A 504,527-nucleotide genomic window follows, 5' to 3' on the forward strand; every position below is an offset into this window, starting at 1 on the left:
CTGAATGTTGTAATCTACAAACACAGAAGGGTTTTAGAGAAGAAGAAAGTCTGTTAACAGCTGCAGTATCCAGGAAGGTCTTTATGTAGGAGGAAAAACTGCTCTTTGAATAATATGTAGGGTTTAGCTAGGCAAGAGGTTAAAGGACTGTGGCATGTACCCACAGACAGGAGGGAAGAAATGAGTATGAAATGGAATGGTGTGTGTTGGGGTAAACATGGTGTATTAGTCCATTCTCATGCTGCTATAAAGATACTACCTGAGACTGTGTAATTTATAAACAAAGGAGGTTTAATTGACTCACAGTTCTGCATGGCTGGGGAGGCCTCAGGAAACTTACAATCACAGCAGAAGGGGAAGCAAACACCTTCTTCACAAGGTGGCAGGAGGGAGTGTGAGCATGTGAAGGAGGAACTGTCAAACACTTATAAAATCATCAGATCTTGTGAGAACTCACTCACTATAATGAGTAAGTACAGCATGAGGAAGACTGCCCCCATGACCCAAACACCTCCCTCCCTCTACATGTGGGGATTACAGGCCCCTCCCTCAACCCGTGGGGATTACAATTTGAGATGAGATTTGGGTGGGGACACAGCCAAACCATATCGCATGGGAACTCATTTTGGTCACATCAGATTTCTTGTTGAAATATAATTTGGGAATAAGAAAATTTTTAAATAGGAATTCCCCAGAGCACAATTATGTAAGACTACTAGGGAATCAAAAAGACATAACTGAAATGATTGCTGGGCACTATTGAAGATACACAGCATTAATTAATGGTAGGTCAGTTCTTACAGTCATTCTTTTTTTCCACCCATTTTTCTTCTATTCTTCCCATACTATTTTTGAGGAGAAAAGAGGCTTAATTTTATTAGATCCTTAATATGTGCCAGGCACTGTGCCAAGCATTTTATATGAGGATTTCATTTAATCCTCTCATCTGACCTTTGGAGGTTGCCATCAATAATCCAATTTGATAGATACAGAGATTTGGTATTTTATTAATAGCTGGTCCCTTTCCTTGTCATGGAACCAAAATTCACCACAAGTAGTAGAGGGTTTATTGTGAGGGAAGTTCAGATGTTAGTTGGGGCTCTTCCTTTGCATTGCCAATCTCCTATGTGTAGATTTCCTGCATATATACATGTGTGTGTATAGAAAACAGGATATTCATTAAGCAGCTATCCTTAATGGTTATCTGGGAAAAGCTTAATTACTAGGCCACAGGATTAATGGGACCCATGACAGCCTGAGATAGAACCTGGAACGGAAAGGTCATTCATAGTCCTGGGAGTTTTATGGACTTTAGAAGCAGAGTCAATGGATCTGTATGTTATCCATCATTGACCCAACTCAAGTATCCCTATTTGCCATTAATATATCTGTGTTCTCCTCTTCCTATGACCAACTGGCTGATTCTTCTACTTTTTTGTTTATATTTGTGAGAGAGAATGTTTTTGGGAGAAATATTTTATGCTCCTTTAGCGGGGGCTGTTTTGGGATGGTTTACCTGAGAAGAAACTGAGGGAGTATCATGCACGGTATTTGACAGGTTTAATACTTAGAAAAATTTAACATGTCCCAAGTCAATCAATGGCAGAGTCAAGAAATGAATAACAGTTTATCTCAAAGGTTCTATTCTTTTTACTCTTCTTGTGGGCATGACTTTGTTTTAAGGTTGATGTGGGTTATGTAGTTGACCCCCATCCCCAAGGAGCTGACAGTAGTAGTTAAATATGGTATAAATTAGCAGACAAGTGCCACATGAATGGTTCAGGAAAGCATCCTGGGAGTTCAGATGAAGGGGAAAATTCCTCTGAGTGAATTAATTAGAGAAGAATTCATGGATAAAGTAGTAATTGAGCAGAATAAAGACAGGCTTTTAAGGTAGAAATGTAGGGAAGGGATGACGTGAATAAAGGCTTAATGACGAGGAAGGCACAAGGATAAGTTTGATTACAGCACAGGGCACTGGGGTCTACGGTGCATATCGCTTTAGGGTGCTTACTCTAAATCATGCTGAGAGCAGAATGAAGAAAAGCTGAGAGTGGAGTGAGAGCAGTACCCAGGAAACCATCATGGAAGGGATTTTAATGATTCGGATGTGAGATCAAGAAGAAATGAATTAGTGTTATGGCAAAAAATATGGAAAGAGAAATGAATTCAGAGATGATTCTGAAAGAGACAAGACAGGACTTGAAGCCTGATTAGATGATACGGATGCAGCAGATGGGAGAATAAGACAACATTGAGAATTCAAGTCTGGATAACAGTGATAGTGAGAATGATACCTTCATTATGAGAAATAAAATCAGGAAGAGGTGTTGATGGGGATAGGAAAATAGTGCATGGTTTATGTATGCTGAGTTTAAGGTATTAGTGGGGCATCCAGATATAGACATCTGTTAAACAGTTAAAAATGTGAGCTTGAATCTTGGCAGAGTGGTTGGGACAAAAATTTTTTTTAAAAATTTGATAATCTTCAACATGTAAATTGTTGTCGAAGCACAGGAGTAGATAAAATTTCCAAAGAGAGACAGATCTTAGAAAAAAGATGAAAATTCCAAGGGCAAAGCTTTGATAAACAACTCACAGTTTTTGAGGGGTAGGATACAAAAGATGAAGAACTAGGCAGATACTACTTGCCGAAGGTGGCAGCATGTACATGTTTTGAGCCTTTAACTCACAGTAATGATAGATAAATCATCACTGAGCTCAAAACAAGGTAAATATCAATTTGTACCAGAAACTGAACAGAAATGCAAATTTATGAGTAGGGTTGATGCCACAAGCCTCTGGACTCCAGGCTGAAAGCAGACAACGCATTTCAGGTTTGAGTAGTGCTCTTTGTAAGACAGGAACTAGAGCCACATTTACTGCTTGAAGTCTCCTGCTAGCCCCAGCCCCACTCCACTTCAAGAAAAGAGTCTGAAGAAAATTGTTGTTGGCTCCTTCTTGGGATACCTACAGCTTAGAACATGCTGTCAGCCTAGAGATTCAGATAGCTATAGATACAGCCTTGAGACTCAGACTGAATCAAATTGCCCAATATCTTGTGACTGGATTAGTGATATCTCTATTTGACATCCTTATCTGCTAGTATATAAGGTCTAGTTCTGGACTGGTTGTCCAGAGAGTTAGGTAGAAACAAACAGACAAACCACAAACTGTTAGAAAGGGAAGAGTGAGCATAAGAGAATAGAAGAGAGAGAAAATGAAATAAGAACAAAAGCCTCTCACACAGGACGTATCCAATTCAAGATTCCACAATGTAATGTAATGGTAAGAAATACAGCATAGGCCGGGTGTGGTGGCTCATGCCTGTAATCCCAGCACTTTGGGAGGCCAACGTGGGCGGATCACCAGAGGTCAGGAGTTTGAGATCAGCCTAGCCAACATGGTGAAACCCCTTCTCCAATAACAATACAAAAATTAGCTGGGTGTGGTAGTGGATGCCTGTATCCCAGCTACTTGGGAGGCTGAGGCAGGAGAATTGCTTGAACCCAAGATGCGGAGATTGCACTGAGCTGAGATTGCACCACTGCATTCCAGCCTGAGTGACAGAGTGAGACTCTGTCTCAAAAAAAAAAAAAAAAGAAAAGAAAAAAAAACCAGCATAAAAAATTATGAGACTGTGAATGCACTGTAAATAAAATTATTTTTATGAAACAAACTGTCAAAAACCCTAAAACTAAAGTATATTTGGTATTGAATGAAGGAATAAAATGCATAAGGAGGAAAAAATTATAAACAAAAATGAAGCAGATATGAACTGAGAAGAGGTAGATATGAAAAAATATATTTAAATATGTGAAAATGAAATATATACACCATTGAAATGAAACATTAATTGGGATACACACGGGATTGGACACAAAGACAATCAGTGAATTGAGAGCTAGTTCTGAGAAATTCACTCAGAATGTGTCATGAGAGGTGAGGAGATAAGAAATATGAACAAGCAAGTAAGAGATATAGATAGAATTAGAGGTTCTGAAATATTAATATCAAATAGAAGTTCCAGAAGAAAAGGGAGGAGACAGTAGAGAAGAAATACGTGAGAGTGTGAACCAAAAGTAGACTCATATACTTGTGGTTCCCACTGGCAGATATTTCTTCTCTGCTGTCTCTGCTGAGCAATTTACAAAGTTTGTTTTACCAAGGTTAAGGACATACCCGTGACACAGCCTCAAGAGGTCCTGATGACGTGTGTCCAAGGTGGTTGAGGCACAGCTTGGTTTTATATATGTTAGGTAGACATGAGACATCAATTAATATGTGTAAGATGTACATTGATTCTGTCTAGAAAGTCACGACAACTCAAAATGGCAGGTGGGAGTGGGGCTTCCAGGTCATAAATAGGTAGGAGACAAATGGTTGCATTCTCTTGAGTCTTTGGTCAGCCTTTCACTGAGTAGTCAATTTACATGTGAGAGGGGGGTAGAGGAATAGTCACTTATGCCTTAGTCTGGCTCAGCGAATCTGCATTTTTACATAAACAATAGGACAGAGGAAGCAATCAGATATGCATTTTTCTCGTGTAAGCAGAGGGATGACTTTGAGTTCTGTCCTTTGTCCTGCAGCTGTGAAGATAAGCTATGAATTTACATTGCCAAGGTGAAATTCAGCAGGACTGTTTTAGGGTAAAGATCTTTAGGTCCACAAAGAATTTCTTTGTGGGAAAATTGTGAGGGAAGTAGACAGCTTTTTTATCTTTGCAGCCATCTCATTTAGGAATAAAATGGGAGGCAGGTTTGCCTGATGCAGTTCCCTGCTTAACTTTTCCCTTTAGCTTAGTGATTTTGGGGTCCTGAGATTTATTTTCTTTTCACAAGAGATATTGACAGTTTTTCAGCATTACAAAAGCCATGAGTCCTCAGATAGAAAGTGCATTTCCAACACCAAACAGCATAAAATAAATCTACATGAAGACACATCATAGTGGATTTGCAGCACACTGATGATCAATACAGTGTTCTAATGCTACCAGAGAGGGAAAAAGTGGATTAAAAAATTTTTTTTTTATCAGCCACAAGAAGAAGCACCAAAAAATTAGATTATTTTATAAAAAGGCAATTGGAGTGACAGGTAACTTTTCACCAATAAAGGATCCCAGAAAACAGTGAAATATCATCTTGAAAGTGTTGAAGTGAAAAAGACTTTGAGCTAGACTCTTTTTTTTTTTTTTTTTGAGACGGAGTGAGCTAGACTCTTATATCCACTTAAATACCACCTAACAGTGTGGGCAAAAAACATTTGCAGATACATAAAGAAAGAGTAAGACTGTTTTCTAGCTGTATAACTTTTTGGAAACAAATAATCAATGATATACTTCAGTAAGAAAGAAAAGTAAACCCAGGAGAAGGGATGGTGTGCAAGAAATAATTGTGAGCACAGAAATTGATAAAATGCGTTGGTAAATTTAATTAGCTGTTGACCGAGAGAATGGTGAGTTTTATTTTTAAAGGCAAACTGAAACTCGAAGTAACAGTAACAAAATGGGGAGTCGTATTCAGTTGGGAAGAGGATTGAAATATTGAATAGTTTTAGAATTTGTTAAAAAATTCACAAACATTTCATTTAAAAAATGTGACCCTGGGCAACATAGTGAGACCCTGTTTCTACAAAAATAAAAAAAAAAAATTAGCCAGGCATGATGGCATGCACCTGTAGTCCCAGCTACTTGGGAGGCTGAGGAAGGAAGATTGCTTGAACCCAGGAGTTCAAGGCCACAGTGAGCTATGATCACACCACTGCATTTCAGGCTGAATGACAGAGTGAGACCTTCTAAAAAAAAAAAAATATATATATATATATATATATAAATATATATGTATTATATATTATTGTAATATAATATATATGTAATCAGTAAAACATAGAAACACAATCCATATTTTTCAAATGAGCAGGGGGAAAAGGAGAGATTACGGAAAAATTTATATTAAAAGTAAGATGGGAGAAAAGGAGAAAAAAGGGCAGTAAAAACTATATAAAATAAGATATGAAATATAAGCTTAAGTATATCAGAATAAACATAAAAAGATTCAACTCCTCTCTTAATGAAAGAGAGCAGATTGAGTAAAAAATAAAATTTGGCTATTTGCTTCTTAAAGGAGACAAGCTTAAAACCACATAGGCTAGATAAACATAAAGGGATGGAAAATTATTATATACAAAGCCAACTCTAATGAAAACACTAATTTTAAGAAGCTTATATAGATATGTATTGGAAATTAGAATTTAGGGCAAAATCATTTGAAAGAATAAATGAGGCTGCAATATATTAATTTTCCACAAGAAGAGTCGGGAGGGGTGGCTCATGCCTGTAATGCCAACACTTTGGGAGGCCGAGGTGGACGGATCACCTGAGGTCGGTAGTTCGAGACCAGCCTGGCCAACGTGGTGAAACCCCTTCTCTACTAAAAGCACAAAAATTAGCTGCGTGTGGTGGCGGGCACCTGTAATCCCAGCTACTCGGGAGGCTGAGGTAGGAAAATCGCTTGAACCTGGGAGGCAGAGTTTGCAGTGAGCCAAGATCACACCATTGCACTCCAGCCTGGGTGACAAGAGCAAAACTCCATCTCAAAAAAAAAAAAAAAAATCCACAAGAAGATGTAACAATTATGTTTACTCTAAATAACATAACCTTTAAATATTATATATGATATTGTGAATGTTATATCAATAACTAAAAACTGACAGAATTACAAGGAGAAATGAATAAAAACCACAAAGTGAGAGAAACTAAGGCAAGCATATAAAAAAATAACAAAATATAAAAAATTTCTATCCAAAGTTAACAAAAGTAACCCTCTTTTCCAACAAACAAAGAATATAAATGCTTCAAGTAATCTGAGAACATTACAAAAATTGATCACCTTTCCATGTTATAAAAGAAGTCTCAAAATTCAAAGAACTAATGTTATTAAGGTCATATTTGCTGGCTACAGTTTAGAAATCCACAAGAAAAAGATGGTAAGAAAATTCAGTATGTTTGATTTAAAGAGGAATTCACAATGCCAATTACAAAAATATTCAGAATCAAATGACAATAAATATAATTTGAAATGCATACAGCTAAGGTGACACTGGAAAGTAAATGCACTTGTTAAGAACATTTAAAAATAGTTAAATGTTTAACTCAAGAAACTAGAAATAGAAGAGCAGGAGAGTAATCTCTCCACTACTTTCCCCAATATCAGAAGATACCAGCGGAGTTTCATCTACTAAGGTGACCAACTATCCTGGTTGGTCCAGGACTTGTGATTCCTGGGACATTGATTTTTAATGCTGAGCTGGGACAGTCCTGGGTAGACAGGATGGCTGATCACCATTCACCTAAACTACCAAGGAATAGTTAATCCCTATTTTATATAAACTGAGATTAGACAAAGAAGGAGATCCATTCAGTTCATTTACAGGCTACTATAGCTTTGATACTATAATTGGATGAGAAAATTGTTAAACAATGTCACTTTCCATCATAGGTGCAAAAATTCTAGAAAAAAAATTAACACAGCAAATTCAGCAGTGTTAAGAAAAAATAGTATATTAGGATCAAGTTTATTTCTGGGATGTGAGGATTCTTTAGAAAATCTATTAATGAGCTGGGCATGGTGGCTCACGCCTGTTATTCCAGCACTTTGGAGGTCTTAGGCAGGAGGATCTCTGTAGTCCAGAGGTTTGAGACCAGCCTAGGCAACATAGTGAGACCCCATATCTTTAAAAAAAAAGAAAAAGAAAATTAGTCAGGCATGGTAACATGTGCCTGTAGTCCCAGCTACTTGGGAGAGTGGGGTGCAAGGATCACTTGAGCCCAGAAGCTTGAGGCCACAGTGAACTATAATCATGCCTTGGCACTCCAGCCTGGCCAACAAGGTGAGATCCTGTCTCTAAAAATAAAACAAGGAAACAAGAAAATCTAATAATATAATACATCTTACTAACAGACAGAAAACCTTATGATCATCCTAAAAGATGATTTATTAAAACTCAGTACAAACTTTTGGGTTCTGCTCTGACACACAAAGAGCTTGGAAGTTATCACTCATCTCATAATAAGGGAGAAACTGAAACTCTGCAACTTTTCTTAGATCTGTCAGATAATAGGGATCAGAAGGTGAACTGCATATATTAGTTTCCTAGGCGGCTATAACAAAGTACTATAAACTAGGTGGCTTAAAACAACAAAAATTTATTCTGTTCTAGTTCTGGAGGCTAGAAGTCTAAACAAAATCAAGGCGTCAGCAGATGGAAGCCCTAGATAGTCTAGGGAGGAATTCTTCATTTTTTCCTTGCTTCTGGTGGCTCCCAGCAATCTTGGTATTCCTTGGTTTGTAGCTGCATCACTCCAATTTTTGCCTTCATCTTTCCATGAACTTATTTCCTGTGTGTGTCTCTGCATCTCCTCTCTTTTTGTGGGGTGCCAGTTATTAGATTTAAGGCCCACTCTAACCCAGTATGAGCTCATCTTAACTTGATTACATCTGCAAAGACCTTATCTCCAAATAAGGTCACCTTCTGAGGTTCTTGGTAGACATACATGTTGGGGGGATACTATTCAACTCATTACACCACAACCCCCCAAACTAGAGAGAGGCAAATACAGAGAATCACAGGTTACAGGGAGCAGAAGGCTCTAAATGCAATACCTGATAGAAACACTTAAACAATAATTGACACATTGCTGGAGGCTGAGTGTGGACTAACTTGAGACATAAAAACTCCTGAGGGCCTAGACTTGTGGGGAGGACACCCACTTTCATAAGTTTTATCTCTAGGAGCCCCACCAGGTTCTTATGATAAAGTGCTGAGAAAAATCTCATGCCTCTGGCAGGGGGAGAGGAAAATACATATGTTCTCTCTAACAAAGGCCTGTCCTTAAAGGAAACTACCAGGCCTTATCTGTGTTAGGAGAAGGGCAATCAGATAATTGGAGTGCACTCTAGTTTTTCCGTCTCACAGAAACGCAGGGGAAAAAAAGGTAAGAAACTATTTGGAAGGTCTCAGTCTAGAAAATTTGGCCCATTAAAAAAACTGGAGATTTAATTATAAGATTACAGAATGCTTCTCCTCCCCAGTACCTTACTACCACATCAACAGGGCTCTAGCATAATAACATAAGATCACAAGGAAGAGAGATGAAAGACGCAGACTATTTAAGAAGGCATTTTTAGGGAAACTCAAATTGAACAAGGGAGACAAAACAAGAGCACTAGAGGAAATTGAAGGCTCTGACACCTACAGTTATAGCCAACATTAAGCACAGCCTAACTCTCAGCCAAATAAACATAAAACTGCACAATAAAGGCCTGTATACCTACAGTTACTATTACTCAATGCATTATGTCTGGTCTTCAACAAAAAATTCCAAGGCATAATTAATGGCAAGAAAAAACACAGTCTGAAAAGACAAAGCAAGCATCAGTACCAGACTTGAATAGGGTAGAAACTTTGGAATGATTAGACTGGGCATTTAAAATAACTATGATTAATATGCTAAGGGCTCTAATAGAGAAAGTGGACAGCAAAGAAGAACACACGAGTAGTATAAGTAGAGAGATGGAAGCTCTAAAAGAATCTAAATGAAATGCTAGAAATAGAAAACACTAAGAAAGATGAAGAATACCTTTGACTGGCTTATCTCTAAAATTGTACTGATGAAAGAGTGAAGCCTAAAGTAAACTATGGACTTTAGTTAATAATACCATAATAAGAACAGGTGCAATGGCTCACGCCTGTGATTCCAGTACTTTGGAAAGCCATGGTGGGAAGCTCACCTGAGCACAGGAGTTCAAGACTAACCTAGGCAACATAAAAAGACCCTGTCTCTACAAAAAATAAAAAACCAACTGGGCATGGTGGTGCACGCCTGTGGTCCCAGCTATTCAGGAGGCCGAGGCGGGAAGATTGCTTGAGCCCAGAAGGCCAAGGCCACATTGAGCTATGTTTGCACCGCTGCATTCTAGCCTAGGCAACAGAGTGAGATCTTGTCTTAAAAAAACCCCACAAAGTGTAAAAATAAAAATACCATATCAATACTGGTTCATCAATTATAACAAATGTACCACATTAAAGCAAGATGTTAGTAATGGGAAAAACTTGGTGTATGTGATATGGGAGGGGAAGAGAGGGTATATGGGAACTCTGTACTATCTGCCTAATAAAACCTTTATTTTAAAATGCAATAAAATTTTATCACTAAAAACTCTTAGCTAAATATGATAGAAGGAAACTTCCTCAACCACATCTATAAAAATGTCCTACAGTAAGCATAACAAATTTAGTGATGAATTTTAAACACTTTGTCAATAAAATTAGGAATAAAGAAAGGATTCACTATACTGCTTTTATTCAGCATTGTTCTGGAGATCTTATCCAATGTAGTAAGATTGAATAATAATTATAATAATTGTAAGTGCAAGTCAAAACTCTCATTATTTGTAGATGCTAAGTTTGTTTATGTAGAACATTTTGGAGAATCTACAAAGTATTAGAACTGATAAGAGAGATTAGCAAGGTTGTTAGATATAAGATCAACCTAAAATCAACATTCTTTCTGTATCTCAATAATAATTAATTTGAAATATAATATGAAACAATATTCCATTCAAAATAGCAATAAAATTATAAGGTACTTATAAATAAATTTGACAAAAGGTGTTCAAGACTCTTATGAAGAAAACTACAGCATATTATTGAAAAGCTAGGTATAGCCAGGTGCAGTGGCTCATACCTATAATTCCAGTGCTTTGGGAAGCCAAGGCAGGAGAATCACTTGAGGTCAGGAATTTGAGACCAGCCTGGACAACATAGTGAGACCTCCATCTCTACAAAAAATAAAAATAAATTAGCCAGGTCTGATGGCATGCTCCTGTAGTCCCAGCTACTTTTGAGGTAGAAGGATTGCATGAGGCTAGTAGATTGAGGCTGCACTGAAGTATGATAGCACCACTGCACTACAGCCTGGGTGACAGAGCAAGACCCTGTCTGTAAAATAAATAAATAAATGGAAACATATATAAAAAATAAAATATCTAGATCCATGGAAAGAGACATCATTCCTATGAATAAAAACAGTCAAGATATAAATTATCTCTAAACTATTTCATACATTCAATGCAATTCCAGTCAAAATTTCAAAAGGTTTTAAAATATAATTTGATAAATTGATTCTAAAATTTACATGAGTAGAAGGGGTGGAGTAAGATGGCTGAATAGAGGCTTCACCAATCAGTCCCCCAATAAAGACACCAATTTACCAACTATTTATCCACAAAAAGCACCTGCATAGGAACCAAAAATTAGGTGATCACTCACAATATATGGTTTTAACTTCATATCATTGAAAGGGGCATTGAAGAGGGTAGAAAAGAGTTTTGAATCACTGACACCACCCTTCCTCCCTCACCTAGCAGTGGCTGTGTGGCAGGGAGAGAGAATCTGGACACTTGGGAGTGGGTGAGTGCAGCAATTGTGAAACATTACATGAAACTTAGTTCCGCCCTGTTATAGCTAAAAGCAATACCAGGCTGAACTCAGCTGACGTCTGCCCACAGAGGGAGTATTTAAACCAGCCCTAGCCAGAGGGGAATCACCCATCCCAGCGGTCTGAACTTTAGTTCTGGCAAGTCTTGCCACCTAGGGATGGAGTGCTCTGGGACCCTCATTAAACTTGAAAGGCACCCTAGGCTACAAGGAACTCCTGGGTGAGTCCTAGTGCTGAACTGGTATCAGAGCCAGTGGACTTGGGGGACATGCCACTTACTGAGACACCAGCTGGGGCGGCTAGGGGAGTGCTTGTGCCACCCCTCCCACAACCCCAGGCTGCACAGCTCATGGCTTCAAAAGAGGTCCCTTCCTTCCACGTGAGGAGAGGAGAGGAGAGAGAAGAGTAAAGAGGACTTTGTCTTGCATATTGGATACCAGCTCAGCCACAGTAGAATAGGACAATGGTCAAAGTAATGAGGCCCCCTTTCTAGGCTCCTGGATTATATTTCTAGCACACCTTGGGCCAGAAGGGAACCTGCTGCCTTGAAGGGAAAGACCCAGTCCTGGCAGTACCCATTGTCTGCTAACTAAAGAGCCTTTGATCCTTGAATAACCAACAGTGATGCCCAGGAAATACACTGTGGGCCATAGGTGAAACTCTGAGACTTTCTGACTTCAGGTGAGACTCAGCACATTCTTAGCTGTGGTGGCTATGGGGAGAGACTCCTTCTGCTTGAGGAAAGTGGAGGAAAAAGAAAAGCAGACTTTGGCTTGCTCCATATGTACCAGCTCAGCCACAGGGGAATAGAGCACCAAGCAGGCTCTTGGGGTCCCCAGTTCAAGGTCTTGACTCCTGGATGGCATTTTTGGGTCTACCCTGAGTCAGAGGGGAGCGTGTTGCCCTGAAGGGTGAGTCCCAGGCTAGGCAGCATTCACCACAAGCTGACTGAAGAGCTCTTGGGCCTTAAGGGAGTATTGGTGGTAGCTTCGCAGTACTCCCCATCCTGGCCACAGGATGAAGCCCCTCTGCCTCTAGAAAGGTGAGAGAAGAGTGGAAAGGACTGTGTCTTCTGATTTGAGTGCCATCTTAGCTGCAGTACAATAGAACACCAGCTAGATTTCTAAGGTTTTTGACTCTAGTCTCTGGCTCCTGGATGTCACCTCTGGACCCACCCAGGACCTGGGGGAACTTGCTGCCCTGAAGGGAAGGACAGAGGCCTAGCTGGCTTCCCTGCCTGCTGATTGTAGAGCCCCAGGGCCTTGAGGGAACAAAGGTGATAGCCAGGTAGTGGTTATAGTCAGCCTTGGGTTGAGGCCCAGTGCTGTGCTGACCCAGTGCAGTCCTGGTAGTGGTGACCACAGTGGGGGCTTGTGTCACTCCACCTCCGGCCCCAGGAAGCTGAGAACAGAGAAAGAGAGACTCCATTTTTTTGACAGAGAGTAAGGGAAGAAAACAAGAGTCTCAGCTTTGTGATCCACAGAATTCTTCCAGATCTCTTCCAAGACAATCAAGGTGGTACCTGTATGAGTCTGTGAGAACCACAGCATTACTGGGCCTGGGGTGCCCTTTAATGCAGATACAGCTTAGATCACAACACTCAAGTCCTCTTGAATATCTGGAAAGCCTTCCCAAGAAGGATGGATACAAACAAGACCAGACCAGGAAACTGATAAATATCTAACTCTTCAATGCCCAGACGCAGACAAACATCTGTAAGTACCAAGACCATCCAGAAAAACATGACCTTATCAAATGAGCTAAATAAAGCACCAGGGACCAATCCTGGAGAAGCAAAGATATGTTGCCTTTCAGACAGATAATTCAAAATAGCTGTTTTGAGGAAACTCAAAGAAATTGAAGATAACACAGACAGGGAATTCAGAATTTTGTCAGATAAATTTAGCAAAAATATTGAAATAAAAAGAAGCAGAAACTCTGGAGTTGAAAAATGCAATTGACATACTGAAGAATGCATCAGAGTCTTTTAATAACAGAATTGATCAAGGAGGAGAAAGAATTAGTGGGCTTGAAGGCAGCCTATGTGAAAATACATGGAGGAGATAGAAGAAAAAAATAGAAAACAATGAAGCATGCCTACAGGATATAGAAAATAGCCTTAAAAGGTCAAATCTAACAGTTATTGGCCTTAAAGAGGAGGTGGAGAAAGAGATGGGGGTAGAAAGTTTATTGAAATGGATAATAACAGAGAACTTCCCAAACTAAGGGAGAGATATCTATATCCAAGTTCAAGAAGGCTATAGAACACCAAGCAGATTTAACCCAAAGAAGACTACCTCAAGGCATTTAATAATCAAACTACCAAAGGTCAAGGATAAAGAAAAGATCCTAAAAGCAGCAAGAGAAAATAAAGAAATAACATAAAATGGAGACCTCCAATATTGACTGTTGGGAGTTTGATTATAAAATGCCTTGAGGCAGTCTTCTTTGGGTTAAATCTTCTTGGTGTCTTATAACCTTCTTGTACTTGGATGTTGATATCTTTCTCTATGTTTGCAAAGTTCAGTGTTACCTTACAGGCCAGGAGAGAGTGGCATGACATATTTAAAGGGCTGAAGGAAAAATACATTTATCCTAGAATAGTATATCCAGTGAAAATATCCTTCAAACATGAAGGAGAAATACCTTCCCAGACAAACAAAAGCTGAGGGATTTCATCAACACCAGACCTGTCCTACAAAAAGTGCTAAAGGGAGTACTTCAATCAGAAAAAAATGGATGTTAATGAGCAAAAAGAAATCATCTTAAGGTATAAAACTCACTGCTGATAGTTAAGTACACAAAAAAACACAGAGTATTATAACAGTGTAACTGTGGTGTGTAGACCACTTTTTTTTTTTTATTATTATTATACTTTAAGTTTTAGGGTACATGTGCACAATGTGCAGGTTAGTTACATATGTATACATGTGCCATGCTGGTGTGCTGCACCCATTAACTCGTCATTTAGCATTAGGTATATCTCCTGAAGCTATCCCTCCCCCTACCCCACAACGGTCCCCAGAGTGTGATGTTCCCCTTCCTGTGTCCATGTGTTCTCATCGTTCAATTCCCACCTATGAGTGAGAATATGCAGTATTTGGTTTTTTGTCCTTGTGGTAGTTTACTGAGAATGATGATTTCCAATTTCATCCATGTCCCTACAAAGGACATGAACTCATCATGTTTTATGGCTGCATAGTATTCCATGGTGTATATGTGCCACATTTTCTTAATCCAGTCTATCATTGTTGGACATTTGGGTTGGTTCCAAGTCTTTGCTATCGTGAATAGTGCTGCAATAAACATACGTGTGCATGTGTCTTTATAGCAGCATGATTTATAGTCCTTTGGGTATATACCCAGTAATGGGATGGCTGGGTCAAATGGTATTTCTAGTTCTAGATCCCTGAGGAATCGCCACACCGACTTCCACAATGGTTGAACTAGTTTACAGTCCCACCAACAGTGTAAAAGTGTTCCTATTTCTCCACATCCTCTCCAGCACCTGTTGTTTCCTGACTTTTTAATGATTGCCATTCTAACTGGTGTGAGATGGTATCTCATTGTGGTTTTGATTTGCATTTCTCTGATAGCCAGTGATGGTGAGCATTTTTTCATGTGTTTTTTGGCTGCATAAATGTCTTCTTTTGAGAAGTGTCTGTTCATGTCCTTCACCCACTTTTTGACGGGGTTGTTTGTTTTTTTCTTGTAAATTTGTTTGAGTTCATTGTAGATTCTGGATATTAGCCCTTTGTCAGATGAGTAGGTTGTGAAAATTTTCTCCCATTTTGTAGGTTGCCTGTTCACTCTGATGGTAGTTTCTTTTGCTGTGCAGAAGCTCTCTAGTTTAATTAGATCCCATTTGTCAATTTTGGCTTTTGTTGCCATTGCTTTTGGTGTTTTAGACATGAAGTCCTTGCCCATGCCTATGTCCTGAATGGTAATGCCTAGGTTTTCTTCTAGGGTTTTTATGGTTTTAGGTCTAACGTTTAAGTCTTTAATCCATCTTGAATTAATTTTTGTATAAGGTGTAAGGAAGGGATCCAGTTTCAGCTTTCTACATATGGCTAGCCAGTTTTCCCAGCACCATTATTAAATAGGGAATCCTTTCCCCATTTCTTGTTTTTCTCAGGTTTGTCAAAGATCAGATAGTTGTAGATATGTGGCGTTATTTCTGAAGGCTCTGTTCTGTTCCATTGATCTAGATCTCTGTTTTGATACCAGTACCATACTGTTTTGGTTACTGTAGCCTTGTAGTATAGTTTGAAGTCAGGTAGCGTGATGCCTCCAGCTTTGTTCTTTTGGCTTAGGATTGACTTGGCAATGCAGGCTCTTTTTTGGTGCCATATGAACTTGAAAGTAGTTTTTTCCAATTCTGTGAAGAAAGTCATTGGTAGCTTGATGGGGATGGCATTGAATCTATAAATTACCTTGGGCAGTATGGCCATTTTCACGATATTGATTCTTCCTACCCATGAGCATGGAATGTTCTTCCATTTGTTTGTATCCTCTTTGATTTCATCGAGCAGTGGTTTGTAGTTCTCCTTGAAGAGGTCCTTCACATCCCTTGTAAGTTGGATCCCTAGGTATTTTATTCTCTTTGAAGCAATTGTGAATGGGAGTTCACTCATGATTTGGCTCTCTGTTTGTCTGTTGTTGGTGTATAAGAATGCTTGTGATTTTTGTACATTGATTTTGTATCCTGAGACTTTGCTGAAGTTGCTTATCAGCTTAAGGAGATTTTGGGCTGAGACGTTGGGGTTTTCTAGATACACAGTCATGTCATCTGCAAACAGGGACCATTTGACTTCCTCTTTTCCTAACTGAATACCCTCTATTTCCTTCTCCTGCCTGATTGCCCTGGCCAGAACTTCCAACACTATGTTGAATAGGAGTGGTGAGAGAGGGCATCCCTGTCTTATGCCAGTTTTCAAAGGGAATGCTTCCAGTTTTTGCCCATTCAGTATGATATTGGCTGTGGGTTTGTCATAGATAGCTCTTATTATTTTGAGATACGTCCCATCAATACCTAATTTATTGAGAGTTTTTAGCATGAAGGGTTGTTGAATTTTGTCAAAGGCCTTTTCTGCATCTATTGAGATAATCATGTGGTTTTTGTCTTTGGTTCTGTTTATATGCTGGATTACATGTATTGATTTGCGTATATTGAACCAGCCTTGCATCCCAGGGATGAAGCCCACTTGATCATGGTGGATAAGCTTTTTGATGTGCTGCTGGATTCGGTTTGCCAGTATTTTATTGAGGATTTTTTGCATCAATGTTCATCAAGGATATTGGTCTAAAATTCTCTTTTTTGGTTGTGTCTCTGCCCGGCTTTGGTATCAGGATGATGCTGGCCTCATAAAATGAGTTAGGGAGGATTCCCTCTTTTTCTATTGATTGGAATAGTTTCAGAAGAAATGGTACCAGTTCCTCCTTGTACCTCTGGTAGAATTCGGCTGTGAATCCATCTGGTCCTGGACTCTTTTTGGTTGGTAAGCTATTGATTATTGCCACAATTTCAGAGCCTGTTATTGGTCTATTCAGAGATTCAACTTCTTCCTGGTTTAGCCTTGGGAGGGTGTATGTGTCGAGGAATTTATCCATTTCTTCTAGATTTTCTAGTTTATTTGCATAGAGGTGTTTGTAGTATTCTCTGATGGTAGTTTGTATTTCTGTGGGATCAGTGGTGATATCCCCTTTATCATTTTTTATTGCATCTATTTGATTCTTCTATCTTTTCTTCTTTATTAGTCTTGCTAGCAGTCTATCAATTTTGTTGATCCTTTCAAAAAACCAGCTCCTGGACTCATTAATTTTTTGAAGGGTTTTTTGTGTCTCTATTTCCTTCAGTTCTGCTCTGATTTTAGTTATTTCTTGCCTTCTGCTAGCTTTTGAATGTGTTTGCTCTTGCTTTTCTAGTTCTTTTAATTGTGATGTTAGGGTGTCAATTTTGGATCTTTCCTGCTTTCTCTTGTGGGCATTTAGTGCTATAAATTTCCCTCTACACACTGCTTTGAATGTGTCCCAGAGATTCTGGTATGTTGTGTCTTTGTTCTCGTTGGTTTCAAAGAACATCTTTATTTCTGCCTTCATTTCGTTATGTACCCAGTAGTCATTCAGGAGCAGGTTGTTCAGTTTCCATGTAGTTGAGCGGCTTTGAGTGAGTTTCTTAATCCTGAGTTCTAGTTTGATTGCACTGTGGTCTGAGAGACAGTTTGTTATAATGTCTGATCTTTTTACATTTGCTGAGGAGTGCTTTACTTCCAACTATGTGGTCAATTTTGGAATAGGTGTGGTGTGGTGCTGAAAAAAATGTATATTCTGTTGATTTGGGGGTGCAGAGTTCTGTAGATGTCTATTAGGTCTGCTTGGTGCAGAGCTGAGTTCAATTCCTGGGTATCCTTGTTAACTTTCTGTCTCATTGATCTGTCTAATGTTGACAGTGGGGTGTTAAAGTCTCCCATTATTATTGTGTGGGAGTCTAAGTCTCTTTGTAGGTCACTCAGGACTTGGTTTATGAATCTGGGTGCTCCTGTATTGGGTGCTTATATATTTAGGATAGTTAGCTCTTCTTGTTGAATTGATCCCTTTACCATTATGTAATGGCCTTCTTTGTCTCTTTTGATCTTTGTTGGTTTAAAGTCTGTTTTATCAGAGACTAGGATTACAACCCCTGCCTTTTTTTGTTTTCCATTTGCTTGGTAGATCTTCCTCCATCCTTTTATTTTGAGCCTATGTGTGTCTCTGCACGTGAGATGGATTTCCTGAATACAGCACACTGATGGGTCTTGACCCTTTATCCAATTTGCTAGTCTGTGTCTTTTAATTGGAGCATTTAGTCCATTTACATTTAAAGTTAATATTGTTATGTGTGAATTTGATCCTGTCATTATGATGTTAGCTGGTTATTTTGCTCGTTAGTTGATCCAGTTTCTTCCTAGCCTCGACGGTCTTTACAATTTGGCATGATTTTGCAGTGGCCGGTACCGGTTGTTCCTTTCCATGTTTAGTGCTTCCTTCAGGAGCTCTTTCAGGGCAGGCCTGGTGGTGACAAAATCTCTCAGCATTTGCTTGTCTGTAAAGTATTTTATTTCTCCTTCACTTATGAAGCTTAGTTTGGCTGGATATGAAATTCTGGGTTGAAAATTCTTTTCTTTAAGAATGTCGAATATTGGCCCCCACTCTCTTCTGGCTTGTAGAGTTTCTGCCGAGAGATCAGCTGTTAGTCTGATGGGCTTCCCTTCAGAAAGGTGTGGGTAACCCGACCTTTCTCTCTGACTGCCCTTAACATTTTTTCCTTCATTTCAACTTTGGTAAATCTGACAATTATGTGTCTTGGAGTTGCTCTTCTTGAGGAGTATCTTTGTGGCGTTCTCTGTATTTCCTGAATCTGAATGTTGGCCTGCCTTGCCAGATTGGGGAAGTTCTCCTGGATAATATCCTGCAGAGTGTTTTCCAACTTGGTTCCATTTTCCCTGTCAGTTTCAGGTACACCAATCAGATGTAGATGTGGTCTTTTCACGTAGTCCCATATTTCTTGGAGGCTTTGTTCGTTTCTTTTTATTTTTTTTTTCTCTAAACTTCCCTTCTCGCTGCATTTCATTCATTTCATCTTCCATCACTGATACCCTTTCTTCCAGTTGATTGCATCGGCTCCTGAGGCTTCTCCATTCTTCACGTAGTTCTCGAGCCTTGGCTTTCAGCTCCATGAGCTCCTTTAAGCAGTTGTCTATATTGGTTATTCTAGTTATACATTCGTCTAAATTTTTTTCAAAGTTTTCGACTTCTTTGACTTTGGTTTGAATTTCCTCCTGTAGCTTGGAGTAGTTTGATCGTCTGAAGCCTTCTTCTCTCAACTCGTCAAAGTCATTCTCTGTCCAGCTTTGTTCTGTTGCTGGTGAGGAGCTGCGTTCCTTTGGAGGAGGAGAGGCGCTCTGCTTTTTAGAGTTTCCAGTTTTTCTGCTTTGTTTTTTCCCCATCTTTGTGGTTTTATCTACTTTTGATCTTTGATGATGGTGATGTACAGATGGGTTTTTGGTGTGGATGTCCTTTCTGTTTGTTAGTTTTCCTTCTAACAGACAGGACCCTCAGCTGCAGGTTTGTTGGAGTTTGCTAGAGGTCCACTCCAGACCCTGTTTGCCTGGGTACCAGCAGCGGTGGCTGCAGAACAGCGGATTTTCGTGAACCGCGAATGCTGCTGTCTGATCATTCCTCTGGAAGTTTTGTCTCAGAGGAGTACCCGGCCATGTGAGGTGTCAGTCTGCCCCTACTGGGGGGTGCCTCCCAGTTAGGCTGCTCGGGGGTCAGGGGTCAGGGACCCACTTGAGGAGGCAGTCTGCCCGTTCTCAGATCTCCAGCTGCATGCTGGGAGAACCACTGCTCTCTTCAAAGCTGTCAGACAGGGACATTTAAGTCTGCAGAGGTTACTGCTATCTTTTTGTTTGTCTGTGCCCTGTCCCCAGAGGTGGAGCCTACAGAGGAAGGCAGGCCTCCTTGAGCTGTGGTGGGCTCCACCCAGTTTGAGCTTCCCGCCTGCTTTGTTTACCTAAGCAAGCCTGGGCAATGGTGGGCGCCCCTCCCCCAGCCTCGCTGCCGCCTTGCAGTTTGACCTCAGGCTGCTGTGTTAGCAATCAGTGAGACTCCGTGGGCATAGGATCCTCCGAGCCAGGTGTGCAATATAATCTCCTGGTGCGCCGTTTTTTAAGCCCGTTGGAAAAGCGCAGTATTAGGGTGGGAGTGACCCGATTTTCCAGGTGCCGTCTGTCACCTCTTTCTTTGACTAGGAAAGGGAACTCCCTGACCCCTTGCATTTCCCGAGTGAGGCAATGCCTCGCCCTGTTTCGGCTCACGCACGGTGTGCTGCACCCACTGTCCTGTGCCCACTGTCTGGCACTCCCTAGTGAGATGAACCCGGTACCTCAGATGGAAATGCAGAAATCACCCGTCTTCTGTGTCGCTCACGCTGGGAGCTGTAGACCGGAGCTGTTCCTATTTGGCCATCTTGGCTCCACACCTTTTTTTTGTTTTTTTTGAGATGGAGTCTCACTCTGTCACCCAGGCTGGAGTGCAGTGGTGCAATCTTGGCCCTCTGCAACCTCCACTCCCCAGGTTCAAGCAGTTGTTCTGACTCAGCCTCCTGAGTAGCTGGGATTACAGCTACCTGCCACTGCACCTGGCTAATTTTTGTATTTTTAGTAGAGTCGGGGTTTCACCATCTTGGCCAGGCTCGTCTTGAACTCCTGACCTCGTGATCCACCTGCCTCAGCCTCCCAAAGTGCTGGGATTACAGGCCAGCACCACTGTACCCAGCCCGTAAACCACTCTTAATTAGAAAGACTAAATGATGAACTCATCCAAAATAATAACTACAACTTTTCAAGAAACAGGCAGTATGATAAGATAGAAACAGCAAAAAGTTAAAAAGCAGGGGGATGAAGTTAAGGTGTAGAGTTTTATTGGTTTTCTTTTTGCTTGTTTGTTTACTTACGCACACAGTGTTAAGTTGTTATCAGCTTAAAATAATGGGTTATAAGATAGTATTTGTAAGCCTCATGGTAACCCTTAAATAAAAAACATACAAAGGATACACAAAAAATTAAAAGCAAGAAATTAAATCATGCTATCATGGCCAGGTGTGGTGGCTCACCCCTGTAATACTAGCACTTTAGGAGGCCAAGGTAAGAGGATTGCTTGAGGCCAGAAGTTCCAGACCAGCTTGGGCAACATAGTGAAACCCTGTCTTTATAAAAGAATAAAAAATAATTAAAAATAACTAACTAAATAAAATAAAATAACCTAATCACTATTATTCATCCCTTAAAAACTAAAATAAGTAAATCGTACCACCAGAGAAAATTATCTTCCCTAAAAGGAAGACAGGAATGAAGAAAAGAAGCGAAGACCGCAAAACAACCAGAAAGCAAATAACAAAATGGTAGGAGTAAGTCCTTACTTATCAATAATAACATTGAATGTAAATTAACTAGACTTTCCAATCAAAAGACATGGAATGGCTGAACAGATAAAAAAAAAAAAAAAGAAGACCCAATGATCTGTTGTCTACAAGAAACACGCTTTACCTATAAAGACACACATCGACTGAAAACAAAGGGATAGAAAACAATACTCCATGCCAATGGAAACCAAAAAGAGCAGGAGTGGCTATATTTATATTCAACAAAATAGATTTCAAGACAAAAACTATAAGAGACAAAGAAGGCCAGTATATAATGATAAAGGGGTCAATTCAGCAAGAGGATATAGTAAATATATATGTACTCAATAGGGGAGTACCCAGATATGAAGAAAATATTATTAGAGCTAAAGAGAGAAATAGAACTGAATGCAATAATAGCTTAAGACTTCAACACCCCACTTTCAGCATTGGACAGATCTTCCAGACAGAAAATTAAAGAAACACTGGGCTTAATCTGCACTATAGAACAAACAGAACTAGTAGATATTTACAGAACATTTTATGCAACAGCTGCAGAATACACATTCTTTTCCTTGGCACATAGATAATTCTCATGGATAGACCATATATTAGGTCACAAAACAAGTCTTAAAACATCAAAAAAATTGAAATAATATCAAGCACTTTCTCTGAACACAATGGAATACAACTAGAAATCAATAACAAGAGGAACTTTGGAAACTCTACAAACGTGGAAATTAAGCAATATACTTCTAAATGACCAGTGAGTCAATAAAGATGTTAAGAAGGAAATTGAAAATTTTCTTGAAACAAATGATAATGGCAACACAACATACCAAAACCTATGGGATATAGCAAAAGCAGTATGAAGATGGAAGTTCCCAGCTGTAAGTGCCTACATTGTAGAAGAAAAAAGCTTCAAATAAACAACCTAATAATACATCATAAAGAACCAGAAAATCAAGATCAAACCAAACCCAAAATTTTTAGAAGAAGGAAATAATAAAGATCAAAGCAAAAATAAATGAATTTAATATGAAGAAAACAACATAAAAATCAATGAAACAAAAATTTGGCTTTTTGAAAAGATAAACAAAATTGATAAATCTGTAGCCAGACTAAGAAAAAAAGAGGGAAGACTCAAATAAATAAAATAGGAGATGAAAATGGAGACATTACAACTTATACCGCAGAAATTCAAAGGATCATTTAGTGGCTACTATGAGGAACTATTAATATATGCCAATAAATTGGAAACACTAGAAGAAATGGATAAATTCCTAGACACATGCAACCTACTAAAATTGAACCATGAATAAATCCAAAACCTGAACAGACCAATAACAAGTAATGAGATTGAAGCCATAATAAAGTCTCCAGGCAAAGAAAAGCTTGGGACCTGATGGCTTCACTGATGAATTCTGCCAGACATTTAAAGAATAGTACCAGTCCTCTTCAAACATATTGGAAAAGTAGAGGAGGGGATAATATTTCCAAATACATCCTATGAGGCCAATATTACCCTGATACAAAACCAGACAAAGAAACATCAAAAAGAAAAAAAGACACTATAGGCCAATATCACTGATGAATATTGATGCAAAAATCCTCAACAAAATACTAGCAAACCAAATTTAACAACACATCTTAAACAAAGATTATCCTTCATGTAGGAGATAGCTTAAAAAAAAAAAAGAAAACAAGAACATTTATCATGGCCAAATGTGATTTATCCCAGGGATGCAATGTTAGTTCAACATACACACAAATCAATCATGTGAGACATCATATCAACAGAATGAGGGATAAAAACCATATGATCATTTCAATTCATGCTGAAAAAGCATTTGATAAAATTCAACACCTCTTCATGATAAAAACTCTTATAAAACTGGGTATAGAAGTGTGAACCCAAAAGTATCTGAGACAGGTCTTAATCAATTTAGGAAGTTTATTTTGCCAAGGTTAAGAACACACCCATGACACAGCCTTAGGAGGTCCTGATGATATGGGCCCAAGGTAGTTATGGTATGGCCTGCTTTTATACCTTTTAGGGAGACATAATACATCAGTAAACACTTGTAAGATTTACATTGGTTTGGTCTGGAAAGGTGGGATAGCTTGAAGCACAGGCTACCAGGTTGTAGGAAGATTTAAACATTTTCTGATTGGCAATTGATTGAAAGAGTTGTTATTATCTAAAGACCTGGAATCAATAGAAAGGAATATCTTGTTTACAATGATAAGAGGTTGTGGAGACCAAAGCTTATCATGCAGATGAAGCCTCCAGGTAGCTGGCTTCAGAGATAATAGATTATAAGTGTTTCTTATCAGACTTAAGGTCTGTGTTGATGTGAATGCTGGTTGGCCTTTCCTGAATTCCAAAAGGAAGGAGGGCGTAATGAAGCATGTCTGACCCCTCCGTTCCCATCACGTTCTGAACCAGTTTTTCAGGTTAACTTTGAAATGCCCTTGGCCAAAAGGAGGGGTTCATTCAGATGGTTGGGGGGGCCTTAGAATTGTATTTTTAGTTTACAGAAGGAACATACCTTGATATAAACAATGTTATATTAAAAACATGAATGGATAAGTAAATTCAGTAAAGTTGCTGGATATAAAATCAACATACAAAAATCAGTAGTGTTTCTATATGCCAACAGCAAACAATCTTAAAAAGAAATCAAGGCCGGGCTCGGTGGCTCATGCCTGTAATCCCAGCACTTTGGGAGGCTGAGACGGGTGGATCATGAGGTCAGGAGATTGAGACCATCCTGGCTAACACGGTGAAACCCTGTCTCTACTAAAGAAAATACAAAAAATTAGCCAGGTGTGATGGTGGGCACCTGTAGTCCCAGCTACTCAGGAGGCTGAGGCAGGAGAATGGCGTGAACCTGGGAGGTGGAGCTTGCAGTGAGTTGAGATCACACCACTGCACTCCAGCCTGGGGGACAGAGCGAGACTCTGTCTCAAAAAAAAAAAAAAAAAAAAAAAAAAGAAGTCAAGAAAGTAATGCCATTTACAATAGTTACAAATAAGATAAAATACCTACAAATTAACTTAACCAAAGAAGTGAAAGATCTCTACACTGAAACTATAAAACATTGATGTAAGAAATTGAAGAAGGAAAGATATTCTATGTTCATGTACTGGAAGAATTAATATTGTTAAAATGACCATACCACCTAAAGCAATCTATAGATTCAGTTCAAGCCCTATCAAAATACCAATGACATTCTTCACAAAAATAGAAAAAAGCAATTATAAAATTTATGTGGAACCACAAAAGACCCAGAATAACCAAAGCTATCTTAAGCAAAAGGAACAAAACTGGAAAAAATCACATTACCTGACTTCAACTTACACTACAGAGCTATAGTAACCAAAATGGCATGGTACTGGCATAAAAACAGACACATAGACCGATGGAACAGAACAGAGAACCTGGAGATAAATCCATACATCTACAGTGAATTCATTTTTGACAAAACTACCAAGAACATATATTCGGGAAAGAACAGTCTCTTCAATAAATGGTGCTTGGAAAACTGGATGTCCATATGTGAAAGAATGAAACTAGACTCCTATTTCTCACCATATACAAAAATCAAATCAAAATGGATTAAAGACTTAAATTTGAGACTTCAAACAATGAAACTACTAAAAGAAAACATGTGGGAAAATTTCTAGGACACTTAACTGGCAAAGATTTCCTGAGTAATACTCCACAGGCACGGGCAACTGAAGCAAAAATGGACAAATGGGATCACATCAAGTTAAAAGGCTTCTGCACAGCAAAAAAAACAATCAACATAGTGAAGGGCTAACCCACAGAATGGGAGAAAATATTTCAAACTACCCATTTGACAAGGGATTAATAACGAGAATATATAAGGAGTTCAAACAACTCTATAGGAAAAAAATCTAATAATCCAATTATCTAATAATCCAATTCAAAAGTGGGCAAAAGATTTAAATAGACATTTCTCAAAAAATGTCATACAAATGGCAAATGGGCATATGAAAAGTTGCTCTACATCATTGATCATTAGATAAATGCAAATCAAAACTACAATGAGATATCATCTCACCCCAGTTAAAATGGCTTTTATCCAAAAGTCAGGCAAAAACAAATGCTGGAGAGGATGTGGAGAAAAGGGAACCCTCATACACTCTTGGTGGAAATGTAAATTAGTACAACCACTATGGAGGACAGTTGGAGGTTCCTCAAAAACCTAAAAATAGAGCTTAAGATCCAGCAATCCTCCTTCTAGGTATATACCCAAAGTAATGGAAAGCATTACATTGAAGAGATATCTGCACTCTCATGTTTATTGCAGCACTATTCACAATAGCCAGACTTGAAAGCAACCTAAGTGTCTATAAACAGATAAACAGGTAAAGAAAATGTGGTACATATACACAAGAGAGTACTATTCAGCCATAAAAAAGAATGAGATCCTAACTAGAAGTCATTATGCTAAGTGAAATAGCCAGGCACAGAAAGAACAACTTCACATGTTCTCATTTATTTGTGGCACCTAAAAATTAAAACAATTGAACTCATGGAGATAGAGAGTAGAAGGTTAACAGAGTCAGGGAAGAATAGTGGGGGTGGAGGGGCAATGGGGGAGGGTTAATGGGTACAAAAAATAGTTAGAAATAATGAATAAGATCTAGTATTTGCTAGCTCAGTAGAGCGACTATAGTCAAACATAATTTAATTGCACATTTAAAAATAACAAGGAATATAATTGGATTGCATATAACACAAAAGAGAAATGCTTGAGGTGATGAATACACCATTTACCCTGATATGCGTATTACACATTGCATGCCTATATCAAAACATCTCATATAATCCATAAATATATACACTTACTATTTATCTTCAAAAATTAAAAATTGAAACTAAAAAAATTCACATGGCAGGTGTATTAGTCCATTTTCATGCTGCTATAAAGGACTGCCTGAGACTGGGTAATTTATAAAGGAAAGAGGTTTAATTGACTCACAGCTCCACATGGCTGGGGAGGCCTCAGGAAACTTAACAATCATGGTGGAAGGGGAAGCAAACACATCCTTCATCACATGACGACAGGAAGGAGAAGTGCTGAGCAAAAGGGGGAAAAACCCGTTATAAAACCATCAGATCTTGTGAGAACTCACTCACTATCACAAGAACAGCAGCATGGGAGTAACCGCCCCCATGACTGAATTACCTCCCACTGGATCCGTCCCATGACACATGGGGATTTTGGGAATGACAATTCAAGATTAGATTTGGGTGGGGATGCAGTAGGCAAAATGGTCAAATATAGCCAAGATAAATTTGAAGAACAAGCACAGGTGGGAGGACTTGCCTTATAAAGACTTATTATAAAGCTATCGTTATTAAAACAGTATGGTTAAACAGGCAGGTACAAACATACCTGTGGTCCAGAATACAAAGCTGGCAAATAGCCTCATATATACATAAAGAAGTTGATTTATGATCAAGTTGGCATGGAATTAGAACCTTTCGGGGAAGAGTTTAATAAATGGGTAAGATGCTACTTATTCATAGGGGAAGAAGCAGACCCCACTTCACACATAAACATAAACATAAATTTAAGTTGAAACAAACACTTAAATGTGAAAAGTAAAACTTTAAAACTTTTAGAATGAAATATAAGAATCTGTTTACAACCTTGGGCATAGGAAAGCACAAACTATAGAGAAAAAGATTGGTAGGCTGGTTAAACTTGGCTATGTTTACATTTTAAAACTTCTCTTAAGTAAAAGACTCCATAAACAAAGTGAAAAACAAGCTGTAGACTGGGAGAAAATCTGCATTTTCATCTGGTATCATTTTCCTTCAGCCTGAAGAACTTCCATTACTATTTCCTATAGTGCAAGTCTGCTGGTGGCAAATTCTCTCAGTTTTCTTCCATCTGAAAATATTTTTATTTTATTTTCATTATGAAGGACTTTTTTGTGTGTGCCAAATATGCCACTGCATTAACAGTTTTCTTTTTCTTTTTAGTATGGTAAAGATGTTAGTTTATTATCTTCTGATATCCATTGTTTCTGATTGGAAGTCAGTGTTAATTTGCATTGATGTTCCCTGTATGTAATGTGTGTCATTGTATATCATTCTTCTCTGGTTGGTTCCAGGGTTTTCCCTTGTCTTTGTTTTTCAGCATTTTGAATCTGATGTGCTTAAGGCTTGACTTTCATGGTGTTTTTCCTGCTTGGGGGTTTGTACTTCTTTTTATATCTGTAAATTTTTTTTTGTCACCAAATTTTGGAAAATTTTCAGCCATTATTTCCTTAAATATTTGTTCTTAAGTATTTTAAAATAAGATATTAATATATTATTAGTATTTTTATCCTCTTTTTCTGTGAGTATAATTATATGTTATACCTTTTGTTATTGTCTCACAGGCCCCAGGCTATGTTCCTTTTCCTCTAATTATTTTTTTCTATCTGTTTTTCAGATTGGATAATTTACAGTGATTTATCTTTAAGCTTACTTCATATTTCATCTATTTTCTACACCCTGCCGTTAATATCATCTAGTGAATTTTTTATTTCATGTATTGTACTCTTGAGTTCTAAAATTTCCAATGGTTTTTTAAAAATATAGTCTCAATTTCTCTACTGACATCTTTATAATCATTATAAGCATTTTTTTTCACTGCACTGAGCAGACTTACATGATTTAAAATCTTTGTTAATGATAACATCTGGATCATCTTGGGTTCATTTTCTATTGTCTTTTTTCTTCACCATTGATCAAGTGGGTCACATTTCCTTGTTTCTTTGTGTGTCATGTAAATTTGGATTGTATCCTGGACATTGTGATTTTAGTGCTGTGGAGACTCTGTATTCTGTTATTTTCCTCTGAAGAGTGTTGACTTTTTTAGCAGGTAACTAACTTAATGGGATATAAACTATAAACTATCAGTTTATCGAATATCAGTTTAGTTCTTGAATCCCTAGTTGGGTTTTTGTTGTTTGCATGCAGGCTTTCACGTGTGTGGTTCAGAGATCAGCTAGATATTTGGGCAGAGGTAAATAGGTGATATCTCCTTTACTGTGGCTCTCTCTTTCTCATAGTTCTCCCTTCACTTTCTAGCAGCTATAATTGCTTTTAACTATGTATTTTGGCATTTTGGGTCAATCAAGCTGTGAGTATGCTATTGGAGTCTTTAATCACTAATTGTGTGGGGTGTTCCTCACACATAGTGTTTAATAAACATAATTAAGCCAAAATGAAATGTTGAGCATAAAGTGTTAAGTTTTAAAAAGATATGTATAGTGTGGTATTAATTATAGAAAATTAAAAAACATATAAAATAATATATGTTGCTTATGGAAATAGACATATATGGTGTGTATGTAATTACCCTATCTAAAATTTTATCTCATTCAAAATTTCAAACCCTTCAATACAAACTTTCTCCTTCCCTTTGTGTAATATTTTTCTTTTTAGTACTTGTCAGCACTGAATATATTGTTTTACTTACTTATTTTTTGTCTTCCCACTAGAATATTAGTTTTAAGAAGCAGAGATTTTTTTTGTCTTCTCTGTTTGCTACATTATAACAAGTTCCTAGAGCAGTGTTTGACATACATAGGCACTCAATAAGTAGTTGCTGAACAAATAAATAAATAATATAAAATATAAGGACATAACCACAAATTTAGAATAATTTTTTGTGGGGGCTTCTAATGTCTCTAAAATGTTTTATTTCTGAAAAGTAAAACAATGCAACATGACAAAATATTAAGATTTGATGAGACTGGATAGTGGTAACATTAGTGTTCATGATTTTTAAAATATTTCTATGTTTGAATTACTTCATTAAACAATAGAATGGGCAAAAAGTTTGGAGAAGACTTTGAAGAGCATTATGTTATAGAAGTCAAGGGAAGAGGGAATTTCAAAAAGAAATAGGGAGAAATTTCAAATGCTGGCGTTAGTCACCAAGAGATAAAGCAATTATAATTTACTATTAGGAAATTATTAGTGACTATTGAAGTAACCTGTTTCAGCCACAATTTGATAGCAGGTAGGGTAGTGAGGAAATGGAGAAATGGAGGCCACTTATTCAGTAAGATGATAGGCACAGCTTTTTGAGGATGAAAAATTTATGCATGTTTGCAAGCAGGATGGGAAAATCCATTGAAAAGATGAGACTTAAAATGCTGGGAAAAAGAAGATAATTAAAATAGCAAATTCTAGAATAAGTAGGAATGTTTATAATTAGAGGCATAAGTTTGGAAAAAAAAGGCATTGCATCTGGCAATGAGAAGAGGCACTACCTCTGCAATAGAAGAAAACTAAGCAGGAAGGATTGAGATAGGTGGAGACAGAAGGAAAGGTGAGGGAGTTCGTTGAAGTAGTAAGGCCATATGTCGGAATGGTGAAACTGAGTAATGGATATGGCCCAGGTTAGTGAGTTAATGGGCATGTCAGAAGGCTCAAGCTGTGAGTGCCTAGGTTGATGATTAGAGTCTCAATTATATGGGTGCTATCAGGCTTTGGAGGGTCCGAAGCATCAGAACTAACCTGAATGGATTGGGTGCATTTGAGGAGTTTGAGCAGTAATGCTAATAGCAGCCATCACTCATATGTGTCATTGTTCTAGATTCTCATATATATACTTATTTATTCCTGACAACATTTAATGTGACTATGATATGACCATTTTTCAGGTAAGGCAGTCGAGGCATGGAGAAGTTAAGTAACTTGCACAAGGTTACACAGATCATGAGAGGCAAAGCTGGAATTCAAACCCAGGCTGTCTAACTCCTCAGTCCATGACTTAACACCATTATACTCTCCCTTAACTCAGTAACGGGAGGGTTAATTGATGACAAATGAAAGATTGTTAAGCAGATAAAAGGATAATAGGTTTCCAACACATACTTTGTCCTTTGTTTCTGTATTATCCAAGACACCTCTTTTTCATGTGTGTTAATTTCCAATTACTGTTTTCTTTATCAAAGCCTCAGGCTTCCAAGAATTTTCTGAATAACCCATTGAGCTTTCTTTTAGTCATACAAAGTGTTTGTCATCTTCTCAGGAATGTTCATTATATTCATATTTTCTTTAGAATGATTCCAATTTCTTTTTACTCAAAACGAACTCTTTGGCATCATGCTTCACATAATCATTTATCTTTTACTAATAAATGGAACTTCTCTTTGGGATGTGGTTTTGGGAATGAACAATGACATGGAATAATAGCTGATTAGCCAGACCAACCTGCCAATCAGCAAGATGTCAGAGTCCAATCACATATGCAACCCAAAGAGCCAATTCACTAACCCTTTACGAACATTTTTGCAAATACCATGAAACTTGAGTGCTGTGTGTGCATCATTATGGGCAGTTTCCCTGTTATTTGTAGATTTTTTTTTTTTTTTTGCTACTCAGAAGCATCTTTCCTTGATGTTTGTTCATAATATTTTTCTTAATTGTCCAAGATTTCACCTGAATAGTTTGATATATTACACAGAATTTAAAATTCTTTCCCTAAATAGGATCTTTTATTCTCTGAGGTGGAAAACATTGATTTATCAGCATTAAAAGTCATTGTCAACACTTACATTTTTGTTCCTGTAACTTTTACTAAATTAACCTGCTATGACTTGCCCCTCAGCTTTAACAAATTAAACTATTTGAATGAAGAATGGACACAATGGTTGGGGATTGTGCCGTACTTTTAGTTTACAAGGACTTGCGCATCCATTCGATCTGCCTAGTAACTCTTCAGGTGACAGGGCAGGTTTTAATGTTCCCAATTTACAGATAAAGAACCGGAGGTGTAGGGAGATTAGAAGATGGTCCTTGAGTGAGTAAGTGGTAAAAGTGGGTCTTGAATCTGGTTCTTCCCGACTCCAAGTGTCTCTCCATTCTGTAGTGGATTCTTTGGATATCTTCCTATTAATACGCATGATGCCCTCGTCTATTGCCTTCCTTTCCCGCTGCCTTCGGTTTTCCAGTCGAGGGGCTTCCTAATGTGTCCCTGTCCAGCTGGGATGGCTGCAAGGGAGCACACCTGGGGTCTTCCTGTCTTCAGTCTTTCATCTTCCTTTTCTGTGGCCCTTCCAGCTTCACCATCCGTGGACATCTCCTCCTTCCTCCAGCCCCAACTTCTAAAGTCTTGTCACAGCCCCCTGGCAGTGGGACCTCCCATCCCCAATCATCAGCAGGAGAGCCCATCGCAGAGGGGAGGCGAGGGCAGGGACCGCAGCGCGCAGGGAAGCCGTGCTGAGGGTTCCTCCTGCATTTTCTTCCTCGCGGTCCTCAGGAGCATCCTCGCGCCCTCCGGCCCCGGCGCTCCAGCCCGCCCCGGATCCGCCTCCCTCTCCTTCCTCCCGGAGGTTGAGACGAAGCGTGGGACGCACCTGGGTCCCTCTCTGGTCACCCTGCTGAGGCTCCGGGGGCTGCTCCGGGAGCAGGATTTACAGGCCCGGAGAAAGCCAATGGGAAATCCAAATGGTCGGGGACTCCGGCGCTTTAAGAGGCTTTTCTCTGGGAAACACCCGTCTCCTCCGTGCGCCTTATGAATGGAAATACTCCTCCCCCGGTCGAGCCCATTTTCCCATTTCACCAGGAGCCGCAGCCTGCTCTCTCCTTTCGGTCTCCCCGCCCACATCAACGCGGGCAGCTCCAGGAGGGGACGGACAGGAAGCCTTTGGCCGCCTATTAAATCCCACCCATTTCTCCGGGGGCGATTTCCTAACCTTCCGGGACCGAATTCTGCAATTTGATGTGCGTTTTGTCCGAATGGTAGCGACACGGGCCTAAGGGAGGGGGAAAGCGAGGGGGTGGGGGGTGGGGGGTATGCACTCTTTTCCTCGCAACATCGCTGGCGGAGCGAGGGAGCTCACACGACACAGATTTTGGGGCAAAGCCTTTCCAACTGGACAGCACCATGTCCACCAAAGCGGAGCAGTGTAAGTAGCAGCCGGCCCGGCATTCCGGCCCGGCCTCGGCTGGGAGCTATTGCAGCTGCAGCGTTTGCGGCTGCTGGGAGACCTTGGCATTGTGCTGGTGCGGGGGTGGGGGCTGAGGTTGGGGCGGGTGGGGGGTGGCGGAGAGAGGAGGTGGGGGAGGGTGGACGTTAATGGCAGCGCGGCGCTGTCCCCGGTGCTGAAAAATAATACGGTCTTCCTCGGGCTCCAGCGGGGGTTTCTCAAGACTCAGAGACCCTGCGAAATGAAATTAAAATGGGGTCATTCTCGGGAAAAAGAGGCCTCGTATCTTTCAGATAAACATTTCAGTATCTCTTGTTGGAGTGGGGGAAGGGGGGTAGCGGCAAATCAGGGGCGGGGAACTGTCAGTTGCAACTAAAGCCTGCCTGGCCTTCTGAGCATGCCCAGTTCTTGGTGCTGGAGCCATAGGGGAGTTTGAGTCTGCAGTTTCCACTTCGGGTGGAAGAGGCAAGAAGGGAGAGAAGGGGGAGGGAGCAGGGAGCCAGGCAAGAGGAAAATTAACTCACTAATGCCAATACCAATGTCAAAACCAACTACAACCATGCGGTGCTTACAAGAAAGTGAAAGGAGCTCTGGGAAAATGACCTAACTGATCTAATTATTGTTCCAAAGAGCAGGCTTCCTTTGTAGGGCAGCCCACACAAACTATAGCAAATAGCACCGGAGGATTTTGGTTGTCCCAGTAATGACTGACTGTGTGCGTGGTTGGAAGCAACCTGCTAACTCCTTGTGGATGGAGTAAGTTTCTAATATGGTTCCCATAGTCTGTCTTGTTGCAGTGCGCACTAGTAGGCCTTCGGTGTGTACTTGGTAGGTTGATCAATGTGAAGCCTTTTTCCGAGTGCACTTGAGGGCTTGAGGGATTCAGGAGCTTAAACTTCAGATTGTAAATAAAAGATGTTTTTATTAAGCAGTGAGTTTGAATTTTTAACAATATACCAGAACTTATTCACCTAGATTGACTCCTTTCTTCCAAAGCAGTACACATTATATGGATAATGCTGTCACTACTTAAAAGTCTTTGTAATTCTTCTTTGGAATGGCTACTAAAGCCGGTTTTTGAGACACACAAAACAGTAGTCTCATTATTTGAGGGCAATATCTTATATATGATAAAATGCAGTATGTCATTTATTCACCAGATAAATTAAATAAACTGAAGGCTCATAGAATTCTCAGATTGATGGTTCATTAGAAATTGTGCATGCCCACCTACCACCCAGTGCTTTTACTTCTTTATGTTTTTTTGGAATCCGGAAGATCTGAGTTTGAATCTTAGTTTTGCTACTGTTTGACCTTGGGCAAGATAATTGACCTCTCTGAACTTTATTTCCTCATCTGTAAACCTGGGCTAATCATGCTGATGGGGTTGTTGTGGGGAATGAGAGAATACGTATAAAAGGTTTAGTAATGAGCCTAGCACATAGAGTGTACTCAATAAATGATGGCTATGATAATGACAAGCATTGCCCACTTTTAAATAGTCCATCTCCTCTGAATAGTTAGGAAGCTCTCTTGTGATGTTTTTTTGCATGTTTCTGAAAGTTAAATCTACATTCAAAATTAAGTTTTGCTTTTACAGAGGTTTTTGAAAAAAATTGGGTGCATTCTGTTTTGAGGAATGGTAACATAGTTTGAGTCCATGTAGAACTTCCCACTTGAGAATATCACATCCTGATATTATAATAAAGCGAAGTGGTTTTATTGTAGTATGGTTTTTAAAGGAAAAAACACCACCTGTCATTTGATTGTGTAGTTACATATTACGTAAGTAATTTCAGGCTAAAGCCAGTGAGTATTACTCTCCTGTTCCTGTGTTTTCTCTTCCTTGTTATATTTTGAAATGGACTGGATGCTTTGTGTTGTCTCTTTCCTGGGCAATGAATAAAATCTATCTATGGACTTGATTCTGTAGAGCAATTAGTGGACTTAAGTAGCTATTTTAGATGTGTTAGTGAAACAGATTTTTTTCATCTGTAGAGGATGAAAAGGACACCATATCTGGAGCTAGAACATGACTGGAGCTTTGTATGTCCTTCTGATTAATTGTGAGACGCGGGGCAATTAATAGTTTTGTGCCTCAGAGTTTCCATCTTTAAAGTAAGGAATTGTAGTAGGAGCTATCTTTGCTTTAGTCTTAAGGGTTTGGAGGGCAAAGAAGGTAAATGGGAGTAGGCTGTGGAAAGGTTAAGGATGCTATGGATGTTTTTAGGTATCTGTATTTAGAATGAAGGTAATTAAGGAATCTCTTTTCTTTTTCTGTTAATATGCACTAACATGAGTGGATTGACATTTTAGTGTATGTTATGTACCTGAAAATAAAGCAAAAACACAATAGGCTGCATAGTTGATGTTCATGAAGGACAAATACTTTTTATAAAAAGAACGCAGATTGGCAGCATTTTATCCTTGGACTTGGTAGAAGTTTAGCTACGTGTAAGGAGCAAGAGAAGGAAAGGTCAGGGAATTTTTTTTTCTTCTACTGGGTGTGAAGACTACTGGATAAGGAGAGAATGGGAGAGCTCGTTTCTCCTCTGCATTCAGGATGCACACTACCACTTTCCTAAGGACTGAGAAGGGAGAATTAGGCTTAATATAATGTCAAAATATTATTTCTATTACTCTTCTTCTTGGAGCTTCTTGATGTAGATAAAGGTTTCACTGGTTTGACAAGTAGACATAGTTTTGTTGGACCAGCAAGAGAAAGTACTTGCATTTCAACCCAAACCAGATTACCCGATTTACCTTTGAAATGTAACGTATCACAGAGATATGAAAAATGATTTCCGTTTTATGTAGTGGCATTTTCTTTTGTGAGATAAGTAATAGTGATGAAGGAGAAGCTAGTGGCCGGGCGCAGTGGCTCACGCCTGTAATCCCAGCACTTTGGGAGGCCGAGGCAGGTGGATCACCTGGGGTCGGGAGTTCGAGACCAGCCTGACCAACATGGAGAAACCCCATCTCTACTAAAAATGCAAAATTAGCCTGGCGTGGTGGTGCATGTCTGTAATCCCAGCTACTCAGGAGGCTGAGGCAGGAGAATCACCTGAACCCGGGAGGCGGAGATTGCGATGAGTAGAGATTGTGCCATTGCACTCCAGCCTGGGCAACCAGAGCAAAACTCCATCTCAAAAAAAAAAAAAAAAAAAAAAAAGCAGCAGCAGCTAGTTTTTGGAGCCTTTAAAAAAATATTCAATCTGTTTCCTCTGCTATCTGCAGAGCCTCAAAACAGGAGGTGAAAGCTTCCTAGCACTTTCTCAGGTGATTGCAGAAGAGTTAAATTTTTTTTTCTCCAAATACTTCTTTTTCTTACAAAGTTCACTGTAGTGAAAATGTTTGCATAGCTGATATATAATTTGGAATGATAAAAGTGAAATTTATTTGGAATTCTAAAGAGGAGTCCCACTCCCTCCACCCCAAACTTTTTCTGTCTTCTAAGAATCAAAATTGACCAATTGGGATCACCTTGGGTATGCTCTTTCAAAAGAAGCTCTGCTTTTGATAACAGCAGACATTCAGAGTTGGGGTTCTAGAATCAGACTGCTGCCTGGGTTTGAATCCTGGCTTTGCTCCCTGTAAACTCTGTGACCTTAGATAAGTTAATGTCTCTAAGCCCTGACTACATCCTCTATAAAATGGGGATAGTTATAGTTGTTGTGAAGATTAAATGAGGTGATTCATGAACAGTGCTTAGCAGAGAATCCTGGCACATAATGAGGACTTAATAAATGTTAACAATTATTATCATCATCATCAAATATAAAACCTTATGCTTGCTGCCAAAATGGAGATAATTGTGAAGTTTGGATCTAGCCTCCCAGTAACCAAAAATATTTTTGATTACATCAAAGATAAACAATTTTAAGAGTATAGCTGATTAGCACTATGACTTGAAGTTGAACTTGCCCCTCTCCCATGTATATGTAAGGGCCATGCATGGAGAAATCAATAGATAGTTTTCTTTATTTTTTGCACATTATATGGTAATATCGCTAAAATAGAAAAGTACTTCTCCTTTCAATAGCACTGCAGTTGTAGTCATTTAGAAATCTTTTCACAAGAATATTGCAAACTTCTTATAGAGGAAACTCTATTACAGTTTTATTCATATTATGCAAAAATTAGAATGTGCCTATTATAACCATTTTTGTGGTTGCAAAAAGAAGAATAGCTTTTAGCTCTCGTCTTACATGACTTCTCTGTATCATTTGACAGTAGTTGCTGCATTCCTGATTTAAACTCTCCTTTTCTTCTTTCTTTTCTGGCTGTTCCCACTCAGATTTTTTCTTAGGGCTGTCTTCTTCCTGCCTTTTAAAAATTAGCTTCGCACAGGATTCTGTCATTAATCCTCTCTCTCACTCTTTTTTAAAATCCCACAGACTCTTGACCACATTCACTTGCATGGTATCATCTACGAGGATGCCTCCCACATACAATTTTCTAGTCCACAAATGTTTTTGGAACTACAGTCCTCTATCTCTACCCAAGCATCTTATACATACCACCCAAATTCATTGTCCTTTGTTCCAACCTTGTACTTCTTTTTAGATCAGTCATTTTGGTAAATGACACTTCCTTGCTCATTTATCCAAGTCAAAAAATCAGTCTTCCTAAACTTTTTACTCTCTGCCATAACTATTCAACACATTCCCAAGCCTTGTTGATTCTAGCTCATCAACAATCTCTGCGTTACCTCTTCGATCCAGTTACAATGAACTATTTTTTCAGTTCCTCCAATGCATCATGTTCTTTTTGCCTGAAATGTTTTCTTCCCCCTCATCGTCTTGGCCTGTCTAATGCCTACTTACTGCTCAATACTTAGCTTTGAAACCTTGCCTGATTGCCACTTTCTCCCTGTATGCCCTATTTGTGTGCTCACACTATATTTCAATTAGTTTCTTGTTAGTTGCCTTAATTTACTTTGTGTGTAGATTGTATTATGTTCCTCTCTGTGTCTCCAGTGTGCAATCCCTTGTCCAGTGCATAGTGTTTGCACAAAAATCATTTCTTGAAAAAGTAAAAATGACTGAGGGTGGATGAAATGTCTTTTATAAGGAAGGATTACATAACCAAGTGTTTGGCTATCATTAATTTGAAGATTTTACATTTTTGTTAATATGAAGTTCTGCATTCTATGCAATGTGAACATTGCACAAAATGCATGCTTTTCAAATGGATTTACAGGTAAATAAAACTACAGTTGTCAAAAGTACTTAAAATATATTTGCTAAATCAAATGTTACAGTATTTATATAACATGTTACACGTTTCTTAAACATTCGTTGTGGTTTTGATTCTGTCCGATTAGCTAAATTTTCCTTTTACTATATTCAAAATAATAATTATGATTCTTAAAGTGGTAGGCAGTTTTAGCACACAGCCAACTGTTTTTTTTTTTAAGATAAAGTGGCAATATATCTAAAGTCAGGGCCTCTTCAGACCAGTTTTACTTGGATCCTGTTCAAGTTTTATGTATTGATTACTCAACCAATAAATAAGCTTTAAGTTGGGATTCTTGTTTTGCAGTAGTATTATGTTGGAAATTCATATGCATTTGTTTCTTACATTTTGAAAATATATGGATAGCTCTGCATAAATAAACATATGTATTGGCTTAGAAATGAAATATTTCCTGTATCAAAAAGTGCATTAAGCAAAAAATATATTCCTATCAATACTCTTGCTTTCTGTAATGTGAAAAGCTCAACAATTTCATTTAGAACTTTTAGCTTCTTTCAGTCCATTTATTCTATTTGTGTCTTGTTTTTCTCTCCTTCCGGACTTTTCAAGACCAATGTTACCAACAGCATACAGCTTATCATGTGAGTCTCATTTGATATTTGATGTGGGATTAAAACGAGTGGTGTTCAGCATTTCAGGGTATCTTTCATTTTCATTGGTCTCAGGGACTTGGTCTTCCAATAGAATAAAATTAAAAGGATATGTGTGTGTGTATACATATATATTTATGTATATATACATGCACAAATGCATGTGTATATACATATACATTTATGTATATGTTATTTTATTTTAAGAATAAATCAGCTTGCCTCAGAAGTAGAAATAGATAATAACTCACAAACAGTTTAGCGTGTCAGGATTATATGTGCTTGAATCTTAAGCTCTCCAGGAAAGATAGTTTAGATATTTATTGCTTGTGCCTACTATGTACTAGGCACTTTGGTATATATTGGCTTAATTCGTTTTCATAACAGCTTTGAGAGATGTGTTATTATACTTTGGTTTTATTTCTTCAATGTTCCTCAAGTACCTTAATTCCTATTTCTTCTTTTTATTTTTTTATACAGAACTTTTCACAGATTTGTGTGTCATCCTTGCGCAAGGGTCATGCGAGTCTTTTGCATATCATTCTAATATTTTCAGTGAGCACTTACCCTCTATCTGTGCAGCTGAAAGTCTTAGGGCTTTGTTTAACGCTGTATTAATTTTCTAGAGCTGCTGTAATGAATTAGCACAGACTAGGTGGTGTAAAACAACTGAAGATTATTCTCTTACAGTTCTGGAAACCAGAAGTCTGAAATCAAAGTGTTGGCAGGGCTGTGCTCTCTCTGCAGGCTCTAGGGAAGAATCTCCCTTCCTTGTGTCCTAGCTTCTGGGGGTTTCTGGCAATCTTTGGCATTCCTTGGTTGTAGCAGCATCACGCCAATCTCTGCCTCCATCTTTACACAGCCTGTGTCTCTGTATCCAAACCTCTCTCTCCTTCCTCTTATAAACACACGTCATTTGATTTAGAGCCCACCTTAATCCAGTATGACCTTATCTTAACTTGATTATATCTGCAAAGACCCTATTTCCAAATGAGGTCACATTCACAGTACCAGGATTAAGACTTGAACATATCTTTTGGGGGATACAATTCAAACCACTACAAACCTTATTACATTTTGTCTCATTAATGTTATTTCATTGTTATGTCTGATTCTATAATCCAACATATTAGCTATTCTTCCATTGGTTTTGTGTCAACTACCAAAACAATATGCATTCCTATATGAAGTATCCAAAATAAAAATGTTGACAAAAAGAAAGAAGCACCAAAGCCCTGTGAGTGTCATGCTATTAAATAACTTTTTTCAAGTTGGCTTTGAGCCTCTAATCAATATATTTTAAATATGACAGTTTCGCTAGATACAAATCTATCCTATCATGGTACCACTCAATCTATATATTTCATCAACTTGTCTATTCACTTATTCAACCAATATTTATTGGGTGTCTACAATGTATCAGGCACTGTGCTAAGCTCTAGAGGAGCTTACATTTGACTCTCCGAGTGCATCCTACTTTGCTGAGATGTATACACTCTCTACAACTTTTCTTTGATGCCCTGTCTAGATCTCTAAAAAAATAGGAAGTTGAAATGAACTTGGGATGACTTATTCACAGGGAGCCAACAATTGCTCCTGTGGTCATTACTGCTCTTTATTTTAACTGGAGGCTAAAATTTTTGTGGAGAATTTTCTAAGACTCTCCACTCTCCCATTCAACATTGTTCTTAAAAAATAATGTTTCAAGCAGGTTTCACTGGCTTTCTTTTTCGTTCTTTTTTTTTTTTTTCACATAACCCTCATTGCGTTAGATCTTTTTCATTCTTCCAAAATAATTTTATAAACGAGTTGAATAACTCCAGGAAAAAGCCTCATAGTATTTTTGTGAGTATCATATTACTTTTATAGAATAACTTACTTTAGGAAGAATTGACATCTTTCTGATATTGAATCTTACTCTTTCTAAGAACATGGTATGTCTTTCCATTTGTTCAAGTCTGTGCCTTTCTTGGGGTGCTTTTTTCTCATATAGATTTTGGAATTTCTGAGCTCTTGCTTAGTATTTTCTTTCATCATTTTTTGCCATCATAATTGAGATGTATCATTTCTTCTATTTTAAGATTTTGAATACATGAAGGCTATTGAGTTTTTGTATGCTGATTTTATAACTTTATTTTACTAAATTATTTTCTTTTTGTAGTCATTTTTCCATCTATTCTTTTGGGTTTTCAAGATATACAATTGTATGCTCTGCAAATAGAAAATAGTTTTGTCCTTTCTTTTCTACTCAATTTTTATGCCTCTAATTGCTTTCTTGTTTTCTGATTGCATTGGTCAGTATCTCCAATACAGTGTGAAATATAGCAGAGAGAGTGGGTGTTCTTGGCTTGTGTTTTACTTTAGTAGGAAAATCTCTTGTATTTCTCTTTTAAGTAAGATATTATTTTGGGCTGAGGTAATATACTAGGCAGTATCTGTCAATTCTTATTTTGTTAAGTTTTTTTTTAAACTGAAATGGGTGTTGAGTCAAGTTTATTTTCTGCATCTATGGAGACCATATTGCTTCCTCTCTTAACTTTATTGATATGCTTAGTTGAATTTCATCATATTTTAAGAATTTTTGCATTGATATTAATAAGTTAGATTGTTTCATAGGTGTTTTTCTGGGGGGCAGAGTGGGAAGTAATTTTATTCAGGACCGGGGAACAATGTGATACTCACTACATAAAGTGAGCCTGGAAATTTTGCTTCCTTTCTAAACTTTGGAATAATATAGTAGCATTGGTGTTATCTGATCTTTAAAAGTTTTTTAGAGTTCCCCTGTAAAACAATCTGGCCTGTGCTTTTTTTGTAGTGGAACTCTTTAACTTCTTTCTCTATTTGTTGTACGACACTTGTTCTATTTAGACTTTCTGTTTCTACTGGGGTCAATTTTGGTAAGTTTTATTTCTCTAAAAAATTATGCATTTCATCTAAGTTTTCAAATTTGTTTGCATAGAATTATGCAAATGACTAACTTAGAAATTTTAAAAATTCCTCTGTTTTGATGTTTATTTTCTGCTTGTCATTTCTAATGCATACAGTCGGCCCTCTGTATCTGGTGGTTTTTGCATCCATGGATTCAACCAACAGTAGATCAAAAATATTTGGGAAAAAAACAATAAAAAATAGTACAATAAAAAAATACAGTGGGGTATGACAACTATTCCTATACGATGACATTTTATTCGGTATTATAAAACAGAGATGATTTAAAGTATACAGGAGGATGTGCATAGGTTATATGCAAATACTATATAATTTTATAAAAAGGACTTGAACATCCAAGGATTTTGGTACCTGCAGAAGGTTAGGGGTGGGGGTGGGTCCAGGAACCAATCCCTGGTGGATACTGAGGGATGACTGTATTTAATGTTGTGTATTTGTGCTGTCTCCCCTGCCCCCTTTAAAAAATTGGGTTAGTGGTTTGTCTATTTTGTTGATTTCTTTTTCAAGAAACCAGTTATTTTTATTTATTTATTACTTCTAGTTTTTGGCATTTCTAAATTAATTTCAGTTTTTATTATTAATTTCTGATTATTTTTTCCTCGATTTCTTTGTTTTATTTTGTATTCCTCTAGCTTTTTGAGTTGGCTGTTAATTTTTTTTTTAATTTTTATTGAGATAGGCATTTCATGCAATATAATTTTCTTTGACACTTCCTTTAGTTATAGCCTACAGATTCTGGTAATGTCAGGCTTTATTATAACTATTTTCAAGAAATTCTGCAATTGAATTTTGTATATTTGCCTTTGACCTAAGAGTGGTTTAAAACTGCATAAATTTCCATGTGGAAGGGCATTTTTGTTTCTCTGTTGTGTTGTTGATTTCTAATTTTATTGCCTTATGGTCTGAGGATACTATTTACATTATTTCTATTCTGTAGCACATTGAGGTTTTTGTTGTGTCATAAGATTTAGTCAGTTTTTGTGAATACCACATCTGTACTTAAAAAGAAGTTGTAATCGCTATTATTATTGATACAATAATATGAGTTTGATGTATATCTATAAGATCTACCTTGTAATGTTGTTTAGGTCTTTTATACCTTTTATTAATTTTTAGTCCACTTGATCTTGGATTGTGAGAGGTATGTTAAAGTCTCCTATTATTAGTGTGTTTCTGTCTATTTCTCCTTGCATCTTCTGTAGGTTGCTGCTTAATCGAAGTTATTACTGTGTTACTGGGTGCATAAATACTAATAACTAATATCTTCATTGTGAATTGTAGCCTTAAACATTATAAAGGGCACTTCTTTAACTATTTTAATGCTTTTTGGTCTGAATTCCACCTTGTCAGATATTAAGATTATGACCCCGTTTTCTTTTTATTTGTGTTTGCCTGATATATCTTTTGCCATCCTTTTATTTTTAACTCTTTTGAATCTCTTTGTTTTAGGTGTGTCTCTTGTATTCTGCATAGTGTTGGATTTTGCTTTGTTAGCCAATCTGAAAATCCTTTTCTTTTAATAGGTGAGTTAAGCCCTTTTACATCTATTGACATGATTAATATGTTTGGCCTCAGTTCTATCATATTATTTTATTTTTATGTATTTTATATCTAAACTCTTTCATTATGCAATGGGTTTTATTTGCTCATTTTTTTCTTTTGGTTAACTTTATACTAAGACTTCTACATAATACTGCTAGTCCTCTTGTTTCTGGACTAACTAGTTCCCTACATTGAATAATATTGCAATTAGCTCCTAACCTCTTCTCTCTCCCCTCCTTCTAACCCAGTATCTGATATACAATAGTGTCATTTTGTTTACAATTAATACCCATTAGACAATCATATCCATATGCCTTCCATGCCTCCTGATTTTTGATAATTGTATTTTAGCTGCTATATTTTCTTTCTTATAATCATGGTTTAGCTTTGTTTCGCAGATAAATTTATATTTAATACTCATCACTCATTCTTATACTGCTGTCTTTCAGTCTTTTTGGTTGTCTTAATCGCCATTTCTAATAGATCCTTTAGGAAGGGCTTAGAGAATCAATTATTGCCTGAGTTTTGGCAAGTTTATAATAGTTTGCAACTTTGTACTTGGAGGTCAGCTTGGGTGGACATAAAATCTTTGACTTATATTTCGCCAACTTGAGTATTTTAAATTTGTCACATCATTTTTTTTGGCATTAAGGATTGGTGAAAAGTCCAGTGACAATCTTGTTTTCTTAGTGGCTTAGTCTTCTTTTTTAATCTCCTTTTAAGTAGCCTTAACTATAATATGATTCATTGTTGGGTCATGCTGAAATGATTGCAGTACGTCCTTTCAATAAGTTCAAGATTTTTTTTTAATTTTAGGAAATACAGTTTCTGGAGATACAGTTTTAATACTTGTTTTGTTCCATTGTTTGGCATTTTCCCTTGAGATCCCTATCATACATATGTTGGATGTTTTTTGCTTATCTTCTGTAGGATCATTTTCTACTGTACGTTTTAAAAAATCTCTTCCTTTATTTCTTTTAGAGTTTTTTTAGAATTACCCACACAATATACCTTTATTAGTCTACATGTGAACTAGCCTATTCTTGGTGATTCTGCATGTATATAGAACTATATATTTATTTAGGCCTTATTTTGAAATGTTAAATATAAAGTTGATAACATTCAGTTGAATATTATTTTATTTTGCATAAATTCAACTTATTCATTATAAGTAAGTACAAGCATTTGACTACTATCACCATGTCTTCTAATGTAGACACGCCCAAATACATACATATTAAGATACGTGTCATTTTGTCCTCTTTTTGTTTACGTGGAAATAGTGACAAATAATAAAATTCACCAATTTGCAAAGCACAGATTGATGAATTTTGCTAAGAATATACAGTCATGTAACCACTACCACAATAAAGATAAAGACCCATATCCTGGCCGGACATGGTGCCTTATGCCTGTAATCTCAGCACTTTGGGAGGCCAAAGTGGGCGGATCACTTTAGGTCAGGAGTTTGAAACCAGCCTGGCCAACATGGCAAAACCCTATATCTACTAAAAGTACAAAAATTAGCAGGGCATAGTGGTGCATGCCTGTAATCCCAGCACTTTAGGAGGCTGTGGTGGGCATATCAGTTTAGGTCAGGAGTCTGAGACCAGCCTGGCCAACATGGCAAAACCCTGTCTCTACTAAAAATATAAAAATTAGCCAGGCGTGGTAGTGCATCCCTGTAGTCCCAGCTACTCAGGAGGTTGAGGCAGGAGAATCGCTTGAGCCCAGGAAGCTGAGGTTGCAGGAAGCTGAGATTGCGCCACTGCACTCCAGCCTGGGCAACAGAGAGGGACTCAGTCTCTAAATAAATAAATAAATAAATAAATAAATACCCTTATCCTTATCTTAGAAAGATTCCTTGTGTCCTTTGCTCTTGATCCCTTCCTTCAACTCCCAGTTCCAGGAAGACATTGCTTTTCTTTTTATTATTAGTGTTGCCTTTTATAGAATTTCATGTAAATGGAAGCATTCAGTGCATAGTCTTTTCTGTCTGACTCCTTTTTTTTTTTTTTCTCAAGACGGACTCTTGCTCTGTCACCCAGGCTAGAGTGCAATGGCACAATCTCGGCTCGCTGCAACCTCCGCCTCTTGGGTTCAAGCGATTGTCCTGCCTCAGCCTCCCGAGTAGTTGGGATTACAGGTGCAAACCACCATGCCCGGCTAATTTTTTGTATTTTTAGTAGAGACAGGGTTTCACCATGTTGGGCAGGCTGGTCCCGAACTCCTGACCTCGTGATCCACTTGCCTTGGCCTCCCAAAGTGCTGGGATTACAGGCATGAGCCGCGGCACCTGGCTTCTGTCTAACTTCTTTTATTTATCATAATGTTTTGGAGAGTCACTCATGTTGTTGGGTTAATTAATATTTTGTTTGTTTTTGTTGCTCTATATAGTCCATGGCATGTGTATATTACAATTTGTTTATCCATTCACCCGTTGATAGAAATTTGGGTTGTTTCCAGTTTTGGGCCATTATGAATATTTGCATACCTGGTTTCATGTGGACATATGTTTTTATTTCTCTAGGTTGAATACCTAGGAATGGAATTGCTTGGTAGTATGGTTAATGAATATTTACCATTATAAGGTATTTCTATACTATTTTGCAAAGTGGCTGTAAGGTTTTATGTTCCCAGCAGCAATGTAGGAGAGAGTTTCAGTTGATCTGCATCTTCATCAACACTTGGTATTCACAGTCTATTTAACTTTAGTCTTTCTAGTTGGTGTGCAGTGGTATCTTGTGGTTTTAATTAGCATTTCTCTGAGGATTAGTGATGTTGAACATCTTTTTATGTGCCAATTGACTATTTGTATATCTTCTTTTGGGAAATTTCTGTTCCAATCTTTGGTCTATTTTTATTGGATTTTTTTGATCTTTTGATTGAGTTTTAAGGGTTCTTTATATATTCTGAATACAAGTTCATTGTTTTGAAACATTTTGCTTCCAATCTGTGGCTTACCTTTGTGTTTTCTTAACAATGACTTTCGAGAAGCAAGACTTTTAAATTATACAGCCCATTTTCAATTTTTTTTTCTTCTGTCATTTGCACTTTTGGTATCCTGTTTAAGGAATCTTTGCCTAAACCAATGTCACAAAGATTTTCTTCAGTATTTTCTTCTAGAAGTTTAATGGTTTTATCTCTAACATTTAGATTTATAAACATTTTTGAGTTAATTTTATGTATAATGTGAGGTAAAGTTTGAGGTTCATTATTTCCATGTACGATATCCAATTGTTTCTTATCTCTATTGGATTATCCTGGTACCTTTGTTGATAGTCAATCACTCATATATATGTGGGTCTATCTCTGGACTCTATTTTGTTTCTTCATCTATTCTTATGTCAATGGCATATGATCTTTAGTACTATCAATCGTCCAACTTTGTTCTTATTTTTCAAAACTGTTTCAACTATTTAAAGTCCTTTGCTTTCTATGTAAATTTTAAAATCAACTTGTAATTTGCTTCAAAGGAAGCTTATTTGGATTTTGGTCTATAGATCCATTTGGAGAGGATTACTTTCTTAACAATCCTTGGAATGACACATATGTAAACTTAATTATGTCTTGTTTAATTCTCTTTTGCAATATTTGGTAGTTGTCACATCTTTCATTAAATTTATTCCTAAGTATTTTTGTGAGTGGATTTGTTTTTCAAGTTTTATTTCCTAATTATTTGCTGTTAGTATAGATAAATACAATAGCTTTGTCGTGTTGGTCTTATATCCTGTACCCCTACCACACTCATGTATTTGGTGAGTAGTTTAAAAAAAGAAAAAAATATATGTATAATTTAAGGTTTTCAGTATGCACTGTTATGCCATTTGTGGATGAAGATAATTTTACATCTGCCTTTCCAATCTGTATGCCTTTTATTTCTTTTTATTGCCTACTGTACTGGCTAGGACCTTCAGAACAATGCTAAATAAAAGTGATGTGAGTGAGTGTTCTTGCCTTGTTCTTGACCTTAGGTGGAAAGCTTTGAGCCTTTCAGAATGTTAGACCAACCTTGCATTCCTTTATTCCTGAATTAAACCCTATTTGGTCATACTGTATTCTTCTAAAAATATTGTTGGATTCAGTTTTCTAATGTTTAGTTAGGGAGTTTTGTATCTGTGTTTTCACGAGATATACTGGTCTGTAGTTTTGTTTTCTTGTGATATTTTTGTCTGGTTTTGAAATCAGGATAAAATTGGCTTCATAAAATGAGTTGGGAAGTGTTTCCTTTTCTATAGTTTCTGAAAGGGTTTGTGTAGAATTGATAACGATTCCTTGATTTTTTGATAAATTCACCATTGAAGCCATTAGAGCCTGGAGGTTCTTTTTTTGGGGGAAGGTTTCAAATTTTAAATTCAGTTTCTTCAGTTGATAAAGATTTCACAATTTTTGTTTGCTTTAAATTCTTCTTAAGTCAGTTATGGTTATTTGTGTCTTTTAAGGAATTTGTCCATTTTGTCCATTTGACAAATTTGTCTAGTTGCCATTTACTGGTATAAAGTTATTTGTAATAATCCCTTATAATTCTTTTTATATCTATAGAATTTGTTGCTATGTTCCTCTTTTATTTCTGATATTGGCAATTTATGTCTCTTTTTTTCCTGACCTGTCTGGTTAGAGGTTTATACATTTTACTGATGAACCAACTTTTGGTTTCAATGATTTTCTCTATTGTTTCTCTGTTTCCTATTTTATTGATTTTTGTACATAATTATTTATACCATTTCCTTCCTTTGGTTTGTTTGGGTTTTAATTAGCTCTTCTTTTTTCTAGCATCTGAAAGTGAGAACTATATTATTAATTTGAAATCTTTCTTCTTTTCTAATAGAGGCACTTGAAAGCCATGCATTTCTTCATAAGTCCTGCTTTAGGCACATTCCACCAGTTTTGAATTTTCATTATTCAGTTTAATTCTCTAATTTATCTTGCAATTTTTTTCTTTGACCCAAAATTTCTTTAGACATGTGTGTGGTTTTTTTTTTTTTTGGTGGGGGATGGAGTTTTGCTCTGTTGCCCAGGCTGGAGTGCAGTGGCACGATCTTAGCTCACTGCAACCTCCACCTCCCAGGTTTGAGCGATTCTCTTGCCTCAGCCTCCTGAATAGCTGGGATTACAGGCACCCGCCACCATGCTTGGCTAATTTGCATTTTTAGTAGAGATGGGGGTTCATCACGTTGGCCAGTCTGGTCTCAGACTCCTGACCTCAAATGATTCTCCTGCCTTGGTCTCCCAAAGTTCTGGGATTACAGGTGTGAGCCACCGTGCCCGGCCTAGAAGTGTGTTGTTTAATTTCCAAATATTTGGGATTTTCCTGGTTATCTTGTTTTTGATTTCTAACTTAATTCTATTTTTGTTAGAGAATATATTCTGTATGCTTTCAATCTTTTGACATTTATTAAGACTTGTTTTATGGCCTCAAATATAGTCTATACTGGTAAACATTCTATGTGCCAATTGAAAACAAAATGTATTTTTAAATTGTTGGGTAATGTGTTGAAATCTACGCATTTGCTGATTTTTGTCTAATTTTTCTAATAGTTGCTGTTAAAGCATATTGCAGTCTTTAGATTATGGAATTCCTTTTCCCTTTAAATCTGTCATTTTTGCTTCATGTGTTTGGAAACTCTGTTACTGGGTTCATATACATTTATGATTGTTATGTTTTCCTGTTGAATACCCCTTTTATTTTTATGAAGTGTCTTTTTTATCCTTGTTAATATATTTTGCTTTGAAATGTATTTTATCTGATATTAATATTGCTACTCCAGACTACCTTCACATTCTGTTTATCTGGCTTATGTTTCCCATTCATTTCCTTTCACCCTTTAAAGTTTTCCTACTGTCTTTTTAAATATTCTTTTTTGCATTTTTAAACTACTGGTTGACTGAGCAATTATTGTGTACTTCCTTAATTTTTCACAGTTAATAACGTACTACCTTATTTAAAATATAGAAATCTTGCAACTTTATAGGCCCATATCCCTCTTTATTTTATACTTATTTTATGTAATACATCTACATATGTTATAAACCCCACAAGACAATACTGTAACTTTAATTTTAAAATTACATGGTTAATAAAGAAATTAACAGAAAAAAGAAAGTATAGTCTTTTGCATTTACCAAGATATTTACAATTTCTGGTGCTCTTTGTTTTTTTTTTTTCTGAGGACTCAAGTTTCTATCTGAAATTTATTTCTCCTTAGCCTGAAAAACTTTCCTTCACATATTTTGTAGTGTAGCTCTACTTGTGACCAAATGTTTTAGATTTCTTTTGTCTGAAAAAGTCTTTATTTTGCTTTTATTCTTGAATAATATTTTTGCTGAATACAGGATTTTGCTTCGACAGTTTTTTTTTCCTTTGAGTACTTTAAAAATGTTATTCCCTCTGGCCTTCTTGGTTTCAGAGGTGAATTCAGCCATTACTTGTCATATATCCATAAAATGTATGTAAATTATTGTTTTCTCTTACTGGTTTTAAGATCTGCTCTTTATTTTTGGCTTTCAACAGTCTGAGTGTCACGTGGGCTTCTATTGGCATGGGCCTCTGGGTGTTCATTCTGCTTTGTGTTTGTCATTTCATGTCTGAAAATTTCTGCCTGTTACCAAATCTGAGGACTCTTTGGCTATTATTTCTCAAATATTTTCTCAGCCCCGTTCTTTTTGTCCTTTCCTTTTGGTATTCCCATCACACATATGTACCTCTTACTGTCTGATACTACCTAACCCACCTCTGAGGCTCGGTTCTTTTTTTTTTTTTTTTAATCGTTTCTCTCCTCTGTTCTTCATGTTGGATACTTTCCATTGGTCTATTTTCAAGTTCACATATTCTTTCCTCTGTCATGACCATTTCTAATGGCTGTAAGTTCATTCAGTTAATTTTTATTTCTGAAATTGTTTTTCAGTTCTAGAATTTCCATCTTGTTCTTCTTGCATGATTTTTTTATTTCTGCTGAGACTTCCCATTTCTCTGATGAGAGTTTCATGCATTGAAAACATATTTTGTTTTACTTAATTGAGGATAGTTTTAGCAATTCATTAAAATCCTTGTCTGTTAGTTCCAGCGTCTATTTCCTTTCAGGATCAGAATATACTGACTTTTCTTGTGGGAATGTGTTTTATTTTCTTGGTTCTTCTTATGTTGGGTCATTTTGAGTTGTATCCTGGATATAATGAATGTTAAGTTTTGGAGACTTTGGGGTCTACTATTTCCCACTGATGAGGTGGTGTTTCCTTTGCTTTATGGGTAATTTTCCTGGCTGGGATGGAATTGCAAACTCTGTTCTCATGCAGAAGTTCCTTACTTTGTTCAGATCTTTTGTCTTCAGCTGGGCTGATTTGGGTCTATTTTGCACTTGTGTGGTTCAGGGGTCAGTCAAAGATGTCAGAGTTTGAGGATCCAGAGTTTATGGTTTTTTCCCTTGTGGGATTCCCTCACTTGCTTCAGGAAAGTAGTTTTTGGTTTGTTCGTTTTTAGAATCTGCTCCATCACTTTCAGATCTTATCACTTGAGGAACTCCCTCCTTGCTTTGACTCCTGTTTTCAGACTGGGCCCCACAGTACCTGTTGATGACTTGAGAGTTCTGTTCTGAAGACCCAACTGCCTTCCTTTCGTGTCTTCCTGCATGGATGCTGATGCCACATGGCTGTGTGGCTATCAGCAGTCTGTCCCCATCCTTTCATATTTAGTCCACGGTGATACTTTGTCTCCTAATTTTGTTGTAGAGATTGTCAGTGGGTCTTTGGTTTTGTTATCCTCATTGATCTGTCTGTTTTTAACAGAGGACCCTGGGTTGACTCAAAAACTATGCTGTTGCCACTGTCCTCTTTCCAGAATCCTCCTCTTTTACCATATTTAAGCTGATTATTTTTGAGTGCTTAAACTCTAGTCTCTGGTTTTTAGATTCGTTTCTTAAATAAATGGCTGCTGCCTTTAGAACCAGGCTTGTGGCTGTTCATCTACTCTCTGTTTCTGGGTCAAAATGAAGTCACAGAAGCTCTTTATTCTTTAATAAAGAAATGATTATCAAAAGTCATAAATACAGGGCACAGGTGTGATGGTGCGTGCCTTTAATCCCAGCTACTTGGGAAGATGAAGCCAGAGGATCCTTTGAGGCCAGGAGTTTGAGGTTGCAGTGACCAGTGACTGCACCACTGCACTCCAGCCTGGGCAACAGAGCAAGACCTTGTCTCTAAAAAAAAAAAAAAAAAAGAAAAAAACCAACTTGTAAATATGGGAGCCTTCTCAACAATGACAATATACATATTGTGTTTTTCTTATGCGACTGGGTTCATGCTTGCTCTTCAGTTTTTTTGAATTAAATAATTTAGTGTTTGGGTAATAACATCATCAGGGGATGAAACTGAAAAGCAAGGGAATGATAAATGAAAATGTTAGAAAGGGACTTGTATCTAGGGCAAGTGAGGGGGATGAAATCAGTGGTGGGTATAGATAAGATACAGGAAATGTTCTATCTTTTAATCTGACGGTGGGTAAATGGGTGTACGTTATTATTTTGAAAGTGTGTACGTAATTGTACACCCTCTTTCATATCATGAAGATGTGCGAAACAGTCTCTGGGACACAATCTAAATTCAACTTCCTTGAGAGCTCCTCTTCAGGAGGTCACTGAGCAAAGTCAGAAGTGAGTCCTGGGAAAGAAGGAGTTCATCCCAGTTGAGGCTTTGCAGTGCTGTTGTGTAGGCCAGGGGACCTCTGACCAAAAATGTGGTCAGGGAGTGGGTTACTCTATGTTTTCTGCTTAAGCTCAACATGACCTGCCTCTAGCTCTTAGAAGTAGGTCAAAGCAGAAACTTTCTGTAGGGGTAAAATGAGTGTCCTTAGCTGTTTGAGGCCACTGTGGAGGAGAGTAGGAACTTTATTGGCTCAGGAACAAATATCTGGGCCACACTTGCCGAGGCATTCTGCATTGGGTTAAAAGCATGGTCTGGGGTTCTTGGTGATGGCAACTTTCAGGAATTTGTCTCTGGAACCACATTGCTCTGACCTTGACTGATTGCCTTCTATGCCTGATACACAACTGGGTGTTCTTTCTCCCAGGAGAAAGGATGCATCTATGAATGTCTAAATACGCCTTTATTTTTGGTTTGTAGTTTGTCTGAATGTAGAATTCTACTTTGGGAACATTGTTTTTCAGGGTTTTGAAGGCATTGCTTCATCGTTATCTTGTTTCCAGTGTTGCTTTGGAGAATTTCAAAGCCATTTTGATTCTTGATATTTCCTAAGTAATAAAAAAATTTAAAAATCTCTAGAAGTATGTAGAGTCTTTTCTTTGTCCCTAGCTTCTGACATTTCATAGCAAAGTGCATTGCTATGTGTCTATTTTTCTTCATTGTGGTGGGCTCTTTTAATCCGCCATTATCTAAAAAGTTCTTAACTCATTTTGTTAATGGTTTTAACTCTTTTGGTTTTGCTATTGCCTTTTTCTGAAACTCCTTATATCCTGATATTGGATATCCTGGATTTGTCATTTCTCTTTTATTTTGTCTTTTGCTGTATTTTGGGGAAATTTTCTCAATTGTATCTTCTAAACCTTCTATTGATTATTCCTGGGATTATGTTTTTGATCTACAAAAACTTTTTTCTTCACTGTATGTTGTTTTTCTAACAGCACAACAGCATTCGTTCATAGGTAGAGTATCTTATCTTTCTGATATTAATAACAGTTTTTTTTTTTAAGATAAAGTTTTCCTCTTCCCTACAGACTCTTTCTCTCCAAGTTGATTTTCTCTCCAAGTTGATTTTCTCTCCTTCTGGTCTTACAGTTAGAGGCTTTCTTTAGATGGTTGGCCTTCCTTCCCTGTCTACTCATAATTAAGGGCTGGAACTAAGAAGCTGACCTGAGCATGTTAGAGGGCCATTTACTGGGGGCACCCGTGGTGTGACTGTCTTCAGACCTTTCCTCTTTGACTTAGTCAGATTCACAGCCGGAAGGAGAAAAAAAAAGAGGCTTCCTGTCTCCAGCCTGAAGGGTAAGGGTCTAGCTGCCAGGGGTTGGAGGGCAGGGTTTGGTTCCGCTCTGCGTTAGCATTTACACTTCATATAGCCAGCAAATCCCCTTGGTTAGGTAGATTATCCTGGCTTTCCATTCTGTTTGGTCTCTGCCATTCCGGAGACCCTCTGATGTGTCTCTCTTCCGGCAATGAACTTCAGATATTCTGAGTTGAGGAGAGGTGCTCTCTCAGGGCATGTGAAGTGGGGGAGAAAATTTAGGGTTCTAATTGCTCTTAAACAGTTTTCAGCCAATCCCCCACATTTTTTTTAGCACCCTCTTCTGCCCCTTACCTCCTGTTCCAAAGCTATCTGTTGCTGCCGTTTCTGTACCTTTTGAGAAGCCTGAAATGCACACTAGTTGGTTCTTGGCTTTGGAATCAGTTGGTTCTTAGCACTGCTGCTGGACTGGGATTTGACTTTCTCTGGTCTGCCAAGTCAACTGCTACTTGTCTATTAGCTTTCAAGCTTCCAAAAATGATCTTGCTTTGTGTTTTCTTGCCTTGTCTCCTTTTCTTCTTGTCTTTGAAAAATCCTTTTACTGTAATTTGGTGACATTTTAGTTGTGTATGTTTTAGATGATTGTCTTCACTTTGCAGTCCTGACCCAGAACCTTTCGCTTACTTTTCCATGCCTAGCATCTTCTCATCCTTCATGTCTTACTTAAATGTTATCTCTTCTGAAAAGTCTTCCCGGACTATCCTATGTCAAGAAGGCATTGCCCAACCGCTTCTTTAGTCTGTATTTGAGTCTCTTGTAATATTTTTATAGACCTTTAAAAAGTATTTACTGTCTTTTCGTTCATTTTTCACACTTTCTCATATGCTGCATGACATCAGGGACTGTGGCTGTCTTGTGCACTGTTACATCCCCAGCAACTGGCACATAGTTAACTACAATGAACATTTACTGAATGTGTGAAAGAACAGATTACACCTGGACTGCATGATTTTTTTTTTTTTTTTTTTTTTGAGCTGGAGTTTTGCTCTTGTCACCCAGGCTGGAGGGCTGGAGTGCAATGGCGCGATCTCGGCTCACAGCAACCTCCACCTCCCAGGTTCAAGCGATTCTCCTTCCTCAACCTCCAGAGTAACTGGGATTACAGGTGCTCACCACCATGCCCAGCTAATTTTTGTATTTTTAGTAGAGACAGGGTTTCGCCATGTTGGACAGACTGGTCTCGACCCCTGACCTCAGATGACCCACCCGACTCGGCTTCCCAAAGTGCTGGGATTGCAGGAATGAGCCACTGCACCCGGCCGAGTTTTTTAAATTGATAACAATTTTCTCAGTTTTCTCATCTGTACAAAAAATAAGAGCAGGGAAATACAATAGCACCTACCTCATAGAATTGTTGTGAGGCTTAGAGAGTTGAAAGGATAAAGTGCTTAGAACAGTGCCTGGCACATGGGAAACACTATAACAATGCTATTATAGTTATAGTTTTAAGAGTCTTAAAAGCAGTCTTTAGAGAGTTGTAATTTTATATTTAATTGTTGTTCAATTTTGTTCAAGTTAAAGAAAATTTTGCTGTGTGATGGACTGAATTATTCTTCTGAATTCTGTAGTATGTTCTGAATCAAAGTACATCTGAATTTTTACTCCAGGTTGATCACGAATGGCAACTTGAATTTTAGCACTGTCATGGAAGAGAATTGTGCTTCCACAGGAAAGTGGATCCCAAATAATTCCCAGAGGTTTTCCACATAGCCAGACATTTAAGGACGGTGCTGGCTATGATGCATCTTCTTGTTTAGGCAATTCTGGGCTATCTGTGTCTTCTTAGGGAGTAGAATTTATTTTCAGTGCAATCATTTTGTTTTGAAATTGAGCCACATTGATTGGATAGGTGGTTGATAATTCAGATATGTCTTGAGTATTGCACTTCGCTGTAGAAACTTAAAGAATGATTCATAGTTATCAGCCTTCGTATATCCCTGAAATTATTTGATTTTCACCAAATAATTCCTCAGTTCTTCAAAAACCTATGATTTTTTAAGTAGAGAGCTCAGTGAAATTTAGTAGAGATTAAATAATTTTCTAGTTTTCATTTGCTAAATCCATATATCTGAATTTATACTTCCTTGAAAAGATCACTAATGCTCTTGTTTCTCTCCCCCACTTGCAGTTTCAAGTACAATAAGCACAGTATTCAGATATCTTATTTCATCAATTAGAACGTGCAAGCTTATAAGTCACTCTTTCAGTGGGGTAGGAAGTACTTAAAATTTGGCCTCAGATTCTCTGATTTCAAAATCTTGATCTGAGGAAGCTGCTTAGTAAACTTTGAAAAATAAGTCTTTATAACCTAACCCAGTTGCATCAAAATAGAATAGATTTTCATATTCTGTTTCAAATTATTACATATCGAACATTCAACTTGAAGAAAATTCACTGCCTGTATTAATTTCTTCATCACATCATGAAATGAATCTGACTTTCAAAGTTTCTAGTACAAGCTCTCCTGACCAATAGTGCAATAGAAACTGGAACAGAAACCTTTTTTGAGGAGGAATAGATTGTTTGAGGGGAATAAATTGTTTTTCCCTTTTCTTTATTGCAAGTGTCTCATCTCTGGGACACGTGAAGCATTTCCATGTTTAGACTTTTTAAATCTTTTTTTTTTTTTTTGAGTCAGAGTCTCGCTGTGTCACCCAAGCTGGAGTGCAATGGTGCCATCATGGCTCACAGCATCAATCTTCTGGGCTCAAGCTACCCTCCCACCTCAGTCTCCCAAGTAGCTGGGACTACAGGTATCACCATGACACTTGGTTATTAAAAAAATTTTATTTTGTTGAGATGGGGTCTCACTGTGTTGCCCAGGCTAGTCTTGAACTCCTGAGCTCAAGCAATCCACTTGTCTCAGCCTCCCAAAGTGCTGGGATTACAGGCATGAGCCATCACATCTGGCCTAGACTTTTTTCCATTGACAGGTGTTAGGTCTTACTAATTCATGTATGAAAGCTAACTAGATGATTTTATGTATGTATGTATAGATGTGTGTATGTGTATACATAATTAGTGTGCTAAAATGTGCAGTGGGGGTCACAGCTAGTTCAAGTGTTTCTCTTTATAGTTGACATATCAGAAAATGGCTCTATCATTTACCTCCTATGTGATCTTGGGCAAGTTACTTAACCTCTCTCAGCCTCAGTTTTTTCGTTGGTAATGTGGAAATAATAGCAATACAACTATTATTTTTCTGTTTACCAGCATATAGTAAACATTCAGAATTTAGAATTATTATTGTGATTATTGTGACCTTCTAGAGGTGAGGATTTTGTCTTATTTATGTTGATATATCAAAGTACCTCATTAACCAATATCTGATGAATGAATAAGAACACTGATATCTTTCCTTTCACTTTTGCTGCCTAACTTGTTGCTAATGTCTAAAATTTTCTAAACTGGACATTTTGCTTTTCACATGTTAAATGCTAAGAAATTTAATTGAATAATGTATGTGGAATACTTTGAAAAATGTAAATGGCCATACAAATGTAATGGATGATGATGATGATGATGATGTTGATGATGCTAATGATGATGATAGTGTTGGAGTCACTTGCCAAAGAACAGGAATGTTCTTTGCTGACTTCCCCTGTCTGCTGAAAGTGCCAGGTAAAATTTGCTACCTGGAACCAAAACTGGCTGAAGACTATGTATGTAAGTATGCAAATATTTGGAAGAGCTTAACAGTGCCATTTGTGACATTTGACATCCTTTGGACTGTTCAGCCTCTCTACCTGTGTATCCTCTTCCACAACCCTTCATTTGTGTCTTTTATGAGGTTTTGCTTTCAGTTAAAGAAGATGACCTTCCTCAAAAGAGAAGATCGTTCTTTGATTAAGGATTTGCAAAGAACTCTGCTTGTCTGCTACAGTTGTCAAACAGTGCATTGTTGCCTTGTCCTCTCCACGTCTCCATTTCTGAATATATCTTTTTTATTTGCTGCATTTGTCTTTTATTCTTTACAAGATAAGTCTCTGAATATAGAACTAAATTTTAGTACCACATGCAGCAATAGAGTGTGTGTGTGTGCGCATCTGCATGCGTGCGTGTGTCCGTGTGTGTGTAGGGGGCTATTCTTGATTTTATTGATGACACAAGATTACTAGTATGTCTTATTTCTTTACTCCACAGGTTACACTATTTTGAGGGACAGAGTTTTGAACTGGGAAAGGAGAAGAAGAGAAACTCACCTGTAATAGCTAATTACAGTAGTAATTTATTATCTACTATGTGCTAGTCATTGTGCTAGGTAGTTTATATATGCAATATTTTAAAGTACTTATAGCAACTCTGTGAGATAGATATGATTACCCCCACTTTATAAATTAGGAAATTGAGACTCAGAGAAGTTCATGACTTTATCCACGTTCTCATAGTAAATAGAAGAGCCAGAATTCAAATAAACCCTGGATTTGGACTCTTGGTGCCTCTGTTTTGTTTTGTTTTGTTTTGTTTTTCCCATCAGTAAAATGGATTGTGTGTGTGTGTGTGTGTATGTGTGTGTGAAAAGCTCTCATTGTTGAGATAAGGCAAGGAGGAGGGTTCAGGTGACTCTTGTAGGAGCTGCAGAGAATTACAGATGTATGATGAGGTGAATGATGAAATACTTGGAAAAGCTGGAACATGTGGCTAGAAATGGAAACTAAGAAACCCCAAGGCGCATATTCTCAGTGTTTGTGTGGTTTTCCTTAGGAGCCTGGTGAGTGCAGGTGTTAGTTGCTAATCTGGGAATGAGGGAAGGGAGCATATGGAATTTGGAAAATACCCCTCAAATCTTGTTTGGCTTCTGATATTAAAGGACTTATTTGTTAATGTTGAGTATGATAATAGTATGTGATTATATTCTTAATGTCTTTATTAGTGAGAATTATATGAAAATATTGATAAGTAAAATAATGTGATGAATAGGATATGCTTTAAATACTTAAGCAAGAAAAAAAAAAGAGAAAGAGTGGAAGGGGACAGATGGTGACTATTGAAGGTAGATCATGAGTGTCTGCCAGTGGGGTAGCCTGGACACCTTCTACCCTCAGGGCCTCTTCTCTGTGGCTCTAATCCAACAGAGGAAGGGAATCTGACTCATTCTGAATAGAATAGGGCCAATGTTAGCTGTGCTAAGCTCTGTATTTTTTCTGCTGCTCCTCCTAAGATTATTTTTCCCAAAAGGTCCTTCTTAGGGATGTTCCTCTATGAAGGGTGTTTCACTTTCCTGCACCCAGAGGTACATAGCTCTAATCTCAGTCAAGACTGACTCAGAGAATGAAAAATATTTATATGCCTCTGCTCTGAGTGTTCTCTGAGCTGGTCAGGGTGAAAGTGGGGCACATATCATCCTATAACCATGAGGCCATGCCTGGCTTCTCACACAGTTAGTTCCTTAGAGTGGGGCTGTCTGTTTGGCCTTCTGACTCTGGAATGGGTATTCTTTGATCTCACTCCATCCTTGAAGATATGATCCCATCCTTATTCCATTCTTAAGCTTTCAGCCAGACCAGCTCCATACCCCAAAATGGATGGTGGTGGAATTGGGGGATTATGGAGGAAAGTGATACAAGTAGTTCTTGTGATACAGATTGTTCTTCCTATGAGTAGTAGGAAGAGGAGGTAGTGGAAACTTTAGTGTTATAGCCAAGATTCAGAACTAGCCCATGAAAGGAAAATAAATTCTAAACTGCTCCATTGTACCAAGAGTCATGTGGCAATTTATTCATTCATTTCTTCATTTCTTCATTCAGTCATTCAACAAACATTTAGGACCAGACACTTATTAAATGCTGGATGTGCTAAAATTAAAGAGACCGTTTCTGATCTGAAGGTTCTAGTAGCCTAGTGGAGGAGACAGCCATTGAGTTAATAATTGTAGCATAAGTTGATAAATGCCATCCATGATAGAAGGAAGTCCCGTGTGCTATGAAAGTGCTGAGGAGATGCATGTAATGCAGTTTGTGGGAAGGTTAGTTACCTACTGGGGAAATGGGTACAGCTAAGCTTTAAAGAACTCTTAGGAGTTAGCCAGGCAAAGAAGTGTGGATTGCATTCCTGTAGCAGAGAATGTGTCTAGAAACATGGAGGAGTAACAGGATCATGAGTTAGAGTTTTTGCAAGTCAGTATGACTGAAGTGTGGGACACAAGGAAAAGAGGCCGAAGGTGAAACCCGACAGGTGAGCAGGGAACTCTTCATGCTGGGCTCGATATGCTAAGTTAATTGTTTGGATTTCAATCAGCAGAAAATGAGGAAGATTTGAATTTGAGAAACATCACACTGGGTGTCATGTGGAAAAAGGATCGAAAGGGAATCAGTCTGGACATCACAGCAATTAATCTAGGGAGAAGATTACACAAGCTTGAATTAAGGTGATGTCAACGTGGCTGGAGAAGAGGGTAGACCCTGGAGTTGATTTCTAGACAGAACCAATAGGGCCAATAAGTAGATCACTAGTCTACATTGAAGGATGCAAAAATAGTGAGTAAAGACAGATATGCAGTGGCAGGTGATTGAGGAGGATGTCTGATTCCTTATTGATCCACCAATCAAGAGAAAAAAAAAGGTTTCAGGCATAATTTTTACTTAAACCATTGTGGTGAATATAACAACGCACATTTGTGAAATATGTCCAAATCCTCTTTATGTATGTCTAACATTTCTTAATGACAGCTTAGAATGAAAAGAAGATGAATGCCTTAAAAGGGGGCAATGACAGAAAATCATCTGTAAAATCTTAGGCTTTATGTCATGCAAGAAGAAACCAATAAAAAATTAAGATGGAATTAGGACATATACTATCAAATCGACAATATTAATAACTAGCACTGGCAAAGAATGGGGAAAATGTTACTTTAATTTCTCATTTAGCAAAAACAGAACAGAACAAACAAATAAGAACTCCTGAGGCTTATACATATTAAATGATTTGCTTGAAGTCACACATAGCTGTAGGTGGGAACTCACATTCCCTCCCAGGGATCTCTGCAGGGCGTTGTGATAACACCATGACTCAACATGTTTGGGGTCTAAGTAATTAAAACTAAAGTTGGAGTAGCCAATTTGCAGGAAAAAAATGAGTACTGCAAATGATAATGAAGAACCTATAAAATTTTGGGGGGGTTCCATAGGAATGAGAGATGGAAGGAAATAAATCAAGAAAAAGACTACTGCATTATTTGCATGTTATACAAGCAAATTTCATCTCGAAATTACTTATTAGTGTAAATGATATTCGAAATTTAAAGCAGTTATTTAGGGAATATTAATAGGACTAAAGATAATTGACATTTAAACTTTCAATTCATTTCAACCACTGTGCTACTGTTGACCATCTGCTATGTACCTAGCATTGTGATAAGTCCTAAGGGAGTACAAATGTAATATAAGATGGTTTTGTCTCCAAGGATCTTAAAGTGTTGTTAGGGAAACTAGATTTGCACACATGAAACTAATTTAGAACCATCTAGAGCAGTTTATAATCAGTGAAATATTTATATAATGAAGTGCAAAAATTTTGGAAGCAGATAATACATGCTCTGGGTAGTCAGAAAAGGGAGCTATTGATAATGTCCAGAGTCAATTAGAAGGCTTCACTCAAGGCTGCAGTGCCGTGGCGTGATCTCAGCTCACTGCAACCTCTGCCTCCTGGGTTCAAGCAATTCTCCTGCCTCAGCCTCCAGAGGAGCTGAAATTACAAGTGGGTGCCACCAAACCTGGCTAATTTTTGTATTTTTAGTAGAAACAGGGTTTCACCATGTTGGCCAGGCTGGTCTCAAACTCCTGACCTTGGCCTCCCAAAGTGCTGGGATTACAGGCATGAGCCACTGCATCCGGCCAATGTAACTCTTAAGATGAGCCTTGAAGGGTGAAAGGGATCTGATTTTTCAAGAAAGTAAAGGGCAGGACTAGTGAAGTAAACGTTTTGTTTTGTATTTTCTAAGAAATAAATAACTAGTCTAATATTCTAAATAGTCTAATATTTTGTCTGCTCCCTGCAGTTTTACTTAGTGAAATATTGGAAACAACCTAAATGCTGAACAATAGAATAGGGGAAGTGTCCATATTTCATGCTAAATCTGTATCACTGAATATTATTAAACCAGTAAAAATAATTAAAGAACAATGTAGTCTGGTGGAAAAGCATGGCTTGCAGCCTGTTAAACTATCAGTTTTATACTTATTAGCTTTGTGCCTTTGGGCAAGTCACTTACTGTTTTTGAACTTTGGTTTATTCAACTTTTAATGGTAATGGTAGTGACCACCTTGCAAAGTTATTGTGAGGGTTAAAAATAAATATATAGGGCCGGGCGCGGTGGCTCATGCCTATAATCCCAGCACTTTGAGAGGCCAAGGCGGGCGGATCACAAGGTTAGGAGATCGAGACCATCCTGGCTAACACGGTGAAACCCCGTCTCGCCACTGTACTCCAGCCTGGGAGACAGACCAAGACTCCGTCTCAAAAAAAAAAAAAAAAGGCCGAGCGCAGTGGCTCATGCCTGTAATCCCAGCACTTTGGGAGGCTAAGGCGGGTAGATCATGAGGTCAGGAGTTCGAGGCCAGCCTGACCAACATGGTGAAACCCTGTCTCTACTAAAAATACAAAAAAATTAGTCGGGTGTGGTGGCGTGCACCTGTGATCCCAGCTACTCAGGAGGCTGAGGCAGGAGAATCGCTTGAACCTGAGAGGTGGAGGTTGCAGTGAGCCGAGATCGTGCCACTGCACTTCAGCCTGGGCAACAGAGCAAGACTTCTTCTCAAAAAAAAAAAAAAAAGTATATAGAGCACCTGGTGCATAGTGGATGCTCAAGAGATGTTATTCACACTTAATGATGTATATACTCTGCTGGTATGTAAACAGGTACTGTCTTTCTGAAGGACGATTTCTTAATTCTTACTGAGAGCTTTAAAAATGAGTGTTTTCTGTATGACTCAGCAATCCCATAACTAAAAATTTATTCTAAGGAAATAATTAAAGATGTGTGCACATCTGGTCACACGTGGCACCTCACTCCTGTAATCCTAGCACTTGGGAGGCCGAGGCAGGAAGATCCCTTCAGCCCAGGTGTTCGAGACCAGCCTGAGCAGTATAGTGAGACTCTGTCTCTACAAAAAATAAAATTAGTAAAAGAAAAGAATATTCTTTGCAGCATTGAATAGAATACTGGAAAACACCCCAAAATCTCACAAATAGATTATTGGTAAAGTAAATTACGATTCTCTTACATAAAGGAAATTATAAAACCATTAAAATGATGATATAGAAGTGCATAGAAAGTGAGGAAAACAGATTCTAAAACTATACACAGTTTAATCCTATTCTGGTAAATGTATATTTATGCAGAGAAAATTTTCTAGAAGGATAACATGCCAAAATGTTAACTACAGTTGTTTCTGAGTAGTGGGCCCTTTAGGTGATTTTTATCTTCTTCATGTTGCTTACCTGAATTTTTTCCTTTTATGATAATGAGGATTGCTAATTAAATTTTTCAAAAATAGGGATGGATCTCTGTTAAAAATTTTTAGTGACATAGGAAAATGCTTAAGACTTAAAGAAGAAAGATTTGAAACTTACGTTTTATACAATCCCAATTTTGTTAAGTATTTTTTAGTCTATGACTGAATTTTGCTTTTATGGCTTTTGCTCTCAAAAAGTAGCAAAGCTCCCAAGAAACAGTGAGGATAGAAGGGGCCGTAAAACATCAAACAGAGATTAAATCTGTGTATGCACAGACCTCCTTTGTTTTTTTTCTTCATTTTCATCACAGTTTTAACAGTTGGCCTTCTGGGCTATTTTTATAGACAAAGTTGAACTGCTGTAAAAAGCCATTCTTTCCCTTCCTGCCTTGTCTACTTTCATCCTTACTAGGAACTCAGCAAATTCAGTACTTAATAGGCACCGAGGGTATACAATGGTGAACAAAAAGCTCACTGTTCACTTAGAAAAGACAGTCAACGGTCACCTAAATAAATACATCATTACAAATTGTGCTCACTACTCTGGACAAAACTGCAGAGTGTTACACAGAAAGAAATGAAGGTGGAGATCAGGGAATCATTTTGGACAAGGAAGTTTGCAAAGACCTCCATAATGAGGAAGGGACACTTAAAGTCAGTTTTGAAGTATGAGTAGGAGTTAGTCTTACAAAGTGTGGAGGGAAAGCACTCTATGAAGAGGGACAAGGACATAGAAAGGTTTTCAAGCAAAAAAAAAAAAAAAAAGAAAAGAAAAGAAACACATAAAAACAAAAAACGGTGCTAAGGAAAAAACGGGCTAGGTGTGGTGGCTCTTGCCTGTAATCCCAGCACTTTGGGAGGCTGAGGTGGTCGGATCACTTGAGGCCAGGAGTTCTAGAACAGCCTGGCCAACGTGGTGAAACCCCGGCTCTACTAAAAATACAAAATTAGCCAGATGTGGTGACCGGCACCTGTAATCCCAGCTACTGGCAGGGCTCAGGCAGGAGAATCACGTGAGCCTGGGAGGTGGAGGTTGCAGTGAGCAGAGATCGGGCCACTGCACCCCAGGCTGGGTGACAGAGCAAGACTCTGTCTCAAAAAACAAAACAAAACAAAACACACACACAACAGTGTCTGGCTCTTGTGTCACGACGTTAGGTTGGAAGATAGGCAGGGACTTTGACCACACTAAGGAGGATTTGGGATTTTGTCCTGAAGACAGTGGGCAGCCCCTGAAGGAGTTTGAGCAGTGGTTACTGTTTATGACTGTATGAAGCAGTTTATAATTTAAAAAGATCTGTTTGGCTGCTCTGAGGAGAAGGAGTGGAGAGAGGCAAGAAGAAATCTGAAAATTGAGTTAGGAGGCTGTTAGACTTGATCAGGAAATGCTGCTGCTGAGTAATGACAGTGACGATAAAGAACAGAAGACAGTTGGGAGATGTATTTGATAGGATTTAGTGATAAGGCTTAGTGATTAATAGGACTTAGTAATGGATTGGATTAGAGGAGTGAGGTACGGCGGGGAATAGGGTCTGTCAAGGATGAGCTTTAGAATGCTTTGCTTGAGTGACTTGGTGGATTACACAGATGGTGGAGTAGGTTTCTTTCTTGGGGGAAGGGAGACCTAAGAGTCAATGTCAGACATGTTTTCTTTGAGATATTTATAAGATTCCCAAGTGGAGAAATTGAATCGATGAGGCCTGTTATTCACAACAGCTACCCACCTGGGATGGAGACAGACCTTTCAGAGCAGTTGGCCCCTGGATGCTCCTGACAGTCCTGTGGATGGATGGGATTGCCTATGGGGAGAATATTGAGAGAGAGGAACAGAGAGTCTAGGACTGAGCCCTGATGAATTCCAACACTTAGATACCAACTAATAGGGGGAAGTGGCAAAGCACTTGAAGAAGGATACGTTCCAGGGGAGGAAGAGCAGGGGAATGTGGGGTCTGGGACGCCAAGGGGAGAGAGTTTCAAGAAGGAGGGAGGGAGGGATTGACTGTACAGAATGCTCTGAAAAGCCTAGGAAAATGGTGATCAGAAAGTGCCTGATGGATTGGCAATCTGGAGGCTCTAGATGATTGTGGGAAATGGATTCAGTGCAGTGGTGGATGTGGGAGCCAAACTGGAGTGAGTGGAAGGAGGAATAGAAAGTGACAGAGAGAGGAGAATGTGTGCACGACTCTTCATCATCTTGGCTCTGAAGGCAGAGGACCGTTGCTGGAGGGGAATGGAAAGGCAGGAGAGAGGTTTTTTCTTTCCTTTCGACAAGAGAGATTCTACAGTTTGTTTGAATCCTGCTAGGAATGATTTAGCAAAGGAGGAGAGATTAATTTCATAGGAGACACACTGATGGATGGAGAGCCCCAGTGAATGCTGGGATTGGTGTTTGACAGGACAAGGAAAGGAGCTGCTAGTAGGTTTTTGACATCTACTATTTAATATATGTGGAGTGTATACCAGGCACTGTGCAAAGTATCCACTCGCACCGTAATCACAATAGCACAGTAATCACAGTAGCCCTGTGAAGTTGATATAATTATCCCCATTTTACAGATGAGGAAATTGGGCTTAAGTGGAGATAGATCCAAGGCCTTAAGTCAGAACTGTTTGATTTCAGAGTTCATATTCTTAACTCTTACTAATAAGATTTCCTTGGGGCCGGGCACTGTGGTTCATGCTTGTAATCCCAGCACTTTGGGAGGCGGAGGCGGGTGGATCACGAGGTCAGGAGATCGAGACCATACTGGCTAACACGATGAAACCCCATCTCTACTAAAATTACAAAAAATTAGCCTGGCATGGTGGTGGGCACCTGCAGTCCCAGCTACTTGGGAGGCTGAGGCAGGAGAATGGCGTGAACCCGGGAGGCAGAGCTGGTAGTGAGCCGAGATCGCGCCACTGCACTCCAGCCTGGGCGACAGAGCGAGACTCCGTCTAAAACAAAACAAAACAAAACAAAAAAAGATTTCCTCTATGATGGTGTATTAGTTTGCTCCAGCTGCCATAAAAGTACCACAGACTGGGTGGCTAAAACAACAGAAATGTATTTTCTCACAGTTCTGGAGGCTTGAAGTCTGAGATTGAGGTGTTGGCAGGTTTGGTTTCTCCTGAGGCCTCTCTCCTTGACTTGCAGATGGCTGCCTTCTCTCTCTGTCCTCACGCGGCATTTCCTCTGTGTTCCCACATTTCTGGTATCTCTTATGTGTCCTAATCTCCTCTTAAAAGGACAGCAGTCAGATTGGATTAGGGTCCACCACTGAAACGGCCTCATTTTAACTTAATCACCCTTTTAAAGGCCTTATCTCTGGGAACAGTCACATTTTGAGGTTAAGGTTTCAACATACGAATTCTAAGAGCAACAAAATTCAGTCAATAACAGATGGCTTTTTAAAGTATAAGGAAAGGGGTGGCCTCGGGGGGAGTTTTGAAGATAGTATAACTATAATTGAAGAGTGTAGAAGAAGGAGCTTACTAGAGAAATGTAGCCTTAGGGTCAGTTGAGGTTGAAGATCATTCATTTATATCTATTGGGCCCAATTATTCGAGCCTCCGCAGCAGCAGTCAGGTATATGTGTGGAGTAAAGAGGAACCCTGCTTTGATGAGGCTGCTGGATGCTCACATGGGCTTATTAACCAGCCAAATGACCACCTCTCGTGCACAAAATTGAACTGTAAATGAGTTTTATTCACATCCTTGGCACAAGTACAAATTACTATTTGTCATGGACCTTTTTGGCTGCTCTCAAGTTGTTGAAAACGTAGATGTTAAATCTATTACTGCTAAGATTTTGTTGCATTCACCAATGCACAAATTGGCTTGAACATTTTTTTCAATCTGTTCTAAAAATGGTCTTTCATGATTACTCACCACTCTCTTCCTCTTTCTCTATCCCACTTTCTTTCTTCCTTTTTTTTCTCCATCTTCACTTATCAACAATTTATTGAGTACCTACTAGGTGTCTGGCACTAAGGATGAAGAGTCCACAATCTATCGTATGTCTATATGCAGGTATATATGTGTATAGTGTACATATATATGCAGATATGTATACTCTCTATATATCCTAAAGACCTGAGTGATAAGTGCTGTTACTAAAGTATTAATTCATTTGTTCATTTAATCCTATGAATATATTGAGTCCCTACTAAGTGCCAGACAGTGTGTTAGGCTTGGGATAGAGCCATGAGTAAGGTATAGTTTCTGCCCTTAAGAAATTTACAAGCTGGTATAGAAAAACAAGCAGGTAAGTACACAGAGACAGTGCAATATGACTTTTGTAACATTACAAGATCTCAAAGAAAAAAGTGACTCTTGTCTCTGCTTTGCTGTGCATATTTGGGTACCTGTGGAAAGGAGCTATTGCTGCATTTTAATGAAAAGAGCTATAAAAAGAACATCCTTTCATTTCATAAACATTTTTGAATGCTTGTAATCATTGTGTAGTGATGGTTTTATAGCTCTTGAATTATGAGCAAGCCATTGAGTTGAGGGATTTGTGAGTTTTTTCCTCATTTGAACTTATTGTCCATACCCTGTACTATTATCAACTCCTTTTCTTAGGTGATGGAATGATTAATGGTATTCGTGAAATACTCTACAGAAACCTGCTGAATATTAAAACTTGAGAAAAGTCACAGTAATGCTTCATTACTGTGACAGTGGGTGAGCAGACAGCATGTGCTGGCCTAGCATATATCTCGGATATTTGGAACTTGGAACTATGCATTAATGTGGGGATTTTCTTGTAATATGGTTTTTGAAATATAATGAATAGCAGATCAAAAACACTGAGAAGGAAATGGACTTTTGTAGATTATGCAGTCAAACTGTTTTCAAGTATCACCTATTATCTCAGGAAAAAAAGTTATTTACTACCAAATATTTATGGAGTTAATTGAGATGATGTTTATAAACTTGTTGCTTTCTTTGGAGCTGATGTGTTACATAGACTCAAGGTATTATTATCTGCAATCTAGACTTATTTCTTTGGGAAAATGCTAACCATATTATGGAAATAGTTCAGGTAGTGGAAGAGAGAAAAGGCAAATCTGATAAATAGTGTATGTAGGATTTAGAATCAGTGATTAACCTGGTAACTGCTGGAAATTGCTTTGATGTCAAGCAATGGACGTTCACATTCATGTGGATGTCACGTTCACGTGGACATAATTTCAGAATCATATTCTAGAGTGTGTCATAGTGGAAAGATCACTGGATTGGGATCAGGAAATCTAAGTACTAGTCTGGTTCTGCCATTGACCACCTATGTGCCTCATTTTCCCCATCTTTAAAAGGAAGTGGTTATGGGAAGAGGTCTCTAAGGTCCTTCCAGTTCTGATATTTTGTCATTCTGTGCTTCTACGTCCCACACTTATCAAAAGGATTTTGAGTTAGAATGCATCCAGGAGCTTATTTCCATGGGTTATTGGGAACAGCAGGCCTTGCTTCTCCAGGACTTGATGTCTTCTGTTAACTGCTGACAGTGAGCCATACCACCTAAAAGGCTCCCTTAAAGATTGAAAGGACAAATGGACAGTGTTGAGAACTCTGTGGAAGAGGAGACCAGAGAGACGTTGATCATCATGGCTCCTTGGGATTTGCAAAGAGGAATGACTAGAACGGGGTCCTTCACTACAGCCAGGTCAAAGGTCAGGTCAGGAATGTGGACAATGCTGGTGACTCCAGGTAGGTCTAGGAGGGTAAATAAATCTATTGAGTCCCTCCTGAATCTTGAGAAGATCTGGGCAGCCAAGCTCAGAAAGCTATTAGGAAGTCTCCTAATTTATGAGATTCTTTGGAAGAAAAATGTGACATTTATTTTTTACATTTTTATTAGTGCACGATCATTGTATTCTTACTTAACACTCATCATGTTAATCTACTCTTAACATATTCTCACAGCTAAAGCATTTACTAAACACACTTTCATGATCACTTGTTGAGTTAATAATCTGACTTCAATTGATGCCATTGTGCAATGGACTCCCTATATTTTAGGATTTTTTGAGTGTTGTAGAAAGACTTTTCAGTTTTCTCCTTCAGTTTTAGTTAAGCAACATTAAATGTAATTCCTTGGCAGAGACTTATATCTATTATTATTTTGCTAATAATAAGCCAACTTGGGAGTGATTAGAAAACAATTTGGAGTACTGCTTTTCTTAGTGATAAAAACAAGCAATAGATAATTTGTGAATAGGATATTAAACCAGAAAACTAAGAATAATTTTGTGTGCCGAATACAATTAAAAGAAATTAAGTTTTTTTGTAATTGTTTCTATCATGGAATTCTATTAAAAATTTACTTATGTTTCTTAAAATACTGATTAAATTCTTGTTTGTAATCATTTTAAAAAATGACTGTATGCCTAATACATATTACAAGATGATTCTTCTCTTTCTTTTTCTTCTTCCTTTTTTTTTTTTTTTGCTTTTATCTAGTTGCTTCCAAGATCCGGTACTTGCAGGAATATCATAACCGGGTTCTCCACAACATTTATCCTGTACCATCAGGAACAGATATTGCAAACACCTTGAAATACTTTTCTCAGACCTTGTTAAGGTAAGCTTTACAATATCCTCTACTTTGAGAGAATTATTAGGTAGTATTGCTGAATTTATTGGGATCTAAATTTTTATTGAATTGCAAGTTTTAAAGGGCCTATGTTTTCTAGTGCTCTGCCAGAAGAGTCTGCACTCAAGTTCTGTGGGTGTATGTAGCAAATTGGATCCCAGGCCCAGCTGAAAAAGATTGGTTGGCTGGCTACTGCCTGCTTTCCCGCATTGAACATCTTTTCAGGGGATCTTTAAAATGATACAGTTCTATATTTGGCACTAATATAGAGTGGGATTAAAAGGATAGCCTACAATTGCTTAAAATTAATAATTGGAAACACTTTTGGTCTAAAAGCAATTCAGAATTATGTGGCATTTTAGGTTCATCATTAGCATTTTCTATTTCCCTAAGTGTAATATACAGTGATAACAGTTATTTTTAATCTAGGTAACACTTCATGTGTTCAACATGCTTTGCCTTGATAATGAAATTCTATGAAGGACAAGGAAAAAAAAATAGGGCTCTTTTTCTTTTGTCTACTTTTACTGTAAGGTAGAGATAGGTGGGCCCTATTTGCTCCACGTATCTTGATTAAGAAAACAGAGCAAAGAAAGATGAACTGTTCAAGTAAAGGCTCAGTTGTTTTCAGAAATAACATTGAAGAATTCAGAAGAACCTCTCACGTTCCATTAAATTCCAAGATGTGGTTTCTCCATTACCACAGTCTTCTCACTTCAAATCTGATTTTGGCAACACATAAATTGGCTTGGTACTGTTTCTTTTAGCTGTACAGAAGCAAAAGTTTTGTAAGACAGATATTAGGAGAACACAAATTTGCAAAGACTAGTGGCACTGGAGTTTCTAGCAGTCGAAGGCTTTGCCACGGGAAAAGATGAATGCTTTGTAGATGGAAGCTTCATGCGATCAAGTCAGCTACGAATCTTTTGCAGTCCTCCTATCTTTCTGTTCTTATTTTTTGAAATATCTTTCCTTCTTTAGAATCCTTAGTGATCCTGTTCTATATTGAAGGGCTCCAGCTTATCAGATTCATACATTTCATACTTGCACGGTAAGGTTAGGACCTCTTACAGGATATTTTCCTTCTTCTCAAATTGTAGTGGAATAATTAGCCTAATTTTCATAGTGATCATCAGAAAAATTTATGAATCAAGGCATCCAATTCTGTTCTCTTGAATTCTTCTTTTGTCTTTGAGGTCCAAGTTCTCAATGGGAAACAGTTTCCTTTATGACAAATTCTGAAAGTTCTCAAAACGAGAGACACTTTTCAGTAGGAAGCATGCTGAATTCCATTTGCCAGGAAACTGTAACATCCTAGTTGGCACCTCAGAGCTTGCTGCTTAGGTCTTAGTGATTGTGCCCAAGAGTTAAGGAATTTAAAATATTGAAAAGTCACGTTTGCAAGACGTAAAGATTCCATTTTCTTGAGCAGTGGACCATTAGAATATGATCATAGGTGGTAGTATTTTAGTGGTAAAACTGGTAGTTTGTTCAAGTGGCTTGTTGGAGAAGATCCTATGCAACTGAGCTGAGTTCCTTTTCAAACGGAGGCAACATCAACATGTACTGCTAATGGTAATAGTAACAATTGCAACCTTTTTTTTAAAACTAGAAGTACAGAACTGTTGATACGTACATCCATAACAATTGTATTTGTACTTCTTCATTTTATTTATGCTATTAGAAAGTTCAAGACAGCCAGACGTGGTGGCTGGCATCTATAATCCCAGCTGCTTGGCAGGCTGAGGTGGCAGATTAAAGGAAGTGCTTAGCACCAAGATTTGTCATCTTTTCAGAATTTAAGTGAATTTAAGTGGAGATAATGTTAGCAACCAGAAGTCTCAAGCTTGAAGTTTGAGACCAGCCACAAGTTTGAGATCAGCCTGGACAACATAGTAAGACCCCATCTCTAAAAAAATTCTTTTAACAATTAGCCAGGTGTGGTGGCATGCACCTTTAGTCCAAGCTCCTCCGAGGCTGAGGGAGGAGGACTGCTTGACCCTAGGAGTTTGAAGCTGCAGTGAGCCTTGATTGCACCACTGTACTCCAGCCTGGGTGACAGAGTGACACCCTATCTCTAAGATAAATAAATAAATAAATTCAAAGACAAATAAGATGGTCTAAGTATTTGGTGTCCAAGATTATTGGCAGTAAGATTTTCTACTACAAACAAGAGTTTCTACTGCAAAATTATTATATATTGTTTAATATTATTAAAGCATTTAATATGATCTTTATGTTCAGAAGCACTTCTTGCTTTCAGAACTCAGGTTCTTGGGGAAAAATAACAAGAAGAAAGAATTAGAGATGAATTCTCACAAAGTAACTATTTGTCTTTCTATGTGGATATTCTCAATGAAGTTAAAATGGTTTTTTTTTTGGTTAAAATATGCAACTTGAAATTTCAGCAGCTTCACTTGAGTCAGGGTTGCATTTTTGGAGCAATAGTTCACGGTATTTGTGCATGCATACAACTCTCATGATTTCAGTAGAGTTTTGTACCTATTTCAAAAGGCAGAAATTAGCTTAGACATTTAACTTCGATTTATTTAATTCGTAGGAGGGGAGAGATTGTATGTTACCATAGTTGACTATAAAATCAGTTGAAGAGTCCACATATGTCCACTTAGCTCATAATTAGACTCAAATTTGTGTTCATGGGCATTCCTTAAACTCTAGTAGTGGAAGGTGAGTCCTGCATGTTATTTAGCTTGCTAGCCCTTGTGTCTGGAGCAGTGTTTAACCCAGAGAAGGGGATCAGTAAATGTTTGTTGAATTGAATTGAGTTGACTTTAGTCCAAATCTCATCCAGCATTGGAATCCTTCTAGTTAATGCTATTTACTTAATGTAGTGGTGACCTGGGGTCTGGTAAAGTTACATCTGAGTGCCGAGTTGTACTCATTTTAATTTAGCAGATACCTAAGTTTGGCAGTGAGCAACACACAACTTCAGAGTTTAGTTTTCTGTTTGCTTTTAGCATTAGAAGTAACTACCAAGACCATCTAGTTTAATATCCCCTCGCTGGTGCATGGGAGGGAGTCTGTTCTTTTTATATTGGAAACATCCTGTGGCCATATTTTCAACAGCGAAGGTCTTTAAGAATCTTGCTTTTTACCTGGCAGGACATTTAAAGGATCCTAGTCTTCTTCCTATGTCAAACATTCTTTTGGAATTTCTTCCCCCAGATCTCTCTTCTGGTGCTGTTTAGGCTGCTAGCATGTAAAATCTTTTAACAAAATTACATTTGGGGAAAGCTGCTTGCTGCTATTTAGAAAATGCCTAATATGTTATAAAAATGGATTGTAGATGCAGCATAATAATCTTAATTGAATTGTAATTTCCAGTTGCTTAGGAAGAATATATGTATATATAGATATATCCACCATGTTATTGGTTAAGTCATGGAGTAACTTTAGAGCATCACATAATGAAGTAAATTTTGTTAAGTACATAGATTCAATTCAAATGTCAACATTCCTAATCTTAAAGGAAGTTTGTTTGACATATTAATTTTCTGTGCTATACATACCTCAGGGCAACTTCTCATCTTTCCTCACACCAACAGAGGTCTTCCTCTCTTGATGCTGAAAGTCAATGGTTGATAAAGAGAATCTCAGGAGGAAAAGGGAAAGGTGAAAAGCTGGCTGCAGAGTCAAACTCTTCTGAGCAGGGCATTCTTAATATTCATTTTGGTTGGGTTTACAGAACTCTGGGAAAGAATTTCAGGTGGGGAAAATGGTTTTATCAGCTCCCAAGTTAGGCAGTTTGGTTGGGGAAATACTTTTTTTTTTTTCTGAATAAACTTCACAAAACATCATAAAATCACAATGCATTGTACATTTATTCATGAGCCCTTCTTAAGTTTTTCCACAAATGAAAACATTTCCTTACATTGAGACATGAATGATAATTTAAAACTGGTTTCATGGATGACTCATTTTCAACCATTTTTTTCCTCAACCTCACCGAATTCTCAAATCTAAAGGCAGTGAGAGAGAAGTTTTACTGTTTTCATGCTGACATTCTTCCCTCCCTGCATGTATGAAGCTGTTGTTGCTATCATTTGGGAACCCCACATATACAGGAAGGGAAAAATATCAAAGTAGAGTCTCCAAAGTATTTGTTAACTGACATCATACTTTGGAAAAATAATAAGGTATATTTGAAAAAATAATGTGTTTATTTCCCCCACCAAGAAGTTTGATCAGAGCATTGCACTTAATTTAAAGCATAGCATTAATTTATGGTATTCAGCTATTTTTATTTTCTAAGGCAAAATGTTGTTCTCCTTATACCACTTCTATAAGATTCACATTTTGTAATTTTGAAAAGATGCCAATAGTAGGTTAATTTAGGGCCGAAGTTTGGGAAATAATATCTCTGACTTATAGCCATTGTGATTCTAGAGGAATTTTCAGTGGGATTAGAATCCTACAGGATTAAAACAGATTTTTGGTGACTGGGTTTATCAAGAATATAACATTAATAAAGGTGGTATTCTTAGGAATAATTGAGTCATGTGAGAAAAGTATAAAGTCTGATGAAAAATCTGATGGCATTTATAATAGATACAGTCAGGTGGTAACTGGAATATTGATATTATCCCATTGTAAAGTATAAGTTTACAAAGTCAAATACATCACACACAAAAAGGTAAATTAAATCCCTTTAAATTACAAAAAAAACTTAAGTTATTTATTGATAAGAAGTATTACATAAGTATTCTGAAATTATTTTTATTATTATCAATTGTTTTCCCCTGGACATTGGGTAACAGAAGACAAAGGAAATCGAGGTAAATTAGGCACATGGAAAATACAAAGCATGTAGTCATTTTTCTTACATTGTAACATATTTTGCACTAAGAGTAAATAATAAAAATAAATGCAAACTTGATAGAGCAAGCATGCTTGACACTAACCAATTCTTGACATCACTGTAAAATTGTAAATGTAATATCATTAACTAAGAACTTAGTAATGTTTGATGCACATAGAGCAACTGTAAAACAAGGTTATTTTTATGTAATGAACCATTTATAAACTGTTATCTACTTGGACTAACATAAGTGTACTATACAAAAGCACTTTGCAAGTGCGCAGATATTATCATTCTAATGTATAGCGATTGTCTTTAATGCTAAATAGTATAACCTAATTTTACAAAACCTAAACATTTTGCTAAGCAGTAACTTCTTCTATTTTTAAATTAACTACTTTTCTGATTTATCACTTTTACCAAAAAGGTTTTTATTTTAAAATTAAGGCTAAAAGAAAACCAATTTATTTTTAGAATTTATTTTTATTCCCATTATTTTTTTTAACTTTCTAAATTATCTTTCCTTTAGTCTTTAGTGAGTTTTGTTGAATAATAACGTAAGTAGCAGCAGTAATATATGAAATCTTACTGTATGATGTGCAGCTATATGACAGATACTGCTTGCTTAGTCATTAGGATTTTGAAGGTAACTATTTAATAAACCACTGTTTGTATTCATAAAATAAAATGTTTCCTCCCCAACATGCAAAATTTAAAAAACACACATAAATAACCATTATCATTAGTTCACAAACGTATGCTATGGACCATCAACTATATATTATTTTATAGCTTTTCCAATGTAGTTTAGCTAACATTTTAGAAATATGTATTATTTCTAAATTCATATGCCTGTTTAAACTTCATTATCTCAAATGATACTGACAGAATGTCATGAAACAGTATCATAATATACATATAGACATTATTTTGATGCAATAAACATGTGATTTTTAAGACTTTCTTAATAAACACACATGTTTATTCTTTGCTGAAACATGTTTCTGCAAGTGCCATACCTATATTTTGCAAGTTCCTATTTACCTGATGAAGACAGTCTTGCTGAAAATGTCTTTTCCTTTGAAAGCTCCTTGTAATTAGGAATAAGAGCCCTTACTCATTAGACAAAGCCGTTGTTTTTTTTCCCCAGGAAACCTCTCCTTCACCAAATTGCTAAACTGTAAAACATGGGTTTGGCACTGAAACATGCATTTTTATATTTTTGCTCCTTACTAACCAGATAACACATGAGATGCAATGAGACTTCCACAAAGTAAACCTTGTATTATTGGTACCTCTGAGCACGAAGCTATGTGACCAGTACTAGACTGGTAGACCCTGCTGGCGTGGCAATTGCATCTTATGTGGAATGTATCTGGTGTTTTATTATTTGTTTTAGAGTGTCATTTCAATGTAATGTGCTGTTCTTTGTGTCTTTGTTGTCTCTTTTTTTTCTTTGTCCCCCCAACAGCATTTTGTCCCGCACAGGGAAGAAGGAAAACCAAGATGCCTCCAATTTGACAGTGCCCATGACCATGTGTCTTTTTCCTGTGCCATTCCCACTCACCCCATCTCTAAGACCGCAGGTCAGTTCCATCAACCCTACTGTTACTCGCTCCCTCCTTTACAGCGTCCTGCGAGATGCTCCCTCAGAACGCGGCCCGCAAAGTCGTGATGCTCAGTTGTCAGACTACCCTTCTTTGGACTACCAAGGCCTCTACGTGACTTTGGTGACTCTCCTGGATCTAGTTCCTTTACTACAGCACGGCCAACACGGTGAGCACTTAGCTGAAACCTTTGGAAATGTACATGGATGCTTATGAATGTATATGATGCTGAGCAAGGGGCTTGGAGATGGTCACTGTTGTAATCAATCACCTGAAAGGGCTTTGTGTGGCTAGAAGCACTACACTGAAACTTCATTATGGTGCTTCCCATACTATTATTTTACACTGTTTTATTGCCAGAGGGATGTTATCCAAGTGGAGTACTGAGGGAGAATGGGGCTGGAGAAAGGAGGAAGACGTATAACAAGAAGTTTTCTCTTCTTTCCTGATCAGTTATCATGAGGACTCTTGTTGAAATTATGAGTGGGGAGATAAGATTTTAAAACTGTCACCCAGAAAATTAAGAAGTAGAGCATGAAGAGCAGGCTATAATCCACTGACTGATTCTGTAATTTTTGAGGGAGCAAATTCTCTAGGACCCATTTTTTCCTGTCTCTTTAATAAAGTCAGGAGGTTAGATGAGAAGTAATCTCTAAGAACTCTTCCAAATGTAAACAACAATCAATAGTTATTACAAAATGTTGTATCAAAATGTAGATATAGTATATAGTGGCGCTGTATGCTGTATTCAGCATATGGTATTAGTGGTGCTATGTGCTATTTGCTGTATGTATACAATATATGATATTAGTGGTGCTTAGAATAGAAGCATAAGAGTCTGCTTCTTTTCTTAACTCTTCCCCCTTTCTACTCTGTGTCCTTAGCCAGTTTCATTATCTTGGTTGCTTACCAAATTCTCCTAACCTGTAAAAATGGGAGAATCAAATGAAAAACAATGCAATAAGAAAAGGGATTTCTGCAGGTAATGCACTTTAAAACATTAGTTATCTTAACTTCAAAACTCTGATAATTTGGTCCCTGAAAGTGTGATAACCAAAGTTTCACCGTACAGAAAAATTTGAATTTTGGAAAATAAGTGGGTAGTGGGGGTTATTTTGTCTTTTAGTTATGGCTAACTCCCCTAAGAGAATTCTTGATGGTTTATTTAGTACAACGTGTTCCTAATATTAAAAGTTTAAAAATCTACTGAGATAAAAATGATGAAATAATGACTATTGGATTTGTTTTTTCTTACATTTACAATTCTGTGTTATGGTGAATGTAAAAGGTATAGAAATTCGTAAAGTTGCTTTTTGTATAATTCTGTAGCCGTCTTAAGCCTAGCCACTTCTGCTGTGATCCTCTGCCAGCTCTGAACTTAAATGAGAGGATTCTTAACATAAGACTGCCAGAGCTTACTATGCTGATGAGCTTGTCAGTGCATCTCCTTCGTGACTACTAGTCCTGAACTCACCCGGGACTTGCCTGGTCCTGGGTTGGTCCACTGTGTTAGGGGAGCTGCCCGTTATCTTCAAAGCCCCTTGATTAAGATAAAGACATTAAATTTGGTAAATTGCAATCTGTATAGTTGCAATTAATGTGTAAATTGTGACGATTTCAGGGGAGATGATTTGTATTTTTGCTCTTGTACCTGCAGCTGTTTTGTGACTTTGTGACATTGTTATTTAGCTATCGTGTTCTTGTTCTGCATGATAGAGCTTAGAAGGTAGGAAAAAACTCAGTAGATCAATCTAATGAATGGTTCAGAGAAATGATACGGCATTGTTTCTTGAAGCATGGTCTGAAAAACATCGGAATCACCGGGGGAGTTTGTAACATGGAATTCTGGTCCCACCCGGGGACTTGTTACTAAGAATCACTGAGAGGTGGGGCCTGAGGATCTGAATTTTTAGCAAGATCCTTGTGGACACTTCTTTTGCATAGACTTTGAGAGCCGCTGCACTAAGACTGGAGGCTGTGTCTTGCTGCTGGGTCTGGGTGGAGCACAGGAAGAGCATTAGGCAACGGTTTTGTCACAGTTCAACTGCTAACTCTCAGGTGATCCTGAACAATCACCTCTCTCCGGACCTCAGTTTCCTTATGTGAAAAATACTCCAGTTGGGCTCCTTTCAGTGCTAATGTTCTGTAATTAGGCTAAAAGGCTCAGCAAAAGCAGCTGAGGTGTCTTGTATGCACAGCTTCGGTTAATTCTTAGTAAAACACCTGTGGATTTTCCATTTCATTCATTTGAGCTCAAGGTTGACTGACTCTGGCCCTCTAGTGTGCACTGTGGCCACATCCTTTCTGTTGTTAGCTGATGTGCCTCTTAAGATGGCATATTAATTTTAACGACAATCAGAAATAACATTAGGAATCCAAAGAAGGTACATCTGCTGCAAAACAAAGAAGAGTCTAGTACTTTTCTGTTATAATGAATACAAAAGTGATCCAAGTCTTCATCATCAAACCTTGGCTGATGGCCTATATTTTGGGAAGTCCAGGAATATACAAATGTACATTTAGTGTAATGGGATTTGGCCTACATGCATTCTAAAGCTAAATAGTTATGGTTTTGTTGCATCTCCTTTATTTTTATTCTTGTGCAGGTAATAATAATAGTAACTGTTAATATTAATAATAACAGCTAATATTTGTGGAGCACACAGTATGTGCTATGCTAAGGACTTTACATTTATCTCATTAAAACCTCCTAACAATCCTTCTAATGAAGTGAGGTAGGTATTGTTATGATCCCTGTTTAAAGATGTTGTTAGAAAGATTATTATTAGGTAGCACTTCCCCCCATGATCATTGATGACTCAATGCACATGGTCATGTAGCACCAGCTTATGGCTTCCCTTGTTTGGTGCTTGCTGAAATTGCTGCTCGGCTGAAGGTTGCAAATTACCTCATTGCCCGACACTCCAGATGGTTTGATTGATGGAGCAGAAATAGCCCGGTTTTATTTCTGATACTGCCCTTGACTTTTCTAAAACTTCCATTGGGCAAATCATCTAACTTCTTGTGCCTCAGTTATCTTGTGTAGAATGTAGTAATACAAATACCAAGTATTATTGAAGATTGAGAAAGTGTGGAGGAAAAATGCATGTAATGGATATTTATATTTCTTAACATATTCATTCATCAGTCATTTATTGACCAATTACTGTATACATAGTATCCTATCAAACATTATGTTTCATAACACTTAATAGAGATGGAGCACTAGTTGCTTATAACTTAAACCAGTTCATTAAAGCTTAAAATGTAAAGTTAGCATATTTTGTTAATTGCAAAATATTCAGTGACTGATTACTCAATTTTGTTTTGTAGATCTTGGACAGTCGATATTTTATACAACTACATGTTTGCTACCTTTTCTCAATGATGATATTCTGAGTACTTTGCCCTACACGATGATATCAACGTTAGCTACCTTTCCTCCATTTCTGCACAAGGATATCATTGAATATCTTAGCACATCTTTTCTACCGATGGCTATATGTAAGTCCAATCTTACCTAATACTAGATTATTTTTATGTATGATATGAATGGAAATTGCTTTTGCTGTTATAGGCTCTAGTTTTTCGAGATTATAATGGAATCACTTGATATATATGGGAGCTATGATTTAAATTCAGTCACTAGCATGGATATTATGGTGAAAGCCAAAGAAATGAAAGGCGTTAGGGCTTAAAATTGTTTTATTCAGACTGATCTTATAGAATAGAAAAAAAGAACATATCAAGGCAGTCTAGATTTCCTATGTATAAGTTACAGTATATTTTACCACTTTAGAAAAAAGATGGGGAAAGTATTGTCTCAGATGCAGAAATTCCTATCTTTTGGCTTTGAAGGCAGTAGGATCTAATAGAAAGAGCATTAGATAGTCAGGATGTGTAAATTCTGGTCCCAGCTCTGCCTCTAATCTGGGCAGCTCACATAGTTGAAACATCATCTACAGAGTGACGAACCCATCAGCTTTCCCTTATAGAGGTATCGTGACGATAAAGTGACTCGAAATTTATGAAAACACTGAAAAAAGCTAAAGCTTGCAAGTCATGTGCAATGTATGATTATAAACATAAAACTGATTTGAATCCTGTTTCACTTCTGTAGACTTAATCTTACAGGCTTTCCAGACATGCGCACAAAGAGAAAAAAATATTGCATTGTGGTTTTTATGATCAAAATCGTTTTCAAGTATTTTTTAAAGAAATGGATTATGGATTAATCTGTGTTTCAGTGGGAAATCCGAAAAGATTGTGGATTTAGGAGTCAAACGTCGGGATCCAAATCATAGCTCTTCCACCTACTAGCTATATGACTTTAGGCAAATTACTCAACTTTCTGTTTCTTTCCTATAAAATAATAATAATAATAATAGCTGCCTCATGAAGTTGTGGGATAATTAAGATGGTTAACTTGGAACATTGGTAAAATGCTAACACAATGCCTGGTATGCAATAAGTGTCAGCTTGCTTCTCGCCTTCTCTCAACTCTTGTTTTAGAAAAATACTTTCGTTGGTTACATTCAACTCCTAGTGATCATTATTCACATTTTAATTTTATGTACTTACGATCTTATTAAAGTTGTTGCTCTGTAATAACAATTGGTAACCATATATATCTTTTGAGCTACATTTGCTTATTTTTACAATCAAGTTTAATGTTAGCTATGGAATTGTACTTTTCATGTCTTTCAGCAAAGAGTTTGACTTCTCCCTAAATTATATAGCAATTCAAAAAAATTAGCAGACTGATCATACCATTCAAGTAATACAATATTTGATCATTTTCTTCTTTTGTTCTTACTGACAAGTACTCATTTCTTGATATCGTTTTAGAATTGCATAGTCATATCTTTAAAATAAGTGATGTTAACTGTTAAACTTAGGCATAAGAATTTTTGGTTTTTTGAAGCATAACAGATGAGGCTGTTTCCTTCCTTCCTTCCTTCCTTCCTTCCTTCCTTCCTTCCTTCCTTCCTTCCTTTCCTTCCTTCCTCCTTCCCTCCCTTTCTCCCTCCCTCCATTCTTCCCTTCCTCCCTTCGTCCCTTCTTTCTTTCTTTAGTTTTTTGAGATGAGGTAACACTGTCACCCAGGCAAAAGTGCAGTGGTGCAGTTTTGGCTCACTATAACCTCTGCCTCCTGAGTTCAAGTGATTCTCCTGCCTCAGCCTCCCAAATAGCTGGGACTACAGGCACCAGCCACCACGCCCAGCTAATTTTTGTATTTTTAGTAGAGATGGGGTTTTGCCATGTTGGCCAGGCTGGTCTCAAACTCCTGACCTCAGGTGATCCACCCGCCTCAGCCTCCCAAAGTGCTGGGATTACAGGCGTGAGCCACCGCACCTGGCTTCCTCCTTTCCTTCCTCCCTTCCTCTCTCTCTCTCTCTTTTCTTTTCTTTTTTGATATAGGGTCTTATTCTGTTGCCTGGGCTGGAGTACAGTGGCACAGTCATAGCTCACTGCAGCCTCAAACTCCTCGGCTTAAGCGATACTTTTGCCTTAGGCTCCCAAGTAGGGTGTGAAGGCCTCTACCACCATGCCCAGCTAATTAAAAAAATTTTTTTTGTAGAGATGGGGTCTCACTATGTTTTCCAGGCTGATCTTGAATTCCCGGCCTCAAGTGATCCTCTTGCCTCAGGCTCCAAAGTGCTGGGAGGCGATGGTGGGATTAATGAGGAGGCTGTAGCTTTCTAACAATTAATCTAATTCACTAAATCCCTCCTTCTTAGGAATAAGTTAATAATTATGGGAGAGGTGTTGAAAATATCAGGCCTCTGAAGTTACATTTAAGATTGATCAAGTATTGTGATAGCTGACAATTTGTTTCTTTACACTTAATTATTAATTTCTACTTAATTAGAAACACAGATCCCAAAACATGCCATGTAGTCACGTTAGAATTCTTACTTACATAAATGTACGAACCTTGGCAACTGAGGAGAATAAAACAGTAAGTTGAGTTTACAAAATTTGTGTATATTTTAATGTTTATTAGAGGAGTAACTTGGCATTTATTTGAAGGTATGAACAAGTCACTTCATGTTCCCAAGGTCCCATTTTTTTAACTATAAAGAAGGGGTTTGAAAAAAATGTTCAGTCTCGCAGATTACTTCTGGCATACTAATTCTAGTTTAAGTAACATCAATATTATTTTATGTAAGAGGCACGTATTGTCCTCTAACCTAGTTGTTGGTCTACTTCATGTGTTTATTTTGTTGCTCTGGTTTTAGTCTTTTGGCTTTGACTTTCCTTTCTCATAATCATTCCTGTGGTTCAATAATAGCCAATATTTGTCATCTTTAAGTCTTTGAAAATAAATTGTAATACCAACCTTTACAGCCAAATTCGATTACACCATTCAGGTGTTTCCTTTGTACTTGTTATTTCATGAGTATACAAAGACATAGATCCAAAACCAGAAGGATATAGTTTCAGATTAATCATGTTAAAATGGACTGATGTGAGAATGTGTGTCCGTGTGTCGTATTCATGTTTTTTCTATTTTTTGGTAGTTGTTTTGGTGTCTAGAAATTGTGACCAAAACAAGACAAGAGCGCATAACTTCTTGCAGAATATTTTTATTTCAGGACTGAGATGTTAGGATGAAGGATATTGTATGTCCTGAGTACTTGATAAAGTCTTTAAGACAAAAAGGCTCTTTGGTGTGGTGTTCCTAATGTCAGATGGAAAATATGAACTGCTTTTCAGGTGTAAAACGATTCTATCATTAAGGACCTAGAAGATAAAGTTCTGATCTTTGAAGTGGACCTAATGAGGTATTGCAGCTCTTCAGAGTAAGAGGCCAGCATATATATCAGAGATTTCCTCCTTACCATCCTTGTCAATAAACCAAGTGCTGGACTTTTATTTTAGAATGAGTCCTTTTAAGGTTCTGCAGAGCAAACTTCAACTTACTTATTGTGAAATTTTCCTTTGACATAGCTTTTCTTTTTAACTCCTTCCATAAATAAAATATATTTCTCTTTATTCCAAATGTGCTCAATATGCTTTGTTTATAAAAAATATATTAAAGGAGTTACTAAGAATTGAGAAAGTCATTTGCATGTCACCATGGAAACCTCTTTTCCCAATAAAGGATCTGTGATTTGTGGACTGAATTGAAATATGGAGGTTTGGGAGAGGATGGCTTTGGCAGAGAAGAGAAAGAGCTGATTCCAAGTGAACATTGATTGATGCAGGGTATGTTATTGTAAAGATGATAATAAAGCTGAACAATTATATCAGCTTAAGATATAATTGTTTAAGATTATTCTAACGTATCCTAGTATCCCAGACTATGCGGTCTCATCTAGTTCCCTTTCCACCTTAAATTTTCTCAAAAAGTCACTTACCTTCAGGGAAAATAAAGGTTCATTTAAATCTTAAGGGCATTATCTTAAAGGCAATTGCGTGACTTACCATTTTTTGTTCTATTCCTGCTACTACAGAGGGTGCATGTTATGTTTCTATAACCTTCCAAAGACTAATAACACATAGGAAAAACAGTAAAAATGCAAAATATTGATGATATTTAAATAATCTTTAATATATGCTGTCTGTTTTATTAGCTACTGGTTGTTTTTCTAAGATAGGTTTCCCTATATACTTTGAGAGTTTTATTGCTGAGTCATGGGAAATGTTTTGAAATAGAAATCCAGAAGAGCTGAGTTATAATCCTTCAACTATTGGCAAATCTCCTAACCTCATGGAACTTTGGTTTCCTTAGCTGTAAAATGGTGATTAAGGATAACTTCCTGTGTCTACATCCCATGTTTGTTGTGAAGACCATGGAATAATGTATGAGAATAGCCTTAAAATATCATGTGATATTATGCACATGTATATCAGGCCAAATGCATAGTCAAATCACAGACATGTTAAATCCCATTGCAACTCATTCCAATACTTAGTTGAAATTCACACATTGTCCTGAAATTTCATCATCTTAAATATTGCTTGAGGTAAGAGGCCATCTGCTGGGGCTTGGCAACTTTTTCTTCTAGAGTTTGTTGTATAATAAAAATAATGATTGTAGCAGTTTTTGGATTCACAGAATCTGACAGACCACTTCCACAGTGTTGATGGGCATTCTGTCCATGACTTTTCATTAATCTATAATTCTGCAAATATTTTAATGCTGTGTAGGCTTCCAGGTCACATTGTCTTGGTCTTCCCTTTATGTTTAACTGATAATGCCCTTCTGAAGGCATGGACATCTTATGCTTAAACCCTATCTCATGGAACACAATTACCTCTGCTCACACAAGTAGGAGGCCCACGTAGAGGTGAGATCGCTTTTTAATCCAGGCAGTGCAGTCTGGCAGAATACAGGAAATGGTTCTGTCACATTGAAAAACTTACACCATAATGTGTTTCTTCCTTCCAGGTGTCTCCTTTACCTTCACCCTTTAGACAAGTATAAAGCCACTGGAATTCATTTCAGTATATCCCCATTCAAGCCATTTCTTACCACCAGCTTTCATTGGGGCCAGTCCAGTAGCTTCCGAACTGGTCTCCCTGCTTCCCTTTTTAGCCCTCCTACCTTCTGCTCTCCATCAAAAAGCCAGAGCTATCCTCCAAACATGTAAATCAGATCATGCCACTTCCTTCAGCAAAACCGTCTAGCTTCCTATCACTCTTACAAATGAAATTCAGTGCCCTTCCTTAGCTCACAGGCCCTCTATGACCTGACCCTTGACTACCTTCCTGTTTCAATCACTACATCTCCTTGTCTTCACTCTGCTCCAGGAGCCTTGGCCTTTCTGCAGTTTCACAAAGGCACCACACTTTTGCTTTTGCTCCATGCTTTGTTCTCTGTCTTCAAAGTCCTTCTCCCAAATGGTCTCATGATTATTTGCTTCCTTACATTCTTTAGGTTCAAGCTCAAGTACATCTTTCAAGATGCCCTTCCTTACCCTCTGGCTAAAACAGGACCTTCCATCACTTTCTCTTTATTCCCTTGCAGTGCTTCCATTTTGCCACAAGTACCTGTTTACCCTTTCTTGTAGAATAGCACTGTCTACAGAACTTCCTGTAATGATGGAATGTTCCATAAAAACATTAAAAATTTTGTGCTGTCCAGTAGAGTAGCCACTATCCCCATGTGGCTACTAAGCTCTTAAAATGTGTCCAGTGAGACTGAGGAATGGAATTTTTAATATTATTTAATTTTAATTAAATTTAAATAGCCACGTGTGACTAGTGGTCACCATATCAGGTAACGCAGCTCTAGCATCTAGGATCCATAAGGACAAAGACCTGTCTGTCTTTTTTTTTTTTTAATTATACTTTAAGTTCTAGGGTACATATGCACAATGTGCAGGTTTGTTACATATGTATACATGTGCCATGTTGGTGTGCTGCCATGTTGGAGTCCCATTAACTCATCATTTACATTAGGTATATCACCTAATGCTATCCCTCCCCCCTCCCCCCACCCCACGACACATGAGAGGCCCCTGTGTGTGATGTTCCCCATCCTGGGTCCAGGTGTTCTCACTGTTCAATTCCCACCTATGAGTGAGAACATGCGGTGTTTGGTATTCTGTCCTTGCGATAGTTTGCTCAGAATGATGGTTTCCGGCTTCATCTATGTCCCTACAAAGGGCACGAACTCATCCTTTTTTATGACTGCATAGTATTCCATGGTGTATATGTGCCACATTTTGTTAATCCATTCTATCATTGATGGACATTTGGGTTGGTTCCAAGTCTTTGCTATTGTGAATAGTGCCACAACAAACATACCTGTGCATGTGTCTTTATAGCAGCATGATTTATAATCCTTTGGGTATATACCCAGTAATGGGATCAAGGATTTCTAGTTCTAGATCCTTGAGGAATCACCACACTGTCTTCCACAATGGTTGAACTAGTTTACAGTCCCACCAACAGTGTAAAAGTGTTCCTATTTCTCCACATCCTCTCCAGCACCTGTTGTTTCCTGACTTTTTAATGATGACTTGTCTGTTTTTAGCACTGTATCCCCAGGACCTAGAACAATGTTTAGTATACAGGAAGTACTGACCAAAAAAGTTGTTGAATTTAATAAGTGACTAGAGCATTAGCTATGAAATCAAGTGACTTGGCCTGCAGTCCCAATGATTAGGTTGGTGCTGTCATGCAAATAACTTGATGATCTCTCTTTCATAAAATGGCTTTTCCTATATAATTCCTCTTTTGGATGATAGTCATATAAGAGCTGTACATAATAATATATTCAGAACTACAAAATGCAGGAACATATTAAGGCATTGTTACTATTCCTGGAGGGAGGAGATCATGGTAATTATTGTTCTGGTGATGCTGGGAGGATAGGGAATAGGACTGAGAACTTTTAATTGTATTTCCTGAGCACAATATTAAATGCAAAATTTTCTTATTTTGATTAATTATCTTCTTCCTTCTATTGTTTATAGTCCTGGCTTTTTACACCCTCATGGGGACAAGCTGCACATCTGTTTACATCATGCCTTTTTAACAAGATTCAATAAATGATGTGTGCCTGTGCATGTTTATTAAATTAGAATTGCAATGACTTTATTCAGTCTGTTAGAAGGCTAGGAAATTGTAAGGCACTGTCTGTTTATGTAAGTATTGCAGCCAGTTTTCTAGGGCTTGAGCCAGGGGAATGCTTTTGGCCTCCTGGCTGGTCATTCTTGAGGGAAAGTATGGATTTGTCGGAATAGGAGGGACATCCAGAGGTGGCTGAGCCATTTGGGCCATTCTGCAAATAGGCTTCACCTAAATCATCTGAGACATGTGGGCATCTTTCCTACTTTTAAAGGCCTCCATTTACAGTGACTCTCAGCCTTCCTTAATAGCAGTTTTCATTGTTGAGAAATACATATTATTAAATGCATATTATTAAAAAGTTTGAGATGAATTTAAACAAAGGTGAAACACTTGTCCCAAAACAAGAATATATATGTATATATGTATATATGTGTATATATGTGTATATATATGTATATATATGTATATATGTGTATATATGTATATATGTATATATATGTATATATGTGTAAATATGTATATATATGTATATATGTATATATGTGTATATATGTGTATATATGTATATATGTATATATGTGTGTGTATATATGTATATATAATGTGTGTGTGTGTGTGTGTATTTCTTGAATACATCTGAGACAAGAATTTCTCTTTTCTTTTTTTTAACAAAGGGCACAGGGTGTGCAGTTATTCTTCCTGCCCCTGGACACCTTACTGGGCATTTTCTTTCTTATTTCTCGTCCCTCTAATAGTACTTCTCAAAGAGTGGTCCAAAGCCAGCTTGCATCAGAATCACCTGATGTGCTTATTAATTAAACATGTACTTTCCTGGAAACATGTAGTTTCCAAGCTGACTCTCCAGAAGCATCTTCTTTGGCCCCAAAGAAGCTGAATTTGAACAAGCTGCTTGGCTACAGTTTGAGAGCAGCGTGCACTTTGTTCCTTAGCATTTGGCTGAAAGTTCTTCTTTCTTGATTAATCACATTTGATTAATCAACTTGACATCTAAGAGCAGTGAATTGATCTCCAATTTTTGTCTAATTATTAATACTTATTTATTAATAAGTTGTGGAGCCAAACTAGTTTATCTCCCTGAGTATCACCGGCGTAGGCAGCTGGGTTAGCAGCTGCCTAGCTGCAAGTGATTAATAAAAGCCAACTTAAGTAAATGGAACTTAGTGATAGATATGTTTTGTTTGTTTATTTCTGTAAAATTGTTTTAAAGGCCACTGTCTACTTTGGTGCCCAAATTCCTTTATGTAAAAAGAAAAGAATTGTGTTAAATTTTTTTATCTCCTCTGATTTATTGTATGACAAATTTTTATTAGTGTTTTGATGATTCTATTATACATGTGTTCTATTAGAAGTTATCTATCCTTTTTGGATGTAGGTGAGATATAATCCACACCTGTTGTACTTTAATATAAAATAAAATAAAGCAGATTTTGAGGTTATTTGCTTTTTGTTGTTGCCTGTGGCAGTGGTCTTCTCTATTATGTTTAGAAATCTAAGGGTTGACTTTTTGAGGGTTTTATGCTCTCTGCACCATTCTGTTCATGCTTGACACTCTGCCACACAAGCCCAAGTGTAAGGCGAGGTTTCTTCTACTTCTGCAATTTTCCCTGAGAAAAGAGGAATTTATTTTATATTTGAGTCCTAATAAAGTTTCTCCTGTGGTGGGTCCTCTCTCAATTACTGTGTTTGAAATAAGAAAGTCCTCTTGGGGCCAGGCACAGTGGCTCACGCTTGTAATCCCAGCACTCTGGGAGGCCGAAGTGGGTGGATCACGAGGTCAGGAGTTCAAGACTAGCCTGGCCAAGATGGTGAAACCCATCTCTACTAAAAATACAAAAATTAGCCGGGTGTGGTGGCAGGCGCCTGTAATCCCAGCTACTCGGGAGGCCGAGGCAGGAGAATCGCTTGAACCCAGGGGTTGGAGGTTCCAGTGAGCTGAGATTGTGCCACTGCACTCCAGCCTGGGCAACAAGAGTGAGACTCTGTCTAAGAAAAAAAAAAAAAAAAAAAAAAAAAGAAAGAAAGTCCTCTTGGGAGACAATGTATTTCCCCAAATGACTTCCATCAGTGCTACTTTTGGATACTTAAAGGGGTGACCGGATACACTCTCTTAAACATGAGAAACGAAGAAATTTAATATGGTATTTGATGTCGTCTTAAACAAGCCACTTAAAGATGTCTTAAAAGCAGTTTGTGAGTGGAGACCATGATTATACAGCGGTAAGATGGATTTTAAAGAAGCCAATTTGCTTTGTGATTTTATGCTTGTTGGTGTAGGATAAAATGCCCAGCAACTGTGTTATTCACAGATTCAAAAATTGCTTTATTTCAAACAACTGAGATGAATATGAAGATGGTAAACTGTGGAAAACTAAAAAAGTGGTTCTCATGGTAATGAAGACATTGATGATGAAGTTACACGTGAAGGTTTGAATAAAACTGTTTAATGATATGTGAAAATTGAAAATCTTTAATATATCATTATTTTTTATAATATGTGATTTAGAATTTGTATTGTAACTAATGTTATACATTATAATTAAACTATTATTTCATCTGCATCTCTAAAAATTAATACGTTCAATTTGAGTTTAAAAACCTTTCCTTTTTATTTTCTCATTGGGATACCCTTCAATATGTCTTTATCTTTGGGCACACAGAGGATTCTGTTTTTTCTTTCTTTTCCATCTAAATACAAACATCATGGGGGTAGAGATCCCATCTAAGTACAACTCTGATAAAGCCATTACATCACTTTCTGGCACTGTTCTGTCTCCTTATAGATTCTCACTCAATTTTCCTATGGAGATGACAACTGTAGCATTTGTATGCCAGGACACATTTTGTGGTTTCATTTGTGCAAAACTTCCATTAGCTTTATTGGAGCTATTTTTTTTTTAAAGTTCCTTCTTATCTTTCATGCTCTGTGCAAAGTAACAGGTATATGTAGAGATTAAATTGTGTCTAATCAAAGAACTTTTGGTTGCAGTGGGCTCCTCAAGGAGAGAAGGTGTACCTGCCCATGTTAACCTCTCTGCATCATCCATGCTAATGATTGCAATGCAGTACACATCCAATCCAGGTAAGTGGAAATTGGAATGGTTTGACTAATTCTAGTACCAATAATTAAACAAGACATCAAACAAGCAGGCTAGATGTTCTCATGTGAGAACGTCATCATCATAGAGATGTGTAGAAAACAGACCTTTGAGTTGGAATCAATTTATCTTGCCTATTGCTATTAGCAGTGATCCTGTAGGCTAGTGATATTTTTAGAATATTTGAGGACACAATTTTAGACATTGACTGGAAATGGATTGAATATAAGTATACAGAAATAGTAAAATTAGAAACATAAAAATCACATGCAATTCTAAGAACAAAAGATAACCACTGTTAATATTTTGGTAAATTGGCTACCCCAGTACACCCAAATATCCTTAAACATAAACCTTTCACTATATTTCTGATTATTTCCTTAGAATAAACCAACAAAAGAGGGATTAATGAGTTAAAGGACTTGAGAAATTTTCAATATTTCCAATAGTATGTGAAAGTACTTGTCTCATTGTGATTTGTCATTATTATTATAAAATTTGTGTAGAGTTAGACAGATGAATATTAATATCTCATTGTTTTGATTTGTAGTTATTCCATTACTAGTGATGTTGGACAGATTTTCACATTTACTCTGTTTGATTTCCATTTGTCAGTATAATTGCAGATAACTTTGGAAAACTGACCAAAACATGTGCTAAGATGTAAACTCATTTTTATTTTCATTTAATGTTTATTTGGAAAGTAAACAAATCCAGTGGCACTGTGGTTTTTTTTGCTATCTACTTAATTATGTAATAAATAGTAATTGAACTTCTGACTCAGAATGAGGAAAAATTTTTTATTTCAAAATCTGAATGCTTCTTAGTTTGGAGTGTCATCTTCTGTCTTAGTCCGTTGGGTTGTAACAAAAATATAAACGGAGTGGCTGATAAGCAGTAAACTTTTATTTTTCTCATTTCTGGAGGCTGGGAAGTCCATGATCAAGGTGCCAGCAGAGTTGATGTCTGGTGAGGGCCTGCTTTCTAGTTCATGGATGGCCATCTTGGTGTTGTGTCCTTAAATGGTGGGAAGGAAAGGGAATTCTCGGGGTCCTCCTTTATAAAGGCAGTACTCATACATAAGGGCTCTGCCCTAATGACCTAATTACTTCCTAAAGGCCCCAACTCTGAATACCATCACTTTGAGGGTTAGGGTTTAACATACAAATTTAAAATTTTTTTTAGATACAGAGTCTTACTCTGTCACTCAGGCTAAAGTGCAGTGGTGCAATTATGGCTCACTGCAGCCTTGACCTACCTGGCTCAAGCGATTCTCCTTCCTCAGCCTCTTGAGTAGCTGGAACTACAGGCATGTGTTACCACATCTGGCTAATTTTTAAATTTTTTTAGAGACAGTCTCATTATGTTTCCTAGACTGGCCTCAAACTCCAGACCTCAGTGATCCTCCTGCCTTGGACTCCCAAAGTACTGGGATTACACACATAAGCCACCATGTCTGGCAACATACAAATTTTGAGAGGACACAAGCATTTAGTCTATAGTATTCCACCCTATTTTCTGAAATTCGTGTTATTCTCATATGCAAAACATTCATTCCATCCCAATAGCCCCAAAAATCGTAACTCATTTCAGCATGAACTCAAGAGTCCAAAGTCTCATGTGAATACCATCTAAATCAGATAAGGGTGAGGCAATTTCCTGAGGCAATTTCCTCTCCAGCTGTGAGCCTATGAAATCAAACAAGTTATATGCTTCCAATATACAATGGTTGGACAGGCATAGCATAGACATTCCCATCCAAAAGGGAGAAATGGGAAAGAAAAAAGGTATAACAGGTTCCAAGTAAGTCTAAAACCCAACTACATTATACCTTAAGGTTTGAAAATTACCTTCTTTGACTTGATGCTCCACCTTCCAGGCCCACTGGGGTGGAGGTCCCACCTTCCAAACCCATTGGGGTAAGAGTTCTGTCTTTTGGACCCACTGAGGTGGTGGCCCTGCACAGCAGCAGCTTTGCCGTGTAGGGGTTGGGCCCCCAAGACCCTGCCCTTATGGCTTTGCGTGGCTCTACCTCCATGGCTTGCTGGGCATTGCCCTGGTGGGGGCTCTCTACAGTGATCCTGGCCCCCACAGTGGTTTCCTTCCTGGGCCCCACTCTGCAGGCTGGGGTCCGGTGCCCATGACTCTCTCAGGGTGGAGTTCCAGCTCTCCTGGGCATCCTTTGAAATCTAGGTGGAGGTGAATACACCCCCATGCCTTTGCTGGGTACAGTGCATGCTGCTCTGCCCAAAGGGCAGCTGAACAGTGAGGCACTGGGGTATAGGACTGAATTTTACAATGTAAGAAGGTGCCTTGTGAGGGGGTGGCATGCCCTGAAGTCTCAAAAGTGCTGGTGGCCTCTCCTCTGAAACCATTTCTCCCCCAGGGTCCTTGCACTCTGGGTCTGTGATGGGAGGGGCAGTGCAGAGGATTTCCGAAGTGCCTCTGGGGTCATTCTTCCATTGTTTTGGACAATACCTCCTGGCTTCTGTTGAGATGGCTGACTAATCTTATTAAATGGTCACTTGGCTACACTCTCCCCATTCTCTTCCTAACAGGCTTCTTCATCCTTTCAATACAGATAGGCTGAGGGTTTTCCAAATCTTTATGTCTTCTTCCTCCTTGATTAACAATTCTGTCTTTGGATCATTCTCTCTCCCCACATTTTATTACGGTATAAGCAGTCAGAAGAAATCCAGCTGGGCCTCTCTTTCAACACTTTGCTAAGAAATTTTCTTAGCCAAGTATCCAATTTTATCACTCACAAGTTCTACCATCCACAAAACACTAGGGCATGAACACAATTCAGCCAAGTTCTTTGTCACTTTATAGCAAGGATGGCCTTTCCTCCACTTTCCAGGAATGTGTTCCTCATTTCTGTCTGAGATCGCATCAGAATTGCTTTTGCTGTCCGTATTTATACTAACATTCTCTTTAGGATCATTTAGGTATTCTCAAAGAAGATTGAAGCTTTTTCTACTGCTTTCCTCTTCTCTTTTTCAGCACTTGCCAGAATTGCTTTTAAAGGTCTATTCATGGCAATATAGGCTTTTTTCTAGCCTGCAGATCAAAACTCTTCCAGCCCCTACCTGTTACCCAGTTCCAAAGCCACTTCCACATTTTTAGCTGTTTGTTACAGCATCACCCCACTTCTCAGTACCAATTTTCTGTTTTAGTCCATTTGGATTGCTATAACAAAAATTCTATAAACTGGATGACTTATAAGCAATGCACATTTGTTTCTTATAGTTCCAGGGGCTGGGAAGTCCAAAATCAAGGTGCTGGTAGATTGGATGATCTGTGAGAACTCATTTCCTGGTTCATGAATGGCTGTCGTTCTGCTGTGTCCTCAAGTGACAAAAGGGCAAGGGATTTCTCTGGGGCCTCTTTTATAAGGGCACTAATCACCTCCTAAAGGCTCCACATCCTAATACCATCACATTAGGGGGTTTGGATTTAACAGAAGAATTTTGAGGTGACACAAACATTCAGTCTATAGCATTTTTTAAGTATGAAATCTCTTATGATTATTATATAGATATAATTAAAATATATATATGGGGAAATTATATCTTATATATCTGTCTGGCTTAAAATAATCAAAATATTATATTTATTATATATTATGTCCTTAATAAAACCATTTATTTGGAATCTAGTTAATTAGAGTCTCATCATGACAGTCTGGTCCAAATTTCTAAGCTAGATGGGTAGTAAAGCAGGGTGCTTTGAGATTAGTCGTATGTGGATTCACATCTGAGCTTACCTGCAAATTGCCAGTTAGTGAACTTGAGCAAGTTTTTTACCCCCTGAAACCAAGTGTCCTCATCTATAAAATGGAAATAATTCTTCCTGCAGTACTTTAAAATGCTGCTGTGAAGATTTAATGGGTTACATATATGTAAAGTGCTTACTTTAGTGACTGACAAATTGTAAATTCTCAATAAATAGTGAATCCCTACAATTTGCCATTTTCTTCTTGGAGTTGAATGTTGAGTTGAATGTTTCACTGGAAAACTACTGTGGTCAGGTAGAGTTGCATCTGTTATTTTAAAATCTGTATCTTCATTTGTTCATGAGGAAATGTTTATAACCAGCTACTGTATACTAGGAATCATAGTTGGGACCCAAAACTAGTCTTGTGATATAGGAAGCACTTAAGCGAGGCAATATCCACCAGGGGCTCTTTGGGACCAAGTGGTAGGTCATGGTTCTGTTGTTTGAATTTTTATTGGAAGAAGCACAACTGGCAACTTGGTCTTTGTAGCTGATTGTGTATCAAGGATAGAACACAATCCTTACTTAAGTAACCAGCATTCATTGAGCACCTTGTATATACAGGGCTTTGTACTAGGCATTGTGAAAACCACATAAAAACATAAGATATGGTACTTGCTATGAAGCTTATGTCTAATTGGGAAGATCAGGCATATTTACATAAATCATTAGTTAACAATGTAATGTAGTACATAGGAGTACTAAATAAATATGTTAGACAGTGTTAATTTATCAGAAGGAGGGAGCTGTATGGATTGAAATGATCAGAAAAGATTTTGCGTCACTTGGGCCAAGGATGAGTTTTAAATTATGGAGAGAGTTTTGTTTTGTTTTATTTTTCGAGATGAAATCTCACTTTGTTGCCCAGGCTGGAGTGCAGTGGCACGGCTCACTGCAACCTCTGCCTCCTGGGTTCAAGCAATTCTCCTGCCTCAGCCTCCCCAGTATCTGGGACTACAGGCACATGCCACTATGCCTGGCTAATTTTTGTATTTTTAGTAGAGACGGGATTTCATCATGTTGGCCAGACTGGCCTCGAACTCCTGACCTCAAGTGATCCGCCTGTCTTGGCCTCCCAAAGTGTTGGGATTACAGGCATGAGCCACCATGGCTGGCTGGACAGAGTTTTTATTGATAAGGTAAATGGGGCATTCTGGGAGGGGAAGCTGTTTTAACAAAGGAACTGTCCAGGTATGTTCATGGGTCAGTGACGGCTCTGAACAACATTCATATAGCAGACCTGTGGAGATCAGCAGACACTGTGTACAGGAAAGTGTCTTGGAACATTCTGCGCTTAGAATTCGGTGATGGCTTAAGACCAAATTTCCAGTTCTAGAGCAACCATTCAATCAGTATTCACTGAGTATCCACCATGTACTAGGCACTGGGGGCTCCATGGTTAGTGACATGGGACTGACCCCATCCTCATCTCAGGAAGCTTATCGTATGGTTGGGTTGAGAGGCGAGAAGACAATCAAATAATCATAAAATCAAGTGTAAAGTTTTGCTTGTGACAAGTGCTTCAAGTATGTTATACTATAAGATGTTATAAAAGGAAATTTTGCTTTTATTGAGGAAGTCAGGAGGGCTTCTTTGAGGAAGTAAACTTTGGTTTGAGAACTGCAGGATGAATAATGTGAACAAGGCCTACAAGTGGGGGCGGTTCAGGAAGAGGAATCTCATGTGTCACGGGGGAGTCTGGCAAACAGCTGAGACTGAAGGATCAGTGTAGCTGGAACTCAGAGTGAGGGCTCCCTGGTGTGACACTAGACTTAAGAGTTCCATGGGCTGGAACATGCAGGGTGTTGTGAGCTCTGTAGGGAGGCCTGCATTTATTCCAAATCTGATGGGAAGCTGCTGAACGGCTTTGAGTGGGCTGTGGTGTCTGTCACCCCTGCTGTAGTTGAGAACGGATTGAAAAGAAGCCAGGTTGGATATAGATTGACCTGGAAGGAGGTCATTGCATTTGCCTAAGCACTTCAAAGGCAGGGACAATTGAAACTGAAGAATAAGCAGATCTTTCTGAAAGCTATTTAGGAAGTAAAATTGATAGGACTTGGTAACATATTGGCTAGAGTGGGTTTCTGGATGCACTAACTGGATGCATGGTGGTCATATTAGTTTGTTGTTGCACTGCTATAAAGAAATACCTGAGACTGGGTAATTTATAAAGAAAAGAGGTGTCATTGACTCATGGTTCTGTAGGCTGTACAGAGGCTCCTGTCTCTAAGGGAGGCCTCAGAAAACTCATAATCATGGTAGAAGGCAAAGGGGAAGCACATCTTACATGGCTGGAGCAAGAGGAAGAGAGAGAAGGGGAGGTGCCACATATATATATATATATATATATATATATATATTTTTTTTTTTTTTTTTTTTTTTTTTTTTTTTTTGAGATAGAGTTTTGCTCTTGTTGCCCAGGCTGGAGTGCAGTGGCATAATCTCAGCTCACTGCAACCTCCGCCTCCCAGGTTCAAGCAATTCTCCTGCCTCAGCCTCCCAAGTAGCTGGGATTACAGACACCCACCACCACACCCAGCTAATTTTTTATATTTTTAGTAGAGACGGGGTTTCACCATGTTGCCCAGGCTGGTCTTGAACTCCTGACCTCAGGAGTTTTGATCCACCCGCCTCGGCCTCCCACAGTGCTGGGATTACAGGCATGGTGCCACACACTTTTAAACAACCAGATCTTGTGAGAACTCTATCATGAGAACAGCACCAAAGGGATGGTGCTAAACCATTCATGAAGGACCCACCCCCATAATCCAATCACCTTCTGCCAGGCCCTACCTCCAACACTGGGGATTACAACTGAACATGAGATTTGGTGGGGACACAGATGCAAACTGTAACAGTGGTTCTACTCACTGATAATGGAGGCATTGGAAGAAGAAGATCAGGCCTCTGAGGGAAGATCTTGAGATCTGTTTCAGACGTGTTGTGTTCACAGTATCTTTGAGACACCTAATAGGAGCTGGTAATTAGGTAGTTGTATTATGGGTCTGGAGCTCAGAACAGAGCTTTGGACTAGAGATCATGAACTTTGAGCCCACACACAAGTGTCCAGTGACCTTCACTGAATTGCATATAGATGGCTGCTGAAGTTGTGTGTGAGTGTGAGGTTGCTTAGGGGAGAGCAGAGAATGAAAGAAATGTGGAGTGGTTCTGTGACTAGGCCTTCAGAAACTTCAACAGATAATGGCCCAGTGGAAGAGGATGAGCTCTCCAAAGAGACAGAGAGGTTGCATCTGTTAAGATGTCTTTGGCTGACAGAGGCTTTAAAGTATAAGCACATTGGTTGTTTATTTAATAGGAAGTCCTGAAGATAGCTCCACAATATCAGGGGGCTGAGATCTTGGAATTCCCCTCATGTTTGCAAGAAGGCTGCCACTGTGGAGGTTATTATAACCTCATATAACTACAAAACAGGTAATAGGATCAAGCAGAGTCATTAAGAGAAAAGTCTCCTGGTGTACCTCTTTTGTTTTATCAGAGGGAGAAAGTATGTCTCAGAAGCTCCCCAGCAGATTTTCTCTTCATTCTTACTGTCCAGAACTGAGTCACGTGGCCACCTCTAGCTGCAAGGGGCTTTGGGAAGGTATCTTGCTTTTGTAGTCTGTGTATTGGTGTATTAGTCCATTTTTACACTGCTATAAAGAACTGCCAGAGACTGAGTAATTTATAAAGAAAAGAGGTTTAATTGACTCACAGTTCCACATGGCTGGGGAGGCCTCGGGAAACTTACAATCATGGTAGAAGGTGAAGGGGAAGCAAAGACCTTCTTCACATGGTGGCAGCAAGTGCAGGGAAAACTGCCTTTATGAAACCATCAGATCTCGGGAGAACTCACTCACTATCACGGGAACAGCATGGGGCAAACTGCCCCCACGATCCAATCACTTCCCATTAGGTTTCTTCCTAAAACCTGGGGATTACAATTCAAGATGAGATTTGGGTGGGGACACAGCTTAACCATATCAATTGGCAAATGGACAAGAAAAAAAGGGTGTTGACAGCAGTTGAGTAGCAACAGTGTTGTCCACCACAGGTGACGGGAGGGTCATTCATATGAAGCCAAGGAGTGTTTCAAAAAGGAGACAGTAGTCAGCACTACTGAATGTGGCTGAAAAGTCAAGTAAGATGAGGACTGAAAAATGTCCATTGGATTGAAGGACATGGAGGTCATTGGTGAATAAAGTGTGAACTGCTTCAATGTCAGCATAGGCCTGGAATATAGATTAGGGAAGGTACAAAAGGCATCTAACTAGGTTGAAAGTATCTTTGTTCCCCAAGTGAAGATAGGCAAATCAAGGAAGCTTGCTGTCATGTAGCTTTTAAAAATTCCTCTATAAGATGGAACTGATGATGAAATTATAAAACCCCACTCTAATCCATCAAGTCTGTCACTTCCTATCCATTCAACCTTGGGCAAGTTGGAAACTGAGGCTTAGTTTCCTAACTGCACCATAGCAATTGTGAGATAATACATATAAAGCTCTTTCTACGGTATCTAGCAAATAATGAATGCTCAATAAATGTGAGCTTTTATTATGATTCTGTTGGGCTAGTTTTTTTTCCTATGTAGATCTTATGTTGATACAAGTTTATTTTATGAATGTATGATTACTACCGACATTAAAAATATTTCCATTGTTAACATGAAGCATGAAATACTTCTCAAGGACCTTGGGACAAAGCTTGATAAAGTCAAGGGCTTATGTGATATTTTTTAAGTATGAATATATGGAGAGAAGTTATTTCTAATTTAATGATTAGAGACTGAAAAGTCATATTGAAGTAATTTCTTATATATATATATATCAAAGGATGTTTTGTCTGGTATTTACATTTCATGTATGAATTACATTTTCTACATTACAGTGTATCATTGTCAATTACTGGAATGCCTCATGAAATATAAACAAGAAGTCTGGAAAGTAAGTTTTGGGTCAAATTTAACCCATAGTCACAAACTTAATTTGTATAATACAGTAGAAACTGTTTACATATTAAAACTGTTGTTTAGGTCAATTTTATTGACGTCCTATTATTTTGATGTGGCAGAACCTATAATTCTTTCTTTACTGGTTAATTATTTATCATTTAGAGCAGAAATGGTACTTTAAGAACATCGTGTCTTGATGGATAAAGTAATTGAATGTATCTTATTCTTGGAATTAAGCTAATATTATATGTTATGACAAACAATTTTATTTAATTTGAAAGGTTGCTTGAGAATGTGTCCTCTTTCAAATAGGAGATGTGACTGTTTAAGAAATGTGATTAGGGAAATGTTTTTTCAAATATGATATTTGGCAAACTGTCTTATGCTATTCTAAAATCTTTCTTTAGCATCAATCTGATTAGAGATGAATTTGTTAGAAGATAAAGTACTTTGTACTCTACCTGTGAGGGCTCATTTACAGAAGGACCAGTAAATAAATAAATCATTAAAATATAATGTTTTAACATGATCTAATCTGTGAAACATGTCTGCATGAGATTCCAGGGAAATTACTCACCTCAATCCCTCCATTAGAATTTTCACTGCTTTGGTAATGTTGAAGTCTCTACCTTTCTTTTTATTTCATGATGCTAAGTCAAAATATGCTTGCTGTTTCCTTTAGGATCTTTTGTATGTGATTGCGTATGGGCCTTCACAAGTGAAGCCTCCAGCTGTGCAAATGCTTTTCCACTACTGGCCCAATTTAAAACCTCCTGGGGCAATAAGCGAGTACAGGGGGTTGCAGTACACAGGTAAGAGGAGAGGAGCCCTGTGATGCCCCATCTGTATTTCTCCTGTGCCACACTGGCCTCACCTACTTATACATACATTTTTATCTTGCTGGATTATATTTTCTATGCCTTTGGACGTGGTCATAAATCCTTTCTGAAACTAAGTGGTTTAAAGATGAATTAATTCAAATCAATTTCAAAAGCATTTATGGCCTCAGGGCAAATTGCCTTAAGTCTCAGTCCCATTTGCTGTACCACTGGCTGAGGGTCTTAACTCTGGCTACCATTAATCACTCCACAGGGATGAGCAGTGAGAGTGATGCTGCAAATTTGCTCATCATTTAGCAGAAACCCCAACTAGCAGATTCTGCTCTGATAAGAAGACTTGCAGCACTTTCAATATCACCAGCTCATGCACTAAATAAAAATTAAATGACCCAGACTGGGCACAGTGGCTCATGCCTGTAATACTAGCACTTTGGGAGGCCAAGGCGGGCAGATCACAAGGTCAAGAGATGTAGACCATCCTGGCTAACATGGTGAAACCCCGTCTCTACTAAAAATACAAAACTTAGCTGGGCGTGGTGGTGCACGCCTGTAGTCCCAGCTACTTGGGAGGCTGAGGCACAAGAATTGCTTGAATCTGGGAGGCGGAAATTGCAATGGGCCAAGATCGCACCACTGCTCTCCAGCCTGGCTACAGAGCGAGACTCTGTCTAAAAAAAAAATTAAATGACCCCGATAGGCTGGGTGCAGTGGCTCATGCCTGTAGTAATCTCAGCACTTTGGGAGGCTGAGATGGGCGGTTCACCTGAGGTCCAGAGTTTGAGACCAGCCTGGCCAACATGTAAAAATTAGCCAGTTTTGTTGCTTGTGCCTGTAATCCCAGCTACTCAGGAGGCTGAGGCAGAAGAATCACTTGAACCCAGGAGGAGGAGGTTGCAATGAGCCAAGATTGTGCCACTGCACTCCAGCCTGGGTGACTGAGCCAGACTCTGTCTCAATAATAATAATAATAATAAATAAATAAATAAAAAATAAAAAATAGGTCAGGCGTGGTGGCTCACACCTGTAATCCCAGCACTTTGGGAGGCCTAGGCGGGTGGATCACAAGGTCAGGAGATTGAGACCATCCTGGCCAACATGGTGAAACCCCGTCTCTACTAAAAATACAAAAAAATTTTAGCCGGACGTGGTGGCGCGTGCCTCTAGTCCCGGCTGCTTGGGAGGCTGAGGCAGGAGAATCGCTTGAACCTAGGAGGCAGAGGCTGTGGTGAGCCGAGATCAAGCCACTGCATTCCAGCCTGGATGACAGAGTGAGACTCTGTCTCAAAAAACAAACAAAAAAATGACCCCGATAGCCTGGTTGCTCAGCCATTCAACAGGGAATGAATTTTGATGTAATTAATAATGAGAAAAGAACATTAACTTTAAATATAATGACAGATATCCACCAAAAAATCCTGCGAAACAAACAAATCAACAACCTCCAGGTCCTAGGAGGTTGTTTATGTATATATATTATTAAATCAAAGAAGAAACCTGTGGCTAATGGAGTTTTTGATGCCCTTGTTCACCTTTTTGGCCTGCTTAATTGTAGGTATAATTTTCTGAAAATGAGAGAGATAGATATTTTTGCAAGGTTGACTTTTCTCCAAGTTATTGTAGGATTGCACACTGATGTTCTGAGAATCTACTTATTTGTTCACATTATTGTTATTTACAAAGGTGATTTGAGGTGGTTTTCAAGGGGATTTAACTGAATTCAGGTGTCTGATTTACGTTCCCGATGAAAGACTTAAAATCAAGTGTTAGAGATGGTAATACTTGTTGTTTGGGCTTTTGGTGGCCCTTGGTGGGCTTATTCTAAGCCCAAAATACATGGTTACAATAACAAAAACAATGAAAGTAGATAGTAAGTAAATTTTTTAAAATTGGGAATTGGTATCATAGGTGCTGTATATCACAGATAGCAGAGAATGTTTAAGTGTTGCTAAGTGAGTGATTTGAATGTAAAAGCAGCGCAACATACGGAAGCATTAATAGAATAAAAGGTTAAACAACTGAAATATTTGACACTCCTTCCCATTTGATCCCTGAAATAAGCACTTATGTGAAGTATAAATGGACAATCAGTATTAAATAACATTTATTTATTCGATAAATATTTGATGAGTAACTACTCTGTGCCAGACACTGTACTTTCTGTTAATAATACAGGAACCAACACAAAACCAGGTCTCATGGAACTTACTACAATCTAGACATGGAAATCCATTCATTTTATTGAACAAATAATTATGGAGTGCCTACTATTAGGCAGGCATTATTCTAGGCGCTTTTGGTGACGCAGTAAAGAAAACATGAAAATCATTACTATCTTGGAGCTTACATTCTAATTGTTGGGGAAAGACCCCAAAACTGCCTTACAGTGTAGTAAGTGCTAAAGCAGAACAAATACAGAGAGCTGTGGGGACACACAGGAAAGGTCTCTAACCTCAACGGGATGTGGGCAAGTTTGGGAAGGGGTATTTGTTAAGGCAGATTCTCAAGTAAGTGACATTTAAGCTGATACCTGAAGAATATGTACACACTAGATGTCAGAAACGGGTGAGGCATGAGTGAATAAAGTGTGAGTTGCAAGGCAGAACGTACTGCAGGCAGAAGATAGCATGATAGTATTTAGGAATTGGAAAAAGTCCAATGTAGCCAGACATTGGAGTGAGAGGAGGAGAGTAGCCAGAGGTGAGCAGAGAGGCTGATAGGCCTGGGAAGGAGTTTGGATTTTATCCTAACAGCAAAGGGACGCCAGGCACAGGCTTTAGATGGAGAAGCCACTTGATGAGATTTTCCTGTTCAGAGCATCTCAAAAACTCAGCAAACTGACAGCCACTTCCACCCATCCCCGTGGTCATTGCCTCGAGAAAGGTTCAGTCAAACCTGTCTTCACTGAAATAGCTCAGCCTATGCCTACTACAACCAGAGCAACTTTCATCTTAGCGTACCAAGATGTCTCTGTCTGAGGGCATTCATTCTTCAGTCCATCCTTGCAATGATATGGTCATGCTTCCATTCTTTCAGCAGTCTGTTATGGGATGCCTGCTGCCCTCCAGGCACTGTCCTAAGTACTGGGGAAGTAGCTCTCTTGAAACTCCCATTCTAGTAGACCATGGCATTCTGTGTAGGAAACAAAAGATCACAGAAAAAAAATCATTCTGGTCTATAGATTACTACTTATCCAGCACCGGCTGCTGGTCAGACATTGTTTAGCTGCTTATGATATTATCTAATTTTTTTTAGCCCTCTCCTAATTGAAGACAATCTATGGACCAGGCACCATATTAGGTTTTACAGATGTTTTCTCAATTAAACCTTACAAAAATATTGGGAAGTCAGTTGTCCTATTTCTGTTCTACAAATGAGGAGTGGGACATAGAGTTTAAGTAACATGCCTAAATTCACACAAATAATAAGGGCACAGATTGAATTTGAGCCCCACATTTTTCTACTTTAACTGTGTTACATCACTTTTTTCAATTCAGTTCTTTAATTAAACATTAGGTAAAGCATTAGAAATTGTCTGCAATGCCTACTGCAAGACATACCAAAGAGTATCATCAGTATTTAAATGGCACTATAACCCCAAATATTCTTAATGAAAATTGTATGGATTTTATTAACTTAGAAGCTCAAAGATGAAATGCTTTCTTAGGAACCAGCAACTTTTGTTTGTTTTCCCAGTGATTTACAGCATTTCCTCTTTAAAAAGTAAAAATTTGGCCAGGTGTGGTGGCTCATGCCTATAATCCCAGCACTTTGGGAAGTGGAGGCAGGTGGATCACCTGAGGTCAGGAGCTGGAGACCAGCCTGGCCAACATGGTGAAACCCTAGCTCTACTAAAAATACAAAAAGTAGCCAGGCGTGGTGGTGCACGCCTGTGATCCCAGCTACTGGGGGGTTGAGGCAGGAGAATCCCTTGAACCTGGTAGGCAGAGGTTGCAGTGAGCCAAGATTGCGCCACTGCACTGAAGCCTGGACGACAGACCAAGACTCCATCTCAAAACCATAAAAATAAATTAAAAAAATAAAAAGCAAATTTTTTTTTTAAAAAGGAAAATTTACTTATAGAAAAATTACAGTAACATGTGGCCAGCGCAGTGGCTCACACCTATAATCCCAGCACTTTGGGAGGCCAAGGTGTGCAAATCACGAGGTCAGGCGATCGAGACCATCTCGGCCAACATGGTGAAACCCCATCTCTACTAAAAATACAAAAAATTAGCTGGGTGTGATGGTGCGTGCCTATAATCCCAGCTACTTGGGAGGCTGAGGCAGGGGAATCGCTTGAACCCAGGAGGCGGAGGTTGCAGTGAGCTGAGATCGCACCACTGCACTCCATCCTGGCAACAGAGCAAGACTCCGTCTCAAAAAAAAAAAAAGAAAAATTATAGCAATATGTAAGGAGGAAAAACAACACCACCATCCAGAAATGACTATTGTTAACATTTTGGTTTATTTACAGGTTTTGGTGAACTTTAAAAACTATAATTAAGATCATATTGTATGTAATTACACAAGGCTCCTCCCAACTATTTATGACAAAAGATGTCAAACACAGGAAAGTTTAAAGAATCACTATGAACACACAGGGTTAATGATTGTTAGTAATTCACCATAATTTTAACTTCACATATATGTGTAGGAATTATATATTATTTTCTAAAGATAGTTAACATAGGAATATTTACAGCTCATACAAAGAAGATCAAATAATAAGAATTTGGTGATCTACAGTGTTTGTTCCTTTTTGGTTTATTAGTGTATATCAACAACAACTGCTCCAATTATTTTGGCCTTAAAGTTGGAAAAACTTGGCCAGGCACGGTGGCTTATGCCTGTAATCCCAGCACTTTGGGAGGCCGAGGTGGGTGGATCACGAGGTCAGGAGATCGAGACCATCCTGGCTAACATGGTGAAACCCCGTCTCTACTAAAAATACAAAAAAATTTCCGGGTGTGGTGGTGGGCGCCTGTAGTCCCAGCTACTCGAGAGGCTGAGGCAGGAGAATGGTGTGAACCCAGGAGGCGGAGTTTGCAGTGAGCTGAGATCATGCCACTGCACTCCAGCCTGGGTGACTGAGCAAGACAATGTCTCAAAAAAAAAAAAAAGATGCAAAAAATTGATGTCTCATATTTTTATGGGACTCCCATGTGTATGTATATAATTAAAATGACTTTTTCTCCTGTTTAAAAAAATGCAAAAAATTGTAACTTAAGTTTCTTGACAATGAAAATAGCCATTATGTTGTTCTATGCTTCTCTGCTTCTGTGGGAGAGAAAGAAATTATTTAGCAATTTTCCTGTTACAGTGTCCCAACTAGAAAATAATTTAGCCTTTGTTAGTAAGGAACAGCAGCAGTTATTGTTTAGTTTCCATTTGAACTATAGGACAAAAGATGTTACACAAGATGTACATCTCCAAGAAACAGACTCCACATTTCCAAGACAGGGACTGTACCTTTCTAAGACACAGACTGTTGCAAAAGCAGATAGAGAATAACTCAAGACAGTACTACAAGATGAAATTTTGGTCTAGGCTACCAAATATCACATCAGTACAACTGGATTTTTGAGTTGTATACAAGTTAAGTGCAAGAAGGTCTACCAGTTCTTTTATGTCACATTGAGTTCTTAGTTATCTTTTTTATTAACTCAATCTTATCTCTACATAATTAAAAATGTTTTAAAACTTTTTTACCTGTGCCTTGTATACATGCAGAAAATCACAAATTTATAAGTGTTCATGGACCACCTCCTACCATGTGTTCCCTCTTACACCCCAAAGGTAACTACTGACATGACTTCCAATACCCAAGATTAGTTTTGTCTGTTTTAGAGTTTTATAGAAGTGGAATAACCCATTATTTATTTGTGTGTGTGTGTTGTGTGTATGTGATTTGTTCATGGTGTTGAGGATAACTGTACTTTGTTCGTTTTTTTATTGTTGTGCCTATTCTACCAAATGAATGTACCATAGTTTACCTATCCATTCTATTGTTAGTGGACTTTTGGATTATTCCCACTTTCTGGCTTTTATATATAATGTTCCTATGAACATCCTTGTATATGTCTTTTGGTGCATACTTGCATACATTTCTGTTAGGTGCCTAAGGTGGAATTCCTGGATTGGAGGATGTACATTCATCCAACTTTAATGGATAATGGCAAACAGTTTTCCAAAGTAGCTGTATTAATTTGTCCTCTCATTAATAGTGTATGAGAGTTCTTTTTGTCTTATTTTCCACATTTTGGTTATTATTTGTTTTGCTGGTTTTAAAAATTTTAGCCATTTTCAAGGGTGTGTAGAAGTATCTTATGATTATAATTTGCATTTCCCTGATTACTAGTGAAGCTGAACATTTCTTCCTATGTTTATTTGCCATTTGAACATCCTCTTATATGATCTTGGTCAGTTATATATGTTGCAAATATCTTGTTTTTTTATTTTCTGAATAATGTCTTATCATTAAAGTTATTTTAATATTATCAACTTAGCATTCTTTGTCTTCATATTTAATCCTTTTCATGTCCTATTGAAGAAAATCCTTCCCTACCCCAAAATTATAATGCTTTTTTGTCATCTTCTATAATCTTTGTTTTTCATCTTTTAGATGTATCTGGAATTAATTTTTCTATATGGTATGAGGTAACGGCCAATCTCTTCTCTTATGGATAGCCAGTTGGCTCAACATTATTTATTGAAAATATTATTCTTTTCTTACTATTCTGTGGTACCATTTTTGTCATAAATCAAGTGTCTATTTAAAAATGATTCTGTCTCTGGATTCTTAGTTCAACTGGTTTATTTCTCCTTTTACCAATACCATACTGTTTTAATTACTGTAGCTTAACAATAAAATTTTAAATCCACCTGTGCAAGTCCTTTACCTTGTTATTATTGCTCTCTTCATCTTCCTTGTCTTCACCTACCTTCTCCTCTTTCTGTTCTTTCTCCTCCTTCTCCTTCATTTCTTCCTCCTCCTTCAATAATATCTTGCCTATTCCTAGCTCTTTGCTAAGTTAAAGAATTTGTCAAGTTAAACATATACAAACACTCATACTGCTAGGATTTTGATTGGGATTGTCTTGAGTCTGTGTTGAGATAATCTTGATCAATTTGGGAAACTGACTTCTTTATAATATTGAATCTTCCAATCCATGAACATGGTATATCTCTTCATTTATTTAGGCTTTTTTAAGTTGCCCTCAATCCTTTTTCTAGTTTTCTACTAGATGTAGATGTGTAGATGTCTTGCATATCTCTCATGTAGTTTATTCCTAGATATTTATTTTTAGAATATTATTGTCAATTACATATGTTCTAAAAATTACATTGTCTAACTCTTTGTTGCTAGTATGTAGATGCAATTAATTTTTAGTATATTGGTCTTGTATCCAGCAACTTTGCTAAGTCACTTTTCACTTCTAATAATTTATTATGGTAGTCTTGCTTAAAAATTACTTTAATATGCACAATTATATTATTGTTGAATAATACACATTTAATATCTCTTTCTCAATCCATAAGCCTTTTATGTCTTCTTGCCTTATTGCAGTGACTTAAATCTCACTGTGCTATGCTGATTCCTAAATCCTGTGCTATGCTGATTTCTACATCCTTCGTGGTTTCTTCTTTGACCCATGGGTCATTTAGAAGGAGATTTATAGCTTTATCCTTCTGTGGTCAGATAACATACTTTGTATTATTTCATTCCATTGCCATTTTTAACACTTTCTTTAGGGTTGAACGTATGGTCATTTTTGTAAATGTTCCTGTGTAAAGAACTTAAAAAGAGCTCAAGAATGTAAAAAGAACTTCTATTTGGCAGTTGTTTGTGCAGTGTTCTACATGTGTCAATGAAATCAAATTTGTAATTGTTTAATTCAAATCCTGTATATTCTCATTATATTTTTGCCCATTTCTTCTATCTGTTACCAAGAGCAGGGTGTTAAAAATCTCTTACTATGACTGTGGATTTCTCTATTCCTCTTTGTAGTTCTGTCAATGTTTGCTTTATATATTTTCAGGCTGCATTATTAGGTGTATAAAAGTTTAGAATGCAGTATCTTCCCAGCTAATTGAAACTTTTACCATTACGAAGTGCATGTCTTTATCTCTTCTAATACTTTTTGTGTTAAAATCTACTTTGTCTTATACTAATGTAGCTATACCAGCTTTCATGAGTGTTTGCATGGTATAACTTTTCCCATCTTTTAATTTTCAATTTTTTTGTATTCTTATATTTTATGTGTGTCTTGTAATCAGCATATAGTTCTTTAAACTCAATACTTACGATTTTTGCCTTTTAATTGGAGCATTTAGCCCATATATATGTAATGTAGTTACTGGTATATTTGACTTTAAATCCACAATTTTCTATTGTGATCTATTTTTCCTGCTTCTTTTTTCTTTTCTCTCTCTCTCTCTTTTTTTTTGCCTCTTTTGCACTGATTAAGTATATTTAAATATTTCATCACCCCATCTTTGGCTTAGTAAGTTATTTAGTCCTCTACTCTTCTTTCATTCATTACCCTAGAGATTATATCATGCATTCTTGACTTATCGGTGTCCAGCATAAAGTAGTACTTTTATATTTCTGCGTAAAGTGGCAGAAGATTTTAACTCCATTTACTCCCTCCTGACTTCCATGCTATACTTTATTTTATATATATACATATTATATATTCTACAAAACATAATTACTGTTGTTCAGTGCATCAGTTAGATTATATTTTCCTTTTTCTTGCTATTTTCCCCTTTTTGTATCTCTAAGCTCCTATCTGGGATTGAAGTTTTTAAAAATAATATCCTTTTATATTTCCTTTAGTGCCATTCTACTGAAGATACGTTTTCTCAGTTAGTGTTTGTCTGAAAATGTTTGCTTTGCCTTTGTTTCTTAAGGCTATTTTCTCAATGTATACAATTTTTTTTTTTTTTGAGATGTAGTTTCGCTCTTGTCACCCAGGCTGGAGTGCAATGGCACGATCTCAGCTACCTGCAACCTCTGCCTCCTGGGTACAAGCAATTCTCCTGCCTCGGCCTCCTGAGTAGCTGGGATTACAGGCACCTGCCACCATGCCTGGCTAATTTTTGTATTTTTAGTAGAGACAGGATTTCACCATCTTGGCCAGGCTAGCCTTGATTGGCAGTCATTTCATTTTTCATACTTTGAAGGTATTTCATGATTTTCTCATTTTCATTGTTTGTATAAAAAATTGACTTTCTATCAAAGTCAATTGCCAATTATTACTCTTTTGAAGGTAAACTTTTTTTTTCTTTGTCTTAAAAGTTTTCTCTTTATTTTTTATTTTTGGCAGCTTTACTATGATATATCTAGTTATGATATTATGTATGTTTGTCTTTTTGGAGGGGTTCATAGTACTTGATCTGTGGCTTGATGTATTTTGTCACTGGAAAATTGTCAGGCTTATCTCTCTTTTGTTAGTGATAGTACTTTATTAAGGTATATTTTACATAAGTTAGATGCACAAGTATCAAATGTACAGCTGGGTCAATTATGACAAATGTATAATGCTCATGTAGTCGTCATCCAAATAAAGACAATGGAATGTTCCCATCAACCCAGAAAGTAATGGTATGCCTTTTCCAAACACCATCCCCTTCTCTCATTCTGAAGTGATCACTATTCTGGTTTCTACATAATTCGTATATTCATCTAATTCAGGTATTCAGGTAAATGGAGATCAAACACGATACATTTTTTCATTTCTGACTCCATTCAGTCAACATATTACTGAGATTAGTCCATGTTATTGTGGATATTAGTAGTTCTTTTTTTTATTGCTAAGTATTCCATTGCATGGATATGTCATTTGTTTATCAACCTTCCTATTGATGTATATTTGGGTTGTTTTCAGTTTTTAGCCAATATACATAAAGCTGCTATGAATATCTTATACAAGTTTTTTTGTGGACTTATGTATTTATTTCTCTTGGGTATATACCTAGGACTGGAATTGCTGGGTCATAGAGTTTATAAGAAATATCTAAACAGTTTTCTAAAGTGTTTATGCCATTTTACATTTCATCCAACAATTTATGAGAGTTTCAGTTGCTCTCCACTCTGCTATCACTTGCAATTGTCTGTGTTTTTAATTTTAGCCATTCTGGTGAGTGTGTATCTTGTGGCTTTAATTTAAATTTCTTTGATGACTGCTGTTGAGCACATTTTTATATAATTATTGGTTATTCCTATATCTTATGAAGTACCTGAGAAAGTCTTTTACCAATTATTGATTGGGTTCTTTATCTTCTTTGTTGTTGATATGTAGTTGTTCTTTATTTAGTTTGACACAAGTCATTTGTCAGATTTATATAATACAAATATTTTATTCCAGTCTTGGGGTTACTCTTTTATTTTCTTAACAGTGTCTATTTTGATGAGCATGAGTTTTTAATCTGGTAAACTGAAATTTATCATTTTTGCTCTTATGGTCAGTGCCTTTCATGTCCTGTCTAAGAAGTCTTTGCCTTCTCCAAGATTGTGAAGATTTTCTCCTTCCAGAAGGTCTATATTTCCATTTAAGTCTATGATCTGTCTTAAGTTTAATTTTTGTGTATGATGGCTATGGCTTATTGTCTTCCTTTTGATTTATATTTCCTTATTTCCAGTGCCCTTTGTTGAAAAGATTATTTTCTCCCCTTTGAATTATATTGGCCTCTTGGTCATATTTTTGTGGGTTTATTTATGGACTGTGTTTGTTTTCATTTATTTGTGTCTCTGTCTGTACACCAATAGAATTGTCTTAAATACTTTTATGTTATAGCCTTGAAATCAGATAGTTCAAATCTCTATATTTGTTCTTTTTCTTTGACTACTTTGGCTATTTTAGAGACTTTGCATTTCCATTTAAATTTTAGCATCAGCTTTCAATTTTCAATTTCTGTCAAAAAAAAAAAACCCACTAAACCCGAAAAAAGGCCAGGCATTGTGGCTCACACCTGTAATTCTAGCACTTTGGGAGGCCGAGGTGGGAGGGTCACATGAGGCCAGGAGGTCAAGACCAGTCTGGGCAACATGGTGAGACCCTATCCCTGTTTATTAAAAACAGCAGCAGCAGTAGCAGCAACAACAACAACAACAACAAGAATTTCTGCCAAAATAATCCTGCTGGGATTTTAATCTGGATTGTGTTAATCTGTGATTCCATTTGGAAAGAAATGGCATCTTAACAATATTGGATTTTTGAATCCATGAATGTGGTATATCTTTCTATTAGTTAGGTCTTTTAAAATTTCTCTCAGTGGTGCTCTGTATTTTTCACTGTAGAAGTCTTACATTTCTTTTGTTAAATGAATTCCTAGGTGTTTGAATTTTTTTATGCCATTGTAAATGGCATTATTTTAAAATTTAATTTCCAATTGTTTATTGCTTGTGTAAGGAAATCCAATTGAGTTTAACATATTGATCTTTTATGTCATGAGTTTGCTAAATTCAATTATTAGTTCTAGTAGTTTGTTTATTAGTTGGATTTTCTATATAGGCAATGGTGTCATCTGTGCTACTTCCTTTCAAATCTTTATATCACTTATTGCTGTTTTCTTTCTTTGTTTTATTGTCCAGTACTTTCACAACAGAGTCTGTTGAATAGAATTGATAAGAATGGATATTGCATTAGTCTGTTCTCACACCACTAAAAAGAAATACCTGAAACTTGTTAATTTATAAAGAAAAGAGGCTTAATTGGCTCATGGTTCTGTGGGATATGCAGGTTTCTGCTTCTGGGGAGACCTCAGGAAACTTACAATAATGGCAGAAGGTGCAGGGGAAGAAGGCACATCTTCACATGGCTGGTGGGGGAAGTGTGTACACATACTTTTAAACAACCAATTCTCTGAGCACTCACTCACTATCATGAGAGCAGCAAGGGGGAAATCCACCCCCATGATCCAATCACCCCTCACCAGGCCCCTCCTCCAACCATGGGAATTACAATTCAACATGAGATTTGGGTGAGGACACAAATCCAAATCATATAATTCCACCCTTGGCCCCTCCAAAATATCATGTCCTTTTCACATTTCAAAATACAGTCATGCCTTCCCAACAGTCTTCCAAAGTCTTAACTCATTCCAGCATTAACTCAGAAGTCAACAGCCTGAAGTCTTATCTGAGATAAGACATGTCTCTTCCACCTATGATCCTGTAAAATAAAAAACAAGTTAGTTACTTACAGATTATAATGGGGATACGGGCATTGGGTAAATACTCCCTTTTCAAAAGGGAGAAATTGGCCAAAACAAAGGGGCTACATGGCCCATGAAGTCCGAAACCCAGCAGCGCAGTCATTAAATTTTAAATCTCCAAAATAATCTGCTTTGACTCCATGTATCACATCCAGGCCACACTAATGCAAGGGGTTGGCTCCCAAGGCCTTGGGCACCTCTGCCCCTGTGGTTCTGCAAGGTACATCCCCTGCAGCTGCTTTCATGGGCTGGTGTTGAGTACCCACAGCTTTTCCAGGTGCATGGTGCAAGCCATTGGTGGATCTACCATTCTGGGGTCTGGGGGACAGTGGCCGTCTTCTCACAGCTCCACTAGACAGTGCCCCCATAGGGACTCTGTGTACGGGCTTCAACTCCATATTGCCCTAGTAGAGGTTCTCCATGAGCGCTCTATCCCTGCAGCAGACTTCTGCTTGGACATCCAGGCATTTCCATACATCCTCTGAAATCTAGGCACCGGCTCCCAAGCCTCAACTCTTGCCCTCTGCATATCCTCTGGCTTAACACCACATGGAAGCCACAGAGGATTATGGCTTGCACTCTCTGGAGCAGTGGTCTGAGATGTATTTGGAGCCCTTTTAGCCACAGCTGGAGCTGGAGTGGCTATAATACAGAGAACAGTGTCCTGAGGTTGTGCAGGGCAGTGGGGCCCTGCCCATGAAACCATTCTTCCCTCCTAGGCCTCGGGGCCTGCCGTGTGAGGTGGTGTCACAAAGTTCTCTGAAATGCCTTCAAGACATTTTCCCCATTGTCTTGGATATTAACATTTGGTTCCTCTTTACTTATGCAAATTTCTGCAGCTGGCTTGAATTCCTCCCCAGAAAATGGGTTTTTATTTTTACCGTATGGTCAGGCTGCAAATTTTCCAAATTTTTACGTTCTGCTTCCCTTTTAAATATAAGTTTCAGTTTTGGATAATCTCTTTGCTTATGAATATAAGTATGCACTGTTAGAAGCAGCTGGGCCACATTGTGAATGCTTTGCTGCTTAGAAATTTCTTCTGACAGATACCTTAAATCATCTCTCTCAAATTCAAAGTTCTACAGATCCCTAGAGCAGCGGCACAATTCTGCCATTCTCTTTGTTGAAGGATAGCAAGAGTGACCTTTACTCCTGTTCTCAATAAGTTCCTCATCTCCATTGGAGACTGCCTCAGCCTGGAATTCATTGTCCATATCACTATCAGCATTTTGGTCACGACAATTTAACAAGTCTCTAGGAAGTTCCAAACTTTCTGTCATTTTCCTGTCTTCTTCTGAGCCTTCCCAACTGTTCCAACCTTTGCCCGTTACCCAGTTCCAAAGTGGCTTCCACATTTTCAGGTATCTTTATAGCAATGCCCCACTTCTCTAGTATGAATTTCCTGTATTAGTTTGTTCACATACTGCTATAAAGAAATACCTGCAACTGGGTAGTTTATAAAGAAAAGAGGTTTAATTGGCTCATGGTTCTTTGGGTTATATTGGCTTCTGCTTCTGCGGAGGCCTCAGGAAACTTACAATCATGGCAGAAGGTAAAGGGGAAGCGGGCATATCTTCAAGCGGTGGCAGGAGGGAGAGGTGGTGGGGAGGTGCCACGCACTTTTAGACAACCAATTCTCTGTGCACTCACTTACTATTATGAGAACAGCAAAGGGGAAATCCACTCCCACGATCTAGTCACCTTCCACTGGGCTGCTCCTCCAACACTGAGGATTACAATTTGACATGAGATTTGAGTGAGGAAATAAATCCAAGCCATATTAGATATGGTTGCTTTGTTCCTAACTTGAGGGAATATTTCACCATTAAGCATGCTATTAGCTGTAGGGTTTTGCAAATCTCCTTTATATCAGTTTCAGAAAGTTAAATTTATTTCCAGTTGACTTAAATATTTTATTCTGAATAGTTTTTATTTTTTATATTTATTTATTTATTTATTTTGAGACAGAGTCTCACTTTGTCACCAGGCTGGAGTTGGTGCGATCTCGGCTCACTGCAGCCTCTGCCTCCCGGGTTCAAGCAATTCTTCTGCCTCAGCCTCCCGAGTAGCTGGTATTACAGGCATGTGCCACCACGCCCAACTAATTTTTGTATTTTAATAGATATGGGGTTTTACCATGTTGGCCAGGATGGTCTCGATCTCTTGACCTCGTGATCCACCTGCCTTCACCTCCCAAAGTGCTGGGATTACAGGCATGAGCCACCGTGCATGACCAGTTCTTAAATTTCACCAAATGCTTACATAAACTAAAACAAATAAACAAAAAACAGAAAAATGATAAAAGTTGTGTTCTGTATGTATCATTGTTTTCTGCTTTTATCTTTACTATCTTGTTTCTTTTACTTTCTTGAATTTAATTTTTTCTTCTTTTTCCTAGCTTCTTGGGATTAAAAAATTAGATTGTTTATTTCCAACATTACTTTTTTTCTAATTATCCATTTAAAATTACCAACTTCCCTCTAAGTTCTACATTTGCTGCATCCCACACATTTTGATATTTTGGGTCTTTACTAGCATTCATTTAAAAATATTTAAACATTTTAATTGCTCTATCTTTATTGCCTGTGTTATTTAGGAGAGTAGTTTAACTTGCAAATATCTGGGTTCTAGTTACCTTTTTGTTTTGATATCTATGGTAATTCCATTGTAATTAGTGAACATTGCTTCTCTCATTTAACTCTTTAAAGGTATCAATTCATTGTATCCAATAGGAAATTACACATTATTCTTGTAATTGTACCTCTGAATGTAGTATGATATTTTTCTCTGCCTCTTTGAAAGATTTTCTGTTTATTTTTGGTATTTAGTACTTTCATTATGTTCTGCTTGAGTGTGGTGGTTTTTGTACTTATTTTGCTTGGGGTTTGCTGAGCTTCTCGAATCTGTGGTTTTGTGTTCTTCATCAGTTTTGGAAAAATTTGGGATATTATTCTATCCAGATATTTATTCTGCCATATCTGTTTTCTCCTCTCATTCTGGGACTTTAAAAAAATATTTGGTACTTTTTCCAGAGGTATCAAATACTCCATTTTAAAAAAATGTTTACCTGTGCATTAGTTTGGATTTGTATTAATTTTTCAAGTTCACTGATCCTTTCTTCTGCTGCATCCAATATTTTTTAAAAGTCTAGTCAATGAGTTAGTAATTTTATATATGCTATCTTTTCTAATTATGTTTTTAGGTCTAGAATTTTCTTTTAGCTATTTTTTACAGTTTTCATCTCTCTCTGGGAATTTTCATCTGAATGATCTATTTCTGTATATTCTTTAACATATTTGAACTACTTATTTTAAAATTCTTATTTTTAATTTGAAATGAGTCTAGGTCATTTGCTTCTTTTCACTCTTCCTCTTGATTATGGATCACATTTTCTAGTCCTTTCACATGTCTTGTAAATTTTTTATTGTATGATGGACATTGTAAAGAATATGTTGTAGAGACTCTGAACTATTTTATTTATTCTAAAAAGCATTGTATTTTGTGTGTTGTATTTGCTGGTGTGAAGTTACTGGTGGATCACCTTGCATCAAGGCTTAGCTTTATTTATTTATTTTTATTTTAAATTTTCAGATTTTACAGGCTTCTTGATCTCTAGTCTTTTAAAACAAATTTTACTTGTACCTATTTTTGTTTTTTTGTTTTTCCCTCCCTCCCTCCCTCCCTCCCTTCCTTCCTTCTTTCCTTCCTTCCTAACATGGTCTCACTCTTGCCTAGGCTGGAGTGCAATGGCACCACAATCATAGCTCACTGCAATCTTGAACTCCTGAGATCAAGTGATCTTTCCACCTCAGCCTCGTAAGTAGCTGGGACTACAGGCATGACCAACACACCTGGCTAATTTTTTATTATTTGTAGAGATGGGCCTCCCTGTGTTGTCCAAGCTGGTCTCAAAATCCTGGGTTCAAGTGATCCTCCTGCCTCAGCCTCCCAAAGTGCTGGGATTACAGACATGAGACACTGTGTCTGGCCTAATTGTACATTTTTATGAGATGTAAAATATCCCATACATTTTTGTTATGGCCTGATATTTTGTTACCTGCACAGACTGTGTAGTGATCAAGTCATGGTATTTGGGGTGTCCATCACCTCAAGGATTTATTATTTCTATGCATTGGGGACATTTCAAGTCCTCTCTTCTAGGTGTTTTGAAATATACAATACATTGTTGTTAAATATAGTCAACCTACTCTACTATCAAATATTGGAACTTATTCCTTCTATGTGTTTGTACCTGTTAACCAGCCTCTCCTTCTCTGCCCTTCTCTCCCCAAGGACTTAGATTTATAACTTGTTAAGCCAAGTATATTTCAGTTTTGCCTTTAGTCCTAGTGTATAACTATGACTCCTATAGCATTATCTTCAATATTTGTGTTATGTAGTGAAAGCAGTGTTTAGAGGGATATTTACAGCACTGAAGACATACAGTAGAAAGAAGGAACATGTAAAATCAATGCTATAGTCTTCTACTTTAGGAAACTAGAAAAAGAAGAGCAATTTAAGCCTAAAGTAAGCATAAGAAAATAAATAACAAAAATTAGAGAACAAGTCAGTAAGATTTAAAACAGGAAAACATAGAGAAAAATCAACAAAATTAAAAACTGTTTTTTAAAAAATCAATAAGCTTCTAGCCAGTCTAACCAGGGAAAAAGAGGAAAAGACATTAGACACACATTTCTAATATCAGAAAGGAAATAGATATTATTATTTCCTGATCTCATGGACATTAAAAGGATAGTGAAGGATTACTATGAACAACTCTATGTCTACAAATTTTTAAACTTAGGCCTAGAGCACGGTCTTTATTCCTAAGGTGTGACCTATCTGTTACAAACTATTGTCTCCTGAATTTCTGATGTATTCACTAAAGCTCTTTGCTTTGGCTACATTGGAAATACAACATATACCTAGCCCTTTGTGACCTCCAAAATCTCTGTGCTGCTTTCAGCCATTGAGCAGAGTTCTCTGCTAGTCCTTGCAGAAGTTTGCTCTGAGCACATGCAGGCCAAAGACCTGAGGGATGCCCTTCCACTGATCTGTGATACCTCTTCTTGGCAGCTCTCCTCTGTTCTCTACCTTTACTCACAAATTCCATCCGCCTTAGCATTTCTTTATTTTGATTTCTCTACCCACTGAAAATCTGTTTCTTCTACCCACCAAAAACGCTGATTTCTTACTGAGTTCCATTTTTCTATGCTGCATTTTGGAAATATCACCAGGCAGAAAGCCAAGGTGAATGTAGAACTTAACTTGTATGCTTTACTTTTTAAAAAAGAGAGCAGCCCTGTGCTGTATCTATGCCCAATGTCTGAAACCAGTTTGTCCAGTGGAAAGATAAGTTCAATACCAGCTTTTTATTATGGTTGTAACTGGAAGTTTCCTTATCTCTTCAAAAGTGGCTTCTGACACAGTCTCATCCCTCTTTCTGGAATTCTAATGGCATTTATGTTAGACCTTTCTCTCGTACATCCTTTTATGCATATTTTTTGTATTCCCCATCCCCCACCATTTCATCTTTGTGTGCTTCACACTGAATCTTTTTCTGACATGTCTTCCTGTTCTCAAATTCTTAATCCTCCTAATTATGTTTTTAATTTTGATTATTATATATCTTTTCTTTCTAAAGTTTTGTAGCCTTTGACCAACATTCCCCAAATTCTACCCCCCATTATATTTTTCACTTCTAGAATTTCCATTTGGTCCATACGTATATGTGAGTGTGTGTGTGTGTGTGTGTGTGTGTATTTCCAGTTCTTTGATGATATTCTCTTATCTTCTACTTTATAGAACATATTAAGCATAATTATTTTAAAATCTGTTTCTGATGACTCAGTGTTCTGGAACCCTGGAGATTCTGATTCTTTTGTCTGTTGTTTCTTTTGTTTTGTTTTCTTGTCTTCTTGTTTGTGTGGTTGTTTTTTATTGTGTTCAAGACAATAGATATAAAAACTATAAACCTAATTTGAGACTTAGTATGATGGATTCCTTCAGAGAGAACTTAATTTTGCTTCTGATGAAAGGGTATAATTCTTAGGTCAGATTTTCATTGTTTGTGCTCTGTGGCTACTGTAACCACTAATTTCATGTTTATCTTTCCCTCTATATTCTTACCTTCTCAGGTTTGCTTACCCTTTGTGTGTATATGTGAAGTTACCAATGAACTTTTTGCTCATTTTTAAATTGGGGTGTTTATTTTATTATCTTATTATATTGTATGTTCAAAATATAAGACTTTTGTCAACATAATGTGAATATGCTCTCTCATTCAGGGGCTTCCTTGTTCAAGTATTTCAAAGAGAAGGAGATTTTAATTTTGATAAATTAATTGAAATTTATCTTTTTTTTTTCTTTTGTGGTCCTTTTTTTGGGTCTCTCCTAAGGTTGTAAAGAAATTCTATGCTTCTAGAAGTTATATAGTTTAAGATTTTACATCTAAGTATATGATCTATTTGGAATCAATTTTTGTATATAGCAAGAGGTAAGGGTTGGATTTGTTTTTCCTTTAAGGATATCCAGTTGTTTCAGTTCAATTTGTTGAAAAGAGTATCTTCCGTATTGAATTACCTTGACCCTTTTGTTGAATAGTAATTAACCATATTTGTATGTGTCTATTTCTAAACTCTCTATTTTGTTTCATTGTCTATCCTTACACCAATATCACATAATCTTGATTACTGTAGCTTTATGGTGTATTTTAGAATCATGTAGTATAAATCCTCTAGATTTGCTCTTTTAAAAATTTTATGGGCTATTTTAATACATAAAATTATGTAGTGTAAGTACTCCAGATTTGTTCTTTTAAAGAATTTTTTGGGCTATTTTAGTACCTTTGCATTTTCATATAAATTTTACTATCAGTTTGTAATTTCTACAAAACAATCTGCTCGGATATTTTTTTGGGGGGGTGGTGGGGGATGGAGTCTTACTCTGTTGCCCAGGCTGGAGTGCAGTGGCATGATCTCAGCTCACTGCAACCTCTGCCTCTCTGGTTCAAGTGATTCTCCTGCCTCAGCCTCCTGAGAGGCTGGGATTACAGGCATGTGTGACTATGCCTGGTTAATTTTTGTATTTTTAGTAGAGATGAGGTTTCACCATATTAGCCAGGCTGGTCTCAAACTCCTGACCTCAGGGTGATCTGCCTGCCTCAGCCTCCCAAAGTGCTGGGATTACAGGTGTGAGCCATTGCATCTGACCTCTGCTTGGATTTTTGAATGAGATCACATTGACTATATAGTTTAATTTGGGGAGAATTGACATCTTAACAATATTGAGTCTTTTCATCCATGAACATGGTATATTTATCCATTTATTTAGGTCTTCTTTAATTTCTTTCAGCAATATTTGCTGGTTTTTAGTGTACAGATCTTATATTTTGTGAAAGGTGCTCCTAAATATCTTATGATTTTATATGCTATTATAAATAGTGTTTAAAAATTTTAATCTTCTACTTATTTATTGATACTCTACAAATACCCTGCAACCTTGCTGAATTCACTTCTTAGTTTTTGTGGCTTTTTTGTAAGTTTCTTAAGATTTTCTGTATACCTGATTATGCTCTCTGCAAATAATTTTTATTTTTTCTTTTCTTTCTAATTTGTATGCCTTTCTTTTTTCCTTCCTTCCTTCCTTCCTCCCCTCTCTCCACCCCTCTCTCCCTTTCTCCATCCCTCCCTTCCTTCTTTCCTTCCTTCCTTTCTCTTTCTTTTTCTCTTCTTTTCCTTTTCTCTCTCTCTTCCCCTTCTTTCCTTTCTCCCTTTTTTTCTTTCTATCCTTCTCTTTTTTTTTTTTTTGCACTGCTTAATATCTCCACTTGAATAGAAGTGCTGAGAGTGGACGTCCTTGTTCTTTCTCCCAATCTTTGGGGAGAGTATTTGGGCTTTCACCATTAAATTATTATGTTAACTGTAGGTTTTTCATAGATTTTTTTTTTTACCAGATTGAGGAAATTACTGTCTGTTCTTAGTTTGCTGAGAGCTTTAATCATGAGTGTCAATTTTGGTCAAATGCATTTTCTCTTTCTATTGAGATGATTATATGATTTCTTCCCTTCATTCTGTTAATATGGTAAATTACATTGATTTTCTTGGCAACGTTATGCCTTTTATGCCTATTTTTTGTATTCCCCATCCCCCACCATTTCATCTTTCTGTGCTTCATACTGAATCTTTTTCTGACATGTCTTCCTGTTCTCAAATTCTTTAGCCTCCTAATTATGTTTTTAATTTTGGTTATTATATATCTTTTCTTTCTAAAGTTTTGCAGCCTTTGACCAACATTCCACAAATTCTGCCCCCCTGTTATATTTTTCACTTCTAGAATTTCCATTTTTTCCATATGTATATGTGAGTGTGTGTGTGTGTGTGTGTGTGTGTGTGTGTGTGTGAAATGCAATCTTGCATTCTTCGGATGAACTCATCTTGTCATGCTGTATTATATTGCTAGATTTAATTTTCTAAGTTAAGTGTTCAGGTTCCTACATTTATGAGAGATATTGTTTTGTTTTATTTAACTATGATGTCTTCATCTGGTTCCATTTACAGAGTAATACTGACATCATAAAATGAGTTGGAAAATGTTTTTTTCTCTTCTAATTTCTGAAGGAGTTTATGTAAGATTTGTATTATTTATTCTTTCAATGATTAATAGAATTTACTGGTGAAGCCATGTGGACTTGGGGTTTCTTTGAGGGAAATGTTTTATGTTGTGAATGTAATTTTAATAGTTATGGGTTTTTTTTACTTTTATTGAGTTATAGTGAGTTATTTGTGTCTTTTAAGGAATGTGAGCATCTCATCCAAGTTTTCAAATTTATTAGCATGTCTGTAGGATCTGTAGTAATGTTCTACCTTTCATTCCTGATATTGGTAATTCATGAATTTTCAGTTTTCTTTTTGTCCATCAGGATGCTGGGGCTTATCAATTTTTTGGGACTTTTCAAAGAACCAGTTTTTGATTTTATTGATTTTATCTATTGATTTTCTGATTTCAATTTCATTGATTTCTGTTTCTTTATTGTTTTCTTCCACCTACTGAGTTCTGTTCTTTTTCTATCTTCTTAAGGGAGATGCATAAACCTTTTATTTCAGATCTTTAATATTTTCTTATATAATAATTTTTAGCTATAAATTTCTGTTTAATCATTGCTTTAGTTGCTTCCCAGCAATTCATTATATATGTTATGCTTTTATTGTATTTCAGTACAGGATATTTTCTAAAGTTTCTTCTTTCATTCATGAATTGTTTAGAAGTGTGCTTTTTAATGTGTAAATATTTGGTAATTTTTCAGATACTTTTGTGTTATTGGTTTCTAGTTTAATTCTATTGTGGCTAGAAAATATGCTGTATGATGTAGCTCCATCTAAATTTTTGAGACTTATTTTATGGACTGGAATACCTATCTTGTTAAATGTTGCATGTGTACTTTAAAACAATGTGTATTCCACAGTGGTTGAGTGGAGATTTCTAACATTATAAAGTAGGTTAAGTTGTTTGAGAGTGTTTTCAAGTCTTATATATTTGCTGATTTTCTGTCTGTTTGTTTTATCAGTCACTGAGAGAGGATTATGGAAATTTACAACTTCAGTTATGCTTCTTTCAATTCTCTCACCTTACTAAGGGTACAAATATTTATGGTTTTTATGTTTTCTAGGTTAATTGACCCTTTCATCATTGTAAAATTGCCTTGGTTTTTCTGGTAATATTCTTTGTTCTGAAATCTATTTCTCTGATATTAATATAGACACTCAAACTTTCTTATAATTTCAATTATGGTATAACAATTATGCCATAATTGCATAGTATAACTTTTTCTGTTTACTTCTAGCTTATCTGAGCCTTTATAATTTAGCTGTGTTTTTCACAGGCAGCATACAATTGGGTCATGGGTTTTAAAAAACTCAAATCCTATTTCACAATCTTTGCCTTTTAGACCATTTACATTAGTAAAATTATTGTTTAGACCATTGGCATTTAATGTAATTTGTGGTATGAATTGAAGCCTATCATGATACACTTGTATGACTGAAGCCTATCATGTTACACTTGTTTTATATTTGTCCCATCTGTTCCTTTTTTTTCTTTTTGATATCTTGCCTTTTTTGAATTAATTATTTTTAGTGTTACATTTTATTTCTGTATTGTATTGTTAGCTATACCATCTTTAAAAAATTGCTCTTGGGTTTATAATATGCACTTTTAACTTCACAGTCTACCTCAAATTATATCAGTTTACATATAATGTAAGGCCTTTTTGTATTTTAATTTTACCCCTCCTATCCTTTTTGTTATTGTTACCAAACATCTTACTTCTATATATATTATTAGCCTCTATTCATTATAATTATTTTTTGTTTTAAATAATCAACCATCTTTTAACAACATATTAATATGAGTAAAAAAGCCTTCTGTAGTTATTTAGTATACTTACCATGTCCAACACTCTTTATGCCTTTGTGTAAATTTGAGCTACTATCTGGTATCATTTTCCTTTAGCCCGAAAAACTTCCTTTAACATTTCTTGTAGTGGAGCTCAGCTGGAAATGAATTCTCTTATTTTGTGTTTGTCTTCAAATAGTCTTTATTTCATACTCATTTTTGAAGGATAATTTCACTGGGTATAGAATTCTAGGTTGACAGTTTTTTTCTTTCAGCCTATTAAAGATGTCGTTCCATTGTCTTCTGGCTTGCATTGTTTCTGACGAGAAATCAGCAATCATTCTTATCTTTGTTCCCCTGTAAGTAATGTGTCTTTTTTTCCCTCTTGGCTATTTTTAAGATTTTCTCCTTATTGGTTTTCATCAATTTGTTTATAATGAATTTTGGTGTTATTTTCTTTGCTTTTATCTTGCCTAGGATTCATTGAGCTTCTTGGATTTGGGGGTTGTTTTCATCAGACTTGAAAATTTTTAGCCATTGTCTCTTCAAATATTTCCCCCTTTTATTTCTTTTGTGCTTTAAATCACATGTACTTGGAGCAATCATAAAAATCTGGCTTTATACTAAGTAAAATATATGTAAGGTAAAACTGCCTGAAATTTTCCCACAGTTCACTGTATCTCTATTTTTCTTCCATTATTTCAGTTTGGGTAGTTTTGTTATGTTTCCTAATTCACTGATCTTTTCTTCTGCATTGTCTATTCTTCTATTAAGCCCATTCAGTGAGTTTTTCAAGTTGTATTTCTGATTTTTAAAGCCACATTTAATTTTTAAATTATATCTCCCATCTCTGTCCTCATTATGCCTATCTTCATGCTTTCCTTTGCCAATGTTTATGATAACTATTTTAAAGTTCTTCTTTGCCAACTACTTCATCTCCACAGTTTCTGGGTTTGTTTCTGCTGATCTGTTTTCCCCCTGGTTATGAGTGACATTTTACCCCCTTTTCAAATATCAAATAATTTTGACTGGATGCTGGATTTCATGATTGTTACATTATTGAGTGTCTGAATTTTGCTGTCTTCCATTACAGTATGTTGAAGTTTGTTTTGGCAATCAAGCTACTTGTGGATTAGTCTGACCATTTCAAGGCTTATTCTTGGTTTTGTTAGAATGAGCCTAGAGTAATTTTTTCTCTAATGTTACTTTAACCCTATTACTAAGAAATGACCCTCCTAAAGTTTCTATGATTGCTCCAAGTATTTAGTGATTTCCCCCTACTCTGACTGGTTGGACCTTGAATATCTTCCAGCCCTGTGCAAGCTCTAGGAATTGCTTAGCTCACAGAACCCTCACAGTTTTTCTCTATCCAGCCTCATGGAGTTTTACCTTACATACATTTTACTTAGTATAAAGCCAAAGACTCAAAATGACTCCTATTTAGATTTCTGGATCTCTTTCTTTGCATAATTCCCTCTTCCTTCATAATCTATTCAGCAAATTTCAGCCACCTGGCCTCTCTAAACTCCAGTTTTTGTCCCCTCAACTAAAAACAAGACCATACTATTCTGCTTATCTTTCCCTTTCTAGGGCCAAGGTCTGGAAGTTACTGTCAGGAAGAAAGCCAGGGTGATTGTGGGGCTCACTGCATTATTTCTCTTCTCTCAAGGATCACTGTCCTGTACTACTTGGAGACCAGTTTCTGAAAATAGTATTTCAAATATATATTTTTTAGTTCTCTAGTTGTTTATGGTGGGAAGGCAAGTCTAATACGAATTTTTCTATCATAGTTGAAAGGGTAATTCTTGTCTGCTGTGTTTTTATGCTATGTTTTTTGTTGTTATTTTTGAATGGTGATCTATTATGACTATATTTGCCACAAGATAAGGTATGCTGATTGTCCTTATATCAAAATCAATTGTAGTGCTTTTCCCAATTAGAAATACCTGTGTTCTATCCTCAAACATTTTGATTCAGAAGATCTAACATTGGTTCCAGACATCATATTTTTAAAATCTTGACAGTTGATTTTTGATACATAGCAAAACTTAAGATCACTGTTCTAGTAAGTTTAAATCCAATGTGGCTTTTATGAACTTAAATTGATTATCCTACAACCTGTTCTTAACACAGCAACACTCAGTAAAAATGGAATGCAAAATTAAAGCAGTAGGACCTCCTGGATATCTCCATTATCCACAAAAAAGCATTTATTTCTGGCAGAATAGAAGTCTTTAGAGCCCTAATTACTGTGGCTGGTGCACACTTCAATTTGTTTACCTGTGCCATAGCAGTTGTTATATGTTTTGAATATTAATTATTCCCGTAAGTGTCATGAACTTCTGTAAAGCAATCTGCAAACATTCTTATAATACACTGATTTGGAGATGGTTAGCAGATTTTATCTTGTGTGCCAATTTTGTTTTGATTAGTGGTGACTTCTTGGAGCACAGTGATAAGAAGGATCCTAAGGCCAGTTCTGGACTCAGCAGGAAGGAATGCTGTAATGGATTAGTGATGTCTGTCATGAGTTTGGGATCAGAAGAATGCAGCACATGTTCCATGTTTTTGCAATTCATGTACTGGTTAAAGGCAGCTTTTTCCTCTATGTTACTCTAATTGTACAAGAAAACTTGTTGCAACTCTTTATATTCAGCTTGACTTTACCATATATGGGAAACTAATCTCATAGTTATGAAGCACCTATACCCAAATTATTTCTTCATCAATCTGTTCATGTACTCATTCATTTCCATTTCTTCTTTGTTGTGCTCCAAAAATATGATCAAACTGATACTATCTTATTATAGTAGTGGTCTCTGGTCTGTATTTCTTGTCTTCTTTTCAAATAAATAGACCTGTCGTATATTTTTAAATGTCAGTGGTTCTGGTAACTATATTTCTGTGAATCCCCAACTAGACACATAATCTTATACATGGTCTAACAATGGGATAGAAAGTTTGAAGGTGGGAAGCTCCTAGGTAGAAAATTTTCTAAAGTGTTTGGAACATAAATTAGCTCGGATCATTAATAATATATATTTTTGAATTATAATTGAATATGTAACTAAGTAAGAATATCTTCTCATCTTCAAATTCCCACGTATTAAGAATAGGCCAACATAGTCCTATGAGTTTAAAATATGACACTTTAGAAAAATGTCCTACTTTCAAGCATATAAACCCCTTACATGTTTTTAATGATGGAATATTGTTAGCCAAGTGCTTTGGGCTACAGAATCATCCAGATGATAACTACTGGTTGTGATTCTCAGTCTGACTTATTACAGGTCACTTGGTTCTTTTCCTCATTCTGTGTGTATACTGAGCTTAGGAGTTGGGTATTAGCAGACTAGCAGAGATTTAATTGGGTATTAGCAGACTAGCAGAGGTTTAGTAGGTGGGTCACGTGTAAGAGAGAGATGCATTTCATTTGGGCAAGAAATTAATCTTTCCAGTCTCCATGTTTGATGGGGATGGGATAGGAAATGGAATGGTAGAGGACATCTTACTATTCATTTCAGTTGTTATCAATTTAAAACGCTTACTGGTGCCAAGAATCTAGGATGTTTAGCATAATATACAATCATGAAAAGAGCAGAATGTCAAGCACCAAGAAATATAGGTTCTAGTTCTAGCTTATCATATACTAACTCTGTGACCATATCAAGCTACTTAACCTTGCTAACTTTAATTTATTCTTATATGAAATGAGACTAATAATCTGCTGTACCTACCCTACAGAGTTGTTGGAGGATCAAGTGAAACCATGGTTGTAAAAACCTTTGAAAACTTATTAATGGCATACCATTGTGGTACTGTACATGCCATCTTATATTGGCTTATCTCTTATCCTAGGAAAATGGATGGAGTTGTATATCTTTGCTTGTCTTTTAAATTTTTTATAGATTAAAAAGATGATTCTGTTAGAAAGCTTTCTGATGATGGTTCTGTTTAGAAAAAAGAAAATAGTAAAATATCTGTTTTTACTAGGGCATGAATAATTTCAATGAGAAGTATTCATCAGCTGTGCTTTACTTTACAGCTTGGAATCCCATCCACTGCCAGCACATTGAATGCCACAATGCAATTAACAAACCAGCTGTGAAGGTACTGTTTTATTAGACCTGGTGCCATACTGTATTGTCAGTGGTCAAATTGCTGAATGAAGTGGAGTAGATTGCGTCCTTCTCTGTAAAGCAGAGGCATGTCCTCTGTAGTAATTCGAAGTACCTCCATATTCAATCTGATTGTACTTTGGCAGACTGGTCAAGAGAGAGCAATGAATAGCGTTGTCTGCAGTTTTGGCTATGCGTTCGTAGCCAAGTGCTATGTAGCACTGAGCTAATTATCTATCAGAAGGATCCTAGTAAAATGCTTACATGGTCCTTAACTGGTTTCTATTTCAGCTAATGAACTCAGGGAAATGTATTTTCTCTCTATTTTCATGTGTATGCTACAAATCATGAGTGCTTATGCAAATTCAGGAGTGGTAGGACAAAAAGATAAAATTTTTAGCTCATATTACAAATATGACTTAACTGAAATGACTGAAAGGTGTCTGGACAGCATATACATGGAAAGTTACATTAAAAGTAAGGAAACAGTGGTTTACAGAGTCAAGTCATTTTCCTAAGGTTGCCAGTTAGCAACAAAACTGGAGACAGAACCAGGTATCTGGACTCCTAACCTTATTGTCCTTCTACCACACCAAATTGGTTCTGTCCTAGTATAACCCTGAATCTTGAAAGTTGAATGTGAAGAAAAATAATCACACCTTTTAAGAAAATTATTTATGATATATTTATTGGATATAAAATATTTGGCTGGATGAACCTGTGTCTGGATTTGCAAGGTATAATTTTTATATTATGAGGAGTAGGAGTTACCTGAAGTTATCAGAGTTCACAGTTACTTTGGAGTACCAGGTGTCCTGCGGGTTTGCTTCTTTTGTTTTATAGATAGCCTGTAGAAAACCAAATACTAATAGAAAACTAACACCATCTCTTTATAGAAACAAAGTAGGAAAGGTGAAATGAGATCCAATAAATATAAAAGAAACCAAAAATGTGTTTCATGAACCAAAAACTGGCAGAGGAGTGCCAGTAATAACACTGTCATCTAGATACATTATACTAACAAAGGATGGCCTTGTATTATTATTTTTAATCTCTGCTTTTGTTGAAGGCAAATTGAATGGATTGATATTAAGAGCAGGTAACTGGCTGGGTGTGGTGGCTCAAGCCTGTAATCCCAGCACTTTCAGAGGCCGAGGCGGGTGGATTGCCTGAGGTCGGGAGTTTGAGCCCAGTCTGGCCAACATGGTGAAACCCCGTCTCTACTAAAAGTACAATAAAAATAAGCTGGGCGTGGTGGTGTGCGCCTGTAATCCCAGCTACTCGGGAGGCTGAGGGAGGGGAATTACTTGAACCAGGGAGGTGGAGGTTGCAGTGAGAGGAGATTGCACCACTGCACTCCAGCCTGGGCAACAGAGCAAGACTCCATCTCGAAAAAAAAAAGAGCAGGTAATGATGACCCACACAATGGAAGTGTAGGCCCTTCTCATTCTACTGTGTGCACCCCACTATTGACCTTCAATAGACATTTGGGGTTCAGAGGTGCTCTTCTTTGGAGTGAGGATATTTTGAGCTACTCACATGTGAATTCATAGTTTATTCATATAGTTCGGCTCAATTTTTCACAATGATGAGACTTTCATGGTTCCTTCTTATTATTCTTCTTTTCTTCCTCCTGCCTAAGTTATAGCTCCTTCTTTAGGGTCACCCAGACATCAACATGAAGGGGATCCTTTCTGTCTGGTTTCTGCAGTTATTTTTCCTTGATTTTATGTCAGACTGCATTCTCAGGAGTCCTCTGATATCCTGGTTAGTAATGCTTTCTGGCCTCCTACTCACAGAAAGCATCATGAATTAGATTTTCTACTTCTTTTCTAGGCAAACAGCCCAGTCCATTCCACTGAGTTGGCCTCACTTTTCTTCCTGAAGTGAGTCAGCCATGATAGGTCAAACCATCCACTTTCTGTCATTTTATAAAAATAGAGGCAAAATTCACATAATAAACAATGAGTTATTTTAAAGGGAATAATTCAGTGGCATTTAGTATATTTACAATGTTTGCCAACACCACCTCTTTCTAGTCCCAAGACATTTTCATATCCCCCAAATCTTACTTTCTGAACTCCAGTTTCCTTAAAGACCCTCCTTTTCTATTTTCATTCTACACTTTGCAGAAAGGTAGCATTCTCATTAAGTCTTCCTGTGCTGGGGCCGTTTTTGCACTACAATAGGTCTGGCTCAGTATTGCTCTTGCTTTACAGTGTGAGTCCGCCCAATCCACATCATCACCACATGACATGCAAATCAAGGGTATCCAACATCCAAATGCTTACAAAGTAATGTTAAGCATAAAGTTATGCAATTTTATAGTATGATGTTTAAAAGTTTTAAAAAGTTTAAAGGTTACATAGTGAAAAACAATCAGTAATACTTATCATGGTGAAAAGCAATCAGTAATACTTATCAGAGTGTTATACTATGGATTGCATCAAGATGGAAGGTTAATGTGTTAATTGAATTTTCTTTTTTCCCTTTCTTGGTTTTCCAAAGCCTCTACATTGGGCATATGTCATATTTATAAACAAAAAAATCCACTTATTAATGTGACACACAGATATGAACACATTAGTGTGGTTGTAAACCAACCTGTTCAGACTAGAACAAAACTCACTAGACCAACTACAGATCTGATAGGTCATGCTAAGTAAGTTATTTAAAAAGTCAGAGGTTGACTAGCTAATCTCTAATGATTATTTATAGTTTTAGCATCCTAGGAGCTTCTCCTTTTGAGTGGTGTGAAAAACTATCTTTACGTGAGAGAGGTATCAATGACTCACTAAAAAAGAGGGTAGAATAACATATATGTAAGAGGAGCACCACATGGGGGGCATGGGAAAGATTTGGGGAAAATTGATTAATCCTCACCAAAAGCCTAATATCTCTGTGATAGTGAGCTGTACTGCTAAGCAAGAATGATATACCAAATAGAAAAATATTATCCATTTTTGTTTTAATAGGCTGCAAAAAAGTACTTTTTAGGCAAAAGCCAAGAGTTGTAATAGGATTAAATATGAAAATATGTTGGAACTTAAAGTTTACGATATCATACTCTGCTTTTGATTTTACTTGGTTCTACTTGAAGTCCACTTTATGAAATACTTTGAAGCCCAGATAATTATCTAAGGCAGGTTCTGGCAAACTATGGCCCAGAGCCAAATCTGGCCTGCTGCCAGTTTTTGGAAATAAAGTTTTATTAGAACACGGCTATGTTAATTTTCTTACATATTTATTGTCTATGGCTGCTTTCATGCTCCAACAGCAGAATTGAGTAGTTGTGACAGAGACTGTGGCCCACAAAGCCTAAAATATTTACAAAAATGTTTGCCAATCTCTGATTTAACACACCCCAAAGTAGTTACTCATTACGTCTCAGGAAGCATGAAACTTATATGAGGAAAATTTTCACTCTGAGCCTTTGTCATCGGGGAATATATAGTTTACAAATGTTGATGGTAAATTGAGCAATTCTAACTAGCTTCCTCAATCATTGAAATGTCTGTTTTCACTTTGAATTACAGGCTGTTTGGGTTATAAGTTTAGGTGATTTCCCCCCTTCAAATTTGTGAGAACAACTAAAAAGAGTGTAGTTCCAGAAAAATTTGTGTATTAGGCATCTTAACTGCTTACTCAGCTAGCACATGAATTGATTATTTTTTCAAGGGTAGAAACAGAATTCAAAATGGCTTTGGTAAATTATAGAAATTTAAATTTATGCAAAGTACAAAATGCAGTTAGTTATCTAGATTTTTTGTTCATTTGATTTAAAAGATCCAGATATTGAAATATTCTGATGATCAACTGTGAAATTAACACTTTGCATCTCTGTGCTTAGGCTCGTGAAACCCAGCTGTATCAACCAGTTCCAGCAAGGGCAAACAAATTATAGGTCATGTGTAGGAAAAAAAAAAAAAACACATGAAAAAGAAAGGTTGGATGATTGATACAGAACTAAGATTCCAGAGTAAGAGAAGTGAACCACTCAATGTTAGATTTAATGCCAACTTTTTTGAATAAGGTATGCCTTAAGAAGCAAAGTTCTCTACCACTAGCACTTTGGTATCAGTTATGATTCTGAAATCTTAATAATATATTTTCCTTTTCCTAATGAGAAACTACTGTTGTTTACCACTTTAAAGAAGGAATTAGTGTGAGTAATATATCGCCAATTTGAGCAGCAATTGAACAAGATGATATTTTGGATCTTTGTGGAATGAGAGTGAATTTCTTGACACTATTTATTACTTGAATTGCAAGTTAACAGGAGAAATGAAAAACCATGGCAGCCACATTTAAATCCTCAGGGTGGACTCATCAGCTAGTCCAGGGAGAAACATTTATCGGTAAAAAGGGTTTTACTAAAAATGTTTATTCCACCTTGCTTGTGGAAAATCTGTCATTATTGAAGCATTTGTGCTTAGAATATAGGGAATGTGATACCCAGGAACAGGAGAGTTCATTCTGTCTTTTCATATGTTTCAGATGTGTATAGACCCTTCCCTGTCAGTAGCATTGGGTGATAAACCACCCCCGTTGTATCTCTGTGAAGAATGCAGCGAGAGGATTGCAGGGTAGGTATAAGAGTTCTTAAAGAAAAGGAAATAGGACAACAATAAGAAGATAAGAAAAATCATTTGGACTTAAATTAGTTACATTGCTAAAGTTTCTCACTAGCCTCTCTGATTTTTAAAGGTTAATTATTCTGATACTTAACATATAGCAAACTTTCATTGGGAACATTACAGCTTTGAAAAGTTGCAATATTTCTCTTTATGTGACATGAGAAGAAGGCAATTCCATTTAGTAAATCAGCTCCAATTTTGGAGTAACCCTGTTAAAAAGGCCACAGAGAAAAACAGATGTAAAAGAAAACTGTGGTTTCCAAACATGACATACAAATTATATGGGTTCTTTTTGCTTGTTTGTTTCACAGAATCACACTCAGCTTTGTACAGATCATGCAGTATTTTCGTTGGCTTAATTAGCATCTGGAAAGTATCATTTAAAGATAACTGAATATGATGAAGTGCCTATAATTTATAATTTAGCTGGAATGCATTAGACATTTTAAGAGTTTATTATGATAGTGCTCTTAATTATACTTCCTTTCTATTAAAAGCCTTTCAGCACTAGTGTGCAGCTTATAAACATTCATGTGGAAGGAGAACGTTTCAATGAAGCTCAAAAATGAATTTTGTTTTTTTCAATAGGGACCACAGTGAGTGGCTGATTGATGTTCTTCTGCCACAAGGTATGGTTTACTTAGGAAAGGATGAATAATGAGTAATCATGACTAATGACATAGTTGCTTTATCTCTTTTTGTACTATTTTATTTTACAAAGACAGTCACCAAAGTATTGTATTGTATGAATATTCATTGATATGAAGCATAATATCAATGCCTTGCTTATAATGTACACACACATTTAATAATGCGGGAAGTAGTATCATCCCTACCAAAATTAAGGGTAGATATTGGAATTAGGATTCCATACGACTAAAGCCCTGCCAAATTATGTCTTCAGGGATTTTCTGTATCTGTAACAGGTGTTGTCAGTGATAAGTTGCTGCACCAGGTCTTATTAAGGAGAAGAAAAAGAATAAGGAACACCAGCTGGGAGAGAAATGAATAATTGGCCTTTCCCCTGCTACTATTACTAGTACCATGTTGTGGGGGGGAAATGATTGAATGTCTCTGAGGCTCAGTTTCCTCATCAGTAAAATGGGGATAAAGTATATCTAACCCATCTCAATGGAAAGACAAGATTGCAATGCTTCTTGTAGTTTGTCAGAGTTCTCAAAGCTATGCCCTATAAGTTGGTAGGTCCCAGACAGAGCATTTCTCCACATATGGGAGAGGCAGCTATTCCAGCCATGTCATTGGAGGCTAAAATGACAAGGAAAAGTACTGACAAACACAGAGGAAAAATGAAAGGAGGAAAGAGCTGCAGGCATACTAAGTTTGAGTAGAGATCGGGGCACAGGAAGAACTCGATGGTATATGACTTCGGATGTAGAAAATAAATGGATTCCCATCCTAGCTAACATGGTGAAACCCCGTATAAAAAATTAGCCAGGCATGGTGGCACCTGCCTGTAATCCCAGCTACTCAGGAGGCTGAGGCAGGAGAATCACTTGTAAAATGGAGCAATAATATCAGCCTCTATATCCTTCAAAGGCACATTTTGAAAATTTACATAAAAATATCTGTAGGTCAGGCGCAATGGCTCATGCCTGTAATCCCAGTACTTTGGGAAGTGGAGGCGGGCTGATGGCTTGAGCCTAGGAGTTTGAGACCAACCTGGGCAACATGGTGAAACTCTGTCTCTACTAAAAATACAAACAAACAAACAAAAAATTTAGGAGGGCAGGAGAGAAAAAACAATTTAGCCAGGCATGGTGGCACGTGCCTGTAGTCCCAGCTACTTGAGAGTCTGTTGTGGGAGGATCATTTAAGCCCAGGAGGTTGACGCTGCAGTGAGCCGTGATCATGCCACTGCACTCCAGCCTAGGCGACAGAGAAAGACCTTGTCTTAAAAAAAACAAAAACAGGCCGGGCATGGTGGCTCACGCCTGTAATCCCAGCACTTTGGGAGGCCAAGGTGGGCGGATCACAAGGTCAGGAAATCAAGACCATCCTGGCTAACACGGTGAAACCCCGTCACTACTAAAAATACAAAAAATTAGCCGGGCATGGCGGCGGGCACCTGTAGTCCCAGCTACTCGGGAGGCTGAGGCAGGAGAATAGCGTGAACCTTTGAGGCGGAGCTGGCAGTGAGCCGAGATCGCCCCACTGCACTCCAGCCTGGGCAACAGAGCGAGACTCCGTCTCAGAAAAAAAACAAAACAAACAAACAAAAAAACCCCAAAACAACAACAACAAAAAACCTGTGAAAAGATTTGGGCTCATATGGGTAAATGTAACTTTTTTTCCTTTAAATTACGCTACTTAATTAGTGATCATCCAGTGCTCTGAGGTAAAAGCCATAGTCAAGTTATAAAATATAAGTTATAAAATCCTTTTTAAATATGTTGCTGAGTTCTGGTTGTCATCTCCAGTGATATTCATCTTTAGAGGAATATTGGCAATAACTTTTCATTACTTATATAGACATGTGACACTAACCTCAGATGATTTAAGATAAACTCTAGGATATCAAACTGTCAAATAACCATAAATTATACAAAACCAGTTTTTAAACATGAGTTGTAAATTTTGTTGCTTTTTCATCCACTAGTTTAAGATTACCAGACAGGGTTTGGGAGACATTTACCTTTGATCTTTTAAATAAATTGTAACATAGACTATAAATAAGGTGTTAGTTCATTTTTTGAGTACATACTATTTCAGAGTACATATTAGCCAATTCTTGGAAAATTTATTTTCAAATGCTCTCCAGCATCAGTTTTCATGGAAATAATTGATGTGCCCACTGAAAAGAATTCTTATCCATTCATTAAGGTCAATCCCATATGTAGACAGTAATTTGACAGTCTTGCTCCAACTGGTCTACCCGTGGGTTTGAAAATTGCTTTCTCTTAAATAACCCTACAGCTGGTTTTACACACACATGTTTTAAGAGTGATATAAATTGATAATTTAAATCTAGGTAGTCCAAGTTAGTAATTTTGTCTACAGTTTTGATATTGCAAATAATCTGATGGTGATGCTGTAAATATATCACATCAACCCAGTGTCATAGTATAATGGAAAGAACAGTAAATGGGGAATTTGGAGACTTGAACTCAAGGTCTGCCCCTACCATTGATAGCTTGTGTGACCTTGAAGAATTTACCTAACCACAGTGGTTCTCAGTTTTGTCCTCTGTAAAATGGGGAAATAAGATTAAATTTGTTTGGCTTTAACAAGATTTGATTTCTAAGTCATGTCTGAAAAGATTAAATTACTTGTAAGAGTAGCAGTGTGCAGGTGTTTTTAACCTCACTAAACATACACCACTAGATGAAAAGAGATCTATTTCATGATTTCTGAGGAAACTAGAAGCCAATAAAAGTAGACGATAATTTATGAGCCAAGTGAAAATCTGTTTGGGCCAAGTCCAGAGGTCATATTACTAAGATTTAAAAGATTCCCCCTTCATGGCTGCCCTTATTTTAAATGGGCTCTAGACCTGGCATGGTGGCTCACACGTGTAATCCTAGCCTTTTGGAGGGTGGTCAAGGCAGGAGGGTTGCTTGTGGCCAGGAGTTGAAGAACAGCCTGAGAAACATAGTAAGACCCCATGTCTACAAAAAAAAAAAAAAAAAAAAATTAGCTGGGCATGGAAGCCCACACCACTGCCTAGCTGCTTAGAAGGCGAGTCAGGAGGATCACTTGAGCCAAGGCGTTCAAGAGGCTGTGGTGGGCTATGATGGTGCCATTGCACTCCAGCCTGATTGACAGAGTGAGACACTGTCTCAAAAAATAATTAATTAAATAAAAATTAGAGGGGCTCTCTTTCTTTGTTGATATTTTGTGTGCCTTCCCCTTACAGCTGAAATATCTGCTATATGTCAGAAAAAGGTAAGAGCAAACCATTTGTGTCATTGGGGCATGTTTTATTGTGTTTGTATGTAAATTCATTTATTGACATCTGCCTCATTTCTGCACCATGGTTTCCAGTATATGCATGCCATTGTATTTGTGGAGGGGGAAAGGAAATAATTTAGCATGCAAGATTGCTACATCCAAATGGTCTCTATTTCCATTTCTGCTTTTGCTCACCCATCTTATGCACAATGCTTTTGTTCAGTAATTTGCAATAAAAGCCTATGTGTAATTCTGGGATAGGAGTCCAATTAGAAAAAGGTTTGAATTATACTGCAATTTATGGTACTTAACTTTAGTTAAGGATATATCTTGTATGCTAGAAATCTCGATTGTTTTGAAGTGGAGTGCAAATAGTCCAATTTGTATGTGTGAAAAACATACCCAGACTGACTGTATATGGAAAGTATTTATGTGTAAGTTGAACAATACATGTAGCTAAAGACTCTTCCTTTAATATTTCCTTTAGTTTTTTTTTTTTAATAATAGTTTCTCTAAACCACCTCCATCTTCTCTTCTTGTTTTAATAATTGAAAAGAGTAAGAGGAGGCAGTATGATGTCATAAAAAAGAACTTTTGACTAGTTGGTTGAGATTCTTGGACTCTGGCCAGTTCTGTTCCCTCCTACCTGTGTGGACCTTGCACACGTCATTTAAACTTTTTGGGATGTTGATTGTGAGTAGGTATATTGGAGGGCTGTCTCAGTTATCTATGGATGCATAACAAACCATCTGAAAACATAGTGTCTCATATGGCAACCAATTATTTAATCACAATTCTGTGGATTGGCAATTTGTCCTATGCTCAGCTCAGCTAAGCAGTTCTTTTGATAAATTACTCTAGGCTCACTCATGTATTTGCAGTCAGTTGGTGGGTAAGCTGGAATTGGCTGGCCCCAGATGGTCTCACTCCCATATCTGGGGCTAAGCTGGGATGGCTGGAATGGTGAGATGGGTGGGGTGTCTGGGCCTCTCTTTCCACATGATGTCTCGTCATCCAGGGGCTAGGCTGGACTTGTTCACAGGTGGCAGTCTTCTGAGAGAGTGAGAGAGCCTCACTCACTCAAGGCCTCTCAGAAGTCACACAGCATCATTTCTGTAGCATTCAACAGGTCAAAGCAAGTTCCAAGGCTGGCCCAGATTCAAAGAGTGGAGAAATAGGATCTTTGTGGTTATTGAAGGATTGGCAAGAATTTTATGGTCACGTTTAATCTACCACAATCTGTCCTTTGGACATAATTATTTACCTTCTTTCCATATGCAAAATATGCTCACCATTTTATATGACCTCCACAAGTCTTATTCATTTATGGCTTCAGGCTTAAAGTCTAGTATCTTGTGATCTGCATGTGATATGTCACTGATTAAACTTCTTGGTAACTGATTCTCTTGATTCAGAGTCCTGTGAACTAAGAAGGAAAGTTATCTTCCCTCTCTGCACCCAAGACACAATGTTGAGACAGGGACAGGATCATAGCAATAAGCTTCTGTTCAAAAAGAGGAAGGGAAAGCAGATAGCAGTCATTGGTCTATAGCAGCTCCAGCCACAAACACATCAACAGTTCCTCTGTCTCCAGGAATAGCATACGTGCCTTGATTATGATCTGGTTTTGTTTCCTAGAAATAGTTCCCTAATCTGTTCTTGTCTTCCTGAGCTCTTGGCTCCACTCTCTGAGACATCTTTTCTTTTCAATAAGAAATGGTCCATGTTGCAGCTGAGTAACTTTCTCAATCTGCTTCGTGCATGTAGGAGTTAGGGTCCCATAGATCTCTTTTCATTTAGAACTGCGTCTCTTTAGTTTTAGCTGGTGGTGCTTTTGCTAGTATGACTTTCTTAAAAACTTTGTGGATTTTCAGTGAATCTCACTGGGGTCCTGAGCCCCCAAAGCCACATCTATAATGATTTTTGAGGCAGTCCTTCCTATACTTTGGGCGTTTCAGTGTGCCCTTAAAATTATTAGAAGCCCTGTTATAGCTGAGAGGCTCAATTAGACATCGCCTTATAACTTTCTGAAGCCTTAACAAAGGATCTTAGAGTCATAGACCATATTTTTCCTTTGATCTTTATCCTGAGGCCATTCTTACTCTGAGAATCGTTTCTAAGCTTGTGGGACCAGGATTTCGAACAGTTCTATTTTCTAAATCAGCGTGTTTTGGCTCTGGGGACATACGTAACATATTTGACACCCAGGGTAGATCATTTTTTAACACTTCCCTCTTTATATGACAAAGTTATTTTTAGTAACAAGCTTCAAATTAGTACATTTTTATTGCTTATCCTTTAATAAACATTGTGTTTTACATAGACATTAATTTGGAGAATTTCCGTTAAGTTCATAACAGTTCAGAATTGTATGAGCTTGCCCTGGGTAGTTTGTATTCTACCTCTTTGTACTGCATATTCCCTGAATGGTATATTTGAAATAAGCAATGATAGCATCGTGATTGGAAAGATGAAGAGACAGACCTTGATTATTTCAATTCTGTGATTTTGTGAGACCACTTGGAGTTATTTCTATGTGTTTAAAATTCAAAGCAGTGAAGCAAAGTGGTTGGAGTGAACATTTGAAAACATGTCCAGCTGAATCTCCATCTAAGGGAAGCCTCTCTAGTTTAGTTTGGAAATGAATGAGCTGAATCCACATGGGTTGAGGCCTTTCAAATATATTATCAAAACTTAGTAGGAATCCTAGCAATTATTTAGAACTTTGATCAACTGAAGATTATTTTTGGGGAAATGTATTTTATTGCTGACATTGTTTAGAATTGATGGCATGTGGTAATAAAGCAGGTTGACTTTTAGTCGGTATTCCAGATATTATCATATGCAGTGTATCCAGATACTCCATAAGAAATTGCTCAAAATTTGCAGCATAAAACAGCAACATTTAGTTATGTTCATAGACTCTGTGGATCAGAGATTCGGACAGGGCATGATGGAGATAGCTTATCTCTGTTTGATGATGTTTGGGGCTTCATCTGGGAAGACTTGAATGCTGAGGGTTTTAATTATCTAGAGGTTTCTAGATCATATGTTTGGGCTCTGGGATGGGGTGACTTGAAGACTAGGCTAAGCCAGCGCCATTAACTCAAGACTTAAACATGGTCTCTCCCTGTAGCTTGGCTGTCTCATGGCATCCTGGCAAAGATCTGGGAGGAGTATCTAATGAGGAAGTTTCTGAAGAGAGAACATCTCAAGGCAGCAAGTGGAAGCTGCATGTCCTTTTATAAGCATCATTTCTGTCATGCTATATTGGTTGAAGCAGCTGCAAGCCCATCCAGATTCAAGGGAAGGGAAACTATCCTTGACTTCTTGATGGGAGGAGTGTGGAGAACCCACCTCTGGTCACAGATTATTTGCATTCTTTCCACTTGCAAAATCCTGACTGGAGGTCCAAGATCTTCTCATCAAAATCAAGTTCAGGTGTAGATGAGGCTTTTTGGGCTTGGCTCCTTAAGTATTCTTCCTTTTGCTTTGAATACTTGTGAATGAAAGAAATGTTATCTGCATCCTGCACAGCTAACATGCAATAGTGATACAGGGGTAGGATTACTGCAGTAGAGACTCATGTAAAAAGTGAGGAAATGAGAGGAAGGTAGTCATGTCCGAATCTCTGATCCACAGAGTCTATGAACATAATTAAATGTTGCTGTTTTATGCCGCTAAATTTTGAGTAATTTCTTATGGAGTATCTGGAGTCCTTAGAAATTCTGAAAGTCACAGGGCACATGTCACTTGTTCCTTAGTTAGGTGCGAGTCCTGCTTCCTGGGAGCTGGTCTCTTTGGCTCTAGGCCCCACCCTCTGGGAGATGCCCATCTTTTCCTTCTCATAAAAAGTAGCCTGTCATTTACAGCTAAGTAGTTTTATCAGCCTATTTTTTGCTTATAGAAGTTTGGAAATCCCAAAACATCTTCTTTTTTGGGCTGTCTCTGTCCCTTTCAATCTACAATGGTATAATTCCATTAAAAACATGGGCTTTTATTCTCAATTTATAAACCTGCTTCATTAAACGTGAGTCAAATGCACAAACCTCTTTGGGATAAGTCCTTCTACACCTTATGCTCTCTATGAGCCTCCTGGGAATGATGACTTACGATTCTTAGAACCCTTATCGTTGAATGAAGTGGATGCTGAGGTATGCCCTTAAGATCCTTAGAAGGCACCCCCCACCCACCCCCGGCTTTCTTTTTTTTTTTTTTTTTTTGTCTATCTAAAAGAGTCAATGGTGTACCATATTAAATTCTGAGTTCTTAACAAAGCGTTTTATATTCGAGCCCTTGCTATCATTTTTTTCCTACTGAGACCACATTTTCCTGATAGGGCCCTGGATTTGATGTTTGCCTTGAAACTTTTTCTTACCTTGAGAATCCTATGCTGGCTGGAAGGACTGTCCTGAGCTCAATATTTTCCCTTTAAATTCTAGGTGAAGACGGATTAATTCATTATTTTATCTCCCTCCTCTCACAAGCTCTGAGTTCATAAAGGCTTAGAGTCTAACGCCCCCTTGGGGGTGTTCACATCTTCACAAGCACTATTGAAAGAGACATTGACTATGTGGTGGTCGCATCTCTCATAGGCTTGGGGCACGTCTCCAATAGCTTCATGTGGGTGCTGCCTCACTCCTCTGCCTCCCACCAGGGCAGCTTGAACAGTACCACCCCTGAACTTGGAAATGTCTTACGCACCACCACTTTTCTCGTTCCCATCACTTCATTTGCGGTTCCCTTCCTGCGGTTGATGTCAATGCTGACTCTATGAAGGGTTCTGGCTGTGTATGTCCCTGTGGTCTTCACAGAGTGCCGGTGGGTATGGGAAGGCCTGGCTTGAGGCCATCACTTTGGCACAGCACAATCTCTGTCTTTGAATGCAGCATCTACCTGTCCTTGAATGCAACAAGGACAGAGGAGCTGTAGCAGAAATCTACTCTTTCAGATGGATAAAATAATTTCGAAAGAGTTTATTCCGGGAGTTAACATCATTTCTTTTCTTCCCTGATGTGCTGTGATGTTGCACTCTGTGATCCATGGTTCTGTTTTTTTCTTTATATTTCTGCTGAAAAACTCTTGGAATGTTAACTTGAAATAATCCAGAAAGTGTTCTCCTCCTCGCTCCCCCCATGGCCGAGGTAACTTTACACAGGGCTTCCCAACACAGTGCCACTGATATTTAGAGCATTTCTACTACTCACAGGAATAGAAAACACTCCTCGCCTTTATTTTTTAACTATGACTGAAATCTAGCTAGTGGGAGAATAACCTGCGCTTTGGAAACTAGTGGCCCTTGAATGTGTTGTCACTTCGAGTGGCCCCTTAAGTTTTCATTTATTCTGATTCTTAGCCAAGTTTACCTCGGTGGTCAATTTTAATTGATTTCACTTTCTTGGCTTCTAGAACTGCAGTTCCCACGTTAGAAGAGCAGTTGTCACCTGCTTCTCAGCAGGGTGCTGTGGTCGTCACGGAAACAGGCCTGTTCGGTACTGCAAGAGGTGCCACTCAAATCATCACAGTAATGAAGTGGGGGCCGCTGCGGAGACTCACCTCTATCAGACCTCTCCTCCGCCCATCAACACGCGGGAATGCGGCGCTGAGGAGCTGGTCTGCGCTGTGGAAGCCGTGATCAGGTAACACGCAGTTTCTTAGTAGCTGCCTCTGACAACTCCACCTTGCTTTGAGCTAAGCTCCGCGCACTGAGATGTGCATATTTAATGCAACCTCAAATGCCCTTAGCCCAGATGCTCACCTTCCCACAGTGTTGTAATGATGCTATTTTAATTCATGAATTCAATGAATATTTTTACGGATGCCAGTTATGTGCCACGCACTATGCTGGGCACATGGGAGGCAGGAGGGAATAAAATATAGTCTCTGCCCTTAAGTTACCCATGTAGGGACTAGAAAAACATAAGCACGTCATTGTGGTACGGTTTGGTGAGCTCAGTAATAGCATTGAGGAGAGGGCGTTAGGGGAACTAGGTGAAGGGGCCAATCAGAGTGAAGCGTGTGAATAGGCCTGGCTTGACTGACAGCAGCATTAACCAGCCAGGAGGCGGGGAAGGCAACAAGGGTGGATTACCTGCATAGGAAACAGGTGCGGGACAACTCCAGGTAATTCCATGCTGGGATAAACCACGACCCTGTGTAGTCAGACACGGACAGCAGGGACAGGTCCTGCAGGCTACTGGGTTTTTTTTCTTCTATCACATGACCAAAAAAAAAAAAAAAAAGCAATTGAAATAACTTCTACCCTTCCTCTCTTTTTGTCTGATACTCATCGAGGCAAGATTTTTTGTTTGCTTGTTTTTGTTTTATTTTGTTTTGTTTTGAGACAGAGTCTTGCTCTGTCGCCCAGGCTGGAGTGCAGTGGTACAATCTCGGCTCACTGCAACCTACGCCTCCTGGGTTCAAGTGATTCTCCTGCCTCAGCCTCCTGAGTAGCTGGGATTACAGGTGCGCGCCCCCACGCCCGGCTAATTTTTGTATTTTTAGTAGAGACGGGGTTTCACCATGCTGGCCAGGCTGGTCTTGAACTCCTGACCTCAGATGATCCACCCGCCTCGGCCTCCCAAAGTGCTGGGATTACAGGCGTGATCCACCGTGCCTGGCTCCAGGCAAGATTTTTTTTTTTAATTAAATAAATAATATTGCCCGGCGCAGTGGCTCGCGCCTGTAATCCCAGCACTTTGAGAGACCGAGGCGGGTGGATCACGAGGTCAGGATTTCGAGACCAGCCTGACCAACATGGTGAAACCCCGTCTCTATTAAAAATACAAAAATTAGCTGGGCGTGTTGGCGCCTGCCTGTAATCCCAGCTACTCAGGAGGCTGAGGCAGGAGAATCGCTTGAACCTGGGAGGCGGAGGTTGCAGTGAGCTGAGATTGCGCCACTGCACTCCAGTCTGGGAGACAGAGCAAGACTCCGTCTCAAAACAATAAATTAAAAAAATAATAATAATATTAGAATTTAAGTGTTAAAGGATAGAGGCCAAGTCTTTTCTGTTTCTCTTATCCCAGTGGCTGACACGTAGTAGAAATACAATTAATGTTTGTCAAATCGAACATTATGGAAAGTTTGAAAAGAAATAAAAACACTCAGCCATACTGATGATGATGTTATCACCATCATCATCAGTGTTGCTTATGTTCTAATTTTATTTAAATGTATGTTTCATTTCTATAACTGTAATCAGTGTATCCACAATTCTTTTTGAAATAACATTACACTATTAGCTCTTCTCCACATCGTTGCATGGTTTCCATATTTATCATTTGTAGTGGATATAATATTAATCTAGCTGTAACTTACTTTTCTCTATCGTTACATATTTAGACTGCTTCCAGTTTTTTACTTTTATAAGTAACGCTTTGAGAAATATTTTTGTACATAGTGCTGTACCTATATTTTTTATTTTCTTAGGGTAGATGACCAGATATCAAATACCTTGGTTCAAAGGGTATGAATATTTACATGGCTCTTAATACATTACCAAGTTGCTTTTCAAAGCATGTGTATGGATTTACAATGCCAACACCATGTATAAAACTTACCAATACTGAGTGTTGTTTTTTAAAATTGGAAATTGTTTAGCAAACGGAAAAAAGAATTTTCACTGTTTCACTTTCGTGTCTTTGAATATCAAATGGTGAATATTTTTCCATTTGGGTACAAGCTCCTCAACCTTTCCTTGTATCATGCATTTGCTGTCTGCACAGTTTCATGATAGATATAGAAGAAGCATTGACTTATAGTGGGATGGTTGGTGAACCAGAAGTCAGAAAGGATCAGTTCTGCTTGATGCTAATTGATTGGAGGAACTAGCCTCTTTGTGCCTCAGTTTGTTCATCTTTGAAATGGGAATGGAGTATAAAATAGTAGGAAAATAGAATGAGGCATCCTGGAGTAACTCAGGATGCACAGTACTCAGTAACTCAGTAATACAGTACTCAATTTAAAGAAGAGCAATCCAGGATGCTTGAGTACTCATGAGGTACTTCCTCTGAATGGGTCATGATCTAGAATGTGTTTTTTCACAGTCTAACTTGAAATCACACTGCTCTTTGGCAGCTTGTTGAAAGAAGCCGAGTTCCATGCTGAGCAGCGAGAGCATGAGCTGAACCGGCGGCGGCAGCTGGGCCTCTCCTCTTCCCACCATTCCCTGGATAATGCTGACTTTGATAACAAGGACGATGATAAACACGATCAGAGGCTGCTCAGTCAATTCGGAATATGGTTCTTAGTAAGAAAAAGAAGTTAACTATTCTCCACTTTCTTATTTCTCATTTCAAAATTGTACTGAAGAGGAATTTCTCCTGTTCTTTTAAAAGGAGGAAATAGTGAAAAATTAACCTTAGCAATGGGGCTGAAGCTATGGCAATAGCTGTCAATCCTGAGCTGCATGTTAGATTTAGCTAGGAAAGCTTTTAAAAACTAACAATGCCCAGATCGCATTCCAGAATCTTGGGAATTTTTTAAAAAGCTCTTGGCCGTTGATTTTGATGAAGAGCCAGGTGTTAAACCTACAGTATCAGGATCTAGACTGGTACAAGTAGGAAAGTTGCTAGTATATACTGTCAAGTACTGGATTCAATAACATATACAGATAATTCACATCCCATCACCTATGTAGATGAAGTTTTTCTTGAAAGTTCAGTCTCTGTGGAGCTTTTTGTGTATTTATGATATGTCTATGTACACCAGAGACGTTATAGCCAAAGTAATGCAAGGAATATGATTGCTATTGACTGATTTAACTTCAACATCTATTCAGTAGAGATCAAACATACAGATCTAACGTCCCAAGCAAGCTGAATTTACCAATGCTGCAGAGAAGCAGGCTTTTGTTTTGCCCATTGGAGACATTAATTCAGTCTCCATAGTGATATATCTCTATTATGCTTGCACATAGTTCCGTGAAAGAGTCTTTACCAAATTGGCATTTAATTGTTGATTTCACATATCTTGCTTCCTAGAAGTTATTATTTAATGACACAATGGCTACTACTGTGAACTCTTTGAAGGCAAGGACAATGTTTTATTTATTTTTTTTATTCCTGGACCCTGCCATAGTACTCAATAGAAGATTAGTTCATAGTAAATGAATGAATGATGTTTTAAAAAGTCTATTTATGGGCCGGGAGCGTTGGCTCACGCCTGTAATCCCAGCACTTTGGGAGGCCAAGACGGGCAGATCACGAGGTCAGGAGATCGAGACCATCCTGGCTAACACAGTGAAACCCTGTCTCGACTAAAAATACAAAATATTAGCTGGGCATGGTGGCAAGCGCCTGTAGTCCCAGCTACTCGGGAGGCTGAGGCAGGAGAATGGCGTGAACCCGGGAGGCGGAGCTTGCAGTGAGCCGAGATTGCGCCACTGCACTCCAGCCTGGGCGACAGAGGGAGACTCCATCTCAAAAAAAAAAAAAAAAGTCTATTTATGATAGTGAATTGGGGGGACTCCAAGGTATCTGAATTATTACTAATACACAATTCTTAGCAAAATATGATCATTTTAGAACTGAAATGTATATACATTATTTTCATTGAGGATATTGATGAAATATCATTTTGTTGACCTAACTTTTTAGAAGCATTTATCTGGTGCAGATTATATAATAGATTTCTTGTAGGAGAAAATGCTTAATTGGAAGGTGAAATCTTGAGGGAAAATTGTTGTTGCAATCCATCTATCCCTGTAGAAAGGAACACAGTTTCTGGATAAGCGATCCCCATTTTTAAAACTGCCTATTTCAAACAGATTATCTGGGATATCTTTTTATTTTTATTTTTATTTTTTGCCTCTTAATGCACCTGTAATAATTTTGTAAAGATGGATGGAAGCCGAACAAGGTTCTAATCTACCTACTTCTAGGTGAGCCTCTGCACACCCAGTGAGAACACGCCTACAGAAAGCTTGGCCCGGCTGGTGGCCATGGTGTTTCAGTGGTTTCACTCCACTGCGTATATGATGGATGATGAAGTGGGAAGTCTGGTAGAAAAGCTGAAGCCTCAGTTTGTCACCAAATGGCTGAAGACCGTATGTGATGTTCGCTTCGATGTCATGGTCATGTGCCTTCTTCCTAAACCCATGGAATTTGCCAGGGTAAGTGGAGGCCTACAGCTCACACCTTGTTAGAGAGGAGGACTTGGGGAGAAGTGCTGCCTTAGCCATGCAGGTATTATCAGTGTTTGCAGAGGAGGAACATCTCTCCTTATTTTAATTAATATAGCTAAATGAATTTAGTAACTGTATCTTGGGTGATGTGCTGCTTTGATGTTTATTTGGGATGAGGAAGAATGGCAAGATGCATTTGTGAGGTATCTTTAAGAATTTAAGGGACCATTCTTTCTCGACATTGCTGATTTTTTTTTTTTTGAAATGGGATCTTGCTATGTCGCCCAGGCTGGCCGCCTTGAACTCCTGGGCTCAAGTGATCCTCCTGCCTCAGCCTCTGGAGTAGCTGGGAAGCTAAATATTTTTATTAAGAAACAACAACAAAAAAGCCTTTCTATGAGGCTACTAGAGCTCAGTCCCCTTTTGGCTTAGAATCTTTGGAAAGATTACCATTCAAATAGGGGAAATGTCTTTTTTTCTTTTTTTAATCATGTATATATATACAGGTTAATGGTAGAAGTCCCTGCCCTGCCATTTGAAATGCCAAAAAGGTTCAGGGTCAGACAAAATGCACCTATTCCTCTCACTTAAGAACAGATTTCTCTGTGCTGATCCTCTTGCTTCTGCCTCAGTGGATCACATCTGAGAAGAACCCATGTTTCTTTTTTCCTTTTTTTTTTTTTTGAGACAGGGTCTCACTTTGTCACCCAGGATGGACCGCAGTGGTGTAGTCATACTCACAGCAGCTTTGAACTCCTGGGCTCAAGAGATCCTCCCGCCTCAGAGACTACAGGCATGCATCACCACATCCATCTAATTAAAAAAATTTTTTTGGTAGAGATGGGGTCTCTCTATGTTGCTCAGGCTGGTCTCAGACTCTTGGCCTCCAGCGATCTTTCTGCCTCAGCCTCCCAAAGTGCTGGGATTATACAGGCATGAGCCGCTGTGAGCAGCCCATATTTTTTGAATATGATGTAATTTGCGTCTAACCCAGAAAGGTGGATGTCCAGAATCAGGTTTTGGCAGTAATATGTGAAATTTTTTTTCCAAGTGTTTTCTAAGTGTTATTTTTATTTGTGATTTTTTTATTTCCTTTCAAAGAGATCTTGAGGCAGTTTTCAGTAGAAACCTGTGCTAAAGTAGGACATTTAAGGATAAAACAGCACAGACCATCTATAGGGGTAACTTTTATTGGATTTTCAGGACTCAGAGTGATCTGTGCATTTATGGAGATGTACTTCTTTCTTCTTTGGTGCCACCTACTGACTCACTTAGAAAATTGAATTTTTGCCTAAAGGAAATTTCCCATTTTCTGACATTCTTTGCCTGTGTTGATATGTTTTCTATTATTATGTCTATTGGAATAGTGAAGGATTGATGTGACATGCTTCTGGAAAATGAGAAGAAATGATTATGTTGGGAGAAAAACTTTTCTTATTCCAACTTAGGTGCAGATGTTTTGGGGCCTGCAAATTAACTGATAACAGTTTAACTGGAGAGAAGACAAAGTTTATTTATGAGTACATGTGGGAGATCTCAAGGATAAATTACTTCCTGAATAGCCAGAAATAAAAGATTTATATATCAAACTTAACAAAAGGTTTACTTAAGGGCTTCAGTGAGAAGGTATGGAAGGTTCCATTGGGTTTTTTAATGCCATGGGAGCTGGGCAGGAACTGGGCTATCTCCACAGCAGCTGAATCCACAGGAAACTCCCTTTCGCAGAGGTTAACAGAAGGGTTTTCTCTGGAGACTCTGCTAGAGTCACGTAACGGAAGTTCGGCTAAGATTTCTTTTTGCATCTTCTTTAGCTTAAATGTTTTCACTTTAAAATAATCTTTATACCAACTGTAGGGTTTCGGTGGATAACATTTCCCTCATCTGAAACTTCCCTTGAAGTTTCAACATACATGAAAGAAGCTAGGTTGATTTCTATAGAGGGAAGATTTAGGCTAGAAATTGTGAGGTAAGAGATCTGCAGAGGAGAACAAGAGCATAGAATGAGGAACCAGAAAAGCACAGATTAATGGTTGGGATAGATTATAAATCTAGGTTTTGAGTACGGAGGGCAGACAGTTGAGAAGATGTCTAGATGTTGGTCTTGAAGCATGTTTAGACGGTGGATGAGAACATCAGTGTCACAGTTATGGTTATTTTCCAGAGCAGAGCAGAGAAGAGGTGAGAGTTTGGTGAACTTCCTGAGTGGACCAAACTGTTGTAGCAATAAGTCCTTTGAATTTTATATCATATTGTCCCACTTCAGCTTTTAGGGCTTTGTAACAAGATAACCCAGAGTCTTAATAATGATCTAGGAAGTTAGGTTTTAGTTCTCAGTGGTGCCATGTCAGGTGGGTAGGAGAAAAGTTAGAAGTGTTAATTACTGGCAAAATGGGCAAGACAGAAGGATCTAGTTTACAAAGAGGTGAAAACTATCTCAAAGGTGATGAACAGGACTAGAATCTGATCACTCAGAAGGGTGGGTTATAGTTTTTCATCAAAACATAAAATTTCTCTTTACAATCACCTGCATTTTGACCAAAGATAATCAAAGTAAGATTACTTTTGGTTACAAAATTAGTCTCTTTAAATTTGGTCTGATCATTTGCACAAGCACAGCAAGAATGGTAATTGACCACTTAGGGCTTTTTAAAGTTTGCATTGCCAGAACTCTTATAAGGAATCTCAGATTGGACTTTTAGAGGTTTCTTGATGCTAGAAGTCAGGCCAAGAACTTGTCATCAGATTTCATCTGTAATACTTATAGATTTGGGTGAATTCCTTTCTCCTTGAGGTCTCCCAAATATTCTAAGTTTCCTAGGAAGTGACCTTTTTTACTCATCTGTAAGGCTGAGAATTCTGTAATACAGGTATCGAATCTGTTTTTCCAAGAGGGCTTTGAAAACCCTGGCTCCATAAAGTCAATCTTAGTTCCTTAAAACTGTTTAGTCATATCAGATTCCATGCAATTCACAAATATGACATTCTGCAAAGACTTGGTAATATAACTGTAACTGCCTGATGGGTTCTTCCTGCCTGCTGCACAAACAACATTGATTCACGGAATTGAGTATAGAAAGAGTTTAATTGACATGAGGCCAGCCATGCTACACGAGAGACTGAGTTATTGCTCAAATCAGTCTCATCAAAGGCTTGTAGGTTAGGGTTTTCTCAAAGCCAATTTGGAGGAAGGAGTAGGGGTGGCTAGGCAGTGGATGTTTGCTGTTGCTGATGGTTGGGTTGGAGATGAAATCATAGGGAGGTGAAGCTGTCCTCTTATGCTGAGTTGATTATGGGTGGGGACACAGGAGGACATGGCTCCAGGTGGAGCCATGGGTGTCAGACATGCCAAAAACATGAAAAGCTATCTCAAAAGGCCAATCTTAGGTTCTACCGTAGTGATGTTATCTGCAGGAATAATTGGAGAAGCTGCATATCTTGTGACCTCTGGAATAACAGCTGGCAACCATTTATGTCTACACCTTAGCAGAATTCGGGCTCCTTTCCTCCTCATAGCCTTGTGGTCTCTTTAGAAAGTCATTTGAATTTTGGAGAAGGGCTACTATCATTTAAACTATAAGCTAAATATCTTCCAAAGCTAGTTTGGCAGTTTAAATGCTAAAGGCAAGAGGGGGGTTGGCTAGATCCGATCTCCTCCACTGTCATTATTTTCTCACTGTCATAATTTTTGCAAAGGTGGTTTCATAACCAAGTTTCCCAATTATGTCCTGTTAAAAGCAGAACAGATTGTTATTCAACTTATGCAAATAGCTATAATGCTATGAAAATAGGAATATTCAATAAGAGCTTCTGAATTCTGGAGGAATCAAGTAGAGAGAAAAAAGATATATTTCATGTTTGTTTACAAAGGTATAGATCTACCAAATTATTGTGAGTTATAGATAGCTTAGGAGAAAAGAGAACGGGGTTCCTTGTATCTGAAAAACAGAACATTGATTGAAAAACTAGCAATGTTCTAAACAAAAAACGATACAAATTATAATCATTTATCATTCAGTCCTATGTAATTCAGTCTTGTTCTGCTTGATTGAGTTAGCAGTTAATGAACTCATTAGCTGATCCACTAGAGTTCTGGCAATCCTTACTCATTCCAGTGGTATGATCTCAATTATTTAAGCAATGCCACCAGAAGCCTGTACCCCAGGGTACCTGTCATAGTCCTTTCCACGGATCTCAGAGACAATCTGTTTATGTTGAAAATAAGCATTTTTGCTAGTAGCTGATTGCAAGAGTTTTCAGAGAAACATCAGATAACAATTACTATCTGAATGACAAAAGGCTTAAAATAGTCATAGTTAAAGATCTGCTGAAAGTTCACTGTGACACAGTTGACAAGGCAGTTTTGTTGTTTCTGTAGCATGAAACATTAAAATAATAACAAAATGATAACTGATAATATTTTGTCATTGTTGTCTACCATCAGACAAAGAAGCATAAAGACGTATCATGCCAGCAAGGGCATTGACAAATTTCTAGGAACTTTATATAATTCCCGAAATATTTGTATTCATAACATTTACCTATACAAATGTAACCTAAAGACAGTTAAACATCTCTTTTTATTTGACAACGCTTTCCATAGACTTCAAGTTATCAAATAAACCTAATTAGTTTAATGTATCTTTTTATAGGTAAGAACAAATCCTTTGAGATTTTCAAGCGTCCCTCTGGGAAATTTCAGTCAGTTCAAGACCAGGATTTTATTTAGGATTTGGCTTTGGAAAGGCAAAATATCAAAAGTTATCAGAAATGTCAAAAGATTTGAGTACTTGATTAACCAACATTACAGGTCACTGTGAAACAATTCTTAGTTATTTATTTAACCTATATGACACTAAGAGATTTCAAAAGTAAATATAGGGAGCAACACAATTGTAAGAAACAAAAAGAGAAACAAAACTTAGCTCTTTTAATATTTAGAAGACTTGGTTCTCTTAAATGATCTAGGACATGATAAAGACAAAAAGCACAGGAAGGCCAGGAGTAGTGGCTCATGCCTGTAATCCCAGCACTTTGGGAGACCGAGGTCAGAGGATCACTTGAGCCCCAGAGTTTGAGATCAGCCTGGGCAACCTAGGGAGACCTTGTCTCTACAAAAAATAAAAAAAAAAAATTAGCCTGGCATGTTGGCTCGCACCTGTAGTCCCAGATACTTGGGAGGCTGAGGTGAGAGGATCACCGGGAGGTTGAGACTGCAGTGAGCCATGATCACGCACTTGCACTCCAGCCTGGGTGACAGAGTGAGACCCTGTCTCAAAAAAAAAACAAAAAACAAAAAAAAAAACAAAAACAAAAACAAAAAAAACACAGGAAATTATTCTGATAAGACACAGAGTCTTTGTTTCTGTCTTAGTTTCTTCAGTTTGTTTGGGCTGCAAAAAAATACCATAGACTGGGTAGCTTATAAACAACAAATTTCTCACAGTTGTGGAGGCTGGAAAGTCCCAGATCAAGGCAGATTTAGTGTCTGGTGAGGGCCTACATTCTGGTTCATAGATAGTGCTTTCTGGCAGTGTCCTTATGTGGTGGAAGGGGCAAGGTAGCTCTCTGAGGTCCCTTTTACAAGGGCGTTCATTCATAAAGGCTCTGTTCTCATGATCTAGTCACCTCCCAATAGGCCCCACCTTCTAACATCATCACATTGGTGATTAGGTTTCACCCTAAGAACTTTGCGGGGACACAAATATTCAGACTGTGGTAGTTTCCTAGGCAGATTTTTCAAAAGGTAAAGAAAAACCTTTTACAACCTCTTATTAAGAACAGAAATAAGATAATCTAAAAAATGTTTTTTTTTAAGAGAGAGAAAATGAAACTCTGGTTTTGCATCAGTACACTGTTAATATTAAAGCTCATTTAAAAACCTCACAGTAAATCTACTCAATCTTAGCCAACATGACCACACAAGATAAAATTCTCTTTCTCTGTCTTCCCCATACTTCCCTTTCAGGTTTTGGTCCTTTCCTCTTCCTCGTTCAGGAATAATAGGTAAACAGCTCCTTTAGGAAAGAATTGCTCTTTTTCCTGTAACAAAACCACATTCTACATTACTTGAATACTTTGCACACAGAGGTTTTTCCTTCATCCTGATTATGTCTAGTAGTTCAATTTACATATGATTGATTATAATTTTCAACCCTTATTATCCTTTATTTTCCAGAGAAAACTGTTAGACAACTGTGAATTGCCTATTGTATATCAGCATTTTTTGGCATTTTAGCAAATTTTGTGAATATACAATCTCACAATTTCTAGATGCATATTCTTCTTAGTACAATTCCCCAATGTGGCAAAAAGAACATCCTTTTTAACAAACCCAAATGTCTTTAGCATTTGTAAAAAATAAGAAGCTAAAAGCAGATAAACTTATGATCAGCAATTAATGTGTTAATATTTTATCCTACTTAGAAGTGATCTAGATTTTCAATGAATACCTGCCATTTAATTTAACTTAGTATACCGTTAAGGTTTCAAGTTACCAAAAAGATTTTGAAAACTACATCTAAGCAGAAACATTATAAAACACAATTACTGTTGATATAAACTTTGTCAGAATAATGATTCTGTTTAATTAAAATCAAATCTGTAAATTCTATAATCTTAAACATTGGTAAATATATTAGTTTATTTGAGTAGTAAGCCCAGGTAGAAGCAAAACGTGTGCTCAGCATGGTACTCAATGCTGATAACTCTGAAAACACAGCTGTTTTTATTAAACTAACAATATTATACTTGTCTCATTTACAGATTTACTGAAATCACGTACACCTGAAAGCATTTGGGTTAGTTCCTATATTTCTGAGAGTTTTAGGAATATTTAATTTATATATGTTAAAATAAAAACCTTAGACAAATTATATTTAACAGAGATTAATTGAGCAAAGAACAACTCACAAATCAGGCAGCCTCTGAACCAGAATAGATTCAGAAAGGCTCCAGCATAGCCATGCGGTGGAAAAAAAAGACAGGAAAAGAAATGTACGGGAAATGGAAATGAGGTACAGAAACAGCCAGATTGGTTACATCCTGGTGTTTGCCTTATTAACAGTTGGCTGCCTTTGATTGGCCAAAAGTCAGTGATTGGCACAAGAGTAGGTTACAATCTGTTTATACATGCAGCTAGGTTACAGTTCACTATGTATACGTAGAAACTGTTGGGCCAAACTTAGAATATGTAAGAAGACAGCTTTAGGCTAGACTTAATTTAACATGTAAGTGTATATGTTTTGCAACTGTCAATCTGAATTAATCAAAAGGATCAGAAACCAGTTTTAAAGCATGTATTTAAGCAAAAAGCTGGAAATGGCCATTCAGCAAACATGGACTTCAGAGAAACGGGGTCAGTGCTCTGCAGTTAAAAGTGAAGGCCTTGCTTATATAGGCAGAAAACAAAGAAATTTAGCAGGATTATAACATTTTCTACACAAGGGTGGTTTATAAATTGCAACAATTTAGTTAGTTACAGTTTGTTTTCATTTCCATACAGCTAGTTTTCGTTGCCTTTCCAATTTAAAAGAGTATATTTAACATTTCATCCTAGACAATATGATAGTCATGAAGTCTCTGTGAGAGAGGAAAGAGAGAAGTTCTAGCCTGGCCAACATGGTGAAACCTCGTCTCTACTAAAAATACAAAAATTAGCTGGGCATGGTGGCATGTGCCTGTAATCTCAGCTACTTGGGAGGCTGAGGCAGGAGAATTGCTTGAAGTCGGGAGGTGGAGGTTGCAGTGAGCCAAGATCCTGGCTCTGCATTCCAGCCTGGGAGACAGAGCAAGACTCCGTATCAAAAAAAAAAAAAAAAAAAAAAAAAAAAAAGAGGAAGAAGTCTTCCCTGGCTCAATTTAGTCATTTACTACATTTTACAAAATAATGTAAGTAAGAAAAAAGGCTAATCTGTAATTAGAAAAACAAGGTTACTGTTGCCTAGGTTGCAGCTGCCTGTTTACATGACTCAGGTCCCATAATCACATTCCCTTAAATATAAAGTTCCAACAGCTTCAATTTTGAGTTACTTGTTTCACAAAACCCATTTAGAATAGAGGTCTCTTAAGGAATTTTATAAAGCAATTTGGCAATATTTTCTGGAGGTAAGAAGATACCACATACACATAATGTATATACATATGTTACAGACCACAGGCTCCTTGGCTCTCCATGTAATGGAAATTAATATGGGGCCAAGAGGACTTCCTAGATAAGGCTTTATTTTCAGGACTTGTTCTCAAGTGCAAGGCAGACGGTGGAGGCACAAGAATCCCCGAGCTGGTTCCCCAAAAAGAGCTGGTAGGATTTATTTTTTATTTTTTATTTTATTATTTATTTATTTATTTTATTTTTTTTAATCGAGACGGAGTCTCGCTCTGTAGCCCAGGCTGGAGTGCAGTGGCGCAATCTCGGCTCACTGCAAGCTCCGCCTCCCAGGTTCATGCCATTCTCCTGCCTCAACCTCCCAAGTAGCTGGGACTACAGGCGCCCGTCACTAAGCCCGGCTAATCTTTTGTATTTTTAGTAGAGACGGGGTTTCACCGTGTTAGCCAGGATGGTCTCAATCTCCTGACCTCGTGATCTGCCCGCCTCGGCCTCCCAAAGTGCTGGGATTACAGGCGTAAGCCACCGTGCCCGGCCAGGATTTATTTTTTTAAGGCAAAGCATGGGAATTGACATCGGCGGTAGAGTATACAGGCTGGGTTGGGCAGTGCATGTTAGAGGTAGGGTATGCAGGTCAGCAAAGCTGGTTGTGATGGTTGTCTTGAGTTATGGGTCACCTGCAGGTCTGGCCAGTGGCAACAAGGCTGTAAATCAGTTGTTCAGCATTCCTTCCCGAGATGGGAGACTCAGGAACCTTAGTTTAATTTTGGATCTCCTAAGGCCAGTGTCTGGAATTGTTTAAGTAAGAGGCATGGTTAAACACATAAAAGCACAGAAGAACAATACAGAATGGCTGTTTTCTTTGTATGACTATTAATGGATACGTGTTGGTGAGGTAGTGGTGTGGGTTTTGAGATCAGTGGGAATGTATGAAAGAATGCTCTAGTGGGTGTGAGCTGAAGCCAAGCCCCATCCTTACTGTCTCATTCCCCTCTGAGATATTTCACTCTCTTTATTCTTAAGGAAAAAGGGCTGAAGATCTCATCTTCTGAAGCTATACTGAACAGCTGTGCTGAACAGGGTTGTTGTCCCTGTCTAACGTCAGAGGAACATAGAAATCTCTCACTGACTGTTCTAGAGACCTGTAGGGACTAGAATCCTTCTGGGATGGTATGGGTTGGAATCCTTGGGCCATCATTAGCTTGACTTAGAACTGTTGAAGCCTGGAAGGCATAAACTTTAACCATCTGTACGCCTGTTGAATATAACAATTAATTATTTTAAAAATCAAATAGCACCCAGTGATAATTAATAAAATGCCTAAGTCCAGTTTAATAATGCTATGAGAAGAAATCAGCTGTCATTTGGAATTTAGGTGAATAGGCTGGAGAATGAGTCTCCTGGTGTGTGAAATATAAGGCAAACATACTTTTAATAAGAGACATTTCTATGGAAACAAAAGAAAAACAACTGTTAATGGTGGGCATAATCTACCCCGTTATTAGGCTCAAAGCATCTTTAGTTATGGAGGAGGGTGGTGGCAATTTTTCATGTTTTTTTGCTTGTATTATAAAGAATAAGCCTTAGTTTGCAGGGCCTTAGGAAAAAGGTAGTAGCAATTTCATTAAGTCAGAAAAGTGGAAGAAAATTTTTAAAATGTTAGGTTGGAGACTTGCAGCTCAGAAAATAATATTAAAAAGCTCAAAAACAACAGATAAGACTAGAACCTACAACAGGTATATTATACTCTTTCTCTCCAGTCTCTCATTTTTATCAAAGACAAATTATGGTAGGACTGATGTGTTTGCAAATTAAATTTTAGTTTCATTATACTTGTTTTGATTATTTGCGTGAAGTGCAGCAAGAATAATTATTTGCCATATAAACTTTTTTTTTTTAATTGGCTTTGCTGGAACTTTGTTTTGTAAGGATTCTCAGATTAGACTTTTTAAAGCTGTGAGCCTAGCTATGGATTCATCTGTGCCTGCAAACACTTGTATGAATTGGGTGAATTCCTCCCCTCTTGAAGTCCAAAGATAACTTGGGGCTCCTGGACCTGTTAGAAAGTGACAGTCTTTACTTACCATAGGTCAGGAACCCTGTACAAGGACTGCATAGACAGGATATGAGGGCAGTTTTTCCAATGGGCTTTTATCGGCTTTATAAGTCAACCTCAGTTTTTAGAAAAGCAGTATGAAAGCATGTCATTCTCATAAAGCCTTGATAAAATAACCAGTTTCCCCAGTTGTGTCCTGTTACAAAAGAAAACAGATTCTTATTGCATGTATGCAAACAACTATATTGCCATAAGTTAAGAATACTCACATATAGTTTCCAAATTCTGCAGAAATCAGGTAGAGAGAAAGAAACATGCTCAAAATTTTGCTTATAGGTTGTAGTTTACTCAATTGTTAAAAGTTGTAAATAGTTTAAAAGGGAAAAAAGTTTTCTTGACTCTGAAAAACAAAACAAAAAGGGTTAGCAGCATTTCCGGAAGAAAAGGTCATAAACAGATTATTTCAACCTCCTATTTGTTTAGTCCATGAAATTAACTCCTGTTCTGCTTGATATTTATGGACACATTAGATCTCCAAGAGGGTCTTACAAGTTTTTCCCTCTATTCTAATGGCTCAGTCTCCAGGTTGTCAGAGACCTGCATCCAAGAGTATCCATGAGAGTCCTTTAGCTGATTATAAACCTTCTTTAGGAATAGATTAAAACAAGACAATTGTCTGTGGATGACAAGAGTCTTAGGACAGCCACAGTTGAAGATGCAATCAACAGGGAAATCTGGTCATTTCTGTGGCACACAATTTAACATAACAATCTTAATTGTTATTGATAGCAGATACTTAGGCATATCAGAATCATAGGAATCTCATATAACTGTGGAATACATATTAATCACACATTTATGTGACTATAATCTAAAAAAAGCTAAACACCATTTTAAATGTGATAGTATTTCCTGTATGGTTTTGATACACCAAATAAGCTGCATATGTCTCTTTTGGACTTCAGAGGACCTACTATACAAAATGGTTAATTAGGTCAAAAAAGGCTTAATTCAGGATTTTATTTTGGAAAGCTTGTCAAATATCAAAATTTAAAACACTTGACATCACAAAATAGGACCACAGTTTATTTATTTAACCAACATGATTAACTCAAAGATTTCTAAACAGCAAAAATCCTTTAGTCTTTCACAGAGAGAGGACTCAGCTTTCCAAATAACCAGACCCAGTAAAGACAGCATGGCTGGGCATGGTGGGTTATGCCTGTAATCCCAGCACTTTGGGAGGCCGAGTGGGCAGATCACGAGGTCAGGAATTTGAGACCAGCCTGGCCAACACAGTGTAGCCCCATCTCCACTAAAAATACAAAAATTAGCTGGGTGTGGTGGCAGATGCCTGCAGTCCCAGCTACTCGGGAGGCTGAGGCAGGAGAATCGCTTGAACCCAGGAGGCGGAGGTTGCGGTGAGTTGAGACCATGCCATTGTACTCCAGCCTGGGTGACTGGCTGAAGCAAGACTCTGTCTCAAAAAAAAAAAAAAAAAAAATTCTGTCTCTCTCTTTTTCCTGTAGGCGAATGAAAATCTTGCTCAAGAGGGAAAATGAAATTTTACCTTTGCATTAGTATATTAATACTAAAGCTAATTTCAATAACATTTGATAAAGCTATCTAATTTTAACCAGTTTGACCATAAGGTAAGATTTTTATAACCCTTTGCAAATTTTTTGTTTAAGAGCAGATAAATGCTCCAGGAAAACCCTATTATTCTGACACATGAGCCCAGATTCTGGCCCTGTGTTAGCGAGCTTTTATTTTAATATTTAATTTATGGAAAAACTAAATAATACCCTTTTAGCCAACTAGCTCATACACAGAATTTCTGTTTCAAGATTAATCTTTCACAAACCATCTCCAACTGGCTTAAACTTTCAGTTATATTCTATCTTTCTTTTAACCCAAAACAATCATTAAACAACCTCTAAATTAGGCAAAATTAGTTTGTCTTTTAAAAACTACATTCGCATGCCTTTTTCTTAAAAACACCTAATTTTTATTTTTAGTGTATGCAATTTTAATTATGTACCAAGTGCAGAGCCTGGGAACTACAGGTAATATGTGACTTTTTTCCAGTATAGCTAGGGAGTATGTCTAATTCTATATATCCCCAGGCCTTACCTAGAATCTAATGGCCCCAAAGCAGGCAAGTCAAACAGTTATCAAAAGTCATAGAAACAGTTTATAATCTTAAAGCATCTAGCAAGGGCAGTTTCTGACCTGCCTAATTTAGACTGAATGCCTAAATTTTAAAGACATTTAATTTTATTTCATTAATAGTCTTTAAAACTGTCTTTATTTACCAAAGATTACTAAAGCTATGTGAACTAAAGTGTTTATTTTTCTGATAAAATATTTAAGCATTTATTTTTCTTTAAGCCAATTCATTGGAGGTCTTTTACATATTTGGTAGTAAGACATCACATACATGACACATATAAATACACAGAGAAGCAGATCTGGTAGAGTTATAAGATTCTTCATTTGCCAGTTTTTAAGATTTTCTTCCTTTTTTTTTAATTAATTTTTGAGATGGAGTCTCTCTCTGTCACCCAGGCTGGAGAGCAGTGGTGTGATCTTGGCTCACTGCAACCTCTGCTTCCTGGGTTCAAGTGATTCTCCTGCCTCAACCTCCCAAGTAGCTGGGACTACAGGTGCACGCCACCATGCCCGGCTAATTTTTGTATTTTTAGTAGAAATGGGGTTTCACCATGTTGACCAGACTGGTCTCAAATTCCTGGCTTAAAGTGACCCACCTGCCTCAGGCCCCCAAAGTGCTGGGATTACAGGTTTGAACCACCACACCTGGCCAAGATTTCTTTCTCATTTTATTTTAGATAAAGCATCAATCTTTTGATTATCTGTTCTCTGCCCTAAATAATTATCAGTGAGGTAACTCTGAATTTGCATTTTAAAAGGGACAATTCTTAGGTGAAATAAGATAGATAATTTATATTTTACTTAAACCAAGGGAGAAATGGTGTGAGTAAAAGTTTAGGTGAGACAGCCAGGGAAAACAGATACCCTTACATGTGGAGATTGCTTTAAAGATGTAAGTTTTTAAATTGGGTTCAGGGTGGAGCCTTTTAAAGAACAAGGCCAGGAAAGCATGCAGTTTTTAGGGCCTAGTAGGTGGGCACAGCTGGAAGGCAGAACAGATCTCCCAAAATCAAGAATCCCATTTCTACACCAAATACTGGGTCCCCGCAAAGAGGCAAGTGCTATGAGACAAGACAGTGCAATGCTTTCACAGCATATTTTATTGTAAGGACATTTCCCCAAGGCTGCTGGACAACCCAACATCAACTAGTCTGCTCTGTAATCAGCCCATCCCCCATTTCATACCTTCTAGTTGCCCAAGACCATGGCTTTTTATGTATGTAAACACACAAAAAAAGGAGTATCACCCTGTGGTAATAGCCACTCACTGTAAGCAACTGCTATTGGACATTTAAAAAAATATGCCTCTTATTTAGCTGTTGCACATTAAGATTCAACATTTCTAAGTAATGCAAAATAATTTCTGATGCCCCCAAAAGTCAAAAAGATCAGGTAACATAATGCAAAACAGAACAGAGCCTCAGATTTTGGGAAGTATCTGTCTGCTTGTAATTCTTTGGGTTCTACTTGGAAAACAGAGGTTTATCCCAAAACAGGAGTCTGTGGTGCCTCTTCTGTTTCTCTCAAGGAGTTCCAGGCTGTCAGAAATTACCTTAAGTCCTCTCATGCAGGACAGTGAGGGCATGTGTGCCAGAGGACAGAGTAAATGGAGAAACAATTCAATTGACTGAGAAAAAAAAAACCCAAAAATCTTTTTTTCAAAAAAACAAGATCCAAGAAGAGAAAAAAGCCTAACGGCCTTTTAAATGTATGTATAGCTTGGCTATCCCCTTTTAATTAATCTCATTTACCATAGAGTTTTTAAAAATAACTCTTTTAAATCTTTAATTTCCAGACCATTGCCTGGCTGTTAGGGACAAACAGCCAATGCCTCTGGCATTTAAGCCTTTTATTCTCCCAAAGGGATTTTCCCAAGTGCAACTGTTACCAGTAAAAGGGGTCTTGATACAGACCCCAAGAGAGGGTTCTTGGATCTCATGCAGGAAGGAATTCAAGGTGAGTGGCAGAGTGCAGTGAGAAGAGAGAGTTTATTGAAAGCTACTCCATTACAGAGAAGGACATTTTAAGTTTTTCTTGTATAGGGGTCATCTCTATATAAAAGCTAAGCTAAGCCATGTCTATGTAAGTGTGAGCAGAGAGCGTGACAAAATTTATATTCTATTGATTTAAAGAAAACTATCCTTGATGTTTTAGTGTGTGAATACATCAAACCATAACTATAACAATCTTGAAGCCATATTTTGTTACGGGTATTGGGACATCTGGACTTTCTGCTGTTGTGGGAGTGTCTTTGCCGGTATCTTAGGCTGTTTCCTCAACTGTAAATACCTCATGACTGTGGGTAGTGACCAGCAAGGAATATGCCCAGTTAATCTGAAGATGGAGCTGTAAATACCTCATGACTGTGGGTAGTGACCAGCAAGGAATATGCCCAGTTAATCTGAAGATGGAGCTGAACTTAAAATGGGGTTACTCTGGCTCTCCTAGGCTCCTGCTTCCCTAACAAATCCAATAAGCCTTAATGAAGGTTATGATTTAACCATAGCTTCACAAAGTATCTACAAAGAGATTGCAAGCAGTTTTTACAAGATGTAGAATCGCCTCCTAGATAGCTCAGAGAAAGGAAAATTCTAGACAGAAAATCACAAGCTGCCTGACATGAACCTAAACATTTCCGCCCTCTGAATGGTAGAGATGGAGAGAGAGTACCCCCATATGGTCACAAAGACAATGGAGGGAAAAAGAATAAATAAATGGCAAAGGTCAGATAAATATCAAACCAGAAAGGACTCATTCCCTAAGCTAGGAATTGAATCCATGCCACCATCATGAATGGGCAAAGCCTTAGCCACAGAGCTACAGTGTTGTTCTTCCCAGAAGTAATCTAGAGCAGACACTTTCAAGTTTGCAAAGGATTTTAACTGCTTAAGAGAATCCTTAAGGCTAGCCACGACATTATCATGTGTCCTTTCGGACTGGCTGCCTTACATGAACCTGAAAATTTCCACCCTGTGGATGGCAGAGACAGAGAGAATACCCCCACATGGTCAAAAAGTCAAGCTTTCAAGGACATAAAACAAGACAAGAGGGAAACCTCATTTGGTTTTTGTTTCAGGGACCCATAGCAAAGTTTGTAACTGAACAATCTGCAGGGCTGGCTCAAACAGCAGACTTATAGGGGTCCTACACCCACATTCTATTCTGTGGCAACCCCTCCATGACAGAACAATGCAGAACAACAAATTCATATCATAGTACAGCAGATTCGCTACAACCTAAGACTAGTCTCCCACATCTTTTTTCTCATTAATCAAAACCTTGCAGGCCGGGCACGGTGGCTCATGCCTGTAATCCCAGCACTTTGGGAGGCTGAGGCGGGCAGATCATGAGGTCAGGAGATCGAGACCATCCTGGCTAATACGGTGAAACCCCGTCTCTACTAAAAATACAAAAAATTAGCCCGGTGCGGTGGCGGGTGCCTGTAGTCCCAGCTACTCAGGAGGCTGAGGCAGGAGAATGGCGTGAACCCCGGAGGCGGAGCTTGTAGTGAGCCGAGATCGCGCCACTGCACTCCAGCCTGGGAGACAGAGCAAGACTCCATTTCAAAAAAAAAAAAAATCTTGTAGAGGAGAGAAACAGGGATTTTTTTAAATTTTATTTTTTTACCATTTACTTAACTGGTTTGCACAGAGAGTGAGAGGCTGGGGCCCTGGCTGGTAAGAAATTCTTACCCTTTTGCCTGCATGCCAGGATTTTGGTTTCCCTGTCTCTGCAGCTTCCATAAGAGCAGAGCAGCTTTTGATGACCCTGTTCGCTGGGCCATAACTGTGGAGGCCAAGCTGCGTTATAAAAGAAAATCTTCCTTTTCTGTTTCCTGGAACCTTAGACAGAAGCCTCTCATTTTTCCAAGATGCCACCCAGTGGGCCGCATGGGGGAATAAGATGTCAAATTAAACACAAAAAAAGGAAAAATGGATCAGGATGTGAGTGATACAGACTCTGGACCCATGTGCTGCCAATTCTCTCCTCTCAAAGACAGCACTGATAAAAGAAAAACTTCAGCTGAATTAAATTTAAAAGAGCTTAATGAGCAATGAACAATTTGTGAATTGGGCAGCCCCCAGAATCACAGCTGATTCACAGAGACTACAGCACAACAGCTATGTGTGCTGTGCTGGAGTATAAAGATTTATAAACAAAAACAGGGAAGTGACCTACAGAAATTGGCAGTGAGGTGCAGAAACAGCTGGATTGGTTACAGGTTGGCGCTTGCCTTATCTGAACACAGTTTGAACACTTAGCAGTGTATGTGAGTGGTTGAAGTATGGCCGCTTCAACGGCCAAGACTCAGTTATTGGCACATACTACTAAGTTAGGTTTTTAATCTTTTCTGACTACTAAGCTAGTGGAGGAAATTTTCATGCGCGTCTGTGTGAAAAGACCACCAAACAGGCTTTGTGTGAGCACTAAAGCTTTTTAATCACCTGGGTGCAGGTGGGCTGAGTCCAAAAAGAGAGTCAGCAAAGGGAGATAGGGGTGGGGCCATTTTATAGGATTTGGGTAGGTAGTGGAAAATTACAGTCAAAGGGGTTGTTCTCTGGCTGGCAGGGGTGGGGGTCATAAGGTGCTCAATGGGGGAGCTTTTGAGCCAGGATGAGCCAGGAGAAGGAATTTCACAAGGTAATGTCATCAGTTAAGGCAGGGACTGGCCATTTTCACTTCTTTTGTGGTGGAATGTCATCAGTTAAGGCAGGAACCGACCATTTTCACTTCTTTTGTGATTCTTCACTTTCTTCGGGCCAGCTGGACATATCTGTGCAGTTCACAGGGGATACGATGGCTTAGCTTGGGCTCAGAGGCCTGACATTCCTGTTTTCTTATATTAATAAGAAAAATAACATAAAATAGTGTTGAAGTGTTGGGACAGTGAAAATTTTTTGGGGGGTGGCATGGAGAGATAATGGGCGATGTTTCTCAGGGGTGCTTCAAGCGGGATTAGGGGCGGCTTGGGAACCTAGAGTAGGAGAGGTCAAGTTGAAGGAGGATTTTGTGGTAAGGGGTGATATTGTGGGATTGTTAGAAGGAGCATTTGTTGTATAGAATGATTGGTGATGGCCTGGATACAGTTTTGGATTAATTGAGAAACTAAATGGAAGATACAAGGTTTGAATAAAAGAAAGAAAAAATAGGTATTAAAGGACTAAGAATTGGGAGGACCCAGGACATCCAATTAGAGAGCGCCCAAGGGGGTTCAGCGTAATTACTTGCTTGGTTGGCGAGTTTTGGGGCTCTATCCTTGAGTTTTTTTATGTTGTCATGTACCAGGCCAGATTGATTTAGGTAAAAACAACAATCTTCATTTAAAAATATACGGAGTCCTCCTTTTTCAGCAGTGAGTAAGTCAAGGCCTCGGCAGTTTTGGAGGACAACTGCAGCTTAAAGAGTCAACTTGGGCCTGAAGGATTGATAAAGTTTGTGTTATCTCTGTGATGCTAGCAGAGAAGTCATTAGAGAGGCTACGGAAGGTCGTGACAGAGGTTGAAATGCCTGCCATTCTAGTATCGAGAGCAATAGTGGAGGCAGAAAGTCGTAAACTGACAAGCAAGGATATTAGTGGAATAACTCTTTTTTGTCATCTCGGTGTCATGAGGGGAACAGGGAGCTCTTTGGTCCCATTCGCAAATTGAATTTTGGGAGTAAGGAAAACTAGTGTGCATGTGCCTGTCCAATTAGCAGGTAGACACATGTAGGTAGAGGATCCACAGAGGAAGAAGAGAGCTTGTGCCAGGCAAAACTGGAAATGCAAAGTAAAAAGATGAGAAGGAATGCTGAAAGGGGTGTCTTGTACCCAGACTCCTAGGGATCCAGCTAGGGCGGCAGCCGTCAGAGGTTGTAATGGGGACTGATGGGGTAACTGCATAGAGGGAAAGGTTCGATTTTCATGGTGTATGAGAAAATGTTGAGTGCCCACAAGCAACCTTTTACTGTTATTTATGGGGCTGGGTATAAGTAAACAAGAAGAGGGCCTGGGAGGAGAGTCTGACGAGCAAGGGGAAGGTAGCCAAGGATGGAGTGAAATACAGGGTGTCTTCCTAAGCAATAATTACTGCTAATGTTTTTAAGTTTGCCAGTATTGATAGAAGGCTTATCTGTAATATGGAGCTGGAAGGCTCCAATTGTTTCAGTGATGTATGTAGTTGGGCTTTGGAGATGAAGAGTGAAGGAACATCAAGAAGGGGAATTCCAGTGGGTCTTTGCTGAGAGATACATAAAGGAGCGGCCACAGGAAAAGTAGTTTGTGTTGTGAGGGGTCCAAATATGGGGGGAGTAGAGTTGATACAAGGAGAAAGGTTTTTTAAGCAAGTGTGGAGGAGGCCAGCAGCTTGCTGATGTGAAATGTCTGGGGAGGTCTTGCTGGACCTGTCTAGAAAGTAAAGAAGTTCTTCAGGAGGGTAAAGGTGAGGGCTGTTAAAGGAAGTTCGGAGGTGTAGGGAGACAGGAGATGTTGCCCAGCCTGTATGTAAGATGGGGGCAGCTGTGTAGGCGCAGGAAGAAAGGGAAATGCAAAGGAAGCAGTTGCTCGCTAAGGAGGGATTAGAAATGGCTAGGAGAGAGTGAGTAAGATTGACAGTGTGGTGGAAATAGCTGGGGAGAGGTAGAGGGTGGCATAAGAATGGGAATGAGAATAAGAGTGAGTATAAAAGTAAAGAATAGAACTTCATCAGGGTGAAAGTATTGGAGGGTGCCCTGCCAGCAAAGATCATCTGTCCACTCTAAGAGGGAGTTAAGAGTGGCGGTTTGGGGATAGCACCAGGAGATATCAGCTGCGATGGTTTGGAGAAACAGCGTAAACTGGCAGTATAAACAAGAGTAGGGCATTTATGAGTAGTTGAGAATGGTGAATAGGAGTGTGACTAGACAGAAGACAGCAGGGATGACCAGTTTTTGGGGCACAGTCCAAGTAGTAGGGGTGGCTGCATAAAGCCCTGTTGCAAAAAGTAGGGTAAGGACGAATAGACCTAATAGAATGAAGGGATGTATTAGGCTCATAAGGGTTATTACTGTTCTTCAGAAATGCAAGTGAGTTTAAGGGAAGTAGTGGGGAGTACTTGCGACTTCCAGGAGGAAGAAGGCTGGCTGTCCAATGGACACAGCTTTATTCTGGAACGGTGAACCCAGTGGGGAGGATCCTGCAGGTGGACGGCAGTTGGGGTACTATAGATGACTAAGTAGGGTCCGGTCCATCAAGGTTGTAGAGTTTGAGGGGTCAGATTCTTAACAAGAACTGATTCTCCAGGTAGGGTGTCTTCATATGGCTGAGAATCTGGAGTAGGCAAGAGAAGATTAGCAGCCTGGCAAATTTACTGTCTATCCTGCAGGAGGACTGGAAGATAGTTGCCTAGAGGACTGCTGTCTGGGACGAGGTTGGGGCTGAGCAAGAAAGTGCATCCATATAAAAGTTCAAATGGGCTGTACCCTGTAGCATCTCGAGGACAGGCTCTAATTCTGAGAAGGGCAAGAGGTAAAAGTACTGTCCAGTCCTTTTTAAGTTGGAGGCTGAGCTTGGTGAGATGTCTTTAAAATACCATTAGTCCGCTCTACCTTTCCTGAAGATTGAGGATGGTAAGAGATAAGAAGGTTCCACTGAATACCAAGAGCCTGAGAAACTGCTTGGGTGATTTGACTAGTAAAGGCCAGTCCATTATCGGACTCTATAGAGGTGGGAAGGCCAAACCGAGGAATTATGTCTGACAGAAGGGAAGAAATGACTGCGATGGCCTTCTCAGACCCTGTGGGAAAGGCCTCTACCCATCCAGTGAAAGTGTCTACCCAGACCAAGAGGTATTTTAGTTTCCTGACTTGGGGCATGTGAGTAAAGTCAATTTGCCAGTCCTGGACAGGGGCAAATCCCTGAGCTTGATGTGAAGGGAAGGGAGGGGGTCTGAACAATCCCTGAGGGGTAGTAGAATAGCAGATGGAACACTGGGAAGTGATTTCCTTGAGGATAGATTTCCACTATGGAAAGGAAATGAGAGGTTCTAAGAGACGGGCTAGCGGCTTGTAACCTACATGGAAGAGGTTATGAAATGATGACAGAATACAATGGGTCTGTGAGGCTGGAAGGAGATATTTTCCTTGGTCTAAGAACCATTTGCCTTGTGTGGGAAGAGATTGATAGGTGGACGTTTCAATGGGGGAGTAGGTGGGAGTGACCAATGAGAAGGAGAAAAACTGCCGTGAGGGACAGAAGTTGGAAAGCTAGCTGCTTCTTTAGCTACCTTATCAGCATAAGTGTTGCCCAGAGCAATGGGATCTGATGCCTTTTGATGGCGCTTGCAGTGAATGACTCCAGCTTCCTTTGGAAGTAAAGTGGTCTTGAGAAGAGTTTTTATTAAGGAGACACTAATGATGGAGGACCCTTGTATAGTGAGGAAACCTTTTTCAGCCTATATAACAGCATTGTGGTGCAGGATATGGAAGGCATATTTAGAGTCAGTATAAATATTGATGCGTAGTCCCTTTGCAATAGTGAGGTCCTGAGTTAAGGCAGTGAGTTTGGCTTGCTGAGAGGTAGTGCAGGGGGGCAGAGCAGTAGCCTCAATGATAGATGTGGAAGATACTACTACAGCATAGCCTGCTTTTGCTGGTGAGTGGCGATTAGGCCAGGTGGAACTGCCATCAATAAACCAAATGTGATCAGGGTGAGGAACAGGAAAGAAGGAAATATGGGGAAATGGGGAGAATGTCAGGTAGATCAGAGAGATATAGTCATGGGGGTCAGGTGTAGTATCCAGAATAATGTGGGAGCCCGGATTGAAGTCTGGGCCAGGAACAATGGTAATTGTGGGAGACTCAACAAAGAGTGAGTATAGCTGAAGGAGCCAGGGAGCAGAAAGTATATGCATCAGGTGTGAGGAAGAAAATGAAGAAAATAGATTTTGGAAGTTATGAGAGCTGTAGAGAGTGAGTTGAGCATAGTTCATGATTTTGAGGGCCTCTGAAAGTATTAGGGCAGTGGCAGCCGCTGCACGGAGGCATGATGACCAGCTTAAAACAGTAAGGTCAAGTTGTTTGGACAAAAAGGCTACAGGGTGCGTTCCCAGTCCTTGTGTAAGAATTCTGACTGCACAGCCCTGCACTTCAGCTGTGTACAATGAAAAGGGTTGGGATGAGTCAGGGAGAGCTAGGGTGGGAGCAGTCTCTAAAGCTGTCTTCAAGCAACGGAAAGAGGAGTGGGGAAAGGATTTAGGATCTATGGGGTCAGCTAGGTTTCCATTTGTGAGTTTATATAATGGTTTTGTTAGGATGGCAAAACCAGGTATCCAAAGGCAAAAGTATCCAACCATGCCTAGGAAGGAAAGGAGTTGTTGTTTTGTAGAAGGTGTTGGGGTTTGAGGGATCAGTTGGACATGATCGGCAGGGAGAGCACGTGTGTTACCTATTGAGGTAGGTAACGGATGGAGAAGAAATTTGAGCTTTGGATGGGGATACCCGATATCCTTTGGAGAATAAATGTTGAAGGAGCAGGAGGATAGGGGATTGATCTCCCAAGGGAGGTCCCCCAGTCTGAGTCACGGCACCAAATTTCACACACATCCATGTGAAGAGACCACCAAACAGGCTTTGTGTGAGCAATAAAGCTTTTTAATCACCTGGGTGCAGGCGGGCTGAGTCTGAAAAGAGAGTCAGCGAAGAGAGATAGGGGTGGGGCCATTTTATAGGATTTGGGTAGGTAGTGGAAAATTACAGTCAAAGGAGGTTGTTCTCTGGCTGGCAGGGGTGGGGGTCACAAGGTGCTCAGTGGGGGAGCTTTTGAGCCAGGAGAAGGAATTTCACAAGGTAATGTCATCAGTTAAGGCAGGAGCCGGCCATTTTCAGTTCTTTTTTAATTTTCAGTTACTTCAGGCCATCTGGATGTACACGTGCAGGTCACAGGGGATACAATGGCTTAGCTTATTAGGCTCAGAGGCTTGACAGAAATGTGCTCCCCCAAATTATAAGAGGCGTGCCTACCGGTCCAAACCCAAAGAATGGGCTAAGAGACCAGAAGTACAGCGAAAGTGAAACTTGACTGTCAGTCTTGCAAGATCAGGTGTCCATTGAGCAGGCACATCTGGTACAGTTACAGCAAGCAGTTTATCCCCTAGTGCGCAAGTCCCTCCCCCGGTTCCTGTAGGCTGAGCACTGTGGGGTTACAATCTTCCTGGACGTAGTCACCTAAGTTTCTTTTCTTGTTTTTTATTGGTCATTGGGTTGGGGCTTTTGGTATTTTCTTTAGGGTCTTCTTGCTGCATTTTGTTGCAGCCCTTAATGCATTGTAATTGTAGTCAGCTCTGGGACTCTTCAAGTATTTGACCTATGACCCAGGGGGTTAAGCAAGCTGTTAGGAATAGATAAGGTGAGCTATTTTTGCAAGCTAGTAAACTTCCATTCTAAGCTAAATCCTCTGGTTTGGGTGAGGGTAACTAAAGGGTCCCAATAAGCAGGCACTGGCTATTAAAGCAGGGCCCTAGGGTATCCTGTTCTTCTATAGCTTACAGGTCCAAGTGTATTCAAGGTATTTTGTCTTGAAAATGGACCACCATATATATTGTTTTCTACAGCTGGGTTACATCCACAGGGACTCAAATATAGAAGTATGGAGTTCTTCTCAGGCCATATTTAGTTTGCTTTAACAGCACCCACAGTCAGTAGCTTCACACTGAAACAGAGAGACGACAGGAAAAGTCCACAGGCTTCCCTTCCCCACAAGGTGTGGCAAAGGGAGGGAGAATACTTAGAAGACTTAAAGAAGATTACAGAGTTCAAAGCCAGGGCACTAAACAGAGTTTTCTAAACTGATCAACTGTTTCAATCCATCCTGCATGGGTGACTATTCAGGCTGAGCCAAGCCACCATTTCAACATGTCCTGTGTGGTATCTATTCGGTTGGAGCTGATGAAGTTAGTGAAAACCAAAAGAAAGGAAGGAGGGAGGAAGAAGAAGGAAAAATAAAAACACAACAAATAGGGGACAGGAGAGGAGGGAAAGCATAGCTTAGAAGGGTGGCAAGGAGTCTTGGGGAGGCTGGAGGAAAACTCCCAGTTGCAGCAATACTAAACCGAAGTTTCAGACAGCTGCCCATCAGCTGCGGAGGGGTCCGGCCATCATGCTGGCTCACAAGCCTCCCGCTTGGGAGAGAAAAATGTTCCCCATGTCCTGTGGACCTGCAGCGGTTGCCGGAGAATCTCTTATAAACCAGACTCTTTGGCTCCCCATGTAATGGAAATTGACATGGGGCCAAGCGGATTTCCTAGACAAGGGTTTTATTTCAGGGCTTGTGCTCAAGAGCAAGGGAGACAGTGGAAGTGCAAGAATCCTCCCACTGGTTTTCTAAAAAGCGTTGGTAGGGATTGTTTTTTAGGCAAAGAGCGGGAATTGACATCAGGGGTAAGGTGTGCAAGCTGGGCTGGGCAGAGCATGTTAAGGGTAAGGTACGCAGGTCAGCATAGCCGGTTGTGATGGTTACCTTGAGTAACAGGCCACCTGGTGGTCTAGCCCACGGCAACAATGCTGTAAATCAATAGTTCAGCATTCCTTCTTGAGTAGGGACACTCCACAACCTTGGTTTGATTTTGGATACCCTTAGGCCAGTTTCTGGAATTTTTTTTTTTTTTTTTTTGAGACGGAATCTTGCTCTGTCGCCAGGCTGGAGTGCAGTGGCATGATCTCGGCTCACTGCAACCTCTGCCTCCCGGGTTCAAGCGATTCTGCTGCCTCAGCCTCCTGAGTAGCTGCGACTACAGGCACACACCACCATGTCCAGTAGAGATGGGATTTCACCATGTTGGCAAGGATGGTCTTGATCTCCTGACCTCGTGATCTGCCCACCTTGGCCTCCCAAAGTGCTGGGATTACAGGCTTGAGCCACCACGCTCGGCCTGGAATTCTTTAAGTAAAAGACATGGTTAAACATGAAAGCCCAAAAGAATAATACAGTGTTAAATCAAGTTTAACCTAAAACTGCCTCCTTACATCCTTTGGCCTAAAACATACTTTAAGTTTGGCCTAAAAGTTTCTCTGTACATCGTGATCTGTAACAAGTGGAGGTATGAATGGACCATAGCCTACACTGTGCCAGTCACCGAGTTTTGGCCAGTCAAATGTAGCCAACTGTTGGAACCATGTTCACAAAAGGCAAATGCCAACCTATACCCAATCCAGCTATTTCTGTACTCACTTTTCTTTCTTTCTTTTTTATTTTTTTGAGACGGAGTTTCATTCTTGTTGCCCAGGCTGGAGTGTAGTGGCGCAATCTCGGCTCACTGCAACCTCCGCCTCCCAGGTTCAAGCAATTCTCCTGCCTTGGCTTCCCAAGTAGCTGGGATTACAGGTGCCCACCATCATTCCTGGCCAATTTTTTGTATTTTTAGTAGTGATGGGGTTTCCCCATGTTGGGCAGGCTGGTCTCGAACACCTGACCTCAGGTGATCCACCCATCTTGGCCTCCCAAAGTGCTGGGATTACAGGTGTGAGCCACCATGCCCGGCCTCACTTTTCTTTTCTGTCCGTCACTTTCCTTTTTCTGTCCATAAATCTTCTTCCACCACGTGGCTGTGCTGGAGTCTCTGAGCCTACTCTGGCTCAGAAAGCTGCCCAATTTGTGAATTGTTTATTGCTCAATTAAACTCCTTTGCATTTAATTCGGCTGAAGTTTTTCTTTTATCAGTAGAATGACTACTTTCTTTTGTGAACCCTGAATATCTGAGATGGTCTCGGTTAGTTTAGAAAGTTTATTTTGCCAAGGCTGAGGATGTGCACCTGTGACACAGCCTCAGGAAAGACATGTGCCCAAGGTGCTTGGGCACAGCTTGGTTTTATACATTTTAGGGAGACATGAGACATCAATCAAGATATGTAAGAAATACACTGGTTCTGTCCAGAAAGGCGGGGACAACTCGAAACAGGGAGGGAGCTTCCAGATCACAGGTAGGTGAGAGACAAATGGTTGCCTTCTTTTTGAGTTGCTGATTAGCCTTTCCAAAGGAGGCAGTCAGATATGCACCTATCTCAGTGTGGCAGAGGGAAGACTTTGAATAGAATGGGAGGCAGATTTGCCCTGAGCAGTTCCCAGCTTGACATTTCCCTTTAGCTTAGTAATTTTGGTGCCCAAGGTTTTCCTTTCACACTTTGTATGACTATTAATGGGTCTTAATATAACTATTAATGGGTATGGTGTCAGTGAGGTAGCATAGTGTTGTTCTGTGATCAGTGGGAATGCGTGAAAGAATGCTCTAGTGGGGGAGAGCTGAGCCAAGCTCCATCCTTACTCTGTCTCACATAGACATACACAAACATACAGACACAAATAGAGACCTTATAACTTTCAAAAAGTGATATAAAACTTACTAGTTTAGGCCAGGTGTGGTGGCTCACACCTGTAATCCCAGCAGTTTGGGAGGCCGAGGAGCATGGATCACCTGAAGTCAGGAGTTCAAGACCAGCCTGGCCAATGTGGTGAAACCCCATCTCTACTAAAAATACAAAAATTAGCTGGGTGTGGTGGCGGGTGGCTGTAATCCCAGTTTGGGAGGCTGAGGCAGGAGAATCACTTGAATCTGGGAGGTGGAGGTTGCAGTGAGCCCAGATCACGCCATTGCGCTCCAGCCTGGGTAACAGGAGCGAAACTCCGTTTCAAAAAAAATAAAATAAATAAAAAACAAAAAACAAAAACAAACAAACAAAAAAACTTACTAGTTTATGTAAGAGCTCTTTTTCATCTTTGCCTCACTTTTATTTAAATTGTGTTTCTGGCAGATGGAACAAGTTTTTACCTATTCATTATAAGGGCTAATGCTTTTTATTGATATTTGTGGGGGAAACCTTCAAGATCTTTTTAGTTGCCCTGATATATAATCTCATAGAGGCTGTGGCTCAGCCTGAGGTGGTTGCTTTAGTCAATGGCAAAGTTACTTTTTAAAGTGGGCTGAGCTAAGGAAAAAGGCATTGGAGTTTTCTTAAGAGACTGGGGTTTTAATTAGTATTTATCAGGAGGGGAAGTAAATTTGTTGAATTTTGTGATAAGAAGCAGTACTACAAGTAAAAGTGAGGAGCCTCAATTCTGGGGTCTAAAGCAGAATTACTTCCTTGGATGTTTGCATTTTAAAGAGATGGCTCTTGGCTGGGTGTGGTGGCTCACACCTGTAATCCCAGCACTTTGGGAGGCCAAGGCGGGCAGACTGCCTCAGGTAGGAGATGGAGACCATCCTGGCCAACATGGTGAAACCCCGTGTCTACTAAAAATACAAAAATTAGCCAGGTGTGGTGGCACATGCCTGTAGTCCCATGCAACTCGGGAGGCTGAGGCAGGATAACTGCTTGAACTGGGGAGGCAGAGGTTGCAGTGAACTGAGATCGCGCCATTGCACTCCAGCCTGGGTGACAGAGCCAGACTTCATCTCCAAAAAAAATAAAAAATAAAAAATAAGAGATTGCTGTCAGGTTCTTGAGAATTTAGTTCTGGATGGTAGAAGATTTACATCTCAAAAGGGGAGAGGAATTATGCATACTTTTAAAGTAACTGGTCTTAGAGGATTTCCAGGGACATATTTGCCTATTGTCAGGTTTTGGTCTGCGACAAACAGGAAATTCTCCCAGCAGTGTTGAGCTTTAACATGTAGGTGCTTAAGGGAGGATGGGGGAATGGACAATTATTTGTCTGGAGAGTCTGCAGTGTTTACATGTCCAGGCTGAGGCCCAGGAAAATTACTATTTAAGTTCTCCTTCTTAAGGGCAGGACAGTCCATTTTCCAGTGTCCTGGCATTTTATAGTATCTGCAAGCATCTTTTGGAGGGGAGGTTTTGGGATTGGTAAGAAGGATGGGTGGAGCTTTAGGTTATTCCTAAAGCCACATTTCTGTTTTTGTAAAGACTCAGTAAAGCCAGAACATTTATTTATTTTTAAAAAATATTTATGTATTTATTTATTAGATATGGGGTCTCACTCTGTGGCCCAGGCTGGAGTACAGTAGCACAACCATAGCTCACTGCAGCCTCAAACTTCTGGGCTCAGTCGATCCTCCCACCTCAGCCTCCCAAGTAAATGGAACTACAGGTGCATACCACCATGCCTGGCTAATTTAAAAAAAATTTGTTTAGATACAGGGTCTCACTGTGCTGCTCAGGCTGGTCTTGAACTCCTGGCCTCAGGCGATCCTTTTGCCTCAGCCTAGAACAGTTATTTTTTTAATACCTCAAAGAATTGGATGGTGACATCAACAATAGCATTCACGAATTGGCCTGCTCATCCAACTGCCCTATTTTGAAATTGTCCCCTTATGTCGGAGAGAAAATTTCTAACTGACATGGAAACCAAAAGATTCCTGTGTTCCAGGGCTTCTGAATTTAGAGCTGTGTGCCTTTGGAATGTTTTTGTAAATCTTTTAACAGAGCCTTTAGGATGAATTCCTGCCCTCTGAGCATATCATTCCACTTTAGCCCATTGACCTGTAAAGGGAAGTCTTCCATAATATCTCCTATCAGACTGGACTATCAGCCTTCCCCTGGGCCGTGTGCAGGAGGAAGGTGTTGAAGGGGAGTTTATGGTGGGTGTAGATTTAAATTTTTGTTCTAAATCTGATTTCTGTTATTTAATTTTATTAAGGGAGCGTTTTAGGCTAGCTGTGATACTTTTTGTGTCCTTCTTTCCATTTCATCCTCCCCTATGGGTAATTAGGACATTTGCTTAGGGTAAGTGCTCTCTAAAAATCCTTTTAAATATGAAAGCTCTTCCAACCCAAAGGATCTGTCATCTGGCCACTGACAATTTAGGGTTTCCAAAAGCGTACTTGTTCCAAAGTACTATTCAAAACCAATAAGCCTTATTATGTGGCTTGACCATAAACTACATAGCCAGAAAAACTTCAGTAGTGGTATATTTCAGGATCTCAATGTTATTAGTGCTGGCTCTTTTCTGTCTGTACCTGTAACTAACAACAACACAACAGAAATTATAGAAATATAGTCATTTCTTGAAAATATTTAGTCAATTGTCTTGTCTAGGATTTTGGTCAATATGGCACCAAATAGATATTGGAGCTTTAAAATAGAATTGATTGATTTTTTGGAATAATCTGGAATTCTAGATGTAATAAACATTTAAAATTGAATTCATTTAAATTGAGGTAGTTTCTCACACATCTTGTGTTATTTAGTAAAGACTCAGGACCAGTTTAACCTTTGTTACATTGACACTTAGAATATACGATCTCTAACATCAGGATTATAAACAACCTAAGTTTGTAAATTCGTGATTTTAAGTTTTTCCTGCTCTTAAAAATTGATATACTATCTTAATTGGTTTAAAAAGCCAGTCCTTTTTATTCACAGATTCAACTACCTTTAGAACATTCTTAGGAAAAAAATTGTGGCAGGGTATGCAGCATAGGGTAAAAAGAGCACTGTGTACTACCGTATTTCCTGTAATGAAAAATCTGCAATACAAAGCAAGCAGTAGTAGAAAACCGTGTTCCTCTGAAGCACAGGTATAATGTGCATGTTGTAATGGATTTATCAGACTTGAGGAATAAGAATGCTCTAATAGTATGCTCATCCTGTTGGGAATAAATCTTTGGAATTTTAATTCACATGTGATTTGGAAAATCAACAGTAGCATCATTAAATGTTCAATCTGTAATCAATATTTGAGCCTATTCGTAACTATGTTTTCCTTTCTGTAACTGATGGATCCTGGTGGTTTGCCGTCTTACGAATCAATCTCACACTGAAGATTCTTGGCCTAGGACTCAGACATGATGGATTGTGGCCTTTCTCTGTACCCATTGCCTTAGGAAGTCCTTGAGTATAATTGTAACCAGTGTGTTTCATTCTTTTCCCCTGTGGCTATGGAAACCTCTTCAGGTTGGTGGCTACTGGGATAAGTCCTGTAGCACAGTGACTCAGCTGAAGGAAGGTCTCAACCGAATCCTCTGCCTGATCCCCTATAATGTGATCAGTCAATCTGTCTGGGAGTGTATTATGCCGGAATGGCTGGAAGCCATCAGAACAGAAGTCCCAGATAATCAGTTAAAAGAATTCAGGGAAGTATTAAGGTGGGTAAGTAGTTTAATGAAGTCACTGTAATTATAATCATGTCTAACGTTTGTTGAGCATGTACTGTATGCCGGTCACCCTACTAAGCGTTTTATATAATCTCATTTATTTTTTAACAACCCTGTGGAGAAACTTGAAGCCCCAACATGAAATAGCTGCAATACCTCAACCTAAGATGATTTGGCATTGTCCAGAAAAGATTTTGTTCTTGTGGAATAGTAAATAGATAAAAACAGATGTTTACTTATTTTGAAATTTTCAAATATAATTGTAATTGGTGGGATGTGGTGGGAAAGTGCAAAGGGAAACTGTTTTAGATGCTGGGGAGCAATGCTAATGCCTTAGAAATGCAATTCCTTCTGTTAAACCTAATATGAGGAAGAACAGTAATGTTATTAACAACCATATGAATTATTTATAAGATCTCTATTTCAATGACATAAACTTCTCTTACAGTAAAGTGAAATATGCTGATAACAGTTCAGAATACAAACTAAACTAAAGGCTTGGCTCTCCAAATAGGGAATAGTTAGAAAGACGGTGGTGGTATTAGTAGAACCCAATCTATGCCCATTGGTCATTTACTTTTGTTGCTCTGCTTTCCAGCAAAATGTTTGACATTGAACTCTGTCCTCTGCCTTTCTCAATGGAGGAGATGTTTGGTTTTATTAGTTGTCGGTTTACAGGATACCCCTCCTCCGTGCAGGAGCAAGCTTTACTATGGCTTCATGTAAGTGAATAATACTTTTGATCATTTTAGGAAATAGTTCTTAGCTTATAAGCTTTAGATCCCTGGGTCGAGAGAGTGAGAGTTATAGCAAAGAGTTCATAAGTCCCCATGTTTGCCAATAAAGTATGTCTCCTATGCATAGATAAATGAGTAAATTTCAAATATATGTTGCTCTAGTTGTGGTTAATAACATATAAATATATAAATTGTGCAATAATATTACTGAATTCATAGTAGCTTTAGGTCCTTTTGTATTTTTCCATCAATGGCTATTAAAAGTACAATAGCTGTCTTGTGGGATTCTGACAAATCTTTGATATTAAGCAGGTCCTTTACTTGGAAAGATGGGGAAGGATTTAGTGAGTAGTTCATGCTGTTCCCTCAGCCTGGAATGACTTCCTCTCCTGTCTCTATTTGTGAACTCCAACCTACCTTTTAAAGTCCATCTCAAAAATTATCCCCTATGTGAACTTTCCTGCTACTTCAAACCCTCATCTTCCCAGGTTCTCTGTGTGAATTTGGTTCTATTTCTGTCTTACAGTTTTTGTCTGTCTCGCCACCTGATTACAAGCTCCTGAGTACAGGGGCCAGGTTTTACTCATTTCTGTATTTATAACCCTCTTCATCCTCTCCTCCTAGAATATGGCACACACTTGTATTTAAAAGTGGATGTTCAATTAAAGTTTATTAAATTAACTTGAATACCTGATATGAGTTTGGGCAGTTTTAGAAAATGAGGACAGAATCAATGTTTAGATTAACTACAGGTACAGATACATTTCTGTGTCATGCAAGGATAGGATCCCATAAGCTCTTCAAGTTGTAAAGACACCTTTTCGAAACAAAAGAGCAATATTCTTCACATTTGACAAAGAGTAAAGGGACCATTTTTTAAAAAGTCAAAATTTGGACCAGCTCGGTAGCTCACACCTGTAATCCCAGCACTTTGGGAGGCACAGGTGGGCAGATCACTTGCTCAGGAGTTCAAGACCAGCCTGGCCAACATGGCCAAAGCCCATCTCTACAAAAAATACAAAAATTAGCTGGTTGTCGTGACGCACGCCTGTAGTCCCAGCCACTTGGGACGCTGAGCCGGGAGAATCTCTTGAGCCCAGGAGATCGAGGCTGCAGTGAGCTATGATCAAGCCACTGCACTCTAGCCTGGGCAATAGAGTGAGACCCTGTCTCAAAAAACAAACAAACAAACAGTCAACTTTGGGATTTAGAATTTAAACCATTTATTCCCAAATGGATTTCAGTAAGGTAATTCTCCTTTTAAGAAAGCCAGTCTTCCTACAGATGGCTGGATGTTGCCTCAGTTACCCCGTTGCACAGCCCTTACACTGTGCTCTTTGGGGATGAGCCCATACAGCTTTGTCCCCCCTATAGCTACAGCGGCAACATTTACACGTTTTATGAACTGGGCTTTCATCCAGCCTTGGTTTATAAGACAGAGTGCTGCAGCTGAAGAAGGTTTTCCAGCCTTGGTCTATTTGGAGGATAGAGTGGACACTATAGTGGTTAGAGTTGACTCATTTATAATTAATTCTGGAAGCATGTACAAGAGCTCCCATGTGTCAGGCACTGGAATAGGCACTGGAATAAAAAATGGGACCGGAAATAGTCCTTTCTGCATACTTCCTTTCTTTAAGCAGCTCACAGTGGGAGGGATAGGATTAGATAATTAAACAGAAGAAAAAGTAATAATTGCTCTAATAAAGATATGTATAAAGGTTAAGAAAGCAGAAAACAGGGATGGATTAATTCTGTCTGAAGGAAGAAGGCATTTTTTTCCAGAAAATTAGTGACAGAGAAAGTGACTTGATTTGGGCCCAGATTGACATGAAGTTGTACCAGACAGCAAGATCGGATGGGTCGTTGAGGTCAGAGTGGGGATGGACTGGAGAAGCAGTGCTAGTCCAGGAGAAAGGGGGGATCTAAGGCACTAGTGGTGGGTATGGAGAGTGGGGGACAGCATCAAGAGAAACTGAGAAGTGTTAATAGAAAGAACATGGTGACCTATTGGATGCTGCGGGTGAGGAAAGGAGAAAGTTCAGTGATAACTTTGATTTTCTTAGTATGAAAATTGGAGGATGACTGTGTTGATAGAATACGTGTAAGGCTAATTATCCTTATGTTCAATAATTTGCTTTGGAAAAAGAAGGTTAAATATAGCTTTTTTGAGTTTTAAAATTTACATGTGTTTTTGGGGGGATATATGCCTTTTTTCCCTAGGTATTATCGGAGTTAGATATCATGGTTCCACTTCAACTACTAATAAGTATGTTTTCTGATGGAGTTAATTCAGTCAAAGAGCTGGCAAATCAAAGAAAATCAAGAGTCAGTGAACTGGCAGGGAACCTTACATCTCGAAGGGTAATTATTGCCACATTTGTTCTTGTCTTACTTTTAAAAATCTTGAAAACCCTTGTCAGTTATCCTATGCCTGAAAGTACTGTCATAAGAAACCAAAAATGTGTTTTCAGCCCATCTCGCTGTGTTCATCTTTTAAGTGCATTAAATAGTCACATTTGTTTGGTATAGTTTATAATCAGTAAGTTATTGAATTTTCATTTTATTTTTAATTTCTTTGAATTTTAGCTTTCTCCCTTGATGAAAAAGAGTAGCTTTTTGGTAACATTCCATTTTTATGAGTCTCCTGGTGAATAAGAATTTTTTACCATCTCCTAGGCAGATCAGTGCTTCACTTTGGGGGTGAGGAGTCTGGGAGGAGTTTGGATGATTGTTTTTTTTTCCTTGTCTTTTGGGAAGATATGATCAGCTACTGGTGACTGTGAGGGATGCTGTCACTGTGAACCAACTGAGCCCATTTTATTGACCCCTTTACATCATTGTAGATGAGAAAAGTCAAGATAGTCTGGTCTAAAGTGTATAGAAACTGCTGGACAGCTTTGGTTATTTTTCTATGGAGGCCTGATAGAGTCTCTGCTGATGTGCTGCTGTTCTCAGGCCATGAGCAGCTGTGGAAAGGTTGACTCTTATTGGATGGTTGGCAGAAAATGTCCTCCACTCTTTCCTTGTCAAGCCTCTCTACAAAATTTCCCTCACTGTATGCCACAGGCCTCCAGCCATTCCACCTGATATCTAGGGATTAAAACATGGAACATGATTATGGGTTTGCATTCAGTGTTTTAAAGAATATCATTACTTATTTTGTCATCTTCCTGATAGGAGCCAGCTGCCAACCATCTATACTTTTTTTCTTTCTTCTGTAACCTTTAAGATGACATTTCTTTGTGTAGCACTTTATTCTGTGCAATGTGTTCACAGCAAACAATATCACAGAATTGTGTGAGGCAGCCAGGGAAGAACTCATTATCTTCATTTTACAACTACCTAACCTGATGTTCAGTGAAGTGAAGTGATTTCCTACAGAAACACCGTGAATACCTGGGTATTCTGATTCTTAATGGGGTAATCTTCCTCTTTACCTTAAAAATGGTGTTTGAAGAGCTTTGTGGTTACCACAAAGATTTTTAAGACAGAAAAATACCTAGGTGATAGGTTCAATCATATCCCAAACCTCAGCATCATGCAATATAACTTTGTAACAAACCTGCACATGTGTTCCCCCGATTCTAAAATAAAAATTGAAAAAGAAAAAAAAGAGAGAGAAATATGATTTGAGAGTGATATACAGATGTGTTAGTCAGGGTCCTGATTCAGAATTTATCCCAGATAGTTTAAATGACAGACTTTAATGGAGATTCTTCCTATAGTATTATGGGAAAGCTTAAAGGAGCTAAAGGAGCAATATGGGTGGACAAGGCACCTACAGTCCAGGTACAGTCCAGTAGAAAGTCCTTACACTCCCAGGGCTGAAGGAACAAGGGAAAGAGTTCCTGGGGTACCAAACGGGAGCTGAAACTGTAAGAAAGGGCTGGTTGGAGAAGTTATGGAGTGCTGGAGATGCTCCCAGAGATGTAGCACCCAAGTGGGCAGGGAGAGGGGAGAAATACTCCTGCCTCTCTCTCCTCCAGGTCTCAGGAATTCTGCTGGTACCTCCCATTGACTGAACCCAGTCAGGCTTGGTGGCTTATGCCTCTAATCCCAGCACTTCAGGAGGCTGAAGTGGGAGGATTGCTTGAGTCCAGGAGTTAGAGACCAGCCTGGGCCACATAATGAGACCTTGTCTCTACAAAAAAATTTTCAAAAACTTAGCTGGGCCTGGTGGTGCATGCCTTTTGTCCCAGCTACTTGGGAGGCTGAGGTGGGAGGATTGCTTGAGAGTGAGAGGTCAAGCCTGCAGAGAGCTGTGATCATGCCACTGCACTCCAGCCTGGGCAACAGAGCAAGACTGTCCCAAAACAAAACAACAACAAAATAATCCAAAAAATAAAAACCATTGACTTAACCCAACTGGAAACTAGGCAGCAAAGGAGCCAGAGGAGACTCAGTCCACGACTGCTTGGGCATAGAGTAGGGCCAAGGAGGTAGTAAGAGTCTGAGTGGGGGTTGGGTGGACAAATGGAGAATAACCAGTACAAAAGGTTTGTCGTATATTGTTGTCTCATAATAGTTTAATAACTGTAATCCCCAGAGACCATCTTTTAACCAATCAGGTCAACCTGAGATTCTGTGCTTCTGATTCTAAACATTATCTTGCAATATTTTACTTTTGTAAGTTCTCATTTTTCAGGGTACGATTTTCAGTAGACTCAAACAATCTGGTCTAATTGGACATGTTTGATGGGTTGAAAAATGTAATGGCAGATGCCTTCATTCTTCAGGGTGTTGATGTCACTTCCTGACAACTAGGAAGTTTGAGTGGTTTTATTTCTTGTTTTTATATATTGAGAGAATCCTTAGTATTTGGAGGTACTAATGCCATTGGTTAAGGAAAGAAATAAGTGTGACAGCTGGAAATACCTTCCATAGAGTCCCCGAATATTTTACACAGCAATTTGAGCTTCTGTGAGTTCATTTCTATGTGTTGCCATTCTTTCTTGTAGGTGAGTGTTGCCTCTGATCCTGGCCGACGAGTTCAGCACAATATGCTTAGTCCATTTCATAGTCCTTTCCAGAGTCCGTTTCGGAGTCCTTTGCGTAGTCCGTTTCGTAGCCCTTTCAAGAATTTTGGACACCCAGGAGGAAGGACTATTGACTTTGATTGTGAAGATGATGAAATGAATCTAAATTGTTTCATCCTCATGTTTGATCTTCTCCTGAAGCAGGTAGCTGAAGCATGAGCTTCCTTTAGTTCAGAGGTGAAGAATGAGAGAAAGCGTTGTACAGCAATTCTTTCCATGTGTTGGGCATCTCCACACTTATCGAAATGATTCAGCATCACCCAAGACCTTTTGCAAACTCCTTTGGAGATTTCCTAAAGAGTCTGAAAACTACTTATGTGAATATCTGCAGTGATGTTGACATATGAGAATGGATTGAATTTTAGAAACACCCTAGTGTCATTAGAATTGATTCTGTTAAATAAATTGCATGAACAAAAAGGATGATACTATTGTTGGGAAGGGCAAGGTACAACTCTATAGTGATGAAGCTAATTTTAATATATTTTATACATTGATTTTTAAAGTTAATTTAAAAAGAGAAGTTAAAAAGGTTTTGATGAGAACATTTCTTTTTAACCTTTTATTTTGAAATAATTTCAGATTTGCAGAAAAGTTACAAGAATACTATAAAGAATTCCTAAATACTCCTCCCCACAATTCTCCAGATGTTAACATTTACCACATCTGCTTCTCTTTCTCTGCATGTGTATGCGTTAATTTTTAATAGATCATTTGAGACTAAATTGCAGACATGATGTCCTTTTATCCCTAAACACTTCAGAGTGTATTTTCTAAAAAAAAGGACATTCTCTTACATAAACACAGTACAGTTATCAAAATCAGGAAATTAATAGTGTTATAGTACTACTACATAACTTGCAGAAATTATTACTTTTGAAAATTGATATAATAATAGTAATATCATCTTTATAGCAAGAGAAAAAAGCCTGGCTTTGATTAAGGAACAATCTAGAAGCACTCATTGCAATTACAGATACTGTTTCCGTTGTCTTCTTTAATCTAGGACAGTTCCTCAGTCTGTATCTTTCGTGTCCTTGACTTTTTTTTAAAATTATTTTTAATTTTTGTGGGTACCTCGTAGGTGTCTAATACTTATGGGGCCTTGACATTTTTGAAGAGTATAGTCCAGTTGTTTTGTGGACTGTCCCTCAATTTGAGTTTGCCTGATGCTTCCTTATGAATTAATTTGAGTCATGCATTTTTTTGGCAGGAAGACCACAGAAGTGATGTTATGTCCTTTGTAATGCATCATGTCAGCAGGCGTAAGATATAATAATGTCCCATTACTGTGATGATAACTTTGGTCACCTTAACCAAGTGACCAAAATCTGCCACATTTTTCTGTGATAAAGTCACTATTTTCCCTTTTGTAACTAATAAGTAATTTGTAAGTACCTTGTGGATTTCCTGTTTATTATCAGGCTTTCATCCACTAGTGTTAGCATCAATGGATGACTCATCAATTATTACTATCATGACAGTCGAGTGATAATTTTCCAATTCCATCATTTCTTCTAAATGTATTCGCTGGTATTCTACTGATGGAATAGTTTCTCCTTCTTTCCCATTTATGTGTTTATTTACTTATCTACTCATTCCCGCAGTGCCCATGGATTTTTATGTTATTTGGTGGGTTATAATCTGTTACTATGATTCTGTATTTTGATGCTCGTATTGTTCCGTATTTGGCCAGTGGGAATCTTTTCAAGCTGGCTCTTGTGTTCTTTTGGCACGTCCACATCATTCTATGAACTCTTCCTTGATTTCTGGTGTGACAAGATGTTCCAGGCTCATCTTATATTTTCATAGCCCCAGCCCTGGAATTCAGCCATTTCTCCAAGGAGCCCTGGTTCCTTTTAGCAGCTCATGGTATTTAGAAACCAAGATCTGGACTCTAGGTGAGGAGCAGCATTTTTTAAATGTGTAAAATCTCACAAACCGATTAGCCAAAAACAACAACTCTCTTTTAAATCTCCTACATGATTTTTAAAATAATTCCAATTGCTTCATCTTGTGTTTATATTCCTTCTAGAAAAACCCACGGACAGCAATGTATATTCATGGTCTTGAAGCCTATATTGTCTTTAAATAATTCAATATTTCTGTCAGTTAGTGAAAATCATCCCCAAGTAGTGTGCCAATGGAATATTGGACAAATGGACCAAACTCCTTCTTCTTCTTTTTTTTTTTTTTTTGTGTGTGTGTGCGTGTGTCCTTTTTTTGATGTCTTTCAGATGGAGTTACAAGATGATGGAATCACGATGGGTTTAGAGCACAGCTTATCAAAGGACATTATTTCTATTATAAACAATGTCTTCCAAGCCCCCTGGGGGGGATCCCACACCTGCCAGAAGGACGAAAAAGCAATCGAGTGCAACTTATGTCAGTCTAGTATCCTCTGCTATCAGCTTGCTTGTGAACTCCTGGAGAGACTAGCTCCTAAAGAAGAAAGCCGGCTGGTGGTAAGCAGTTGAAGAAACGAGATGACCCATGTATAATAGCATTAAAGACTGCAGTAGCTGATGTAATGGAGTCTTCCTCCAGCAGCATCTTATACTCCATGCTGGGTTATACGTGAGACTGTGTTAAAAGAAACTTTTCCCGTTGCTTCTGCCAACTCAGGCTCTTGGAAAGGGATACAAACTGAAGCCACGCTATACGGAATTCTATTAAGTGGCTTGAGTGAGGGTTGTAGCACCTCCATTCATATGGTTTCATGCATTAGTAGTATTCTTGAAAGAACTTTTATCACAAAGTTATATTACAAAGTTTAAGTGACAATGGATACTGTAAAATGTATTTTTTTTTTGAGACAGTGCCTTACTCTGTCTTCTATGCTGGAGTGCAGTAGCTTGATCATGGCTCACTGAAACCTCTGCCTCCCAGGCTCAGGTGATTCTCCCACTTCAGACTCCCAAGAAGCTGGGACTACAGGTGCCCACCACCATGCCTGGCTAATTTTTAAATTATTTTTTGTGGAGACGGGGTTTTGCCATGTTGCCCAGGCTGGTCTTGAAGTCTTGAGCTCAAGTGGTCTACCCTCCTCGGCCTCCCAAAGTGCTGGGATTACAGGCATGAGCCACCATGCCTGGCCAAATGTATGCATTTTTAAATTGTTTCTCCATCTAGCTGTTGACAGACACTTGGGTTGCCATACCTTGCTGTCTGTAACTCACATGTTAGAGCAGTTTTTCACTCCTAAAAATTTGACTACCCTGGACAACCAGTATTTGTGTCTTTAAATTTTTTTTAAAAAATTATTTTTTATTATTATTGTTATTTTTAGAGATAGGTTCTTGCTCTGTCACCCAGGAGGGCAGTGGTGTGATCATGAATAGCTGCGGCCTTGGACTCCTGGACTTAAGAATCCTCCTACCTCAGCCTCCTCGGTAACTGGACACAGGCATGCCACCATGCCTGGATAATTTTAAACATTCTTTTAGAGATGAGGTCTCACTATGTTGCCCAGGCTGGTCTCAAATCCTGCCCTCAGGTGATCCTCCTTGCCTCACCCTCCCAAAGCACTGGGATTACAGGCATGAACCACCGCACCAAGCCAGTATTTGCATCTTTTTTTTTTTTTTTTTTTTGAGACAGAGTCTCGCTCTGTCGCCCAGGCTGGAGTACTGTGGTATGATCTCGGCTCACTGCAACCTCTGCCTCCCAGGTTCAAGCGATTCTCCTGCCTCAGTCTCCCTAGCAGCTGGGATTACAGGCGTGTGCCACCACGCCCGGCTAATTTTTGTATTTTTAGTAGAGACGGGGTTTCACCATGTTGGTCAGGCTGGTCTCGAATTCCCGACTTCGTGATCTGCCCATCTCGGCCTCCCAAAGTGCTGGGATTATAGGCATGAGCCACCATGCCCGGCCATTTGCATCTTAATATAGCTTTGTGAACCCGTTATTATTCCTTCCTAATCAAGTCCTGTTATTGAATAAAATGTACATGGGTGAGAATGACTTGATGAGTGGGACACTGATCTTGGAGACTAATGCAGAGGTGAGAAAGCAGGCCTAGGAAGATTTAATGATGTTTTTGATCTTCTTTGATATATATTTGAAGTGAAAGAAAATGTTTCAGCAATAGCGGATAGAGATTTCTTTTCACTGTTCCAGCAATGAGCTCCAGGGTCTTCTGGGGTGTGGTGCCTTGGCCTCAGCAGCATGGGACCCAGGACACAGCAGGTGTGCAGTCCAGCTTTGCTGAGCTGAGCAAACCGTTCCTGACACCCCTCCAGGGCTGCTTACCTGGCTGCCTGTCCTGTTTATTTCAGGAGCCCACAGACAGCCTTGAGGATAGCCTCCTTTCTTCCAGACCAGAGTTTATCATAGGCCCTGAAGGGGAGGAGGAGGAGAATCCTGCAAGCAAGCATGGGGAGAACCCAGGCAATCGCACCGAGCCCGTGGAACATGCTGGTAGGTGTGCACTGACTGCTGGGGAATGCGCCATGTGCACATGGCCTGATGTTCAAATCACCGGGTTCTTGGTTTAATATCGACTTGGGCAAATTCAGACGTGGTTTCCTTAGTATAGACTCGTGTAGAGGAACATTTCCCAGCAGATTATAAAATGAACAGATCCGTTACAGTTCCCATAGAACCCAGTTCCCTGAGCATCTTTCTGGCAGCGGGCACCAGTTTTCAATAAAAACTCATCGCCTCCCTACTTACAATGCGAGGTATTCTCTGTGGACCAAGGCTGGGCGCTGACAATCTTGACAACCACTCAGGGCATTTGGCTAAAGCAGAGTGTTTCTGAATAGAAGCAGTGGGGCTCTGGCGGTTGGGCTGTGCAGGCTGAGCTCGAAGGCTACTTTGCTGGCTCTTAGCTGGGACTGGGGAGCGGCCACTTTTTCATTTGTCTCAAAGCTCTTGGGTGGACGCAATGAGGGCAGTGAGATGGCAGATAGGCTCAGGAATCGTACTGTAGCTCCTCTCACATGAGGACATTTAGGGATTTCAGGATGTGACCCCACGTGCCTCTGGGAAAGCCTGATTTCTAGCTCTGGGTGGTGGCACTCTGGGGATCTATATGAGACCTGGGGCAAATTTGGGCAGCTTTTCAATCTTCCTGCATCCATGATCCGGAAGAGTTAGAATAGCTTGCTCCTGGTCAGGCGCGGTGGCTCATACCTATAATCCCAGTATTTTGGGAGGCCAAGGTGGGCGGATCACCTGAGGTCGGGAGTTCAAGACCAGCCTGGCTAACATGGAGAAACCCTGTCTCTACTAAAAATACAAAATTAGCCAAATGTGGTGGCTCATGCCTGTAATCCCAGCTACTAGGGAGATTGAGGCAGGAGAATCACTTGAACTGGGCAGGCAGAGGTTGTGGTGAGCCGAGATCGCACCATTGCACTCCAGCCTGGGCAACAAGAGTGAAACTCTGCTCAAAAAAAAAAAAAAAAAAAAAAAAAGAATAGCTTGCTCCTGGGAGCCCACTCCAGTATCGGGAGGCATGGGCTTGGCATCATTTCTTCAGTGAGCAGCAGATATTATTAGGGGACTGTTTTCTGGGGTTCATTGCAACTGTGGAGGTGTCATATTCAAACGAAGGTAACCCTACTAAATCTTCGGTCAGAACTAACTGCTTCTCCATGGATCATATGAACAGTGAATTGTGTATGAATATCTCAGCTCACACTATTTCATGTCATAAACTTTAGAATTTGAAGGAATACCTGAGGTGAGCTGGTTCACTGGTTTTCGGTGTGCACTTCTTGAAGCTGTAAGGGCTCAGTGTGATTTCTTTTGGAACATCCGCAATTGGGGCAACCCCTGGGGGGAAGAGGAGGGCAAAATATAAAGACCCAGGCTCCCCACCTTGCTTCTGCCAGATTGCTCCAACTTACTCTCTTTCATATGTTGGAGGTCTTTTTTTTTTTTTTTTAAGATAAGGGTCTTGCTCTGTCATCCAGGTTATAGTGCAGGAGCGCGATCACGGCTCACTCCAGCCTTGACCACCCAGGCTCAAGCAGTCCTCCCACCTCAGCCTCCCGAGTAGCTGGGACCACAGACATGCTCCACCATGCCCAGCTAGTTTTTTAAACTTTTTGTAGAGATGGGTTTTCGCCGTGTTGCTCAGGCTGTTCTCGAACTCCTAGACTCAAGTGATCCACCCATCTCGGCCTCCCAAAGAGCTGGGATTATAGCATGAGCCACCACACCCGGCCATATGTTGGAATTCTAAGATTTTCTGCAAACAGAATATTCTGCAGAAAAGAAGTTTACAATCTGCTGATCCAGTTTAGCCTTTGTACTTGGCAGATGAGGAAAATAAATCCCAGATGGGTTAAACAACTTGCCCCTGGTCATGTCACTCCTACTATTCATTCACAATTTATACTTCATATTTCACATGATTCCAGAGCTGTAACGGAACATCAGAATCCCTGAGAAGCAGAAACACAAACAAAAGCTCCACTCCCCAGCTTCAAGTCTGGGTATCCCTGGGATGGGGACCTGGGAATGCGAAACAACTAATTAGTGGCAGGGTTGGGACTAGAACCCAGGTCTTCTACTTTAATTTAGGATTAATTAACTTGTTGTAGGTGCTGCAGCAGCCAGGGCCCAGGCCTACAGTTGTGTTTCTGTCAGGCATTCATGCCTATGGGAAGCTGGGACTTCACTCGTGATCCAATAGCCTGTACTCTTTCTGTGCAAATATATTTTTTAAACCTAAGCTAGCACACAGATCAATTAACTGCTGCTTTTATCTCTACGTAATATTTTATTGGAGCAATGGTTAAAATTAAGCAATTTATTTTTTCTTTTCTTTTTTTGAGACAGGGTCTTACTCTGTTGCCCAGGTTGGAGTGCAGTGGTGTGATCTCGGCTCACTGCAACCTCCACCTCCCAGGTTCAAGCAATTCTCATTTCTCAGCTTCCTGAGTAGCTGGGACTATAGGCACCCACCACCACGCTGGCTAAGTTTTTTTTTTTTTTTTTTTTAGGAGACGGGGTTTTGCCATGTTAGCTAGGCCGGTCTCGAACTCCTGACCTCAAGTGATCCACCTGCCTCAGCCTCCCAAAGTGCTAGGATTACAGGCGTGAGCCACTGTGCCTGGCCAGCAATTTATTTTTAAATGTTTTTCTTTTCCTTGCTGAATTGTTATACAGTCCACTTATTAAAACACATGCTTTGTTCTCCCCTGCATGCTCCTCCAGGCTCCTGTGGCAGCCTTAGCCTCTTTTCCTGCTCAGACTCTCCGCTGTCTTGCAGGATGCAGTTATAAATTGTCTCCGCAGGAGAGTCCCTCTTCTCTTTCTTCCAAGACCAGGGTTCCCTGCTGTTCAGAGCCTCTCTCCTGCTTCTGCTCTGCAGGCAAGACCAGGGTTCCCGCTGTTCAGAGCCTCTCTCCTGCTTCTGCTCTGCGGGCCTTCAGGCAGTGATCTGGAGCTCTTCTGTCCTAGAATTCAGGGGTGCTCTGTCGACACGTGTTCAGAGACTTCCCCTCCCTTCTAGTGTGTTTCCCTTTTTCCCATCTTGAGGCCTGGCCCTATTTCTTATCGTGGTCAGATATGTCCACCACCAAAAATATATTTAAAACTTTCACATCAAACAAAACAGTCAAGTACTTATGACAAGCATTTAAAATACATTCAGGCGGAAGATTCCCAATGGACTTTTCAGTATCTAGACCAAGAGAATTTGACTGCCGTTGCCTCTGATCCTAGGGATTGCCAAAACGTGTAATGGTGATTTTAACACATTCTGCACTAGTTTCTGCATCTGGTTAACTTGTGAATTCTTTTCTCTAACATGCCTCATGTATAATATATTGCTGCCCCCAGTATGGGGGCAAAAGTTTTAGAGATCCTCTTGAGAGGGTGAAAATAATGAGTAGTTGTTCTCATCTGAATATGTTCAGCTGTTTCAAAATCTACCTCTTTTTGTGAGAATCCATGGGATAAACCTCTTTAGTTGCTAGTACAAATTGAACACCTGTCTGTCTCTCTTTTTTTTTTTTTTTGAGACTGAGTCTTGCTCTATTGTCCAGGCTGGAGTGCAGTGGCTCGATATCAGCTCACTGCAACCTCCACCCTCCCAGGTTCAAGCGATTCTCTTGCCTCAGCCCCCAAGTAGCTGTGATTACAGGTGCCCACCACCACGCCTGGCTAATTTTTGTATTTTCAGTAGAGACGGGGTTTCACCATGTTGGCCATGCTGGTCTTGAACTCCTGACCTCAAGTGATCTACCCGCCTTGGCCTCTCAAAGTGCTGGGATTACAGGCATGAGCCACCGCGCCCATCCAAACACCTCTCTTTAATACCTGCATATCTCCCTTCCAATTAGGAAGGCGTAGCTAGCCAGGTTCCAGGTCCCTTCAGGGAGCAGCAGAACTAACAGAACTAGCAGCACTGTGCAGTCAATCATGTATTCAGTTGTCTTTGGGTAGGGTTAGCTCCAGGGAGCCAAAGACATCTGAATACATGATGGACTGCGCAGTGGAAAATGGAAACTGAGAATCCTCAATTCAGAAAATTTCCTGCACTTGTATCATAGCAGTGATATATGCTAATGTGGAGAGCAAATAAAAACTTTTCTCAAACAATTTTGCATATATTCTATGTCAATTTTTTACTCTTCTTGGTTTTTATGATCTTGATAAATTGATGAATGATGGGGGAAAGGAAGAGTTAGCCTAATTTTTGTGTAATTATTTCTTCACAGCAGTAAAGAATGATACGGAAAGAAAATTTTGCTACCAACAGCTTCCAGTAACATTGAGACTAATATATACCATTTTCCAGGTATATTTTCTGATGTCTTTGAATACTTGGCTTGGTAGCATTACTGTTTTGGATAACTTAGTAACCATGTGGTTTTTTGTATAGGAAATGGCTAAGTTTGAAGAGCCAGACATTCTTTTTAATATGCTCAATTGCCTGAAGATTCTCTGTCTGCATGGAGAATGTTTATACATTGCCAGAAAAGATCACCCTCAATTTTTAGCCTACATTCAGGACCACATGTTGATTGCAAGGTACGTCTTCCTAATGGTTTATTTTGTTTGTTTATACATTAGGCTTTAGTTGTGAAAATTAAAGTTAGATTAAGATTTACTGGCTTGTTTGGGTTATTTTTTGAGCCAGGACAGCTCGATTGCCTATGATAACTACTTTTATTTTTCTTTTTTAGTCTAATTTAAAAGTACGTTAATACAAGGAATGGTAATTTCCATTTGCCGATACTGAATAAATAGAAAAGTTAAAGTAAAAATTATTGTATGCCTTTCACTTGTTAGATGGCTTAAGAATATAGAAAATATAGAAAAATGCCAAAAAAAGTTAATATTTACCTAGTATAATTAAGTAAGGACTTACCTACCTTCTTACTTAAAATAGAACTGCTAATAGATGTCTAAATCTCTCCATATACTATCTGATAAGTTATTTTTTAGAGACTGGTGAGACATTTTGAAAATTATAATAAAATGTTACCCTAGATTTACAGCGTTTTTCCTCCTGAAAACCTTAAAATAACTCTTGCAATCTTCCTGGAAATAGATCAGAAACATCCTTATTTTATATGTATGAGAATGAGTCAGTAAAAAAGGAAAAGATTGGTTCAGGTTAACTTGATGACAAACCACATTGAGGCTCTATCTTTCTTTACTCATTTTGTTTATTTATTTATTATTCATTCAACAAATATGAGGGCTTACTGTATACATTCTTGTTCTGGGTACTTAGGGAATTTGCAATCTAGTTTGGAAGGGGGTGAATCCTATATAGAGAAAAGGTGACCATATAATTTAGTATTCAAATTTGTGTACGTTTGAGAGTGAAGAGAGGTGGTCTTCATAATAACCCCAAGAGGATGAATATAAACTCAACAGTCTTGGTTAAACTAAGATTCATGGTCATGTATATATAAGTCACTGTCAATCCAAGGGAATGTGATAAATGACTGCTTTATACAGCTCAGAGGTGGGAGAGAGCATTTCTGGATGAATGATGAATGATGAAAGGCTCTGGAGACAATACCACTTGAATGGGCATTGAGATAACGATAGAATTTTCATTGGTAGAGATTTGAGATGGGTGGGACATGTTGTAAAACCTGGGAATGTCAGGAGTAAACAGATGGCAGAGTTGGAAAGAAGGGACCAGAAATAAGCACGGCATACTTGGGGGATGCTGAAGCTTTATTTATTTATTTTGCCGGATGGTGTGGATGTAAGGGAGTAATGGAAAATGAGGCTGGAGAAGTAGGTTGGGACCCAAGTATGAAGGGCCTTGAAGATAGGGATTTTATTTAATGATGTTTGGAGATCCATGGAAGACCTTAAAATAGAGTCAGAGGTGTGCTTTACTAGAATGAGTATGGAGAAAAGAGAGATTTTTGGAAAGCACCCAAATTTAAGAGAGTGCTAAGAGCACATTGCAAAGCTTACTGAATATAAACACACAATGCAGAACTTTTTTCTGAAAGGTTTGTTAGAAGAGGAAAGGAAACATCAGATACTTAGAGAGAAAAGGGAGTAGACATTAAGGATTTTTAGGATAAAGAAAATCTGAACGGCCAGGCGCGATGGCTCACGCCTGTAATCCCAGCACTTTGGGAGGCCGAGGCCGGCGGATCACGAGGTCAGGAGATCGAGACCATCCTGGCTAACACGGTGAAACTCTGTCTTTACTAAAAATACAGAAAAACTAGCTGGGCGTGGCGGTGGGCACCTGTAGTCCCAGCTACTCGGGAGGCTGAAGTGGGAGAATGACGTGAACCCGGGAGGCGGAGCTTGCAGGCTTGCAGTGAGCCAAGATCGTGCCACTACACTCCAGCCTGGGAGACAGAGCGAGACTCCGTCTCAAAAAAAAAAAAAAAAAAAGAGAGAGAGAGAGAAAATCCGAACATATTTATGGTCAGTGGGAAAGGGCCAGAGAAAGAAAACAGTTAGTGGGTGCAAGTTCTGGAAGGCAGGAGAGTGTGTGATCAAGAACAAAGGGTAGGGTGGAAAACAGGAAGAATACCCTTTCCTTTGAAAGAAGATAAATTTTGAGGCAAAGAGAAAGTGTTAAGGGGAGTTTATAACAGCTGACTTAAGACTTAAGAATATTAGATGTTGATGTCTTCTCCTGAGAGGTGATGACAGACATTGTGTTGGGAGCTTCAGGAACATGGAAAAGAGTATGGGACAGCCTGCACGAGGAAAGCAGCAGGAAGTAAACAAGAAATAACCAAAGAATCACCAGCTTTAGGGTTCGGCTGAGGTTAGCTAGCACCAGTTTGCAGTGGACCAACTTAGTAGGGGTTTGGGTTTCTTTTTCTCCGGCACTCAGGGGCTTAGGAGTGGACGAGAGCAAATGGGCAAAGGGTTTATTCGGGACCGGGGACTGGTGATATGGTTATGATGGAAGCTCAGAGGGATGAGGATTCCAGAGTGATGAAACGGTTGTCTCTGGGATCCATTCTACGATTGAAAGCAGATGAAGCCAGAAAAATTGATATTTGGGAGAAGAGTATGGAAAAGAGGGCAGAGGAGTCTCAGTCAGTATGGGCTGGGGGATGGGGGGAAGTTGGGTGTTCTCAGCCTTATAGAGGGGAGGTCAGCATCTCATCCAGCAGAGTAAAGACAGAGGCCACTGGGGATGAGGAGGTGTGAATGAGACCAGGGCTTGATCCACTGATGGCATCTGCAGAGGCCCGCCTGAGGAGCAAGACTGAACTAGGTGCCTAATGGACCAAAGAATTGGGAGAGGACCCTGTGCATCACTGTCATGGGTTTCAAAAGAAAGAGGCTGCTAAGAGGAGGCCTGGAGGAAGTCTTGGGAAGCAAAGGTCATTTGGCCTGGTGAAGATGGGAGTCCAGGCTCATTGAGACTCTGGACTCTCAAGAGAAAATCTTAAGGCCAGGCACAGTGGCTCATCCCTGTAATTCCAGCATGTCGGAAAACAGAGGTGGGAGGATCACTTAAGGCCAGGAGTTTTAGACCAGCCTGGGCAACATAGCAAGACCCCATCTCTGCTAAAACAAAAAATTAGCCAAGTATGGTGGTGCAAGCCTATAGTCCCAGCTACTGAGAGGCTGAGGTGGGAGGATTGCTTGATTTGAGGAGACTTTTTTCCATCTCTCCTGGGTTCTCATGGCTGCTGGCAATTGTTGGAATGTCTTGGCTGTAGCTGCCTCACTCCAGTCTTTGCCACATGGTCTTCTTCCCTGTGTGTCCCTGAGTGCCCCTTCCTCTTATTAGGGCACTAGTCATTCATTATATTTAGGACCCGCTCTATCCAGTAGGAACTCATCTTAACTGATGAAATCTAAATAAGGCCCCATCTTGGGGTTCTGAGTGCACATGAATTTTCAGGGAGCACTCTTCAGCCCACTAGAGAAGCATACCATGAGAAAGGTGGAGGATCTATAGAAGTTTCTTCCCAAGAAAACAGGGATTCTACAGCTGCAGTGGGAGGAAGAAGCTGGGGAAAGGGAAAGGGCAGACATGGCTGACCTGGAGTGGGGAAGAGTAGGAATGACCCAGAGGGAACAGTGTGAAGTTCGAGACCATCAGCAGATCTGGACGAAAGGAGTGAAGGAACAGGGTCGAGAGTTAGGCAGACGCTCCATGAATTCAACATGGGAATACGAAATGGGCATTATTTTTTATTGTGAAAGCAACCCCCCAGAATGTACACTTGCCAAATGGACTGTTAGTGCCATGGGACTACCCACTCGGCCTTTAGGGTCCATAGCCCAGGCTTTCTCCTTAAAGGGCCAGGTTTTCTCCGCAAAGTGCCACCATGACACAAAAACCGTGATGGACAATGAAAGGACTTGTGGAAGAGATGCTCTGCCCCTTTCCAAACAAGTCTGCCCTCGAGAGCTGGGAAAGGCGAATGGGACTGGCCGAATCTTGGGTTTTGTCATGGAAATGGTTTTCTAGCTGGGCTGCCTGGTTTGCATTCTTCAACTACACCGGAAGTTCCATGAAGGCACAAATTATATCTTCTTTTTCCTTTGCACTCTTCCTAGGGCCTATTGTGCTCTGGAAGCATCATCATCCTTGTCATCATGATGGTGGTAGCAGCTTCAGGTTTCTGCTTACCTACTAAGTACCATGCTCTCTGCACATCTTGTTTAAAGCCCACACTGGGAGGACACAAAGGTTTAGAGAATTTGCACATCGTTACACAGCTTATGAATGGCAGGGTTGGGATGAGGTCCCTGTTTGTCTGACTTCCACTTATTTAGATTAAGTATATGGCGTTTAAAAAAATCACTCCTTTTCATTCTATAGCTCTAGTATGCCTTCTGAAAAACAGCCAATTGGAGTGGCTCGTACCTCCATATGCTCTCTGTAAAATGGAGATGGCACGTGTCACTCTTCCCTTCTCTTACCGGCGCAGCATGAGCTATGTAAAGTCACAAATACAGGTGATCCTTGAACAATGGGGAGGTACAAATGCTGACCCCTGTGCAGTTGAAAATCCTTGTCTAACTTTTCTCTTCCCCAAAACTTAACCTCTAATAGCTTACTGTTGACCAGAAGCCTTAAGATAACATAAAGAGCTGATTGACACATATTTTGTATGTTTTATGCATTATTTATTGTATTCTTACAATAAAGTAAGCCAGAGAAAAGAAAATGTTATTGAGAAAATCATAAGGAAAATGCATTTGCAGTACCATACTGTGTTTATCAATACCGTAAGTTTATGCCATCTGTTTACAAGATGAATTGTCTGTTTGAAATGGTGAGCAGCTGCAGCTGCAGACCTCAAGCTATGGTACATGTCAAGCAATTCAACTTTTCCTAGCAACGTCGTGACTTTTGTCTGCTTTCTGGGAGCACTTCCAGCGTCACTAGTGGCACTTCATATGGGACCCACGGTGCTATTCAAGGTTTACGGTATTGCACTAAACACAATGAAAAAGACGCGAGAACTGCGAGGGATCACTTTTTACTGTGATTTGCAATTTACTGGAGAGAGGAACTGCTCACACAGACAGACAACACTTGAGCTCACCTGAATAGCAACAGGAGAAGGCTACAAAATTATTACCGTAGTACAGTGTGTACCACAGTTGGTTTTATGCAGTTATGATTTCATACTGTGTCTTTACATTTGCTTAACATTCCTCTCCACTGTGAATGGCGCCATGTATGGTCTGTAAATGTTTGTGTGTGTAAGCTTTCATAAATTTTAACTTTTTATAATAGATTCGTGTATAATTTATGGCAGTAAATGTTAAAATAGACTAGTAACTACATATATTTTATACATTCATTACATAACTTTTCCTTTTTTTTTTTTTTTTGAGACTGAGTCTCGCTCTGTCACCCAGGCTGGAGTGCAGTGGCGCAATCTCAGCTCACTGCAAGCTCTGCCTCCCGGGTTCACGCCATTCTTCTGCCTCAGCCTCCTGAGTAGCTGGGACTACAGGCGCCCGCCACCACGCCCGGCTAATTTTTTGTATTTTTAGCAGAGACGGAGTTTCACTGTGTTAGCCAGGATGGTCTCGATCTCCTGACCTTGTGATCCACCCGCCTCAGCCTCCCAAAGTGCTGGGATTACAGGCGTGAGCCACTGCGCCCGGCTGACATAACTTTTCCTTAAATTTTTTCACTAGTTTCAGGCTACATGGTACATCTGTGAACTTTTTAAAATGGTTGCAAATCTCCTAAAAAAATTCAATGTATTTATTGAAAACAATCCATGTATAAGTGGACCTGTACAGTTCAAACCTGTGTTGTTCAAGGGTCAACTGTAGTTTTGATTCTGATATTGACCCTGGAGTCAAATAGAAAACAAAACAAAACAAAACAACAACAAAAACAACCAAAAGGCATACTTTAAATAATTGAAAAAAATGGAAACAATAATGTATTATTACTAAAATATATTATATTCAGAATTATTCCGGTAGAACTTGATAGGAACTTAGCTGAAACTTGCTGAGGTGCAGGATGTTATCAGGGATCTCTTTCTCTGTCTTCTCCTCCTCCCCTTTCTCACTCCCTCCCCATCTCATAGCCCAACTCTGGCTTGGCTTCTTAAATGGAACTAAGTGTTGGCTTCTCCGTTAAGCACAGGCTGTCCCTGTGAGATGGGAAGGAGGGTCATTGGCAGCTGCAGGCTGACATCACCCTTCATTCCTGAAATTTCAGAAGGAGAGAGAGCCTCTTTTTCCCAGAGTGCATAACAGTCCCTGAAATAAGAGTTCTGTTATTCCCATGCTTGGGGCATACGCCTTCTCCTAGCTAATCACTTTATTCAGGGTGTTGACGTTCTTTGATCAGCCTGTTTGTGTTCCCCCTTATGATAGAGAAGATTGGGGAGCTTGACTGATGACCTGTCTGTTCTTGGAGAGGCTGTTATTAAGAGAAAAATAGTTGTTCTTTGACATCATAAGAGGCTGGGCAGGCCAAACCAACCAAACTTGCCAGATGCTCACTGTAAGAAAATTTTTAAAAATCACGTATTACTCCATCATCCTAACATAACTAATTTTGACTTTGTATATTACTGAACAGTCATTTATTTATATTGCTGAATTTACATTATGCAGATTTTTAAGTTATAAAATGTAATGTTAAGTAAAAGTGCTTTTCTGCAGTGTCACGTTAAGAGGACAGAGCATAGGAAACGTCTGTCAGAGGATTGTCCTCTCGTGGATGAGTGTAATTTCACCAAAAGCACCCCTATCCACTGTCTTGTAACTACGCTTGCCATAAGTTAAGAGGACAGGATCTTTTTCTGGAAAAGTTGTGATAACTGTCACCACTTTGCTTCTCCTTGATTCCCTAGCCTGTGGAGGGTCGTCAAATCCGAGTTCTCTCAGCTGTCTTCACTGGCAGTCCCTCTTCTCCTCCATGCCCTGTCACTTCCTCATGGTGCTGACATCTTCTGGACAATCATAAATGGCAATTTCAACAGCAAAGACTGGAAGATGAGGTTTGAAGCAGGTACCTCTGTGTTAGCTTAAAACTCATTCTGGGTCACACAGTACACAGGTGTCTGGTCACGGCATCTTTTTTGGCACCTCCTTTCTTGTCCCTTCTTTTTAAAAGGCATTCTCCTGCTGGCTGGTGTCCTTTGGGCGTTCTGCTTTGAGCTTCCTCTCTAAAATAACAGCATTTTGCAGAGTGGTCCTTAGGGAGGGTGGTCCTGTCCGGGTTTGCATAGGACAGACCCAGCTTATGCCTGTTACCCAAGTGTAGTGATTAACTGCACCCATGTTTACTCCCAAACAGGCACTGGCTTGGATTCAGTCAACCTATGAGTTTACTTGCATCGATTACTGGGAATATTTGTTAAAATGCACATTATCTGGCCACATCCTAGAGCTACCGAATCAGAATCTCAGTGGGAGGTGGGGGTGATGCCAGAAATTGAGTTTTTTTTTTTTTTTTTTTTTTTTTGAGACAGAGTCTTGCTGTGTCGCCCAGGCTGAAGTGCAGTGGCATGATCTCGGCTCACTGCAACCTCTGCCTCCTGAGTTCAAGTAATTCTTGTGCCTCAGCCTCCCAAGTAGCTGGGGCTACAGGTGCATGCTACTACACCAGGCTAATTTTTGTATTTTTAGTAGAGACAAGGTTTCAGTATGTTGACCAGGCTGGTCTTGAACTCCTGACCTCAGGTGATCTGCCCACCTTGGCCTCCCAAAGTGTTGGGATTACAGGCATGAGCCACTGTGCCGGGGCAGAAATTGAGATTTTTAATAAGAGGTTCGAGAATCTCTTCTGTATACCCTTGCCACTGAGGGATCAGGGACCAAGTCTGGTGCAGCTTGGGTATAATTTCCTAGTAAATAGAACAGCAGGTTCTCAGAGTAATGTGGTAAGGAAGGAACCTGGGAGAGTTCTCTTAGCCTCATGTCTGCTGGCCCACTCTCACCCCAATCTGCTAGTAGTTCCATTCTCGGGGTAGCAGGCAGGGTCGGCATGCCACAGTGTGGCTTCTCAGAACAGTTCTGTAGGTTTGTGTCTCAAAAGTTTGGCACAGAAATGGAAGTTTCATCAGTGAGGTAACTATTATACCTTTAGTTCAGTTCCTTAATATATGGCCACTTCAAAACGTTCTTGCTTTTTAATGCCCACAGGAATCTCAGGGGCTAGTTAGTATATATATATGATAGGACATCATGTTGTGGAGGGTTAGGATTAATCTTCTGAATCTCGGCTCTGGTTATGTTACTTTTCTTTCTTTCCTTTTTTTTTTTTTTCTGTTTGTTTGTTTGTTTTGAGATGGAGTCTTGCTCTATTGCACAAGCTGGAGTGCAGTGGAGTGATCTCGGCTCACTGCAACCTCTGCCTCCCGGGTTTAAGTGATTCTCTTGCCTCAGCCTCCTGAGCAGCTGGGACTACGGGCACCTGCCACCACACCCGGCTAATTTTTGTATTTTTACTAGAGATGGGGTTTCGCCATGTTGGCCAGGCTGGTCTTGAACTCCTGACCCCAGATGATCCACCCACCTCGACCTCCTAAAATGCTGAGATTACAGGCATGAGCCACCGTACCCGGCCAAGGTCATGTTACTTGTCTATTCAAGAAATTTTAATGGGGTTTTTTTCAATGCCTAAAGTTCAGACTCCTTAAACTGCCATTCAGATGGTCTGACTGCAACTGCAGGCAGCCTCATTTCCTGCGCTTCTTTCTACACACACCCTTGCTGTGTTCCCATTGCTTCCTGCCTCCCTTCATCCACGCGGGGGCCATTCTGGGCTCTCCACCTTTCATCCTCTTTCCTTTAAGGCCCTACACAAATGCCACCTCCACATGATCCACCTTCAAATGCCGCCATTGAGGTCCACCTTCTAGGTCCCCCCTGTGGAGAGTGGTTTATGTATCCCCGGATCTCCCATAGCATTTTATTTATACCACACTAGAGGCATTTACAGCTTTTTCAAAGTTGTATTTCAGCTATAGTTGTACATGTCTTATCTATTTTAGTCAATTTAACTTTGAGGTCAAGAGTTATGAATGATTCCTCTTTCCATTTACTTCTGTCTCCTCCCAAGTGCCTAAGATAGTTTCTTAGTGGTATACATATGTGTGCTTAAAATATATATTTTTTAAAATAAGCGAATCAGTGAATTTATTGAATAAATTAGATATGTGCTAGGTGCTATGGGAGCAATAGAAAGAAGTGTAAGAGCAGATTGCTGTCCTCAGGAGGCTTCCGGTTTAATTGATGAGATCAAACATAAGCATGTAAGAGGTTGACAAATTATAAAAGGCATAAATATAATCAAGACCACAAAATAAAATATGTCATATAATGAGCACATATTGTGTTCATAGATAGCTCATATTCTGAGCACACAAATGCAATATGTAAATTAATGATATGCAAATGAGTAGTACTTTTACAGGAGTTCATGGGATGGAAAGCCCACTCTAGGAGATCAGAGAAGACTTTACAAAACAGAATTTCAGCAGAGATTCTCTAAGGATGGTAGAATGTCAATAGGAAGAATACTGTAGGCTGGGTGCGGTGGCTCATGCCTGTAATCCCAGCACTTTGGGAGGCCAAAGCAGGCAGATCTTTTGAGGTCAGGAGTTCAAGACCAGCCTGGCCAACATGGTGAAACCCTGTCTCTACTAAAAATACTAAAGTTAGCTGGGCATGGTGGTGCCTGCCTGTAATCCCAGCTACTTGGGAGGCTGAGGCATGAGAATCACTTGAACCCGGGAGATGGAGGTTGCAGTGAGCTGAAATCGTGCCACTGCACTCCAGCCTGGGCAACAGAGTGAGACTCCATCTCAAAAAAACAAAACAAAACAAACAAACAAAAGAATATTCTAGGCTGTTGCAACAGCTTAAGCAAAATACTGAAACATCTTAATTTGCATTGCACTATATTGCTTTGCTAGCTGTTGTAACTTTTTATAAAGCCATGCTTTAAGTGTGGCTAGAATTGTTTAACATTGATTTGCAGAATAATTAGAAATCTATCAAGTAAGCCTATATTTATAGCATGGAAGAAATACCTGGCTTCGATAGCCCCAGGAAATGTCTATTTGGTCTGCCATTTCACACCACGACCTACTAAGAGTAGAGTAGGGGACCAGAACTCAGAGCCAGTACTGGTGGGCACCTCCTACCTCTCTCTGTTATCTGCAGAGCTTCTATGGAATGGCCACAGAAAGAAGCATAGAGGCATTTGGAATATTTTGAAATATAGCTGAAAGTTAAACAAAGAGAAAGACCATGAAAAAATTGTAAAAGACAACCCAGAGTTAGATCAAGGCTGCGTGGGAAAAAAAAGTTCTGCTCTGAGTAGAAAGAGTCTCTGCTGCACAGATGAAATGGAACACTTGAGATGGTGGTATTAGACTTTCCTGTTGGGATTTAAAGTAAACCATGTGGGAGACCCAGAGTTAACTTTTTGTCTGTGAGTTCAGTTCTCAGACTGGCTAAATAAATGTGTATGCGTGTGCGTGTAGGTGTGTGTGTATTTATGTATTTTGCCTTCTCTTTTACATTGCAGTGGAAAAAGTTGCTGTAATTTGTAGATTTCTGGATATTCACTCAGTAACCAAAAACCACCTGCTGAAGTACTCCCTGGCACATGCCTTCTGCTGCTTCCTGACAGCAGTGGAGGATGTCAACCCCGCAGTGGCTACCAGAGCTGGTCTCCTGCTTGACACCATAAAGAGGCCAGCATTGCAGGTGACATGTGATGTGTGTTATCTGCTCCGAAGGTAGTTTGTGTCAGCACTACTAAATCATTGCGTTGTTTGTCGCATGTCCTAGTCTGTTTGACCTGCTATAACAGAATACCATAAACTGGGTAGTTTATAAACAACAGAAATTTATTTCGCAGATTGTCTGCCAAGGGCCTGCTGTCTAGTTCATAGATGGGGCCTTTGCTGTGTCTAGGGCCTCTTTCATAAGGGCACTAGTTCCATTCATTAGGGCCCTGCCCATATGACCTAATCATCTCTCAAAGCCCCACCTCCTAATACTATCATATTGGTGATTTAGTTTCAACAGGAATTTGGGGGTGAGGCCCTTGCACACATTTTCAGACCATAGCATCACATATAATATTGATGATGATGATGGAGATTTTTTAACTGGAAGAAATATACCAGAACCACACCTTGCTAAAAGATCCCTTGTTGTTATTTGTTGATGCCACTTTTTTTTTAAGAGACAGTCTTACTCTGTTGCCCAGGCTGATCATAACTCTCTGCAGCCTGAAACTCCTGGGCTCAAGTGATCCTCCTTCCTCAGCCTCCTGAGTAGCTAGGACAACAGGTATACATCACCACACCCACCTAATTTTTAACTTTTTTTTTTTGTAGAGACAGGATCTTGCTATATTGCCCAGGCTGGTCTTGAACTCCTGGCCTCCAGCAATCCTCCCGCTTTGGCCTCCCAGAGTGCTGGGATTATAGGCATGAGCTGTACTGCCTGGCCCATTTGTTGATACTTTCTTTTCAGTCTTTGTTCATATGCTGATATTACTTTGGACAGATGTAATTATTGCATAACGTGTGTGTATGTGCATGTGTGTGTGTGTGTGGCAGATTTTAAAACTAGGTTGGTTTATCTTACACCACTTAGCTAGCTCCTGGGCTGGAGGCCTCTGTTGTTAGAGCCTCGATGCTAACAGGAATCAGATAAATTATAGTTTTTTACTTTGTTTTGTTTTGAGATAGAGTCTCATTCTCTTGCCCAGGCTGGAGTGCAGTGGTGCGATCTCGGCTCACTGCAACCTCCGCCTCCCGGGTTCAAGTGATTCTCATGCCTTAGTCTCCCGAACAGCTGGGACTACAGGCTTACGCCGCCACGCCTGGCTAATTTTTGTATTTTTAGTAAAGACAGGGTTTTGCTATGTTGGCCAGGCTGGTCTCGAACCCCTGGCTTCAAGTGATTAGCCTGCCTCGGCCTCCCAAAGTGCTGGGATTAGAGGCCTGAGCCACCACTGCGCCTGGCCTGAATTATAGTTTTCATCAAAGTAAAACATGAGAAGGTAAATATGCTACCATAACAAAACTTCACAAATTAAAGCCAAAGAGACAAGAAATATGAGACCTGGAGAGAGCGGTGTATTTATCTTGTTTGGAACCTTTATTTTTTAGTGGAGACACCAAGTCTCAGAGAGATAATGTGACTTATCAAAGGACACAAAGTGATTTAGTGAGAAAATCAAGATCAGAGCCTCCAAAGTTCTGATCTACTGTTTCTCCATGTTGCATCTGATTTATTATTTTGTTGTTATTATTCAACTAATAATAGCAAGAGCTAACATTCCTCAGATAGCTACTGTGTTTCCAGGGCAGTGTGTTAAAAGTGTCCTGTTATGCATTATCTTATTTAATCCTCACAGTTACCTTTTGTGTGTTCTCATTTTACAGACAGAGATGCTGAGGGTTAGAAAGGTTAAGCCACCTTTTCAGAGTCACGTAGCTAGTTATCTGCAGAGGAAATTCAGCACTGATTTATAATACAGTCCACATACTTAAGTGTGTGTGTGTGCGCGCGCGCATACACTGTCTCCCAATCCAGTGTAAACTTCTTCCTGCATTTTAAGACCAAGAAGCAAGGGCAAGCTTGCACGACCTGAAAGACTGAAGGGTTATGCTGCCTGTGGCATGTTCTTTTTTTTGTAAAATCTCCAGTTGACTTCTGAATAGTTCTTCTCTGTTGATCTTACCAGGTACTTCTATGTCCTACCCCTGCTTAGGGCCTGGAACATAGGAGGCACTCATTAGATGACAGCTGAATTAATGAATGGGATGTTTGGATGAATTGCAATTTTTAAATCTCATTCTGTTAAAAAGAGGGGGAATGGTAAACTCAGACACTAGAGGAACAGGTTCTCAATCCATTCCAACTTTGATTAACATTCTATGTTCCACTCACATTCCAAGAAAACCAGGTGACTTTGCTTTTTTCGGAATCATGAAGTTTTGGATTGAAAGTAGATTTCTAGACCATCTTTTTGTGTATTCTAAAATGTAACTTTGAAAGTACGCTTCTCTTAATGACTACAGGCATTAAAACCAGATGCAGCTGGGCGTGGTGGCTCACGCCTGTAATCCCAACACTTTGGGAGGCCAAGGCGGGCAGATCACGAGGTCAGGAGATTGAGACCATCCTGGCTAACACAGTGAAACCTCGTCTCTACTAAAAATACAAAAATTAGCCGGGCGTGGTGGCGGGCGCCTGTAGTCCCAGCTACTTGGGAGGCTGAGGCAGGAGAATTGCTTGAACCCGGGAGGTAGAGGTTGCAGTGAGCTAAGATCACATCACTGCACTCCAGCCTGGGCGACAGAGTGAGACTCCATCTCAAAAAACAAAGAAACAAACAAACAACAACAACAAAAAACCCAGATGCATTGACTTGAGGGTATTTGGATTAAGTGATTATTATTTAACGCATTAGAAAACCAATAGCATGCATTTAGTTCAGATTTCTGAATCAAAATTCAAGAGATATTCTACAAGGAAGATAAATTCCTCTTCTACATTTTTCTTTCCTACCAAAACTTCCAATCGAAAGAGATTCCAGTGGGGTCATTCTACATTATAAGTTTGAATTGAGTAGGCTGCCTTGTTTCATTGACTTTGCCTAGTATATCGGCTTTGAAGTAACTTAGATGTTTATATCTGACTTTCTTCTTTTCTTTTTTTTTTTTCTCCTCTTTCCCAGGGTCTATGTCTTTGTCTTGACTTCCAGTTTGATACTGTGGTTAAAGACAGACCCACAATTTTGAGCAAGCTTTTACTCTTGCACTTTCTTAAGCAGGATATTCCTGCTCTGAGCTGGGAGTTCTTTGTCAATAGATTTGAGACGCTTTCTTTGGAAGCCCAGCTACATTTGGATTGTAACAAGGAATTTCCTTTTCCTACAAGTAAGTAAAATGAAGAACTTGCTGTAAACCATTGCAGTTCCCATTGTGCTTGCCTAGACAAACAGAAGACATTGGCATGTCGTTTAATTCCTCTACAGAGGATGCCTTGACCTCATGCACTCAATTCATTAAATGATTATTGAATAGCTGCTGTAGTAATCCATAGATTTAAGCATATCCTGGCATTCCAAAATCAGAATTCTTTTCATTTCCTTGACCTATGATAACCATTTATGACTGTGTGTTCCCTAAATATGATTCAGTCATTATGTTTATAACATTTGTGAGCAATTTTAGGAAGCATATTTGCACCTTGCAAACTCACTCTTGCATACTTTCTAAATTTCAATAGTTTTGGGGACATAGGTGGGTTTTGGTTACATGGATAAGTTCTTTAGTGGTAATTTCTGAGATTTTGGTGCACCCGTCACCTGAGCATTGTACATTGTACCCAATGTGTAGTCTTTTATCCCTCACCCCCCTTCCACTCTTCCCCACAAAGTCCCCAAATTCCGTTCTGTCATTCTTATGTCTTTGCATCCTCGTAGCTTAGCTCCCACTTACAAGTGAGAACATACGATATTTGGTTTTCCACTTCTGCATTACTTCACTTAAAATAATGTTCTCCAGCTCCATCCAGATTGCTGTGAATGCCATTATTTCATTCTTTTAAATGGCCAAGTAGTATTCCACGGTACATATGTATACCACATTTCCTTTATCCACTTGTTGATTAATGGCCATTTAGGCTGGTTCCATATTTTTGCAATTGTGAATTGTGCTGCTATAAACATGCACATGCAAATGTCTTTTCCTATAATGACTTCCTTCCCTCTGGGTAGATACCCAGTAGTGGGATTGCTGGATCAAATGGTAGTTCCACTTTTAGTTCTTTAAGGAATCCCCATACTGTTTTCCAAAGTGATTGTACCAATTTACACTCCTACCAACAGTGTAAAAGTGTTCCCTTTTTACCACATCCCCACCAATATCTATTATTTTTGGATTTTTAAATTACGGCATTCTTGCAGGAGTAAGCTGGTATCTCATTGTGGTTTTAATTTGCATTTCCCTGATAATTAGTGATGTTGAGCATTTTTTCATATGTTTGTTGGCCGTTTGTATATCTTCTTTTGAGAATTTTCTATTCATGTCCTTTGCCTACTTTTTGATGGGATTATTATTATTATTTTGCTAATTTGTTTGAGTTCCTTGTAGATTCTGGATATTAGTCCTCTGTCAGATGCATAGTTTGCGAATATTTTTCCCCATTCAGTGGGTTGTCTGTTTACTCTGCGGATTATTTCGTTTGCTGTGCAGAAACTTTTTAGTTTAATTAGGCCCCATCTGTTTATTTTTGTGTTTGTTGCATTTGCTTTTGGGTACTTGGTCATGAACTCTTTGCCTAAGTCAATGTCTAGAAGAGTTTTTCTGATGTTGTCTTCTAGAATTTTTACGGTTTCAGATCTTAGATTTAGCCTTTGATCCATCTTGAGTTGATTTTTGTATAAGGTGAGATACGAGTATCCAGTTTCATTCTTCTAGATGTGGCTTGCCAATTATCCCAGCACCATTTGTTGAATACAGTGTCCTCTCCCCACTTTATGTTTTTATTTGCTTTGTTGAAGATCAGTTGGCTGTAAGTATTTAGCTTTGTTTTTGGGTTCTCTATTCCATTCCATTGGTCTACAAGCCTATTTTAATACAAGTACCATGCTGTTTTGGTAACTATAGCCTTGTAGTATAGTTTAAACTCCAGTAATGTGATGCCTCCAGATGCATTCTTTTTGCTTAGTCTTGCTTTGGCTATGTGGGCTCTTTTTTTGGTTCCGTAGGAATTTTAGAATTGGTTTTCTAGCTCTGTGAAGAATGATGATGGTACTTTGATGGGAATTGCATTGAATCTGCTGCCCAGGCTGATGTGTAGTGGTGTCATCATAGCTCACTGCAACCTCCAACTCTTGGGCTCAAGCAATCCTCCCAGCTAATCTTCCTGAGTAGCTAGGACTATGGGGGTGAGCCACCATACCTGGCTAATTTTTCCTTTTTTACAGAGATGGGGGTCTTGCTATATTGCCCAGGCTGGTCTCAAACTCCTGGCCTCAAGGGATCCTCCCACCATGGCCTCCCAAAGTGCTAGGATTACAGGCATGAGCCACCACACCTGGCCTCTTGCTTAGTTGTTAATCAGTTACCTACAGCTCTGAATAGGTGGAGAAAAGACTTTCGTCAGTCAACTATCCAATGATAACAAAATTATATAATTTAATCTTGTGGTCTAAGCAGAAAAAAAATCATGATAGGCAATAGTCATTTTTGTATGTAGGACTCATCATAGAGGGAGATGTATATCCATGAAAAACGTATTTTAATATTGAAACTCTACACAGATGGATTGTTTTAGACTAGGTGGATTACAAAGCCCTATGTAAAGGAGAGTGATAGTCTCTTTAATTCCTTTTGCAAAGCCATCACTGCTGTGAGGACCAATGTTGCTAACCTCAGCGATGCAGCCTTATGGAAGATCAAGAGAGCTCGCTTTGCAAGAAACCGCCAGAAGAGTGTACGTTCCCTGAGGGACAGTGTGAAAGGGCCTGTGGAATCCAAGAGGGCGCTCTCCCTCCCTGAGACCCTGACCTCCAAAATTCGTTGAGTATCTTCTTTCATCCTTCCGTTAAATCTGTTTAATGTCTTTCTGAGGCTGACTTGTCTTGTTGAATGTTCACAGAGAGTATAGCATGTTTAGCAAACTGACTTTGTTCAATAAGTTTGGCTTTCAGATTCCCTAGAGAATCACCTCAGGGGTATAAATGCCTAGGGTTGCTTTTCCTAGTTTGCTGGGGTAGCAAAGCCCTGATCCAACAGTAGATGTTTTTGAAATGTAAAAGGCAGCAAATGCATTGATGCTTGGCATGCAACTTAGAAGAAACATTTGCTCCTAAGTCCTAGGACACCAAAGTTTGCACCACCAGCCTTGTATCCTAAGAGCTTTCTGAATAAGACTTAGACAATAAGACCTATCATGGCTAAGGAGGGACAGTTGAAATTTGGAATGTATTTTTTTTTTCATGTCTGATAGAAGCAGCCACACAAGCCCCCTAAGACAAACCAATAATAATGATTGCTTTTGAAATAGAGAAATCGGGCTGACAAATTGAATTTCTGCTCATCTTCACCAGATAATTTATAAATAAAAATAAGCTTCATTGCCAATATTTTAAAAAAGACCATATATACTTGCTCTATAAAAGGTCTTTCTTTATATTATAGTTTTAAAGAGAATAAAATTTTCCTTAAATTACCAAATGACTAGATAAACTCTAATGATTAGTAATGACTCATGAAGGACAAATAATTAAAAATTCATTACTAAATCACCATACTGATGAATATGTTTAAATATATTACTAACTTGTAAAATTTATTAAATGATTTAATCTTTAAATAATCACTGTGAAGTAAATAAAATAATGACCCAAAACCTATTTCTTATCCTGTCAGAAGTTGAAAGGTCTGCTTTTCATTGGCATTTATTAGAATACAGCCTTATATAACATAACCATTTATAATCATAAATATGATTTGATTTTATTCATTACATTTTCTCTATTTTATGACAAGCTATGGAAATGTGTTCTTTTAAACTTTGGGAGAGTTAAGTATGAATGAAAGTTCTTTAAGTAATCAATAACCCAGTTTTTCAGGGAGCAAAGATAATCACAGGTGATCATTTAAGAATAGCCAGTGGTAGTGCTAGGCCCCAGGTGAAACTGTTTAAATCCTAGAAACCAATACCTAGATTAAATAAATAACAAATTTTATATGAGTTTCCCAGCTCTATTTATATCCTAACTGATAAGTTTAGAATATAAAGTTTATTTATTGTTATTTCTTGTTCATTAATTCACATGACAATTTTGAAGATGAAGTAACATTGATGGATGTTCTTATGATTCAGATAAAAACTGCAAAATGTTTGTTACATAAACAACTTTTATGTGATGTTAATTACAAATAGAAAAATGAAACCTGCCCCTACTATCCCATAAAGTTAGCACTGAGTATATTTTCTAGGCTCCAGTTGTCTGTAATGCTTATTTAAATAGAGTTGTTGTTGATTTTTAAGCTATGAGGTTGACCAGGCATGAGCAGTCTGCTCCAGCTCTCGGTGGGACACCCGAACAGACGCCAGGTGGGTACTTCTGACATTGAAGGGCCATGTTCAAGTGTCTATCACAGGTGGACAACATAGAGAATGCGGTGTCTCTAACTGGACCAGGGTGATATACCTAGGATTTGCAAGCTCAAAAGGGTCTTACCCCAGATGTTCAAGTGTTTGAGCCCCTGATATGGCAATTCTTTCCATTTTGATATTAACAGATGACTTTTGATTCCATTAACTTTTGGTCCAGTAAGAAGCATCATATCACCTGAGTCTGTACCTTTCCCCAGAGAGCCAGTATGACTAGAGCTATCCATAGTATTTATATTTGTATGTGTCTTTACACATAGAAATATTTTGTTCATATATATCTGCTATAGGAAAACCATACATTTCATTTACATTTTAAAAGGTTATACATTTGAACCACTGTCATCCGCTCATCCCCTTAGCCATTCCTGATTCTTTGCAACTCTACATGCATTTCTGTTTCTCAGAGAAAGGAGAATTTCCTCTGTTTGGAGGACCATAGCATGATACAGTTTAATGATCATTCGATGTTCTGTGATATATTACAATTTATCATGAAGTAGCCTAAGAGGGCATTGGCAAGGAGATTCCACACGAATCGTGCCGTGACTCACTGGGAAGATTGTGAAGGTTCCGAATACCTGCTTATTAGTCAAAAACAAATTTGGTAACTCCCACCTATGTATCATGCTATAGAACATTTGAGTTTTCATCTAAGACTACTAGTTTTAAGATAAATGTTTCAGAATGGTACAGACATTCTCAGAAGGAAAATTTCAAGTAAGGAGACTTTAAAAATCATTATGTTTTATAAAAAGGACGTTTGAAAGAGAGGGAGTCCGAAGTGGGAGGAGAGAGAGAAAATCCCAGAGATCATCCAGGCAGACAGCAGATGGTGGCCAAAGTCTTTTCTCTTTTAAAATTGATAAGAAAAAAGGAATAGCAAACATTTGGTAGAGTCCCTCTACCTTGCCTTACACATCGCTCATGTACGCTACTGTGCTGTGATTTTTTTTAAAAGAATAAAAATAAGAACTTCTGATTCAAAGCTTCATTAGAAATATGAAATCCATGCAGTTCCCCTTCAGTGAGGCATTTTTGAGATTGTTCTTAGTCAGTTTCATAAATTATCTTTATTTTACTCTAGCTTGTCTCTTTGTCTTAAAGCTTAGCTGAGAAGCTAGTCTTTCATGATAATTATCTGTTTTAACAATCCAACCCAAGAAGTCCCCTCACATCTCTGTGGGAAAACATGTACATGTGTTTCTTGCAGTTAAAAAAAGCCTTCAGGCATCTAATTATTCCACCAAAAGTGGCCAGATGGAAAAGAGGCAGATAACAGCATTGTTTAAATTAAATATGAAGCTAAAGCTTCAGGAAAGGTAATTTACATGACACCATCATAAGCAAAACTTGCTTAGATATGGAAATAGCTGGCTCAGTTTATAAGGCAATTTCAAACTACTGTAGGGTTCCATTTTTGCATTATTATTTACTGGGCCCTGACTGTTTCTAACTTGGAAGCAAGGACATGCCAGATTTATCATAAGATTGTGGAGAATGGTTTAAGACAGTAATTAAATGGAAACTGAAGAACTTGCTACTTAACGAACATACTTTTTTTGGTCCAAGTAATGAGATCCTCTTTGCGGACCTCTTATTGATTAGACTTGAAATAAAGCAGATGCCCCTTTATACAACAAGATTTAAATTTAATTGCTGTTTAGGTTGAACTTTTTGGCAATGGATTTACAATTGATGACTCTCTGATCTTAACCTTTACATGGTACCCACAGAAAATGGAATAGAAAATTCTGTTTTCTATAGAAAGTATACTCTGCAAGGTTTGCAGAGAGTCACATTCCTCTGTGACTTTTCAAATCAAAGGCTTTGTGCATCTAAATAAAATTCATAGAATCTTATAGCTGAAACATTAGTGATATGTTAACAGTCTCATTTTATAGAGGAAGAAACTGATTCTCACAAAAGAACAAGCTTGTTGGTGACTGATCTGGGTCTCAAACCCAGAGGTCCTGAGCTCTGTAACAAGGCAAGTAACTGCCCGTAGGAATTCAGCACCTTCATTTCATCCTAATTGATGGGATACACAATCTTTTTAACTGCTGCTAATCTACAATTTGTATGATTAGACGTAAGGAGTACTTTCACTGGTGCTGTAAGAACCAGGAAATTTTGTCTTCATGTATTTAGAATACTGATGAAGATTAATTGAATAGAATGCAGCAGTTGTTATGTTATATAAGCACAATACTGAACTAATGGTATCAATCCCATGTGAACATAGGGTGCTTAATTATATCATGTTCCTCATCACCTGGAACGCATAATTAAATAATGATAATCCTTCCTGTATATATAGTATCTCTTTACTTACAGGAAAACTAATGTAGTGAGGGATTAAGTGATTCTGCTTTGGTGATTGCTTAAGGTCACATATGACTAACTAGTTAGGATCAGAACTGATGCTGGCATCCAAGGGATTTGGCTTTCTTTCTTTCTACCACAACTACCTCTTGATGAACTGGTCTTAGGGTATTTCTGCCCTGTGGGACGTGAGGACACCAGTCTGGTTATGGAGTTGGCCTGGGCTTTCAGGCCTGCTACAGAGTGGCTTAAGGCCATGAGTGTCCAGACCAAAAGACTTTGCCAGTTAGGACCCCAGATTGGTCCAGAGCTATCCCCATCTCTCGTGGGACTCGCGTACTCCAAGTTCTGCCTCAGCCTGCAGAGAAAACTGGAGATCTCTTGGCCTGCATTTGTATCCATAAGAGAAGGTGCCCAGTACTGTTAGGATCAATAAAGCACTCTTGCATTGACCTTTCCTGTCTCCTTAGTGTCCCAGCCTAGAATTCCAAATAGCTTTTCTTTGGGCTCTTTCTTTCTACAGATGGTTTATGATTCACTTCTTCACTAACTTGCAAAATGCCTATTGACCATTAAGATCCAGTAAGTCAGAGTACAGTTGTTTTTATAGGAATACTGTTGTTTGAAGATATGTTTTTGGGAAGTGACAATTTTTGTTCAACAAATATTACAAATACTCTTTTTGAGATGGGGTCTTGCTATGTGGCTCAGGCTGGTCTTGAGCTTCTGGGCTCAAGGGGTCCTCTCACCTCAGCCTCCCAAGTAGCTTGGATCAGAGGTGTGTGCCACAAATGCTTGTTCAACAGATATTTATTTTTCACCTGCTGGACTAGGAAATATGAAGAATACAAAGATGCTTCGGAAATTTTTATACTCTTAACTTGCTTACGGCCAAGTAAGGGATATTAAGTATGAACATCAGTAAACTCTCATCTTGAGTGAAAGTGACAGTACGTAGGATGAGTCACGTCAAATGCAAAGGGAGGGGAGCTTTCTACCAGCTGGAGACATCAGGGAAGGTCTCATGGACAGGTGGCTTTTCAGCCAGGCTTGATTGGTGGATGAGACATAAACACATGATAATAGGATGTGGAATAGGAAGGAGAAAAGGCAGGGATGGGGATCATAGGAGGATATGAAGTTAGCCACTGCCCCAACTTTCCAGCCCTGCTGTGGATGTGTGCACACACAAGGGAAAACTGAGGTAAGGAAGCAGGGAGATGAGTGAGGCAGTGTAGTGAGAGCTGCCTGTGGAATGGAACCTCATTTATAGTGCTTACTCATTGGCTGCCCTGGACCAAGTGCAGAGTAAGCTCATGGAGGGATCCTTTCTTCCTCTACCTAATTGTCACTTGTTGGTTTGGCAGAGGGATCAGTGAGTCAGTTCACATAGAGAAACGTTCCAATATTCCTGCTGCTTTGGGACTTTATCAATTTTTCTCTTATACAGAATGTAAGCTCTGATGTATTTATTTGAGTTTAGTGCACTTTGACAGACATTTATGTATAATAAGTATCTACTATATGTCAGACATTGGCCCCTATTCTGTGAGGGATATAAAGATGGATAAAATATGTCATTTGCCTTCAAGAAGCCTATGTTCTTATTGGAGTATTAAGGCAAATGAATACGCAAAATGTTCTGCCTTGCATAATTGTCATTGGCCACATGGGAGTTAGGAAAATGCTGAAGGAAATTTTCCTCCATTCTTTTTTTCTCTCCTGTCCTCCCTCCTTTCTTGTCCTTAGAAATTTAAAGAATTTAGGGATCACATCCAATTGCTGAGAGGAATATTGGGTATATCTAATAAGAATGGCTTTTGGGGACCAGTTTATAGCACAAAATTGTTGGGGGAGGGTAGAGAACCACCTTGCAAGGTGAAGAGAGCACGATGAGCAAAGGTGCAAAGAGGGAAAAACGTTGGCTCCATTCTGAGATCCACGAGTAGCCCAGCTTGTAAGAACGTTGACCATTTCGGGTGAAATAATAGGAGATAAGTCTGGAAAAGCAGATCCTGATCCTGCCTGGTTTCAAATCATCTGAATAAATAATGTTGTATTACACTTTGGAGTTTCAATCAGTTACACAGCTCTGTGGGCAGATTGTCATGGAATCAGTCCACATTAAAGGTATGGTAGGAATAGCTTTGCCTCCATAATTATAATTATAAATATATTTTCTCTTTATAGAAAATATAAAGTCAGACCCTTTAACATGTTAAATCTCTATGGTTAGGACAGATATAGGAATTTCACAGACTAGAATTCAATACTATTAAGCTTTTTGTTTTCTTAGAGAGAATGCTTGTAGGCATTTAGTTTTGAAATGGAAATTTCATACCTTTTCTAGGTTAAAACATTAATATTGTCTTTATCGATGGAGAACATTTCAGCTTATCCACAACTCATTTTTCTTAGGGATTTGATTAAAGTAACTTGTCTTTATGAAGAGTGCACCAGTCACAAGCTTACTCTATTTCAAAGAGAGGCAATAAACGAAGTGCAGATTTACAAAGCCCACTCTGGAGGGGTAAATTATTAGAATAAAAAGAGATTAAAATTTTTTTATGCAAAAGTTTCCATAAACATCCTTTTTTCAGTACATTTGTTAAAGATTACTCATTACTTGCTATTCAGGGAAAGCAGCAAACTTAAGATCAGTGAAAATGATCTAGTGAGATGGGCATGTATGAAATGACAGTCATCAGGAAAATATAATGTGATGGGAAAACTCAGGGTTGCACATTGTTTAGAAACATGCCCACTTCTAATGAGAAGAAGAGTTTTTAAATATTTAAGCTGAAGTCTGATGGTCTATTTTCTAGACTTGAATTGGGATGGAAGGAAACGGGCAGGGTCCCAGCTGGGCCTTGCTGGGAGCTCCCTTTCTTCTGTATTGAGGTCCCTTGATTCTCAGCACTATAAAACAAAGGAGCAACTTCCTCTCAAACACTCTTCAGTTCCAATTTTTAACTTTGGGACTTTGGAGTTGAGCCAGTGTGGACATGAGGTGGCTGAGCAGGACTGAGTGATACATGTTCTCTTCAACCTTGCACCCCAGAGCTAAAAGGAATTGAAGATTGAAGCTATATTGTAACAGCCATTACTTGCTGCCACAATAACATTGAACCCTGCAGGGAACCCTGTCATATTCTTGGCCCAAACATGTCCAAAGCAATAATGGCCTTCTAGTTGTAAAGTAATACTCTAGTGGAAAAACAAATCTAGAGTAAATATTTTTCTTTTCTTTTCTTTCTTTCTTTTTTTTTTTTTTGAGACAAGGTCTTGCTTTGTTGCCCAGGCTGGAGTAGAGTGGCATGATCACAGCTCACTGCAGCTTCAACTTCCCAAGCTCAAGTGATCCTCCTGCCTCAGCCTCCCGAGTAGCTGGGACTGCAGGTGTGCACCACCATGTCCAGCTAATTTTTGTATTTTTTGTAGAGACCAGGTCTTGTCATGTTGCCTAGGCTGGTCTCAAACTCCTGGGCTCAAGTGATTCTCCCACCTCGGCCTCCCAAAGTGCTGGGATTACAGATGTGAGCCACTGTGCTCAGCCTGAGTAAACTATTTTTCAATGCTGAAAAAATAGCCCTGTAAACTTTTTCTATTTTGCATTACAAGGATTTACATAGGCATTGTATTTGGTCAAATCATATATTATGAATATTTAATTTAACCACATGCTGTGATGCTTCACCTTTCTAGCCTCTCATTGAAATAGGGTATTCCACATACATTGATTTTTTTCCTGATGCATGCCTAATAAGTAATTATAATATTAACAATTTATTGATCACCCTGCATGTGAAACACTGTAATAAACAAATTCTTAGGTTTTATTTGAATAATTTTTGATAAAAAGTTTCTCTAAAGTGCATCATACATACTCATTCCTTCATGAACAGATTCTATGAGACAGAAAAGTGTGAGTGTCCTGGAATCATACTAAAGTGTGTCAGATGGTTTTCTCTGTATTAGAGGCTCTTACACTAAGCTGCCTCTGTTGCCTCTTCACTTACTGTCAACTATCCCTTCTCAGCAGTTCACTTTTGAACAGACCAACATTCATCTGATTGTCTGGGAAACTCGACCACTAAGCTTGTTACCTTATGTGCAGGTCTGAACTGGTAAATTCCGAATTTGACCTTCATGCTCCTATCCCAGAGAAAAAGTATTTGGGCTTGAGATAGCAAATTTCTGCAATTCCCAGAAACATTTCTTATGCCTCGCTTCTCTTGGCTGTGTCCTGGAAGGCTGAGATTTTGCCAAATTAACTGAGGAGTTAATAGGTATAAATTACTGCCTAACTCTTTGTTGCATCCTTTATACCATAATTATAATGGGTGTAACCAAGGCTTGGTTTATAATGGTTTGTAACGAAAGCTTGTCATCATTTAGTAGAATGTTTCCTTGCAGAATGAGAGATGAGAATGCCAGTGTGCTGATCTAACCCACCAGACAAAACATTTGTTTTCAATTTAGAAATTCTAATGTTGCTTATTAAAAAAAAAAGACAAGAGTATTTTGAATAATCCCCAAACCATAAATATAGAAGAGCAAATATCAGTCTTCCTTCTCCCAAAGTCCTGAACCAAACCTGATAAGAAGGGGCAGAAGAACAAAGAGAGACAAGGTAACTTCTGACTTTGAAAAATAACAGAGAAAGTCAATGTCAGGGAGCTGCTCAGATGCTGTTATTTACTAGGTTAAGAGGAGGCCAAGGGCGAAGGTATTTTTTCTTTCCATGTGAACTTTCCACTCACTTTCATGTGGTGTTTTTCTGTTTTTAAAAGTTCATGCTTCGCTCTCTTTCTGTTTGTGTCCTCTCCCTTCCTTGTATGTTTCTTCTGACATACAGCAGGGCTTATAATTTGCTATTTATAATTTTGGCTATTTCATTTAAAGAGTACCTATTGCTAATATCTCAGGGTTTGGAAAAGATTTGTTTTTTGCACTAGCTGATTAATGAACATAACTAAATTGAGATAATAATTTAAACAAAATAACCCAGTGGTTTTGCCCTCAGTGGATTTTAGACTATAACGTTTTGTAGTTATTCTTACATGCTTATTTTACAAAGCTGGAAGGGAAACTTCCTTTATCACTGAGGATAAAACTTTGCCAACATATTAAAAAATTTGCTAAGTGCAAAATTTATGTAGGCATTTGTCTTGCTGTTTCAGGATAATATTTCTTCATAGCACCCTATTTTTATTCCCATTCCCTAATTCTCCCAGATTACTTGGTTGTTGATGAATACAATAACTTTCACCCCTGGACTAGGGCTCTGCCTACTAGGCCATATTGTGCCTTTAAGTTTCTTAAAGTCTGTCTGGAGCAGAAAATTTTGTAGACACAGAAACAAGGGTGCCTTATCAATATCTAAGAGAGATTTTAGTGTCACTTCACTTGTGAGCGAGCCACCCACTGACAGCCTTTCTTCTACTGACAGGACAACAATCTCCTGAGAATGACAACACCATCAAGGACCTGCTCCCAGAAGATGCTGGGATCGACCACCAGACAGTTCACCAGCTGATTACAGTGCTCATGAAGTTCATGGCCAAGGATGAAAGCAGCGCCGAGTCAGACATCAGCAGTGCAAAGGCCTTCAACACGGTCAAGCGACACCTGTACGTCTTACTCGGCTATGACCAGCAGGAAGGTTGCTTCATGATTGCACCTCAAAAAATGCGCTTGTCAACTTGCTTTAATGCATTCATTGCAGGAATTGCCCAAGTAAGTGTAATAACAGCTTTCAGAAGTCACACCTTTATACTTTTAGTAGAAGCAAGGCATTACATACCATGTAGCCAATGTTGGTTCAGCATAAAGTTTTGTACAAATTGCTTGGTATTATGCAGGAGTATGTGGAGGGGAATGTGAACATTAGTAAGAATTGGGAGCCTGGCTGAGGAATAGTGAGACAGAGAATGACAGAGAGAGAGACTGCGTGCGTGTGTGTGTGTGTGTGTGTGAGAGAGAGAGAGAAAGATGCTAACCTTGTAGCATATGAAGAGTGTCTGTACCTTGATATGATAGTTACATAATCATTTTACTATATTTGGTTTCTTTTTTTTTTTTTTTTTTTGAGACGGAGTCTCGCTCTGTTGCCCAGGCTGGAGTGCAGTGGCGTGATCTCAGCTCGCTGCAAGCTCCGCTTCCCGGGTTCACGCCATTCTCCTGCCTCAGCCTCCCAAATAGCTGGGACTAAAGGCGCCTGCCACCACGCCCAGCTAATTTTTTATATTTTTAGTAGAGATGGGGTTTCATCGTGTTAGCCAGGATGGTCTCGATCTGCTGACCTCGTGATCCACCCATCTCGGCCTCCCAAAGTGCTGGGATTACAGGCGTGAGCCACTAAGCCCGGCCAGTATATTTGGTTTCTAGATCACTGTGCTTATTTTTTTTCAATTACTAACCAAAAATACTTAAATTTGGTTTGTTAATTCTATGTTAGAAATTATAATTTTAGTTTATATTAATTTCAATTGTATCTTACTGAAGAAATCTTTCCAGTTAAAAGGAGGTTCTAATATTCACATGTTCCAATACTTTATTTGGTGTAAAACAGCTAAATTTGGAGCTACGTAAAGCCTTGTCTTCTCTGTGTGTTTCAGCTACTTTCCATTTGGTATTACACACTCAAATTTACATTTATCTATTAAAATTGCCATTTTATCAAACATTTTCATGCACAGTAAAAAAAAAAAAAAAAGAATTGGTAGCCTGGTATCATCAAAGGAGCGTGGGAGATTTTTTTCCTTTTGTAAAATGTACGTACAATTTGCAATTTTAACAGTTTTAAGTGTACAGTTCAGTGGCATTGAGTAATTTTATGTTATTGTGTAACCATCACAAGCATCCATCCTCAGAACTTTTTTATCATCCTAAACTGAAACTCTGTACCCATTAAACAATAAGAGAATATAGGCTTTTTTGTTTGTGTGGTTTTATTTTTATTTATTTATTTATTTATTTATTTATTTATTTATTTATTTTGAGACGGAGTCTCGCTGTGTCGCCAGGCTGGAGTGCAGTGGCGCAATCTCGGCTCACTGCAAGCTCCGCCTCCTGGGTTCAGGCCATTCTCCTGCTTCAGCCTCCGGAATAGCTGGGATCACAGGCGCCCGCCACCACGCTCAGCTAATTTTTTTGTATTTTTAGTAGAGACGAGGTTTCACCATGTTGGTCAGGCTGGTCTTGAGCTCCTGGCCTCAAGTGATCCACCCACCTTGGCCTCCCAAAGTGCTAGAATTACAGGCATGAGCCACGGCGCCCGGCCACTGTTTGTGTGTGTGTGTGTGTGTTTTTTTTTTTTTTTAAATCCTCTTCCTTTTTTGGCTTCAGGTGGAGAGAGTTGAATTAATCATACAACTTAACTTTATGCCACACCATGATCACTGGCTTTTTCATGTGCATCTGCTACTTCTAACTGCTGTATTGCATGCCATGGTGGACAGACACCATACTTTACTCATCCATTCCCCTAGTGATGGACTCATATTGCTCCCAATGCCTCACTACCCCAAACAGTTCAGTAATAAGCATCTTTGTATACACACCATATCAGCCAATGTGAGAATTCCTTAGGGAGATGGATCCAGAAGAATTGCTGGGTGGTAGGGTAAATGTATGCCTAATTTGGTCAGTGCTACAAATCTCACTCTCCAGAACAGCTGCACCAATCTGCAAAGATAGAGGACTTGGGGCTACAGAGATGTGGATATGAATTTCAGCTCCACCTCTGTTATTAGTTGCTAGGGCTTAGGCACTCTCTGCTTGCTTGCTTATTGGTACACAGATTTCCTTTTTTGATAGATTAGAGAAAACATATTGCAAAGCACCTTGATCAATGCCTGTCTCATGGTAGGAACTCAATAGATGATTGCTGTTATTGTCTATTAGCTCAAATAGATTGTAACATAATGAACAAAGATGAGCAACGTGAGAGCAATGTGCGTGTAGTCGTCCTGTGCTGATGCTGATAACTGGATGGATCACCGCTTTTTCTCAGCTGTCACTGTTTCAGATACCAAAGCCTCCCTCCCTCTTCTCCCCACCCTCTAAATCCACATTATGCATGTCTACTTTAGAAATATAAGCTAAAATCAAGGCTGGGCATGGTGGCTCATGCCTGTAATCCCAGCACTTTGGTAGGCCGAGGTGGGAGGATCACGAGGTCAGGAGTTCGAAACCTGCCTGGCCAATATGGTGAAACCCTGTCTCTACTAAAAATACAAAAATTAGCTGGGTGTGGTGCCGTGTGCCTGTAGTCCCAGCTCCATGGGAGACTGAGGCAGGTGAATCGCTGGAACCTGGGAGGTAGAGTTGCAGTGAGCCAAGATTGCACCACTAAACTCCAGCCTGGGCGACAGAGTGAGACTCCATCTCAAAAAAAAAAAAAAAAAAAAAAAGAAAAGAAGAAAAGAAAAAAAGAAATATAAGCTAAAAATTAAAAATTAAATTTTTATATGGGGTTTGTATAACTCCAGAAAACCCGTGTCAAAAATAACTTCCTAACATTTTGGCATATATTGCTCTCTCCAAATTTATACACATACATAATTTCATACTCACATATGTATGTCCGTGCATTTTTACAATAATAAGTTCATATTATACATACTGATATATATGCCACCTTTTAAAAATTTTTTTATTTCAATGGGTTTTTGGCGAACAGGTGGTGTTTGCTTACATGGTTAAGTTCTTTAGTGGTGATTTCTGAGATTTTGGTGCAACCTTTTTAAACCTAAAATTATGAAGTTTATATCATGTAAATAAATTTGTATCATATTCTGTATAGTGGCTACATAGTTTTCTGTAGTTATACAAACAGTATTTTGTTTATCTAATCCCATATTATTGAATATGGAGGTTGTTTTCAGTTTGGGGTGACTATAAACAAAGCCATGTTGAATTTCTTTATACATACATTTTGGAACACTTGTCTGATTATGTCTTTGGGATATATTTAATGGCTGTATTAGAGGGTATGTGCTTTTTCTTTCTTTCTTTTTTCCTTTTTTTTTTTTTTTTTTTTTGAGACAGGGTCTCACACTGGTAGCCCAGGCTGGAGTGCAGTGGTGTGATCATGGCTCACTGCAGCCTCGACCTCCCAGGCTCAGAGGATCCTCCCAGCTCAACCTCCCGAGTAGCTAGGACTATAGGTGTGTGCCACCACACCGAATTAACTTATTGTATTTTTGGTAGAGACAGGGTTTCGCCGTGTTGCCTGAGCATACTCTTGGGCTCAAGCAATCTATCTGCCTCGGCCTCCTAAAGTGCTGGGATTGCAGGCATGAGCCACTGCACCTGGCATATGCTTTTTCTTATTCCTGAATATATATTACTAAATTGTTCTCCTGAAAGATTGTATCAAGTTTGGTTGGTATAATACTTGGTTCAGATTGAACCAAGTATTGCCGGTCGTCTAGGAATTCCCATTTCTGCAGGTGGTTACCAATACTAGGTTTCTTCATTGTCTAGTTTAACTCTGGTTAATAGTTGAATGGACAAAATTTTATTTTCAATAGGTACTGAAACAAATAATTAATTAGACTAAAACTATTTTCATTTACAGGTTTCAAAAATTTTTTGTGAGATTGGACTTTTCCTCCTTCTTGCGTACTAGCCATTACTTTTAATATTCTGTGGGATGCCTGTTAAATATTTTGCCTGTTAAAACTTTTAACCACTGGGATGGCTCAAATTTTTCCTTTTGACTTCTGAGTGTTCTTTGTAGTTTTCCATCAGTTATTAATATTTTTTCTATTTCAGGTTATGGACTATAACATTAACTTGGGAAAACACCTTCTCCCCTTAGTGGTTCAGGTGCTCAAATACTGCTCTTGTCCTCAACTCCGGCATTATTTCCAACAGCCGCCTCGTTGCTCCCTCTGGTCCCTAAAGCCTCACATCCGGCAGATGTGGTTGAAGGCCTTGCTTGTCATCCTTTACAAGGTGAGCTGGGTGGTCACTGCTGTTTTGGATGCAATAGTTCTCTTAGAGAGCATATGGCATTAGGAGAACACCTGAGTCTTTAGTTGAAAATTTTGTAGAATAGAAGTTTGACCTTCAGAAGGAAGATCAGGATATGCAATTACTGTTAAGAACCAAAGAGCTATTGAAATGAAAATAGAAATGGGAGGCCCTGTTAATATATGCTCTAGAAATGTTTAAAACAAAGCATGATAAATGGTAGGCTACTGATCAAGAACCTCTGTTTATACTCAGTCTTGTATTTTGTCTAAGTATTAATTATTATTTCAGAAAACAAAAGATATCTGAAATTGTATTCATCCACTAAATGTTTATGCCAGATAATTTTCTTGAAAAGAAATGTAACTATGAACTGGCATGCATTGCTGTCAGTGGTTTGGTGAAGGAGGAAATGAATATGATCCCTTGTAAAAATAAGGCCATGGGGGAGGGCGTGGTGGCTCACTCCTGTAATCCCAGCACTTATGGGAGGCCAAGGTGGGTAGGTTGCCTGACTCTGGGAGTTTGAGCCCAGCCTGAGCAACATGGCGAAATCCCATCTCTACAAAAAATTAGCCAAGCATGGTTGCACGTGCCTGGTCCCACCTACTTGGGAGGCTGAGGTGGGAGGATCACCTGAGTCCGGTAGGTTGAGGCTGCAGTGAGCTATGATCACGCCACAGCACTCCAACCTGGGCGACAGAGTGAGACCCTGTCTCTAACTAAACAAATAAATAAGGTCATGAGCAGAATTTGTTTCTACTTCTCTCTCTCTCTCATATATATATTTATCCCCAAGAGATACTGCAAAAAGTATCCAGCAAGATCAGGTGGAAAAGCTTACCCTCTAAAATAACCATTTATCTTTTTCTCTCTCGTTTCATTGGGCAGTATCCATACCGAGACTGTGATATCAGCAAGATCCTGCTGCATCTGATTCACATAACAGTCAATACACTCAATGCGCAGTATCATAGCTGCAAGCCCCATGCCACAGCAGGACCTTTGTACAGTGACAACAGTAACATAAGCAGATACAGCGAAAAAGAAAAAGGTACATATCTAAATTCTATCCCAAACCTAGCTTCAATACATAATAGATTTCTGGACAATGTTTTCTTAGGAGATAGAAGAGTGTTCCCAGATATCATTCTGGAGTAAAAAAAAAAATCACTTTCTTAATTTTCCAACTTTCCATGAATGTTGCTGCTTTAACTTTGAAATTGAGCATTCAAGAGGAATAAATGATGTGCTTCCAAAGCCTGTATCGTAAGAAATAATATTTTGTAAAATATTTTCTGCTGTTTGAATCAGGAGCCTTTGTAAGCCTTTTCTTACGTGTTAGAAGCATCTCGTTTTGGGGCTATAAAATAAGTCTTGGTTGGCACACAGTGGAGCCATTCTTTGTAGGTCTCTAGTTTGCCCTGGTCTTTGTGCTCATAGAGTTTCAATGGAGTCTAGGTTTGCTGAAGTGCTTTTTCCTAGACTTTTAATTTAATACAAAGTGATTCAAGGCAAGGGAAATGAAACATTTTTGCTGCATAGGTGTAAGCTATCTCCATTATCAACACTTTTTCTATTGCTACCTTTTTCTAAAAGGGGGCAGTAGAATGCAACTTTAGCTAGAGTAAAATTGCAGCCTGTTTTCAGGTGAGACACGAAGAACCAGGGTGTATATTTTTAGTTTTTAGTATAAGTCACGGCTGACTAGATTTTAAATTGACATCATTTAATCTAGTCTTTGGAGAAAACCAAGTGTCCAGTGACCCTTTATGAGGTTAGTAGAGTCTGTTTTAGTAGGACTGCTCTGGAGATACCTCAAAAGTATAAATTGTACCAGTGTTCCTCTGTTTGTTATTGCTGAAAGTTCCAAAAATCTAGTTTGGCTACAGACGGAACTCGAGAACTAGGTTCTTTAAGTTCTGGTACCATTCAGATCCCTCCTAAAAAATATCTTGTCTACCAGTTTAGGGTTTAGTCTCTGGCAAATTGGGGAGATCTGTTAAGCTATGGATGTTTTCAGCGTGGGCTTAGTGTTTGGGCCAAACCCTGATGAACCTTTGTGGATGGGAGGCGCCATCTTGTGGTCTTTCAGTCTTGATTGTTCAATGCATTTTGAAAATTGTTTCAAAGTTATGTAATGCAAGTCACGTAACTATTGGTTGGAAAAACTGCATTTTTCGAAGGATATTTTTCCAAAAAGGAAATAGAGAAGTAAAACAGATTATTGTGTTGCATTTCCCCAGAAACATGGGAATTTGATAGGCATTCCCATCTTTGTGGAAGTTCACTGGGTTTAAAAACAAATTCATTTTGATTAACATTTATTTTTGTTTAATTAAAAAGTTTAGTATGGTTATTTCATCTAAAATTTACTACTTCAAGTTTCATTTACTTGTAGAATTTTGTGCATTAGAACAGGGTCAGTCCTTAAAACTTGATGTATATACTGCCCTTATGCTAAAAAAAACCTTGAATAATCATAATCGCACCTGAGTCTCATTTGTCATATAGGTAGATGTAAATACAGGCCAAACATTATGAGTTCAGTGATATTCAACTTGAATAGTAGGTAAACTCATTTGTGATGCTATTAAATGCATTTTAGTAGCCTTTTGTGTTGCCACTTTGTACGTGGCTTTGGCCTTTCAAAAGGACGAAAGAAGAAAATTGGTTAAGTAAACTTTATGGGTTTCAACATATCAACTCTTTCCTCATTAACATATTTTGGGGTTTATCTTGGATTTAAATTGGCCACATGGGTATAGAAGGGAGGATGTAGAAACAAGTTCAATAGGCACTCGAAGTGACCGGTTTGTTTATGTAGGATTAGGGATCATAAGTGTCAAAGATTCTTTCTGGGATTCATGAGATCCATAATAGTTACACGTGGTAAACTCCTCAGAGAAGAGTCTTACTTTAATAGGAGGAAATGTTATTTTCTGTTTTCTTTTTCCTTTGTTTACTCTTTCAGTCCATAATCATTCGTGGAGCTTTTGAGATGACAAGTGGCTTTTCTAAGCTTTTTCTGTGTGTTGCGTGTCTCATTATCAAATGTAGAGTACAGTATTTTGCATTCACACCGTATAAGGTGCATGTACTGTTAGGCTGTGTCTATGCCAGTTACCAAATCCCAGAAAGGCAGATTTTTTTTTTCTTTTTTGGAAAGCCCAAGATCCACTCATTTTGTTTAATTTCCTTTTGCCAAATCAGCCTGAAAATCCACGCAAAGCAGGCAAGTCCAAGCAGTGTCACAGGCTCCTGGAAAAAGTAGCTGACATCTGTGTGTCATCTGGTGTTAAGCGCACTGGAAAAGTTTCGCAAAAAGGCGCTATTGGACTCTCAAGAAGCCTCTCTTTAAAAATGCTGCCAATTGTCATGTGAAAAGTGATGGGCAATCTTGTAACAGCTTGCTCTGTCCAATAGATGGAGAATTTGATGCCTGGATGAAATACCAACCCATGGCTAGACTTGGGCTGGTGCAGAAACTACCCCAGACCTTGTTCCGTAATGCTTTCATTGAAATGCTTGTGTAGACACAGCCTAAGAGAGAATAACCTCTTAAGTGTAATTTTGACTTTCTCTCCCCAATTAGAAGAAGATAGTGTTTTTGATGAATCTGATATTCATGATACACCTACTGGACCCTGCAATAAAGAGTCTCAAACTTTTTTTGCAAGATTGAAAAGAATAGGCGGCAGCAAAATGGTGAAATATCAGCCGGTTGAGATGAATGTTCAGAGAAGTATGAATTTTTTCTCTTAGTAATTTTATGCAGAAATGTTGTACTCTACCGTTTGTTTGGGGTGAAATCTTAATTTTATTATGTTACTACACATTTTAATACCGTTGATTTATATATATGTATGCACAAACAGTATATATATATACACATTTATATATATACGTGAATCGACAGATACATCATTAATGTCATGATCGTCTTTGAGAGCCATTGCTTGATTTGATTTGTTGCAAAATGTTTGCTTCTCTTCCACACGATTTGAATACAGTTTCCTAGATCTGCCTCAGCCAAAAAATGATCCCCTCTCCTTTGCACAAATGAACAGAGCTGAGGAATTATCCCGAAGCCCGATTTTGGAAATCAGATCTTAAACTGCCATTTTGGTTTCTTTCATTCGTAAATTTTCCAGTTTTTGAAATTAGAACGAACCTTACAAAAACTTGGCCAGAAAGTTCGTTTTCCCTCCTGGTGGAGCTGGGATTGTGATGATGATTTATGGCAATTGTATGCCCAAGGATGAGGGGAAAAAATGGTGAAATCTCCAAGTAAAATAGTACTAGCTTTTTCTGTTTTGATCAGGTGAAATAGAACTGGCTGAATATAGAGAGACGGGTGCATTACAAGACAGCCTTCTCCACTGTGTGAGAGAAGAAAGCATTCCGAAAAAAAAGCTACGCTCTTTCAAACAAAAATCTCTTGATATAGGGAATGCAGACTCGCTTTTGTTTACATTAGACGAACATCGTAGGAAGTCGTGCATAGATCGGTGTGACATAGAGAAGCCTCCGACCCAAGCTGCCTATATCGCACAAAGACCAAACGACCCTGGACGTTCTAGACAGAACTCTGCTACGAGGCCTGACAATAGTGAAATCCCCGAGAACCCAGCTATGGAAGGGTTTCCAGATGCTCGAAGGCCTGTCATACCAGAGGTTAGGTTAAACTGTATGGAGACTTTCGAGGTGAAAGTTGACTCGCCGGTAAAGCCTGCTCCTAAAGAGGATTTAGATCTGATAGATCTATCCTCAGATTCAACCTCGGGGCCTGAAAAACACTCTATACTCTCAACCTCCGACAGCGACTCTCTTGTATTTGAGCCTCTTCCCCCTCTCAGAATAGTCGAGAGTGACGAAGAAGAGGAGACGATGAACCAAGGCGATGACGGCCCCTCCGGTAAAAATGCTGCCTCTTCTCCCTCCGTCCCCAGCCATCCCTCCGTCCTCAGCCTGAGCACAACTCCGCTTGTACAAGTAAGTGTGGAGGATTGTTCCAAAGACTTTTCTTCTAAGGACTCAGGAAATAATCAGTCAGCAGGGAACACTGACTCTGCCCTCATCACTCTGGAAGACCCTATGGACGCCGAAGGATCCTCAAAGCCAGAGGAGCTGCCAGAGTTCTCCTGCGGTAGCCCACTGACGCTGAAGCAAAAACGAGACCTCCTTCAGAAGTCGTTTGCTCTCCCCGAGATGTCACTGGATGATCACCCTGACCCGGGCACTGAGGGGGAGAAGCCTGGGGAGCTAATGCCAAGTTCAGGGGCAAAAACCGTCCTCCTCAAAGTTCCCGAAGATGCAGAGAACCCCACAGAAAGTGAGAAGCCTGATACCAGTGCAGAATCTGATACAGAACAGAATCATGAAAGGAAGGTGGAAGAGGATGGAGCTGAGGAATCCGAATTTAAGATTCAGATTGTTCCCAGGCAGAGGAAGCAGAGGAAGATTGCTGTCAGTGCTATCCAGAGAGAGTACCTCGACATCTCCTTCAACATTCTAGACAAACTGGGAGAACAGAAAGATCCAGGTAAGCTCGCCTCTCTTCTTTCTCTCAGCCTTAACTTTAAGTTTGTGCATCTTGTTTGATAGGGTACCGGCACTGAATATGCATCAGACTCAAACTCTTATAATGTCAGGGTGTGACATTATAATGGCTTCTCAGTCACTCTGAATCCTTCCTGTTTAATGGACAATGTTGGATGCAGATGTGGTTCTACTGGCTCCATAAATGTTTCTGTTTTTGTTGTTTTAAACTCTGCAGTCAATTCTTGACCACCCTTGGCAATGAGATGCATTGGTTAATTTGTATCAGGATAATCCAGGTATCATCTCAGCCTTCCTCAAACAGCAAAAGTCATTAACTTGAACTCTTTGCTTTCTTTTTTTCTCTGCCCTGTGCTAGTGAGCTATGATATAGTCCAAAGAAGGAACCAATGTGAAGGCTAAAATAAAGCAAAGAGTGCCCTAGAATGATTAAGAATTGACTGTATAATCATTTACAGGGCATACAGCTGATTGTAGATACTAACCAAATATCAGAAACCAAAAAATACCAGTTACAGCCTAGACCCTAACCCATGGTCATCACTTGGTGATGGAGTTATCACAGCCCATGGGTTTCCTGCCTCAGGGCCATTTCTTGTGTTTGCTTGGAGGCATTGTTTCTAAGAAAGATAACTTGAAAGAGATGGCAAGCCCATGATCCACCTCATCCTATAACAGTCTTCTGTAATGTTACCGCAACACTGATCAGAACCCATCTTCATTTCTTAGTTCAGATCTTTTAAAAAAAGTTAATGGGGCTGGGCATAGTGGTTCATGCCTGTAATCCCAGCATTTTGGGAGGCTGAGGCGGGCAGATCATGAGATCAAGAGATCAAGACCATCCTGGCCAACATAGTGAAACCCCGTCTCTACTAAGAATACAAAAATTAGTTGGGCGTGGTGGCGCACGCCTATCATCCCAGCTACTCAGGAGGCTGAGGCAGGGGAATTGCTTGAACCTGGGAGGCGGAGGTTACAGTGAGGTGAGATCGTGCCACTGCACTCCAGCCTGGTGACAGAGTGAGACTCCGTCTAAAAAAATAAAATAAAATAAAAAAGTTAATGGGACTTTAGAAAAAATGGAATTGGCTAGGGATGATTATTTTAGTAGATACATAGACTGTGGAATGTTAAAAACTGGTGAAGGTCTTAAAGACCTCTAGCCTAGCCCCTCATATTATACAGGAAGATACCGAGGCTTAGAGGAGGGGATGCACCAGGTCACATGGCCAGACAGAAGCAGTGCCTGATTCTAGTCACGTTTTCCCGCTGTTCCACACAAAAGCCACTTCTAAGGGAATGCAGTCGGCTTTTTTATTTGCCCCAGGCATTTCCAGAGGTTTCTAGCTGCCCTCTAGCTCCTAGGACAGAGCTGTCTACCTCAAAAACGCGCTGTAAAAATCTGTTGAATGAACATTGGCGTGTTCGGAAAGGGTCATGCTCCAGCCAGGCAGGGAAAAAACGGTCCTTGTTCATAACAAGAAAGTTTAAGAAGTTAAGAAGGCTTTCAGGGAAACTGGGACACCTTTTTATTGTTTGGGGCCAGGAACATGGTTGCACATGGAAGGAGGAGGGCATTGACCTAGAAATGATAGAGGTCTATAGGGCTGGTGCATACGAAGCTGAGGTCTACAGGGTGAGTCTCTGTGATGTGTAGGTTGTATGTAGGTTCTAGCGTGCAGGTTTGTGTGTGCAGCTGTGTTGGCTTCTTTATTCACCCTTATGTTTGATTGTTCCCCAGACTACCAGGGAGGAAATTATTTGTTAACAGAACAGGGGAAAAATACATGATAGTTATAACATGTCTTTAAAATGGCATAATATTATTTTACTGTCATCATAATTGTATGTCTCCATAAGGCTTTGCCTCCCACTGACTCTGATCTGATCTCTTCTGCCCCTCCTTGCTGGGCATGGGAAGGAGTCCCGTGTGCTCAGAGCATGACCCAGGCGTCCCCAGACTTTCCTGCGTCCATCATCAGGAGTGAGGGAGGCCCATACACTTGCCCCTCCAAACCCTCCCAAACGCACAGCCTTGCCCCCGCTAACTGCCAGGAGTCCAGGACTAATCTCACTGTGCACTTCACTCTGTTTACGTCAGTCCCTAGAGTACTGGGTCGTCCTCCATATCCCTCACTCAGAGCTCCACAAGGCCTTGCATACCTTCTGTTCTGAAGCTTTCTCCTTCGTTACCCTGACTCCTGAAACCCTTCCCCTGTGTCCTAGGAAATTCATGGTCCTTGATGAGCAAAATCCCTCACACACATTCTCCTCTATTTCCCTTACCTTCTGAGTCTAATGGAAGCCCAGCTTTCCCTGAGGACATTGCTTTCCCTACAGCCCATGTCACTGGACTTGGCCAGGGGCAGCATCTTCCTTGCTCCACAGTGCCCCTTTCAGACCCTTCCCTTCTTGTCTCTAGAAACCCCCTCTCTGAGCTGCATACCCTCAGATCACGGCACCCACTACTTGCATTGCTGCATCATCACGAACCCTGGCTCTTCCTCACTTGTTGACAAATTTGATTCATGGCCCTTCTTATTCTTTCCTAAATTATTCCTGTCTTAATTCGTGTGGATTTTAATATTAGTGTAGATGACACTTGGTTTCCTTGAATGCATCTTCTCCAGCGATTGTTTTTTTATCCTCCACCTTAGCTCAGCTGCTCACACCCATGGTCACATTGCAGACCTTATTATTTGCCAATAACTGCAACCTCTTCATGATCTCAGTTTCATCTCTCATCCTCTGATTACCATTTCTTCTCTCCCTGGACAATTGTGTATTGATCCAAGTATTTTTTGCTGTCCCTCCCCTACTTCATGTCTTTTCTCCTTACTCAACTTAAACTCAAGGCTATCAATGTAATCCCTCACTGCCTGCACCCTCTTGGGCCTTTCCCTTTTTAGATTTGCTTGGCTAAACACAACCTGTGTTAAATCCAACTCTCCCTTTACCAGTACCTGCACCTATCAGATGAATGTGACTGGGTGAAAACACATAATGCATTGTTCAAGAAATTAAAAGAAAATTAAGAAACGTGCTTGAATTCCTTAACATGACCAGTGAAAACATAGATCCAGGATTGGTCAGCAATAGCACATGGGCCAAATCTGTCCCACTGCCTGATTTTGCAAATGAAATTGTATGAAGTGCAACTACATGCACAAAATAAAATTTAAAAAAAGAAAAACAAAAACACATAATGTTGGCTGGTATCATTTTAAATTAATGGCCATGAACCTCGACTGGGTCCTTCAGCCTGACAATCATAACGTATTTTCCTGGTCCATTCACATTTCCAGTCTCCTAAATGACTATTTCATAGCTACTTTTCTCCCCGAACTTTCAATAAGTCTTGCAATTGACATAATTAGAAGGACTTTCCACAGTCTCCTACCACCTTATCTGCCCACCTTCCAGCTTCTGCACCTACACAGCTGGACTTCCTGGCTGGGGCTGTATGTAGGTTAACTGTCTGTATTCCTGTCTACACCCAGCCTTTCCACATGTGGACACGATTCTATCTCTCTCGCTTACTCAAGAATATAGGCCCCTAAAATTCTCCCTTCTGTATCCTCCCTTAGTATTTTTTTTTCCTAAAGGACCCTTGATTTGAGCCTGCAAACATAATCTTATTTCTCTTTCTTAAACAAACAAAAGCACTTGATCCATGTTCTCCTAACTATTAGCCCATTTTACTCCTTTCCTTGTAGCAAAACATTTTGGAAGAGATAGAATAGAGTTGTCTCTCCCAAATTCTATTAGAGTTGTCTCTTCCAAACTCTATACTAAAACATACTAATGAATTAAAATTAAAAGAAAACAAAAACACATAATGTTGATTGGTATCATTTTAAATTTGGGTATCATTTAATTTTTGGTATCATTTTTAATGTTTTAGTATAGAGTTTGGAAGAGACAAACATTAGTATAGAGTTTGGAAGAGACAAACATTAGTATAGAGTTTGGAAGAGACAACTCTATACTATCTCCAATCTTCTTCCATTCTGTTATTTCTAAAAGCTGTTCATAAGCTGGGCATGGTAGCACACACCTGTAGTCCCAGCTGCTTGGAGTGCTGAAGCAGGAGGATCTCTTGAGCCTGGAAGTTGGAGGCTGTAGTGTGCTATGATTGCACTTGTGAATAGCCACAGCACTCCAGCCTGGACAACATGGTGATACCCTGTCTCTTAAAAAAATCATTCCTATGAAGCTTTCATTCCTACTATTTCACCCAAAGAGCAGTTGTCAAGGTCACCAGTATCCTTCACTGCTAAATCTGTCAGCAGTCAGTCATGAGGTCTGATGCTGACATATCTGCAGTCTTTGACACTGTTGGTCACCCCATCATTCTCTTTGGTTCCTCTCTATTTCCTTAATGACAGAGTGACTTGTGGTCTATGTCCTTGATCCTAGTCTCTTCTCTATGAACTCTCCCTCTCTCAGTGGTCTCATCTGGTTTTAGCCTTTACATATTGTCTGTATGCTAAGACAACCATCAGTGACCTGTTGCAGAAATAATGCTGTGTAACAAACACCTCAGCAGCTTACAACAAGTATTTATTTAGTTCGAGAGTCTACGACTCACCTGGGGATTGGCCAAGGCTGGGTGGCTAGGCTCTGCTTCTCATGCCTGCTGACCTCGACCTGGACCTTGAAGCCTGGAAATATTCTGCCATGGTGATGGCAGAGTCACAAAAGAACAAGCCGTGTTGCACAGGCACTTTCCAAGCCTCTGGTCATGTTATTCTTGCAAACATTCTGTCAGCCAAAGCAAATCACATGGCTGAACCAAAGTCAAGAGGGGAAATATACTCTCCCTCTTTAGTGGTAGAACTTTAAAGTCACATGGTGAAAGGCATGGATTCAGGGAGATATGAAGAATTGGGGCCACATCTCTCAAATATTGCATGGGACTATTTTTACTCATATGAAAATATTATCTGTTTATCTGAAATTAACATTTAACTGAGCATCTTCTATTTAATCTGGCAAACTTAATCTACCTTCAAAACACATCCAGAATGTGGCACCTTCTTCTTACCTCCACTGTTTCCACTCTGGCCTGAGCCACTGACATCTCTGACCTAGATGAACTGCTAGAGCCTCCTGACTTTAGAAAAAATGGAATTGGCTAGGGATGATTATTTTAGTAGTATTTTATTTAGTAGTAGTATTTTACAGTCCTATTACCTTCATGTCCTCTCAACACAACAGCCGGAGTGATCTTTTAAAATAGGAGATTACACCATTCCCCTGCTTAAAGACTTCCAGTGACTCGATATTTCTTTCATAGCAAAAGCACAAGTTCTTTAAATTCCTGCAAAGCCCTATGTGGTCCTAGTCCTCATTGGCTCTCAACTGCATTCACACTATTCTCACCACAACGCTACCTAGCCACAGTGACCCCTTGTCAGGTCTTGAACACCCCCCTTTGTATTCTTTACCTTTGGGCCTTTCCACTGATTGCTCCCTCAACCTGGAGCTGCCAAATATCTGTCTGGCTCATTCTCTCCCTTTTAATTATTTGATCCAACACCAGGTTCTCTGCAATGCCCTACTCTCCAGCCCCTACCTGGCATCTTGATGTCTGTCTTTCTCTTCTCTGTTTCTCTCCTACAGAGAATTGATCTTCCAACATACAATAATTTATTCACTTTTATGCGTATTAATTATTGTCTGTCTCTCCCCTCCCAAATGAAAGCTCCTGAAGGCAAAGATTTTGTCTGGTTTGTTCACTGACTCTATCACAAGTGACTAATAGAGAGCTGGCAAATGTCTGATGAAGGAATGAAAGGATAGCCTGACATTTTCTTCCCATCACTATAAAAATTGAATACAAATATTTTAAGCCAAGTGGATAGCTCTATTCAGATATTTATCTTAAATTTATGCAAGTAAAATCTTTCATAAAAACATGGAGGGCTGAGGAAAGATTGCCTCGCTAACAGAATCTCAGTACACTAATGCTTATTACCGACCTTCTTACAGCAAGACGTTTCTTTAAAATTAAAGATACACCAAGGATTTTAATAGGGATACCAAGGCCAGGCATGGTGGCTTATGCCTGTAATCCGAGCACTTTGGGAGGCCAAGGTGGGTGTATCACCTGAGGTCAGGAGTTCGAGACCAGTCTGGCCAACATGGTGAAACCCCATCTCTACTAAAAATACAAAAATTAGCTGGGCATGGTGGTGTGTGCCTGTAATCCCAGCTACTCAGAAGGCTGAGGCAGGAGAATCACTTGAACCTAGGAGGCGGAGGTTGCACTGAGCTGAGTTCATTCCACTGCACTCCAGACTGGGCAATAGAGCAAGACTCCATCTCACACACACTCATATACACACACACACAAATAGGCATACCCAAACTCTAAAAGGCTTAATAATCTTTCAGAGAATCCTTGAAAATTAGCTTTAAGCTTTTTCACTAACATTATTGGTGAGATTATTAGGCGTTAGTTGTAGCCTGCATAGAATGCAGGCCAGTAAGGGTAAGAGAGAAAACTGTGCGTGTTTTTGATTAGTAGTTTGGGGAAGATACCTAAGAGAAAAATCATAGCTGACCTTTACTATCTTAATGGCTAAAGCAATTTAACATTAGTCATTATGCTTTATTAAGAGGGTTTGGGAAACTTTACAAGAGTTATGCTTTTTTGTTATCAAGAGATTATTAATCTGGCAACCATACCTACTCGAAAGGCCTCTGAGAATCAAAAATAGATGCTTCGAAATCAGTGCTCAGAAACCTTTCTCCTAGACGCTCACCTAGGATCTGTTCTATAGTTTAGCAAGTTTAATGATCATCTCATAATAGAATGGCATTTGTTTCCTTAAAGCGTATGTTTGTATGAATGTATGAGGTTTGCTCTCTGGCAAGAAAAAACAATTTGCACCGTGACAAGGATGAGACAGAAACACTATTAAGCTTAAGAACTTGAAGCCATTTAGGGTTGACATCCCTGAATTCCAGTACAGTGTAGTCATGGGAGCCCATGGTGGTAACTCCAAGCCAGCAAGATGCTCAGTATATTCACTGCATGGTGCTGCCTAAGATGGCAACAAGGTTTGGAAAGAAGCCAGTAAACTTTTCAGCAGGTTTTGAAAAATAATTTGTAGTTACCTAGAATAGTGTGGGACAGAGTGTTTCCCATTACTGATAGGTTAATAAGACAATATTATATGCAGAAAATATTTCACTTTAAATACAACATTTGTCAAATAGGAGAGCCAATGACAGTCTGTTTCTTGTTCAACAAATAAAATACAAAATCTGAATTAATCATGCAAATTTATTTCGGGATGAGTACAGTCCATGCTCCTAAATCACTTAAGGGTTAGCGAAGGTTATGGGCAAGGAAACAGACAATTAGATTATAGTGTGGTAAGTCTGGAGAAGGTTAAAGACAAGGTGCTCTGTAATTACATCAAAAGGGCACCTGACCCAGCATTTTTGTTTGTGTATTTTTGTGGAGAGAGGTTGTAGAAGCCTCCCTAAAGGAGGAATTTTCTATATAAATTGAGACACAAATGATAAGTAGGAAATTGTCAGACAAAGGTGGAGTACCTATACAGGAGATAGGGATGAACTATTAAGCATATTTAGGTCTTAGATGAAAAGAAATTTAGTACAGAAAGGTTAAGGAATTTGTTTGGGGATATGCATTGTGAACAGCTGAGCTTTAGCTCTGTAATTTTGCTATCATTAATCTCCAAAAGGCAGATCCATAGGTGCAGAATGTCACATAGAGTCAGCTCTCCCTGGAGCATTGTAACTAGTATATATGTAATTCCATGAAAGTAATTATTAGGCCCGGAAAGTGTATAAAGATTTGAATGGTTGTAGTAGACAAGAGGGAAAAGATACAGAAAAGGTTCTTGAACTTGCTTTTAATCAGTGTCCTGAGTTTTAAATAATATTTCTGTTTGTAGATCCTTCTACTAAAGGACTTTCAACTTTGGAAATGCCACGAGAATCTTCATCTGCCCCTACGTTAGAAGCAGGTGTGCCGGAAACAAGTAGCCATTCCTCAATATCAAGTAAGATTTCCTTTGCTGATTATTTCATCTGTACATTTATTTTGGAACACTGTCTGCTGCCTTGTTTTCAATTTTCCCAATCTTGGTATTGTATATATATTTTAATGTTGCATCAGCTTCCTTGGTGACAGTATGTTGTATATTCTCAGAGACCCTGAGGAGTAGGATGGCCCACTTTCGTCCATATCTCTAGTGTTTGATAAATCACTATGGTTACTGACTGGCCAAGTATCCTAATTTGTTAAGGAATGATCACTGAATTCCATTATTCAATAAAATAAAAATTGTATAACCTGAACATAAAACACGGAACGGGTTTTGGGGCACATGAAAAGCATTGTCTATGGCAGAATTTTACATGGAACACTTTTATTTAATTTGAGTCGCCTCCATCATTGACAAAATTTGATCTAGGTTATCGTAAAATAAATGTATGATATATCATATTCCCAAAGTCATGACTGAATTTAGCTCTTTTGGATTGGAGAGTGGAAATGGCACGACATTTTACAGGACCTGTAGGAGGCGAGTATTTTGAAACTGGCTTCTGTTACTGGGTCCTAGATTTTGTCCATGGGAGCTTGAGTTCCACTGAAGTTCCATAAGCATGTCCACATGTCTCAGTGGGGTTAATTACGAGACTTTAGCATGAGACATTCTTACCAAGAATCAGAGATATGAACACAGATGCAATTTCTATAAACCTTTGTCATATGTGCTGATAAATGTTGTGTTCCATGTGGACATTGCCTGAAAAGCTATTTGATAATTTTCATTTGACCATCTTTTGATGATCCTGAAAAAACAGATAAAGATCTTAAATACTGGACTGGTAGTTTGGAACATCATCATCTTCATTGTTCATTCATTCATGCATTCATTCATTCAGCAACTATTTACTAAGTGTCTGCTGGATGCCAGACACTGTGCTTGGCACTGGAGGTCAAAAGTGAATAAATAAAACACCACTTGTTCTCCAGGAGTTTGCAGTCATAATAGTAATTATAGCTACTATCTATTTAACATCTATCATGTGCCAGGCATTGTGCCAAGTGGCTCACACACATTGTTATCTGATCCAATTCTTACATCAACACATGCATGATAGATGTTGTTGGCCCCATTTTATAGATTCGGTAATTGAGATGCAGAGAAGCTAAATGACTTGCCTAAAGTCAAATATCTACTGAGTGATAGAGTCAGGAATTGATGCTAGGCCCTTTAGACTTACCAACCCATGTTCATTTTTAGTATACCACACTTCCTTTAAATAATTCAAATTCAGTTGTAATAAGGATTATGGAAATTCTAAGAAATAGTTTCCAAATGACAGTTATTTGCCCTTTTGGTAGCAAAGAAGAATGGCTAGTTCTGAATCTAATTATTATTCTTTTATTACAAAAATCTGTTTGATCACATGATAAAATGCCAATTTTATGACCACATACTAAAATCATAAAAGTGTATCTTCTCCTAATTTGTATGAGTTATCTTTAATAAAAGATAGTGGGCTGGGTGTGGTGGCTCACGCCTGTAATCCCAGCACTTGGGAAGCTGAGGCAGGAGGATCACTTGAGCCCAGGAATTCGAGACCAGCCTGGGTAACATAGTGAGGCCCCAGTCTCTATAAAAAAATTAAAAATTAGCCAGGCGTCATGGCGCACACCTGTAGTCCCACCTACTGGGGAGGGCAAAGTGGGAGGATCGCTCAAGCATGGGAGATGGAGGCTGCAGTGAGCTGTGATTGTGCCACTCCACTCCAGCCTGTGCACCCTGTCTCAAAAAAAAAAAAAAAGAAGAAATAAAAAGATAGTGAATTAGAGTATAATTTGAAATAGGATTATTAGCTCAGTAGGACTCAAATGATAGTTAAATATACCATAAAATGAATTTACAAATTACAAATGTTTCATGATCCCAAAGTCATGATTGATCTAGACTTTGGATTTAGCTTAGCACTTATTTAGATTTCCATCTTTCTCCTCCTTGCCATTAAAAGCATGCATTCTATAGCTCTTGGTGGTGTGTTCTTGGAGGCATCATGCCTGGTACCTTATACACTGAGCTAAACATTAAGGGTTTTATTCTCAGGGAATTCTGCTGTCTTTGAAAACACCTGAGAATTGAAGAAATTATTCAATCATCAGAGGTTTAAAATTTTCATTTGATTGAGTCTTCTAGATGCTGCTAATTTTTAAATTTGTTACATCTTCAAAAAGAATTCTGCTTTTGAATTTTACTTAAAGTTGTGCTTTTCAAGTGAGTCATAACATTGTAAGTTTTACCAATCAGTGGCAAAAACCAGAGATGTTTAGTATTAGGTTGAGTAGTCATTGCCATGAGTTAGGTTAATATTGACTTTAAGACACAAGAATTCCCATCACATCTTTCCCTTTTGATCAGTTCGTCAGCTGGTTATTTCGTAGCTAAACGTGTTGTGACCACCATTAATCAAACAGCATGCTAGTTACATTAAAAATAATGTTATAATTGATTTCACATCACACCAAGTTGCCACCTTGGTGCCATGATTGTGAAACGTGTGTATAACATTGAAGAGTTTCCAGGGGCCATGCGGTCATCCCGGTCTCTACCATCCCTTTCTAGGGCATGTAGTTGATAGCTTCGGTTTCTGAAGTTGTTCTTATAACACAGAGAATAACCACAAGTTGTCAAATATACAAGGTATTTGGGGTCATGCAGAAAAGTTGCATCCATGATGCTCTGCCTCTCTCACTGGGCTGGTTGGTAGGGATTGGTGGGACTGCTGGGAATAGGACCAGAGGAGACTGCTTTCCAACTCAGCAATCTACTGGCAAAAGTGTTTTTCATTGTTTTCTGGTTTGGAAATGCTAATAACTTGACATTTCACTGATGGGATATGTTTCAATGCTTAACTTACAGGATAAAAATGTTACCACTTTTTAAAAACAAAGATGTTTACTAGAATATACTCGTGGAATGTTGTTTGATTCACATTTTTCAAACAGTAGGCAGAGGCTCGCACAGAGATTGAAAACAGCATTGACTTTGGAGTTGATATGTTTTGGTTTTAGGACCACCTCAGTTGCTGACTGGTTCCAAGTCATATAATTTCATTTGCTTCAATTTCTCTCTCTAAAAATTGGGGTTGATATGTGTCATCCTACCCTGAAATATACATGCACACACACACATCATGTACACACGCACACATACACAAGGACGTCATGGGGCTATGAGGAAGATGGAAATAATGTATGCACAAGCTCTGTTAAAGAAAGTTAAGCCATACATTTAAATTTGTTATTTGTCTTAAATCATTTTTGAAACATGGCAGAGTATATAATTTTAAAAGTAGATGAAGATAATCATATTTCATTCAGTTATAACTGGGATAAATATTTACAGGCAACAAATCAGTACTAATGGGCACTGTTACCATCCTCACTGTGTGAAGAAAGGTATCCGGAACAGCAGAGTACCTAATTTTTCATTTGAACAGAAGCATACAATTTACCAAAAATTATGAATAGCAAATGAAGGGTCAATTAAAATTCTATATGGATGTGTGGAGCCTTTGTGTGCTGTGGAAATTTATTATTATAATCATCTCCTAATTTCCTCCATCTAGCTCAGTATAGGCAGATGAAAAGGGGATCCCTGGGAGTTCTGACAATGAGCCAGTTAATGAAGCGGCAGCTGGAGCATCAGTCTAGCGCCCCCCATAACATCAGCAACTGGGACACTGGTGGGTCAAGCTTTTTCTTCTCATTCTACCTCTCGGATTAGCGAATGCTACTTTCTCTGTGTCCACTCTGCTCCCTTGTTAAAGAATAGATTTTCTCTCATGTTCTTTGGTTCAGATAATTTTTCAAAACCACCTAAGGTAATTAGTATGTCTATTTAAACTTCCCAAGTGTTCTAGAGTGACACACTCTTCCGTTGAGGCTGGCCCAACTCTTGTTCTCTCTAAGACCCAGATTCCAGATATTAGGTTATTGATCTGGGGAGCAGGGAATGGAACTATGGTTTCATGATGCAAATAAAAAAGAAAACACACAGCAGATTATCAATATTCTCTGTTGTATAAACTACAGAGTATGCCCCAAATGAGGGAATATTTATAGTAATACTAATAGTGATAAAAATTGTCAGCTTAGTGACATCATGATCTGCCAGTAGGTTTGGGAATATGAGTTCTGTGTTTTAGCCAGCAGGGTCACCAGGTTGCAGCCGCACACCCCCATGCTCATAAGATGGAACTGCATCTAACCTCAATTTTAAAGTAAGAATTGACTGCCATGACATGTCTATTCTAAACATGATCACTCTGCATTTTCTAAACTTTGTTACCACTTTTTGTACATGTACTACCTTATCAAGCCAGTAGTACAGCCACAATCCTCTTTTAAGTGCCTGCCTTTTCTGTTTTTTTTCTTTTATAATTAAATGGGTCATTTGAGTTACAAGATTCTATATGTGAAAACACCTTGCAACATGCATGCACCACTAAAATGTAAGGGCTTATTATGGTGATATGCTCTGGGGCCTACCCTTGGATCGGACTCTTTTAGTATCGTGATTAATACTTTCTGGCTGCAGTGATATGAGATTATTTTAATATTCTTCCTGATGACTATGAATTATAATATCCACAAAAGCAAAATATTGAGATACTTTTATTTTCTTCAAAGCCATAGTATTTATGTACATAATTTTACTTGCCCTCATTATTAGAGAGAGAGAGAGAGAGTGCTAGTCTAGATAACTAAATCCCACACAGCATACCCAATCTCACATTTAACAGATAGTTTTAACTCTCCTGGACTTTATAAGGGTTCTTTACATTGTAAAGGTTTAGTGTTTTCTCTTCATTTTAGTGATATGTGGTAGTGAGCAGTGAATAGCCCAGAGCCAACAGGCAAGGGAGAGAAGGAGAAAGACTGGACAGCCAACCTCAGGAGTTCACTGGGTTTGAATGGAGTCTTTCTGCCTACACCAAAGAGGACTGTGCTTTCTTCTTTACGGAGATGAAGTGATGTAAGGAACTGAGAATGGCAGCTTTTGTTTGATTAGGTCTCCGATAATTAAATGCTGATGTGAGGGCTCTGAAGATGATTTTTACCTTGCTTCTGTTTTCTGCAGCAGGTAGCTCAGCCTAAGCTAACCAACCAGTTTAGATTCCGACTACAGTGACAACCTACTTCAATGGGCACAGTAGTTATAAAAAGGCAAACTGATCTCAATTTTCAGTCCCAATTTTAATCTAAGAAAATCTACATGATGCCAAATAACCCATTTAACGGAATTTTTCACTTTTCAACCAAATTTCAATCTTGTTCATGTCACTCTGGTTTGTCATTTAATATTTCCCATTTATATGCTGTCTGAATTTCTTTCCCGAGTTTTCCTGGGCCTGTTTTCCATCCTCCAAATTGGTTCTCGTGGTTCTCGAGTCACCAAGTCCTACAAGCATCATCTCAATATTCCTGTTTTGATTAGCACCAGAAAAAGTCCTCCTCACATCCGAGCCTAGGGGAGAGTCTGTGACTGTGTAGTACAATGTTAGGTGGCATGTCACTTTAAACTACACATGTAGATTCAGTAATTTGCTGGTCTCCACCAGAACAGATGTGGCCATGTAGGCACCTGAGAAAGGCAGCCTAAAACCTGGATCTGATCAGTTCACGTCAGCACACACCAGCTCCACCCTGAGAGCTGCCTCTTCTCCACCCATGCATATGAGACCTGCCTCTTCTCCACCCATGCATGGCGCCATGACTTACTGCTTTGCCTCATCTTTCATGTGAACAAACATTTTTGAAGCACCATGCCTCCATTTTTGCCCCCTCCCCCTTATTCCTGTTCCCCATCCCTCAGTCCAACACCTGTCATTTCCTTCTACCAGTTCCACATGTTTCCAGTATGACCTTTCTGGCCATTGCCCCAAATGATCACTTATGTACTTACTGATTTGCATAAAACATTTCTGTCATGGCTGTGATATTAGCCTTTCGTTTCCTATCCGGAGATATGAGATTTGAACTTTTTTTGTGGGGGCAGGGTGGGGTGCTTGTCTGGACTTTTTGGGATAGTTTTAGATGCTGTTCTGCTTTTAGTTGCATTTCATAGAACTGAATGGCAGGTTTGTAGTGAAGCCCCAAATAACCCTACCCTAAAATCTAGGATGTGTTCTGTAAATGTTAATAATACATAGTAACAGTGACCAAAAAATTGGCCCCCAGAGATGATTGGTTAAATTCTTTGTGTTCTAAATGGTGCTAAGATGACCACATCAAAGACTGAAACCCTCTATTTATCCACAGAACAGATACAGCCTGGGAAACGCCAGTGTAACGTGCCAACGTGCCTAAACCCTGACCTGGAGGGACAGCCATTGAGGATGAGAGGTTAGTTGAGTCACAGAGTCTCTGGCTGTAAAAGCTGAAGGAGACTGGACATGTCCATCATTTGGTCACCCAGCAGGTGCAGGCTTTTTCTTAGCAGCTCCATGGAGTGGGGATGACATTTGCCCAAACACCCCCAGTGGCTGAGAGTGCGTGACATCTCATCTTTGAACATGGCCAACAGTTCTTCCTTATAGTGACTTTCTAACCCTTGCACACAAAACAAGTCTAGTCTTCTCTCATATATATATATATGTTCAAGCCATTCTCCTGCCCCAGCCTCCCGAGGAGTAGCTGGGATTACAGGCATGCACCACCACACCCAGATAATTTTTGTACTTTTAGTAGAGATGAGGTTTCACCACGTTGGCCAGGCTAGTCACAAACTCCTGACCTCAGGTGATCCACCCGCCTCGGCCTCCCAAAGTGCTGGGATTATAGGCATGAGCCACCATGCCTGGCCTCTTCTATAATTTTTGGACATTGCTTATTCCCTCAGTCCTTTCTGGACCAGACATTCCTAGGTCCTTCAGCATTCCTCCTCAGACATATCAGTTTTCCATATCATGCCATATCTACTCTTCTGAGCATGGTCCAGCTAATCTGTATTTTTTCGAGAATATTGAGGTCATAGGCTAATAGTTTCTTTCCAGCTCTCTGAAGTATACATTGAAAAGATTCACTTGACTTGATGCTGCTCACAGAAGCAAGCTGAAGGCCAATCTGTGCTAAGGTCAGAATATTCATTTTCAAAATTAATCCCATGAATTTTAACTACCAAAGTAGTTAATTGTTACCTTTGTTCTTTTTTAATTGAGAAGGCAGATTAACCTATCATTGGTAGAAAAGCAGAATACCCAGAAAGAATTATAATCCCATCTCACAACTAGTCTTTTAAATCAAGTAGACCTATTTTTCTAGACCATGTCACTCTTCTAATTTTCCTAAGGAATGAGGTGCTATTGATCTCCAGCTTTTGCTCACATTTCTTTGGCAATGAATAGCAGTTTTAGTCCCTGTACTGGATGAGGTGAGATTCTTCTCATCTATGGGGCTAGGAAAAGCTTTGATGAGTAGAAGTAAGGGTGGTTGAACAAATCTTTGGTGCTTGTTCATGATCTGGTGACTCAGTAGCAGCAAAAGTGGAATGAGGTGATGAGAACACTAAGACGGAAAGTCAGTCTCTTTCATGGTAAACTCAAGAGCCCATCAGTGCAGCTGGGGGATTGATCCATGCATGCCTTTGAGACAAACACCTTCATAATTTTTCCTGTCTCCAAGACTCGCAAAGGGACTTTTGTCAAAATCTTCAGCTTCAAAGTTGGGCTCTGGAGGTGGGCCCCTCTTCATTCAAATTTCTGAGAGCCCTCTGTTTCTGCTGCTAGCTCAGTGTAGCGTGCACTTCAGCTATTCAGAAGGGGAGCCAGTAGTGGAGGCATCAGAAATGTCGGCAGCAACTTGGGGGTGATAGGGACTGCCTTTAACATTGCAGACTTATTGTGACTGAAGTATAACAATGGTGGCTGAGGTCTGTGGCTTCCTTTTTGCATTTCCCACCTCCTCCTAGTACATTACTTTTTGTTCCTACTTCAGTAGCAATATTTAGCGATCCATTGATTCAGCCAGTGTTGCCCTATGGGGATCAGTGTCCAATAACTGAACCTGTCTGCTTTTATAGATGACGGCCATAAATATTGCATCATACATTCCGTGCTGTCATATGGAAAAACAACTTCACAATGCTATTGTCAAAAACACCTCTTTCTTGGCATTTGTATTAGGCAATAATTAGTTTGAAACTGCCAGAATGACTTCGAGTGCCTCCCTTTTCTTGAGTTTAATTGTGATTACTATATAATAGTAACTGGCAATAATCTTCTGAAAGGCTTGACTCAGAGGTTTTTTAATTAAAAAATCTATTTCTTATGTTTCTAGTAAGTCTGTGTATGTATCATCATATATTGTATGGGCTGAATTTTTCCACTTTTAGCACAAGCATTCTGACATCTGGTCGATGTGGTCTGTCAATGTTCAAGAAGTGTGGAGTATTGAATTTAAATTTTCTGTGTCTTGGTTTCTTGAAGCAACTTCATGCTGTTTACCGTGCTATTTAGTAATCGTGTCTTCATTTATCTTGGACTATTTCTTGCCTTTTCTATTATTAATCAGTGTACATTTATGCTTGTAATACTGTTGCTTCCACTCAAAGTAACATCTTTATGAAACAATTGAAGATCTTTGTGAATGATACACTTACGTATACTTAGGGAAGGATGTTATCTTGGATATAGCTGATAAACATAGTAGTAAAATTTGGATTCCCATTTGGAGCTTAGGAAGTGACATAAAGATATTTTCAGATACTTTCCTTTGCAGTTTGGATTTGCGAATGTTCTTCTTATACTCGTGTAACCTTTGATCAGGCAAAGGAGTCTGTAGAATGGAAGCATCTTGACTTTTCGAAGGCTGAACACTATTTTTTCTTCCTAAAATTCAGATTGAAACACATTGCCCACTTGGCTAGCTTTATGAATATTTTGATTCCTTTAGAAACTCATTGTCTGAATCATTCTCCTATTTGAGGAAAGGTCATACCAGGTTTTTGTTTGCTTGTTTGTTTTCTCCCAGCACCAAGATACTAATTCCTTGATGAGAAAGATTATTTAATGACTCTTGGATTTTTCTGCCTTCTTTCCTGTTTGAGGAACTTAGCGTTTTAGTTATTACTTTGTAGAACATGGCATTATTCTGGATGATCCCTTTGAGATTCTTCTTGGGGTGCTTCATTTTCATGAGACTCTGTCTTGCACTAGTGGCTTTCTTAATGGAGAACAGCTTCCTGACTTTCCAGACTGATTTACTCATCCCTGGACCATGTTGCTAAGATTCTTGCCTCAGATTTCTTTGAAGACATCAAACCCCAAAGTTTTAAACACTGTGGTATCGATTGGCTGACGTGGAATGAGTCACTGGATGGTTCCTTCAAAAAAACTTGATATTACATTCATAAATACTTCAGTTTGAAAAATGCAAGGCCAGGCACAGTGGCTCACAGCTGTAATCCTAGCATTTTGGGAGGCTGAGGTGGGAGGATCCCTTGAGCCTAGGATCTTGAGACAAGCCCAGGTAACAAGGTGAGACCTTGTCTTTACAAAAAAACTTAAAAATTAGCCAGGCATTGTGGCGTGTGCCTGTAGCCCCAGCCACTTGAGTGGCTGAGGTGGGAGGATTGCTTCAGCCTGGGAGGTTGAGGCTGCACTGAGCTGTGCTCACGCCACTGCACTCCAACCAGGGTGACAGAGCAAGACCTTGTCACAAACAAACAAACAAACACACTGATATTTCTTAGCTCAAAGATCTCCATTGCTTAAGTGCATGGAGTTCTGGGATCTTACCACCTTCCCATATTAGCAAAACTGTAATGTTGATATGCGTTTGTGATTTTAGAAATGCAGTATCATATGGGAAGTTTCCATTTATGCCTACAAATAAGAATTGTAGCTCTTTTAAGGGTACCCTTGAATAGATTTCCCCCTTTGTCTTTCATCTTTGTCTTTGGACCCTGCTGGCACACCTGAGCTCTTTCTGATTTCTTTCAAAGTCAAGAAGCAAAGAGAGAGAAGTCTAGCTCTTCACTTCAACCAAGCAGAAACAAATCATAATCTTTCTTGACTTCGTTTCATGATTGAGGGCTTTCTGCAGTACAATTGGGATGTCCAAGTTGTATTCCTGGGAATGTGATCTTTGGAGGGTTTCTAAGAGGAGAACCAGGCCTTTCTTGGCCCCTTGAAGCTCATCTATATTCACTGGTTGTCCCTTTGCTGCTTACCCAGGTGCCACCAAATCCAGCCTGCTATCAGCACCAAGCATAGTCAGTATGTTTGTGCCTGCACCCGAAGAATTCACTGACGAGCAGCCGACGGTGATGACGGACAAGTAAGCTCGCACAGTTATTTTCTTCACCATGTTTACAGAATTTGAGTTTGGTTACCACAGTGGTGAGAAAGTTTCAGAAAAAGCATGCTTTGCTTTTAAGTCATAATTTGTTCTTCCAGTATATTGCCTGGCACACAGATACTTGTTCAGTGAGTATGATAAAGAATAACCAAAGCGGGTGGATTGCTTGAGCCCCGGAGTTTGATACTAGCCTGGGCAACATGGCAAAACCCTGTTTCTACTAAAAATACTAAAATTAGCCAGGTATGATGGTGTGTGCCTGTAGTCCCAGCTGCTAGGGAGGCTGAGGTGGGAGGATCACTTGAGCCTGGGAGGTTGAGGCTGTGGTGAGCTGTGATGGTGCCACTACACTCCTGCCTGGGTGATAGAGTGACTGTCTCAAAAGCAAAACAAAACAAAACAAAGCACTTGTAAGATTTCAAGTTTAGAGAAATCCCCTTGGACCAGGAAGCCTTCTTGGTAAAAGTGATTGATAAATTAGGTAGATGATATGGTTTGGCTATGTTCCCACCCAAATCTCACCTTGAATTGTAATAATCCCCACATGTTGAAGATGGGGCCAGGTGGAGATAATTGAATCATGGGGGCAGTTTCCCCCATACTGTTCTCATGGCAGTGAATAAGTCTCACGAGATCTGATGATTTTATGAATGGGAGTTCCCCTGCACAAGCTTTCTTGCCTCCTGCCATGTAAGATGTGACTTTGCTCCCCCTTGCCTTCCACCATGATTGTGAGGCCACCCCAGCCATGTGGAACTGAGAGTCAATTAAACGTCTTTCCTTTATGAATTACCTAGTCTTGGGTATGTCTTTATTAGAGGCATGAGAACAGACTAATACAGTATGCTTCTGATAAAAGGTGAGGAAGGGGCCAGGTGCGGTGGCTCATGCCTGTAATCCCAGCACTTTGGGAGGCTGAGATGGGTGGATCACGAGGTCAGGAGATCGAGACCATCCTGGCTAACATGGTGAAACCCTGTCTCTACTAAAAATACAAAAAAATTAGCTGGGCCTGGTGGTGGGCACCTGTAGTCCCAGCTACTTGGGAGGCTGAGGCAGGAGAATGTCGTGAACCTGGGAGGCGGAGCTTGCAGTGAGCCGAGATTGTGCCACTGCACTTCAGCCTGGGTGACAGAGCAAGACTCCATCTCAAAAAAAAAAAAAAAAAAAGTGAGGGAGGTAAGGTGGAAGGGGCTGATGTGAGTATCCCTGTAGCTGACCATCCATTACTCATTGTAATGACCTGACAGCCACGACTGAAGAAGCGGTGGTGCCTGTCTCATGCAGCTGCCTTAGAAGGTCCACACAGGTCATTGAGTTGCCCATGGAGGGCTCTCTCCAGCTCTTCCTTTGGGATTACCCCCCTCCCCAAGTCTTAATCTTTCCTATGTGCCTTTCTGTGCACTCCATTTCTTTTCTTTTTTACTTAGAAATGTGAATCCTGTATTTTAAAATGTCAATTTGTAAGAAATTTTTATGCTCTTTCTTTGGCCTATATTTAGGTAGTTTTCAGAAGGAAGGGTCGCAACAGCAGTTGTAGTTCTTGATTCCCTGCTATTCCCATTAGACTTTCGCTTCCCTTTATAAAACCGCTCACTTTATCAGCTGGCTTTGGTTGAGTTGAATGAAATGGACCCTACATTAGGACACTACAAAGAGCGATAGGTTGGAAGTTACCTAAGAGCGGGTGCCATTGTTTGTGCTTTTACATACGACACTCGGCAGGCCTGATGAGTTCATAAAACTCATCTGACTGAGTGGTGGAGAAGAGACTCCATTGTCTCCTCAGGCTTTCCAGATGGTTCTGTAGACTTGACTACCCTGTCTCTTACCCACAAATAGAACATTTTCTGAAAGCCTCCATCCGTGTCTAAGCATTTTTCATTTTTAACTTCAACAAATTAAAAACAAATCTAGTTACTGACTTTCCTCAGCAATAATGTCAAATGCATCAAATCCTTCATCCACAGGCTTCAAACTGATGGCCCAGTTGGTACTCATTCTAAGCGAGAGCAGTCACTCACATGCAGGCCAGATGCTGGGGAACTGAAAGAACATTTTCAGTCATCAGAGGCGCCTTCGTGGTCTCTGCCATGTGTGCTGTTTCTGTATCTGTGGTGATGGCAGCACTGGAATCCTCTACTGATTACCAGAGTGGGGCTCCTGATCTCCTTTTGGAGACTTTTTCAAGACCTACTAAAAACAGCCATGTGTGTAGTATATTATATCTTGAGACCATGGTTCTTTCTTTCATGGAAAGCATGTCTCTCTTTTCTTTGCAGATGCCATGACTGTGGGGCCATTCTTGAAGAATACGATGAAGAGACACTTGGGCTAGCCATCGTGGTCCTCTCCACATTCATTCACTTAAGCCCAGACCTGGCAGCCCCGCTGCTGCTGGATATCATGCAGTCTGTGGGAAGGTGAATGTCAGCTTCTGTTTTGTTTGGTGGGAAGGTCCTTTATTCAGTCTCTATCTTGAACTAAAAACTACCAGTTCAAAAGTGAAACATTCAGCCACCTTGTAGATACTGGTATTTGTGACATCAACTCAGACTAGTTTTAAAAACCAAATAGACTCGTCTTTCGACTGAATTCTCCAGCTGCGTAGGGTCATGAGTCACAATGTCAGAGCACAGCTAGGGGCAACTGCACTAAGGAAACCCCACTGTTTGTTACCCCTGTCACTAAATGAGCTAATGGTTGTAACCATGCACACAACTGTCAGCAGTTGATAGTAAGCACTTCGTAAGTATTACCTGTTATTATTATTTCTCTTTACCTGTTTTGAGATGGATTTTCTAGGCATTTGTAATCTCAAGGATACCTCATTTAACTATGAAACTTGGGGCATTGTTGTGTGAGGAGACACATAGTAATTATAGCAGGTTCACATTTCTGACTCAGATAAAAGAAGGATGCACACATTTGGGGAACAGGGCTTTCAACCTGACTGAGAGATTACGCTTAGCTGCTTTGAGGGTGTTCATGCTAAGAAAATTCTATTTAGTAGATAGGACATTAGAAGATAAAGATATATTTCATGGATATGAAGAAAGCTCAAATTCAATAACAAACTGTAGTCTTAGCATGCGCAACTTATAGGAGAGGGTTGAATTAAATGCCACATAAATGTATTAACATTTCCAATCTGTGTGAACAGTGCCAGGTGCTTTAGGCTGCAGGCGTTAGACAGAGCTCTTGGCCTCAGGTACTTTGGGCTTAGTTGCTGTGGCAGTTACTGTGGACTCATTGACTAGCCAAATAAGATAGGGCATGATTAAATGCTGTAATGAGTGGAATGAGAGAGAGCTAAGTGCTAGAGAAGATTAGTATAGGAAAGATTTCTTAAAGTTTATAAGGAGGAGGTAGCACAAGAACTGGATTCTGCAAACTCTTGGCATTTGAGGAAAGGAAAGAGAATGACTCTTAATGTTGCTAAAATTTAATCCTTTTTTAAAAATGAAAAAATGTTGACTTCAAGTTGAAGACAAATAGGAAAGCATTATAAACTCCTCAACCCCAAAAGTGTATGGCTTTCTTATCCTCCCTCCCTCCAGTTTTTTTGGTAGTGTCCTTAGGAGTCATATAGACAGATTGTATAAAGGTAAGTGTGACCATTGCATCTCAAGACTTCAAAATAGCCCATGTGCCAAGTAAGGGATGGATATGGGGATATGGAGAGATAAGAGAAGATGAATTACTTCATTTAAGACCTTGAGTTTGACCTAGTCATAGTAATTGCAGAATAAATGTTGTCAGCTATCAGCAATACTTGGGGAGTTGAGAGTTTTTATTAATACCAGGTCACAGTTTCTACTATCAATACTTCTTAGTTTCAGAATGTATAGAATTATTGTTCTGGTCTGTTATCATCTCTTTGAAACAGATGATCTAAGTTGTCATAGCTATATAGAGGGGTTTGTTTCAGTTTTGCTTCTTTTGTTTGTTTGTTTTAACATAAGTGAGAACAATATATGTTCAAACATTGCCAACTGTTAGGATTGAAACACATGAGCTTTGAAGAAAAGCAAGGGAAAACCAGTAGCAGATACATTTTTACATATTTACATACACATATATTTAAATCTCTACCTCCTTTGGGTAGACTAGCAAGAGACAGGGAGTACATTTAGTGCAAGCTGCCACAATTCTTAGCAACCTAAGCCTAATCACCAAAGCTACCAAGAAAACAGATTCAACTGTCAGCCAATTCAGGGCTTCCTGGCATGCCTCACTTCATCACGAAGAACAGATGAGATCATGTGGTTTTACAAACACATTGTTTATTTGTGCTAATTATGACCATGGGGACCATTCCCAGCAATTCCAAGAGTTTGTAAGCTCAGCATAACCCTTTTGTGGATCACTCAAGCTTTTCCATATGATCTCATACTTTGCCGTCTGCTTGGATCCCTCTTACATGATCCCTTTCTGTAGGTACAGCCTTTAAAATCTCATTTGCTGCACCATTAATTACTGTTACTGTTTAGTTTACTTGTCAATGTTTATCTATTTGTTGTAGTGACATTAGCATGAGAAGGTCTGTAAACAACACAACTGGGAATGGTGTCTGGTGTTAGTGGTTGCTGGACCCCCTATTCCTCTCTAAGTGGGGTCTTGGCTCAGCTCACTCTTACACCTGTAGTCCTAATCAAGTAAATAAATTTGCAACATTCTCCTTATCTGTTTCGTCAGTATCTTACTGATCCAGACATGTTATTCTAAACCCATCAGTATAGTCCATTCTCTTTCTATATGATAACATATAGAATATTTCCACACATACAGAACCGTATAATTATACTTTTCTGGAAATTACATGCTCCATATCGTTTACTTAACCAATACATTTCTCTTCTCAATGTAACATTTACTTTTTCCTCATTTCAACCCAACAGCTGACAAATATTCCTGTTATCTATTTTACTATCTTATGGAGGCTTTTACCGCTTGTGGTTTGTTTATAGTTAGGTTTCAGAGGTTATATACAAAGAAATGAATTTTGAGTTGAGTTAATATGGAGAGGAGCTGGGTCAAATGTTGTTGTGATAACTGTCTGGCCTGGCTGCAGGCACCATTTTGTAGAAAACCAACTTTAACTGCAAGTGTTTCCGTGAAAATGTCTAACTTGACATAGCAGGTCCCAAGGACTAGGTCAAGTTTAACTCTAGAGACTGACCACTGAGTGGGCCCTCTGTCCTGTCAAGGGAATTGTCAACATTATACATGTCTCCCCATCTAAACTGGAAACACAACAGGTCCTCCCACAATATTAATGCATTTCATCATGGAAACCTAAGATATTTGTGTGACTCTCTTTACTTTATTTCCTAGATTGGCATCCAGTACTACCTTTTCTAATCAAGCAGAAAGGTAAGGTCCTAATGGGAGCCCAGATCTCACTTTCTTTTCTCCTCTGTGAATGTTCATACTGTTTCTAAAACACCAGTGTGGGGCTGGGTGCAGTGGCTCGCGTCTGTAATCTCAGCACTTTGGGAGGCCAGGGTGGGAGGATCACTCGAGCCCGGGAGTTCAAGACCATCCTGGGCAACATAGCAAGACCCTGTCTCAATAAAAAATAAAAAATAAAAAAAATACCAGCTTGTGCACCACGGAAGGAATATTGTTAGGCTCCAACTGCAGCTCTAGAGAGCACTAGTTATTCATTTTCTGTTCATGCCTTCATTCATTCATTCTTTCACTCATTTTAGCCAACAAATACTTTTAAGCCCACCCTGTGCTAGACACTCAGGCCTTCACTGGGGGCAAAACTGACATGATTCCTGCCGTCATGGGGCTTATAGTCTATCCATGAAGCCAATGTGAATAAAATATTTGCACAAATTTATAATTGTAAACTGTGCTAAGTGCTATGAAGAAAAAGTACAGAGAGACTTATATAACAGTAATTCATTCAACAAGTATTTATGGAGTGAGTACTAGTTATTGAGGTTATAGTAACTATAACAAAACATCAAATCCTGGCTCTCACGGAACTTACATTCTACTTGAGGAGGGAGAAGATAAGCAAATTAACCAACAGGAAAACTGACTATGTAATTTGATATCATTTGGTGCTAAATGCAAGAAAATGAATCTAGCAAGTCTGGGAGATAGAGAGTGCCCGGAGCTGGTGTTTTAGATATAATGGTCAAGGACAGCATTTTTGAGGAGGTAATATTTGAACAAAACATGAATAAAGTGAGAGAGTGATCCATGCAGTAATTTATAGAAATAACATTCCAGGCAGAGGGAGCAGCAAATACAAAGTCTCTAAGTCAGGAAAATGCCTCATATATTTGGAAAACAGACTAATGTAGCTGGAGCAGGTTGAGTATGAAAAAGAGTGGGAGGAGATGAGAGGGAAGAGGCAGTGCGAGCCAGGCCAAGTAGAGCCCTGCAGGTCATTTTAAGGATGCAGCAGGGAGTCATTGGAGTGAGGAGCAATGTGCTTTAACCTGCTGCATTAGTCCACTTCCACACTGCTGATAATGACGTGCCTGAGACTGGGTAATTTATAAAAGAAAGTGGTTTAATTGACTCACAGTTCCACATGGCTGGGGAGGCCTGACAATCATGGTGGAAGACGAAGGCAGAGCAAAGGGACATCTTACATGGCAGCCAGCAAAGAGAGCGCTTGTGCAGGGGAACTCCCATTTATAAAACCATCAGATCTCGTGAGACTTATTCACTACCACAAGGACAGTATGGGGAAAACCACCCCTATGATTCAGTTATCTCCCACTGGGCCCCTCCCACAACGTGTGGGAATTATGGGAGCTACAATTCAAAATGAGATTTGGGTGGAGACACAGGCAAACCATATTACCTGCTTCGAAGGATCACTGCCTAGTTACTGATCAAGGGGCATGAAGTTTTAGTCAAGCCAGATGAATGAGCTGTGAAGATCTGCTGTACGGCGTTGCATCTACAGTCAACAGTAACGTGTTGTACACGAACATTTGTTAAGAGGATAGTTCTCATGTTAAGTGTTCTTACACAATAAAATAAATCTTTTTAAGGAAAAAAAATTTTGAGGACCCCTCTGGCTTCTCTGTTGAAAATAGGTTATGGGGAAGGGGTAAAAATGGAAGCAGGGAACCAGTTTGGAGACCATGTTAGCGGTGCAGGTGAGAGGTTAGTGGTTTGGTCTAAAGTGGTGAGAGGCAGCCACATTAAGGGTATATTTAGGAAATATTTTGAAGTAGAGCCAAGAGGAGGCAAGAATGACTCCTAGGTTTTGGTTTAAACAACTGGGTGGGCGGGTGTGGCATTTGCTGAGATGAGCAAGCCTGGATGAGAGCTGATGGTGTGAGTGGGTGTAACGGGTGGTCCCAGTCTGGTCTTGGTAGTGGTAGAGGAGGGGAGAATGAGGGGAGGGCTTCCCTTAAGAAGTGATGTTTAAACTAAGATCTGAAAAAATGAGTTTAACCTGATTATGCACATAGTTATGGAAAGAGCATGGTAAAAACAGTGTGTAGGAGGAACTATGAAAAAGCCAACATAACCACAGCACAGAGATGCAAGCACTTGCTGAGTTTGACTTACCAGATTGTGTATGACTTATAAACCACATTAAATATTTTGGACTTCCTTCTAGCAGCAGTGGGAAGACAGTGAAGGATTTGTAAGCAGCAAGGTGTGTGTGTGCGTGCGTGTGTATAGCATGTAGAAAGGCTACTTTGACTGCAGTGGGGAGAAAGAACCAGAAGAGGGCAGGAATGGATGCTGTGTGTGACTTTGGCCACATTGATCTCTCTGCCTTAGCTTCCTCATCTGTAAAAGAGAGATACTAATATATGCCTTCTTGTGCCTCAGGGGTATTTTCTGTGGACCCAAATGATAGAGTGTATATGATAGCATAACTGTAGCAGGTCCTACAAACATAAGATGATATTATTGTTGACATTGCATTTCTATAATTTATTTTAGGGATGTTTGCTTTTCTTTCTTATGTTCTATTAGATGAATGGCCTTTTAAAAAACTTATTTTCTTAACATTTTTTATGAAAGATTTTAAACATACTGCAAAGTTGAAAGAATTATACAGTGAACTCTCATATACCTATCACCTAGATTTTAAAACAAATATTTTATTTTCTTTATCATGCATCCAACCATCTATCTATCCATCAATTCATTTTTTTGGATGTATTTCAGAGTAAATATCAGATATTAGAATATATTTTCCCCTACATACTTCAGCAAAGTTAGCATTAACTCAAGTTCAATTTTTATATACAGTTGTTTCTTTTTTCCTCCAGCTTTACTGAGGTATAATTGAGAAATAAAAATTATATATATTTAAGATATAAATGTGATCTTTTGATAGATGTGTACATTGTGAAATGATTACCACAATCAAGCTAATTGACATATCACCTCACATAGTTATCTTTTTATTTTTTGGTGAAAACATTTGAAATCTACTCTCTCAGCAAATTTCAAGTATACGATACATTGTTGTTAACTATACTCACCATATTGTACATTGACGATGGTTGTTTCTTTTGTAAAATTTACATACAAGGAAGTGCACAAATCTTAAGTGTTTATTCCTTGCGTTTTGTCAAATGCATATGACTGTGTAACCCAAACCCCTGTAAAGATAGAGAACATTACCATTATTCCCAGAAAGTTCTCTCGTGCACGTTTCCAGCTAATCTCTACCCCCATAGAGGCAAACACTGTTGTGATATTTTTCCACATGGGTTGATTTTGCCCATTCTAGACTTCATGTCAATGGAATACTACTGTATGCACTCTTTTGTGTCCAACTTCTGTTACTCAGCATGATGTTTTTGAGATTTATCCATGTTGCTGCTTTTTTATCAGGAGTTTGTTTCTTTTTCAAGGCTGAATTGTATCCCATAATTTGCTTTTTTATTTTCTTATTGAAGGACTTCTAGGTTTTTTCAGTTGGGGGGGTATAAAAAAATAGATCTATTGTGAACATTCTTATAAAAGACCTTTTTAAAACAAGTGTTTTTATTTCTCTTGGGTAAAATACTTAGGGATGATATTGTTGGGTTACAGGATAGGTATATGTTTAATTTTATCAGAAACTACTGGAACTTCTCTTAAAGTGGTTATGCCACTTTATATTACCAATCATCAATGTATTCTGGTTGTTTCATATTCTTGCCCAACTTTGGCATTGTTGGTCTTTTTAATTTTGGTCATTCTGGTGGATGTGTAATGGGTATTTCATTATAGTTTTAACTTGCATTTCTCTATGACATTTTTTCAAGTGCTCATTGACCCATTGCGTATATTCTTTTGAGAAGTGTCTGGTCAAATCTTTTGAATATTTTAATTGGGTTGTTGTCTTTTTGTTGCTGAGTTGTAAGACTTTATATACACTGAATACTAGTCCTTTGTTAAGTATGTTTTGAGAATATTTTCACCCAGTCTGGGGCATGCCTATTTCTTTTCTTAGTGGTATCTTTTGCTGAGAAATGTTTAATTTAGGTGAATTCTAATGCATTAAAACAAAACATTACAATTACTGCTTCTTGTTATTTGTCTAAGAAACCTTTGTTTACTTCCAAGTCATGCAGATATTCTCTAATGTTTTCTTATAAAGGCTTTATGGTTTTCATATGTATATTTGGCATTTATAAAACCCATCTCAAATTAATTTGTATGTATAGTATGAGGTAGCAGTAGGAGTTCATTTTTATCTATGTGGATATTCAGTTTTTCAGCACAGTTAAAAAAGATATTTTCTTTTCTTATTGGATCACTGTGGTGCCTGTTAAGCTTAGAAACCATGGAAGAGTGGATCTATTTCTGGGCTCTCTATTCTGTTCCATTGATCTGTATGTTAATTCTTAAGTTTGCACCACACTCTCTTGATTATAGTACCTTCATAGTAAGTAGTAAGTGTTAAAGTCAGGTAGCATGAGTCCTCCAAATTTTGTTATCTTTTTCAAGATTGGTTTGGATCTCTAGATTCTTTACATTTTCATATAAATTTTGGAATAAGCTTGTCATTCTTATCAAAAAAGTCTGCTGGGCTTGTATTGAAAGAACAAATCAATTTGGGGGTAACTGACAGCATGAAAATATTGAATCTTCCAATTCATGAACATGGTATATATCTCATTTTCATGAGATCTTTAATTTCTCTCAGCAATATTTTTTAGTCTTCAGTGTAGAGGTCTTGCCATTTTTGTTAAATTTATTCTCAAGAATTTTATGTTTTTTATACTAATGTAAATGTAATTTTAAAAAATTTCAACTTTTTGTTGCTGATATCTAAATAACAATTGATTTTTGCATATTAGCATGTATTCTAGCTAAATTCACTTATTAGTTCTAGTAGTTGCTTTGTAGATCTCTTAGGATTTGATTTTGTATGGAAAAATCATCTGTAAATAGCAAGAGTTTTACTACTTCCTTTCTGATCTTTATGCCTTTTGTTTCTTTTGTTTTTTTTGAAACAGAGTTCCCTCTTGTTGCCCAGGCTGGAATGCAGTGGTGCAATCTCGGCTCACAGCAACCTCTGCCTCCTGGGTTCAAACGATTCTCCTGCCTCAGCCTCCCGAGTAGCTGGGATTATAGGCATGCGCCACCATACCTGGCTAATTTTTTTTTTTTTTTTTTTTTAGTAGAGGCCATGGTTTCTCTATGTTGGTCAGGCTGGTCTGGAACTCCTGACCTCAGGTGATCCGCCTGCCTCGGCCTCCCAAAGTGCTGGGATTACAGGCGTGAGCCACCGCGCCCTGCCTTTTGTTTCTTTTTATTGCCTTATTGCAATGGCTAGGACTGCCAGTGTAATCATAGAGATGGGAGAGTCGGCACCCTTTTCTTGTTTCCTCTCTTACAGGGGAAGTATTCAATATTTACTATTAATCGCAGTAGCTATAGGTTTTTTTTATAGATGCCCTTTAGCAAATTGAGGTATTTCCCGTTTGAGGGTTTTTGTTGTTGTTGCTGTTGCTGTTGTTGAGGCAGGGTCTTGCTCTACCACCCAGGCTGGAGTGCAGTGGCACTATCTTGGCAGTCTCAACCTCCCTGGCTCAAGTGATCCTCCCACCTCAGCCTCCTGAGTAGCTGGGACTACAGGTGTGTGCCACCATGCCCAGCTAGTTTTTTGTATTTTTTGTAGAAATGAGGGGGGTTTGCCCTGTTTCCCAGGCTGGTCTTCAACTCTTAGGCTCATGCAGTCTTCCTGCCTTGGCCTCCCAAAATGCTGGGATTACAGGAGATAGTCACTGCGCCTCGCCCAGTCTGAGTTTTTGTCATGATGTGTGTTGACTTTTGTGAGATGTATTTTCTGCATCTATTGAGATATAAGCTTTTTGTCCGTTATTTCTTAATATATTGAATTATACTGGCTGATTTTTGAGTATTAAACTATTGTTATACTCTTGGAATAAACTCTACTTGGTCATGACCCTACTTGGTCTTTTAATCTATAGCTGGATTCAGTGGCCATGACGACTATGGGTCTGTCTGTCCTCTTCCCATTTCTTTTCTGTTTCCTTCTTTTTTAAAATTTATTTTGATAATGGCTTTATTAATTTTAGTTTTAGGGCTATGCTGGCTGCATCAAACAAATTGGGAAGGGTTCTCTCCTTCTCTATTTTCTGAAGTTATTGTAAGTTCGGCGTTATTTTTTCCTGAAGAATATTTTTGACCTAAAACTTTGAACCAGCATTTCAGGGTAGATGTGGCACAATGAGGTAATAATTGGCATAATTAGGTAAGCAGTACTTCTTACTCTTTATCTATTTACGTTCTTTGATTTTCTTTTTTTCCTTCTGGTAACTTACCCCCTAACTACGTCAAGAAGCATCCTTTCTGGTACCTTGGTCTAAGGGGCAAGGCCTCATAAATTTGGACCTACTTTTGATGTGCAGAGGTGCACATGAAGGGTGAAGGTCAAACTGCACCTGTCAAAGTCCAACCTTTTTACAAGTGTCAGCTCAGATGCCCAAAGAAAACTTCCCAGATCTCCTAATGAGAATGAACATCTCCCTCACTGCATATATATATATATATATATATATATGAATTTTTTTTCCTCAGATCAACTCTGTCTTAGCCAGTGACACTTTCCTGGGAGGATTTTCCTGGTAATCCTCATCCAGGGCTCTAGTCTTGACTGTCATTCTGTGAGCATGTGACCTTTGTATGTGACCTCTTCTCTCAGGATCTCATAACCTTCCTGAGTCCATTGTGGGACCTGGAATACGTCTGAGACTACACTGGCATTTCATGGTTCTCTCTTTCTAAAAACTTCTTGTTAACAGGGATTAGGTTTGAGTAGAATATTTCATTTCGCTGATGAACATGACAGTGAGCTATCCCATAAGAGGCATGGTGTGCAAATGTCTGAACTCTAAGTAAATATCTGAACACCTGCTCACTGGCCCATGACTTCGTGTCTTTTCTCCCCTGTTCAACTCCAGCATGATGGTTCCCGGCAATGCGGCGGGGGTGGCCAAGCAGTTCCTGCGCTGCATCTTCCATCAACTGGCCCCCAACGGCATCTTCCCGCAGCTGTTCCAAAGCACGATCAAAGGTAATTCATCCAATGAGGATCCAGGCACCACAAATTTGCCTCATCCCAGACACCCAAACACTAAATCTGATCGTTGACTTTCCAGATGGGACTTTTTTACGGACCTTAGCCTCGTCTCTGATGGACTTCAATGAGCTGAGCTCCATCGCAGCTCTCAGTCAGCTCCTAGAGGTGGGTTTCCTTTAGTGACACCCTAAGCCCCAGCCAAAACTCTAAGCCCCAGCACAACTGTGGGCTGTGTTTCTTTGAGTCACACCATAGGGTACTGCTGAGGAAGGATTTCAATGTTATTTAATTTAAAAATGAAATCTAAAATTTTAAAATTAAAAAATATATATTAAATTTAAAGCTAAGGGCTGAGTGCAGTGGCTCATGCCTATAATCCCAGCACTTTGGGAGACTGAGGCAGGAGGATTGCTCGAGGCCAGGAGTTCAAGACTAGCCTGTGCAACATAGCAAGACCCCCATCTCTACAAAATAAAAATAAAAGAAATTAGCTGGCATGGTGACACATGCCTGTAGTTCCAGCTACTCAGGAGACTGAGGGGGAAGGATCGCTTGAACTCAGGAGTTGGGGGCTGCAGTGAGCTGTGATGGCTACGTTACACTCCAAGTTGTAATGGCTACATTACACTCCAATGGCTACATTACACTCGCAACAGAGCAAGACCCCCAACTCAAAAGAAAAATAATAGAAAATGCTAAAATTTAAATAATTTAAATTTTAAAAATTAACATAATTTAAATTTTAAAAAGTTAATTAAGAAATAGAATTGCATAGAATAGTGTCAGTTGGACATTGCTGCTTTGCATGGATTTACTCTTCATTGAAAACTTCTCCATACCCTCAGCTAAGTCGTGACCTTGCTTCCACAGAACAACTTGGTTTTCCAAGGGCAGAGTGGTGGGTGGAGCTATGGGCATTGGATCAAGAGACTTGGGTTCAAGTCTCAGTGCTGCTGCAGGTCAGCTCTTGGCGTTTGCTTGCGGGAGATGCTCACTGTTAGAAAAAAAGCTGCAGCTCCTGTAACTCTGTGCTCAGTCTTTGTGCTGGGGATTATTTACAGTGAGCATCATTCATTGTTTTCTTAGCACCTAACCACACCAATTGTAGACCCTTGGAAGCTGTTTCCTATTTCTTGCTCACATTTCACCTCTCATCAATTTTCCCCCTTAAGTTTGTCTGAACGATTTTCTCGGTATCCCTCCAGTCTATCACAGGGATTGGCCTATGTAGTAGGCATTGAACACGTTTATAGCCTGAAGATGTGACTTTTAAACTGACATTCACCAAATAGCGCTATGCATTCCCCTGCTGTTTCAGCAGTTGATTGCCTATGCTTTTGTGTTTTTAGGGTCTAAATAACAAAAAGAATTTACCAGCAGGGGGTGCTATGATTCGCTGTTTGGAAAACATTGCAACCTTCATGGAAGCTTTGCCTATGGATTCTCCTAGTAGCCTCTGGACCACAATTAGCAACCAGTTTCAGACATTTTTTGCCAAGCTGCCTTGTGTTTTACCTCTGAAGGTAAGCTGAGCCGAAGATTTTATTTTCAATTAATTTCTTACCATTTTCAGACCGTTTATTTACAAGCAGCAGAGTCTTGGGTGATTTAATGTATCACAAAGGATAATGAGGAAACTCCGTCAGCCATGGAGTGAGGATGCTTATTTGGGTTGTTCTGTCTTCTCTTAGAGAATGACAGGAATGTGGAGCGAGCATTTTGCTCACTGACTATGAACTATGGAAACTATGTTTCCAGTTGATTGAAAAAACAAAAAAAAAAACAAAAAAGCAGCCAGGAAGACATGAGTAGACTGTGTTTATCCAGCAATTTTTCTCCCATAGATATTAAATAAGTAAGTAAATAGTTTTGTCCAAAAGCAGCTCAGACATATAATGTAAAGTTTCCATTTTAGAGAATTATCTAAAGGGAAGTAATTGCTGTGTTTGTGAATGGTGATGTTTCTGCTTGACTGTTACCCCCTACACCATACCATCTCCCAAGAATACACACACAATTACCTACCTGGAAATCTGGTGGCCCAAGGATCATTGACAACATGAGCTCAGTAAATGCAAATAAGAAGCCAATACTGTTAAAGCTGGAAGAAACCTATAAAGATCATCCCTTCCAATGCCTCTGTTTTCTAAATGAATTCTGCAAATTCAGAGAGATGGTATAGCTTCTGGAAACAACACAGTGGTGGCAATGTGAGGATTAGAACTGAGGTTTTCTGACTCACAGTCCAGTGCTCATTTCACTAGCAGACTCTTCTTGCCCTTCTGCAGCAGGGGTGAGTTGAAGGCATTCATGTCTCTAGAGTAGGGGGCAGAGTGGTGGCTGGCAGTGGTGTTGCTGGCTTTGAACCTGACCTGCTCCATGAGGTTTTTTGTGCTTTCTCTATGCAGATTACAGAAGCATTTAACTGGCAACAAAATGAATCAGGCAGGGCATAGCGGCTCATGCCTATAATCTCAACACTTTGAGAGGCAGAGGTAGGAGGATCGCTTGAACCCAGGAGTTTGAGACCAGTCTGGGGAGCATGGCGAGACCTCATCTCTACGAAAGATTAAAAAAAAAAAACATAGGCTAGGCAATATAGTGAGACTCTGTCTCTTAAAAAAAATTAACTGGGCAAGGTGGCATGCATCTGTAGTCCCAGCTACTTGGGAGGCTGAGGTGTGCTCATTGTTTGAGCCCAGGAGGTTGAGGCTGCAGTGAGCCATGATCGCACCACTGCACTCTAGCCTGGATGACAGAGAGAGACTCTGTCTCAAAAATAAATAAACAAATAGAAAGTATTTTAAAAATTAGCCAGGCGTGATGGCATGTACCTATTGTCCCAGCTACTTGGGAGGCTGAGGTGGGAAGATTGCTTGAGCCTGGGAAGTCGAGGTTGTAATGAGCCATATTTGTGCCACTGCACTCCAGCCTGGGCAACAGAGTGAGATCTTGTTTCAAAAATATAAGATAAAATAAAAATAAAGTGCATTTCCCATAGACAGAAAAACAAAAGGATCAGGTTACCTATTAGTAGCTCCACTTCTGAAATGAATATTATGTAACATAAGATACTTGATAAAGATCAACAACCTATGCTAATACATTTTTCCAAATGGGCAGATACTACTAATAGGTCTGTAAGGGATAATGCAGGGACCCTTAGCTCAGCGTGTGCTGCTTTGAGCTTGGAGTTACTGTAAGAAGCAGGAGTATAGAGGAGGGATCTTTACCACCTCTTATATTCTATGATCCTCGTTTGCCCACAGATGTGGAGTAGCTGAATAAATCCAAGCAAGAAGGGTTAGTACTTTGAAACTGTGTATGTGTATAGCTACTGTACATCAACACACAGGAAATTGAGGGAACAAATTTTAAGCACATGGAACCTCCTAGGACCCGAGAACCAATCAGGGCTTCACTGCTAAAGAGCTGCACAGGCTAAGAGAAGGGATGGGATGAGGTATGGCAAATTTTTTTTTTTTTTTTTTTTTTTTGAGACAGTGTCTCGCTCTGTCACCCAGGCTGGAGTGCAGTGGCACAATCTCGGCTCACTGCAAGCTCCGCCTCCTGGGTTCACGCCATTCTCCTGCCTCAGCTTCCCGAGTAGCTGGGACCACAGGCGCCCGCCACCATGCCCAGCTAATTTTTTTGTATTTTTAGTAGAGACGGGGTTTCACCATGTTAGCCAGGATGGTCTCAATCTCCTGACCTTGTGGTCCTCCTGCCTCGGCCTCCCAAAGTGCTGGGATTACAGGCATGAGCCAACGCGCCCGGCCGAGGTATGGCAAATTTAAATGCCTTTGTGCCGATGTCACTGTCAGAAGATTTAACTTGGGCACAGAAGAGTGGCAAGTGTTGCCAGCTGTAAACAAGTGGCGTGCCTAATTTGTGACAATCAGCCTGCCCATAGGGACCCTGCCTGCAGGGTTAATAAAGGAGAAAAGAAAATAAGGAGAATTGAGACCCTTAGGAACTAGAATGTGCCAGTCCTTCTACGAGGTCAGTGGCTACTCACGCCTGCCAATTGTTGTTCTGTGGGAGCGCAGGCCTCTGGTTGTCTGCCTTCCTTTTTTTTCCCAAGAGAACATTTTCTGGTTTTTAAATCACTATGGGGGCCTGATGAGCAGCCAGTTTTCAGCCTCTGGTTTAAAGTAATGTAAATGTCACATCAACTCCGATGAGTGTCGAGCAGATTAAATAGAACCAGTGGTTCCCTTAGAAGGCACTTGTGAAATACTTTCAGAATCTGTGTAAGAATTTCCCCGGCTAGGGCAGATCTGGGCACTGCCCCGATCATCTTCTGCCTTTGTTTTTAATCTCTGGGGAAAATAATAAGCCACTGAAACCTTCTATAGTTTGTTTTCATCAGTTTATAGAAGCAGATCTCAAACGTCAGTGTGCATCACTGTCCCTGAAGGACTTGCTAAAACACAACTTACTGGGCCTGATTTGGGAGTTTCTGATTCAGCAGGGGTGGGGCTTGAGGATTTGCATTCTGGCACATTTCTAGCTGCTGGTTCCGGGATTCCACTTGGAAAACTCCTGCTTATTTTGTACTATCTTGAGGAAGTTAATGTAGGTACACAGCTGCAGAAATTTATAGCCTACTATTGTGATCTATTTACCATATCATTGTTTATTCTTGCTGTAACGTTTACCCCCAGTCCTAGTAAACTCAATTTAAAAAGTACATTTTGATGTGGAATCTTGTCAATATAGAACTTGAATGGATAGGTAAGGCATGATTTTGTCTTGTAGAAATTTTACTGCATTTTCTCAGGCTTTTGTCGTGTTGCTTCATAGCAGAGAAAGGGCAGATGAAACTGATTCTTATGTGGATTCATGGTTTTTTTTAAAAATAGATCTAAGTAGATTTTTTCCCTAAAAAGTCCTTTCACAAATTGGTGTATCTCTTTAGAATTAGATACATTTGATATCTACCCAACAAATTTCTGTTCATTGTCTGTCCATCTATTCATCCATCCATCCATCCATCCATCCATCCATCCATCCACCCATCCATCCAACATGTCTCTATTCAACTGTCTATCTCATTAATTTTTAGGGCTATATCTTTGAAAAATACTTTAGGAGCTGTGTTTAATTATTTAATTGTTTACCATTGTATAATTGTTTAATTAAAATTGTTTTAACCTGAGAATGACTTTTTTCAACAAGGATATTATGGCATGGGAATCTGTAGAGATGCAGTCATATTTCAGATTTTTCTTTTGCTAAAATAAATGCTTTCAGAACATATTTGAAGCAAAAGTTATATTAAGGTGGAAACTGATTTTTACTTTTTTTCATATTTATTCACAGTGTTCTTTAGATTCCAGTTTAAGAATTATGATTTGCCTCTTGAAGATCCCTTCTACCAATGCTACAAGGGTATGTATGTTTCAGAAAAACATAACCAATTGGTTAGTCGGTTATTTTTTAACCTAATGAGTTAGGCTTGTAGCAATACTGAAGACATAGTTATTGCATACTGAATGCTTCCCTTTCAGCCTCCTTCTTTTTCTTCATGCTAGGTCAGTGCCTTGTATAAAGAACTCTGTCTAATACATCACAATGTCATGGTTTATAACTGATCCTGCTAGCCCTGGGTCATGCCCCCCAATCCATCCCCCATACTACTAACTAGGCGATCCTTCTAAACAGGATCTTATTGTGTTGGTTCTTTGCTTTAAAATCTCTGATAACTTCTCATTTCTGTCAGCATGATGTCCAGATTCCTTAATGTGGTATCTAAGATGTTACTTCATAACTCTCCAGCCCACCTTTCCAATTTAATCTTTGGCTCCATGTCTCATTCATCCCTTCCTCCTATGCACTTTCAGAATCAGCGTTATCATCATCGTCATCGAAACAACAACCACTGTTTGTTATCATATGGCAGACATTATGCTTAATGCTTCAGATATATAATCTTATTTAATTTCATACTTCCTTGCCTTTGCTTAGGCCATTTCCTTTGCCTGAAATGCTTTATGCCCTTGCTGGTGTGGTGAACTCCTTCTTATTCTTCAAGGTCCCATTTAATGAAAAAACATATTCATATTATCTGTAGTAACTTTTTCCTGTATCAGCTTCCACGGTATTTGATAGAGCTCTCTATAGTAGCACTTACATTGCTCTGAAGTGGTTCCAATGAGACTACAAGCTTCAAGAAGTTCTGCACCGTGTCTCATTCATTTTTGTATTCCAAGCTGTATTTCTGCACTGCATTCGATGCAGTGGTACAATAGTTTGCATTGCTATAGCTTGTAATTACTATTTAATATACCAACAATGTACGTATTCTGCAACTATTTAACTTGACTGTGCTTTCATAGACTCATGGTTTATGCTAGAAAGTTACAAAGAGATCATTGGTTCAATCCACTCATTTACAGACGAGGAAACAGGCTCAGAGAGATGGATTGTCTTGGCCAAGATCACATAGCTGGTTAGTAGAAGATTTGTGACTTGAACATAAGTCTTTTGGGTCCATATCGCCCCATCACTATGCTGCTCTTCTAGATATAAGAGCAAGTTTCCATATAGGCTTGAATTCAGGCTTCTCTTTTTGACCAATAAGGATACATTATGTGCAACATGAGACATTCCTATTCCTTTCATCTATTGACAATGTTTCAAGACAATAGCATATATATATATATATATGTTCATTTTATTTTATTTTATTTTATTTTGAGACAGAGTCTCGCTCTGTCACCCAGGCTGGAGTGCAGTGATGCCAACTTGGCTCACTGCAGCCTCCGTCTCCCAGGTTCAAGCAATTCTCCCTGCCTCAGCCTCCCAAGTAGCTGGGACTACAGGCATGCACCATACACCTGGCTAATTTTTGTATTTTTAGTAGAGATGAGGTTTCACCATGTTGGCCAGGCTGGTCCGAACTCCTGACCTCAAGTGATCCACCTGCCTCAGCCTCCCAAAGTGCTGGGATTACAGGCATGTGCCACTGCGCCCAACCTCAAGGCAATGGCATTTATATGGAGCAAAGAATAATGAATCATTAGTACTAAGTCTGTGAGTTTCTTTAAGATTTTCTATATGGAAAGCACCACATGGATTTCTGTGGGGGAATACAAATAAGTAAAAAACAGAATTCCTATCTTTAGGGTCAACTAACACAAAGTGCATTCATTTTCATATCGATTAGAAAAAAGAACCTCAAATACGCTCATGTCCTTTAATTTAGTCATTTTTTTTCTGGGAATCTATTCAAGGAAGAAAATGCAAATGCTAATTTCATGTAAAATATATTTATTGGGTTGTTATTTATAGTAAAATGTGACTTTGTGGCCATTAAAATGGATGATTATGAAGAATTAAATGGCACTGAGAATTTCTGATATTGTATTAAGTTAATAAAAAACAAAATATAGGATTGTACATGTGTAATATTTCCACTACATATCAAAATATAATCACAAGGTGGTGGGACTATGGATGACTTTCACTTCTTCCTCATGTGTCCTTTCCTACATATCTTGAGTTTGACATTGAACATGTATGACTTTTGAAAACCAGACAGTGAGCACTATAGAGATTGAGAAGTATTGGAACTCATGGCATGCAAGTGTTTTGGAGTCCAGTTAAAATCCTATCTTCTCTGCAGACCAATTCTACCTCTGGAAAATTGCCCTGGAACTTGGCTTTGAATTCTACCTGATACCTTTATGGGTCTTAGGCAAATTGCTTGTCTACTTAACTGCCTAAGCTGCAGAGCAGGAATGGATACTAAAGCTTCAGAAGGTTAATAATGAAGATCATAGCTAACACTGATGGAGAGCTTACTGGTGCCAAGTGCTTTACATATATTATCTCTTTTAATTCTCATAACTTGCACCCTAATGAGGTGAAAGCCATTATTATCCCCCTTTTACAGAGGAGAAAACCAAGTTCCAGAGAGATTAAATCACTTATTCAAGGTCACAGTGAGCTAGAGTGTGAAAACCCTTGTGTCAGAATTTAGTGCTTGTGTCATTACCTATATTATAACACACTGTCTCCCAGGATAGTTATGAGAAATTTGAGTAAGATAAACTATATGAAATCATCCATCTAACTCTGTCTGACACTCAGTAGGTACTGAACAAATGTTTCTAAATGACTTAAGAAAGAATATGGAACTAAAACTGATCCTTCATGGGTAGGATTCAGGGGGAGAAACCGAAACAGACTATGCCTTCCTGATTAACATTGGCAGGAGGCTGGGTTGTGATGAATTTTATCTAAGCTATAGTACTTTAGTACTTACACGTAAGGGTGGTTTGCACTACTTAACCCAGAAGACAGGCTTCCAGATCTGAATATGATGAACTCATAAATACTTAAATGTTTTGAAAATAAAGTGGAAGATCCCACTGCAAACCCCACACTCTTGATTCCTTAGGGTGGACATGAAGACAGGGTTGTAGTAAGGAAGGTTTGTAAATGATGCCATATGGAAAAATGAATGTCTTTTTGAGCAGTGAAATGATTTGGTCCTGCTCTTTGAGCCCTTGACTGAAGGTGCAGTTCTGTTTTTATTAGACCAATGGGGTTGCTACAGGAGCCACTGGGCAACAGATTTTTCAATTAAAAAAAAGTGATTCCATTAGTTAAAGTATCATAAGATTTTAATACTTTTTTTAAATGAAGTAATCAGCAATTGACTTTATTTGGCCCCAATCTCATTGCAGAGTTTGTTGGAACCGTTTTCAAAACTGCTCAGCTTTGTAATTCAGAATGCCGTCTTCACTCTGGCCTACCTGGTGGAGCTGTGTGGCTTATGTTACCGAGCTTTCACTAAGGTAAGCAAGCTTCCATATGTGTGTTCCTGTGAAACTGAAAACTGGCAGAAATATATTCTTTTGAATCAGTGTCAAGTCCCTTTTAGCTCAGTTGCTTCCATATAGTTAAAAATGAGTAATTCTACTGAGGTCTAATAAATACCATGGTAAGGAAACACTTTAAACACACACACACACACACAAACACACACACACAATGTCTAAAATATGCACACATGCAGATTCAGAGAACTGAGGGTCTTGTGGTTAGAACAGAAGTGGTATTTTAAATGAAAAGAGCTAATGGTTGACATGACCTCTTAAGGTCCTTTTCAAGTTCATCATCCCATGATTAGTGGGGCAAGGCATCTCTACATATCATTTTTATACCCAAAGTAGAAAAATATCAGCTGTCATTTGTAAAAGCCTTTGAAGAGCTCCTTAATTCTCATCATTTGTCTGTCTCTCCAGGTCTGGGTTCTTGGCCTCTGAGACTGGAATCTCATCTTTTGTCATCTTGCCTTAATAATGGTTTCTCTGTTGCATTATCTGTAGCACCCCTGGCCCACTACTGAGAAAGTGGAAAAGTACTGCTGGCCCAGTGGCAGTAGCAGCCTTGTTGGAGCTGGTAGATGCTGTCCTAATGGAAAAGCAGAAGGCAGGGCAAATTGGGAGCATTTCTGTCCTTAAGAACAATGTGCAAATGTTACCCTTTCAATTTCCTAATTTTCCAAGCTTGTTTTCAATGGGTCTCTGTTTCTGTTGTTCTCTCTTGAACATTCAGAATGTCTCTTATTTGTGTTGTCCATTTCTATAAGCCCTTTATTTTCCTCATAAAAATCTAATTTTATACTAAGGCTTTCATTCTATTTAAAGCATTCTTGTCCCCTTTCTTACCAACTTGGGTCCATTCTGTCATGTTAAATGTTCCATGGTAATCTTTGTTTTTCTGATTAGAAACTATTTATTACCCTGCCTGGAGCAATATGTTTTCTAACTACCACAATGGTCAGCATTTTTTTCTTCTTTTAGAACCTTCTTGAAAGATAACTTCTTCTTTTTCACTTAAAAAAGTAGATCTATAAGACACAGCACCAAAAAGATTTTCTATTTCTAGAAACCATTTGATTTCTTCATTGTGTTTATGTTTAATTTGTTTAAATTATACCTTTTTTGGGGGAAGAATCATAATAAGTTTATACTTTCTATGTTGTACGCTATAGATACTGATTACAGGGGACCTTCTAGCATTTGGATTCAAGATATTATTGGTTTTCAATTCAAAATATTCATTACACAGGATATCTCCTCATAATCCCTCATAACTTCAGTGGCCATTTACTTCCCATTATCATCTACCCTTTCTCATTCTAATACAAGATGATTACTTGTAGAAAGCTTTAGTTGATGGTGTTCCTACCTTCCTCACAGATAATGAGAAACTATAAGAAATCATTTAAAAATAGCAGTAGCTAATTGAGCTGTCTCCCTTATATAATCAAAAGAAAAGGCACAGAACGGTAAGAACTTTGGAGACTTCACTTTCTAGCAAACTGGTAGTCTAGATACCCTGAAAACCACCCCACTTAAAATACTAGGAACACTGGATGAAATGTAATAAAGGTGATTTTTAATGTAGAGCTAATTTTATAAGAATGAAAGGGGCAAAAATGAAGCAGGATTGAGAATCAGAGTGGTAAGCATATAAGTAGCCCTGTGGTGGGGCTGTTGCTTGTCTTGGTAACTTAGTGGCTAGAGTTTTAAAGCCCATACAAAGAAAGGAGATGAAGTCTTGGGATTATCCAGGCAGGGAGTTTGATCTGAGTTATCCCTAGCAAAAGGTCAGAACTCTTGACAGGCTATTCACTTGGTAAAAGGGTGGTTTGGAAAGAATACATTCTTATATAGAGGTGACAAAGAATGGTATCTGTCTCAGTTTGGGAACTGGGAGAAAGATTTATAGTCTCCCTTGAAAATTAGTAAACATGGGCCTATATTGGATCAGGTTTAAAGTTTGAGTTTATAATATCTGCATGTTCTTGGAACTCCCAAGTTGAAGAGTCAAATAACATTAGTGCTTAGTAAGTAATAACCTTGGAATATCTGGCAGAAGCAAGATCAAAACAAGCCTCAACCCTCTCTGGAGGAATATGTCTCCAACCTAGGCCCAGCAGGATTCCTATAGTTAAAATCCTAATGAACATGAGCTCATAATCTAAAATTACAAAGCAAATGAAGATACAACCCACCTTGTGATAGATTAGGAAAGTCAACAAGTAGCAAGATCATTTCCCACAAGAACTTTCAATATTAAAACTATGTGATAAAGACTATAAATGATATACATATCATTAAAAATGACAATATATAAGTGACTATACTTTAAATGATATGCGTATGAAGAATGTATATATAAATATTATAAAATATAATAAAAATATAAATCTAAATGACTATACTTTAAATGATAAGCATATGAAAAATAAATAAAATAATATGATAATAGATTTAGTCATTTCAAGAAAAAGAAAATGAACCAGACAGATTTAAACAAAGTAGAAATTCTAGAAATGAAAAACAATCACTGACATAAAAAACTTAATGGATAGATTAAATAGTAAATTAGACATAGCCAAAGAGAGAATTGGTGAAATGGAAAATAGATCAGAAGAAATTACCTAGAATTCAGAAGAGAGAGATAAAGAGATGAATATAAAGAGAAATTCTAATAGATATCTAATAAATATTTCAGATAAGGAAAATAGGCTTTTTATCAATTCTAGAGTTGATGAAAATATTTAATTTTCTGATTCAGGAAACACAATGAGCCCTAAAAGTATTATAAATAAACTAAAGTTTTACCTGCTCATGTCATAATGTACATGAGTAGGTATAACTTGTCAAGACAGTCAAGACAAAGAAAATATTTTCAGAAAAACCAAGGGAAAAGACACTCTGAAGACAGACAATACACTTCTCAACAGCACAATAGAAGCCAGAAGATAATTGAAAAAAAAAAGTCTTTAAAATGATAAGAAAAAAGAACTATCTACCTGGAATTCTCTACCAGCTAAGCTATCCTTCAAGAGTGAAGGATAAATAGATATTCTATCAGGAAAATAAGAAGGCTTCTAATAGATTCTTACTGAAACAACTACTAAAAGATGTAAGAAGGAAAGTGAACCAAGAAGGAAGGAGTGAAATGTGTGAAGGAATGATGCTCAAAGAAACTGGTACAGTGTGAAAATCTAAGTGACCATTGATAATACAAAGCAGTAATAATAATAATGTTAGATGGGCATAAAAACAAAATGACAATAAAATACTAGAAAATAGTACTCTGTAAGGGGTGTGTGTTTGTGTGTGTGTGTGTGTGTGTGTGGTTGGAGACTGGAGTTAAAGCATTCTATATATTATCTACAAGAAGGGCAGAGATAATGAATAACTTTAAACTCTTAAGAATACAGGTAGACATTGTAAATGTAAACTCCAAAGGCCAGAAATAGAATTTATAAGTTCCAAACATAGAATAAAACAAGAATAAAAATTCAATCAAGACAAAAAGAGAAGCATAGAACAAGCAGTAATAAGCACACGTAGGATGACAGAATCACAATAAATATAAGTTTACTAGACTCACTAGGGATTGTCAGATTGACTTTTAAAAATTAATCTGCATCTAAAACATGTCTAAAGACAGCAAGAAAATTTAAAAGAAAAAGGTTGAAAAAGATATACCAGACTAATACTAATAAAAAGAAAGCTGAAGTCAGTCAACTGACTTTAAGTTGAAAAGCATTATTATAAAGAAAGTCACAATATATTGGTAAGAGGAGCGATTCACCAGGATAATGTGACAATTCAAAAATTACACAGAGCTAATAATATAGCCTCCAAATATATAAAACAAAATATAATAGGCTTACAAAGATAAATTGATAAATTCACAGTTATACAGGGAGATTTTCTCTTTCAGTTATGGATAGATCAAGCAGATAAAACATATAGTAGATTCAAACAATACAGTGAGCAAAGTGGATGCAACGGTCATATAAAGAATCCTGAATCGACCAATTTTAGAACAGATTTAAAAATGTGGAAGATTTTAAAACATGGAACAGATAGTAGGCAATTAATTAATTAATTAAAGAAAGGAAGCAGTAAAGATAATAGCAGAAATTAATGAAATAAAAAACAGATATACCAGCCTGGGCAACATAACAAGACCCTGTCTCTACAGAAAAATAAAACAATTAGCCAGTGTGATAGCATGCACCTGTAGTCCTAGCTGCTCTGGAGGCTGAGGTGGGAGGATTGCTTAAACCCAGGAGTTTGAGGCTGCCACAAGCTATGATTGCACCAACTGCACTCTAGGCTAGGTGACAGAGCAAGACCCTTTCTTCTTCTTTGAAAAAAAGAAAGAAGGAAGGAAGGAGAGAGAGAAGAAGGAAAGGAAGAAAGGAAGGAACGAAGGAGAGGGAGAGAAGGAGGGAAAGAAGGAAGGACAAAGGAAGGAACGAAGGAGGGAGAGAAGGAGGGAAAGAAGGAAGGAAGGAAAACATAGATGCAATGGAAGATCAATACAACAGAAAGGTGGCTCTTTGACTGACTAATAAAATAGACAAACCGTTGGCAAGACTGATCAAGAAAACCAGATAAAACACACTGATAAAGAATATCAGCATAACTACAGACATTAGGGATTTTGAAATGAACAACCTTATGCCAGTAAATTTGAAATCTTTGACAGTAGGTACAATTTTCTAGAAATATATAATACAGAACATCCAGAAAGAAAGAAAAAGAAGTAACTGACTAGACTTAGGTGCCTGGAAAATGGAATCAATAGTTAAAAACCTACCCTCAAAAACTATTCCGGCTTTAGAGGACAACTTCTACTAAACATTTAAGAACTGATTGATCTCTTCTTTATACAAACTAATAGAATAAAAAAAAGGGAACACTTCCCAACACATTTCATGAGGCCAGTAGAATTCTGATATCAACCAGAGAAGGACAATAGGGGAAAGGAAAATTATAGGTCAATATCCTTCATAGATGCAAAACTTCTGAATGAATAATAGCAAATCAATCATTAAAAATAGGGCCTCTTGACAGAGTTGGAAATGTCTCAAAATATAAAAATGTTTAAATATTAGAACATCTATTAATATCACCATGTTATCAGATTGAGGAAGTAAAACTTCTATCATTATTCAGCAGGTGCAAGAAAATAATTTTTTGTAATTCAGTAGTCATTTATCATAAACTCTTTTCAAACTAGGAATAGAAGGGAACTTTCTTAACTTCATATAGTGGGTCTACCAGAAACATCTAGCCAGCATTATATTTAATGGTGAAATGCTAAGAGTCATCCCTTTAAAATCATAAATAAGATGAGAAAGTCTATCATCACTGTTTCTATTTATCATGGTGCTGGAGGTCCCATTCAGTTTTGCAAGACAGGAAGAAGAAATCAAAGGTATAAGGATTAGAAAGGAAAAATACAACTCTCATTTTTCATAGGTGATACGATTGGAAATGAACCAAAGGGAATCTATAGACAGCTTTTTAGAACCTACAAGAGAGCTCAGCAAGGATGCTGGATACAAATGAATACCCAGAAATCACCAAATTTTAATATTCAACTACAGATGATTATAAAACATACTTTTAAAATGTCATCTATTGTGGTGACAAAAGATTAATAAGAATGTGCAATGGCTGGGTGTGGTGGCTCATGCCTATAATCCCTTCACTTTGGAAGGCCAAGGTGGGAAGATCGCTTGAGCCCAGGAGCCTGAGACCAGCCTGGGCAACAAGGCAAGACTCCATCTCTATACAAAAAAAAAAAAAAAAAAAAAAATTAGGCAGGGCAAAGTGGCTCATGCATGTGATCCTAGCACTTTGGGAGGTGAAGGTGGGTGGATTGTCTGAGCTCAGAAGTTTGAGACCAGCCTGGGCAACATAGTGAAACACTGTCTCTACCAAAATACAAAAATTTAGCTGGGCATAATGGGATGCACCTGTAGTCCCATTGCTTGGGAGGCTGAGGTGGGAGAATCGCTTAGCCCCGGGAGGTAGAGGTTGCAGTGAACCGTGACTGTACCACTGCACTACAGCCTGGGTGACAGAGTGAGACTCTGTGTCCTTCACAAAAAAAAAAAAATTATCCTTTAGTCCTAGCTATTTGCAGGGCTGGGGTGGGAAAATCACTTGAGTCTGGGGGTTTGTGGCTACAGTAAGCTTTCAGCCTGGGCAACAGAGTGAGAACATTGTCTAAAAAAAAAAAAAAAAAAAAAGAATATGCAAGAACTTTATGGAGATAACTGGAACATTTTACTGAAGAGCATTACACAATGTTAAATAAATGGAAAGAGATTTTATGTTCATGGATGAAGACCCAGAGTAGTAAAAACAGGTAATTCTCACAGAACAACCTATAGGTTTAGTATAATGACAATTAAAATCCTGGATTTTCTCTTCTGGTGGTGGTAAACAAGATAATTTGAACCTGTTTTCCCAGTTAACTTAAAAAGTAAAAAGAAAAAAAGTGAACAAAACATTTTCTGAAAACTTCTTCAAAATGCTAACTATATAGAGAAGGGTTATGAGGCTCAGATCAGGAAGAGCCCAGATATTCAGAGCTGTTAGCCCAGCACTGATGGCCATTTTTACCCAGGGAGTGTTTGCCAATCTAGATGTGACTGAGAGGCTGCAGTTTTGGAAGCCCCACGAGGCTAGAGGGACAAAAGTCCGGATCCAGAACCTACCAAGAATGGAGACCCTGATGCCATGCCTCCTGACCCACACATTTTTGGCTGGGACCATGAAGTAAAGACACCCCCATAGTAACTTTCCTTCATGTGGACACAGCTCAGTGTCAAGCCATGTGGTAGCCCAATGTAAAATATTACAAGCCTTGTGTGTGTATTAAGGTAACCCTGAGCCTGGGTAACATGGCAAAACCTCGTCTCTGTAAAAAATTTTTTAAAAAATTAGCTGGGCATGGTAGCACATGCCTGTAGTTCCAGCTACTCTGAAGGCTGAGGTGGAAGGATCACTTGAGCCCAGGCGGTCAAGGCTGCAGTGAGCTGTGATTGTGCCCCCGACACTAAACAAACAGAAAGCTCTTTGAAGGAAGGTAGCATTTCAGGCTGCAAACCATTTCTGCAAATATCTTCCTAACAAAGCATTCAGCACACAATCAAAAATAACCAGACATATGAGGGGGCAAGACACAATGAGTGAAAATGAATAGGAAGAAAAGACAGTGGAGACAACCCCACAGGGACTCTACTTATTTGATTATGAAAGGATTAAGACACACAGGGCTTCTGAGACACTTGCAATGTGCTGTTGTTTGTCTGGGAGGTGATTACATGAGTGTTCGGTCCATCTTCTGAGACTGGAAAAACTCAAACTCAAGCCATGTTTTTCCTCTGCTCTCACAGTTATCAAGACCAAAGACTTCTGTGATCAAATGTGTGGAGATTTCTTCCCACCAAAAAGCAAGCAATGGATTCTGCAGAATAGACTCATTTCTATTCTGACACTAATTACCTGGAGATAGCATAAGATCCCATGGGTTGAGGGCTAAGCCCCTAAGACTGTCCTCCATCTCCCACCTTCATTTGCCAATTGCAGGCTCTGGTTGTTTTACCCGTGCTTTTGTCTAATTGGTTATAAATTAGGGATCCTTCCTCTTTGGGCTCAATTAATTTGGTAGAGCAGCTCACAGAACTCAGGAAAGCACTTGCTTACATTTACCAGTTATAAAGGATATTAGAAAGGATACAGATGAAGAGATGCATAACGCAAGGCACATGGGAAGGGGCACAGAGCTTCCATGCCTTCTCTGGGCATGCCACCTTCCAGGAACCTCCGTGTGTTTAGCTATCCAGAAGCTCTCCAAACCCTTTTCTTTTGGGTTTTTATGGAGTTTCATTATGTAGACATGGTCAATTAATCCATTGACCATTGGTGATCAATCCAGCCATCAACCCTTCTAAGCCCTTCTCTAAAGGTTGAGGGGTGGGCTGATAGCCCCAACTCTCTAATTGTGCCTTGGTCTTTCAGATGATCAGTCCTGTTCCTAATGCTACCTAGGCTGCCAGCCATCAGTCAACTTATTAGCATACAAAAAGAATCAGTTTGGGAGAGTCTAAGGATTTTAGGAGTTGTATGTCAGATACAGGATCAAAGACCAAATATATATTTTACAGTATCATACATATGAATCCATTTAACTGTATGCTTATATTTTATGTACTTTTCTGCACATGTGTTATATTCAACAATAGAAAAGTCTTATAAAATTTAAACCAATTCAACATTCCATCAACAGGGGGACTGATCAATTAATTTTGGTGTATTCATACAATAATATATTGTTAAGCTGTTGAGTTGAAAGAACCAGAGCTATATGTATCAATAAGGATAATTTCAAAGATATATTGCAGTGAGTAATTATAAGTTGTGGAAAGATATGCACAATATAACATTACAGAAAGTTTAAAAATGCCAAACAATATTATATATTATAATGGAGACAAACATATGTAGTTAAAGTGTAAAAACATACATGAAAGTACCAGATTCAGAATAGTGGCCACTTCAAAGAAGAGAGAAAGGAAGAAAGAAAAGAGAGCACTGTATAGGTAGCTTCAGCTGTTTCTGTGATATTTATTATTTAAAAAGGATGAATCAACTTTCAACCAGGGATTAATATCCAGAATATACAAGGAACTCAAACAACTCAACAGTAAAAAACAAAAAACAGGGCCAGGCGCGGTGGCTCACACCTGTAATCCCAGCACTTTCGGAGGCTGAGGCAGGTGGATCACCTGAGATTGGGAGTTCAAGACCAGCCTCACCAACATGGAGAAACCCCATCTCTACTAAAAATACAAAATTAACTGGGCATGATGGCACATGTCTATAATCTCAGCTACTTGAGAGGCTGAGGCAGGAGAATTGCTTGAACCCGGGAGGCAGAGGTTGCAGTGAGCTGAGATAGCGCCATTGCACTCCAGCCTGGGCAACAAGAGTGAAACCCTGTCTAAAAACAAACAAACAACAACAACAACAAAAATGTAAATAATCCCACTAAATAAATAATCCCTCTAAGTAATCCCACTAAACAGTGGGCAAAGGACCTAAATAGACATTTCTCAAAAGAAGACATACAAATGGCCAACAGGCATATGAAAAAAAATGCTCAATATCACTAATCATCAGGGAAATGCAAATCAAAACCACAATGAGATATCATCTTACCCCAGTTAGAATGGCTATTATCAAAAGGACAAAAAATAACAGATCCTGGCGAGGATATGGAGAAAAGGGAACTCTTGCACCCTGTTGGTAGGAATTTAAATTATGAAGCCACTATAGGAAACAGTATGGATATTTCTCAAAAGACTAAAAAGTACCTGTCCTATGATTCAACAATGTGACTACTTGCTATTTATCCAAATGAAAAGAAATCAGTATATCAAAAGGATACCTGCACTCCCATGTTTATTGCAGCACTATTCACAATAGCAAGAGTATGGAGTCAACCTAAGTGTCCATCAATGGACAAATGGATAAAGAAATGTGGCATGTATACATAATGAACTACTATTCAACCATAAAAAATAGCAACAGGGATGGAACTGGAGTTTGTTATGTTAAGTGAAATAATCCAGGCACAGAAAGACAAATATCATATGTTCTCACTTACATGGGGATGCTAAAAAAGATTGATTTCATGGAGGTAGAGTGTGGAAGGATAGCTACCAGAGGCTGGGAAGGGTGTGTGTGGGGAGGATGAAGAGAGTGGTTCATGGGTACAAGCATACAGTTAGATAGAAGAAATGAGTTCTAATGTTCAATAGCAGAGTAAGGTGACCATAACTAATGACAGTATATTGTGAATTTCAAAATACTATAAGTGAGGACTTGAAATGTTCCCAATGCATAGAAATGATAAATACTCAAGATGATGAATAACCTAAATACTCTAACTTGATCACTACACATTCTGTGCATGCAACAGAATATCACATGTACCCCATAAATATGTACAAATATTATGTATGAATTTAAGAAAGAATGAAAGAAGCTAGGATTCCAAAAAAGGATGAATCAAATAAAGCAAAATGATGTGATCTGACAAAGAGGGTGGTAGGTGCATACTCTATTCCATTCTCTCCATTTTTCTGGATGCTTGAAATAGTCCATTTCAGAAATAAGTTCCTTGGAGAGGTCACAGAATAAAGAGTTGTATATGTTTCTCTCTAAATCATTTTGTATTGAAAAAATACTTTTTGACTGATTTAATTGCTGCAGTTCTTGGAACCTGTTTCCTGTGAATAAGAACCAAATACTGGGGCATCAATGTTTAAGAGATAGCTTATCTTTTTCTTATCCATTAAATTATTTGTCCTCAGTGCTTCTGTAAACTCATTACACACACACAAATGCCTTTTTTTTTGTTCTAATTTTATTTCTTGAGGACACTTCACTATGCATTTTAAATACTGTTTTTTATTTCTGACCCATGAATTTTTTGGAAGCTCTTTTGACATGGATATACTCTAATTGAATTTCTAAAATCACTTACCTCCTTCTGTTTTGTTTTCTTTAGGAACGAGATAAATTCTACTTGTCTCGTAGTGTTGTTCTAGAACTTCTGCAGGCCCTAAAGCTCAAATCTCCCTTACCAGATACAAACCTTCTTCTGCTCGTTCAGGTAAGCTCATACCTGATTTGTAAAACTTTTCATGAGATCCATGTATGTTTGGGAAAATTAAGGGAGGTGTAGAGTGTATGCATAGAACTAAATATCTTTGCCTAGAGATGATAAATAATATATCTTATATGGACCATGATCTAACTAATAGTATGCACCTGATGCTTCCACTGGCTAAAAAAGTCCAAGAAGGAGTATTGATTTTGTTCCTACTGTGGAATTAGTTCTGTGGGGGTTAAAAAGAAGAATAAAACAATAATTTTTGTCCCCAAGAAATGCGTGATCCAGTAGGTTAGAGGGTCAGGTCAGTTACCAGAGCTGAGACAGGTCTACTGAGGCCAGAAGTGGGGGAACAGGCTGAGGTCTGACTGCAGAGTCAAATGAGTATGGGTGATCCCTGAATCTCTGTGAGCAGAAGTAAAGGAGAGGGTGGGTCAGGCCAGAGACAGTCAAATGGCAGGATGCACTGAGTGGTACCCACAGTTGGGTGTAGGTACGCTTCAGCCCTCAGGGGACCACTGAAGCTGAGGACCACTATAAGGCAGGCTTTGGAGAACTGGCAACGATTATGCTTTTGGTTTTAGGGCTTCTGAGGGACTAAAGCCTTCTACCCTGCTGTCCTTAACTCAGCATCTTAGGCAGGCATGCGGGTTTCGATGACCTGAGACAGGCTATGATAGTGCCATGAGAGAAAGAGGTAAAAAAAAGTCCTAGGGAGAAGTTGAGAGCAGGATGAATCCCACCCCTTATGATGTGAAATCAGAGACTTCATGAAGGAAGTAGCATTTGAGTTGGGTCACAAAGGACTGGAGGGTACAGACAAATGTCTTTGCCTGGGATTAGGGTTCAGCCTAGGGAGGTTGACTGGCTTCAAGCATAGGGGAGGCTTAGGCAGGATGGTGGAGTACATTTAGGGATAATGGCATGAGGATAGGGTTGAGAAAAAGTAGACTGGCTGTGCCAGAGGAATCAGCAGGGGTTCAGGTAACCTGGCACCCTGCCTCTCACCCAAGGGTTGAGGCTAGATTTAGAGACTTGGCCATGAGCTACAGCTGGGATCAGGGTGTCATTCAATGGCCTTTGGGTAAAGTGCCCAGCCATTGCATCACAGCTGTGTCAGCACTCGCTGATGGGCATTAAGACCAGTCCCAGAGTCTGGGCCTACAAGCTGAGGGTTAAATGATTGAAGGAATATGGGAGCTTGGTATCAAGGAACTAGACAGATTTCCCTGAATTCTAGGTACTCATTTTGGAGACATAAGAGAGAAGGGAACACTAATGGAGGACCTATTATGTGTTAAGCATTTGATCCTTACAGCCTCGTGAAGCATTGGTTCTGTATTGCATGGGGTGGTTCAGTGGCTTGCCCAAGACCACGGTGCTGGCCTAAGTGACAGGTAGTATCAAGCACCTGATTTCAGTGTGTTAGGGCTCAGAGCCCAGCTCCCTTTGGTATAACACACAGCCTTGACAGGCCCTTTCCATCCCTTACGTGGATTACTGTAACAGCTCTTAGCTTTGTGCACCTCCTTCATCTCTTTCCACTCCAACCCAATCTTCTGGCCTGTGGCTGCCTAGAGGAATTTTGCTGAAACTCCGCTTTTCTGATAGAGATCACTCTTGCATCAGAAACCTAGAGTGACCTTGTAAGGTCTGAACTATCCAGGTCTTCCATCATCTGGCCACATCTGACTCTTCAGCAGTATTTCCCACCACAAATATTTACTGACCCCCTATCTTGGGCTGGGTTCTGGGAATACAGAGATGTGACAGGCATATCCTGATAATGTGCCAATTACTCTCCTGAAAGTCTAGACAGTGTATAAAACACTATGGAAGAGGAAGTGGCTAACTGAACCTAGGAGACGGAGGAAGGCTTATGAAGCATTATGAGGCCTGACATGGGCCAGGTGCTCTGCAGGGTGCTGGGGAAACAGAAGAATCAGCCATGACCCCTTCCTTCCAGGAGTTTACAATTTAGCAATTGAAGTTGACATGTAAATTAAAAAAAAAAATTCCCACATAGTGCAACGGGTACAGTAGTAGAGATGTGTACTGAGTAAGGAAGTGTTGTTTGTAGAAGAGTTCACATGGACCTTGAAGGATGCACAGTTCAGGAGTTGACCCAGTAGAGAAGATGAGGAACAACTCTTGTCATTTACTGTTGAATATCCACTGCCTGGTCTCCGTACTCCCTCTCTAGAGACTACAAATCATTAGGATCAGAACTGAGTTTTTCTCAAAGGCTTGAGATTTAATTAAAAAGTTGGTGTACTTTCAATGAATGGTCTTGAGTTGTCTTTGAAGGGCTTTCTAGAACACATTGAACTCTCAGTGAGTCAGTGATTGCTGGAAAATGACAGCAATGGATACAGGGCATGATGTCATCAGAATGAAATGGCTCTTATTATACCAAGTTACTGGACATCCCAGGAGGAAGACAAGCAAAGTCACAGCCAGAAAATATCTGTGCTCCTAAAGAGAAACCAACTTTGCATTTCTCTCTGTGGATTGCACTGGCCAGGCCCTTCTGCTCACATAGCAGCAGCAACATTGCCTTTGAGAACAAGCAGTGTTCACACAGACTTTTTTACTTATTTATTTTTAATTAATTAATTTATTTTTGAGACAAGATGTTGCTGTGTCACCCAGGTTGGAACGCAGTGGCATGGTCTTAGCTCGCTGCAACCTCTGCCTCCCTGGCTCAAGTGATCCTCCTACCTCAGCCTCTGATGTAGCTGGGACTACAGGTGTGGGCCACCATGCCTGGCCAATTTTTTAAATATTTTTAGTAGAGATGGGGGTTGGCCATGTTGCGCAGGCTGGTCTTGAACTCCTGGACTCAAGCTATCCACTCATCTTTGCCTCTCAAGGTGCTGGGATTATAGGTGTGAACCACTGCTCTTGGCCCAAAAAGATCTTTTTGAAGATTCATGGGATCTACACTGACTTGGAGGAGAGGGCAGGTGAACAGGGCTTAGGGAAATATCCCGGGAGGGATTTAAGGTTAGCAGCCTGACTGTGTCTGGAGGTCACTTGCTTCTGAGAGTGTTGCAGTTGGAGATGTGCCACCTGAAAACCACCTAGACTTCAGGGCACTGAAGGTGCTTTCCTGCAGACGGTGAACAGCATTCCCTTAATTGCCCTTTGTCTTGAGCAGAGCAGATCTGTGTGGCTGATCTTCTTGGGGTCTAGCACTCCATATTGTAACTGCTGGAGACTGGTTTTCAATGCAATACATTAGTCAACTGTAATAAGCACTTGTCACAAGATGCCAAAAGAACACTGACACTTTAAATTACCCAGTGCTTAAGGAAACCACAAAAACAGTGATTATTGCATCACAGTTAGGTGAATAAATAACAAAAACAAATGAAGAAGAAAGACAGCAAAAAGATACTTCTGAATGTGTTTTATGGGTTTTCATCTATCATTTCATCTTTTTAAAACAAATGTGTGACTTGTCATTGAAATCATTAAGTTACAAAACATCAAGTTGTAAAATTATTCAGATTGAAGGGGTATTTTGGAGACATTTTCAGATCATGCCCAGGAAAAACAACTTTATGGAAATGTTTCAGTCTTCTCCAACAAAAAATGCTGAGCATGGTTTGTTCCTGGGTTTCAGCACCAAGGGAAAAAAAAAATTAAGCCATTTCAAAGTAACAAATCTTTGTTCTATAAACTCTTAAGCAATTTTTATTTCTAATCAGAGAAATAAAAGTGAGGCATACCTTAAAACAGAGTAGTTCCCTTTTCTGCCCTGTGGTCCTGCCTAAGTCATGGAGAGAAGTCTTCCATGCTGCTTATAAAGATATACCTGAGACTGGATAATTTATAAAAGAAAGAGGTTTAATTGACTCACAGTTCCACATGGTTGGGGAGGCCTCACAATCACGGCAAAGGTGATTGAGGAGCAAATTCATGTCTTACATGGCAGCAGGCAAAAGAGCTTGTGCAGGGGGAACTCCCATTTATAAAATCATCAGATCTTGTGAGACTTATTCACTACCATGAGAACAGTATGGGGGAAACCACCCTCACCATTCAATTATCTCCACCTGGCCCCTTGACACATGAGGATTATTACAATTCAAGGTGAGATTTGTGTGGGGACATAGCCAAACCATATCAGATGGGATGAGGAGAAACGTTGTTTCTCTTGTGAGTAGTTCCTCTTTTTTTTTTTAAATGGAGGCTTGCTCTGTCACCCAGGCTGGAGTGCAGTGGTGCAATCTCAGCTCACTGCAACCTCCACCTCCTGGATTCAAGTGATTCTCCTGTCTCAGCCTCCTGAGTAGCTGGGACTACAGGCACGCACCACCACACCCAGCTAATTTTTGTATTTTTAGTAGAGATGGGGTTTCACCATGTTGGTCAGGCTGGTCTCAAACTCCTGACCTCGTGATCTGCCTGCCTCAGCCTCCCAAAGTGCTGGGATTACAGGCGTGAGCCACTGCGCCTGGCCTAGTGCCTCTTTCTAGGGTTTCTCAGTTGCTTTTTTTCTTGCCCTTGACTGCCTGGGTCCTCCAGGTGTTCTCTGTAGAATAGTGGAAATGACAGCCTACTCTCTGGAAGCTTCTTTTAGGCCAAAGATCTAGGCTGGAGTCAGAGGAAACCTTTCCCCTTTACCTTTGGGCATTGTCCCCTCCTGGAACTTGGACAACAAGGCTTACATCAGGGACAGATGATCTGCCAGGAGCAGACAGTGACTTTCTTTATGTATATCAGTGACCATCATCTGAAGGCCACCCAGTGAGGGTGGGTTTAGTTAACTGAAAATGCAATTTGGAAACGTAAAAAAAATCAGTAACCAGAAGGAAAAACTCCCTAGGTGATCCATCACGAATGACACTGGTCCCCATGCTGAAAACAGAGTCTGTTGCTCCAACGTTGCATTTCCCGTTCATTCTTTCACCCCATAGGGAACTGCTGATATTTCTTCTACTACTTTTCTAATTAATAACAGTAGATAGATGAGCTCACTAAGATGGAACCATTTCTATTCTTCTCATAGATAGACCATACCTTTGTGTTGCCAAATACTCTGGCAGTAAGAGAGGCCCCTAAAAGAACAAATAGAATGCTTGTCCAAGAAATGTGGGATCACCCAAGTTTTAAACATGTCAAGACAGTAACTGGTACCAATCTGTTTTTTAATGCCTAGAAGTTCTCCCTGGAGGCCTGGCATCATGGGGAATTCCCCAGCCTTCTCTATTGTGGTTGTCTAGCCATGACCACTGTTGTTTACATATAAAGTTTTTTTACATATGAAGTTTACATATGTAAAGTTTATGTGTGAATTTACATGTGAAGCTGGGTGGCCTTAAATGTTCAGGTGGATTTTTTCTTTTTAATGAAAAAGAGGCGTGGAGATAGGAAAGAATTTGCTGAATAGAAAAATGTCATTTCAGAGTCCAAATTGTTGATCCCCAGGGCATAGTTCTCCTTTCACATTTTGGACAGATGCACTAGCACATTATTTTAATTCAGATCTGTTGACATTTTTGCTTTTTGTTTCCAATATTTTCTCTTTTGCTGGTTTGCTGTGGATATTTTATGTGTAATAGGTTATTATAATTGTTCTCAAGATAGATTAGAGGAGAGTTTTCATAATAAGTGATAACTCCCACCATAAAGACTGTTTAAGTTCAAATCAGAAAGAATTTCCTTAGCTCCTATTATGTGTCAAGAGTAGATATTCGACCGGGTGTGGGGCCTCACGCCTGTAATCCCAACACTTTGGGAGGCTGAGGCAGGCAGATCACGAAGTCAAGAGATCGAGACCATCCTGGCTAAGATGGTGAAACCCCGTCTCTACTAAAAATACAAAAATTAGCTGGATGTGGTGGCATCTGCCTGTATTTCCAGCTACTCGGGAGGCTGAGGCAGGAGAATCGCTTGAGCCCGGGACACAGAGGTTGCAGTGAGCCGAGATCGTGCGACTGCACTCCAGCCTGGCGACAGAGCGAGATTCCATCTCAAAAAAAAAAAAAAAAAAGTAGATATTCTGCTAATTTGCATGTACCACTCCCAGTCTGTGGGGTATACCTGCATATTGAAGTTATGAGAGATCATATTGTTGGAGAAAGGTTTTCTTTTAAAGATATGTTCGTTGTGGGCTGGAGGACAGAGAACTGGTGGAGGAACAGCTGTTGTTTTTAATTCACAGAGTTATCATTGAATGGGGTTACTAATATTAGTTGAGTTAGTAACAATGTGATCACTCTGAGATGAGAGGTGAAGACACTATTTTGGGTATCATTTTGATAATGAGGTTAGTAATGACACATAATAAATATCATGTTTCTTTTGTATTCATGGGGGAATGCATATTTCAGTGCCCGATTTCCCTCAAAGTACAGAACTCTTCCTTCGACAGCGATCATCATTTCCTTCTCTGATTCTTGTTATATATGATTGTATTTTGAGCAGCTCTATAACATCATAATAGATTTTTTTTCAGTTTATGGTTGGCAGCCATATAAAACAAAGACAGAAAGGTTTATTAAGGTTTTAGTTGTGCATCTGATGTAAAAATATGCTGGATGACAATGCATGGATAAAAAAATAGATGATTTCTGAGGCTTATGCACTTTTATTTCCTTTAATATGCCAGATTCTCTGTGTACCTCCTTTAATTTTAGGGTGATTTTTGATTAATTCTGACTAGTAAGAGTTCTCATAAATCAGACAGTTGGATCCAACCTCAGATCTTGACACTGTGTGATTGCTAACCATGCTGAAATGTGCTTACATTATGCTCTGCATTGCACTTTGCTGAGTATTGTAGGTGAGAAAGTGATCTGCTGAAGGGAGATACAGACATTTAAAATTTCACTTCTTCACAAACCTTATCTTGACCTCAAGGGCCCATCCAGGCCATGCAAACATACTTAAGTGGGGTCTAGGACTTTAAACCATCCTTAAAGAGACAGCTCTAAGTGCGCCCCTTACCTCGCATAGTAGATATGGCTCTGTCTCCCCTGTGGCCTCTCTTAGCTATGCAATATCATTTCTGATGTAAAGAACTTAATTAAAATTAATGCTGATGTCCTCACAGAGGTTTTAGAACTCAATTATAAGTTGTTTGTCTTAGACTGAAGACTTAGATAGCTATTTATTTATTTATTTATTTATTTGAAGCAGAGTCTCACTCTGCTGCCCAGGCTGGAGTGCAGTGGTGCCATCTCGGCTCACTGCAACCTCTGCCTCCCAGGTTCAAGCGACTCTTCTCCTGCCTCAGCCTCCCGAGTAGCTGGGTTACAGGCATGTGCCACCACACCTGGCTAATTTCCACCTCAGCCTCCCAAAGTGCTGAGATTACAAGCGTGAGCCACCACACCTGGCCTAGATAGCTTTTTAAAATGAATTTTATGGGAAAACATGCAATCTCTACCAGGAGACTGGGTTGGGAGTGTTCCTTCTGTTCACTGTGTATGTCTATCAAATATTTCAGGTTTCATTTTTTTACTTATAGGTTTTGGCTGGAGTTAAAGACTTTACATTTTCTAAAACCTGATTTATTTACTTTTCCTTACGTTAGAAATAAGCTTAAGTTAGGTGAGCAGACATAGCAAACCTGGATAAGATCATAGAAAACGCTAGGTGTTCCCAGGATGTTACCAATTGTCCCCTTCTATGCCAGATTCAGAGTTAATGGCTAAATAGATTCTTCAGTTTTCTGTAACTGTATTTGAGGCAAATGGAAATGACAGAATGTTAATGTGGAGATCTGTGTCCACTCCTGTCACACAGCTCTTGGGGACAGCTCTGCTTGTGCCCTCTTGCCCCCACTCAGTTACATACACTTACGTGCTTTCCATGGAGGACACCCCTCCCACACTTGAACATCAGCTCTTGACCCTGAGCCGGAAGTCTAAGGGTTCCTGGCCTCAGGAGGCCTTTGGCTTAGAGGTGTACCCAGTTAGCCAAAACCTGCTACCTGTTAATAATGCTTACATTTAAACCCCTGACTAGCCCGATAATATGCTGATTTATGTTCCTTTGTTCCATGGCTCCTTATCAGGCCTCCTAGAGATTTACTCTGCGACCCTAGTTGTTATTACTTCTCTCTAGTGTGACAGGGACCGAGCCTGCTGACCCATTCAGCTTCCCTGTGCCTTCCAGTATGAGAACAGAATGAATGAGAAGGCGGAGCGACTAGTGCTGAAACTTCTGAACTCTGCACAGCAGCAGTTTCAGATCCCAAAGTTGTTAAGGCTACTGGCCAGAGGGCAGGAAATATAAATTGAACAGGAGCTAATTGCTCATAGCCAACTCTACTTCATGGTTAACTTTTTTTCCTAAGACTATTAATAAATAGTTGAGTGCTGCATTAAGTGAGAAACCCCTGTCAAAATCTATAATGAAGCAAATTAAATTGAAATCTGGCAAATCCATTCTTGTAATGATCTCAAGTCATAACTGGCTAATGGATTTGCTTTGTAAACTCTCACTGAGCCCCTCTGAGGTGTCCGGCACCAAGCTAGTGCTGGGGATGAGGTGCATCAAGCCTGTGCTCTTGAAGAGCTCACAGCAGGTTGAGAAATGGACTCATAAGTCACTGCAGTCTGACGTGGTGACTGTTACAATGGAAGTGTGTGAAAAGTCCTCTGGGCCCCCAGGGAAGGAGTGGGGGTCTTTATCAGCACAAAGGATACATGTGGATGAATAGGGGCAGGAAGATGAGATGCTGAAGGTCCCCTGTGGGGAAGAAACAGGTAGAATACTCACTCTGAGGTTGATTGTTTTTCTGGTTTCTTTCTAAATATATGATACGATAATAGAAATCATGAAACTGTATGAAATGTGCTTACAGAAACTGTCAAGAAGTACTAAACAATAAATAGAATGACTTCACAATAAATCTGACAATGCTGACATCTTTTATTTTTTCCTTGATTGAATGCACCATTTCAGTGCCACTTAACAGTCTGGGTAAAGTAAGACTGTGTGTGTTAATTTTAGTACTGTGATTCTGAGTTTCTGATAGGAATGAACCATCATGATTAGCAAATCTGATCTATCCAAGGCAGATCGTCATGAAAATAAACACTAATTAATTTAAGCCAAGTTAATAAAATGATAAATTACTTATTAATGTCCAGATACCCTTAAAAATAATTATCCTTTCACTTTTTTGTTAGTTTATTTGTGCAGATGCTGGAACCAAACTAGCTGAGTCAACAATCCTGAGCAAGCAGATGATAGCCTCTGTACCTGGAGTAAGTCCTGACCAAATTCATTGTCTACATACTTATATTTCATAGAATAGTAGTTAAGAATGTAGGCTTTAGACTTACATCAGGGTTTGAGGCCTGCCATTTACTAGCTATGTGACTTTTGGAACGTATTTTAACCTATAATTCTTTGATTCGTAACATCTGTCAAATGGGATATAACAGGGTTTAACATATAGTTTGAGGATTGAACGAGATAATGCATGCAAAGCATATTAGCAAGGAGCCAGACATAGTAAATGCTGTGAAAATGTTATCTATTAAAAATATTAACAAACATTGCCTATTTTTTGATATTTTAGTTATTTTCTATATTTTTCTATTGTAAGTAATATGCAAAGAACATCTTTGTGCTTAAATCTTTGTCCATACTTCAGACCATTTCTTTATAATAGATTTCTGGGAGTAGAATGACTAAACTATGTTTTTTTTTTTTTAAGGGTTCTTGATAATGTAATACAAGGTTCTATGAAACAAAAATCCCAATTCTCAACGACTTATGAAAGTTTATTGTTTGCTCATATGAAGTTTAAATGGGTATCCTGATTAGTAGGGAAAGGGGGATTTCCACGTGCATACTCGGGGATCAGGTTTCTTCCATTACGTGCAGTCCACTGCAATCAGCTTGATTGTGGTTGGGGAAAGGGAAGAGAATATGGCCCATGGGGTTTTCACAGGCCAAGTCTAAAAGTGTGTGGTTTTTTTCCTACTCATATTCCATTGGCTAGAACTCAGTCACATGACCACACCCAACTGCAAGGGATGATGGGAAATGTGGTCTAGTTGTGGGCCAAGGAAGAAGACAGACCTGGGGAGTGGCTAGCCAGTCTCTGCTGCATGCTCGCTGTTTCCTTTATTGTTTAATTCTTTAAAACTCAATATTTGCTACCTATGCCATAGCTAAAAAAAAAAGTGTCCCTAATAATAAAAGGGTTATTGAAATCAGTAATTAAAAGACGAACATTCCAACAACAACAGAAAAGCAACATATAGGTCCCTTTCTGATGACCAATAAGCCATTAAAAATAAACCTTTTACTCTGATAGCAATCAATGAATTGTAAGTTAATATGAAGTATAAAAATATTTTAAAATATAAAAATTAAAATCGGCTAGCCAATCAGCAGACTTTTCTCTCTCAAAAAAACACACACTTCATCAGGGCATGAAGGACATATAGGAAGCTGCATATCTTTAATGTATGTGACTTGATGAGTTTGGAAATGATTATACATTCATGAAACCACTACCGTGATCTATGCCATGAACATATCCATCATCTCCAACAGTTTCTTCCTGCCCTATTTGTTTTTTTGTTTGTCATTAGCAATGAGAGCACTTTACATAAGATCTACCTTCTTAAGAAATTTCTAAGTATGTAATACAATATTTCTAACTCTAGGGATTCCCCTGCTCAGTAAATCTCTAGGACTTACTCACTTTGCATAATTGAAGCCTTGGACCTTTTGACTAATACCTCCCCATTTTTCCCTCCCCAGCAGATCCACCTCAATGATTAGACTTACTGATGGTAAAAATGAAACAAGCATTCTTGTAAGCGACTAGTGGTAGTAAAACCAACCTTGCTGGAGGGCAGTTTGACAATCTTCCTTTAGGAATATGTCTTTGAAAATAAATATGCGCATGTTTTATATTAAGTATGTTTATTAAAGCATCATTTAAAATAGCAGAAATATGGAAACAAAGTAAATGTCTAACATCATCAGGGTATTGTTTAAATAAAATAAGTTGCATCCATAAGATAAGACTATTATGTACCTACCAAATCAAAGTTTCAAATAATATTTAATTCATTGGAAAATGCTTATGATGTATTTAATTAAAAAGCAAGTTAGAAAAATGTTATCTCAATCTTGTAAACATTATATGTATGTGTGTATGTTATATACATTAGAAAAATTTAAAAAAACTTGGAAGGAAATATTAACAGTAGTTTTCCCAGAGGTGGAGGACAGGAATTAGGATTATGGTGATTTCAATTTTAATTTTAATGATCTGTATTTTCCAAATTTCCTATATTAAACATGTGTTGCTTTTATAATCTAAGAAATGTAACTTTAAAATCAAATATTAGTTTTGAGGAAGAATTAGCTATGATTTGCTTCAATTTGTGAGTTTGAGTTTTGAATATTTTCAACTTTTTAATCGTTAGTTTTCCTATGAAATAAATGTAGCTCTTCTGAAACAAATGGAGCTTGACTTCTTCTGTTTTGTTTCTTAAGTAACACACCTAAGGTTATTCTTAAGCTTTGCAAAGTAGAAAAAAAGGAGGAGGGATTGGAAATTATATGTTTTGTTTCCTAAGTATATATGGCTCACTAAGATTCTCTTGACCATAACAGTGAATTTTAAGGCTTTTATTAGACGTAGCTGGTTGTCTCTAAAACAAAAGTGACTTGGTGGTAGTAAATTCCTTGCTCTCATTTTTTGAGATTCAAACTTAAAAGACAAATATTGAATAATGCTCCTAGTAATTATTTTCAGTGACATTTGCCTAGTTGAAATGCTATAAAATATTGCCTATGAAAGAAACAAATCCCTTTCAAGAAATTCAAGAACAGAGTCTCCAGTCCTATTTGCATGACATGTGAAAGGTCAGAGAAAATGGAATACATCGCGGGGAAATCCTTTCTTGCACGAAAGGATTAATATTCCAAAAGCAGGAACACAATAACCTTTTATAATGCCTTCACTTGATTTAAATTAAAAGAAGAAAACTTTGGAATGTACGAAATGCTTGGAAAACACTCTGACAGACTGCCAATGACCTTATTTTGCTGTTTGTTATCCTGTCAGAAGAACTGACAAGCGTAACATTCTAGAAGAGAGAGAAGGTGATATAGTTCAGTACCGCGCAGATTTACATGAATATGGGAAAATGAGAGCCATTGGGTGAGCTAGTTAAGTCTATAATGTTCCAGATTTTCCTAAAGAAAGCCGAGGAAGGCCTTTAGCGTAGTATTCATCTGGCTTCAAAGCCTGCCTCGTTTGATCCACATGATACCCGGCCTGATGTGTGGTTTCTCTTATACGGCTTTGATATAGCAGCCTGCTTGTTCATTTTCCTTTGCTTTGCTTATAATCCTAAATTCACTGCATTCTCAGGGAGAGCAGGCCAATGTCATTTAACGACCTAAAACACAAACTTGCTTTCTTTTCCTTCAAAACTTTTCAAACACACTTCAAGCATGTGGGGAAGATGACCATTTCGTTTCTTTCTTTTATTTATCCCCTAGCAAGAACTTGACAGTAATACATGTATCTATTTAGTAGTGTACCTACTGTGTATAAGAAGTTAATTTGCAAGCGACTTGACTAGCATGAGAATTTTTGACTCTTTCAGCAAACACGATGCTTGTTTATGTACTTTTTTTGACAGAAAATAGATTCAAGATTCTGGTGGTAGAATTTGGTGGCACGTATCTTATGTGTAGCTAAGACTTCCCTAGAATGAGAATGTGTTGCTATGTTTTGGGATGAATGATGTCCTAAAGACTCTGATACTAATGGCATGACATAGGCTGAATCTTTGCATACAAAGCAGTTTAAAAACAAGCACACACACACACAAAATCAGTTCAATTACCCAGTGGATAAAAGCATTTAGCCCCATCTCCCATAGGCCTCTCCTGTTTCTTTGTTCTCTGCCACAAACCTTCTATCAATTTTTGTCCAAATGCTGGGCAGACAGTCACAGACCAAGCTGAGAGTAATGGAGTGAGTCAGAAATCCAGAAAGTAAAACGACTCCTTAGTAAACAACGTGAAACCAGAGTGAGGCAATCATTGGAGTCAGGGCAAAAATGAAGGTGTGACCCAGCTGTGTCCTTGTGTTTCAGTGTGGGACTGCAGCGATGGAGTGTGTGAGGCAGTACATCAACGAAGTGCTGGATTTCATGGCAGACATGCACACGCTGACCAAACTGAAGGTGAGATGACCGCCACCTGCTCATCCCTCAGGTTCACAAAACAGAGATGCTTTGAGAGAATTAAGCAGACCATAGGGAACTTATCGCTACCTGGGGAGGCAGCCGTGGCCCTGTTGAATGAGCCCCTGTTTTGGGGGATCAAAGAGCCAGGGTCCAGCTTTGCAAAGAGGAAAAGAGGAAGGGAAAGGACATTCACATGGCATCAGCCACATGCATAGCTTTACTTTTGCCATATATTCACTTCTCACAATACCTCTGTTAAGATACTATCCCCATTTTACACATGGAGAAACTGAGGCTTGGGATGGTGTAGTACTTGCTCAAGTCACACTACTAAGTGGTAAAGTCAAGGTTGAACCCAAGATTCTTGTGACTCTCAATTCATTCTCTTTTTACCACATAGCATCGTTTAATTACCTTGAGCATCAGTTTCCTCATTTGAAGAACGAATCTAATCATCTGTACCTTGCCTGACTGTTACGAGGGTTTGATCAAAAATAATGTACGTGAAGAGACTTTCATAAACTGTAGCACGTTATGCAAACATACACCATGTATTATTTTTTGCTCCATTGAAGCTATTTTCTTAAAATCCTTGATGAAAGGGGATAGAACAAAATTTAATTTGCGTATGGACAAAATCCCAGTGAAATTGTTGAGATTATTGAGTTTTTGCAGGGTGGAATGAATTGCTGATGCAGGTCTACTTTCCTGCTGTGATTCAACTAGGGAGCTAAAAGAAGAATAGTTTGAGAGATCTGAGGAAGGCCCTAGACAGAGGGCAGAAGAGAATCCAAACATGGTCCAAGGAGCAGCCAAATTGCAATCTGGTGCTAGATGATTCCTTTTTGATAATTAGGAGCTAGTGATCCCAGAAGTTCATCAGCCAAAAATATCGTCCCTTAATCACTGAACTGTTCTCTGGCTCTGCTCAGACAACCAAAGTGGTTTTTGGTACAGTGATAGATTTGCAAATCCCAGGCAGAAAGTAGAATCAAAATGTAAACTGAGAATATCTCACGATACATAAACCCAGTCATTTCTTAATGAGCTCCCCTGTCGTTCGCTCCTGTGCCGGTTACTGCTTGCTGAATCTGAATAGCCATACTTAAATGACTTTGATGTACAAAGAAGAGGAAACAATTATTACCTAAACATGTTTAGGTTGTTTTGCAGATGCTTTCGAAAAATAATAAGTAGGAACCAGGATCATCAAAAGGTTGGAAATACAGACATAATCTCACCCTCTGATTTTACATATTGGGAAACAAATCAGAAGGATCAAGTGGCAAGTGGCTTATCTAAGGCCATGGGACTAGCTAGGACAGACCTGGGTCTAGAACCTAGGTCTCAATGCCTAGTTCAGTGCCCTTCCCACTGAGCTCACACTGAGCAAATAAATCTTTCTAAATTAATTCAACAAATATGTATGAGCACCTATAATGTCATGGCGCTGTTCTAGGCATTGGGGATGCTGTGATGAGCAAAAGCAGACACAGTAGCTGCTCTCGTTTAATTTATAGTCTGGTAGTGGAGGCCAAATTTAATGAACATTTCACACAAACTACAGTAAAAATGTGTCTGTCACAATTGCTGTGAAAAAGAGGTAGAAAGCAGCACGGACCTGGCCAGGGAGGTCAGGGAAGGCTTCCCAGAGGAAGTGACACTTGAGCTAAAATCTGAACAATTAGGTGAAGAGAGGCGGGAATGGCATTCCAGACAAAGGGAATAGCAGCAGGAGGGAACACAGACAGCCAACACAGCTGGAGCTGCAGGCAGAAGGGGTAAGTTTTCAGTAGCTGGATCTTTCTGGCTTTGTAGGCTAGGGAACTTTCCTTCCTTTTATCCTAAGAACAATGGGAAGGCTCTGAAGAAGTTTAAGCAGGTTATTTGCTCAGAGTGGCAATAAGAGGGGTGGAAATGACAACCTCTTCTTTTCCAAGAATGGCCTGGAATGAATCCAGGTGTCTGCCAGAGTTACAAAATACCATTCGGTTTTGTAGAGCCACATGAAGACATGTTCCCAGCCTCTGCATGAAGATACCTTTGGGGGACATCTCAAAGTGGGGCTGGCCCAGATTGCAGCCATGGACATCTCACGGGGCAACCACAGAGATAACAAAGCTGTGATCCGCTATCTGCCTTGGCTTTATCATCCCCCCTCTGCAATGCAGCAAGGGTAAGACCCTTACTATTCCGGGAATGAGGGTAAAGAAGGCAGGAGACACCCCTGAGTTTCCTCGGGCTCAGCTAGAGTTAATGAGTACACCGAAGATTTATGACAGTGGAATATACTTGGTTAGGAAGATGGAAATCAGATCCCATCTCCTTACGTACTTGCTGACCCAGAATGCTCTTTGACATGCTGCCAAAAAATAAACCTGTCCTCCCACAAAAACCTCAATTGTCCTTTCATGAAGAATGAAAATTTTGAGCTTAGAATTACCACTTTAATGCTTGATTTCAACTAGTTAAGTAAATTAATAGGTATATATCAATATATTTGCCTTCAAGCAGCTTAATTGTAGCTGGAACAAAAGCTATAACAGGGATGAAATCGGTGCAAGATTGTACAATCCCCTGGCTCTGCCTTTTAGGGAGGCTAAAGAAGAGAGAGGCGTGTATGGGTTTGTTGACTTGGGAACTCAGAGTAGGTTTGAGCCCACCCTTTTGCGTGGTCAGCCTTCCTGTCCAGAGGAAAAGTGTAGAATGGGAATGAGAAGGGTAGGAGGAAAAGATCACTGGGGAGCAGGAAAATGGGCAGCTGTGTTATGTCTCCTCATCTCTTTCCTCCCCTCTACTGGGGATGCCAGAGAAGAAATTTCTTTTTTTTTTTTTTTTTTTTTTTGAGACGGAGTCTTGCTCTGTTGCCCAGGCTGGAGTGCAGTGGCACCATCTCAGCTAACCGCAACCTTCGCCTCCTGGGTTTAAGTGATCCTCCTGCCTCAGCCCCCCAGTAGCTGTAATTACAGGCATGCACCACCACGCCCAGCTAATTTTTCTATTTTTAGTAGAGACGGGGTTTTGCCATGTTGGCCAGGCTGATCTCGAACTCGTGACCTCAGGTGATCCACCCGCCTCGGCCTCCCAAAGCACTGGGATTACAGGCGTGAGCCACCGCGCCCGGCCCACCAGGGAAGAAATTTCTAAAGACAGGAGTGGAAAGAGTTTAGAAAGAGAAGCTAGTTAGAGAGGCAGTCAGGCTTGTGGAAGAATGCTGTGTAATCCTGTGTCACCAAAGGCTGTTCTTTTCTCAAGAAGCTGAGATCCAGGATTAGAGTGGAAAACAAGAAAAACAGATACATCATTTTGTTGACACTCAGTTGCGTTGGCGTTTTGTTTTATGTGATTGCCTGCAAGACCACACTTTCAATCCCTTCCTTCAATAAGCATTTGTTATGCACCCAATGAAACACAAAACATAAAATCATCTTTAACACTCCTTCTTCTCTAATAGACCTAAAGAATTCATTGAGTGTGTCTCCCATATCCGACTGTTGTCCTGGCTGCTGCTGGGTTCCCTCACTCACAATGCAGTGTGCCCAAATGCCTCCTCTCCCTGCCTGCCCATTCCTCTGGATGCAGGCTCCCACGTTGCAGACCATCTTATTGTTATCCTGATTGGATTTCCAGAGCAATCAAAGGTAAGTGATTTCTGCAAGATTAAGACCGTATGCATCGCAATTGCTAATGGAAACCTTATCAGCCAATTATGCTTCTTCTGAGAAGAAAATGCATCTTATCATTTGCCCTCCTGTGGATGTTAGAAACACAACTTTGTGCTAATGTCTTATTTAAAGTTGTTTAGATTCCCAGACTGTCTTTCCCCCCGCCCCCAAATTGTTTTTCGGCTTACTTTTATAAAGATAAATCATGGAGTCAAGCAAGAGTTGGCTTCCCAGGCATTTCTGTCTCAAAATAATGAAGAGAAATAAAAGGCTAGAAATATAATCAAAATTCTGTGATGAGTTTTTAAAACCAGAGACAAAACAAAGGAAAATTCATTCTCTATCTAATTCTTCATGTACCATCTTTTCAACTGAAATCTCTAGAGATACAGGAAAATACAAAATGAAAACAAGAAGGCCAGTTGGGAACTCACTAAAGCACACATTGGCATGACCTACACAGGGGAACTTTGTAAATTGCAGAGACAGGTGATGTGCTAAAGGAAGAAAGTAGACCCAAGGCAGGCACCAGTCATGAGCCTGTCCAGGCAAACCGGACACATTGGTACTAATCAGCTCCGAGGAGCCAGGGGACCTTCACAGAGCTTCGGCAAGTTCTGGGAGGTCACATTGGCCTTGGGGACAGCTCGGGTTTGGGACAGGGCAAGCTGACGATGTGATAAAATGGCGCACCCCTCCCAATGATCCAAATGATGTTCACAAAAGGAATTAGGCAGTCGATTTCTAATATTTCTGCTCAGATCCGGGTTTGATTCCTAACTATCGTACTTGAGATTTTGTGAGCTTGACAAGTGTATCTAACCTCTCTGTTATTCAGATTTTCATCTGTGAAATAGACGAGGGGATGGTTGGAGAGTAATGGAGGTGATCTAGGAAAAGCCTCTGGTGCCGTCTCTGGCGTATTGTAGGTGCTCTCTCTGCACGTGCTTTCCGCTAGGAGGAGGAGCTCTGCTGCTGCTGCTATGATTATGAACTTCTGGGCGTGTATTCACGTATATCACCTCCTTTACTCCCATGCTTTGAAGAGACTACTATTATCCCCATTTTACAGATGAGGAAACATCCTAACATGGCAGAATGATTATTCTCCCTAATCTAGTTTAGGGATGGGAATGTCAGTTTCATTAAAGGGCAAGGGGGTGGGTAGATTTCTTCAGCAAATTAAGGTGCCTTCTCTTCAAAAATGTGCTTTGTTCTCTGAGCACACTCCCACTGGTGGAGAAGAGAGCACAGCAGATAGTTTCAAGGTGATGAATCATGACTTTGTAACTCTGAGATAACGTTATGCCTTTGTGCTTCCCCTGTGCTCCCTGGCAAGACCGAAGCCATGCGGGGAGGACTCCGTGGAGGGCCACAGCCTGCTGGGATGCAATGCACTGATGCCGTCTTCTTCCTTTTCAGACCTCCGTGCTGCACATGTGCTCCCTCTTCCACGCGTTCATCTTTGCTCAGCTCTGGACAGTTTATTGCGAGCAAAGTGCCGTCGCTACAAATCTCCAAAATCAGAATGAATTCAGCTTCACGGCGATACTGACAGCACTAGAATTTTGGAGTAGGGTGACACCCAGCATCCTTCAGCTAATGGCCCATAACAAAGTGGTGAGTTCACAGACGAGTTTCCCTTCTGAGATGGAATCTCAAAGTGTCCACACCACTCCTAATCCTCACACTCCCTGTTTTCACAGATCTCAGTTGTAAGGTTATATAAATGGATCGGGGATTTGTTACCTTATAAGCTGGATGTTCTGCTTGCATAAGCATTTTGATTAAAAATAAGCATTTTGATTAAAAACAAAATAATAGTTCAAGAGATCTATTGTACGCCGTGGTGACTACAGTTAATAACAATATATTCTATACTTGAAAATTGCTACGAGGAGATTTCAAATGTTCTCACCACAAAAAATAAGTACGTAAGGCAACGTACATGTTAAATAGCTTGATTTAGCCATTCCACAATGTATATCTATCTCAAAACTTTTATATTGATATATAAATATTAAAAAAGCAAACAAGTACAGTTATTAATATTTAAAACAATTTTTATTTTTTCTGCCTAACATCAAATGTATGTTGTATGAAATATCCACCTTGAAGGGTTGTTTGATGCTATAATGTCAGAGGGTTAGGAGTGAGATTCATATTACTTGAGGATTGCAAAGCAATTTAGAAAAACCTTAGCCAATTGGGTAATCTATTTGTGGTGGTTTAAGAGTAGACTGACTACAGGTGTTCATTCCACTCAGGCCTCAAAGCCTGAAAAGAGCCTCACCTTTTCAAGCTGCCTTATAGGGACCTATGCTCCCCAGTCTTCAAATCCAGTACTGTTGAATGTAGACGGCTACCAAGAGAGGGGCTGTTCCAGAGCTCATTGGAAAATGTCTGGGGTATGGCTAGCCTAAGCCCACTTCATTGAACCAGTGTGGAGTATTCATCCTGGAGTCAAGGTTGGAGGATATATGGAAGGAATTTACAAGGGAGTCCTTTGGTTCTGACTGTGTATTGGAGGAGGACTCTCAGCTGGGAAAGCTGCAACTAGCGTCTTGTTATGGGGACACCATCACTAGAGTTCTTGTTTGTGAGGAGCAGGGGACCTGGAGGGACACCATAATGATGATTCCAGTGTACCCCGAAACCCAACACTACACTGCCCACAAAAGGCATTCAGGAAATTTTTTTTAATTGATAGAATAATAGTCTAAGAAGTATTTTCTTTTGGTTCTTAATTAGAAAGGGGATGGTATATTTCCTTTAGTGAAGCACTTTGTTCTTTAGAGATGCAAATGATACAGGTAATTCTATGTGTAGAGAGATGTCTTAGTTCAATTTAAAGGAAGTTTATGTGAAAATCTTAGCATTTGAATAGTTCTGTTATGGAAAATAATTAACATTTATTGGATCACAGATTCTAGGACTAATGAAGAATTTGGAGATCAAACATTCTATTCTGTTATTTCACAGATAACAAAACTGAGGCCTTACACTTAAGCTAGAGATTAAAAATGTTCCTTCTATCATTAGTTTTTTGATACCAAGAAATACCTCTCCTCCAAATCACTCTCCATATTTAAATGTTACAAATGAATTTGTTGCACATGAATTTTATGCAAATGATGTTACAAAAGAATTTGAATTAAATTCATTCTGAAAATTTTGTTAAACCATATAAGCCAGTCTGGTAAAATCTCCCTGGAATATTTAAAATCCAGCCGTAGGAATTTCTCATGAGGGACATCACCTCTACTGTCTTTGAACTGTCGTAAGCATGGCTACATTGTCCCACGGAGAATAAAGCCTCGGAAGCAGATCTGCAGTAAATTAAACAGTTATTGCCGATGAAGACACTGTGTAGAAAGGATCAAGATTGAGAAAGGATCAAGATATTACTGGGGAACACTGATGTGAAAATTACCCTATTCTAATGTAAATCCCCTTAGCTTGCAAAAGATATCCAGAAAACCAAGGAAAATAGTCTGTAACTGTCTGACTTTGTATCTGGTGCTTTCTCTAAGACAAATTAATTTAGTTTCAAATAATATTATTTTAAATCATTATATGGTGTATAAAAGTAATTCAAGCATTTGTCATCTCCCCTCCCTGGGTACCCTCCTCTCAAACAGACTAGTGTGATACAGAACTCTTACACCCAAAGAGTTCCGTAGTTAGAAATGAAGGCAACAGAGGCCATTTATCCCCTGGTGTGAGTCAGTGCAGTGCAGATTAGTGAGATCAATGCCTGAATTCCATTGGCAGCCCTGAGTTGAATGAGGGAGGCATGACAATTACCAAGCCTCTGGAGCTTTTTTAAAATTCTTTTTCTGGTTTGAAGTTTCAGAGGTGAATGAACACCACTGCCAGTGGTCTCCTATGGTCATTACACAGAAAGACCTCATGGGCGCAGGACATCGGTCTTCTGCGGCTGCAAACTAGTTTGCAAGGTTTCTATATCACTGGAAATGGAATTAACTTTCATGTTTGTTGTTTCAGATGGTAGAAATGGTGTGTCTCCATGTGATTAGTTTAATGGAGGCATTGCAGGAATGCAATTCGACCATTTTTGTCAAGGTAGGAAAACCTTATGATTTTTAAAGACCATTTCTTACTGCTAAAAACAAATGTGGATTTATGTTGAAGGTACTTTCTGAAGAGAATTAGTTTTAACATTCAGAGTTGGGGCTGGAGAATTCAGGCTCCTATAACAACCCTTTACCAAATGGTTATTGCATTAATTTTGCTCTTGGTCTACCACTGTGACCAACTTTACGTGGGTTAAATCTATCAGACCAGGCCAAGCATGGTGGCTCATGCCCATAGTCCCAGCATTTTAGGAGGCTGAGGCAGGAGGATTGCTTGAGCCCAGAAGTTTGAGACCAGCCTGGGCAATATAGTGAGACCTTGTGTCTACCAAAAAACAAACCAAAAAAAAGGTAATACAAGTGCTGAAAATATTACTGGGGAATATTGATGTGAAAATTACCCTTTTCTAATATAAATCACCTTACCTTGCAAAACATATCCAGAAAACCAAGGAAAATAGTCTGTAATTGTCTGACATGGTATCTGGTGCTTTCTCTAAGACAAATTAATTTAGTTTCAAATAATATTATTTTAAATCATTATACAGTGTATAAAAGAAATTCAAGCATTTGTCATCTTTGAGAGGGTACCCTCCTCTCATCAGAAACAGACTAGTGTGATACAAAAACGAAACAGTAGAGAACTTGGTTTCCCACTCCGTTTTATCTTTCTGCCTCCCCTCTTTTTCCTTTCCTTCCTATCATTCCACCTCTTTGTCTCTCTGATCCTTCTTCCTCTCCTTGTATCTCTTCTTGTATTTCTTTATCTTTCACCTCTATATTCTATTATCTTGGCCACTGTCACCAACCACCATCACCACCCACTAGTGGGCATCAACTTGGAACCTTATAACTTGCTGTTTCATTCCTTGGTTAACTCCACTCTTCAAAAAAGAACATTTGTCACATTCACTCACACTATGCTGAAGAAAAGCAGCCCATTTTCAGGGAAAACTTGACTGTTCCCAGAACAGAACAAGATCATTGGTTCAAATGGGTTAGATATATGATATGTAGCTTGATAATAGCAAAAGTCAACACTGTTGGAGTGCAGTGGTGCAATAATATACATATGGCAAATGGTACATATTTAAAACGTGCAGTTTGGTAAGTCTTGACTTACATTATGCCATGCACCATGATCAAGACAATGAACATATCCATCACCTCCAAAAGTTTTTTCAGGCCAGACATGGTGGCTTATGCCTGTAATCCCAACACGTTGGGAGGCTGAGGTGGGCAGATCACTTGAGGCCAGGAGTTCAAGACTAGCCTGGCCAACATGGTGAAACACCATCTCTACTAAAAATACCAACATCAGCCAGGCATGGTGGCACACACCTGTAATCCCAGCTACACGGGAGGCTGAGGCAGGATAATCGCTTAACCCGGAAGGTGGAGGTTGCATTGAACCTAGATTTTGCCACTGCAGTCCAGCCTGGGCAACAGGATAAGACTTTGTCTCAAAAAAAAAAAAAAAAAAAAAAAAAGCAAACAAAAAAAAAACCAAAACTTTTTTCATACCCCTTTATAATCCTTCAGTTGGGTTACTCATCTCCCTGTCCCCAGATGACTACTGACCTGCTTTCTGTCACTATAGATCAGCTTGCACTTTCTAGAATTTTCTTTACGTGCATTCATACAGTATATACTTTTTTTTGCCTTCTTTCACTTGTAATAATTATATTGCGATTAATCCATGTTATTGCATGTAGCAGGGGACAATTACTTTTTATTTCAGGGTAGTAGTCCATTGTATGAATATACCACATTTTCCTTATTCATTTATCAGTTGTTTGACATCTAGGGGGTTTCCAGTTTGAGGCTTTTACAGATAAATCTGCTATGAAGAGTCATGAAGATGTCTTTGTGTACATATATGTTTTCATGTATGTTGGGCAAATACCTAGGAGTAGAATGTCTGGGCCATGTGACAGATGTATATTTACCTTTAAAAAAATTGTTTTCCAAACCATTTTCCAAAGCTGTTGTGCTCTGTTACATCCAGTATATGAACAGTGTATGAGCATTCCCAGTTCCCCCACATCTTTGTCAACACTTGGCATAGTCAATCTTTAATATTAATTATTCTAAGAGTTGTGTACTGGTATCTTGTTGTGGTTTTAAATAGCATTTTCCTGTTTGCTAATGACATTAAGCATCTTTTCATGTACTTATTTGCTGTCCATATGTCTGCTTGGTGAAGTATCTGTTAAAATTATTTGCCCATTTTTTATTGGGTTGGGTTTTTTCCTGATTACTGAAGTTTGAGATACAAGTCCTTTATCAGGTATGTGATTTGCAAAGATTTTTCTCTGTGGTTTGTGTTTGGAATTTTTAATTTTGATGAAGTACCATTTACCAATTTTTTTCTTTTATGAATCATGCTTTTGATGTTGTATTTTAAAAAATCTTTGCCTAGCCCAAAAATAATCAAGAGTTTTATTTGTGTTTTATTCTAAGTGTTACCTATGTTTTCACTTGGGTGTTAGTTTACATCTGTGATCTATTTTGAATTAACTTTTGTATATGGTGTGAGGTGTGGATTGAGGTACCTTTTATGTATATGGATAGTCAGTTATTCCAGCATCATTGTTAAAAATACTATACTTTCTCCGTCAAATTGCCTTTGCACTTTTGTCAAAAATCAAATAACTATACAATTCTATTTCTGACTTCTTGATTCTGTCCCATTGATCTCTATTTCTTTATTTTTATTTTTATTTTTTTTCCTGAGACAGAGTCTCACTCTGTCACCCAGGCTGAAGTGTAATGGTGCAATCTCAGCTTACTGCAACCTCCATCTCCCAGGTCCAGGTGATTCTCCTGCCTCAGCCTCCTGAATAGCTGGGATTATAGACACCTGCCACCACACCCAGCTAATTTTTGTATTTTTAATAGAGACAGGGTTTCACCATGTTGGCCAGGCTGGTCTCGAACTCCTGACCTCAGGTGATCTGCCCACCTTGGCCTCCCAAAGTGCTGAGATTATAGGTGTGAGCCACTATGCCCAGCCAGATCTCTGTCTATTTTTGTAACACACTGTCTGCGTTACTATAGCTTTATAATATTCATTGAAATCAGGTAGTGTCAGTCTTCTAAATTCATTCATCTTTTTCAAAGTTGTTTGGCTATTCTAGGTCATTTGCAGTTTGAGATAAATTTTAAAATTGGTTTGTCAATTTCTACAAAAAGATTGTTAGGGGCTGGACACAGTGGCTCATGCCTGTAATCCTAGTGCTTTGGAGGGCCAAGGAGGGAGGATTGCTTGGGACAAGGAGTTCAAGACCAGCCTGGACAGCCTGGCAGCATATTGAGACCCAGTCTCTACCCTGCAAAAAAAAATTTTTTTAATTAGCTGGGTATGGTAGCGCATGCCTGTAGTTCTAGCTACTTGGGAGGCTGAGGTAGAGCACAATGATTTGAGACTTTTCTTTTCTAATATAAGTGATTAGTGCTATAAATTTTCCTCTAAGCACTGGTTTAGCTGCATCCTACAATTTGGCATGTTGTGTTCTCATTTTTATTCAGTTCAAAATACTTTCTAACTTCTCTTTTGCTTTCTTTCTGGCATTGATTATTTAGAACTATATTGTTTTACTTCCAAATATTTAAAGATTTCCAGAGATTTTTCTGTTATGGATTTGTAGTTCTAATGTATCAGAGAATATACTTTATATAATTTGATTCATTTTAAATTATTGAGACTTGCTTTATGGCCCAGAATATTGTGTATCTTCATAAATGCTCTGTGTGTACTAGAAAAGAATGTGTCTTCTGCTGTTGTTGCTTGGAGTTTCCTAAGTAAGTTAGTTCAAAGTTTTTGATTGTATTGCTCAAGTCTTCTATGTCCTTCTTGTTATGTCTGTCAACTTATTCTATCAATTATTGAGAAAGGGGTATTGAAATATCTCTGAATGTGGATTTATTTTTGCTTAATGTATTATGAAGCTCTGTTATTAGGCTTATAAGTCTTTAGGATTGCTATATTTTCCTAATGAATTGAAATTGTAAAATGTCCCTCTTCATCTTTGGTAATATGTTTAGTTTAGTTTTTTTTTTTTTTTTTTTTTTTTTTTTTTTGATATCAGGTCTTGCTCTGTCACCCAGGCTGGAGTGCAGTGGTGCGATCTTGGCTCGCCACCACCTCTGCCTCCCGAGTTCAAGCAATTCTCGTGCTTCAGTCTCCTGAGTAGCTGGGACCACAGGTGCCTGCCGCCATGCCCAGCTAATTTTTGTATTTTTAGTAGAGACGGGGTTTCACCGTGTTGGCCAGGCTGGTCTTGAACTCCTGACCTCAAGGGATCTGCCCACCTTGGCCTCCCAAAGTGCTGGGATGACAGACATGAGCCACCGTGCTCAGGCTGAAAAAACTTGGAGGTGATGGATATGTTCGTTATCTTGATTGTGGTGCATGGCATAATGTAAGTCAAGACTTATCAAACTGGGTGTTTTAAATATGTACCATTTACTATATATGTATTATTGCACCACTGCACTTGAACAGTGTTGACTTTTGCTATATCAAATTACTAAATATTACCCATCTTTGGTAATATTTACTAATGAAACAGTCCAGCTTTCTTTTGACTAATGATAGGATGGTACATATTTTTTTCATCTTTTTACTTTTAACCTATCTGTGTTTTTGTATTTAAACTGCATTTCTTATAAGCAGCATAAAGTTGGATGTTGCTTTTAAAAAAAATGCAATCTGACAGTCTCTTCCTTTTGATTGAGGTTTTTAGATCATTTTCATTTAATGTGTTTTGTGATATTGTTGGGTTTAAATCTATTATCTTACTGCTTGTTTTCTATATTTCACATCTGTTCTTTGTCTCCTGTCCTCTCTTTTTGTGCCTTCTTTTGGATTAAGGTTTTTATGATTAAATTTTGGATATAATTTCCTTTTCTTTGTCTAATTAAGATAAACTGAGATGGCAACTAAGATAATTAACTTGAGAACGTCCTTCTTTTCAAACATCAGCATTTAGTGCTCTAAATTTCCTTTCAATACTGTTTTAGCTGCTTTCCCCCAGATTTTGAGAGATTCTCATTTCCATTCAGATCAAAATGTTAATTTCCAGTTTGGTTTCTTCTTTGCCCCTTAAGTTGTTTAGAAGTGTGTTTTTTAAATTATCTTTTAGCTGTATGTCTTTATTGTTGTGTTAGTGGTTGATTCAGAGTTTATAGTATATATTTTTAATCACAGTCTGCCTTCAAGGAATATTATACCACCTCATATATTGTATAAGAACTGTACAATAATATACCTCCATTTCCCACCTCCTGACTTTTTGCTATTATTGTCGTACATTTTCTATATATTTTATAAAGCAAATCATACATTATTATTTTTGCTTTAAACAGTTGACTATCTCTTAAAGAGACTTTAAACAAGTTTTATGTTCAGTTATATTTGCTATAATTGCCATATTTATATTTGCCATTTTAGTGCTCTTCATTTCATTCCATAGATCTAAACATTCATCTTTCATCTTTCCTTCTGCCCAAAGGATTTTCTGTAAAGTCTCCTGTGCAGGTCAGCTGGTGATTAATTGTTTTAGGTTTTGTATGTTTCAGGAGCTTTATTTTGCTTTCAATTTTGAAAGACAGTTTCACTGGGTATTGAATTCTAGATGGATGGTTTCGGAGGTTTTTTTTTTTTTTTTTCAGTACTTTAAAGATATTGCTCCTCCATTGTCTTTTTGCTTATATTGTTTCCAACAAGAAATCTGTCATTCTTATCTTTTTTGTCTGTATGTGATATGTCTTTTTTCCTCTGTTGTCTTTGCCACTATGGTTAAGCAATTTGATGATGCTATGCCTTGGTAGAGTTTTCTTCATATTTCTGGTGCTTGGGTTTGGTGAGCTTCTTGAATCTCTGGATTTATAATTTTCATTAGATTTGGAAAAATATCAGCCATTGTTTCTTCAAATATTTTATTCAGTGCCTCTACTCAACATGCCCAATCTTTCTTCTACCTTCTTGACCATATTGAATATAGTTATCATAACTGTTTTAATGTCCTTGTCTATTAGTTCTGTTATCTGTGTCATTTTTGTTTTATTTTCTGTTAATGGATTTTTCTCCTCATTCATGTGTTTCTTTTGTTGTTGTTGTTTCTTAGCATGCCTGGTAATTTTTTATTGTATTCTTGACATTGTTAATTTTACTTTCTTGGGTGATGGATATTTTTATGTTCATATAAATATTCTTAAGCTGTATTCTGTGACATAGTTACATAACTTACAAATATCTTTATCCTTCTGAGGCTAACATTTAAGCTTTGTTAGGTATTGATCAGAGCAGCAATTTTTGTGGGGCACGTAGTTCTTCACTGCTGCTGCTGTATACCACTATCCTTATCAGTACTCTCATGATGTTCTATAAGTTATAAGATTTTTCCACTCTGACTAATAGGAACACAAAATATTCTTGGCCCTATATAATCACCAGGGGATTTTTTTCCTTCTAAGATTTTCAGGTTGTTTTTTCTCCAGCGTTGGGTAGTTTTTATAACTTTCATGTACTGGTCAGCACTCAGCTGAAGACTCAGGGGGATCCCTTTTCAGATCTTTGGAGTTGTCTCTCTCTCTCTGTAGATCTCTCCTGTCCAGTACTCTACCTTGAAAACTGTAGTCACTTTGACCTCCCAGGGCTCCTGGCTACCTCTCCTCACTCAGGAAGACTGCCAGGCTCCACTTGCATTCCTGCTGCCAGTGCTACTGCCTGAAAACTCTCTCTAGGCAGTGAGCTGGAATACCTGCAGGACTCACCTGGTTTGTTTCCTTTCCCTCAGTGATCTCTGTCCTGCACTTCTTGATGCTCAATACCTGAAAAACATTGTTTTTTATAGTTTGTCTGGATTTTTAGTTGTTCCAGGCAGGAGGGTAAATCTGGTCTTTGTTACTCCATCTTGGCTGAAAGAGAAAATTTCATCACCAATTTTAATTTTGAGGGCTGGAATAAGCAGGATTGAAATGAGTACAGTCCAACCAGGCAGGAAGTCTTCCATTTGTTCTGTAGCATGAACCAAGATAAGAGGAAGGGTATCACTTTTATTCTTGTGAAAACCTATTTTTTAAATGTCCTTCAGTTTTCAGGATATTGTTTTTGAAGAGGGGGGTAGAAAAAAAAGCCCAACCAACTTTACTCCATCATAACATTGCAGAGCCCAAAATAAATCACATCTAATTCTTACTGACAGATTTGTAGGAACCACTAGCAAAAGAGAATGAAAATGAAAGTTATTCAATAAGTCAAATTAACATTTCTGAAATAGGATGATGGCTGGGTTATATAACGTCATCAATAATGATGAGCTTTAACTGGACACCTTTAGTCACGTGATTTGCAAATCACAAACCTGAAGGTCCCTTGCAGGTATATTTTAGAATCACATGGTCATAGATTACATCAATGGGGAAATAATAAAGACCCTTTTAGACCAACATTACTATTCCCCTTGCTTGCTTCACATGGACGCTTAGCCACAGTGGCAGCACTGGGAAAGGTATCCTCCCAGGGACAGGGTACTCAGTACTCCCTGACGCTACTCTTCTCAAGTCCCTCACAATTCTTAACAGGAGGTTAGTTTGGGTATTTCCCAAATATCAAGAGGCGTATGGGCCCACTTCCGTATTAAATAGTCAAAGGTCAACAAAGTCTGTAGCATCAGGACCCTCCAGGGCTTGCTTTTTGCTGTGCAGAAATTATAGGGGGAGACAGTTAGACTAGATAAATATTTTTTTCCATTCAGAATGTCTAGAGGAGCCAGTCCTAGTAAGGGTCAGAGGGCACAGCCTTATCTGGTACCAATCTTTGTAATCCCACAGTTTTGTTATGAGGGTTGGGGGACGGGGGAGGCATGGAGAGGGTGGCATCTTCTGATATTTTCAGCTTTAGTCTCATTACACTTTCTGATACACACCATACTCCATTTATAAACACAGTATTCATGTTAGAGACCAAGTGTTAGCTAGCTGCAACAGAAACACTACGTTTAGGAATGTTTAGGAGTAAATGTCAATAGAAGTCAAATTAGCGAATTTTATACATCAACAGAATGTTAAAAGTCAAACAACAGCCAGATTTAGCCTTGGGAACAAAAACGGGGAGAGAAATGCAGCTTATCACTTCACCAAGTTCATTTTAAAGAAAATGTGATGAATTCAGTGAAACCAGCAGCTTATGGCTATGACTAACTTTGAACTCTGAGGTCATTCACATACTGTCCCCCATCCCAAAAAGCTCTCCTTCTTCTTTGGTTTTGTTCATTACATCAGTGTCCCCCAGTTTGCCCAGGTTAAAACCTCTACCTCTTCTTTGACCTTTTCCTCACTTGAAAGAGCAGACTCATCCTCAGATCCTCAAGATTTGTCTCTGCAGACAGAATCCTTCCCCATCCCCAGAAACTGTCCCTGGTCTTCTCTGGACCATTGAGGCAACCTCCACAGTGGCTCTTGCCTCCATTCCCTGCCTCCTTCTTCACCCTAATCTGCAGGCTGCTGCCACAGTGATCTGTCTGGAGCACTGTTCTGCTCATGGTGAATGGAGTATCCCCTCTTCGGAAGTTGTATTGAATTTGGAATAAAATTCAGATCCCCTAATTTGGCATTTAGGGCCATCTGGTGGGCTAAGGGTGTGAAGGCCTGGCCTGTGCTTTTCTAAACTTGTTTTTCATGGCTGTTTTCTAAGAGCCTCACATGTCAGCATCACGTGACTGTCTCCCCTCCCCGACTCTCTGCACACTCCCACCAATGAGCTTCGCCATGCCTTCTCTCTGCTTCCTGGAATGCCCTTGTTCTGGCTTCCCAGGACTACCAAGGTATTACAGTCTGGGTGGTTCAACCAACAGAAATGTATTCCCTGGACGTTCTGGAGACCAGAAGACTGAGATCAAGGTGTCGGCAGGGTTGGTTTCTTTTAAGGGATTGGAGAGAGAATTTGTTCCAGACCTGTCTCCTAGCTTCTGGTGGTTTGCTGGGTCTTTGGGGTTCCTTGGCTTGTAGGTCCCTGTCTTCATCTTCACATAGCATGCTTTCTGTGTGTTTGTGTGTATGTGTCTAAACTCCCCTTTTTATAAGGACACCAGTTATATTGGATTAGGGGCTCACCCTACTCAAGTATGACCCCGTCTTAACTAATTTACATATTCAACAATCCCATTTCCAAATAAGGTCACAGTCTGATGCAGTGCAGATTAGGACCTCAATATAGATTTTAATGGGGCACAATTCGATCCATGACAACACTACTCCTTTATTTGAGTGGAGGGTTGGAAGGAATATGGAGCGAAATGATATGATGCATATTGGTGTATTAAAGATCTGAGAAGTACTGAAATATAGAAACTAACATTTCCAAACCTATTGGATCGGAGTCCCCCTCCACCATTTAAAAGCTCTCCAAATTAGAGTGCCATGGGACACACTTTGAGGAATGCCATATTCTGTCTCCGACTTCTGGATGCACAAGGCCATGAATATTTACTTAGATTCTAAAGGACTGAAACACAGAGGAGGGCCCAAAGCAGAGAGAAGGAGCAGCTTCTGGAGGTCCTCAGGCCAGGGCACCTATGACCTCCTCCCAGGAAGGACCACATCAGAGGGGTTGAGGGCCTGTCAGAGAGGCAGCAGAGGGCCAGGGTTCTCCAGCAGGGACTTGCTGCTTGGCTGTGTGTACTCCCACACTCCGCAGACACCCGGCTCCGTCTTGCTGTATTACACCTTCCAGATCGCAGCCAGGCATCTTGGAGTGGTCTTTCTCGCTCACTTAAGTGTTCCATCCACTGACCAGAGATATTTTCTTAATGACTACAGGCAAATAGAGTCGCCATTCCACTCAGACACTCAGTTCTAAAGATCCTGTGGAGGAAATTCTATTTCAAGAAAGTGAGGATTTAATTAAATAAATACACATTTAATTTCCTGTGCTTGGTAGCTTTCGAGAGACAATCAGTCATTTACTCTAAAGTGTGTATCTCAGGCACTCATGGGGTGCTTATTAACCTCCAAATGCCACTGGCTCAGCGGGGTTTGGCCTCAGAAAGACATTTTGCTGATAATGGGTAACCCTGCAGCAGGGCCCACATCCGTGCACGATGTGAAAGGGATTCAATGTGGCCTGTTTTCCCTTGCAATGAGCGAAGCTTTGTGGGAGAATAGAGGACACTAATAATGAAGCTTTTGTCTTTCTCTGTACAGCTGATACCTATGTGGTTGCCAATGATTCAGTCAAATATCAAGGTAAGTCACTCCCTGGGCTGATTGGAAGCTCGGTTTCCTGCAGAGAATGTATAACGTTCCTAGGGATTGTTGATGCTCCATTTACTATGGAGAAGGGTGAATTCAACCTGCTCCTGGCCTTAGAGGGCTGATAATGCAGGAGACCTGTGGGCCAGGTAAGGGCTCTGCAGGCAGGGGGTGGCAGCAGGAACCATTGTCCTACTGCTTGAGGTTGGTGAGGATGCAGGTGGAGGGCGGTATCCCAGGGTCTGAGCAAGCCTCAATCCACTGATGAGAGTACAGGCCGAGGCCTGGTGCAATGGCTTCTGTCTGTAATCCCAGCACTTTGAGAGGCCAACGTGGGAGGTTTGCTTGAGGCCAGAAGTTGGAGACCAGCCTGGGCAACATAGCGAGACCCCATCTCTGCAAAAGAATAAAAATTTAACTGGCTATGGTGGCATGCACCTGTGGTTCTATCTACTTAGGAGGCTGAGGTGGGAGGATCACTTGGAAGCCCAGGAGTTCGAGGCTACAGTGAGCTATGATCCTGCCACTGCGCTCCAGCTTAGGCAACAGAGTGAGACCCTGTCTCTATTTTAAAAAAAGAAATCAAAGAAATATAAATCGGAAATGAAAAAATAAACTGTCACTATTTACAGATAACAAGATCGTGTATATATAGACAGAGCAAGACCCAGTCTCTCAAAAAAAAAAAAAAAAAAAAGAATAGCATACCGACCCCTTGGAGGATACCTAGGCACGTTTAGTGATGTGTCCTGGTTGCTAAAATGGATTTTCTGTCATGAGAAGAATTCTGTTATGACAGGACAACCTCGAATAAATGATAGGATTGAGCTACAAGGAACCTACTGCCTCATTTTATATATGAAGAAATTTAGGACCAAAAGGAAGAGTGACTTGGTCAGGGCCCCACAGCCTAAAAGAGGAGATCCCGCCTGAATATATTTCCCAGCCCCAGGCTTTGCCTTGACTGGCGCTTTGTCATTGTAGGGGCAAACATACTCTATGACCAGCAAACAGAGTTACTGGGCGTGACTTAAGATGGCAAAGCCAGCTGCCTGCTCCATCCAAACCGGGTCCTGTCTGTAGCACTAAGAGTGTCAGGGGGATGGGAGGAAAAGCTGGAAAGTTTTTTGCTGGGTTTCTTCTCCGAGTTGGGGAGGGATGCTAGTGGAAGGAAAGCGGTATGAACTCAGGGTACCCAGACACCAAAAGAGAAAAATGCGGCTGTCAACAATGACCACAGCCTTTGAATCCTGATTACGGCCTTGGTGCTATTTGTGGCGGCCGTCGGGGGCATGGGCACCGCTGAAAACTGCCTCTCGGTACTAGTTTTTTCTGTGAAAAGAGAGTTTCTTGCACTCTCAGCTTGAAGCATTTTAAATTGCCTCTCTTACCCCTTTCCCGGCTTTATGGCAATCTGTGGCGATTGCCCAGATGGCCAGGAGCAGGCCGACAGAACTCCCTAAGAAGCTTGGAGAAAGAAGAGAAGCTATCATCCTAGCTTCTTCATGTGCCAAGTTCTGTTCTGAGCACTTTTTTAACCCATTTGTCCTACACAAACCCCCTGAGTAAGTGTCACTATCCCCCCTTTACCCATGAGAAAACCCAAACACAGACCAATAAACCTTGTTCCCAAAGTCGCCTATAGAAGAGCCAGGCTTTGAACACAGGGATCCTGACAGCAGAACCCAGGCACTTCACCACCACACCAGGTCCCTGTCATAAACAGTTCACTGGGGCCAAGTTTATGTGTTAGCCCAGCACTGGTGTGGCAGCTTTATGTTTTCATTGCAGTGAGTCCATCAAGGTGAGCATGTCATTATTATGATGGGTTTGGGCCAGGACGACTCTAGAAAACACGGCGCGATCCCCCGCCCTGGGCACTGCCAGAGTAGAGAGTTTGCCTTCTTCAGGCCAGACAACCCTTGAGCCAAGCCTAAATTCTGCCTGCAAGAAGCCGCCCGGGTCGACACTCCCTGGGTTGCCCGTGAAAAGAAATAAACTAAAACCTCTTGCCCTTTTTCGACAGCACTTATCTGCGGGACTCCAGCTTCGCCTCCAGGCTATTCAGAACCACGTGAACCACCACAGCCTAAGGACGCTGCCGGGCTCGGGCCAGAGCAGTGCTGGCCTGGCAGCCCTCCGAAAGTGGTTGCAGTGCACTCAGTTCAAAATGGCCCAGGTGGAGATCCAGTCCTCGGAAGCAGCCTCTCAATTTTATCCTCTATGAGTGGACTCCTCAGCGCTCAGTGTCAACACTCTGGTTTAGCAATAATGGGTTTAAAAACAAACAATTTGATCCAAGCAGGTTGGGGAACATATTGGTACTGTACATTCTCTTTCTAGTTTAGTAAAAGATGTGCAAAGGCCAGAGAGGGCCGAAAATGAAGCTTTCTTGCTACACATATTTCTGATGACTCCTTGGGCTATCTGATTAAGTGTTTCCTTACATTATTTTTTAAAAACCAAATCATTTTTCTTTAACTAACTTCTATTTTTTTTAAGAAAAAAAATAGACTGGTGGGTACTCACAGAAAAGTTGTATAAGTCCCCCTGTTGCTATTTTTGATGATAGAGAATAAATAGGGTTTTTGAAACCTTTGTAGTGTTTTTTCTTAAAATCCACTCTTGGCAATGCAATAAAAAAAACCGTCACCATAAGCCAGTGACACCTGACTGAAGCTTTTTGTCTTTATCCTGGGAAAAGTGGCAGCTTGCAAGGAACATTACAAAGTGCACTTAGAAATTAGGTGGTTAAACTGTGCCAATTGTTTTCGTTGTTTTATAATATCATTTTCCAAGACTGTCCAGTAAGTTTTATTATTTTTAAAACTAGTTTTTCAACTCATTAGTTCTAGGCTGTACTGTCTTGTAAGCTTTATGATAACCACTTTAGTCTTGTGAATAATAAATTTTATTCTTTTGTTAATACTTGTATACAATTTAATTGAAAACTGTAGCTTGCACACGGGACCAGATGAGTCCCTCACTGGCACAGTGCCCTGCACCTGGAGTGATGTTTCATAAAACGGAATTTTAATAGTGTAAGAGCACCAAGATTTCTCCGCACCTATACCTAGCGTTGGACTGTGCATTCCAAATGAAATTCCTCCTCTTTATCCCTGTAATGCACTGACTAACAGAAGACTTACTACACATTTAAACTGTATATTGACATGCTATTAAATGCATTTTTTATTATCTTTGTGAGCCTGGGGTTTTTTAAAACCAGTTTATAGAGCTAGAGATTAGTTCCTGACTACCATTCCTTCTACAGTTCTACAGCTTCTAACTTCTCTTAAAACTGAAATTATGAATAAGAAAAGGCTTTCTTTCTGGCCATTTGATGAGAGGAATACAAAATTTGTTTGAAGTCCACCTCTAGGAAGGACCCTGAGGGCAAAAGACCTTTTTTTTTTAATGTTTGTTATTAAGAGGCTTCCTTTTTCTTCTGGGAGCTCTGAGATCTTAATGCTTCTCAGAGGAAAACAAGCCCTCAGATGTTTAATTGTTCATATGAGTTCTAGAAAGAGCGATCTTCAAATCTTCATCCTTATACAAATTGCAGAGGACCATTCAGCTCAGTATGGAGAGTACAGAAGTGATCATTCTTCGTATCTGGCTAACAAACTCTTCTGAAAGGCCTCTCCCTGGACAGAACCCTTCTCCGTCTCAGTCGTGCTTGGCTGAGCTTCCGTGAACATTTTGTCTCATAGTCAAGTTGTGCATTTGTTTATCTCACTTGTAAACGGTGACAGCTTTGAGCATATGTGCTATCTCTGTCTCCTCATGGTTTGGCACACAGTACATGTTTAATTAATGTCTGTCGAATGGAATGGATTCAGTTAAGCAACAGGCCTTTCTTGAGCTCCCCATGGGCACCATGAGCTTTGCATGTGACATTCTCTTTTTTTGCATCGGTTCCTGGAGGAGGAGGAGGCTCTGGCTGTTTCCCCTGTGAGGGTTTCTACTGACATCCTCATCTGGGCTCAGCTGCAGGCCTGGCTCTTGGCTAGTCCTGAGCCCACCCTGCCCCGGGCAGCCAGGATCTTAGTGGCCCCATCCTACCAGTAGACAAGGTCCAAAGTTAACCACACCTTCTTCTCCCACTCCCTCTTCTTTGCCCAGTCCTTTGAATGGACTTCTGCCTGAACTTTTCTTTGTGTTTGCATCTTCCCCAAGCTGCAGACGAACCCTTAACCTGGCACTCTTGACTGGGGCCCCCCATTTAATGCTTCCAACTGTCTGGACCTGTTTCCTTGACCTAGAGTCTTGGTCACTCCCAGGCAAATCTCTCTCCTTGCTCTTGAGAACCAGGACCCTTTTCCCTGCCAAACTGACCCAAATGCTGTCCCTGCTGGCACCCTGCCACTTCACTGGCTGATGGAAACTAGTGAGCTTCCCCCAGCCTATGCTGCACCCGCCATTGCCAGTGTCCTCATCTTCTTCCGCAACCTCATGTCCACCCTCCAACAAGTCGGGCTCAGGCACTTCGATGAAAAAAAGGAAGAGAGGGGACCAAAAGCTTCCAACCAGTTGGGCTCAGGCACTTAGAAGAAAAAAGGAAGAGAAGGGACTTATGGAAATTTAGCAAGATTGGCACTAATAATAAGTCGGAAGAGAACCCATTCACCTAAGGCAGAGGAGTCAGCACCCTCCACTCACAGGTGCAATGGAGCCCACAGCCTGTTTTTGCAAAGTTTTAGTGGAAACAGTCACACTCGCCATTTACATATTGTGTAGGGCTGAGTTTGTGCTACAATGGTAGGCAGAGTTGCGACATGACTCAGAATGCCTAAAATATTTACCATCTGGCCCTTTACAGAAAAAGAGTGCTGACCTCTGACCTATGTAAAGGCCCCTGAAAGGCACTGAGCTGGAGCCAGCCCTTCTGTGGATATATTTTCCTTACCACCTTAGGGGCACTGGGATTTCCATATTAGTGTTTCCTCATCTGTAAAATGGGGACAATGACACACATTCTACCTCAGAGGGCTGTTGAGATGATGAAAGAATGCAAGAAAAGGGCTTAAGGCAACACCTAGCACGTGGTAAGCACTTGTTAAAAGTTACTGATTATTCCTTTTATTCTTATGTTTAAGCCTGGAGAAGTAAAGCTACTTGCCCAAGGTCATGCAGCTAGTAAGAGGCAGAGCCAGGACTTGACCCAGGCTATCAGACCCCCAAGGACTGTGCTCCCAGCCGCTGCCCATATGAACTTCTGCCACAGCACACATCATCCCCAGGTGATGGCCACAAATGCAGAACAGAGGGCAGGGAGATCTCAGCAAAATTTACCTGAACCAAATTTGACCAGCACTAATTATTGGCGTGGAGAACGGCCACAGTACGGACTGTTTTCCTTTCCACATAGCACCCTACTGGTTTCAGTGTGCGAACAGAACACACTGAGATTCCCAAGGGTGGAATCGGCCCAAATCTCCAAAAGTGTAGATTCTATTCTTAATGATTTTTCACAAAGGGCATGCCTCTTATGAGTTGGGTGACCTTGGACAAGTTACTAAACCTCCCTGGACCTCTGTTTTTCCTTCTCTGTAATATGGTGCTGTCTACCCATCTTCCTGGGGTGATGGAAAGCTCAAATGGGTGGAGAACTGTGATGGTACTTGGGAAACTGTGCTGGAATCTGTGGACCCCTGGGAAGACTTGCTGCCTCCTGAAGAGCACACAGAGGGACAGCTCAAAGCTACAGGCTCATTTGGTTTTGTTTCTTCAGCCAGTGCCTCAGGATTAAGACCTACAATACCCAGGAGAGCCCAAACATGGCAGTAGCCAAGAGCATCCAGTCTCCACTGTGTACCATCTCCTAGCAAGCATGTCATTCAGCCTGACACCGGGATGTTTCCAGCAAATCTCTTCCCGAAGACTCTCATCAGAGGCCAAGTGGTTGCAGCAGATTCGTCTCTGTTTCCAAGCTACAGCAGGCCAAATAAGACTGGATTGGATCAGAGAAGATGGGTCCTCCCATCTCTTTCATGAGCTGGGCCTCTGGCATTAATTGGACAATGCAGATCATTTATTATACTTCTTTAATAGAACTGATGGGCAAATATGTATATTTGGAAAATTGGTGTTTTGACAGTAATGGTAGGTTCTTAAGAAGAATGAAGGGAGTGGTTGGAACCCAATGGAATAGTACTGAACCGTGTTTTTGTGGAGTTTGAATGCTTTGGGAGATGGCTGATGTGTTATTAGTAAAAGGCTGGCCAGTTCTTCACCGACAGGAACGAGTAGTGAGCCTCAGGTGAAGGGGATACAAGAGAAACAATAATGGCCACCATTTATTGAGCATCTACTAGATACAAGCACTCTACATACATGATTTTTATTCCTTAGCCCCTTCCCCTGGGTGAGATAAGCCTTATTATCCTCCCCACTTTGCAGGTGAGGCAACTGAGGCCCAGCAGTTAAGTGCCTTATCCAAGATCATGCAGCTAGCGGGAGTAGCATTAGGACTGAAGGCCGTCTGCATCCAAAGCAGGGCCTCACTCAATACATGTTCATTTCTATTCCCTATTTTTGGGGTCTAGGCTCCTTTAGGTAAAATGTGATAGAAGCATGGGGTAGAGAAATCTGAGGGTTTTTTTTTCTTTGAGGTGGCTCAATGTTATTGGCATCTCTGTTTATCACTTCATCTGACATAGGTGTTTTTCCCCTTGCTTTGGGAATTCATGTACATGCAAAAAAAAATTTGGATTACAAATTAAATCACATTTAGTTTCCCACTTAATATAGTAGTTTTAGGAGAAAGAATAATTATGAGTAGAAGATTGTGATGATAGGGCTGGGCACGGTGGCTCATGCCTGTAATCCCAGCATTTTGGAAGGTCGAGGCGGGCGGATCACCTGAGGTCAGGAGTTCGAGGCCAGCCTGGCCAACATGGTGAAACCCCACCTCTGCTAAAAATACAAAAATTAGCCAGGCTTGGTGGTGCGTGCCTATAGTCCCAGCTACTCAGGAGGCTGAGGCACAAGAATCACTTGAACCCAGGAGGCGGAGGTTGCAGTGAGCCGACCGAGATCGTGCCACTGCACTGCAGCCTGGGTGACAGAGCAAGACTCCATCTCAAAAAATAAATAAATAAATAAATAAAGATTGTGATGATAAACTCTGCTAGATTTGGGGCCTATTGAGAGTTTACCCAGCCCTAAGGAAACTTGCCCCTAATTACTTATAATCATAGTGACCAGTAGGAGAGCTTGTCATATATAGCAATTTTGATATAGTAACTTCAGTTAATCTTCACAACAATGGTGTGAGGCAGACACTTCTATTATTAACCCCATATTAGAAATGGGAAAAGGGAGGCATGGAGAGATTAAATAATTGCAGGAATCATTCAGTAAGAGATAGAGCAAAATTTGAATCTGAGTATTTCTGCCTCCAAAGCCCAGGTTCAAGCTATTACATATTACCAATAGCTAAATGATAGGAAGCCCCTTGTTACTCATCTGACCTCCAAGGTAACCTAGAGTCATTTAGATCACAAGTTATCAGCTGGCAACCTGCCGGCTGGCCCTGGCCCAGAGCATATTTTCTTTGCTGCGCTTGAATTTCTAATTTCTTCTTTTGGTCTGGATACCTCTGGTGTAATATGGAGTCTCCAGCTTTGCTCAGTTCCTGCCACTGACCTCAGTCTCCAAAGCAAGAAGAACAACCCACCAGCCCGTGGGCAGAAATCCTGCCGCCTCTGGGCTGGTTTACAAGGCCTGGTGTGCTCATTCACTCACCTGCCTGGCCCTGCAGGGCAGTGGTTTTGCTCTCCACTTTAGACTGGCTCTCCCATTTTATGGGCCAAGAGGGGTGGGATGTTCCCAGCGCCACTCAGCCATGCTCTCTGCCCCATGCGGCCCTTCCTTTCCCTGGCATCACTCCTCTGCCCCCACCTGCCCCTCCATATGCCAACCATCAGCCCTGACCCTGTTTCAGGCCAGGGCTGTTCTCTCCAACCCGCGACCGTCCTGGATTCCTCTCAGAGAAGCTGAGGTCGGGTGGGTGGGGCAAGGTGAGCCCCTGGCACCAGCTCTTCCCTGCAGGGTGTGCGGGACCTTTGTGGAAGCCACAGATTTGGCTGTTTTAAGAACAAAGAGCTGGCTTTTAAATTATGCAGCCCAGACAGGCTCCCCGCAGGTGGGTGGAGAAGGGAGCTCCCCAGGGCTGCCTAGCAGACGCCCTGATTTCCACTCCTTGAAGTGGCCACTTGGAGAAGGAACCAGCAAGCAATCAAGCATGAAGGACAGGAAAACTCTCCAGGTGAGGACAATCACTCTCCCCAGCGGGGATGCAGGGTGTGGGGGGCTCTGTGGACAGCAGGGTGTGCCCAGGGCCTCCAGCTTGCAGTGCAGAAGCTAGGCTTCCATGCTGGGCTCAGATGGGGGAGGCAGGTGGAGAGGAACCCAGACAGGGCTTTGCAGCCAGGTTGGTTCTCAGGGTTGGAGTCTGGACTTCCTTGCTAACTTGCTCTCTGACCACAGGTGAGTCATTTAATCTCACTAAGCTTCAGTTTCATCAACTGCAAAATGGAGATGACAATTCCTCTTTCCTGTAAGGAGTGAAGGGAATGATGGCTGTCACGTACCGGGCACAGAGTGGGAATCCCAAACAAGAATGGGAGCTAACCTTGATGAGGCACGCCCTACTCGGTGCATGCCTGGCTCTGTGTTAAATGCCTTGCAGTCACACAGCCATTTATTCTTCAAATTGTAACGCCGTGTGGCAGCTGGTGTTTTGCTGAAATGAAATCACAGCTTGCAATGGGCATTTGGCTCCCATTCTTCTGAGCGTGGCGCTCCCACGCTGCTGGCTTCGTGTGGTGACTCACGGCTCCCTCACGTCTCTGTGTTTGAATGAGCAACCGGGAAATCCTCCTCCATATGGTGCGTTCTGCCAGCATTTGGACTTCACACGGTGTGAGCGCATGATTGGGTTTGGAATGGGGATAATATTTTGAAAATAATAAATGGATATATTCTTTATTCTTCTCCAGGAAACCACGTGCCCCTGTCTAGTTCCATGCATTTCATGGGGCAGGAGGAGGTTGGGATGTAGGGGAAGTTCTGGCAGACAGGACGAGGAGGCAGACAGATCACCTCTTCAGGACCACAGGGGATTGTCAGCAAGAGGAAAAGGGAGACAAATTCAGGGGGGCACTGGGAGGCCATGCGGGCGTGTCTTCACCTTCCCTCTTAGGGGTGAGGATGTTGTAGAGATGCCCAGTTGAAAAGGCCCCTGGGAGCCCTGGAAGATGGTGGCACATAAACCTCGAAGAGAGGCATCCACAGCCCTCCCTGAACCAGGTGAGTGCGCAGAGTTCAAAAGTCTCCATGGGCGTTCAGGAACACATGCAGAGGCTGCAGTCAGGAGGAGGAGGCTGCTTCCAGCCTGGACATTTGCAACTGGAGTGGTGGGGGCAGGGGTCACCCTTTGCCTAGAAAAGCCCAGGCACAGCCCCACAGTCACCTGTCCAGGAAGCAGCCCAGGCCAGCCCCTCTGCAGCAGAGACCTGTGAGAACCCAGAAGATGCCATGTGGCCTGAGCCCAGCTCCCCTGCACCAGGCTACAGATATCTGCTCAGGGGTACCTGCGGGTGCTTCTTACAGGGAGCAGGCCCAGGAAGACGCCTCAATGACTAAGGGTCTATCTACAAGACCCAGAGTCACCCAAAAGACTCTGGTCAAACCAGAAGAGGCTGCAATGCCATCAATCTGCAAATTCAGGGTTTTTATTCCTCTCCCCCCTCACACCCAGTGAGGCAGGGACTCTGGACAGTTATATGAAATAAAATGCTATTTTTTCCTTTATGCCTGTGTGTACTGTGTAAAAGGTATAACCCACTGTTAATTAACTAATATTTCCCATGCCCAGCATGTTTGGATGTTTGGAGGGCTGGATATTTGATGACGAATAAGGCCCCTGCTCCCGCCATCTTACATTGAAATGGGAGGAGAAAGGCAGGTACACAGATGGGCAATTGTTCTTAGGGGCTGAGAAGTGCTGTACTGAAAATTAACTCAGGTGATAGAATAGAGAATGATGAGATGTGCTCAAAGAGAGCCACAGGTGGTAATCGGAAAAAGAGCCACTGGAGATTATCTCCCCCAACTTCACAGATGAGAAATCCGAGGCTCAGAGGGAAAGAGCATTGCAGAAGTCATATATGAAGTGATTTTGTTAGACCCAGGGGTCCCTGACTGCAGCTGCTGTGTGCTTCCCAAGGCAGGGGAGATACTTGGCTATAAATCCAGCTGAAATGGACCATTTAAAATCCAAGGACCTGTCTGGGTTGGAAGAGCTTGGAACTAACTTGTAGCCACGCAGAGCTAGGTCTGAATTGCACTCTGTGCCTTAACTGCTTTTTTTTTTTTTAACCCCTTGGTAAGCCACTTAACCTCAGTTTACTCATCTGTACAATGGGGGTAATCTTCCTGCCTCCTAGGCTTGCAGGGACTATTAAAGAGATAAAGTACATGAAGCCCTGGGAAGCTGGCCCTCAGTGTCCCTTTATCTCCACACTGTCATCATTGTCACTGTGCACATTGTGGGGCCATTGCCACCACCACCCTACCCCTGGAGGGCAGGGGCCTTGTCTTGCTTCCCTCTGTATCCCCAGGACTCAGCACGTGTCCCCAGTCAACACTAGGATATGAGTGAGCAGCCGCTGTCTAGGGACTGCCAGGCTCAGGCAGTGGAGGATAACCAACTGGAAACATCCGCCAGAGAGGGCAGAGAGTGGGAGCTCTGTGTGCAGGGCTGTCTGTGCCGCCCAGGAGAAGGGGCATTCCTCTGGCTCTGTGCATGCATGGCTTTATGATCCACGTGTGTTCAGCGAGGAGGCTGCCTCTGAAGGGGACCTGGATAGCAGATGAGTGGTGGCCAGGCTGAAACTGGAGGGAGAGGTGAGCTGGGCAAGGACAGCGAAGCCCAGCCAAGGGGTGGGCGTGGGAACACGAGGCTGGCAGTGAGTGTGGTTTGCTGGATGATGGGGCGTGGGGTGGGGTGAGCAGTGAGGAGTGGGGCTGAGGAGGCCTCGGGGCCCAGGGCAGCTAGACTAAAGATGGGTCCACAGCAGCCAGCAGGGTGGGCTTGAGTGCTCAGCTGGGCAGGCAGGGGTTGCGTGGAGTGAGGAGAAGCCTGAGGCAGGAAGAGAGAGGGAGTGGAAGTAGGGGATGGTATGGGGAGGACCTGGGTAAGTGGAGGTGGGTTGGAGAGCAGATGGGAGGGCCCAAGCAGGACCCACCAGGTTGAAGGAGCTGGGGACCTCTGAGGTTTCCAGCTGGGGCCTCTGGTGGGGGAAGCTGAACTCTGTGTTCAGTGTGGTACCTGGCTGGTAGCAGAGCCTCTTAAGGATCTGGGGACTGACTGACTGGATGAACATATGATGGAGAGCAGAAGGAGCCCCAGAGGAGAGCCCGGAGAGGAGAGGAGGACAGGCTGGGAGTGCGGCTCCACCTGCCCCCACAAGCAGGCCTTCACAGAGCTGGATCTCCCAGACAAAGGCAGCCATAGGTGTCTGGAGCACAGGCTGTGGACACCACTTGTGCCAGGCATGGAGACAGAGTATCCTCCATGTGTCACAGGACTGGTCAGCTACTTCCTAAGTGGGAGGATGGTAGAGGAACAGGAAGCCAGTCACTCAATGGGAGCTGTCATGAGCCTGGTGATGTGGGTGAGTCTGCCCAAAGGTGAGGCCACAGCGCGGCCACGTTACTGAGCCAGCTGCCACCCGCAGCTGCTCACTCAGGCTCACAGGACCATCTTCTGTGATGTCACACCATAGTATCATGTGTGAGGAAGGCAGGAGGAAGAGCCTTCCTGCCATCACTTGCTCTCATGCGTCCAAGACAGTAATTCTGCCACCCTGCCAGGTGCTGGGCAGGGATGTTCTGTGGGTCCTGCTGCATCTCCCACCTCACGGGCAGCAGCAGGACCCCAGAGCAGGACATGGAGCTGTAAGGTGGCCAGAGCATAGTTTGTCATGTTGGCCATAGGAGCTGTCGCCAGCGGCCAAAGTCCCCAAAGGTGTGAGGTGGAGACACTGGGCTGGCCCCTAGGAGGGCTCTGATGCTGCACCTGTGTGCTGATGGCTCCCGGCACCTGTATGCTCAGCCGATCACCACCTCCCTCTGCCAGGCTGGCCCTGGGTCCCCATTCCCAGGCCCCTGCACAAGGAGGCAGAGCACAGCACATAGGCCTGCCACTCCCTGCTGGCCTCCGAGCTTGCTGCTGAGGACGCCTGGGCTGAGGGTGCACAGGAGTGCTGGCCTCCAGGCTTGCTGCTGAGGACGCCTGGGCTGGGCGTGCACAGGAGTGGGTGTGAGGCCTGAGATGTCCCACTGAACCCTCACCAGCTTTCAGGCAGGCCCCAGGAGGGGGCCAGTGGACAGAGGAGCCCTCACTATCACACAGGCTGTTTCATTAAAGACAACAGTGACAGTCATTGTAACAATGGCCATCTTCTACTGCGTGTCTACTGCGTCTTCTACTGCGTATGTAGGCCAACGGCAGCTCACAGAATCCCAGGTGAGAGGGACGCTTGTAACAGGAGTGCCTTTAATAACTTCCGTGTTCCCTCCATGTCCCTGATGCCTGGGACACAAGCCCTTCCCTGAGTTCCTGCACTGAGCTCCTGTCCCCTGGGCTGTGAGCCCAGTTAGGGGGATATACCTGCCCACTAGCTCTGGGCACACAGGGCTCTTAGCTGGCCCTCACTGAGCTAACTCTGAAGCCCCAGGGAAGCCAGGCAGGGGTGGTGGGGCCCAGCAGTGCCCCAACAGTGGAGAGAGTCTGAGTTGTGGCCCCTCGCTTGTGCCCAGTGGCCGGGCCTTGGAGGCACCAGGCTGGGTTCAACCCCCAGCCCCATCCCTGTTTCCTGGTATGTGCTTGACCTTGGCCATTGTGCTCCATTTCTGACCTGTCTCCTCACTCCAAACAGGAGGATGAAGATGCTGCAGGTGCAACTTTTTCTCTCTTCCTACATCCCTCCTGGCCCATCACACCAGAAGCTCTTCCCCACGGCTGCTTCCTGTGAGGCTTGCCTGAGGGTGAGGCTGGAGTGGGGAAAGCAAAGCAGCGGAGTGGTGGCAGGAGCTTGAGCCTGGGGGGCCCTGTGCCCTTTGGGCCCCTCTGCGTGGGGGTGCAGGGCAGTTCTCCATGCAACTGGCCAGGTAAGGAGGCTCTGCAGAGCAGCCTGTGGGTGCTGAGGTCTACACATGGGGTGGACATCCAGGAGGCCGACCCTGGCCACCGTCACCCTGCTGGTGTGGCCGGCTGATTCCTGCTCCCTGTGATTCCTGTGAGCACTTGTCAACTTAGGGCGACCTTCTTGTCCCATTTTCCCCAGATATCCCCGGTTTTAGCCCTGAAAGTCCCAGGTTCAGGAAAATCTCTCAGTCCCAGGCAAACTGGGAAGGTTGGTCACCGTATTCTCAATTAAGTCAAGGGTCAAGGCGGTGGGTGGCAGGATGAGGGACAGAATTGGCCTTTGAAAGCCCCATAAATACCGACCTTGGGGCGTTGGGATAAAACATACAGAGATATCCCATGGAAGGTCCCCAGCCCAGCCCTGGGGTATAGCAGGACCCTAGTGAAGGATCCCCCCATCCCTCAGGCCCGCTTTCTCCTTTCCCCCACCCCACAAATGACAACTGACAGACATCTCTATATTTTTATTGAAAATAAAAAAGTCATGGTGCTTTCTTCCTCATAAGTGGCATATGGACACCCCCAGTGCTGCCGGTCTCGCTTCCGGTACAAAAGTCTCAGCAGGAAACCAACCTTAATGGCTTGTTGGTGGATAAGACGGCATCAACTTGTACATTTGCCCATTGAGAGAACTCCCAGGAGCAACTGTCCTCTCTCCAGTACACGCGGCACGTTGCTAAGAAGGCAGATTTCAGGATATTCACATTCATGCATTACGTATCTCACACTACCTGGGCAGTTTAACTCATACTTTGTACAGATGCAGAGAGTACAGTAGTTGTATTTATATATATATGTAGAGATCTCTTTAAATATATATAGCTATATATAATATATATGTTTATATGTTTACACCTATTAGTCTTTCTTCCAAAACTTCCTTTAGAAGCTTCTTAGGAACACCTGAAACCTCTGGGCGATCCTATGATCTGAGTTCCAAAGTTGGGGTCAACTGTGAGATGGCTGGAAGAGATCTATTTGAGAAAATGACAAGGGAAGTGCATTTCATTCTTGACCTCAGGGCTCGGACTAGCCTGAGGATCGGTGTGTGTCTAGAGACTGCCGGCTCATTTTAAATAAAAGTTCTAAGCTCAAATACTAGGCCGGCAGGGTTTTAAGTACCCTTATGTCTCTGTAAGCTCAAAATCTAGTGGGTTTCCCTTGCTGTGCCGTGATACTTATTTTTTGAATGGGCGGTCTTGGGCTTGAGGTGGGGGGTGGGTATTAAGTGAATCTTTTAAAAAAACTAGGCTCTTCCCTTGGTTTTTGCTAACTGGGGTGAGAAGGGATTTTACAAGCCCAGCTGAGAGGGAATTTATGTGCAGACCAGAGCCCTGGATGCATCAGTGGCTCAGGGAAGAGGATACAGGCCCCAAAACGTGGTGATGGCTCAGCTGATTCCTCGCCAGGGAGCCTCGCCTGGGGCTGGAAGATTAGGCTAATTGCAAAATGCAGGCCTCCTAGGTTTAAGCCAAGGTAGGGAATGATGGGACCAGGCGAGTGCGCGCAAAGCTGGGCTGTGCCCAGCCCCTTCAGGCTGCCCACCACTCCATGGTCCCTTAGCCAGGAACCTCCCCTCTTACAGAAGGTGCCCTCTGATCACTCCTGAGCTTCTGGACAGCCCAAGGCATGGGCGCTTTCTCATCGTTGCAGCACAGGGTGGTGTGTGCTTAGGGCTAGGGTCCTGCCCAGGGGTCTGCTTAGGGCACAGCTTGGGGGTTCAACAGGCACCAGAAGGCTGAAGGCAGTAGGGGAGAGTGCCCTGGGGTGGGGTCTGCTGGGTTTCCCCCTTTAACCTGCTGCTGGCCCACACCCTCTGGCCTGTTTGTCAGCTGGCTCCGTACCTCAAGAGCACTGTGAAGTACTGGCCAGGTCAGGGGCAGGGGGCGGCACTATGCTGATGCCCAGGTGTCCAGGGGAAGCAAAATTCACATCTAAACCCCAAACAAGTCCTCAAATAGAAGGAAATGAGGAAAGAAGAAAACCCCTTTATAGGAGGGTATGCCCTGGGCCTGTCCTCAGCCCGCACCTGATGACCTGGGCAGGACAATGACACACAGATAGCTCCGTGGGCACTAGGACTCTGGGACAATGGGTTTTTAAAGGTTCGGCCCAAATGGGGACCGGTTTTCAGGTGTGTCTGTCTTCTCTGGATTTCAAAGTCTCACCTGTAGCTTAAACACCTATCAGAGGAGTACACTGGAGGTTTAGGAGGCAAACCAGGTCTTAGAGGGCTTGACAGTGGAACCATTCAATGCACTGGGCTCCTTCTGAGCACGTATGTAGGGGCGGTGGGGAGAGCCAGGGGGCCAGGAGTGTCCCACTCATTTTCCAGGAGATGCAAAATCACCCCGTTTCCGTGGGCTTCCTGATGTGGCCCACAGGGAAGGCTGCCACTTGGGAGAGGCCAACAGGGCAGGGGTCACCAGCCTGGAGGACCCCTCTCCTCCTGTCCCATTTCATCCCTCGATCCTCCAACCACGCTGGAGGGCTCAGCGCTTCTATAGCATGAGACTGTGGAAACGGACATTGAAAGGAAGACACTGGAAGAACAACACCTCCTTCTTGGTGACTGGGGCTCGGGGGAGGGTAAAATGGGGAGATGATGGGGGACTCTGGGAAAGGGCCTGAGTACAACAGTCAGGCCTCAGGGGACTGTGGGGGACATCCAGCGCCTGGCCAGCATCAGCCTGGTACAGCATGCCCACAGTGGATTTGGCACAAGTAGTGGCCTCTGCTGACTAAGGCAGGGCCTGGCTCACATAGATGCATCAGTTCCTATGGGGTCAAGTGTGGGGATGAGTCTGAGGACAGGTGCAGTGGCCTCTGCCCTTGCCCAGTGGCCCTGGGCCGTGGGTTCAGTGAGTCATTTTGCCCCCGGAAGGCCAGACACTGCCCCCGAGTGTAAACGCACTCCTGTGTCTGCTCAGGAGGGGATTTTGCAGGCTGGACTCACAGCCCTCCATGGCAGGCAGTCAGGAGCCTAGCGTGTGGGGTGTCAGTGGGGATAGGAGGGAGAAGGCAGGCCCTGAAGATTGACAACAACTACAGATGGGACGATGAACAGATGTGTGGGAAGCACCTTTGAAAGGGGACGTCTGTCTGCTGGCTGTGCCGATGGCTTCTGTTGAGAATGTGAACAGTGGAGCAGGCAGGCTTCCTGGGAGGAGGAGAGGTTTTCCGGCAGGGAGTGGGCTCCGGACCATCCTTCTTTTGGCTAAAGGGGGAAGCCTCCCTGCCACAGTAGAAAGACAGATCCCTCTGGCTTCGCCAGTGCGCATGCTTTAGACAGCAGCTGGGGGCAGTCGACAGACCAGACACCAGACAGGGAGGAGGATGTAGAGGGCCTGGGGTGGGGACACTGCCCAGGTGCTGCATGCAGCGTGAGCCGGGCTCAGCCTGGTGTCCGAGCTGCCTGGGCCGACAGGCTGACCAGGGGCAAGCCTGGGAAGACAATGGTTTCTCCTTCGGGAGGCTCAGGGCCTGTGAGGCAATGAAGTCCTGGACAAGCTCAGGGTTAGCTCATGTCCACCTGCTTTCCCATGTCCACCAGTGCCACCAAGGTGTCCCTCTGGCCAGCGGGTCCAGGGCCTGCAGACTCACACCACTGCGTTGTTCACGTCTACTCCTTTGTTGCTCTGCGAAGCACTCATGGGATACTCAGCAACGCTGGTGCCATTTTCGTCTTTTCTCAGTGGTTTCCTGGAAGTGGGGGGAGGGGACAGGAAAGGCAAAGGAGGGGGAGGCAGGGACACCATTAGTTATCACTGATGGTGGGGTGTAACCTCCGGCTAGCATCCCTGCTCCGTGAGAGTGTCAGAAGGAAGCCAATGGCTCTGTTCTCGGTTAGCATCCTTGGGCTGCTAGTCCTTGTGGGGTTAATCAGAAGCTGGACGTGGTCTTAACTCGGGTGTCATGAAAACCGGGGCACAGTTGAGAGGGAAAGAGGGGAGCTATTAACGATGAAGCAGGGACAACAGGTATGAGTCTGGGCTGTTTTGGACAAACAAGAAAGTATGTTCAGTCTAGCACGATCAGGTCTTGACTGATCTCTTCGATCAGGGCAGAGACAGTTAACAGAAGAGAAGTGCTAGGGGTTGAGTTCTGCAGTCTTCCTCAGTGTGGGCAAAGGCAAATGCAAAATGTGATGAAGCAGATGGTGCTGGTGGTAATGCTGGTGGTGGTGGTGGTGATGCTGGTGCTAATGGGGTGATGGTGGTAGTGGTGATGCTGGTGGTAATGGTGCTGGTGGTGGTAGTGGTGATGTTGGTAGTAATGGTGGTGGTGGTGATGCTGGTGGTAATGGTGCTGGTGGTAGTGGTGATGCTGGTGGTAATGGGGTGATGGTAGTAGTGGTGATGCTGGTGGTAATGGGGTGATGGTAGTAGTGGTGATGCTGGTGGTAATGGGGTGATGGTAGTAGTGGTGATGCTGGTGGTAATGGTGCTGGTGGTAGTGGTGATGCTGGTGGTAATGGGGTGATGGTAGTAGTGGTGATGCTGGTGGTAATGGTGCTGGTGGTAATGGGGTGATGGAGGTAGCAATGGTGATGGTGGCAGCAGTGATGATGCTAATAATGGTGGTGATGATAGTGATGGTTAGGGTAATGGTGCTGGTGATGGTTTGGTTGACAATGGTGGTGATGGTGATACTGGTGATGGAGGTGATGGTGGTGGTGAAGGTCAAAATGCTGGTGGTGATAGTGATGGTGGTTATATGGTGGTGGAGGTGGTGATAGTGATGGTGATGGCAGTGGTGGTGGTGATGGTGATAGCGGTAATGATGATGGGGTGATGATGGCAATGATGATAGTGGTGGTTAGTGTAATGGTGGTGGTGATGGGTTAACAGTGGTGGTGATGGAGGTGATGATGGTGGCAATGATGGTAGTGAAGGTCATATTGGTGGTGGTGATGGCAGTAGTGGTGGTGATGATGATAGCGGTAATGATGGGGTGATGATGGTAATGATGATGATGGTGGTGGTTAGCGTAATGGTGGTGATGGTTGGGTTAACAGTGGTGGTGATGGAGGTGATGATGGCGGTGAAGGTCATATTGGTGGTGGTGATGGTGATAATGATGGTGGAGGTGGCAATGGTGGTGGTGATGGTGACAGTGGTAATGAGGATGGGGGTGGCGATGATAGTGATGGTAATGGCAGCAGTGGTAGCAATGATGGTGGTGAATATCTACACTAAGTTAGTACACACCAGTGGTCCCTGAACACTTTAAACTGAGCCATTTGAAGTTCATTCCAGAGGGCCCCTAACCCCAAAAGCGGTTTTTCCTATGCATATAAGGGATCAGGAAGGCTGGGAGGGAGGCTCTGAGAAGGCTCTTGCTCACTTGCTGGGGTTCTGAAATTACGGTGTACTTTTGGGCCTGGCTCAAGTCTCACTTCCTCCCTCCCTCAAGTTGTTCAGGAGGGCTCTGGCCCCCAGCCTGAGTGTCTGTATCCTCCTGGTCTAAGCCACATGCTCTCTGTAGCCCAATTCCATACCACAATTCTGCTATCTCATCCCCACGGGGCTGCAGCCCAGCCCCCTCCAGGGTTCCCAGGGGTGCCAGGGTTGAGCCCGGATCTGCCCTTGCCGGGAGTTGTCCAGGCTGGACACTTATGGTCATTATCATAGGCCCAGGAGTTGATTGCTTCTGCCTTTTCAAATGTCCCCAGAGCCTCCCCAGAGCCACAGTCAGAAGGGCTGGTGCCTGGTGACCAGCTCGATGTCTCTGGGATAAAGCCCTGAGTGAGTGAGTTCAGAGGAGGCAGGGTCTGTGAGGGGATCATTAGCAGTTCATGGGAAGAACAATCAGGCCTACTCAGAGACTACACACTGAGCTCAGTCTGGTAGCAAACTGTTCCCTTTTCTCCTGCAGCAGAAGTAGCTCAAAACTTCTGCTAAGCAAGCCAAGTGCACTCACTCCAGGTGGTCAAGCCCAGCCACCGTGGCTTCTTCCAGGAATGCAAGAGGCAAACCCACAATTCCTCCCACAGTGCATCATGCTTTGTGCAAAGCACTCTCCGTCACAGAGATTTCCTTGTCCCTTCTCTCAGTGGTCACCTGAAGAAGCTAGGCCTGGAGTAAGAGATTCATTTCATGGGGAAACTGAGGCTTAGAGAGGGCTTAATTTGCCCAAGGACGCTCATCTGGTTTGTGGTGGGGCCTGGACCACCACCCACTAACACTGTGTCTTGGCCAGACATGTATCTTCCCACTATTATTATTGTTACTACTATTTTGGAGATGGGGTCTTGCTCTGTTGCCTAGGCAGTGGCAACATCACAGCTCACTGCAACCTTGAACCCCTGAGCTCAAGTGATCCTCCCGTCTCGGCCTCCCAAAGTGCCGGCATCTTCCCATTTAATCAGCATTCCCAGCAGGTATTCCCATATGAGCTCTGGGACCTCATCAACTTGGGAAAGCCTTCCTCCACCCCCCTCTTAGAGATTCTGCAGAGTCCTCCAAGAAAACGGTCTCCTTTTGCTTTAACTCAGCGTATCCCACACGTGAATCTGAGAACGCCATTTATGTAGACGCTAACAGATACTCTCTGGAAACTCTGTGTTTACAGGCCTCAGCTGTGCTACCTTGTTTATGTCGGGATCCATGGGAAATGATGGACTCTGCAGCCAAGCTCTGCCCTGGGCCTTTTGCTCCCTCTGCCCCCTTCATCCCCGTTCCTGTCTTACCCACCCCTTTCCAGAAAGCCTTAAGCAGCTCTGATGTTGCTGGGTGTGCCTGACTTCTGACTCCATGAAATCTGCATGGCCTGGACAATTTGTGGGGGTGACATTTTCTTACAGTGAGATCCTGTGCTCCCCAGTGAGGCCACTGAGGGGCTCAAGTGGGATAAATATATCATGAATACATGAAGGGAAGAAAGGACATCAGCATCAGGATTCCAGAAAATATTAACAGGCAGAAAAGAGTCTGGACCCAAGCCCACACTGCATTCTCCTTAACACATATTACATATGGGGCTTAGGGCTAAAATAAAAACAATTGCAGCAGGTTCAGATCGTGGGAGATATGGCTTAAGGGCTTTCTAGGGTGGATAATGAAGAAATGAAGGCGGCATGGAGCTCCCTTAGAAATAACTAAGCCTGGAGGGCTCAAGGTTTCCACCCTTTTTCCGGTAAGGTGAGGAGGTCAGTAGGATTTCTATTGGCAGGAGGCAAGGAGACAGTTCTAAAGGCTTCCTGCCGTCTCTGAGACCCCTTCGTACTCGCGGGCCCTGGGGAAGAGGTGGCTCGGAAGAGCTAAGCAGGAAGTGAGCCCGGCAGGAGGACCCTGGAAGGCAGGGTGAGGAGGGGGCCCAGGGCCTTCGCAGCTGCTCAGCCAGTTTCCCAGACAGGAAAGCAGGCAGGGGGGCTTGGCAGGGGCTCGGCACCTGTGGCAGGTAAGGGGCTCGGCACCTGTGGCAGGTAAGGGCCCCAGACAGGAGCATTCGGGAGCCCGCGCGTGGTGATGGGGGAGGGTGGCAGCCGAGGGCTCTCCTGAGAAGTGGTCATGATCTGCTCCCCTCCTGCCACCGGAGCTGAGTCCCCAACCACTCTCCTGCCTGGACTGCTGCTCCCAAAGCCTTTCTGGGATTCACTGCAGCCCATGGAAGCTGAGTGTTCCCTAAAGCAGAAGACGGCGCCACCTCTGCACTCCCCCAACTCCACCCCTCCATCAAGCACGGCACTTCAGGGTGATGCTGCGGAAGTGCTAGGAGGCAGATGTCAAGGCTCAGTAAACCCCCGCCCCACCATTTTCTGGCCGTGTGACTTCAGGCAAGCTACATAGCCTCTCTATGCCTCAGTTTCTTGTCTTTGAAATGAGCACAATAGTGGTGTCCATTTCACAGGCTTCTTGGGAGGATTAAACACGTTAGTCCATGTCAAGCACTTAGACAAGCGTCTGGCATACCGTAAGTGCTCCGTAAATGTTTGTTAGCTCTCAGTACTGCTGGGGAAAAGGTGTCACCAGGTAGCTGGCCCCACTGGCTGGCAGCAGCCAAGGTTCTCCAGTCTGCACAGACTTCCTACCTAACGCGTGCCCCGTGGGGCTCCGGAAATGCTAGAGAGAGTTGTTAGGACCCAGCCTGGCTCTGCAGCTCTGTGAGTCAGCTGAGGCTGGTCTCGCTAAACCAAGAAGAGGCATTTCCACCCTGGTCCAGGCAGAGATGGCCACAGAGGGCTCCCTAGATGGCATGGTTCCTAGAAACCAAGAGAGAGGTTAGTGAGACTTTCCTTGGCGGCACCCAGGATTCCTGCTTGTAGGAGGGTGGGCTCTGCCACCTTGAGACTTCTTGTCCCCTGCCCTGGGCTTGGAGGGCAGCAGGCTCCCACATTGCCTGCTCGGAGTGCCGCGCGGACAGCTCCAGCCGCACATGCCAGCAGCCACGAGGGGCCCCTGCAGAAACTGTGCCTCCACCAGCATCTCTGGCCTGGGCAAGGAGGGCCAGGACCCAGGTACCCCTCTTAGGCCCTGCTGATCATGATGTGACAGCCTCCCCCTCAGCCTGCTGCTCTGTGGGGATGGAGGAGATGGAGGCAAAGAACAACTCTGGGAGCCTGAGAAGGGAGGCTCTCTTCCTGCCTCATGCGCCCCTGGGAGAAGTGAAAGTTAAAGGTCCCGGACTCACCTCTTATGAAGGTATTCATCCCCCGACTGCCCACCCCGACACCCTCCCACACCCATACACACACATGAACCTGCGTAACACACACAGGCACGTACACATAGACACATGTACATATGCACAAATCCACATACACACACACTATACACATACACACGTACGCAAACACACACATATATAATATACACATGTACACATGCACAAATCCACACACACATACAATATACACATACACATGTACACATGCACAAACCCATACAAACATGTACTTACACACACACATATATGTACACACAGGCACATACGCATAAATGTACAAATCCACACACACAAACAATATACACATACACCCATGTACTTAAACACACACACAATATACACATACGCACATGTCCCTACACACATATGCACACATACACATATGTGCACATGCATGCACACATACATATGAATACACATATGCATACGCATACCTATAGACACATATCCCCACACTCATATACACACACACTCAGCGTTCCATGATGAGACGCCTCTGTAGACCTCAGACTTCCCCAAAGCTGGGTCAAGAAGCTGCAAAAAGCCTTTCTGAGCCTCGAGGGCGTCACCGTGAGAAGCAGCAGCCCCACGTCCAGCCTCCATCGCCCAGGGGGTGGGAGACAGGCATGCGGCAGACAAGCGTCCTCACAGCCAGTGGGACCCACTGTCTGGACCATCCCCTGGGATCACCTGTTTGGCCGCCTCTGCTGAGCTGCGGCGGAACTGGCGCCTGTGCATTTCTCATGCTTGCATCCTCCCCTGGGAGCTGTGGGCCGAGGGGAGCAGAGAGGGGTCTGCCGAGGAAGGGGCTTCTCACAGGCGTGACTCTCTCTCCCCTTGAGCACTGCTCTGCAGCCTGGGATTTGATCTAGGGCAGAGCCCTTCCCAGCCCGGAGGCTGAAGAAAGGATTGCGGGGTCATGCACAGAGCCCTGGACAGGGACCTCCAAGCTAGCTCAGGCCTCGGTGACTGTCCTTCAAGCCTCCGAGATGCCAGAATGGTGCTGGGGGATGGAGATCCCTGCTGGGGATTCTGTGGGCAGAAGCGGCCCAGACGGTGTCCGTCTCACTGGGGGTCTGGGCACCCGCCTCCCTGAAACTCCAGGGACAATGCCTCCCTGCCACCCGCCTCTGTGCTGGGGATGAAGGGGCTGGGGAACACCTCTGGGTAGAAGGGCCTTTGGCTGAGGTCTGGTGGGGGTCCTATACAGAACAGGTGGGCACAGGCAGACACATGTGGGCATGCCCTTGGACACCAGCCCCAGGTCACGGAACCTCCCTTCACCTTGTCTTCCTGTCACAAAACCTCCCTTCACCTTGTCTTCCTGTCACAAAACCTCCCTTCACCTTGTCTTGCTGTCACAAAAGGCCTTCATTGGTAATGGGAATACACAAAGCCATCTGTTCTTCCTAGAGGCTGGGTTTCCAGGAGATACCTGCCCTGAGCTCCTGGGCGGTCACGCCCCACCAGGGCTCCCCTGCATCCTACGCTGCTCAGCTGTCCTGAGCCAGCCCAGCCCAGCCTGGTCACCATGGGCACTACAGAAATGCCCGGCACTGCTTCGGGGGCTCCGGAAGCAAACAAGGAGGCTGAGGGGGTGTCTCCCCAAGAGACGTGGCCCATCCCCCTCCCCCGGACTCCCCAACCTCAGGCACAGGGCGCCTCTCTTCACGGGCAAGATTCGTTCACAGGTGGCTCCACCTCCATGGTCCTGTGGGTTCGGCTCATTTCAGTGCACACAACAGACTCATATGGCCCAAGGACACTGGCCTCGAGCTGGCACCAGGTTGGTAGTCATCTGACCAGCAGTACACAAATGAACAGACTGCAGCAAATTAGGAGAGGAACTAAGACAGCAAAGAACCAGGCGTCGAGGCAGAGAATAGCAGGAGGCCTGGTAGGCTGACAGGTCAGCGAGGTCCAGGGGATGAGAAGGACCGTGCCATGCAAGGAGCAGGACAGAGCTGGGATGGAGGCCTGTGCAGCTGGAGAGTCCTGAGCGAGGGCAGAGAGGAGGAGAAAAACACCAGCAGGAGCAGTGGGGCAGAAGCCAGCCCCTGTAGGGTGCAGCTGGCCGGGGCAAGGTGTCTGGGTCTTATCCTGACTGCAGTGGGCGTCACCTGAAGACTTCTTAAATGGGGGTTCCCATTTACCCTCACCCTGCCCCATGACCTTGACCCAGCATGTCTGGAGAGATGGGTCCAGAGAGGCATGCATTTCTTGATGACAAAAGAAAAAGGCCCCAAGAAGCAGGGATCTGTCTGGGTCTCCCATCAGCTGGCCCAGAGCATACACACCCTCAATCTGCTGAGCATTCTGTCCATGACTGTCCACGGTGCACGGAGGCCTGGGCTCCATGCGCCCCACACCAAGGATGCCGGCAGATGAAGCAGGCTCGTCCCTGCTGCCTGCATCACACAGCAGGATGGGATCTTATCACCCATCATGGAAGATGGGTCTTTATAGGGGGACAAATAAGTCCAAAGAAGCATTTCAGCCCAGGGCAGGTCAGGACCTCGTGCCCCTGCCCCTTGCTGGCCTGACCTCTTCCTGGATGGAGGATGTGGGTGTGATGGTGAGGACACTGCATCTTCTGGGACTCCAAAGAGCCAGGCCCCAGACAGCCTAGAAGGTGGCATTAGGCCCAGGGGAAGGCGCACTGGCCAAGGAGTCAGAAGATCGAGTCTTGATTCTGGACTAAGCACAGGTGCCAGCTCCTTGAATTCAGCCCAGGTTCCAAAGGATGCAGGATGGTCTCTGAGAAGCCAAGGCCATGCATCGATGCTCAGCACTTGCCCTCAGGAGGCCCTTCCTTGGAGTATACTAACTTTGACCTGACTCACAGTACAACCAGGTGTGGTGATTCTGGGTTGGATTTGGGGCAGTAGGGAGGAGGGAGTGTTGCTACAGGTACACATGTGAACAGCAGGGAGAGGTGACAGATGGGAACCACATTGAGACCCTACCTGGCCAAGAGGCTTTGGCCCATGAGATAACCCCCAGTCTCAGGGCCCCAGGAATGCACCAAGATGCATTCAAGGTGAATTTCTTGCTCCTGGAAGTTTGTGGTGAGTTGAGGGTGGATGGAGCAGTTCCACTCCTGTCCTGATTCCTGGTCCTCACTGCTGGCCTCTGGGCCTGGCCAACCTTTTCTTCCCCATGCCCCTCCTTTGGCCCTGACTCTGCAGATCAGCTGAAGGCCAGAGCAGGCAACGAGGGAGAGAGGGCTGGGTTGGCCCCTGGCACAGTAGGTGTGTCCTGCGGGGAGGAAGAAGAGGAGGTAGATGGCGGAGCTGCTTCACTGCATTCACAGCCTGGGAGTGTGTTATGCGCAGGTGGGAGAGAGGCTGTGCTATTCCGAAGCTTGGAGAGGGGACCGCTGAGTCAGGGTACATGCGTATGGGGAAGGGAGAGAATGGCAGGAGGCCTACTGAAGAAATGGGGTTGAGAGGGAGGGGGCAGGAATGGCAGGGGGCTGGGAAAACTGAAACTGGTGAAGGGGTGAGGCCCAACACTTAAAATTTGGTGCATGCTATTTACACCAAAAGCAGACCATTTCACTCATCCAGATAGAGAAAAAAAATGAGTTTACTGCAATTCTAAATAGAGTCTGTCAGTTTAAAAGGTGGACTCTGGCAAGTCTGTGGGAACAAGCCTCCATTCACACCACAGAAACCACCACTGAACAGTTACTATGTGCCAGGCATCGTGCCAGGCACCATCGGGAGAGAGATGAGTAAGATGAGATGACCAATCCCCATCTACCGTGTGTGCACACAACCACGCATTCGCAAGCGTGTGGGCACACGAACACCGACATACACCTACCTACAGCAGAAAGCAGAATTGTAAATTCAGGGACAGCTATGACTCTAGCAGTTGGACAGGGAAGAGAGAGCTCTATACTCGTCCAGGATGACATCTCAGAGGAGGTGGCATTTGAGTTAGGTCTCCAGGGAGGAGCAGCAAGGACTCAACTGGAAGAAATGAGGGGAAGGACACTGACCAGAGAGACCTCTGGGAGTGCTCGATGAGCCAGGAGGAGGACAGGAAACCTCTGGAACCTGAACCATTTCTCTCCCCACCAAGGCCTCAGTTCCCACATCAGTAAAACAAGGGATTGGCCCTTGACCATGAAGGTTCATTCTGGCTCAGACTCCATAGGAAACTCATTTCCACCCCTCCCTGGCATTCCAGGTGCCCCAGGTAACCAGATCTTCTCTATATGCCACACATTCAGTAAGAACTAACCTTTCTCTGGGCTATCCCAAAGCTCCAGAAAGAGTGTAAATCCTAAAAAGAAAACTAATTTCACTGATTAACTTTCTATTGAGTCTATGATCCAGGAAAGATCTTGGGAAAAATATCCATGAAATAATCAAGCTAAGGAGATGAGAGACTGGAGTTGGAGAGGGAGGGAGAGAGCTGAGGGTAGCAGGTTCCCAGGGAGGAGCCGTGTTGGGATCATCCAGCTTGGAAGGGTACTGGAGAGGATGATTGTAGGGTGACAACTGTGCAACAGGCTCAGAGACCCACGGTCCACCTGGAGAGGAGCATGGAGCCCCCAGGACAAAAATGGAACTGATACATTTGACTGTGTTGAGAGGAGGCATTGTTAACCCCAGGAAAGGAAACAGCATAGTACGCTATGTGGCTCAGCTATGCACAATATGTTCTTTGTTACACTAAGGTAAGCACTGAATAGGCACAGAATCCCATACTGAGCCCCATTCTAGGTGGAGAATGAGAAGAGGGGAAGTATGTTGTATGTCTGTACTGCAAGGGTGCTGGCCTTGGTATCTTCCACAGTGGAAAGTAAATAGATGGTGCTTAAAATGGAAAGAAAATTTAAATAGCAGTATACACATCACTTAGCATATGGAGAGAAACATCAGAAGAAACAGCTAACTGTTGAAAGTGGTTGCCTCTCAAGAATGTGACTTGGGGGAAAAGACAGGGGGCTGCTGTCTTTCTTAAGAGCCTTGGGAGCACATTTGACATTTTAAGCCATAGTATGTATATGTATTCCTTCGATAAAAATTAAAACTAAATTAAAAGGAGGGAATAAATGTGCAATGCTCTAGCCATACTTTCTAATCATTAAGCTGTCTCAAAAGGCATGCACAACATGCCTGACTCTTTAAAGAGGACACAACCTTCACTCCTTTCTCCTTCTCTTCCCCATTACCCTGTATTTTTTTTCTCTTCATAGTCTTTAAGATCACCTCATTTATTAATTTGCTGGTGTGTGTGCTTAATCTGCCTCCTCCAGCAGGAAGAGAACAGGGACTGTCTTGTTTCTTCTGCATCCCTTGTGCTTAGTCCCCAGCACACATTAGGTGCTCAATAAATGGATCAACACTGAACAGTCCTGTGCCAGTCAATGGGTTTTCTAAGGCGCCTTCAAAAAGACTTGAGCATTCAAAAGTGCTCGTTCTACTGAAAGTGGCTCAACCACAAACAGCTGATGAGGGCCAGAGCCCAGCAATAAGTGGTGCTTAGGCACAATCACGCACACTCAAGCCCACATCCAGGAAGCAGCACGCTTGCTTAAGGTCAGCAATTAACGTCTGCAGGGTCAGCCAAACCGTCCTGAAACCACATATTGGTCTTTCTGCCAATTATACCAGTAAGTGAGAGGGAAATGCCTGTCCAGTGGCTTCATGGCAATTGGGAACAGACCCATGCCACAGATGGCCAATGGAGGCAAGGTGTTCTTCCTGTGCCAGTGTGGGCGTGTCTCCGTGGAGGGGGTGGGCATCATCTCCCCTCAACACAGGAGCTCTTCTCTGAGTGAAGGGTGTGGCTGTCAGAGAAGCTGCAAATGCCACCCCAGGAAAACAGCCGCATCCCTGCAAGTGCACAGGCCTGTGGGGCTCCCCCAGCTGGGATCTGAGGTCTACCTGGGCAGCGGGTGCCTTGCCCCTTGGAGCTTTATCTTGATGACTCTCTGTGGTCATCACTGGTTTTAGGTTTGTCTCCTGCCCTGGACGGACACTCGTGTTGTCTCTGCTCTTCTGCCTCTCCTCTGACTGTGATCCACCGTTCTTTGGGGGCAGTCTGGTCTGATTGATGCCCACTTCTTCCCCCGAAAAGGTATGTGCAGCATGGGCAGGGACTGTGCCGGTGGTGCCCACTCCTGTAGCCCAGTGCCTGGCACCTGGTCCTGGCACCTGGCCCAGCCCTGGCAGGCACAGTGATCAGCATTTATACATCCAAGAGGCTGAATGCCTGAGTGGTGATGGTCCCCCTGCAATCCAGGATGGGGACACAAAAGGCTGCTCGGAGATTGTCATTTCAGAGAGGGAAAACGGAGGCCACAGAGGGAAGCGATACCTGCTGAGCCCAGCTGAGCCCGGCGGGGCTGGGGCTGGGAAGGGAACAGGCCTGGGGACTTGACTCCCAGTTCTGGGCTCTTTTAACAAATCAGGCTGTCCTGCTGTCAGAAACATGTGCCCGTCAGGCCTAGGGGTGGGAGGACACCTGGGTGCCAGGCACAGGTGGGGGTACCCAGCACCCAAGGGCTCTGGGGCCTGCTCTCCATGTGGCTGTAGATAAAAAGGCTTGTTTACAACAAGCCCGGGGCAATGAAGCCACCAAAATGCATGTTGCATGGGCTCCCTATGGCTGGGAACCCCCTCTGGAGTTTGGGGTCATTGACAGCAGACTTGGGGGCCACTGCTCGTGCTCATGCAAATTCAAGTAACACCCTCCCCGCCCAGTCCCCTGGCCTGGCTAATGTACCTCTTTAAGAAACCTCCCACCCCACCTGGCTACCAGGTCTGGGCAAGGTGCCCCTCCTCTGAACACCGTCTACCCAGTGCACAGGTGGGACTTGGTGAAGGTTTGCTGAGTCACAGGGGGAAGCGTTAATTCACCTAATCTGCGTCTAGCAAGTGCTAGTGAGACTCTTCCTCCTGCCAAGGTCCAGCCCCCTTTCAGCCAGGCCTTGGACACAGATGTGAGGGCCCTGTGGGGTGCGCCTTCCACAGCTGCAACTCAGCCCTCGGTGTCCGCCCATCCCTGCCGAGGCCCGTGTCCCGGCAGCTGACACCCCCAGGTGCCAAGGCATCTCCAGAGTCACCTCCTCCCTGACCTACCCGATTCTAGGAACATCCTCTTGGCAACCTGGCTCTGAAAGGCTGTGTTGGGGCCATTTACAAAGATCTCTTGGAAATCCCTAGGACTCGAGGCTATGAGAGTTAAAAAAAAAAAAAAAAAAAAAAAGAGTAGGGTTTATCACTAAATTTTCCTTTTAATGGTTTTGCAGTGACATGAGATACTTTTGTTTCCTGAGAGAAAAGGCATGTTTCAATGAATTATTGACCAAAAACAATTGGCCGTGAGCAAGAAATCCTCCACTTCGCTGGAGAGAAATGTGGACAGGCAGCTGGCCTGAGTGAGGATGCTATCTCTTACAGCCCCAGCTGAGGTCAGCGCCTGGGGGGGCAGTGGGGAGCACTTTGCTCTGTAGGCGGGGTTGCAGCTTCTGCTGCCTCCTTCTCTTTCCACCAAGGGGTTAGGCCGCCCTCCCCAGCCTCCTTCTAGGCGGGTTTTGGCAGTATTGGGCTCTATTTCTGCCTTCACCCGCAATGAACACAGTCCCCTCTTGTCATTAAATATCTGTCTGCTGCACCAGGGATGCTCTCTCTGGATTATGAAGACCTCGAGGTCAAAGGGCTGGGTCCTATTCCTCGGTGTCCCCAGGTCTTGGTCCGCAGATGGATGCAGAGCCTGGTGCAGGGCAGCAAAGGGGCTGCGCAGCATAGCGTTGGCTTACACCCCAACTGCTTGCTTCACGGGCTTTCTGCCCTGTGCCCCCGGGAGGCCGACCTTACTGACTGTGTGTCCTGATTCCCCTGCTTCTTGGGTTTGGCCAGTGTGAGGCACCCACGGGAAACCTAAGCATGGAGAGCTGCTGGGAGCATTTCTTCCCACTTCCTGCCTGTTTTGGGGCTGCTTCTCTGACAGTTCCAACCGCAGCTCCTGCTAGGCGGCCCTTCTCCTAAGTGCGAGTCTCTCACGAGGTTCCCACGGCACTAGTTTCCCGCTTGCCTGTCTTCCTAGAGGTGCTAACCGCCCCCACTCTGCAAGTCCCTGAGTGCCTCACCTGCCCCACTTGCTCTCTGGGCCTACCCAAAGCGCTGGAATAATCCTCGCCACCCGCTGGAAGAAGCCCCATCCATGCCCCAGAGGAGCACCACCCACACCCCTGGAAGAAGCCCCGCCCACACCACATAACGATCCCCGCCCATGCCTCTGGAAGAAGCCCCGCCCACGCCCTGGTGGAGCCCCGCCCATACCCCTGGAAGAAGCCCACTATCTGAAGTCTGGTCCACTGAGCCATCTGGGATGAGTTCTGTTGTTTTCCAGGGTGCTAACAGACCCAGGAGCCAAGAGCTCAGAGAAAGTGGAAGAGGACAGACAGGAGGCCCCTCTATAGCTGCTCTGAGATGACGCCCCTCACACCCTTCCTGGGAGCCCCCAGCCCACCTGAGACAAAGCCCAGCAGGCTACCGCTGAGCAGCACTGCCCTAGTGAGCTATTAATGTGAGTTTGTTCTCTTTCCCTTCTCCGGTAGAAGCAGGCAGCACATTTCTTCAGGGGAGGTTTGGGGCAGGGAGGGAGGCAGAAGTGGCTCAGGTGTCTTTTGTAAGAACACGAGTTTATATTAAACAGATTATTCATGTTGAGCCTCTCCCAGGGGAAGTGGGGCGTGTCTGCAAGGAGACTGGCAGCCATAGCCTGGTGGCGCACACTCTTCCCCCGAAAAGCAGCTACCGAAGCTAATCTTCAGTACTTCCTAGTGTCTAGTCACAGGCAAAGTCACCACTCAGCCTGGTGACAAAGGCCTCCCCAGTCAGGCTCACGGCTTCCCAGCCTCATCTCCTGCATCGCAGGGGCTTCCTGGTGTCCGGCTGCTCACCTCACAGGTGCCTTGACCTAGAATGCCTCCTCTGCTCTGCTGCTTAAAACCCTCCTCCCATTCCAGCAGGCCCTCAGCTCAAATGCTTTATGGTCCAGATCAGAATGCACCGTGACTCCTCCGGGCAGCCACAGTGGGCTGCCAGCAAACCTCGCACAGCCTCATGGAGCAGCCTGTGGGCACAGCCTGGGTCTTACCTGTTTGTATGCCCACCAAGCCTGGCACAAAGGAGGTGCTTACAAAACACGTGGGAATTGGATTAGCTATGTCCCCTGGGAGACTCCAACCATCCACTTTGGTTTTCTTTCTTCCTTTTTTTTTTTTTTTTTTTGAGATGGAGTCTCGCTCTGTCGCCCAGTCTGGAGTGCAGTGGTGCGCTCTCAGCGCACTGCAACCTCCGCCTCCCGGGTTCAAGAGATTCTCCTGCCTCAGCCTCCTGAGGCTGGGACTATAGGCATGTGCCACCATGACCTGCTAATTTTTGTATTTTTAGTAGAGACGGGGTTTCACCATGTGGGTCAGGCTGGTGTCAAACTCCTGACCTCAGGTGATCCACCCGCCTCCACTCCCAAAATGCTGGGATTACAGGCGTGAGCCACCACGCCTGGCCCCACCTTGGTTTTCAAGACTAAGCCGCTACCCAGAGTTACAGGGTCTTAGAGCATTGGGCCTTTCTGTCTGTATGTCCTTCTGGCCTCAAAGAAGCACAGACGGACCTCACCAAACCCCGAGTGTCCCCTCTCCCACATCCCTGAGGAAGGGCAGGCAGGAATACCGAGGTCTGTTCTTAGCCCAACACTGGAGTCGAACTCCTCAATAACCCTGAAACACGGTGTGTAGTCAGGGCTGGGCTTCGGAGTCTTTTTGTTCTGGGTTCAATTTCTGACTCCATTGCTCGCCAGTTGTGCCACCCTGGGCAGCTCTCTAACTCCTTAGAACCTCAACCTCCTCTGCAAAATGGAGCTGACTGGGAAAATGTAGGTGGAGATGAACTAAGAGAACGTTGGTGAGGAGAACCCAGTGCCCGGCTGAGGTATTGCTGATTACAGTTATGCCTGTGTTATTTATCAGTGTTTTTGGAGACTGCCCTGCAGCATGTGCATTTTGGGCAGAGGGGGCTCTGAGTTTGGGTTCTCGGCTGGGTGGCAGATGCCCAGGACATGGCCTGTCCTGCATGGAGCCGCCATGCCCGGGCCCTGCCGCCAGGTGTCCTCCCTTCTGTGCCCCGTTACCAGGACGCTCCTGGTCTATTGGCTTTCTGTGGCCCCCCATCCTGTGTGCCTGACTTGTTTTAAGACTTTTACCTTGATATTTTACTTTCTGCTTTTGAATTACTAAAGTGAAATCACATAGAACAACCAACTTAAAGAGTAAACTTAAATATTTTAGATGTTAGGAATATTCTTAATGTGGGCCCTCTAATTTTGGGAGTCAGGAAATGTTTAAAAAACTTCCTTAGAAATATTATATTGTTAACAGCTCCTATGACTCTTTGGTGTTTTGCAACATTTTTGTATTTTTCACGTTGCACTGGGCCTGACATATAATTGGTGCTAATCAATTGCTTGTGGAATCAAACTCTCTAAAGTGACAGAGACATTATTTCTGCGATCAACTTTAAAATATTTCGGCAATGAAAAAGATCAAAGGAAAAATAAAATAGATATAGCAAATACAGCAAAATCTTGATGAACTGTTGAATCGGGGTGAGGGTAGATGGAAGGTCACTGTATATTCTTTCTGCTTCTTATATGCTTAACAACTTTTATAATTTAAAATAATGACACGGGATGTGTGTAGGAGCCCCAAGCCCAGCTGGGGTTCCCTTCGGCTTAAAGCTGGGTGCAGTGAGTGAGCACTCACCTTTTTATGGCTTTGTAGCAAATGATGACAAGCACAGTCAGAAACACCAGGGAGGCACAGCATACGGCAATGATGATCACCAGCCCCGACCACCAGCTTTCCTCAGTGGGGCAAGAGGTAGAGTTGGGAGCTGAAAAAGACAGGAGCAGCCTGAGTGTCACCTGGATGAGCTGGTCATGGCCAGTGACAGAGGTGGGACCATCATGGGTGACACCAACAGAGGCGTGGGGAGGTCACTGGTGGGACCATTATGGGTGACACCAACAGAGGCGTGGGGAGGTCATTGGTGGGACCATAATGGGTGACACCAACAGAGGCGTGGGGAGGTCACTGGTGGGACGATTATGGGTGACACCAACAGAGGTGTGGGGAGGTCACTGGTGGGACCATCATGGGTGATACCAACAGAGGTGTGGGGAGGTCACTGGTGGGACCATCATGGGTGACACCAACAGAGGCGTGGGGAGGTCACTGGTGGGACCATTATGGGTGACACCAACAGAGGCACAGGGAGGCCACTGGCATCCATCACCTGGCTGAAGGCTCCCTGACCTTTCCTGCCATCCCTGCCCCCACCCTGCAGCAGGTGACATCATGGCTGGCCCCCAGCCAGGCTGGCCTCTGAGCGCCTCCATCCCTGCCCCGGTGTGCTCAGAGCAGGGGCTGAGAGCCACGCCCCAGGCCATCCATCCTCCCTCGGCATGAGCTAACTGACAGCAGGGTCAGGTCTAATTCCCCATAAAAAATAACAGAGCATCTCATTCTCTCAGCTGAGGCACTAAATCTGGTTCCTCTGCAGGTGGGGGTGGGGAGCGGGGCTCACAGGGGATGCTGAGGGAGGAAGGAAAGAAAGGGAGGACTGCCAATGTCCATTTCTTAAGCTAATTTTTTGCAAGACGCAGACTTTCTCCCTTCTTGGATTCAGCCCGTGGGGTGGGTATTTGCCGCTGTCTCAGTTTGCACGGGGGTGGTCAAAATTTGGAAAAGTGTCACTGACAAGGCACCGGACACTGGTGCTACAGGGCCCTCTCTTAGTTACTCAATCCATGGAGTCCTTGGGGTGAACCTGTCCTCCCTCCCCTGGCACAGGCTGTCTTGGGGTGGACCTGAAGGACTTGTGTCAGTGAGGCCGGTTCACTTTCCTCTGAGAAAAGCAAAGACATCACACAGCCTCATCCCAGGGCTTCTGGGAAGACTCAGACACAACTGGAAAGCAGTGCCCAGAATTGCAAAAGGAATGGGAGGGAGAAAGGAAGGAAGTGAGAGGGAAAAGAGAAAAAAAGAGGAAAGGGGATGATGAGGGAGGAAGGGATGGATGGATGGACAGAGAGCCAGTATTAACTTTGGACAGGTCTCCAAGACGTGAATATATGCAAAAGAATCAGAAATACACCCCAGACTTGGTGTTCACTCTATAATAGATACTTTGAGGGGTGCAATAGTAAGTGGGGAACCAGGGGATGACTTCCCAAAGGGTAATATGGATGGCTTCATTATTATGATTTTTATCAAAGTGTAATCTACATCTAGTGAAATGCACCCCCCATCTTAAAAGTACCATCCTCTGAGCTTTGACAAATGCATGCACCAGTGGAAGCCGCACCTCCAGCATGACACAGAATATTTCCAACAGCCCAGGAAGTGTCCCCGTGCCTCTTTCTAATCAATCCCACCCTGGGGGCAACCACTATTCTGATTTCTAAAATCACTGATTAGATTTGCTTGGTTTTGACATTCACATACATGGAATCATGCAGTGTGTATTTTTTTTGTTCCTTTATTTAGCATAGTGTTTTTGAGATTCATCCATGTTACTGTGTATTTCAGCAGCTCCTTCCTTTATTGCTGAATAGTATTTCTTTATATGAACATACTACATTTTGTTGTTGTTTTTTCTTTCTTTCTTTCTTTCTTTTTTTTTTTTGAGACGGAATTTCGCTCTTGTTGCCCAGGCTGGAGTGCAGTGGCACGATCTCAGCTCACGGCAACCTCTGCCTCCTGGGTTCAAGTGATTCTCCTGCCTCAGCCTCCCAAGTAGCTGGGATTACAGATATGCGCCACCATGCCCAGCTAATTTTGTATTTTTAGTAGAGACGGGGTTTCTCCATGTTGGTCAGGCTGGTCTCGAACTCCTGACCTCAGGTGATCTGCCCACCTCGGTCTCCCAAAGTGCTGGGATTACAGGCATGAGCCACTGCGCCCGGCCACAATTTGTTTATCCGTTCACCTGATGACTGACACCTAGGTTGTTTCCAGTTCTGACTATCTTGAATAGAACTGCTATAAGCATTTGTGTACCAGTCTTTGTACAGACACATTTTCCTATTTCTCTTGGATAAATATCTAGGAGTGGAACGGCTGGGTTGTGTGGTGTGTGTATGATAAACTTTAGAAGGACATGCCAAGCTGTTTTTCCTGAATGCTTGTACCTTTGTACATTCTGTGCAGCATGAAGAAAGGTGGAAAGAAGAAAGAAGATGGCAAGAAGGGAGCAGTTACTGATTTGTTGCAGCTGGATTAGGAGATCCAGGGAGCCACTATGTGCTTCCTAGTGAACCAGCGCCGAAACCCCACTAACAAATGCAAGTTGCCTAGGAGTGAGCCTCAGGTGTCACAGAGACCAAGTCGAATCAGAAATTCTTCCTGATGGTGGTTCATGCCTGTAATCCCAGCACTTTGGGAGGCCGAGGAAGGTGGATCACCTGAGGTCAGGAGTTTGAGACCAGCCTGACCAACATAGTGAAACCCCGTCTCTACTAAAGACACAAAAATTATCTGGGCGTGGTGGCAGGCACCTGTAATCCCAGCTACTCGGGAGGCTGAGGCAGAAGAATCGCTTGAACTGGGAGTTCGACGTTGCAGTGAGCTGAGATTGTGCCATTGCACTCCAGCCTGGGTGACAGAGCGAGACTCCAGCTAAAAAAAAAAATCAATAAATTAAATAAAATAAAAAGAAAGAAATGCTTCCTGAGAGATGGCTGATAGGAGGATGCCACTGGGCCTCTCAGTCAGGGCAGCACCAGGCCTTTAGAAACCTCAACACTGAAAAGATACAGAATATAGCATTGAAAATAAGAATGAACTCTAAAATAAGAAAAAGGAGACCCAAAGGAATTCTCATTTTCCCCATGATGAACTTGTTCAAGGCTTTCTTGGTGAAATATCAAACAAAAAATCCTTCCCTCCAATTCCTCACTTTGGGGTATCCCTGACTTGGCTGTGTCTTCCTGGGGTGATGCCCCCACCTTCCCTACACTCTGGGAAGTCAGAAGTCACTGCTGGAGAGTGAGAAATATAGCCAGATCATCCAAGGCTGTTCTGTCTACACTGCACCCCTAAGCCTCAAAGGTCTACCTCCTCATTTTCACCACAAAGGGAAGCAATTTTGGTTTCCATGGCTCTACTTCTTCAGGCTGTGACACCTCTGGGAGAGACCCCAGGGCCATGCCTGCCACCAATGGTCCAGGACCACAGACAGTCACACCGACACTCCTGTGGCTGGGGACAGAGCTACCGGTGTGTGGTCTCAGCCAGGGGCTGCCACACCCCCTCCAGTAAGCACTTGGGAATATCGGAGTGGGTGCTGTCTTTGGTTGTTGCAATGTGTGATCCCAGCAGCTATGGATGTTAATGACAATGAACTGGATACTCTCACACAAGGTAGAATTGTCCCTTGAAAAATACTAACAGGGCCCCTGTTGAGAAATTTCATCAACTTGATTGATTATAAGCCTCATAGGGAATTTGGCACTAAATTTCACAGTGCCTGTCTTCTTTACATTCTCTGTTAGTTAGGTGGGAATTTTCTTTTGCTGTTCCTTTTCAAACATAATTGATCCTGAAAGCAGTGAGCCCATGGTTCACAGCATCCTGCACAGGGTCCCCTCTAATATTCTGCAAGCACACTTATCACCGCATGTGTATGAGAAAACTACCAGAGGCAAAAACACTAACGGCTATGAAATGAGGGAGGCATTTTGTGAAACCTAGTGAAGGCATACATCTTGGATTTTGCTCAGAAAGCCAGCTGTTGTGTTCAAAGAATGCATGCTTATTTATCCTTGCTTGAGTCAATTAGAGAATGTTGGAGCTGGAGGAAGTCTAGGAGGTGTTATTTCAGAAAAGAGAATACAATATGGAGTCCCAGGATCAAGAAGCAACTTTCCCAAGGGCCAGGGTTGGGACCCTGATCTTTGGGCTACAGCTGGGTCTATCCCTGCCTGAACTTCCCTCCCATGGGGTGTGGCCAGCACCTCTTTCTGGAGGTGCTAAGACAGCTTACATGTGTACAGACTGATGGTTCATATTTGAGAAGATAGCGTCATGAAGGTGCTCATTCAGTCATTTGTTCATCCAGCAAACTGAGCACCCTCGGTGCCTGGCAGTGTGCTGGGATCTGGGAGTACAAAGATAAATCAGACGTAAACTATGCCTTTACCAGGGCTGGTGCTAGCTGCCCCATGAATTATTAATTACAAAGCTAAGACCTGATCATCTTGCTCAGGAGTCTCCGGGGGAAGAGGCACACATGAATTGCTAATACAGAAGGTGAAGGTTATTTCAGGGATGCGGGTGATGCTTTGTGAGAGACAGGTGGTCAGACAGGGAGGCTGAGACAATCAGAGAGTGCCAAGTTCCAGGACTGAGACTACCTGGGCTCTCTGCCTCCTCTGTCACCCCCTCTACCTCCCAGCCAAGATTCTGCAAACACAACAGAAAGGCAGGAGTTGACATCTCAGGGGTCGCAACACCTTGTCTTCCCCGAGGCTCAGTGAGGCTTTGTCTGCTGTATTCATTTAACACTCCTGACGCCTGTAAAGACGATGAAGCTGGCAACCAGAGAGAGCAACTGCAAGCTGCCCAGGCTCAGTTTTGCTTCATCAGAGGAGCAGCTGTCTTCTCATTATGAGATGCATCGTTAAAAGCTTTGGACTTCTGCTTCCAGCCAAGATGGAGTAACAGGGGCCAGATCTGCCCTCCTGTCTGAAACATCCAAAAACCATACCAAAGATTTGAAACAGTGGTTTTTAAAAGAGGCAACCAAAGACACTGATTTCCCAAGAGACGATGAAACAAATGAGGTGAGTCCTACCATAGGCCCAGCTCACTGCCTTGAGAGAGTTTCCAAAACAGTAGTGCAGGAAGAGAGAATCCGCAGGGCCTGGCCAGCTCCATAAGCTGGAGAGATTCAGCTGAGAGTCCAGAGAGTGAACAACACAGATGAGGTGTCTCCCCAGGGGAACTTTGAGAAGAGTAGAAGCAGCCAGTGGTGAGCAAATACACCAATAAATATATAATGGCACATCGTGGCAAGTGCTGGGAAATAAATAGAAAAGAGAGGTCCCATGGATGTTTGCAGAAGAAGCAGGTGGGGTGGGTAGCTTTGGATGTGCCCACCTGTATGGGGTCCAGGGAGGCTAAGGAGACCAAGGAGACCAGAAAATTCCCTTGGGCAGGGTAGGGGAGGTGGACGTGTGGACCCACCCAAGGTCCAATGCATGAAAGAAGTGTGTGAGGTCAGACAAGCCCTCCAGGTACTCTTGGTGGCAAATGCCTCCCCTATCGTCCTCATAGAGTTTTTGTGACTATCAGAGGAGATGATGGAGGCAGCCTTTTGGTGGGTACCAGGAGTAGGAAAGACTTCAAGACACTGCTAGTGCATAGCTCAGTTATATTCCCCTTTCAGAAGTGGAGAAACTGAGGCCACACAGCCAGGGGCCTTGCGACGGTACTCACAGCTAACTCAGTACATACTAATGTATGACCTGGGCAAACAGCTTTCCCCATCAGAGCCAGCTGTTGGAGAGAAGCTGCACACAGGAGGTGCTGGACTGACAGGAGGGAACAGAGCCAGGGATGAATGAATCAAACAGATAGCGAGTAGGTTGGAAACAATCTCGGTTTTGCAAGATATCTTTAAATAGGAATGCCGTCTGAGTCTAGAAGAGGGGAGTGAGAGCCATGTTCTTGGTTTTAAAATTGCTTCTCCACTGTGAGATGGAGGCTTTATCCACTGCTGGGCCTCTTGACCCTGTGAGTGGCAGCCCACTGGCCCCCATGGCTCCCTGGTTCCGGAGCACAGCCTGAGTACCAGACATTGCTGGTGACACCGTGGGCACGCTGGGGGCCTCTGGGCCTCAGAGGCATCATTAGATGGCTCTCCTAACTTTCCAAGTCTTTGGGGACTCAAGCCCTGGGCTGCCTGAGCGGCTTCCTGACTGTTCCCCAGGAGCTGAAAGGGCCTGGCGCTTCACTGGCCTTGATTGTAGTCAGGTGGGAGCTGTCACTGCAGTTGCTGTCTCTGCTTCCGGCTTCCTGAGCAGCCCAGCTCCGGGCCCGTCAGGCGGGTCACAACCGCTGACAATGCAGTCTAGTGCCACTTGTCTAGGGCTCCCCCTGTGCCGTAGAGATCAACCTCCGTCTCCCTCAAGGAGCCGATGTCGGTGAATGTGCTTCCCAAGCCTCCGAGGATAAGTTCAGCCTTTGCTGTGGGAAACCGAAGGCAGAAGCACCTGGGCTGGGAGTTGTTTCTCTGTCTTAAAACCAGTGTGGGCCTGGTGACTCGGCCATGGGGAGCAGAGGTGAAAGGAGTCACAGCCCTGCTCCAGGGACAGTCTCATGGCACCGCTGGTCCTCAGCGTGTGCAGGGGTCCCCTTTGGCACCGCTCCCTCCCGCCCACCAAAGGGTCTTGAGGAAACTGTCCAGAATGTCACGGAAAATTGCAAATGCACGGGACTCGGTGCGTGCTGAATGGGGGCGGGACGCTGAAAAGCACTTAGGAACGTGTGTCCTCTTCGGCCCTGCCTCAGCCAGCTTGCTGAAGCCCCCGCTGGTTTCGTCTGTCTCACAAGGACAGTGTGGGGGCCGGAGCTTTGCTAAAGATTTGTGTGATGCAGAGTCTGTTTTGTAGACCCTTTGGACAGAGGCAGAAACTGAGGATCAAAAAGGGGAGGACCCTGCCCGAGGCCACACAGGGACCAGACCCAGGTCCTCCGGTCTCTCAGCCTCATTTATGAACTGCCCCCCAAAGCACCACAAAGGACGTGGTTTCTCAGAAGTCTCTTCTGGGCTGACCACCCTTTCCCTGCCTCAGGGCCCCCAGCCCCAAGGCCACTGAGGAAGGAGTGGTGTGGGGGTGGGGCCGGCCACTCTTCTGCGGTGCCTGCCCCCACACAGGGTCCCATTGTCTCAGGGACACAAGGGGCCGCCTCTCAGGCCGCTGCTCTCCATTCCTGGGCACAGGGTGCCCTTGCGGAGGCCTGTGCCAGGGCGTCCACCTCCTATGGCAGCTGGGGGAGGTCTGGAGAGCCAGCCTGGGTGCGGGGCTGCTCACTCACTCCTCACCCCGAAGGCACCAGAGCACGTGGGCTGCACTTGAAAACCACAAATACAAAATCTGACCTCGATGCCTTGGCCAACCTCTGCAACAAGCCCCTATTTCTATAGAGAAATGAGAAATCTCCTTTGGGGTGTGACTGGATGAACACAGTGCCCTCGTGCGCCTGCAATTCAGGGCCCCCCCCACGCCTTCTCTGCCAGTGGGAATTTGGCTCAGGCTTCTGGGTTTAGCATGGAGACCCCCTGTTTCATAAGTCTCCCCAATTCCTCCCTCCAATCACGGATTCCTACAGCAGGAAGCTCCTGGCTGCCCATAACCACAGGTGAGAGGCACCCGTGCCTGGCCCATGCTTGACAGAAAGCCAGGGAGGTGCATTTAGCCTCCCCGGGGCACAGAGCTCCTGGGGGTGCCTCAGTGGCCTGCCTTTTCCAAAACTAACGGACACACCCTTCTCTACTGTGCAGGAGGGAAGCAGTTTGTGGGCACTGTAGCCTAAATGGGTCTCTTGCCCTGCAACCTGTAGCCCGGGGCGGGGGTGGGAGGGGAGTGTCCCAGGGAAGTGATGCTGGCTTGGCCTGTTTTGGGGCAGTCTGTCTCTTGCCCACCTCCCCCATACTGCCTCCTGCATGCCAACCATGCCCCTTCCTGCCCCAGGAAGCTGGGCTTCGGTGACCGGCAGCACTGAGCACGTCCCCCCTCTCACCCACCATAGACAGGAACAGTGGGCCTGTGGATATGCATAACGCCTTGGTCAGCCTGTGGTGGGTGGTTTGGCAGGAAGTCAGACCTCAATGTGCCACCAGGACGGTCTCAGGGCTCCAGAGCAGCCCAAGCCGCAAGGGTGGGCCAGGCTGGACTCTTCGCTGAGCTTCATGGGGAGAGTTGTCAGAGCCCCGGGTCCCACCCTCACTGCTGTACGAGTGGCCCTGAAAACATCCTCTCTGCCCTCAACCTCTTCTCAGCAACTGCTTTGTGTGTGCAGCGCCTTTCAGGCCCCCAGCCCCAGCCTGGTGGGCCCCCTGTGCTGGAGGCATCCAGCAGGGAGTGGGGCCTCCTTGCCCCACGCTCCTCAATACCGCTGGGGCAGTGCCTTCCTCCTGGCTCAGGCCCCCACCTGGGCATTCCCTCTGCCCTCTGAGTGGCCACATCCTGTGGCTGCTCCCTTCAACCCCCTCTCCACCTTCTTCCTGACTCCAGTCCTGTGCTGGGTCTTGCTGGGTTATCACGGTTGTCCCATCCCCCTGCCAGCCCCTCCTTCCTGGGATATCATATCAGCTGCCCAGTTCAGCACAGTGGTTATCCACGCTGGCTTTGAATCAGAAGTACCAGGAGTTAAAATCCAGATCCTGACTTTGGGCAAGTCATTGACTCTGTTAGATTTAATCTCAGTTTCTTCCACTATAAGTCGGGGGAAGGCAACAGAACCGCCTCCTCAGGGCTGGTGCAAAGACAACATGAGAGACACGATCAGAGAGCCAGCAGCAGTCACCCCTCCGCCGCTGCCCACATCCTTCCCCTTCTCCCTGCAGAACTCTGATTCCCCTCCTATATCCCCCACCCTCCAGAGGGCCTAGGCTTTGGGAGAGGCGGGCTCAGCCTAGGAGGTCAGTTTTCAGGGGTCGCAGCCAGGCCTGGTTGTTCCAGTACTTATGCCCCTAATTGGTTTAGGGGTCATAGAGTTCCCGCAAGGACAGGAGAGGAAAAGTCTGCTGGGGGCTCCTGGGAATGGTTTCCCAGCTCTTAAGGGAGACGCAGAGGAGGTGGCTTCTCCTCCTGCACACTGCTGTTTCCTTTACTCCAAAGCTGAGCGGCTTATGGGGGCTGAGGGTGCTGGGGTGCAGGGTGGGGGGGTCTCAGTGTGACGCAGGGTGGTCAGGGTCAGTCTCCAGAGGAGACACTGGAGCAAAGACTGGAATTCAGCAGGGGGTTCATCATACAGGTATCTGGGGGAAGGAATGGCTGGAGTGCAGGCCCTGAGGTGAGTGTGGGCCTGGCAGTTCTGGGGAGCAGGAAGGAGGCCAGTGTGGCCGAGAGGGAGTGGCGAGGGGAGACTAGAAGGAGATGGGACCACATGGGGCCAATGGGGATGCCATAAGGAGGCCATGGGGAGGACTTAAGAGAGGGTGGTGAATTCTGACCTACAGGTCAGCACAGTCCCTCTGTGTTTAAACTGGGTGTGTGGCGTGGGGGAAGGGCGGGAGGCTGCGGGGATACTGCTGATAACCTAGCAGCGAGATGGCGGGGCTCAGACTCAGGGTTCTCCGCAGAGGCGGTGAGGAAAGGTCAGAGTCTGGAAATGCTTTCGAGGTAGATTTCATGGAAATGTGGATGTGGGCAGCAGACACAGAGAGGAGCTAAGGATGACTCTGAGGGTTTGGGGCTGCGCTTGTGGGAGGAGGAAGCTGTCACCAACTGATGGGGAAGATTACTGGGTCCGTGCAGCTTTGGGACGGGTGTGGAGGTCAGGTGTGAAGTCTGAAATTGTCACACACCACGGGAGACAGTGAGAAAGCAGCTGGGGCCGGACTCTGCATTCAGAATCGAGGACTGGAGGCAGGCATTTGGCAGTGGTCAGCACCTAGCCCTGAGACTGGAGAGGGTTGTCAAGTGGGAGAGGGTAGGCAGAGGGGAGAAGAGGGCCAAGGCCTGGCCCTGGGGCACCTGAACATGAGGAGGTGCAGAGGAGGGTGACAGGGGAGGATAGTGAGGAAGGCGGCCCAGGCCATCCGGTCCTGCAGCCACGTCAGGAAGGGACGTCCAGGAGGAGGGGAGGTCAAGTGTGTCCACCGCAGCTGATGGTCAAGTACAGCGAGGCTGGGAGCCAGCCATGGGATGGTGCCACGTGGCAGTTGCTGCTGGCCGCTGAAAAGTGGTTTGGCGGGAGTGGAGGGAGTAAGTCCGATTCGGGGAGTCAAAGAGAGAATGAGAGGAAATGGAAATGGTGGGGATGCACAACTCGCGGTTCGAGTTTTGCTGCAAAAGGGAGCGGCATCGTGGAGCCGTATCTGGGGGGAGAAGTCATGGGAAGGATTTCAAGGCAGGAGGTGGAGTGTGTGAGTGTGTGAGAGTGTGAGTGTGGGGGAGTGTGTGAGTGCATGGGAGTATTGTGTATGAGTGTGTGAGAGTGAGTGTGACAGAGTACATGGGAGTGCATATGAGTGTGTGTGAGTGTATGAGTGTGTATATGAGTGTGTGGAGTGCAAGTGTGTGGGAGTGTGTGTATGAGTATGTGAGAGTGTAAGGGGGACTGAGTGTGTGGGAGTGTGATTGTGTGTGAGAGAGTGTATGAGTGTGTGTGAGTGGGGACTGGGTGGGAGAGTGTGTGTATGAGTGTGTAAGAGTGGGGGGACTGTGGGAGTGTGATTGTGTGAGTGTGTGTGAGTGTATGAGTGTGTGTATAAGTGTGTGACTGTGAGTTGGGACTGAGTGGGAGAGTGTATATGAGTGTGTGAGAGTGGGGGACTGAGTGTGGGAGTGTGTGAGTGTGAGTGTGTGTATGTATGAGTGTGTGAATGTGTATGTGTGTGAGTGTGTGTATGTATGAGTGTGTGAATGTGTGTGTGTGTGAGTGTGTATGAGTGTGTGTGAATGTGTATGTGTGTGAATGAGTGTGCATGAGTGTGAGAGACTGAGTGTGTGCTGATGGCTGTGGCCCAGGCGAGGGGGAAGAGCTGAGCCCAAGGGGGCCTGTGCCCGGTGTGTGTGATAAAGTGAGAGCAGGGAGAGAGGGGTGAGGGGCCCACAGGGAGCAAGGACAATGCTTGGCCAGATGAGGAAACTGAGATTGAACCCAGACAGTCTGGCCACAGACACCCTGCATAGACACAAAGCAGGCAAGTCCCCGCATGTGACAAACGGCCAGGAGAGACGCTTTGGGGGAGACCGGAAGACTGGAGGGAGCAACGCAATGTGTGGAAAGGGGCAATGGGGCCACCCTGGGCATCAGGAAGGCCTCTCTGAGGAGGCGACGTTCAAGCTGAGCCCGACAGGGTGCAGGAGCAGTCCTGTGAGAAGGTGCCAGCAAAGGAAGGAACGGGGGACACAGGCAGCAGCACCGGGAGCCTCTCTGCCCCCCTGGCTGGTGGCCGAGACCCTTCCTGAGCCCTGGGTGAGGGGCTCCGTGCCCTTCCATCTATGGCTCCTTATCTGTAGCCTGTGCTCTGCGGGCCACTTGCTCCCCTGGCTTATTTATTTCTGCCTGGTGCTCTGTGCGCGGAGCCCAGTGTGGTGGCAGATTGGCTGCTTATCATCAAGGGCACTGTTCTCAGGCTCGGCTCCTGAGGGGACATTAAAAAAAACCCCAATACATTATTAATAATTGTCTCCATCATTCCTGTGCCTAATTAGGAAAGGAAAATTATGAATCGGGCTTATGTCTCTTGGTGGGGGCAGCCTCAGCTTTTCCCGGTGCAAGGGAGAGTCTGGGTGGAGGCTGGGGCAGGAGCCGGGAACAGCAGGTCCCCGCCTGATAGAATTAATTACGCTTCTGGTAGCAACTGGAGAACACGTCCCCCTTGTTTTTGCCCAAATAGCCCTCTTTGTTAGACTCCTTAAGGCAAGGCCTTGTTACTCAACAGCATCTACTCTCTTTTAGTAGCTGCATTCCACCCTTTTTCTGTCCTGGCCCTTGGTCCCCTCCCCAGATCTGCCAGGCCTTCTGTTCCCACCAGGGCTGCAGACGCACGGCTGCGCAGAAGGTCCGCATACTTGCCAGCTTTAGAGCAGCCCAGTGCCTTTGAGAAGGAACGAGAGGGGGCCACGTTCAGAACTGTGCCCACCCCCCCTCGCTGCCTTGATGACTCCTCCTCATTCAGCTGCTGAATCCACTCACTGATTCGCTCAATACACATCTGTTAAGAGCCTGCTGTGTGCCATGCACCATGCTGGCACTGGGGACAGGATGGACTCTGTCCTCATGACGCTTATAATCTACTGGAAATTGGACGTTCATTAAATCATCACCAAGTAAATGCAGACTGATTCCCAGCTCACCGAGACACTTAACTACCTGTGACTTTGGTAACAACAACAGGAAGATGACAAACAAAAATGAGAATGACTTGACATGGAGAGCCAGTGTGAGTTGACTGAACGTAATGAGCTCATCTTTGCTTGTGAGAGCTCGTGACCTTGGGAAGGGAGAATGCTCCCAATGGTATATATTAAACGCCCAGCAGAGCCCCAGCACCTAGTTGATGCTCAATAGATTGCTTTCTCTCATGGGGGCACTTAATTAACAGGTGATGAGGCTGGGTGCAGTGGCTCACACCTGTAATCCCAGCACTTTGGGAGGCCAAGGCAGGAGGATAGCTTGAGCCCAGGAGTCTGTGACCAGCCTGGGCAACATAGCAAGAAAAAAAGTTAAAAAATTAGCTGGGATAAGTAAGCTGGGTGCAGTGGCTCATGCCTGTAATCCCAGCACTTTGGGAGGCCTAGGCGGGCAGATCACCGGAGGTCAGGAGTTCGAGACCAGCCTAGCTAATATGGTGAAACCCTATCTCTACTAAAAATACAAAAAAGTAGCCAGGTATGGTGGCACATGCCTGTAGTCCCTGCTACTTGGGAGGCTGAGGCAGGAGAAACAGAATCGCTTGAGCCCGGGAGGCAGAGGTTGCAGTGTGCCGAGATCGTGCCACTGCACCGTAGCCTGGGAGACACAGTGAGACTCCGTCTAAAAAAAAAAATTTGCTGGGATAGTGAGACAAAAAATAGTGTGACAAAAAATTTTAAAATTATCTGGGCATGGTGCTGCACACCTGTAGTCCCAGCTACTTGGGACTTGCACTGGGAGGCTGAGGCAAGAGGATGGCTTGAGCCCAGGAGTTTGAGGCTGCAGTGAGCTATGATGATGCCACTGCATTCTAGCCTGGGTGACAGAGCAAGACCCTGTCTCAAAACAAACATGACGGGGCCCTCATGAATGCTTCATCAGGTAGAATGTGCTCTGTCTAATTTGTTGTAATCACTTTGCAGAGGGGTTCGGGGTCAACTTAGACCAGTGGTTGACACTGATCTGAAGGCCAAATCTGGCCCACCACCTGTTTTATAAATAAAGTTTTATTGAAACACAGACACACCTATTTGTTTACACCTTGTCCATGGAAGTCTGTATGGCCTGCAGAGCCTAAGACACACTATCTTGCCTTTTACAGAAAGTTTTTTTACCCCTAATTTAGAGGAGTCTTAACCTGAGATTCTTAGACAAGCTTAGAAGAGTGGTCTGAAAGTGTCCTGAAATTATACCACAAATTTGTATTTTGCAAGTAAACAATCCACTCCTTCCATATTATTTTTAGAAAGGCCCTTTACCCCAAATGTCACACCAAGGCCTGGGTGGGAGTCTCTGGGCATGGGGCACAGGGCTCCATCTTGCCTGGGAATTTTCATGGTGACAATGTGGTCAGAAAGCAAAGCACAGCAGAGAGACAGGCACAAATTTGGATCCTGACTTGGCCACACCATACCCACTAAGAAACCCCCAGACAAAGCACTTACATTTTACAAGCCTCAGTTTCCCATCGTCAAAGGGTGACAACATTCCCTGGAAGGCTCGGGGGAGCTGCTTCCCACCTGCTGGCCGGGACGCAGGGACTCTGCTCTGGAGGCAGAAAAGCGTCACCTGAAGCTACATGTCTGACTTTCCGGGCACCTGCAGCCTTTCTTCAGGGTCTGCACTAGGGCTGCCAGGGTGGCTATGCACAAGGTGGGGAGCCCAGGAAGTGAAGTCCCATGCCCTGCAGAGCATCCTCCACCAGTAACTGACAGGTGCTAAGTGTGACAGCCTGGCTGGGGACAACTATAGGCTGAAATTGCCTTTGCAGGACTTGGCCTGAGATGGTGCTTTCGCTCGGCTTCCCCCCTGCTCCACCCTACCACTTCCATTGCCTCCTCAGCCTCTCCTGGGGAGCACTTCATTTAAAAATTCTTGTGTTAGGGTCTGAGGACAGGTTCCACATCAGGAACCCCAGACGTGAGGTTACCAAGATGCTGAAAGCTCCTGGCCTCCTTCTAAAGCATCAAACAAGAGACGAAATTACATCCCAATGAGATGCATGTGAACTTTCCACATTCTAGATGACTCCTTCCCAGGACCACCCTTTGCTAGTCTCTGGACAGAGCCTAAGTCCTGTTTAAAAGGGTCCTGTAGGCTTAAGCTAAGAATGATATGAGTCCAAGTTGGGACCAAAAAGGGATGATGACACAGCTGAGAAGAATCACTGCTGCTCAGTTGGTCTTTGTTCAAAAAGGAATAAACCTGGAATGTCTGTGGCTTCGGGACAAAACCATACGTAGTATTGAAGAAAACAATATCCATATTGACAGTCCAGAGCTGTGTTGTCTAATACAGTAGCCACCAGCCACATGTGGCTACTTAAATTTAAATTCCTTACAATTAGATACATCAAGAATTCAGTTCCTCTGTTGCACTGGCCATATTTTAAGTGCTCAATAGCTACACGTGGTTAATGGCTACCGTTTCGCACAGCACAGACCTAGATCATTTCCAGCATCACAGAAAGTGTATTGGGCCGTTCAGAGTGCTGGGAGGTGGGATGTTCGCTTCTCTTTCCAGAAAGGCAGCCAGGAGCCGTTTTCTTACCCTACTGAAAGCAAATGGAGACAGCCACCCGGATCCTGTCAGTGCTATCTACTTTCAAAGCACATTTTCCTTAGATTCTTTTATTTGATTCTCAGATCCCTCCCACTCAAACAGGCAAGGCAGGTGTCATTAGAACTATTTATAGATAAGGAAACTGAGGGTTCCGAAGGTCAAAGAAGCAAAGTCACAGAGCTGCGAGTAAAGTGACAGTCAGGGCTTGGGAGACCGCAGGAGGGAGACCCCCCCGCCCCCGGCAAGCCAACGCTCTGCTGAGCTGGAAACATGCCAGAGCATATTCCAACCCCACGCCGGGCCCCTCACTCCCTCTCTCTTTCAGCAGCCACGTGGCTTGTTGAGTAGAAAACCTGAATCTAAAAAGTACTAAGTACTCACTATATCTTCCTGAAAATAACAAACAGAGGGCTGCCCCGGCTCCAGCCTCCTCAATGGGCAGTTGGGCCACTGTGGTGAAACAGGGCCAGGCCCCAGGCCCACGAGAACTCCACCAGTGCAATATCCAAAGACAATTTCTGCGACGCTGGCTTGTCCAAGGATAAGGCACGCCGAGACTTGGGCAGGTTTGGCAGCCAGCTCCTGCCTGGAAATTGAGTTCTCTGTCTGGACAAGCAGCCCAGTCTGAAGATCTGGGGCATGCAACCTGGGTTATGGCACTGTCATCGAAGCCCTTTGGACATCTGCAAGTCACTTCACCTCTCTGGACATCAAATGCCCATCTGCCCAATGGGAGTGGTGACCTTGGGCTAGGGCAGGGGTCCTCAACATCGACATCGTGGACAATTTGGACTGGATAGTTCTTTATGGTCGGGGCTGTCCTGTGCACCATAGAATGCCTCGCAGCATCCCTGGCCTCTACCCACTACATGCCAGTAGCACCCCTCCCCCAGCTGTGATGACCAGATGTCCCCTGGGAAACTAAGAGAGCCACAGGGCTGGAAGATGGCCAGGGCTCTTTCCTGGCTTCTGCACTTGGTGGAGACTGATGCGTCCAACACAGGCACAGCCAACAGTGCCTGACTCGGCCTCCCAAGTGCACTGCACCAATCCCAGCCAACTGAAGGAGTTAAACTGGATGGCCTTCCAGCTGGGACATTCTGAGATTCCAAGCCAACTGCCTTCAGGATGACCCCTGGCTACTCAGAGGCTGTGCAGTGGAACTGTCTGTAACAGGGTCCAAGAAGAAGCCAAGGCATTATTTCCAAGGCATCCATAATTCTCTCTGCCAAGTCCAGAGACAATGGGCCTTTGCCACCCACGGTCCAGTTCATTCTAAATCTGAGAACAAGGAACCCATTCACTCTTGGGAGGGGCAGATGGTACAGGGATAGGGGGTAGGCCAACATCTCTTCCAGGAAATGGTGGCCTCTGGCCTTCTCTGATTGCTGGCAGGGATGACACAGAAACTTGGGAGCAGGGAGCAGGCGCTGCTTCTGTGGCCTTATTTTTCTCTGGTGGAAGCAGGGGGCAAAAACCAGTGGATGTTGCTCACTGACCCAGCTGGCAGAACCTTGCCATCTTTCCCAGGCAGAAGGCCCGACAACAGAGCTTTCCCAAAGGCCACTGGAGACCCACCCTTGCCTAAGTGGAGAGATGATGCCGCCCCCTTTGTGGAGAGGACTCCTTTGATAATGGAAGGAAGGTGTAGGTGAGCAGGGCAACTTTGACCTATTCCAAGCAGAACAGCTCCCAGTTAAAGGGCACGCTGCCAAACCCCAGGAAACATGAAATCCCACAACGTGAACCAGGAACTGCCTTTCCCTTCATAACAGATGCTATGATGGCGATTTACACAGAGTCACGGGCACCGTTGCTTATGTTCATGCAAAAGGCCACCCCTCTGGGCTGGGCCTGCTGTGCTGTCTCTGAGCCTTTGCTAGGGTTTGTTTGTTACTTGCCATCTGCTGGCAAATGAGCAAATGCTTAAGGTTTCAGAAAATTTTATGGAGGAAAATATTTATATTAAAGGATGTTCACTTGCTTAATAAAAATGTGATGATAAGAGTTGCCAAGCACTCGTCATGCACCTTGCCCAGGTGACATCTGATTTAAGTCTCCTGATCCATCAGGAGATGTGGGTGTCACTGTCCCCCTTGACTGAAGTGAGAACAAGCTCAATGAAGAGCTTGTGGAGCTCTTCACAATCCCAGTTGTGGAGTTGGGATTCTGGGACAATCTGACCCCAAAGTCCATCTTCTTTCTATCATGTCCCACTGCAAACCAGGCAGAGACCACTGCTACTAGATTTTTAGCAGCAGTGCCTTGGTCCAGCATAACAGATTTTAACATTGCCTAGGGGGGCCATGGCAGGGGGGGCCTTGACCTCTGTCCTCTGGTCCCCGCCTTCTCCAGCCCTCTATCCATCCCTCCCTAGGGCAGACAGCAAGACTAAACTCAACCGAAGAGACTGTGATAGGTGAGCAAGACCAGAGAGGGCAAAGTTGGCCACACCCACACCTTGGATCATAGGAGGGAGGGAAAAGGGAACTAAACTTCTCGGCAAGGGAGAAATGTATATCATTTTCAGGACGAGTTCTTCCCCTTTAATTCCTTACAGTCATGAGCTCCCTGAGCACATTATTTCAAAATCCAGTGGACATTGAGCCCCTCAAGAACCCAGTCACTGCCACCCACTCTTTATTTTTCATGACAGCCGGCCACGCAGGTCACCATAATCGACTGTTCCATCACCTTCCTTTGACAGGGACATGAATGGGGTCTCAGAGGTGAGGGCTGCGTCATACAGACAGGGTGACGCTTCAGAAACCAGCCACGTCCACCTGCTTTAGAAAACCAAAGTTACCAGAAGCAAGCGTCACAGCAGCTGAGGCCTTTGGGAAGGCATGGCTGGCTTGGCTCCTCACCAGGAAGTGAGGTGGGGTCTCGAAAGGTCTCTGGGAACTGACATTCCCAATTCTGGACTCTCCTGAACCATAAAATATAACCAATAACCTGGAAGGTTCTAGAAACTTCCAGAAGCTGGTCAGTTGGGAAAAAAACCCGAGGCCTAAGAGTTAGCTCAGGTGCTCCCTCCCCAGAGGCAACCATTGGAAGAGGTAACCAATTCCCATGTATCTTTCAAGATGATGTGTGTGTGTGTATACATATGTATCCCGAGTGCGAGCACCCTGCACACACCGGGATGCTATGACTGTGAGATGCAGTGCACATTCCACTTGTTACCTGCGGCAGCGCCTTCACATCGGTGTGATGGGGGCCACCTTCTTTTTTTTACGAGCTGAATGGATGTACCACAATTTATCTCACCAGTTCAGGAGAGGCTGTTTTTCAGATGTAGGACTCCAGCCCTTTATTGGTAATTTCCTAACCCAAAAAGCAGTTTGGTGCCAAAACTAACTGAGTAGGAAAACCAGAGCCGAGCAGGAATGGGGTTCTTTGTGGTCTTGGTTCATCTCACTTAGTGTGAATGGCTACATATTTCACTAGAGAAATATCGTTGGGCACTGGACTGCCTGGTGGTGTTACTTCATCTATGGTCTATACGTGGTACTACTTTGCTAAAATTTGAAATATTCCGATTTCCAGAACACACCCAGACAAGGCATGTACAGCCTTTTTCCAGTACTTCTGGTAGCTGGAGACATGGAAAACCAGACATGATGGGCTCCTGTGGCCTTGGACCTTGGCCCAAATCCACTGTGGAGACAATTCAGCATCCCTCCCACCCCCCAGAGCCAACCCACAAGGGTAATGAGAACCCAGCATTGTACCCACGAGTGCCTGGCGAGGTGAGGAAGGGCTCGCCATGCACCCCAGAAAGCAGAGATTACTCCAGCGGTTCCGTGGCCCTACTCTTCCCCACCCGAAGCTCTTCTCCCACACGCAGCCGCCTCTTCTCTCCTCTCCCTCCCTAGCCTCGTGCTGTCTGCAATCCAGCTTGAGAGCCCTGTGAGATGCCAATTTTTAAAAGACAATAGAGAAATCTGGATTTTTTTTAAAGTCTGGGTCTTGCTATGTTGTCCAGGCTGGTCAACTCCTGGCCTCAAGTGATCTTCCAGCCTTGGCCACCCAAAGCATTGAGATTCCAGGTGTGAGCCACCTTGCCTGGCCTAAAATAAGAAATATCTTTGATTTTAAATACCATTTCTTTTCTTTTTTTAAACACTGGGCGTGGCTCATTAGCACAGTATCTAATGGCTGCCACTGCTGGACTTCTGAGGGGCAGTGACCCAGGCCGTGGCCTCAGACATGGATTGGTTTTAATCTATCTCTCTGGGAATAAAGGAGGGAAATGAAGCTGTCATCCTAAAAAATGGAAAGTAAAAAATAAATGCAGCCTTTTTAGGTCCTGGGACTGTCCTCTGCCTCTCCCTGGCTTGCCCGGGCGTCTTACCCGAGAGTGGCCAGGAGGAAAGGTCCTACAGCTCCTGGCCCCGGACCCCGACCCCGCCCTGGCCCTATCGATGCTCTTCCCCACAAATTGACCAGTCCCATGCCTTCAAGTCCCAGCCAGATGCCAGCTACTCTCATGTGTACAGCATCGGCCCCAGCACGTCCCCCAGCCCCCTGACTTCCATATCCAGCTGCGACTCAGGGTCTCCATTGGGGTGGTCCACAGGCCGGCTCTGGGTTCCCTGTCCAAAACCAAACTTCATCTTTCCCCTGCCCCTCTCCTCCCCCAATCCTCCATTCACCCAGCTGCTCAGTTCAGGAACCCGGGTCTTTCAGACAAGCCTTCCCTTAGCCCTCCCTCTGTTCAATCCAGCAGCAAGTCCCCTTCAAACGTGTCCTCCACAGCAGCCTCTGGGCCAGTCTCTCTGCCTGCCCTCCACGGTACCCAGGGGGTTCTTTGTAAAGTGAAGTGAGATCCTATTACATTCCCGCTCAGTGTCCTTCAAAGGCTTCTTACCAGAGGTAGAAGAAAACCCAACCTTTTTATCATGGCCTTTGTGAAATATTTCTCCCATTTGGGTCACTCAAGTCTAAACCCTTGTAGGGAAGAATCTAGAAAGTTTCCAAGCAGTGACAGAACTGTCAGAGCCAGCACGCAGTGGGAACACTTCCAAGTGGGGATGGAGAAATTGTGAGACGTGGGTTTAAAAAAAGGAAGGAAGAAGGAAGGAAGGAAGAACGAATGAAGGAAGGAAGGAAGGAAGGAAGGAAGGAAGGAAGGAAGGAAGGAAGGGAGTCCTCTTACTTAATGGCTGCCCCTCTGACACGGCCGCTCTTGAGAACCATCAGCCACCACCACCAGCTCGAGCTCACACTCCCGCCGATCGGTTCCCTTCGGAGGGATGGGAGGGATGAGCGGCTCTATGGACACGTCAGAGCCGGCTAATCCCACAGGGTTTAAGTGGCCCACAGAAAGCATCTCAGATTAGTTGAATAAAAAGATAAACTGCTTTGCTGCTTATAAGGCCCAGAATGTTCTCAGAGATGGGAAGAAAATCCTTCATGTATTTCTGACTGTGAAGGAGTCCAGGGTTCCAGACTGCGGTAGGGGCTGGAAGGAGGGGGCTTCGCCCAGCAATTGGTCTGTGGTTGAAGGCCACGTGGTGACAGCTGGCCTCTTCCTTGTGTGGAGTCGTTCAAGCTCTCTGAGTCTGTGCAGTGGGCTGAGTGGTTGGCTTTGTCTTGGTGGGAACATAAGTTTAGTGGAAATGGGGAAAAAAAGGAATGAAGGGGGAGGAAACGGAGAGAAATATTTTAAAATCTCAAAAGCAGGAAGATAAACCTGGTAGCTCTTAATGCCATTCGATTCTGCTATGTTTAGGCCAAGAACTTGAGGAGAACCCTGTGTGTGAAGGAGGGAGCCTCTCCTCACTTCTAAGAGGAACACATGACGGACACTGTTGGTGTCCACCCCCAGGTTCCCTTCGCGGGGAGCCGATGATGCTTTGATGGGGGCCCTAGGAGGCTGCTCTCGGCCTCAAGGCAGAACTTCCTTTGTGAGGCTACTCACTCCAGAGCTACGGGGGTTTCCCATGGAACATTCCAGCTGAAACCACGCCCTGGCTCATTCCTTCACTTTCCTGTCCTGCCTCCCTCGCTTCCTTACAGCTTCCTCCTGGGTACACCCGTCTCAGCTCAGCTTACTCGGTTCTGCCACTAGGGAACCAACCAAAGACAGGATGGCCAATGAAGTCTTGATACACATCAAGTCTTTAAAGACACGGCCTAAATATGAGCAGCTGACCACATAAGATGACAAAAAAGTTCCAGTGAAATATTGACATTCGGCTGGGTGTGGTGGCTCAGGCCTGTAATCCTAGCACTTTGGGAGGCCGAGGCAAGCAGATCACTTGAGGTCAGGAGTTCAAGACCAGCCTGGACAACATGGCAAAACCCCATCTCTACTAAAAATACACAAATTATTTTTAATTTTTGTATTTAAATGGTGGTGTGCACCTGTAATCCCAGCTACTTGGGAGGCTGAGGCAGGAAAATTGCTTGAACCTGGGAGGTGGAGGTTGCAGTGAGCCAAGATTGCGCCACTGCACTCCAGCGTGGGCAACAGAGCAAGACTCTTAAAAAAAAAAAAGAAAAAGAAAAAGAAATAATCGACATTCAAAAGCAAAGAGTAGAACAAAAGCCCTGATGAAGGACACAGACACTCTTGTCCTCCAGCCACTTAGAATGTCAGTAGCCACCAATATGGAGTCCCTGGATCAACTCAATGTGCCACCTATTTCCTAAGTGTACCATGAGCAAAGCATTGTGCAATGGACTCTGTGGGGTGGGTTCAGGGATGACGAGGGCCCACTGTCTACCCTCCAGAGGCCTGCATGTTGGTGGGGTCATCAAAGACCACCAAAGACAATTGGCAATGCTACCTGCCCACTCTCTGTGGGCTTGGCCTGGGTTTTGAATATTTTGCATCTCTCTGTTGTTGGCAAGTAGTAGGTGTTCAGCAAATGGTTCACAAATGAATCTGGAATAGCCCAAAACTATCATACAGCAGTGAAACAGAACCATCAAAACAGACAGCTGTCGCTTTCCATGATAGCAACGGGGGTCACTGAATTTTCCAAAAATGGAAAGAATCAACTCTCCGCAGGGCACGAGGTTAGGACTTGAAGTCTGGCTGCTTGGAAAGGAGGCTTGAGGGCTAAGCAGTTTCTCAGCGGGTCTCTATTGGCTTATGGGGAGGGACAGTTCTCTGTTGTGTGAAACTGTCCCTGCAGTTGCATGACATTTCTCATCCCTGGCTCCTGCCCAGTAAATGCCAGTAGTGCTTACTCCCTAGTCACTGTGGCAACCAAAACCTAGACACCCCCATTTCCAAATGCATCCTAGGGGGTGTTTCTACCCCTGACTGAAAACCACTGGTGGGATAAAATCAGCTCAAGGTGAGAAAGGGAAGGAGGGCGAAGGGCGGGGCGGGGGGCAGTCCATGCATATATGTGTGTGTGCGTGCATGTGTGCGTGTGCATGTGTGCGTGTGTGTGCATGTGTATGTGTGTGTGCATGCACGTGGGAGGATTCACGTCAACTTGCAAAAAAGAGAGCATGACGGAGAGGGCTAGAGAGGGAGGGGAGGGAGAGGAGAAAGAACACCTGTGATGAGAAGCCTCCCTGAGTGTTCCAGGACGCTTTGCATTTCCAGCACAGACGGAGCTTAGAATCTCCTCAGCCCAGCCATTCTCCTGGTGGAGTGAGAAGGCAACTGGCAGCTCTGTCCCCGGGAGCCCCACAGACCAGCGAGAGCAAGCAGTGAGGAGAGGGAGGCGTCCCTGGCAGAGGAGCTTCTAGGAAGGACGTGGTGTTCACCACCCTGCCCTGCTTGGCAGAGGCCCCGGCCTGGACATCACAGTCTGGAAGCTTCCCAGACAGGCTGGCCCGAGACACTTGAACCTTTACTGGGCTCCTCCTCCAGGGGTCGAAGGGCAGCACGGATGCCACAGCCAGGTCACAGCCGGTGCTGACAAGCTGCAGGAAGGCCCTTGCCACAGGGCAACAGCTGCCGTCCCCGAGGGCTGCCTGACCATATTTAGACAGGAGCAGATGGAGAGGCAGCATAAATCAAGCCCCACAGCCTGGGCTGCCAGGGGGAACAAAACAAGGCAACGTCTTGGCACAATCTTTGAAATCGGTGGTTGCCACAGTGAGGAACCGAACACAGACACACACATGAGCGGGGAACTCGGCCTCCTTCCCATCTCCGTGAGATTCATCGTCCTACCTCGACAAACTCAGCTGCTCAAAAACCTTTAGATCTTCCAGAATCACAGCCAGACTCCTCTGCCCATCCACCCTGAGACAGTTCCCACTCCTGTTACCTCCCCCAAGTGGGACTGTACTGAGGTTCCCCAAAACCTCCTATACCACCCGCCTTTGTGAATGCCATTTCTTCTACCTGGAGCACTTCCTCCACCTACCCTACCACCCCTCCCTACTCTGCTCTTCAGAGTCCTGACTTTCTCGGAGGCAGAGTTTGGTGCCACCTCCTCCAGGCAGCCATCCTTCATGGCTCACGACCCATCTACAGCACTTGGTGCCCATTGAATTCCCTGCTGGCTGACAGCTTCTTATCCCCTCTCCCCTGGCTGGTGAGCTCCACCAGAGCAGGGAGCAGCTCTCACTCATCCCTCGGCTGCCCCACCCAGCACCTGGTACACAGGAGGTGCTCAGTACACACTAGCTGGGTCAATCAATGGCCTTGCTGGCAGATGGCCCCAGGGCCACCAAACTCCTAGCAAACACTTGTTGGCCTCACTTTCTCATCTTCCTTCACACTACATCTGGCACCTATCACCTCTCTTCCCCTCCATTGCTGCCCCAGTCCAGCCCACCACTTCTACCACCTTGACAACATCTATAGCTTCTTGACTGGTCTGTTCCCAGCCCTCTTACTACCCCCACCCCAATCTATTCTCCACTCAGATGCCAATGATTGTCTTAAGAAGCAAATCTGTAAGTGTCATCCCTATGATCAGAATCTCTTCAACAGTTTTCCATAGCACTTGAAAAAAAAACCACCTCTGGCTGGGCGCAGTGGCTCACGCCTATAATCCCAGAACTTTGGGAGGCCATGGCGGGTGGATCACTTGAGGCTAAGAGCTCGACATCAGTCTGGCCAACATGGCGAAACCCTGTCTGTACTAAAAATACAAAAAAAAAATTAGCTGGGCAGGATGGCGCGCACCTGTAATCTCAACTATTCTGGAGGCTGAGGCATGAGAATCGATTGAACCCAGGAGGCAGAGGTTGCAGCGAGCGGAGATTGTGCCACTGCACTCCACCTTGGGCAACAGAGCGAGACTCCGTCTCAAAAACAAAAACAAAAAACCCACCTCTGTCCTAGGTAAGCTATGGTTTACAAAGCCCTGCATGATTTTGGGACTAACCTCCCCAGTCTCATTTACACCACTGTCCCTCGTGGTCACTGTGCCCAGCTGTGTGACCTTCTCTGGGCTTCTCAAACCCCGATGGCTGTACCACAGGGCCTTTGTATGTGCTGTTCCCTCTGCCTGGAATGCTATTCCTCGTCTTCAAGGGGCTAATTCCTTCTCCTCCTTCCAATATCAGCCAGCTCAAAGAGAGACCTTCCTGGGCATGCCTTCTCTATGGAAGGTAGGGCCCTCTCTGTAGTCTCTATTCCTGCCCCAGAATCATCCCTATATCTCCAGCTCCCCAACCTCTCCCACAGTATCTGGCCCATAGTCGGTGTTCAACAGATGTTCACTGAGTGAATGAATGAGTGAACGGACCTCATGACCACCTGCAGTGACCTCCCGCTGGACACCCAGATTCCATTTCTTGGTTCTTAACTATGAAAATTAGAAGCGTTTTGGGCTGTGCACTTTTTTAGCAGAAACCAAGAGTGGCTCTTGCCTTCCAGCATATTTCACCTCTTTCTGATTTTCTGTTTCATTTGTCAGCACTGATTTCCTTAGGAGACCCCTCTCATGGTATTGCTTACAGACTCTGACTGTTGTTCTGTATCCACAGAAACAACCTCCCTCAATGGTCAGAGGGGCCTTGCCCTGGGCCAGGGCCCAGTAATGTGGAAGCCCAGGAGGCAGCTTGGGGACACGCCAGTCCTGGGACCCTGTGGGATGCAGGTGGGGCCAGCCCCACCTTCCCAGCCCAATCCAGCACTTCCTGACAGTGACGAAGCACTCTCGACTTTGCACCAAGAAGCCCTGATGTGATAGTGCTCGTCTCCCACCCGGCAAATGCATAAACCATTCCCCTCCCCTTTTAATTGCACCAGTAGCCAGTCATTTACAGGCGGCCTCATCAAATCCCTGCTGGGATTGGAGCTGTTGCTCGGTGGGCTGGCTGGGAGATGAAATCAGATGGCCTCGTCCTGGCTCCAGCACAGCCCCCAACCCCCAATCCCAGGCCCACTCCAGGGAAAAGGGTCCAGCTATCTTCTCTGTGCCCTGTCCTGGTCCCCCGGGACACCACCCATCAGAACCAGGCTGACTCAGAAGTACAGTAGGCTCCCATCCGGAACCCAACCATTCTCACGTCCCCCCTGGTGCCACCTGGTCCCGGTGGCTGTCACCTGTCCCCCAAGTCACTGTGGCAGGCTTGTAATTGGTCTCCCTGCTCCTGCCCTGACCCCCACAGTCTCATCTCAGCACAGCAGCCAGACTGTCCAACAGGGAGTGAGTCAGATCGTTCCCGTCCTCAGCCCTACCTTACACGGGCCCCCCACTTCACACCAAGTCAAGAAACACCCTCTGTGGGCCTGTAGGCCCCACTCCATCTGCTTCTTCCATCCTTGTCTCCTGTCCCTGCACCCAACTTCACTCCAGGCACATAGGCCTCTTGCTGCTCCTCCACCCCAGGCCTCAGCCCTGGCTGTCCTCTCTGCTGGGACAGTCTCCCCAGGTGCCAGCCTGCATTGGTCCTCACCTCCGCCAACCTGCACTCAAATGCCACCCTCTCTTCAGATTGCCACCTGACCCGACCCCAGCTTGTTCTGCTGCATGCTTTCTTTTTCCCATAGCACTTGCTGCCTCCAGCACACTGGAGAGCTCACAGGGCGAGCATGTCCATGGCTTTCTGGTCCCTCTGCCCCTGCCAGCACATGAACTCAGGATCTGTTTTGTTCCATAGTGTGTTGCAGGCTCCTAGGATACAGAAATGCTCAAGAAATGTTTGATCGAATAAAAGTCTGCTCCCCCAGCATTGCCCCTGCCTCCCGAGCCTCAGCTTCCAGCATCCTGGGGACTCTGCCTGTAAACCCCCCATCAGTGAACACACCTGTGACAGCACTGGGGGTCCCTGGTCATCTCTGGCCACACCCATGCTGCTCCCTGACCTTTGCTCATGCCATTGCCCACCCTGGGAGGCCAGCTCACCCTTCTGAGGCTGAGCTCATCTCTCCCCACCTTCCAGGCCTGCAGTGAGCTCTGCCTCCTCCCTGAAGCCTCCCTGGACTATTGAAGCTCACACCACCGATTGTCTTCCGTGGCCCCCAGCCGAAGCAGCCATTTGTTTCAGAGCTGGCTGCTCCCTCCTCCTTCCTTCCACTCCGCTCTGCAGCTTGCAGGCGCCAGGCCTAGAGGAGGGTTGAGGGAGGAGCGGGTAAGGGGCAGTGGGGGTGGATGTGGGGTGGATGCGTGCCCCGTCTGCTAATGGGTGAGCACTTCCAGCCCTCAGCTCCTTCCCTTGGCTCACAAGGTCCCAGCACAGTTTTTGGCTCTTCTCCTTCCCTCTGGTCCTCTGCTGGCTCAGTCCCCACCGTCTCTTCTCCCGCCCCACGCTCTCCCCAGTGATCTCTGATGGCTTTGGAGCCATAGCACTGGTGCCTCCACCCCACATCCTTGGGGCTAGCCCGGGCCTCTGCCCTCAACTCCAGAGGCACCAGCCAATGCCTCCTCTGCTGTCTCGTGGCACCTCCAACACCTTGTGTCAAAGCCTGGGACTCGGGATCTCCGTGTGTCACATTCTTCCTCCGAGAGAAGCATCTGATCAGACACTGGCACCCAGCAGTCCTCCTCCCTCATCCCATGTCTGGTCGGTCACTGAGTCCTGAAGGTTCTCAAACTCCCACCCTTCTAACCCCCCAGCCACTGCCTGGCCCAAGCTGCCGTTCCCTGCTTGGAGACTAAGTCCAGAATCTGCAGGCTGCCGGGCTTGGCCCGCCTTCACCCCTCTGGCTCATCTCTCAGAGGACAGGCCAAGCTCTCTGGCCTCCAACCTGCAGGTCCCTCTGTGGAAGCACAGCCCTTCTTCCCCTCCCCCACCCCCACCTTCAGCTGAAGAATCGTCTCCCATCCCAGCCCAGCCAGCACCTCCTCCAGGACCCCTGCCCTGGTCGGACACCTCTCCTCTCAGCCAGCCCCTCCCTGGGGATTGTTTAGCCTGCAATTCCTGCATGTTCTGCCCCCCCGCCCCCAAAGCTGTCCACAGGCATCTCAAACTCCACATGAGAAAAAACAGAACCCTAATCTTCCCCCGTGAACTCTCCCTGCGGGTTCACCATGTCTTCTCCACTGCGTCATCCTCAGTCTGTGACCACAATGTAGTGCTTGAAACACTCGGTGCTCTATAAATATTTGTTGAATGAATAAATGTTTGTGAGTGATTTACTGCTCCTTAAATATGTTATTTAGGTCTCCCCATGATAGGAGAACACTTGCTGAAATGCTGATGCACTTTTTTGAGTGGGAGAGAGAGGTGTGGACTCCTAGCTAGAGCCGCAGAGGGGAGAGAGGCATCCAGTGTGAGCAGGTGTCAGGTCACCCATGGCAGTCACAGCGGAAAAAGGTGACCGCCCGTAGCAGATGCTGCTGGTGCCTTCCAGCCACATATCTCTGCCCAGGAAAGTGACTCTCACGTTTCCTGGACCAGCTCTTAACTGTGCCTGGTGGGAGGCAGTGCATATATGCCCTGGCTCCTGCAAGATGGGGTAACTCTCAGGCATGTATGCACCATTTCCCAGAGCTCCTGGGGGAATTGAGCTGGGGTTATTGGCTTGACATAGCACCCTTTACTGGCTACTGTCCCTTCCCCGTTGAGTCCCCCCCACCCCCCTTTTGGTGTTTTCTGGGATCACCTCTCAATTAACCACTAGTACTTAAATCCTTGTCTCAGCATCTGTTCCTGGAGAAACCAAAACCAAGACATGGCCCCAAATGCTCCCAGGCAAATGGCAGGCTCTTACAAAATGTAAGCCCCCTCCCTACTTCCTTTCTCTTCCAGAGTTGATCTTTCATCATTGTCATCCAGCCATGCATGCATTCATTTATGCAAACACTCAGCATGCACTTTCCATGTGTCCAGCCCTGTGCTGCCGCTGAGGACACAGAGGCATAAACAGTCCCTGTCCTCAGGGATCGGATCAGACACTTAATAGGTCAGACTGGTTGGTTTGTCCTGGACACAAGTGGGGCATCCTAGATGAATTTCATAATAAGATGAGCTAACTAACCTTGGCAGAGTGGCCACCCTGTACTGGACACTATTGTAAGCACTGAACATATTATTCCTTTTGACCCTCTCATCAGCCCGAGGAGGAAAAGGAGGTCTACACAAGGGCAAAGCTCCTTTCTGAGGCCACACAGCTACAGCATGGCACCTGGGTTCCAAATCACTCGAATTTGGGGAAAGAAAGTGCAGGTGTTAGCTGCTGAATCAGGACCGTGGGAATAAGCTTGCAAGTGAAAGTATCCTTGCTTCAAATTATGTCCCTTAGACATTCTTCGTCTCCGTCTTAATGATCAGTCACTTTGGGGAAACCAAGTCAACACTGAAGACCTCCAATCCTAGCACGCCCAGTTCTCAGGACCCTCATGCTCCATCCCTACAGCCCCCTAAAGGCCAGCTGAAAGTTCTCTTCCCCAGAAATTATGCTTTCTAAGTAATTTATGTTACTTGATGATTTTCTAATTTGCCTTCATCGATAATATATAAAGTGAGGGTAGTGACCTAAAACTGAACCCAACATGAAGCTGCTAAGAAAAGAAGAAGCCAAAAGTCCTTTGCACTCAGGGCCATACATTTTTCTCCACCTTTCCAGGTAGCATCCAAGAGGGAGCCAGGCCACTTACACAAGGCACAGGGGCTGTGGATTTTTTTAAAGACCAGTTTTTCAGAAGATGCTCATCTACTCTTGACACTAAGGTAGCGAACCAATGCCTCCTCGTGGTTCAGTGAAATGAACATGTCCTCAAAGCACCCTCGCCTGAGACATGGTTCAGGGCATCTATTGTGCTTGGGTAACAGCAGAGGCAAAGAAAACAAGACCCAGATTCCAAAGACCTGGGTCTGGGTCCCATAGCCTTCCCCTGGTGGTGGCCTTGAGCAAGTCATTTGGCCCTTCTGAGTGTGAGTCACCTCACGGTCAGGTGTGCTGGGAGAGATGGATGATTGGATGACAAGAAGCCAGCCTCTAGCCTCCAAGAGCCAGCATCAGGTGATACCCAAGGAATTCCTGGTTCCCCTCAAGGCCAGCATCTCTCCCACTCAAATGAGTTTGCCACTGCCCACGGCAGACACATCCGTGATTTCAACCATGGGACAGAGCTGGGTGCAGCAATGGCAGGAGCCTCACTCTAGTCATCACTGCATCCTGGGGCCTCACATGCAGCATGACACAGAGAATTCAACAAACCTTTGGTAAACAAATTGCAGATGCTCCTCAGCCCTGAAGGTGAATGAGTCCACTTATATCCCCACACCCAGCAAAGACCCTTGCAGACATTCACTTTAATATTTTCCCATGAACAGCAAAACCAAAACAATCAAAACCAATGACTGGGTTTCATGCCCTCAGTGTGCATGGCCAAGTCAAGTTCTGCAACTCAAGAAGAAGAAATGAAGAAGGAAAATAAGATACAAACTGATTAACTGATAAGGACCATATCTTCTTTATTTTCATCTCTACCCAGTGCCTGGGACACAGCGAAAGGACTGAATGAAGGAATGAACAAATGAACAAATGACACGGCATCAAGTCTTGGAGCCCACTGATGGGCAGAGTGGCCTACAAGACTTGAACCAACCTCATGTCACCATGACCAACGTCTGCAATAATTGACAAGATCCTCTGGGCAGAGAAAGTTGTGCCCAAGAGAGAGGAAGGCCTTGAAGGGGGTGGGCAGACCAAGAACGTGATACTGATCAGAAATAGAAAACATCACAAGAGCTACATTTATTAAGAACGATGTATGCCAAGCCCTGGGCTAACTAACTTAATATCTGTATCTCAGTGAATATTCAAAACAACCCTACTGAGTAAGTGGCGGGCTGACTCCCATTTTACAGATCAGGAAGTTGAGGTTAGTCAAGTTAAGAGGCTTTCCCAAGGTCACAAGATTCTAACTAGGTGAGTCTCACTGTGGACCCCGCTGCTGGAGAGAGGAGGAGCAGGGAAAGGGATGGGAAGTTAGAGAATGCCCTGCACTATCAGGTCCCAGAGCCCAGAACCAGGGAGTGGGGCCTTGGTCAGGAACAAAGGGTTGGCTGACCCTTCAGCAAACTCATGCCAAGGTGAACGTCAACTCACTGTTCCTGCATCACAGCCGATGCTGGGAATCGCAGAACAATGCCATCCTGAGACCAGAGTTCCAGGGGTGCCGGAGCTAGCCCTTGAGCCCAAAGGTGGGGACTTTTAGCCAGGATCACACTCCCCATCCTGCAGAATCTCCTGCCATTATGGGGCCACACCCTCCGAGCACCTGCCTCATGCTAGGCGGCAGGCTGACCCTACACACCCGCCTCTCCATTCTGCCTGGAGACAGCGAGGAATGAGCCATCATCCCCACTAGCAGATCAGAAAACTGAGGTTTGGACTGCCGTGCTCACCTGCCTCTGAACACTCAGGTTCATATGAAATGTCCAGAACAGGCAAATCCATGGAGGCAGGCGGAAGATCAGTGGCTGCAGGGGATGGTAGGTATGGGTTTCTTTTAGGGGTGAGGGATATGATCTGGAATGAGACGGTGGTGATGGTTGCAAACATTGTGAATATACTAAAGACCTTTTACATTGTATGTTTTTAAATGGTCAAAATGGTGAATTCTACATTGTATGAAGTTTACCTCAACAACAAAAAAATCTTTTTTTTAAAAAAAAGCACCCAGGAAGCATATGCCGGGCCTGGATGCGGCCTCTTGAAGACACATGTGTCCCTTTTTCCACCTCAATGTTCAGTCCAGACTCCACATAAGACACAGAACTCCTGGAGGGCAGGATTGAGTTTGGCCTAAACCCTGCAAACATATTAGTGGCCGTGTTGGCAGCACGGGGCCATGGAGAAGGTGCACTGTCCTCCCCACCTCTTCGCCTGCAACTCCCCCAGTCTTTTGGGTCTAAGTTCCATCACACCTCACCTGTTTCTATTTTGATACAGTTCGCTTTGTGCCACTGGTTTTAGCCAAAGGTCTCAACCTTGATTCATGCGAGCATCACCTGGGGCAGCTTTAAACTCCCGTCTAGGGTGGGCCTGGGTATCAGGTATTTTTAAAGCCCCCAGGTGTTGTCAACAAGCAACCAGGGCTCAAGTGTCCAACTAGAGGCAGGAGTCCGAGGGCAGGGCTATGTTGAATTCACCTTTGTAGTTCCAGAACTTGCCATGGCACAACCTTGGTAAATGTTCAATAAATCAATAAGTAAAGGTTTGTTGAGTAAATTAAAATATGTATAAACTTGCAAGTTTTGATTATTTGCTGGACACAAATAAATAAACAGAAGACTGAAACAATTCCTTTTACTGCATTGGGAGAGGAAAATTCAGTACTTAAAAAAGATATGATCACTTTTTTTCTTTTTTGAGATGGAGTCTCACTCTGTCGCCCAGGCTGAAGTGCAGTGGTGTGATCTTGGCTCATCGCGACCTCCACCTCCAGGGTTCAAGCGATTCTCCTGCCTCAGACTCCCGAGTAGCTGAGATTACAGGTGTGCACCACCACAACCGGCTAAAGATCACTTTTCTAAAAGGCCAGCCATTCTAGAGGCTCTTACGGATCTCAAACTCATCTGGAGATAGGAGTCATGTTCATACCTGCATTGTGCTTTGTACAGAGGGGAATGCAAGGCAGAGTCAGCCCATTTTATGGATGAGGAAGCTGAGGCCAGTTTGGATAAGAACTTTACTCAAGCAAGGGTTATATAGTGATGAGAGATCTCATTTACTGTGAGTGGACAATGTTCCAGGGCTGGGCCAGGACCTCGCATGTGTGATTTGCACAACCCACTTTGGAGGACGGGAAAACTGAAGCTCAGAGAGGCTGAGTGACCAGCACACATCTGGAAAGAGCAAGAGCCTGGCCTGGCCTGGCCTCCAGGCCCTCCTGCCTGCAGACCAGGCAAGTGGATCACAGGGTAGCAAAAGACGAGCATTCAACACCCCGAGGCCGGAATCAATGGCAACAGTGAGCTGGGCATGAACACAGCCCTTGAAGCAGAAGACATTCAAAGTGACATGGCCCGTGTTTGATGCCCACAGTCCCTCGTCACAGGCTCACACTGCGTCCAGCCAAGGGCTAGGGCAGTGGCATTCATGAGGTTTCATAAGGAGCCTGTCGCCTGCAGGGAAGGCGGGTCACGGGGACTGGCTTCACTTGCTGTGCCTGTCGCTCAGCTTTGCGACCCACCAGGCCTGGACCTCCTCTTTTGTTAGTCGGAAACTCATCACAACTTGGAGGAAACTCTGGTTTGCACCAGCAGCAGGGAATTCATTTGATGAGGATGAAGCCTAGTTAAACCTTGGATTCTTGCGAATGTCCCAGAGCCTGGGTCCTTCTGATGGCAGCAGCTAAAACACATTGACGGTGGAGGTGGGGAAATTGAGCCACCGCCTTCCTGGCACCACCTGAGTCTGCTTCATCATCCCACTCATGAGATCACAGATGTCAGGAGCACCAAGGAGAGGGAGCGCCAAGTGACATCTGGTGGTTTCTTCCACGCAGTCATTCCTCAAAACCTAGCAGCATTCTTGCTTCCGCTCTCCCCCTACAGCCACAGCCATCACTGAGTGAGTCCCTGCTGCAGAATGATCTTAACTTAGACCAGGGCGTGACACCTCCTCTTGCCTCCACCCCGGGTCCAGCCCACCACCACCATCTCTCCCTGCACCGTCACTCACCTGGCCCATGGCAACAGCCTCCTCACTGGGCTCCCAGCCTCCACTCTTCCCCTTCCTTCCACTCTCCAGAGTCAGTCTTTGTAAAGTGCATGTGAGGGCATGCCACACCCCCTACTCAAAACCCACTGGCTTCTGGCTGCACTTCAGATAAAATCCAAACTCCTTCTCTAGCCTCCACGGCCCTGTGCGGTCCGGGCACTGCCTCCCTGTGGGCTCACCTCCTGCAGTCTTCCCTCGTAGCAGGCAGCAGCCACGCTGGCCCTTCACACAGCCCGAGTGCTTCTCCACACGAGGACCTTGCACATGCTGTTTCCTCTGATGAGAAAGCTCTTCCTCCAGATCTTCCTCCACCAGCTACTCCCTTTCGGTCAGCTCTCAGCTTAAATGCCATCTCGGGTCCACATAACCTAGGCAGCCACCCAGTTACTCCTATCAAATCGCATGATTTTCTCTATCTCTGTAGCATGTTATCTTCCATTTTTCCTGTGATAGTTTTGGTTTGCTTATTTCCTATACCACCATCCCATGCCCCCTCCCGTGCACACACAGAGCAATCAATCTACCAGCTCTGTGACTGCAGGGCCCTTCTGTTCTGTCCACCACTAGATTCCCAGCACCTAGTACCTAGTGCCTGCCATATAGTAGATATTCAAAAATATCTGTAAGGTAAGTGAATTAGTAGCTATGGAGGACTCATGACACGCCAGGCACGTGCTAAAGATCTGGGACTATCACTGAGGACCCAGCAGACACTGGACAACTGTGTACGACTAACAAAGGATCAAGCATTGGTCAAGTCATTAATTACATATTTAAAAGGTGGAATAACTGCTACAAAGGAAAATGAAAAATTCAAAGTGAGTGCATGTATGTGTGTATGCATGTATGTGTGTACATGTGCGTGCGTGTGCATGTACGTGTGTGTGCATGTATGTGTGTGCACGTATGTGCGTGCACGTGCATGTGCACATATGTGTGTGTGTGTGTGTGTGTGTGTGCATGTATGTGTGCGTGCATGTGGATGCAGGGCGGTATGGTTTCCAAATGTAAGCAACTCCTCTGACACTGCTCCATCAGGGGTGGTGTCTAATTCCCCACTGTTTCAATATGAGCCAGCCCTGGTCGCTTGATTCTAAAACACAGAATGCAGTGGAAGTTGATGCTGGGTGACTTCTTCAACTGCAACATCAAAAGGGATACAGCTCCCATCAGCCTCTCAACCTTCAAATTCAGCCACCATGTTGTAAGGAAGCCCAGTTCACAAGGCGGCATCACATGGAGTGTCAGAGTGAACAGCTCCATCTGAGGACCCAATCTACAGCCAACACTGACCACAAGACACGGGAGAGGAAGCCTTCAAGGTGGCCCCAGCCCTGGCTGACAGACTATCGGTGCATGAAAGACCCCAAGCAGGGACCTCCAGGTGGAGCCAGTCAACTCCTGTAGCAGCAAGAGAAAGAAAATATGTTGGTGTTGTAGCTTTTGGAGTAGTTTGTTCTGCAGCCATAAATGACCAGAACAGGGACTGGCGTGACATTTGTGGAAGTCAGGGAAGGTCTTCCTGAAGAAAGAAAGGAAATCTGAGCTGAGATCAGCATAAGTCAGGTTCTACTTCGAAGGGGAGGCTGGTGGACAGAAGGACTATACATGCAAAGGCTCCAAGACAGGAAGGAGTGAGGCCCAGGGAAGGAAAGGAAAGGAGGGTCCCTAAAGCTGCCTCTCAGCAGTGGAGGGAAGAGTTAGGCAGGGGCCACAGTAGGAAGTAATCAGATAGCCTTGAATAACCTCCCTTCCTCTCCAGGTGGGCAGCCTAGAATAAGTAACTCACCGTCTCTGAACCTCTGAGCTCCTCATAAAAATTGGCAATAATACCACCTATTACAAAGAAGGGTTTGAGGATTAAATGAGATGAGGAGAGCAGAGCTTCTCTCCCACAGTACTGGAAACTAAGTATTGGTTTCTTTCTAGTGTCCTGGGTGGGTAAAAAAGGAAGCATCTTAGAACTTCCACAGTCCCATTTGTCTCTTTCTCTGTTGAAACTTGGCCTTTGGCACATAGGAGAAGAACCAGGTGACCCTATTCCTGGCTCCACCACTGTTGTGTGACCTTTGAGGAGTCACTTAACCTCCTTCCGATCTTTCCAAGAACAAAATAAATGCCCCAATAAAATCTCTATCAGTGCTTTGAACTCCTTCAAGACAGGCACTATGGAAATGCAGGCTCACGCCTCTGTTCTGCCACAGCTATTTTTGGCCCCGTCAGCCTTGGAAGCAGGTCTCACAGAGGGCGTGTGTGTGCTTTGCTTGAGGGCTGGTACACATCTCCTTCCATGGCCTCCGCCATCTGAGTCACAGGCGGGGACAGGCAGGCCATGGCTGACATTTACAAAGCAAGCCAGGTCCTGGGCTCTGGTGGCTGCTGAAGGTTTTTTGTTCAGGCCACAAGCAGGCCTCTAGCTCTGCCAGGGTTCATGCCCACCCATGCCTTCCAGAAATACCTTCACCAGGGACACTCCGTTGACACTGAGGATCACATGCCTGGCAAGGGCTGCCCAGGAAGAGACACAGGTGGGACTCTCTGAAAACCTTTTCTTTCCTGTTGAAGATCCAGGGGAGTCTACACCTCCTTCGAGAGCCCATCTCATCCTCAGAGTGTCTAATCTGATGCTCCTATCTCAGCAGAGATATGCTGGAACCCTGCAGAAGCAACTCCCAATCTGAAGGTTAGTGACGTATTCTCATTTCTACTGCTTGCATTAGAATTGTTTATGAGCTGCCACTTATTGCGTGTTAACTGGGCTCCAGGCTCTGTGCTGTGTTAGTTGTAGGGCATCGAATCCTTCCAACCACCCACGTGCAGCAGCAGGTAGGGTTGTTAACTCCATTCTTCACATTTGGAAATTGGGGCTCCAAGCAGTTAAGGATTCCTTGCCCAAATCACTTAGCTAATGAACAAGGGTTGGACCTCAGGTCTAGAGGGCAGGAAGCCAGGCTCTGAGCCACCGCGCTACATAACATCACCTTCTGAGCACAAAGTTTCTGCCCAGGATGGCCTGGATAATTTCTAATCTTCATGACAATTCTTCCGCAGGTAGGAATCATATGAGAAAACTGAGGCTCTGAGAGGATGTGACATGGCCAGAGTCTGAGCTAGGAGTGAAAGGGCTGGGGCTGGCCCCAAAGCCCCTTGCTGAGATTGTCATTCTGTAGGGCACAGGTTCTCAAAGTGTGCTCCTACGACCAACAGCGTCACCATCACCTGAGAAGGGAATGGAAAAGGAGGTCCTCGGGCTCCACCCCAGACCTACCGAGTCAGGAATTCTGGGGATGAGCTCCAGTGATCTGTGACTAAACAAGTTCTCCAGGCGCTTCCGATACAAGCTCAAGTTGGAGAACCCCTGGTCAAGTGCCCAGACTCAAAGTGAGGGTTGTGGGCAGAGCCTGAAAAACCCAAGGGCAGAAAGTGGAGATGCTGCTTGAGAACCTTCTGCTTCACTAGATCCCTTTCCATGCTCTTTCTCCAATGGCAGGCAGGGCGCAGGGTAGGGCTGCTGGGAGCAGGGCACAGATCTGGGCCTGCCACAGAGGAATAGGAGGCCACGCTGCCCTCTCCAGCAATGAAGTGGGGGAGGGAAGTCAGGACTCTCAAAAGATTCATGGTGGCTGGGCACGGTGGCTCACACCTGTAATCCCAGCACTTTGGGAGGCTGAGGTGGGCAGATCACCTGAGGTCAGGAGTTTGAGACCAGCCTGACCAACATGGTGAAATCCTGTCTCTAATAAAAATACAAAACTTAGCCACGTGTGGTGGCTCATGCCTGTAATCCCAGCTACTCAGGAGGCTGAGACAGAAGAATCACTTGAACTCAGGAGGCAGAGATTGCAGTGAGCCGAGATCACAGCACCACACTTCAGCCTGGGCGACAAAGAGAGACTCCGTCTCAAAAAAAAAGAAAAAAAAAATTCATAGTAAATTAGAACAAAACAAACACCCCCAAAATAAAGATAACAAAAAACAACTTGAAAAACCACTCTTGCCTTTGCCAGAAGAAGGGTGGCCCAGCAGTAGGGTGACCCGCTGTTCCAGTTTGTCCAGGACTGAGGGGTTTCCTGGGGCACAGGACCTTCGGGGCTAAAACCTAGAGAGGCCTGGGCCAGCCAGGACAAGCGGGTCACCCTGAGGGGCAGGGCAGCAGCAGATGCTGTCTGGATGAAGAGAAATGCCTGCCTGGCCATGTGAAGGACGCCCTGCAAACGTTCCTGGTCATTACTTCTAGGCGGCACTTCACAGGCCTGCACGAATAGGTGTTTCTCTCTCCCCTCTTTCTCCCTTTATGCCAGACACACACACCAAAGCTCAACACACCTGTGGATCAATGTCACTTCAGCAGGGAGTCTCCTGCCTGATCCTCGGGCTGCTAATTCTGGGCGTCTGCTTTGGCCACTCCCTCTCCTTCGTGGCCTGTCCAGCCTCCCTCTGCTCCCACCTGTCCCATTCTACCTGGGAATTCTCCCACGTCTTCCCAAATCCGTCCTCCCTGCCCCTTTTGGAATTATGTATCCCCTTCCCAATAGCACCTCTTTATCCCCCAAGTCTGGCTTGCACTCACAGGCTGCTCTTCATCAGAACGCTTTCCACAGGACGATTACAGCAATGGATACCTGTCTAGTTTTCAAAAGTACTTCTCACTTTCAGGAACCCTCAAGTCAACCCCATGGGGTGGGTGTGGCCCACGACCTATTTTATAGAGGAAGAAATTGAGGCTTAGGTTAACCGGCTCTCTTAAAATCACGAAGAGGAAAGAGCAGGGCTGGCACGCCAACATAGGCTAAAGAAAGGCTCATGGAATCGGCCTCTTATGCCAAGTCCTTGGCCTTTCATGACCTGGGCCCTGCTGATGTGGATAAGTCCCTGTGTGACTCTGTATCCCTCAGGGTGCCCAACGCAGGGTTGGACCTAGAACAGGTGCCTGGCAAATGCTCGCCAGGTGAATGAGAGGCCCTTGTGTGTGGCAAGAATGCAAAGGACATCAGATGAGCAAATGGGACAAGGACTGGCACGTGCCTTGAGCCAGTGAATCCAGAGAGAAGGCAGGAAGGGACACTCCAGTGAACACCTTCTGCAAATGACAGTCCACTGGACCATGAACTCCATGAGGGCAGGAGCTGTCTGCTGCTCACTGCTGGTTCCCGGGCCCTGGCACCATGCCCCACATTTGGAGTTCAGTGCACGCTTGTTGAGTGAGAGCTGAGGCTCCACAGCATTGAAGCCCTGTGCCCTCTGGGAGACACGAATTCCTTCAGGGTTATATAGCAGGCACTTGTTTTTTTTTTTTTTTGGTGTTGTTGTTTTTGAGGCAGAGTTACGCTCTTATTGCCCAGGCTGGAGTGCAATGGCGCAATCTTGGTTCACTGCAACCTCCGCCTCCGTATTTTATGATTGGCAGAAGTTGTGGATGTGGCCGCAGCTCTGACATTTATTGGGCACTACTTGTGTGCAGGGTTCTGGGCTGAGCTCAAGGAGGACCAAGAGAATGAATAAATCACATTCTCCACCACTGGTCTAATCCACCTTACATGCCGGAGGCACTCCATGGCTATGGTAGACATTCCCTGCCCTCCTGGCCTGGTAGCCATGTTCTTATTTTTGGGTTTTAGCCCTTCTATTCGGATTTTCCTTTGGGAAACCACCTCTCCCTGAGCCTCTATCCACACATCCCAACTCCAGGGGTGGTCACATGGCCCGGGCCTGACCAACCAGTATATTCTGTCCCATAAGCCACCATGATTGGTCCACAGGTGGGCACATGACCCAAGCTAGTCCAGCAAAAGTCAGCCTCAGGACTTCCCTCGGACTATTGGGAAACAGAAGGTCTCTTCCTAGGGAGATTACTGACTGTAAGAATGATGGAATGCTGGAGCCTGGAGCTACAGGAACTGAGCCAGCCTGAGAGAAAAGGCAACCCAGGAGAAATCAGGAGAGAGAGACAGAGACAGAGACAGAAATCCAATACCGTCATCATTTGAGACCATGGATTCAGCAGATCTGCTGCCTGGATATCCTGATACATGAGCCCACAAGCTAACATCTTTCTCCCTAGTTTTTGTATTGCTTAAACCACTTCAAGATGTGTTTTTGCTACTTGAAACAGAAAAAGTCCTGCCATACAGAGCTCTCCTCTCTTACTCTCCTCTCCCAAGAAGCACCTTCAGTCCCAAAACTCAACATGAGTTCTCTCTGTACTCAACCAAGCACTCTCCTCTAGCCTCCTCCCATCTCCGTAGCCCCCAGCCTGGTTTCAGGCCCTTTTGGATGGTCTGGGGTCTGAATGATCTCGAGAGACCCCCACCTGACTCCAGTCTGCCAGCTCAACCCCAATCCACTCCAATCCAACCCACACTGTCAAAACAGTTGATCTTTCTGAAACAGACAATATAGGCTCATGTCACTTCCCCACTTAACACCTTCGTAGGCTCATCACTGCCCAGAGCAGTTTCCTAAAGCACTGGGTCCATGTCCCTGCAGTTATGAGAGCTGATTTTAGATGGTATATGGACCCAGCACTCAAACACATTGAAACCTGTAATAAGAAACTTAAGCTCCTTTTGATTCACTTACAAACTTTCCAATTACTTTATAGAGAAGGTCTCAGCACTGTGCCACTATGGCTTTGACATCTCTGTGCCGTTTACTTCTCTCCCTTTTTAACAAATAGAGAGAAAGTCTCAAGCTCACAATCTTCCAGAGAAAGCTGGAATTTTAAAAGCTTGGTTTGCTTCCACTGCATTTATTATTATGGTCACCTTCCATTTATGCAAGTGGAACTAGTTTCTCATTTAGAGTAGTTTTGTAAAGTTAAGGAAATTAATTTGTATACACACAAAAGTGAGTTTATTTAAAGAAAAAAATAAGGCAAATAAGAGATGGTACTTGGATATGCGTGAATGTAGATCATTGTTTGGTAAACAATGACGCATAGGATGAAATGCGATCTGCTCAGCCAGGCACACGAGGCCCTTCTAGGTCCTCCTCCTTGGCCACCCTTTCAAGCCACTGAAGGGCTTGTGACTCTCAAGAGGAGTCTCACAGAGCCATACCTCCAAGCCTTTGTCCATGCGCTTCCTTCTGCCTGGATGCCCTTTTCCCCCAACCTGCTTAGCAACCTGGAACAATCCCATTCATTCTTTTTTTTTGAGACAGAGTCTCACTCTGTGGCCCAGGCTGGACTGCAGTGGCGCGATCTTGGTTCACTGCAAACTCCGCCTCCCGGGTTCAAGCAATTCTCCTGCCTCAGCCTCTGGAGCAGCTGGGATTACAGGCGCCTGCCACCACGCCCGGCTAATTTTTATATTTTTAGTAGAGACGGGGTTTCACCATGTTGGCCAGGCTGGTCTCGAACTCCTGACCTCATGATCCACCCACCTCAGCCTCCCAAAGTGCTGGGATTACAGGCGTGAGCCAGTGCACCCGGCCAATCCCATTTATTCTTAAAGACCCCTGTTACTATTTACCGGGGCTACTGTTTTGCTTAACTATTCAGGTATTTCCAGTGCACCTGGCAAACCATTTCTGTGTTCTCTCAGGCCACTCTTTGTGGGCTGCTGACAGGATGGCCTTCCCTGGGAGGGCTGAGATTCCAGAAGGCCAGGACGGTCCTTCTCCTCTGTCTGACACAGATGCTCAGTGAGCACAAGAACACCTGAAGGGACCCTAGCTGGGGGATGTGGATCATCAGATACAAACCACTGGGAGACTACGTGCCGTGGGGCCCAAAATGTGGGAGAGTGAGGAATTCTGAAGGAAGGGAGAGGAGTGATCTCCAAGGGTAGGTGCAGGCCCAGGGATTCTTTCAGGAGAGAGGAGGCCAGTGAGCATCCCAGGATAGAAGGATCTGGCAGAGGCCTGGAGCAGAGGGCCTGGCAGGCCTAGGTTCTCAACTGTAACTTGCATTTGAATCACCTCAGAACCTGTAATTGTGACGATTCCCAAGCCTCACCCCAAAAACTCTGGCTCAGTGGGTTTGAAGTGGGCCCATGAAGCCACATTTTAAAACAAATGCTTTGGGTTATGCTGAAGCAGGTCATTTGAGGGCCAGGCTTTGAGAAGGAATGGGCCTCAGGGTGTCAGGGAAGGATGGAGATATATAGAGGCCTCACAGTCAAAATGCAGAAATTCACACAAATTGCAAAGATCCTCCAGAACATTGCATCACTGACTGGGGACCAAGAGGCTGGAAACGCAGCCTACCAGAGAACAAGCTTTGTGCCAAGGTTATTGAAAATACATCCCAAATAATTCCATGGAGATGTGTTTAATGAGGTAGATACCGACATGATCACGGGCATCCTATAGGCGGGAACTTGAATGAACCACGTGAAATACAGAACCTCCTTTGGAGAGACCTTATCAAGTAGCAATTGTAAACAGGGAACTTTACCATGTAGAGGTCAGGGCTGAGGCCATTTCTGGCTAAAGAAACGCTCCTTTGTTTGAACGACGGCGCAATCAAATTGTTCAGAGATGAAATCGTCCGAGGCAAACAAGTCACAGAGAGGTTTTAGCAGAATTTGGTGCACGTAGCTGAATGGCATCTTGAAACTCTGCTCCCAGAGCACTGACTTTGGTTCTACCCTAACTGCCTCCTTAAATGTAAATTATAATAGAGAAATAGAACTGTGTGTTGGGGGAGGGGGGCTATTTAAGACCAGTCCCCAGCAGCTGCCCCCTTTAAAGATCTGGCCTTCGGAACTATCCAGGCCAAGTCACTCATCAAATGGAGATTGACTTTTATCTGATTAACTGATGGAGAAACATCCTTCTCCATCTTGCAGGAGCACGCTGTGGGAAAGGCGTTTTGCAGACTGCAGGGGAAAGTTGGGCCTTGGCTTCCCTCCTGCTTGGCCAGTGGAAAATTACCAAGGAGGCAGGGCTGCCCTCGGCCACGCTCAGTGGATCTCCGTGGGCCTAGGAAAACACAAAGAGAAACCCGAAAATGGAGTGAGCCATTACTTACCTGGGGCGGAGAGGAGTCTGGGAGGCGGCGGGGGTGGGGGCGGCGGGGGCAGCGGGGGAGGGGGCCGGCACTGGCAGACGTGTCGGCAGCTGTCAGTCACTTTGGAGCAGGACTTCTGGGGCTCACCGTGCGTCACCTGTACACATGGGCACACGTACCCAAGAGAGAGAGAAGACCATAAGGCAACTAGAAGTTGAAACAAGCCCAGGCCACCCCGTCCCCTGCCAGGCTGGGACTTGGGATTCCTTTCCAAGACCAAGGCAGGAAGAATCAACAGAAGTCGGATTGGTTCAAAGGGGACAATGTTGTTGGCGGCTGGCCTGGCTGGTTGGAGACCAAGGTTTTCTTCCTAGCTTTGCCAGGGACCCTGGGCAAGTGACCTGGATATGAATGAGAAGTAGACAAGAACTTGAAGGTTAACTGGTAGAATTTCCCCATTGTACAAATGAGTAAACTGAGGCCCAGGCAGAAGTAGCTGCCCAAGGGTCTCACATTTGGAGGTGAGACCCTTTGCTTCCTTTGTAATCTAAGCCCAACTGCTTTTCCTGTCTTCCTTGCTACAGCCCAAGGCCAAGCCCTGGCCTTCTCTCCAGCCCTCACTCCTGATGGACTTGTCATGTCTACTCTGGGGCAAGGCCCCCCTCTCTTGGGGAGAAACCTCACCCAGAGAGGCCTCTGCTCCTGTGTCCCACGTGACCAAAGGGAGCAGAGCAACCTGCTTGATGCTCTCCACTCAGCATCCAGGTGGTCTTGTGGGAAGGGCACCCCTCCAAACCACCTCCATCTCCCCAGCAAGACCCAGATGCCACCCCACCCCTCGTGGGATCATGTGGCCTACAAGGTCTGCAAGGGGCGATCCCTGACAACCTCTCCGGCCCCAACTCGTCCCATGCTCTCTCCCCGTCTCTCTGCCCTCATTCTCCTTTCAGTTCCCGGCCCCTGGCCTCTGCAATTGCTGCTCCAGTGGTGGAAATGTTCTCCTATCCCTACCCTGCTGCGCCCCTGACTCAGCTTGGCGATGACCTCACAGGCGTGTATCTGACCTCTTTATCCAGCCAGATCCTTTTGTATGGGCTCTCCTGGCACCAGGTTCCCCTCTAGGGGCAGAAAGCTACATTTGGATGTTACCTGGTTCATACCTATCTTCACCACGGCACTGTGAGCTCGCTGAGGGCAGAGCAGGCCTTGTTCCTTCTCTTTCACTATCATAAATCACCACTTAAGGGAATGCCCACCATTTGATAAATTTTTGGTGAATGAATGAATGAATATGAAAAACTGGCCACAATCCACGCCTCTTGAACCTTGGCCTGGTGTTTTTCCAGCACCAATCTCAGCTTCCTCATGTGTCAACGAGAAGGGTAGCCGGAGTGAGCTGGGCTCCACCAGCAGTTCCCAGCCCTGGCTGTACCTTGGAATCTCCCTGGTGGTTTTAAAAAATACCCATGCCTGAGCCACACCGATTAAATCAAAATTTTGCAGGTGGAGCTGGGCCTGGGGATTTTGCTTAAGCTTCCCAGGTTAAACTTCTTATGCAGAGCCAGCATGGGAACTGGGTAGATGGATTAGACTGACTGCCAGTGTCCCTCACTATACAGAGTGCCATAAATCCAAGAGTCTGGTGTTTCATGCCTGTCCCGGGGAACAAGCTGGTTTAAAAGCACAAGGAGTTGCCAGTCACCCTCCACCTCCTCGACAGCCACGGTTGATTTCTCTGTCATCTCTGAGCCACTGGAAACCAGAACTCCACTTTCCCTGCAACTAGCCATGTGTGGCCTGCCTTTGAACGCTGATCCAGCCCCTCTGTCACGTGGCAGGGAGAGCCCCCCGGGGCTGGGAGGCTCCCATCGCACCTGGAAGATGTGGAGAAGTAATGTGGGTAATGTCCGCTGGGGTGGCAGCAGGAAGTGAGCTGATTTACAGCCCCGGCTTAATATCTACCAGGCTAAGAGGCTCCTGCTCATCACCTTTTAATGTTTTTAAAAGGCCATTGACTGCGTTTCAAACCCTGGAAGGCAATCTTCTCTCCCACTGGGAAGAGCATGCCGTCTGATGGTGGCCTCTGCTCAATTATTTTACAGAAATGATTAACTCCTTACATGTCAGTGGGAAATCCACCGGCTTCTAGACCGGTGCCATTGTTAGACGTCCCATCGTTGGGCCTGTGCCCCTCTAGATTCTGACCTTCTGAGACCCTGGGGTTTGCTAGAAAGCTTCATTCTCCTAATAGCTGGCCTCTGAGACCACTTCTCCAATGCACTCTACCAAGTGTGTGAACTTCAAGCAATACCATTGCCAGTGTAATTATTTTCTCAATCTCCAAGGTGCAATTTATGAGAGAGAGTTCAAGAGGAGCACGTTTGTTTAACCTGGCCCGACACAATGACCTATTTTTGTGAGAGGATATGAAGGCACAGATGTATAAGGGTGTTTAATGTGATGAAGCTCTAGGCAGAAAAATCAGGGCCAGATTTCAAGGCTGCAGGAGGAAGAAGTGAAGGAGCACGCTGCATTTAAAAAACTGATAGTTCTCGCCTGTAATCCCAGCACTTTGGGAGGCTAAGGCGGGCGGATCACCTGAGGTCAGGAGTTCGAGACCAGCCTGGCCAACATGGTGAAACCCTGTCTCTAAAAAAAAAAATACAAAAATTAGCCAGGGTGGTGCACGCCTGTAGTCCCATCTACTCAGGATGCTGAGGCAGAGAATGACTTGAACCTGGAGGTCAAGGCTGCAGAGAGCCAAGATCATGCCACTGCACTCCAGCCTAGGCGACAGAGCGAAACTCCAGTCTCAAAAAAGAATAAGGCCGGGTGCAGTGGCTCACGCCTGTAATCCCAGCACTTTGGGAGGCCGAGGCAGGCGGATCACGAGGTCAGGAGATCGAGACCATCCTGGCTAACAGAGTGAAACCCTGTCTTTACTAAAAATACAGAAAAATTAGCCGGGCGTGGCGGCGGGCACCTGTAGTCCCAGCTACTCAGGAGGCTGAGGCAGGAGAATGGTGTGAACACGGAAGGCGGAGCTTGCAGTGAGCTGAGATCATGCTACTGCACTCCAGCCTGGGTGACAGAGCAAGACTCCGTCTCAAAAATAAATAAATAAATACATACATACATACATACATACATACATACATACATACATACATAAATACATAAATAAAATTGATAGCTTTGGCCAGGTGCGTAGGCTGACGCCGGTAATCCCAAAACTTTGGGAGACTGAGGCAGGCGGATCATTTGAGCCCAGGGGTTCAACATCAGCCTGGGCAATAGAGTGAGACCTCATCTCTACAAATTTTTTTTTTTAATTAGCTGGGCATGGTGGCACATGCCTATAGACCCAGCTACTCCAGAGGCTGAGGTGGGAGGATTGCTTGAGCCCAGGAGGTTGAGGCTGCAGTGAGCTATTACAGTGCACCACACTCCAGCCTGGGCAACAGAGCGAGACCCTGCTTCAAAACAAAACAAAACAAAACAAAAAAATCAGTGGTTCTCAGTCTCTTACATAAGGGCCTCTCTGAAATGTGAGCAGGCACAATTGCTTAGCCAACTGTTCTCACAAAAGGATCATGTCTGGTCCGTCCTTATGCCTGACGGCTGAGCCCCCACTGCAGTGTCCTGATAGTTTGGTCCAGTCCAAGCCTGTGGCGTCTGAGCCTGCCTCGACTCTGGGTTACTCAGACCCCATATCCACTTGCTAGCCTCTCTCCATCCTTCAAACCCATCTCTTGAACAGCGTTCTTGGGTGTTCATGCAAGAACAGGACTGAGATTTCTCTCTCTCCTTTTTTTGAGACAGGGTTTCGCTATGTTGACCAGACTGGTCTCAAATTTCTGGCTCAAGCACTCCTCCTTCTTGGGCAAAACCATCCTAAACCCTCCCTCACCCCAAATTAGACTCACCTGCTCAGTGCTGCTGCTTTATTCTGCAAACACTTCTGCCTGGGACATTTCCGTGCTATTTTGTAATGTGTGTCTGTCTACACTAAGTTGTGAGTGTCTTAGGGCAGGCAGGTAGATGAGTACTTTATTAATCCTGAACAATTATGACTTTCTGAGCCCTACTATGTGTCCATCATGGGTTCAGGCTCCCATTTGGCCCTGGGCATAACCGGGAGAGATAGGTGATATTATCCACTCTTAACAGGTGGCCTGAAGGCTCAGCGAAGCTAAGTGATGTACCAAAGTTGCCCAAGGCCCAGCATTCAGTTGGCACTCAGTGAAAAGGTGCAATGCCCACCAGTGGAGAAACACAGGATCTGTCCCATTCCCCAGTGCTGGTTCCACTTGGGGGTTCTGTTGATTGGCAGTGTTGTGTTTAGACCAATAGAGAGGAAGCCTCGGGTGTCTGGAGCTTGTCCCAACACCTGGCATTTGGTTTCTATCTTGGGGAATTTCAAAAGGAGAAGGAAGTTTCCCCTGAAGTAACATGCTCTTAGCTGGACTTCGTTAAGAAAGAGCAGAGGCCCAGAAAGGTCAGTGACTTGCCTAAAGCCCACAGAACGCAGGCTGGAATCAGTACTTCCTGGGACCACTTCTTATTCCCGCTTCACCATCGTCTGCCTTCCAGGCCCTATTCTGCAGCCAGAATCCTGTAAATGCTGTAGTCCTGAGAGTGGGCTGAGGCACAGGTATGTCCTGGAGTCCCCTGGATTTGGTACCTGTAGCAGAGGTCTGAGGGACACAGTGTTCCCAGCATCAGTTCCCTCTTCTCCAACCACCATCCTACTCCTGGCCAATCAGTGTCCTACCACCATCCTACTCCTGGCCAATCAGTGTCCTACCACCGTCCTACTCCTGGCCAATCAGTGCAGTTTTGGGTCCAGCAGACGTTGCCTCCTAAATCATTCTTGAATCCATCTACTCCTCTGTTTCCTTTGCTGCCACCTGAACCAGGCCACCATCAGGTCTCCAGTGGGCAGTACCTGCCTCTCATCTAGGGTTGCCAGATAAAATATAAGACACCCTATTACATCTGAATTTAAGATAAACAACAAATAATTTTAAAGTATATCCCCAATATTATATAGGAAAGATGCTAGAAAAACAATTTGTAGTTCATTTGAAATTCAAAGTTAACTGGATGTCCTGTATTTTATTTGCTAAAGGTGGCCACCCTCCTCTTACCTACCTCTTTGCCCCTGCCTTACCTCCTCCCTGCATCCATCCTTCATGCAGGAATTGGACTGAGATTTCTCTCTTTTTTTTGAGACATGGTTTTGCTGTGTTGTCCAGGCTGGTGTCGAATTCCTGGGCTCAAGCAATCCTCCTGCCTTGGCCTCCCGAAGTGTGGGGATTACAGGTGTGAGCCACTGCAACCAGCCTGGACTGAGATTTCTAAAATACCAACCTGAGATTGTGTCATCTATTACTTAAAATCCTTTACTTAAAACGACATCCATAGCCCTCAGGATCAAGTCCAAACTGCAGGACACTATGTTAGTGGCTTACAACAGTGGCCTTACCTGGTGCTTCTTTCCCCTGGGTTTTCCATAGTCCCTCTCTCCTCGGGCCTTGGGCTGTTCTCTCTGCCTGGACACCTCACCCTCATTTGCATCCTAACTTCTCATCCTTCATGTCTCAGCTGAAGCACCACTCCCTTGAGGCTTCTATGACTCTTGCCCCGGGTCCAAGCTGTTTGCTCTTGCTGAGCTCTCTTGCTGATAATTACTTGTTTAATTAGCTCTACATTGCCAAACTATCAGTGCCACGAGGGAAGAGGCCACTAAGCCCCTTGCACTTAACAAAGGGCCTGGCATACAGTAGGCGCCCAATAAATGCTGCCGAATGAATCATCAAAGCTGCAAAGACTGACAATAGAAGGGGTTCAACAACACTTGGGTCTGGGGTAGCTCCTCATTAGCACACAGAGACCCGTAAGACCAGATAAGAGGCTGTCTCTCTAACTATTACTTTAGGAGGGCAGCCACAAAGATGATGGCTTCTGGCATCTTTCATGGAGACAGGCCAGCACCACGGTAACTTGATGAGACACACTCCTGTCACACCTAATAAATTTGCCAGCCTGTCATCCTCTTCTCTTTCAAAAAAAAAAAAAGAATCATCTGGAAGTGAACTTAGAAGAACCCTAAATCACAAAAGCTCAAAATCTCAATTCCAGACACATTAAAGAACAGGGGGAAAGGCTAAGGAATGCTCCCACCAACCTTTCTGGCAATTTAAATGTTGTCTGACTTTAATGATTAAGTTTCTTATCAACTAGCAGCAGTCAGAGGCTTAAGGCTGATTGCAAGGTAAGAACCTGGTGCTTTGGGGGACCCCAGGTCTTTTGCCTCATCGATGATCCCATTAATCATAGGACTTTGTTATGTTGGCCTTGTCCTTCCAAATGTTCTTCTGGCAAAATGCTCACGGAAGGGCAGATAGCTCTGAGTTTGCTCTCCAGATTAGAGAAACTCCTATGACATGACAGATTTTATTTTCCCCACTTAAAGAGAAACACATGGCTTCGTGCATTTCCATTTTTCCTCTTCTCTCCTACGTTCCCTTGGATTTAGCTCTTTTGCTTAAAGCCAGATCCATTCATTCCAAAACCCCTTTCCCTTGATTTCCCTGTCCCTATCATTTGTAAATTAATTTTTCCAGAGCCTCAAGCCAAGATTTTACCCATTCTACTTGTCTGGAGGGTTCCTTTTTAAATTGATTTTTATGAAAATTGATTTGTATTGAGTGAGAGCATCTGAAATACACCTGCACACACACACACCCCTGCACACACACAGACACCCCTGCACACACACACACACACACACACACCTGCTTGTGTAAGTACTGCCTGGCTGAAGGACACTTAAAAAACTGAACTGCTTTCACAAAATTATTTCTTCTGGGAGGAGTGCAGGGTGCTTGGGGTCTTCTGTTTAGATCCTACTAGCTCACACAGCAGAATTCTAGTCCTGGAGACTGACAACCTCACTATGTTGCTTCCCACCCCAGGTGAAGGTGTCTTATGGAAGAGAGAAAACTGTAAACAAATGAATCTAAAAACTAAGTGAACTCAATATCTGAGGTTCAGCTAAAAGTTGAACAAGGGAAGCTGGTCCCAAGCCACTAAAGTGTTTAGAAGTGACAAAATCATGTTTCCTGAGGAGGCACAGCTGAGTTTAATAACTGCTGTTTCACACATTAGACAAAGCTGTCAATTCCAAAAGGAAAACAATTGTGAGTGAGACAGAGGCAAGCCAGAGAAGAGAGCAGAAGATGGGGCCTGGGAGTAGGGGGTGCTGAGCAGCGTCTGACCCTGGCTGTCGATGGGCAGTCACCCAGGCCATCATCCAGGCAGGACTGACTGAGCAAGCTCTCGGCAGGGCCCCATCATTTGGGGCAGCTCATGGACCTCGGTGGACTGGCAAGTGGTCTTGCCCACATCCCTTTTTTTCTTGGTCTGTCACCCCTACTAGTACATAGCAACCATGTGAATTGTCCCCAAACCCCAAAATGCCATCAGGAGAACATGAGGCTACAAATACCCCAGAGTGGACCCTCGATGCCCAAAACAATGAAAATGTCCTCCAGAGCCTGCAGAAAAAATGTCAAACAGACCACGCAGTGATCAACAGAGTACCTGGTCAGCCAGGCAGAAGAACGGCATTGCTATTACTCCTATCAACAATGGCAGCAACCACTACTGGTTAGTTTCATCATGGACCTGGCACTGCACTAAGTAATCCTTACATGCATTTATCTCAGCAAGTACTTACAATAGTACAGTCAGGAAGAAGAAACTAACTCTCAGAGAGGGTAAGTGGGTTGCCTAAAGCCTCCCAGCTGGTGAGGGACAGAGCTAAAGCTCAAATTCCAGAGCTGACATCGAAGTCCACCTTGTCACCTCTCCACTGTACCAATGGCGATGCACATTCTAGGGGGGACTAGGGACCACCCCATTGAAACCCCTCTCTGATCCTAAGAGGTAACTCCAGTTAGTGGCTGCCTGGCCTCTGCCCTGGGACTTAAGGGACCCAGGGTGAGAGATTCAACCCTGGGCAGTCCTGACAGATGGGCCACCACGCATTATCTGTCTACATCCTCAACTCTGATACCTATAAGAAACACGGCTGCCTTCCGTGTTGAAAACCAGTTTAAGAAAGCTAATTTGAAGTTCATCAGTGGTTCTGGTGGGAAAGAAATAATATATATCCTTGGGATCATTTTTCTTTGCAAGTTTGTTTCTTTGCTGAATTTCTGCCCTAGAATGTTATCATCGGAAGGTATTCTCTGAGCCCCTTTCCATTCCAAGGCCAGCCCGGTCCTGCAGGCTTTAGGCCACAGTCGAAGCCTTTCTTTGGAGTTTCTTATCTTTTCAGGGGTAGGGTATAGGGGACCGTAGCAGCTTTTCTTTTCCCAAGCTCTTCCGAGAACCAATCAGTGGGGTGGCTGCAAGAGGCCAGGGTCTCAGGAGGGAAGGGACAGCTCGCCCCTTACCCAGGAGGCCCTCCCAGCCAGTGCGCAGCCGGCGCGTCTCACCTGCACGAAGCCCCAGAGCGGGTGGAGCGCGCAGTGCAGCAGCAGCGAGGACCAGCAGCAGCCACGGCGCAGCACCAAGTCCCGGAGGAGCATCTCGGCCAGCGGCGCCCGCTCCTGGGGCGAACTGTCAGGAGAGCAAGGCTCGGGTCAGGCGGACACCGCGCAGGCACTTTCGCCGCTGCGCACAAACATACCTCCCAGCCTGGGTCGGACGGGCACGCCCCGCACCCAGGGGCACCCTAGTAAACCAAGCCTGCACTTACACTCCAGCTTACACCTTCACTGACTCTTCGTCAGTCCCAGAATTCACACTCTTCTTATGCACATCCCCAGAACCCTGCGTGTACACTTTAGCTCCGCGCACAGCTCCAGAATACTGCGTGCATACCTTGGCCCCATGCACACCTCCAGAAACAGCCAAGCACACTTACTGCGCCCCATTAACCCCCATACAACTCACTCTCACTGTGAGCACACTTCAAGCCCGGTGGGCACTACTCACCTGCGCGCACACCCACAGAAACAGCCGTGCACACACACTGATCCCCATGCACACCCACCGACTCCTGCCTGCACCCTCGCTGACCCTGCATGCACGGCCCCAAGAAATCTCACGCTGCGTGCACCCACACTGCCCAGCCGGCCTCACTGCGCACACTGCAACATAGGCACCTCCGTGCGCTGCCCCTTTGCACGCCTCCGCCCAGCCCCGATCTCCGGCTCCCGGGCGTGGGTTCCCCCACGCCTCCATCTCCGCCCGCACCCTTCCAACGCCTCACGCTACCTTGCCTGGCGGCGGCCCCAGCCGATCCTCGGCTCGGGGAAAAGAGGTCCGCGTTCCCCCCGCGGCAGCTCTGTTTCCCAGCCGCCGGACAGCCCCCATTTAAAGCCAGCCGCCTCCCCAGTCCCCCGCCCTCTAGGCGGGGCCTCCGTCCTCACCTTGGCGGCTGCGCGGGCGCCCGGGGGCTTCACATGCCGGGGAGGAGCGCCCGGCGCTGGAGCAAAAGTTTGCGCGCCGGTTGGGCCTCCCGGGCCGCTGAGCAGAGGACCAGGAGCGGCGTCCTCGCACGGGGCGCAGGGCGCGGTGGCTCCGGACTGCGCCTAGCCGCGCGCGGGGCGGGAGGGGCGGCACCCCGCTCCCAGGGCCGGGGCTGGCCGCCGAGGCGGAGGCAGAGGGCGGGGAAAGTCTCCTCCAAGCCGCCTGGAGCCGGCCGCGCGAGCCCTCTCCGGGCCCGCGTTGGCTCCCCGCCTTTCCTGGTGGCGCCGCGCGGCTGCCCGGGGCACTAGGGTGCCCGAGCTCTCTACTACCCTCACGCTGGCCCGCGAGAGGCAGCGGCGGGAGGCGCCGTCAGGGAGCTCCCGCTGGGGCAGCAAAGCCGTGGGTGGAGGCGAAATAAATAATCCACGAAAAAGGAAAACAGACGTGAGCCGAGCCAGAGCCTCTCCCGCCTCCAGCCCGGGGCTGCGCTCCCGCCCGCGCTCCCCCCCCCGCCGCCGCCGCCGCCGCCAGCGCCGCTGCAGTGATTCCTCGTCTCCATCTAGCGAGGCTATTGTGTATTGGGCGCTTAATTATTTATTCACCCTGGAGGCCGAGGATTCCCACTTCCATGGGGTTTCGGCCCTTGCCTGCGCTTCCCCCAAGCCTCTCCCGAGGCTGCGGAAAGGTGGCGAGGACCGATCTGAGACCCTTTTTTGCGCTCCATCCTTGAGGACTCTCCCCGCCGCACTCCCCGCAGGCTCTCCCGGGCGCCGGGGCTGAAAGGTGCAGGCCGCCCCTCTCCCGGCCATGGGCCTTGTCCTCTCCTTTGTAGTCCCAGCAGCAGAAACTCTCTTGCAACACTAGGCTGCGGCTGGGAAGGAGTTGTGACGGCCCTGGGGAGAACATTTCTACCACTGCTCTTCCTCAACCATCTGCAAACTCCGCTGTTTGAGGCAAGATTATCAACAAGTCGGTTCTTCGGGAAGTAGCCTGGTTACATCTCTTTCAGACAAGCTGTGCCTAGCAGCATCACAGGCAGGGCGCGGCCACTCTGCTCTTGTGGTGGAAGCACTTTGCAAGCGCTTTGACTGATGGGGGCGCCTTCCAGAAGGCCCTCAAGGCCTGGACAATCCTATTTTTAGGTTGGATGAGAGAACCAGGGGCTTAAGACACAGAGCTGAGGGTCAGATACTACAGCGCATGCATGGAAGAAACATTTACTGAGCACCTTTTCCCGGTATTTGGACACCCTTAAGCCACTCATGTAAACACGTACTATAAACGCTGGATTGCAGAGTATAAACTGCCTTGCAAGCCAGCTTTCAGAACAATGTCTTAGCGGCCTCCTTCATGCCAGAGCGCCGCCCCGAGGCTCTTTGCCACATAAATGCTGCAGATTGCACCTCAACCAGCAAGATGCAGGGACAAATGTGAATGAGACCTTGTTCCTTCCCCCCTAAGAATTCAGGGGCCTGTCAGGGAGATGGATAAAACCAACCATCCCACTGTGCACTGGCATGTCACACCCAGCTGCCCCGAGAAAGGGGAAGACTGAGGAATGGAGGGCGGGTTGAGTAAAGGCTCCCAGGAGAGGGTGACTTCCTGGGAGTAGGGGAACATCTCAAGCATTGGTAACTCTTTGTGCAAAGAAATGGAGACATTTATTCAATCCTTCATTCCTTCATTCCATATGTAGCCTCCATGGGCACCTGCTAGGGGCCAGACAGAACTCTGGATGCTGGGTAGAAAAGGGAACAAGAGGATATCTCACTGGGGGTGGGATAGGATGGAGGGAGGATGGCAAGAAGATGAAGGGGTAGGGACTTCCTAGGTGACACATCTACAGTTTGGAGAAATGGAGCAGCTATTGGTCAGCTGAGGTCAAAATAACACTGGATATTTTAATGCCTGTCCGGCTAAAACAAGTCGTGGTATTTTGCTCAGCACAATCTTTACATTTGACAACAGCTCCTGATGTTTATACAAGGAGCTCGTTGCCACTTACAAATGTTATTTACACCACATTTTAATTCAGGTCTCACAACTCTGTGATATAAGTGTAATTGCCCTGTGTGAACAGTTCAGAGACCTTTGTGCCTGAGCCAGAATCACACAGCGGCTCACTGGGGTTTCAGAAATACTAACCCCCAACGAGAGGCTCACGACGTTGGGAGTAAACTTAGGTAAGTTTTGTGCATTGGAAAACCTGCATTGTCTAATCTGGTCTTCAATATTGCTGTAGTGGACCTAATCTATGCACCTCTCGAGGGTCACCTGGTGTAGATTGCCCAATTCTGTCACTGTTCAGTGTGCCACTTGTAGCCTGCACGGACCTAGGGGGACTGAACAAAGCGGGGCGAACGTGGGAATAAAAGACAAGAGATAAAAGAGTATATTTGGAAGAAGGGGTCAGGGGGCGCCTTGCCTCTAGTGGACAAGGGCCCTGAGTTTTACACAGCTTTCCATATTTATTAGGCAAAAGAGATAGCGAGAAAGGGGAGGGGGTGTGATTGTCCAGTAATTGTCAATTGGTTCACAGCAGGCTTGTGAGGCTGCATCCTTTGAACAATAGGTGCTAGATTTCCCAATAGATAACTTCGAGGAGCCCGGCACCAAGGAGTGATGTCCCTCAGCAAACCTTTTGGTGGCAGGGCCTTGTGAGTTTGCCCTCATCCTGCATTCATGATAAACAGTTTGCTGTTTGATCATATAGCCTCCAGCAGAATGATGAGTTGGTTACGTCCCATGGGCCTTCAGCTCCCTGCAACCTGGCCCCACATCCTGCTGACCCCCCTGTGACCTCCCTTAGGGTGAAGACCAGGCTCTGTCACAGGCCTCTCATGCCATGAGCGGCCTAGAGAGAACATGGCTCTTCTCACCCTTTTCAATCAGTTGGTAACCCACACCATGGCCACATGAGGTCTGCCTACAGGGGCCAGATACATCTACTCAGAAATACAGGGGAGTTAAAGCTTGGGACACATTTTGACCAATGAAGGACAAGAGGTGGAAGGGACCCAGCGTATGGAGTGCAGTGGTTCCATTTGGCCTGTTGGGAGATGTCCAGCAGGTGCAACTGAGCAACTGGCTGTTTTTACTTCTGAGGATATGACCAGCTCAATAATGTACAACCTGGTGGCACACATCTATAGTCCTAGCTACTTGGGAGACTGAAGCAGGAGGATCCCTTGAGCCCAGGAGTTCAAGAACAGCCTGGGCAACATCACAAGACCTTATCTCACAAAAATGCACAACTTTCTATTAGCTTCCCTCCTGCCCTGCTTCACTTTTTCCCTTGTGTCTGTTGCCCTAGGATTTTATCCCTCAATAAAGTATTAGCAAGCAGCATTATTGCTTAATACTCTGTCTCCTAAGGAACAGGGACAGTTGTTCCTGTTCTGGAGGACAGCAACTGTGGTAGCAACTGAATGGAGGGACAGTTGCTACCACAAATTGTCCTAAAAAGTAGACCTTTAGGATGGGATGTTGGATTTGTCTTCTATCTATAATAGGGTCTCCACTGCTGGGCCATAGCTGGCATGCAGTGATATTACAATTTCTAAAACTTCACCTGTGGCTAATTGGAATGAGATGCAGGTAGAAAATAAGGCTTTATGAGATCAAATGGCCATTGCATTTGGGGTTAAGTGGCTTTTTCTGATGGTATTGGAGGTATTGCAAGGAGAAAATGATAGACTCAGGGAAGTTATCTACCAGCGTAAGGCATGCTTTGAAATGAAAACTTTAAGGACGCTCCTGACATCTACAAGACATATTGCACTGAAAATTAAGCTTGGGGGCTCATTATAAGGGTGGCAGAGCTGAAAAGGAGACTAAATGTGCAGCCACATAGATGTCTTATGTCCAAGTCAGAGCTCTAATAAAGAAAGGATTGGAGCTGGTGACCTGGAATGGAAACTTTTGGGTAAACAAACTTGAAAATCTGGACCCCGATCTCCTTGAATCCTCTGAAAGGTAGAAGCAACTCTCTTTCACTTGTTAGAACAGAACAGCTCTTCTTGGCCTGGGGATGACAATGACCTCATTGAAGCAGGAAACTTGCAAGGTAGTACTTGCTTTAATGACAACAGCCTACAGTAAATACGCGAGATGCCAGAACATTTTTTCAGCACAATAAGAAGAAAAGGACCAGAAGGCTCAGAGGTGTGAATATTAGACTCATAAGACCTGAGAATCCACCACTGGCCTATGTTCCCTGGGATGGCCCGGAGAATCTTCCCTTCATTGAAACAGAAAAAAGAAGTCCTAATGAGCCCATCAGCACTTTTGAGAAATTCAGTGGTGGCTGTCTTCTGAAGCCTGGGTTCGATGATGGGAGATGGTGGGGAAATGGACTCTCTTGGATCAGTGGCAATCAATGTAATGGCAAAGGCCAGGTGGCATAATGTCATGCCGGACAAAGTGGGCATAATTACCATAATGGGCAGCAAGGCCAGAGTGGCAACCAGGATGCCTGGAGCCATAGGAATCTATGTTTTTTTTTTTTTTTTCTTTAGAGACGGAGTCTCGCTCTTTTTGCCCAGGCAGGACTGCAGTGGCGCTATCTTGGCTCACTGCAAGCTCCGCTTCCCGGGTTCACGCCATTCTCCTGCCTCAGCCTCTTGAGTAGCTGGGATTACAGGCGCCCACCACCGTGCCCGGCTAATTTTTTGTATTTTTAGTACAGACGGGGTTTCACCGTGTTAACCAAGATGGTCTCAATCTCCTGACCTCGTGATCCGCCTACCTCGGCCTCCCAAAGTGCTGGGATTACAGGCGTGAGCCACCGCGCCCAGCCAGGAATCTATGTTAATGACTGATGGATCATGAAGTAATTGGGGGGGGGCGGGGAGAGAAATGGGGAGCTAACAGGGGTGTTGCTTGACTTGTATAAATATATAAACTTTTAAAATAAAGAGTGTAAGAGCAGAAAGATGACATCTACTGCAATGGAAATTATCTAAGCTTGTTCATAGTCCAGAGCCTATGATTAAAGAGGCGGCTGGATTTCTGAGGAATTAGGTCGGCCATGGACAGTGGCAACCCAGCATGTGACAGAAGTGGTATGTATAGGACGAGGCTCGAGCAGGTCTAGAAGGAACAGGAAAATTGCCTAAACAGCTGGTCCAGATTCTCATGTCACCCACCTCTGTTGAAGCTCTTCCTCAACATATATGTTTAGCCCCAAATGGGAGTTCCATGTGATAGTCTGATGGAGGAGGAAAGCACCAGGGCCTCTTTTACACCCAGGTCAACGTGGTGTATTGGTGCTAGTTGGGAATAGATGACTGCTGTGTTACCTCCCATTCAAGGGTAGGAGAGGTGGCCCGAAGTGCAGACATACACTCTCCTGTGCGGGGTAAACGACTGGGCTAATCATTTAGGGACATGGAAAGAACAAAAATGAAAAGCCAGGGGCATGGAGGTCAAGTAAACAGTAAATTATGAATTCATGGAAGTGAGCACAAAGAGTATGGGGCTTTCTGCCTCGTGCTTGTCTCTCCAGAGAGCATCTGTTGCCAAGGAGGCTCCTACAGTCAGCTGGACGGGATGACCCAGCCCCTCTTTGGTCATCCTAGGGCTTCCCTGAGTGATGAGATGGTCTACTGAAGGCTCAGCTGTGACATCAGCTTAGAGACAACAGCTGGTGGGGTTGGGGCACTGCTCTCCTGGATATAGTGTGAGTCAATAGATGTGTTTCTGATAGTTAGAATATACAAGTCTAGGAACCAGGGAGTGGAAGTAGGATTGGCTCCTCTGTCCGACTGCCAGCAAGAAACCTGCAGAATCTGTGCTTCTTGTTCCTGCAAACTTAGACTTAGAAGAGTCAGAGGCCCTGGCTTATAGAGAGTAAAACTTCCACTAATGAACACAGTAAGGGTTCTACTAAACTGGAAGCTGTGACTGTGACCTGGGTGCCTTGTGCTCCTCTTGCCAGTGGAGCAGCAGAGAAAGGAGGATTTGCTATACTGATGCACGATAGTACTTCATTACCATGAGGAGCAAGGGCTGGTGTTACATAGTGGATGCAGGGAAGAGTATGTCTTGTGCTCTGGATTGAAGTGTTTCCCCCAAAATGCATCATTGAAGTCCTACCCCCAACGTTAGGGGTTATTTAGAGATATTAGATATGTTTAGAGAGGGAGTCTTTAGGGGGTATTAAGGTTAAATGAGGTCATAAGTGTGGTGCCCTATCCACTAGGATTGTTGTCCCTCTAAGAAGAGGAAGAGAGACCAGAGCTATCTCCCTCTCTCTGGGTACCCAGAGGAAAAGCCATGTGAGGACAAAGTGGCTGTCCACAAGCCAGCAGGAGAATACTTACCAGAAACTGGCCCTGCTGAACCTTGATCTAGAACGCTCAGCCTCAAGAACTGTGAGAAAATTGATTTCTGTTGGTTAAGCCACCCAGCTTGGGGTGTTTTGTTACAGCAGCCTGAGCTGACAAATACATCTGGTCATCTGGGATTTGTGGGGGATTCTCTGCTCAGAGATAGCCATGAACAGGCAATTACAACATCCGAAGACCCTCCAGGTGAGAACCCCAGACCCACTGAAGAGCTGGCCCTAGAAATCTAGAATGGGGCTGGGCATGGTGGCTCACACCTGTAATCCCAGCACTTTGGGAGGCCAAGGTGGGTGGATCACCTGAGGAAAGGAGTTCGAGACCAGCCTGACCAACATGGAGAAACACTGTCTCTACTAAAAATACAAAATTAGCCGGGCATGGTGGCACATGCCTGTAATCCCAGCTACCTGGGAGGATGAGGCAGTAGAATTGCTTGAACCCAGGAAGCGGAGGTTGCGGTGAGCCAAGATCATGCCATTGCACTCCACCCTGGGCAACAAGAGCAAAATTCCATCTCAAAAAAAAAAGAAAAAAAAAAAAAAAAGAAAGAAAGGAAGGTCAGAGTGGATGGAAGATGATGAGTGTCAATTATGGCCCTAGGACCAGCCACAGCAGTAGGACTCTAGCTTCCTTTGCTAATCTTTTTATACTATTTTAGGAAGTTGCAACTGATCACTTCAAAAATTGGACTTGCACCTTCACTCTCAAACTGATGGCATTTTGTTCTCAAGTTAGATCCAAATATCACAGGAGAATGGGGTGGGGAACTCTGAAAAGCACAAGGAGTGGACTGTACTGGGCCCCATCCATACATTTCCTGGGTTTACTTGGCCTTACCTGCCTCCCCTTCTGCTCAATGGAGAGGGCAGCCAGTGCCACCACTGTCCCATCTCCTAACGCCACTGTCTTTTGCAGCCTCCCCCAGGTAAGAGCTGAGCTTCAGCCCGGCCTCCATCATGTACACCATGAAAGGGGCCATGGCAGCAGCGGGGGCCAGGCCCAGATGACTGGAGTCATGGAGAACCTGCAGAATCTGTGCTTATCCCTGCAACCTCAGATTTAGAACAGTCAGAGGTCCTGGCTTGTAGACAGTACAACTCCCACTAATGAACACAGTAAGGATTCCACTCTACTGGAAGCTATGACTCTGACCCAAGCATCACAGGATCCTGACCTAGGACCTACCACCAACTGTATACTCAGAGGATTGAGTGTACTCCCCACACCATGGGGAGGGGGTCTGGCTTGCCCAGTAGTTGTCAGTGGGGAGCAAGGACCATGACCTGAAAGTGGAGGAGGGTGTTAACTTCCTGTGGGATGAACTTTGATCAATGACAGGATCTGAAAAGATCTGGTGGATTATTTATCTCCCTTTCTCCAGCCATATGGCTTACTGACATATGTCTTGTGTGACCAGACAACTGGCTGTGTTCCCTGGCAAAACTGTGGCCACTTCAGCACCACACATGATGTGCTTTCCTTCCTTCCCTGCCTTCTTTCCTAATTTCCCCTGCTCTTTCTAACCTGGGATTGCACCCCTAAAATGTGCTGCTACATGAGCTTTGCTTCAGGCCCCCTTTTCTAGGGAACCCAGGCTTAGACAGGTTCTTAGAGGTTTCCTGGGCTCCAGAGGCTATGGCCACATGCATCAGATGAAGTGGAACACCATGGCAACCAGGATATTTTATGCCCGAAACGTCTGTATAACTGTGGATAATTGAAAGGGGAAGCTCCTTAAGAATCCAGATGGTTTTCCTTGGCCTCCACTTTTCCGTGAATACAGGTGGGTTCTAGGTGGGGAGAGTTTCATGCTGGTCGGGAGCATGGACTCTTGAGTCAGAGTGCTTGGTTCTCACTAACTACACAATCTTTGGGGAATTTTCTAAACTTTGAGGCCTGACTCTTTTCCCCTTTCTATTAGGGATTAGAATAGTATTTATTAGATATAATTAGATCACAAAATTCCTGGAAGGATTAGCTGAGCTATTTCATATAAACACTTAGCCTGGCACAATATAACTGCTCACAGAAAAAAAAAAAGTCTATCTCTAAATATTTTGAAGGATAGAGGGGCAAAGATGCCTCTCTTTTATAAGAGTACTAATTGGCTTCAAGGATCTTGATGAGCAAAACACAAAGAAAGTGACTAGTAAAGGAACACTTATTAAACCTTAAAATTATGAAGGCCGATTTTTTTTAAATGCTGCAAATAAACAGAGTTATTTTAAAGGACACTGGTATTATCCAATTTGTTCATTTCCTGAACTTGAATTAAAGTTACTTGTCAGTGTGCGTTTTGTAGGTCAGCTGTGAATCTGTCCAGACAGGATATCTTCCTTATTGACCAGGTGTGGGGGAGGGGGAACCCCAAGTCTCTTCTAGGATTCATCCAAGACGTCACTTGTCCTTCTGAGGTTTGTCCCTCACCTCCATCAGTATTCTAAGAGCTGAGCAGGATTCATTACCTGGGGTTGTGTGGACAGATCTGCCTTGCCCCAAACTGTGAGTTAGTTCTTTCCCCAAGAATACTTTGGTCCAAATCTCTGAAGCTAGATATTTGGACAGGGAGGTGGGGGGCAGGGGAGTCAGAAAGAAGCCCAGATTTTTAACTTCCCTTTAAAACCATCCGTGTCTCCTCTGTCTTGTCATCCTTCCTGAAACCCTAAAAAAACGACCAACATTTTGAAAAAACTTATCAAGTCTGGGCTTGCTTCGTGGCCACAGCCTGGTCGTTGCCATTTTCCTACGTCAAAAGAGAATCCAGATAGATCCGATCCAAGAGAGCATTTGGTGGAACTGCTTGGCTAGCCTCTCCTTTGGTCAGAACAGTCAAGTCCAAATGCCAGCCCAGCCGGGAGAGCCAGCTCCGTCTCCTCGATTCCGCTGAGCACCGACACACGCTGGGTCATGCAGAAGCTGTGGGAGGAAGGAGATGGGTCCAGCTCCCCAAGACCTCACCTTCTAATCGAGGAAGGAGAAACAGACCTAACCCAGAAAATGCCAATAGGGCCGTTTCTCTTTCTTGGTGAAAACTCCCAGAAGTCCCAGCCTGGGCAACATGGCGAGACCTCGTCTCTACCAAAAATAAAAATAAAAAAATTAGCCAGGTGCAGTGATGTGTGCTTGGGAGGCAAAGGCAGGAGGATAGCTTGAGCCTGGGAGTTCAAGGCCGCAGTGAGCTACAGTCATGCCTGTACTCCAGCCTGGGTGACAGAATGAGACCCTGTCTCAAAAAAATTAAATTTAATTTAAAAAAAAATCTTCCTGGACGACTCCCTAATACAGCACAGGAGCACCCAACTCTGGCACTCCAACGATTGTCCCATCCACCTTGACCTGCAGTTCCCCGCTGGCACCTTACTGTTTCCCACCTCCCTGCCCTTGCTCCCCTCCCTAGATCCCCTTCCCCTCTTGTCATCTTGGCTAATTGCCACACAGCCATCCCAGACTTCCTTCTCTGGATCCTCCCCACCCCTCCATCATGGCACCTTATCACACTAGACTCTGTTATGACACCATAACATATTGTTGGCAGGGAGGTGGCAGGCTGTGGTGTTAGTAGAAAGAACTCTGATTTAGATGTCGCTTGAATCTGGGTCCAATCTGGGACGTTCCCTTAACCTCTCTGAGACTCAGTGTCCCTGACTGTAAAATGAGGATGCTGATATGCACCTTGCTGGGCTGTAGTGGGGAATATTAGAAGTAATGCATGTCAAGCTTTGAGCCCAGCAGATCGGGGGAAATCACGTCCACTTTATCTAATTGCACTTTTTTCTCTTTTCCTAACTGTGAGAGCCTTGGGGTAGGGGCTTTTTAAATTTCTCTTTGAGTTCAGACATCTGGCAGCACCCAACGTGTAATAGGAGCTCCGTAAAGAATTGTGAGCGACTGCTAAAGTGTTATTAAATGAATAAGCCCAGTGCTACCGGACCTATAGGGAAGGGTCCCCCTCACCTCTCGAACCCCACCTGCTCCATATCTGCTATTACTCCTCCTCTGGACTCGTTGCTATTTCTGAAACCCTCAAGCCTGAGTCTGCCTTGGGGCCTCAGCCTGGGTGTTCCCTCCTCCTTGAATGCTTTTCCCCACAGATCAGCAGGGCCCACTCCCTCCCTCCCTCTTTCAAGCCTCGGCTCACAGGTCACTTTTTCAACAAGATCCACCCTGACCATTCTATTTAAAATCTCAGCCCCCACCACTGGCCCCATTCTCCTTACTTTATTTTATTTTTCTCTCTAGTACTTATTGCTTCCCAATTACATACTTAATTTTACTCATTTCCTTTGGTTATTATGTGTCTGCCCTCACTAGAATGTAAGCTCCATGAGGGCAGGGGCTTCAGGCCCCTTTGTTCATTGCCTGCAGAGGACGCTTTGCATTCCACAGCATATGCCCTCCCCCCACCTCGGTTTTGGTGGCAGCCATGATGGGCAGTTCCTCTGGAGTCCCCCACCCTAACCTCCTGCCGTGCCTTCTCTGCTCTTCTGCCTGAGAGCTGAGGAAACCCGCTTAGCAGGCGAAAGCAGAAATGTAGGAGGCGACACCTCCAGAGTAGTCTGAACAATAGGGCGGTATTGAGGGGCAGTTCTATGCCTCACTCTACACAGTGATTTGGAGGTCCCCCAAAGGGGACTGAGGTCCCATCACCCACAGCAGTAACTGGCTCCTTAACGCAAACTGACCTGGCCTCCCCTGCCCTGGCTTCTTCTCCGTTCTTCCTGCTTCTGGGCTCACCTCCCAAACAAATCACCTACACCAAAGTCCTTGTCTCATGCTTTGCTGTTGGGAGAACCCAAACAAAAAGGCCAGCCACCATACTCCAGGAGCCTAGGGCAGTGCCTGACCTACGGTGACCGCCTGGTACATATTTGTTGAAGGAATGAATGGAAATAGGGTAATTTACAAAGTTCTACATTTTGTGTCTTGCCTTGTGATTACATGTTTGAGTGGCTTTTTCATCATAGGGAGACCTTGCTGAACTCTGTGTCTTTTTGTTTACAATAGGATTTTCACGGAATGGCCTCTGCCTGGAAACCTGTCTGGCTCTGAGCTTTGTAGGTATTTCAGGGAATGAGGGTTTTGCCATTTACTTTAGTCAGAAATGTCAGAAGCTTCCAGGAGCTTGAAGATCTGCTGCTCACACAAGCACTGAGCAGCCCAGCACACAGATGTTCTTTGTAACTTTTCCAGGAGCACGCCTTTCTCAGCACCTGATGTAGAAGGATTCACTTAGCCGGACAGTCCCTGATTTATGGTTGCAATAACTTTGCTTATTTAGGAACTCTACAAACATGGAGAGAATGCAGATTCTGTGCCAGGCTGTGGGTACTGGGGATCAGAATTGCCTGAAACAGGGGCCCTGCCCATTCTTCACTAGCTCCAGTCCAGTGGGGAAGACAGAGAAGGAAAGAGCTGCTTATAATATGTATGGTGTGGGACAGAAGTGAGCACAGGCAGCAAGCACACCGGAAGAGCCCGATGCTTTCAGTGTCCTGGCGCGATTGTACTTCCTGCTTGAAGTTGACCAAACTTCAAGCAAGAGTAGGGAGGCTGATGTTGACCAAAGTTCAGCAGGAGTAGGGAGGCTGATGATTTAACACATTTTGCAGTTGTCACCTCCTGCCTTTGCATGTGCAGTTTCCTCTGTCTGGAATACTTTGCCATCTGCCTTCTTGGCAAAGTCCTAGTCATCCTTCAAATCCAGCTCACATCACTCTGCCCAGGAAGCACCCCCTCCCTAGCCCAACCCCACGCCAAGCCAACCCCATCTCCTCTGTTCTGTGAGCAGTCTGTGTCTAGGCACTTGTACAGCTGCCTTTTTCAGCCTCCTGTGTGATTACGAAATCAATGAGGAATTGGGAGGCTGATGATCTAAGAGAAAAATATGTTGACTCTGGCGTCAAACAGAGCTGGGTCTGAGTTACTCCTAGTACTGTTATTTCCTGGCTGTGTTCTTGGACACACCTGGAGGACAGAGCAGGAACATACAAGAGATGAGGCTGCAGGAGGGGAAGACTCCACCATAGTGGGCCTTGTGAGCCATCCTCAGAAGACATTTGGAATGATTCTGGGGGCAGTGGAGAGGCACCGAGCAGGTTGAAGCAAGAGAGTGGCATTGAGTATTTGTGTAAAGACCATGCTCGCAGTGTTGGGGAGGAGGGGTAGGGCGAAGCGGGTGTGATAGATAGAAGGCAGGTGCACTGAGTGCTGGCTGAGAGACTGGACTTGGAGTCACATGGTCTAGGTTTGAATGACAGCTTCTCTCTAGGCATATGATCTTGGGCAATCCGCTTAAATCCCCTGGACCTCAGTTTCTCCATTTGTAAGATGGGAATAATAATGTTACTTGCTTTGCCTAGGAAGATCACAAGAGAACATAAATAGGAATGGGTTTTGTAAACTTTAAAATACCATGTAAATACCAGACATGATCCATAATGCCTAGAGGCTTAAACATGGTAGAAGTTTATTTCTCTCTCCGGTAAAAGGAAGTCTGGGGCTGGTGGGGTGCTCCATAGAACAGGGGTCAGGCTTTTTCTAGCTTGTCGATCTGCCATCCTCACCACATAGGGGTCTTTATACCTCATGGTCCAACATAGCTGCTCAAACTCCAGCCATCATATCCTCATGCCAGCTGGCAGAAAAAAGGAACAGAGAAAGGAAGGTCGATTCCTTCCTTTAAGAGCACTTTCTGCAAGTCTGAAATGACACTTTTGCTCACATCCTATTGGCCTGTGCATAGTTACATGACGACACCAAGCTACAAGGGAGGCTGTGAAACACATTTCCTATTCAGGGCAACCATGTGTCCAGCTTAAAATCAGAGGTCCCATTCCTAATGAATTACAGAGATGGATGCTGGGGACAACCAGACACTTCGCAATTTCTGTTGCATCTTTTAATGATTTGCACTGTGGAGCTTCAGTCATACTCCAAACAGAGACACTTGCCTCCTTACGGGGAGTTTTAAAAAGGCCCCTCCTGTTGACAAAATCATGATGAGCAAAGACAGAGAGCAGCCTAGTGGAGCTTAGGTCAGAGAGGCAGGGGGCTGAGGGCCCCACAGCAGCAGCTGGCCAGGTGGATCACTGGGAGAGAAGCAAAGGCTTTATACCAGCCTTCTGATGAGGACACTGAGCTCTGAGAGACAGGGGAAGAAACCTCTAATCATGAAGCAGCCATCCCATGCAGACGGTGTGGGACCAGATGACTCAGGACACACAAGGATGTCTCCCTGGAAGACCAGAGCCTTTCTCTCAGCCTCTCTGCAGATTCTTTGTGGATGGAACAGAAGGCTGGGACCAGACACCCCTAGACCTCCCCTGCACCCATGGTCCATACCTGAGCATAGAGAATGTTTTTAAAGAGCCCCAGAGTAGAGTAAATAATTCCTTCTATGTATGTTTATTTCCAGGTTCTTAGAATGCATAGGTCCTACCAGGAGATAGAATTAAGATGCTGATACCTAGAGTAAGTAAATCAGCTGATAATAATAACTAATATTTATTGGCTGTTTACTAAGCACCACGCTCTGTTCTAAGGATATAACACTATTAACTCCTTAAATCTTCATGGCAACCTTAGAAGGAAACTGTGATGATTGCCACCATTTTATAGATGAGGAAACAGGCCAAGGGAGGTGAGGCGGCGTGGCAGGCCCCGTGTTTGCCCCCTTGCTGCATCCACCCTTTGCCATGTGACTTGGCGCTGCCCCTTCCTGTGCCTCGATTCTGGGCCCCTGGGCCTTGTGTTGGACCAATGGCATGTTGGTAGGTGTGATGCACACAGAGCTGGGGAGTGCTTGGGAGCTGGGTTTGCTTGTTTTTGCTTCTCTGTTCATGGCCATGTGAAGAATGTGCCCCAGCCAGCCTGCCAGAGGTGAAAGACACACAGAACGGGGTCAAGTTGCTCAGGTCATCCCAGCTGAGGCCACCCTAGCTCGGCCAAGCACCAGCAGAACCTCAGACCTGTGGGCGAGCCCAGCCAAGATCAGCAAAGCTGCTGAACCAACCCGCAACACCCTGCAGGTGCATGAGCAAGCACACCTGGACCAGCAGAGCCTGCCTAGACCAAGGGGATCCCACCAACTTGTGAGCTAAGTAAATACGTCTCTTCATACACCACTGCAGTTTTGCAGCATGGTTGAAGCAGTAGATCACAGATGCAAGAGATGACATAACCTTCCAGCTAATCGTTGGTGTTCCATGATCTCAACCCAGGCAGTCTGACTGCAGAACCCACACTGTTAGACACTATTCCATGTTAGGAGTTGGCGACCTATGACCTGCAGGCCAAATCTAGCTTACCACCAGTTTTTATATAGCCCATATCTAAGAAGGGTTATGACAGATGAATATTCTTTTGTTTGATGATGGAGAACATTATCTTTAAACCACAATTAGGCAAAATGCTATCCCATAAAAAAGAATTCCATTCTTCTCATTAGTAGACCTACATAATAAAATATTGTACTTAGTTATTATGTTTTAAATTTCATCAATAATAATTTATGGAAATTTGTTCTGTCTTGTTATGTAAGTGTCTGCATAATATCCTTGATTCTGCCTCTTGGCCTGCACAGCCTAAAATACTTACTATCTGGTCCTCTGCAGAACAAGTATGCTGACTCCTGCTCTTTTTGATGGGATATTTCATCTTTGAATTTTGTTCTCAAGCCAAGACATGGAAGGAATCAGACTGTTAAGAGCTGGAAAGGCCCTCGGAGGTCTTCTAAGCCAAACTCAGAAGCAGAATTTGACCCCAGACCATTGGTCCCTTGGCCTCCAGCTCTTCCGTTGCTCTCTAGAGAGCCTGGTAACAGCTGGATCTGTCTAAAGGCCTCCAAATCTTCAACTGGAGGGTTCTTGGATCCAAAGGTCTCCTCCCCTAGTCTCCCTTCCAAGAGCTCTCGCTCATGTGAGCGTGGATGATTCACCATGTCTTACTCCAGCTCTGCCCCAAGCCATCTCACATGAATCTGTGCCGTGTGCCTCTGTGATAATTAAAAAATCTGAGCGTTTAAGACGATTTGTATTGGAGACGATGGGGAAATTCTCTCCCGAAGAGTTTCACAATCTGGCCTCATTAGAAAGGAGGAATGGAATGGGAGAATTAAAGAGAAAACTCATCCCTTCCCTGAGTGTGTTAATGAGCTGAGCCGCAGGAGGCCATGTGTAAGTCAGGCCGCAGGCAGCTGTAAATTAAATTTATTACGTGCCAAGGGATTCTAATAAACATTACTTAAAAATAGCAATAGACAGTCATTTGTATTATGTCATGTGACCTGGTTATGGCGACACTTTTGTGCCTCTGCTATTAATCAGAGTTAGTTTGAGAGGCAGTTGGTAAATTCTTCTAGAGCTACTGGCACCTTCCACTTAATTAAGATTGCTCTGGAAAAAAGCAGGGTGAGTCAAAAATAGTCATAGTGTATATCATTGCACCCTAGAGCCCCTCCTTGCTCATTAAGCGATGTTTATTAGACTTTCCAAGGGGGAAAAACCTAAAAGAAAAGTGTCACTTTGTTTAATAAAATCTCAGATCCTGGAAGGTGAGCATTGGAGGGCAATTTCTTAACGGGGAAGTTATCTCTGAGCGCCTTCTGGGAGAAAGTGGCGTTAATCACTGCTGGCCCCACTCCAGCCTCACGGGGGCGCTGCTTGCTCCATACTCCTGTGGCCCCAGGATGGACCAAGGTGCTTTCTCTTACACCCTGTTAACATAGAATGGAATCTCGTTTACAGTGCTCAGAATTAGCTTCGGCAACTACCACATCTGAGCGTGTCGTTCCCTCATTTAAACTCTCCTGGTTTGTTGCAGTCTGTGATCTAACCCCTGCCTGCTCTTACAGCTGTGTTCCCACTCCCCAACTGTCCACATGCACCCCGTGACCCACCATAGAAGGAGATGCGTTCTTCTTGGTGAGACCTTGGGATTTGGAATCAGACCTAAGTTTGAATCTTGGTCCTGTCATTTGTTAGCTGGGCAACCACAGGCAAATAATTGAACCTCTCACCTCCATTTTCTTATCTGCAGAATGGGGTTAGTTATCTCTGCCCCAAAATGTTGCTATGAGGATTATATGAAATGATCCATGTGAGGTCCGGGCACTTGGAAAAATTCTTCAGAAATGTTATTTATTTTTATTTTTTAGAGACAGGGTCTCACTATGTTGCCTAGGCTGCTCTGGAACTCTTGGGCCCAAGGGATCCCCCTGTCTTGGCCTCCCAAAGTACTGGGATTACAGGCATGGACCACTGCACCTGGCCTAGAAATGTTAAAAAAGCAAAAAAACACAAACAAACAAACAAACAAACAAACACCAAATCCAGAAAGTTAGCTGGACATGGTGGTGTGCACTTGTAATCTCAACTACTCAGGAGGCCGAGGTGGGAAGATCATGGCTGTAGTGAGCCTGGATGGTGCCACTGCACTCCAGCCTGGGAAACAGTGAAACCCTGTCTCAAAAAAAAAAAAAAAAAAGAAAAAAAAAAAAGGAAAAAGAAAACAACAACAGAAAGCTGTAGCAGTAGTGCCTTAGCAACATTGTTTCATTTTATTTCTTTCAAGCACTTCCCTTGGACAAACCAAACTTACCCCTTATTTCCTCTCATTAATGAGTTTTCCTCCTTTGCATCTTTCAGCCCAAGCATCAATTATCTGAGAAGACTTCCTGGACCCCTGTCTCATTTAGAGTCCCCTCTTCTGGGCTCCCGTCCTGTTCCATCCTGGGACACCATGCTCTTGCCCTCATCAGTGCTCCCTAATTGTCGATGCCTTTGTCTGGGACTGCCAGGCAGAGGCTCAAGGTTTTTGAGGGCTGAGATCATGTCTGGTTTACCTTTGCTTCCCAGTGTCTGCTGCATATGAAGCGCTCAAAAGTGTCTATTGAATAAAAGAGACAGCAGAGCATGGTATGAATCTAGAAAATGAGGCCTACGAGCAAGGTGGCTGAAGCTCATCGTCTTAGTTTGGGTCCCCCTGAAAGTAGAGCCTGAGGCAAGACATTGGGTGAAGGGAGTTTATTCTGAAGGTGAGAGAACAGGGAGAGAGACAGGCAAGGAGAAAAAAAGCAAGAACGAGTGCTTTCTTGAGCTGGCTATTGCTGTGGGCAGCTGGGCTTCAGTTACTCTGGGCGCCCCCAAGGAACTCTGGGAGGGGAGCCTAAGGCATGGATTCGCTGACTGCCATGCCATTGCTAGGGGTTGTTGACCCCTCTGCACCCTGGGCTGCCCTACATTTGGGCCAAGCCTGCAGCAGGCAGGGAAGCCAAGATGTGGCTGGTCCTGGAGGTGGGACTCTGCCCGCAGGTTTGGGAGCTGTCTGCTACAGCTGCAGCTGACCTCAGAGGTGGCTAAGGGGATGTCAGGCAGACCCTAAAAGCCCCAGTGACATTTACTCATTTCCAGTTTGGGTTCCACTCCAGGTGCCTTTTGTGTCAACCTCAGCCTTACTTCATGTGGTAGGCACTTTTGTGGGGTCTCCCCGGTTTAGGAGAGTATGGTTGGACATCTGGATGCCTCTAAATCTGGAACTTAGAGACGGATGTGGCCTCTTCTCTTTGGCCGCCAATTCTACTTCCACCTTGGGAATGTTGCCTGTGGGAACCAGCCTCCAAGATGGCCCCAGTGATTTTTGCCTCCTGGTATTCATGCACTTGTGTAGTCTCCTCCTACACTGAGTCAGGGCTTGCCTGTGTCGCCAACAGAATATGGTGGAGGTAACAGTGTCTGACTTCTAAGGCTAAGTCATAGGAGGTATTGCATGTTGGCCTCTTGGAGATCTTACTCTGGGGGAAGCCAGCTGCCATGCCGTGATAGCACACAGGCAGCTCCATGGAGAAGTCCCTGTGGAGGAAACCCAAGGCCCCCTGGGCCAACAGCCAATGCTGACTTGCCAGCCATGTGAGTGGCCTGCCTTAGATGACAGCCCCAGTAGATGTCTGCCTGCACCTTCATGAGAGACTCCAAGCAAGAACTGCTCCACTGAGCCCTTGCCTGATTCCTGACCCACAGAATCCATGAGCATAACAAATGGCTGTTTCGTGCTACTATATTTTGATTTGCAGCCATAGTAACTAGAACACCCTATGCTTCTTGGAGGACCTCAGCTTCTCTCTAAAGGAATATGGCTTTTCTTATGTAGCTTTAACAAGTAACCATGACTCAACATGGACCTTCCCAACTGCAGCAAGAGACATACCCGTGATGTTTCCATGTGATCCCACCTTTTATAAAGGCTCAGAGGACAGTGTGAAGAGGTGAACTGGGGAAGCAGCTCAAGATGCTGGCAGTCACCAAGCCAATTAAAGTAAACGATTGATCAGTTATTGGGTGGAGTTCATCACCGCGAGTGGTCACATAGAGAATTCATGTCCTAACCTATGTAGGCTTGGCCATGAGGCTGACTGGGAACTCAGTCATGAACTTGAGGAAGGGGAGGAAACCCAAGCTGCACTGGCCTGCTGGGCTGGCCCCCAAAGGGCAGTTCCCAAAATCCACACCAGGCAGCCAGGTATTATTAGAATGAACCTGGAGCTGGTGTGGGCAGTGTTGGTGCCCAAGAGAATCCAACTTGGTAGGTAGACCTGGTGACCAGCAGCCTCAGCTCTGGAAGGCAGGCTGGATGCGGTCCTAGGTTCCGTCCATGAGGGACACAGTATTTAGTTGTCTGACTGGGGGCTCACAGTCTCTACCAGTGGACTGGTTTTCTAGGACTAAATCTTAATTCCCTAAACTAGTATAGGGATCTTGCCATACAAAATGACATATACCTATGAAAAGTGATCCAAATAGGGCATGACACATGCTGAGCTCTTAATAAGGGTTAGCAATGATGGTGATGAGGAGGAGGAGGAAGAGAAGGAAAAGGAAGAAGTGGGGGAGACCTGGCCAGTGCAATGAGGTTGGGAAAGAAGGCCCATGCAGCTCCCGGGTGCCATGCTCCAGGGCACACCATTCCTGGCCTGGGCCATAAGCGCAGTCATAGTTTCCACCTGCCAGTGGGTCTGCCTTGGCCGGGACTGGCTGAGCATCTGGGGTACAGCCCCCTTTCCTGGGAAGGTGACTGTTGGAGGGGAGAGAGCTGGAAGCTGGGACTCCTACTCTCATGCATTATAAGAATGGATGGGACAAGGAAAAAAGAAGCCCAGAATTTACATCCAAGGAAGGGCTGACTCAGGATGAAACAGGCTGTGAGCGTGGAGGATGGACAGAGAGAGTAAGGCCTGGATCAAAATGAGGTTTTCCTAGGGGAGGAGAGCAAGAGGAGAGAGAGGGCTTAGATGACCAATGAAGTTCAAATGACAAGTCTGGTCTTAAATCCCTGCTCTTTTCAGAGGAAGAGAGTCAGTGTCTTTTATTTATTTTTATTTATTTATTTATTTTTGTTAACAGAGTCTTAGTCTGTCACCCAGCCTGGAATGCAGTGGCATGAGCCCTGCTCTGTCTCTCGGGCTCAAGCCATCCTCCTGCCTCAGCCCCCTAAGTAGCACACCACCATGCCTGGCACATTTTTGTACTTTTTGTAGAGACGAAGTTTTGCCATGTTGCCCAGGTTGGTCTCGAACTCCTGAGCTCAAGTGATCCTTCCACCTAGGCCTCCCAAAACGTTGTGATTACAGGTGTGAGCCACTGCTCCCAGCTGGGGTGCTATGACTCAGCATGGCAGGAGCCTGATCCCTGGCAAATCGATTGTAGCTGGACTTGTCTTGATCAACATACCCAAGCAGCTGAAAGTCAGCATTTTATCATGGAGAATTCCAAGAAAAGTTTCAGCGGGTTCTCTAACACTTCTCCAACTCTGAAGACAAAAGATCTTGAGCTCTCCTTTCCCAAAGTGTTTTATTTTGCTTTCCCAGGGGCAGTGGTGTCAAGGCTAGGGTTCCAAGTGGCTGCACGACTGAGGCCTTTGTGGGTTCTTCCACTGGGAGCTGCTCCCGATCTGCACACCTGCCTCAGCTGACGGTGGGGTGGCACTCTGGAAGTGAAGGCATGTCAGCAACAAGGTGGGTGGGAAGCATCTCACAGGTCCAGCCAAGGCAGAAGAGGCAATGCATGGTTTTGTATTGCGGGATCTGGCCAGCAGCCCGCAATGCAACGGGGCTCTCTCTTTGTTCCCAGGTGGATTGGCAGGTCGAGAAATAATAGACACACACAAGATAGTGAAAGCTGGGTCCAGGGGGGTCACCGCCTTCTGGTCCTGCAATGCCGCCAATGCACTGTATATGCCAGCATTTATTATTAAGTTTAGTGAGGGCAGGGGTAGGTTAGTGAGGGATTTAGGGTCATTTGATTATGAGGTGAGATGGTCACATGGGGATGAAGTAATTCTTTAACATAACATCTGTATGCAGAAGTACAGTATACAGGGATAAGAATTTACAATATAGTGTGTGCATCAGTAATTTCTAACAGAGCCTTAAAACAGAAACACAGTCTTTCCATAACCTATGATTAGCAAGGTATTAATCAGCAGTAACAGTTGCAGTAAAAGCTGGTTACAAACAATCCATAGAAACAGGAAGTGAAGCTAGACAACCGGTTAGATCAGAAACTCTCAGAAAGGAGTATGCCTTAACCCTAAAGAGGCCTAGAAGAGCCGTGGCAAAATGAGGGCATTTATAGCCCTATCTTATCCATATGAACAGGTGCCCCTCATGTGTCTGTTTATAGGCTCTTCACAAGGGTTGCATTCTATTCCCAGAGATATGAACATCTGCTTTTCTGGGATAGGAATCTTGGTGATGTGAAACCTCCCTGACTGCACGTCCATTCATAGGCTCTCTGCAGGGGGAAGCACATCACATGCTGTTGGCTCATTCTGGCAGTCCAACCTGGCATTGTCTGTACACAATCCTGCATACAATTTTGTATTTACAATAATCAGGAGCATTTCATCTTTTATTCTGTAGCAATAGTTTCAGGGGGTCTCCCTACAGTTTTGGAGACAGTGAGACTGGTATCCTGGCTCTATAAATGCATAGCTCATATGATAGTCATTCACTCCTTAATTAGACAAATGTTTCTTGGCCTGCTGAGGGCCTGGCTTTGTGGTGGGCAATGGGAATAATACAAACAACAGCATTTATTAAGCCCTTATGTACCACACATTTTATTGAGCCCTTGTGCCATGCATTTTACATTTACTAACTCATTTAAACATATGGAACCAAGCAAGACATGGGTTGCTCACAGTGTAGATGGAAGGTCAGGGCAGAAAACAGGCAAGGACTATGCAGTGTGTACAGCTTCAGGGTGGGATCTGTGGTATGAATATACTCCCTAAAATTCACATGCTAGAAACTAAATCCCAAATGCAACAATGCGGGGAGGTGGGGCCTCATGGGAGGTGTTTAGATTGTGAGGGCTCTGTCCTCATGAATGGATTAATGCCACTATAAAAAGAGCTTGTGGGAGTGAGTTATTTTTCTCTTCTGCTCTTCTGCCATATGAAGACACAGTGTTCCTCCCCTCTGGAGGATGTGGCATTCAAGGTGCCATCTTGGAAGCAGAGAATATACACTCTTTAGACACCAGATGCTGATGCCTTGATCTTGGACTTCCCAGCCTTCAGAACTGTGAGAAAAAAAAAAGTTTCTGTTCTTGTTAATTACCCAGTCCCAGATATTCTGTTACAGCAACACAAAAAGAACTGAGACCTGGGGTTAAAGGCAAGGGAGCTGTGGGGCTCAGGAGGTCCCCTGAGTCAGCTCAAGGGGTGCAGCAGGCCAGGAAGATGATATCTTACCTCAACCAAATGGTAACCAGGAGGGAACCAGTCAGAGAAGGGGGCAGAGGATGGACACAGGTCTGGGGACAAGGGACAGCAGGTCCATTTGGAAGCTGCAGGTTACTGACCCTCTCAGGGGCTCAGGTCATTTATCTGTGAACTGGCACTAATATTTACCACACAGCATTGTTTTGAGTCCTGAAAGGAGATAATGTATGTCAGTGGCTGATGTGTGGTCTGGCCCCCTCTGGCCCTCAACAAGTGACATCTGTCATTACAACTGTGGTGTCGACCCACCTCACTTCCTCACAGATCTCCTTGATCACCCCACCCCCTTACCCATCCAGCATCTGTTGAGGTCACTCTGTCACATATAGTCATGTCCTATTTAAAAGAGCCATGAGATCCTTGGTGTGACAGATGGGGTCAGGACACCCATCCATGGAGGCAGAGAGCAGAGCTGAGTGCCATGAACAGTCAGCCAAAAAGGGTACTGAGCAAAGAGTCAGCAAGACTGGGCATTTTCCTACCATTCATGTGACTGTGGGTAAGTCCATCAGCTCCCTAAGCCTCCCTTTCCTCCCTTGTCAAACGAGAATGACAATACCTGTCTTTCAGGGTTGATGAGGATTAAATGGGATAGCATGCTTAATGCCTGGAATATCATAATCCTTCAATACACTAGTTTTTGCCTTTATCAGAATGATCCTCATCATCCTCACCATGACCAATATCTGCCTCAGAAGTTCACTGGAAAGAACGGTCAACTAGGATTTGAACACCTGAGTTACAGGGGAGTGAGAGGGTTGAGAACAATTTCAGATATGACAGCACTGGATGAGGAGAGAAGTCTAATGGCCACACAGGGTGTGCATGGTCTCACGGCAGGAATGGTGACTAATAATGAGACATTGATGCCGTGAAAATCAAATGTCAGTCGCTTATTAGGAGCAGAGCACAACTGCATTCACACAAGGCCTAATACAAGCAATGCTTAATGCAGCGTAAGCTTTAATTATAACCAGTTTTACAGGGCTAGTTGTAACTAGTTTTACAGGGCTAGAGGCACAGGGGACTCCAGGTTTGCGGTGAAACTCTACCAGGTTACAGACTGTAATAAATCGCGCTGTCTGTGTGATTTAGAGAAGGGTAGCTTCAGCTGTATGCAGTAAATGTGCATTGGGGACCTACTATGAGCCAGAGACACAGAGCTGAATATAACATGCCCCTGCTTTGTAGGATACATAGTCTAGCAGGGAAGAGTAGGAGTAAGATAGCACAATAATGTAGGGTTGAGAGGGAAGCCCAAGGTGTGGAGGGTTGCAGAAAAGGGGCAACCAACTCTAGATGGAGTTATCAGAAAGAGCTTCCTGTGGGAGACATGTTTCATGAGCCTAATTTCAAAAGCCAGTAGCAGCTACCTTTCAGTAAGCACCTGCTATGAACAGGCTCTTCATGTGCATTATCTTGTTTGATGTCTATAACAATCCTGCAAGGTAGTTGCCATTGTCCCTGTAATATATGAGGGGAAATGATCCAAAGATGTTAATTTGCCTAAGGTCACACAAGTAAAGGGCAGAGAAGCTGGGATTTGAACCTCTGTGTGCTCCATAGTTAAGTAAAAAAGAGTCAAAAAGAGCAGACCCAGAAACGACCCACATGTTGGAGTGTTGAAGTAGGCAGACAAGAACATAAAGAAGTTATTACATATATTTTCAGGGACTTAAAGGAAAAGATGGTCGTATGGAGTAAACAGATGAGGAATCTCAGCAGAGAAATGGAAACAAAAAATCACGTTGTGATGGATGATAGATATATTTTGGTTTTCATCCATGATTCCTGGCTCTAAGCTCTTGTAAGCCTTGTTATTTCCTAAGTGACTACAGCAGTAAAAATATTTTTTGTTAAGATATTTGGTCTTTGTCCTTGGTTCCTGAAGTACCTCCTGAATGATAAAGGTGAAAGATAATCTTTTGTTATTTCCTATTTTTTTCAAAAACGTCTGTTCTTATGTTAATGACATGATTTTTGGAAAACCCCTAGAAACCACAAGACGGGGGAACTGGTTGCAAGAGAAATGGCCATGTGCCCAGAGAGGTGTAATTTTTAGTTCCATCCCCCAACCTCTGGGGAGCAGAGAGGAGGCTGAAAATTAAGTTGATCACCAGTGGTCAATGATTCAATCAATCATGCCTATGTAATGAAGTCTCCATAAAACCCAAAAGGACAGGGATTGGAGAGGTTGCGAATAGCCAAATGCATGGGGGCTTACACATTCATGTGCCAGGAGGGTGGTGCACCCCAACTCCATGATGACAGAAGCTTCTGCACTCAGGGTCCATCCAGACCTCACCCTGTGTATTTTCTCTTCTTGCTGTTTATTTGTATATTTAAAAATATCCTTTGTAAATAAGGTAGTAAACATAAGTATGTATTTCCCTGAGTTCTGTGAGCTATAGCAAATTAATTTAACCCAAAGAAGAGGTTATGAGAATCCAGATTTATACCTGGTCAGTCAGAAGCACTGGCAAAAATAACCTGGAGCTTGTGATTGTCACTGGAAGTGTGAAGGGGTGGAGCAGCCTTGGGGACTTGAGCACTCAACCTACGGGATCTGATGCTATCTCCAGGTAGATAGTGTTGGAATTAAACTAGAAAACACCGGGCTGGTGTTTCCTGCAGAATTCATTGCTTATTTTGTAAATGGGGAAACATCCTCCAACATTTGGTCACAGAAGTATTCTGTGTTGTGTGAGAGCAGAGGAAAAACAGTTTGTGTGTTTTTTACTTTCTCATATGAATATTTTAGAACTGAAAAATACAAGAAATGAAATACATTCACTGGATGGGCTTAAGATCAGTTTGAAGGAGTCAATGAACTTGCAAACAGATCTTCAGAAATTATCCTATGTGAAGAAGGGAGAAAATAATTTCAAAAAGAGCAATATCTGAGTGACCTCTGATCCAGTATCAAGTAGTATAATATACCTGTTGTCTTAGTTCATTTTTGCTACTATTACAGAATACATAGACTGGGTAGTTTATCATTTATTTCTCATGGCTCTGGAGTCTGGGAAGTATAAGAATGAGGGGCTGGGATCTGGTGAGGGGCTTTTTGCTGTGCTATTCCATGGCAGAAGGTGGAAGGGTAAGATAGTGTAACTGCCCAATGGGTTCATCTTGCCTGCTGCCCAGATACAGCTGATTTAGCAAGACAGAAGAATTTCAATAGAGAAAGAGTTTAATTCACTTAGAGCTGGCTAAATGGGAGACTGGGGTTTTATTATTACTCAAATTAGCCTTTCTGAAAATTTGGAGGCTAGGGTTTTTCAAAAGTAGTTTGGTGGGCAAGGGGCTAGGGAATGGGTGCTGCTGTCTGGTTGAAGATGCAATCATAGGGGTGTGAAAAATGGTCCTCATGAGCTGAGTCCACTTCCAGGTGGGGGCCATAGGACCAGTTGAGTCAAGAACCGTGGGTCCGGGAGGGGCCATCTAGTTGTCAGAAATGCAAAAGCCTGACATCTTAAAAGGCCAATCTTAGGTTCTACAATAGTGATGTTATTTACAGGAGTAACTGGGGAAGTTGCAAATCTTGTGACCTCCAGAATAGTGTCTGGATTATTATTGTACATAACTACGAATTCAGGCCCCTCTCATCCTCCTAACCTGGTGGCCTTTCATTAGTTTCCCAAAGGCAGTTTAATTGTTAGGAAAAGGCTGTTATTAAAATGACTAAACTATTCTAAAACTATTAAAACTATAAAATAAATTTCTCCTAAAGTTACCTTGACTCACACCCAGGACCTAAGGGCATTTTGGAGGCTAAAGATAAGACATTGAGTCAGATCTCTTTCACTGTCATAATTTTCTTATTGTTATTATTTTTGCAAAGGCAGCTTCTAGAGTGTGTACACATGTGAGAGAGCAAGGGAGAAAGAGAGAGCAAGAGGAATGCTCTCATAAAACAAATCTATTCTCAGAATAATGAACCCACTCCCTCAATAAAGACATTAATTTATTCATGAGGGAAGAGTTTCTTAAAGGTCTTACCTCTCAATACAATTGTGTTGGGGATTAAGTTTCCAAGACATGAACTTTGGGGGATATATTCAAACCATAACAGCTACACGTAGAGTCTCAGAAAGAAAGGAGAAATAAAACAGGACAGAAATATATTTGAAGAAATAATTGTTTAAAATTTCCCAAATTTGATGAAAAACATTTCTCAATGGATCCAACAAGCTCAGCAAACCCTAGAAAACTGTACCTAAAAACTGCATAGTCAAACTAAGGAGAAGCATGAAGAATGAGACATACAGTAGTACAAAATTAATTCTAAGTGGACTGTAATGAGTTAACGGTGTATATTAGAATCCCTAGAATAACCAATAAAAATAATAAAAGAAGTATAGCTTGAAAATGCAAGAGGAAATTAAATAGAATACTAAAAAGCCAATTAATGTAAAGGAAAGCAGGACAAGAGAAATAGAAAAACCAACAAACGAAAATCTGAGACAAATAGAAAAAAAAATAGCAAGACTGTAGGCTGAAACCCAACCATAACAATAATTATACTAAATGTAAATGGATTAAACACATCAATTAAAAAGCAGAGATTGTCAGAATGGATAAAATAGCAAGAGCCAACTATATCCTGTCTATAAAAGGTGCCATTTAACTATAAAGATACCTATTCATTTACTTTTAACTAAGATATAAAGTATGCAAATACTAAACAAAGGAAAGCTGAAATGTGACTGTATTAACATTGAACAAAATAGACTTCAGAACAAAGCCTATTAGGGCAAAAGAGGGACATTTCATATGATAAAGAGAAAGTCACAACAATAATAAATGTGTTGGCATACGATAACAGACTTCAAAGTGCATGAAGCAAAAATGGACAGAACTAGAAGAGAAGCAGACACATTCACAATCAGAGTTGGAGATTTTAATGCTTGTTTCTTAGTAACTGATAGTACAAAAAGACTGATCTGTGGCACTGGGGAACTTGGGCCTCTTGGAATGAACGTGAAATGAATAAACTATTATCATGACCCGTGTTTGTGGCAAACACTGTGCCAAATTTTCCTGTCGGTAAGCATTCTTACCATGATCCTGTGTTATTTCATTTGGTCTTGCCTCATAGTTAATAGTGTCCCTATTCCACTTGAGGAAACTGAGCCTAAGAGAAACAAGGCAATTTGCCCCTGTTGCACAGCCGGGGGTGGGGGTGATAGAGACTAGACAGGAACCAAAATCTTTGTTTTGTGTTCTTTCCACCTCCCCTGATGCCCTGGGGCGTAGAGCATTCACTTCTCTTCAAAGCTCTTACAATAGCCTCCAGTGGTCGTAGGGCAGGGATTTATTAATAAAATTTTTAGGCAGAAGCCCAGAAACATTAAGAAACTAATAACCAAAGTGGTCAGACTAGAAACCTTGCTGATGCCCTGGTTCATCTTCCTTTTCAAAGGAAGTTATTTTTGTCTTTCTCTTTTTTATTCCTCAATGACTTGGCCCAGAAACCATTATGTGCCAGGCACTAAGAAGCCCAGCTTGGGGTCCTCCTGGTGGAAGAGAAGTTCTTGTTCATTCCCTGCCATCTCCCTGTCCTGCTCCTTGCTGCTCCCCGGTGCACATATACTCTTAATTTCAATTTTCTCTATTCAAAATCTGGGCATTTTTATTAAGCAGGATCTATATACAAAACAAAGAAAGAACTACTACTCCCATCACCAGAGACCAAAGAAATTAAAACAAAGTGCAGAATATAAAGTCCCAAGAGAAATTCCTTTTCAGCCCACACTTAGCCAGACGCTATACCGCCACTCAAATTCTCACACACGTGCAACACACACATGCCTTGCACAAAATGCTCAACATATGCTCATAGACACAATCTCTTGCATGCTTGTTACACACAGGCCTCCACATGTGGCAAACATCCAGGGGCGTGCCTGCACACATACACACACACACACACACACACACACATATGTTCATACCCTCGAATGAGGGAAATATAGCCAGGATTTCTTCCAGCTTCAGAAAGACTGTGGGCTCGCTTGACTTCTACTCAACGAATTTTTGATGATGCCTTCACCAGCAGGAAAATAATGAATTATTTATCAAATTATTCAATAATTAATAAAAGTCATCACAAAAGGCTTGGCTGAGATATAGCTCTGCATAATTCCTCACTGCCACCCACATATGCATATGTGTGTGTGTACATATATAAGAAATAGAGAGGCAGAGGTGACAGCTTAAACGAAGCCTCCTATTTAAATTAGCTTTAAAATACGCTGCTCCTGGCCCTGACTCAGTTTCTTGGCTTTTTGTTTCTTCACGCTATTGCCACTGTCAGGAAAACTAAGAGCCACAAAATTCCTCTCTGCAAGCTCCTTCCCCGCTTTGTTTCTGATGAGCTTTGTGCCCATGATACCACTGAGATTTATCCCAGAGACTCTTTAAATGTGCACCAAAGAAAAATCTATAATAAGAGAAAAGACAGTTAGCTAATACACTATAAAAAAGGTTCACTCCAATGAGTCAAAGAAATGGAAAAGTTGTAAGCACGACAAGGAGATACTACCCTTTGCTTTAAAATTAGGATGGATGTTTAAAAAATACTAACATGGCAGCATTCTGGTGATGGTGCTTCCAGACGAAAACCCTCTCTCGTGGGTAGCTGGGGCGGCATAGGTTGGAACTACTGTTTTTGGGACACGATTTGACAATATGCTTGCAATATTTGTCACTAGTCTTTCAAATATTCATATCTCTGAATCTACACCTGCTTCCAGGACTTGATTCTGAAAAAAATAGCAAATACTTTTACTCAATATAAAGCTCAATATAAAAAGGCTTGATGTGCAAAGATGTTCAGCATTGTTTACAGGAGGGACCGCTTGACTACACTGAGGCCTGGGATCCACAGCCTGACCACATGGGCGCCTCTGCTGCCCTGAAACCCTCCCACACTTCACTTTGTTCTCTACGCTGACAATTTCACCCTTTTCCTTCTGTCTCTGAACTTCCACATGTTTTCCCTGCTTCCCTCTCTCTGCTGGTAACTCTGCCGGAGTCAAATACCAAGTGGATGAAAATTCCCCCGTTGTCTCAGCCTCAAAGCAACCAGCCAACCGACTCTGTGCCTAAACTCTTTGCCTTCCCTCCTATTACAGCAAGGAAAGGGTCCCTGTTGTGTACTGAGTGCCCGTCCCTTGTCTCAGCTATCGAGGACTTTGCAATTATCTCCACTCTCCTAACTCTTTGCTCCCTCCCTTTCTCCTGGATCATTCCCAGGAGGACACAAAAATGTTCTAGCGTCTCCAAACTTTAAAATGTCCTCCCCTGATCTCGTTTCCTCCTCTAGAGAGCACTCCATTTCTTTGCTACTCTTTAGGGCCAAAAATTCTGAATGCTCAACCGAGCTTCCTTTAAGTCTAGATTCACTGTCTATGGTACTTTAATTCGGTACCTCCTCCCACCGCCACCAACTCACTCCAGCCAAGCGTTGCACCCAGCATTTTGCTGAGCTGCAGGTGACCACAGCTGGTTGTTTCCCCCTTCTTGAAGTACCTTCTCCTCTTGGCCCTTCCTAGTCCTCTGGCCTCCTCTCCCAGTCTCCTGATGCTGCTCTTCCTCTGCGCAGCCTCTGCATGGCATCTCGGTCCCAGGATTCTCCTTGATCTTCACGCCTGGGCCCTACCTCATCTAACTCCTTCGCTTCTGAGGTGAACCCCACCCAGGCTCATGACCTTAGGCACCATCCCTATGCCAGTGACACCCAGATGGACAGCTCCTCTCAACCCCAGCTCCAGGCTTGGTTATTCCCCCAACTGCCCGGTGTTTCTAGAATGGATGTTGAGCGTCTCAAAGTTCCCACGGCAGAAGGAGCCTTTTTGATTACCATCCTCTCCCTGGATCTAATTGTGTCTGTGACAACGGCAACGTCCACCCGGTTGCTTATGCAAATTACTGTAGATTCCTCTCGCCCTTTTCCCTATTCCCTTATACTCTTTCTTCCCCAACAGGAGGAGCCACGGGCCTCCCCTCCAGCATGCAGTGTGTGCCTGGGATGACTGCTGTCCCCTCTCCGCCAGCATCACTCTGGTCCTCATCCTTCGCCTGGACCACGGCCGCAACCTCCCGCCTGGGCCTCCTGTCCTCTACAATCGAATCCTCCTTATATGGTAGCCAGTGTGATCTTTAAACAGTGGAATTCAAATCCAGTAACTCTCTCCAACACCTCCCCAGCACTTGGACCAGAATCCAGACCCCTTGACCAGGACAGGAAGCTCCTATGATGCCCCCCGCCTGCCCCTGCAAACTCAGCACTCAAACTCTCTAGCTGTTACAGGAACCTGCCAAGTGGATCCCCACTTCAGGACCTTCGCACTGGCCTTTCCCTTGCTCTGGAATGGTCAGACGGCTGTCTCCTTCTGCTCATCACCTCCCAGTTTAACTTTCGCCTCCCCAAGAGGCCTTTCCTGATCTGACCACCCCACTCGAAGTAAACACCAAGTCACTGTTGATGACTTCACCCTATTTTTGTTACTTTTTAATACTTCACAGTACTGAATTTCAGATGTATTCCTCTCTAATATTTTTCTTTATTTTCTTTTATTTTATTTTAGAGACAGGGTCTCACTCTGTCTCCCAGGCTACAGTGCAGTGGTGCAATTATGGCCACCGCAGCCTCTAGCTCCCAGGCTTAGGTGATCCTCCCACCTCAGTCTCCTGAGTAGCTAGAACTAGGGGCATGCACCACTGCGCATTTTTTGTAGAGATGGGGTTTTGCCCTGGTATTGAACTCCTGGGCTCAAGTCAACTTCCTGTCTTGGCCTCCCAAAGTGCTGGGATTACAGGCATGAGCCACTGCGCTGGGCCTGATATTTTTCTTATTTTTCTCTCTTTCTCTCAATGTCTCCATCATCCACCTACCATTTTAATTTTGAGCATAAACTTTATGAGAGCTTTGTCTGCTTTGTTTGCTGCTGTATACAGAACAATGCTGGCCTGTTCTTTTACGAGTGTCATTTAGTTCCTCTTTTGAAATTATTATTCTACATTATTTTACATATATAACGATATATTTACATATTTTACATATAATGCTTCTATATTATTAACAGCTTAAAAAGGCAATTAAAAGTCAACACTGGAGAAAAATTTCTCTGAGCTTATGTTTTCTTTCCAGGATAATATCTGACACAAAAGTAGACCGAATTAAATCCAGAGCAACGTCAAATCATGGCCAAGAGCATAAGCCCTATGGTTACAGTCAGGTCCCTCTTACTAGCTGTGTGACCTTGGATAAGTTACTTAGCTTCTCTGGGCCTCAGTCTCTTCATCTGTGACTTAAACCAAACAATAGCCCTTGCTTTATAATTTTTTTTTTTTTTTTTTTTTTTTTTTGAGACGGAGTCTCGCTCTGTCGCCCAGGCTGGAGTGCAGTGGTGCGATCTCGGCTCACTGCAAGCTCCGCCTCCTGGGTTCAGGCTATTCTCCTGCCTCAGCTTCCCGAGTAGCTGGGACTACAGGCGCCTGCAACCACGCCCGGTTAATTTTTTGTATTTTTAGTAGAGATGGGGTTTCACTGTGTTAGCCAGGACGGTCTCGATCTCCTGACCTCGTGATCCGCCCACCTCGGCCTCCCAAAGTGCTGGGATTACAGGCGTGAGCCACCGCGCCCAGCCTAGCCCTTGCTTTAAAGGATTGTTCTAATGACTGAAAGACATAATTCAGAACCCCTTTCGCACGGTACCCATCCCATAATAGGCTCCATAAATGTTAGCTTTCTCTCTTAATGGTGAATTGAGGTAACTTTTCGAGGCATGTAGATAGTGAGTTGCTTTAACCAGAGCAGTTTTTCAGAAACTAAATCCATAAGTTAGCTTATGTTATAGAAAATATAACAGCTGCACGTTATAGAAAATAGCTCAAAGAGACTCAGATGAATTGGACATTGATTCATGTCTTCATTCATTCCACAAATCTCTGGCAGGTGCTCAAGGCATGCCAAGCCCTTGGTATGACTAAGGGGAGCACAGATCCAGTGCTGCGCTCAGGGAACTTGCAGCCTGGCCTTGGAAGGACAGAGACTCCCGGCTCAAGCCTCTGCCCTCCTGGAGCTCCATCAGCCCTCCCAGCCCCTGCACCTTGGCTCAGGCTGTGCTTGCTACATTGAAAGCCCCATGCCCATCTCATGAGAGAAATCCTGTCCCCAAAGCTCAGCTGCTAGAGCTCTTCCCTGGTCCCCATCTCCCTGCCCCACCTCCCCGCTCCACCTCCTGCAGCTGGAACTGCTCTTTGTTTCCTGGGAGTGCTCATTGCCCTGCATCTGCTTCTCTGTCATGGCTGCGCAAACACTGTATTAGAGCTATTTATGTAGGTATCTGAGCTCCCCAGACACTTCTTGAGGCTGGGAATCTGCCTCATTCACGTTTATTGCCTCAACACTGCAGCACCACAGCTGGTGAAAACTTTGCACATAGTAGGTGCTCAACGAATATTAGAATTAGCTGTGGGGAGCAGAGAGGACACAGATCTGCCCAGGGGCAGGGGAACATCACCCCATCGAACCGAGGTGAAGAGATGGTGGCTTTGATCACCTGATGAGCTATGCGTGTTCTGCCCATAATTCCAACTCTGTCACAGAGCATCATTTGTATACCAGCCCCTGTGCTAGGCACTTTATATACATCATTTCGTTTTATCTCCCAACACCTGGCAAGTATTCTTTTTTTCATTTTATGGTGAGGAAACTGATATGGTTTTGTTGTGTCCCCACCCAAATCTCATCTTGGATTTAGCTCCCATAATCCCCACAGGTCATGGGAGGGACTCAGTGGGAGGTAATTGAATTATGGGGGAGGGTCTTTCCCATGCTATTCTCATGATAGTGAATAAGTCTCATAAGATTTGATGGTTTTATAAAGGGGAGTTCCCCTACACAAGTTCTCTTGCCTGCCGCCATATAAGATGTGACTTTGCTCCTCATTTGCCTTTTGCCGTGATTGTGAGGCCTCCCCAGCCATATGGAACTGTGAGTCAATTAAACCTCTTTCCTTTATAAATTACCCAGTCTCGGGTATGTCTTTATTAGCAGCATGAGAACACTCTAATACAGAAACTATGGCTCTGACCAGTAGAATGACTTGTCCCAAGTCACCAGTGAGTAACTGGAAGAACCAGGACCTGAAATCAACTGTCTTACTCCATCATGTCAGGCACTGTGTGTGCAAATGACTTTTTGTTTTTAATGAGGTGCAATTCACACAACATAACATTAACCATTTTAAAGTAACAATTTGGTGATATTTAGTATATTTACAATGTGTGTAACCACCACCTCTATCTAGTTCCAAAATATTTTCATTACTCTGGAATAAAACTGTGTACGCATGCTCTCCTAGCCCCAGCTGTTAGTAACCCAGATTGCTTTCTACCTTTATGAATTTACCTATTCTGGACATTTCATATAAATGGAATCATACAATAATGACATTTTGTGTGTGGACTCCTTCAGTTCACTTTCTAGTTTCACACACATTGTAGCATGTATGAGCACTTCATTCCTTTTTATGGGTGACTAATATGCCCTTGTGTGGCTACATCACATATTGTTTATCCATGAATCTGTCAATGAATACTCGTGTTGCTTCCACGTTCTGGCTACTATGAATAAGGCTGCTTTGAATGTGTGCATCCTTGTATTTGTCTAAGCCTCTATTTTCAATTATTTTGTGCATACACCTAAGAATTGAATTGCTGGGTCATGTGGAATTCTGTAATATGATTAACTTTTTGAGGAACCTACACCATTTCACATTCCCACCAGCAATGCACCAGGGTTTCAATTTCTCCACATCCTCACAAACTTGTCAAATGATGTTTCATTATTATTTTTTATAAAAAATTTTAAATATTTATGACCAGGCGTGGTGGCTTATACCTGTAATCCCAGCACTTTGAGGGGCCGAGGTGGGTGGATCATGAGGTCAGGAGTTTGAGACCAGCCTGGCCAACGTGTTGAAACCCCGTCTCTACTAAAAATACAAAAATTAGCCGGGCTTGGTGGCGGGTGCCTGTAATCTCAGTTACTCAGGAGGCTGAGGCAGGAGAGTCGCTTGAACCTGGGAGGCAGAGGTTGCAGTGAGCCAAGATCGCACCACTGCACTCCAGACTGGGCGACCGAGCAAAACTCCATCTCAAAAAAAAATTTTTTAAAATATTTATTAGATAGTGTTTTGCCGTGTTGCCCAGGCTGGTCTTGAGGTCAGGCAATCTGTCCTCTTAAGATTCCCAAAGTGTTGGGATTATAGGCACGAACCACCACGCCTGGCCCACATGAAGTTTTATTCATGATCTCATTTAGTCTCTCAACAACCAGGTACAGTGGATGTCATTAACCCACCTTACAGAGCAAGAGAAGTGAACTTGGAAAAGGGAGGGACTTGCCCCAGGTCACACAGCTGAGAAAGGGCAGATTCCAACCCAGACCCTCCAGGATCCCAGAGCTCTCTCGCACTACCCCCAGCCCGTCTCTCAAGAAAGCCCTGTTGGAAAGCCAGCTCTGTCCTAGTGTGGTCAGACTCCCACCATTTGGGATGTCAAGTGCACCCACACAGCCCTTGCCTTTCACCACCAATGTTCCTGGCGGGGCTGAGTTGCTGGGGCTGGGGCAGTGGACCGGAGGAGATCAGCACGCAGGCTTAGGCCAGGGTGATCCATCCTCCGCCCCAGGGGCTTCTGTGGGGTGGTTTGGGAAGGAAACCCATTAAGGTGGAGGGGCAATGACATCCACGCAGAGCAGGCAAGGCTCTCGGGTGGGCTTTGAACTGGTGGTGAACTGTCCCACTCAGGTTGGGAGACCTCCTTATGCACAGCAGGCCACTGGGATACTTGTCTCCTGGAGGGAGGGAGCCTCGCAGGTCTGGGGTTTTTAAGAGCCTGGGGCCTGGGGAACCTTAATAAGAGTAACTGTGTAGGGAGCACCCACTGTGCTGGGCATACCCACTGTGCTCAGGACCCTGGCACTGTGCTGGGTGCTTCCTGCCCATTGTCTGATTCCATCCCCCGGAGAATGAACGAGGTGAGATCGTGCTCCCCATCTCCCATGTGGGAAAATGGGCTCAGGGAGGGGGTAGGTTTCTCAGGGTCCCACAGTAAGTGCCATGATGGAGATTTGAACCCACACAGGTTTCCGACCTCCCCTGGACAGCACCGCTTCCCCCGGACCCGGCTCCTTCATCACCTCCCCTTGTTGCTGCAGCTCTGAGTTTTCCTCAGAACCCTGAGCTGTGTGCCCAGGAAGCCAGCAGCCACAGGCACGCCCTGAAGGCAGGGGGCCCTCAGTCTCCAGCCCTGGCCCACGGGTTCCGTGGCTCTCTTCCTGCCTTCCTCGCTCCCGGAAAGGCCTCTGCTCTCCATGGCCGCCCCAGCCCAGGGACCTTCCCCGCTGGGACACAACGATTGCTCTGAGAAGCTGCCATCTGGCCTAAACCTTGCGCCCTGACTTTTCTTTGAGGAGTCTGCCTCCAGGGAGATGTGGGGGCAGTAGCGACCCCAAGGACCGTCTCCCTCCTGGCTGTGGAGGGCTGTGACCCCACAGCTCGGGGTGTGGGTGGGGTGCTGTGTGTGGTTAAGGGGTCCTCAGGCTTTGGGGCTGAGCTGACGCTGCTCCCAGGGAGCCCCAGCAGGGGAGAGGGAGCTGGGGCTTGGCCTCAGACCTGCATGGATTCCAATCCAGCCTCTGCCACGTGCCAGCCGGGTGATCGCAGGGCACGTGCTTTTGCCACGTTTGTCGTCTCACGGGGCTGCTGGGAGGATGAAGTGGGGGTGACGCCGGCCCCTCTGTGCTCCCAATTCCATCTGCTTGTCAGGCCCTCCTGCCACCCCGCGGGGGTCAGGGCTAATTACTCAGTCTTGCTGGTGGGGAAACTGAGGCGTGGAGAGGAGATGGAACCCGCCCGCGGTCTGGGAGACGCAACCTGCTGCTGGACTCCATGGCTGGCTTCTTGACCCGCTGCCCTGGTACAGAGCAGGTGCTCAGAAGGGGATGGGGTGGGGGGCGGAAAGGAGCCTCCAGGGTGTCCACCCCAGCGGACTGCGCCTCCCAACCAGGCTAGGTGCCTGCAGAGGCGCCCGGACGCTTGGAGGCGGTGGGCAGCACAGGGACCTCCTCCAGGCTCCGCTGTTCCCCACCTGCAGGCTGCTGCTGCGGGACCTTGTGGAGCCAGGCAGCTCCTGACTCAGCCCGCGCCGCCCGGGCTGCGTGGGAACTCCCCAGGGGGCCTCCCGACCCCAGGAGGGGGGCGCCCGCGGGGGGCGAGGCTGTCACGCAGCCGCTCCCGGGGGGGTGGTGGAATGGGGACGTGGGTGAGGCCTTTGCCTGGGAGCCCGCAGTGCTGCCATCACGTAGGGGCGAGGGCGCTTGCAGCGTCAGATGGGGGGTGCACCCTCTGGAGTCTGAAAAGCAGTTCTTCTAGCTTCACAGACAGGAACCAACTGATCCTCTGGTCATCTTCAGGGAGCAGTTTCTATTGCGTCTTGCATACCTCCTAGAACGGGAGTATCACCACCTGTTCTGCTTGGGGCCAGCCCTGGAATTTAGAAGTTCTTTCTTGAATAAAGTCAGAGACTTCCTCTCTATGACTTCTGTCTCTCAGGTTTACTTCTGCCCTTGGGAGACACTGGCCTTTTATTTTATTTATTATTATTATTATTTCACTGTAGGAAGGTGGAGTTCTACTATGGAGACAGACCTGCCTTCAAATTCTGGCTTTCTTCCTTAACAGCATTCTGATGGACCCCATCCATGGGGTCTCATGTCTCTCAGCCTCCACCTTGTCACTTATAAAATGGGGATGAGAAGGACTCCTCCTTGTGTTGGTCATAAGGAGTGAGTGAGAAGATGAAAAACCCCTAGTGCAGAGTTTGGCACATAGTAGGTGCTCAAGAAATAGTGACTATTGTTCACATTGATTCTAATTTCTTTCCCACATAACAATCCCTTAAAGTATTTACAGTTCTCCAGTGCCCCCTAAATCTACTCCCCAGGTTAGATGCCCTTCCCTCAACATGCTTGGTTTCTGGAGCTTCCATTTTCCTGTTTTTCTCCTCTGGAAAGACTCATTTTGTTCATGTCATTCATTCATTCATTCATTTGTCCCACAAACATATGTGAATACCTGACATGCTCTAGTGCCACCAAGAAGAAAATGACACCGAGCCAGGCACTGTGGAGCGTGCCTGTAATCCCAGCTACTCTGGAGGCTGAGCGGGGTGGGGAATCACTTGAGCCCAAGAGTTTGAGACCAGCCTGGGCAATAGAGCAAGACCTCATCCTCTGCATCCCCCAAAAAGAAGAAAATGACACAGACCCTGCTCACTGTCTAGAAAGGAAAATTGACATCAAAAATTGAAAGACAATATCTAAAGTATAAAACAACAGAGTCCAGAAGCATAGCTAGAAGCGGGATGATGGATCTAGAGAAACACGGCCAGGTGCTTGATCTCAAGGCGCCTATAAGGAAGTGACCTGGTCTGCAATGTTCCCCACGGTGACCACAGAGCAGGGGCTCAAAATGTGGCATGAATGTCTAATGGAGCACTAACCAGGCAACAATAAAGAAAAGATCTAGACCGGGCACGGTGGCTCACGCCTGTAATCCTAGCACTTTGAGAAGCTGAGGCGGACGGATCATGAGGTCAGGAGATCGAGACCATCCTGGCTAACACGGTGAAACCCCGTCTCTACTAAAAATACAAAAAAATTTGCCAGGCATGGTGGTGGGCGCCTGTAGTCCCAGCTACTCGGGAGGCTGAGGCAGGAGAATGACATGAACCCAGGAGGTGGAGCTTGCAGTGAGCCAAGATCGCACCACCACACTCCAGCCTGGGCTACAGAGCGAGACTCTGTCTCAAAAGAAAAAAAAAAGAAAGAAAAGAAAAGATCTAGAGAACTTAAAGAAAAAGGTGTTAATTTCTGAGATGTCTACAGCCCTGAAATGGATGTGGTTCTGTGTATAACCTGGAGCTACACAAAGAATCCATCAATTTGTTCTGCAGCTTTCCAGTGTGAACCCAGGAGGTCACATTGCAAGACTCCTCAGCCATCTCAGCCCCAGCTTGCTTAGGAAACAGAGGCCTAGTCGGGGCCAGGCACTGAAGCTCACTTAAGTCAGCTGAAGTAAGAAGGGGCCAGTCACTCTGAGGACACAATGCTGTCTCAGGGCACCAGGACAGCTTGACAACATGATGGATGGATAGGAGATCGAAGAGGGCAGAGTCACGGCAACCACACTTGACTGGGGAAGAGGTGGGGACTCCACACTCTTCGGAAGTGTGGAGAAGAAAATGACACAAAACCAGGTGCTGTAGCGCATGCCTGTAATCCCAGGTACTCAGGAGGCTGAGGCAGGCAGACCAGTTGAGCCCAAGAGTTTGAGACTAGGAACTGAAGTCCTTTCTCTGCATGTCCCTTGAAGACCAGCTTATTAGGCTCCATATACATGGTGGGAAGCTGGCAGCCACAGCACCATGCTCACGTTTCACGGGGCTAGCCACCAACGCGAGGCAAAATAACTCCTTTTCAGTATCAACTACAAATTCCTAAGGAAGAAGCTGATTGGCTCAGCTTCATTCAAGTGCCCCCTCAGGCCCAGTCAACCATGGCTAGAGGCAATAAGTTACTTGGAATGAAAATATAATTTTAGCAGACACATTCATCATCAAGCTCTTACTATGTGCTAGACACAGGCATTTTGTCAGTTGCATCCTCCCAACAAGCCTGTGAAGCAGGTAAAATTCTCCTCCCCATTTTACAGATGAGGGAACTGAGGCTTGGGCAGGTTAAGTTACTAATCCAGAGATGTAAAGCTAGAATTTGAGGCTGAGCAGCCTGACTTCAGAGCTCATACTCTTAGCTGTCAATGTAGACTGCCTCCATGGCTGCAGTCCGTTGCAACCACACAGAAGGGAGCAAGGAGGAAGTTTCCAGAAAAAAGGGGGCCAGGAAGACAGGTGCATTAGTCGGGGTTCTCTAGATGGACAGAACTAATAGGATATATATATATATATATATATATAAAGGGGAGTTTATTAAGCATTAACTCACATGATTGCAAGGTCCCACAATAGGCTGTCTGCAAGCTGAGGAGCAAGGAGAGCCAGTCTGAGTCCCAAAACTGAAGGACTTGGAGTCCGATGTTCGAGGGCAGGAAGCATCCAGCATGGGAGAAAGATGTAGCCTGGGAGGCTAGGCCAGTCTAATCTTTTCACGTTTTTCTGCCTGCTTTATATTCTAGCCGAGCTGGCAGCTGATTAGATTGTGCCCACCCAGACTAAGGGTGGGTCTGCCTTTCCCAGCCCACTGACTCAAATGTTAATCTCCTTTGGCAACACCCTCACAGACACACCCAGGATCAATGCTTTGCATCCTTCAATCCAATCAAGTTGACACTCGTATTAACCATCACAACAGGCCAGTAGTTAACCACTAATGCCACTCAGGGGATTAATTACATTACTTTAATTTACACTCATATGGCACTCGATGTGGCCATGCACTGGTCTAACAACCCAAAAGATAAGTGCTATTACCATCCTGTTTTATAGATGAGGAAACTGAGGCATGGAGATATTAGGGCACTCAATGCAGCCGGGGCAGAGCTGGAATCAGATTCCAGGTCTCTTGAACTGAGCACTGGAATCCCTTTCCCTGCCATTAGGTTGTCTGTTAGGAGTGTGTGTGTGTGTGTGTGTGTGTGTGTTCGCGTGCATGCGCGTGCACATGTGCATCATATGTGTGCATATGTGTAGGCATCACAGTCACAACTATGGTGCTCAGCCCCACGTGAGTTTTCTTGGCAATTCCCTGCCCACTCGCCTGAGCCTACCCTTCTTACTCCTTCTGAGTTTGTTTTACTTTGTCATTAGCATAGCCTTGGGCTTTGAAAGCAAATTTCATTACAAAAATGACAGCTGGCAGCCCTCATGAATTCCTTTTTGCTTTGAAATGGATGATCCAGGGCTGTGACTAAGAAGGACCCTGTTTGCCTTGGTGTATGCACATGAGCAAGGCAGGTCCTGGCTCAGAGGGCATCCACACCCCCATCCCCAGCTTGGGTGCTGAAACCGCTGGCTAGCGCTCAGTTCTAAGTCTTGACATTGCTCCTAACTTCTGGGCCAACACTGAGTTGTGTTCACTCCGGAGCTAAACTGGAAGATGCCATTTTGGATTTTATTATATCCTGATTCTGAGTCACAGCCCCAAAAGGCCAGATCAAGGGGTTGATCAGTCAGGAACTGTGATTTGCCCTCCTGCTGACAGTTGCAAACTTTATCACTTTGGTCAAGTCAGCTCACCTTCCTGAACCTCTGTTTGCTGATGTGGGAAAAGGGAAGAAGAAGAATAACTCCTTCCGGGGATCCTCAAAGGGCTCAAAGGAGAAAAGGCTGTGAAGGTGTGTGCTGCTGCAAAGAATAGCCAGCTATTAACATTACTGCCACCTCAGTCAAGTTTTCCAGGGGGACGGGGGTCATCAGCAGGGATAGTCCATGTGGCAGGCAGGTCAGGGTTGAACCTGCACCAATGCCTCCCACAGGGAAGATTTGTCATGCCAGTACCTGAGCCTTGTCGTTCCTGCGTGCAGCTTTGGGAGTGAGGGACACTGCCTTCATTGTCAGTGCAGTAATCAGTAATAACAGAAAGGTTCCTGGTGGTCCCACAGCCCCGCCCAGCAGGTGGGTTTATTCCCCACCAGTGTCCCCTTGAATTTCTCCCCTTGGCCTGTCAGTGGGCTTCCCTGGCCACAGTCTTTTGTTGGTCATTTAACAAAGACGGATTTCAGGGACCACGAAATATTGATTAAGTCACATCTCTAAATTACTCTGCTGTCTTCTACAAAACATTGGTGATGGTTTTTACAGGCAAGCTCCTGCAAACAGAGCTTTCCACTTCAGAGAACGGGCTTCGTTCCCCTTTTAAACTCAGGGGTCAGCCTCTCATGTTGCTCAACAAATGTTGGATGCATGATGGATGGATGAGGAAGGATGATGGATGGATGGATGGATGGATGGATGGATGGTGGATGGATGGATGGATGGATGGATGGAAAGAAAGAGGTGTGGAGTGAGGGAGGAAAGGAGGGACAAAAGGAAGGAGAGAAAGATGATGGATGGATAGATGGAGGAGGGGAGGGATAAAAGGATGGATAGATGGAGATTCAATTCATGAAAGAGTACAGGTTCTGTTTTTCTTTGTCCTGGTCTTCAGGAAGAAACATCACTTTTTTAAGTGTGCAGATATTAACTTAACAGATGTTTGTTGAGCATCTGCTATATGCTGGGTAAAAGGGAGCATAGCAATAAATGAGACACCATTCTTGCCTTCGAGGAGCTTACTACAATCTTGTGGAAAAGAGGTTCAAGAGACAGAGAATTACAGTACAGTCTACCAAATTTAATTATAGAGGAGGACACATGATATGTGGTCCCATGGTTGCTCACTGGAGAAACTGATCCAGCTGGAGGGGCATCAGAGAAATCTTCCTGGGGGAAGGGGAATCTACTGAAACTCATGAAGGGGTTTACAGATTGAAGCTTCACAAATTGTCTTGACTCAGCACTTAACATCTATATCCATTCTTGATTATACATTTTTAAATCATGTTCTTGCTCTTTATTGTTTGTTTCTCTGTGTTTTATGAAGATGTTGATTCCCTTGGGACTTCTGTAGCGAATAAACTTGACCATTTTCTTTAACTACAATATTCCCCACCCCCCTGCATGCTGGCCTGAGAGTTGAGAAACCTGCTTTAAGTTCCAACTCTGCCATTGACCTGCTGTGTGGCCTTGGGCAAGGGGCTCTGCCTGCATGGGCTGGGGTTTCCTCATCTGTAAAATGACTCAGTGAGCCCTAAAGTCATTTCCACTTGCAGTCAAGCCTTACAGTGTGAAGCTGGTTAGTAAATGCAAGATCTGCCCCAGGGTTGCCAGTCAGTCTCACTCTGACTGGCAAAACAGCCTTTTTCCAAGTCACACTGGGCCTTTCTAATCCTGTAATCAACACAATACTTTATACGGCCTCAGGCTTGTGGCTCAACAGGGATGAACCAGGCCAGGGTGACAGGGACCCTTTCTTCCAATTGCTTTCAGACAGCATTGAGATGTAAAAATCCTGTAGTGTAGAGTAGGGACAAGTCCATATGCACAGGTTCCACTGCTAATTTTGCTTTGACCCTGCAGAAACTCCTACACATTCCTTACACACGGCACAGTCATCACCTCCACTGGGAAGCCTTCCAGGATCACCTCTTGTCCACCCATGTAGCCACCCCCAGCATCACTCGCTTCTCTGCCTCCATCCATTGCAGGCTGACCTCCAGCCTGGCACTGTCACCCTATCCACTCTCAGCCCCGTGGGTGCCGGGGCTGTTTCTTCTTCAACTCTATGTGCCCAGAGTCTGGCATGAGTACCAGGGTCTAACAGGGGCTTAGTAAAGTGGTGGAATGGTTGAAAGAACAAATGACCAAATGACCGAATGAATTAAATGATGACCCCTTTGCCCTCTAACTGGAAATCTATGCCGGACGCCCCTCTCTGAGCCTCACTTTCTTCGTATGTATAGGATTTGACTGAATGGTCCAAGATCTTCTTTAGTTTTAATATTCTGTAGTTTTGGCCAGGCACGGTGGCTCACACCTATAATCCCAGCACTTTGAGAGGTTAAGGCAGATGGATCACCTGAGGTCAGGAGTTCGAGACCATCCTGGCCAGCATGGTGAAACCCCGTCTCTACTAAAAATACAAAAATTAGCCAGGCATGGTGGCATGTGCCTGTGATCCCAGCTACTCAGGAGGCTGAGGCAGGAGAATCACTTGAACCCGGGAGGCAAAGGTTGCAGTGAGCCGAGATTGTGCCACTGTACTCCAGCCTGGGTGACAGAATGACACTCCATCTCAAAAAAAAAAAAAAAATCTACAGTTTGATTTAAATTTGTCAGGCTGGGATATCCCTAACCCCTGGCTATGCCCATCACCCCTCCTATCACCCCCGCCATCCCCTCGCACAGACACCAGCTGCCCGGTATTTGGTGTCCCTGGCCTCTTGGGTTTAGTGAGGTAATTGTCACCGTGACTGTATTCTTTATTTCCCTGATGTCAGAGTGTGTATCTGTGTGTGTTTGAAGGGTGGGCAGGTTCCTGGAGAAGCCATCAGCTCTTCATGGGGAGAGACTTCCTTTTCCTTGTGTCTTCCTTGGCTCTGTGCCCTGCTCCAGATGGCCCTCACACCCTAGGCCTTGGGTTGGGCTCTGGAACAAGTGAAGACTGATAGGGGTTGGGAAGGGGAGTAGTTCCAAATGGCTCCAAGAAAACCAGGAGAGGCTTCCTGGAGGAGGCAGCATTTGAGATTGGTCTTGAGGGAGGGAGGGAGGCCTGGAATGCACGGGTGGGGAGTATGCAGGTACTTCTTTAGGTACTGGGGAGCCACAGTAGACTTTTTGAACTGAGAAATGACTTGACCACAGCTGCAGTTTGGAAAGACCCATCTGGCATCAAGGTGAGGGTGGGCAGGAGCCAGCCTGGAGGAGGAGGAAACAGCAGCTGGGGAGCTGTTGCAGGGGGTTTAAGTGAAAAGCCTCGAGTGATAAGTTCGGTTTTTTTCTCATTGTTTTTTTTAAGCAAATCTTGCCTGGCTCCCACAGGACCTGCTGGCTTAATAACTCCTGAGTTGAGGTTTGACAGGTGGATGCTAGGCTCGTACCCCTTCCTTGTTCTGCCAAGACCCAGCCTATTTCAGCAGAAAGGCAGTCAGTGCCAGGAGCTCTGGGGATATTGGACACCCGCCAAGGCCAGGAACTGCCGGGCTGCAGCGTGTGCCTTGTGGATCTGGATTTCATTTCGACACAAACCCCAGATCGTGCTGCTAAGGCTTGGACCCCACACCCATCTCTCTGTTTGTTGTCTCTGAGGAAACAGGAAGACTTTATGGTTCTGATGACATGTTGGCCTTGAGGAGGGGGGCATCTTCAGGAATCCCATGCCCAGATGGGATCTGTAATTGGACAGCTCTTGCCCAGGGAACCTCCAAACCAACCACCAGTTCATCCTCAGCTGAAAGAAGAAGCCCTCCTCCACTGTCTTTCAGCCAACAGCTCCCTTGGAACTTTGGGGGAACTTAGGAAAGGACAGGAGAAGAATCCTGGGGCGAAGAATAATATAATGTCTTGCCCACAGTCAGTAACTTTCAGGAGACATCACTCCCAGAAAGCTCCCCAAAGCCTGCTGAGGACATCCCTATCCAGCAGCCTGAATTTCCAGGCCTTGCCAGCCCCGTCTTCCTTCTTTCAAAATAACTTATCCCACCAGGTTGCCCATGGCTCTGTTTTAACTCAGATGCAGACTTGCTTGCTTCTGCTGCCATGGGGGCCTGTGCAGGGCCCACCCGGTGTTGCCACATTGGATCTTCTCACAGCTATCTCAGGAAGCAGACAAGGAGGTTGAGGCTGGAAGCAGTGCAGTGACTCTCCTGGGGCTTCTGGTGCCCTTAGAGAGGAGAGCTGGGGCTTGTGACTCGGGGGCAGGGTTCTTCCAGTCCTGTCCCTGCTATTTCCCTCCTTTCTGCTCCAGGAACTAGCGTGGAACTGCTGATCCCTTTTTGTGGAGGAATTGAAGTGCCAATTGTTTAACAAAGCTAAGGAATTCTTTCCAGGGATCACTGTTCTGCCCTGGAGGCTGCCATAATTCCCCATTGTGCTGGTGATTGTGAAGTCCTCAGCCTTGTCTTTTGGAGCTTTCAGGTAAGGTGTCCCATTCCCACACACATGCCTGGCTTCCTGTCCCACCAGCCATGCCCTGTCTGTCTGTCACAGGCCTGTACAAATGCCACTTCCTCCGGGACACTTTCAGAACCATTCCTGACAAAGCGATTTCCTTCTTGAATACCATTCCTATGCCACTGAGGTGAAGAATGCACTAAACACATGCCACAGCCTTCTGCACGTTCCCTACAAGGCAGACGGGATGCGGATAAGAGAGGGGGCGCAGAGAGTGAAAACGGTGAGCCAGAGTAGAGCCATCTTTGTCCCAAACACCTCAGCACTCTGTGCCATGCAGCCAGCCCCCTGCCCTGCCTGGACTTCTGTTTCTTATCCTACCCTTCTGGCTTTAGGCTTATGACCTGAGTCTCCCACCTGGCCTCTTCCTTACCCGAGTGCCTTGTAATATACACCAGCTACTATGCTTTCCTCATACGATGCCATTTCATCTTCACAATAACCATAGGGTGGTAGATATCCCTAGTCCCATTTAACAGATGGGGAAACTGAGGCTCTGACAGGCCATTTGACTTGTCTATGGTGACTTGCCCAAAATCGCATAGCTAGAAGGACAGAACAAGGATTCATTCATTCATTCATATTTACTGAGTGCCTGATATGTGTTGAACAAAACGCGTTTGGTCCCTGCTGTCCTGAAACTGATCCAGAGCCTGGACTTGGACCCCGCGAGGGAGCGCAGGGTTCCGACCTGAGGCTGGGAGACAAAGGGACCACGTGCCTCCTTGAGCGTGACTCTGGCTTCTTCCAGTGAAATATGGAGATTCATGTTTTCTTTCTGTGTTGTGGACACTCAATCCATCTCGTTTTCTGGCATTCAGGGCCACCAGTGGCTCGGGCTGCAATCCGATGGAGTCATCCTTCCTTCTGTTTAATCTTTAAAATGAGAGCCGAAGCACTGTTGATCACTTTCATGGCTGCAGGAGATGATGGCAGCCTGATGGGGCTGTAATTTCCCAAGCTCCTCTCTTCTCTCCACTCCTGCAAATTGATGGGACAGGGCTATTTGCCTTCAAGGTCTGCAGGCTGTCATCCCGGTCATGCATCCCCAGTCGGCTCCCGGTTGATTTCCTCTCAACCTCTCCAGTCAGAGCCTGCAGGGGCAGGAGCAGGTCCATAGAGGAAGCCAGTCTGGTGCCAGCCATGCCAAAAACCTCTGTGTGTGCCGGCATTACTGTGGCCCGGGGTGGGGGATCCCAGAGGAACACACTGGGCTCTCTGAGGGTTAATGCCTGGAGCAGGGGGAGACAGTGTTGGGAAGACTTGGGAGGGGATGTCACTGTGGTCCAGAAACTACTCTGCAGCTTTGCTGGAGGTGGGGAGAGAAATGAAGGATCACATCAGCAGTGAGTTTATGATGAGTCACGCACTGTGCTAGCCCTTTCCAGATGGCATCTCATTTCACCTCCATAACGACTGTATGAAGAGGACATTCCTGACTTCGTTTTACAGACAAGGAAGCTGAGACAGAGGTCAAGCACCTTGCCCAACATCACATAGTCATTAAGCAGCAGGGCTGAGATTTAGACCCTGAGCTGAGATTCAGCCCATGATCCTTCCACCGTACTGGTAAGGTGGTCCAGAAGCTTGGGGCTAATTCACACATATCAAAGTCCCAAGAGACATGTACAAACCGGAAAGTGGGGTTATTGGTTTATGGAACTGATCTACTTTCTCCAGGACCTAGAATATTCCTGGCCATCATGTTTAAGTCATCCATTGGTTTTCACTAGGCACAAAAACAGAGGGAGCAAAGTTATGCATTCTTGGGAATTATTTCACTGAGGCTGCAAAAAAGCCTGGTGAATTCTCCCAATCCCCATGCATGAGGTTGTGTGCCTGAGGTCCCTGTAGTGGGTGGGTGGGTGGCTTTTGCCAGCTGCTGGAGGAACACTGATAAATCTCACTACCTTGGTTTCCTTTTTTCCCTCTTCTGTAGATTCCTTCTAGAACTCCATTCTGGTTATCAGTTGCTATATAGCAAAATAACCCAAAACTTAGTGATGCAAAATACCCATCATTGTTGCATGCACAAATTCTGTGGATCAGGAATTAGGGCACAGAGGAGATGGTTTGTCTCCATGATGTCTGGGGCCTCATGTAGGAAGACCCAAAGGGTGGGGCTGACTCAAACGGCTGTGATCTAGAATCATCTGGAAGCTTCTTCACTCATGCATCTTGTGCCTGGGCTGGGACACCTATTGGGATCTCTCTTTCTACGGGTCTCAGGGCCTCCATGTGGTATCACCACATGGCCTCACCAGCACTGTGACTTCGGGCGTCAGGGTATTTTGGCAAATAATGATGGCTCAGGGGTCCCGGAGCAAACACAGTGAAAGAGGCATGGCCTTCTCTGAGCCAGCCTCCAAAATTACATGGTGTCACTTCTGCCCTACTGGATGGGATTAAAGCCATGGCAAGTCCACCCAGATTCCAGGTGAGAGAACATGCGCCTTGTATTAGTCTGTTCTCATGCTGCTATGAAGAAATACCTGAGACTGGGTAATTTATAAAGAAAAGAGGTTTAATTGACTCACAGTCCTGCATGGCAGGGGAGGCTTCAGGGAACTTACAATCATGGCAGAAGGGGAAGCAATCATGTCCTTCTTCACGTGGTGGCAGGAGAGAGAAGTGCAGGGTGAAAGAGTGAAGCGGGGAAAAGTCCCTTGTAAAACCATCAGATCTCCTAAGAGCTCACTCACTATCATTAGAACAGCATGGGGGAACTGCCCCCATGATCTAATCACCTCACATAAGGTCCCCCCCACAACATGTGGGGATTACAATTTGGATTACAATTCAAGATGAGATTTTGGGTGCAGACACAGCCAAAGCATATCAGGCCCATCTCTTGAAGGGAAGAATGTCAAGGAATTTGCAGCCATGTTTCAAAACCTCTGCAATTACCTGCATCATTTGCACACTTTCTTCAGAAGAAACACAGCTGGACTTGCTCCTATGTGAATTTCCTTTTCAAGACCCAGCCTACCTTTCAAGATGAGAGTTAATTAAAAAAAAGTATCAATTATCAGACAGTTACTTTGGCCTAGCGACTGCACTAACTACTTCACGTGAGGAATGTGCTGTGTCTTAGTCCATTCAAGCTCCTATAAGAAAATAACTTAAACTGGGTGGCTTGTAAACAACAAAAGTCTGTTTCTCACAGGCTGAAGGCTGAAGAAGTCCAAGGTCAACGTGCCAGCAGATTTGATGTCGGGTGAGGGTCCCACTTTTGGGTTCGTAGACAGTGCCTTCTTACGGTGTCCTCACACGGCAGCAGGAGCAAGGCAGTTCTCCAGGGTCCCTTTCATAAGGGCACAAATATCATTCATGAGGGCTCCACCTCTATGACTTAATCACCTGCCAAAGGTCCCACCTCCTAATACCGTCACCTTATGGGGTGAAGATTTACATAGGAGTGTCTAGGGGACACAAACATTCAGGCCATTGCATGCGCTCATGTTCCCCATTTTACAGGTGAGAAGCCAAGGCTTCCAGCAGGTCAATAGGTTGCCCCAATCACTCAGCAAGGAAATGTCAGAGGGAAGAGCAATACCCAGAGCTCCTCATCTCCAGAGCCTACACCCTTAATGCCCTGTGCCCTGGCCCACCACGCTGCCTGTGAGTCTGCTGTGTCTGGTTTTATCGGCAGGACCTGGCTGTTTCCTGCAAGTCCTCCAACATCACTCAAGCTCCTGAATCTGTTAGAAGTTGGTTCCTCCCATTCTTACTCCCAGAAGGAAATCTTATCTCCATATTCTAGGGATACTCTCCTCTAGTGATGGCTACAACTGGTATATATTTGGCAGCTTACTAGATGGTTTCACTGTAAAAAATGTATTATGGGGCTGGGCACAGTGGCTCATGCCTGTAATCCCAGCACTTTGGGAGACCAAGGCGGGTGGATCTCTTGAGGTCAGGAGTTCAATACCAGCCTGGCCAACATGACGAAACCCTGTCTCTACGAAAAATATAAAAATTAGCCGAGCATGGTGGCGTGTGTTTATAATCCCAGCTACATGGGAGACAGAGGCAGGAGAATCGCTTGAACCTGGGAGACAGAGGTTGGAGTGGGCCAAGATCGCACTGCTGTACTCCAGCCTGGGTGACAGAGTGAGATTCAGTCTCAAAAAATTTAAAAAAAAAGCATTATGAAGCTGCAATAATTAAAATTGAGAGCAACTGGAATTTATTTTCATCTGAGAACTGAATAAACAAACTGTGATAGAGTCATATAATGAAATATTACTCAACGATGGAAAAAGTATGAAATAGTGGTACTCACAACAGCGTGGGTGAACCTCAGATGCATTATGCTGAGAAAAACAAGCCTGACTCAAAAGCCTATATACCATAAACATACTGTAGGATTTCATTTATATAACATTCTGGAAGGTAAAACTATAGAGACAGAAAAAACATCAGGACCTAGGGGTAGGAGTCAGCTATCAAAGAACTTGATAGACACAGTGGAATATTATTCAGCTGTAAAAGGAAGGGAATTCTGTCACATGTGACAACATGCGTGAGCCTCGAGGACATTATGCTAAGGGAAATTAGACAGTCACAAAAGATAAATCTCATTTACATGAGGTATCTAAAGTAGTCAAATTCGTAGAAACAGAAAGTAAAATGATAGTTTCCAGGGAGCTGGGGTGAGGGGGAAAAAAAGAGTGGTTTAATGACATAGAGTTTCAGGTCTGCAAGATAGAAGGTTCTGGAGATCTGTTGCACAACACTGTGAATATTCTTAACACTACGGAACTGTATGTTTGAAAATCAAAAAGGTGGCATATTTAATGGTATGTGTTTTTTAAAAATCACAGTTTAAAATTAAAAAAATTAATTGAAAACAAAGACATGACAGAGTGTTTTTGTGGTGACAGAACTATTCTATATCTTGGTTATGGTGGTTTTCCAACTGTATGTGTTTGTCAGATTCGACCTGGCCACTAAGGCAGGAGAGTTTTGCTGTGTGTAAATTATACCTTGATAAAAGTGAATTTTAAAAAAGCAAAACCAGAAATGATCTGGTACAGGAATAGTCCACTCAAGCAATGATGTGTATTTCTCGAGTACTTGCTATGTGCCGGACACCATTCTAGGCACTAGTAGAACCAAGGCAACTTTCATGGAGTTCACATTTTTGTGAGAATGTAATAAAATGCAATGATCATACAGACTAATGGAATAAAAGAGATACTGGAGAAATAGACACACACACACACATATATCCATATCTATCTATCTATTTATCTATCTATCCATCTATCTATCCATATCAGTTTAATAGAGGATAGAGGTGGCATCACAAATTATAGATGAAAGCAGGGCACGGTAGCTCACGCCTGTAATCTCAGCACTTTGGGAGGCCGAGGCAAGTGGATCACCTGAGGTCAGGGGTTCGAAACCAGCCTGGCCAACATGGCAAAACCCCATCTCTACTAAAATATGAAATTAGCTGGGCATGGTGGTGCATGCCTATAATCCCAGCTACTTGGGAAGCTGAGACAGGGGAATCGCTTGAACCTGGAAGGTGGAGGTTGCAGTGAGCCGAGAATGTGCCATTGCACTCTGGCCAGGTCAACAAGAGCGAAACTCTGTCTCAATAAATAAATAAATAAACACAAATTATAGATGAAAAATGGATTATTCCATTATTTCTAACTTTATGCTATATCCCCAAATAAATTCCACATAAAGATTACGATGTAAAAAAAAACCTTTGTGTTGAAAATGTAAAAAACATAAAGAATAAAGAACTTATAAATATTTATGTAATCTTGGCCTGGGGAAGAGCTTTCTAAGTGTAAAATCAAAGGCAAATGCATAGAAGAAAAGATTAATCGATTTGACCACATATAAATTGAGCCACCTGACATCAGAAACACTGTAAATAAAACTAAATGTCAAACCACTATGAGAAAATATTATTTGCAGCATGTATTGTAGAACAAGGATTAATATCCTTAATGCATAGTGTTATGAATTGAGAAGAAAAAGGAAAATAGTGTAATAAAAATGGTCAAAGGACATACAATCTGACACTTTAATTATTTTAGTTTTGTATTTCAACAATTTACAAAACAAGTAATAAATATAGTGGCCAAAAACATAGGAAATGTATCCAACATCATTAAAAATCAAAGAAATGCAAAACAAATCAAAGTATAATTTTTTCCTGTCAAACTGAGAACAAAATTTGAAATCATAACCTTCAGTGTTATTGAGATTTAGGAACTGGCATTTCCATGGCCTGCTGGTGTCAGTGTAAGTTGATCGAGCCTTTCTGGAAGACAATGGAAGAATGCATATCAAAAGCCTTCAGGACAGTTGTTTATTTGTTGCCTCTCATCTTCATACCTCCTGCCCACACCATTTCTGTTCTGTAGCGCAGGGGCTAGAAGTCTGCAAACTTCATTTTCCAGGTACCTTGCTGGCTTCCAGTTGGCTAATGGGAGGCAATGGTGGAGATTGAATGGTGAGAGGAGGGGAGAAGTGACTCTGTTTTGATTTCTGACTGAATTCTGCATCCCTCCAGCAGCAGCCATGCCACCTGCACCCCAAGCACCAGGCATGTGGTGCTGCCTCAGAGGTCAGTGCCCTCCTCTCAGATGTCTGAGCGTGGCCGCAGGCGCCCCCTGAGAGTTCCAAGCACAGATCTTGCAGTGTCCTGCCCTGAAGGTCTGAGCACGAGCCTTAGGGAGCCTCCTCCCTCACATGCCTAAGTTCTGGACGCACCATGTCTTTTTTTCTTTTTTCCCCCAAACCTGGGAATGGCAGCTCCTTCTTGCAATTATTAATCTCTGGGTTACCTCTTCATCTTTTGCTTTCCATCTTATCTCTTCTCTCTCTCTGTCTCTCACCCAGGCTGGAGTGTAGTGATGTGATCTTGGCTCATTGCAGCCTCGGCCTCCCAGGCTCAGGTGATCCTCTCGCCTCCTGAGTAGCTGGGACTACAGGCAAGCGCCACCACACCCGACTAATTTTTTTTAAAATTATTATTATTTTTAGTAGAGACTGGGTTTCACTATGTTGCCCAGGCTGGTCTCAGACTCCTGGACTCAAGCAATTCGCCTGCTTTGGCCTCCCAGAGTTCTGGGATTACAGGTGTGAGCCACGACACCCAGCCTACTTTGCATCTTCTCAACACCTGCACAGTCAATTCCGTATATTAAATCCTCTCTCTTTGAAAAGACCTCTGATTTTCCTTTTCCTGGCCAAATTCTGGCTGATGATACAGTCTGTATCTAGAAATTCAACTTCTAGGAACTTATTTTAAGAAAACAATCATGGATGTGTTAAAAAAAAGTGACCTAATTTATTAATAGCAAAAATGTCAACCAAAAAACCCTAAAAGCCTGACAATGTGAGTAACTTTTGGGTTTGTGTCCCCCAAACGGATATGTTGAAGTTCTAACCTCTAAAGCTTCAGATTGTGAACTTATTTGGAATTAGAGTCACTGCAGACATAATTACTTAAGATGAGGTTGTGCTAGAGTAGCACAGAACCCTAATCCAATATGACTAGTGTCCTTAGAAAAATTGAAGAAGGCCAGGCACAGTGGCTCATGTCTGAAATCCCAGCACTTTGGGAGGCCAAGGCAGGAGGATTGCTTGAGACCAGGAGCTTCAGACCAGCGTGGGCAACATAGCAAAACCCCATCTCGACAAAAATACAAAAAGTAGCCAGGCATTGTGGCATGTGCCTGTAATCCCAGCTACTCAGGAGGCTGAGACGGGAGGATCACCTGAGGCTACAGTGAGCCATGATGGCGCCACTGCACTCCAGCCTGAGTGACAGAGTAAGACCCTGTCTCCCCTCCCCCTCACCCCCCCCCAAAAAAAAAAAAAAGAGTTGGAGAAGAAACACAGAGACACACAGAGAAGACAGTCACGGGATGATAGAGGCAGAGACTGAAATTATGCCGCCATGAGCCAAGGATGGCTGGCAACCCCAGAAGCTAGGGGAGTGACATGCTTGGAACAGATTCTCCTTTTGAGCCCCCAGAAGGAACCAATCCTTGATTTTGAAGTGCTGGCCTCCAGAACTGCAAGAAAATGCATTTTTTTTTCTTTTGTAAGCCACCCAGTTTGCAGTGTTTTGTTATGGCAGCCCTAGAAAACTGATACAATGAGATGGGTTAAATAAATTATCATATAGTCACACGATGGAAAACATAGCAATGATGAAAATACGAAACAATATTGTGGAAAAATGTATGATAATATCAAACGATGTTCATGACGTGTTATGGTAAAAAATAAGACTACACAATTTGAGCCCATTTTGGTAAAAAAAAAAAAAACCACCCATATGGTCAACAACAACAACAAAAACCCTGAAGGTTTACACCTCAAATCACAACAATAGTTACATGGGCATGCGGGAAGTATTGTGAATGATTTCTATTTTCTTTCTTTTGATTATCTTTGTTTCTAAATTTTGTACACCGAGCACAGCTCATTTTTGAACATGGTTTTTAAAAAAGTGCTTTTAGTCTTAGCATTTTCTCTGATTCTTGCAAGGAGCTTATGAGGGACTCAGCAGTTCTTGTTACACTTAATGTCCTATGGAGAAACTGAACCCCACAGAGAGGGGTCAGGGAAAGGTACTTCCTTCCCATGCCATGATCAGAAGTTGAAAGAGAACTTGTTCAAATAAGAGTGGCAGCATTCCTTTCTCTCCTTGAGACCAAGCTCCATCCAGGACGTCTGGAGAGCAAACTGAGTAGATGTGAGTATCCATGATAAATTATCAAAGATGTCATGGGAGAAACCATATAAATCTCTTGGTTATTTTTAGCGCCCTCTGTTTCCACTGACTAACTCCACAGGACCTTAGGCAGCTTCCCAGGGACACTATTTTGTAATTTATTTATAATTTATTTTACATTTATGTTGTATTTTTATAAGATTTTCAAACATACAAAAGTAGAGAGAAGAGTAAGCTGCCCTGAGCCCAGCACCCAGCTTCAACAACCATCAAGATTTTGCCATGCCAGCTTTATCCCTACCCTACCCTCAGTTTCCCCTAGAGTATTTCAAAGCAAATTGCAAACTTGATGTCATTGCACTCATAAATACTTCCATGTGCATGTCAAAAAAGAGGGGAGTGTGTGGATATTTTCTTATTTAACCTCGATGTTATTATCACATCTAACAAAATTAATTATAATTCCCTAATATGGCCTGGTACTGAGTCCATAGTCAAATTTCTACTGGGGCCTTATTTGGGCTCACCTCATTGTCATAAACATCCAGCATTAAACCACGAAGGGGGTGGTGCTTCCCGAATCTCTGAGAGGTTTGTCTTGCTGACATTGCTCTTTCCTGGGCATGGGGTTGAGTGATGGGTCTGTGATTGGAGAAACGGCAGGTAGAAGATAGATGCTGCACAATTTGTAGAAAGAGAACTTCAAGAGAATGCTCTGACTCTGCTGTGTGACTTGAGCATGCTACTTATACTCTCTGTGCTGCTATTTCTGCTTCTATGAAGTGTGGAAAATAACCAAAGCCAGTGATTTACCTGTTTATCCGCAGGCCCTTTTCCTGCCTTTCCCCATCATGTCTAGAGGGCAGCTCGAGGACCAGAGCTGTGCCCTGAGGACAGCCCTGGGAAGGGATGTGGAAGATCGGGGTTCTCACTGATGTTGTTGGTCTGCTGAGCTTACTGACCCTGGGACCACCTGCTTCGGACTTCCTGTTTTGAGGTGCAAATGTGTTCTCCAATGAAAAGAGTCAAAATCTGTAAAATGTTAGGTTTATTCTGAGCCAAATATGAGTGACTGGGGCCCAAGACACAGAGTTAAGAGGTCCTGACAACATTTGCCCAAGGTTGTTGGGTTACAGCTTGATTTTATATATTTTAGGGGGACAGAAATTACAGGCAGACGTCAATCAATGCATGTAAGGTGTACATTGGTTCAGTTCAGAAAAGCAGGACAACTTGAAGCAGGGTGGGCAAGACGGTGGGCTTCCAGGCAGATTCCAGGTGGATTCAAAGATTTCCTGATTGGCAGCTGGTTGAAGAAGTTGTTATTTAAAGACCTGGAATAAATAGAAAGGAGTGTCTGGGCTGATATAAGGGGTTGTGGAGAAAAGGTTTTAATTATGTAGATGAAGCCTCCAGGTAGCAGGCTTCAGAGAGAAATAGATGGTAAATGTCTCTTATCAGACTTTAAAATGTGTCAGACTCTTAGTTAAATCTCTCCCAGATCAGGAAAAGACCTGGAAAGGGAAGGAGATTCTCTAAAGAATGTAGATTTTCTGCTAAGAGACAGCTTTGTAAAGCTATTTTAAAATATGTCTAATAAATACTTTTTGGGGTAAAATACTTTGATTTTTTTCAGGGGCTGCTATTTGTCATGTGATGCTATACTAGAGCCAGGTTGGAATTTAGTATCTTTTTGGTACAAGGAGTCTGTTTTGTCAGCCTTAAGATCTGTTAATGTTAATGCTGATCAGTTGTGCCTGAATTCGAAAAGGAGGAGGGTATAATGAGGTATGTCTGACTCCCACTTCCCATCATGGCCTAAACTAGTTTTTCAGGCTTATTTTGGAAAGCCCTTGTCCAAGAGGAGGGGTTCATTCAGTCATTTGGTGGGCTTAGAATTTTATTTTGGTTGGCAGTTTGCAGTTTAGCTAATCCAATGGAGGGCTTGGGTTATTACTTGCAGCCAAATGCATTTGATGCATTCATTGAGGTAAGAGACTTTCAAACTCTATTAAGGTGGCCTCAAGGGGCTTAACCAGTAAGAGGGTCTCCCCTTCTCCCTTTCCCTAGACTTCATATTCATGTTTATATCAGCAGTCTGTGTGAGACTGAAGAAAGGGTGCTTTTGCTTACAAACAGAGCAGCAATGTAGCTTGAGAGCCATGGACAGGAGACAAGCAGATGCCACCCCTAGGAGTGAAGAGCACCCAGGGCAGTGTGGGGAGGCAGAAAAGTGACTTCTCACACAGGTGTGGCCAGACTGTCACTCAAAGAATCTCTGGCACTTTGGGAGGCCGAGGCGGGCAGGTCACTTGAGGTCAGGAGTTCAAGACAAGCCTTACCAAAATGGTGAAACCCTGTCTGTACTAAAAATTAACTGGGTGTGGTGGCGGGTGCCTGTAATCTCAGCTACTCTGGAGGCTGAGGCAGGAGAATTGCTTGAACCTGGGAGGCCCCTGAAATTATCAGAGTCAACTATGTTACAAACCTAACTTGGGTCCACCTTCCCGGTGCAGCAAAGCCAAATACTGACATGTGGATTCACAGAGAGAGAAAGTAAGGCACTGCAGGATGCCAAGCAAGGAGAATCAGGCAGCTAAAGCTCAGGACCTGAACTCTCCTATGGCTTACCTGGAGGGGGTTTTAAAGGTGGGGAGGCAGCGGCTACCTGCAAAGTCATAAATCAGTACCTGGAGGCCATATATTAGTTTCACCTGAAAAGGTGGGACATCCTAAAGCAGGGACCCACAGGTCATAGGTGGACTCAAAGATTTTCTGATTTGCAATTGGTTCAGGGGGAGAAATTTTGTCTAAAACTTGGGGTCAGCATAAAGAAATGTTGAGCCCTGGCCTGTGGATGTGACTTCCTCCAGCTCCCTAAGGAAGAAATTTAGAACAAAGAACAGCAGTCAGGGTTCAGTCTTCAGCTCCCCCTTATCTGAGGTCTATGTGCCATCGGACAGCGGTTTCCATTTGATGGGGGTCTGGGTTTCTGAAAAACAACTCAGGGACATAAGTTAAGATGTTATCTTGGCAGGATGCGGTGGCTCACACCTGTAATCTCAGCACTTTGGGAGGTCATGGCGGGCAGATCGCTTGAGCTCAGGAGTTTGAGATCAGCCTGGGCAACATGGCAAAACCCCGTCTCTTATAAAAATACAAAAATCAACTGGGCATGATGCCGCATGCCTGTAATCCCAGCTACTTGGGGAGCTGAGGTTAGAGAATTGCTTGAACCTGGGAGGCAGAGGTTGCAGTGAGCTGAGATCACACCACTGCACTCCAGCCTGGGTGACAGAGAGAAACTCTGTCTCAAAAAAGAAAAAAAAAAAGAAAAAAAAAGTTATCTTTAGTTTCCATAAGAAACTCTATTTGGTTTCCATAGGAAACCACCAAATATTTTGTGGTTCTAACTTTCTTGGCAATTATTTTAAACTATTATTACCTTCTTGCTTATCAGGTTGCTCATTCACTTCTCAGAGTTAGTGCGGTGCCTGGAATTTTCCTTGACGGAACTCAAGATTTTCCTTTATTTCAATGCTTAGGGTGGGGCAGGACTCTCGGGGGGCGGTCCCTGCTCTGTTTCAGCCAGGAGAGTACTTGGGGCTTGTCCTGGCTCTTCCCACTGGGCCACCTTGGTGTTTCCCAGAAGAAGGTGCTAGACAGCCAGCAGCCATCAGCCAGGCGTTGTGGGTATCTGGGGCCCGCAGGAGCCATGTGCCTGAGGATTTTCCTTGCCCAGGAACAGGGGACATGCAGGGTGAGGCTCCTCACCAAACCCCGACCAACTCTACTTTATGACTTGCTCCAACAGTGTTCTCTGACCATTTTACAGAAGGAAAGACTGAGGCTCAGAGAGCTTCTGCGTTATTCAAGGACACACAGCTGCTACGTGGCAGAGCTGGTGCAGAGTCGAGGTGTGCTGGCATCTAAAGATGATGTTTCCACTGTAAGTGCTGCCCCTAGGTATCTGGCTTTGTCAGTCTGGAGCAATTGCTTTAATTGGAGAGTTTAAGACAACAACAATAACAACAACAGCAACCTATAATTCATTGAGAAAAACTGTACTGCTGTAAGAATTAAATGTCTCCTTGTTTATACATGCTTTGAGAAAGAGCCCCCTTGTGTGTGAATATGATGTAGCAAATTACAAAGTCATAACTGATGCAAAGTAATAACTGAAGTATGATTCTGTGGTTCACCATGAATTTCTTAACCAGAGTTCATTAGCATATTTATTTATACATTCATTCCATGAGTATTTACAGAGTACCAACTGTATACTCGACACCATGCTAGACGCTGGGATTACAAAGATCAAAGCACAATTCTTGCTTTCAAATAGGCCTTATGGTGGGAAGACAGATCTGTGAGCAGATAATCCTGGCAGGGTCTGATATACATGAAGAGTAGTGTGGTCCTATAGGACAGCCTCGTTTTATGGCTGTTGTGGAGTTTATCATTAATAGCAATATTTTTTTCCTCTCAAAAGTGTCCTCGTTTGGTTGTTAATTATATGGTCACTTTAACAATGAGAGAAGCATGCACCAAGTCCAGTGACAAAAAAAAGGCAACGATTCTTTTCATGTCCTCCTGTGAGCTTTCACACAACACTGGGCTGGGCTGCCCCGTGCAAATGCCGGAGAAGCCACCGTCTGACAAATGAGACTTCATCATTGCATTTTTTTTTGTTTCTTCTTTCTTTCTTGGTTTTTCTTTTTCTTTTTTCTTTGTGAGACAGAGTCTCACTCTTGTCACCCAGGCTGGAGTGCAGCGGCGCAATCTCAGCTCACTGCAACCTCCGCCTCCCGGGTTCAAGCGATTCTCCTGCCTCAACCTCCTTAGTAGCTGGGATTACAGGCATGTGCCACCATGCCTGGCTAATTTTTGTATTTTTAGTAGGGACAGGGTTTTGTCCTGTTGGCCAGGCTGGTCTCGAACTCCTGACCTCAGGTGATCTGTCCTCCTCAACCTCCCAAAGTGCTGAGATTACAGGCCACGACGCCCAGCCAGTTTTTATTTTTCTAACCAAAATTTAGGCATTGCCCATAGTTCATAGAGTCGAATGCTACATTTCATTGAAACTAAGATGATATTGATTGTAAGATGCATTATTATTTTATATACAAGCAGGAAAGAAAAAAATGCTGCCAGTTGTAAGTTGCTGCTGATGGTTAAAAAATTAGTTTCAGAGATGTTAACATGTGAAAAATAGGTGTCTTAGAACCTATTGTGAAGTGAAGTGGTTCTATTGCGAAGTGAAGAATAGATCTTAGAACCTGTTGTGAAATGAAGCTTGTTATGGCAATGGCAGTCCCCAACACCTCTCATCACCACTTCCAGGTCCCCAGAGAACAGCACTTTGAACTACTCTGGCTGATTTTCCATCCATTGGTTGGTATCTGTTGTCCATATCATTAATTTCATGTGTATGTTGCTAATTCTTGATTTTTCCATTTTAGATGTTATCTATTGACTTCTCCACGAGGAACATGAGGCTCTCTCTCTCTCTCTCTCATGCTTGTTCTCAGGTGCATCTGCCACCCCACCCGACCTCGGCATGCTTCTCGTTCTTCTCAGTCTCTCAGCAGAATTCTGTGATTATTGTGGTTATATCATCATTCAGGCTCTACATTATTATGACTATGTTTGGCTATTTACAGCTGAATATAGAATAGTGTAGGAATAAATAGACTATAGAATAAGATAGAATGCTGTAACTGTTTTCTTTTACTGCATAACACATTATTTTCCCTAAAATTAATAGTTCTTGATTTTGTTTTAATTTCAGAGTGCTTCTCTGTACTTAATCGGTAATGTGTCCCTAAGCTTCTTTTAATATGTTTGAATACATCGGATATTACATCAGTTTAACCTTCCTCTTGAAGCTTCTGGAGCCTTCTGTGTTGCTCCAGCCTGCACCAGTTGCTGTCCAGGTCTACTGGGCAGCCATCTTCCTGGGTCTCCTTTCACCAGCATCGCGGGCAGCTCCTTCACCCCCTCTGCTGTGTTGGGATGCTGGCTCCCTGGATCTCACCTCTTCCTCCTTCTTGCTTACTCTGTTGCTTTAGTGGAGCATAGTTTCCTGAGAAGGGATGCATAGGCGGTATGATAGTTATCTACTACCGCCTGACAAATTACCCCAAAATGTAGTGGCTTAAAACTACAAATCTGTGTAATCTCAGGAAGTTTCTGCACTTTAGGTTGTGGATCAGAGTCTCTCGTGCGGTTGCAGTAAAGCTGCCAGCCAGAGCTGCAGTCAGCAGAAGGCTTGACGTGGGGCTGAGGATATGTTTCCAAGATGGTCACTCATATGGCTGTTGACGGGAGATATTCATTATTTGCTGGCTGTTGGTAGAAATTCTCTCAGTTTCTCATCACAGCAACCTTTCCTCGAGGCTGCTTGAGTGGCCTCACAACATGGCAGCTGGCTTCTCCCAGAGTTAGTTTTTGCTGCATCACAAGCTGAATTCATTTCCTAGGCCCGCCATAACAGAGTATGACAAACTGGGTGGCTTAAAACAACAAGAATTAATTTTCTCACAGTTCTTGAGGCCAGGAGTCCAAAATCAAGGTGTCAGTAGGATTGGTTCCTCCTGGAGCCTTTGAGGAAGAATCTGTTCCATGCCTCTGTCCTAGCTTGTGGCGGCTGCTGGCAATCCCTGGCACTCCTTTGCTTGGAGAGGCACCACTCCTCCATCTTCACAAGGAGCTCTTCACTATGTTTCTTCTGTATCTATGTTTAAATTTCTCTTCTTATATGGACACCAATTGTTGAATTAGGCCCTACTCTAGTCCAGTATGATCTTAACCTGGTTACCTCTGCAAAGACCCTGCTTCTAAATAAGGTCACATGCAAAGGTACCGGGTATTAGGGCTTGAATACATCTTTTGGGGAACACAATTCTGGCCAGTACATCTACCACAAGGGGTTTTTGTAAAAATTAAATTAAATACTGTATGTTGGCAATTATTATTATTATCATCTTCTTACCACTGTGAGAATATTAATTTTTGTTTTTGTTTTTGTTTCCTTGTATAGTGCTTCTTCTATATAGTTCTTGTATAGTCTTTCACCCTCCCTGTATAGTCCTTGTTTTCTCCAACTTACTTTATCTGTTTGTTTTGGCCTCTGTTAAATGTCTGGTGACCACTGTCTGGCCACTCACACCTAAGAGTGGGGACTGACAAGCTGGTTGGTGCTTAGTGTTCAGGAACAGGTCTTGTCCAAGGCAGGCTTTGCTTTGATTGGCCAAGTATTTCATCCAGGAACCCTGATATCTGAACCTACAGATATTTTCTTTCCAGCTTCTCAGATTCCCTATCCCTTACCTGGAAAAGGTTAATGCTAGTGGCCAGGATGCTCGGATCCAGGCAGGCTTAAAATCCAGGGATCTCTACCTTCACTATGCAAATTTTACCGAATTTGTCCTCGTGTTCTCCCTGGTGTCCCCAGTCCTACAACCTTCTATTTCATCCTCTTTGGAGAATAAACCTCCAGCCTTCTGTAAAGGCGGGGAAGGTGGATCCCTCCTCCTCTTTTATAAATGCTGTCTTTATCCCACTTTCTAAAGTATCTGTGGCTGCCAGTGTTTCAGTCTTTGGGAAGGTCATTAGAATAAATTGGGTTGTTTCTTGGCTTTCTCTACTGCTGACGAAGGATTCCACCTTCTTGGATCTGCTAAATCAGTTAGCCCTCCTCCATCAACTTTTCAGATTCCAAACATTTGCTGCTTGTGCTTCCTTCTATGTTCTCTTTGTTTTTTGGGGGTACAGCCTGGACAAAGGCTTAGAGGTTGAATGGCATAAAAACAGTGGCTTGTAATATGTGCTTAACATTGTTTACGTACATCACATCTGTTTGCTCACTGAATCCCTACTCACTCCTACGGGAAAATGGGGACACAAAAGAACAAAAGAGGCAAATTAACTTGCGTCAAGTGGCACAGTTAGGAAGAGGTCGCACCAGGATTGGAAGCCAGACAGCTTGGCTTGAAAGTCCACATTCTTAGCACCCCACCCCACTGCCACATGAAGTGTAGTCTACACAGGGGAGGAAGTCACTTCCTGGGGCCAAAATGTCTTCAAGAATGGATACTGTTTTAACATGTAGAATATCCTTGTAGATAATATTTTCATGACAAACATAAGTACAGGGAACATCCTCATGAACTTTCAGGTTACTCTTAGGAGTCTCACAAACAAAAGAACTCTTGTGTCCTGTGTGTCCCTCCAGGCTGAGATGTCAGTTCCTCGCATGAATGCTTTGGACTCAGCTGTGGGTGGGGACAGCTCTGCCCACCACTTCTCTGCAAGATGTGCAAGATTTCCTTTTGGAGGCAAAGTGCCGTCTTACCCACATGGCTCTCTTGGTTCCTTAGTGGTGGGGACTGTTTCCTCTATCTCCCTAGCCCCTAGCACAGTGCTTGACACACAGTAGGTGCTCCACAGATATTTGTTGAATGCATAGATTAATGGTGCCCCCTCCCCATCTCTTCTCTCCACTGGTGATCCCATAACCAGGCTGACTGCCCCCACTACAAGACCTCTTCTGATATGGTTTAGATTTGTGAACCTGCCCAAATCTCACGTTGAATGGTCATCCCGAGTGTTGGAGGAGGTGCCTGGTGGGAAGTGATTGGATCATGGGGACATTTTCTAACGGCTTAGCACCATCTCCCTAGTGCTGTGTTGTGATAAAGTTATCTTAAGATCTGCTTGTCTAAAAGTGTGTAGCACCTACCTCTGCCCCCCTTTTCCTTCTTCTCCGGCCATGTGAAGATATGTCTGCTTCCTCTTTCCCTTCCACCATGATTGTAAGTTTCCTGAGGCCTCCCCAGAAGCAGAAGTCTATACAGCCTGCAGCACCATGAGCCAATTAAGCCTCTCTTCTTTATAAATTATCCAGCTTCAGGTATTTCTTTTTAATAGTGTGAGAATGGACTAGTACACCACTTGATGCACACACATACTCAGCTGTTACCCAGGACAGCCAAGCCAAGTTGACTGGATCCTTACCCCGTTCCTTGGCTTCCAACCCTCTTGGCCTGGCCCCATTTCTGGCCCCCAGCTTGCTTCTTGGACATGAGGATGAAATGCAGCTTCTGCCTCTGAACGGCAGGCTCAGGTTTTAGCTCTCCCTGAGGCTAGTGGGGGATAGACTAGGTCTCATATTAAGGTACAGGCTGAGCCACTGTAACAAAGGGTCCCCAGATACAGTGGCTTATGTAAGATGGAGGTTTCTTCCTTTCTCATATAAGTCTGTAAATGCAGGCAGGCCTGGCAAACTATTGGCTTATCTTGAATGACTTGCTATAGTCAACGGCATGTGGGTGGAAGTGACAATGTTCCAGGAAAACCAGGCTGAAAGAGGCCTTGCAGGTTGCTGTTGCCCCTCCTGTTCTCCTGCTTTGCATCATAAGAAGCATCATCCCCAGTCAGCCTGCAGGTTCAAGGAAGGTGAGAGAAGTGGAGCAGACGCAGACCAGAGCTGTAGCTCCAGCCACCCAGCTGAGCCCAGCCAGAACAGCAGACTCCCAGCCAGCCTGCAGACACAGTGGAATGAATGCTTCCTGTTTTCTGCCGCGGAGATTTTGTTGTTATGACAGTGACAATCCAGGATGGGCAGGTGGTTCTGCTCCATGGAGTTGTCCATGGACCCAGGTTAGCATCCACCCCACCAGCCTAACACATAGCTCCCATCTCTCTAAGGCAGTGGTTCCAGCCACTGGGAAGGGAAAAACCAAACAAGTATGGGGCATGTGGACTGACTTAAGGAAATTGACAGCACTTCTGCACATATCTCATAGGACTGAAGTTCATTACACAGCCACACCTAGCTGCAAGGAAGGTTGGGAAATACAGGCTTGTTCTGGGCTGAATTATGTCCCCCTTCAGATTCATGTGTTGAAGTCCTGACCCCCAGCACCTCAGAATGTATTTGGAGGCAGGATCCTTGAAGAGGTGATAAAGGTAAAATGAGACCATTAAGTTGGGCCCTAATCCAATGACTGCTGTCCTTATAAGAAGAGGAGATTAAGACACAGACATGCACAGAGGGAAGACCGTATGAAGACACAGGGAGAAGGCGGCCACCCGCAAGCCAAGGAGAGGCCTCAGAAGAAACCAGCCCTGCCAACACCTTGATCTTGGACTTCCAGCCTCCAGAACTGTGATAAAATAAATCTTTGTTGTTTAAACCACCCAGTCTGGGGTACTTTGTTATGGCAGCCTGAGCAAACTAATATAGGCTATCCCTTGGCAGCCACGTTCCCAACTAAAACTAAAGAAAGAGAAGGGAAGAAGGGATAATGGGGGCGGCATCTGTCTCCCACAGATTCTCACTCGTGAACCTGAACTAGCACATCGCTTCCACCTTCCCAGTCTGGTAGGTCCCCAACCCTTGTGATGTGGGAGCTCCAACGTGTACCTATTGGCTGCTTACCTAAATCAGAATTGTAATTCTCTACATTTCATTGTATGTATTTACAAACCTTCTAAGAGGTCCATAGGCTTCTCCAGGTTATGGTCAGGAATCTGTGGTGTGTTGTATCCTTCCTGGGCCATTGGCAGGCCAAGTGCTTGAGCGTTACTCACACTATCTTTAATTCAGTGCCAGAACTCCACTTACAGACGCCTTCATAATTCCACCTCCATCGTCCTGCAGCAGGATTGGGCAGAAAGCGAAGTTGAACTCTGATGCAGCTGCCACAGAGAGCCCAGCTGATCCCACTAGGGCTCTGGAGCTGGGATTGCCAGATGGGCGCTCCACATTGAGGCAGGGGCTTGGACCTTTGGCCCTCCACAGTGACAGGCCATAGAAGCGGATGCAGCATAAGTCAGTTTCCTTCCACTGAGGGCAGCTCCTGGGGAGGGGCCCCTTAGTGACCTGCTAGCAGTCAAAAGTCCCGGCAGCTGCAAGAATGAGTTCCTGTGCCCTGTGGTGGACTCCAGACACCATCGTAGCCACGCCAATTCCAGGTCTGACCGCCCTAGCTGACCTGTAATTTTCTTTGTGTTCTTCTCTGCACACCTGTGCTGAGCTTTGGCCAATAGCTCCAAGAGACTTGCGTGCAGATACCTTGGAATTTTGAGGTGAGGTGGGGTGGGCTAGGATGAGTCTCTCTTTTGAAAAGCAGATCCCTCTAAGTTTCTGCCGAAAGGATTCCTGCTGTTTGGAGCAGGGTGTGGATGCTGATGAGGGAGTGTAACATCTCCGAGAAGATTGGCCCTGCTCAGGGGTGCTGAGTGATGAGTACAAACCTCGTTCCATGTTCCCCCTCAGGGAGACTGGACTTCTATGCACTGGGCTCAGGGAAGGAATGGGGCAACAGGCTGTCTGCCAGTCAGAGCAGTCTAGGCAGAGGCTTTTGCTCTCTTCTTGGGCATCCCGGACACTCTGGGCTCTGCCATTTACTTCCACTTGAAGGCATTCTTAACCGTTGCTGTGCCATGGGCCCCTGAACATTATGCGCTAAAGCCTATGGATCCCCTCTCAGAGTAATAAGTGCATAAAATAAAATACAGAACTGGCCGGGTGTGGTGGCTCATCCCTATAATCCCAGCACTTTGGGAGATTGAGGCAGGCGGATCACCCTAGATCAGGAGTTTGAGGCCAGCCTGGCCAACATGGTGAAACCCCATCTCTACTAAAAATACAAAAATTAGCCATGTGGTGGTAGGCACCTGCAGTCCCAGCCACTCAGGAGGCTGATGCAGGAGAACCGCTGGAACCTGAGAGGCGGAGGTTGCAGTGAGCCGAGGTCATGCCATTGCACTCCAGCCTAGGTGACAGAGTGAGACTTGGTCTCAAAAAATAAAATAAAATACAGAACTTACAAAAGGTAAGTGCATAAAGTAAAATAAAATACAGAAACTTACAAAAAAACCAATTTTATTGGAATAGGTACGTAAAAGTGTTGTATTTAAACATATTTGTAATATAGTAATACATGTGCTTCTTTTTCAGGTCAACAAGATAAGGCAGCAGGAATCCATATCTAACAGTAGCTAATATGATTGTAATATCAAAGTAGGGATGAACATAAATGGTATTCTGTGATATCTGTGACAATTATAAGGGGATCTAAAAATATTTATGATTTTTCTTGGGTTCAGAGTACTACTGATACTACTGTGCTTTGTTGCCTATGAGATAGCTTTCCCTATCCAAGCTCATAGACACCTCTGAATTCCATCTGCAGACCCCTTAGGGGTCCAGGTTCAGAACCCCTGTTTAGTGAATTATGAGCCAGAAGAAGCTGAGTCAGCCTTGGAGCCAGGAGCTGGACTTTGCAGCCAGCAGCATCTCCTTGCACCTCACGGCGGATGCAGGGCTGGTGACTGGCAGGAGCAGTCACTTGGCATGCCTTACCATATGGCCTGGGATTGATAATTACTTGTGTATCCACCCATCCATCCCTCCATCTGTCCATCCATCCATGCATGCATTCACTCAACAAATGTTTATAGAGCATGACTCTGTGGGTTCCAGGCTGATGGAAGAGAAACACACAGAGAAATTATAGTCGAATATTGTGCTTAGAGAAACATGAACTGAGTGAGGCAGAAGCAAGGGTGGGGCCGGAGGGCACCCCAGGCAGAGGGGACAGAGTGTGCATGACCTGCAGGTGAGAAAGGGCCTGGTATAGCAGAGAAACAGCATGAGAATACAGTGTGGAAGTGGCTATTCTGGGGTAGATCATGAAGGGTGGTGCCAGTTAGGTTCGGGGGCACAGATTTCACCAGCCACTGAGGTTTTCAAACAAGGCAATGACACACTCAGCTTTACAGAGGCAGGCGTACAGATTGGAGAGGGGAAACACTGGAGAGCGAAACACTAGTTAGGAACTTTGGAACGGGCCAGGCCGGAGATGATGAGACCAGAACTTACGTCTTGGCCAGTGATGGAATTCATGACCTCTAGGTCATGGGGGGAACCAGGGAGACTCCCCAGCTCTCTGAATTGGAAACTGGAGGCTGCTGACGTCAGTAATCCAGACTCGGGACATGGGGACAGAGTAGGGAAGGGAAGGAGATAATGCATTTGGCTTTATGCAAACCCCTGTAGTATGCTGTGTGGCCATGTTGGGATGGGAGCAGCCTCCCTGGGACTGGAGATTCAGGAATCATCTCTGCGTTTGAGCCTCATTTCCCTGAGGAGGGGAAGGAGGGGCAGCAAGTTGCCATGGGCCCCTTCCTTGATGTGCCTCTTAGTCCTGACCAACGTATGGACAGGGCTGCAGATGGTTATGCCAAGCATCCGCTGGGTAGGATGCTAAGTGTGAGCGGCTCATGGGGTGACATGCAGAGCAGAGCACAGCTCAGCTGTGAGTTATGGTCAGAATTGGCCAAGCAGAATGTCATGCCGGTGCCGAAGGAATGTCCCGTGTTTACTGGGAACATGGGAGACAATGGCCTCATGAGTACGTAAGAGAGCACAGACAGTGCAGTGAAGAATCCTGCTTAGCTGTGTCCCCAAGGATGACCAGCTGGACTGTGCAGCAGATGGGGGCCATGGAAGGCATTTGAGCAGCGAGAAGGCCAGTCATACTTGTGCTTTGGAAAGATCTCCATGGATAGTTACACACAGAAGGTGAATTGAGCTGGTCTGGTCCCGAGGAGAAGGGAACAGATGTTTGACCACTATGAACCTTATGGTACATCTTGCCTGGAGCCAAAATTGAGACAGGTTGAGCTGCAAGGAACAAAGATACAAATAGATCTGCTGTGGAGGGGACTTGACTGTTTCCCAAGAAGTCCCTTGGGACTGCTCTTTGTTGGAACAGGCGCAAATCCAAGGGATTAAAAGGAGGTGGTGGCTTGTGGGTTGAGTCAGCATTAATGCCAGTGAAATACAGCCTTTGAAGTCACTCAGTTGATCTTTCATCTTGAAAGCTCCTATAAAACCAGAGAATTAATGGCAAATCATCTAAAAACAGCTCAGTAGCTCTCAGAGCTTTATGTCAGCCTTGTCCTCCGGAAGCCAAGCTGTAGCTGTGGTAGTGACCACTGATGCATGGGCTCAGCTTTCCAGAAGCAGGGAGCGGTGCAGGAACATTGCTCCTTCAGTGGCCTCTGCTCCGCTGCGTGGTTGATGTATTTCTCGGGTCTTCCTCATAGGGGCGACTGAATGTGTTTGTGCTGCAGATTAAGTGTCTTTCTCCAGGGAGTTTGTCCTCTGGCACTGGCAGACGCATCGCCTGCTGAGAGAGGAGGTGTGTTTGGGCCAACTTCAGGAGGAGCTTTGGAATCTGCTGGGCTCCTCATTTCATAACAAGCCCGAGCTTCTCTGGGTTTCAGTTGGGGAGGGCACTGCCAATAGGGAAAAACAGACAGACAGAGAGAGACCCAAGAAGGAAAGAGACAGAGACACAGAGAAGCAAGGGTGGGGGCTAGAGGGCACCCCAGGCAGAGGGGACAGCTTGTGCATGACCTGAAGGTGAGAAAGGGCCTGGTATGGCAGAGAAACAGTGTGAGAATACAGTGTGGAAGTGACGAGTCTAGGGGGATCATGAAGGGTGGTGCAAGTCAAGTTCAGGGACACTGATTTCATCAGCCACTGAGGTTTTCAAACAAGACAATGACTTGCTCAGCTTTACAGAGGCAGGGGTACCTCTCTTTGTGTCTCTGTCTCTAATTTATTATTCCTCTGTCTCTGTAGTTCTATCCCTCTCTGTCTGTGTCTGTCTTTATGCTGGTCTTTACTTTGCCTCTCTCTTCGCACTGAGTTCTCTCTCTCTCTCTTTTTCTCTCGCTCCCTATGCATGTGTGTGTGTGTGTGTTATGTGTATGTCTGTCTGTGTGTGTATGTGTGTGTCTGTGTGCTTCCCTGCTCTTTCTGGGTCTGTCTCTCTATGTCCTTCTGTCTACCTGCCTCTCTCTTATTTCTAAGCCCTGGTATCTGTTTCCCTCTGAATCTTGCTGTCAGCACATCTCCAAGTGCTGAGTTTTTGCTGCTGCTGGTGGTGGTGGGTACATTAATAGGGAAACCCTAGAGCCCCCTCTTGGAGGTTCACAACACGTACCGTTGCCTGTCAGAAGCACTGAAGCCCTGTGGAAAACAAACTTTTTTGTTCTTGTTTAACTCTGTGCTTTCCATCTTATTTGTTTGGCCACAGAATTATTTTCCCCCCAAAACCACCTTACTAGCATCCTGTGGAATCATCCTTAGCAGCATTGGCTGATGGGGATTCTGCCCTGTGTGTGGGCTCTGCTCCCCGTTTCTGTCTGTCTAGCCTTTCTTTTTCTTCCTGCTTCTCTGTATCTCTGTCTCTTTCCTTCTTGGGTCTCTCTGTGTCTCTCTGTTTTTCTTCTCCATCTCTCTCTCTTTCTGTCTCTCTGCGTGGTCTCCCTGATTCTTGCTTCCCTATCCCTCTTTCTCTTTCTCTCTCTCATTTCCCCTGAAGCCAGGGTACTGTAGGGGTTCTCCGGCATTCCAGGGGTCCCGGTGCTGGGAGGCGAGGTGTTGAGCTGTGTGGCTTGGAGCGAGGCGGGAGTGGAGGGAACTTTTCCGTCAGGAGAGTAAGTGAACCAGAGGACGGTGCCGCAGCCACCGAGTGGTCTTCCAAGGCCCGGGTGACAGGTGCGGCTGGAGGGACGTGGCCAGCCCTGCTGCAGGACGGGAGAAGTGCCTGAACCCCGCTGACCACCACAGCTACCACCAGGGATCAGCCCCCGGGCCACATCAGCTGAGGACTGCTATGAACATAAGTTAAAAGGAGAGAGGCGTGAAAAGGGGCTTTGAAAGTACTCTGTCATTTGGTCTTCCTGTTTGTATTTTTCCTTCTTCTCTCTCCTTTGTTTGCTCTATCAACTCCTCTCCTTATCTTCTGCCTGAGGCCCTACTTTCCTTCCCTTGATCTTCTGAGCAAGAGGCTAACTTCTGAGTGTTTTCACAGTAAGGCCTGGCGTTTGTTCGATGCTTTAGATGGCACACCAATAACCTTTGTACACACTGATGTGGCCACACAGTGAGTGAGCAGTCCTGCTCCCATTTCACAGATGAGAAAACGAAGACCCAGAGGGAGGTTAAGGGACTTGTCAATATCGCATAGGAATAACAAAGCCCAGGCCTGCCAATGCCAGTCCTCCTTTGGGCTGCCCCATGGTGCCCGTGAACTCCTCTAGGGCATGGCCTTTATTACTGATGTGCCACTTTACAGTCCTTCCTCCCTGTTCAGGTCAGTGCTGATATGACTTCTGGCCAGGACTCCTCCTCAGCTGACACCAGAGCACCTCGGGTTTCTTGGGCTCACTTGGTTCCGGCTTCCCTAATCCCCGTGCTGCATCAGAGCAGCAACTGGCAGAGACAGGGAGCTCGTATCTGGGCCCTGGCAAGTCCTTTGCTGCTCTGTCTTCTTTTTCTCCAGCCTTCGCTCGGTTATGCCAGGAGGAGCTGGAGTGAAGGAACTGGCCCTGATAAAAATCTTTTTGGATCCTGGAACACTGACCGTCAGCGACTTTGGCGGCAGATGAATTTCCAGTCCTGTCTTACGTAAGGAAACGAGAAGTTCATATTTCCCAACATACCAGAAAACCATTCCTCAGCCGTCACCTGCCATCAGTAGGGGCAAAATGAGGACCAGTGGGTGGAGCAGGATGGGACTGGAGGAAGGGCTCACAGTAGGCTGGGCCAGTGGATTCCAATAGTTAATGGCTGTGAGGCTCTGGCAAGAACTGGCACCGAGCCAGGCACAGGGAACATATGATCTCACTTAATCCTCACAGCTGCCCTGGGAGGGAGGTCTGCTGTTCCCACTCTATAGAAGAGGAATCTGAAGTTTGGATCCCATATCCAGAAAGCCCCAAAACCGAGAGTGTCTGACGCCAACCCTTACCACGAAGCAACCCTGCCTTGGGAGGTGATGGCTCTCTGTTACGGGGGCTCAGTGAGCCCTTGCTGGGTGCTGTATGAATGGTAACCGTGACTCTGGTCTCAGGGTCTTGAAGACTCTGACCACTCTCAGACCACCCGCATGGCCAGTGCCCAGGCCCTGCTGTGCCATTGGCTGTGGGGAGACAAGAAATAACCTGGCATTTCAGCAAGGGTCAGAAGGTGCCACCCGAGAAAGGAAATTGAATGACTAGGACATAGCATTGAAAGGTTGTTTGTCAGGGAAGATCGAGGAAAGCCTCAATGCCCATCAAGAAATGGCTAGATGAAAAAACAATAGCTCAGCAACTCAAAACCCTAGGGATCTCTCTGAGACTGACAGGGAGAATAGTCCAAGAAACATCATTTTGTGATAAAAAGCAAGCTGCAGAATAAGATGTGCAATGGGATATCATATATGTGAAGAGATACACACAAAACACAAAGCCTTCTATTTCCACATGTAGTTGTACATGCATGGCAATGCATAGCAAGAGGTCTGGAAGGAGACACCCCAGACTGACAAAGCGGTGTCCTCCAGGGGAAGGCCAGGAACAAAATGGGAGCCTCGGCATAGGGCGATGGTGGAGGGTATGGTAAAGGAGTTCGTTTGATTGATTTATACTGTTTGAATTGCTTACAGCAAAAATACACTATGTCCTCCTTAGGTAATTAAAAATAAATGCATAAGTAAATGAAAAGAAAGTGCAAATCTGCTTTGTGGATCATAAATACATGGAGTGGTGACTTGATCTGATTAATTGACGGACTCAGCCAATAAATATTACAGAGAGAGTGTCCTCTGGAACAGGCCTTATGCTAGGGGTGGAACTGCAGAAATGAAAGATGGAGACTCCGATCCCAAGGAGCTTAGAATCCAGTGAGGAAGGTAAACGGCAAACCCAGAGTGAATATCCAAGGAACTGTGACAGCCCAGGGAATCACATAATCTAGCTGGCCTGGAAGATGCCTGGAGTCTATGTCTAAAAGGTGACATTTGAGTGGGGATCTGAAGGATGATGTATGTCCCCAAATTCGTGTGTTAGAAACTCAATTCCCAGTGTAACAGTATGGGGAGCTGTGACCTTTGGGAGATGATTGAGTCATGAGGCTCCAGCCTCATAAATGTGATTAGGTGCCCTTATAAAAGGGCTTGACAGAGGGAGTTTGCCCCCCTTTCACTCCTTCCATTCCCTCCACCATGTGAGAACACAGTGTCCCTCCCCTCCAGAGGATGCAGACACAAGGCACCATCTGGAAGCACAGAGCAGCCCTCGCCAGACAACAAACCTGCTGGCGCCTTGATCTTGGACTTTCCAGCCTCCAGAACTGGAAGAAAATGAACTTCTGTTCTTTATAAAGGACCCAGTCTCAGGGGTCTTGTTATAGCAGAACTGATGGATGAGACAGATGAGTAGCAGCCTGACTTGGAGATGGGGAACACATCCTGACAGATGGAGCAGCAAGAGTTGCTATTGCCTGGCAGCAAGTCCAGAGCTGCCTCCAGTGGGCATGGCCAGGCCTCCCACCCAGCTCTCCTTCCTCCTGGAGCTGACATCTGGGTGACAACGTCCACCTTGAGATCCGTGAAGACACCCAGATTCTAGTCTGACTCTGTTCCTTCCACCATGTAATCTCTCTGATCCTGTTTCCCATCTGGAAGAGTCGGGAGGGGGTTAATTCCTGCCCTGCCAAGTTTCCAGGATTATCATGAAGATCAAGTGGGATAATGTCTAGAAAAGAGTTTCATAAACCAAGAAGCACCAAACAAATATTATTTAGATTGCAGTCTTGCTTCTAGAAGCCGAGCCAGTTGCCTAAACAGAAAAATTAAATTTACAAAGAGGATCTGAACTTCTGAACTTTCCCTCTTATATCCCCAGGCCTCCATTAACCATGGAGAGGCAAAACCTTCTTGGTCTGTCTCCTTCTAGAGAGGTGATGGGTGCAGGAGAGAAAGCGGGGAGGGTGTGAAATAAGGAGGAGATGGCTTCATCGCAGCCATGGATCGTGAGGACAGTTGTTCTTTCCAGCTAGTCTGTGTGTGGGGTCAGGCCAGGCTCAGACCCAACTATGAAGTCACCAAATAGGATTTTCTTTGCTCTCAGATTTGGCTGTTTTCCTTTTTTTTAACATCTTGCCAAGGAAACCGGCTCTTGGAAGATTCTGCACTACTTCCACCCTGCAGAGAAGGGTCTGGGTCTTTTTCTCAGGTGCCCCCAGTGCTTACGTGGCCGTCATCCCCTCCGGTCCTCCGTACCCTGGGATGCAAGCAGGAATGCCACTCAGAACTCCAGGGGCCTTTACCAAGGATCAGACTATCAGGTGAAGGGAGGAGAGCTGACCAGCATGGAGCAGATAGGGGTGGTATTTAGTAGGAATGGTGGTATGGCATTCTAAGACTGCTGAGCTTGTCCAACTTAGCTCATTATGGATTTCCATTCACAGAGTCTAAGGAGTGGTCCCTAAAACCTATAAACAATGCTGTCATCCCAGAGAGCAACCCACAGTGGTCTGAGTGGGACCGTCAAGCTTGAGTGTGCCTGCCCTTCGTGTACAATGTTAGCCTAAGAAACTCAGGTTTGTAATTTGTCAAGAAAAAATTGGAAGGCAGTTGAGGAAAAATCTGTCATAAGCTAAAGCCTTGGCAGTTGTATCCAGCTGAAGGTACCAGGGAGCAGTGTGGATGGTGGGAAACTGAGACAAAGATCCAAATACCTGGGGCCCTAGCTCATGGTCTGAGGGTGTGGGGCGGAGATACAGACCTGTAACAAAACAGGATGGATGTTGTAATAGCAGATGTGTTCAAGGGTCTCCAAGACAACCCTCAGGTTTGATGATTTGCTAGAGGGACTCACGCAACTGAGAAAAGTTGCTGTATTCATGGTCATGCTTTATAACAGTGGAACGACAGAGATTAAAGCCAGAAAAGGGACAGGGTGCATAGGGTGGAGGCCAGGAGAGAGCAGGAACAAGCTTCCAGTTGCTGTCCTCCAGGGGAGTTTTACAGACAATGCTTAATTCATCTAGAAACAATGTGACACCACACATGGAGAGCTACCAACAACGGAAGCTCCTGAGCCTCTGTGTCCTGAGCTTTTACTGAGGGTTGGTTGTGTAGGCATGGCTGACCACCTGCGTGGCTGACATTACTTAGTCCCCAGCCCCTTCAGAGGTCAAACAGACACGTGTGGCTAGAGGCCTGCACCAGCAATCTCATTGTTAGCATGGACTATCTGGCATAGGCCCTGTATTAGTAAGGGTTCTCTAGAGGGACAGAACTAATGGAATATATATATATATACACTCCCATATATATATGGGAGTTTATTAAGCATTAACTCACATGATTACAAGGTCCACAATAGGCCATCTACAGGCTGAGGAGCAAGAAGAGCCAGTCTGAGTCCCAAAACTGGAGGACTTGGAGTCTGATGTTCAAGGGCAGGAAGCATCAAGCACAGGAGAAAGATGTAGGCTGGGAGGCTAGGCTGGTCTAGTCTTTTCACGTTTTTCTGCCCGCTTTATGTTCTAGCCAAGCTGGCAGCTGATTAGATTGTGCCCACTCAGATTAAGTGTGGGTCTGCCTTTCCCAGCCCACCAACTCAAATATTAATCTCCTTTGCCAACACCCTCACAGACACACCCAGGATCAATACTTTGCATCCTTCGATCCAATCAAATTGACACTCAGTATTAACCATCACAGGCCCAAAGACACTATTATCAGGCAAGATATTCTAAAGGCTTAGAGGTTATCTCCTAGGAGCTGGCCCGGGGACAGATATCTCTTTGGAATGCATAGGGTGTGGATAATCCAGGTCTGCTGAGCCAACACTTTACCGCACAGCAAAACTCCAGAGAACTCATGAGGAGCCTGATTTATTTGCGATTGTGGGTAAAACTAGGTGGGAAGAGTGGGCAGGAGAGTAACCGGCCTACCTAGTATGATGTCTACAGTGTAATGTCTGGCAGGAGAAGGTTATTTACCCAGAACCTGGACAACATGAAACTGAGGGAAGACTGGGAGCAGAAAAAGCAACTGGGAAGGCCAAAGCTCATCCATTCATGGAGAGAAGGTTCAGTTGGTCAAATGTTGCACAAAGAGGTTGTTGTGTAAATGAGGGGCAACCAGACGGGGGCTAAGCAGCACAGTACAGGTGGCCATCAGTGGCCCTTGGCATGGAGAGCTGGTTGCCAGGGTGGGGCTCCAGCCCAGAGACAAAGCAAGCTGGAGGAGATCATTAGTCAACTAAGAGTGGCTGAAGGAACCAGAAGCATTTCACAAAAGGACAAGAGGGAAAGTCTCCTCTTATGTGTTTAAATGTCTCCTCTTTTCTTCTTGTCTCTAAGGCCATAACTCAGAAATTAAAATAAGACTTTGTCATTTCCTGAGATGGGAGATGACACTGGGGAAAGCAGGGTACCCTCAAAAGAGACCTAGGGCCCCATTATTTTTTAAAAAGGCAAGGCGCCTGTGTTGAACCACCTCTGCTGGTTCTAGCTGGTCATGGCAAAGAGGGAGCTGATGGAATGAGACAGGACTGGTACAAAGGAATACAACCAGGAGGGAGGTTTTGGCCCACGTAGAAAATCACTTACTAACAACTAGAACTTCTAAAGATAGGCAGGCTGCCTTGCCTGGTAGTGAGCTTCCTGTCATTGGAATATGCAAGGTGGCTGGGTGGCCACCTGCCAGTGATGCTGTGGAAGGAATTCTTGCTCTAGGAGGGAGAATGAACTAAAAGGAGCCATTCTTCCTATACTCTCCCCAGGTGACCTCATCTAGTCCTGCATTAAAAACCTCTTCTATGTTCAAAACTCACCAATTAAAAACTCCAGACCAGATCACTCCCCTTGGCTCCGGGACCTTGTCAATCTCCTCTACTGACTGTCCTGTACCTAAGAAATGCCTGGCACATAGGTGTTCAGTCAATGTTTTTGAACAATTGGGTGAACCTCAGCCCTCTCACTTTTCTCCTCCCTTGGTTTTGTACAATTACCACTTTGGGCGAGCAACCTTCCTTCTGTGAAAAATGGCCCTATGACTCTTACACCAGCTTTGCCAACTTCACCCTTCCCCACTACTTACTTCTACCCCACCCCTAGAAGTACTAAGGACCTACGGTGGATAATCTGTATTGCTTACCCTTGTTCAGTGCCCTGCCATGTTGCATGTCTGTCACCCTCTCCCTGACCCTGTAAGTTTCTGGAGATAGAGGGTTGGGTATGTATTACTGCATACCCGACACTTTGCCCAGGCACTGGCATAGAGCAGGTGCTCAGAACCTGAGTATTGCAGCAGACTGTGGGTTTCTTAGCTCCTATCTTAGGTGGAGCTTCCCCTCCCCATGCCTTCCACGAGTAGAGTATGTATTAATGAACTAGCTCTTCCAATGCTAGGAAATCTATTTCACTTTAATGAAATCCAATTAGTGCCTCCACTGTGGAGCCCTGGGCTCTTTCAGACTAGAAGATGCTGAACGAGAGGATGCCTTTTCCTGTAACCCAGATGTGTCTTTCCCGCCTCCATCTCCCTTCCAGGAACAACACTGCCATTTTTCAGCTTCTTTTATCTCCAAATGTACATCTGTTTCCAACATTTCCCTGTCTCAGGATTCTTGGAGTGTTACTCTGCAGGATAACTTGAGGACGGTATTCTTTCACTTTTCATCCACTTACTCATTCTCCTGTCCACCCACATATCCACTCACTCACCCTTCCTTCTGAACACTCATTCATTTACCCACCTGCTCTCCCAGAGACACATTCCCAGCCGGGTGCGGTGGCTCATGCCTGTATTCCCAGCACTTTGGGAGGCCGAGGAGGGAGGATGACAAGGTCAGGAGATCAAGACCATCCTGGCCAACATGGTGAAACCCAATCTCTACTAAAAATACAAAAATTAGCTGGGTGTGGTGGCCTGCACCTGTAATCCCAGCTACTCAGGAGGCTGAGGCAGGAGAATCCCTTGAACCTGGGAGGCAGAGATTGCAGTGAGCCAAGATCGCACCACTGCACTCCAGCCTGGCAACAGAGTGACACTCTGTCTCAAAAAAAGAAAAAAAGACTCATTCCCCCAATCATCTCTTCACCCGTCAAACCACCCACCATCTATCCATCTCTTTATCTACCCATCCATCCATCAATCCATCTGTCCATTCATCCACTTATCCATGCATCCATCCATGCATCTCTCCTCCCATCCTTCCACCCGTCCACTCCTGAACCCTTCCATCCATCTGTCCATCATCCATCCAGCCATGCATTCATCCATTCATTCAGGCAAACACACCCAATAAACATTTCTTTGAGAGCCTACTTTATGTGAAGTCCTCTGCCTGGGACTAAGGAAACTAATGAACAAGATTCAATTACTCCCCTGGAGAAGCTTCCAGTCTAATAAGGGAAAACTGACACACACTGTGTGGTTAAGAGTATGAGCTCTTGCATTAGAAAAACCTGGGGTAAAATACCAGCTCTACTACTCAGCAGCTCAAGAACATGGACAAATTGCTTAACTTCTTTGTGTCTCAGTTTTCTTGTGGCAAGTAATACTCAACTCATGAGTAATTGTTGTGATAATTAAATGGAATAACTCATGTAAAGTGTTTAACCCGAATCCTGGCATATATTAGGTGCTCCACAAGTGATCAATAACATTGTTACTTATAATATTATTCATTACTTATGATATTATAGTATTATTAATTCCCTCATATGCTAATTATGGGATTTGATTGCTTATGAATTTCATAATTAATTTATACACTCAATGAATATTTGTTGAGTATCTACTGCATATCCTATCCTGTGCTAAGCTCTGTGCTCTTTTGGAGATTAGAATCTTATTGTGCAGATGAGACACATACACTTGAACTAGCTCAATAGTAGTGACAACCACAAGAATAACTATAATAATAATGACAGCTAATGTTTATTGAGAGCTTATGATATGCCAGGTATTGTTACAAATATTTTACATAGATGAACCGATTTCACGTTCATAACAATTTTGAGACAGCACCTATTATTTACCCAATTTTACAGATGAGAAAATCAGGAAAAGGACAGGTTGGGTGTCTTACCCAATGTCACAGAGCTGGTATGTCGATGAGTTGGGATTTGAATGACATTATCTAAGTTCAACAAAACAGGGCTCAGTCAGAATGTCATAGTAATGTGCAGAGGGAGGTTCCTGCAGGCAAACTGCATGGAGAAGGTGAACACACGGAGAAATAACTTCCTCGCGGAGAGGGTCATTTGATATACTCCTTCCCAGATGTGGGCTGTGGACAGGCTGCAACAGATTCATTGTTCTCAAGCCCCAGCCAGACCCACCGAATCAAAGCAATGAGGGAAGAACCCAGGAATGTGAATTCTAAGCATAAGCTACCATTTGCTAAAGCTTGAAAACCACTGCTCTAATGTTGAAAGTAGAGTCTCATCCCCAACTTCACCACCCACCTACTCCCTCTATGAAGTCAAGCATATCATTTAGCTTATCTGGGACTCAGTTTCCCTTATAGAAATTAGGGATAGTAATATTTGCCTCTTGGCACTGTTATAAAAAATGAGCTAATATGTGTACCAAGCTTAGCCCATGGCTGGATAGTGGCAGGAGAGAGAATATAATGCTTGGGTCTTGGGTGCAGGAGGTAACCTGCCTTCCATCAGGTGGAAGGAAGTGTCCTCTGCAGTGGTAGAAGAGGAGTCAAGGGCAAGAACAGGTGCTTTCAGAGTCTGAGGATCCACGGTGGGCTTTGTGTTGAATTCACTGCACTTACCTTGGTTTCCAGCCCTTCAACGTAACTGCTGAAACTTAAGCACTCACACTTGTTCATCTGGGAGACTTACACAATGGCTTGGTTCTTGGGAATGTTCTTCCAGAAGGACTACTTGTGGTAAGTGGCAACGTGTGCTTAGGATCTGATAGGAGCTCTTTGCTCACACCACCCTGGAACCTACATGTCATCTGTGGCTGGTTCCCAGAAGCACCAGCTTGCCATGCACCTTCCTAGTGAGAATGGAAAAATCCTAAGCCCTGCAACCAACTGAATGGACACCCTCTTGACCAAAAGTGATGCAGCACTAGCAAGTCCCAAAATTGGGGCTTGGCTCAGAAGGGTTCTTGGCTTCACCCAAGAAGGAACTCGGGGGAGCCAGTGGTGTTAGACAGCAACTTTTATCGAAGAGGCAGTGCACAGAGGTATTGCTCCTTGCAGAGCAGGGCTACCCCCTGGGTAGTGTACCCAGAATCGCAGCTAAGAGACAGTTCCCCAGTCATATTTATATGTGCTTTTAATTATATACAAATTAGGGGGCAGATTATGCAAACATTTCTAGAAATAGGATGATAACTTCTGGGTCATCAGGTTGTTGCCATGGAAAGGGGCAGTAACTTCCGGATGTTACCATGGCAATGGTAAACTGACATGGCACATGAGTGGGCGTGGCTTATGAAAAGCTGCTTCTGACCCATCCCTGTTTTAGCTAGTCCTCAATTTGGTCCAGTGTCCTAGCCCCGCCTCCATAGTCAGGTCCTGCCTCTTGAGTTGAGTCCCACCTTCTACCTCAAAAGGATCTCAGAGAAACCCTAAAAACTGAGCTCCTCGTCCTGACATGCCTCATTCTCCCCCATCCCTTTTGTGGCTTAGACACAACAACTGACCAGCATGAATGTTAACATAGAGACCAAAAGACTGACAGAATGGACTCGTTGTGGCAATAAGATAACAAATTATAAACCAGACCTAAGCCCATGCCAGGTGAGGGTTAAGTCATGAACCCCTACGGTCACAGAATAAACTATATTCCAATAGTCACAAGTTTCCCCCTTTTTTTCTTCAGCAGCTAAACAAGTACTGGCTTGAAATAAGCAATACGGAAGGAACGGCAGCTCACCAACCAGCAGACACTGACTGAGGACCCAGTTCCACCAGGCTGAACTGCAGCTTTGATTAGACAAGAGACTGATTTGTCCTGATAAGAGACAAATGGACCAACCATGGACTTGTTTTGGTCAGTTTACAAAGGCTGTGCACCAACTGCCTTCATGTCTCTGCTTTATCTTTTAACACACAGCGCCTAATTTCAATGCATGTAAATGTTGCCTTCACCCCAAAGTGAACATAAGATGCATGTAACATGCATGCTTGTTCGGTACACATGCATCAGAAGCCCCTTTGGGAATATTCATAGCTCCTCTTATAACCTATTGAATATGTATATTTGGACACCTTCAGCATAAATCCCTGTCTCATCCTTTTCTCCCTTGAAATGCCTGCCTTTGGGGCTCTACTGGATGCTGCACTTCCCAGTCTTCGAGATGACCAGCCCGCAGGATATAACCCTTTATAAGAAATAAAGTCCCTGGCAGGTGTGGTGGCTAATACCTGTAATCCCAGCAGTTTAGGAGGCTGAGGTGGGAGGATCACTTGAGCCCAGGAGTTTGAGATCAGCCTGGGCAACAAAGTGAGACCCTGTCTCTACAAAAAATCAAAAAATGAGCCAGGCATGGTGGTGCATGCCTGTGGTCCTAGCTACAAGGAAGGCTGAGGCAGGAGGATCACTTGAGCCCAAGAGGTCAAGGCTGCAGTGAGCTATGTTTGTGCCATTGCACTCCAGCCTGTGTGACAGAGTAAGACCCCTCTTAAAAAGAAAGAAAGATGAAAGACAGAAAGGAGGGAGAGAGAAAGAAAGAAAGAAAGAGGGGAAGGAAGGAAGGAAGGAAAGAAGGAAGGAAGGAAGGGAAGATTCCTTTCTAAATTGATAACTTTGTGATTTTTCAGTTGACACTAGAAAAGCCTTTTCACTCCCTTGTGGCTTTGTAAATAGCAGGCAGTGGTGTTTTAGGATGCAGCACCGGCTTCTGCTGGGTGAGTGATGAGGTCTTTCTAGCAAAAGGGCTCTCTCTGTCTCTCTCATGATCAAGGGTCACTGTAACAGCTGATAGATGAAAATTTATCCATCTGTCGCCGTGAATGTCTCTGTGAGTGAAGAGCTCGCTGATCTGCCAGCAACTCCTGGTAGCCTGTCATTGTCTTTTGACTGAGACTGGGCGAGGGCAGCTTTTGGCAGGTGTCTGGCCAAGCAAGGGCACTCCATGGTGGCATTTGAAGCTTGAGTCAGTCTGAATTTGAAGCTTGAGTCAGTCTGAATTTGGTCAGGGAAGCAGAGCTGCTGTAAGCGATAGTGGCATACAGGGTATAATGGAGGAGGTGAGGCTTACTGAATGAGGGAGGAGTTGGGGGCTGGAGTTGGGGGCAGAAACAGCCACTGACCCCTGAGCCAGAAGCCTGAGCCTCAAACCCCAGCTCAGTGCAGTAACCAACTGTGGAGTACCCAGAGCTCAGGCACTTCTGGTAGGTGATTAAGTCATGAGGGCTCTGTCCTCATGAATGAGATTAGATGCCCTTATAAAAGGACTTGAAGGAAGGAGTTTGCCCCTCTTGTCCTTCTGCCTTCTGCCATGTGAGGACACAGCACCCCTCCCCTCTGGAGGATGCAGCTTCAAGGTGCTAACCTGGAAGCAGAGAGCAGCCCTTACCAGACAACAGAATCTGCCTGTGCCTTGATCTTGGACTTCCCAGCCTCCAGAACTGTGAGAAATAAACTTCTGTTCTTCATAAATGGCCTAGTCTCAGGTGTTTCATTACAGCAGCACAAAATGGGCTAAGACATCATCTCACAGTTCTGGAGGCCAGAAGCCTGAGATCCAGGTGTGGGCAGGGTTGCTTCCTTCTGAGGCTGTTAGGGAGCATCTGTGCCAGGGCCCTCTCTCAGCTTCTGGCCATCTTTTGCGTTCCTTGGCTGGTGGAAGCATCATCTGATCTCTGCCTTCATTGTCACATGGCTGTGTGTGTGTGTGTGTGTATGTGTGTGTGTGTGTGTGTGTGTGTCCGAAAGTCCTCTTTTTAAAAGGACATCAGTTATACTGAATTAAAGGCCCACTCTATTCCAATAAGACCTCATTTTTAAAATTTTGTTTTTTAATTGATATGTACTATTTTATGTAGTTATAGGGGTTATCATTATATTTCATTTTATTGTAATTAGACCTCATCTTAACTAATTACATCTACAAGAAATCTATTCCCAAACAAGGTTACATTCTGGTACTAGGGGGTAGGACTTATGAATTTTGGAGAGGACACAATTTAACCCATAAAAGAAGGGGATTTGGGGAAACATTGTTCTTAGCCTTAAATGGGTATAGTGGTGACAAGATGACAACGGACAACCCCAGAGCTGGCAGGGATGTCTCCCCATTGAAACCTTCATTAGCTCCTGCACTAATTCATGGGATGTGTACTGAGCACCTACTATGTGTCAGGTTCTCTGTTTCATATTTCAGATGCAAAGGTGAGTTCTGCCTTTTCCCTTCAAGTGTCCTGGGGGTGAGCTGACAAGTCAACCAATAAATTATAATTGGTGGCAGAGCATTTGTGGGCACACAGAGGGACAGCTTGCTTGGAGACCAGTGATGGTGTCCCTGAGGAGGGGCCTGGCAAAAGGAGCTGGAGCAGAGGGCACAGAGAAGGGAGGAAGGGCACTCCAGGTAGAGCCACTGCCCTGTCCTGGGATGGTACATCCTGCGGGCCAACTCCTGTGGAGGGCACAGGAGGTGGGGGGAGCACAGGGCTTCAGAGTAGAGGGCACACCTGGGTATGATCCCTGACCCCCAGTCCCTTGCCGAAGACGAGGTGGGAAGACGGGACTTTTACACACACACCCACCACCCTGGGCTGCTCCCTGCATCTCCACATTTTAAAGATGGGAAAACTGAGGCTTAGGATGGAAGTGACTTGAGAGAGGTGGCCTGCAAGTGCAGATGGCCAAGACGAGTGGCCTGCAAGTGCAGATGGCCAAGACGAGTCATTCAGGCCCCTCTGGCTTGGCAGGGGTGGGGGTCAGTTATGCCGAAGCCCTATCTCCTTTCATAGTGTGGATATGTTCAGAGCTGGCCACCCTCTACTCTGGATCTACAAGCTCTGCCTAGGTGGCTCTCTTCTGCCACCATGGGAGTCTCACCTTGGTCCCCAGCACCTGGCTCAGCATCTGGCCTAGCAAACTGTGGATGCTCAGAATTGGTGAAAACCAACAACAAGAACGCAGTTGCCTTAACCACAGCCTTGCATCTTGCTGCTGTCATCAGGGAGTTCACAGGACCTTGCTTGTGTTCGGCGGGCCTTCTCAAATATTTTTGAATCCCTAGCCCTCATATTTGTACAACTTAGAACAAATTTATAACTCCCATCTTATCGTCTGGACAACAGGTAAGGCAGGGAGGAGGGGGTTCTCTCAATGCTGCAGACAAGGACATGAGTCTAGAAAGGAAAGTCCCTTGTCTGAGAACAGGCCTGCAGGACTCTCGGGGAGGCAGCCAGGGTCCTCTGCCCTGAAGCCACGGTCAGTGCTAGGGCCCAGGCAGGTGAGGTCAGGATCCCATTGAGTGGGGTAGGGGTAGGGAGAAAGCTGTGTCACTGGATGAGTGGCCAGTGCATTGGGTTTTTCCATAAACAATTTACTTGTAACAAAACCTCAGCCAGGGGTAGGAGGGGAAATGCACAGGGCAAGAAGGATGGGACTGGAGCTCAACAGAAAAATGCAGGAAGCCCAGACTCTGGAGGAAGCAGTGTGGATGCCCTGGGGCATGCAGAACTGTTGGGGCATAAGAGGTTTGGGCATAGGAGGTTTGCAGAGCTGTGAAGGACACAGGAGAGGTGTACAGAGCTGAGGGGGGCACAGGAGGGGAGTTCAGAGCTGAGGGGGGCACAGGAGCGGTGTACAGAGCTGTGGGGGGTACAGGAGAGGAGTACAGAGCTGAGGGGTACACAGAAGTGCAGAGCTGGGGGTGCCCAGGAGGGGTGCATAGCCCTGAGGGGGGCATAGGAGGGGTATACAGAGCTCAGGGGGGCACAGGAGGAGTGTGTAGAGCTGAGGGGGGCACAGGAGGGGTGTGTAGAGCTGAGGGGGGCACAGGAGGGGTATACAGAGCTGAGGGGTACAGGAGGGTACAGAGCTATGAGGGGTACAGGGAGGTGCAGAGCTGAGAGGGTTTCAAGAGAGGTGCAGAGCCAAGAGGGCACAGGGGTGGATGAACAGGGCAGTGTTAAAATGCACAGCAGACAAGCCTCCTGCAATTGGACTGTGGTGAGGAGGAGGCTAGGGAGGCAGCGGGGATGACCCTGAGGTCTGTGTAGGGTGTACGGTTTTATTGACTGCCTGGGGGCCTGCTGGCAGCGAGATCTGGAGGGTGAGTAGAGGGTTTCATTCTGGACATGTCACATTTGAGAGCCTGACATTTCACTTGGAATTCTTCTCTGCTAACACTCCTTTACTATCTGCCACCCTCCTTCTGTAACCCACAGACAAAGTGCAGACTCCTGGAGGTACCCGAGAAGATTTCCACACAGAGCTGGGCTACATGCACTCTAGGACAGCTCAGGGTTGAAATGTACTCAGCAAGGGCCAGGGAGCCTCCTTAAGGAAAGGAAACAAAATTATGAATAGAGAGTTGGATATGATTAAACCTCAAAGGGAAGGACTCCACATGAGTGAGGGGCTGAAATTTGAGCAGTGCCAGCCCGCTCTGCCCTCTCCCGAGGCTGGCAGGGCCACCACCACTGTTATTGAGCCTTTTGCTCACCCTCCAGGCCTTTGCTTGGCCATTCCCTTGGCCTAGAATGCCCTCCTCATCTCTTCTTCCCTGGCTCTTGTTTCCTCAGCCTTTAAGATTCCAGCCTGGACTTTGTCTCCCAGGGTACCTTCTTCTACTCTCAAGATGGTGAAAGCTCCTGATATGGTTTGACTGTGTCCCCACCCAAATTTCATCTTGAATTGTAACTCCTACAATTCCTACTTGTCCTGGGAGGAACCTGCTTGGAGGTGATTGAATTATGGGGGCAGGTCCTTCCTGTGCTGTTCTCGTGATACTGAAGGAGTCTCATGAGATCTGATGGTTTTAAAAATGGGAGTTCCCTGCACAAGCTCTTTGCCTGCCGCCATCCATGTAAGATGTGACTTGCTCCTCCTTACCTTCTGCCATGATTGTGAGGCCTCCCCAGCCATGTGGAACTGTAAGTCCAATTAAACCTCTTTCTTTTGTAAATTGTCCAGTCTTGGGTATGTCTTTATCAGCAGTGTGAAAACTGCTGATACTGTGACTAATAGAGCTCCCCTCTGGCCCCCACAGCCCCCAGGGCTCTCTTCCCTCCCAGCTCCTCTCACTGTTTTCCTGTGTGTCCCCTCTTCTTAAAAAGGGGAGGAGGGGGCTACATTTCCGTAGCTCCCAAGCCCAGGGGTGGGGCCCCAACACTAGCAGACGATGCTTAATTCAGGTGGGTTGAGTGAGTGAGTTGGTCCCGCCCCTTACTCCCAGGGGGTTTGTAGCAGCCAGCAGGGCTGCCCTCCCTGGTCAGTGGGGTGCAGGGCCCGGGGTGACCTGAGCCTCAGAGACCAGCCACAGCTGCCAGTCCCTGTCCCATGAGAGTGACAGTCCACTGAGACTTTTCTTCCCAAGGTCAGGCTTGCGGACTTGGCAAAGTTGAATTGTTGTTATGGTGGGGGTAGAGGGTAGGAGCCTTTAGTGATCTGAGGGAGTAGCTGGGACTCTACTCAGAGCTAACCCAACAACGTAGACAGGGAGACCTGGTTCAAGCCATCTTCTACCGTGTGACCTTGGGGAGGTCACTTAGCCGTCTCATCTGTACTTGCAGGGTAATGTGAACCACTGTCCTGTTGAGACAGTCCATGGAGATGACAATAACAAAGGCTCTTGGTGACTCACAAAGGTTTCTACAAATTCGAAAGCTAATTCAAGAGTTCACGCTTCAAGGCCAAGCATGACGGCTCATGCCTGTAATCCCAGCACTTTGGGAGGCTGAAGTGGGAGAACTGTTTGAGGCCAGGAGTTCAAGACCAGCCTGGGCAACATAGCGAGACCCTATCTCTATAAAAGTAATTTTTGCTTTTCAAAAAGTTCATTTTCTAAAGGGTTTGGCAAAATGAAACTTTCGAGAGGCAAAAAAAAAAAAAAAATGAGCAAAGGATTCTGCTAATATTTTAAAACTCATTTTAAAAATATGTTCCATGTAAAGAGAGAGAATTGGAGAGCTGCTTAATTTTTCAAAAGGGCTCCTACATAAGCAATCTCACCCATCACCTCCCAGAGCCCTGGAGGGCTTAGTTATCCCTGTTTTATAGATGAGGAAACTGAGGCTCAGAACTGCAGTGTGACTTCCTCCAGCTTTAGACCCAGAGGTGGAGTCCAAGCCTGTTGGCTTGGATTCAGGTCACATGGCATCCTTGTGGATAGTGATGGAGAAAGGGGGAGTAACAATGGGGTACCTCTCTGTTCTATCATGTTCTAACCTACAAATGAGGCAGGAGAATAGGGTCTAGAGGCAGGGAACCCAAGGTCATTTCACACTGACTTCCTAGAACTAAATTGAAAGGAAAACCCTAACTTTCCACTCCTAAGTAACAAAAGGACCAGAGGCTACTCCCTTTACAAGCCCTCACCTTTTCTGCGAGGCAGAAGGAAAATTGAAAATACCTCTGATTGGTTGCTTTTGCAACCAATCAGACCTTTGCCTAGGAGTGTAACTTTGTAACTTCACTTCAGTCTCTAATTAGTTGCAGACAGACAGATTGCGAACCAAGTCTTCATTTGCATAGAAGTGCAACTTTGTAACTTCACTTTAGCCTCTGATTGGTGGCTTTCTGCAACCAATCAGATGTTTGCATGGGAGTATGACCTGTGTAACTTCACTGATTGCGGGTCACCATTTCATTTACGTGAGGTGAACACCAAGTGGCCAGTGGGAGACCTCTAGGGGGTATTTTGACCCAAGAAGATTCTGTATCTGGGGCTCCTGAGCCTCTGCTTGGCCCACTCCCTCATTGTGGAGTGTACTTTCACTTTCAATAAATCTCTGCTATTGTTGCTTCATTCTTTCCTTGCTTTTCTGTGCCTTTTGTCCGATTCTTTGTTCAAAATGCCAAGAACCTGGACAACTTGCAGTCAAGACCCTTTACCGGTAACACAAATGCCTACCAGGCTGTTTTGCTCAGTGCTGGGACAAGTGCCAGGGCCTGGGCCTGCCTGGTGGACGAAACGTATCCTTGCCCTCAACAGGCTCAGTCACAGAGAGAAAGAGTGTGAGGAGACAGAAAGGAGAGAAGAAACTAAGTCCCCAAGGGGAAAGGCAGGAACCTGGGTGTCCTCAGGCTCACAGAGCCAGGGCCTGGCCGCTAAAGGGCATTGGTACTTTCTGGGAAAGGAGCAGGAACGTCTATAGGTGACAATGGCTGGCACAGCAGGTGCACACATTTGGGCCCAGTCTATCTCAGGACACTCAGGTAGAAGGCAGAAGGGCAGCCCAGAATTCTTCCTTTCCTCATTAGGAACTGTCTTCACTGAAATCTTCCCCATCCCTCAAAGCCCGCCAATGCCTCCTCCTATAATGGCACCAGATTAATCTGGTTCAACTTTGTGCAATGAAACAGTGAGTTGTTTTTAAATTGCCATGGATCCCCAGGTTGAAGGTCACATAACCTGAGAATGTCCAGATGAACCCAGGGTGGAAGCTAAGTGCTCAGGCCAAGGAATAGGACTGAATTAGCGGCGGACACCACAAGGCGGGATCCAGAACCCAGTGAGATCAAGCCCTCGTGTCACCCCATGGCAGGATCCAGTCATATCATTTCTCCCAGCATCACCTTATCGCAAGATCCAATCAGATCATTCCTCACTACTCTCTCACTATAAAATCTCCCCCAACCACCGGCTTGGGGAGACAGATTTAAGCTTGACTCCCGTCTCCTTGCTTGGTAGCTTTATGTATTGATCTGTTTTCATGCTGCTGATAAAGACATACCCAAGGCTGGATAATTTACAAAGAAAAAGAGGTTTAACGGAGTCACAGTTCCACATGGCTGTGGAGGCCTCACAATCATGGTGGAAGGCGAAAGGCACGTCTTACGTGGCGGCAGACAAGAGAGAATGACAACCAAGTGAAAGGGGGTTCCCCTTATAAAACCGTCAGATCTCATGAGACTTATTCACTACCACCAGAACAGTGTGGGGGGAACTGCCCCCACGATTCAATGATTTCCCACTGGGTCCCTCCCACAACACATGGGAACTATGGGAGCTATAATTGAAGATGAGATTTGGGTGGGGACACAGCCGTATCATATCACCTTGCAACCAACTTTTTTCTTTCCAAAAATCCAGTGCTTCAGTGTTGGGCTTTCCCTTGCACGAGGCAAACCAGACCATTTGTTCCTTGTTGACACTCCCCCATGCAGCATTCCCAGGTTCCCTGCTGGCAAGACCCGCCCTTCTTCCAGTTCCTAGGGCAGGCCATTTGTGCCTTTTAAGGCTTGAACTCCAGCCTGCATGGCACTGCCTCCCTACAGGTCTCTAAGCCAATTTTGGACGGAGGTTATCTGTGTGATTCAGCTCCTCCAGCTGCACCTCTAATTCTTTATTGGAGTGGACCTTTCTTGAGCTTCTATGTGGCACTTGACCAGCTGCTCTCCAAAGATCATCTTTAATGCCCGGAGCTCTGTCCATTTTGCAGATGTGGTGATATTGTGCACCGTTCAGATCCCAGGCTTTGAAATCAGAGTCCTGGGATAAGCCTCATCTCCAGGTGGATGGGCAAGGGCAGGTGGCCTTGCACTGGTCACAGAGCCTGAGTCTCCTCATCTTTGGTGGGGCAACATAAGTGCCCACTTCCTAGGCACTGTGAGGGCTGAGATGAGGTGCCTGGCATACAGACCACAGGCCATCAGCAGTAACTATGACTGTTGTAGGGAACTGGGGCTCCGAGTAGGTGGTGATAAAGGCATATTCAGCGGGTGGACTCATGACTCTGCAGATGTGTCTTAGCCTTGAGCAAACTTCTTGCAGCTGGAAGGAGGTGGGTGTCAGGGGAAACATTTTCCTCCCTGAGAAAACTTGATGATGCTAATTGGAATTCAGATGGTGCTAAGCTGCTAGGCTTGGGGGAGGCAGGCACGAAGTCATCCGCCTTCTTGTTTAAAGTGAGTTGTAATTCTCCAGGGGTTGAGAAACCAGGCGCTTCACTCCAGCAGGGAAACAGGAACGTGGGTTGGTGGAGCCGGGCCAGCTGAACACCCCTTCCTAATTGGTGTCCCTCCGCTAATCAATACCTGTGAGGGAGGTGGACGGGACCCTGGGGGTCCAGGAGTTGCTGCTGGGAGCCTGGCACAGTGCTGGGTCCCTGGGGAAAAACAGGAACCTCTGCTCTTGGGGCTGTGAGGAGGACACATGAACCAGCCCCCTCCAGCTCCAGTTCTATCAGAAAATGATCAGAGATGAACAGAATTCTGTCCAGAGGTGCCCTTCTCTCCCCAACAGTAAAGAATGAGGATCCTAGTAGCTAGCGCAATTTTGAAAATGTGTTTGGGCATGAGGCGTGATGGGAAAAGGTTAACCACTTTCCAGCACAATATGGATCTGGGGGTTGTGAGTGAGGGGAGGCGTGATCCTTCCTAAGAATGGGAAACAGTCTTTCCTGTAAAGGATTAAACTAAACTCAAGATCTGTCTTGGAACAAGAGGGCTTCCCTGGTGGGACCAGCCTTGCCTGGGGGACCTCATTTGTACTCATGCCTGGCCTGGGCCCTCCACCCACCCTCAGGAGCCTGCATGATGCTGCAGGGGCCAATAGGCCAGGACCCTTCTGCTCATGGGATGCTGAAAGCAAGCCCCTGAGCCACCTGGGTTAGCAGAGGAGAATCGAGCAGCACCTGGTCAGGGTGGGCGCTTGACTCTGGGTGAGTCCGCCCTGCTAGGGACCCCCCCAGGCCAGGAAAAATGTGGGGGATCTACACTGAAGGAGGCCTCTGAGATCCCAAAGCCCAGAGCTCCCTCTCATGGCCCCTGAAACTTCCGGGTATCTCTGGGAGACTTAGAAACATCTATTCCCAGGGTCTGGCCCATACTTGAGGTCCAAAGTCTCAGGGAAAGCCCAGGACAGCCCCAGGGCTTCTGTGGCCCCTGCCCAAGACATATCCCATCTAGTTGCTTGTCCCTATTTCTGTGGTGAGGAAGGTCCTCTATGGGCAGGCCACTCGGTTCAGTTTGTGGCAACAGGTTTTGAGCACCTGATATATGCCAGACCCTTGGAGTGGACAAGGCTTGAGGTGACAAGAACCTCAGGTGCTGTGGGTAGAGCCCAGAGGAGGGATGGGCCCTAACGCTGCCTGGGGTGGCACCTGTAAGTACCCTCACGATAAGGGCAGGCTTCTTCTTGTCCTTCAAAGTCAGGGTCCAGATTCCCAAGCCTCAGGAATCACTGGTGCCCAGTGCAGACAGCGGAGCTTGCTGAGAGGTCCCGTTCTGTGAAATGATCCAGTTACCTGTCTGCCCACTACTTGGCTGCATCTGGGAGCTTGCTCAATGCAAACAAATAAAGCTCTGATTGGGGGAAATTCCAGCAGGATAGAAAGTCTCCGGCTGCTCTGCCCTTTCCTCACACTGTGACCTTGAGTCAATCCCTGGGCCTCAGTTTCCCCAAGACTGTTTTGAGAAAGTGAAACTAGCTGTGCCCAACTCAAGCCTTTCAAAAAAGTGCTTCTGGGCCAGGGCATTTTTGTCTCTTCCAGGACCCTCAGGGGCTCATTTGCATTCTTGGAATAAAAATGTTGACTGTACTTCATGCCCAGCCGCACATTTAAATGCTTATGCAAGGTTTATTTTGGAGAAGCAACTCTCTGGAATGCTGGCAGGGCGCGCGCCTCCGCCTCCCCTGGGAGAGGCAATCAGCCCCCAACCGAGGCAGGAGCTGAGGAGGGGCAGAGCCTCCTGGCCCCAGGGGAGGCGCAGTCCAATGAGAGCCTCACCCCAGGGGCTGTCGCGAGGCTGTTGGGAAATGTCTCATTTTTATATGTAAATAAATCATTTCCAGAGATTGCTCTGATCGCAGCAGGCTGCTGCTAAAATGTTTTAAGTGGGTCCTTTGCCACTGTAAACTTTGTTAAGGATTATTATTGAGTTTGGTTTTTTTTTTTGTTTTTTTTTTTTCCTGTTGATTTCACTGAATCACCAACTCCTGGGACTCTAGCATGTCCTGCCATTGTACCCTGTTTGCACACCTCTGTGGATGGAGAGCTCACCTTCTCCAGGCTGCCCATTCTGTGGTTGGATGCACCAGGGACTGCCAGAAACAGCTTCTTTCTGAGTGAGCTGGAATTGGAACTCTTTTCCTGTAACTTTCCTTGCTGGATCATGAACCACGCCTTGCTCTGGCCCCACAGAACACACTTGTTCTCTCTTCTCTCTGCCACACTCTGTGTATCGGACCAGGACTTCTATCTCCTTTGCCAAAGCTTGCAACATCCTCCATCACCTGGTCCTGGCCCTTCTGCATCCTCAGCTGCTCACACCCTTACTTACCATGCTCCAACCCATTGGCTGTTGTGTTCCTCAGGTATACCTAGCAGGGTTTCCCCTAGGGCCTCTGGCAAGATGCTCCTTCTCCAGGTTTCCTTCTCGAGGATCCCAGCTCAAATGTCGCTTCCTTAGAGAGGCCCTCCCTGGGATCCTAGGTAAAGGGCCCCCCAACCTCATCCCTCTTGATCATCATGTCTTATGTTCCTTCAGAGCCTGTGACACTACTTGCTTCTAATACGGCACAATATAATATTTACTGACTTACATGTTGCTGCCTGGATAATTAGAATGTAAGTGCCTTGAAGATGGGTCTTTTTCTTTGGATTAGTCTGTTCTCTCATTGCTGTGAAGAAATACCTGAGACTGCGTAATTTATAAAGAAAAGAGGTTTAATTGACTCATGGTTCTGCAGGCTGTACAGGAAGCACGACTTTGGCATCTGCTTGGCTTCTGAGGAGGCCTCAGGAAACATGGCTGGGAACTAGAGGAAGAGAGAGGAGAGGTGCCACACACTTTAAAGCAACCAGATCTCTCGAGAACTCTATCATGAAAACAGAACCAAAGGGGGAAATCCACCTCCATGATCCAGTCACCTCCCACCAGGCCCCCCCTCCAACATTAGGAATTACAATTTGACATGAGATTTGGGTGGGGACACAGACCCAAACGGTGTCAGCCTTGCTTCCTGCTGTAATCCCAGGACCAATAAATTCACATTCTAGGAATGCGGTGCCTACCTTCTCAGAGCCTCCTTGCCATGATTCTCTGCAAAATGCAGGTTCTTGTCCCTCATTCATGGCTTTCTCTCTGGACACTTCCCCTTAGTCCACATCAGGCATGTGCAGACTCACTTAGCAGCGGAAGCTGTTTCTTAAACAAATTCTTACCCAGAGGACCAATATATAAAATAGCTGAAGGTGATGTGGCTGAATGGGGGGAAGGAAAGAAAGGTCTCCTGAGCCCTCAGCCCCCTGGCTCTCAGTGTAGTCCCTGAGGCACCTGCAGAGATGTCTGTTTCCTGTCTGCCTGTGCTCATGGCCCCTTTGTCTAGTGACAGTGCCTGATTTTCCTCTGGGGACTCCCCCTCACCCATTTGTAGATAGGGACTTCATCCACCAGGCCCAACCAGTCTGCCAGTGCCACATCCTGGCCATAATGATTGATTCAGGAAGGGCCTGGGACCCAGGATGGTCCAAAGAGTCTGGCCTTGGAAACTGTCCTGGATGCGCTGAAGCAGAAGTTTGCTGGACTGATTGGGCTTAAACCAGTGTCTTTGTTTTTTGTACCTTATAACAGAATACTTGAAACTGGGTAATTTATTTTTAAAAAGGAATGTACTAGTCCATTTTCATACTGCTGATAAAGACATACCCGAGAGTGGGTAATTTATAAGGAAAGAGGTTTAATGGACTCATAGTTCTGCACGGCTGGGGAGGCCTCATAACCATGGTGGAAGATGAAGAAGAGCAAACATGGCAGCCGGCAAAGAGAGAGTTTGTGCAGGGGAACTCCCATTTATAAAACCATCAGATCTTATGAGACTTATTCACTATCCTGACAATAACATGGGAAAGGCCCACCCCATGATTCAATTACCTTCCACCAGGTCCCTCCTACGACACACGGGAATTGTGGGAGCTACAAGTCAAGATGAGATTTGGATGGGGACACAGCCAAACCACATCAAGGAATTTATTTCTAACAATTATGGAAGCTGAGAAGTCCCAGGTGGAGGGGCCACATCTGGTGAGGGCTTTCTTGCTGGAGGGGGTGTCTTTGCAGAGTCCCAAGATGGTGCAGGGCATCACATGATGAAGGGGCTGTGCATGCTAGCTCAGGCCTCTCCTCATTTCTTTACAGAGCTGCCAGTTCCACTCCCTCAATAATCCAATAATCCATTAATTCATGAATAGGTTAATCCATTCATCAGGGCAGAGACCTCAGGGCCCAATCACCTCTAAAAGGTCCCAGTTCTCAATATTGTCACATTGGAGATCAAACTTCAACGTGAGTTTTGGAGGGGACAAACTTCCAAGCCATCGCAGCCAGGATCTGCACCCTCCTGAGAGCAAAACCCAAACCAAGCACGGCAGACTCAAGAGATGGAGAGAAGGCAGGCAGTCCTGGTGACATCGTCAGGACCCCTGGATCTGGCCATATCCCAAATCCTGAACTTTACAATGACCTGAGACAAGAGTTGTGCCTACTTTGCTTAAGCCTGTTTGAGCTGGGCTTTCTCTCACTTCTAACTGAAAGAATCCTTACTGTGACACTAAGGTACATAGAACATGGTTTGAAAGCCACCGCCGTATATCCTCCAAAAGTTGGGCAGAATGCATTTGATGCTTTTGTTTCTGCTAGTTTGTTTTCATAGGTAATAATAATGATAATAGTAATTAAAACTTTCATTTCTTTAGTAAAAGATTTGATGAAAAGCTTTCATCAAATTTTCAACATAATACCACGAAAAATAACTCTACTTCTGTCCTGTAGTTGAGTATACTGAAGGAAAGTGGGGTTGAGGGATTTGCCCAAAGTCACCGTATTAATAAATATGGCAAGACTTTTCTGGAATTTATGGCAAATATGATAGAAACAGATGAATATCTTAATTGCACAAAGAACTTACATAAATTGCTAGACAAAACAAAATTTAAAAAAACAAATACAGAGCAATCTCTCTGTAGATTAATGAGTAAGGAATATGAACAGAAAATTCAGAAAAGAAGTCATTCAAGATGTAAATAATAAATGGAAAAAATTACTCACCAATAATTCGAGAAATTCAAATTGAAAAAAAGATATTATTTGTCTCATTTTAAAAATGTGCAAAGATTAAAACAAACACCAAATGCTGGCCTGGATGCAGAACAATTGATACCCTTTCACAATATTGATAGTAATGTAAATTAATGCAATTCTTTTTTTTTTTTTTTTTTTTTTTTTTGTAGAGACGTGGCCTTGCTATGTTGCCCAGGCTGGTCTTGAACTCCTGGTTTCAAGTGATCCTCTTGCCTTGGCCTCCCAAAGTGCTGGGTTTACAGGCATCAGCCATCACACCCTGATGCTCAAAAACATCATACGAAGCTTTTGAAAAGCTATTTGGCAAAAACATATTTAAAACAGGGGTTGGCAAATGTTTTCTGAAAAGGGCCAGATAAGTAAATATGTTCAGCTTATTGAACCATATTGCCTGTGTGCAATATGTACTCAACCTGCTATTGTGGCAAGAAACAGCCATAGGCAATGTGTAAGTGAATGAGTGTAGCTATGTTCCAAGAAAGCTTTACTTATAAAGCTTTATTTATTGCCCCAAAAGCCATGATTTGCCAACTCCTGGTTTTAACCATTAAATTATTATGAAAATGATGATTATATATAAAAAAAGTACCTACATGAAAGCACACTTAGAATATAAAGTTAAGTGAATAGCAGGTACCCAATTGCATAAAATCACAACCATGAAAATCCCTAGGCACAGACAAATATGAAAGAAAGAAAATATGTCTTTTTTTTTTTTTTTTTTGAGACAGAGTTTTGCTCCTGTTACCCAGGCTGGAGTGCAATGGCGCGATCTTGGCTCACCACAACTTCCGCCTCCAGGGTTCAAGTGATTCTCCTGCAAATGTATCGCAAAGAACTCCAGCGTCGTTCCCTGAAGGAGACAAAGATTCTCCAGAGGCCAGCTCATTCCAGAGGCACGGATGGCTGGTTCTTCTCTCCACTTAATTTTAAAAAATATATGTTCTTTCTTATGAAAAAAAGAATCCATTTCTAGAGAATTCTACGAATGGTGAGTCACACTCTGGAGTGCCACTTCCACGAATGCCGAGTGATCAGTGGAGGTGGCTCACACGCCAGGGCTCACTGAAGCCACCCTTACTCCTGACACATTCCCTCATTTCCTGCTTCTTCCATTCATGTCTGTCTTTATCTCACTTAATTTTTGCCCAAAATCTTATCATCTTACAGAACTGAAGCCCTTTGAAATTCAGCTTCTATGAAGACTCTGCGAGCCCCAAAGTGTTTAACCAAGACCTTTACCTGGGAAAGAGAATCCGGACTCAGCCCTCTGCAGGCTGTTGAAGCTCAAGCCACCACCATGCCAACTTCCACAATGATTCCACCAACACAGGTCAAGCACTGCCACCACCACGAGAAACACAATCCAGCAACTGTAACAAAACCCACAACAGCCAACACATCCCCAGACCTGCAAATACAACCCTAACCCTACAACCACAGCAGTGATCACAACTCCAGTGATTATCACAACAAACCCAATAACCACACCAACTCCAACAACCACAGCTACAGCTCCCAAAATAACCACAGACCACAGCAACCTGACGCAATTTTAACAGCCACAATCATAACCACAACAGCTCCAATAACCACTGCAACAACCACAGTAGCAGGCATTTGTTGATCACCTCTTATAAGCCAGGTCCTCCACCAAGTGCTTGTCATATATTATCTCACGTAGCCTTCCAGCTGCCCCAGGAAGTAGACAGATATACATGCATGCTTTATTTATTTTTATTTTTATTTTTTAAAGGTAGACTTCTATTTTTCAGAAAAGTTTTAGATTTACAGAAAATTGAGGAGACAGTAGATAGAGTTCCTATAGGCCCCCTCCCTCCCACTCTCAGTTTTCCCTATTATTAACATCTTCCATTAGTGGAGTACATTTGCTAAGATTGATGAAACCATCTCGATGCATTATTATTAACTAAAATCCATAGTTTATGCGAGGGTACGGATTCCGGGGGCTTTGATGAATGCTTAATGGCATGTATCTGCATCAGAGTGGCATACAGAATAGTTTCATTGCCCTGAAATTCCTGCTTTCCACCTATTCACCCTTCCTCCCTTCTGTCACCCCCAAACTCCTGGCAACCACTAGCCTTGACAGTATCTTTATAGTTTTGTCATATAGTTGGAATCACACAGTATGTAGCCTTTTCAGACTGGCTTATTCACAATGTAATATGCATTTAAGATCCCTCCATGTCTTTTCTTGGCTTGATAGCTCATTTTTTTTTGTATTGCTGAATAATATTCCCTTGTACAGATGTACCACAGTTTATTCATTCACCTTTTGAAGTCTATCTTGATTGCCTCTAGTTTTGGGAAATTATGAATAAAGCTGCTATAAACATTTATGTGCAGGGTTTTGCATGGACATTTTTTTACCTTATTTGGGTAAATACCTAGGAATACAATTGCTGGATCATGTGTTTCAGCTAAACATAAACAAAGACGATGTTTAGTTTTGCAAGAGAGACAACAAATGAAACTGTCTTCCAACGTGACTGTACCATTTTGCATTTCCACCAGAAATGAATGAGAGTTCCTGTTGCTCTGTTTTCTTGACAGTGTTTGGTTATGTCAATGTTCCAGATTTTGGCCATTCTAATAGTAGTGTCATTTCCTTGTTGTTTTAATTTTCAATTTCCTGATGACATATGCTTATTTGCAATCTGTGTATCTTCTTTGGTGAGGTGTCTGTTCAGATCTTTTGCCCATCTTTTAACTGAGTTGTTTTCTTATTGTTGACTTTTAAGAGGTCTTTGTATATTTTGCATATAAGTCCTTTATCCGATATGTGTTTTACAAATGTTTTCTCCTGATCTGTAGCTTGTCTTTTCTCTTAATACTGTTTTTTGCAAATCAGAAAATTTTAAGGAAGTTCAATTTAACAATTTTTTCATTTGATGGGTTATACTTTTGGTATTGTATCTAAAAACTCATCATCAAACCCAGTGTCACCTAAGTTATTGTCTAGAAGATTTATTGTTTTGTGTTTTACATTACGTGCACACTCCATTTTGAGTTACTCTTTTTTTTTTTTTTTTTTTTTTTTTTTTGAGACGGAGTCTCGCTTTGTTGCCCAGGCTGGAGTGCAGTGGTACGATCTCGGCTCACTGCAACCTCTGCCTCCTGGGTTCAAGCGGTTCTCCTTCCTCAGCTTCCTGAATAGCTGGGACCACAGGTGGATGCCACCACACCCAGCTAATTTTTTTTTTTAATTTTTAGTAGAGACGGGGTTTCACCATGTTGGCCAGGCTGGTCTTAAACTCCTGATTATCTGCCCGCCTTGGCCTCCCAAAGTGCTGGGGTTACAGGCATGAGCCACTGCACCCGGCCCATTTTGAGTAATTTTTTATGAGAGGTGTAAAATCAGAGTTAATTTTTATGAAAGGTGTGAAGTCATGTCTAGATTAAATTTTGTTTGCATGTGGATGTCCAGTTGTTTCAGCACCATTTGTTGAAAAGATAATTCTTTCTTCATTGAATTGCCTTTGCTCCTTTGTCAAAGATCAGTTGACTATATTTACATAGGTCTACTACTGGGCTCTGTATTCATTCCACTGATCTGTTTGTCGATTCTTTCAACCATCACTACACTGCCTGGATAATTGTAGCTTTATCGTAAGTCTTAAAATCAGGTAGTGCCAGTCCTCTGACTTTGTCCTTCTTCAATATTGTGTTGACTATTCTGGGTCTTTCCCTATAAACTTTAGATCCAGTTTGTTGATATCCAGAAAATAACTTGCTGAGATTTCTACTGGGATTGCATTGAATCTATAGATCAAGTTGGGTAAATGTACCTTTTAACTAATGAAAACACTAAGGCTCAGAGACGCAAGTTGACTTGCCTAAGGTCAGCGTAATTAACACCCATATTTCCTTGATTCTAACACACACATTTTATGGTCTCTGAAATGGAGGTACATCATACAGTTGATGCTGACAGGTGACAGTCATAACAAAGTTGTCATTGCCATACATATTAAAATTTGCACAACGTGGGCAGTGGCTTTGGAAAGAAAATCGTAGAGACAAAAGTGGGGCAGCCCTTTAAGAAATGGTGCACCACCAATGCCCTTGATGGCCCAGAGCCAGTTCCATGTGGGCAAATGTGGACACTGATGCCATGGAAGCTAAACAGCTCAGAAGAGAAGGACTCTTGAGCATGGAGTTCTGGGAGCAACCGAGCTGATTTATTAGTTGATATCTCCCTCTTTGTGTATGCACAAAAGTGATAGAGGATTTTTTAAAACCCTCAAAATCCTAAATTGAAGCAAGTTTAAAAAACAGCTCTTTTGCTAAATATAAAATAAAAATATAAAGTGATAGGAAGCCCTGTGTCATGGTTTACAGGTCTAGTTTGTGTCATCACTTAAGGCTGTGGTTTATTCTCTCTCCCTTACTCCCTGCTTCCCTCCCTCCCTCTGTCCTTCCCTCTCTCCCTTCCTTTCTTCCTTCCTTTCTTTCCAGGGTCTTGCTGTGTCACCCAAGCTGGAGTGCAGTGGCGTTGTGAACACGGCTCATGGCAGCGTCAACCTCCTGGACTCAAGTGATCTTCTGATCCTCCTGCCTCAGCCTCCTGTATAGCTGGGACCACATGCTCATGCCACCATGTCTGGCTAATTTTTTTTTTTTTTTGTAGAGGTGGGGGTCTTACTTCATTGCCCAGGCTGGTCTCAAATCCCTGGGCTCAAGCAATCCTCCTGCATAGGCTTCCCCAAGTGCTGGGATTACCGGTGTGAGCCACTGCACCTGGCCTGTTTATTCTTTCTTAGTGAGACTTAAAATAACAGTGCATCTTAAAATGGATGTACAGTAAATGGCTGCATCAGTCAGCCTCCTGGGAGAAATCCCATGGCATACACGAAAGAGGTCATGAGTTTAAAAGGGGAATATTTACAGAGGTGTGAGTTGGTTAAGGGAAGCCAACAAGGGATGGCACAGTGTCACAGCGCTGGTGACGTCCTGAAGGGCAAGGAGAAAGAGGGGTTACAAAACCTGGAGAGAGGCTGCAGGAAAGGGTAGGCTGTCAGGACCTGCAGTCTTTGCTAGGAAAAGGTCCAGGGAGATAAATAGCCAACCTCAGTCTCAAGGTACCCTCTGATCTTGTGCCTACGTCTACTGTTGTGGGAACTCACTGGGAACCAGGGGTCCAGGGGTCCTTGAATGGCGTCCGCAGAGACCAGAGAACAGCGTGGAGGGTCGGGGTGGGTCTAGGGGGAAAATGGAAACTGCCTGTGAGCACGGAGCCAGGATCCCGGTGTGCTGCTTCTCTGCACCTAACCGTAGTACTGTGCACTCAGGCCCTCGGGGAAGGGCAGTTGACCAGGTAGACAGGGCATCCTGAGCTCCATGCCTATTTGAGAAAGCCACTAGTTCTCCACAATCGGTAGACTCATGTGCCCCAATCCCATTCATGTGGCCAGGTCCAGCCTTTGGCAGCTGTTCCCGCCTCTCCCCTTCTCTCCTTAGCACGTGATTTACAATGTGGAACCCTGTGTGGGGAGAAATGAAGTGTCTGCTACAGCCAAAACTTGGCTCCAGGAAGGCAGACATCAACTCACACACTCGATGATGGACAGCGGGACCTCGCGGTGCGGCGTGTTTACAGCTTACAAGGGTGAGTTGTGCGTATTTCAAACTTGGCCCGGACGCCTACTTGCCCAATCAGCTTTTTGGGCGGTGTCTCTTCTGATTTAGAGCTCTGGATCTGCCAATTTGATTTCTGAAGCTAACTGTTAGGTTTGCCAAGTCTGCAGCAGGTCTGGGCTCACAGGATCTGTGCACCGCAGAGCTAGGTCACCATTCTAGCCCCCGACCAGAAACTACAGATGAGGAGCTGAGATTGAGAAAGGGAAGGTGCTGGCCCCAGGTCACAGCACATGAGGGAGAACGAAACCCCTGGGGGCTGTGGTCTGTTGCCTGTGTTCAGGGCTCAGCTTGGCCTTAGGTCCTTAGGCAAAGGACCTAAATCTTGCCCTCAGTTTCCTGGTCTGCAAAGTGTGGGTGATAATAACACCTACCTCACAGGGTGGTTGTGAGAATCAAATCAGCTATGAGCCAGAGGGGCGGTGAGCAACTTTGAGCAGTACCTGGAGCGGGCTCATGTCCATGACCACAGTGAGCTAGCCCAGAGTATGCCCTCAGTGTTCGTTGAGTGACTTCATTAGTGTGAAGGGCTTCATGGACTGTCACGTGTGGAGGACATGCTACTGGTTATGTTAATTAGTGCTCCGTAACAGGGCTGGGTCCCTTCAAAGCAAGGAATCCCACCAACCCTCTCCATGGGCTGGAGGGCCTCCTTGATGAAGAATGTCCTGTCAGCTTTCCTTAGTGACAAATCCAGACTTCCTACTCACGTGATTTAAGGGAAATAATGATGGTTTGAGCAAGAACCACCCAGCTGTCAGGTGCTGTGGTGTGCAGCCGACCCACCCTGCACACTTATTGCTGGTCTGGCAGTCGAGGCACTTATGAAGCCCCGGGTCTCGAGAATCAGCCCCTGTAGGAATGAGGCCCCTGGGGCTTTGGGGAGGATGGGGTTTGGATGAGCCCAGCAGCATCTCTGCTCTGCAGCACAGAAGCACAAGGAAAATTCTCAGCTCCCGGGGCTGATCTGGGAGGAGCCCAGAAAGGCCACATGGCCCTCTCGGTGCTGCTGCAATTTCCAGAGACAAATGATTCCGGCAATAAGAACTCAGAAGTTGGACAAGGCCTCATAATGGCTCGTCCTGGCCACTTTATGGAGAAAGAGAGAGAGGCCCAGTGCGTAGAGGGGCTGGCCATGTAACACCACAGGCCAGCCTAGAACTCAGGTCCTCCTGTTCTCCCCAATCACATTCTGGGGAGAGGGTCCAGGTTCCAGGAAGTAGGCACTCCAGATGCTGTCGTGGAGCAGGGAGGATGTTCTCAGCACAGAGGCTGCTCTGCAAGACTCCATCTAGTTTAAAGGGATGGCTGTGCCTCAAACAATGCAGTACGTAGCCTGTGCAACTGTACACAGCAGCCCTAGTTGGAATCCACATAAAAGAGATGATGCCGACAGTGTCAAGGGCATGTCCAGAAGTGACCCATATGCAGTAGAGATGTCCCCAGGTCTTTGTTAGCTGGCTTTTTCCTTAAGGAATGGGGATACTACCCAGTTAGTCAACTTCAGAAAGTCCATAGTGGAAGGGCCTTTGGAGGCCTCCTCCTCTGGACTCTTTACGACATAAATAAGGAAACTAGGGCTGAAAGAAGAGCAGGGACTTATCCACAATCACACATTGAGTTGGTCTCACTTTCTCTTCACCAGCTCTGCTGAGGACCCCGCTATGACTCTGGATGTTTCCATGAGCTGGCTGTGGTCTCACTCACACTGGGGCCACCTGTCACCCCACACTCTTGGCCGCCTATCCACCTCTGCACCCCTTCTCTTCCATCCATTCTGCATGCCCTTGCTGAGGAAACTTTCCCCAATACCAACATCCTAACATTTCTCCGGCTCCTCTTGCCAGTTCATTCTCCTTCCTGCTGCTCCGGATTCCTCTTCTAAGGGCCGTCTGGAAGCTCCAGTCACCCCCTCACAAGCCGTCAGAGCCTCTCACACCCTGACGCCTTTGCTGTCCTGCAGGCTTCCCCCTCCCCCGTTCCTCCTGGTACCCCAGCCTTTCCAGCCAGCCTGGTTGCCATACGACCCGTGGCCCATCTGCTCCTGATGTGAACCTGTGTCCCACGGATCCTGAATCCTGAATACCATAGTCACCTGGCATTGCCTTCCACTTCTACTCCCTATTCCTCTGCCCCGGCCCCTGGGTTTCACCCAGGGGATAGTAATGGTCACTGTCTGGCCTCTGTGTCCCCAGTCTCTGCCCTTGTGGAGTTGAAAAGCCTTCAAAGACCCTTGTGGGTTTCTATGAGAAATCCAAACCTCTGCGTGGCTTAAGAGGCTTGTTCAGGTCCAGGGCCAGGTCGTGCTGAACTCTCTCACCCCGTCGCTCGTCACTGCTCCCCTCTCTCCAGCTATATCCAAACGTGTGTCATTCTCATCAAGCTCTTGCAGGCTCTGTCCCTTCCACACTCTGCTCACATTTCCCAGAGCTCCCTCTCCTCTCCTTCACCTGCTCTTTACCCCGAAACACTCAGTTCAAATGCCCCCTTCTCCAAAAGGCATTCCTAAAAACACCCTGGGTGATTTTAATACCTGAAGCGCCAAGAATCTCAACCTTTTCCACCGTCCCAAGGCAGTCACAGGAGGACACATGTCCATGGGCTGGGCCCTGTTTTTGGCATGGTTGCTCTAACTCCTCACCTAGAACATTCTAGGAAGCCTGTCATGTCAGTAAGGCTGATGTATGTATAGGAATAACCTGACTTCCACTTTGATTTGTAGAGTGAATCACGGACGTCAGTCTTGGAACAGTGCCCGGGCACACCTGCTTTGCTGGGAACCTCACGGTGGATTGCAGCCCCCCGGGGGGTGGCACACCCCACTGTTCCACCACCACTTTCCAGGCAGGGTTGGAACTGATTGCATGTCGGCCTCCTGCTGGGCTGTTAGCCCCGCTGTGTGAGGCATCCTGGTGATGTTCCTTCTGCTCTTTTGGTGGAGGCAGTTGTGGTGGGGTGGGGATCGCATGGGCTAGGGCCAAGGGTCCCCATGGCTTCTCCCCTTGGGATGGCAGAGGGAGGGAGAGGCCCGCTCAGGGACCCACTCACTCTAGACCTTCTGTTTCTGACTCTGCAGGGATGGGCCTAGAGCTGTGCTTGTTAACAAGCTCACAGCGGGCTGGGCACGGTGGCTTACTCCTGTAATCTCAGCACCTTGGGAGTCTGAGGCAGGAGGATTGCTTGAATCTAGGAGTTCAAGACAATCCTGGGCAACATAGGGAGATCCCGTCTCTACAAAAAATGTAAAAACTAGCTGGGTGTGGTGGCGTTTGCCTGTGGTCCTAGCTACTCGGGAGGCTGAGGTGGGAGGATCACTTGAACCCCAGAGGTCAAGGCTGCAGTGAGCCATGATTGCATTGCATCACTGTACTTCAGCCTGGGCAACAGAGTAAGACACTGTCTCAAAAAAAAAAAAAAATCCAGGGGAGTTGGGATCTGGCATTCTGGCATTTGGGAACTTTTGGGTCGCCATTCCCACAAGGCTTCACATCCATCATTGCATAACTCTGGGCAGAGCAAGTGGCTATGGATACACCTGTTCACAGGTAAGGGAGGCTCAGAGATGGGGGTCTTGCTAGAGGCAGCACAGTTAGGCTATGTGGCATCTGAAAAGACACACCCGAGCCTCTCTCCCCAGTACCCCTGCGTTTCTGCTCCTGCACCCCTGAAATTTGAAGACCTGAATGTTCACTATTGCACGGACTAAATTTACAGTGGGGAGCAGACGGGGGAGGTGGGGAGCGGACTCTGAGGTCTCTCCATTATGTTGCAGACCCTGGAAGTTGAGCCGGGCTGTTTGGATTATGAAGCCAGAGTCGGCAAGGCCTGGGCCACCTGGTGGCTGCTCTGGGAACTGCAGGCAGGTACCCAGGAAGCCACAACAGGCCTGTTGTGGACCCCTATTCTGCACGGGAGGCAAAGACCACCCTGCTTGTTATGATGACTGAACAGCTGCACAGAGGCACCAATGCCCATCTGAGGAGCTGGCTCCTTTTGATTCAGGTTTAGAAATCTAAAGTCTCCGAGTCCGGCCTGGCTGGGCTCCAGGCAAGTTGGGGCTCTTCTGGACCTGTTTCCCGTCTGCTGGTGAAGAGGCTGGATTAAGTCTCTGGGGAGCCTGCTTGGCTCTGAAAGTCTTCTATGGCATGAGTAGGGACAACTGATGACAATTCAACACAGCAAATTCTTGTTCAAGTCCGAGTTTCAGGATTTGGGGAGGGGTCCTGCACACCTTGAGCTTGGAAATGTGCTACCCCACTTCCTGGGGAAAGAAAAAAGATGGGCTGAAATGAGCCCAGTTCTCCTCTTGGACTCTCGTGCTCGCCAGGCGTTTTTCAAAGATGTTCAAATGAAAGCATAATTGAAAAATGAGGCTGTAACTCCCGGAGAAGGGGTGGCAGGCCCAGGGGGGCTGCTGACTTAATCCCGCAGCCTAATGTCATTACCTCTGTGTTAATAGCGGGTGCGGCGGCCGCAGGGAAGGAGCCCTTCACTGTGGCTCAGACACTTTCCAGCTGACGGGGCTTTTCTTCTTCTGCTGTTTTTCACTGCAAACAAATGCCTTTCTCCATTCCAGAGAATTCCCTAGAGTGAGGTAAACATATGAGTGCAAATGGACTTTTTCTTCTTCTTTCTGAAACTCTTGAGCAGGAAAAAGATGTGCAGGGCTGTATCCTGGGACAAGGGATGGCCGGTGCTCAGCAGAGTCCCAGAGACTAGCCCTTCCCCTCCCATCAGCAAGGCCCAGAGACCAGCCCTTTCCCCTCCCATGAGCAAGGCCCAGAGACCAGCCCTTTCCCCTCCCATGAGCAAGGCCCAGAGACCAGCCCTTTCCCTCCCATCAGCAAGGCCCAGAGACCAGCCCCTTTCCCCTCCCAGGCTGGGAGACAGGAGACCCAGAGCTCACCTCGGGGAGGTGCGCCTTTCTCTCTCTCCTCTTTCTCTCCTCACTGTCAAGGAAACACTCTCTTGTCCCCTTCCTTCCCGTCAATCATCCCCTCCTCTCCCTTCCCCTCCTTTTTACTAAAAACTCACTGGACAGTGGCACCATCCAGACCAGAAAAGCAAAGGCTGGGGGACTGCTCTGGGCTCCACCCTCCCCCAAATGCTGGGGTCTTCTGGGCTCCAGCCCAGCCTTTGTGTCCTTTTCATTTTGGGAAATTTGACAAATGCAGAAAAATCCTAAAAGGAAAATGACAACACCCCATATCTCCACTGCTCTGAATTAACCACTGTTAATATGAGACATTAATATATACTTATATGTGGCATTTTCACTTCTAGACATTTTTTAAGGAAAAACCACTCTCTTCTTTATTATTAAACAGGATACGTGCACATTTTAAGGAAGTCAAACGATCAGAAAAGTAAAGGGAACCAACCACCGTCACCGATTCCCACCACCCAGAATTTGCCGCTGCTATTTTGGTGTCTTTGCTGGTAGTCATTTTGCTATGTGCAAATTAAAGAAATGAGACAAATAGCATATACATCTATTCTCTTTAAAAAATTAGAGTTCTACAACACAATTAGAATCCCCTTTGTCCACACACTTTATTCTCGTGAGCCCGAGGAAACCACTGCTCTCAGGCTGTGGCTGCCCTTGGAGCCCATTGTAAGCACGTTTACACACAATTATGAATCCAGGGAAAACAGGAGGCGTCATTTTGTGCTTTGTTTCTATCATGCCGTCCCTATCATTTTCAACTTGTTTTGTCCTCTTAATCTGTTCTGAGCTCTATTTTCACTGCTCCCTACATACTGCATTCTCCCACTCTCCTCCCCTCCCCCTCCCCTCCTCATCGGGGCTCCCTCCTCTCTTGTCCTTCCCTCATGGCCCTGGGTGGAGAACATGCCTGCCGCCACCGAAGCCCACCTCTGAGCTGCTCCGCCTCCCAGCTGCTCCGCCTCCCAGCTGCTCCGCCTCCCAGCTGCTCCGCCTCTGGCCTGCGTTCTCCTTTGGTGCTCATCTGCTTCCGCTATCATATTATGAGCCAATTATCTGTTCTTCTCTTGGGGTTACAATCACCGCCTCTCTGTTCTTGGTACCTAGCCCAGTGGTGCTCATTAAATGTTTATTAATGAATGTGAATTAAGCCACTTTAATTGAGCTGCTGCCAAACCTGCTTTTGCCTGCATACCTCCAGGGACAAGGGGCTCACTACCTAGATTCAGGTAGCAGCAGTGGGCTATCCAGCTGTGGCAGGCGGGGATCTCTAGCAAGGGTGTGCTGCCAGCCTGGCACACGTACTGTGGGGTGGAGAGGGCAGGTACACTGGAGTGAGACTTGTGTAGGGGGTTGAATTGTGTCCCCTAGAAAGATAAGCTGAAGCCCTAATGCCAGTACCGTGAATGTGACTTTACTTGAAAATAAATGCAATGAAGTTAAGGTGAGGTCATAAAGGATTAGGGTGGGTCTTACATTCTTTACAAGAGAAAGGAAAGAAATTTGGATACAAAGACACAGACTATGTCTGGATGCAGGCAGAGAGTGGAGACACTGCAGCTCTAAGCCAAGGAAGGCAGAGAATTGCTGGCAACCATCAGAGGCTAGAAGAGAGGCAAGGAAAAATTTTCCTCTAGAGCCTCCAGAGAGAGCTTGGCCCTGCTCACACCTTGATTTTGGTCTTCTGGCTTTCAAAACTGGGAGAGAATAAATTTGTCATAGGTGGTTATGGCGGGCCTAGGAAACGAATTCAGTTATGCCACAAAAACTAACTGATGCAGCCACTGATGGGTCACATGCAACCTGACCAGGGCCAATGAGACTGTGCGGGACTGCCAGCTGCTCCCCAAAAGCCACTTCTCTTCTTCCTGAGCAGATGGCCAAGCTCAGCGTGGCCACGTGACTGGGGCCAACTTAATCACGTAGGAGGTGGGGGGGCCGCAGCTGGGAAGAAGTGGGCAAGTCACCTGTCTGTTTTTCTTTTCTCTTCCACAGGCTGGTTGCATGTGCCATGGCCTGGGGCAGGAGCAGCAAACCGAGGCCTGCAGGACAAGTGTGGCCTGTGGTCCTGTTTTTGCCCAACCCACAAGTTAAGAACGGTTATTCCGTTTTGTTTGTTTTTTGAAATATAGCTTCACTCTTTTGCCCAGGCTGGAGTGAAGTGACGAGATCTTGGCTCACTGCAACCTCCACCCTCCAGGTTCAAGCGATTCTCCTGCCTCAGCCTCCCAAGTAGCTGGGATTACAGGTGCTCACCACCACGTCCAGCTAATTTTTGTATTTTTAGTAGAGACGGAGTTTCACCATGTTGGCCAGGCTGGTCTCGAACTCCTAACCTCGGATGATCCACCCACCTCAGCCTTCCAAAGTGCTGGGATGACAGTGTGAGCCACCACACCTGGCCAATAATGGTTTTTTACATTTTTAAAGTATTGTGAAAGAAGAAAGAAAGAAAGAGAGAAAGAAAGGAAGGAAGGAAGGGGAAAGAAAAAAGAAAAAAGAGAAAGAAAGAAAGAAAGAAAGAAAAAGAAGAAAGAAAGAGAAAGAAAGAAAAAAGAAAGAAGGAAAGAAAGAAAGAAAGAAAGAAGGAAAGAAGGAAAGAAAGAAAGACTGTGACAGAGACCCTCAAAGCCTAAAATGTTGACTCTCTGGCCCTTTCCAGGAAAAGTCTGCAGACTCCTGCCCTAGGGGACGGTGAACCACAAGACGGAATGAGTCAGGTCCTTGAGCAACCACATGGAGAAACGACCAGAAAGGCCCACCACCGATATTACATGACAGCAAAATGCAGTGTTATAGTCTGAGCTGTTACAGCAGAATTTGAGGTATATTTGTCATTGCAACTTAGCCTTGCCTAACTAGTACAGAGACAAAGTGAGGTTTTCACTTAGACTTCTGGAAAAGAGATTATTTTTGCCACTTACATCTACACCCTGAAACCAGGCAGGCACAAAACTGGTTGCCCATCCCGCTACAAGTGAATCCCGGGACGTAAGCCTGCAGAGGGAAGACGTGTGGAAGAATTAGAGAGCAACCTGATTCCAGTGACATTGTTTGAACCCTGGAGCCAGCTGTACCTGCAGCTGACCCTACCTTCTCAGCTTACAAGAGCCACTGACTTCTCTCTTTTACGTAAGACAGTTTGAAATTGTTTCTGTTACATTCAAACAAAAATATTCCTAACCTAGTTTGGTATTATGAGAGCAATAACTTTAAATCTGCTATCATTCATTCAGAAAAAGAATACATCATTCACGGACTTTGGTGTTTTAAGTGCTAGCTCTTATTCATACAATGAATGAGATAAGATGAGACACATCTCCTAACAAATAGAAATTCACAGGGTGTGCTTAAGGCTATGGCTTGGCACAGCTGCTCTGGAACCACAACACTGACTTCAGGAGCAGGAGATGAGAGTCGGAGATACCACTTAAGAGTCTGTCTTTATGCAGCTGATCAAAGTGACAAGCTCATTCACAGCCTAATGTGGCCTGATGGCTAAAATAAATGAAGGGGGAAAAGCAAGCGTGGAGCCGTGGTCAGACTGCGTGTGCCCCCGTTTGTGTACAAACAAGCGTCCTTAAGACGGGAGGTGTCAGGGAATGTCTATACCACTGCTTGGAGCTACCCAGACCATCTTTGGAAGGAGACACCAGGAACTGGAAACAGTGGCTGCTTCCAGGAGGGTCCCTGGAGGCTGGGGCTGGGGAGGGAGTGGGACTCTTTTTACTATCTGTTCTTTTGCATCTTGACAGAATGGAGCTGGGGCAAATGCATGTTGTGACTCTCCCTGGCCATGGGGGCTGATGGAGGCCCCAGAGGCAACAGGAGGCCCAGGGTTTGGGATCTGAGACTTGTGTTTAACCCATGACAATGAATGACTGCTCAGAAATGAACCAGCGCAGGCCGCCTCTCAGGCATCTCAGCTCATGGACAAGTCCCACTGCTGGGGTCAGAGAGTCCAGGGCTTCTCACTAAGTCAGACGCGACCCAGAAAGACCAAAATGTTCTTGATCAAGAAGCTGAAAATAGTTGCTGTGATTCATCACACATGATGGACATGTCCTGTGGCCCCAGCAGGGCCTCTGGGATGTGTCCCCAGCTTCTGCGTGGCCCCTGTTCAGGAGGCTAGGGAGCGACAGGGGGCAGAGCCAGAGGAAGGGCTGTCCTGCGCCTTCACCTCGGGGCTGCCCTGGGCGTCCATCCTCCAGGCGGGAGCTCCTCCTCAGACGCTGTTGTAGAAGAGGTGCCGCCGTCCTCCACAGGGGAGGCAGCTGCCCGTGGCCTCTCAGTTTCCTGCATCTTCTGGAGACAGAGGCTGAGCTGCTCTGTGCCCCACTCAGTCCACTTGTGAGGCAGGCTCCGGTGCCGAGGCTCAGCCTTTTGAGAACAGGAGGCCTGGCTCTTTGGAAGTGGCGGGGGTGAGGAGTGCAGACTGACAGGTGAATGCTGGGTTCCTTACAGACCATAACAGGGCCACAAGAAAAGGCCAAACAATGTACATGCCAGGCCATGTGCAGAAGCAGGGTTCACAAGGAGGGAGGGTGGGGCCTTCATGCCTGCCTCAGCTCCCCTTCCACATGACGGTCCCCGGGGGCTGTGTCCCCCACAGGCATTTCCTTCAATCTCCAATGGGTCCTCTTCCACCTGGAACTGCTGCTTGCCCCATCTCAGAGCACACCAGCTCAATACCCCCTCACTGGGCCAGGCCTCGCTTCTCTGCCCAGGGTATGGAAGAGACTAACAAAGTCTCTTCCAAGGATGACCCATACCTTTGCCTACCCTTGAACTCAAAATCCTCTGCAGGCTTGAGCATGAAAAGCCATCACCATCCTCACTCCCTGGGACTAGCCCCCCATCCCTGCCTGCTCCTCTGGCAGGGGCGCCTCGGGAGAACCAACTTCCCCAGGCCCACCCCATCAGGATGTCAGGTGGGACTGCGCCAGCTGACATCAGGAGTGACTACCTGACACTCCACTGCCCATCTTCCACTCCCACCACATTAAGTACCAGGGCACGTAGTAGGTGCTCAGTTTGAGCTGCTGTTAAAAAACTACTGGCTGACATCAACTGAGCGCTTACTGAGGCTGGAAGCACTGTGTGGCCTTCTGCGTGGGCCACAGTGAGTGGACCTCTGAGCTTTGAGCCAAGCCCAAGCCCTGCAAAGTACCTAGGAGGAAGGGCTCTACCTCACTGGCTGGGTGACCTTGGACCAGGCCTCCATCTCTGCACCACAGTCTCCCATCTGGAAAACAATGCATCAGGAGGATTTTCCTAAGATGCACAGTCATGAAAAGGCATTCTTTAGCCACCACTGCGGTACTGACCTGTCCCACACCTGAGTCTGCACCTGAGCGTTTGCTAGGGAAAGGCTCTCCATCCCGAGTCCACGAGAATTTGGGTGCTGGCTGTCTCTGACTGTCAAGCTCCTCTCCCGAAATGGCAACTCCCTCTGTCTGCCTGGAACGTGTACAAACACACTGCGGTACCAAGATGAAGCTGGGTCAGCTTAACTTGCTGTTCGCTTAACTTGCTTCTCAAGGGGGCCCGAGGGTGGTGATGACATCAGGGCAGGGCTTGTGATCCTAGGGCCACTGTAGGAAGAGGCACTCCCAGCTTCTAGGGAGGGAGAGGGAGGAGGGGACTATTACAGAACGGTGAAAAGCCAGAGGGAAGCCCTCGGGGCTGTGGGAGCCCCAAGGGGTTCATCAATCCTGGACGGCGGCGGGGGGGTGGTCTAGAGTGTTTTCTGGAGTGGGCGATACTTAGACTGGGTCTTGAAGGATGAGTAGGAGTTTGCCAGAAATGAAGTAGGGGTATAGCTGTAGGTGGAGGGCATGACACTTACAAAGGTGGAAAAATGAAGGACAGTGTGGGGACTCCCGGGACATAGAGTGGACTCTCTGGCCATGTATGTCTGTCCCTGCTCTCTGGACAACTTCAGAGAACTGGCATATGGGCTGGGAGTGGGGGTGGTGGATGGAGGTGAGGCTGGAGGGGCCAGGAGCACCGTCTTTCTTCTCTTCCCAGGGTTGATCCACCTGCCCTCAGCTGCAGACAAGCCCCATACTAGGCCTGAGGCCCAAAGGTCACCTTGCTCAGGAATCTGTCTGCCATAATGAAGGAACCGCTACTCCCTCCCCTGACTCCATCTCCTTCTGCTGCCTCAGTTCCATGCTCTGCCCCATCTCGCCAGACTCCTGCGGCAACCCTGCACTGGTTCCCAGCTTCAACCAAACCCCACCCTCCACATGGCCCTGGACGACCTTCTTCGTGCATCCTTCACTTGTGAAGAGCCCCTCAAGGAGGCGGCATCACCTTCAGGATGTGATGGACGCACTCACAGGCAGGAGGGGAGGCAGGTGGGACCAGACCCTAATGCTCCAGGAGACAGGGACAGTTCAAATCAAGGGCACCTAGGACCTCCGTGATGCCAGATCTCAGGCTGTGGCTGCACCTGACCCCACAGCAGCGTCAGCCAAGCTTGATCCCACCCTGCTCCTGAGGCTGCTTCTCCACTTGATTGCTGGACACAGGGGGCTCTCCTGGTTTCACTCCTTGTTCTCTTTCACTTCCTCCTCCACATGCATGTTGTCTGCAGCAGGAATGAGTCCTGGTGCTTTCTTGTCCCTCCTCTCTAGGGCAATCTTCTAACAGTGGAGGGAGTCAGCCTAACCGACTCCATTTTGCCTCTGCCCTCATAGTAAAACCTTTTAGGTAAAACTTAAGCAACCCGTGGCCCACGGGCCCTATGTGGCCTGGGAGGCTTTGAACGCAGACCAACACAAATTCATAAACTTTCTTAAAACATTATTAGATTTTTTTTGCGACCTTTTTAAAGATCTTCAGCTCTCATTTGTTTTTTGTTTTTGTTTTTTTGAGACAGAGTCTTGCTCTGGCACCAGGCTGGAGTGCAGTGGTGTGATCTCAGCTCACTGCAACCCCCACCTTCTGGGTTCAAGCAATTCTCCAGCCTCAGCCTCCTGAGTTGGGATTACAGGCATGTGCCACCACACCCAGCTAATTTTTTGTATTTTTAGTAGAGACGGGGTTTCACCATGTTGGCCAGGATGGTCTTGATCTCCTGACCTCGTGATCCACCCGCCTTGGCCTCCCAAAGTGCTGGGATTACAGGCATGAGCCACCGTGCCCGGCTTCAGCTATCATTTGTGTTCGTGTATTTTATGCGTGGCCAAAGACAATTCTTCTTTCATTGTGGCTCAGGGAAGCCAAAAGATTGAACACCCCTGCTTTAGGTTAAAAACTTCTGCTGGCAGGGCACGGTGGCTCACGCCTGTAATCCCAGCACTTCGTGAGGCCAAGGCAGCAGATCATGAGGTCAGGAGATTGAGACCATCCTGGCTAACAAGGTGAAACCCCGTCTCTACTAAAAAAAATACAAAAAATTAGCCAGGCTTGGTGGAAGGTGCCTGTTGTAGTCCCAGCTACTCGGGAAGCTGAGGCAGGAGAATGGCGTGAACAACCCAGGAGGCGGAGCTTGCAGTGAGTGGAGATCACGCCACTGCACTCCAGCCTGGGTGACAGAGTGAGACTCCGTCTCAAAAAAAAAAAAAAAAAAAAGCTTCTGCTTAGCTTTGCATGTAGGCTAGCTAATTACTTGCAGTTCAACTTTAAGAAAATAATGATAACAGCCCCTTTCTCAAAACTAACTCCCGAGGAGATAAGGACGTGTACACGTGAGGAACAGTATTTCGTTAAAGATTTATAGGAACACTGTGGCCTGACCTACTTCATCTGAACCGAAGTCAACTGACCAAGAACAAAGATGTTTCACAACCTCCTCAGACCCTTGCTCACACCCACATGGCTGTGGTCATCGGTCACTTCTTGACCTCAACTCCCTCCTCTTCCCTTCTTGACATTAAAGGGAGCCTGAAGTTCCTACTAACTTAAGAAGGTTCTTTAGAACACTAGTCCACCATCTTCTCAGTTTGCTGGCTCTCCGAGTGAAGTCGCTTTCCTTACCCCAACACCTTGTCTGTCAACTTACTGGACTTACTGGCTGTTGGGCGATGACTGGTATGAACTTGGACTCAGCTAGACTCTCATCCTGGCCTCAGATGCCTACACACTGCGAACTCCCACACCTGACCTCTCTCCAAGGATCCAAACTCAAATTTCTTTTTCTTTTCTGTTTATTTATTTATTTATTTATTTTTTGAGATGGAGTCTTGCTCTGTCACCCAGGCTGGAGTGCAGTGGTGCAATCTTGGCTCACTGCAACCTCTGCCTCCCAGGTTCAAGCAATCCTCCCACCTCAGCCTCCCAAGTAACTGGGATTATAGGCACGCGCCATCACGCCCCGCTAATTTTTGTATATTTTGTAGAGACAGAGTTTTGCCCAGGCTGGTCTCGAACTCCTGAGCTCAAGCTATCCTCCCACCTCAGCCTCCCAAAGTGCTGGGATGACAGGTGTGAGCCGCGGCACCTGGCCCACACTCAGATTTCTAACTGCCTTCGTGACCCTGCACGTGCACTGCTAATCGGCACCTCTGATTTCTGGTGACCAGAACGGAACTTTGGATTCCTTCCCCGAAGCTGGCTTCTCCCACAGCCCCTGTTTCCTCAGAAAACAGCCCTCCTGTTTACCTAGTGGCTCGGGTCAAAATTGAGGGGTTACCTTTGATTTTTCCCTCTCTTGAAAGCCCCACGCTCACCCTTGTCCAGGGAGCTCTACCTGTAAGGGCCTCACCCTCATGCCAGGCTCCAGCTTGACATTCAGGTCTCAGCTGAAGTGTCCCCAGGGCCTCCCCTGACCTGTCCATGGCCCTGTTGAATCCTCTGCATGGGGCCCATCACTGCCGGAAGCTCCGTTTGCTTAGTTAGTGTCTGTGCCTCCCCGACAGTGGAATGATCTGGGGCCTTCCTGGGGTCCTGCCACATCCCCACCTCCAGGAGACGACCCGGCACTGAGCAGGTACTCCAGGTGGGTTTGCTGGGGAGCAGGTGGAGGGTCCAGGAGTGCTCAGGACTGGGAAGGGGACACTGCTTTGGAGGAGCAGGGAAAAGAGCTCAGGCAGAGAGAATGAGGGTGGGCGGTGGAGGGGAACATAGGGGAGGCCACATGCCAGACCCCCGGGGCTGCGCAGCCCTCGGGGCACCCTCTTGGAATGCTGTCTTCGACTCTAGCCTTTGCTTTCACCGTGGCCACAAGCCTCCTGTGCCACCACACACTCACATTCTGATTGAAGCCCCTCTCTTCACCATCTCGGAAAGCAGCACTGCCGATGACCTCTCTGCACGTGTGGACTGGCTAAAGTCCTTTGCCACGCCTCCTCATGCTGCAACTTAATCATCTGTGTCTCGGTCTCACTCGCTCTTGGGGTGCATCCTCCCTGGGGTCCTGAGAGCCCAGCTTCCCTACCCATGTCAACATGAAACCATTGACCAGCTCCTCCCGGGGGCTCCAGACTCTGCAGTTGGAAGAGGCAGAAGTGCCCTCTGCTGGCCACTGGCTGGCTCCCTGCACCCCAGAGCAACAATCAGGAGTTGAGAGATGAGAAGCCAAGCTCAGCCCTTGTCCCTAACCCTTCTTGTCCTCCCCAACCCCACCCATCACCCGCCCTGTGTTCCCCCAAGTGCACATCTCCCCTCCTGGAACCCTCCTCTTCAAATCTTCCCTCTTGTTCTTCCAGTGGTTCATCCACACCCAATCTACACCCCATCCACACCCCCATCATCTGTAAGACTCAAGTTAGTGTCACTTCCTCCAGGAAGCCTCCCCTGACTTCATCCAGGGGAACTGGCCTCGCCTGCCTTCTACTCTTGCCGTCCTTATGAGGACACTCCTCACAGTTTCTGCCACTGCACAGTCCTCATCTGTCCATCTGCCTCTCCCTGCAGATGACTGCACTCCCTGGGGATGGGGACAATGGCCCTGATGTCCTCAACACCCAACCTCGAGCTGTGCAGGGCAGAGGCTCACACGGAAAATGTTTGCTGAATGAAGTCAACTGACTTCAGAGGTTCTGAGCAAGACTTCTCTGAGGTGGGTGCCCTGGAGCAAAATCCAATATACATATTGGGGAACAAAAACAATATACATAAATATGTGCTCATTAAGAAACATTTCAAACAGCAGAAAAGTTTACAAACTAAAAAATGCAACCCTTTTCAATTGTTTCCCAGCCTACAACCTTTCATAAATCACTGCTATTCTCAATGTGGGGTGTGTTTGTCCCAAACGTTCCCAAGCATTCCCTTTGAGTTTATTTTACCTTTCTTCTTTTTTGTTTTTAACATAAATGGGGTCATACAGTACCTATAACTGTATCCCTTTTTTTTCATGAAAAGATCCATCTTGAGGTCCTTCTAAGTCAGCAACTGTAGGTTTATGTCATTCTTTTTAGTGGCTGCAAAGCATACCGTACCCAAGTTCTGCCACAGTGTCTAAATCCGAGGCTTGTCAATTATATCTCAGTAAAGCTGGGGACAAATGCTAGG

At 43.2% G+C, this 504,527-nt stretch overlaps 2 protein-coding genes and 1 non-coding gene across 16 annotated transcripts; 1 reads left to right on the top strand and 2 right to left on the bottom strand.

Moving 5' to 3' along the window:
• The first annotated feature begins 31,780 nt into the window (after positions 1 to 31,780).
• On the top strand, positions 31,781 to 308,792 carry UNC79 (unc-79 homolog, NALCN channel complex subunit). 12 transcript variants are annotated; one of them, XM_055361283.2, is made up of 52 exons: positions 31,781 to 32,205; positions 68,658 to 68,778; positions 75,081 to 75,385; positions 78,550 to 78,720; positions 88,751 to 88,843; positions 97,521 to 97,576; positions 98,267 to 98,396; positions 125,080 to 125,144; positions 129,650 to 129,738; positions 130,378 to 130,418; positions 133,664 to 133,692; positions 139,108 to 139,337; positions 141,778 to 141,949; positions 143,582 to 143,812; positions 173,017 to 173,207; positions 173,815 to 173,938; positions 176,174 to 176,314; positions 178,912 to 179,133; positions 181,227 to 181,454; positions 183,267 to 183,408; positions 187,668 to 187,747; positions 187,832 to 187,980; positions 194,745 to 194,902; positions 198,431 to 198,612; positions 201,605 to 201,806; positions 204,275 to 204,454; positions 205,933 to 205,998; positions 213,836 to 214,122; positions 218,167 to 218,349; positions 219,259 to 219,421; positions 221,963 to 222,112; positions 222,692 to 223,912; positions 231,864 to 231,971; positions 235,585 to 235,701; positions 238,280 to 238,363; positions 242,194 to 242,296; positions 244,600 to 244,740; positions 247,655 to 247,693; positions 254,740 to 254,852; positions 254,938 to 255,023; positions 256,208 to 256,381; positions 260,184 to 260,252; positions 263,555 to 263,665; positions 274,278 to 274,382; positions 283,532 to 283,609; positions 287,483 to 287,572; positions 289,576 to 289,751; positions 291,030 to 291,216; positions 292,663 to 292,860; positions 295,249 to 295,326; positions 305,547 to 305,588; positions 307,621 to 308,792. In XM_055361283.2, exons 3-52 carry the CDS (start codon positions 75,139 to 75,141, stop codon positions 307,819 to 307,821), a joined length of 7,923 nt encoding a protein of 2,640 aa, XP_055217258.2. In that variant the 5' UTR covers positions 31,781 to 32,205; positions 68,658 to 68,778; positions 75,081 to 75,138; the 3' UTR covers positions 307,822 to 308,792. The 12 variants fall into 12 exon arrangements, with proteins under 12 accessions (XP_055217258.2, XP_055217257.2, XP_063554208.1 ...); XM_055361282.2 differs by lacking the exon at positions 31,781 to 32,205 and adding an exon at positions 32,256 to 32,390; XM_063698140.1 differs by lacking the exon at positions 31,781 to 32,205 and adding an exon at positions 32,257 to 32,390 and having other exon boundaries at positions 222,848 to 223,912.
• Positions 38,731 to 38,841, bottom strand: LOC115930638 (U6 spliceosomal RNA). The gene has a single exon (XR_004067259.1). It is a non-coding gene; the product is annotated as a U6 spliceosomal RNA (small nuclear RNA).
• Positions 308,793 to 319,262: 10,470 nt separating the features above from the next.
• PRIMA1 (proline rich membrane anchor 1) lies at positions 319,263 to 390,187 on the bottom strand. Of its 3 annotated transcripts, XR_008671242.2 has the most exons (6): positions 389,670 to 390,187; positions 388,731 to 388,854; positions 380,245 to 380,380; positions 338,270 to 338,399; positions 326,846 to 327,016; positions 322,398 to 322,515 (listed from the first exon to the last, which is right to left on the bottom strand). XR_008671242.2 is itself a non-coding variant. In XM_019039987.3 (5 exons), exons 2-5 carry the CDS (start codon positions 388,821 to 388,823, stop codon positions 322,413 to 322,415), a joined length of 462 nt encoding a protein of 153 aa, XP_018895532.1. In that variant the 5' UTR covers positions 388,824 to 388,854; positions 389,670 to 390,187; the 3' UTR covers positions 319,263 to 322,412. The 3 variants fall into 3 exon arrangements, 2 of the variants coding, with proteins under 2 accessions (XP_018895532.1, XP_004055656.1); XM_019039987.3 differs by lacking the exon at positions 326,846 to 327,016 and having other exon boundaries at positions 319,263 to 322,515; XM_004055608.5 differs by lacking the exons at positions 326,846 to 327,016; positions 389,670 to 390,187 and adding an exon at positions 389,515 to 389,656 and having other exon boundaries at positions 319,263 to 322,515.
• Positions 390,188 to 504,527: the final 114,340 nt, after the last annotated feature.

This window comes from Gorilla gorilla, chromosome 15, assembly GCF_029281585.2.
Source record: "Gorilla gorilla gorilla isolate KB3781 chromosome 15, NHGRI_mGorGor1-v2.1_pri, whole genome shotgun sequence".
NCBI classification, from domain to species: Eukaryota; Metazoa; Chordata; class Mammalia; order Primates; family Hominidae; genus Gorilla; species Gorilla gorilla.

Excerpts from the sequence above, each read along its gene's own strand:
- UNC79 (XM_055361282.2), top strand. The coding sequence starts at position 32,369 with ATGTCCACCAAAGCGGAGCAGT. Across the intron at positions 254,853-254,937 it reads GTTCCAAAGCACGATCAAAG|ATGGGACTTTTTTACGGACC; the intron begins GTAATTCATCCA and ends TTGACTTTCCAG. Across the intron at positions 291,217-292,662 it reads GATTTCCAGAGCAATCAAAG|ACCTCCGTGCTGCACATGTG; the intron begins GTAAGTGATTTC and ends CTTCCTTTTCAG.
- PRIMA1 (XM_019039987.3), bottom strand. The coding sequence starts at position 388,823 with ATGCTCCTCCGGGACTTGGTGCTGCGCCGTGGCTGCTGCTGGTCCTCG. Across the intron at positions 380,381-388,730 it reads CGCTCTGGGGCTTCGTGCAG|GTGACGCACGGTGAGCCCCA; the intron begins GTGAGACGCGCC and ends CCATGTGTACAG. Across the intron at positions 322,516-338,269 it reads TGCTACAAAGCCATAAAAAG|GAAACCACTGAGAAAAGACG; the intron begins GTGAGTGCTCAC and ends CCCCACTTCCAG.